General features: G+C 48.5%; 15 protein-coding genes across 43 annotated transcripts; 7 read left to right on the top strand and 8 right to left on the bottom strand.

Annotated features, from left to right (window-relative positions):
* Positions 1-6,741: 6,741 nt before the first annotated feature.
* On the bottom strand, positions 6,742-26,113 carry LOC118570098 (tyrosine-protein kinase ZAP-70). 6 transcript variants are annotated; one of them, XM_036168478.1, is made up of 13 exons: positions 25,974-26,113; positions 15,764-16,174; positions 15,011-15,171; positions 10,747-10,885; positions 10,572-10,656; positions 10,450-10,493; positions 10,224-10,275; positions 9,722-9,914; positions 9,141-9,347; positions 8,558-8,750; positions 8,333-8,473; positions 8,119-8,231; positions 6,742-7,115 (listed from the first exon to the last, which is right to left on the bottom strand). In XM_036168478.1, the coding sequence occupies exons 2-13, from the start codon at positions 16,163-16,165 to the stop codon at positions 6,992-6,994; spliced, it is 1,854 nt and encodes a 617-aa protein (XP_036024371.1). In that variant the 5' UTR covers positions 16,166-16,174; positions 25,974-26,113; the 3' UTR covers positions 6,742-6,991. The 6 variants fall into 6 exon arrangements, with proteins under 6 accessions (XP_036024371.1, XP_036024372.1, XP_036024373.1 ...); XM_036168479.1 differs by having other exon boundaries at positions 9,722-9,896; positions 25,974-26,108; XM_036168480.1 differs by lacking the exons at positions 15,764-16,174; positions 25,974-26,113 and adding an exon at positions 15,522-15,714.
* Positions 26,114-39,765: 13,652 nt separating this feature from the next.
* On the bottom strand, positions 39,766-85,854 carry C18H2orf92 (chromosome 18 C2orf92 homolog). The gene is made up of 8 exons (XM_036168329.1): positions 85,255-85,854; positions 64,318-64,380; positions 60,085-60,183; positions 58,118-58,201; positions 51,581-51,685; positions 43,638-43,745; positions 41,815-41,965; positions 39,766-39,946 (listed from the first exon to the last, which is right to left on the bottom strand). Exons 1-8 carry the CDS (start codon positions 85,403-85,405, stop codon positions 39,814-39,816), a joined length of 894 nt encoding a protein of 297 aa, XP_036024222.1. The 5' UTR covers positions 85,406-85,854; the 3' UTR covers positions 39,766-39,813.
* A 198-nt stretch (positions 85,855-86,052) lies between these two features.
* On the top strand, positions 86,053-99,850 carry Actr1b (actin related protein 1B). Its single transcript, XM_036167907.1, has 11 exons — positions 86,053-86,243; positions 87,979-88,043; positions 89,322-89,397; positions 95,307-95,432; positions 95,681-95,805; positions 95,969-96,185; positions 96,311-96,403; positions 96,503-96,677; positions 97,261-97,322; positions 97,482-97,522; positions 97,698-99,850. Exons 1-11 carry the CDS (start codon positions 86,196-86,198, stop codon positions 97,798-97,800), a joined length of 1,131 nt encoding a protein of 376 aa, XP_036023800.1. The 5' UTR covers positions 86,053-86,195; the 3' UTR covers positions 97,801-99,850.
* Positions 99,851-104,557: 4,707 nt separating this feature from the next.
* On the bottom strand, positions 104,558-106,502 carry LOC118569834 (cytochrome c oxidase subunit 5B, mitochondrial). Its single transcript, XM_036168087.1, has 4 exons — positions 106,305-106,502; positions 105,712-105,785; positions 105,447-105,546; positions 104,558-104,749 (listed from the first exon to the last, which is right to left on the bottom strand). The coding sequence occupies exons 1-4, from the start codon at positions 106,405-106,407 to the stop codon at positions 104,637-104,639; spliced, it is 390 nt and encodes a 129-aa protein (XP_036023980.1). The 5' UTR covers positions 106,408-106,502; the 3' UTR covers positions 104,558-104,636.
* A 40,172-nt stretch (positions 106,503-146,674) lies between these two features.
* Fam178b (family with sequence similarity 178 member B) lies at positions 146,675-259,250 on the top strand. Of its 2 annotated transcripts, XM_036168324.1 has the most exons (15): positions 146,675-146,989; positions 147,987-148,048; positions 150,107-150,220; positions 166,495-166,647; positions 175,811-175,916; positions 178,653-178,737; positions 206,578-206,692; positions 217,659-217,752; positions 218,051-218,227; positions 218,415-218,512; positions 234,743-234,830; positions 242,327-242,452; positions 257,083-257,160; positions 257,523-257,675; positions 258,987-259,250. In XM_036168324.1, exons 1-15 carry the CDS (start codon positions 146,777-146,779, stop codon positions 259,017-259,019), a joined length of 1,695 nt encoding a protein of 564 aa, XP_036024217.1. In that variant the 5' UTR covers positions 146,675-146,776; the 3' UTR covers positions 259,020-259,250. The 2 variants fall into 2 exon arrangements, with proteins under 2 accessions (XP_036024217.1, XP_036024218.1); XM_036168325.1 differs by lacking the exon at positions 150,107-150,220.
* A 4,500-nt stretch (positions 259,251-263,750) lies between these two features.
* Positions 263,751-273,342, top strand: Sema4c (semaphorin 4C). 4 transcript variants are annotated; one of them, XM_036168346.1, is made up of 15 exons: positions 263,751-264,145; positions 266,091-266,236; positions 267,744-267,892; positions 268,157-268,219; positions 268,351-268,449; positions 268,599-268,695; positions 268,828-268,944; positions 269,037-269,188; positions 269,274-269,449; positions 269,759-269,903; positions 270,008-270,230; positions 270,330-270,442; positions 271,411-271,571; positions 271,663-271,733; positions 271,906-273,342. In XM_036168346.1, the coding sequence occupies exons 2-15, from the start codon at positions 266,128-266,130 to the stop codon at positions 272,733-272,735; spliced, it is 2,505 nt and encodes an 834-aa protein (XP_036024239.1). In that variant the 5' UTR covers positions 263,751-264,145; positions 266,091-266,127; the 3' UTR covers positions 272,736-273,342. The 4 variants fall into 4 exon arrangements, with proteins under 4 accessions (XP_036024239.1, XP_036024237.1, XP_036024241.1 ...); XM_036168344.1 differs by having other exon boundaries at positions 266,088-266,236; XM_036168348.1 differs by lacking the exon at positions 263,751-264,145 and adding an exon at positions 264,454-265,646.
* Positions 273,343-275,078: 1,736 nt separating this feature from the next.
* Ankrd39 (ankyrin repeat domain 39) lies at positions 275,079-284,867 on the top strand. Of its 3 annotated transcripts, none has more exons than XM_036168215.1 (4): positions 275,079-275,217; positions 279,515-279,618; positions 280,353-280,556; positions 284,696-284,867. In XM_036168215.1, exons 1-4 carry the CDS (start codon positions 275,118-275,120, stop codon positions 284,792-284,794), a joined length of 507 nt encoding a protein of 168 aa, XP_036024108.1. In that variant the 5' UTR covers positions 275,079-275,117; the 3' UTR covers positions 284,795-284,867. The 3 variants fall into 3 exon arrangements, with proteins under 3 accessions (XP_036024108.1, XP_036024107.1, XP_036024110.1); XM_036168214.1 differs by having other exon boundaries at positions 284,651-284,867; XM_036168217.1 differs by having other exon boundaries at positions 280,353-280,604; positions 284,658-284,783.
* Positions 284,806-293,916, top strand: Ankrd23 (ankyrin repeat domain 23). The gene is made up of 9 exons (XM_036168213.1): positions 284,806-284,978; positions 289,340-289,486; positions 289,650-289,778; positions 290,908-291,033; positions 291,205-291,303; positions 291,402-291,500; positions 291,770-291,868; positions 291,976-292,074; positions 292,165-293,916. The coding sequence occupies exons 1-9, from the start codon at positions 284,880-284,882 to the stop codon at positions 292,258-292,260; spliced, it is 993 nt and encodes a 330-aa protein (XP_036024106.1). The 5' UTR covers positions 284,806-284,879; the 3' UTR covers positions 292,261-293,916.
* A 2,926-nt stretch (positions 293,917-296,842) lies between these two features.
* On the bottom strand, positions 296,843-311,685 carry Cnnm3 (cyclin and CBS domain divalent metal cation transport mediator 3). 2 transcript variants are annotated; one of them, XM_036167791.1, is made up of 9 exons: positions 310,421-311,685; positions 304,557-304,700; positions 303,327-303,473; positions 302,842-303,011; positions 302,594-302,690; positions 302,124-302,257; positions 301,615-301,753; positions 299,324-299,422; positions 298,220-298,281 (listed from the first exon to the last, which is right to left on the bottom strand). In XM_036167791.1, the coding sequence occupies exons 1-8, from the start codon at positions 311,655-311,657 to the stop codon at positions 299,373-299,375; spliced, it is 2,118 nt and encodes a 705-aa protein (XP_036023684.1). In that variant the 5' UTR covers positions 311,658-311,685; the 3' UTR covers positions 298,220-298,281; positions 299,324-299,372. The 2 variants fall into 2 exon arrangements, with proteins under 2 accessions (XP_036023683.1, XP_036023684.1); XM_036167790.1 differs by lacking the exon at positions 299,324-299,422 and having other exon boundaries at positions 296,843-298,281.
* A 4,628-nt stretch (positions 311,686-316,313) lies between these two features.
* On the bottom strand, positions 316,314-361,319 carry Cnnm4 (cyclin and CBS domain divalent metal cation transport mediator 4). Of its 2 annotated transcripts, XM_036168400.1 has the most exons (8): positions 359,987-361,319; positions 327,730-327,873; positions 327,313-327,447; positions 325,909-326,078; positions 325,531-325,627; positions 319,305-319,486; positions 318,239-318,529; positions 316,314-317,883 (listed from the first exon to the last, which is right to left on the bottom strand). In XM_036168400.1, exons 1-7 carry the CDS (start codon positions 361,242-361,244, stop codon positions 318,332-318,334), a joined length of 2,184 nt encoding a protein of 727 aa, XP_036024293.1. In that variant the 5' UTR covers positions 361,245-361,319; the 3' UTR covers positions 316,314-317,883; positions 318,239-318,331. The 2 variants fall into 2 exon arrangements, with proteins under 2 accessions (XP_036024293.1, XP_036024294.1); XM_036168401.1 differs by lacking the exon at positions 316,314-317,883 and having other exon boundaries at positions 318,090-318,529; positions 319,305-319,390.
* Positions 361,320-383,808: 22,489 nt separating this feature from the next.
* Lman2l (lectin, mannose binding 2 like) lies at positions 383,809-407,162 on the top strand. Of its 5 annotated transcripts, XM_036167729.1 has the most exons (9): positions 383,809-384,010; positions 385,251-385,369; positions 388,811-388,928; positions 389,753-389,835; positions 398,876-398,908; positions 399,928-400,089; positions 400,174-400,288; positions 405,367-405,486; positions 405,815-407,162. In XM_036167729.1, the coding sequence occupies exons 1-9, from the start codon at positions 383,827-383,829 to the stop codon at positions 405,955-405,957; spliced, it is 1,077 nt and encodes a 358-aa protein (XP_036023622.1). In that variant the 5' UTR covers positions 383,809-383,826; the 3' UTR covers positions 405,958-407,162. The 5 variants fall into 5 exon arrangements, with proteins under 5 accessions (XP_036023622.1, XP_036023623.1, XP_036023624.1 ...); XM_036167730.1 differs by lacking the exon at positions 398,876-398,908; XM_036167731.1 differs by lacking the exons at positions 388,811-388,928; positions 389,753-389,835 and having other exon boundaries at positions 383,819-384,010.
* A 1,359-nt stretch (positions 407,163-408,521) lies between these two features.
* Fer1l5 (fer-1 like family member 5) lies at positions 408,522-460,345 on the bottom strand. Its single transcript, XM_036167149.1, has 53 exons — positions 460,261-460,345; positions 457,834-457,886; positions 457,011-457,102; positions 456,328-456,436; positions 454,943-454,997; positions 454,051-454,160; positions 452,408-452,536; positions 451,360-451,422; positions 450,384-450,434; positions 448,038-448,068; positions 445,924-446,039; positions 445,560-445,683; positions 444,804-444,856; positions 444,324-444,392; positions 442,958-443,001; positions 442,788-442,870; positions 442,614-442,708; positions 440,897-441,025; positions 438,834-439,011; positions 429,638-429,762; positions 428,745-428,845; positions 427,930-428,107; positions 427,697-427,852; positions 426,509-426,637; positions 424,726-424,889; positions 424,324-424,438; positions 422,825-422,927; positions 422,136-422,311; positions 421,871-422,041; positions 421,533-421,668; positions 421,335-421,412; positions 418,918-419,099; positions 418,543-418,704; positions 418,171-418,275; positions 417,068-417,211; positions 416,813-416,975; positions 416,652-416,677; positions 414,909-414,959; positions 414,705-414,809; positions 414,114-414,233; positions 413,525-413,686; positions 413,234-413,325; positions 412,467-412,637; positions 412,147-412,295; positions 411,767-411,906; positions 410,659-410,747; positions 410,341-410,436; positions 410,039-410,180; positions 409,717-409,816; positions 409,450-409,640; positions 409,168-409,277; positions 408,798-408,939; positions 408,522-408,689 (listed from the first exon to the last, which is right to left on the bottom strand). Exons 1-53 carry the CDS (start codon positions 460,343-460,345, stop codon positions 408,522-408,524), a joined length of 6,111 nt encoding a protein of 2,036 aa, XP_036023042.1.
* Positions 460,346-462,539: 2,194 nt separating this feature from the next.
* Positions 462,540-463,797, bottom strand: LOC118569382 (basic salivary proline-rich protein 2-like). Its single transcript, XM_036167148.1, has 2 exons — positions 463,780-463,797; positions 462,540-463,388 (listed from the first exon to the last, which is right to left on the bottom strand). The coding sequence occupies exons 1-2, from the start codon at positions 463,795-463,797 to the stop codon at positions 462,540-462,542; spliced, it is 867 nt and encodes a 288-aa protein (XP_036023041.1).
* Kansl3 (KAT8 regulatory NSL complex subunit 3) lies at positions 462,801-495,291 on the top strand. 9 transcript variants are annotated; one of them, XM_036167207.1, is made up of 22 exons: positions 462,801-462,868; positions 464,015-464,280; positions 466,953-467,123; positions 476,124-476,214; positions 476,325-476,510; positions 478,373-478,504; positions 478,991-479,107; positions 479,327-479,428; positions 479,536-479,607; positions 481,695-481,769; positions 481,969-482,126; positions 484,511-484,574; positions 484,980-485,180; positions 485,340-485,496; positions 486,711-486,788; positions 487,696-487,887; positions 488,256-488,337; positions 488,707-488,837; positions 489,737-489,846; positions 490,238-490,460; positions 490,783-490,916; positions 493,305-495,291. In XM_036167207.1, exons 2-22 carry the CDS (start codon positions 464,066-464,068, stop codon positions 493,323-493,325), a joined length of 2,712 nt encoding a protein of 903 aa, XP_036023100.1. In that variant the 5' UTR covers positions 462,801-462,868; positions 464,015-464,065; the 3' UTR covers positions 493,326-495,291. The 9 variants fall into 9 exon arrangements, with proteins under 9 accessions (XP_036023100.1, XP_036023103.1, XP_036023101.1 ...); XM_036167208.1 differs by lacking the exon at positions 462,801-462,868 and adding an exon at positions 463,017-463,342; XM_036167206.1 differs by lacking the exon at positions 462,801-462,868 and adding an exon at positions 463,017-463,625.
* Positions 495,292-505,910: 10,619 nt separating this feature from the next.
* Arid5a (AT-rich interaction domain 5A) lies at positions 505,911-517,643 on the bottom strand. Of its 4 annotated transcripts, XM_036167926.1 has the most exons (8): positions 517,557-517,643; positions 513,163-513,260; positions 509,926-510,041; positions 508,963-509,083; positions 508,632-508,684; positions 508,106-508,203; positions 507,566-507,728; positions 505,911-507,277 (listed from the first exon to the last, which is right to left on the bottom strand). In XM_036167926.1, the coding sequence occupies exons 4-8, from the start codon at positions 509,015-509,017 to the stop codon at positions 506,063-506,065; spliced, it is 1,584 nt and encodes a 527-aa protein (XP_036023819.1). In that variant the 5' UTR covers positions 509,018-509,083; positions 509,926-510,041; positions 513,163-513,260; positions 517,557-517,643; the 3' UTR covers positions 505,911-506,062. The 4 variants fall into 4 exon arrangements, with proteins under 4 accessions (XP_036023819.1, XP_036023817.1, XP_036023818.1 ...); XM_036167924.1 differs by lacking the exon at positions 513,163-513,260 and having other exon boundaries at positions 509,926-510,044; positions 517,557-517,612; XM_036167925.1 differs by lacking the exon at positions 513,163-513,260 and having other exon boundaries at positions 517,557-517,612.
* Between the last annotated feature and the right edge of the window lie 21,729 nt (positions 517,644-539,372).

Here is a 539,372-nt window from a genome sequence, read left to right as displayed (position 1 = left end):
AGTAGAGGCTGGGTAGATAGAGCGCCGCAGCTGAGTTCAGGTCCCCAGGATCTCCACAACCCACGCAAAGGCCGGTGCGGTAGCCACCTGGAACCCCTGTGCTGAGAGGCAGACACACTGAACCCCCAGGACCAGCTGTACTAGCCAAAGGATGAGGTCCGGGTTCAGTGAGAACCCTGCCTGAGCAAATAAAGGGGACTACAAAGAAAGATGCCTGACTTACCTCCTCGTACACATGCACACATGTGTACTGTTCATACAGCCATATCACACATGTACAGGTGTGTACCACAAGAGAAGCAGGTATACGGAAGAAGTTGGTCACAGGAAGGGCCTGAAATCACCTGCAGGAATGCCTAGTGTTGCATGTCTGTACTTGGGAGCAGTTGATGGGGGTGAGGGGCTGGGGGAGCAGTTAGAAGGAGCCATTTACCCACCAGGATAGAATTTAGCTGATGGATGGATGGATGGATGGATGGATGGGTGGGAGGGTGGGTGGGAGGGAGGGAGGGAGGGAGGGAGGCAAGCAGTACCATGTAGGAACACCAGCACATGCCATGTGCCACAGGCCCCAGAACCACCCGTAGAAGAGGCAGAGTCTAGAAGGCCCAAAAGGAAGGTTTATGTGCATTTAAGACATTTTTCTTTTTAACAAGTTGTTGACCCTTTTCCAATGGTGAGTATTTCTCCAGAAAGAACTACACAGGCGTCAAGTGGCAGCGTCCCACAGCTGTCACTAGCTCCTAAACTCCCTGGAGGCCCTTCCTGCTCCCGTGTGCCTGCCTTGTCTATTTCTGGGATTTTACAAACTTTTGCTAGGTAACAGCTGCTGAGCAAGTGTTCTGAGGCCAGGTACACAGAGAAGAAATGAAGCAGCCTTCGATGCAGTTGAGCCATCCTATAGTGTCCTTGGGAATCCAGCCTTCCCAGCTTTTCATGAAAGTTCACCAGAACCAGCAAAACCACAACTGAATTGCCCCTTAGGGCCGCTGGGTTTCCTGTACAGCTAGTGCTGGGCGGTAGAGATGCTACTAGGTCTCATCGACTGGGTTGTCAGCAGGGTATCTTGTGCACTTGCAAAATGAGGGTGAATTCCAAGTGTACAGTCTCTACACCAAGGAAAGAACTAAGGTCTCTGCACAGGTGAAGCTTCACACAAACAGAAGGGCTGGAGGGATGGCTCAGCAGTTAGTGCTTGCTGCCCTTTCAACCACATGCAACTCCAGCTCCAAGGATCCTACAACCTATTGGCATTTGCAGCCATACACACATGCACATACAATCACACACATGAACACAAAAGTAAATCTTTAAAAAAAAAAAAAAAAAAAAAAGATAATGTTAACCAGAAAGTTCTACTTCATTTGGGGTACGGTGGGGATCCAACTTTCTTGCTCTTAAGAATCCCCTGAGGCCCAGGCAGTGGTGGAGCATGACTTTAATCCCAGCACTCGGGAGGCAGAGCCAGGCAGATCTCTGTGAGTTCAAGGCCAGCCTGGGCTACCAAGTGAGATCCAGGACAGGTACCAAAGCTACACAGAGAAACCATGGAGAAACTACTGTCTCAAAAGTCAAAAACAAAAAACAAACAAAAAAGTATATGTGAGAAACTGTATCAGACTTCATCAAGTGAGCTTTAAAACAGTGAAGAATGGCAAATCACACCTGAGCCGCTGAGGACCCAGTATTTAGTCCTTGAAGCTGGGAACCTCTGCAGCCTGAGTTGACCCAGAATCATTGTCTTTCACTGCAGGGGGGGGGGGGGGGCAACAACCCACAGTCACTCAATAGATGCGTGACAATAGTTCCAAGCTGGCACCAGGACCCCGGGATGTTCTGGAGTGGCTGGTCCTTATCCCATGATGTGGTCAGTGCAGAAACCAGCAGCAACAATTCCAGAAGGGAGACCAGGAGGGAGAAAGGCAAAATAGCTTCTTCTGAAATACCCTCTTCTACCTGAGATGTCTTCCCATGTCAATTAGGACAATTCTTCAGCTGAGGCTCCCTACCCAGGTGACTCTAATTTGTGGCAAGTTGACATCAAAACCAACCACAACACAACATCCTTTAGGGACGTCAGGGCAGGAACTGAAGCAGAGATCATACAGGAGCACTACTTGCTGGCCCACTCTTTCTGGCTGGCTCAGTTTGCTGCCACCCAGGCGCCCCTGTCCAGAGCTGGCACCACCCACAATGGGCTGGACCCCCCCACATCAATCATTAATCTCCACTTTTTCTTTCAGTTTTTGAGGGGCTGGAAAGCATGCTCAGCAGTTAGGAGCTTTAGGGCATCCACAGAGTAAAAACAAGAAATAAAGGCAGAAGGAAACATCACCCACCAGCAGCTACACCCCCAAGATATCACACACACACAACCACCAGACTGGCAAACTTCATTTCACCTCCCCAGCAGCAGGCCATGGTCACAGGCTCCCATGGTGAGATGCCTCACCACCAAGCCCAGGGTTGGCCCACGGCCCTAGCCTAGAGACCACCCCCATAGATCGCCACCAGAGTTCAGAGAACTGGGACCTGCAGAGCCCCCACCCAATCTGTTCACCAGCTGGATCTACACAGTTCAGACCCTCAGCATAACTGGTACTACAGTAACAGGCCCCAAGAGCCCCTCGCGGCCCAAGTCCAAAATAGCTCTCCCTAAAGCCATGCCACCTCCAGACTCACTTGATCTGAGGCCCCACCCACCCCTGTCCCCACTGGTTGTCTATACCAACAGTGAGCCTAGTCGGTGATGTGAGCCTGGGATCCACTCAGGAGGATCGTGAGTTCAAATCCAGCTTGAGCTACACAGTGAAGTCCTGTCTCAAAGATGCAAGGAAGTGCCAGAGGTGGAGTTGAGAGTGCTTACCTAACACCCTAGGTTCCTTCCCTGGCACTCCATAAAACTGAGTTTGTAGTCACCTGCCTGGAATCCCAGCACTCAGGAAGCAGAGGCAGGGGGATCAGAAGTTCAAGGTCATCTTTGAAAACTACACAGTGACTTTGAGTCATGAGACCCTGTCTCATAATTAAAATTAAAATTAAAAATAATAAATAAATAAATAACAACAGGGGGCTGGAGAGAAGCCGGGGTGGTTAAGATCACCCGATGCTCTTGCATCTGAGTTCAGTTCCCAGCATTCTCGTGGTGGCTCACAACCACCCATAACTCCAGTTCCAGGAGACCTGACCACCACCACCCCCACCTCTGTGATCACAGCCGTGCGTGGGATGCCCAGACATACATGCAGGAAAAACATTCAAAAACATTTTTTTAATCTAAAAATAAAAATAAAATGGCAAGGAACTGGGGAGATGGCTCAGTGGTTAAGAGCACCCGTTGCTGTTCCAGAGGATCTGGGTTCAATTCCCAGCATCCACATGGCAGTTCCCAACTGTCTAACTCCTGTTCCAGGGCTTCAGTGCCTTCTTCTGAAATCCTTGGACACCAGGCAAGCACATGTATAGACACATATATACGTGCAAGAAAAACACTCATACACAGAATAAAATCAATTACTCTTTTTTTTTTTTTTTTTTTTTTTTTTTTGGTTTTTCGAGACACGGTTTCTCTGTGTAGCTTTGGAGCCTGTCCTGGAACTCACTCTGTAGACCAAGCTGGCCTTGAACTCATAGAGATCCGCCAGCCTCTGCCTCCCAAGTGCTGGGATTAAAGGCGTGCGCCGCCGCCGCCGCCGCCGCCGCCGCCGCCGCCGCCGCCGCCGCCGCCGCCGCCGCCGCCGCCGCCGCCGCCGCCGCCGCCGCCACCACCACCACCAGGCTAAAATCAATTACTTTTTTAAAAATTAAAAAAAAAAAAACAAAACAAAAAACTGAATGGTGACTGAGTCCTTCAGGCGTTTCTCCTCCTGGCACTTTGTCAAAATGGCAACTAGTCGGCAGAAGGAGCCAGCAGCTACAGAATGTCAGTGGTCTTGTTGGCTGGACATGGCATCCACAGACACCAGGCCATGCAGAGCCTGGCGTTAAGAAAAGGCTGTGGTGGACTGGTGAGGGCGGCCTGCAGGAGTGGATAATATTGGGAAGGAAGAGAGACATGTCCCACCATGCAGCTGCCTGGGGCAGGAGTAGGCCCCGCTCTGAGCCCTTCCGCTTTTCTGTATGGCATCCTCCTCCACCTCCCCCTCCTCCCCCTCCTCCCCCTCCTCCCCCTCCTCCTTCTTCTCCTCCTCCTCCCCTCCTCCTCCTTCTCCCCTCCCCCTCCTCCCCCCCCTCCTCCTCCCCCTCCTCCTCCCCCTCCTCCCCCTCCTCCTCTCCTCCTCCTCCGGGATGGGGGTGGCAGAGGAAATGGGAGGCGGTTCTCTCTCTAAAGCCAGGACACTCTCCTCCTCGAGCATCCTTAGCGGTTCCCCAGTACCTTTGAGATCCCATTCCTTGCTCCTAATTACCTTTTTTCAGCCAACCCACCCAGAGAAACTGTGGCACGGGAGGGCTACATGACTTGCCCCAGGGCAGCTTGGGCTACATCTATAAGCACGTTATGGGTTTTCCTAGAAAAGCATCCCAGGCAGAGGCCACACGAAATAGAGACAAGAGCCAGGGGTGTTCCGGGAGCTGGGAGAGGGTGGGGAGACCTGATCCGAGAGGCCAGCAAGAACCATCCTGCAAGTGGGTCTGGAGTGCCACACTGCAGGAGACCGGTCTGAGGACCCGAAGGTCAGAGAGGAGTCTGGGTTCTGTTCCCCCTCAGAGGACCTTCCAGAGTTAGGACAGGTGAGCTGAGCGCCGGTGCAAGGACCTGAGTCGGCCTTTGCTTTGACAGAGGCGCCACCTTTTGGTCATGTTTTAGAACTTCAAAGGATTCTGGCAACATTTGCAGTACGTTCCCAGTGTACTACTTACTGGACATCCACGTGGATGACTTTTAAATACCAAACCAAACAAATAATAATGCTGACCATAAAATAAATGAGAACCAAAAGATAGTGTCTTATATGACTGTACAATAGTATGTATCATTATCCAATAACAAGTGAATTTTAATACAACTGAAATATTTGCAAAAAGTTACCATTTCCAAGAGCCACTAAATCCTCCTATGGAGAAAATGTGTTTCTTGGTTTACTTAATCGTTTTAAATAAATGTAAAAGGTTTACATTTTAGTGTTGTTTATGAATTAGTAATACAGTTCGCATATGAACCAATAAAGTCATTTTCCAATGAAAAACATTTATTACTATTTTCAAGGTACTGCTGTGGGGTTTCTGCTTAGTTTTTGGTTTTGGCTGTTTGAAGTGTTTGTTGTTGAGATAGGGTCTCATTGTGTAACCCGGGCTGACGTGCAACTTGTGATCTTCTACCCCAGCCTCCTAAACACTAGGATAGCAGACACCTGCCTTCACACCCACTCTGTTTTCAATCTCAAACACAAAGTCGGGTGGGAGTAGAAAATGGCTTAGCGGCTAAGAACGCTCACTGCTCTTCTAGAGGGACCGAGTTTGATTCCCAGCACCAATGTCGGGCAGCTCATAACCTCCAGAAAGCATGTGCAACCTCTTTCCTAAGACAGACAGACAGACAGACAGACAGACACACACACACACACACACACACACACACACACACGCACGCACGTGCACACACACGGGGGAGGGGGGTGTTCACAGAGACAGAGACACAGAGAGAGAATGAAAACAAAACGTGAAATCACAATGAGCTCTGCACCAGAATTAACAGCCTTGCCGCAGCATCCATTCCTGGTTTGACACTACTCACATGTCAAGGCTCCGGAACTCCTCGCCACTCTCAATCCCAGACAGTTCTCCTTCTGTGACCCCATAAAACTTCCACAGTGGTAGAGTGCTTGCCTAGCAAGCACAAGGCCCTGGGTTCGATCCTCAGCTCAAAAAAAAAAAAAAAAACCCACAAACCTCTACAGGCTTTCCAGAGTGTCTGGCATCCCACCACAAATAAAAACAAAGTTTGCTTTCCCAGAATCCCCAGCAAGTCTCCTCCTCACTTCTCATTGGCTCTGAGTGTGATATGCCCACACCCACCACCAGAAAAAATTAAGTCGTGTTGGCCAAGGGAAGGGGGTATTAGTTAGCTACTGAGGGAGGAGCCAGCCCCACTGAGGGAGGAGCCAGCCCCACTGAGGGAGGAGGAGCCAGCCCCACTGAGGACACAGGTGGAACTATATAATTCTGGCTCCATTCCACCTCACCTGTTGGGTTATACCCTCCAATACCCTGATTTCTTGTGTGGGGAAACTAAGGCAGTAAGACTTGGGGAGTTCTCAGTGGGGCTGAGCTGGCACTTATGATACCAAGCGGTTAGTTGGACCTCAGCCTGTGCCCAGGGGGAGGGGGGAAAGGTGCTAACAACTGAGTCAGGACTGGGGATGAGGACTGCCCAAAAAGGCTAGAAAACCTGATTCAGCTGGCTGGGGAGGGGCAGGTCACCTGTAAAAACCTCTCCAGGTGATCCTGGTGTGCAGCTGTTACAGACATGCCCATGGTACACAATCCCACTCGGGGATGCTGAGGCCCTGATGCACACACAGCCCTAAGACCCACCCTGGCCTCCATTTCCCGGTTTCCCTGGCACCTCGTCCACCTGAAGATAATCCTACAGCAGAGAAGGTGGGGACACCAGCCTGTCTTCCGTGGGGTCCCTATGGGGTTGGGCCTACATAGGAGATGGCTAAGTTCTTTCTTACCAGCCCCTTTCTGTACCCACCCCTTCCCAAGGCCCTAGCCTTGAAAAGATTAGAGGACACGCAGTGAAGAGAAGTGGGGTTTATTCTAAAGACGCCACAGACCGCTGGAGAACTCCTCGCTTCCACTCAGAAACAGAGGAAGTAAGACCTTGGGAGCACATGTCCCCTCAGCCCAGAGCCTCCGTGCCCAGTGAGGCTCATGTGGACATTTGAGAGGGCTGTGGACCTGAGGTGCCCGGTGCTCCTGAACACAGCCCACCCTGGACCAAGCGTGAGGCTAGATAAGAAAGGTGGGGTGCAGGGAGACCTGGGGCTCAGCCACACGCAACCTCAGCCACCTGTCCACACTGTGGGGACCCCTCAGCCCTGCTGGCCAGGCTGTAGTAGTAATTCCGCATACGCTGTTCCACGGTCTGGAAGTCGGGGCGGTCTTCCCACCTGTAGGAGTGGACAGACCCAGAACTCAGTGTCAGCCAGAGGGCAGGAAGGGATCAAGGGGTGGGGAGTTGGGGGTGGACTTTCAGGGCCCAAAGGAGCAGGTTTGGATGAGGTCTCCTTGGTGCGAGAGCGATGGAATTCTGGGGTGTCCACTCCAAAACAAGTAGAGCTATCAGCTTACAGAACACAGATAATCCGGGAGGGTACAGGAACAGTGCATTGAGGAGCAGCGTGAAAGCTACTGCCCACAGGGAGCAGGGATGCTGGATGCAGCCATGTTGGGTATGTGAGCCAGGCACCAGTGTACATGGAGACAGATGAGGAGTTTGGGATGGAGATGGATGAACGGTGAGCAGGCTTGACCAACCGGGAGCTGTTCGTGGTACTGGAGTGGGATTTGCTAGGTGCTAGCCTCTGGTTTGGGTGTACTGGGTGTTTTCTGAGGGAGCCTGAGTTAACATGGGTTGAAATAGGATGAATGGCCCCATCCCTGCCAGCTGGACTGTTTCAAAGTCAATGCTGCGTCATTTCTTGGAGCATCAAATGCTGGAATGTCATGTTTCATAGTTGCTATAGGAGACACTTGTTTGGGTATGTCGTCTATCATCTGCTCTGGGCGGGGTTGTGGATGGGAGTTGAGTGTGTTAAGTATTCGTGTCCTGCACAAGTGGCTTCCCCGAGACACTGGACGTAGAGTGTCAGCTGGTAGGGGCTCAGGACTAAGTGCAGGAAATTCTTCTCCGGCGTGGGACACTTCACCGGCTGGGTGACAGTGTGGCTGTGGTGGTCTAGTACTGTCAGACCTGTGTGCTGGTGGTGGCAGGGGCCGTGGCTGCATTGCATGGCCAGTGTGCCGGGAAGCTAAGTAAGGATGGGCCCGGATTAAAGGTAGAATGCGGAGCATCTGAGACGCGGGTGCAGATCTTTGAGTGGAACACTAGATAGTTAAGGTGACATTGATTGGGCAGAATGACTAGACCCCCCCCTCCCACCTGGAACTCACTTGTAGGTCCAGCAGTCGCTCATAAGTGAATACATTTCGGGTGGACACTCTGGCGGGCATTCCATCCTCTTGCCCTGCTTGATGAAGTCCAGGACCTCGGGCCCCTTCATTTTCTGCCCAGGCCAGGGACAAAGGCATGTGTATGTGAGGAGCCGGGGTCCCTCACATTGGTCCCCCTCCCCCACCAGCCACTGCCGAACTCCACCCAGCCTACTTTGTAGGGCTTCTGGCCATAGGAGAAGGCCTCCCACATGGTGACCCCATAGCTCCAGACATCGCTGCGGCTGGAGAACTTCCGGAAGTTGATGCATTCTGGCGCGTACCACTTCAGGGGCCACTTCCCAGCGGAACGGGCCTGGGAAGAGGAGGTGCTGCTAGGACCCTGGGACCCCTGGCCCACCAGCCACCGCCACCTAGAGACTCCTGGGGTGACACTCACCGTGTAATAGCTGTCATCGGCGCCCAGTGCCTTGGACAGGCCAAAGTCACTGATCTTGGCATAGTGCCGATTGACCAGCAGAACATTCCGGGCAGCCAGGTCACGGTGCACGAAGTTCTTCTCCTCCAGATACTTCATGCCCATGGCCACCTGGTGCAGCAGCTCAGCCACGTTGCTGACTGGGATCTCCTCCCTGGGGTAGAGGGGGGGTGGAGTCAGCCTCGGTTCCCATGGGCATGGGCGCAGCACAGAGAGTCTGGGCAGCGGTGAGGGGGCCAGCATCTAGAAAGCTCTTGTTGCTAAGCGCTCTGTAAGCAGCAGTTCGTTGGACGTTCACAGGAGCCCTGGGTACAGATCCTGCTATCATTGCCATGGTGCATATGGGGAAACAGAGTCAGGGGTGCTACTTTGCAGTATGAGTGTGGGCATCAGAGTGCACGTAGGGCAGGCATATGTCCATGAAGGAGTGAAGGCAAGTGAGTCACACACACACACACACACACACACACACACACACACACACACACTCTGCTCTCCCAGCTCCATCCCCCAACCCTGTGAGGGGCCAGCCATCCAGGCTCACTTCTTTCCAACCAGGAACTTGTGCAGGGGCCCGCCGCTCGCCATCTCCATGACCAACATGAGCGCCTCAGCCTGGCACACGCCGATGAGCCGCACGATGTAGGGGTTGTCAAGCTGGTGCATGATCTGGGCCTCCCGCATCATCTCATCCTTGTCAGCCTTCTCTGTACTGTGCTTGAGCACCTTGATGGCCACATCGATCTGCTTCCTGCCACAGGCATGGCCACACAGCTAAGTACAGGAGTGAACTGGGCAAGTGCATGCTGCGTCTGCCTCTCTTGTCCCCTGAGTTCCATGGGGCATCCTCTGGCTCACTGCCAGGGCATCCCATCCACTCCCCAAGATGCCTGGGACTACCTCAGCCTAAGACATCTCCCCAGGGAGATGCTATAACTTCAACTTAGCCAAGCCCCCTCTCCCCCAGCATAGGCCAGTGTCTCTAGGCTTTCTACATAACTGTCCAGCCCTATCACACCCCACCCCAGAGTCTGCTTCTCAGGCAAGCTGTCACGAGACTGATACCCCAGCTCCTACTGCCCCTGACTCTGATGCCCCCACCATGGCAGAAGCGGTCCATCATACTTGCGCATTCGGTAGACTCCCTGGCGCACTGAGCCAAAGTTGCCACAGCCAAGTTCAATATCAGCCACGAGGAGGTTCTCTCGCTTCAGGAAGAGCTTCTTGTCCTTGAGCTCCTCGGGGTCACTGTAGGGGCTCTCATACACGCTCGTGTCCATGGGCATAGGTCGTTGCTTATCTGGGGACGCCACACGCGCTGGGCATACACACAGTCACACACTCCCAGGTCAGACAAGGAGATGGGGAGAGGATACAGAGGGCCAGAGACGCTCAGCCACACCAAACACATGGCCACAGGCCATGATTTACCCACCCCATGTGTCAGCATGCACGGGGATAGGCAGACACACGGGCAGGCATGCTGAGTACGAGCACAATTGTGCACAGGACAGGTCCCTGTCAATGCCTCTGGCCTTGTCATTCCTGCTAAGTCCCACAGCCCGGCCAGGGACCCTGCTTTCAGTAGGGCATGAGCCCACCACCACCTCCACCTCTGCCAGCTCACCTGGTTCAGGGGTATATCCATCTGAGTTCAGGGTGTCAACACGTCTCTGAGGCTAAAGGTCACAGAGTCAGCAGCAGTCAGCCAGACCCAGCCCTCTTACAGGACCCATGCACGCTGCGGACACCCCAGGGACCGTCTCCTCTGTAGCCATCTTTCCTCCACCCCAACCTCCCTGAAGTTATCCATCCAATACCCAAGTCCCAACCCTGAGGTGCCACTGGCTCACCTGAGTAAATGTGGACGGGTGGGCTGGGAGTGTGGGTGCAGCAGCTGTTGGGGAAGGGAAGGGACTGTGAGTACGGGACATGGCCTCCTGCACACTTGCTGCCTCCCGCCTGCCCCCCTCACCTTCAGCGCTGGCACTACTGTTGGGGCAGGCCTCCTTCAAGCGGTAAATGAGCCCATCCGCCTTCAGCTTGAGGTACTCCACCAGCTGTGGAAGGGGGTGTCAGGTGGGGCCTTCCCAGCCCCCAGGAGCTCAGCAGCCCATCACAGGGTTCTCCTTGGAACACGGTCGGCCTACCTGCCAGAGCGTGTCGAACTTGGTGCCTTCGGGAATGCAGAACTTGCCAGCCTTGTCCTGGCTTATGAGATAATGGTACACAGTTTTCCCATAGACGAGGGACAGCGCATATGTACCCTGCTCCTTCCGGGGCCTCAGTCTGGAGGGGGAGAAAGGGTGTCACCCCTACAGCAATGGGTGACTTCCTGTGCCTCAGTTCCCTCTACTAACACACGTGCTACGGGCTCCACACCCAGAACCTCCCGAAGCAGCCGCAGAGAATGGGAAAGCCACAGATGGGTGCCACCAAACTTCTGCACCTTTATGGGGACCATGGGGGAGAGGGGCAGAGAGGGCAATGCTGAGTACACGGGAAACATGAGGTAATCCAAAGGCAGACTTGAATCCACTGGCCCACAGTGGATATGGAGCCATGGGGGCGGATCACCCACACACAGGAGCCACCTGCTCCTCCACAGTGGTGAGATTCTTGCTACACACTGGGAGACAGTCATCCTAGGGGTACCCAACCATCAGCGGTATTTTCAGCCATATGTTTGACTAACCATGGAGGGACAGAGGAACCCATAATCCTTGTGTGTATACACACACACACACACACACACACACACACACACACACACACACATGAAACACCATGGCAAAGTCATTCAACACCTCAAACAACACAGCATCATTTGAGGAGTACTTCCCTACCCATGAATGACACTCAGCTACTGTGGTGGTTTCAATGAGAATGCCCCCCATAGGCTCATATATTTAAATGCTTGTTCCCTAGATGGTGGACCTGCTTGGGAAGGATTAGGTGTGACCTTGTTGGAGAAGGTGTGTCGATGTAAAATGTAAGAACTATGCCAAGTCAGAAGGACCTGGGCACTGCCTCCACCACCCCGTTCTATACCCAGACTTCCCACGTCTTCCTCCAAGGTCCAGCCTGATGAGTACCCCAGAACACCCAGTCCTCATTGTTCCACAACCTGCCAGATCTAGTCTGGGTTCCACAACTAGTGCCCCACTCTAGTCTGGACACCTGTGCCTGCACTGCAGCCAAGCTCTGGGCCTCCACAAAGGCCTGCTCCTACCCACAACCACCCACAGGTTGCTGGTGAGTCACCTTCACCACCCCACTATGTATCCAGACTTCCTATGTCCTCCTCCAGGGTCTACCCCAGTGACATTTTTTTTGACCCACTAGATTTAGCCTGGGTCCCACAACCAGTGTACAGCCTAGTCTGGCCTTCACTGCTGAGGAGCCCTAGGCTTGGCTCAGGACTGTCCCTACCCATCCCCCAAACCAAAGGACTCTCCAAGTCACAGCCAACCTTTCCACTCAAACAGATCTACCTCCCACACTCCAGGCTTGGGACAGAAAGCAGCCCAGTCCTCTGTCCACCTGGACTCATTCCACCCAAGTCATTTCCAAACTCTAGACCCAGCCTTCCCCTAACCTGCTCTGCCCAAATTCAGAACGAGGAAAGTCACACACTCAGACTGCATCACAAGAATACTAATATGAAAGATCAAGCCAGTCTCTCCTCTCCAGAACCCACCAGTTCTGAAGAAATGTTTGCCAATGAGAATTACCTAGATCAGAGGTTCTCAATCTGTGGGGCATGACCCCCTTGGGGGTAGAATGACCCTTTCACAAGGGTCACCTAAGACCATCAGGAAACACAGATACTTACATTAGGATTCATAACAGTAACAAGATTACAGTTATAAAGTAGCAACAATAATAATTTTGTGGTGGAGGGTCACCACAACGTGAGGAACTGTATTAAAAGGACTCAGCATTAGGAAGGCTGAGTGAGAACTCTTGTCCTAGAGGAACCCCAGGACACAGAATTTAGTCCATCATAAACCTCCACTGGGATGTGAAACTCCCAAAGAATCAATAAAAAAGTTAAAGTTTCAAAAATAAACAAATAAACCTCCTCTGGGGATTCAGGGAGGCTAAAGAAGACACAAAGGAACAGCTGGATGGAATGAAGGGAAAGAGCTCCAGGAGAATAACTGCCTGAGCAGTGGTCAGGAGAACACAGACAGATGATGGAAATGATGACAATCCAGGACTGAGATGGAAGTTAATCAGGAGATGGAAACATTGAAGAGAACTCAAGCCCAAATGAAGATGGAGTTGAAAAGGCCAATAACTCAATTAGAACCCTCCAAAGAAAGCCTTACACGTAGAATGAATCAGACAGAAGACAGAATATCTGATTCCAAAGATAAAATAGAGACTCTACACCAAATCAGTGAGGAACATGAAAAAAAAAATTAAAACAGGAAATTTGGGACACCATGGGGGGGGGAACCCTAGAACTACAGGCATAGATGGAGAAAAACCCCAAGTCAATGGCACAGACCAGATCTTCAACAAGACTGTAGAGCAGAACTTCCCCAAACTAAAGAAAGACACACCCACACAGATACAAGAAAGACCCAGAGCACCAAACAGACAAGACCAGGAGAGAGAGCCCGCATGGCGTATCTTAGTTAAAACATGCAGCAAACATAACAGAGAACGTGTAGAGAAAAATGCAAGAGGAATGTGGTCACGTGTAAAGGGAAAGCTGTCAGGATAAGAGCTCCCAGTGAGAACTTTGAAAGCCCCGACCGAGCACAGTGAAGAAAGACACCTCCCTCAAGAGCCTAGAAATATCCCTCCAACTCACAGCCTAACTCCGTCAGGTAGGGTAAAATATCAAAAAGAATTTTACTGTATAAGATTTCTTACTGTTTTTTAAATCATGCATATGGAAGGTGGGGTATGTGCATGTGAGTGCAAGTGTCCGTGGAGGCCAGAGGTGTTGGACCCCCTGCCCCTGACCTGCAGTTACAGGTGAATGTAAACCACCCCACAATGATGCTGGGAACCAAACTCGGGTCCCCTAGAAGAGCAGTACCACCTCTCCAGCCCTGCATACACATGCTTTTTTTTTTAATCCAACACCAGCAGAATCCTGGAGAGAAGGGCATCTCTGAGGAGACCCACAGACCTCAGTGTGTGGTGAAAAATCAAGTCAGTTCCTCCAAGGGGATCCTGGGAAAGGAGCATCCCTGTGGTAGGAGGCAGAGCAATGATCCAACCCGGCAGGACTCAGGCACCCATGAGAAGGGTGGACCTGGGAATTGTCTCCCAAAGGTTCTTGAGGTGAACACAGAGGTTCCCAGAGTCATGGAAAGAGGCAACCACCAACTTTCTCCATATGTGGATGCCTGAGTGTTATCTGGATCACATTTATACACACACACACACACACACACACACACACACACACACACACACACACACACAAAACAAAACAAACAAACCAAAAAAAAAAAAAAAAAAAAAAAAAAACCTTACACCCAAGCAAGAAAGCTCCTGCTGGCAGGTTTTTCAAATGCCCAGCTTCAGAGGGTCTCCAACCATGACAAACTCATGAACAACCCCCAGCTGTGGCTCAGACACGCACAGACCCACAGTCACATAGGAACAAGAGCTGACATTTAACGCCATCTTGCTCATGTTCCTGCTTTACATGTATTAATTCATGAGCTCCTTTACACAGGTCCCAGGCAGGTACTGCTAGAGGACAGGTTGAAGTAGTTGCGTCAACATCCCGGAGCCCCCAGAGCCTCTACCTCTCTCAATATAAAAGCCAGGGCCACCCCCCTCACTAATAACTTCAGGAACACTGGCCTCAGTGTTCTCCAACATGCCAAGTTAATTCCTGCCTCTGGACCTTTTCACCTGGCCACCACGTTTGTTAGAAGCACCCTGCACCCCAAAACATCTTTTCTATGTTGTTTGGTTTGGCTTTTCTGGGGTGGGAGTCGAACCCGGGTCCTCTTACCTGCTAAGGAAAGGCTCCATCATGATCTACCTCCAACCCTCCTCCTGCGGCTCCTCTTTCACCTTCTCACATTCTCAGTAAGCCCCCCTCAGCGGCCTCACTGTAGCCCCTTCGCACCCACCCCACACAGCGTTCACCTCCATCTGACGAGGGTCCTGTTGGGTTCCCGTCTCCTTGAGACAGTCACCTCTGTCTAGTCATATCATTTACCCAGCCCAAGTCCCACAGCCTGCGGATGGCAAAAAAAGCTGAGCTCAACACAGATGCGGCCAACTTCGGAGTCCTCCCTGTTCAGAGAGGACGTTACCGTACCAAAGCACCCGTGCGCATGCGCACAGCGACAGTCGCCCTATGGGCCCCGGGGCACACTCAGGTCTCAGCCCACCCGGCCCCTCATCACCTGGAACCCCCCGTGCCCCACATACAGGAACTTGCCGTCTGTCTGCTGGCCGGAATAGAGTTTGCGTTCAGCCTCCTCGCGAGTCAGGCTGCTGTGGTACCAGGGCATCCGCTCATGGGCTGTGGTGGCAATGAGCTTCTCCACTTGTGGGGCCTGGCTGATGATGGCCTGTTCCAGGGCATCGCCCTGAAGACAGGAGGGGAGCGCTGTGGGCGTGGCCAAGTGGACAGCCCCCGGAACCGGCTTGCACCTCTAGACCCTCCAGAACCCACCCCACTCGGCACAACTAGGGTGCATCTGCAAGGGGGTACCCTCCACTAGCCCTCAGGTCTCCCTCCTAACCCAGCCAGGGAGGCACGGTAGCCAGGCCTCACCGCCTAGCCCAGCTCGGAGCTCATCAACTTCAAGACCCTACACAATTTCCAGCTCAGGCACAGCACATGTTGTGAACTACAGCCCACAGTCCCTGTCTGCCATCCTGCTGTAGGGCGCACGCCCGCCCCTTCACGGTCTTCAAGCCCAAGAGGTGCCACTACCTTTAAGCCTGTCATAGTCACAGCATTGCTCAAGCTGCGCAAGACAAATTACCACCGTCGCCAGCAAGCCCGGACCTAATGTCCTCCTTCCAGGTCACGGGCTCAACCAAGGCCTACACTTGCTTCCAAATCCCAGATCTTGGAGCATCATGCCAGCCAGTGAAGAAGACATCGCATGCCTGGCCACCGTCAGGCCCCGCCCACGTCCCCTCTGGCCACACCCCCTCTGGCCACGCCCTCACCTCCAGCTTCCAGGTCTGGCGCACGTAGTCGCGCACCATGGCATCGCGCAGGCAGTCGAAGACCCCGGGTTGCGGCTCCAGGCCGGGCGGCCGGTTGCACGGCTTCCGCAGGTTGCAGGGCAGCCCGTCGGGGTCTTGCGAGTAGAACTGGCAAAGCTCAGCTGGGCCGCAGTGCGCCTTCCCGCCCGCGATGGCGTAGGTGCCGTTGAGTTGGCGCTCGATGGGAAAGTGGTGGAAGCGCACGTCGTGCACCAGCGACAGCACGTAGCCCCCCAGCGAGCGCAGGCACTGGCGTAACAAGAACAGCCCGTCGGCCATGCCTGCCAGCTTCAGATGCTCCTCGGCCTCGGCGCGCGAGATGCTGCCGTAGAAGAAGGGCAGGTGCGCTGCGGGGTCGGGCATCGCCGGGCCCTGTGGGTGCAGAAAGGCATGCAGAAAAGCGTCAGGACCCGCAGCCCTTCCCGAACCCCGGCCTTCGGGGCCAGAGAGAGCCCACGAGGATGGCCATCTATGGGGTATAGCCAGAGGCACCTCATCTTTGCACCGGAGTCGGTTCCAGAGAGGAGTGGCAGTGTCCTGGGCACCCATCCGGGTCTGCAACCCACGTTGGACTTTTCAGAATCCCGTGCACAGTGCATCCAGACACCCTAGAGGTCCCTATGCCTGAACCGACCCTTCATGTCCCAAACACATGGGTTTCTTTTGTTTGTTTTGTTGCGTTTCAAGCTAGATGCTGAGGATATTATCTATAAAATATTGTCGTCCCCTGCTCTCTTGAAAGTCACACAAGCTGAGGAGGCAGCGGTCAGTAATGTGATAGACAAGAATGACCATTACCGTTGCAGACTGAGGTCAGGATGTGAAGAGTGATGTTAGAGAGAAAAGGTTTCCATAGCTAGAAGGGCCACCTCTTTTGAGCCCAGAGCAGAAGGATGAGGAATAGCCACCTCCTCAGAAACCATGAAGGGGAGAGAGTCAGGCAGAGCAAAGCTAACAAGCAGCTCATCAGAGAACCTGGCCCCAGCCTTCTCCACTTCCCAGTGGGTGCCCTCGGCCTTTATAATTCCCCTTGCCCTGCTCCTCGGCTTTGCTGAACCAGTTTCAGAAAGCAGGAGTTGATCTGAATATCCATCCCTAGAAAGATGTTAGTTCTGGTGCAGCTGTTAAACAAAATGAGTGTGTGGTTGGGGGAGAAAAGAAAAGTGGGGAGGAGGGAGGGGGAGACAGGCATGGTGGCTCCTGTCTGTAATCCCAGCGTTTGGGAGGCTGAGGCAAGAGACTCACATGATGCATGGATGTATGGATGTATATATGAATGTGTGGATTATGTATATATGGATGGATGGATGGATGGATGGATGGATGGATGGATGGATGGATGGGATGGGTGGGTAGGTGGATGGATAGATGGATGAGTGGATAAATGGGTGGATGGATAGATAGATAGATAGAGTTGGATGACAGGTAGATAAGATAGATAGATAGATAGATAGATAGATAGATAGGTAGGTAGGTAGGTAGATAGATAGGTAGATAGATACTGATAGGCAATAGTTTACAATTGTCTACCCTAAAGTGCCTGGAGTGATGCTAATGTCCTGTCATGTTAGGGCTTGGGGTACGCCGGTGTTTGAATTAATCAAAACCCAGTGTGCACCTAAGATTCATTGTATTTTCTCCTCTAGGGAGAACTACTCAGTACTGAGCCCCAGCTGCAGATCTGCATGCAGAATGTTCGGGCTGTGGTGGGTGCTGTGACTGCAGTGTTGAAAACATCTAGTATAGACAACAGAGGGGGGAATGGATAAAAAGGTTGTAAACTCTTGTTATGCACAGTAGTTCTAGAAAAATCTCTGCAAACACTGAATAGTAACTACTGAAGAACAGATGCAGGCTTAGATTCCCTGGCCATGTGGCCAAAATGTAACTGTTGGGAGGGAGGTTGAGGTGGGGGTTTCATATAGCCCAGGTTGGCCTTGAATTCACTATGTTGCTGAGACTGTTTGAGTTCCTGATCCTCCTGCCTCCACCTCCCATGTACTGGGATTATAAACCTGTGCCAGTACACCAGGCATAAAGGTACAGCCTAGGCTGGCCTTGAACTTGTGATTCTCCTGTGTCATCCTCTTCAGCATTTGCCTACCATCAGCAGGTTCCCATCACAGTTGTCTGTACCATCTGTGTGTGTGTTTTGTGTGTGTGTGTGTGTGTGTGTGTGTATGTGTGTGCGCGCACACACTCCTGCCTTACTGAATACACATTGTTGGGCTAGAGCTGGACCTCTGTGGTAGAGCATCTGCCTGTCATGGAAAGGCCCAGGAAATGTGCCACCCCATAAAAACAAGAGCCCCATATGGCTCATGCTCAGTGGTGACGTGATTATCAGTGACTCAATATTCTTTCCATTCTGTGTGTATCTGCAAATTGTGGGAAAACACATTATTTTGAGGATTGCAAAGTTCAGCTAGCAGATGAATTCTCAAACACGGAATCTGTGAATAATGAGGGACAATCTCCATGAGAAGCAGAGCAAAATGTCTGTAGAATCCAGGGGTGAGCAGGAAAAGACAATTCATTCTTTCCATTCTCTGTATTCTTGCTTTTATGCAATGTTGGGGAGGAAAGTTAGTTCATCATAACAATTACTTGTTATCTACTTAGCTGACCCAGGAAGGGCTCTTGGGCATAAACTGTGATAAAGAAGGGACTCAGTGTCCTTATACACACAAGGGCAGGGGGTAGAAGCATAGGCTTGGTAGATGTGTCCAGGAATGGGCAGAGATGGTGGCTGAGGCTGAGAAAGATGCTTGGATGGGACCAGGCCAAGGCCTTTGTCTGGGAAGCTGGGGGCTGCTGATCACAAGGTACAAATACAGGATGGGAAGCCAGGCTTGACAGGCCTCTGGATGCCCACCTCCGACAGTCAGTGATCAGAAGCCTGCATAATCAGCAGTGCTGTCTGTTTCTACCTGGAGAAGGGTGATGTCTAAACTGGCATGATGATACACACTTGTGATCCCTGCACTTGGGAGGCTGAGGCAGGAGGATTGAGCTCCAGGCCAGCCTGGGTAGGATACAGAGTTAAGGCCAGCTGAGAGAGTGAGACCCTGTCTCAGAAAGCCAAACAATGAAATGGAGGGAAGGGTGAGAGGGAGGGTCTTTTCATTTTTGTATTTTTTTGAGCTGAGGACCGAACCCAGGGCCTTGCACTTGCTAGGCAAGTGCTCTACCACTGAACTAAATCCCCAACCCTTCACTTTAAAAATCATTTTTGTATATGAGTGTTTAGTGGACATGTATGTCTGTGCACCATGTGTGCATGCCTGGTGGCCATGGGGATCAGAAGAGGGTGGAGTTATACACAGTTATGAGCCCCCATGTGGATGCTAGCAGCCAAACCCAGGTCCTTTAGAAGAGCAGCCCATGCTCTTAATCACTGAGCCATCGCTCCAGCCCCAGGAGACCCTTTTTAAAAACATCCATGAGAGTATTTGAAACAAGTCACAGGCTCCTTGGGGGAAAAAAATGGAACCTGACAGAAAAACCTCCATAGGAGTGTTGTAGCAATTTTATTCATAACTGTCAAAAGTTGAAAGTAATGTAACTATTTCCCAACAGGCAAAGAGAAGCCGGTGCCTACAGAGTGGAGGGCACAGCATCGTGCAGAGTGAGCAGACCCAGCAGCTGCGAACCAGGCCCCAGCCAGAACTGCAGCGTGGAGCCCATGTCAGTGGCATCGGGTGGGGGTGACTACAGGGGCCTGAAGGAATTGGGGAATAGTCTCTCGACTGCACCCATTCATCAGATCAGAGCTCTTCTATTGGTGGTTTGTGGACTACTCTGTGTGGGCTGGAAAGGCAGCTGGGAGGTTTAGACATGTCAGCAGTAATGGGAGCAGGAAAATTTACATGGGCCAGGTTGGCTCCACCCCTGCCTCCACCTCTCAGACTTCCACCCACCTCTCATCCAGCCTGGTGTCCTGCTCCACCCCTGGCTACTCTGGCACCAACAACACCATCATAAACAGGGTGTGAGAAGCACCCGCTCTTCAATGCCAGGTCCTCTGAGTGATGGTTATCATGTCCCCTCCCTCCTGCTTGGCCTCACATCTCTCTGGTTCTTATGAGCTCCCTAGCTTAGCTCCCTTGGGCCCTGATACTTTCTATGGGCTTGTATGTGTTCTCCCCACTCCCTCCTCCCTCCCTCCCTCCCCCCCCCCTTCCCTAAGTCTTGTCCCTGTACTTGGTTATCCTGTCAGGAGCTCACAGGCTCTACACGCACCTCTCCCCCAAGCCAGATCTCTAGCCTGATGTTCGTTTGTGTTCCCAATACCTCCTTTGATCTCTACCAACTGTTTCTATTAATACAAACCGAGATGCAGATCTCACACGCAGAGTGCCTGTGGTTAGCTGAGCCCCCACAGTCTGTTTCCACTTGAGCTGAGCTCGAGGGTCCACAGGCTGCTCCTAGATGATTCTTCACCAGAGCGTCTTCTGCTTGAGAACCAACTATGCCTCCCTCATTGGATCGAAACTCCTCCGCCCTCTGCCCCAACCAGGCTGGGTTACTTGCTTCCTTCGGGCTCACTTCCAGATGTTCACCCCTGCACTACTCCACTAAATATGCCCTCCCTGGCTAGCCCTCTCTGTCTCCCCAAACCCAGCTAGCCCCTCCTGGGCAACTCCTAAAGCTGCTTTACAGTGTGTAAGGCTGAAGGATGTGGGGTTGGGGGGGGGGACGCTTGTCTGGTGGTAGGGTCTGCAACAAGACTGGTCTCTGGAGCAGGAAACTGTGGCAGGAAGCTGTCAGTCACATGGTTTGAGCATCTCTGCCCTACAGGGCCACAGGTGCAGCCTGGGTAGTCAGAAGTTGATTATAGAAGAGGATCTGGAGAAGGCTGGTTCTCAGAGCCTAGTCCAAGGCTACAAACCAAGATTGGTATCTAAGACCAAAGGCCAAGGTGGCTCAGAGGCAGGAGTTTACCCTGTTTCTGTTCTACCCACCATCCCACTACTGGTGACAGTTATGATAATCATGCCCGGCCGACAGGCAGCCAGTGTGGTGGGGGGCACTGGATCCCTGTGTCTGCACCCACCTCCCTGGCCTTTCTGGTCCATCCTCATTCTATTCCTGCAACATGGTGGCCAAGTCTTTAGAGACACTGTAGCCAGTGATGCTGAGACCATCAGAGGAAGACAGAGGCAGAAGATGAAGGGCTGGGAGCAAGACGCTGGCACTGGTGTTTATGCTGTCTCCCATCTGCAGGCCAGGTCAGTGTGGCACAGATGCTCCCAAGAGCTGGTTCCCCCACAGCCTCCCAGTGTGAACCAAGACTCAGGGCCAGTTCATCACTATCTGTCCTGAGTTGTGTCCTTCAAACCCTCCAGGACCCTGGGTCCAGCCTGGGCTGACTCAAGGGCTTAGTTGGGGAGGAGAGCAGGCAGAGCTTGGGTTGAGAAGCTTGTTATGCGAATCTCTGTGAGTTCGAAGCCAGCCTGGGCTACCAAGCGAGATCCAGGAAAGGCGCAAAGCTACACAGAGAAACCCTATCTTGAAACACACACACACACACACACAAAAAAAAAAAAAAAGAAGCCTGTTATGGTCTTTGATCCTTCCCATTCCAGGATTATAACCACATATTCTCCTACATTGCCCTAAGACACAACAATGAAGGCCAGGGTAAATGGACATAGCTGGACTGCACACCTAGTCACCAGGGCTGCCTTCCGCTCTGCAAAGTGGATACTGTCGCCATCAATGACCCCTTTATTAACCTCACCACATGGTCTACATGTTCCAGTATGACTCTGCCCATGGCAAGTTCCAGGGCACAATCCTGCTCCCAGAAGAAAACTCATCAACAGGAAGGTCATCTCCGTATTCCAGAGTGAGAGGTCACCAACATCAGACCAAGTGATGTTGGTGCCGAGGGTGTTGCGAGTTCTTCTGGTGTCTTCACCACCATGGAGAAGGCCAGAGTACACTTGAAGGGTGGAGTCAAGAGGGTCGTCATCTCTGCCCTTAGGCTGATGCCCCTATGTTTACAGTGGGTGTGAACCACAAGAAGTAGGATGACTCATTCAAGATTGCCAGCAGTGTACCCCACCAACTGCTCAGCCCGCCCTGGTCAGTGTCATCCATGACAACTTTGATATTCTTCAGGGACTCACGGCCATACTCCATGCCATCGCCACCACCCAGAAGACTATGGATGATCCCTCTGGGAAACCATGGCCTGGGGCCCTGAGGATGCCCAGAACATCATCTCTGCATTCACTGGCACTATGAAGGTTGTAACTCATCCCAGCACTGAGCAGGAAGCTCTCGGACCTTCCACGGGTCTGCTGTGGATCTGACCGGCCACCTGGTTGCCAAATCCAGTAACATCAAGCAGCTGGTGAAATAGGCATCAGAGGGTCTCCTGAAAGGCATCCTGGGCCATACTGAAGACTGTCTGCTGATACTTTAATAGAGACCCACATTCCTCCACCATTGACACTGGAGCTGGCATTGCCCTAGGTGGCCACCTTGACGAGCTCATCTCCTGGTATAACAAGCTCAACTATAGTCCGAGTCCCCCGGACCCCCTCTTTTGTGGGCAGGTTTCATGAAAGACAGGGTTTCTCTGTATATCCTTGGCTGTCCTGGAACTCACTCTGTAGACCAGGCTGGCCTCGAACTCAGAGATCCACCTGCTTCTGCCTCCTGAGTGCTGGGATTAAAGGCGTGCAACACCACCGCCTGGCTCACACTTTATTTTCTTGAAACAAAGCCTTGCTAATTCCAGGCTGGGCTTGAATTTACGGTCCTTTTGCCTTTGCTCCCCAAGTGCTCAGATTACAGGCATGTCTCACATACTTCCTCTTACTCATCCACAATCACCACATCTCTGTTCTAGGTCCTGGTGCTCTCCCCAATCCTCTCCCTCTGACCCCCCAGTCTTTACCCAGAGTCTCCATGAAGCCATGCTTGCTTAATTCCTAGGCCACTCTGAGCTCCCCACAATAGACACAGCACAGGTATTTGTCCCTCAGTAGGGTCCCATCTTGATCACATGATAAGCACCAGTGACCGCAACGAGATGTACTGAATATGCCGTGAGGGTGATAGGCCCCTTCCTGGCTTTCCTGACATAGGGCAGATTTGAATCACACAGTCTCAGATCTTCTAGTAAATGTCAGTGGTGGTGTGGATTGAGTTGGAGAGCTGAGCTCCCCACTGTTCTTAGACTAGACTAGGGACGATGCTCAGAACTGTGGAGCTGCAGACTCCAGGTACCAAGCGCAGGGCCTGGCCCCTTCCTGAGTTAGCACACCCACTCTGCCTTCTCTCAGCCATGGGGGCCTCCTTAAACTATTTATTCAAGTCCCTCTGAGGGGCTGCAGCGATCATAGTCCGAGCTCAGGGCCTCTGCGCTGCTTACGCCTCCCTCCCACCCCCCGTTCCTCCACTTCATTCAGGTCTGTTCCCTGACCTCCCTCTAGTGCAGCCTCCCCTTGGCGCTCCATCCCAATGCCAGCTCATTTCCCTTCACCACTAAATATGGTACACGTGTGTCAATATGCTGACATCTTTATCCCCTGCATGCTGCAAGTACAGAATTTTTGCATTTTCTTTGGCCACAAATACTGGGGAGCCAAAGACTGCAATCGGCTGTGATGGACAAGGGCACCCCTTCAAGAGCATGGCAAACATGAGGGTCACAGGAAGGTCTAGGAGTAGGTGTGGGGGCTTCACCCACTAGCACATGGGGCACAGTAGACTTGCCCCACAGTAGACTTAGGCTACCCATGCCTTTGTCCTGGCCATGTGCTTAGTGTTTCCAGTTACTCTTCCCTGCTAGAAAGTTCCTGGTTCCCAGGTTTCCACCACCCTCCCCAGGCTGCATCAAGTGCCTGGGAGGGGAGCCTTCCATAGCCACAACCTCCCACATCCTAGCCCTGATGGCCCGCATGGTCACCGTCTGTCAGATCTTCTGCTCCTGTCTGTGCCTGGCTCCTCAAGGCACATCCACACAGCCAGTTTTCTGGTACAGCCGCCACTCACTGCCACACTGAGAACAAGGCCAGCTGTTCCCTTACGGGGCTGTGTGACATCCTTTAGGAGCTACTCCGATTACCCTGCTCCTCGGCACAATTGCTACATGGGAACCATTACTCCCATCCCTCAGCTGGGGGAACTGACTCTCAGAAAGACTGATGTCACGCTCCCAATCTGACCCACAGTCTCTCAGACCCAGTCGAAACTGAACACTGATGTCTCCAATTAACATCCATAGGGCGGAACAAAATCCAGAGTTGATCCAAGCCCCTAGGGACTCCACGTTCCCCAAAGACCCCAACACTGCAGTTGAATTACTTAGACTGTCAAGGCCTAGAGAGCTGGGCTGCTGGGGGTCAGAGATGGGTCTCCAAATCCAGCAATCTGAGCATCTGTTAAGTGATGGGACAATGTCCCTCCACCCCCTGAAGTAAGGTGAGTCCTCCAACTCTGTCCTGGGTGCTAGGACTGTGAGACCCATAAGCAAGGTGGTCTCTGCTCTCTGGTCTCAAGCTATAGGACAGTAAAAGGACACAGGAGTCCCTGTAGAGTCGAGGGACCGACGTGGGAAGGGCTGTGCTGTGTGTGACAGGGTGTTTGACAACATTCTTGGCATCTGTCCATTGCACGCCTGGATTCCTCAAGTCAGTATCCAAAATGTCTCCAGACACTAGCAGCTGGCCCTGGAGACAGGGGGTGTCAGATGGCTCTAGATCAGAATCACTCCCCTTCCGATGGTTCTGGGACCTGAGCAGGGGTGGTCAGTATGGGGTGGTCCAGGTACTTCAGGCCCCCTGGAAGTTTCCAGAATCTGTGGAGATCAGAGCCTGGGACCATCAAGAGCTAATGATAACAATTAGCACCATAACAACCAATTACATGGTGCCTACTATGTCCCTGAACAATTGGCACCATAGCAACCAATTATATGGCTCCTACTATGTCCCTGAGTGCTAGCTAGTGTGTTCCCTTAACCCCTAAGAGAACCCTGTGAAGGAGCTGTGGGATACGGAAGCTATGAAACCACAGAAAGGTGGAGTGACTTCCCTGAGGTCACACAGCAAGTAGCAGGCAGACCCAGACAGCCCCAGGACCCCTGGCCCTCCAGTGTGAACATCAACGCCATCCAGGCTGCTTGCCTACCCAGGAACCTGCCAGCCTTGCACAGGTGAGACAAAAACACTTTGAGATTTGAAAAGAGTCTTCGGTTTGCCAGAGGAACCTCTGCCGGTGGCACCTAAGGTCTTCCATCCTAGGAGTTTGTGACCCTAATCTTTCAGCAAGGCCTTAGTAAGCACCTACTGTGTGCTTAATGCTCTAGCTAAGACAAGAGCAGCGAATGTTACCCACTGCAACCTGTTCACCACACGGAGCTCTGATATTTCCCTCCAAGACCCTGCCTCTCCCAGCCTCTTACTCAACAAACAAGCCAAGCATGTATCGGGGAAGCCACATTTGTATCTGCTTTTAACATACATACACAAAGTGAGGCTCAGAGAGGCCAAGACACTTGTCAAGGACACACAGCCATCAAGCAGACATTGAGTGCTTGGCTCCTTTGCCTCTGGCTCTCTGCCTACAAGTGGAGCCTGAATTGAGTCCCTCACGGATACCAAGGGCATTTTGTTGTTCAAGTTCACAGTCCTGTTGGACCAGCCTGCTTCTCGCTGCTTCCTGGATCCAACAAGCTGTTCCAATAGGATCCCAGGGACCCAGAAAACATCTTTTATCCAAACACACTAGAGTGCCGGCACCCCACAGGAGACCTGCTTCCCCAGGGGGTGCCCATTACCCCCTTCTCCAGCTGGAGACCTCCAAGCTCAGTCCTTTAAATCTTTCTCATCCTACCTGGCTCACAGCTACCACTCTGTCCTTGGCCACCAGAAGCGGGCCACCTTCAGGATTGGCTAAGGTACCGCTCCATCCTAGCAGCCTTACCACATGCTATATGATCCAAGCCAGGAGGCCACCCGTGGACCTGTCCCCACCACTAGAGCCTACCCAAGCCCAGCCTCAGGCCCTGTGGTCCCCACCCTCCTCACACAGAAGTGAAGGCAAGACAGTGACACCAGTTCACTCACCCTCCCTCTGGTCACCTGGTGCTCTGGTCACCTTGGATGGTCATGGGAACCATGCACGGGACAAAAGCCAGAAAACGGCCACTCACCTGGACACCCCCGGCAGTACCACAGTTCACGGGGCACGGCAGGGCCTAGCCGGAAGGCCTGGTGTCCCCCAGAGCTCTTTTTTCTCACCAACAGCTTTCTCTGCAGCTCAACCTATTTCCTTGACGCGAAGACAGGAAAGAGAGCTGTGTTTGAAGTTGACGTCAAAGCAACAAAATGCTGTGTTCAAGGAAAATCACAGGCCGCACGCTCCTGGCGGGGCAGAGTGCACTTCCGGGGGCCAGGCAGCGTCAGCCACAAGGTTGGGACCAGAAGAGGAAGGTGAGGATTGCAGCAACCAGGACTCCTAGGCTCCTGGGCACAGGCTGCTGCTGCCCTCAGTGAGCCCCAAACTGAGGGAGAGAAGAAGGGACCTGGAGTGCTGAGAGAGAGGGATACATTCTGGAAAGGAGGGGTCCCCAGAGTGTGCCTGACCTGGTTAAGGTTACTCCTGCTGAGATGAAACACCATGACCAAAGCATCTTGGGGAGGAAAGGGTTTATTTGGCTTACACTTCCATATCACAGTGGATTATTGAAGGAAGTCAGGACAGGAACTCAAGCAGGGCAGGAACCTGGAGGAGGCAGGAGCTGAGGCAGAGGCCATGGAGGGGTGCTGCTTACTGGCCTGCTCCCCATAGCTTGCTCAGCCTGCTTTCATATAGGACCTATATGAACCCAGGGCCACTAGCCCAGGGGTGGCCCCACCCACAATGGGCTGGACCCTTCTCCATCAATCACTAATTAAGAAAATGCCCAACAGGCCTGCCACAGCACGATCTGTGGAGACACTCTCTCAGTGGAGGTTTCCTCCTCTCAGATGAATATAGTTTTTGTCAAGGTGACAGAAATCTTGGCAGCACAGCGCCCAACTTTCCTCTCCCAAGAGGAAGCACACTGCAGCTGACCTCTGGTGGAACCCTAGACTGGCACACTTACTTTACAGGCAGGCTAAAGCTGGAGGAGGGACCCCACTCGGGCAGTGGTGAGTCCACTAGAACTCCAGAGCTAAGCTGATGTTCAGCTAGAAAAACCAAGATGGCAGGGCTCTTCTAGAGGTGCTCTGGGGAAGAACTGGCTATGGGGTTGGGACATGCAGACAGGCGTCCCCCAACACCCACACACTCCAGTCCAGCCCCACAGAGGTCTCCCATCTTAGCCACAGCTTCTTCCCTGTCCTCACTTCTCTGTGCTTGCCCGGCCTCATCATGGCATCCCCCCGCCCAGAGGTCAGGAACCACCACCTCTCTAGCCCATAGCAGTAGCCCACATCATGCACTCTGGTGCTGCAAGGCCTCTGGGGGCCTCTCTCCCCCGCCACTTCCTCGGCACTCGGACAGACACTCTGGAAAGTGTTTGAAGGTCCACCCAGCTGGACGGCCTTAGGGCCCCTCCCTGGGAAGAACCTCTTTCACATGGGCAGTGGGCTGAGCTCCTGAGTGCCCCAGCCCAGATCTCTCTTCTCAGTACCTCCTCACAGGGGATCTACTGTGATCAGCTTCCTAAGACGCCTCCCCGTTCAGGAGGAGGTTCCTGGCCAGGGTTCTTCTGTTTTACACCAATCCCTCTCGGCTTTCCCTTTCTCCACAGATAGAGTAAAATCCAAGATGCAGAAGGTCTCTCGAAGCTAGTGCTCTGTTCCTGCAGCAGGAGAAGATAGCCGGTGACTGATTCACGGCATCAGAATCACATGGAGCAGGAAAGAAGCAGCCAGACAATGTCGTGAGTACTTTACAATTGTATGTGCCCTTTCACCCATTTTCCGATGGAGGTTAAAAAAAAAAAAAAGTCAAATAACATGTCGTCAGCGGTTCATGCCACTAACCTCAGCACTTGGGAGGAGGGAGAAGGAAGACTTTTCCGTAAGTTCGAGACCAGCCTGAATTAGTGGGAGACCCTGTCCTAAAAAACAAGAGGGCCAGGTGTGGTGACACACGCCTTTAACTCCGGCACTTGGGAGGCAGAGGCAGGTAGATGCCTGTGTGTTTGAGGCCAGCCTGGTCTACACAAAGAGTTCTGGGATAGCCAGAGCTACACAATGCGACCCTTTCTGGCAAACAACACAAGTTTGATCCCCATGAGCCACATGGTGGAAGGAGAGAATCACCTCCTGCAAGTTGTTATCTGACCCCCACACGTACCACAGCACATGCGCACACCTGTACCTATGCATACATATGCAAATAATTTTAAAATGTAGTTAAAGCAAAACAGAATGCTGGCAAGATGGCCCAGTGGGTAAATATGCTTGCAGGCCAAACATTGTAACTTGAACTCCATCCCCAGAACCCACATAAAGGTGGAGGGAGAGAACCAACAATCTGGCTATGACACACATGCCCCCCAACACATCTTACTTACACACACACACACACACACACACACACACCACTAAACATGCCAAACAAATAACAGAGCGAGAGAATGTGAATGAATAGAGAAAAATCAATGAAAGTACCATATCCAGATAGGATTGTCCCCGTGGCTCACACACTGACGGACACAGGAGGAGAAAAATTAGCAAATTATCTTGGAGGAACGGTGTGGCCTCCCAGGCAGCAGAGAACTGCATGAGGGCCAGCAGGCTGGGGCTCCCTGGCTGGATGGGTGGACTCCCTTGGCTGGGTGTGAATCTCTGGTGTCCCAGAGAAGGGGACTCCAGGCCTCTGCAAGCCACAAGCCACAAACTCCATGCCCCTTCCTGTCCCAGAGACCTGTGACTGGAAACTGTGTGGTGGCGGCAGCCCCTGTGTGTCCACCTCTCAGAAGAGACTGCAGATCGCCACAGATAAGGGTGTGTGTTCTATTGGGGGCAGCGGGAGGTGCGTCCTTTGAACTTCGGAGGAAAGAGCTGATGAGTGCTTGGGAACTGGGCCTGGGAAGTTGTATGCTGAAGATCTAGAAGGTTCCAGTAAACACTCGCAGTGACCCCCAGAGCCTGGGAAGGAATTGATCACACGCCCTCACGCCTCCAGGTTAGACAGGCAACGTGGCTTCCTCTAGGAAATTCCCTTTAGTCTCACACTGGGCAAGATGGATCTGTGTGTGTGGTTGGGGGTGGGGCGTGGGGGGGGTAGCTAAAGCTGGGCAGGGAACACCTGGCTTCAGCAAGGAAACATCTGGCAGGTGCCCTGGGAAGGGAAAGAGTGGAGCCTCAGCCTTGCAGAGAAGCCACAACTAATTTTACCCCAGACCCCCAGCCACAAGGACAGCCTCCTCCACCAGGGCCCCTCCTGGATTGCCTCCCCACAGTGTAACTCAACTCCTTTCCCTATGGGCATAGCTGGGTGCCTTCTATCCCCTCATTCTTTTCTTCTACCTCTTGGGGCTGTTGTGGATGTTAAAACAGGCCTGAAAACAAATGCTGCCCCACAGCTATTCCTCACTGACAGCTCGACCACATCTGGAATGAACTACAATCCAGAAATGGAGAGCACACCTGTGAGATATTTTTTGCTTGGCTTGAAATAGGTGGAGCCACTACTTCCAGTCCTGACCTTTGAGGTAGGAAGACACATTCATTTCCAGATCTTGAGGAAAGGCACACCTTTAATCTGGGCCACACCTTCTGCTGGAAGCCCGTATGAGGACATGGAAGAAGGGAGCTTCTGTTCTTGGCCTGCTTGCCCTCACCTTGCTAGCACATCCATTCCTTCACTGACATTGGAGCCTTCTTTGGGATTCCAGCATATACAGAAGAACAGATGAGACACCAGCCTTGTGGACTGAGCAACTCCTGGATTCTTGGACTTTCCATTCACAGCTAGCCATTGTTGGATTAGTTGGCCTGCAGCCTGAAGTCAGTCCAATAAATCCCCTTTATATAGAGAGACTCACTCTATAAGTTCTGCGACTCTAGAGAGCCCTGACTAACGCACTGCCCACTGTTGACAACATCAACATCAACATCCAGTTCCCACAATTTATGCTGCACAACCCTGGTGCTCCCTTGCACCCTCTAGAGGCATCTATCTCTGGGGTCCTGAAGGCTGCCAAGCTCCATATGGAAGGAGGTTTTAAAGATTGGAAGTGACCATCATCCTCCGACCAATGAACCCAGGCTAAGAAGTCTACAGAGAACTCATTGGTCACAGCAGTCACTCTCTGTGCCCTCCTTGAGGGCTTCTCAGATGGCCGACTCCTTCTGCAACCTTCAAACCGTCATGGTGGTTGCCAGTGCCTCAGAGTCCAACACCGGGTCACCTACGGTCAGCTCATCCCTGTCCAAGGTACCAAGGGCCTACTGTAGCCCCAGCAGATGCTGACCTCTTCTTCCCTGTGGAGGTGACAGTCTGGTGGAGAGAATAGACTTAGCAAAATGATGACGTGTTCCATAGAGCACATCAGTGCTGAGGAGGAAAACACCAGGAAATGGAAGATCTATTGGCGTGTCGTTTGGAACATGGGTCAGGGCAGGACTCACAGAGGAGACCCCTAGAGCCAAGAGGTTGCAAGAGACAATGAAAGAAATGTAGGCTAGAGGGAAGGGCAAGAATGTGTTGTGAGGTCTCTAGCCCTAGTAATTGAAGTGCTTGAGTGGGGGGTATAATTCAGTTGGTGGAGTGTTTGTTTAGCATGCACAAGGCCCTGGGCTCCACCCTGGTGCCACAACATCACATAGTGGTGCATGCCTGTAGTCCCAGTACTAGGAGGTACAGACCAGAAGTTCAAAGCATGAGCTGTAGAGATGGCTTGCGGTTAAGAGTACATGCTGCTCTTGCAGAGGATCTGTGTTCAGTTCCCAGCACCCACTTAAGACAGCTTACAACCTCCTAGAACTCTAGCTCCATGGGATCTAACGCCTCTTCTGGCCTCTGTGGACACTCGTATCCAGTGCACATACTCACACACAGTCACACCCATACACCTAAGGAAAAAAATAATCTCAGGTGCTCAAAGTAATCCTTGACTACATAAGGGGTCTGAGGGCAGCTTGGGATACATGAGATGCTTTCTCAAAAGACAAACAAGACAAAAAATGTGTTTGATAACTATTGTATGAGCAGCTGAAAATTCCAGGAATGGGCTTCAGGGCAACCTGCTCTGCGCTCCAGTGATGGCCACAGGGTTGTCACCTCCCCGCTGTTGGCTTCTCTCTGCTGTATTTTCTTCCTGGGCTTCTAGATAAGGGGTTACTTCAAAACCTGTGCAAAGAGCAAGAATTTTTCTCAGTATCCCCAGAGAATGCCCCCCAGCACAGCTCATGGGTTGAGTGGGGGCCCCATCTCTATCTCTGAATAGTGACTCCCAACCAGTCTCTGAAGCCAGTGGATGAATGTGGGAGTGGCCAGGTTGGGCATGCGTGGTTGGAGGGAATGCAGAGGATGCTGGGAAGGCAGAGAACCAATACAGAATGATCACAGAAGTTTTAAAAAGAAAAGAAGGAAGGAAGGAAGGAAGGAAGGAAGGAAGGAAGGAAGGAAGGAAGGAAGGAAGGAAGGAAGGAAGGAGAAAGAAGAAGGAAGGAGAAAGAAAAAAGAAAGAAAAGGAAGAAAGAAAAGGAAGGAAGGAAGGAAGGAAGAAAGAAAGAAAGAAAGAAAGAAAGAAAGAAAGAAAGAAAGAAAGAAAAGAAAAGAAAAGAACGAACGTCAGGTTGGGGATTTAGCTCAGTGGTAGCGTGCTTGCCTAGCAAGCGCAAGGCCCAGGGTTCGAGCCTCAGCTCAAAAAAAAAGTCTTTTATATTGAGTAGGCCTAGGTGAGGGTTCATGAGACAGGAGAGCCCCACAAAGGATGTTAGCCCATGTTCTAGAGAGAAACAGGCCAAGAGTAAACAGATGTGTGACTTTCCTAGGACATGGTGGTAAACACAGAGAGAACAGAGTCCACCACTGGGCCAGACTCTAAAACCCCATGTCATCTGTTGGCTCACCCAGATAGGGACAAGGGCCTGGATTCCACCAAGCATGGGGAGGGGCAGAAATAAGGTGAAGGGGACCCTTTGGTAAAGGTAAAAATGAAGTAGACAGCTGTGGGCTGGCTCCCATAGGCCCCCGGGCAAGACATGCTCACCTACAGAAGGCAAAGCCCGGAAAAGGGACAGGAGATCTGGGTGGGGGTGGGCTCCAGCTCAGACTTGGGAACCCAGAGGCTGGAATGAACCAGGGTGAGGGGGCCCATGACCAGATTGGTACATCTCACCCGAGCTCAAAAGGGTCCCAGACCCTACTTTCTATAGTGTCTGCAGCCCAGCACAGTGCCTGGCGTACAGCAGGTGCTCAATTATTTCCTCTATTGTCAGAATGAGGAAGCTGAGGCTCAGAGTAGGCCTAGACAGGACCGGTACCAGAATCCAACTGGACCCAGAACTGTGAGGTCTCAGACAGGCAGTCCCTGGGAGGCTGGCCACACTACAGCTGTCCCTGCTCTCTTTGGTCTTGTGATGTCCGACCTCACAGGCACAGTCCGACAGCAGAGACATAGGATAAATGGGTCGGCTCTCGTGGACTATTCCCTACCCCCTCTCCAGTGGAGAGTGAACCCCACCTCCTCTCCAAGTTCACTCACTCCCCAACCAGATTTCCTTTCCTCCACACCCCGTTCTAAATTTCCTATCTTCCCCTCCCCTCATTGCTCCCCCCCTCTCTCAGTCTCCCACTTCCGCCCTGCACCTCATGGCCCTGGAAGATCAGCAAGGCAGGAGTATGCAGAATGTCCTAAGGAATGGGACTCAGCTTTCTGGTCTCCTGGGTTGGGATCTTGACAGGGGCACGCTCTGTCTAATACATCAGGCTGTGTGTGACTTCAGCATGGCCGCCACTGGGGCAGTTTTGAACTTACTGGCCAGGTTAAGCAAAAGCGCATCTCTGAAGATGTTTTTCGAGACAGAGTTTTTCTGTGTTGTTTTGGTGCCTGTCCTAGATCTCGCTATGTAGACCAGGCTGGCCTCGAACTCACAGAGATCTGCCTGGTTCTGCCTCCCAAGTGCTGGGATTAAAGGCGTGCGCCACTGCCGCCCAGGCTGACTTTTCTACTTGGCAAAGAGCTGCATAGCGTCCTCTGTGGCCACTTTGTGTTCAGTCCCCACATGGACAAGGACACAAGCCCTACCCTAGGCCCTGACTGGACTACCGCTGGGCCCCTCCACCACTCTTCCCCACCTCTTTGGAGATGTTGGCTAAGGACTCCCATTTCTATCCTTGCATGAAGTATTAGGGGCCTCCCAGTCTCATTGGTTGCCCCCAAGAGCTACAAGCACACTGATGACAACAGATCTCAACCAGGGTCTTCCCTGCCACTGCCCAGCCCACCAATCCCCTGCACACACACCCCTGTTCCCTACAGTAACCCAGCCTAACCTTACACGCTCTGGGGACTGGTGTAGCAGAGAAAGGCCTCTTGCCCATGGACCACATCCATCTGGCATGCATGCAGTTTTTCCATCTTCTCTAGCCAGTGTATCCCTGGCCTCCCTAAAGCCCCAAGACCTCGCTGACACATTCTACTCCAGAGCTGCTTCTAGCCATGCCACCAGGCTTGGAGCCTCCAGTGATCTCTCTCCCATGGATTTTAAGGAGGGGTTGTCCCATCTTGATTACGATCTTGTACTCTGGCTACATCTCGTTCCTCTGACTCAAATCTTGTCCCTGTCCTCAACTGTCCCACTGCATCCTAGTGGGGCTGATGTGTCTGACTAGAACTTCCAGCATGGGGAGTTACTCCATTGCCCACTTACACCCATTTCCCCACTGGTGCCTCCCCTAGGTACTATGGACATTAGGAAGTCGGGGCTCTTGTGGTGGTTGGAATGAGAACGGTCCCCACGGGCTCAAAGATTTGAGTATTGGTTACCAAGGAATAACACTACCCAAAAGGATTAGGAGTGTGGTCTTGTTGAAGGAAGTACGTCACTGAGGGTGGGCTTTGAGGCTTCAAAAAGCCCATTCCAAGCCCAGAGTCTCTTCCTTTTGCCTGTGGATTCAGACATAGAACTCTTAGGTACTTCTCCAGCACCATGTCTGCCTGTCTGCCTGTCTGCCTACCACTATACTTCCAGCCGTGAGAATAGTGCATTAAGCTGGGTGGTGGTGGCGCACGCCTGTAATCCCAGCACTCGGGAAGCAGAGGCAGGTGGATCTCTGTGAGTTTGAGGCCAGCCTGGTCTACAAACCCTGTCTCAAAAAACCAAAAAAGTGCATTAAACCTCTGAAACTGTAAGCAAGCTCCCAATTAAATGCTTTCTTTTATAAGAGTTGCTGCCAGATGGCAGTGGCACACACCTTTAATCCCAGCACTCAGGAGGCAGAGCCAGGCAGATCTCTGAGAGTTCAAGGCCAACCTGGTCTAGAGAGCGAGATGTAGAACAGACACCAAAACTACACGGAGAAACCCTGTCTCAAAAAAAAAAAAAAAAAAAGAGTTGCTGTGGTCATTGTGGTCATAGTGTCTCTTCACAGCAATGGAACACTGGCCAAGCCAGCCCTGCAGAGTGGTGTAGAACAGAGCAAGAAAGAGTTTGCAGAGAGTCAACAGATACACCCCAGCGGGACTTCACCCAATCCCAGCTGGGAACTGAAGAGACTCTCCAAACACTAACAGACCCTTCCTGAGCAGAGAAACCTGAGCACTTGCTGTTTTACAGAATAACCAAGCTGGTTCACCATATCTGGCTAGCTAAGCTGCAGGAAGGTTCCATGGGACCCTTGGGAGGCCAAGAGTCTTCCAGAGGACAGAAGACGAACAGACAAAAAATCTGGGACCTGCCACATTGACGCAATTGCTTTGGCTGCCCGTTAAGGGGCACCTCCACTAGAAAAGGGTCCAGTGCTTGGCAGGCATCTCATTTGGAAGGCCATTTAGACCACATTTGGGTTCAGTTCTCCAACTTCCTTGCCTGGATACCAACTAGACTACCAAGGGGAACCTCTGCAGCAGATTCAAGCTGGGATGTAGCCTGGGATACAGGCTGGATGCAGGCCGGGATACAGGCCGGGATGCAAGCTGGGATACAGCCTGGGATACAAGTCGGGATACAGGCCGGGATGCAAGCTGGGATACAGCCTGGGATACAGCCTGGGATGCAAGCTAGGATGCAAGCTGGGAGGCAGGCAGGGAGGCAGGCTGGGATGCAGGCTGGGATGCAGGCTGGGATGCAAGCTGGGATGCAAGCTGGGAGGCAGGCTTGGAGGCAGGCTTGGATGTAGACTTGGAGGCAGGCTGGGATACAGCCTGGGATACAGGCTGGGATGCAGAGTGGAAGGTAGGCTGGGATGCAGATTGGGAGGCAAAGTGGGATGCAGGCTGGGTGGCAGATTGGGAGGCAGGCTCAGATGCAGGCTGGGAGGCAGGCTGGGAGGCAGGCTGGGAGGCAGAGTGGGAGGCAGGCTACTGGCACTTGAGTCATCTCAGTCAGCAGACCTAGGCATCCTGGAAGGACTAATGGAGGAAAGAGGTACAGGGACCCTCCAGAAGGCCTCAGGGAAACAACTACAGCATATCCTAGAGGTAGAGGAGGCCAGCTTGTCTTCTGCTGACACTTCTCCATCAGAAATCAGCTCCTGGCTTGTGAGTGAGTCTTAGTAGAGACATTAAACCAGACCAGGGGCACCCAAAACTGGTAATTCCTATCCAATAAGTCATAAGAGAGTCCGTGGTGGCTAGTTTGTGTCCACTTGACACAAGCTAGAGTCATCTGAAAGGAGGAACCTCAACTGAGAAAATGCCCCATAAGATCCAGCTGTAAGGCATTTTCTTAGTTAGTGACTGGTGGTGGGGCCCCAGCCCACTGTGGGTGGTGCATTCCCTGGGCTAGTGGTCCTGGGTTCTATAAGAAAGCAGGCTGATCAAGCCAGGGGAAGCAAGCCAGTAAGTAGCACCTCTCCATGTCCTCTGCAGCAGTTCCTAACCCCAGGTTCCTGCCCTGTGTGAGTTCCAGCCCTCACTGCTTTGGATGTTATATGGAACTGTGAGCAAAATAAACCCTTTCCTCGCCAAGTTGCTTTTGGTCATGATGTTTTATCACAGCAATAGTCACCCTAACTAAGACAGAGTCCATTAACTGCTGATGACATTTCAGTTAATAATGGATTGTTGTATATGACAGCAGTCCCATAAAGTTGTATCATTTAGAGGCTGGGAGTGTACCTCAGTGGTAGATCACTTGCCTAGAATGCATAAGTTTGGCTTCAATTCCCCAGCACCACGTAAAACATATAAATCTCTTCCCACCTAGAAAAGTCATATCCAACTTAGTTTGGGTCAGTGCATTCTATGCTATTCAAACAGCAGTGGTGTTACCTGACACATTTCTCAGACTGTATTCTCATCATTAAGTCATATATATACATGACTATATATAAGAACAGGTAGGGCTGGAGAGATGACTCAGCGGTTAAGAGCACTGACTGCTCTTCCAGAGGTCCTGAGTTCAATTCCCAGCAACCACATGGTGGCTCACAACCATCTGTAATGAGATCTGGTGCCCTCTTCTGGCCTGCAGGCATACATGCAGACAGAACATTGTATACATAATATAAATAAATAAATAAATAAATAAATAAATAAATAAATAAATAAATAAATAAATCTTTTTTTAAAAAAAAGAACAGGCAGATGGACCCCAGGGGCAAGCTATCCAGTGAAGCAGGGAAGTTCAGACTCCCCAACTGTGTGCCTCTAATGTTGGGGACTGGGCGGATAAGTGCTCTGGGTTACAAATGAATCTAGGAGACACGCAGGCCCCACCTAGATGCAGGAGCAGTGATGTCACTGGCTCACTCGGGAAACCCTTGAGTGACAGTGAAGAAGAGACATCTTGGTGAGGCTGTCCAGGTGCAGATCTATACCAGAGTCTTAGCCTCTGAACTACCGACACTTTGAGCTGAGTAAGTCCTTGGTGGATATATGGGCTCTCCTGTGTATTGTAATCTACCCATTAGATGCCAGAACACACACACACACACACACACACACACACACACACACACGCACGCACGCACGCACGCACGCACGCACCATGATAACCAGAAATATCTCCAGACATTGCCCAGTGCCCCAGATTGAGAAGCCCCACTCCATATTAATTTATGGACAGTGGCCCCTGAGCTACCGAGCTACCAAGCAGACAAGGGACTCGGAGAGGACAGAGGAAGGGGGCACTGTGGTTATTAAGATTTGTGGCCGGTATGATGGTTAATCTTCATTGTCTGTGTGGGTTTGGATGAGAATGTCCTCTACAGGCTCATGTTCTTGAACACTTGGTCCCCAGTAGGTGGCACTATCTGGGAAGCCTTAGGAGGTGTGGCCTTGGTAGAGGAAGTTTGTCACTGGAGGCTGGCTTTGAGAGTGTAAAGACTTGCGCCATTTCCAATTTATTCTCTCTGTGTCATGCTTGTGGCTCAAGAGGTGAGCTCTCAGCTTCCTGTTCCTGTCACCACGCTTCTCCTCCATGACAGACGCTTAGCCCTCTGGAACAGTAAGCTAAAACAAACCGTCCTTACCTAAATTACCTTGGCCATGGTGTTTGTGCCATACTTGCCCCTGGTACCATGCTATCCCCACCATTAAGGACTCTCCCTCCGGAACTGTAGGCCAAAACAAACCCTTGCTTCTGTAAATTGCCTTGGTCGTGGTGTTTTATGGCAGCACGAAAAGTAACTAACACAGTTAGCCTGACTGGATTTAGAATCCCCTAGGAGACTGCTAGCAGACACTTCTGGGAGGGTATTTCCAGAGAGAATTAATTGAGGAGGAAAGACCCGCCCTTGTGGTGGGTGATGCCCTCCAATGGGCAAGAGGATAAATAGGAGAAAGAGGGAGGACAGAGAAAGCCAGCTGAGTGCCCGCACTCTCTTCCTCTCTTTGCTTCCTTATTAGCCATGAGGTGACTAGCTCTCCTCCTGCACAGGAACCACTGACCCTATTCCAACCAAGCACATGGGACCAAACAACTGGTGACGGACCCTTCTAAAACTATGGGTAAAATACCATGTCGCTCCTTTACCTGGTTCTCTCGGGGTATTAATGACCACAGTGACTCAGGAGGAAGAAGCAAGATCAGGCTACACGACCTCCCAGTTTGGAGGAGTTGAGATGGCTCAGCCCCTAACAGTGGTTCCTGCTCTTGTAGGGGATCCAAGTTCCGTTTCCCAGCACCCATGCTGGGCAGCTGACAATGACCCACAACTCCAGCTCCAGAGGATCCAATGCCTCTAGTCTCACAGGGCACCCAAACTCACATGCACTTCCCCCTCCACACACATAAAATTACAAAATAAATCATTCAAAATACATACATGAAACCTCATTGCTTGCCCCCAGTGACCCACACCTTCCACTATGGCATCGCCTCTTAAAGGCACCACAATCTTCCAAAACGGCACTGTCACCCGCCCTGGTCCTCCATACTCTATTACAAGCATCCAGAGGCCCAGTCAACAGAGGTGGGTGACAGGAAACATTTTTGCAGAATACACCTCACTGCCCTAACTCCAATTGCCTCTCCATGACTAGATCAAGACTTTCCTTGCATTGTGACTCCTTGCATTGCTGCTGTGAGCAAAAGGACTGTCAATCTTTTTTTGTTTGTTTGTTTCCTCTGTGAGGTTTTGGTACCTGTCCTGGAGCTCGCTCTATAGCCCGGGCTGGCCTTGAACTCACAGAGATCCACCTGGCTCTACCTCCTGAGTGCTGGGATTAAAGGCGTGCGCCATCCCTGCTCAGCAGGCTGTTAATCCTAACAGCCAGCTGAACTACACTCTGCTAGTACAAGCCATCCTAAATGCCCCACTGGTGTCTGGAGACAACTAACTGTGCAGATCATCACAGTGGTTGCCTATTGCTGAGGACCCAGCCCTAGACAGAGCTGTTTGGAATGGTTTGTACCAAACTTTCTGCAATCACAGCCTCAGTGAGCCAGTCCCACTTTGGCCAACCAGGGAGCCCTTCCCCTGGTCAGGGGATGGCTATGGCCTCTGGCAAACCTGTGATTGATCCAGAACCTGGGAAACAAACTGCTGTGATTGGTCTCAACAGCCCTTCTAGGTTATTTAAGCAGGCTGCTTTGCTCACTCAGAGTGGATTTCTGTACTGTCCGTGTGCGGTATGCATTTCCAAGATGGGGGCTCCGGTTTCAGAGCTCCAAGTACCTATAACTACTGGTCAGTAGTTGAAGAGATCTCAGAGCAGACCCAGTGCCTGGTGTCAGACCCACCTGATCCTCAAATAACCTTGCCTGTGACTGGTACCCACCACCGGTCCACAAAGAAGTGGCATTGTGGAAATTTTGGTGTACCATTCAACAGCTAAAGTAGCTGTCCACTGAGGCTTCAGGCCCATTTGCCAGCAGGCCTGTGGGTACAAGCCTGAGCCAACCTAGCGCTACAAGTATGGTGCTGCTGCCCGGGACCAGCCAAACGATCCAGGCTAAGAATCCCACCAACCCACCAGGATCCTGCCCCTAGTGGAAAAGGAGACCTGTGCTTCATGATGTCCGCCATCTCCAGCATCCAGTTCTGAATGGCCCCCCTGCATCCTCAACTCCCAAAGGCTTCCCCAACAGAGCCAGGTAACCCCTCCCACCCCAAGCCATCCTGTGGCAGCACCAGCAACAGGGAGCAGATGAAGACTTCCCCAGTGGCACAGCAGGAAGACGGGACTCGGAAGTAAATGTGACGCCGCTGTAAAGTCTTTAGGCTCCAGGGTCTCGAACCCCAGGCTGAGAACCATAGCTCTGGCAGCAGCCAAGAGCCAACACCTGAGGCCTGCGTGAGACCGCACCGCTAGTGGGCGCCACCTGCCACTGCTCCCACCCACCTACACTAGAGACCAGCGTTGGAAGAGCTTCCTGCCTACCCTCGATTTCTGTCCGACAGTGGCCTGGTGACGGATTGCTGGCTCCTCCACCGGCTTAGACGCAGGAGTTACACTTCAGGGATTTCTGCTTTCCTGTGAATTTTCTGAGGTGTTTCTCCTGAGACTTTTGCCACCAGGCCTTCCCGTTCATTATGAAAATATTGTACGTCATGTTGGCTGGAGGATACCTAAAACGAAGAAAAAAAACCCACACCGCTTACTAAACACCCAGGAAGCCCCACTGCCTGCCCATTGGATGGAGAGGGAGTTTCTGAGGGGTCTGAATTCTGTTTCCTCCGGGAAGGTCTGTCCTGAATGACATTCCCTCTGACCCAGGACCACACGTCGCCTCTGAGAAACTCCATCCACACCCCCAGCTCATCTGTTTGGGATGGAGCCAACCATCCTAATAAGTTTTTGTTTTGTTTTGTTTAGAGAAAATGGCTGGTTCCAAGGATGGGCCCTCCTCAGGGTTCTGAAGTGGGCCAAGATTATTTTCAGTAGTCCTTAAATCTGAGCCCCCATTTTGCTTCAGGAGCCCCATCCCATGCCTGTCTCAGAAGAGTTAAGCAGGATGTGAAGTGGTTGTCAGCTAGGCTGGTTAGACTTTCCATCTAGAAGGCCTTGGCATTTAGAAAAGGTAGTGACACCATCTCATGGGGGAAATCTACCGACTATACTTCAGACCCAAAGGAAAGGGACAAGATGAGTGTCGGAGCCGGAGGTGGCCTGTGGGGAGCTGCTGTTCCTCAGCCATTAGGAATGTGTGGATCCAAGCGTGAAGGGGAGGGCTCCTAATTCTGAAAGTGACCGTGCACACATGCTCTTTCAAGTTACGTGTTTCTGGTGGTGTCTGCCAAGGTTCCGTCTGTGTCTGAACCCTTTCTACCCTTGCCCCTTAAGGCGTCTGCCATATCAGGCAGCAACCCATCACTCACAGGACCATGAGGGGTTCTAGGAAGTGGCTACTTAGCAGCCAGCAGAACCACACTTCCGTAGTCTAAGCCACACAGTGGTGTGAACAGACTGAATTCAGCTTTGTTCTCTTCCCTACCATCTCATCCCTTCACACCTTCTTACGGCCATGCTTTAACTGTTCTGCACCTAGACCCCTAGTTCCCATAGCCAGGCATGGTGATACACGCCTTTAGTCCCAGCACTCAGGAGGCAGAAGCAGGTGGGTCCCTGAGTTCAAGACCAGCCTGGTCTACAAAGCTGGTCTACAAATTCCAGGGCAGCCAGAACCTACAAAGTGAGTTCCAGGACAGCCAAGGCTACACAGAGGAAACCCTGGTTTTTTGGGGGGAGGGGAAAATAGAGCCCTAGTTTCCAATCTTCTAACTAGAGATTCCTCTACTCCTTCAGTTTCCTCTCAGTGTGGTGTAGGCCTGGCTGACCTGCATGGCCTTGACAGGCAAGCATAGCCCAAGTCAGGGACTCCAGATCCTCAGTGTGCCTCAGAATCTCCAGGTAGTGCCTGAAACCCATCACCTGGGAACTTTTATGGAGCATGTTGGGAGATGCTGAGGCACAACAGGAAAGCCATCCCTGCCTTCCTCCCACATCTGGGATCTGCGAGAAGCAGCTGTGCTTCAAACTCTGAGTTGTTTGTTTGTTTGTTTGTTTGTTTTTAAAACACCTTTACTAGCTGGGCGGTGATGCATGCCTTTAATCCCAGCACTCAGGAGCCAGAGCCAGGCAGATCTCTGTGAGTTCAAGGCCAGCCTGGTCTACAGAGTGAGCTCCAGGACAGGCACCAAAACTACACAGAGAAACCCTGTCTCAAAACAAAAAAACAAAAACAAACAAACAAACAAACAAAAAAACCACCTTTATTTTATCTCACATGTGTGGGTGTTTTGCCAGCATGTACCACATGCATACAGGGGTCTGGGAGGCCAGAAGAACAAATTGGATCCCTTGGAACTGGAGCTGCAGATGGCTATGAGCCACCCTGTGCTGGGAATAGAATCTGAACCATCACATTCTCCACCATCACCACATCACCACCCTTCCCGAGTTCTTCAAAGGAAGATGGAGGCCGAGAGCCACTCACCTTGGCTGTTTCCGCCTTATATATGTGACCAGGACAAGCACCACAAACACAGTGACCAGGAGGATTGCAGCCACAGCAATGGAGGCAGTGATGATGTTCTTCTGCAGGAAACTCAGCAGCTGTCTGCAAGGCAGACCCTCACTGTGAGCATCTAAACGGAAGACACAAGGAGGGCAGCTCGCACCCACCCCTGCCAGGTGACCCACAACCAGGCTCCCCGAACAAGGACAGCCCGGTGGCCTTGCTCAGAGCTGAAGTAAATACACTAACGCATCAGCCATGTTCTCCAGAAGTCCAGCTCCCCGGGGGAGGAGGCGGCCGGCCTTGTCACCAGTGACAAGTTGAGATGCTGAGCAAACAGCATCACATCCCTGGAGAAGGCTCAATAAACCAGAGTGTGTTGGAAGCAAGAAGACCAGAGGTGAGGTCCATAGGGAGGCAGGGCATGGGGGTAGTGATGTCCATGGAGGCAGGAACGTCCTACTTCAAAGGCTTTGAGAATAATGGAGGTGGGGCTGAGGGTGTGGTTCAATGGTGGCCCCCATGTTTCACATGCAGGAGGCCCTGGGTTAAATCTCCAGCGTGAGGATTGTAGTTTGAGAGATTCGTGACTGTCATCCTGCAGGAGACGATGCTACCAGAGATGACCCTGGCTTCCGGCAGCCCTCAGGGGACTTTGAGAAATCATGAGGGTGCCTTGGGAATGCCACTGAGCATGGGTTTGAAGTACAGAAACTCATGGTTCGATCTCAAAGGAAGGAGCTTCCAGCTGACACTGGGGGACTTGGGAGCAGCTGTGATTTCATCTGTAATCTAGCCAAAGGAAGAGGAGGAACTGAGGGGTGAGGGAAAGAATGAGGAATGAGCCAGGTCCTGAGTTCAAATCCCAGCAACCACATGGTGGTTCACAACCATCTATAATGAGATCTGGTGCCCTCTTCTGTATACATAATCAAATCTAAGAAAAAAAAAAGAGCATCAGGTAACACTCTGTGAGGGGTCTGCTAGAACAATTCATCACTAGGAAGTTTAATATTAACATTTTATGTCATGTGTGCATGTATATGTGCATGCATATGTAATATGTGCACACACAGGCCATGCATACATGCGGCCAACTTATGGGAGTCAGTTCTCTCTTTCTACCGTGTGGGTGTAGAGGGCTGGACCCCAGCTGTCAGGCCTGGTGTTTAACTTCTGAAAGTGAGGACACAACAACAGGGTGTCATTTTGATAGAGTGGTCGTGTGGAGTGGGTATCCTGGGCTTGGTGCCAGCATGGGGTCAGTCTCTACCCACCCTCCACAAGCCTGAGCTCAGTTCACCCAATAAGAAGGAAGAAGCCAGAAACATAGGAGACTAGGTTAACCCTTGACATTGAACCCCTCTTGTATGTTAAATGGCCTCCGTGCCCAGCGGTGGCAGGGGTTCAGAAGAGGACACCATGTTCTAACGAACCCTAACGATTTAGAAAAAAACATGAAAATCCTCTTGAAAATGTGGTCAAATTTTAAAAATTCATTTAATTCATAACGTGTTAGACCCATATGCATTACCTGTTTTTTGTGTTTTGTTTTGTTTTGTTTTTTAAACTGTCTCACCATGTAGCCCAGGCTAGCCTCAAACTCACAATCCTCCTGCCTCAGCCTGCTGAGTGTTGGGATTACAGGTATGTGATGCTGCCCTAGCTTACCACAAACTTCTGCAGGTTAACTAAAGGTACATTGACTCTATTCAGCTAAAATACCATGAAATCAAAGGAGATGTTCTAGAACCTTCCATATTCGACACGCTTACTTAGGCCATGCTTTAAGAAGGATTTACCTCGAATAACTAATCTTTGGAGTGTTTCTTTGGCAGCAGTAGTTAATTGATGGCTTACATCCCTGTTGAATAGAGACGGTTCCTTATTCATCTTCTCAGCAACATGAGCTACAAAAGACAAAACAGAGAAGTCTAGATCCTGAATGTCCCCCAAAGTCTATGTATTGAAGTCTGGGTCTGCAGGTGGCACTCTGAGAAAGCACTGGAACCTTTAGGCTTTTAGCTCACTGGGGCTGTGCCCTCAGAGATGATTCTAGGATCCTAACTACCGTCTCTCTTCTCCTCTCTCCCCTTCTCCCTTCTCTGTCTCTGTCTCTCTCACTTCTTGGACATGGAATGAGCAGATTTGCTCTCTCACACAAGTTTCCCAAACAACATGGGCAGCCATGGAGTAGTGTTTCTAAAGGTATGAGCCAACATCTTATTAAGCTGATCATCTCAGGTATTTCGTTAGAGAGACAGGAAGCTCACATTAACAGTTTCACCTACTGTCATTGGCCTGAGCTTAATTCTGTTTCTATGATAAAGAAGCGTGTGTGTGTGTGTGTGTGTGTGTGTGTGTGTGTGTGTGTGTGTAGCATGTGCACACTTGGGTCAGAGGACAAGCCTTCACCTTTCACATTGTTTGAGACGGGGGCCTCTTGGTTGTCAGCCATGGTGTACACCAGGCTAGCTGGCCCTGAAACTTCCAGATTTTCCTGACCTCACTGTTGGGGAATATCATTTTTAAAGTGTGTTGCATTAAATAAAACTAACCTATGAGCAGGAGGCTGAGTCAGCAAGTACAGGAAGTGGTAAGGAGGAAACCATGCGTAGCAAGGGTTTTTAAGTGGGGGCTGAGAGAAGGACCCAGGGGGTTTTTGGAAGATGCCAGCAAAGGGAGAAGGTGAGCTACTTGCTATTCAGCCTCTCTGAGTGAGCACCTAAACTGTTGAATCATAAGTTCCCTTAGTAGCTTGGAAAGAGTTGGTGCCTGAGGGAACAAAATCCCCTCAGGCTGCGGTCCTTGGTGCCAAAGCTGTTGCTTAAGGGGCAGCCACTGAAGATAATAATAATAATAGATAACACTCACCGGAGCCCTGGGATTACACATGCATGAGACCACATACAGCTTTATGTGAGTTCTGGGGATTCTAACCCGGTCCTTACATTGTGTGGCAAGTGCTTTATCCATTAAAGCATCACCCCAAACTTTTGGTTGCTTCTTCCAGAACCAAAGTAAGGGGGTGGGGTTAGGGAAGGGTTCTACGGCTTCTAAAGTATATCAGTGTCTTGGTTTTATTTATAACCTAACAAATTCACTCACTCACAGCTAAGGCAATGGTTCTCACGGGGAAAGCTTATCACAGACTGGTGGGCCACCCTTGTGAGTTTCTGACTCTATAGGTCTAAGTAGAACTGAGAATGTGCATGTCTCACAAATATTGCTACTGCCTGTGGGGAACCACACTTAGGGTGTCGAGCCTGGACTTGAGTCTCTGTGTCCATTTGTAAGAAATATAGATGCTGTGACTTGCCTGATAGATTGAAGAGCATGTGTGAAAGTCATGTGTAAACCACAAAGAACAACACAAAACAGGAAAATGAACCACACTGAGATATGTATCGGTGCCTCCAAACTGCATCACGGTTTTAGAAGAAAGAAGACAGGGTTGGGAATGAGAAATTCTTCCACTCTGCTCTGCCATTGGCAGTCTGTGACTCATTTGAAGAGCAGGGCTGGCAAAAACCCCGGCGAGCGTTTGGTCCAGAGAAACAGGAGGCCAAGAGAGTTGTCTTTGGCAGACATGGAAAGGTCCTGAGCTAGTGTAATAGATGATCTGAGCTGCTCCATGGAACAAGCTGGAACCCATGGGTAGGAGCCCTGAAGAGACCTGCATGGTCTGCGTGAGTTGGAAAGAAAAGCTACACAAAAGCAAATGGGCAGGGAGACAAACAGTGACTCCCACACCCCTCACAACTTCAAGCTAAGCTGGGCTCCAGCCCCGGATGAGGGAACCCTGAGACCTGGAGAGGAGGTGCAGGGTGAGCTTGCTGAACCTTTGGAGGAGTTCACAAAGGAAACAAAACTCATTGCCATGGGACAAAGGTTAGTAAGTGTGTGGTAAGAGATCCATGATATTTTCATTAATCTTAGAAAAGAGACATGTTCAGTGATTTTGCAAGTTGGCTTAGAAAAGTAAGGAAAGTTAATATACACAGCCATCATTTGGCTTTGAAAATGGTAACTCATTAAAGGGGTCAGCAACAGGAGACAGAACATGGCTAACGTGGGGTCCGTCATGAGGGCTGCGTTGTCTAATCTTTCAGAGGGCTGTATAAAGAGTATACTCTCGCGTAGGGAGACAGCTAGGTCAGTGAAGTGCTTGGCATAGAAGCCTGAGGACCTGAGTTTGGTCCCCAAGGACCTGTGTGAAAAAGATGGTGTATGTTTGTCATCCCCATGTTCTGGGGAGATGGAGAAGGTGGATCCCTGGGGCTTGCCAGCCATCCTACCTGCTGAGTTCCAGGTGGCTAGCGAAAGACTGAACTAAAAAAAAAAAAAACAGTGGGATGGTTCAGTGGATCAAGGTGTCTGCATCCAAGCCTGATGACCTTGGTTCAAACTCCAGGATCTTCATGATGAAGGGAAGAACAGACTCCTGAGAGTTTACCTCTGACCTCCACATGCATGCACAAATGTGTATGCATGTATGCAAATATGTACACACATATGAGCTCACACACACAAAGTAGACATCACACCTGAACACACACTTTCATTTCTCTATACCACAAAAGGGTCACACTGTCGACAGAAAAAGCACTACTATCCACATTTATCATCAATATGGCCAGGAGTTTTCATTTAATTGTCTTTGGAGAATATCAAGAGTTGTGGAGTTTTCTGGGTTTTTTTTTTCTTTTTTCTTTTTTTTAATGTTTGTGAGTGTCTAGCCTGCATGTATGTCTGTATCCACATATTACCTGGTACCTACAGAGGACAGAAAAGGGCATCAGATTCCCTGAAATTGGACTTAAACACAGTTATAAGCTTCTGTGTGTGTGCTGGAATCCAAGTCCTCTAGAAGAACAGCCAGTGTTCTTACCACTGAGCCATCCAGTCCCTCTAATCCACTAACTAGATTGATGTCTTCTTTGCTACTATGCAAACGTTCTAGGGAGAAAAAAAATCTACCAAGATGTCAGGTTAGGGCCTACCTTAAGGTTTGAGATGTGATATGAAGTTTGTTCCAGGGGAGCTGAGCCCAACAGAAACCTAGTCCCCTTTACCGTAACAGTAAGGAGCAAAAAGCAAACTCCTGTATTTAAAAATGATCTCATATCATGAATGCTTTAGAGGGGGAAACACTGTCTTCGTTGCTGTTCAGTGACAATTATTTTGAGTACATTGTTGACCCAAAGGTAGGATACCTGGAGACAGAGCTTCCCACCCCGAGGACAGTAGGGTGCCTGTCTAAAGATAGCACGTGGGGATTGTTGCTCTGGATGACGTCTGCAAAATAAAGCGCAAACTGTAGACATCACCGGTAGCTCCGCTGTCCTCGGTTTGTGGACCAGCACTGCCCCCTGCTGGATGCTGGACCTGCAGCGGGTTACTTAACCTTCACATCCCAGAGATGGAAAACCCATGCACAATAACATCGGACTGCTGTGAAGATGAAATGGGTAAATGCAGAAGAAAACTCCAACAGCTGACAGACAGTAGTGATCACTATTGTACCAGTCACCCCCTTATTCATTTATAAGGTAGTATAATTTCTATGCCACTAATGCCTCCATGGGACGAAGAGTCTAGTCTGCACTGAAGAGGGCGATCTGTCTTACCGTCATTTCAAAGTGTGGACTACAAGAATAATGACCAATAGGATTGGAGAGATGGTTCATAGCAGCTACCTGATATAGACATAAAAATACATATATCTCAAAAAACAAACCTACCACAGCCAATAGAAATTAAGGAATTCATTCTCAGTATGTAAATATATGTGTATGTATGTGTGTGTGTTTGGATAGAGAGGGAGATAGGTAGATTGATGATAGATAGATAGATAGATAGATAGATAGATAGATAGATAGATAGACAGACAGATACTCGCTTTCTTAGTCCCATAACCATTATCTTCATAGAGACACATTAGAAGCATCTCCCCCTAAGAGGGGCACAAAACAGAGTATAACTATATTCCCACTACTCATAAAGATTGTCTTGGAGAAATTAACAATGTAAGTAGATAGGACACATATGTGGATGAGAGACGCAGCAATTTGTAAAGAAGTAAAACTCTCTGCAGATGCTGTGGTATATATACACATATATATTGGAATCAAGGAAGGTCCTGTCTTAAGTTTGCTTCTCTGTTGCTGGGATAAACCTCATGATCAAGAACAGCTTGGAGAACCAAAGGGCTTAGGCGGCTCACAGGTCACAGTTCATCAAGGGAAGCCAAGGCAGGAACCCAGAGGCAGGAACTGAAGCAGAGATCCCAGAGGCACGCTGCTTACTGGCTTGCCTTTTTATACACCCCAGAACCACCTGCCCAGGGCTGACCACATCCATCAGTTAAAAATCAAGAAGACGCCCCTCCACCAGCCATGCCCATGAGCCAATCTGGTGGAGGCAATTCCTCAGTCAAAGTCCCCTCTTCCCAGGTGACTCAAGTTTATGTCAAGTTGACAAAACTCAGCCAGCACAGGAACTAAGGCTGTTAAATGATCATTCACAGACCAGTTTACTTTCCTACCAAAACCTTATCTCAGTAGTGTGCGGAATAATAGAGAAATCTCCACTTACAGCAACACAGAAAATAATTTAGCAAGGTTTGCATACAAACACATGTGTAGATATAGATATAGAAAATGATGAAAAAGCCAAAGACAAGCTTAACGTTTTGTCAAGATATCCCCCTTTCTAGCCTAGGGTGGCCCATCGGGTTTTTCCAATATGACTGAGAAAAGAACAAACGGGCTTTTAATGAAGTTAGACAGGCTGACAGCAAAGCTCAAATGGAAAAACTATCATTTAAAATGGCCAGAAAAATCCCTGGGGGTGGGGGAGCAGGTGGACAGAAACTGCGAAGGGGCTGGTCCTGCGGGACATCCAAACACAAACTGTTTCAGCCTCTCATGAAAACAGTGTGCTGATGTTGTACAAGGAGATGAACAGGAAACCCAGGCAGAGCCCCAAAGTGTGTGTGTGGCAAGGGGAGTTACTCCATGATAAAGGAGACATCTCAGACCACCATGGCCAAGATGGACTTCCTAATGGTGCTGAGACAACTGGTAGCCACATCATGGAAAAATGGACTGATTACATCTAAAATATTTCTAATGAAAAACTTTATGTGCCAGATTTGATCATCTTTTCTTGGATGTGGCATTGAAGACACATTCTAGCCCAGTCCTTAGTGGGCCATTGTCTCCTTGCCTTTCTCAAGGGATGTCCAGTTATCAAAAAGGTACCCAATTATATTTGATGTATCACTAAGATGATACTTACAGGAAACAAAATCAAGGGTATTAGAAACCCTCATTTTAACAGGTGTTTGTTGGTGAATGAATTACCCTAAAGATCTAACTAGGTGATTCCACTTGCCAGGAAGTGGTCCCTGGGGGCTGCTCTCTGAAAATGCACAGAAACATGTAGAAACCTGGGCTCCACTTTTAGAGGCTCTTGGTCTTGAGGACTTTTAATAAGTGTCTCCCATCGTCCAACCTGTTCCCCAGAGCTGACACACTGTTGGGTGTGGGAACCACTGTGCTCACCCTACACTCTGACCTAGGGGAAAAACACACATATTCATCAGCCCAATTCAGGGGGACTCGCTCAGATTTTCAGGAAAGAAGATTTCCTGACTTCTCCCTGGGCTTCCTGCCGTAGTTGCCCAACCTGTCTTCAAGGCAGAGCTTCCCTGCCCTAATCACAGAGAAAGGATAAGGCTCTGCTTGCTGGCTGGCGGGAGCACTTCCCCACAGCCCTCTGGAGGACAGAGGGTCTTCTTGAGTGGCACCTCGGGAAGGTGTGCGGCCCCTCAAAAGCCCCCACTGCCCTGTGGGGAGGAGGGATCTCGCTGGTTTCTGGCTGAGGAGGAAGAGTTAGCTGCCGACAGCAGCTCTTTCCTTATCCCTCCTGGCACCCTGGCATCTCCAGTCTAGCCAGGGATTGAACACTCTGCCTAATCCAGCCTGCAGCCATGCATTCTCTGCAGGAGAGTGACCTGCAAAGCCCGGTTTCACCCTCACTCGGTTCTAAACATGAGCAAGAGCAAACGAATTATTATATCTTTATCTCAATTCGGACCACCACCATTTCCATTTACAGCTGTCAGGAATCAGCACAGTGCCAATAAAATATTCTGATTCGAGAGAATTCCAGGCAACATGGCTTCTTTCGATGAAACACACGAAAAAGAGGGAATTTTTCCGGCACTCCCCTGAGCATCTGGGTCCGTGTTTTGTTTCATTTACTATCTTTATTTTGTTTTTCATTTTGTGGGTGGGTGGCTGATGTGGGGTGTGTACATGCCACTGCATGTATGTGGGAGTCAGAGGGCAACCAGTAGATGCCAGATCTTTCTTACCACAATACAGTTCCTGGGCCTCAAACTCAAGGTTTCAGACTTGGCAAAAAATACCTTTGTCCACTGAGAAACCTTGTTTCACAAGCTTAAAAGTCCAGACGCTAACGTAGAACTTAATGTGTATGAAAACGTGCAGCTGAAAGGTCCTATGTGAACATGGGGACATCATCTGACCATTGACAACAGAGGAACCCAGGCAGACACAGGAAATAGCTCTCGTGAACTGGAATACACAACTATATGCAACACATCAACATGCTCATTCTCCTGCCACCAAGGTCATAAGGTCACTGCTGGCAGATTTCTCACTCACGATTCTCTCCTTATTAACTGGGCTGATTCCCAACATGTTGCTGTTTTCCAGCAACGTGAAGCTGCTTTAGGGAAAGGGCATGTTCCTTTTATCCTTTTTGAAGGTATGCCTTGAGCAAGATCTTTTTCCCCACTGGAGGAGGGGCTTGATCGTTGGTTGGTTAGGGGGTTTGGTGGTTTGAATAAGATTAGCACCTATAGGCTCCCATATTTGAATCCTTGGTCATCAGCTACTTCTCCAGCACCATGATAATGATGGACTAAGACTCTGAAACTATAAGTCAGCCTCAATTAAATGCTCTCTTTGTAAGAGTTGCTATGGTCATGGTGTCTCTTCACAGCAATAGGATACTAATTAAGACAGAGGTTTTGTTTGTTATTATTGTTGGTTGGTTGGTTGGGGCTTTTTAATAAATTGGTGTGTGTGTGTGTGTGTGTGTGCGTGTGTGTGTGTGTGTGTGTGTGTGTGTGCGCACATGTATGTGTGTAAGTGTATGCTATGTGCACAGTGCCCATGGAGGCCAGAAGAGGGTGTCACATCTCCAGGAGCTAGAGCTGGGAACTGAACTCAGGTCCTCTGGAAGAAGAGCAAGTGCTTTACCCATACACCATCTCTCCAGCCCTTTCTCTTCTTTTTTTGAGACAAGAGCTCATGCAGCCTAGGCTGGCCTCAAACTCACTATGTACTCAAGGATGGAGGAGATACCATATTTTCTCCCTCAAATTATTCATGTACATGAAATTATAAAGCACACTGAGTGGATGTTATTAATGCTACTCAGGGCTCGTGCTACTGGGAACAGTGAACTCTACTTGCAAATTAGTTAATTTTCTCTGAACGGCATCCAGAAGGGCAGAACACTCCTGACGCTGGGTACCACAGACTCCATAGCTGATGGAAATTACAGCAAGGGTTTCAGACACTCTCTCCCTTCAGTTCTCAGTGCGGCATTGTCCCATCAGTAGCTGTTTTCCAGAATGTTCAGATCACAGTGCAGCCAACACAGCACAGGCAACACATAAACGTCTAATCCATTGGCATGTGCTTACCTTCATTCACCACGTCTCTCCACATAACCAGCCCATCAGCTGCTCTGGCGTCTTCTTTTGATAAATATTTTGGATCGTTGGAAAAGACCTGCAGCAGGATCTCATCTGAAGAGAAGCAAGCATAAGCATGTTAACACCAGCGACATGCACGGGTAATTCTTGCTCTGTCCGTACGCAGCGTGTCCATGGATGAGTGAATGAATGACTCAGACTCGGCGGATGCAGGATGCTCAGCTCTAAGATGATCGCACCAGATTTCCTGGGCAGAGATGTCTAGAAACTCTGCCCCAGGCCCCATATGTGGGGATGCAGCCTCCCTTCTCGTTCCTGATATCATTCATACCTTCCCATTAGACATCCCCCGCAGGATGACACATAAAAACAGGGCGAAGGCTGCAAGTCAGAAATGAGGCAAAACATGTAAAACAGTCACGAAGAGCTTGTTTACAAAACTCCTACTAATAGGGATGGCGAGATGGCTCAGTGTGGTTAAGTTCACTGGCCACACTCCTTGGGGAGCTCAGTTAGATTCCCAGCATTCGGGTATTGGCTCACAACTTGAAACACCAGCTCCAGAGGACATGGTGCCCTCTTCTGGCCTCCTTGGGTACTGCATGCATGTGGTACACAGACAAACATGTAAGCAAACACATAACACCAAATAAAAATATATCTTTTTTAAAAAACTAGTATTAATGCTTTGGGGTTAGTGAGGTTTTTTAATGCTTAATGTCTCCTTCCCTTTTAACGGTTGGGGGTGTCTTTTCCTGGAATGTGGCCATCATACCCCTTTCCTAGGCTTTATTCACTAAATCACAGAAAACCACCATCAAAAATCCCATTCACTCCCAACATGCTCTGAGACCAATCCCAAGGGATATTGTGTGTGGGGGGGGGGGGTACTTTCTTTTTTATTAATCCTTAAAGATTTTCAAAGTTTGGAGTTTTAAATTATTTATTTAAATTTTTTCATAGATTTTGAACATACTCTTTCCCCTCCCCAACCCCTTCCAGATTCTCCCTACCTCCCTACCCATTCAACTTCATGTTCCTTCTCTTTCAAAAAAGAAAAGAAAATGGAAAAACAACCAAAAAAATGAAAGTCAAAACAAACTTTAAAAAAAAAATAAATCAATAAAAAAAATACCAAAACAAAATTTAAAAATGTAACAAAAATGAGATCCATTTTGTGTTGATCAATTGCTCCTGGGCATGGGACCTGCCCTGAAACATGGCTGATATATACTCAGTAACACTCTATTTGAGAAAATTTATTTTCCCTTTCTGAGCAGGTATCAATTGTGAATAGGTTCTTGGTTAGGGATAGGATGTCTACACCCCCTTGTCTGTGCTGGGGTTTCATCTGGTATGAACTTGTGCAGGTCTCATGTGTGCTGTCACAGTCTCTGTGAGTTCACATGTGCATCAGATCTGCTGTGTCTGGAGAATACTGTTTCCTCAGAGTCCTCCACCAGCTCTTACGATCTCTCTGCTTCCTCTTCTGCATAGATCCCTGAACTTTGAGGAGAAGAGTTTGATAAAGACACTCCATTTAGGGCTGAGTGTTCTGAAGTCTCTCACTCTGTGCATTGGACAATTGGGTAATTGTGTCTCCATCAATTACCATCTATTGCAGAAGCAGCTTCTCCAATGAGGTTTAAGTGGTGCTCATGGGTACAGCAATGTCATTAGGAATCATTTGCTAAAGGCACATTGCCAGAAAAATAGTAGGAGGTTTTTCCCTAGGCCCATGACCTACCTAGTCTCAGATTCTTGGCCACTTTAGCAGTGTCAAGTATGGGTCTCATCTCATGAAATGGGCCTTAAATCCAATCATAGAGTGGTTGAATACCCCATAACACTTGTGCCATTATTACACCACTATATCTTGCAGGCAAGTCTCTGTTGTAGGTCACAGAACTTGTATCTGAGTGAAACTGATGATTTATTTTCTCCTCCGGTAGATGAAAAGCACCACAAACACTAGTCTTAGGGGTAAAATTTCTAGTTGGGCAGTTTCTCCATGTTTGATGACATCAGTAAGCTATATCTTCAGCAAAGGCCCTTACCAACACGTTATGGAGAGTAACCAATAGCCTTGGAAATAGCCTGCAATGTTTGAGGGGTTATCTATGGGACCTCTTTAGCCAACAACTCAAAAATATGGAACCCATTCCTGACACTGGAGGTTTTACTTGAAGACATGTCTAGTTGAGGCACTGTCTCTCCATTTATATGGTAATCCCATTTAAATTTTAGATAGATAGATAGATAGATAGATAGATAGATAGATAGATCCTAATTAGTCTTAACAATAAAAACCCAGAGTCAGATATTGTGAGTGAAAGCTGAAAGATCAGAGCAGAGGAGTAGCCACCAGAGAGTTCTTACCTCTACAAGTCCTTAGACCGAATGGGGGAGCCTGTCTCTATGAATCCTCAGACTGAATGGGGCCGAGATCCTGTCTCTATCCACCTTATATTCTTGTCTCCACTTCTCCATGCTGGGATTAAAGGTGTGAGCCTCCAATGTGCTGGGATCAAAGGCATGATCATCCCATGTGCTGGGATCAAAGGCATGATCCTCCCACATGCTGGGATTAAAGGCATGATCCTCCCATGTGCTGGGATTAAAGGCGTGCACCACCACTGCCCTGCTCTATTTCTCTTTTTGACTGGTTCAATCTTGTGTTGCCCAGGGTAGCCTTGAACTACTAATCTTCCTGCTTGCTCCTCCAAAGTGCTGGGATTAAAGGTATGTGCCACCACTGCCTGGCCTCTATGGTTAACTAGTGGCTAGCTCTGCCTTCTGATCTCCAGGTAAGCTTTAATCGTCAGAAGACAAAATAGCAAACATCATATGTATTTATTTTAGAAGCTCTACAGTAATGGGTTCCCATATGGCTTTTAAAATGGCTTTAGACTTAGTTCTCCTCCTTTTCCCTCCTGTACCCTGCCCTCCCATCCCCTCCCCATTTAATCCTCCTCTAGTTTCTCCTTTATCTCTCCATAATAGTACACTTTCCCTTCCTTGGAAGATCCCCTCCTCCCCTGACCCCTTACTAGGTCCATAACCTCTGTGGTTATTTGAACTGAAACACCCATTTCTAAAGCTTAAAAGCTAACGTCCACATACAAGAGAAAACATGCAGTATCTGTCCTGGTGTCATCTCTTGATGGCACAGGATGAACACCAGGGATGAGCCATCGGGTTCACCATGACACCCGCAAGTCCTCACCACATCCTTTCAGAAGCATCCAGGGCCCCATGAGTCCCCTAAATATTATTCAGAATGCTGGGTGTAGCAGTGTCTTTAATCCCAGTACTTGGAAGTCAGACATAGGAGCCTGTCTGTGAATCTGAGGTCATCCTGGTCTACATAGTGAGCTCCAGGCAAGCATAATGAGACCCTGTCTCAAAAACAAAAAACAAAAAAAAAGCAAACAAATATATATTGCTCATAGAGAAATCGACAAGTCAAGTGTTGCCCACCACTGTATGTTGTGCCAGTCTGAATTTAAATGTGTCACATATATGCAGGAATCCTCAAAGACCAGAAGAAGGCACCAGAGCCCTTGGAGCTGGAGTTGCAGACAGTTGTGTGTGGTCATAAGAGTGCTGGGACCTGAACCCCAATTCTCTGCAAGAAGAGAAAGCACTCATAACCACTGGGCCATTTCTCCAGCTCCAGGGCGCTTTCTCTACACCGAGGGCATCTTTGGATTGGCAAATGGACCCCAATGCATTTCGACATGGATCTCCTTCATTTTATCCTGCTTGGCTCAGCTGCTTATATGCCATTCTTCGGGTCTTTCATTAGAACTGGGCAGTTCAGCAATATGCACCTGCCCCTGCCTCCTGAGCTCTAGGATTAAAGACACGCACCGCTGTACCCAGCTGCCCTCTATCTCTTTCTGAGATCTGCTTTGTAACTCGACATGCTTGATGGTATCCCATCATGTCCTTACATTGCATTTTCTTATCACTGCTTGTCTTTCTACTCTCCAGACTGGCTCTTATCTCAGTATCTTATCTTTAAGTTCGTTGACCCAATTTCTGTCTATTCAGAGCTGCTGGTGAACCCTTCTAAAGAGCTTTCTCTTCTGATACTTAATTTTTTAACGTCACAACTTCCCTCAGGCTCCTTTCTCTTTCTCTCTCCTTCCCACCCCGCCCCCACCTCTGGTTTTTTGAGACAGGGCCTTATTTTACACCCTAGTGCTGGAAGTTCAACGCACGCACACCCTGTGCCCCCCCTCCATCCACCAACCCCTGTCTCAGCTCCCCCAAGATGGGGTTACAGACATGAAGTAGCGGTTTCCATTTCCTCTTTATTGAGAGTCTCATGCCGTTCATACACCACTTTTCCGGTTGTCTCCTTTCTGGCTGGTTTCCCTCATTCGTTCATCCTATTGAAGCCAGCTCCAGGCTAACAACTCGAACCGTTTCAGTGTGCAGGCCTCCTCAGGGAGTGTTGCGTCCAACTCCCTTTTCCTATGAATGAACCACATGTGCCTGTTTCTCCGTGTGCTTTGTAATTTGATGTTTCAGGTGAACATCTGAGGAACTGTAACTCTTGAAATACAATCCCCCAACTTCCCAGGGACTGCTGGTCCCTGCTTGCTTATAAGGGCTAGGACCGCCCGTTTGCAATTTTGCCAAACTATTGTAACGTGTGTTCCTGAGTAAGTGTGGGTGATGGGTCCTGTCCCTGTTTTACAATCTCTGAGGTCAGCCAGTGCCTGAGCAAGCCGTCCTTAAGTTCCTGTCTCCCCAGAGAAGAAAAAAGTCTTTTATATTGTTTATGTGTATGATGTATGTGTGAGTGCAGGCACACCTGTAGATAGCACAAGTGTGGAGGTCAGAGGATAGCTCTGTGGAGTCAGATCTCCTACTTTTTCACAGGTTCTAGGACTGAAAACAGATCACCACACCCATGTTGCATGCACTTGGAACTGCTGAGCCATTTTGCCCACCCTATACAGCTATACGGTCTATTTATTGCTCTTTCTTTCTTTTTTTCTGAGACAGGGTTTCTCTGTGTAGTTTTGGTGCCTGTCCTGGATCTCACTCTGTAGCCCAAGTTTACCTTGAACTCACAGAGATCCACCTGACTCTGCCTCCCAAGTGCTGGGATTAAAGGTATGTGCCACCACCACCCAGCTTTATTTCTACTTCTTTAAGATTTGTAGTGTGTGTGTGTGTGTGTGTGTGTGTGTGTGTGTGTGTGTGTACACATGCGCGTGCACACACGCATATGCATGCATGAGTGCAGGTGCCCACAGAGGCCAAAAGATGTGGATCCTCATGGAGCTGGAGTTACAGATGGTCATGAGCTTCCTGATATGGATGCTGGGAATCAAACCCAGGTCCTCTGAAAGAGCAGTACCTACTTCTCATGCTAAGCCAGCCATCTCTCCAACCCCACCTCTTTAATCCCTCAGCAGAGTAGTCAGGAAGTCTCTACAGCCTGTAAAGGATTACAGTACAGTACACTCAGGTTGTCCCAGCCCTTCAGTAATCTAGAGCAACGATCAGATGAAAACATAACCCCAAAGCCTACCTGCTTCTTCAAGCACTATAGGTATTTGACAAGTCCCCTCCCAAACAACTGCTTAAGACATTTCTCTCCATTATATGCTAAGTCCTTACCATATAGTAACAATGGGTAACAATACTCCAACTACACATGATATGCTACCATGTAAAACCCCCAGGATGGGAATGGGTTACATCTTTTGACGAGTTGGCCCATATACTCCCCCCAGACATTACAGACTATTGGCGATGCTGTTGGTTACCCTCCTCAACCTGGTGGTAAGACCCTATTGCTTTAGATACCATATACTTATGTCATTAGACACAGAGAAATCCAGCTATTGGTCAACTAGAAGCTTCGCTCCCACTGGCTAACATTCACAGTGTTGGAAGGTACTATACACCCGGCCAGAGCAGAAAAGTAATCATCAATCTCACCTATCTATGAAGCCTACAAGCTACAACAAGGATTGCCTGCAAGATAGACCTCTGGTGTAATATTGGCACAAATGTTATAAGAGTAACTAACCAATTTTTTTAAATTGAGTTTAAGACCCTCTCCATAAGATAGAACTCATATTTGACACTGCTAATGAGGCCAAAAACCTGAGATTAAATAGGGCATGCCCTAGAGCAGTGGTTCTCAACCTGTGGGTCATGATCCTTAGGGTTTAAACAACTCTTTCACATTTAATTTTTTTTATTTTGATTTTTTCAAGACAGGGTTTCTCTGTGTAGCTTTGGAGCCTTTCCTGGATCTTGCTCTGTAGCCCAGGCTGGCACCCTCTCTGAGAAGCAGGGTCCTTTCCCCACATTTGCATCCCGCTTTCTATCGGTTTTCCTGGGACTCTGACAGAGGAACCGATTCCACCACAAGGCAACCGACATGCTTCCCTTCCCTTTGAAGCAGCAGGAATGAGTTACCTAAGATTCAGCCAAGGGCAAGCAGGAGACCTCTTCAAATACAACCTAAAGTTTTCACAGGAGGAGGTGACTCACCAAATATCTTAGCCAAATGGTCCTCTGGCGTATGTGAACTTGACGCAAACTCAGAATTGTTGAAGCTGTTCAGGTGGAGATGAGCTGCAGGGGAACACACTTTTTAGCTGCGCTTCAATCTTCCCTTGGTCTACACCTAGTCTCTCTAAAGCCCCGTTCCTCTGCAAGCTGCTTCGAGGGGAACGGTTGTGTACCTGGCGTCTTACTCACTTTCTTGTTGTGGAAAAATTACATCTGCCAAAGCAACTTAAGGGAGAAGTGATATTTATACTGGCTTGTGCCTCCCAAGGGATGCAGTCTATTATGATGCAGAAAACACAGAGGCAGGAGCAGAGCTGGCTGGTGACATCACATTCACACTTAGCAATCAAACAGAGATGAATGCACGCTTGGTGTTGCACCCTCTCTCCACCTTCTACAGTCCAGCATCCTCAGCCCAGGGAATGGTCCCGCCCACATCAATGAATACATTCAAGATAATCCCTCGCAGGTATGCCCAGAGGCCTGTCTCTTAGCTGATTCTAGATTCTGCAAAATTGAGACATTACCATCTCAGTCAACCTGCGCTCTCTTTGTCTAAGCAGCACGGGGCATCTATGAAGTATCTGCGAGTATCTTAAGTTTGAGCCTACTAGACGGCTCAGCAGGGTCAAGGCACTTTGGGGCAAGCCGGATGAGTTCAGTCTCTGGGACCTACGCAGTATAAGGAGAACTCCAGCTCCTGAAAGTTGCCCTCTGAATTCCACAGGCACGCCATAGCCAATTCATGCGCACACACACAGAAACAAACAAATGTGTGTAGAAACATTTTCAACAGAGGAGTCTGAGGTTCCACCACAGTGGAGCAGCAAAGGTCATTCCCCACAGTTTCCTGACAGACCATATGCACAGCCACTGAGTGATTTGTGTGCACACGCCGGCTCTAACTGTAGAAGAAAATTGGTAGAAGGGCCTGGGTGGTGGGTGCCAAATGACATCAAGCGGGGGCCGCTTTGAGCCAATGAATGAAAAAGGCCCCGTTCTCTATTAATGAGACCTGGGAGAATCGTTAGGACCAAACACATCTAATCCTTAAGCACTTTGCTGAAAACATGTCACATTGTATCAACTAAGGGAACAATAATAAAACCTGCTGCAGAGCAAGCTAGCAGGATTATGCAGCCAAAGTATTCACATTGGTGCTTTTATTGAGTGGCCATTGAGAAACGCATTGGCAAGATCGTTAGTTACAAACCTGCTTTACTTACAGTGCGATTTCAACACAGCACGTGTTTCTGGCTTTATTTTGATAAGTAATGACCCATTTCCAATCTCACACTTAATGGAGAGGGCCTTCTCTGTTAGCCCCATGATTTAGGGCTAATGGGCATGAAGTTTTTATATTGCTTTCTTTCGTGGATGTGGCCAGCTGTTTTCGCTTAGCTTTAGCATTTGAGAGCTGTGCTGCTTGGGCCAATAGTTTACAAAGGCTGAGGCAGGAATGGGGTGATGAGGGAGTGTGTGAGAAGGCTTTGCACTCCAGACCAGTAACTCGGGCACTCCTGGGCAGTAAGCTATAAAGTGTGGATGAGAAGAAATTATAACATGAAGCCTAGCTTGTGTTACCAGGAACGGTGAATCCCACTGAAAATTAGATTCCTATCCTTTGTACAATATCTACAGTGAGAGGACCTGCCTAACCCTGCACAACAGGGATCACAATGATGATGATGATGATGATGATGATGAAGATAATAATAATAATAATAGTAATAACAATAAAAATAATCAGGTACAGACACACTTTAAAGCACAGACTCCATAGATAATGAAAACCACAGTAAGGGCTTCTGATTTTTCTTTCTTCACTTTTCAGCTTAGCAGTGCCCCACCAACAGCTGGGTTCTAGGATGCTCAAGTCACAGCACACCCAATACAACACAGCCTACGCAAACACAAACAGTTTGAATCCATTGAGAGATACTTGCTTTCATTCACGTCTCTCCAGGTGATCAGTCTCCCAGCTGTTCTTGCCTCTTTTGATACATCATCCAGGTTGCTGGTGAACACCTGCAGCATGATGTCATCTGTAGAGAAGCAAGCCAGGGATGTGTGAGCGAATGACTCAAACTCAGTGGACGCAGGACGCTCAACTCTAAGATGCCATCACAACTGCAAAATCATGATCACACCAGATGTCCCAGGGAGAGAGTGCCACCCACTGCTCTGCCCCACATCTGTTTTCCTTCTAGTTCCTGGTGTCATTCTGACCTATCTTTGAGACTGTTCCCAAGCAGCCCTGTGTTGTTGGTGGTTGTTTTTGCTCTTTTGCTCTTTGGTCTTTTGGGGGTCCACCACTCAGTTCCCAAATAAATACACACAGATGCTTATTCTTACTTATAAATGTCCAGCCTTAGCTTGGCTTGTTTCTTGCCAGCTTTTCTTAATTATCCCACTTACCTTTGCCTCTGGGGTTTTTCCTTTTCTTGCTTCTGCATATCTTACTTTCACTCTTACTCCGTGGCTGACTGTGTGCCTGGACGGCTGGCCCCTAGCATCCTCTTCTCCTTGTTCTCTTGCTCTTTCTTCTTCTCCTCCCAGATTTCTCCTCCCATTTATCCTCTCTGCCTGCCAGCCCCACCTACCCTTTCTCTTGCCTCACTATTGGCTGTTCAGCTCTTTATTAGACAATCAGGTGTTTTAGACAGGCACAGTAACACAGCTTCTCAGAATTAAACAAATGCAACGTAAAAGAATGCAACACGCCGGGCGGTGGTGGCACATGCCTTTAATCCCAGCACTCGGGAGGCAGAGCCAGGCAGATCTCTGTGAGTTCGAGGCCAGCCTGGGCTACCAAGTGAGTTCCAGGAAAGGTGCAAAGCTACACAGGGAAACCCTGTCTCCAAAAAAACTCGGAAAAAAAAAAAAAAGAATGCAACACATCTTTGCATCATGAAACAATTGTTCCACAGCATAAACAAATGTAACGCATCTTAAAATAATATTCTACACCATGTACAAGCAAAAACCATTTCTTGTCTCCACAAGACACACATCATTTCTTCATTTGAGACCTTATTGCCTCTCCTGGTGTTAGGTCAAACTCATTTAAGACGCTAGTGACTCTGAGAGGCCAGATCCCACAACCTGAAGAAAGAGGCCACCCCCTGGCAATCCCCTCAAGCCCTACCTTCCCCAGATCTACCCTGGGTTGAAAAGTTAATAAGCTAGCCTGTCTCACGATGTGCTATGGTTTCTACAGCTCCTAATGAATGGTTCAACTCAGTACCTGGCTCCTCCATAATTCCTGTTATGTAGGCTCTACCAAGACTGAATCACACAGCTAGAACTTCCTACCACACATGCACACACACTGAAATGTTATAAAATCAAGATTTTCTTTATTGAAGAGATTTCCGTAAAGACTCTCTTCTCTGGGCCTCCCCATCACTCTGTCATGGTGACATTGTTTCTCTTAAGCTACCCCTCTGCTGTGGTTTAAGTGAGCATCGCCTCCTCTAGGTTTGTGGGTTTAAACATTTGATCCTCAATTTGGTCCTGTTTGGGGAGACTGTAGAAACAGGGGTTCTCAGCCTTCCTAATGCTGCGACCCTTTAATACAGTTCCTCATGTTCTGGTGACCCCCAACTATAAAATTATTCTCACTGCTATTTCATAACCATACTTTTGCTACATCATGAATCATAATGTAAATATCTTTGGACATAGAGTTACCAAAGGGTTGCTGCTGTTTTAGGAGGTTGAGCCTTGCTAAAGGAAGTACATGATTAGGGACAGGCTTTGAGGGTTTATAGCCTCACCCCACTTTTTGGTCAATGGTGTGTGGTGTGTGTGTGTGTGTGTGTGTGTGTGTGTGTGTGTGTGTGTGTATGCACTCCTTCCTGTTTGGACGCAAGTGTGGTCAGCCAGCTTCCTGCTCCTATGCCCTCTCTGCCTATATCGACTCTATTCCTCAGAAGCCAAAAGCCAAAAGAAACCCTTTTTTTTTTCCTTTAAGTAGTTTTTGGTCACTCGTTTTTATCACAGCAACTAAAAAATAACTAATTAACCTCCTCTCCTAAAGCCCTCTGTGATAGTTTTAACCTGCTGTACGGTTCCTTCCTGACGCTCTCTTATGGCAAGGCTCTCTCATGTCTGGAGCCCCTTTCTCCTAATGAGCCTCATTTCTGAGGGCAAATACATGCCAGCTCTTTCCATGAACCAACAACTATACCATTCTCCTGTTCCTTTATTTAACGCTATGACGCCTGCTGTAATGTGGGGGCCAACAGGCACAGACCCAATTCCCAGTTTGATGCCTGCCAGAACATGATCTTGGGCAAAAAACTTTACCTCTTAGATCTTTGGTGCCCTCAGCAGTAGGGTGGGAGGATCTAACTCAGAGAGCTTTTATGGAAATTGGTATCTGTAGGGCACTGAACACAGGGTCAGTGTGAAGCTTGTGCCCAGGGCCAAATACCTCACCACCAACTCATTTAGCATCAACCCCAGAGCAGCTGGAGATGTGGTCAGTGCTCTGTTCTGTGGAATATGTGAGTAAGGATGGAAAAAGAGGTGAGACACACAGGAAACAAAGGTGTCATTCACACAGGACAGAAGAACGGGTTGTCTGTCACAGCCTTGATGCTTTTCCATCTCAAGATGCCCTCACCTCCTCCTGCATCTAGTCTGTGGTTGAAGCCTCAAAGGCAACACCCCAAAGAAACTTCCTTTCCCACCCTCCCTGGCAGATAGATCAAGGCCACACAACACACAGAGGTCCACAAAAGACAACTGAGACCCAGGAAGAGTATTGCTTCTCTAGACAAAAAAAGAAATATTTATTTATATATTACTATTTATTTATTTATTTATTTATTTATTTATTTATTTATTTTGGAGGGTGGTTGAGACAGGGTCTCACTATATACCCCCGGTGACCAAGCTGGCCTCAAACTCACAGAGATCAGCCTGCCTCTGCTTCCCTAGTACTGAGCTTAAAGGGGTGTGCCTCCATTGCCCAGCTTGGATAGAAAATCTTAAAATGCTGAGCTTATGCTTCTCTATCTCTTCTTCCCCTTCCTGCCTGGAAAGGAGGATGTCTGGATGTGATGTCTGGTTTGCAGAAGTCATCCTGTGGCCAAGAGACACGATCACCAGGGAAGGTCCTGATGATCTCAACGCAACTGACTCTAACCTGAGCTGCTTTGCCAGAGGAGAAAGAAAGCACTCTTGGCTTGTATCACTGAGCACATCTAGACATGTATGAGGGTACACCAGACATGACCAGACATACTGGTATGTCCACAAAGAGCAGCAAAACCAGAGTTGAGCTGAGGAGAGAAAAAGAAAACCTGGGCCCACATAGACAGGACCTGAGGCCAAGGTTGAGAAGACCTCAGGAGCAGGAGTGAGCTCTGCCAGCAAGGGTTACCCGCAGAACATACTAAGACTCTCCACTCTGCAGAAGGTGGCTGTCTCTGGCACCCCTCTGCTCCCTCAGCCAACCACGGTTCACAACTGTCCCCTGAGCCTCTGCTCCCTGGGCTGGTAGTAATCAGCAATTGTCAGCCTGGGGTCTCCCAGAAGGCTTTAAAACTTGACTGGCTGGGTCTAGTGGTCCATACCTTTAGTCCCAGCAACTGGGAGGCAGGGACAGACGGATCTCTGAGAGGCAGGTCAGGGCTAAACAGTGAGACCCTGTCTCCAAACAAAAACAACAAACACCTACACTGTACAGGACTGGGTCTGTAGCTCAGTGGTAAGGCACTTGCCTAGCAAGCCTGAGGCTCCGGCTTTGGCTCCCAACGCTATAAAAATACCCCTCCACTGAATCTAATTCCGAGGGCATGGAGAAGTGCCCTTTAACGTCCCTCTGGTGGTCCCTAGCTCAGTCTGGGGTCCCATAGTCTTCTGCTAAGCAGAAATCATCCAGACAGGTACGATGCGGAGGGCTGAGGGGGGTCACCGCCCCAGTGAACTTCCAGATGGCGGGGTTGACTCCACCCCCTGCCCCCATCCGAAAAGCAGAGATGTTCCCAAGGTTTGGTTGATCACCCCATTTGCTTAAGTTGTTGGCGCCTGGACACTTAGAGGAACTGATTCTTATCCACAAGGAAAAATGCTCGCCTTCCCTCCTGCCCAAACCACCTAGAACATGTAACTGGGGACAAGCACGGGACTTCTTCAGATCTAGCCCTGGGATCCACAGGAAGATTTACCAAATAGTTTAGACAAATCTTCATCAAGATGTTTTGAACTTGAGGAAAAGTTGTTCTTCACACCTGCGGGAGAAAAAAAAGATTCGCTGTGATTAAATCTTTGCCGGGTCAGGCAGGCATGAGGGCGCACACCTGTGATCCTGGTACTTAGGGGTGAATCGGGGGAGACCAGGAGTTCTTGGCCACTCTTGCCTACAGAGAAGCTCAAGGCCAGCTTGAATGATACAACACTTGTCTCAAAAATAAATAACTTCCATCTATATGTATCACCCCCCCCACCCACACACACACACACACCATGCAGGATACATTCCAAGGCTCCAGAGGCTACCTGAAGCTGTGGACAGTACCAAAGCCCATGTATGCTTTCTCTTCTATGCACTTATACTGTCTTTTTCATTTTGACTGCTACTTATCATGTATGGTGGCCATAACTCTTGCCGTCTGTGGTATAATACCAAACAGGCACTGCTTTTATTTGCCTTCTTCACGACTGAATGGATCACTTGGGGGCTGAGACTAAAGTCCAGTGGTAGAGCACGTGGCCTGAGTTCAGTTCATCCCAATTGTACATCTTATCAATGGCAACATTCAATTCCTTTCTTCCAATACTCAAAAATATTTGTCTTATAGCTTAAAAGAAGTGCTTCATCTCTTTTCTCTGGCGCATTTAAATAGAGTGCAACACTACATGGGCTTTGGGGCCACTATTAAGAGAACAAGCAGCCCTCACCCCAAGATGGCCCAAGTGGGCCAATTATGAACTGTTTCCGGAATTTTCCATTTTGTAAAACCACAAGTCCATAGGGAACCTCTACATTGTCTTTAAATCAATACTCCTTTGCATGGTTTGTTTTGGGGGTGCTGAGGATTAGACCTGGAGCCCTGTGCATGCTACACCACACCCTTACACATATCCTGAGAGAAGTATTTTGCAGGTGACCTGCACCTGTGGAAAGTTCATGGCCTAAGACTATGGACTGGGCAGTAGGCTCTAAAGCGGCCATTCTCAACCTATGAGTGAGACCTCTTTGGGGGTGTCAAATGACCCTTTCACGGGGGTCACCTAAGACCATCAGAAAACAGATATTTACATTATGATTCACAACAGTAGCAAAGTTACAGTTACGAAATAGCAATGAAAATAATTTTATGGTTGGGGGTCACCACAACCTAAGGAACTGTATCAAAGGGTCACAGCATTAGGAAGGCTGAGAACCGCTGCTCTAAAGGTTGATGTCCTCTCCTGAGGGCTGCTGGGATAGGTGTCACCCAGGAGGCTGAGAAGAGGGTGATGGGTAAAGCTGGCCAGGGTGTCCTTCCTTCTGTATCACTCACCATTAGCTTTTCATTTGGTTTTGCTTTTTCAGCAGGCTCTGGTCAATTTATTAAAGCAAACTGTCACGTGGTTTCCTCTCCCTGGGTCTATTCTAGCATGCCACTATTATAGTAATACCAGAATCACTGGGATCAATAACAGCCAGTGTGCACACTAAAGGATTTTCCAATTCAGCATTTTCCTTCACCCTGTCCAGGCATCTTCAGAGCCTGCCTTACCCTATCCTTGGACCCTATCCAGAGACTTCATCTTCTTTATGGCCTCCATCCTCCCTCCTAGGAACCCCAACCAAGAGCAGCTACCAAGACGGCTGGGGAGTGGGTAGAAATGAAGAAGTTCCCACAATGCACGATTCTCTGCTGCAGAGAGGGTTAATGCTATCTTGTATGATCACCATTGGCATCTGGCTCACTCAGTGTTACTCTCTTCTGTGAAGCTATCATCATCAGTGGCTCTTAACGGTGCTTATGCCCAGGGCTCAGCTCCGAGGAAAGCTGAAGCAGGTGAGCACATTTCAGGGTTTTTGTTATTTTGGTTTTTCTGTTTGTTGGGTCGTTTTACACGGAAGGGTTTTCAAATAAAAGTTTCTCAGCTAAAATGATGTGGATAAGGAATCAAATCACTTTGGTCAGTTTGGGAGAAGTAGGTAAAAACACTGTTTCACTGTGCACTTACCTTCATAGGGAGGATGCTCAGAGTGCCAAGGCTAACCCTTTGAAACCCTTCTATTAAGCACAAGTTGGTGTGTGTGTGTGTGTGTGTGTGTCTGTCTGTCTGTCTGTGTGTGGTGTGTGTGTGTGTGTGTGTGTGTGTGTGTGTGTGTGTGTGTCCGTCTGTGTGTCTGTGTTCACTGCAACACAGGAGTGGGAGGATGTAGGGATGGGCTGTTTTGGTTTTAAGTCAGGGTCTCACTATGTAGTCTTGGCTGATAAAATCTCCTAGTCTCTTCCTTTATTAATCTTTTTACTTTTTTAAGACAGAGTTTGCCCAACAGATTCCCTCTATAGCCCAGGTTGGCCTTGAAGTCCTGATCCTCCAGTCCGTCTCTCTCAAGTGCTTAGATTACAGCCATGTGCTGTTTCTAATATTGTCCTTAACAACTGAAAAGTTAAAGATGCAAATGCAAGTAGCTCGGGTCAACCATCTCCTGCAAATCTCCGTGCGCTGAGATTTAGACTTCCCCCGGCACTTGGGGTCGCCTCGGGGATGAGAATGAACTGCCAGAAGAGTTCAGCAGCCTGTGGAGATCTGAGCCACCGCAGAGTTGGTTGTCTGGGTTTTGTGTTTTGAGGTGGGGTTGTTGTCATGTATCCCAGGATGGCCTTAAACATACAACATTCTGATCTTCCCAACTCCACCTCCCAAATATTGGGACCTCGTGTGTGAGCCACCATGCCTGGCTGCCACAGAGCTGAGCGTTAAACCCAGAGCCACGGCTTTGCACATGCTAGGCAAACAGTCAACCACCTGAGCAACTTCCCAAGCCCACCAGGCTCTTCTTCTTCTTCTTCTTCTTCTTCTTCTTCTTCTTCTTCTTCTTCTTCTTCTTCTTCTTCTTCTTCTTCTTCTTTTTGTTAGACAGGGGTTTCTCTGTGTAACAGCCCTGGCTGTCCTGGAATTCACTTTGTAGACCAGACTGGCCTCAAACTTACAGAGATCCACCTGTCTCTGCCTCATAAGTGCTGGGATTAAAGGCCTGGGCCCCCACCACCCAGCTCAGGCTATTTTTTTTTGAAGGGGGTTGCTGAGGTGCACACCTGAGGCCTTATGCTCCCCATGCTCCAGCACTGAGCTAAAGGTTTCCCTCATGGAGTGCATGACAGAGCAGTGTCTGGATGGATTTTCTTGATTCAAGGTCAAGGCTTTTTCTTTCTGAGTGTGCAAACTCACCAGGAAACCCAACCCCTTTCAAAGCAAGCCATCGGCAGAACACAGCACCCGCAGCTCTGTCACAGAGCATTCATGAAATGTCCCTAAGACTCTGAAGCCCCAGCACAAAACAGGTGACAGGACCCCTTGAACATGGTGTGCCAACAGACCTGGATCTGTAGATGAAGCAAGTGTGTTTGCACATGCTCCTTTCAACTGGGAAAATGGTCAATGGGTTGTTGTTTTTGTTTTGGGTTTTTTTCCTGTTTTCGTTTTGTTTTGTTTTGTTGGCTGACCTAATTCCTGAATTCAAGCCATTCTCTCACTCCAGCCTCCCAAGAAACTAGGCTACAGACACATCCCACCCCACCTGGATGGTGGCCAGGTCTTCACACGGAAACTGTTTCTAGGTATGATGCCTTCTAGGTGTAATGGCTTTCTAGGTATGATGGCTTTCTAGGTATAAGTAAGAGAACCAGGGCTTTTGTTTCTCTGAGAGGCAGGAGAATCATGAAGAGCTTGAGCAAGGCCAATCAGGAACTGATCACAGGAGCCTTGTGGATATCTTTACAATTTTTTAAACACTTCATTATTGTGTATGTGGATGATGTGTGTGCACGTGTGCTGTGGTGTGTGCATGTAGAGGTCAGAAGACAACCCTGTGAAGCCGGTTCTCTCCTCCCATCTTCATGTGGGTTCCAGGGATCGAACTCAAGTCGGCAGGGTTGCAGGGCAGGCACTTTACCCACTGTGCCATCTTACCCACTGGACTTTTGCATATCCTGAAAAGAGAATGTCCTTTGTCCTCTTTCCCAGCTGTCATTCTGGTTGAAAGTCTGACCACTTAAAACAATGCCTCCTAGCTGGAGAGATGGCTCAATAGTCAAGAACACTGACTGCTCTTCCAGAGGTCCTGAGTTCAATTCCCAGCAACCACATGGTGGCTCACAACCATCTGTAATGAGATCTGGTGCCCTCTTATGGACTGCAGGCAGAATACTGCATACACAATAAATAAATAAATAAATATTTTTTTAATTAAATGCCTGCTAGGTCAGCAAGGCAGCGGATCAGACAATGGTGCTGCTGTCAAGCCTAACAACACAAGTTCGTTGGGGATTTAGCTCAGTGGTAGAGCACTTGCCTAGCAAGCACAAGGCCCTGGGTTCAATCCTCACCTCAAAAAAAAAAAAAAACAACCCAAGTTCAATCTCCAGCCTCCACAGAGTAAGATGAGAGAACCTACGCCTGCAACCTGTCCTCTGACCTCCACATGTCCAGGGTACACATGTCACACACACACACACACACACACACACACACACACACACACACACACGAATAAGTAAACGAAAGAGACCAATGCCTCCCTTGAACTGTGCAAATGATGCTGCATTTGTCCTGGCAGGTGATACTCTCCGGTGACTGGTGTACTTAGCTGTTGGGGACCAAGACCAGAGCTTCGTCCACCAAAGCTCCATTGTCTATGTTCTCCCAGACCCAGGAGCTTCATCCTGAGAGGAGTCCAAGGAATGTGGTCAGCCAATTGGTCTAGCAAACAGCCAAGTTGTTTCCAAATGATGCAAGACCATGAAAGCCAAGGAAGGAAACCTGACATTTGTTTCAAAAATCTGTGTCCATAACAATGTTATTCATGCAAGTCAAAAGATGAGAGCAGCCCAAATGTCCATCAGCTGACAAACAGATAAACAAAGGCAGCAGAATATCATTCAGTCATAAGAAAGAGCAGAGGGCTGGAGAGATGGCTCAATGGGTAAGAGCACTGGCTGCTCTTCTAGAGTCCTGAGTTCAATTCCCAGCAACCATATGGTGGCTCACAACCACCTGTAATGGGATCTGATTCCCTTTTCTGGTATCCCTGAAGACAGGTCACTCATATACATTAAATAAATAAATATTAAAAAAAAAAAAGAAAAGAAACAGCAAAATAGTACATGCTACATGAAGGAACCTGGAAATGTGTTAAGGGAAAGATGGCAGGCACAAAGCCCACATGTCATGTGATTCTATTTACAGGAAGTATCAGGAATAGAAAGCCCACAGAACAGACAATAGACTGGGCCTTACCAAAAATTAGGGGTAAAGAAGGGAAGTAATTACTAATTACCACAAAGTCAATTTTAGGGATAATGAAAACGTTGTAAAATTAGGTAATTGTCATTTACTACTCTGTTTATACACTAAACACCACAGGACTATACTGCTTTTAAAAAGTAATTTTCTTTCTCTCTTTCTTTTCTTTTTTTTTTTTTTTTTTTTTTTTTTTTTTTTAGATAAGGTGTTACTATGTTGCCCAGCCTGGTCTCGAACTCATCATAACCATAACAACAACAATCATGATGATGAAATTACAAAAAGAAAATCATAAGCTCAAGTGATTCGAGTCAACACGTAACTCTTATTGTTGATGATATCCCCTAAGGTTGTGATTTAAAAACTTCTGTGTGTGAGTGGGTGGGGTGGCACACACTTGTAATCCTAGCATTTAAGAGGCCAAGGAAGGAGGATCACAAGTTCAAGGTCAGCCCATGCTACCCTGTCTCCGAGCACAAGAACGAACAATGAAGTGAGTGGGCACACGCTGCCGGAGAAGCAGAGAGAACACTGTAGAGCCGTGCTTTTCACATACACATCAGTCTTGCAAGGTCGTAGAAGCTGAGGCGGAGTAGCAACCTAGCTGGGATGGAGGGGAGCCACCAGGCAATGTTACACCCCCACTCCCCACGTGCCTGCTCCAGGAACCTTCAACCTCTCTCACACAGCACCCAGTGGGGTCAAGACCAAATCATCTCAAAGAACACCAGGGACCCACCTGACGGCTCATCCAGCATGGTATGCCGGAAGCTCACTCCAAAACCCTCAAAAGCGAAGGCACCTCCCAGTTGGCTTTCTGTTGCTGATACGTGCAATGAGGACAGGCAGCTGGGGACAGACGGACTCATTTCATCTCACACTCTACTGTCCATCCTCGAGGGAATTTAGGGCAGGGACCCGGAGTCACGAACCCAAGTCCCGGAGGCAAGCTGTTTCCTGGTGTGCCTCCCCTGTGTTCCTCACCTAGACTTCTACAACCCAGGACTACCAGCTCAGGGGTGACAGCCCACAGTGTCCTGAGCACTCTTTCAATAATTAGTAACCAAGAAAGTGCCCCCACAGACATGCCCACAGGCCTGTCTGATGAAGGTAATTCCTCAGTCGACACGTTCCCTCTTCCCAGATGTGTCAAACTGACAACCAAGATTGGCCATCACAGGCAGAACAGCATTGAGAGCAGCTTCTAAATGTCAAGGAAACAAAAGAGCCACCAGATAGAGTCCAGCAATCAGGTCATATCCTTTTTATCTCTCTCTCCCTGTTTGTCTATTCTTTATTTAATACCCAGTGTGAATGGAGCAGGCCAGCTTGATCCTGCTCTGTTCTAGTGTTCTCTCTCTCTCTCTCTCTCTCTCTCTCTCTCTCTCTCTCTCTTTCTCTCTCTCTCTCCCCCCCTTACTTTTCCTGTTTCCTCCCCAAAGATCATAATCTGGCCTGGTGTGTACAGCCTCCGGTCAGCCTCTGGAGAGACCATCTTGTTCTATGCTCTGTGATGGTATATCTATACCTCTCTTTTCAGTCCACCTTTAGCCCAAACTCCCTCATCTGGGTTGGAGAGATGCTTCAGTGGTTAGAGTGTGTGCTGCTCTTCTGGAAGATTTGAGTTCAGATCCCAGCACCTACGTCAGGCAGCTGACAACTGCCACTAAGTCCAGCTGCAAGGGATCTGACACCTCCATGGACATTGTACTCACGCACATGCACTTGGACACACACAATTAAAAACAAGTAAATACAAAACTCTCTTATCTACACTCACTTTTCCCCTGCCATTATCCTTTATATTTATTTTCTTATTCTCTTTTTACCATCCCACTATTAATCACTAGCCTTACAGTATTTTTTCCTTTTCACCAACTCACACCCACTATATTAGTATATTAGTATAAATAATGACTATATTAGTATACACAGTACTATTAGTGACTCGAGTCCCTAAAATGATTGACATATAGGGGTAATGTTTTCTAGTCCATTGTTATTCTATTTTTATAGTGGGTCTACCACTGGATAATGACTCAGGAGAACTGGGGACAAAGCCTAGAGCCCTGAATATTGGTCTAAGAGAGGAAAATGATACTTCAATCCTCCTACAACCTAGTCCTTCCAGAACACTGTAAACACTTCCATTGAGAGAAGAAAAGAGACCTAAATAAAACAAATAAATTCAACCAGTGATCTAGCTCCTGCTGTGTAAGTCTCGATGCAAAAATACAATACGAAAAACCTAAAAACTACCAGGCCTAGAGTAATGCCACTGAGAGGGACTTAAATGAAACACCAGACAAAGAATTCAAAAGACATTATAAAATTCTTACTATAAATTGTAAGATGTAAAGTCATATATTAACAGCATCATGGCAATAGTGGTTGACCTCAATACCCTACCAAGACCAATAAATGGGTCATACTGACAAAAACAGAGAGAAACATTGGAGTTAAATGACTTCATAGTCAAATGAACCTAGCAATTATCTACAGAGCATTCAATCCAAACACTGCAGAATACATGTTCTCAGGAGCCCATGGAACTTTAAAACAGATGATATGTAAGGACACAAAGCAACTCTTAATAAAGGAAAATTTAAATGATTTCTTGTAGTAAATAAGATCTCAGTGGAATAAAGCTAAAAAGTAACTAGAAAGAGTACACAAAACTTACAAATGTGTGTAGATTAAACAACACACTATTGAAGGATAGTCACTGAATGATAGATCACTGAATAAATCAAGAATTTTTTACTCCTTTAACTAAATGAAAATTAAAACACAAGACACCTGTCTTAGTCACTGTTCTGCTAACAAAGAGACACCATGATCAAGACAACGCCTATAAAAAGAAAACATAACTGGGGGTTTGCTTATAGTTTTAGAGGGTCAGACCATGATCATTGCAGTGAGAAGCATGGTGGTACGCAGGCAGGGATGGTGCTGGAGTAGCAGCTGAGAACTACATCCTGATCTGCAGACATCAGGCAGAGAGAGACAAAGACAGAGAGAGACTGCACCTGGTGTGGGCTTTTGAAACCTCAAAACATACCCCCAGAAACATACCTCCTCCAACAAGGGTACACCTACTCCAGTCAGGTCACACCCTCTAATCCAACAGTCTACACCTGGGAACCAAGCATTCCAATTTATGAACCTGTGGGGGCCCATCTCATTCAACCACCGCAACACCAACACCTATGAGAGACAGTGAAAGCAGTCCCAAGAGTGAGGTTCACAGGTATAAGTGGCTACGTTAATCAGAACAATCTCAAATAAACCCTCGGCCTCGGAAAAGTAAGAACAAGCCAACCTCAAGTCAGTAGATCTGAAGAAATAATTAAAATCAGGACAAAAGTTAATGAAAAAAATGCAAAGAATCAATGAAACAAAGACTTCCTTTTTCTGAGAAGATAAACACGATTGACAAACTCTTCACAAAACTAAATGAAAGAAAAATGAACCTAAATTAATAAAATGAACCTGAAAAGGGAGAGATTACAAAAGATAGCAATGAAATTCAGAAAACCATGAGGACATGTTTAAAAACTTGTATTATGCTAAACTGGAAAATCTAAAAGGAAGGACTGGCTTTCTAGAAAAGCATTTCTCAGGGGGGGGGGGTCGTGACCCTTTCACAGGTGACCTCTGTGACCATTGGAAAACACAGATATTTGCATTACAATTCATAACAGCAGCAAAATTACAGTTATAAAGTAGCAATGACAATAACTTTGTGGTTGAGGGTCACCACAATATGAAGAACTGTATTAAAGGGCATTAGGAAGGTTAAGAAGAACTGTTCTAAAGGTATATAACCTACAAAAGCTAATAAATTAAAACAAAATAGGGCAAATACTTTTAAAGAGATTGACAATGAGCAATAGGACTGAAGCCTTCATTAAAAAAAAAAAAAATCGGGGTTGAGGATTTAGCTCAGTGGTAGAGCGCTTGCCTAGCAAGCATAAGACCCTGGGTTTGATCCTCAGCTAAAAAAAAAAATAAATAAATAAAATCTAGGCCTGAATGAATTTGCTGCATAATTCTACAGGACCTTTAAAAAAGAACTAACCACATATCCCTCTCCAATAACATAAATAGACTTGAGGACAAAGATCGCATGACTATATCAACAGATGCAGAAAAGCCAAGATCCAACATCTTTTCATAAAGCCCTGACGACACTAAGAATGAAAGAAGTCTTCACACAATCAAGTCTGCCCATGACAAACCCCTAGCCATAGCCAGCATCACATCAAATGGAGAAAGACTCAAAGCATTTTCATGATCAGGAACAAGACAAGAGTGCCACTTTCCTTCACTCTCACTCCGGAGAGTGCTAGAAATCTTAGCCAGAGCCATAAGACAAGAGAAGCAGGTTAAAGAAGTACTATCAGAAGAACAAACTGAACGCAAATCGGAAAGGAAGAAGTTCCATTATCTTTATTTGTGGATGATATATGATATGTAAGAGACCCTAAAGACTTCACCAAGATACTCTTACAACTGATAAACACTTTCAGAAGTGCCAGGGTACAAAATTAACAAACAAAACCCAGTCACCTTCATATATGTCAATGAAAACATACTGAGAAAGGAATACTGGGAAACACCATTTATAATAGGCTAAAAAAAATACCATGGACAAAACCTAACCAAGGAAGCGAAAGACCTCTGCAATGCAATGAAAACAATGAGGAAGCTGAGGATGATACTAAAAGATGGAAAGGCTTCCCATTCTCATGGATCAGGAGGATTAATTTGTGAAAATGGCTGTCTTAACCAAAAGCAATCTAAGGGTTTGATGAAATCTCAATCAGAATTCCAATGTCATCCTCCAGAGAACTAGAAAAAAAAACTATCTAAAATTTCTTATGGAAACACAAAAGCCCCCAGACACCCAAAGCAAACCTGAACGAAATAAAAGTACGGGAGGCATCACCGCAACTGATTTTAAGTTTTCTTACAGAGCTACGGTAATAAAAACAGCATGGCAGTGCCACACAAGTGCCCACTTAACCAGTGGCTGAAGGACCAGATAAAGGACCACACAAGCACCGCCACCTAATTTTTGACAAAGGTGCCAAAACTACATGTCAGAGAAAAGACAGTCTCCTCAACAAATGCTACTAGGAAAGTAGATTGCCTCGTGTAGAAAGAAAAATGAAATTACATTTGTAAATCTCACCCTAAATAAAAATCAATTCCAAGGGAATCAAAAACCTTAAAGATCTGAAGCTGCTAGAGGAACTGTAAGATGAGGCACAGGGAAGGACTTTCTGAACAGGCAGGACTCCAGTCCCTCACAGAATAAAGCCAACAGTCAACAAATGAGACCTCATGAAATCAAAAACCTTCTGTATAGCAAAAGAAACAGTTGAGAGAAAAAGACAGTCTGTAGATGGAAGAGGTTCTTTGCCTACTAGGCATGTTGTACAGGATTAGTATATAGAATATACAAAGAAACAAAAAAAAAAACTAAACAAGAGAAGGAACAACCCAATCAAAACATTGGCTCTGTTGGCTAGGCATGGTGGCACATACCCTTACGTCCAGCACTGGACAGGCAGTAGTAAGCAAGTCTCTGAGTTTGAGGCTTACCTGATCAACATAGCAAGTTCTAGGATAGCCAGGGTTACATAGGGAGACTCTGCCTCAAAAAGAAGGAGCTGGGCGGTGGTGGCGTACACCTTTAATCCCAGCACTCGGGAGGCAGAGCCAGGTGAATCTAGTGAGATCCAAGACAGGCACCAAAACTACACAGAGAAACCCTGTCTCAAAAAAAAAAAAAAAAAAGACATTTGCTAAGCTTAGTTTTTAAATTTTTTATTTTAATTTTTGGTGTATGTGCATGCTATGATGTACACAGGGAGGTAGGAGGGCAATCTGCAGGAGTCCTTTCTCTCCTTCCACCACCTGGGTCCCAGAGATCAAACTTACATCACCAAGCTTGTTAGCAAACACCCTTACCCACTGAGCCATCTTTCTGGCCTGTGGTAAGCTACTTTTGAAAATAAAAAATTTCAAACAGTTTGGAGGTACCTTGTATGGATGTATAAAGTTATTCTGGAAGGCATGGGCTATTAAATGAAAGTCTCAGTGCCAAGAGTGGGCTGCCATAACATTATAGAAAACTGTCACTACCGCTGGTTGTTACTGAAGATAGCACATGTTCTGGTAGCAAGACCTACAGACATCAAGCTGGGCTAGACTGGAGGTGTCCCCTCTGCCAGTAGTCCTCAAAGTGTAGCTGGGGAGAAACTGCCATTGTTGTTTTCTATGTATTTCTTTTATGTGTATGAACGTTTTGCCTTCGTGTATGCAAATATACAGTGTGCAAGTGTCAGAGCCCCTGGAACTGAAGATATGGACTTTTTTGTGAGCTACCACATATGTGCTGGAAATCAAACTTGGGTCCTCTTCATCAGTGAGCCAGCTCTACAGCTCCTATCATTAAGTCTTGCTCAGATGTGGATCCTGCGTGCTACACTACCAACCAGCCATTCAAAAACATACTCACTGGTACAACATTGGCAAGTCTGCTATGGGGGCAACCAACCAGATTCTAATTAGATTTGAGGCCCGCTCTAGGGAAGAGAATTTAGGTCTGGCACCTTACGCCTGGTCAAAGCCCACGGCTGGGGAGGTCATGGGCTCTAGCGTGGAAGCGACTGCTCTGCTCAACAGTCAGGGTGTGCTTGTCAGGTAACTCTGTTTATGTCTATAGAACGGCACTGCTGTTGGCATCAGAGAAGCTTCTTTCTGCAGTGAGCAGGAGTAACTACAGAGACTCATAGTTAGTCAAAGTGATGAGAATAGTGAGTTTTGAATTCTCACCCATACATGGGACATCTACATCATCCCCAAAGCCTCAGGGAACTTTTCAGAAGGGGAGAAAAGAATGTAAGAGCTGGAGGAAGGTGTCGGATGTGTGGAACACTGACTTCCAGGTATGATGTGGCCTTACACTCTTGCCCTCACAACAGCCATGATTATCGGCATAAAATCTCCACGTTAGACCAGCCAACATCCTGTCATGGAGGGGGAATGAGCTCACAAGGTCTCACCCACTTCCTGAGGATTTAAATGCAGTTAATGATTATGGGGCAGGGGTGGACATTTCTTCAGTAGTAAGGCACTTCTGCAGATAACGCCTCGCCCACCCTCCTGTAAGCACCCTAGTGAAATCCATTGAGCTACTGTTTTAAAGAGATGAAATTATGGGCTGGAGGGTTGGGGATTTAGCTCAGTGGTAGAGCGCTTGCCTAGCAAACACAAGGCCCTGGGTTTGGTCCTCAGCTTAAAAAAAAAAAAAAAAAAAAAAAAAAAAATTACAGGCTGGAGAGATGGCTCAGCGGTTAAGAGCACTGGCTGTTCTTCCAGAGGTCCTGAGTTCAATTCCCAGCAACCACATGGTGGTTCACAACCATCTGTAATGGGATCTGGTGCCCTCTTCTGGCCTGCAAGCATGCATGTAGGCAGAACACTGTATATATAATAAAAATAAAGAAAATAAATCTTAAAAAAAAAAGAGATGAAATTACAAGAGGGACTAATTGGGGTGAGGAAGGGAATTGGTGAGAGTGGGGTGGGAACAAGAGAAGGTGACAGGTGAATATAAACACACATACAAATATGAAAATATAATGAATGTGTTTGCATAATTCATATATACTAATTTATTTGATGAGTTGGTTTTTTGAGACACGGTTTCTCTATGTAGTACTGCCTGTCCTGGAGCTCACTATATAGAATAGGGTGGCCTCAAACTCACAGAGATCTTCTTGCCTTTGCCTCCAGAGTGCTAGAATTAAAGGCATGTGCCACCACATCCAGCTCAGTATATACTAATTTTTAAAATATGCATGTGTGGAGATGATTTGTGCATAACTGTTCTTTCTATTGGTCTTTCTACTTCTGAGATGTTTGAAAATATTTTATAATGAAGCATTGACATTTCTAATTATGAAACCCTGTTATGAAGCTCTAGAATCTGAGGATACATCAACAGGTAGATAAACTCAGCCAGAAAAAAAAAAAAAAAGGACAACTTCCCTTATGCTATGCCCTTCTCCCAAGGAATCCAGCCTCATGGTAAACTGAGGAAAGGAGAGAAAGCAGGAGGGCTCGCCATCCTAGCCTCAGCAGGAGGGGCCTACCAGCTGTCCTGGCTGAGGTTCCCTGTGAGTCTTCCATCCCTACAGTTGCCATGACAATATACGTGTGATGGTACCTTCAATCACAGGGATAGAATGAGGCTCTCCGCCCCACTGGCTGCCCAGGTAGAGAACAAAGGAGAAGAACACAGTATCGCTCATCTTTGCCACAGCCAGCACACACCATCAGGGAAGAACCATCCTCCTAGATTTCTCCAAGACCTAACAGCCTTGAGTTCCAGCATGGTGTGGAATCTGTGCTCTGTGAGGTCATACTGGGAAAGGAGCGAGTCTGTAGTCAGGGACCAAGTGGGATGCTAGTGGCCCTCAAATGGTCTCTCTGTTCTTTTGCTTGGCTCCCTGAGGCCTTCCTCAATCCCGCATGCCGTGCAACTTGAAGATGGGAATATATCAACAGGACTCTTAGGATACACAGGACGAATTCCACTGTGGCCTCTTAAGCCAACCAGAAGCAGCTAGAGCCACCAGGAATACTGTATTGATAATATATCACATAAACAGGCAGGATGTACCTTGGTGGTAAAGAACTTGCTTGGCATATATGAGGCCCTGAGTTGGATCCTCAGCACCAAGAAAACAGAAAGGTATCACATTAATGAAGTATAGTCACAGTATGTTGAACCTGGAAGGATCACATTAAAGATCTGGTCACCAGTCCATGGTACCATTGGAGATGGTCAAACCTTTAGAAGACAGGGCTTAGCTGGAAGATCACCAGCGGTGGGCTCTTACAGGAATGGGGTGCTCATATATTTGAATGCTTAGTCATCAGGGGTGGCACTACTTGAGAAGGATTAGGAGGTATGGCCTTATTAGAGTGGGTGTGGCCTTGTTGAAGGAAGTGTGTCACTGCAGCTTTGAGGTTCCAAAAGCCCATGCCAGGCCCAGTGTCTCTCTCTTCCTGCTGCCTGTGGATCTGGATGTAGAACTCTTAGCTACTTCTCCAGCATCATGCCTGCCTGTGGGCCACAATGCTCCACCCCATGATGATAATGGGCTGAACTTCTAAAACTGTAAGTCGGCCCTAATTAAATGTTTTCTTTTATAAGAATTGCCACAGTCAGGGTATCTCTTCACAACAACAGAATAGTGAATAAGACAAGGGGACATTGGGACCCTGCCCCACTCTGCTTCTTGGCCATCATAAGGGGAGCAGCTTGCACTATCAAGTACTCCTACTCCCTACCATGATGTTCCGTTTCACCACAGGCCTAAAAGCATTGGGTCCATGGACTGGAGTCTGCAAAACCAGGAGTCAAAGTAAACATTTCCTCTTAATGAGTTGGCTGCATACAGTATTTTGTCACAGTGGTAACCTTCCTACCATGTACAATAAAAGTATAGCATCCAAAAAATAATAAAGCACATAATTAAAAAAATAGCACATAAGTGTGCCAGGCGTGATGGTGCACACCTTTAACCCCAGCACTCAGGAGGCAGACTCAGGTGCATCTCTGAGTTTGAGGCCAGCCTGGTCTACAGAGTGAGTTCCAGGACAGCTAGGGTCACATAGAGAAACCCTGTCTCAAAAAAAAAAAAAAAAAAGAAAGAAAGAGAAGAAAAGAAAAGAGAAGAACAGAAGAGCATAAATGTTTTGAAGCAGTTATTCCATTTCTCATAGGCCACTATCTCCTCTATTCAGTTTTAGAAGCACTGGGCTATTTTAAGAGACTATTTATACATATTCTAGTATTTTTTAAAAAGATTTATTTATTTATTATGTGTACAGTGTTCTGCCTGCATGTATGCCTGCAGGCCAGAAGAGGGCGCCAGATCTCATTACAGATGGCTGGGAGCCACCATGTGGTTGCTGGGAATTGAACTCAGGGCTCTGGAAGAACATTCAGTGTTCTTAACCTCTGAGCCATCTCTCCAGCCCTAGTATTTTTTTCCTTTAGTGCTAGTCTCGCAAACTATGTAGCTATCCCTGTATGTGCAGTGATTATGGTCAGGGGATGAACAGTGTGAAATGGCGAGGATGGAGGAGATCTTCTGCAGATGAGAGAGAGAGAGAGAGAGAGAGAGAGAGAGAGAGAGATGGGGGGAGCTGGAGACATGGCTAAGCAGTTAAGAGCACTTGTGCAAGCTTATGCATCCATTTGGATTGGAGATCAGATCCCAGCACCCACATAAAAGCGAAACATGGTCCTGAGCACACCTGTAACCATAGTACTAAGATGAACAGAGACAGGGTTGCTGGGGCTTGTGGCCAAAACCTAACTGAAAATGAGAGCTCCAGGTTCAGTGAGAGACCCTGCCTCAAAGGAACACGGAGGAGAGTCAGAGACACATGTGCATACACCACATGCATACATGATATATAGCAGACACAGAACTCTTGTTAACCCTGATGTATTAGCTTGCTACAGCCACTATAGCAAAGTACCACAAAATGAGTGATATAAACAACAAATGTATTCCCCGCTCTGGAGACCAGAGTCTGAGATCAAGGTGCTGACAACACTGGGTCTTTCTGCAGGACAAGGGGAGACACACACACCTCACACCCCTAGCAGAGACAGAAGACAGAATATATCCAACTTCAAATGAGTAAAAGGAAAAATAACTGCTAACTTGGGCGACGTCTCTTTTACTTCTGATGCTGGCCTCTACAAAAAAACACAGCAGCCCAGGATGGTCTAAAATCTCTACCCCATTGGTTTGTGTTTTACTTCATACTTAATATCTCACAATATGTGAAATATCATAGTAAAAACACAGCATATTTTGTATGTAGTCTATAGCTAGAATATCATTATTTGTATGAACTCTCACCTCAAAAAAAAGAAGTTTAGGGTACTTGGAAGGTAGAGGCAGGCAGATCTCCATGAGTTCGAGGCCAGCCTGGTCTACAAAGCAAGTTCCAGGACTACATAGACCCTGTCTCAAAAAAAAAAAAAAAAAAAAAAAAAGTAGGTTAGGGGACAGCAAGACAGCTCCTTGGGTGAGAGCACTTGCCACCACGCCTGATGACCTGAGTTTAATCCGCAGGACCTACATGGTGGATAAGAAGACCTACTACCTCAGGTTTTCTTCTGACCTTCACATGTACAACATGGCATGCATGCACACCCACACAAAAATACACACATAAGGACACACACACACACACACACACACACACACACACACACGTGCCGATGATCGTGAAAGAATAAGAGGCTATGAATTTCAGGAGTGGGAGGAAGTGACAGGGTTTGAGGAGAGAGGGAGGGAATGGTGTAGATGCAGTGCTCACATACGAAATGCCCCAAAAATAAATAGTTTAAGAGAAATTCTGTTTAAAAACCTATTTCCAAGCCAGGCATGGGGAAGTACACCTTTAATCCAAGGACTGGTGGAGGCAGAGGCAGGTAGATCTCTGTGAGTTCAAAGCCAGCCTGGTCTACAGAGTGAGTTCCAGGGCAGCCAGGGAAACCCTGACTCAAAAAAAAAAAAAGAGAAAAAAGAAAAAATATCTATTTCTAATATATATGTGTATGCAGTTTTTAAATACTCAACACTTCAGTGTAAATAAAATTTTAATGCAAAAATGCTTATTTTAAATAATATGCATGTTAAATAACTTTAATAGATACATATTAAATAATACATTCCACAAGCATTTACTAGTTTTTCTCTAATAGTTTTTCTTTTATCATATGAAGTTTTCTAAAATTTATTCTTCTATCATATATTACATCCTGACTGGTTTCCCCTCCCTTCATTCCTTCCAGCCCCTCCCCCTACTCTCGTCTCTGCCAAATTCACTCTTTCATTTGCCTTCAGAAAAGGGCAGGCCTCCCAGGGATATCAACCAAACGTGGTGTATCAAGTTATAAGAAGAATAGGCACAAACCCTCATATCACATCTGGATGAATCATCTCAGTAGGAAGAAAGGGTCCCAAGAGCAGGCAAAGGAGACAAAGACAGGCCCTGCTCCCCAAAGTTAGGAGTTCCACAAGAAGATCAAACTACAAAACCATAACATACATGCAGAGGATCTGGGTCAGATGCATACGGGCTCCCTGATTGTTGGTTCAATCTCTGTGAGCCCCCGTGAGCCCTGTTTAGTTGATTCTGTGGGCTGTGTTCTCATGGTGTCCTCAAGCCCTCTTGCTCCTACAGTCCTTCCTCCCCCTTTTCCATGGGGTCCCCTGAGCTCTGCCTAATGTTAGGCTGTGGGTCTCTGCATCTGCTCCTGTCAGTTGCTAGATAAAGCCTCTCTGATGACATCTGGGCTAGGCTCTGGTCTATGAGAACAGCAGAATATCATCAGGAGTGATTCCATCCACTTTTTTTTTTCAGTCATGCTGGTTCTATCCTAGGTCTCTAGGCTACCCAGCCTCCGGTTCCTGGCCATCCAGACAATGGCAGGGGTGGGCTGACACTGCCTGGATGTTTTTAAAGAAACTGAGGTCACAAGACTCTTGTCTCATTGTCTTGGAGTTTTCCCACAAACACTCAGAATTCCCCTTGCCTGACTCCATCTTGGGACCATGTTTGGACAGCGTTTCTCTGTGTAGCCCTGGCTGTCCTGGATCTTACTCTGTAAACCAGGCTGGCCTCTACTTCAGAGATCAACCTGCCTCTGCCTCCTAAATGCTGGGATTAAAGGTGTGCGTCCCCATGCATAGCTGACTGATTCTTCATAGTAAGTAATATATGTTCTGTTTCGTTGTTTCTGTTTGAATAGTTTCAGTAATTATTTAAAAATAATTCAATTATATATTGGAGATTTTAAGTTAAAGATGATTATAAATGAAAGATGTGTGTGTGTGTGTGTGTGTGGTGTGCACATTTGTATGTATGCTCACATGCGTGGGTGAATTTGTGAACATTCTGAGTGTGGAAGCCCAAAGTTGATGCTGGATGTCTTCTTCGATCATTCTCCATTTTATTTATAGAGACAAGGTCTCTTACTGAACCTAGAGTTAGTAGATTCTGGCTAATCTTGCTAGCCAGCTTGCCTTAGGAATCTCCTGCTCTGCCTCCTGATTACATGCCGGGCCTGCAGCACGCCTGTTGGGCTTTTACATGGATCTTAAAGGATCAGAACTCTGATCCTCAAGCTTGTATAGTAAACACTTCACCCACCGAGCCATCCCCCCAGTTTGGGTAAATTACAAAAAAAAAAAAAAAAATTCTTTACCCTATATTAGAAATGTTGAAAAATGGGTCCAGGAAGACAGAACAAACACTTCTGGGTGGGAAAGACCTGGGAATGAATTTGGGTGGGGCTGCAGCCCAGGCTGGGGCTGAGCATGCCTGAGACTGTCATTTGCCTTAAGATTTCACACAATCCTGTGCTGTGTTTTGTTTACTTGTATTTGTTTATTTGGTGTGTGTATGTGTGTGTGTGTGTGTGTGTGTGTGTGTGTGTGTGTGTGTATCTGTGTGTGTGTGTGTATCTGTGTGTGTATGTGTATCTGTGTGTGTGTATGTGTATCTGTGTGTGTGTATGTGTATCTGTGTGTGTGTATGTGTATCTCTGTGTGTGTGTGTGTGTGTGTGTGTGTGTGTGTGTGTGTGTGTGTGTTGCATGTCACAGTACATATGTGGAAGCCTGCTGTGGGATGGCCTTTCTGTATGCTGTGAATATGTGTTGCTATGATTGGTTAATAAAGAAGCTGCTCTGGCCTATAGCAAGTTAGGTTATAGCCAGGCAGGAAATCCAAGAGAGAGACAGGAAGAAGAAAGACAGAGGTGGGAGAGATGCCAGCCTGCTGCCCAAGGAACAACATGCCAGCAGACTGGTAAAGCTACAGACCACGTGGCAAAACACAGACAATAAAAATGGGTTAATTTAATAAGATATAAGAGCTAGCTAGCAAGAGGCCTGCCAGAGGCCATACAGTTTGTAAATAATATTAAGCCTCTGAATGATTTTTTTATAAGTGGCAGACTGCGGGGCCAGGTGGGACTTCCAGCTACAGAGGCCAGAGGTCAACTTGCAGGAGTCGTTCCTCCCCCTCCCCCATGTAGAGAGCCCAGGGATAGAACTCTGGCCGTCAGGCTTGGCAGCAAGCACCGTTCCACCACCAAACCATCTTGCAGTCTCAAACTGACTTCTCTCATTTCCAGGCAGACTTGCCTGGGATCTAGGCACCAGGAGGAAGCGTCTACTTTTCCTCTGGGATGTGTGTGTTTGGCTTTGTTTAGTTTGAGACAGGGTCTTGTTTTGTTGTCCAGGCTGACCACAAACTCCTGGGATCAAGTGATTCTGTTGCCTCAGCCTCCTCTGCAGCTGAAATTGCAGGCAAACACCATTGTACCTAGGTTAAAGAAACAAAAACCAACTAGGTTTACACAAGTCACCTGGGCATAGAGTGGGAGTCAGCAAACCTTTTACAGCACGCTCTTCTTTGTAATCAATGCTACAGTCCATTAAAAATGCAAACACTCTTGGGGAAAAAAAAATGGTCAATGAAATCTAAAGCTGTTGTTTTGAGGGAAAAAATCATTACAATAGTAAAATCTCTAGCCTAGTGGTTCTCAACCTTCCTAATGCTTCAACCTTTTAATACAGCTCCTCACGCTGCGGTGACCCCCAAGCATACAATTATTCTCATTGCTACTTCATAACTGTCATTTTGCTATTGTTATGAGTCATAATGTAAATATCTGTGTTTTCCAATGGTCTTAGGGGACCCCTGTGAAAGGGTGATTGACCCAAAGGGGTCGCTTGAGAACCACTGCTCTAGCCAGCCTGATCAGGGGAAAAGACAAAGGAATGCATCCTGGATCTTAAGAACCAGAAAGGAAACATCTCTACAGACCCTGAAAAAAAAACAAAAAAACAAAAAAAACATGGTTACTGTATGGACAATTTTTTGCCAGTTAAATTTACCAAAAGTGGACAAATTCTCCACAGATAAAGTAACAAAGTTCAAATCAAGAAGATATAGCAAAACTGTAAGGGTGGCTCAGTAATAGAGAACTCGCCTCGTTACAGATTCCATGTTGAGCACTCTAAATGGAAAGAGAAGAAGGAAGAGGAGGATGGGAGGAGGTAGCCTCCACCGCCAGAACTATTCTGTATCTCTTTCAAAGAAATTTAATTTGTGGGTTATCATCTTCCCACAAAGAGAACTCACAATCTAGGTAACTTCATCAGTGAACTCTACCAACACAAGAGATAGGGCCTCTCCTAAGATGATTTTCTCAGATGTTGTCCCAGTGACAGAACACTGTCGCCACAAGACTCTGTGTTATGGACTGGTGGATCAATGAAACAGAAGGTTCACAGAAAATATCACTTATTGACAAAAGCACCAACGCAACTCAATGAAGATTTTATAAATATAATTATTATACATAATATAAACATATTAACATATAAATTATATATGTTTTTAGAAACAGGATCTCACTATGTAGCTTCTGCTGACCTCTAGAACTCAGAGATTGGCCTGCCTCTGCCTCTCTATTGTTAGAATTAAAGCCATTGATTGTTTTCAAGTATGTACCTGTGGTTGTACATGCATATTCCACAGTGCACTTGTAGCATTCGGAGGACAAGTTGCGGAAGAAAAGCTGGTTCTCTCCTACCATTTGGGTCTCCGGATCAAACCTCAGGTAGTCAGCCTTAGTGCTAAGCACCTTTACCTGCTGAGCCATCTCATCTCATCACCAGAAAGCATATTATTTTCAACAATAATACTGGAATAACTTGATGGCTGGTGCAAAAATATGAGTTCTGAGGCTTACCCAATACATGTACAAAAACTCAAAATTAAACACAGGCCCAATGTAAGTTAAATGTATAATACTTCTAGAATAAAATACAAGAGAAATTATCATTCACCTAAGGTTTAAATTTTATTAAATTCAAAACTATCTGTTGCTAAGTATGGCAGCGCATGCCTGTAATTCCAGCAGTTGCGAGGCCAGCCTGGGCTATCACAGAGACCCTATCTCTAAAAATCAAAACGTGAATAAATCTAATTTGACTCTTCCGTTGAAATATTCAGGTCTGTCTCCCTACAAGAAGGAGTGCTCACGGATGCCGCATGAAAGACGTGTTCCCCGTGGGTGAGACTTCCCAATTGCAATGGACCTTCTTTTCAATTCCTGGTCCCCTTTAAGAACCCAGCCATGACATCATCGCACGGACGCCGCGCAGCCTACCTTGGCAACGCCCGGCTGTCCTTCCGGGCAGCCTCAATTGGCTAGCCAGCTCCAAGAGGCCCCGCCCCCTCCCGTCCGCAGTCCGCCCCGGCCGCTCACAGTCAATCAGGCCAGTTGGCAGCTGTGATTGGCCGCGGGGTCGGGTTCGCGTAGGCAGCGCACTGGAGGAGGGGCGCGGCGCCCCGTCTCGAGTCGCGGCCGTCCGGGTCCTCCCGCGCGCCCTGTCGCCCGCCGGTCCTCCTGCAGCCCGCCTGCTGGGCAGGGCCGGCTCGGCCCGGCCATGGAGTCCTACGATATCATCGCCAACCAGCCCGTGGTCATCGACAACGTGAGTCCGGACCGCGGGGTTGTGGGGGAGAGAGCTGTGTCCCGTCCAGGGGTCGCACACGGCGCCGCGCAGTGGCCGGCGCTGGTGGGGCCAGTGCCCACTCGCTGCCCCCGCGGGGCCAGGTGTGGGCCTCGGGACCACTTCCCTCGGAGTCCGGGATGTGCGGGACAGCTGGACATAGCCAGGTGGTCCTTGATGCCCTAGGCCGGTGGACGCGTCTGTCTTGGGTGGAAGCGCTGGGCAAGTTTCGATCCCCGGTCCTTTGCGTATTATGGTCAGCTCTGGACGCCTGATGTAGGTCGGCTGACATTTGACCTTTGCACACTGCTGGCCTCCTCTTTTGGAGGGCCTGATGATCTTTACAACACTTCCCAAGGGGCTGCACCCAGAGGCAAACACTGCACGTTAATTTCTACCAGCCAGGTACCCACCACCACTTGGTAGCCTCTTTGCGGCTTTAACGCCCCCTCTCTTCAAATGGAGAGTGCAGGACCACTTTTCCCAGGACAGAGCAGCAGCAGTTTGGGGTAGTTGTTTGCAAGACTGAAAGGAAAGAGGTCCTGCTTCCTGAGGCTTTGTCTTTCTGCGCCTGGGTTCTGCTTGCTTTCAGCTGCCCTGGGAGATGTCTAGCCTCAGAACCCTTGACATAGCTGGGGTTTTCTGTGGCTGTGCCTAGATGATGCCTCTGGTGTGTAGGCCTTGGAGTTTTTGACAGTGACACACTTCTGCTCTTTCTGGGAGCTGACTCCTTCCCACGTGACCCCCTGATGGAGTCCCTTTGTGGCTGCCTTTTTTTGGAGCACCCATGTGGACTCCCTTAAATCATAACAAGATGTTTATCATGGAGGCTAGTCCTGGGCTTGGGGATGTGCTTGTCTGAACAGTGCTCTGGCAAGCTGCAGTGTACATCAGGCTACTTCCCTTCTTGGTGGCCAACAAGCTTATGCGCTTAGAGGCACCCACTTGGCTCCTTGGGGCTTGGAGGCCCTCTCCTATAACTTGGACATGTTTGTTTCTGCTCTGCATGCCTAGAAGCTTGTGATGGAGATTGGTGGGCAAAGGGCATGAGAAAGTGATCCCTTTACTGAATGGAAGGCTTGCCGGATTCTTGTTGAAATCCTAGGTCCAGCATCCAGGCTGGAGCGGGGACAGGGCCATTCTCTCTTACTCCCCAGGAAAGGTACTTGAGAAAGGCACCAATCTTTGCACACACCAAGTGGTCTCCCCAGGGGGCCCGATATGTGGTGTGTTTCTGCTGGTGAAGAAAGGGACTCCTGAATGACACTGAGGGGTAGCCTCTAGCTATCTTTGGAGTGGAGCTGTATTCCTCCCACAGGAACTAGCCATAGCATGCACAGAGGAGGCTGTGTGTAATGGTTTCTCTCTCCTCGCTGATAGCCTTCTGGTGCGGGTGATTGTTGGTAACGGGGTTAACCTGTGCACTGTAGAATATTGAGCAGCAACCCTGACCTCCTCCCACTAGATGCCTCTAACCCCCCCTCTCCTCTCCCCGTTGAGTTTCCAGACCCAGCCAAATAAAAGTCTCCAGGGCAGGCAATGCAGCATCACTCCCAGTTTTGAGCTACTAATGCTTGTAAACGACCTCGTCCTCTAAGTGGGGTCTCTGGTTTCCTCCCTGCCCAGCTTTGGTGGGGCTGCCTGCTCTCTCCGCTCTCGGGGACACTGACTGCATCTGGAGCCGATGGCAGGAGCTAAACATTGCTTTTCCTTGCAGGGTTCAGGGGTGATCAAGGCTGGTTTTGCGGGAGACCAGATTCCTAAGTACTGTTTCCCAAACTAGTAAGTGTTGCTGGGGCAGCAGCCTCCCCTGACCGCCCTTACTTGCTTTTGGGAAGAACATGGGCCCTGTGGTCACAGCTCCCTTTAAGGGCGGCTGCCCCTCCACCTGTAAGAGGAAACACCAGATTGGTGGGGTTAACCTGAGCTCTGGGAGAGTTCAGTGCTCGGTTTCCTCTTCAGAGCCTCTTTCTTACCTTTGTTTCTGGCTGAGCCAGAGAGGAGGCGAAGGAGCCGGCATTGCCCTGGGGATGGGGTGTGGTGATGGCTGTAGCGGGGATAAAAGGGACCTCTCTCCAGGGAAAGAGCTAAACTCCTGGGGGGGGGGGGGTGGGGGTGATACACAGCTGCCCCTGCCTCCCTGGGAAGGTTTTTCTGGTTATTCTGGGTTTGGGTGCAGCGGCTTGAGCCCCTAGCCTCCCGAAAGCTGAGTGTACATTCTCAGCTATACCCCCATAGCCCCAAAAAATGTTTTCATCAGGGCTTATTTATGTTTAGCATGTAGGAAATATTCTGTCTAGCCCTCTCCACACACCCCAGATGGTGCTGGTGGTAGCAGAAATACCAGAGTGGTACCGTCCTAGAGATCCTGGAGTGCCTGGGTGCTACCTGCCCACTGGGAAGTTTCTCTCGGGAGCCTCTCAGAGCTTGAAGGATGTGTCAGTGGCCTACAGATCAGAGGTGGACCCTGAGTCCCCTGGGAGTGGCTCTAAGAACTACAGGCCTGTGTAGGGCCAAGGCCAGCCTGGGTGTACTGAGGGTGCATGGAAGGGCTTCCTTCAGCTTCCCATCTAGAACTCTGGGTGGGTGTCAGGGAAAGCTGTTGGTGGTACGTGGGGAGTGTGGATCATGATTTGGAATGGCAGCTCATCCAATACATGCTTGCCAAGAACTGAATCTCTGTTCTGGAAGCCATGGCCGTGGGGAGAGACAGTGGCCACTCCACAGCTCTAGGGTTGTCCTCCATCTATTAGCAGGCAAGAGGGTGGCTACCGAAGGCACATCCCTTGCTAGATAGAGCCAGGCCATGAAGGGATCCTGTCGTTCACACTCAGCCCTCCCTGGAGAGAGACCCATTCCTTCAGGCCCCAAACTGCTTGTGCTTCTGGAACCAATGCTGCTGGCCCCCTTCCCATAAGTCTAGGGTCTGACCTTTGCCCTGAGCCACTTCCCAGTACTTAGACTGGCCACCCTCTAAAGCTTTGCGGTTGGGCTACAGCTTTCCTGGACGCAGTTCAGCCATGCACCTGCCCAGCTCACTGACCTTCCGTGTCCTTGCAGTGTTGGACGGCCCAAGCACATGCGGGTCATGGCCGGAGCCCTGGAGGGGGACCTCTTCATCGGACCGAAGGCAGAGGTAACTGGCCCTCCGTTTGAGTTCCTCCGTCACAGGAGAGCTGGCTGCTGGTCAGAGCAACCTGTTCTAGGGTTTCTGCGCCTTTTTGCCACCCCCCCCCACTTTGGTTGTTTAGTGCTGTGTATGTGGCAAGGCAACCCCCTTTCTGTGAGACACAAACAAAATGTCCCTCCTGAGGAACATGCTTGGGCCTCCTGTCCTCGTTCAGAAGCTGTTTGGAAATTATAAGAGAAAGAAATGATTAAGATCACATTCGTGTGATCACAGCACTTGGGAGGGGTGGAGGCAGGAGGATCAGAAGTTCAAAGTCATCTTCAGCTACCCTCAAAAGTGACTGAAGAATTGGAATCACCTAGATTGGATGAACCTGATCCCTGCTCTGAGGAGGGCTGGGGCCGTTTCTTATTCTGGTTAGGCCGGCATACCTGGGGACTTCCAGCCAAATCAGACTCTGAGGGAGCCAATATAGGGTGTGAGGGAAGAGCCAGCTAGGCACCTGGGGAATAAAGGAGCAGCCCTGGGCCTGAAATGGGGAGGCCTGAATAAAGGGGCAGATGAGCGGTTCCTGGGAGGTGAGTACCAGCCACTGTTATAAGAGAAGCTTGTGTCCACTAGACGGGTAGCTGTGGGCAGGTAGAGGTGGCATATCCTCTAGAGGATAGGTGAGGACTGATTAGAGAGCTGGGTCTAGGGGCCAGAGTCCCAGCTGTACTCTGGAAGAATGATGGGTCCAGGTGGCCTAGGAGGGACCATGCTGACAGAACACTGGCTGGATGTTGGTGAACTGCTCCAGATGGATGCTGATGAGGGCGTGAGGAGACAATGTAGACAGTCTAGGCAGTGAGTAAGGAAGCACATTCATGGGGTAAGAGGATGATGGGCTGTGGGATGGGGCACATTTCCAGAATTCTTTCCTTGGCTAGACATAAACAGTGAGTCTTTATAAGGCCCCAGTGAGAAACCAGACAAGGAGTCTACTGAAGTTCACCTTGGGAAACCAGAGACTTTATTGATGGTTATGAGTGAGAGGCTAGTGTGGAAGCAAGGGAAGCCCACAGCAGTCTTCACTCTTGAATGAGCTTTCCCCAGCCTGTATACGCCAGCACCTCTCAAGGCCCTGAGACCATGGGCAGTTAGGGCAGAACTGCCTGTGAATGGCTGGGGGGTACGGGTGGGAGAACTCTCAGGTGAGGGTCCAGTGACACTCCCACCACCTCCTCTGAGGGAACCTCAGCATGCCTGCTCAAAAGGTTTCCTGCAAGCAGGTACAGCCGACCCGATAAAAATGGCTCCTCTTTGCTTGGAGTATCTATTATGTTCTGTAACACTACCTCTTCCTTCAGCTCTTTGTGTCTTTCCACACACATACACACACTCCCTTCAGCAATGTTCCCTGAGCCTTGGAGGGGTGACAGATAACTAGCTATTCTCCAGCTTCAGCGGAGTACCAAGCCCTCATATCATCTTGACCCTCTCTCCATGTCTATAGTCTTGGTATTCCTTCTGCAAAACACAAGTAAGAAAAATGGGAAAAGGGAAACAGAAAGACATCCCAGGGCAGCTGATGATGTTCGGAAGGCACATCACTTTCATGTAACAAACTCACTGCAGTTGTTAGGTAGGGCCTGTGACTTTCCCCAGCCGTGGCGCATTCCTGTCTGAGCTCACAGCACCAGATGTAAATTCCTGTCTCCTGAGCAGGCCTAAACTAATCAGAAAGTTGGTTGTATCCATAACGGTTCGTGCCATTATTGCACTAACTGGCCCATCTTGCCTGGCACTTCCATAGTGTAGCATGCCAGGTTTGCCACCAAGCAGAACTTTGGACCATAATTTCCCCCAGCAGCCTTCATAGCACCTTTCAGCGCTATGAAAGCTAACCAGGGGCTGGGGAAACTTGAACTTCGTCTCAACTGGACCTTACCAAGTCCTGCAACTGAGGCATGCATGACTTCAGCCAACAGGGCCTTACATCTGGTTTTGGTATACAACCAACAGCATGACAGTAGCCTTTTTTGTTTAGGGGGCTTAGAGGGCCTTCTCGGTCAACCCACCCCAACCTAGCACCTGGAATCTCATTATCCTCAAGTCCTCCAGAAGTCTCTTTCATGCTCTCACAAGGTATCTAGCATTCATTCTTCAACTTTTACATGCAAGGGTTGTTGCAGAATCTCTTAGTTACCTTTGTGGGGGACTTAGGATTTCTATTGCTATGACCAAAAAGCAAGTTGGAAGAAAATGGTTTATTCAGCTCACACTTCCATATTGCTGTTCTTCATACAGGAAATAAGGACAGGAACTCAAACAGGGCAGAAATCTAGAGGCAGGAGCTGATGCAGAGGCCATGGAGGGGAGCTGATTACTGCCTTGCTCCCCTTGGCTTGCTCAGCCTGCTTTCTTACAGAACCCAGGACCACCAGCCCAGGAATGGCACCACCCATAATTGGCTGGGCCATCTCCCATCGATAATGCCTTACAGCTGGATCTTATGGAGGTATTTGCTCAATTGAGGCTCCCTCCTTTCAGATGACTCCAGCTTGTGTCAAGTTGACGTCAGACCAGCCAGCACAGTGGGTATCATCCATGCTTCACCCAACCAGAAAGTCTCTGAGAATTTCATAGTATTGCATGGCCCTTGCCCCCTTCGTGACCTGAATCCCTTCCCGTCCTTGCTCCCTTAGGTGACTGTTAAGTCTTTCAGATGGGTTTCCAAATCCACAAAGCACTCAGGTTAGCATTGTGTCATCTATATAATTAAACCTTTTTACCAGGGTTGCTCAGGATGACAGAGCAAGGTCCTAGGCCACCATCCCGTGACAAATAGTAGGGTTGTGAAGGTAACCTTGAAGTATTTTGAAAGTCCATTCCAGGCAAGTATTAGTTTTCAGAAATCCAAAGCTGAGGAGATACTGAAGTAAAATATTAGTGAAGTCCAGTACAGCATTAAAAGACTCCAGGTTGGGGATTTAGTTCAGTGGTAGAGCGCTTGCCTAGCAAGCGCAAGGCCCTGGGTTCGATCTTCAGCTCAAAAAAAAAAAAAAGAAAGAAAGAAAAGACGACTCCATCCGTTTGTATCAGTTATATGGCTTCCTCATCCGGGGATACTTTAATGGGTCCTTGATGCCATTTTCCTGTTCTTTTTCTTCCTTTCTTTTTTTTTTTTTTTTTTTTTTTTTGGTTTTTTGAGACAGGGTTTCTCTGTGTACCTTTGTGCCTTTCCTGGAACTCACTTGGTAGACCAGGCTGGCCTCAAACTCACACAGATCCACCTGCCTCTGCCTCCCGAGTGCTGGGATTACAGGCGTGCGCCACCACCGCCCGGCTCTTTTTTTTTTTTTTTTAAGACAGTGGTTTTTTTTGTTGTTATTTTTTAATTTTATGTTCGTTGGTGTTTTGTTGGCGTGTCTGCGTGTGGGTGTCAGATCCCCTGGAACTGGGATTATAGACAGATGTAAGCTGCCATGTGGTTGCTGGGAATTGAACCCAGGTCCTCTGGAAGAAGTGTCAGTGCTCTTAACCGCTTAGCCCTCTCCAGCCCCAACATTTCCCTAGTCTTGATGAACTCTGTACGGCTCAGGTGGCTCAAACTGATCAGACCTAAGGCCAAGGGCACAGTATTTTATACCCGCCCACCTCGCAGTTGGCTGCACCTTCTTGGCTTAGACTGGTGCGTCCTTGGTTGCCATTCCAATACCTCTACAGCCGGATGGTACCTCTCTGTTTGCCACACCTGGCTGCTAAAAGGACTTCTGTTTGGGTGACTCATCTGTGTTCACCTCCAAGAGAAAAATACACACAGCATACCCAGAGGAGGAAGTTGCCCAACTCTGGTCAAACTTAATCCTTTCACCTGCACTGTGATAGCCGTTTCTGTCACCTGAGACTCCAGGAACCAAGGAACACCTAGTTCCAGCACCCACCCAAGCCCAAATGGGTTGGGTTTTTGTTTTTGTTTTATTGCTTGCTTGTTTGTTTGTTTGGAGGGGGCATCATGAAACAAGATCTCTGTAACCCTAGCTATCCTGGAATTGGCTATGTAGACCAGGCTGGCCTTAAACACAGAGATCCACCTGTCTCTGCCTCCAGAGTGATGGAATTAAAGATGTGTGCCAACACACCTGGTCCAAATAGTTGGCAAGCCAATAAATCCATACTTCAGCATGGAGTTTCCAGTCCCCCTGTGCATGGTCCTCACCTGCAGGTGTCCCTGGCTACCTCATTAGGGAAGTGGCTGTTGTGATCTCTATCCCTGAAAAGCTTCCTCCACCAGCAGCTGGCATAGTGGAGCTCATGAACACCACTCAAGCCCTATGCCTGTCCCAAGATCCCTGCTAAGTCAACCTTCTTCTGAACCGCGGTTAATAACATCCTGTCTTGCCCAGTGACTGGAGTGCCATGTGCCACCTGTCTCAGTTCTGTAACCATCACTCTTAACCAGTGCTTCTCACAGGTTCCAAGTCCCTGAATCTCAGGAAGAGCCCTTTAACGTAGATCGGAGTTGTGTGCTCTTTGGTCCCCCACCTGTAAGCAGCAGCAAGCCAATGCCACGATCTCCGTTTTTCCACCTTTCTTTCTAAGTCCAAGGCTAACATGGAGGGTGCTAGCCATGTGTCCTTGCTTTGCAGTTCCCCCTTCACACAAGCCAGTTCCCTCTGGGCTTCAGTTGCTCATCTTATCACCCAGGTCAGGGGCACTGCAGCTGTTGCTACAAGGAGGGATACTCCAGCACACCACATGGGAAAACAGATGCCCCACCTCAGTGAGGCTTTAGCTGCCCGGCTCATCATCTGGAAACACTGTTGCTTTTCCCAAACTCACCTTTGTAGTTGGTTGGGTTTTTTTACTCTTTGTTCTTTTGGGGGCAGCCAGACCCAGAGGCTCCCAAATAAATACACATGGAGGCTTATTCTTACATATAAATGGCTGGCCTTAGCTTGGCTTGTTTCTAGCCAGCTTTCCTTAAATTATCCCATCTTCCTTTTTGCCTCTGGGCTTTTTCCTTTTCTTATTTTTGTATATCTTGCTTTTACTCTTACTCCATGACTGACTGGGTGGCTGTGTGGCTGGGTGGCTGGCTGGCTGGCCTCTAGTGTCCTCCTCTCCTTGTTCTCTTGCTCCTCAACCTTTTTTTTTTCTTCTCTTTTTCTCCTTCTATTTGTTCTCTCCACCTGCCAGCCGTGCCTATCCTTCCTCCTGCCTCACTATTGGCTGTTCAGCTCTTTATTAGGCCATCAGGTGTTTTAGACAGGCACAGTAACACAGCTTCACAGAGTTAAACAAATGCAATACATCTTTGCATCATTCAAACAAATGTTCCACAGCAAAAACAAATGTAACACATCTTAAAATAATAGTCTACAGCACGTCTTTGTTTTGTCATATCCTGCTGACTACCAGACGTGTTGGAAGAATTCCTTCCCAAGGAGACAGCATCTTTCTCCTCCTTCTATGGTTCCTGCCATAAACCAAAATACAAACTCCATCAGTTTACCCTGGGAAAACCGGTTTTTATTGGGCTCTCTTACAGAGTGTGGATGAGGGGCTACTTAGAGGAGGATGAGGAACCCCAAAGCACCTGCAAAGTTTTTGCCCATCGTGGTGGGGTCTCCCTTCAGTTAGCCTTCCCCAGCTCATGCACTCGACACCTCTCAAGATCTTTGGGCCACACACAGTTAACTGGAAGGACTCTTGGGTGAGGGTCCGGTGACCACACCCTCTCCAGCAGGCACAACTGCAGTTTGCTCAGAAGACTATTCAGTAAGGCGTGTTGCCATCTTCTCTGGTCCTCAGCCATGTGAGGCCAGCTGAGCTCTGGGAGATACCCAGCAGGCAGAGGCAGGAGGCAGCTTCACAGTGCAACAGCTGCTCATGAGGGCCAGGTGCTATGTCCGCTTCTCCCTGTCCTCCAGGAGCACCGGGGGCTACTGACCATCCGCTACCCCATGGAGCACGGTGTGGTACGGGACTGGAATGACATGGAGCGTATCTGGCAGTACGTCTACTCTAAGGACCAGTTGCAGACCTTCTCTGAGGAGGTGTGGTAGCTTCCCCTCCCTCTGCGCTCCATCTTTCCTGATTGCTTCTTTCCCACTCCCTGCCTGCACAGTGATAGGACTTTCCTGCTCGCTCGCTCTGTGCGCATGCGCACAACCAGTGACAGGCCAAGTTTCGGGGCCTGGGCTTTGGAGGGACAAGCGGCTGTCCAGTGGTGCTTTTAGCTCAGGAAAGAAAGCTCTGTTAGGGCCTAGCTTGTCTTTGTGTATGACTCCCTCGTCTCTCATAGCATCCTGTTCTTCTAACGGAGGCCCCGCTGAACCCCAGTAAGAACCGGGAGAAGGCAGCAGAGGTGTTCTTTGAGACCTTCAATGTCCCTGCACTGTTTATCTCCATGCAGGCCGTGCTCAGCCTGTGAGTGCCCCAAGTCCTGACGTCCCTGGGGGCACAGCCTCTTGATCCCCTCCATGCCTGTTTCCAGTGTAGTATAAATAACATCCCAGGGTCCCTTGCGGGGTTGAGGAGGCGGTCTTCCCGCCTCAGTGGCTCAAATAAAAGGATGCTGACCTGGTGGCAGGTACGCAACAGGACGCACAACGGGAGTGGTTTTAGACTCGGGGGACGGGGTCACTCACGCTGTCCCCATCTATGAGGGCTTTGCCATGCCACACTCCATCATGCGGGTAGACATTGCGGGCCGTGACGTCTCCCGATATTTGAGGCTGCTGCTGCGCAAGGAAGGGGCCGACTTCCACACCTCGGCTGAGTTCGAGGTCGTCCGGACCATCAAAGAGGTGATCGAGGGCGTGGGGACGTGGACATGGCCGGGGTTGGGGAGGCCAAGACCATGAAAGCAAGCCGTGCCTGGCTGCAAGCGTCCCTGCTGCGGCCAGCCTAAGAGCGCGCTCTGCCCATACAGCGAGCCTGCTACCTGTCCATCAACCCGCAGAAGGACGAAGCTCTAGAGACGGAGAAGGTGCAGTACACCCTCCCAGACGGCAGCACGCTCGACGTGAGTGGACGGGCCGACGGTGCCTGGGAGCCGGTGCCGGCCTGGAGGAAAGGGACTGGCTGCTCTGGAGAGCCCTGCTTCAGTCTTTCTTCTCCACAGGTGGGGCCCGCACGCTTCCGGGCCCCCGAGCTGCTCTTCCAGCCAGACCTGGTGGGGGATGAGAGTGAGGGGCTCCATGAAGTGCTGGCCTTCGCCATCCACAAGTCCGACATGGACCTTCGCCGGACACTGTTCTCCAATATTGTGCTCTCAGGGGGCTCAACACTCTTTAAAGGTACTGTTGGGGAGAGGGGGGCAAAGCCAAAGGCCCAGGGTAGCTAGCACCTCAGACCACCCGCTCTCTGGAGCCAGCAGTGTGCCATCTCCACCACCCTTTTGGCAGTACTCCGTGAACAGGACCTTGTGGTAGGGGAGATGTTTTTAGTTTATTGTTTTTTAAGAGACTCGATTTAGAATTAATTATGCCAGGCATGACGGCATATACCTGTCATTTCGATACTCAGGAGGCTAAGGCAGGAAGATCATGAGTTCACTGCCAAACCTGGATTACATAGGATGAGACACTCTTTCATAAAAAAAGAAAAAGAAGCCAAAATAACAACCAAGCACTAAAATGAAGTTTTCCTTTGCTTGTGACTAGACGGTCAGTCTGCCATGGAGTGTTCAGTTGAGGCGTCTTCAGGCAGGACGTAGGGTCAGGTGGCACTGTATGGCTTCAGGTTACATCTCATGTCAGCCTCTCAACAAGCTGTACCCTCCAGGGTGCTGGCAGAGAGACAGCAACAGCTAGCGGTCTAAGGGCCACCATGGCAAGGAGGCTGGCTGTGGTCCAGGCTTGACCATCCTTGTATCCACAGGCTTTGGAGACAGGTTACTAAGTGAAGTAAAGAAGCTCGCCCCAAAGGACGTTAAAATCAAGGTGAGACTGGACACCTCTGGGGAGAGGGAGCTGGGGACCCCTCTGAGCCTGTGTTCCCCATTCTCCACCCTGAACTACCACTCATGCCCTCGCTGCCTTGGGTTTGAGGGTGGTGGCTGTGTAGGGACAGGTGGTTATACAGCCATTTGCTCCTTCTAGATCTCAGCTCCTCAGGAACGGCTGTACTCCACATGGATCGGGTGAGATGGGGCTCAAGCAGAAGAGCATGGGGAGAGACTTCTCCAAGGCTTTGCACAGGCCGGGGGAAATGGATGGATTTCCTTCTCAAGTAAAAGGATGGGAGTTCTGAGGACCCAGGATAGCAGTTGGCCCAGCCCACAGGTACCAAAGAATATTGTCTCTCCATCTTTACAGCGGCTCCATCCTCGCCTCCCTGGACACCTTCAAGAAGATGTGGGTATCCAAAAAGGAATATGAAGAAGATGGCTCCCGTGCGATTCATCGCAAAACCTTCTAATGCCCAAGGAGGGTGGACATATTGGGAGACAGGGAGGAAAGGGGAGCCAGAGCCCTTGACCCCTTTTGGTCTGGGTTCATGCTCTAGGCCTAGGGTCCCCTGCATGCCCAGACCCCAGAGCAGGTGGTGCCGTCATGCTCACCTGTAGCCCTCCCCTCCCCCTGTGCTCAACATACACACACAGACACACAGAGAGTAATGTTTAGCTGCATGGATGGCAGTCCCAAGCTGGAGCATAGGAATCGAAGAGTCCGCCATCGAGTTGGTGTGGGCGACCCTCTCAGCAGGACCACTTTGGCCTGTGGTTCCTTGCTCCATTCTTGAAGCTCCAAGACCAGACATTCACATGCTCCGTTTGTTCTGACAGCCTCCAACTGGGGCTAGAGTCCCTGGATCACTGGAGTGGGCTGAGGGGGCAGCCAGGAGCTCCCATTAGGGTGATGAGGACATTGGTGTGCCAATTTCCTCTTCCTGGCTTGACAGGGCTGCCTGGACCCTTGGACACCCAGTTTTGCTGGGCAGATGCCCTAGATAGAACTGACTAAGGGAACAGTCCTCCATTCCCCAAGAAGGAATGTGGCCAAGGGTCAGCATCAGAGCCATGGGTAGCCACACCTTGTGGTCTGCCCCACTCCCTTTCAAAGCACTACTTTGATTTGCTATTCCCCGCCTTTCCCTCGGTGCCCTGGACAGGAAGGGATTATGGTCTCTTTATTTGCTGAGGGGAAGCCACTTCATCAGGCGTTAGACGCAAAGGGTAGGCACCTCACCTCCCTCAAGAAAGGTCTTCACCATGGCCAGGGCCCCACCTCCCTCTCCAGAGCTGAACAATAATTTAACACAGTTGCCTGAAAATGATTCTTTTTATAAATCATTATAGTAATAATTATGGACAAAGCCCAATGTGTGGCTCTGATTCTTGTGGCTTCCTTCATGTGCTCTCATTTGCTCGCTCATCCTTGGGGACATTGAGAGAAAGGACCAGAGGGAACTCGGCATGACACTGGCATAGCTCAGGAGCTTGAGGCCTTTGGTGGTTGGCAGGGCAATGGGACTAGTGAGACTAGCCTCATTACCCTCTTGCCGTGACCTGCTAGGGGAAGCAGAGCCAGGCTGCCTTCCCTGCATATTCCTGGACAGGGCCACCACGTGTGTCTCGCATCTCACACAGGCCTGCAGGGGCACGCAGGTGCGGGCAGTGATGCAGACTTAGCAGCCTAGGGCCGGATGAGAAGGGCAGGGCAGCCTAAGAATGGACGGTGCTGGACAGGAAGAAGCAGAACACAATCAGGAAGTCCTTCAGGCAGTGAGGGCTCAACGGGCGGGCAGGGGTCTGTGCTTGTTAGTGTGTCAGCACGGCACGTCTTTGATGGAGAACAAGACGGCGTAGCCCCACAAAGCATTCAGCACTGAGAAATCGCAGCCATTTTGGAACAGTGTTGGGCTGACAGCGTGAGGGCGGAGCCATTCGGTGGGGCATGCTGGCTTGTTAGAGCTTGGGTCAGTCAGTGGTTAGGGAGAGCCTTTGATGGTTGTTGGTGAGGAAGGGTAAACTGGCCTGTGGCACAGTGACATAAACCAAAGAGGTCAGCTGGGCGAGGGTGTGGAGGAGGTTGTTGAGCTATGTACTAGATGACAAGTTTTCACTCTGGAAGGACAGTGACCAGAGCCAAGTGTTGAAAGCTACAGGCCAAACTACTGATCAGGTATGTGTGCAGGGGATTCTGGGCGGCCGTATAGTCAAAGCGTAGCATCAGTTTACACAGCACCCTTTGCCGAGGGGCCCTGCAGACCAGCTCTTGTGCAGGGTTCTGCTGGCACCCCTGGCTCCTGTGTTCGGAACCTTCCTGCTGAGCTCCTCCTTCCTCACAGGCCCCTCTTGTCAGTCACCAAGTCCTGTCTCCTGCAGTCCCCCGTTACCCGTGGAGACCATGACCCTGCTCCATTCTGCCCATCCAGTGTGTTTGCTCTCACAATTACTGCGCGGGTAACCACCTCAGATCTGTAATGAGTTATAAGCCATACAATAAAATATTCATGAGTCCTTACAGATATGAGTAAATATCGCCATGGGGGGAAGGGACAAACCCCCCTTCAGTAGAACTCCCGTTAACGTAGCCCTCCACTTCCTGGGAAAACCAAAACAGCTGGCTGGTGTGATCTGGCAAAATCACTTCGGGAACCACGCTGCTGCACTGGAGGTCTTTCTCATTCCTTCCTTAAGAGAACCCGACCTGCGGCTGCTTGCCAGCTCTGCTCCTGCTGGTCTGTCCAGGAACCACCCCTATGCATGTCAAAGTCACTTTTTTTTTTTTTTTTTTTAAGGAAAAAATAAAAATAAAAAAAGGCCTCCATACCCCCAGGAATGGCCTGGTAAGAGCTACAGCCGAGGGGAACAGCTAGACTAGGCCTTGTGTTGTACTGATTTACAGGTATGAACTGGTTTTGTTCTACTAATGCTGACAAACACTTAACTGTGTGAGCAAGCACCAGGTTAGAATACATACATGGGTCTCCTGCCTCTGCTTGGAGGGCCTAGAATCAGTGGCACCCCATAAACAATGAACACAGTGTCCGGGTCTATCCTTCAGCTCCCTAAAGGGAAACTCAAATGACTTAAAAGCAATGTACGACTGACTTCACGCAGCCCCCAGTGCTCCAATCTTTAATATATTAGAGACCGTACAATAAAATACTTGAGTCCCGACATGTGACTAAAGGCTGGGGGATGGCTCAGTTGATAAAGCGCTGGCCATGCACTTGAAGGCCTGAGTTCATATGTAGGATACCTCCCCTTGAGTTGGTGAGGTGTATGTATTGTCCCAAAACAATGACAAGACAGGCCATTGCTTCCTTTTGGCTGTCCCCAGTATTTGAGGTAAGATCTTATTGCTAAGAATACTCACATATTGGTCACGGGACATGTCAAAATCAAACTGTAACTGACCAGGAAGCTTCCTCCCTGCTGGCTAGCTCTAAGCACTGGAAGGTGCTATGGAGGCTGCTGTGGGGAGAGTTAAGTCTTAACCCAGCTGTGAACTAGAATGACTGGCTTGGCAAGAGATGCCTATGGGTGCGATAGTGACGCCAGTGTTGGGGGGACCAACCACTTCTGACTGAATGAATAAATGCATACCTGGTGCACACATCTGTCTGAAGAACCCACGGCTGGGGCAGCTCACCTACCCAGGGGTGAACCTACTGCTACTGTTTTGCTAAAAGGACGGTATCAGGCTCCCCTCTGTCCACCCATAGATTAGTGCAGCGCTCAGAGCTCCACAGAGAAGTCGGTCTGCACAGTGGAGGATGGTTAGACAAACTCACAACTGCAGAGTGCAGAGACTAACGACATCTGTTTACTCCCTATCCCCAAGACTCGGGGCCAGCATGGAAGAGAGGCACAAAGTTTGTAGGAGCCAGAAGCTGGGGAGGACTGAACTCTGTCTTTGGGATGTGACAGGGCAGTGCACTCAGCAACTCCCAGCAGCTCTGAGCCCAAGAGCAACCCAGTCAACCAACATTCTAGCATGATGTGGAACATCACGAATCCCCAGTCAGGGACTATGGACAGTTGATTGTCTCTGGGGGAGAGTCTGTGTTCAAGTTACTGATAGGTTGACCGTGTTCCAACAGATACCCAGAAGTATATGGGCAGCACAAACTGGAATCGGGTTGGTTATTAAAATTTAAAAATCACTGGCAGTGTCCAAAGACTGAGCAAGACGGGAATGCCCCAGACAGTGGAATGTAACTCTGAACCGAATCCTCTTGATGGAAAAGACACTGAATAGCTCAGTGTGGTGACACATGCCTCCAATTCCAGCAACCAGGAGACTGACAGAGGATCTTGAGTTTGAGGTCAGCCTGGGCTACACAGCAGTATTCCCTACCCCCCCCCATCTCTCTCTCCCCTCACACACACACACACACACAACTAATGAGCATTTAGGAAAACTTGATGTCTAAGGATTAGGTGATTGAAATATATAAACTACCTTCCTGGTTTTTGATAGTCATACTGTACAGACTAGGTAGTCTGTAAGATGGAACACAGGAGGGGCTAGAGATGGCTCTGGGTTTTTTAAAAGGCACACTCGGTCACTCAGTAGGTAAAGACACCACACAAGTTTGATGTCCTGAGTTACTCTCCCAAGTCCATATAAAGGTGGAAGGACTGAACAACTTCACAAAGTTATCCTCTATGTGTGCGCTGTAGCCCGTGTGCCCACAAACACTGCACATGCACACATGCACACAGAACAAATTAAAACCAAAAAATACACACCGGGTGTGGTGGCAACATGGCTTTAATCCTAGCACTCAGTTTTGATTCTCTGAGGTGGATCTCTGAGTTTGAGCTAGCCTGGTCTACACAGGAAGTTCCAGACTAGCCAGAGTTATATGGTGAGACCCTGTCTCAAAACGAAAACAAAAAACCATACACACATGTATGATAGAGCATCAGACTGGCCATTTACAAGGGGTTTTGGAAATGGTTATTCCTGAACTTGCAGATAGTTTAATGAAGTCTGTATTTCTCCTTGGTGACAGGAGACAAACCAAAGGTTCAGCTGAAACCCTCCTCCAGGCAGAACCTGAGATTCAGTCCTCTTGGTCAGAACACAGCATTTCCTTCTTTCCCAGTGGCCCAAGGAGGTACAGGATACTCAAGCCCACGTGACTAACAAAGTGGGGTTCTCAGCCTCAGCTGCAGACTAGAAGCACCTGGGAACTCGGAAGCTCTGCCACCCAAGTCCCACCCCCATGGACTACACTTTAGTAGTCTAGGATGGCCTCCCTCCTAAGATTTGTAGATCTTCAGTGATTCCAAAGTGCAGCTAAATCAAAGACTCAGGAATTTACTAGTCTGTTTCTTATTGCAGCTATAAAAAGTTAATCACAAACATAGGGACTTAGAATGTAAATTTATTATCTTACACAGCAGCTCAACATAGGTTTTGTTAGAATCAAAGCATTACAGGCCTTCATACCTGGAGACTACACCCTCTTGCCTTCCTTCCAGAGACCACCTGCATCTCTTGGCTCAAGGCCTCTTTCCTGGGTTATCAGCATCATTAGGTCCCTCTTTCTACTCCACCTGGATAATCCAAGAGTCTCCCTAATTTTTAAGATATTTATTATTTACTTAGTGAGGGTGTGCCACAGCACGTGTGGAGGGCAGAGGACAACTCATGGGGGTAGGTTCCCTCCTTCCATCAGGTGGGTCCCGGGGACTGAACTCAGGTCCTCAGGCGGGACAGCTGGTACCTTTACCTGCTGAGCCAGACAGGTGGCCAACCAGACAGCTGTCCCTAACTCCCATCTACAACCTAATTCCTGTTTGCTATGTGACCTAAGGTACGTACAGGTTTGGGGGTTTAAGATGCGGATTGGATTATTGTTCTGCATGCCTCAGCCTGTAAATGCCCTGGAGATTTTCCTTTCTGAACTGGTTACAATCCTTAAAAACAGCAAGGAAGATCTGGCAGTGAGAGGCCAGGGGAGCACAGACTAACTTAATGATCTAGCTCATCCTCTGCAGTTTGAAGGAGTGAAAAGGTAAGGAGACTGCAGACAGGAGCACCCGGAGTGTACAGGAGCAGATGGGAAACAGCATTTAAAGTGGGGTTGTAGAGTAAGATTTAACAGCACGTGGGATCCCTCTCCCACAGGAAAGGCCTTGAGTGAGCACTAGGAAGCAGAGATGATCACTCAGAGTGAAAGCAATAGCTTAGACTGCATCTTCCAAACACATCAGCAAGATAGAGGAAGAGCCTTTCCCCCAGGCTCTCCATCCCTGAATTCAAACTGAAAATTATGTATGCTGAACGTCTACCAAATTTCAACATAAAATGAAAAGGTATTTCCATTTTACAGAAATTTCTTTTGAGAATTTCACCAACATATCATACATATGGTGGCTGAGGTGAACTGTTGCTCTCTTGCCCAATTTATATTTCCATGGTACTTCTGAAGAGAACACCTCACATTTAAAATTTAGTAAATCCCTAGATGTCAGTACTGAGTTCAAATGATGATGATTATTATTTTGAGTGACAGTCTGTCTATCTTGCCCAGACTCAGGTGATCCTCACACTGCAGACTCTCAAGTAACTGGGACCATAAATGACTTCACAGTGTCCATCTTAGTGTGTCTCTCCTTTCCTCCTCTCTCCTTTAAACTTGGAAGGCAGACCTTATTTAAAGGGAACCACAGCTAGATACAGATCATAGCCACAGTCCCCAGTGGGGGACAGACTGGACTCCCTGAGCCCCACAATGTCCTTCCCCTAGTCTAGATTCAGAGTTGGACAGTGGCTCACTAGCATGTGGCTCAGTTGTTCCATCATTAGCACTGCAAAAACAAAAACATCAAGATCCATGCAAGGTCCAAATACTGCCATTGCTTCCACCCTTTAAAATCTCCCTTAGTTTCTGCCCTCCCTATCCATATATAAAATTTAAAATTTTTAAAAATAAAAACCTAACAACTCTATACTGGTTTTACATTCTGAGTAGATGTCAAGCCGGTATTAAGAGATAGCTGATCTCAATATAAAAAATCTACAGAAGCCAGGTGGTGGTGGTGGTGATGGTGATACACACTTTTAATCCCAGCACTTGGGAGGCAAAGGCAGGTGGATTTCTGTGAGTTCAGGGTCAGTTTGGTCTACAGAGGAAGTTCCGGAACAGCCAAGAATACACAGAGAAACCCTGTCTCAAAACCAAAAGAACTACAGAAATAAGACTAGCCACCTATGGGAGGAGCCAATGCAATGGCTAGTCTTTATTAGAGAGAAATTTTCTATCACATTCTGAAAAGTTAACGCAGGGGCTCAGTGGGCCAGCTGGTGGGGCACCAGCTTATAATGGGTTCCACAGCTTGGGCATCGCTGAGCCTCGCCTTTGTGCAGCCAAAACCAGATAACAGTACAGTTGTCCTCTTCACCTGAAAGGGAAAAGGTGGTTCAAAGTCATCCAGCGCCAGCGCACAAAGGGAGATTTTCAACATTCATCTCTCTCCTGCAGACACTTCAGAGACCAAAACACCAACAACCCACAAAACCCGCAGTTGACTCTTGATCACTTTAAGCTCTGCTCTTTCAAATTAAAAAATAGGGCTGAGTGAAATAACCTTGTTGGTTCCAACAATTCCATTCCCTACGCAGAATCCCAAAGTGGGATAAGTACCTGTTTGTATCCCTAATGCCTGGCATACAAGTTTTTTTAATATATATATATACACACATATATATATACATATATACACATACACATACATACATATATGTATAGATATATATGTATATGTATGTATAGATGCATTGTGTATGTGTATAAAAATCTGGGCTGGAAAGATGGTTCAACAATTAAGAGCATGGATTGCTCTTCCAGAGAACCTGAGTTCAATTCCCAGTATCCATATCAGGTGGCCAGGTGGCTCACAACCTCGCTTGTATAACTACAGCTCCAGGGCATCTGACTCTTGTGGCTCATGCATACTGAGATGGTCAGAACCCTTACAACAATTTATGAGTATTTTTATGCACACAATCAATCACATGCACGTAACTGAAGCAACTTATAGACATCCTGTGTAGCAGGTTATAAACAAATGGACCAGAAAATAAAGGCAAGGTACTTACAGATGCAGCCCACTATTCGCTTGTTGGTGATGGACGGGACTAAATTAGGATCTTCCTTGGTGCCTGAAGCTGCCTTTGGAGGTAGCATATTGTATGGATCCTGAAAGACAAGAAGTGACTAATTACGACAGACATCCCCCACAACGACACTGCAAAGGGGCTGTTCCTACAAGTTGGGTTTCCAGGACCAAATGCAGGCTGACAGGAGACTCCTCGAATCCCATCCACGTCCAAGGGCTCCAGAGGACACAGAGCTTTTCCTCACCAGTCCCTTCTGAGCTGCTATCATGATCTCCCTCTCCAGCCCTGTAGCCTGCTCCTCATCAGTAGGAACACCACCTAAAAGAAGGAAAATGAATGTCAACGGATAGGACCGCGAATCAACACACGCTAAAATGATCGATACGGGAAAGGTGACATTGTGGGCGTCTTTGGTGGGCTTCCAAGTATTTCCACGGTCCCCTAAACCCACTGAGTCATGACTCCCAGAGCCTTAGGGGAAGCTTGCCCCACCACCCGCCGAAGCTTGTTTTTCGACTGTTTCCTAAAATCAAGTCAATGAGAGTGTCCTGGCTGCAATCTGAAAGCCGGTCCAGTCCTTTCTCACCCCTCCAACAGTCCCTGTCTCCCAAGGTCACCCGGCACCTTCCAGACGGGGCACCTTAGCAGCGGCCAATCGGGCGGGCGAGCGGCCGGCCGAAATTACAGCCAGACCGCGCGGAACGCAGGCTCCCGGAGCGGAAGGTGGTCAACGGCGCCGAGGGCGCTCAATGGCCGACCCCGCTCGCTCGCCCGCCCGGTTACCAACCACCCCGGAGGCCACGGACACCGGCCTCGCTCGCCCAGCGGGCCACGTACCTGCAGACGCCATGGAGCGCGTCGCAACCGCGCCACCGGGCCCGCGGGCCCTCAGGGCCTGCGCCGCCAGAGCGCCCACTCCGCGAAGTAACCTTGAAGCCATCTCGCCCGAGACAAGCAGATGCACTTCCGGGAACAGGCTCGGCAAGACAGGCGGGACTTCCGGCGATGGGCGTCCGTCAACGTCCAGCCAGCCTTCCGCTTCCTCCCCCCAGCCTGCCGGAGCAGCGAAGGGAGATGCTGCGCATGTGCCAGCCACATAGGCAGGCATTCCTGTTGTGGAAGTGCTGTTGGAAGCTTAAGTTCCCCTCAGTCAGGGACCTGCTGCTGCACCACAAATGGTGCAAACTTGGACGTGAGCTCAGGAAGACTTTCGTTTGCTGTGCCTGTTAGTCGCGGCTTCGGGTCTGCAGGCAGAGCCATTAGCCATCACCAACTTGTTGCAATGTCCCACCCTGTCAGAATTGGGCAGGACCTCCCCCCACAGTCTTGGCCTCAGTTTCTCTTCCTTTTTGTTTGTTTGTTTGTTTGTTTGTTTTTTAGGCAGGGTATCACTATGTACAGTCAACCCTGACTGACCCGGGAACTCGCTTTGTAGATCAGACTAGTCTCAGAAATCTGGCTCTCTGCTGGGATTAAAGGCTTACACCACCCTCGATTTCCTCCTACAGCAGTGCCATGGGATGGATGTAATGGTGTTAGTTAGCCCCAGGGACCGGGATGGATGTAGGACACCTTCTGGTGGCTACTCCATGAGGTTATGGACCAGTGAGGGCATACTAGAGGAGGAAGGAAGGAACGTTAATAATGCAAGTGGAAGTCACGGTAGGCACTGTGGCCAAAGGCCTCCAAACACAAAACATCTTCCCATTGCTCCCCACTGCACACAGACAGGTGAAGTGTGAAAACCCACGGCAAGACGGCTAGAGGACTTCCCAACACTGACCACTTCATGGGCCTAGTATTTGTTCACGTTGTGCAATATTCCTGAAACACCAGGCTTCCCTAATGGTGCCCAGTGACGGAATCTCCAACACCATGCAGAGGCCTGGCATAAGATACTATCAAGTAACTTTTAGTCAATCCGGCCACTTGGACCAAATATAAAGCTTATAGGTCAATTTGTGGCTAACTATGAAGGACTAAATTCCCAGGTGTTGTCATTTGCCCCTTGTGGGTTATTTTCAAAAGGGGCTGGTGGAACATTCCTTCAGAGCAACTAACTGGGTCTTTGTGGATGCTGCCACCAAGTTTAAAAAAAAAAAAAGTCTCTATTCTGAGGCCCCAAATTCCTTGATCCTGTTTGAAAATGGGCTTCACTTGGCATGGTTTTCATTATTCCTGCCTGACCTCACTACAGTCATCCCAATTAAGCTGGGGAAAAAAATCCCTTGGTTCAAGAAATACTTCCCCCATGGACTTATTACTGATTTGTACCTGCATTAGGTGTTTGGTGAGGGGAAGAAAAAACAGCCAGCCCCATCAGCCAGCTCATCCATCTTTTTTCCTTTTGGTAACAGTCAAGAAAACTAATACTAGGTATTCCTTGTATCCCATCAAGTGCAAATTTCAGAATACACTCTTTGGAAATAGGACTTGATGGAGACGAGGAAGTTCTTCATTTGAGGACTAACTCCTCTTGCAGATGCATGCTGCCAAATGTAATGGTCTGATCAGGCCTGCAGCAAAGAATCCCGTAACTCAAATGTTAAATAGTCTTTTAATAATAATAATAATAATAATAATAATAATAATAATAATAATAATCCTCAGAGCCAGATATTGGGGTCAATGCTGAAAGACCAGAGAGACAAAGGAACAAGCCACAGCCACGTCTCACCTTGCCAACTCCACGAATCCTCTGACTGAAATCCTGAGTCTTCACCCGAAAGGTCTCCAGCCTAAAAGCTTCTAGTTCCTGTCTCCTCACGCCTTATATACCTTTCTCCGCCCAGCCATATAACTTCCTTCTTAGTGCTGGGATTAAAGGTGTGTGGGCTTCCCAAGCAAAAAGCATGAGATCTCAAATACTGGGATTCAAGGTGTGTGCCATTACTACCTGGCTCTGTTTCTCTCCTAGACTGAGTCAATCTCATGTAATCCAAGGTGGCTGTGAACTCACAGAGATCCAGATGGATCTCTGCCTCCTGAGTGCTGGTATTAAAGGTGTGTGCCACCACTGTCTGGCCTCTATATTTAATCTAGTGGCTTCTTCTGTCCTCTGATCTTCAAGCAAATTTTATTAGGGTACCCAGTATATCACCACAGAATCCTGTTTAATTTACTTGTGTTTTAAGCCAGAGTTTTCCTATCTTAACCACAAACCCTTGTCTCAGTGACTATCTACTAACCTGGCTCTTAGCAAGCCGGTGAACATTCAGTTCTGATATAAGTCCCCAATGCCTCACTGTAAAATGGAATATACCAAGCTCTAATATGGAAATTTAAACTTTATTTTGTATTACTGAAGATTGTGTGTGTGTGTGTGTGTGTGTTTACACATGTGGGCACACACATGCCACAGTATGCTTGTGGAGGTCAGAAGACAACTCTGTGGAGTCAGTTCTCTCCTTCTAACTTTATGTTCCAGGGCTTGAACTCTGGTCCTCAGGCATGTGTAGCAAGTACCATCCATTACGCACTAAACCATTCTGCTGGCCCAAGGTAAAATTTTAGTTTAGACTTTGTGGTGATTTGAATGAGAATACCCCCATAAGCTGCTATGTTTGAACACTTGGTCCCCAGTTGATGGACCTGTTTGGGAAGGACTAGGAGGTGTGGCCTTGTTGGAGATGTGCCACTGCTAGTAGTGGGCTCTGAGATTTCAAAAGATTCCATTCCCAGTTAGCTCTGTCTCTGCCTTCTCCTACTTTCAGATCAGGATATGAGCGCCCAGCTGTTCCTGACGTCAAGCCTTTGCTCTGCCATCATGCATTCTAACCCTCTGGAACTGTAAGCGAATTAACACTTTTATAAGTTGCTTTGGTCACCGTGTTTTATCACAGCAATAGAAAGTGAACCAATACATACTTGTTTCTCACTCTCATAGCTTTCCCTAAACCCAGGAGAATTTTGTCAAGACTTGTCCGGTTCAAGAAAATCTGACCCTCATTCTGGTCACCAAGACTGGATGTGTGGAGGCTGGGAAATGGCTCAGTCCATAAAACATGTAACCAAAGGACCCTGAGTTTGAGCTCTAGTGCCCACATAAAGCTGGGTTCAGCAGCCCATACCTGTAATAGCAACATTGGGAAACAGAGGCAGCAAGATCCTGGTCAGCTAGCCAGTCTAGCCAAAATGGTGAGCTCCATGTCCAGTGAGAGACTCTATCACAAAAAAAAAAAAAAAAGCCGGGTGGTGGTGGTGCACGCTTGTAATCCCAGCACTCGGGAGGCAGAGGCAGGTGGATCTCTGTGAGTTCGAGGCCAGCCTGGTCTACAGAGCTAGTCCAGGACAGGCTCCAAAGCCACAGAGAAACCCTGTCTCAAAAAACCAAAAAAACAAAAAACAACAACATCCAAAAAAAAAAACAGGGAGAGCAATCAAGGGCATCATGGCGTCAACCTCTGACCTCCATATGCATGTGCATATTATGTGCATACACATGAACACACATGTAAGATTGTATACATGAGGACCAGTTTCAGAACCAGGCTGCAGGGTGTTCTCATTGCCTCTTGCCTCCAGCTCTGTCCACCCTTTCTACTGCTATCTCTGCCCCTTGCGGAACAATCTGCAACTCCTGATCCATCATTGTCTTTGTCAAAGCAATCAACTTTTATTGAATAGTATTTCTTACCTTATAAGGTAATTTTTAATTATCTTAGTCAGTGTTCTGTTTCTGTGAAGAGGTACCATGACCATGGCAGCATTATAAAAGAAAGCATTTGATTGGAGCTTGCTTACCGTTTCAGAGTCATTAAGTCCATTATCATAATGGCGGAGAGCAGAACGGCACACAGCCAGACACGGTGCTGGAAAAGCAGCTTGAGAGTTCTACCTCTGGATCCACAGGCTTAGACTTTTCAAACCCCAAAGCTGGAGCTGGGAAGATGGCTCAGTGGTTAAGAACACTGACTGATCTTCCAGAGGACCCAGGTTCAATTCTCAGCAACCACTTGGCAGCTTGCAACTGTCTGTAACTCAAGTTCTAGGGGATCTGACAGCCCCACACCAATGCACATAGAATAAATTGAATACATTAAAAAAAAAAAAAAACAAAACAGAGTCCACCCCCAGTAACACATTTACTCCAACAAGGCCACACCCCTAACAAGGCCACACCTCCTAATCCCTGTAAGTAGTGTCGCCCCTAATGACCAAGCCGTCAACTATTTGAGCCTTTAGGGGCAGTTCAAATTCAAACCACTCCCGTCTTCAAAATAAAAGCACATTGTAATAAATCCCATAACAAATCTGTAAGGAAAAAGCCAGCGATGTGGTGTTTATTCTTCCTGCCTTCCCTTCCAAGCCAAACTTTCTCAACCTCAGCACAATTAACATTTTGAGTCTGGAAATGATTTGAAGCAGGAGGAGGGAGGTGAGGCCATCCTTTGTGTATTGTGGGATTTGGAAGCTCTGCCTCCTAGAACTCTCCAGGGTGACAACAAAAGTGTCTTCAGTCAGGGCCCTGTGTTATATCCCTGGGGACCAAAATCCCCTCTGGCTAAAAGTCACCAGTTCCAATCTTATGTAAATACGTTTGAAGAATCAGTATAAAGAAGTGCATATACATGGAATGTATTTACTTGTGAGATAAAAATATAAATGACTGATAAATTGCTCTTCTAATTTAAAGACTGTTTTGTGGACATGCCTCCAGCTAAAAACATATATATCTAACACATAATTGCTGCATAATATTCTTTATAAATGTATTGGAATGGCTCCAAGTATCCCCTCAGTGAATATTCAGATTTCTGGGGTTTTGTTTTTGAGGATTCTTTTTTCAAAAGCCTCAAAGTGAGCTCAGTCAGAAGCACTAGAAAGACAATATGGCTGCCCCATAGTAGCAGAAGATGTCCCAGACCAGAGTAGCAGAGGATATCCCAGACCAAGCGCCCATGCTAGGCAGGTGTTTTACCACTGAGCTACATCCCAGCCCTTTTGGTTGTAGAAAAGTGGTTCTCAACCTGTGGGTCATAACCCCTTTGGGGGTCAAACATCAGACATCCTGCATATCAGATACTTAAATTATGATTCATAACAGTAGCAAAATTACAATTAGGAAGCAACAATGAAACTATTTTGTGGTTGGGGGGTCACCACAACATGAGGAAGAGGATTAAAGGGTTGCAGCGGCAGGGAGGTTGAGAACCCCTGCTTTACATGGTCTCATTCTGTACTTCATGGCTAGCCTTGAACTCTTAACCCTTCTACCCTCCACCTCTGAGTGCTGGGAATACAGGAGTGTGCCACCACACCAGGCCAAATTGCTAGCTTGTTGGTTTTGGGGTGGGGTTTGCCTCCCCTGCATGTGGCAATGCATCATATAGCTGGGATCAAAGGAGTGTGTGTGAAACACTTTGGCACATTCTGCTGAGTTGTTTGCTCCAAAGTTTGGAGCGACCCCTGCTCCCCACAGGTGGGATCTTTGCAGTTTGCCTCTGTCTGAATGAGCAGTGCAGAGCCAAGGCCTCGGGCACATCTTTTCAGTTGTGCATTGATTGTTTGCATTTTCTGTGAGCTGCCACTCCGGCAAACTACCTTACGCTAACTCTGTGCCTTAGTTCTACTTTTTATTATGTTTTTGTATTAAGATGCATTAAGGAGCGGTGGCATACTCCTTTAATCTCAGAACCCAGAAGGCAGATGAAGGAAGATCTCTGTGAGTTTGAGGTCATCCTGGTCTACATAGTGAGTTCCCAGCCAGCTAGGGCTACACAGTGAGGCCTTGTTTTGAAAAGAGAAGAAGAGGAAAAGTGAGGAGAGGAGAGGAAGGAAAGAAGGAAGGAAGAAAGGAAGGAGAAAGGAAAAAAGGAAGCAAGAGAGAGAGAGAGAGAGAGAGAGAGAGAGAGAGAAGGAAATAAGAGGAAAAATGGATTGTTAATGGGGTTCCCTGTGGTGTATTATTCCCATACATGAGTGTGGTGGACACTAATTGAATCCAGCTTTCCTTTATCTCCCTTCCCTCCTGACCCTTCCCAATATTGGTGAGATTATTAAGGCCACTCCTCGTAGTTTAAAAGGAGGTTTATTTTGTGGGGTAATTCACAAATGAAAGGATAGGTAACAGGGTCTGGGAAAGGTATAGTGCAGTCCGGCGGTGTTCTCTGGAGAACTCTGCTCAGTCTACCTCCAGCGTCCAGGATCCGGGAACCAAGAGAGATGGCACATCCAGATCTCGGGTCTTCAGGGTCATCTCTCAGCCCTGCCTCGTAGGCATGACCATTACTGAAGCCTCAATGGGGGTTGGAACTTCCAGGTCAAAGTTGGAATGGCTACCTACTACATCCCAACTTCTCGCAATCTCTATTTTACTGTGCGGCCATCTTGTGTATCTTCCACATAGAGAAGAAACCTGTGGTGCTCATCTTTCTGTGCTCAGCTTCCCTCACTTGACCCAGTGTCCTCTACTTCCACCCACTTTGCTGCAGATGTCAGAACAAGTGCCTGAAACACAGCAAATGGAAATGCAGTAAATGTTAGCCTCCAAGTGTTCTGTTCAATGTGCTTCTTTTTACCAAGAGGAAGTATGGGGATCAGGAAGATGGCTCAGTAAGGATGCTTCAGCCCAGCTTGGCAGCCTGAGTTTGATACTTGGAGCCCACAGGGAACTCCCACAAGTTGTCTATCCCCTGACCTCCACACTCTAACCATGACACGCATGTGCCCACCACAGACTACAACTTTTCCAAAAAGGTTGGTTGGTAATGGTACACACCTTTAATCCCAGCACCCCAGAAGCAGAGGGAGATGGATCTCTGAGTTTGCAAAAGGCCAGCCTGGTCTACAGAGTGAGTCCCGGGATAACCAGGGATCCAAAGAGAAATCCTTTCTTGAGTCAAAAAGGGAGGATGGAATTCTGGACGTGGAAAAATGAATACAAACTGTTACTTCTGTGAGCACGAGGTTGAGGAGGGGGCGTGAAGGGAGGCAGGGGTACAAAGAAGACATTTTAGTTCAGATGTTCAGTGCTTTGAGTTTTTGTTTTAGCTCCATGACTGTTACCTATTCAGAAATTATAAGGATCTCTTTAAAGTCAGCTACTGATATCATTTGGAGGAGTTGTTTGTTTTACTAATTCTTATTATTAAGGCAATTATATTAAGTCATTTCCATGGACCAAAGCCAAGGCTGGTTATTAAGTCAAATATGATTTCTGCCGTGTGTGTGTGTGTGTGTGTGTGTGTGTGTGTGTGTGTGTGTGTGTGTGTGTGTGTGTGTCTGTCTGTCTGTCTGTCTGTCTGTCGCTGTCCTTGGTATGGTCAGAACCAACAAAACTTGAAGTAATGGGGTCAAAAGGCTCTTCAGGTTCAATCTGCTGCCTATGATGCAATGCTGAGCTTTAGTGGCCCCAGAGTCCCTAGGCACCATGGCAGATGTGTGCTAGGCAAGTTTTTAATGATGGCAGGAGTAAGGGGGTAAAGGCTTCTCAGTCTGCTAGGCCTGCCCCCAGGAGCCCTCTGGAGGCTTGAGACCCAAGGCTGAATCTCTGGTTGGTTGCTTGGAGCAAAAACCCATTCAGATCAGAGTGAAACGTTTTTTATGCAGACACCACAAATCCAAAATGGGTCCTCTGGAATTGCTGTCAGCATTAGGCCTCAATATCACAGGGCTCAGGGGTCGGATAAAGGCACACGCTTATTGGAGGCATCTTTTATTTTATGGAACAAAAGGAGTGTAGTGTGACAGCCGGGCAGCCGGAGTCAGCCCCTACCCCATTGTTAGGTGACTCACTGAGTCCTCCAGGAGACCCACCGGGCACAGTGGAATTGTCAGCTGCTGAGGGCTGTGCCAAAGCAGTATGTGCACCCTAATAAATTTGCCTGAAGATCAGAGAACAGAACAAGCCACTAGATTAAATATAGATGTCAGGCAGTGGTATGGCACACACCTTTAATCCTAGCACTCGGGAGGCCGAGATCTGTCTGGGTCTCTGTGAGTTCAAAGCCACCCTGGAGTACATGAGATTGACTCAGTCTAGGAGAGAAACAGAGCCAGGTGGTGGCACACACCTTTAATCCCAGTACTTGGGAGTCCCACGCCTTTAATCCCAGTACTAGGAAAGCTGAGACAGGAAATGATATGGTGGGTGGAGAAAGGTATATAAGGAATCTTAGAGGTAAGAGGAAACCTTATCTGTCAGCATTCACCCCAATATTCTGGCTCTGGGTTTTTATTAAAAGACCATTTAGGAATTCGTGTTACTGCAGTGAGATGGGCACAGTGAGACAACAGCCCACACCTCTCCCCTCCCCCTTTTCCTACCAGTGAACTCCATTGGCAGCTAGAAGGATGGCCTTCTAGGAACCCCAGGAAGTCTTTTGACACAGATGTGGAGGAAAGTGCCCCCCCTCTGACCCCCAGCACAGACAACAGGGAGAGCCGCTCAGGGTGGTTCTGGGAGGTCAGAGGGGGAGTGCTCCGCCCGGTTCTGTCTGGACAGCCCCCTGCTTCGACCTCAACTTTAGGCCCTAAAGCTACCTGTTTACTGGGTTAGGAGATCCATTCACAGTCAGTGATGGCGGCTAACCTCTGTAATCCAGCATCTGGGAGGCTGAGGAAGGATTGCAGTGAACTGGAGGTTCCCCTAGGCTGTGTGGTGAGTTCCTCAGCCTGGGCTACTGGAGGGAGGGAGGGGAGGGGAGGGGAGGGGAGGGAGGGAGGAGAGAGAGATTGGCTTTGGTTCAATAGGCTCCTAGGCAGGTGTGCGTACATATGTGGTTCTCTAGTGTAATAAGCTTCTTTTGTCGACCACCAGCTCACAAATAACGACACAGAAACTTCTTATTGATTACGAAAACTTGGCCATTAGCTTAGGCTGGTCCCACCAGCTCTTACGACTTAAATTAACCTGCTTTTATTAGTCTACGTTCCACCACGTGGTTCGGTTCCCTCTACTCCGTACTGTCTATCCGACCTCTTCAGTGTCTCCCTGGCGTCCCCTGGGCTCCTAGGCTCTTCCTCCTCAGTGCCTCTCTCTCCCTGGGAAGTCCCACCTATTCTCTCCTGCCTAGCTATCGGCCATTTAGCTCTTCATTAAATCAATCAGAAGGCGCCTTAAACAGAGACACATCTTTACACTGTAAACAAATATTCCGTAGCACTCCAGAGCAAGACCAAAGGAAGCAGATCCCAAGAGGAGAGTCATCTTAGGTGGGAAAGGGCAGGCAAGGTCTGGAGCTGTCCAGTTTACCAAGCCTCCTTTTCCGCTCTTTCCAGGATCCTAAAGATACAAAACCTGGACAGGGAGTCCCTAAATTAAAAGGAACTTCCTGGGAGACGGGAGAGACACAGGCCAATAGAAACAACAGCCCTGCTCAGGCTGGGCTCTCAGAACCCAGCAGGGGGCCCTCGAGCCTGGGTCTTCTCTGAAAACTGGCCAGGGCACTAGCGCCCCCTAGCGGTCTGGGAAAAGCAAACGCGGCCCTAGTTCTGGAAGCAGTTTGTCCACGGAGTTATTATCCTCTGTAGGTTATTCTCATTCTGCGGGTCTGGCGCTGTCTCTTTCTATTAAACTTTCAAAGAGGGACCTGCCTAAACATTTACGATGGCAGGCGCTTCCCAAAACACAGTAAGGAATTCAGAGAGGACCGGGCCGATTCCTCGAGTAAACCCTGCCCTCGTCAGGCCGAGGACAGGAAGGAGGACTGGAGCTTTTAATTAGGGTTCGAGGTCAGCCTGAGGTACACAGTGAGTGCCTGTCTCAAAAACAACTAATTAAGTTAAAATTGAAAATGCCCGTGACAACTGGAAGTCGGATGAACTAACTGGCCCATTAAAAGAAATAAAGGTCCAACCAGAAGGCTCCCTCCGCGCACCAGGGCAGCTGTGATCCCGCGCATCCTCTCCTGGTCCCCCAAGAAAGGCTCCCCCAGGAGACGGACTTTCTAAAGTCCCAGAGACCGGCTGGCGAAGCTCAGCTCAGCTCCACCGCCCTCCTGCCTGGAGAGCAGGGCAGGCAGATCATTAATTAGCCAGGCGTGATGCCTAATTAGGCAACAGCTCCTCGGAGTGCAGGGCAGGGATTTTCACTCAAGACAGGACCGGCTGAGGCTAAACCGAAATAATGTGTGTAAACACCCTCGCTCAATGTCAGATGCAGGGACGGGGCTCAACCAGTGTTTGTTGAATGTGAATCGGAAGGGTTGACATCCCTTCACTCACGCCTGCTTGCATGCCCGCACAGATGTACACCCGGAACAGATCTGTTCTCAAAGCCGAACGCGGCCAACGTAAATGGTGAAAGGCGCCGAGCGGCTGCACACACACTGTAGCCGCGTCTCCACTTTGGGAAAAGTCGCATCGTGAGGATGTCAACCGTCTGTTCTGAGTTCAAATCTCGACACCTCCTCTTCTCTCCACAAGCCCAAGTATTCCACAACCGGATCTGTGAAATGGATGGCTCCCAGGTGGGGGTTTAGGTGATCCGATTGGCACAGTGCGCCGGCTGAAAACCCAGAAGCAGAAGCCAACCGCCGAGGACGGGAGCGGGCACGTGGTTGTGTGCCCCCCCCCCGCCCCAGGGCCACGTGAGCGGATCACGTGAGTGGAGCCCACCTGTTGTAACGGTGAGTACGGCCTGCGTGGGTGCGTGCGTGCCTGCGTGCGTGCGTGCGTGCGTGCGTGGCAGGCCCAGTGGCTGCTTGCGTGGCAGGCCCAGTGGCCTCCGCAGAAGCTCCGACCTCTCGACGTCCTTGCTGGTAGCCACCCCACCCTGGTGGCTGCCCCAACTTCTGAGGCTCCCCGGCCTCCTGTGCCTCCTCTTCAGGCTCCGAGGCCAGGCTCCGAGGAGTAGGCCTCCTGCAGAGGGGCGGAGGAGGGCCGAAAGCTTCATTTTACCGGTGAGTTCCTCGGGCCTCACAGCTAACGTGCCCACCCAGGGCTCGCGTCACCCAGGGCTGGGCCTGGGTGACAGTTGCAGTGCAGTGGATTCCTTTTTAAGTTTTCCTGGATTCGGCTCAGGACTAGCCTTCACTAGTAAGCCAAGCCCCCTCTGTGCTCAGGTTAGCCCACGTGAACAGGATACAGCCAAATGTGCCGCGTGCCAAGGTCTGGCTTTGATGGTTTCTGTGTTGGGTGGTGTGGCCTGTTGGGTGCTGTTTCTTAATGTTTCCCCGGGCATAAAAAATGAGTTGCTGTTTGTCTTTCCGGAAACAGTCGCCGTTCCCAGGCCCTGCTCGGTTTGATGGATGGAGAGTTTTGAGGATGACACCCTATACTTCCATCTTTCAAATTGCGAGCCGAGACCTCCCTGACCAGAGCCACTGCCCTCGCTAGCATTCCTGGCCAGTAAATATTTGTTTAAAAGAACACATAATGCTTGCGAGAATGGCATGCTGCTACGGGAATGTTCAGAAAAGCAAGGCAGCTGAATGTTCTGCATTAATCTTGACTGTTTTGACATTGATGCTCAAAGCGCTCTGGGTTTTCTATATTTGTTTATTTTCTTTTCTATAAAGCCAGGAAAATAAAAAGAACACAACAAAAAGAAAAAAAAAGAAAGGGGGAGGTCACGTGTTGAAACCACACTTGTAAGGCCAGGATGGAGGTGGGGGGGGGGGGGGGGGGGGGGAGACCTTGGCCTTGCATCATTTGGGAGAAGCACTAACCGAGGAAGAGGCGGGTCTAGGCATGGTGCCACACCCACCGGGGGCCTGAGGGGAGACAGGTCCAGTCCTTTGCCTATGAGTGAAACAGAGGACTAGGCCCTACCTGGCTGAGCAATGAGGGGTTTGGGACGGTAAAACAAGACACAAGTAGAGGTTAGATTATATTTAATTCTGTCTCCCAGTTTGACCACAGGAGGCCTTTGTCTCCTGCCTCCTAGGGACACCTAACATTTCCTTACCTTTTACTGATTCTACTAAGACGCGTATTTGTTCACATTGTGAGAGCTCTGAACTTAGGTCTCTTAATTGCTAGGGGGTCTTCCCTTTGCCATGGCTCACCAGATCGCTGTTGTCAATCTTGGTGGCTTGAAGGTTACCAGTGTCCTGGCGATCGTTAGCATCTTGGGCCGCTGCGGTGTTGGTTGAGTGACTTCAGGTTTCCAGTTGGGGGCTCAGAGAGAGCCTGATAACAGTGAGCTGCTATCAGGCTGGACTCCGCTCCCCTGGGCCTGCGCGACTTCTTTGAAAATGGTTATGTCGTCAAGGGCTGTGAGCCGAGGGGCGGTCAAAAGCTTGAACATAGGCACCTGTATGAAAAAATATGTATGCATTCTTTTGTGGGTGGATGAATGACTTGGAGAGAAAGGTGTTTGAAGCAGCCAGACCTAATTACCCAAGAAGAAGCAGCACCAGTCCATGGGTCTCATGAGTGCGCTGACTGGGCAGAAGGGGACCTCTGCGAGTTACTAGTACTTTGAGCTCACCTGGAGATGGTCTTTCCCTCCCAACCCACCCTTTTTTTAAGATTTATTTTTTAATTACATTTATTTTTTAATTATATGTGGGGGGTGCATATGTACGCAGGCACCCACAGAGGCCAGAAGAGGGTGTAGAACCCCGAAGCTAGAGTTCACAGGCGGTTGTGAGCTGCCTGATGTGGGTGATAGGACAGGAACTCAGGTCCTCTGAAGGAGCATTCCGAACTACTCCTGAGCCATCTCTCCAGCCCTCTTTCCTTTGTTTCTGAGTCGGCTTGCCAGCCGAGCTTTGGGGATTCAGTCTACTTGCTGCTGTATTTTAGCTGGCTTTAATGACTGTGCTGCCAGTGAGGTTCGCTAATTAAGCTGCAGGATATTAGAGCACCAGTCAGCACCACAGGCTGTCTGTGGCAGGCAGGCAGGCAGGCAGGCAGGCTGTGTGTTTAACCAGGTGAACAGGTACCTGGCCTGTGGGAGGTCAGGGCTGGTGTCACTCTCCTGTGACACCAGGCCAAGGCTCACTCACCTTCTGCTGACTTAAGAGAAGACACGGGGCTGACCCCAGGAGGCCTCAGGTTCTTCTGGACTTGATTCCTGCTGTGCCCACTCCTGGCTGATGTTTTAGCTCCTTCTAAAATTAGATTCTTCCAGCATGCAAACATAGCCTGTAGCTAACATTGGAGATGGTTTGTATAGCAGCAGAGGCTTTTGGAAGTCACGGTTCTCTTGGAAGCACACTCCGAGGCTTGCAGATGCAGGCACACTTTATTATCATCATCACTGCCAGGCTGTTGATTTCCCTTTTCATCTCATTTTGTTTTGTCTAAACTGGGTCTTTTTATGTAACCCTATCTGTCCAAGACTTGATATGTAGATATATAGACCAGGGAGGCTTCGAACTCACAGAGATCCATCCGTCTCTGCTTCCTAAGTACTGAGATTAAAGGCATGGGCCACCATGGCCAGCTTTACATTTTCCACCTTTGAGAATGACTTTGGGGGTGTCATTTTTATTTTATTTTACATTTATTTATTTTGAAAGTATGTGTATATTTGTGGGCATACTTGTACCACATTGTGTATGTATATGGAGGTCAGAGGACAGCCTTTGGGCATACTTGTACCACACTGTGTATATGGAGGTCAGAGGACAACCTTGGGAGTTGGTTCTCTCCTTCCCCTACATGGTTTCCGGGATCCACTGAGATAAGCATGCTTGACAGCGAGCATCCTTTCCTCTTGAGCCATTTTCCAGCCCTGGGTATGTTTTCATTGTAGATTTTTCCTTGATCTTCTATATTTCAGTTTGATTTGTTCAAAGTACTGCAAGTTATTTTTTAAAAAAATAAACAAAACTAGTTTTCAACCACTGCAATGAAAATCTTTCCAGGCAAGAGTCATCAGTGGATGCTGACACTGGGAACTTTTGAAAGTATGACAGGAAATGGGATGTTTATGTAATCTCGGAGCATCTTCCCGTAAGGTACTGATTCCTTACGAAGGAGAAAACTGTAGAACAGCAGCAGAGAAACATTGTGGCTCCCACCTTGGCCCGGTGATTAAAGTTAGCAACAAAAGTAGCAGGAGAAATGGGCACCATGTGCCTTCTGACGAGCTGCACAGAGGACTGCCTAAAACATGCAACCTGAATCCAGTCACAAGGAAACCACACACAGGACCCTAACTGAGGACTCTATGGGATAACTCAAACAGTATGAAAATCATGTATTTAGTTAGGTGTGGTGGTGACAGGCACCCAGAATCCCACACTCAGGAGGCTGAGGCAGGAAAAAGTCCAAAAGGCAAGGTCAGTCTTTTTTTTTTTTTTTTTGGTTTCTGTAGACCAGGGCAGTCTCCACCTCGGAGATCTGCCTGCTTCTGCCCTCTCTGGTTGCTGGACTAAAGGCATGAGTCACCATAAACAGCACGTGAATTCCAGGACAGCCAAGGCTATGTAGAGAAACCCTGTCTCACAAGTACAAAACAAAGAGATTGGCAATGGTGGCGCACACCTTCAAACCCAGCACTCAGGAGGCAGATCTCTGTGAGTTCAAGGCCAGCCTGCTCTACAAATCAACTCCAGGACAGCCAAGGCTACACAGAGATACCCTGTCTTGAAAAACAAAACAAAACAAAAGGAAAAAAAGGTGTGAAAAGTTTGTTTGGATAGTTGGCTGAAGCATTTGTCAAAAGATGGCCTACTGAAAAACACTTGGAAATACCTGATATCCCTTAGCTTCTGATGAAAGGATTGAAAGGTTTGGGGAAATAGCAATGCCAAAGTGGAAAGCCCGGAAGACATGTCCTTCACTGCTCCTGGAAGACACAAAATGGTGAGAGGGGACCCAGCACATTGAAGAGTTTTGCTGTCCCCTTTTCCTTGTGTCAGACCTTAGGGTTGGAGGTGCTGCTGCTCAACCTGGTGAATTAAATGCTTTTCATTGAGACCTGAGGTACCAGGGCCAGATGGCCAGAGACAAGGTGATCATAGTTACTGTAATGGGCAGCGTAGGCAAACCGATGTTGATAATGGCCTAATGTAATCATCAGCACAGGAAAGGTGAATTTAACTATGGCATGACTGGTATGGACCTTTGGTACTGGCTAATCAATCATGGTGTTTCCAGGCATGAAATAGGTAAGAAGCCTACTGAATTGTTGTTCCATCTGTATAAGTGGGAAAATCTCAAACAAATGAAAGAAAGGCTCCATTGGATGTGGCAGAAGGGGATCTTGACCCATGAATCAACTTCCAGACTTAAGCCGGACCCAGAACCCCTTGAATAAAGGGAGGGCCAGGCTCCCCTGAGGAAGGAACTTGACAAAACACCAGAAGTTTCACTGTTAGCCTTTCTCCAGTCCTTCCCAGAGGGACCTATGGCCTTCTACAAGGGTAACTGTAAGCTGGGGGAAAGGAAATGATCATACTTTCTGGGGTCTGTTGGATACTGGTTCTGAATTGATGCTGATTCTGGAAGATCCCAAGAAACACTGTGGCCCTTCCAGTTAAAGTAGGGGCTTGTGGAGGCCAGGTGATTAATGGAGTCTTGGGTGAAGTCTGACTCACAGTAGGTCCAGTAGGTTCCCAAACTCATCCTGTGGTTATTTCCCCAGTCCCAGAATACATAATTGGGATAGATATACTTAGAAGTTGGCAGAATTCTCACATTGGTTCCCTGACTTGTGGAGTGAGGGATATTATGGTTGGAAAGGCTAAATGGAGGCCTTTAAGGTTGCCTTTGCCAAAGAAAATAGTGAATAAAAACATATCACATCCCTGGAGGAACCACAAATATTAGTTGGCACCATCAAGGACCTGAAAGATGCAGGGATGGTGGTTCCCACCACATCTCCCTTTAACTCTCCTGTCTGGCCATTGCAGAGGACAGACGATCAAGGAGAATGACAGTTGACTATTGAAAACTCAACCAGGGAGTAAGTCCAGTTGCAGCTGCTGTACCAGATGTGGTGTCCTTACTTGAGCAGAGTAAGCACATCTCCAGGGTATACAACTATTGATCTAACAAATGCCTTTTCCTTGAAACCTGTCCATAAGGACCACCAGAAGCAATCTGCTTTCAGTTGGCAGGGCCAGCAGTATACCTTCACAGTTTATATTAACTCTCCTGCCCTGTGTCACAACTTAGTAAGAAGGGGTCTTGATCATCTGACTCTTCCGTGAAATATCACATTGGTGCGCTATATTGATGACATCATGCTGATTGGACCAAGTGAGCAGGAGGAAGCAACCACTCTGAACTCTTTGGTAACACATTTACATATCAGAGGATGGGAAGTAAATAAAGGGCCTTCTTCCTCGGTGAAGTTCAAGGAGTCCAGTGTTGTGGAGCATGCAGAGATGCTCCTTCCAAGGTGAAGGACAAATTATTTTACTTGGCTCCTCCCACCACCAAGAAGGAAGCACATTTAGTGAGTTTGTTTGGGTTCTGGAGACAGCACATTCCTCACTTGAGTGTGTTATTCCTGACCCATACACCAAGTGACTCGGGAAAGCTGCTAGCTTTGAGTGGGGCCTGGAACAGCAGAAGGCTCTTCCACAGGTCCAGGCTGCTGTGCAGGCTGCTCTATGGCATGGACCACCTGACCCAGCAGACCCAATGGTCCTTGAGATGTCAGTGGCAGAGAAGGATGCTGTTTGGAGCCTTTGGCAGGCCCCCATAGGTGAGTTACAGAAGAGACCTTTGGGATTTTGGAGCAAGTTTCTACTTCAGTTACAATGCCATCTGACGCCAAGCATGCATCTAGAGCTCCATGGTCTGTGCCTTATGATGGGTTGACTGAGGGAGAGAAGACAAGGACCTGGTTTAGTGATGGTTCTGCATATTAAGCAGGCACTAGTGGACAGCTGCAGCCACTTTACAAGCCCTTTCTGGGACAACCCTGAAAGACTTAGGCAAAGGATGTCTTCACAGTGGGCAGAATTTGGGGCAGTCTACATGGTCATACATTGTGTTTGGAGGGAGAAATGGTCAGATGTGCAAATGTTCACTGGTGCATGGGTTGTAGCCAGTGGATTGGCTGGGTGGTCAGGGACATGGAAAGAGCACGTTTGGAAAATGGGTGAGAAAGACACCTGAGGAAGAAGTATTTGGATAGATACCCAAATGGACATGGGATGTGAAGATTCATGGAATGTGTCCCATGCAAATGCTCATCAAAGGTGACTTCAGCAGAAGAGGAGATCTGTAATCAAGTAGATAGGATGACCTGTTCTGTGGACAGTCAGCCTCTTTCCCTAGCCATTCCCATCATTGCCTCATGGGCCCAGGAACAAAGTGGCCATGGTGGCAGAGATGGAGGCTATGCATGGGCTAGACAACACGGACTTCCAGTCACCAAGGCTGACCTGGTTAGCTGCTGCTGAGTGCCAGGTCTGCCAACCGCAGAGACCAACACTGAGCCCCAGATATGGCCCCAATCCCTGGAGTGACTAGCCAGCAACCCGGTGGCAGGTTGACTATGTTGGACCACTTCCTCTGTGGAAAGAACAACTCTTCGTCCTTTCTGGAGTAGATACTTATTCTGGTTATGGGTTTGCCTTTCCTGCAAGTAAGGCTCCTGCCAAAACCACCATCCTTGCAGAATATGAACTTACAGAATGCCTTATCCACCAACATGGTATTCCAGACAGTATTGCTTCTGACCAGGGAACTTACTTTATAGCCAGAGAAATATGACAGAGGGTCCACGATCATGGAATCCCCTGGTCTTACCATGTTCCCACCATTCTGAAGCAGCTGGCCTGACAGAGAGATGGAATGTTCTTTTGAAGACATAGTTACAGCATCAATTAGGAAGGCTGGAACAGGGTTCTCCAGAAAGCAGTCTATGCTTTGAATCACTGTTCAACATATGATGTGGTTTCTCCCATAGTCAGGACCTGGGGGTCTAGGAAACAAGGGGTGGAAAGAAATAGTTCCATTCGCCATCACCCCTAGTGACCTACTAGGAAACTTTTTGCTTCTTGTTCAAGCAACCTTAAGTTCTGTTGGCCTAGAAGTTTTGGTTCCAGAGGGGGCAGTGCTACTGCCAGGAGCCACAACAAACATTCCATTGACCTGGAAACTCAGATTCCCCCCTGGTCATTTTGGGATTCTAATGCCCTTAAACTAACAGGCTAAGAAAGGAATAGCTATGTTAGGAGGGATGACAGATCCAGATTACCATTGGGATATTGGATTATGTCTGGAGGGCAAGGGATCCTTTAGGGTGTCTCTTGGTGTTACCATGTCCTGTGATTAAAGCCATGGGATGTTGCGGTAGCGCCCGCGCTACCATCCCAATCACCATGTCCAAGCGAGGGGCTGTGGATCGAAAAACAGAGGCAAGAGACAGCTGGTCATTCGTGCTAGCAGGATGCTGAATGCCGTTTATTGAAGGAAGGAGGAAACCTTAAATACAGGCTTACAGCACAATGGAAGAACCCCTGGAGGGCAGAAGTTCACTACTGATCTTCTACATTCTTGCATCTAAGCTGTTTACATCACATGCAGGATACACAAACAAGGAACTGCCCTTAAGCATTCAGGAGGGTGGAGACTGGCAGGGAATCAGCATAGGGAGGACATCTGGTCAAGGTCAGCAAGCAGGGCACAGTTACCCAACTTGGGAGTTCCAGGGCCCTACAGGTCTCCCCCCTTTTTACTAAAAAATGAGCTTCTGACTTAGGTTGTGTTACCCATCATGGAGACACCTGCCCAGGCCACACAAGCGCTCTGTCTTAGGTTGGCAACCATCCCCAAGCATTAAGTCTCTGAATACTCATTATCATACAGGCTCAATTGTGTGTGAGCTGCAGTGTTAACTGTTGCCAAAGATCTCAAAGAAGCACTGGGCTTGCAATCTGTGTGACACAGAAAAGACCAACAGAAGTCCTAACCCACCAATAGCCAGTGGGCTAAAGGCAACTGAGCCATTCCCTTCCTTAGCAAGCCTTACTGCAAATTGGAGTCCTTGTAAGATGGTATCCCAAAAGCAAATAGAACTTGAGTCTATAAATTTATAACATTCAAAGCCAATCAAAATATATATAACTACTGAATTAAATTTATCATGCCCAATAGAATGAAAGAGTAATTAACTATGGTAGCTACTTTTGCTGCCAGGGTCTCCATTGTGCTAGCTGTAGTGAAATGGCAATCCCAGAAACAGTGGCAGCAGTGGCTGCCATAGCAACAACAGCAGCAGCGGAGTAAAATTCTCTTCTGGAGCGTGTGAGTGTCATCTGTGTCTAACTGCCACAGTCCATTGGCATGGACACAGCTCCAGGAACACGAACCACCAAGGCCCATTTTTCTTGATCCCAGCACGACTTAAGCTGGCAGCTCTGTAAAAGAACAATTAAGAACCATAAAGGAAAAAAAAAGACAGACAGAAGACAAGGAGCAGAACTAATGGTCTCATAATGGCTACATTCAGGCTCACAGATTTTAAGGTATCTTCAAAAGGGGTTAGATGAATTTCAGGAGGCCAATAAATGTTGCACAGAGCCACTTGTGAAAAGTAGGTACTACACCAGCTTGAACAGGGTTGCAAAAAATGAAAGGCTAGCTGGCATGCTACTGTTAACAAATGAAGATCAGTGACCTTCAGGGTTATCCTTAATCTCCAAGGTGTCTGGTTGACGTGTTCTCAAACATACTTCAAAAAGCAGTTACCATACATTACCTTCTGAAGAATCCACCCGCATGGCTATAGTTCCTAGGCTTATGTTAATGCTTGCCAAGGCTCTCAATCCCCATTGGCATCAGAAGGGGAGAGTTTTTTTACGAAGGCCCAATAGGTCTCTGCCATGTTGGGATTTGGCAGCAGCCACAGGGCACACACAGCACTCAGAAACCCAAAGAGGAACCTCATTGTCCTGCAGAAAAACACAAACAGAACCCCGGGCCCACACCAACACTTGATCGCGTCCCTTCCAAGTGCCAGTAGAAAGATCCTTCCATCACACCAGAGGATGATTTGCAACAGGAGCCCTCCAGTGCTTATCTGCAGCAGATATTCCAGCAGAATCCACCAATAAAAAAATTTAAATATAATGTGGAGAAGAGAGATGAGCCCCTAGCTCCCCCCTTTTTACTTTAGCAAAATAGGTTTTTAAGGTTCGATGGCAGCATCCTACTATAGCCTGCCCTTGAGGATTATAAGGAATACCAGTCTTATTAACAATAGAAAAATCTTGGCAGAATATTGAAAATCCCATACTGTTGTAGGCAGGACCATTATCAGTCTTTATGCATTTAGGCACTCCCATATAACCAAAAGCATGAAGACAATGATTCTTTACATCCTTAACCTTTTGAATGGGCAGAAGCAAAAATTAGGAATATGTATCAATAGACACATGGACATATTGTTATTTTCCAAAGGAAGGCACATGTGTGATATCCATCTGCCACACATGATTAGGTAAAAGTCCTTGGGGATTAACTCCCAAATGAGAAACAGGTAAAAATTCAACACAAAGAAGACATGATTTAACTATCTGGATGGCTTGTTCCCGGGTTATGCCCGTGTGATAACAAAGAAATCCAGCATTAAGATAACATTGATGCAACAGAGTAGCCTTTTGAAAGGCAGAACAAATTAATGTGACAACCATATGAGTAATGGCATCATCCCTCTGATTACCTTCGCTTGGAGGTCCAGGCAATCGAGTATGAGCTCTAATATGGCCCACATAAAGGTTATGTGAGCGGGACCATATGAGTCCTTGCACTTGTAACAAATATTCATGAATGGAGAAATGGATGGTATGTAGGCTGTTGTCTCCAAAGGCATAATTGCATGTGCCACATATTGGCTCTCAGTATAAATATGTACACACTCATCAGAAAACATCTGTAGAGCAAGTAACAGTGCCTGTACCTCCGCCGTCTGGGCGGAAGTGCCCTGGACTTTCATTCTTTTCACTGTTACCAGAAACTACCTCAGCAAAACCACGTGATGTGCCATCAGTAAATACTACACGGGCCTGAGGAATAGGAGTCATCTGTACTATCTTGGGAAATATGACAGGATGCAATTTTAAAAAATTGACATACATCATTGGAGGGGTAACGATATCAAACTGACCCTGCGTGGAGCATGTCAGTATGGTCCAATCATTAGCTTGCAACCATGCTATTTGAGACTGGGTGTATGGGGTCACCACAATATCTGGCTCCTTACCAAAAGTTTGAACACTGATCTTGATTCCCTTAAATATAATCTGAGCAACAGCTTGAGGATAAGGAGTAATGGTTTTCGCTGGAGAAGCTGGGAAATGTACCCATAGACTAGGACCTGTTTGCCAAAACACTCCAGTAGGTGAATGAGAAGAACAAAATATTCACAATCTAAATAAGGATAGGGAAAGGATACCTGTACCTTTTCTGGGGCTATCTGTAAATTAGCCAGGCTAAGGACCTATTGTAATTTAGAAAAGGCATCAAAAACAAGTTTTCATCTTTAGCAGCCAATGAATTATCCATATAAGTCGATCATAATTAAATGCCAATGTTTAGGAATTGCCACAGGGGCAGGCAAACCAGGCTGTGTTGCTCCCATGAGAAGCATGGTTTTATTTACAGCTCTAAGATCCTGTAACAGCCTCTATTTTCCTGACTTCTAGTAGAGCCCAGTTGGGATCTCAGGATTCTTGTGAAATTATAGATATATCCAGCACCAGAATCCAATAATCTTTCAATCTCAATCCCATATAATTTTATTTTTAATTTAGGCTGTTTATCATTGATAACTGTTTGTCAAAACACCTTTTCTCCTGTACTTCCAAAGCTTCCAGTTTTACATACAGGCACCATTTTGCATTTAAAATATGAAAGCAATAATGATTGAACAATTCTATCACCAGCTTCTATTTCTATGGTCCTTTTCACATATGCCAATTTTAAAAGCATTAAATACAATCTCTATAGGATTTGAAGAGGTAACTTTAGATAATACTCTTGAGTATGTTTATAAAATCTTAAAAAGAAGATCCTTCTTTATATATTTCCAAGTAACACATTAATGTAAATCGCCAATTATTAACAATGTGGACCAAACAATTTACCTGTATTTTATTTACTGGAAAAATAATTCTGTAACCTCTTTATTAGTAAGAGATTATTTTTATGGGTTTATCCTAGCAACAACATTATTTAATAAGCTAACAACCCAATCCATTTCAGGTGCTATATATATTTCTATAGAATTCTAGAAAGCAACTTAAAGAGCAGAGCCAAATTTTCAGTAAATATCAACAGACCTTATATATAGTTCAAAATTATGAATTGTGTTCCTTTAGTTTATCTACCACGAGAATCAACCATTCATCTAAACATTTATTAAGACAATCAAAAGAACATAACATTCTTTATGCAATGAATGATTAATATTCCTGGAAATTCAAACAGCACTGACTTAGCATTCCATGTTCTAACCAAAACCTTTTTCACCAAAAGTTGGGCCCATTTAAACTTTTAGCACCTGCCCCTCTTCCAGGCCTCTGCTCAATTGGCGCGGGCTTTGGCTCTGGCTCTGGCTCCACCGGATGCTTGGGCTCTAGTGCCAGCGCCCGCCTGGGCAACACTCCATTGCAGCTCCACCTCCCACGGTGCGTACCTGCCTGCCTGCCTCTCCTGGCCATCTCACAGGCCATTAGTGCCTTTGTCCGCCACACGCACATGCACTCCCGTTTAAACTTCCTCTTATTCCCATGAAGGGACTATCTAACAATGAAGTATTCCCACCATAAGGGAAAAACAGGAAAACATTTCCCACGAAGGGTTCCTAAATATTGAATTTTTCCCACTCGGAGGGAAAAATAGACAACAAAATTTGCTTGTACAGCCAGCAGCAGTGAGGCCTACCTGCTGACTCTGTAATTCAGGTGCTGCTGCTCTATACTAGCAGGCAGAAAGAGCTCAGAGCTCTAGCTATCCTGAAACTTCTACATCGGAAAGAGCCCTTTCTTCCTCCATCACCACTGGGAAGAGGCGTTTCCCTTTCCTTCATCTTCCTTTACAAGGCCCCAAAATCTTTAGGCCTAGTTTCAAAAATTTTTCTCCTTTTTACCAGGAAAATCCTTTTTACTTGATTAAAATTTTCTCCCTTTTCTAATGGGAAATTTCCTTTCCTTCCCTCTTCTCTATTGGGAAGATTTCCTTTTTTATTTTAAATCTTTAGCTGTCTTGCCCTTTCTCTTTTTCTTTTCTTTTTTTTTTTTTTTCCGAGACAAGGTTTCTCTGTGTAGCTTTGCACCTTTCCTGGAACTCGCGTTGTAGACCAGGCTGGCCTCGAACCCACAGAGATCCACCTGCCTCTGCTGGGATTAAAAGCGTGCGCCCCCACCGCCCAGCGCCCTTTCTTAACTTCGGTGCCTTCCTGCTTCAGCAGTCCGGTTAACTGTGAGCTAGTTGTACCCATTTCAACTCACCCGTCTCTTCTCTTCTTTATTCTTTAAATTGATGGCCAGCCTTACCCGGGTGTCCATCAGCTTGTCCCTTCTTTCTCAGATCCCGGTAGAACCTCCATTTGTTGTGGTAGCGCCTGCACTACCACCACCCGATCACCACACCATGTCTGAGCGAGGGGCTGTGGATCAAAAACAGAGACAAGAGACAGCGGGTCATTCATGCTAGCAGGATGCTGAATGCTGTTTATTGATGGAGGGAGGAAACCTTAAATACAGGCTTACCGCACAATGGAAGAACCCCTGGAGGGCAGAAGTTTACTACTGATCTTCTACATTCTTGCATCTAAGCTGTTTACACCACATGCAGGATACATAAACAAGGAAGTGCCCTTAAGCATTCAGGAGGGTGGAGACTGGCAGGGAATCAGCATAGGGAGGACATCTGGTCAAGGTCGGCAAGCAGGGTGGCAGTTACCCAACTTGGGAGTTCCAGGGCACTACAATGGGAAACTACAACAGCCTAATCCAGGCAGGATGACAAAGGGCACAGACCTATCTGGAATGAAGGTATAGGTCACTCCTCCAGGAAAAGAGCCAAGACCTGCTGAGGCTCTTGCCATGTGTGGAGGAAATACAGAATGGGTCATAGAAGAAGGTAGGTCTAAATACCATCTAAGGCCACGTGACGAGTTGTAGAAAGGATTATAGTTGACATGAGTTGACATATTTCATGTATTTCTTTACCATGTAATATAACCGGAATTAAGAGAGTTTCAGTGATTATCATATTTACATTTAAGATACTAAAAGAATGGCCCTCAAGGGACATTGCTACCCATTCTAAAACGTATCATGCTTTTTGCTGTTGTATGAGGGATAGTTGTATCATGTTAGGTATAATTATGACCTGGTTATAGTTTTCACTGGAAATTAAGCATGACATAAGGAGATATGATTGTGTGTCAAGTTGACAAGGATGGACTGGTGATAGCTATTCTTGGTTATCATCTTTACTACATCTGGAATTAACTCAAACCCAAGTGTGAAGGATTTCTTCGTTTTGTTTTTTAAGACAAGATTTCTCTGTGTAACTCTGGCTGTCCTGGAACTCACTCTAGAGACCAGGCTGGACTCAAGCTCAGAGATCCATCTGCCTCTGCCTTCCTAGCACTAGGAGTAAATGTAGGCAGGGTTTTTTTTTTTTTTTTTTTTTTTTTGGTCAAGACCTGGCTCCCAAATAACCACACAAAGACTTAATGTTAATAAATGCTTGGCCAATAACTCGGGCTTTTACAAGCTAACTCTTACATTTTAAATTAACCTATATTTTTTATCTACCCTGTGCTACATGTCTGTAACTTTCTTTCAACATGGCATGTTTATCTTGCTTCTTTCTGCTCTCTTGAGATTCCTCTGACTCGGCCCTTCTTCTTCCCAGCATTCTTTCAACCTCAAAAATCGTGCCTAGCCATCAGCTTTTTATTAGCAATGAGAGCAATATATATTCATATTGTACAAAAATATTATTCCCCATACCTGGCTATATTCCTAATCTTAATATGGACCCGTTTGTTTAAACTTCAGGACCAGGGCTGGTGAGATGGCTCAGTGGGTGAAAGGGATCGCCGTGTAATGACTTGAGTTCATCCTCTTGGAATCTACCATGTAAGTAAAGAATCAGCTTCCTCCACACATGCACCCTGGCACATTCATGCCCACACACATATATACGTGCTGTGTGGGTGCTGGGAACTGAACCCAGGTCCTCTGCAAGAGCAATAAGTGCTCTTAACCATTGAGATATTTTTTTCCAGCCCATGCCTGTTTTCTTCTTTAATGTGGGTAAAAGGGCACATCTAAATTTCTAGAATTCAGTTGTACATCTCCCTTACTGTTCTCTACTGGATTGAGTAGCGAATCTGGGCTTCCTCATGTTTCCTAGCAGGCAGAGCCTCTTTTCCTGAGCTTAGTGGCCCTAGCCTCTGTCCACACCAGCACTAACCCAGAATTTCCCTTTTGAATTCAAGGAAGGGGGGGGAGGGAGGGTGTGATGGGGCAGCCATACCTGAATCTGGAAGGTGAGGATTTGGTTCCATATTGGGCTGTCATTCTGGGCCTGTGCATGTGTCCTAAGCTGAGAACATCCTGCGGCTCAGTCAGTGCCAGCCTAGATAGGGATTTTTTTTTCTTTTCTTTTGGTTTTTCAAAATAGGGTTTCTCTGTGTAGCCCAAGCTGTTCTGGAACTAGCTCTGTAGGCCAGGCTAGCCTCAAACTCACAGAGATCCACCTGCCTCTGCCTCCCGAGTGCTGGGATGTACCACCACTGCCCAGCACAAGGAATTTTTCCTTAATTAAATCATTTGAAGTGGGAAGACCTACTTTTAATTTGGCTCTTTTGAGGTGGGAAGATCCACCTTTAATCTGGGCCACACCTTCTCCGGGTAGCCTACATAATGGGCATGGAAAAAGGAAGCTCTCTCTCTTTGCCTGCTTGCTCTCATTCCTTCACTGGCATTAGCATCTCCATCTGGCATATTCAGCATATACTGAAGACCAGCTGAGATTTCCATCTTCATGGACTGAATAGCAACTAGATTCTTGGACCTTCTGTTGATAGACAGCCATTGTTGGACTAGCTGGACCACAGCCTGTAAGCTGTTCTAATAAATCCCAAATATATATATTCATCCTATAAGTTTTGTTCCTCTAGAGATCCCTGCCGAACACAGCTTACCTGGGGTCCACATGGTGGAAGGAGAGACTCCTCCAAGTTGTTCTCTCACTGCACTTGTGTGCCATGGTGCACATATGCGCATGCACACACACGCTAATTTTCAGTTGGGAAGTTGACTGATTATGTTCTGTTCTCACTTGAGTATGCTCCTCTGTGTGTAACTGAACATTAATTTCAGGTTGGACTTGATGTGCACCTGTGCACTGTGTGTAGTACATTGCATGTTAGAGAACAATGGCCCTAACTTTCTGAGAATCCTTTCTGAGCCAGGCTCTGTCTAGGCTGGGTGCCTGACACAGAGACATTTCATCTGTGTCTCAGTGACTCAAGAGAACTAGCTCATCAATGTGGTCAAGACACACAAGCCTCTTTGTGTGGGTGAAGAGGGGCTGGGATGTCATGTCGTTTTCGCAGTCAGTGGTGACACATTTTCTCCTCTGATCCACATTTGGAATCACCTCCCCACCCCCACCCCCACCAGTTCCTGGGGTGGAGCACTGCTGAACTTGCAAAACCAGAGTCTGCCTGCCTCTGGGTGAGCTTGAGGAGCAGCCAGAATGGGAACAGCAAAACCAGGGTGGACAGAACAAAGGCTGCTATTTTGTTGCCTAAACTTAGTGACTGCATTGTCAGGACGACACAGAGGGCACTTGTGCTCAGAAAAGAACCCGTCTAAAAAGGAGAAAATGCCCGCCCTCCCCGCTGCATGCAGCCCCTGCCGCATGGAATTCTTCTCATCCCACATCAGCAGTTTCTTTTTATATTTGATTTATCATCTCGGTAGATGTTCACTCGTCTTCAGCAGATGTTACAGACTCGTTTGCTACTTTAAAATCCTCAGATAAAATAAACTATCTTTTTAAAGAGATGTTTTATGACTTCTCTCCTGCACTTATAAGTCCTCAAAAGGCATGATCACTCACAGGGAGTTTTCCCAGAAGCTTTTATCTCTTTCCCTCTTGCCTCTCTGTCAGCAGTACAACATGGGACATTTTTAAAATAAATATTTTTATGTGTATGGATATTTTGCCTACATGTACATCAATGTACCACATGCATGCAGTGCCCTTGGAGACCAGAAGAGGGCGTCAGATCCCCTACAACTGTAGTTACAGGTAGTCCTGTGCCATCATGTGGGTGCTGGGAACTGAACCCCAGTCCTCTGCAAGAACAGAAAGTGTTCTTAACCACTGAGCATCTCTCCAGCCCTAATGTGAGTAACTTTTGTTTGACATGTCTTCCCATCCCTGGGCTTCTTTGTCCTTTGTGAGCTGCAACAGTGATATGGAACTTTGCTTTCTGGGTTCCGCCCCCTCCTCCCTCCTCCCTCCTGTCTCCTCCCTCCTCCTTCCCTTCTCCTCCTCCCTCCTCCCTCCTCCACTCTCCTCCATTTCTCTCCCTGGCTATGTTGCCAAGGATAACCTGAAACTCACTGAATCAAGTCTCCTGCTGCAGACAGTAACGGGGCAGATGTCATTGTTCCCCACAAGGCTCTGCGTGCACTTGCCCTGAAGAGCTTCACCGAGGTGTGGGGCTCACACACCTTACACTACCTGCTCAGAAGCTGTAGTCAATAGAGTTATGCTGCCTTTCCCTCAGTTTTTGAGCATTTTCATCACTGCCAAAAAAAGGTTCATGGATGCCTTTGCTACCACGCCCAACATCCCTCCTCTCTCCTAACTGGAGACAGTTACTGATCTGCTTTCTGTTGTGTGGACTGGCCTATTCTGGGCATTTCATTCATGCAATCTGTAGACTTTTATGAATGGGCTCTTTCACAGGTTCATCATGTTGTGGCATTTGTCTGTGTTTCATTCCTCTTTTATCGCTGAACAATGTTTCTTTATGTGGCCAACACCGCATTCTGTTTATCCATTCAACCACTGATGGGTATTCGGCTGCTTCTACTTTTAGCTGTTATGAATAATGTTGCCAAGGCCTTGTATGGTTCTTTCATGGAGAACGCGTGCGGGCCCCCCCCACCCCCCTACTCCCCCCCACCCCCGTGTACTTCAGGATCATGTGCATTCAGCTGACACAAGATGGGAGTGTTGGTTAGATCCAGTTGCTCTATTGTGTTATTCAGATGCCATGTTTTCCTTTAAAATGCTTTAATTATGTGTGTATTAGTTTTCTGTAGCTGTGATAAGACACCACAATCAAGGGAACTTAACAGAAGAAAACATTGATTTGGGATTACAGTTTCAGAGAGTTAAGAGTCAATCATGGCCAGGCATGGCCTTTAATCTCAGCATTCAGGAGGTAGAGGCAGGCAGATCTGTTCAAGGCCAGCTTGGTCTATCTAGCAAGTTCCATGACAGCCAGAGCTACATATAGAGAGACCCTGTCTCAAAAAGAAAGGGAGGGAGGGAGGGAGGAAGAAAGAAAGGAAGAAAGAGAGAGGAGTTTATGGTGGTTGGGAAACATGGTAGCAGTCCTAGTGACCAGAGCAGGAAGCTGAGAGGTCACATCTGTTGAGGTAGCGAACTCTAAGTAGAAGGCTGTACGCTCTCAGAGTCTGTTCCCAGGGCCTAGCTCCTCCAGCAAGGCTAGACCTCCTAAACAATAGCATCAGCTGGGGACCAAGTGTGCAAGTGCCTAGGCCATGAGGGATACTTCTCATTCAAATCCCCACCGTGTGTGTGTGTGTGTGTGTGTGTGTGTGTGTGTGTGTGTGTGCAATTGTGAGTCTGTGCACATGTGAGTGCAGGGCCCTGCCCTGAGTCCAGAGGAGGGTGTTGGATCCCCTGTACTGGAGTTACAGGCAGTTGTGAGATACCCAGTATGAGTCCTGCTCGAAACCAAACTTGGTGGGGTATCTGTCTCTCTGTCTGTGTCTCATTTGGTCACTGGATTTTTTGAGACAGGGTCTTACTCTTGCCCCAGGCTGCCCTGGAACTCACTGTCTAGTCCCAGCTGACCTCAAACTCACCAAATCCCTGCTTTTACCTCCTGGATGCTGACATTATAGACATGGCAGCTCTCTGGCCCTTTACTCTCTTTTGATGTTCAGTCTAGTTTATTTTACATTTCCTTTTTATGGTTCTCTTTCTTTTATGCTGCTGGGCATGGAATCCAGGGCCTCTCTGGTGCTAAGCAAGTGCTCTACCATAGAACTACACCGCAGCTGTTAAGTGTATTATATGAAAGCCTCCAACCACCATTGCCTGTCTTTTCTTCCTTCATATATTCTAGGGCTCTGTTTTTAGATACTTATAATTAATATTTATAGTTGTTATAGATTCCTTAATTTTAGCTGACAAAAACTGTATGTATTCTTCACATACAATCTGTCACTTTGAATGACTACATTATGTGATGGCTAAAAATAATAACTAACTTAAGCACTGTTTTATACACACTCCTAGATAGCTTCAGCTATCAATTTGACATCAACTAGAGTTATCTGGGGAGGGAGGGTCCTCCATCAGATTGGCCTGTGGGCATGTCTGTAGGACAGGTGGTCTGAGGTGGATAAGAAAGCTAGCTGAACAGAAGTTAGGGAGCAAGCCAGCAAGCAGTGTTCCTCTATGGTTTCTGCTTCCGTTCCTGCCCTGACTTCCTTTAGTGATAGATTGGGACTGGAGATGAAAGTTGAAACAAATCCTTTCCTCCTCAAGTTACTTTTGGTCACTAGCAGCCTGTTTTGTTGTTATTGTTGTTTTAACTTGACACAAGCTACAGTCACCCGAGAAGAGGGAACTTGAACTGCCTCCATATGGGCTGTAGCCTGTAGGTATTCTCTTAATGAGTGACTGATGGGGGATGACCCAGCCCATTGTGGGTGGGGCCATCCCTGGGATTGTGCTCCTGGGTTCTATAAGAAAGCAGGCTGAGCAAGCCACAAGGAGAAAGCCAGTAAGCAGCATCCCTCCATAGCCTCTGTCTCAGCTCTTGTGCCTGAGTTCCTGCCCTGACTTCCTTTGATGACGAACAGTAATGTGGAAACATAGCGAACTAAACCCCTTCCTCCACAGGTTGTTTTTGGTCATGGTGTTTATCACAATAGCAGAGAGGGAACTTGAACACATACTTAGGTTTTCTGGTGAGAACACTTAAATCTATTTTCAGCATTTTTGTTTTGTTTTTTGAGACAGGGTTTCTCTGTGTAATAGCCCTGGCTGTCCTGGAGCTCACTCTGTAGACCAGGATGGCCTCAAACTCACAGAGATCCGCCTAACTCTGCCTTCCGAGCTGGGATTAAAGGCGTGCGCCACCACCCAGCCTATTTTCAGCAATTTTTAAGAATACTGTACATTGCTACTAACTATAGTCATTGTCATATAATACGTTTTCTTTTTACATTTTTATGTGTACTTAGTGTTTGTGTGTAAGCACCTCAGAGTCAGAGGGAAGCTTGTGGGAGTTCTCTCCTGTCTTGGGGTCAAACGCAGGTCATCAGACTTGGTAGTAAGCACCCTTACCTACAGCTCTCTCCTAGTGGCTCCTAGAGTAGATCTCTTGAAAGATGTCTTTTGACCGGCATCTCTAATACAGGTTCTTGATGACAGGCCCTTACACTGCCTGTGACTCTGTCTTTGTCTCTCATACCAGATTTAGACTCCAGATGTATTCTGATTTCAACAGAGCTCTCATTCAGCTTCTATTTGCATGGACTATCTTTTTCCTTCCTTAACTTTTCAACCTGTTTAGTCTTTGGACTCAATGTGAATCTATTAAAGATATCATATAATTGGATTTCATGGTGGTTGTTTATTTTTTAAATTTATTTTGTGTACTAGGGATTGAATCTAGGACCTCATGCATGCTAGGCAAGTGCTCTATTGCTGACCACATTCTCAGCCTGGATATTGATTTTTGAGTTGATTTTGCTAATCTCTACCTTTTGTCTTGGGGAGTTTATGTTGTTGTTGTTTAAAACACACTCATTTTATAGTCCTGTCTGGTCTGGAATCCTCTATGTCAACCAGGGTGTCCTTGAACTTGTGGTAGTCCTTCTGCCTCCGCCCCTGGCATGCTGGGATTACAGGCATGCACTATCAGGCATGGCTGCCAGTCTCTGCCTTTTGACTGAAGAATTTAATCCAGGGCCGTCAAGATGGCTCAGCAGGTTAAAGGTATTTGCTGCCAAGCCTGAAGCCCTGTGTTTGATTGCAGGGCCACAGATAGAGGTAGAAGGAGAGAACTCCTGCAGGCTGCCCTCTGCCCCCCACACCTGTCCCGCGGCACCCACTCATCTACACATAGACTCACACACACAGTAAGTAAATGTAATTTTTAAAAGACTTTCATTTATTTACATTTAAATTAATTATTGGAAGCCGGGCCTGGTGGCACACGCCTTTAATCCCAGCACTCAGGAGTCAGAGGCAGGTAGATCCCTGAGTTTGAGGCCAGCCTGGTCTACAGAGCAGTTCTAGGACAATCAGAGATACACAGAGAAACTGTGTCTTGAAAAACCAAAAAGGGGGGGAAAAAAAGAAAAAGAAAGAAATGAATAAATAGTTGACAACAAAGGGTTTCTGCCATTTTGCTCCTGATTTCTATAGATCTCTTCCTTGTTCTTTTATTACTATTTTTCTGCTTGCTTGATTTCTTTTATTTGGATTGCCTCATTTACACACAACACACACACACACACATTCAAGGGGCACTGGGAACTGAACCCAAGGCCTTTTACATGTTAGGTCAGTGTTCTACAATTAAGGTACAGTAACAGCTCTTTTTAACATTTTATTCTGAGTTAAGAGTTTTGCTGCCTTCAAGGATGGCCTTGAACTCATGATTTTCTTTATCTTCCCAAGTAGCTGGAATTGAGATCATATGCATGTACCTCCATGCTCAGCTCCTTTTCTGTATATTTTAGGTGTTTTTTTCCCACCCAATATGTAGGATTGAACCCAAGGCCTCATGTGTGCCAGCAGCACGGTAGCACTGAGCTATATTCCCACCCCTTTGAAGATATTCTCACAGGGGCTGGAGAGATGGCTCTCTGGTTAAGAGCACTGGATGCTGCTCCAGAGGACCAGAGTTCAGTTCCCAGCACTCACATGGCAGATCACAATCATCTGTAACTCCAGTTCCAGGGGATCTGACACCCTCTTCTGACTGCCACAGGCACCAGGCACACATGTGATACACAGAAATACATGTTGGTAAAATACTATGGTTTGAGACAGGGTTTCTCTGTGTAGCCCTGGTTGTCCTGGAACTCGCTCTGTAGGCAAGGCTGGCCTAGAACTCAGAGATCCACCTGCCTCAGCCTCTGGAGTGCTGGAATTAAAGGTGTGTGCCACCACCTCCACAGCTAAAATTTTTTAAAGATATTTTCATAGTAGTTATCATGGAAATTATAATTTACATCTCAACTGATGAAAAAGCTAATTTGGAAAGACATTTAACTTTAATGGTATACAAAAACGTGGCCCTTGACAACTCAAACCTCCCCTTTTCTGTTTTCATTGTCATGGATCATATCTTCATACATTATATCATCACTAGCATATCTACATAATTATTAGTTTGTGTAACTGCCTTTTAAATCATGCAAGGGAAAAGAAGACCTATAAGCCAAAATATAAAACTTATTTATCTATAAATGTCAGGTGGTTCACAGAATCTTACTTGGATTAATGCCATTTTCGAGAATCGTGTCCAGTTCCTCGGTTCCACTGCAAGACTGGGCTTCAGTGATCTCTGTACATATGGACCTGGTGCCCCTTGAATAAAGTATGTCTTTGTCATGTTAAAAATATACTAATATAATTTAAATACTATTTAAAAATCTGGGGGTTGGGAGGGGGGCTCAATGATTAAGAGTACTGTTGCTCTTCCAAAGGACCCAGGTTCAATTCCCAGCACCCACATGCAGCTCACAGTCTTTTATAATTTCAGTCCCAGGGATTCAGTGCCCTCTTGTTACCTCCAACAGTACCAGGTGCACATGTGGTGCACACAGATACGTGTAGGCAAAATACCCATACACATAAAATAATAAAATAAATCTTAGGGGCTGGAGAGATGGCTCAGCGGTTAAGAGCTTCTCTTCTAGAGGTCCTGAGTTCAATTCCCAGCACCCACATGGCAGCTCACAACTGTATGTAACTCCTGTTCCAAGGCTTCTGACACCCTCACACAGACATATGCAGACAAAACACCAAAAAACATTAAAAAATAAAAATCTAGAGTTTTGTTTCGTTTTTTTAAGAAATCTGGTACTGAGGACAAAGCTCATTTGGTAGACTTTTTGCATTGAGTATATTAGTTACTGATAACATTAGTTATTAATACTGGTATATTAGTTACTTGTCATGTTGTGATAGCATGACCACGGTAGCCTTTAGAAGGAAGAGTTTGTTTGGGACTTCCGCTTCCAGAAGGTTGGAATCCATCATGGTAGAGTAAAGGTGGCAGGCGGCAGGAGAAGCAGCTGAGAACTCACAGTTTGAAACACAAGCAAGAAACAGAACTAACTCAGATGGTCAGAGTCAGAGTCTTGAAGCCTGAAAGCCTGCCCCCAGTGACCTATTTCCCCCCAAAGAGCCACTAGCTAGGGACCAAGTATTCAAATGTCTGAGACTTTGGGGGATATCTTATTCAAACCACCAACTTGGGTTCAGTCCCTAGTATTGGGTAAACTACTCTATAAAAAAATATGGTAACACTTGACTGTAGCCCTAGGTCTTAAAAGATGGAGAGAAGGGGCTCAGAAGTTATCAGGCCATCCTTGGCTACATAGAGAGGTTGAGGCCAGCCTAGGCTAGAGACCTTAAATTCAAAACATTCCAAAAGCAAACACACAGAAAGCCTGTATACCAGTGTAGCTCTAGACTCCCCTCCTTTATGTTGTTATTTTTATATAAGTAGTAACTTCACGTGCTGTGTCTGTCAGAAGAGGTTTAGGAGTGCTACACTATCCCCTTCTTATAAGTCATACAGGAGAAAAAGGAGTTCCCGTGCGCTTATATTCATCTGCTTACTTACCTTTAACTGGTACGCCATGTTTTAAAATATTCTTCATTTATTACTATTTCTTTTATGTCTGGCTTGCATGTGTATCTCTGCATCACAGGCATATAGTCCCTGCAGAGGTCAGAAGAGGGTGTTGGATGAGTTACAAATGGTTGTGAGTCACCTTGTGGGTGTTGGGAATTGAACCTGGCTCCTCTGGAAGAGCAGTCAGTGTTCTTAACCACTGAGCCATCTCTTCAGCCTCTGACACCCCATTTTTTGTTTGTTTTCAGTTTAGACATGGCTTTCTCTTTTTTTATTGTCTTTTTAATTGAAAATTTTTTCATATAATATATTTTGATCCTGTTTTTCTCCTCTAATTCTTCCCGATTCCTCCTCGCCTCCTACTCTGTTGAATTTGGTATATCTGCCAAAACAAGTTCACTAACAACTCATTTGCCTTCCTTCAGCTTTCTGACATCTTATCGTCTTTGCCTTTGTTGGAAGATGTTTTTGTCAGAGAGTTTCCATTTCCGTTTTTATACTTTTCATCTCCAGATTTCTGCTTGGTGCCATTTTTCTCCCTACCTCTCTGCTGACACTCACCATGGTGCATATCGTTCTCAGTTTCCCTTAGCTTTTTGTCATGATCTCTGAATTCTTTGGGCATACTCAAGACACTGATTACATTTTGGTCTAAAGGTCCAGTGTCTGGCTTCCTCAGGAGTAAGTTCTGTCTGTTCCTCCCCCTTTCCTATGAGTAGATCATAGTCTTGGAGTTTGTCTTGCCTTTGCATACTTTGTAATTTGTGGTGGTATTGTGTTCCCCAAAATATTGTGTGACCCTATTAAACTTATCTGGGTTCAGAGACAGAACAGCCACAATATTAAACATGAGGATAGGCAGTGGTAGCACATGCCTTTAATCCTAGCATTCCAGAGACAGAAATCCATCTGTTCAAGGATACAGCCAAGCTTGGTGACTCACGCCTTTAATCCCAAAAAGTGAGCCTTTAAGCCCAGGGAGTGAGTGATGGCAGGAAGCAGAAAGGTATATAAGGCGTGAGGACCAGAAACTAGCAGCATTTGGCTGGTTAAGCTTTTAGGTTTCTGAGCAGCAGTTCAGGTGAGAACACAGAGGCGTCCAGCCTGAGGAAACAGGATCAGCTGAGGAACTGGCGAGGTGAGGTAGCTGTGGCTTGTTCTGCTTCTCTGATCTTCCAGCATTCACCCCAATTACTGGCCTCAGGTTTGATTTTATTAATAAGACCATTTAAGATTCCTGCTACAGTAATTTACGTTGAAAACTGGATGTTTGATCAGGTATGATGGTGCATGCCTTTAATCCCAGTTGCTTGGAAGGCAGAGGCAGGAGAATCTCTGTGATATCAAGGATAGCCTGATCTAAATAGAACGTTCTAGAATAGCCAGGTCTACCTAGAGAGACCCTGTCTCAAAAAACAACCAAACAAAAAGCAAAAACAAAAAAGCACAACATTTTGCATGGTGTAGCTAACACATTACCTCTTGCATCTGGCTTCTTCTCCCTATCCCCCAGGATTGGTTGTGTCTACTGGCTTTCCTAAACTACCTTTGTAAAGACCGTTTTTATTGGTTCTCATCACTAGTGTCACCTGCTCTAGTTCAGTGATTAATACATTATTTAAAAGCTGGGGTATCCACCACCACACCAGATTTTTAAACGGGTGCTGCGGTCTGAACCCAGGTTCTCATGCTCCCACAGCAGGCACTTTATCCATTGAGCCGTCTCCCCAGGCCCCGTCAGCGCCCCTTTTAATATCTGTAATGGGGTGCATACGACATTAGGGAGTAGGAAACGTGACTAATTGAGAGCACTGGCTTCTTCACAGTGCACTGCCACCTTGCACAAAGAACTAATGAGTCAAGCACCCAGCTGAGTGCCCACACCAGCACACATCTGAGCACTCCACAGCACATCTTAGTAAGCCCTGTGCAGCCATAGCTGGTTGCTGCTGCAGTAGGCCCAGCTCCAGAATGCTAACTCAGCTGTGACTGTTTCCAAACAACTTCTGCTTGACTCGGTGCCATCAAAGCCTATGTAAACTCTCAATGACCCTGTAGCCCTGCTCTCACCCAGGCCAGAGGAGGGGCACTTCTCCAGGAGCCCAGCAGAGAGTCTGTGTGGTTGGTTCAAGTGTAGTCCTTCATTTGCATGAGGGGCTGTTGACAGACATCCCTGCCAACTGGGGTGAGCAGGCTGTTGAGGAGACGCTCTCCTGTGCTGGCTGCCAGATGTGATAGTATTAAGCTCAGGTTTCTCTCAGTGGTCTTTCCAAATCACCTTTTTTTTCTATTTGTTGTTCTTTTAGAGGTTGGTTTGGTATGATTGTTTATCTAGTTTTGTGTGACAAAAGTCTCAGAATAACTCAGGCTGGCTTTGTACTCACTGTGTAACCAAGAATGACAGAGTTCAGATCCACCTTGCTTCCACCTCCCAAGGGCTGGGATTCAAGAGTGCACCACCATGGAGGGGCAGGGGCAGCCAGAGAGATGGCTCAGCAGTTAAGAGTTCTTCCATAGTATTTGAGTTCAGTTCCCAGCACCCATGTCAGGGGGCTGGGAACTGAACAAGTATATAACACAACACAACAGGTATATAACTGCAGCTACTAGGAATCCAGAGCCTCTGGCCTGCACGCACATGCACACGCACATGCACACGCACACGCACACGCACACGCACATGCACACGCACATGCACACGCACATGCACACGCACATGCACAGCTTTGGGAGTTGCTTCTCTTCTTCCACATGGATTCCAGGCGTCAGACTCTCTGGGCAAATGCCTTTCCTTACTGAGCTATCTCTGACCTGCTTTCCTAATTGATTATCACAAGAGCTTGCTGAGCTGACACTATGAAGAGAGGGTGGGTGTGGCAATCGAGCAGCAGCAGCAACAGCCACAAGAGGGCAGCGGAAGAGCTCCAGAAGTGACAGAAATCATGGGGAAGGATGGGGACAGTGAAGACCATGAAGAGCTGGAGGCTAGGAGCTGTCAGCCCTGGGCACTGGAAAAGTTCCAGGGAGCTGCCAAGCCACACAGGCCAAGAGTCTGAGACCCCCTGGGCCTGACAGCTGTATCACCAGCTCCTGTTGAGGACTGAGGATGCCAACACTGACCTCTGTAGGGCTGAGGGTTCCAGCACCAGGGGCCTGTTTAGATGCCACAGTTGGAGGTGCTGCTGCTGCCACTCACTAGTGCTGGAAGCTGAGGATTACAGTGACGTGCAAGTGCTGGGGCTGCTGGTGGTTAAAGCTTTTTCCCCCATAAGATTAATTTACACATTATATACAGTGTTCTGCCTGCATGTGTGCCTGCGGGCCAGTAGAGGGCACCAGATCTCAATATAGATGGTTGTGAGCCACCATGTGGTTGCTGGGAATTGAACTCAACTTGAATGTCCGGAACCTTAAATCTCTCCGACCTGGAAAAATAGGCCCCTGTCTCTTGTGGTTTAGAGGTATACATTTCTAGGTCTGTCAGTTCAGTCCCTGGGCCTTAGGCATTTGGGGACCTGGGGCTACCAGCCCTGAAGAGTATCTTCATTTATTCCTGTAACCAGCTAACTAGTGACATTTTTATTTTACTTTTCTGAGATAAGGTCTCACTGTATATCCCTGGCTGGCCTGGAACTCTGTATAGACCAGGCTAGCCTCATTCACACAGAGATCTACCTGCCTCTGTCCCCCTTGAGTACTGGAATTAAAGGCATGTGTCACCCTGCCTGGTTGTTTTGTTTTTTAAGATTATTTCATTTTATCTTAAGTTTTATTTATGTGTGTGCCTGATTATAAGTATGTGCACCACATGCACACAGATGCCTGTGGAGGCCAGAAGAGGGCATCAGATTTCTATGAACTGGAGTTATAGGCAGTTATGAACCCCTGGTATGGGTGTTGGAAATGGAATTCAGGTCCTCTGCAAGAGCAATGAGTATTCTTATGTTCTTAACCACTGAGCCATCTCTCTAGCCCTTCTGGTTTGCCCCTCCCCCTTTTAAGAGATAGTCTTGCTTTGTTGCCTAGAATGGCCAGGAACTCCTCAGGTCAGGTGACCCTCCTGCCTCAGCCTCCAGAATAGGGTAGCTACCTCCTGCCACCACTACATCTAGCTGCTGTCAGGTGTTTGTTTTTTTTTTTAATTAAACTTTGTAGTTCATGAAGTATTGGTTCTGAGAGTTTTACCAGCTTAATTCATAAAGGCCTGTGATGGCCTATTTTAGGGTTTTCCTGAATCATGTTTTATTGATGTCACTCCAGAGTATAGACATTTTTTTGTGTGCAGTTGTGTTTCATTAATAAGCCATTTAGCCAAGGGCCTTAACCCAGCCCTTGGGAGGCAGAGACAGGCAGATCTCTGTGAGTTCAAGGCCAGCCTGGTCTACCTAGTGTTCCAGGACAGCTAGAGGTACATAGTGAGACCCTGCCTTGACAAATAAACAATGAACAAAAGAATTAAGCCGTTTTAAAATGTATTGTTATTTGTGTGTGTATACATGAACTTGTGTGTGTGCATGCATACCATGATTCATGTACAGAGGTCAGACAAAGAGAACATCTTTGTGGGGTTGGTTCTCCTCCTCCACCTTTACATGGGTCCCAGGAATTGGACTCGGGTCCCCACATTTACATGGCAAACACCTTTACCAGCTGAGCCACCCTGCTGGCCCCAAATAAGCCATTTTAAGTGGAAGTAGGAATTCGTTTCTCACATGTCAATATTCATTGTAATTATTTTTAGATTTTTTTGATTAGTTATCAAAATATTTAATGTTTTGAATACTATATCACAGTTGTATTGATTTGAATTTTTTTCACTGCTGTGAGTTTGAATCTTAGTTGGTTTAGCATAAACGTTGGTATATAATGTCACTTTCTTCGATCATTGCAGTTCTAGGCTTTCACTAGCCGTTAGCCTTCCATCTTCACTGGGTTCTAGGCTTTCACTGGCTGTTAGCCTTCCATCTTCACTGCAGTTCTAGGCTTTCACTGGCTGTTAGCCTTCCATCTTCACTGGGTTCTAGGCTTTCACTGGCTGTTAGCCTTCCATCTTCACTGGGTTCTAGGCTTTTACTGGCTGTTAGCCTTCCATCTTCACTGCAGTTCTAGGTTTTCATGGGCTGTTAGCCTTCCATCTTCACTGGGTTCTAGGCTTTCACTGGCTGTTAGCCTTCCATCTTCACTGCAGTTCTAGGTTTTCACTGGCTGTTAGCCTTCCATCTTCACTGCAGTTCTAGGCTTTCACTGGCTGTTAGCCTTCCATCTTCACTGGGATCTAGGCTTTCACTGGCTGTTAGCCTTCCATCTTTACTGCGGTTCAGCCAAGCCTGCTCGCCACAGCCTGGTCCTTCCTGGCCGGCCCAGCATCCCTTTAAATAGCTCCTTCATTCAACAAAAATATACAGGCTCCTAACCATGTGCCAAGTCTGGGCAGGTTTTAGAGACATGGTAGAGACCTGATTACCCTGTCCCATCTCTTGTAACAAACAGGATGACACCAATTGGAATAGGAGTCCCTGAACTCAGACCAGATGATGTGGGACATCATCTCAGAATACAGCTTTTCTCCTGAGAGGTGCTGGACACACACACACATCCACACACATCCACACACATCCGCATACATACATACATACATACATACATACATACATACATACACAGAGAGAGAGAGAGAGAGAGAGAGAGAGAGAGAGAGAGAGAGAGAGAAATAGAGAGAGAGGGAAGAGTGTGTCAAAATCCTGCTTGCCCATTGTGTTGCTGTGAAGAGTCAGGAGGCCCTTCATCTCAGCTGTCTGACCTCAGGCACAGTACCTACTCCTTGTGATAGGCCAGGGAAGGAATTCCTTCTGGGTACCAGGCCCCTCCTGGGAAACATGGTGTTTTAGAGTCTTTAGGTTTCTTCTGAAGGTCACCTCACCTGTCAAAGGAGTTCCATTAAGGACAGAGTATCCCACAGTTTTCAGATGGCCAGGTCCCCAGAAGACTTTGCTAGTCTTCCTTATGGAGGAGGTAGGCATTACCTGCACAGGTAGAGACATGATGAGGGCAAGGCCAAAGGCAGTTGTGATGGAGGACTTGCAATCCATACATCGCAATCCCAAGTTGTCCCTCTCTTACCCGGTGTGATGATGTCTGGGACACTGATAGAGTTGACAGGGACCCCATAGTACTCTTTCCTGTCCACAGGGGCCCAAGTAGCCCATCTGCTCTGCCCATCCTTCTGCCTAACCTGAAATGCATCCTCTTGGACCTCTCCCTTCTCTGCTCAGGGCCACAACTCTGAAGCCCCACAGTGGCTCCACCTCCCAAATCTCTGAAGAGGGCCAAAATGCAGATGCCCCGAGACTCGTTCCCCACTGACTGGAGCCCACCACCTGTAGAATTCCTAAACAAGAACAAGAAGATAGTTCAGGCCTGCAGGAGACCCCATGAGGACTTGGAGAAGGAGCGCCCAAATTCAGACCAGAAGGTGGGGCTGGCCTCACTAGAGGAACTCTTCTGGAACATGGCAGGTCCAAGCCAACAGGCTGTGACTCCAAAGGTAAATAAGCCGGTGGCCACCTCAGCTTCCCTCATGGACCACTCCTTTTAGTGAGCCATCTTAGTTGCCCACAAGCCAGTGCCTACTCAGCCCCCTACCCAACTCTTGCTTGGTTATATACCCCACCGCTCCCCAGCCCAAGGACTCTCCAGCCCAACTCCTGTCCTCCCCATGGCTCTGTCCCCAACGTTTGCAATGAAAGCTGGGGGTAGCACCATATCAATGCCATTCCCATGTGGGGTCCTCATGGCTTTTATGTCTAATGGTAAGGGTTGGTCTTGAAGCAAGGAGGGACTGCAGGGCCAGGATCTGGGCTTGAAAGCACACAAAGATAATAACCAAAGTGCAATAGTAGAGATCCTAAGTGGAGACTTCAAGGATGCCCTTGTGGGAAGTAGAGGGCCCATAGGCTCAGGAAATTTATTCCAAGCATAGTGTTTCAACTATTTGCAATAGCACAAGACTGTTAGTGACCTAAATGCCTACCACTGGAGAGCGAATGAATTATGTTCTAGTCATGTCTAAGAACATCCTGACGATGTTAATTGAGCACATAACATACGCACAGGTACATATGCATGCACACACGTATATACATATATACACATACACACAAATACATATACATGCACACATATATACATACAAAATACACATGTACACATACACAATCTCTTTGGCATTGATATGAAATGACACTCAAGATGTATTTCTGATTGGAAAGAGCAGAGTACAGGATGAGGCATGTGGCATATTCCATTTGAGTTATAAGGACTGATGAAATTACTGCTTGCTTGTCCTTGTATAGCAACATCTGAAAGCACACAAGCACATTCACCTGGTGGGAAGGCACTGGGAGAGAACCTTCATACTTTTGCATTTTTAAAAAATCCTGTGACTGTATCATCTGTTCAGAAAAGTGAGCAGAATACATTAGTGTCAAATTCTCCTGTCTGTTTTTCCCTTTCCTCCCCATGCCTGTGTCCTGTCTTTCCAGATTGCCTCTGGGTGCTCGGAATACTATGTCAACAACCTGGATTACTTACTGCAAGAGAAGAGGTGAGTATGGGGTGAGGTCTGTCATAAGAATGGGGTCATTTGTGAAGCAAATGTAGACTGAGGACTCTGGGTAGCCCCCTGTGGGGATGGAGCATCCTTCCCAGCAGGCATGACATGCCCTGTGTGCTCTGACTAGTAAGAAACAGGCTCATGTTCAGGTCTAAGAGAGTGGGTACCTCCACCCACGTCAGGAGCGAAGCCCTCATCCCAGGTCTCTCTTCCTCCCAGCCTCCACCCTTGCCCAGTTCATGCCACAAGGGTGTCCCATCAGAGGGACATGGAAAAGAAGACAGCTGTGGTCCAGCCTGAGTCTGGCCTCTGGCCTGTCCTAGTACTGAAGTCTTTTGGCCCGCTTTCCTTCTCACTTTTTCTGATCATGCTCGCCTTCTTCCTGCCTCACAGCCCCGGCACTTCTCATAGAGAAGTCAGGCTCTGAATGCTGTTCCCTCTGCAGTTTCTGAAGGCAAAAGTCACATTGGTCAGCAGCAGAAGTCCCTTAGGGGTGCAGCTGGTGTCAGAGACCAGCACCTGTCAGTCTCTCTTGGAGTGGCCTCTCAGGGAGGAGGTTGGCTTGTGTGGAAGGGCCCTTTGGAGTGGAACTGTAGACTCCTCCTGTGCACAGTAGATACCTCACCCTGTGAAGTGGCCAGGAACAGCTGCTCATGTATGGGGCCTGTTTGCTGGCCTGAATTTGATGGTTTGTAAGCAGATGGTTATTCAGTACTCTCATGACCTAATTCTTCCCTCTGCGTCCCTTTCCTGTGTGCATGTGTGCACACAGACTAAAGGCAGGTCAGTGTATGTGCACACTGAGCACAGGTGGAGCTCCTGACTCTTAACGCTTACTGGAATCATCCATGCCCACCTTATGCCCACATCCCACTTCTTTTCTCAGAAGTGCCAGACCTGCATTCTTGCCCACAGAGTATAGTTAGGTATACACATGGGCTGGACAGTTGTTTTCTCTGGTTTTACCCATTCTGTCCACTCCAGAGTCAATCTATCTCCTTCCTCTATAGTTAGTTTGGTTTTTAATATCTTAGAACTGTTGTTTGGTGGTTGTTGTTGCTGTTGTTGCTTGAGATGGAGACGATATAGGGAGTTGATGGTGCCACTCCCCTCCCCCGGAAATATCTTGAATCTGTTATTTTCCATACTATCAAGTTGCATCTTTGGGCCCCAAATATCAGGCTTGTCCTTGAACCTTGGAGAGGGAGGGGTGATATCTCGAAAAGGCAGCTAGGACAGGCCATGCTGCTCCTGGAAGGCTGGGACAGGAACTGTGGGTGCTGACAGGTGGGAGGGGTGGGGGGAGATAAAGCATTGATGTAGTAAACTCTGGTTGGACATGCACACCAACTGAATCACGGAAGCACCGTAAGAGGCTGAAGCATGTTTTTCTACATGTTAAAGAAAGATCCCACAGACTGTCCTGGAAGAATGGGTGTGATGGTGAAGAAGCAGCAGAGCTGAGGGAGTGGGGGGCTGGGTCGTGTGATGAGCTGCCAGGTTCTAGGTTGTTTGGAGAATGAAGACTTAGACGTGTGACATGAGAGGGAGCCAGTCACATGGGCTGGAAATCATCAGGTGTAGGGCTGCTTCCAGGGCCTTGGCAGAAGATGGAATTTTTTCATACTGAGGGTTTGTGGTGATGGGAGGGAAGGCTCTGGCCTCTTGAGGCTGGAGAGTCAAGTGGTGAGTTGAGGCTGCCAAGGACCAGAGAGTACAAGCCTCCTCTCATCATGTGGCTAATAGAAGAGCAGGCCCAGATCTGGGGATGTTACAGAGTGAGTGAATGTCAAAACAAGACCCACTAATAAAGACACACAAACACTGTGTGGCTAAGACTGTCTTCTTTCATCATTGCCCACTGGAGACAAAGCAGAGCTCTGGCCCTCAGGAAGAAAGTATCAGAGCCTTGGTTTAGGACACCAGGAATGTGGCCTTGCACTTCCTAGGCATGCTGTGCTCTGCTGGTGGGGGAAATCACTAGCCTGGGGAGATGGGTGGAGAGCAGGTAGCAGTGCTGAGGCTGACTCAGGCTCTCCTTCCCCCCAGAGAACAGGCCCTGGAGCAGGAATGGGAACAGCTGCTGCAGCAGGAACATCCAAAGCTTGACTCTTCTGGATGTGACGAAGACGACAGAGAAGCAGTGCTCACACCTGAGCACAGGTAGGAGCAGGGCCTCTTACAGGTGTGAGCAGAATTTCAGCCCCAATTTGGGCCACTTCCTCTTCTTATGGCCACAGTCAGTTCAAGAAATCTGCTGCTGGGAGTCTAGGACATGGGGTCACAAACAGCCCAGTGATCAGGAAAATTCCTAGGACCGTATCTCATGGGGAACTAGCTACACAAAAGCCACAGTCTTAACTAAAAACTGCCTTTAGAGAGGATGCCATGGTCACCCGAAATTTTCATCTTCCTCTGACTGGAGGAAGGATAATGGCAATCAGTGTGTTGTCTAGCTTTGTTGACTCAGATTTTATGGGCTATGGTTTGAGGGAGGGCAGAATCCATCCACTCCATGAGTTCTCAGATGGAATCCATCTTTATGATATGCTCTTTTCCATGTGTGATGGTTTAAGTAAGATGTCTCTGTAGGCTCATATATTTGAATGCTTTGAAGGTTAGTTAGGAGGTGTGGCCTTGTTGGAGGAAGTGTGTCCCTGTAACTTTGAGGTTTCAAAAACCTATAGCAAGCCCAGTCTCTTTCTCTGCCTATGGATCAGGATGTAGCTCTCAGCTACTACTCCAGTACCTACCTGCCTACATGTTGCCATGCTCGCCACCATGATGATAATGGACTAAACCTCTAAGCAAGCCCCCAATTAAATGCTTTCTTTAATAAGAATTGCCTTGGTCATGGTGTTTGTTCACAACAGTAACTAAGACAGAAGTTGGTACCAGGAGTAGGGTTTTGCTGTGACAGACCTGACCATACTGTTCATTGGAGTAATACAGAAGACTTTGGAACTCTGTATTAGAAAGTGGTTAAGGGGCCATCATAGAAGAGGCATGGAAGACAGTGGTGCTGAGGGTGATTTGAACTGTAGGGGTCAACTGAAGAAGTTTGAGATGGGAAGAATATTAGTAAGGGACATAGAGACAATTCTTGTGATATTTTGGCAAAGAATATGGCCGCTTTTTGTCCTGGAAAATCTGCCTGAGGCTAAGTTGAAGAGTTTTGGATTAATGGCACTGGCAGCAGATTTCAAAACAGACTAGTATTGACTCTGTTGCTTGGTTATTACTCGCCAGTCTTATGCAGATCTATAATGAAAATGAGGAAACTGAGCAAGGAAAAATAAAAAAAAAAAAAATTACAGTTTGAGGAGAAAGGGAGCACTGGGAAATGTAGTGGAGCAAAATCCAGTGTTCAAGGAGATAAAAAGAAAGCTTGATGCTATACTGAATAAAGAGAATGGTGACCTCAGGGCAAGACCACACCCAGCTAAGCTTCCAACTTTTGAAAAGGAATTAAAGAAAAGCTTAATCAATGAAGGAAACGTGGACAACAGAAAGTTGAGGCAAGTGAAATTAAATCAGTGGGCAGAATACCAGCCCTATCAAGCAGCAGAATTTGGCAGCCTTGGCCACAGGCTTCTGGCTTTAGAGTCAAGAATAAAAGAAAGGGGTTGTAGAATCTCCATTCATGGTTAAGAAAAGCCACTGAGACCAGATATGTGTCAGGGTGTCTCTGAATCAAGGCCCAGAGAGGCCATTGCATGAAGCTGTGAAGGTGAAGTGTGGATTTCATCAGAGATCCCATGATGTTGGAGATGCCAGAGTCAAGGGATGCCTTCCAAGAAGAGCTACAGACTGGATATGGAGCCATCTCAAGAGGGAGAAATGTGTTGCAGTCAACAAAGCTGAAAGGAGTTGAATATATGAAGGACACTTGGATAGGCAAATGCAGAATTTGGAGTTTGCCCTGCTGGTTTTCAGTCTTGCTTTAGTCTAACATTTTCTCATGATGCTCATTATGTCAAGGGTCTCTAGAGTCACAGAGCTTATGGAATGAATATATATTTATAATTTATTGGAATGACTTACAGGTTGTAGTCCAAGTAATCCAACAATGGCTAGCTATGAACAAAGAGTCCAAGAATCTAGTAATTGCTCAGTACCACAAGGCTGAATGTCTTAGCTGATCTTCTGTATATTCTGGAATCCCAAAGAAGCAGGCTCCAGTGTCAGTGAAGGAATGGATGTGCTAGCAAGGTGAGGGCAAAGAACTATTTCCTTTCCACACCTTGATTCCTGAGCCCTCGGGTCCTGCCTGTGGGAGAAACCACACCATATGTTGAACGCTGATTCAAAGCACATACTGCCTTCTGGATAACCCTGTTCCAGCCTTCCAGCTGCTGCAGCCTCATTGATGCTGTAACTGTGTCTTCAAAAGGCGATTCCATCTTTCTATCAGGCCAGCTGCTTGAGAATGGTGGGAACATGGCAAGACCAGGGGATTCCATGATCGTGGACCCTCTGTCATATTTCTCTGGCTGTAAAGTAAGTTCCCTGGTCAGAAGCAATACTATGTGGAATACCATGTTGGTGGATCAGGCATTCTGTAAGTTCATATTCTGCAAGGATGGTGGTTTTGGCAGGAGCCTTACTTGCAGGAAAGGCAAACCCATAACCAGAATAAGTATCTACTCCAGAAAGGACGAAGAGTTGTTCTTTCCACAGAGGAAGTGGTCCAACATAGTCAACCTGCCACCGGGTTGCTGGCTAGTCACTCCAGGGATTGAGGCCATATCTGGGGCTCAGTGTTGGTCTCTGCTGTTGGCAGACCTGGAACTCAACAACAGCTAACCAGGTCAGCCTTGGTGACTGGAAGTCCGTGTTGTCTAGCCCATGCATAGCCTCCATCTCTGCCACCATGGCCACTTTGTTCCTGGGCTCATGAGGCAATGGTGGGAATGGCTAGGGAAAAGACTGCCTGTCCACAGAACAGGTCATCCTATCTACTTGATTACAGATCTCCTCTTCTGCTGAAGTCACCTTTGATGAGCATTTGCATTGGACACATCCCATGAATCTTCACATCCCATGTCCATTTGGGTATCTATCCAAATACTTCTTCCTCAGGTGTCTTTCTCACCCATTTTCCAAACGTGCTCTTTCCATGTCCCTGACCACCCAGCCAATCCACTGGCTACAACCCATGCACCAGTGCACATTTGCACATCTGACCATTTCTCCCTCCAAACACAATGTATGACCATGTAGACTGCCCCAAATTCTGCCCACTGTGAAGACATCCCTTTGCCTAAGTCTTTCAGGGTTGTCCCAGAAAGGGCTTGTAAAGTGGCTGCAGCTGTCCACTAGTGCCTGCTTAATATGCAGAACCATCACTAAACCAGGTCCTTGTCTTCTCTCCCTCAGTCAACCCATCATAAGGCACAGACCATGGAGCTCTAGATGCATGCTTGGCGTCAGATGGCATTGTAACTGAAGTAGAAACTTGCTCCAAAATCCCAAAGGTCTCTTCTGTGACTCACCTATGGGGGCCTGCCAAAAGCTCCAAACAGCATCCTTCTCTGCCACTGACATCTCAAGGACCATTAGGTCTGCTGTTCCAGGCCCCACTCAAAGCTAGCAGCTTTCCCGAGTCACTTGGTGTATGGGTCAGGAATAACACACTCAAGTGAGGAATGTGCTGTCTCCAGAACCCAAACAGACTCACTAAATGTGCTTCCTTCTTGGTGGTGGGAGGAACCAAGTAAAATAATTTGTCCTTCACCTTGGAAGGAGCATCTCTGCATGCTCCACAACACTGGACTCCTTGAACTTCACTGAGGAAGAAGGCCCTTTATTTTCTTCCCATCCTCTGATATGTAAATGTGTTACCAAAGAGTTCAGAGTGGTTGCTCCCTCCTGCTCACTTGGTCCAATCAGCACGATGTCATCAATATAGTGCACCAATGTGATATTTCACGGAAGAGTCAGATGATCAAGACCCCTTCTTACTAAGTTGTGACACAGGGCAGGAGAGTTAATATAAACTGTGAAGGTATACTGCTGGCCCTGCCAACTGAAAGCAGATTGCTTCTGGTGGTCCTTATGGACAGGTTTCAAGGAAAAGGCATTTGTTAGATCAATAGTTGTATACCCTGGAGATGTGCTTACTCTGCTCAAGTAAGGACACCACATCTGGTACAGCAGCTGCAACTGGACTTACTCCCTGGTTGAGTTTTCAATAGTCAACTGTCATTCTCCTTGATCGTCTGTCCTCTGCAATGGCCAGACAGGAGAGTTAAAGGGAGATGTGGTGGGAACCACCATCCTTGCATCTTTCAGGTCCTTGATGGTGCCACTAAAATTTGTGGTTCCTCCAGGGGTGCGATATGTTTTTATTCACTATTTTCTTTGGCAAAGGCAACCTTAAAGGCCTCCATTTAGCCTTTCCAACCATAATATCCCTCACTCCACAAGTCAGGGAACCAATGTGAGAATTCTGCCAACTTCTAAGTATATCTATCCCAATTATGTATTCTGGGACTGGGGAAATAACCACAGGATGAGTTTGGGAACCTACTGGACCTACTGTGAGTCAGACTTCACCCAAGACTCCATTAATCACCTGGCCTCCACAAGCCCCTACTTTAACTGGAAGGGCCACGGTGTTTCTTGGGATCTTCCAGAATCAGCATCAGTTCAGAACCAGTATCCAACAGACCCCAGAAAGTATGATCATTTCCTTTCCCCCAGCTTACAGTTACCCTTGTAGAAGGCCATAGGTCCCTCTGGGAAGGACTGGAGAAAGGCTAACAGTGAAACTTCTGGTGTTTTGTCAAGTTCCTTCCTCAGGGGAAGGCCCTCCCTTTATTCAAGGGGTTCTGGGTCCGGCTTAAGTCTGGAAGTTGATTCATGGGTCAAGATCCCCTTCTGCCACATCCAATGGAACCTTTCTTTCATTTGTTTGAGATTTTCCCACTTATACAGATGGAACAACAATTCAGTAGGCTTCTTACCTATTTCATGCCTGGAAACACCATGATTGATTAGCCAGTACCAAAGGTCCATACCAGTCATGCCATAGTTAAATTCACCTTTCCTGTGCTGATGATTACATTAGGCCATTATCAACATCGGTTTGCCTATGCTGCCCATTACAGTAACTATGATCACCTTGTCTCTGGCCATCTGGCCCCTGCTACCTCAGGTCTCAATGAAAAGCACTGCATTTAATTCACCAGGTTGAGCAGCAGCACCTCCAACCCTAAGGTCTGACACAAGGAAAAGGGGGACAGCAAAACTCTTCAATGTGCTGGGTCCCCTCTCACCATTTTGTGTCTTACAGGAGCAGTGAAGGGCATGTCTTCTGGGCTTTCCTGTCCTGGAGGATCAGGTTTTACACAGTGTACCCACTCTAGCATTACAATTTCCCTGAGCCTTAAAATCCCTTCATCAACACTAAGCCTAGGGATTTCGGGCATCTCCAAGTCTTTTCCAGTAGGCGATCTTTTGGTAAACACTTTAGCCAAGCATTCAAGCTTTTGAAACCTTTGAAAATCTAGAATCTCCACTCAGAGGGCCTGTATCAGTAAATTCAACCTATCTTGTTTTATGTTTGTTCCACTTTTATCCCACACCCTTAAAACCCATTCCCCCAAATATTCCCCAGACTTACGCTTGAATGAATTAGCAAACTCATTAGGCTCTTTACTAATTTAGTGTACCTCCTTATTGACTATACTTTCTGCTTCCTCTTCAGGAGCCTGCTTTGCCTGAGGTCTGGTTATAGGTCTGGAGACAACTATTAGCAGGCCTTAAGAGTCATCACTGTTGTCTTCCTGGCTTTTCCTTCAGAGAAAGTCATTCCTGGTTTAGCAGCCAGTGAAGGATGAAAAAGGCAATATTTCAAGGGGAGGGGTTGAGGTACTATTTCCTCAGGTGAGAGAAACTCTTGAGAACATGAAGGTTCAAACTTCTCAGCTTCACTAGGATCCTCCCACACATCCCATCCCATGTTATAGGATCCAGTTCTTTGCCAATTAATGCTCTTACATTAACCACTGACATCCTCTGAGGCTGGTACTTGAATTTTTTATATAATTCAACAAACCTTATAATGAGGGCTTTTGGTTTGATTTTATGCAACTCAGGCTCTGTGGATGCTTAAGATAAGGTTCTCTTCCAGGGCACACTTAGAGACCTTTAAACTGTTCATGCATATCTAGAGCCCCCTGCCCCCTATCAATTTTATCACTAAGTTCTTTATTGTCTTTCACTGTATTCTGATGTTGGTTAATTTTATCACAGAGCTCATTCCTATCCTTTATCAATTTTTCCAGCCAGCGACATCATTTTCCCCCAGACCGTCAAAAGTTTCATATACAGGGTCACCAAATCCATTGCCACTCACAATGGGTGACTCGGGATAATCAAATGCATTTATCTCTCTACATTTGTAATATTGTTCACACCATTGGCTTTCAGTACTCTCCGAGCTCCCAGGAGAGGGAGTAACTGGAGAGTCTTCAGTAGCTGCAGGTGCTGATGAATTGAAAAGCCTACTCCAGATACTTAAAAAGTTAAGATTCATCCTATACTTCTGTTTCTCTAGAACCACTTCTGGTACCAAAATCTGTATTAGTTGGGGTTCTCTAGAGTCACAGAACTTATGGGATGATTCTCTATCTATATAAAGTGGATTTACTGGAATGACTTACAAACCATAGTTCAGCTAATCCAGCAGTGTCCAAGAATCTAGTAACTGCTCAGTCCCATGAGGCTGGGTGTCTCAGCTGGGCTTCTGTATACACTGGAATCCTGAAGAAGCAGGCTCCAGTGTCAGTGAAGGAATAGATGTGTTAGCAACGCGAGGGCAACCAGGCAAAGAGCAAAAGTATCCTTCTTCCATGTCCTTGTATAGATTTCCAGCTAAAGGTACAGCCCATATTAAAGGTGAGTCTTCTCACCTCAAGATCTGAATTAAAAGCCTGTGTCTTCCAGCCTTAATATCCGGATCACAGGTGCGTGTCTTCCTACCTCAAAGATTTGGATTAGAAGTGGATCCACCCACTTCAAACCAAGCTGAAAATCTCTCATAGATATGCCCTCCATTTCTGGATTTGTAATTTACTCCAGACATAGTCAAGTTGACAACCAAGAATAGCCATCACCCACCCCACCCCCGTACCACCCTTTTGAACGGTAAAGTATATTCTGTACCATTGTATGTTAGAAGTATGTGATCTGCTTTTTTTGTTTGTTTTGGGTGGGTTTTTTGTTTGTTTGTTTTGTTTTGTTTTTTTGGAGATGGGGTTTCTCTGTGTAGCTTTGGGCCTTTCCTGGAACTCACCTGGTAGCCCAGGCTGGCCTCGAACTCACAGAGATTCGCCTGGCTCAGCCTTCCAAGTGCTGAGATTAAAGGCGTGCGCCGCCGCCACCACCGCCGCTGCCACCACCACCACCACCTGGCCGTGATCTGCTTTGTTATTTTGATATTATATAAGGTCACAGTTAAGAAATTACCATGAATCTCAGAAGAGACTTTGAACTTTTTAAACAGGTTTGAGACTGTGATAGACTTTTAAAGTTGGAGTAAGTGCATTTTTGCATTATGATGTGGCTATAAAACCTGTAGGGGCTAAAGAGTGGAATGTAGTGGTCTGAATAAGATGACTTCCATAGGCTCATATAGCTGAAAGCTTCGGCACCAGAAAATGGAACTCTTTGATAGGATTAGAAGGATTTGGAGGTGTGGCCTTGTTAGAGGAAGTGTGCTACTTGGGGTGGACTTTGAGGTTTCAAAAGCCCATGGCAGGTCCAGGCTCTTTCTCTCTGCCTGTGGATCAGGATATAGCTCTCAGCTACTGGTCTGGCACCTGCCTACATGCTGCCATGCTCATGGCCATGATGATAATGGACTTAACCTCTGAAGCCCCTAATTAAATGCTTTCTTTTATAAGAGTTGCCTTGGTTGTGGTGTCTCTTCACAGCAATAAAACACTGATAATATACTATGTATCTTAGCCCTTTAGTTAAGCTGTGAGAGCTCCATGAACTAGGCACATATAAACAGCAGAAATCTGCTTTTCTTTTTTGTTATGCTTTTCATGAGTTTGTGTAGCTCTGTCAATTCTGGAACTCTCTCTGTAGACCAGGCCTGCTTGAACTCAGAGATCTGCATGCATCTGCCACCTGAGTGGTGGGATTAAAGGCATTTATTACCACACCCAGCTCTTAGAAATCTGCTTTTTACAGTGGATTCCAGAGCCTGGAAGTTAAAGGTAAAGGTGGCAGCCTGCCAGGTTCTGAGGAGAGCTCTCATGTCCTCAGGTGGAAGAAAGAGGGCTAGAGACCTCTCTGAGTTCTCTGAGTTGTTTTGAGTGTGTTTGGATTTTTAATTCCGGTACTGGAAGTTGGACCTAGGACTTTGTGTGTACCAGGCAGACATTCTTCCACCAAGCAATAGTCCCAGCCTGGGTTCTCTCATCAATGGCAATAATCTCCTTCATGAATGTTCCAGCCAAAGATGAGACCACTGCCACATTGGGGATTAGGATTAACTAGGCAATTTGGAGAGACACAGGCATTCAGTCTGTACAACACCAGGCATCCATAGCTTTGCCTGCTTGTTCATTTACTCATTCATCTCCTCAGTGTTTATTGTCAACTTGTACCAAGCCCTGTGCCCTCATGTTGCTGGCTGTCAGCCCAGTGAGACACAATAAACAAGACAAGTTATATAAAAGGCTGACAGTAGAGGATAATATGGGAAGGAGATACAAGGAAGGCGGAGAGGGGTGTCACTGGATGAGGGGTGAGGAAAGGCCTTTTAGAAGGTGACTGTTCAGCAAATCTGAAGGCAGTGAGAGCCAGACTTGGGGGCTTTGGTGCAAACACACTTGGTGTGTTGGGCATCAGTGAGGTATGTGCAAGGACACGGGTTGGGGAACTAAAGGTGGGCTGGGTCTTGGAATTTTTTGTCCCAAGTGAGCTGGCCACCACTGATTTGACACACGATCTGAATGGCATCCTGTACTGAGGACAGACTGGTGGAACAGGGACAGAAGGGAGCCATGGACAGAAAGCATGTGTTGCTAAAAATTAAAATGGCTTCTTTTCTTGCATTCACCCTACAACACATAAGACTTCTGAGTACAGAAGATGGGGGATTTCTCTCTCCCAGGGATCACGTATTTTAGTAGCAGACACCAGGCACCTCTGCACTTTATATATACTGTCTACCTGGGGACCATCAGATCCCGCAGTGTGGGGACTCCATCCCTATAACTGCCCCGACCCCGTTCCAGATGCCGGTCACAAGCTCAGATTGTTTCACTTGTCCTTCTTTCTGACTCAATCGAAACTGGCATTCAGACAGAGAGCCTATTCCTTCGGTTCAGTGAATTTGCTGGGGTAGCTCACAGGACTCAGAAGCACTTAGACTGCTTGTCATAAAAGACGCTAGGAACAGAAACACACAGGTGACTTTTGAGAAGAGCACAGAGCTTCCCTTTTCTCTCTGGGCTGCCACTGCCCAGGAAATGCTCTAAAACCCGTCCTTTGGGGTTTTCTGAAGATCTCCTTGCACAGGCATAGCTGCTGATGGGCTGGCTGCATGGGAAACGCCCCCACCTTGCTCACCTGCTCAGGCCCTTAGCCTCTCCCTGCAGCGTTCTGAGGAAGGAACTCTCCACTACAGTGTGGGGTATCCTAACTCTCAAGTAAGGTAAATCGGAGGAAGAGTCTGCAGATTCGGGGAGTCCCTCTGATCCTAGGGGGCCCCTTTGGGAAGGGGAGTTGTAGTTTCCTCAGCTCACCTGAAGGAGGGAGCCACAATCCAGAATCCGTGGAAACACAAGACATTGTACCACAGTATCCCATGTGGTCCTGCGGTTAATCTAGGAAAGATGCTGGCCAGAGCCACGGGCAGCTGGGCGAGGCAGGCAAGTTGTGGCTGTGTCAGGGTAAAGCAACGGTTTGCTAACTGGTGACTAGAGGGCATGGGAGGAAGAAAATCAAAGCAGAGGACACCAGAGGCTTCAGCTTGAGCAGCTGGAAGATTGGGACAGTTTTGTTTTTATTTTTTGAAATAGGTCTCCCAGCCGACCTCAGATTTCACCCACCTACCTCTACCTCCCAAGTTCTGGGATTACAGCCATGGTGGTGTGAATGAGGCTGACCCCACAAGCTCATATATTTGAACGTTTAGTCCTTAGTCGGTGGGATGTTGGAGTAGTATCGGGAGATGTAGCCTTGGAGGAACTGTGTCCCTGGGAGTGGGCTTTGAGGTTTCAAAAGCCCATGGCAGGCCCAGTCACTCTCTCTGCCTGTTGCCTGAGGATCAGGATGTAAAGCTTTCGGCTACCCCTCTAGCACCATAACTGCCTGCTTGCCTGCCACCATGCTCCCTGCTATGATGGTAATGGACTAAGCTTCTGAAACTGTAAGCAAGCCCCAATTAAATGATTTCCTTTATAAGGGCTGCCGTGACCACAGTGTCTCTTCATGGCAATTGAAACCCTAACTAAGACAAGGCATGCACCATCACACCCAGCATGGAGGTATGTTTAATTACACAGAGAAAGATCCAGTGAGCAGAGGCTGGCTCAGAAGGAGCGTTTACTTGGGGAGCCCTAGGGTCAAGCTCAGGCCAGTGGCTAGGAGAGGTAAGGTTGGGAGTCACCGTGTGTAGATGATATTTAAAAGCCTAAAAAAAGCCAGATGTAACATCATGTGCCTATTATCTTAGTACTCAGCAGGAAGCAGAGGCAGGCAAGTCACCAAAAGTTCCAGACAAGACTGGACTACAAGATACTGCCAGGGCTACAAAGCAAGAGCCTGCTTAAAAACAAACAAAAGACTTGAAGCCAGATGAGGTAGATGGTATAGGAAGAAGAGCGGGTGCCCAAGGGCTGAGGCCATAAGGAGGAAGCAGACTCAGACACTGAGTGTGCTGGAACCAGCACCAGTGGACCACTGGGCCGTTCTTGGACAGAGCAGGAAGGTCAGGAGATGCTACAGCATGTAGTACCCCAGTGGAAACTGTGACCTTGTCAAGAGCAGCTCTGCTGGGCTGCTGGGAACAAGCATGTCTGGAGAGCAGGTGGAGAGGCTAACTGGAATGGCTCGCAGTAATCTAAGAGGAAAGTGGAGTCAGGACTGGGGGGTGGGGTGGGGGATTTGATTGAGCAGTTGGTTGGTGGTAGTGGGTGAGTTTGGTTGAGCAGTTGGTTGGTGGTAGTGGGTGAGTTTGGTTGAGCAGTTGGTTGGTGGTAGTGGGTGATTGCGTTTGTTTTGCTTCACGGGGACACCACAAGAAAGCAGCTGATCTTGAAAGACTGAAAGGGGGTCTTTTGTTGTGGCAGGCTCCGATAGATAAGTAGCCTTGTTTGCTGTCCAGGTGTGGCTTTTTGTGCTTCTGAGTACACAGGTTAGCCTCAACCCGGGCGTAATAGGTGTAGCTTTGACCATATGCAGGGTTTGTTGAGGGATAACATACTGACATCCTTGGGACCCTGCCTTCAGGATTCCCAAAGGAGTCACGCCATTTTCAGTTTCAGGGTCAGCCATTTGCCTTTTTCACAAATTGTACCTAGACTAGGTTAGGACATCGGCAAAATGCTTTGGGCTTGAAGCCAGTCCATTTCTGGCATAGGGACTGGGCTCTTATAGAAAATTTCCCTGTAGGCAAGAGTTCAGCTGGGGAGCCTGCCTATCCTGCAGGAATACCTGGGTATGGAAGTGGGCCCCAGGCAGGGCCCTACCTCCTGACTGCTATCAGTCTTTGTTAAGATGTACATAAATAGTCTTCCCTCCCACCCCCACCCCCCACCCCGTTGGAGTGTGCCAATCACTGAAGCAAAAAAACTTTGCAAAATAGAGTTTATTCACCAGGCAGTCAAATTGAGGAGGGAGACCCAAGCCTTTAACCAACTGCCTCCCCAAGCATGGTAAGGTAGGATATGCTTGTAAGCTCAGTACTTGGGAGGTAGAGACAAGGAGGGTCAGGAGTTCAGGGTCATCCTATGCTGCAAAAGAGTAAGCCTGGATTACATGAGACCCTGACTCAAAAAAGAAAGAAAAAAAAAAAAAAGGTAAATCTACTTTTAAGGCCAGAGCTTAGGGATGTTAATGGGATAAAGATGCAGGCATGGGGAGAGATGGCTGGAGGCAGAGAGAAGTGAAGGACTTGATGGTCTACACATGCATGTGATACATATTCAGAAAATGGCTGCTCTGATGAGTTCAGAGGGTAAAGCTTTTCATCCTCCAGTGTCAAGAGGTCATCCATTGGGCAGGTATGCAGACCTGAGTGGACAGGTGGTGATTCCAGCTGATCAGAGGTCAAAGTCAACCTCCAAGGTCCTAAAGCAACCTAAAGACTGCTGTCTGACCGTGGCTCCTGCCCTTGAGATGAGGGGGGCAACAAATGACTAAAAGCCAGTGAGCAAAGCCACAGGCTTTGTTCAGGGTCCTCTCTGTCTTCTCTTCACTGGGAAAGACTGGGAGAGCCACCAGATGGTCACGGCAAGCTCCTTTTGCACGCTGCCTGGGGACTCAGGGTTGCTAGGAAGTTGTCAGGCTTCGATCAGATCCCTGCAGGGCAGGTACGAGTCCTACGTGATATCCTAGGAGGCCTCTGCCAATGTGGTAGAGCAGGAGACTGAGCTGAATCAGTGCTTGGGGAATGCTGTGGTGACGTCACTGGGAACAGACGGGCTGTGGATTTGACTCCAGGGACCTCAACTCACTGGACACATAGCCTTGGAATGAAGCTTCTTGCAACTTTTATAAAAAAAATCTCTGTATAGAGCTGATCAGTGGGCAAAGCACTTGCTAGATAGCGTGAGGACCTGAGTTCACGTCCCCAGAAGCCATGGGAAGCTGGGCATAGCATTGCTTCTGTGATTCTAGGAATCTTAAAGCAAGATGGAAGGCAGAGTCAGGAGACTCCCTGGAAACTGGCTGGCCAGCTGTCCTGGAGTGCACAGTGCTGAGGACACAAAAAGGAAGGGAAAATGTGTGTGTGTGTTGGGGGGCGGGAATAAGTGTGGTAGTGCACAGCTTTGGGGAAGCAGAGACAAACAGACCTCTGTAAATTCCAGGCCAACCAAGCTACATAGTGAGACTGTCTCAAGAGAGACTGTGTCTCAAGCAAGGGAGCCGGTAAGAACCAATACCCGCCTGGCATTGGTAGTGCACGCCTTTAATCCCAGCACTCAGGAGGCAGAGCCAGGCGAATCTTTGTGAGTTTGAGTCCAGCCTGGTCTACAAAGTGAGATCCAGGACAGGCTCCAAAGCTATACAGAAAAACCCTGTCTCGAAAAAAACAACAAAAAAAACCCCAAACAAACAAACAAAAAAAGAACCAATACCCAAGGTTGTCCTCTGACCTCCAGATGAAGACATGGGTGTATACACACATATGTCATTCATACATACAAAGCTTTTTTAACTTTTATCACGTGTTTGTTTGGGGTGGGCTGTGCATGTTCCATAGCTTGCGTAGAGGTCAGAGGACATGTATAGGAGTTGGTTCTCTCCTTCTACCATGTGGGTGTCAGGGATTGAACTCAAGTTGTCAGGTCTGATGACAAGTGCCGTAAACCACTGAGCCATCTTTCTGGCCCAAAATTAAAAAAATATATAGCTTTTCAAATCTTGGTAGTAAGAATATTTTTGCTCCTTTTGACCTTTCTCCTGAATGCACATAGGATTGTAGAAGTCATGGCTTGAAGGTCAGGAAATTCCACACAGAAAGGAGCTGTGTGTAGCTGCTTACAGCAGAAGGTGTTTGTGGCTTTGAAATCATGGCTCATTTTCTGGGCGCATGACATTCTTCAGTGGTGCTTTGAGAAAGCCTCTTTGACAACAGCCACTTTGAGGTGGTGGTTTTGATGTAGGATCATTGTGGTGGGATGGTTCAACCTTACGCATTAAAATTAAAAACTGACTCACTGGTGTAGAAAACTGCCAACCTGTTCCATCTCTGAATGGGGCCAGAGGAAGTGGTGAGGGCCAGCGAGACAATATGGGTTGGGAGGGATAAGGCCAAGGGTGGGGGCTAGGCACCATCTGCCAGACAAGACGTCATGTGATTGCCACAACTGTCTGTGGTAGAAAGGACCCTGATCATCTCAAGTGAAGTGTCTGCTCATATACTAAGAATTGGCTTGAATCTTGGCAGGATGACATCTTAAATTACCTCTTTCTTAAAGTTAAAAGACCTTATGTGTATGCTGAGATGGCGGAGGGCGGGGGAAGGGAGAGACAGATATTTAAACCACAACATGGCCCTTTATTCTCCGCTCTAGGCTGCACAGGAAATCCCTAATTAGATGTGTGACAGTGTCTCGGAATCTCTAATGATGCACATACATTACAGTTCACATTACAAAAGTCCCTTTGAGTGATGGCTTGGGGGAAAGGGCTAGGACCCCCTTCACAGATGAGCCTACTTATTACTGATTTTTTAATACCTTGCACATTTTCCCCAGCTACAGAAGTAACAGAAGCTATGATAGATAGAACACTCTATGGCAAAGACATGACCAAACCAAATAGTTAATTAACTATTTGTATGCTAGTTATCAGACTCCTTATGAAAGCCCACAGAGCCTGAATCTTCTGCGTTTTCCACCATTATCCCATTTATTGCGCCACTTTGTCCTCAGGACAGCCTTGTGATGCCACCAGAGTCGTACCTTGGGTCAGTTGGCCAGAAAGTGAGTCAGGTTCACATGGCTGGCTATCAGGTGACAGCATATGTGGCCCTATCACCAAGGCCAGCCACTCATGTCCCAGATTCCAATCAGCCCTAACTTTCTCCTCTGCATTTTGATGTCTCAGACAGCACATTTGGTTGGGAACCCATGGGGCATCTTCCAGTTAGAGAATGTGATGTCTGTAGCTTCTTTTCTTTGTTGTCTTTATTGCTCAAAGCATATGCTAAATTACTAGAACACCAAGAGGAGTGTGGCTTTATAATGCAAACAGGAAATGTCTGCTCTTCCTCTCCTCCCCACCTAAGTCTGTCCAAAAGGGTCATAGCTGGGAATGTCAATTGTGTGGGAAGCTCTTGTGTCTAAGCCTGTTATGTACTGCATATATGTAGAGAAGGTTCCCCTTATCTGTTATGTACTGCGTATGTGTAGAGAAGGTTCCCCTTATCTGTTATGTACTGTGTATATGTAGAGAAGGTTCCCCTTATCTGTTATGTACTGCGTATGTGTAGAGAAGGTTCCCCTTATCTGTTATGTACTACGTATATGTAGAGAAGGTTCCCCTTACCTGTTATGTACTGCGTATATGTAGAGAAGGTTCCCCTTACCTGGTTTCATTTGTCATTCTTCTAGTAACCGTAGTCAACTGCTGTCTGAAAATATTAAATGGAAAATTCCCCAAACGAACAGTGCATAGGCTTTAAACTGCACCCTGTCCTGAGTAGTGGGATCAAATCTCGTGGTGTTGCTCCATCTTGCCCAGGACAGTAATCCTTCCTTTGCCCTTGGATCCACACCAAATATGCTACTCACCCATTACATTACTCACTTGGCTAAGCAGATTAGCAGCTACGGGATCAATGCTTGTGTTCAGGTAACCCCCGCTTTAATTAATGGCAGCCCCAAAGCCCAGAGTAGTGGCACAGGGAGTTCAGATATGCGGGAAAAGGCTGTAAAGATATTCATTTAAGAGAAAAAGGTGAACATTCTCAATTTAAAGAAAGGGAGGATTGTCTGCCATGGTTTGCCAAGATCTACAGAAGAACAGACCTTCCATCTGCAAAGCTGTGGAAAAGGAAAGAGAAATTGGTTCGAGTTTTCCTGTCGCGCTTCAAACTGCATAAGTTACAGCCATGGTGTGTGACAAGGATTTGGTTGTGAAAAAAGGCATTATGTTATATGATTCAATTCTAGCTGCAATTGCAGGCATCCATTTAGGATCTTGGAATCTGTTAAGAAATCGCACACACGCGAGCACACACACACACACACACACTCCTCTCTTCCTAGTCTTGCTTGGTGCTTCTCCCATCAGCGTACCATTGACTGTCTGGATCAGTTCATTGTGTAGAGTCTCAGTTGGCTCTCAGGATTGACCTTAACTGTCCCCCCTTCCCTCTTCCGTTTCAATGGATGATGACAGAATTGCAGAGTCCCCTCTTCGCCTTTTCCTTCCCTGTCATTGTGCCCAGGGCAGATCTCCTAACAGGCTGACAGGCAGTGTAGCTGGTCAGCTCTGCATTTCAGCAGGCTCCTTGGGTAGTTGGATCTCCTAAGTCCTGGAGGACAAGGGTCGCTGGCCAAGCTAGCATGGAGACCCACACTCATGGTGCCCCATCAGTTGGTGCCTCCTCACCCCCTTACTGGACACCACCGTGGCCCTGGCTGTACACAGCCCCTCTTCCCATCCCCCACTTAGCACTCTGTAGGTTGCTGTAGAACCAGGTACACCTCTAACTCCTGTCCTGTCCCTTGCCTTGCCAGGATGCTGGTGGAGAAGTTCTCCGTGTCTCTACAGATCATTTCACCAGTGCATCCAGGTGAAACTGTATTCTTGCCTAGACGTCACCCTTTGCCTTGTATCCTGGATTCCTCCAGTCTAAAGCCACATAGTCAGCTGGAAGAGCTGTTCCTCAGGTAAGCATGCTGTGCTGGCTCTTTTTATATCAACAAGGTAGAATCATTTTGGAACTTCAGTTGAGAAAATACTCCCACCAGATCGGCCCATGGGCAAGTCTGTGATGCATTTTCTTGATTGACGATTGATGTGGGAGGACCTAGCCCACTGTGAGTGGTGCCAGCCCTGGGCAGGTGATACCCAGGCTAAACCAAAGCAGGCTGAGCAAGTCATGGGAGAGCAAGCCAGTAAGCAGCACCCCTCCATGCCTTTTGCATCAGCTCCTGCCTCCAGGTGCCTGCCCTGTTTGAGTTCCTGCTCTAACTTCTCTCTGTAATGGACTGTTTGTTACCTGGAAGTGTAAGATGGAATAAACCTTTTCCTTCCCAAGTTGTTTATTGTCATGGTGTTTTATCACAGCAAGAGACACCTGGAGACACATAGTAAGGGAAGTACAGGGAACAGTGTCATCTGTTCCAGGGACAAGGGCCACCTCAAATAAGGAAATCCAAAGCAATGTTTGAACAGCATGAATATGTAACCTTTTATGAATAGAGGTAATTGTGTTAATTTTCTGTTTTCTGTAACTGTAATCAAACAGATTGGCCATCATGAAGGGGAGTCAGGGCAGAATCTCAAGCAGAAGTAAAGCAAGGCCATGGAGGAAGGCTGCTTACTTGGCTTGCTCATTCATGTTCAACTACCTTTCTTTTTTTTTTTAAACTTTGTTTTGGGTGCCTTGGTGTAAAGGTATCAGATCCCCTGGAACTGGAGTTACAGACAGTTGTGAGCTGCCATGTGGGTGCTGGGAATTGAACCTGGGTCCTCTGGAAGAGCAGCCAGTGCTCTTAACCACTGAGCCATCTCTCTAGCCCCAGCTACCTTTCTTATACAGACCAGGCTTACCTGCCTAGGAATGATACTGCCCACAGTGGCCTAGGACCTCTTTCATCAATTAGCAATCAAGAAAATGCCCCCACAGACATGCCCACAGCCCATCTGAGGAATGCAGTTCTTCAATTGACTCTCCCTCTTCACAGTTTTGTCAAGTTGACAACTGAGATTATCTGCCACCATAATGCATGTCTCTTAGAAAATTTGCTAATGGGGGGAGGACAAGGGAGCCCATGGCTGATGTGTAAAATTAAAACACAAATATAATAATAATTTAAAAAAAGAAAGAAAAAAAAAAGAAAAAGAAAAATTTGCTTATTTATTTATTTATTTATTTATTTAGCTGAGGATCAAACCCCGGGCCTTGTGCTTGCTAGGCGAGTGCTCTACCACTGAGCTATATCCCCAACCCAAAATTTGCTAATTTAGAAATACACACACACACACACACACACACACACACACACACACACACACGTTTCCTCTGTGTTGCTTTGGGTGTTCTGGAACTCCCTCTGTAGACAGGCTGGCCTTGAACTCACAGAGATCTGCCTGTTTCTGCCTACCAAGTACTGTAACTCCTACTGCCAAGCTATAAACTCTTATTTTAACTCTAAAAAAATATTTTTTTATTTTATTTTGTGTTTGTGTGTGTGTATGTGTGTGAATGTATGTTATGTATGTGCAATGCCTGAGGAAGCTGGAAGAGGGTATTGGATTCCCTGAGGCCGGCAGTTGTAGGTGCTTAGAACCAAACTTGGGTCCTCTGGAAGAGCAAAATGCACTCTTAACCACTGAGACCACTCTCCACTCCCTGGATGAATAAACTTCCTAAAAGTCTACATTATAGTAAACACCAGGCCATGCATTTACATGTTCATACTGCCTATTCCTCCCCAATACCCCAGTTTTGTAGAACAACCTGAGCCAGACTCAACATTCATGACCTGGGGATCTTATCTCAAGTAGCACAGGGCCGAGGCCTGGGCTATCAGAGCTTATGGTAGTCACTGTCACCTGAGCAGGGCCCCTTTTCCGTGGTTCTGTCTCATGCAATTTCAATTATCTGTGGCCAACTGTGGTCTGGACACATTAAATGGGAAAATCCAGAAATAATTTATAGGTTTTTACATTGTGTACCATTCTGAGTAGAATATTGAAATTTTGTGCCGTCCCACTCTATCAGTCTGGAATATGAACCCTGTCTTTGTCTGGGCATGCTCTCCACTCATTAATCACCTAGCAGCCAGTTCCAGTATCAGACTGACCCTCAAAGTGTGGGGGGCTTTTATTCAAGGAACCTCTGCTCTCCTCAGTGACTGCAGGGTACAGGTGCAGAGCTAGGAGGGATTCATTCGGACAGGCCAAAGAGAAGCCATGCAGCTTCCTCTACATGAAAAGGGGAAAGTTCTTGGCTTCAGGAGAGAAAAATACCATATACTGCGCTTGCTAAGATCGAAGGGCTGGTGCTGGTTCAGTGGTGAAGTGTTGCTCGAATTTTAAAAGGTCACATAATAAAAAATCCAGGCCAAATGTTGGGGTAAATGCTGAAAGATCAGCGAGACAAAGGAACAAGCCACAGCCACCACCTCTTAGCTCACCAACTCCTCAGCCTGAAAAGGCTTTCTAGCCAAAAGGCCTCTAGCTGAATGAGCTTCCTCAGCTGGAAAGGCTTCTAGTTCCTGTCTCCTCACGACTTATATACCTTTCTCCACCCAGCCATTAAAGGCATGTGTGCTTCCCAGTACTGGGATTAAAGATGTGTGCCATTACTGCCTGGCTCTGTTTTCTCTCCTAGATGGAGTCAATCTCATATAGCCCAGGGTGGCCTTGAACTTACAGAGACCCAGACAGATCTCTGCCTCCCGAGTGATAGGATTAAAGGTGTGTGCCACCACTGTTTATAGCTTGTTCTGTTCTCTGATCTTCAGGCAGATTTTATTAGGGTTACACAATATATCACCACAGTTAAGAGTGTACACTGCACCCATGTAGGGCAGCTCACAACCAGTTATAATTCCATTCCCAGGGGATATGACACCCTATCCTGGACTCCACAGGCATCTGCACTTAGGGGTACACATAAGCCACACATACACACACATTGTGTAGTGGCTAGTACCAGACACATTTTGGTCATCCACAGGAATCAATGAATCAGATCCCCAGAGACAGCGAGGGTCTAGTATATTTGCTGAGGATACTGTCTTCAGTCTGTGTGCCTTCAATACTGGAAAGTTCTTCCCCAGCGAGAAGCATGCTTGATAACAATAGGGACAGCTGCCTTGCTCCTCCTCTTCTGGGGAGTAAATTCATGCTCATCATCACATAATTACTGCCGAATTGTTCTGTAAGGGGATTTTTAAACGGTTTACCACAATCATGCTCAACACTTGGCAGTTGTGAGCTCATGTCCAAGAATATAAGAGAAGATAAAGAGAATTCAGAGCAGTTGCCATCTGCCTGATAACTCCTGCGGGTTGGTGACTGCGGTGGAGGCCAAACGGATAGAGAAAGGGCCACCGTCACCCACCCACTTCAACCACAGCATGAGCCTGAGCTCGTGGTTCTCAGTTCATCTCAGCTTTAAAGATCACAGGAACACTTGGATGTTTCTTGTAAAGTTTTTTTTTTGATTAAGATTTATACACACACACACACACACACAAGTGTGGCCTACATACTGCAGGCAAAATATTCAGATATATGAAGTTATATATGAGTGACGGGGTTTTTTTTTAGGTTTTTGGGGGTTTTTTTGTTGTTGTTTTTGGTTTGGTTTTTTGTTTGTTTGGTTTGGGTTTTTTGTTTTGTTTTTGTTGTTGTTGTTGTTGCTTTTTCGAGACAGGGTTTCCCTGTGTAGTTTTGGTGCCTGTCCTGGATCTCGCTCTGTAGACCAGGCTGGCCTTGAACTCACAGAGATCTACCTGGCACTGCCTCCTGAGTGCTGGAACTAAAGGCATGAGTGACTATTTTGCCTGCAGTATGTATGTACTTGCCTGGTGCCTTGGGAAGTCAGAAGAGGGCACTGGATCCCCTGGAACTGGAGTTATGGATGGTTGTGAGCCACCATGTGGGTGCTGGGAATCTGCAAGAGCAACAAGTGCTCTTAGCCACTGAACCAGCCCCCTCTGAAGGTTTCTATGCTGGAAGCTTGCAGGCTTATCTGAAGGTTTAATGGGCAGTGTAGCCTGCCTCCTCATACCCATTGCTCAACTTCCAACAGTCAGCCAGTCATCTCTCTGTTCCTGCCCCTAAAAATAGTAACTTCTTATCCATATCAATCAGTGTTGAGAGTTCGATTATCTTCTATGTGTGTGTGGAGGTCAGAGGACAACTTTTAGGAGTCAGTTCCCGCCTTTCACTCGGGTCCTAGGAATTGAACTCAGGTCAGCAGCCATAGCAGCGAGCCCCTTCTCCATCTCATCCATCATACCAGCCTTTAAATGTTTATAAATTGTTCTGATTGGCATCAGAACAAAGTCCAAGAATTGCAATTCTACTGTGTGATGCTGTCCTAAGTAATTATACGTTGCTTCGACGCCCTAACATACCCAGTTTCCTAGTTTTCTTTTTTTAAATACACATTCTTTTCAGCTTTTCTCTGCTATAAATAGTGCATCGATGTCTAGAAGCCTAGGTGTCATGAAATTAGGTGGGTGTGCGTGTGACCCCTGATAAAAGTTCACCTGGCCGTAGTAAAAAGAGGCCAAATAAGGAAGTGATGAAAGGGAGAAGGAAGGAAGGAAGGAAGGAAGGAAGGAAGGAAGGAAGGAAGGAAGGAAGGAAGGAAGAAAGGGGACAGAGGAACAAGGAAGGCAGCTGGCTGGGAGTGGGCAGGCACGGCTGGCTGTCCGAGAAGGGAAGGCTGCCTTAGTGTGGGGGGGGGGGGGGGGTACCAACAGCAAGTTTCCGCCTCTGGTAGGCTGGCTGGTGGCAGGAGGTATTTGACAGAGGAGATGGCTGAGCACTGGGTAAGGGCCACTTCCTTGACCATCTTTTGTCAAGGAAGTCTTCAAGTCTAGACATAAGAGTGGGAACAATAGCCATCCAGTCATGACCCTATGGTATTGGTCAGAAACATGACCTTAGAAGAAAGTACAAGATTACAAGGCTTTTCCATACAAAGTCAGTCTTGGGCCACTGGAGAGGCTCAGCAGGAAAGGTACTTGCTGATAAGCCTGGTGACCTGAGTTTGATCCCTCGAACCCACAGTGGAAAGGAAACAACCAATCCCCAAGAGTCATCCTCTAATCTCCACCCATGAACTGTGGTATACATGTATCTGTACTCACACATCATACACACACATGCATGTGCAGGACACATGCATGCACACAATTTAAAGTTAATGCTTTGTGAGCCGACAAGTAATTTTTCAAGTTGCTCTCCTGCATTTTTCAAACATTTTGCAGTTGGCAGGTATCATGGTGGACGTGGGTGCTGTTATTTTAAAAGTCACCTCTTGAATAGAGTCACCTCTTTGGCACCTTCCATGAAGAGAGAACGCTTTCCTCTGAGCAAAGACAGAAGTGTCCTCAAAGCTCAAGCGTGCCATCCACCTGGATCGGCAGGGCAAGGACACAGGCTCAGCCTCCAAGTCTGGGGTCCTCATGAAGGTTCTCATGCTACCCCAGGTCCCACTGTGCAACCAGAGCTGCCCAGAGCACCCTCCCTTGGCTATCACCAGGCTGATTGACACATGACCTCGGAGCAGTTCCCTGAGACCAAAATTAACATGTCTTAATGACAGGCATTGGTTCCCAGGATCCCAGAAGCCAACCCTTGTTTCCTCCTTCATTGACAGCAGTTGAGGAAATTTGATCTTTCCAAATAGGGGACTGGAAGGGCATTGGGCTAGATGGAGGCCCACATGCTGTACAAGACAGTAGCGTACCACTCCCAGGAAGGTAGAGGTGGCCTTCCCCAGCCCGTGTGTGTGTGTGTGTGTGTGTGTGTGTGTGTGTGTGTGTGTGTGTGTGTGTGTGTCCCTTCTGAGTGTGAGGGCATACAAGCTGCCAGGAAGCCTCATGTAGCCTGGGCTGTTGTTCTGTGAATATTGCAGGATTGGAAAGAAGCAGGAGATGGGTAGGTCTGAACCTCTTCAGCTGATGTGGCACACAGTGTCTACGTTAACCCGGACCCCACAGCTCAGGCTGTTGAGTCTGTGCACCTTTCCTGGAAGAGGGAGCCAGGTTAAAGCCAGCTGTGGACCGTCCTGCTAGCCAGCAGGTGCCTCAGAGTGAAGGGGAAGCAGAAAAGCTGGGCCACTTTGCTGGCACCCCGTGGCTTCTGACAGGGTGACTGCGTTCTCACTCTTCAAACAAAGAAGGAAAGCCGGGCACAGGCAGACATCTCTGCCGTTTCTCATTCCACTCTGTTTGGGCGGTTTTATTGAAACTTTGCATCTGAAAACTTGGCAAGGGCCCAGGAAGCGATACTGTATAAATAGTTCCCCGTGGTGTTTATCCTTCTGCTGTGGCTGGGATTCGCATGGCATTTAGAGACTCTTCCCATTGGGACTGATGCCCATAAAGTGGACTTGCAGGCAGAAGCTGGAAGACTCTTCGCTTGGACAGTATCAGGATCAGACATTCCAAGGAGGCTGCAGCTTTGTTCAGAAGCCCACCATGGGAACCAGGCCGGTCCCCCATTTGCTGTCTGTTGGCTGGCTCTCTCCTTTTTTGGCCGACTTCCTGCCTCCCTCTCTTGTGTTGCGGCCGGCAGTGAGGAAATAGATATCTGCCGTCTGTCATAGCTGTGATGGCTGAGGATTAGCAGTGTGCACAGCGTGGCTGTGCCCGTCCCTCTCATTTCCAGTCGTAGCTAAGGGCCTTCCATGGGACCTTTTCTTCACTGGCATCCTGGCGATGACAGCTGGGTGCTTCATGCTCAGCCTGGACTGTGTGGCATCTGCTGTCCCTCCCTCCTTCAGAGTCCTCCGACATTCTCAAACTAACTTCTGACCTCAGCGTTGGCAAAGACATTAACTTGAACCCAGCATCAGTGTTGTTTTTATTTGGGGTTTTTGTTGATGTTGTTTAATTTTTTATTGCATTTGTGTGTGCGTGTGTGCGTGTGTGCGTGTGCGTGTGCGTGTGTGTGTGTGTGTGTGTGTGTGTACACGTATACGCATGCATACCACACCATGTCCCTGGAGACCAAAGAACAGCTTTCAGGAGTCGGTTCTCTCCTTCTACCATATGGGTCCCGGGGATCAAAATGAGGTTGTCAAGATTGGCAGCAAGCGCCTTTGCCAGTTGAGCTGTCTCTCTGGCCCAGCATCAGCATCCTTGGTGTGGCGATTGGGCACTGGCTTTTATGAATCTGACAACTGACTGTGTCTCCCAAGGTCTGTGAGTTTTCATGGCATACCTTCCTTCCTTTTTGTTCCAGACCTCCCAGACCGGGGATGCTATGGGGTCTGTTCTTCCTCTTGAGGGTCAGGCCAGCATCTGCACTCGGTCGCCTGTTTCACCGTGACAGCAGCTCCCCTCACATCCGGTGAACTGCACTTGGCCCATTCCCCAGGCTCATCAAACTTCTTGCATCTCATTTAGCTGGAAACCCAGATTGCCTAGAAAGCCATTGACTGCAAGGCACTATGGGTCAGGCCTTCTCTGGCTCCCTTCCTTGCTCCTGGCCTTATGGCTGAATCACCCTTGACGGAGAAGAACTCGAAGCCAGCTCTCATTTCTCCAGCAGGAAGTCCACTGGGAAGCCGGAAGAGCAGAAGGAAGACGCTGTGACGCCCCCTCCGAGCAGCAGTTGAAAATGTGTTGCTTGAGGCCACCAGGGGCTTGTACACTCGGCTCCCCCACTGAGCAACTGGCAGAGTGCCCCACCCCAGAAGAATGCCAGAACCAGTGTCTCCCAGAATGCCCTGCTTTCCAGTGGCCTCGACACATGCCTCTTAGCAGGTCCTGCCAGTGTGTAAAGCACTCTGACTTCCTTTGCCTGCATCAAGAAAGCATCCTTGTGACAAGCACCTGGGGCAGAACTGGTAGGGCCTGTACACACAGGAAAGTGTTTCAGAGCAGTTAACTGGTCCTGACCACAGGAACAATGTCTCTTTCTCTTCCAGATTTAAGTGACTTCAAATCTATATAATTTGTAAATGGCCTGGACAGGCTCAGAGTGACAGCAGCTTGGCTCAAGGGAAAAATCTTGGTTTTGGAGCATTCTGTTCCTGGCAGATGGCAGTATGATGTCCTTTTCAAAAAAAGTAGTAGAGCGGGGAGAGCTGGCCGAAAAGGATTGGGACACACGATGTTATCTGAATATTTACTCTATGGTTTCATTTCCTGGAATCCAAGTTGGCCATCTTTGGGCTGTTCTCTAAATAAAAAGCACAAAAATGCATAGACGGTGGAACACCCTACCTCACACCCAGTTTCAAGTGACCAGGAACTCAGAAGGTGACTAAGTCCAACCAAGTCTTCTAAAGTTTCTTCCAAAGCACTACCGCTGCACACAATACACCACACAACTAACTAGCCCGTTTTGTTTTCCAAAGACCCGGGTCCTGCAGGTCAAGGAGACCTGCCAGAACTTCTCTCCCTGCCAGCAGCCTGGTTCTAATAGGATGCAGGCCGGCACACACGGGTTCTAGTTCAAACCATGACCTGAACACACACATGCACTCCCAGGGCGGGTGCAGCGCACAGTCTGAAGGGTCATGGGACCCTTCCTGGGTGTTTCCTTCCCAGAAGTCCCCAGTCCTGGGCCCCTTTCTGTTCTTTTCCCACCCTCTCAGGTATCCCCTCAGTGTCAGAAAACACAAGATGAGGCGGAAACACTGTGTAACTAGACCCAAGGACGCAGGTGCCCACGGGTAATTCTGTCTACCCCTTGCAGCTGGAGCCCCAGAAGGAGCCTCAGGCGGGGATGGCTGACCCCTGGCTTCTCCCCTTACCTGGCCAGGATCCTTACCTTGGTTTCCCACTCTGTCAAATAACAAGGGCAAATACTAGTCAGATGTGGGTTTAAAACACCATGTAGTGTGTCTGTGGGAAGCATTGGAGACAGCAAGCTGCTCTGATGATGTCATGAGTAGTTGTTTTGTTTTGTTTTGTTTTGTTTTGTTTTGTTTTTTCCTTCCCATGATGTCTCATGCCAAGGACTCTAAAAGTACATTTATTTGTCCTTAATGTTCCTATGTACTTCGCGGCATCCTGTAAAGCAAAGGGTCTGGTATTGTCACTGAGACCAGCTTGCCAGGGCCCTGCTGAGGAAGGCTGCTGTGCTGCCAGATGGTGCTACCCTAACCCGACTGCCCTGACCCCACAGGTCTTCACCGGCCCAGCAGCTCTCCTTTCTGCACCAGGGTCTCCTGAGCAACCTCTACCTGCACGCCTCGGATTATCCACGACCTCTGCTCCAATGGCTGTTCCAGGTGAGAAACACAGATCTGCCACTAGGTGGCGGGAATGATGCAGCCCTCTAGCCCAGCCAGGCCCAAGGGTCAGATTGGCTGGCCGCTTTTAGCTTCTTTTTGTTTTGGATACTTCAGATCCAGGTGACAGAGGAAGGTGGGTAAGGATTGATCCTCACTATAATGCTAAAGATGCCAAGGTCCAGGAGGTGCAGGGACTCAATTAGTCCCAGAGATGGAGTCTGTCTGGAAGTCTCTGTTCGTACCCCCAGACTGTGTGCCTCTAGGGTATTCCTGTGCTACCTACCTGGTGAGGGGTCTGTCTTTCCTGAGGTGCCCAGCGTTGTTCCTAATAGGCTTAGAACTGAGTGACTTGGTCCATTCTAGTCAACAAGAGTGTCCATCATAAACACCATCTCCCCTGCTTTGCCCCCCCACACCCCCACTCCTGCTATCACAGTCATGAATGGCTCATCCCAGGGGCACAGCTGGAGGGGGCACCCAAGGCCTGTCTGCAGCCCTGGAGGCCAGAGTTCATGAGTTCGTTGCTGTAGACTCTGTGGAGTTTAAGGGTTTGCCACTCTGTGAAGCTGTAGGTAGTCTGGAAAAGCCTAGAACAGTTCTTCTACCTCAGTTTCCTCCCGGAGGGGCATTTGCCTTGAGGCAACACACATTCTGTGTGAGGATGTAAACCTCTGGTAGGTGAAAGGCTAGCAGACAGCCCAGGACCTAACACTGCCCTCCAAATGTCCTGCATTTGCCTTGCCTTGCCTTGCCTTGGCCGCTGCCCAGGCCTGTCCCTGTCTGGGGATGGGCTGGTCACAAGTTACAGCTGGTACCAGAGCTGCCAGTTGAGGCCTGGAGCCCAGCTGCCAATCAGGGCTACCACGCAGGATGGAGTGTTCAGGCACTTCTCAGGCTTAGCGAGCTGGCTGCCTTCCACATGGAGCTTACTCTGCAGCCTCTGGGGACCCTTGTGGTGCCCCTGTCCTGGAGGGGAAGGACGATGGACTCCTGGGACCCTTATGCATAGCTGTCACCCTGCTCTCTCTCCAGTCCCTGGGGTGGGGAGGTTGGGGCTACAGGGCGGGTAGGAGCTGGGAACAGTCAGGCCATTATTCTGCACCCGCAGTGCGGCTTCTCCTGCCCCATGCACAGTGGGTGACAAATACACAATCGGCCTTTGGGAGGCACAAAGAACCCCTCTAAGACGTCGCCCACAGAGGGTCCTTGTGTGACCCTCCCTTTTCATGGCTCAGTCTCCACTAGGTTCTGGAATTCAGGCCATGGACTGGTAGAGAAACTTGTCTGTCTTTTGTGCCATCTCCCTAGCACCAAGAGGGGTTAGCAGGGGGGAGGAGTCGAGACCTAGCCCCAGGTGGAAGCTCCGGCTGTCGCTCTGGGCAAGTCCTTGGTGGTGTCAGCTTTGTGTGCTGGAGCCAACAGTCCAGTGTGGGTTAATGAGAAAGTCCTGTGTGTCTGGCCGCGTGTCCCTCCCGCAGATCCCCAGCTCTGCTTAGGGCCTGGGCAAGGAACAGCAAGGGCACGGTGCTGCTTCCTGCCTCTGTCAGGCTACGTCTCCCTAAAGCCACTGCAGGGGCGTCTCACTGGGAGTCAGACAAGGCTAGGCATCAGGCCGGAGGAGAACCAGGGACAGGGAGGGATTGGGCACTCGGGCAGGCTTCTGAATGGGAAACTGTAGCTGACCTATCCAAGCACATTCAACTCTATTGGGCAGGTCACAGGCTATCCATTCTAAACAAGGTTGACCAGCAGGACCTAGCACCTCTGCTCAGTTGACCACTCCTTTGGAAAAGATGTCCTATTGTTCCTGGGACTTGGTAGGTCCTGGGCTTGCCTCTTCCATGCTCCCAGGGCCTCTTGAGGGTCCACTGTACACGCCAGGTAAGCAGCCCAGGCCTCGGCACCCCGGACTTATGTGCACCCCTCACTGTGGTCACAGGGGTACCTGTTGATGGTCCTTGCCAGGGAGGGCGGACATCCCAGTGAATTTATAGTCATGTTGGTAGACGTTAAAGCTGTTAGAACTGAGAAGGTTGGAATACAGGAGAGGAGCAGGACCTTGGATTCTGACACAGAATCCATAAGAACCACAGCTGGGAGGGAAGCCATAGGCCCTACGGAGCAGGAGACTGAAGAAATGGTTCGTCACAAGCAGGCTCCAGCAGGCTCCTCATTGTGTGTGGTGGGGGGGGAGAGTTGTTCTGGAACCAGGTGACCCATGAGAATTATCCTAGTTGGGGATGGGAGGGCAGGGGTCAAGCTCTTAGACCACTTTTTGAGCCAGGTGTAGCCTGCCTGTAATAGGATCAGCTTCCAGGTACAGAGTCCTGCTTTGCTTGCCCTCTCCAGATGTGTGGCCCTGAGCAGGAGGAAGGGAGTCTTGGCATCTGTAAAGCAACAATCATGACAGTATCCTTCCACCCTACTGGCTTGGGAGCATTAAATAAGGTCTGTGTAATACACAATACTGTATACATGTATGAAACTGTTTCTGGTGACTTATACCTAGAATCTCAGCACTTGGGAGGTAGAGACAGGAAAACCTGGAGTTCAAGGTTATCCTTAATTGTTGTACAGGAAGTTCTAGGCCAGCCTTGGCTGCATGAGATCCTGCCTTTGAGGTTCTTTGAGAACAAACAGACAAAAGAAGATAATAAATTTGTATGACGTCTTGCTACTCTTACCCCGTAACACATTTCTGTTGTGGTGGTTTCTCCTTCGTTTTCTTCCTAGCTGTTAACATGGCCTCCAGAAACATCTTCAAGAGCTTTCGGTCTCCTCTGGGATCTCAGCATAGATGGACTGTTCCGTCAGCCTGGTAAGTACCAGGGTGCAGAGTGTGTACTCAGCCTGTCTCCCTACCCCCACCCCGCCTGGCATGCTGTGAGGACATTGTGTCACCTGTGATGGAGACATCAGGCAACACATCTTTGGCTCTGGCTCCAGTGTCTTGACAAACAGAGCCACCAGGCTCCTTGGACCTCCACCAGGCTGTAGGTCCAGTTCTCAGTGACAGAATCCAGACTGGTCTCACAGCCTCCTGGGGTCCCTGTACCATTCAGAAACGTGAGTTTTGCCCCAGGCAGGCTCTGGCTCAAAAGGACAGCTCATCATCCAAATTCTTCCAAGGACCTAGGAAGGAGAGGCACAGTGCATCAGAGTTGCATTTAGGCCTGGCATCACCAGGAAGGAAGCCTCAGAGCTGCCCCCACCCCCATGCTTTTCTAACGGCACCTTGAGTGACAGCCTCCGGTCTCTACCTTGGCTGTGGCATTTTGAGTATATTTGACTCAGCATTCCAGAGAAGCGTTTCATGTCCTGCTAGTGGCTACACCTTCCCCAGCTGCCATCATTTGGTACCTGAACCTAGACACTTTGGCACCAAAAAATGTTATGTAAGCAGTTGGAAGTTGCTTACAGCTGGCAGGGAGAGGGACTCTCAGGGGACTGGACTCCACCTTTGTCCAGCCATTACTCTCTACCCCAAAGCACGCAGACACACAGCTCTGAGGGCCAAGGTTGTAGCCCGTGGTACACCAGAGCCCCCGGCCCTTTGAGTATCTGCATTGTATTCTTCTGCTTCAGGGGTTGCCAAGATGGAGCCATCTGTCAAATCAGAGCATTCCAGACGCCCCCGTGGGCCCCTCACTAAGGGTTTCTGAGAAGCCACCAGTCCAAGCGTGTTCTTCCTTTTCATAACCTCTGCCCCTGTGGCCTGTGTAGCCCTTTGCGGCCTCAGGGCCGCCTCTGCAGCATGCTTGCCCTTTTGGAAACAGAGGCCTTCCTTGTCCATTGCTCCCCATGCTGTAGGATGTGTCTCCTCCACTCTGCTCTCCTCCCCCCAGTCAGGAGGGCTACAAAGTAGCTCCTGGGTTTCTATTCTAGTTCTCTGCTCTGGTTCCCCCAGCTTCAGAGTGTGTCCTTAGATGTCACCTTTGAGCCCAGACTGGGGTTCTGTCCCCTGCCAAGTAGAATAAAGCCTGGCCTAGAGAATTCCCTGTCTGAGATGAGGATCCCCACTGATTTAGTCAGCCTGAGCCACAAAAGAACTAACTTAAACAGGTAACTGCACACCTGTGTTCACCGTAGCATTGTTCATAACAGACAGAAGGTGGAAGCAGCCTGCATGCCTGACAGATGAACAGCTAAGCAAAATATGACATATCTGTGTGTATGATGAAATATAATAGATATATGGTGGACAGAGTAGACGTGCCATAGGAGGAAGGCAGCTGTGATCTGTGCTGCAGTATAGATGAACCCTAGAACCCTCATGTTACTGAAATGAAACTGTGGCAGGACAGTTGCCTTGATCCCTCAGGAGGGGGACTCATAGAACTGTCGCCACCAGGGGCCCAGGAGAGAGACGGGAGTTGTTCAGCAGGTTTTGGCTTGAAAAGCTGGTCATGGCCGTGCAGCAGTGAGGGTTCAGGGCCACTGCCCCTCACAGACCACAAAGCCTCCGTCTGTCAAGCATGTTTGACCGCTTAGCTGCACCCCAACACAGGAGACATGCAAAGGTTAATTTAAATCCAGGATAGCTACAAAAGAAGCCTTGCTCCTCAGGTTCACGTAGAGCCTGGAGGCCCTGAGGGCCTTTGTGAGGACAGCAGAGCTCAAGGCAAAACTGTAGGGACTGCCTTGCCTTAACACCTGTCTTTCCACATGTCAGTTCCTGTTCCCTGGGGTGTGTGCTAACTGGCTGCTCTTCTCTGACTGACTGTCCTGTGGAAGGTCTTATGAAGTCCCTTTTATCCCAGCTCACTTCCTGAGTCAGGAGAGTAGGGCACAGTTTCAGCATGTCCTGTGATGGAAGTTAATGACTTGAACACTCCAGGGTAGGCTGATGTATAAGGGCAGGATGTGTTGAGAAGCAGCTGGTGATGAACTTGGAGGATGGAATATTCTGGAACATAACTAGTCTTTACCTCAGGGAATATTCACTATCCACTCACAGATGCCTAGAGGCCTCCTGCATTAGGGTCCAGCTGGATGGCAAAGGGACAGGATGACTCAGGCAGCCCTTGTCCTCAGAAGGCAGATGACCAGGGGAGGGCAGGGAGCCAGCACCTAGCATCAGAGGAAGAGGAAGCGGAGGAGGGGGGTCTGGACTTCCAGCTGGGTGTGGCTGGCCTGCAGGAGCCAGGCCCCAGGAGGCTCTTGATCCCCTCTGGAAACTGCATAGGGCAGGATTGCACACTCACTTGCGAGGAAGGCAACTGAGCCCCAAATGGAGTGCCTGCCCTGTCTGGAGGGTCCACCCACACGGCTTGGGTCCAGGTTAATGCATACCATCACACAGCCTTCTTGTTGTCAAGCCATTTTTTATTAAACTGTACCTTGACTGTTAGTGGCGTATGACAGGAAACCCACAGGTAGTTGGTTGCGTGTTCTGCTCTGTAGCATCAGGTCTCTGGTTTCTGTGTCCACCTTTTCTGTTCCTTCACCGCAAGGCTCCAGAATGGCTGCCATAGGATTATCATGCATTACATGTTCTCATGAGACAGGGTTCAAGGCTGAAAAGAGAGGGCTCAGTGATAAAATGCCTGCCAAAGCAGGAAAACCTGAGTTTGATCCCTAGCATGCAAATTTTAAAAAGGCAGAATTGAAACACGGGCCACAAGAAGAGGCCTCCACTTTGCGTGAATTTCTCTCTGTATGTGCACTATTTACCTGCCTGTTGCTGTGGTTAAACACCATGTCCAAGACAACCTCTGGAAGCCTTTTACTTGGGCCTATGGTTCCAGAGAAATGAGTCTGTCATGGCAGCAAGTGGCAAACATGGCAGCAGGAAGCTGAGCACTCACATCCTCAACCCCAGCACAAGGCAGAGAGGGAACTGGAAGTGGGGTGGGACTGAACTCTCAAAGCTCCTTCCCCAGTGACTGCTTCTTCCAGCAAAGTTGTGTTATTTCCTCTACCAACCTGGATCAAGTGTCCAAATGCCTGGGCTGTAGGGGACACTCCTCATGCAGACCATCACACATACCTCCCCCCCCTTTTTTTTTGGTTTTTTGAGACAGGGTTTCTCTGTGTAGTTTTGCACCTTTCCTAGATCTTACTCTGTAGACCAGGCTGGCCTCAAACTCACAGAGATCCACCTGGCTCTGCCTCCCGAGTGCTGGGATTACAGGCGTGTACCACCACTGCTTGGCACACATACTCCCTTTCTTGATTGTGTGTGCGTGTGTGTGTGTGTGTGTGTGTGTGTGTGTGTGTGTGTGTGTGTAGGTCAGAAGGCTACCTGTGGGGATTGGTCTTCCTCTCCCACCTTGTGGGTTCTGGAAATGGAACTCAGGTTGTCAGACTTGGTGCCTTCACCCACTGAGCCATCTTGCCAACCTTCATTTTCTTTTTTACCAGGACTTTTTTTTTTCCCAAGACAGGGTTTCCTTATGTAGATCTGGCTTTCCTAAAACTCACTATGTAGACCAGGCTGGCCTCAAACTCATAGAAATCTGCCTGCCTCTGCCTCCTGAGTGTTAGGATTCTGTACATGCGCAGCTCGGGGTCCTGTATCTTATGTCTTACATCATCAGTGGGCGCTGGCAATTACAACGTACCCACCATGTGGTCACGCAATCCCAGCCTTAAGAAGCCTGACATGGACCCCCACCTCTCTCTGTGTTCTCTCTCTGTTCCCTGCTCTGCTCTGCTCTGTTCCCTCCCTGCCAGGCTTGGCTCCCCTCCTATCCCCTATATCTTTCTAATAAAGCTCTTTGTAACTCTGATAGTTGTGGACTCCCCCCACCCCATCCCCCGGCAACCAGTGCCACCAACCAGGGCCGTTTCACTGTCACTGAGTGCTGGGATTAAAGGTGTGAGGCATTACACCCGACTGACCGGGACTTTTTGTTTGTTTGAAGTTTTTTGAGACATGGTCTCTCTCTTCATAGCCTTGGTTCTCCCAGAATGTACTCTGTAGACCAGTCTGGCCTTTAAGTCATAGAGATCCACCTGCCTCTGCCTCGGGTTTGCTGGGGTTAAAGGCGTGTGCCACCACACCCAGCCCACCAGGACATTCTTTCCACCTTATTTGACTGTACAGAACTGGGCCTCAGGCTCCAAAGGCTGCTTGCCATATTTTCTGACTGTCAGTGCCCTTTGAACATCTTGGCTGTGTGTGGAGTTTTCAGTCCCACAAAGCTGACCCTCTAGGACAAAACCCAAGAAACCCATTTTCCCAGCTTCTTTGCAGATACTCTTTTTTAGAATGAGTCCCTGAACTGTACAGTACAACAAGGCTCTCCCTGTTTGTACAGTCTTGTCACTGTGTTAACTAGTCTGAGGCTCCAGAGATGGTCTGAAGACCATGGAGGGATATACCAGGTATATGATTTGAAGACTATGAGAAGATATGCGATGTGTGTGGCTTCTTTGAACTGCTGTGATATTTTGTAGAAGGGACCTGAGGAACCTCAGATTTTTGGAGAGGGTCTTGGAACCAACCCCAGAATTTCAAGGGTGGCTACATTGTCTGAGCTTAGTTACTACAATAGTCTGTATCTGTACCTCTAATAGCTGGTCAATTAGTTCCTTAGATGGCAAAGTTGGCAGAGAAGTATCTGTTTAGACAGTACAAAGAAACAGCAAACACTAGACCCTGGAAGGCTCAGTCTCCTAGATGTCCCCGGACCCCTTTCCAGAAATGCTTGTGATGACATGTGCGGCCCTAGTTCTGGCTAGATGAGCCTCCTCTGCAGGGCCTTCTGGCAGGAGATAAGCCTGGTTTCTGCTGGAATAGCCAGAGCTGTTTCTGCAGCCTGTGGCTCTGAGACCTTGCTGCTGCTGAGGCCTCCTGGGCTCCTCTCTAAGGTGCAGGGCTGGCTAGATCTTACCACAGGGGCGGACATGCTGTCCTGAGCAGACAGCAGTGCAAACGGTGCTCCTTATCGAGGAAGAAGGGCTTGGCTCTCAGGTCAGCAGCCCAGAACCTGCTGCTGTCCTTTCTGCTGTGATAAAACACTCACCGAAACCAAGTTGGGGAGGAAAGTGTTTATTTGGCTTGAATTTCCAGGCCACAGCCCAGCCCATCATTGAGGTAGTTCAGGGCAGACAATCAAAGCAAGAACCTGGAGCTGGCTGACTAGCTGTAGGCTCACTCACTGGTACGTGCTTAGCTAGCTCAGCCATCTCTGCTGTCTGCCTACAGAGTGCTTAGTTATTCCCAAAGAAACTTTATACCCATTGGCAGTCAGACCCTGCCCAGTATACCCTTCTCCCCAGTTCCTGGCAACCTTTAATCTACTGTCTCTTTGCCTACTTGACATAAAGTTAGTTAGTTAGGTGTTTTTATTTTTGTTTTTGTAGGAGAGAATCTTATATATCCCAGACTAGTCTGTATCTGAGACCAATCTTGAATTCTTTTTCTTTAGAGACAGGATCTCACCATATAGCATTGGCCGATGTGGTACCTCAAATTCTCCCCTGCCTTTGCCTCTGCCTCCCAAATGCTGGTATTAAAGGCCTGGGCCTGTATGCTCAGTGCCACAGTGGCTATTCTGTATAATACCACACAGTCTGTAGTGTTTATCTCTGGCTTCTTGCAAATGTTTTCAAGGTCCGTGCCTGCTTTAGTGTGCCTTACTACTCTGAGGCCGTCCTGACTGAATTGGGTGCTCATTCCTTTGGGTTGGACCGGCTATCCAGTGAGCTCTTAGACAATGTTGGGGTTACGGGCACACTCACGTATACCCGGCTTTTTTATGTGGGTGCTGGGTCTCCAGCTCAGGTGCTCCACGGAGCAGCTCCCCATTCCCAGCTTTCACTTCGGCAACGTTCAGTTTACCATTTTGCTTCCCCTTCTACCCGCTTTTGGGGTCAGTTTAAAGACGCCATTGCCAGGTCCTGACAACCATGGCTTCTTCTAAGAGCTTTCTGTAGTTAGAGTTTCCTGCCTGGCCCAGTCAGGACAAATCTCTCTTACCCGCCAGTCCCATAGTCGCTCAGACCCAACCAAGAAAGCACACAGAAACTTACATTGTTTACAAACTGTATGGCCGTGGCAGGCTTCTTGTTATCTACTTCTATCTTAAATTAACCCATTTCTGTTAGTCTATACTTTGCCACATGGCTCGTGGCTTACCAATGTCTTTACATGTTGCTTCTCATGGCGGCGGCTGGCGGTGTCTCCTCCCAGCTTTCTACTTCCCAGAATTCTCTTCTCTCTTGTCCCGCCTATACTTTCTGCCTGGCCACTGGCTAATCAGAACTTTATTTACACAGAGCGATATCCACAGCACTTCCCCTTTTCTTTTTTTTTTTAAGGAAGGTTTTAACTTTTACATAGTACAATTACATATAACAAAACAATTATCAAGCAAGAATTACAGTTACAATATTAAAGAAGATATCCTATCTATCTTATATTTGTGAGTCTAAGGTTTTGTATCTAACTTATCTTTTATCATAACTGAGGAAATTATAACTATCTAGTCTTCAACCACATCAAAGACCTCAGAAGGATATAATATTACCTGAGAACCGGGAGAAGGATGTAAACATTTTTCAGGAGTCTTGCAAGAGTAGACAGAGACAGCTGGCAGCCTGGATAGTCACCTAATGTTCCTTTGTAAAGTTGGGGCATTTGTCTTTAGCCCACAGGGCTAGAGTCTCTCGGTCACTTCTCTCAGTGTCCTGTAGAATTTTTGGCAGTTTCCTCTGCAAAGCAGGAAACTGAAGGACCATTTTGTCAAGCAAAGTTTAGTGGTCACCTTTCTATGGGTCCTGCATGTCCAGTTGATCAAGCAGTCCAGGCAAGAACAGTTTCTTGTCCAAATGGCTATTTTTGCAAAGGTGAAGATAAACTCCATATGAAGTGTCTTCAATGCCCATCCTCCTCTCTGAAGTAAATTGGTGCTGTCCAGAAAGTCTAAATTTTAAAAGTATTTTAAATGCCATATTCTGTAGGTCTTTGAAGTATTTGAAGATTACCTATCTATCTGAAATATCTCTATGTATATCTAGAAGACTTAACTAACATGGCTACGAGTATGATTATCATAGATGACTAATCATTAATCTATTTTTAATTATCCATTTCAATTTAAAATGAGCTATACAAACATAATACCTTAAACACAATTAGAAATATGCACACAGTATAACAAAATTAACTTTAAGTTTGTATCAATAGACTAAAGTCTATACCAATGTAAAACATTTTAAACAAATTGTTGCTCTTTAGAAGTAAGTTCCCTAATCTACCCTTTCATCCTATTATATCTATATCATATCCCCCTTTCTTCTTTAGAAAGAGATCGCATTTATAATCAACCCGATTTAAATAAAAATATTGGTTTTTCTCTGCCCCACACCAGAGGGCTCTTCTGATTTGGGACACAAGAATATCTTAACCTTTTCTTTTAACAATACGTCTGGGTTTAGAGAAGGAGTGAGCCAATTCCATCTCCAAAGCCAGCTTGATAATTTTGGGAATGTGGGCGTAGTTTTTCTTACTACTTCCTGCTGGAGGGGAGCGCTGTATCTTATGGGGACACAAAGAAAATTTTAGGATTATGGAGTAGTCCATTAGGGTGAACCTCTGAGCCAGTTGCCTTGAAACCATTCTGGATGTCAGATCATCTGGGCCATTGTGTCATTGGAGACTTTTCAGGTGGTCTTGGCTGATCAAACCTGATGTATCTTAATCTGGAACAAATCCACAGCCTCTGGTTTTCTGTGGAAACAAAAGCAGAGACTCCTTTCCAAAGCAACATATCCTTATATCCAAATTTTGAAGTCAAGGAACCTTTAAAATTTACATATTTATTTAACTCAACAGCTTTTACGATCAAATCTTTTTCTGCAGTTAAAAGTTCCAAAGACAACATAAACCAGATTCTCTGTGTAATATCCATCTTTGTAAGACTGAAACGCTGCTGTGGCTGCTGGCTCCGCCCACCTCAGCTTCCCAACATGGCGGTGGTACAGTTTACCGCCAGCTCTGGGTCTGGAGCCATGTGTACCATCAACTATCAGAAGCAGTTCTATCAAAGCAGTGCATAGCCCAGAAACTTTTTTTTTTTTTTTTAAACTAGCAAAGGCTAAATCTACCACGCAGCAGAGTAAAGTGCCGCTTGTAGACTCCTCATTCCTGCCACACGGCAGGTCAGATGCACATGCCAGGAACCCGCCATAGTAGCTCAAACCGGCAGGCTGCCGCTAACTTGTGAGAGACAATTAGGAAGCTGTTTTTAGCTCTGTCTTAGAATCTTTTTTCTCAGGTTTTAGGTGGAAACTCTTGCCAACACGTTGGACGCCATTTGTAGTTAGAGTTTTCCTGCCTGGCCCAGTCAGGACAAATCTCTCTTACCCACAAGTCCCACAGTTTTCTCCTTTTAGATCATAAATTTGGGCCCTTTGAGTCAAGTGGGTGATGCACCTATCTATCAGGAGGCAGAGCCAGACAGATCTCTGTGAGTTCTAGGCCAACCTGGGCTACAGAGTGAGTTCCAGGAAAGGCACCAAAGTTACACAGAGAAAACCTTTGTTGAAAAACAAACAAACTAACTAACTAACTAACTAACTAACTAATCCGGGAGGTGGTAGTGCATGCCTTTAATCCCAGCACTCAGGGAGCAGAGTGATAAGCAGATCTCTGAGTTACAGGCCAGCCTAGTAAATAATAAACAAACAAACAAATAAATAAACAAATAAATGTAGGTCTTTTGATCTACCTTGAATTCCCTCTCCTATATACAAGGTATGAGACAGAGGTTCAGCTTTATTCTGTTTTGTTTCTTTTTCAAGCTATAGTTTCTCTGTGTAGCCCTGACCATCCTGGAACTCACTCTGTAGACCTGACTGGCCTTAAACTCAGAGATCCATCTGCCTCTGCCTCCCAAGTGTTGGGATAAAAGGCGTGCGCCACCATTGTCTGGCTCAGCTTCATTCTTTTATTGGAGCTGTCTAGTCATCCCAGCACTATTCCCTTTCTACTGAATTGTCTTGGCAGCCATGTTAGAAGTCAACTGATCATGAATGTAGGGTCTCTTTCTAAATTCCCAGTTTCCTCATTGGTTCATGTGTCTGTTCTTTTTTTTTTTTTAAAGATTTATTTATTATGTATACAGAAGAGGGCGCCAGATCTTATTACAGATGGTTGTGAGCCACCATGTGGTTGCTGGGAATTGAACTCGGGACCTCTACAAGAGCCATCTCTGAGCCATCTCTCCAGCCCTATGTGTCTGTTCTTATGCCAGCAGTTGGAATTCTTGACTAACTGTAGATTTCAGAAATGAGTTGTGTTCATCCTCTACCCTCTCTGAAATGGTTGCAGCAATTCAGAGTCCCCACATTTTCATCTGAGACGCCATGGACATCTGACGATTTATGTAATAATAACAGCTGGAGTTTTTATTATTGCTTGTGTTGAATCTGTAGCTAACCAGGCAGTGCTTGCCTTCTGTCTTGGTCTGTTTTGTGTTGCTTTAGCGGAATACCACAGACTGGGTGATTTGGACACAACAGACGTGTATTGGGCTCACTGTTTTAGAGACTGGGAAGTCTAAGCCTGAAGGCGACTTCTGGTCAGGACCATACTTCTGTGTCACAAGGTCACCAAGGGCATCACGAGTGTAAGAGAGAAGGCAGCTGAGCACGTCCTCCTTTCAGGAGGAAGCTCCTCCCAAGATAATCAGCCCATTCTTAAGAATTCTTTTCTCATGATTTCATCACTCTTGAATAGCCCATCTCTTGACACTGTGGCTTTGAGAATTAAATCTCTAGCACTGTGGGACACATGCAAACCATGACACCATGGTAACAATCCTGTCTTCGAGTCCATGAACATGGGATATCTTTCCTCAGTGTTCTGAGGAAATTTAACAAAAAGAGCTATGCTTCTTTTGTTAAATTTATTCCTAACTACCGGAGTAGGAAAGATAGCTCAGCAACTAAGAGGTCCTATTACTCTTGCAGAGGACCCAGGCTCAGGTCCCAGACCCACATCAGGCAGTCAGCTGCCTGTAACTTCAGTTCTAGGACCAGACAGCCTTTGGAATCCATGGGCTCCTGAAACTCACACAGGCTTACACATACATACACAACTAAAATTAAATAAATAAAATCTAAAGGTATCCCCTAAATATTTTATTCTTTGCATTGCTATTATAAGAAAGATTATTTTCTTTACTTCCCCTTTGAAGCTTTCGCTCCTAACATAGCAAAGTATGAGCAGCTCTTCTGCACACTGACCTTGTGTCCTACAGCCTTGCCAAACCTAAAGTTTATTAACTATAATTGTTCTTCTGTTTTTGTTTTTGTTTTTGTTTTTGTTTTTTTTGGTTTTTCTTGTGGTAGAGTTTGGTTTGGAAAGCAAATATTCTTGAGCAATTAACTGTTTGGAAGTAATGACTTCATGTTTGGTTAACAGTGTGTCTTGGTGCTTGCGGAGGTATGGAACTGGCCATTATCTCAGCCCCAGTCCCCCTGAACCTATGGAGTAGAAAGCACCGTTTCTCCCCTGTTGGAGACCAAACTCTCCAGAAAAGGAACAAATAGCACGTAGGCCCTTTCTCAGCAGCTTCTAGAATAGTGTGGCTCATTTTTACCCACGCAGTCCATGCTCTCTCCAGCGTCTGTCATATTTGTGTAGGAGGAGGGGCTCGTAGTAGGAGAGAATGACCCTGGCCAGGACATTCTTCAGATACTTTGAAAGTGGGCAAGAAGTTCAACTCTAAGCAAAAATTGGTTCATCTTCCTGCTCTAGAGTAGTGAAAATTTACTTAATAGAGTTCCCAAGCCAGGCAGTGGTGGCACATGCCTTTAATCCCCCGCACTCAGGAAGCAGAGGCAGGCAGATGGATCTCTGTGAGTTCGAGGCCAGCCTGGGCTCCAGAGTAAGTTCCAGGACAGGCTCTAAACCTACACAGAGAAACCCTTGTCTCAAAAAACAAAACAACAGCAACAAAAGATCCACTAGACAGGTGGATCCCTGAGTCTGAGGCCAGCCTGGTCTACAAAGTGAGTTCCAGAACAACCAGAGCTGTACAGAAAAACCCTGTCTCAAAAAACAAATGGCAACAACAAAACTGGGTCTTGCCATGTAGCCCAGGCTGGCCCATAACTCCCAAGCCCTGAGCTCAAGTGATTGTCCAGCCTCAGCCTCCTAGAGAGGCTAAGATTGTAGGGACAGGTCTCTGTACTAGTTAACCTTGTTTTTTAAAGAAGGGCAAATTAAAATGTAAATACAAATGCTAATTCCAGTGGCTCATCCCAGCACCCGTAGACCCCTGATCTAGAAAACCTCACTCAACCCCCGGTGTGACTGTGGTCTTTCTAGAACCTGAGGAGAACAGAACTGTAATGTGGAGGTAATTTCAGATGGATGTTTAAGTGACAAAGGAAACATAGGTAAATATGTACATACAAAAGCATGTGGATGACACATTAATTTTACTACTGAAAATAATCACAAGGAACTGCTAATATGCGTGTGGGAGGTAGGATGGGTTGTCCCAAGTGGCTGGAGAAGGCTTTCAGTCTACTTGGCACCTTTCTCTAATATATTGATTTGTTAAGGTTGGAGAGATGGCTCAGTGGTTAAGAGCATTGGCAAGAGCTTCAGAGGTCCTGAGTTCAATTCTCAACAACCAGATGGTGGCTCACAACCATCTACAGTGGGATCTGATGCCCTCTTCTGGCCTGCAGGCATACATTGCAGATAAAGCACTATATACATAAAATAAATAAGTCTTAAAAAAGAAATTCCTTTAAAAATAATAAGATTGGAATACTTCCCCCCCCCAAAAAAAAAAACAGGGTGTCTCACAGAGATCTGCTTGGCTCTGCCTCCCAAGTGCTGGGATTAGAGGTGTGCGCCACCACCGCTGCCCGGCACAGCCAGTGCTCTTAATTTCCGAGCCATCTCTCCAGCCCCAGTAAACACACTTTTTAAAGGTGGCAGCATGGGGCTGTCTAAGGTTACCAATTTTTATTTTTGCCCTGCTTTTTTTTTTTTTATTGTTTCATGATTTAATATCACTAAGTTTTTTTGGGGGGGTTCACTGGTTAGTGGTTTTGATCAATGACACAAGATAGCATCTAGGAAAAGGGAACATCAATTGAGGGCTGTAGGGCTTTTTTCATGATTAATGATTGATGTGGGAGGACCCAGCTCACTATGGGTGGTGCCACTACTGGCTGTATAAGAAAGCTGAGGCCGGGTGGTGGTGGCGCACGCCTTTAATCCCAGCACTCATCCCAGCACTCAGGAGGCAGGGCCAGGCAGATGTCTGTGAGTTCAAGGCCAGCCTGGTCTACAGAGTGAGATCCAGGACAGGCACCAAAACTACACAGAGAAACCCTGTCTCAAAAAACCAAAAAAAAAAAAAAAAAAGAAAAGGAAGGAAGGAAGGAAGGAAGGAAGGAAGGAAGGAAAGAAAGAAGAAAGAAAGAAAGAAAGAAAGAAAGAAAGAAAGAAAGAAAGAAAGAAAGAAAGAAAGCAGGCTGAGCAAGCCAGTAAGGAGTATTCCTCTATGGCCTGTTTCGTTCCTGCCTCCAGGTTCCTGCCCTGCTTGAATTCCTGCCTTGGCCTTCCTCAATGACAGATGGTAATGGGAAAGTATGAGCTAAATAAACCTTTTCCATCACAAGTTGCTTTGGGTCAGTGTTTTACCACAGCAATAGAAACCTAACTAGGACAGAAATTGGCACCAGGATCATGGGGTATTACCGTGATAGAGTTGACAGTGTTGTTTTTGGAAGGATCATGGAAGCAGCTGAAAATGTTGGGCTGAAAAAGGTATTGAGTGCTTAGAACTTAAAGAGCTGTTCTGTGGGACCTTGAAAAGGTGCCGGTATGTTTTCCTTCTTTCTTGTCAGTTTGACACAAGCTAGAGTCATCTGAGAGAAAGGAGCCTTAATTAAGAAAACGACTCTGTAAGATGGGCCTGTAGGTGAGCCTGTGACTAATCTCCCAGAGTGGTCTTGGCATCATGAGAATGCCAGGGTTTGAAGGATTCATGGAAGAAAGAATCTGAAGCTTCAAACCAGAAGAAGCCATTGGTGAAGGTGTAGCCTCAGTTGCAGCAGAAGCCCCAGGATTAAAGGGTTCGTGGAGAAAAGTTGAAACTTGGCACTAGATGTCAGGGTCAAAGTCCCTGACGAGAGCCCAGGAGAGGTTGTTGGTGAAGATGCAGCCCTGGGAATAGCATTGTGGAGATGTCAGTACCATGGAATGACCACCCAAGGGATGGACATCAGCATCTGTGGAGTAGAGCCAGCCTGAGGCTATGAGATTGCTGTGTGTGCTCTGGATAGTAGATCCAATGAGGTGAAACTGTTCAAGCCCTTCGGAGCCCAGGAAATCATGAGTGAAAACGCCTGACACTGTCGGACTTTGGTTTTACTTTGATCTGATTGTAACTGTGCCCTGGTTTGTCCCTTTTGGAGTAAGAAAGTTTTTAGCTTGCTTTTGATTTTGAAAGAGCCCACAGTTAAGAGACTGGATTATTTAAAAAAAAAAAAAAAAAACTTAACTTTTAAAATGTTTGCGTTTTTAAGATTGTGGGACTTTTTAAAAATGATTTATTTATTTTTATTTTATATGCATTGACGTTTTGCCTGCTTGCATGTCTGTGTGAGGGTGTCAGATCTGGAGTTACAGACAGTTGTGAGCTGCCATATGGGTGCTAGGAATTGAACCCTAGTCCACTGGAAGAGCAGTCAGTGCTCTTAACTGCTGATGCTGAGCCATCTCTCTAGCCCCAGATTATGGGACCTTTTTTTTTTTTTTTTTTTTTTTTTTCTCGAGACAGGGTTTCTCTGTGGCTTTGGAACTTGTCCTGGACTATCTTTGTAGACCAGGCTGGCCTCGAACTCACAGAGATCCACCTGCCTCTGCCTCCTAAGTACTGGGATTACAGGCGTGTGCCACCACCGCCCGGCAAGGGACTTTCTTTTTTTAATAAGAAATTTTTTAAATTCATTTTACATACCAATCAAAGATCCCCCTCTTCCTTCCTCCCACTCCTTCAGCCTCCCCCTGATTATGGGACTTTTAAAAGTTGGAAAGTTTTATGTTGTGATATTAATATTAATATGACATCTTGGGGAGATGAGAAAGGAGACATCATAGTTGAATAGTAATGTGTTTGTATATCAAGTTGACAAGAGATCAGTTGTCATCTCAGAGAAAAGAACCTCAATTGAGAAAAACACATTCATAAGAATGGCATATAGGTGAGCCTGTGGGGAAATTTTCTTGATTAATGATTGATGTGGGAGGTCTAACCCCATTGTGAGTGGTGCTACCTCTAGGCAGGTGGTCCTGGGGTGTATAAGAAAGCAAACTGAGCAACTCAGGGGAGCAAGCCAATAAGCAGCATTCCTCCATGGCCTCTGCTTCAGTTCCTGCCTCCATGTTCCTGTCTTGAGTTCCTGCCCTGACTTCCTTCAATGATGGAGTATAATCTGCAAAGTGAAATAAATCCTTTCTTCCCCAGATAGTTTTGGTTGGCATTTTATCACAGCATTAGATACCTAACTAGACAGAAGGATGCTGAGAGCACTGCAGTGGATGGTAGATGGATGGATGGATGGATGGATGGATGGATGGATGGATGGATGGCTCCATCTTGAATTTAGAATCTGTTGTTTCTGATCAGATGAGGTTGAAGAATCAGCTGTGATTAACAATAGACCAGCACCACTGAAGTAAAACCTTTGCTTTACTGAGATAATTGATGCTGCTTATCTGGAGCTGGAAAAATCAGATGTGATTTGAATAAGAGACCAGCATTGTTGCATCTCAGGATGGAAACTGAACTTGGTGATGTGTAGGAGACTTCCACATGCTATTGGTTTTGAAGGCATGAAGGGATCATGGTGAGCAGCTGAGACTTAGCACCATGTGGCAGGCTTAGAGTCTCCCTAGAGAGGGCAGAAGGCCATTGGTAAAGGTACAACCGCAGTTGCAGTGAAGGCCCCAGAATTAAGAGAGCCATGGGAGAGAAGTTGAGTTTGGTACCATGTGACAGAGTTGGAGTCCCTAAAGAGGCCAGTGGACACCTGACATATTGGAGATGTCAGGACCATTGGAGATGTCAGGACCAGGGTGGACACTAAGGACAGTGGCACCTGGAGAGTGGAGCCAGCCTGGGACTGAGATGAGCTGTGTGTGCTGTGGATGTCAGAGCAGGAGAGACTTAGACTACCAAGGTTCTTAGGAGCCCAGATAATCATGTGTGAGCACCAAATGTCAGACCCTGAGTTATTGCACCGTTGGAGCTTGATTTTGTTCTGATCTGATTGTAACTCTGTCCTGGCTCTTCCCCTTGAAATAAGAAAGTATGTAATTTAATTTCAATTTTACAGGAATCCACAGTTAAGAGGTTGAAAATAAACATTTTAAAGATTAGGCTTTGGACTTTCAATTGTTGACATTTTCAAATTTTAATTTAATTTTAGGTTTATTTATTTTATATGTATGAGTATTGTTCCTACATGTACATATGTATGTTTACTACATTCATTCCTGGTACCCAAAGACATCATAAGGGAGTCTTGGATCCCTGGAACAGGAATCATGGATGGTGATGAGGCACAGGTGGGTTTTGGAAATTGGACCAAGAGTAACGAGTGCTTTAAACCTCTGCACGGCCTCTAGAGCCCCTGAAGTATTTTAAAGAGAATGGACTTTGAAAGGTTGAATTGTGTTTTATATTGTCATAATCTTGAGCAAAACAAGACAGGAAAAGTTGTGGTTTAATGTGTTTGTAGGCCACAAACCCTTTCTTCCCAAAACTGGTCTTGGTCAGGGTTTTATCACAGCAACAGAACTAAGCTGAGACAAGGGGACTTGAGTTTTTAAATTAAATGTTGATATAATATTTTGATTACTTCTTTGAGAACTTTATATTTTGACCATATATATCCCCTTAACTCCTTCAAGATTCACTCCCGTGCCACCCACTTTCTTTTTTGAGAGAGGGTCTCACATAGCCCAGTTTGGCCTCAAATTCAGTTATGTAGACAAGGATAACTTAATTCCTGATCATCCTGTCTCTACCTCCCAAGTGCTGGCATTACAAATGTGTGCCACGGCACCTGACTTACGTGTTGCTAGTGATCAAACTTACATTTATTTATTTCTGCCAGCCGTAATGGCAGATACCTTTAATCCCAACACTTAGGAGGCAGAGGCAGGTGGATTTCTGTGAGTTTGAGGCCAGCCTGATCTAAATAAGGAGTTCCATCCAGGCTAGCTAGGGCTACACAGTGAGATCCCATCTCAACAACAACTAAAAAAATGTACTTAATTTGTGGGTATGTCTTTGTGTGTATGTGTGTGGAAGTGTGCATGTATGTCACAGCACACATGTGGAAGTTGGCTGACAACTTGTAGGAGCCTGTTCTCTCCTTTCACCAAGTGGGTCCTGAGGATTAAACTCGGATCATCAGGCAGAGCAGTAAGTACCTTTACCTGCCAAGCCATCTCCACAGCCCCAGGGTCTTGTCTCTGTTGTTTTCAGTCCTAACCTTCTGAGGGGTTCCTGGCAGCCGTATGAGCCTGGCACATCACAGGACGTAGGCAGTTCTCTGGCAAATGAGTAGAACCCGTACATCACCTGCCACAGACATCTTTGGGCAGCTGCTCCGATCCTTTAGTGTCCTCCAGCTGTAGAGGTGGGGGTGTTGGCCAAGCTCTAGATGCGCTATTTTGTGCTCTACAGTCAGTGTTGTGGGCCCAGCTGGACTGTGGGGACAGTCACTCGTGTTTTGCTCCAGCTTGGCTGTCATCCACCTCACCTCCCCTGCCTTCTGAAGCTCTCTACCCCTCGCCTTGCTCTGCATCCCATTACCTGTCCAGTAGGCATCTCAAAGTTCCATTGCATCAGGGGCTGCCAAAGCTCAGGAGAGTGGAGCTCTCCTGGAAATCACTCAACACCACACTGGCACCAGGCCTGTCTAGAGCTCCCAGGGCAACCTGGTGGGTAGCTGGGGCTGAGAAACTCCAGATTCTGAGAGACCAGCCTCTTAGAGGGACAGAGTGACCAGGCAGAGATAGAGGGTTTCTTTTTAGCTTCAGACTCTTGACCCAGAATCCATTCTATGACTTGACATTGTTGGGGGCTTCTGTTTTGTTTTTCTTCCCTCGAGGCAGGGTCTCCTGTATGCCAGGCTGGTGTTTTGTTTTGTTTTGTTTTGTTTTGTTTTTCAAGACAGGGTTTCTCTGTAGCTTTGAAGGCTGTCCTGGAACTCACTTGGTAGACCAGGCTGGCCTCGAACTCACAGAGATCCACCTGCCTCTGCCTCCCGAGTGCTGGGATTACAGGCGTGCGCCACCAACGTCCAGCTCCAGGCTGGTCTTGAACTCACTATGTAGCCCAGAATGACTTTGCACTGCTAATGTTTCTGCTGTCACCTCCTCAGTACTGATGTTATAGGCATGCACTACCACACCCAGTTTATGTGGTGTCAGAGTTCCAACCCAGGACTTCATGAAGTTAGGCAAGCACTCTATCAACTGAGCTGTATCCCAGCCTGGAAAAGTTCTTTGTTATCATCATCATCATAGTTATTCTATTTCTTAATTAGCTTGTAAAGTAGTAGTTTCCATGTGGTTTTCCATATGCCCTCAGTTTGGGTTAGCCCTCCTCCCACATCTTCTCCCCTGCCTCCCCACACCCATCCCAATTTAAATCTTCCACATCAGTAGTGCCCACTTGTATTTCTATGTTATACGTGTTCTACTCACCCTCCCCCCACGATTCCCTCTCCCCCCCACAACTCCCCCCCCACACTATCCCTTTCTAGTTTCCTGGCTTCTACAGACATTCACTTCAAAGAAACAGAAAATTCAAAATCCAAAGCTAAGATCCACATACGAAAGAGAGAACTTTTTTTTTTTCCAGAACCTGGGCCATTTAGTTTTATTGTTGCTGTTGTTTTTAATATTTTCTGACTCCATCCATTTTCCTGCGGTTATTATTATTATTTAGAGCTGAATAAAATTCTGTTGTTTATATACCACATCCTCACAACCCATTCATCAGTTGATGGAGTGTTTCTTTTTCCTGGATGTTGGGAACAGAGCAGCACTAAACGTGGGTGAGCAAGTATCTCTGTGATAGGCTATGAGTCTTACCTTTGGGTATATGTCAGGAATGGCATAGCTGGATCATACAGTAATTCTGCTTTTAGCTTTTTAAAACCCCCCACACTGGTTTCCATAGTGGCTGAACCAATTTATACTCCCACCAAAGTTCCTCTTTCCCCACAACCTTGCCTGCACTGGGTGTCGTAGTTTTCTTTTGTGGGAGTAGTTCTCTGGGTGCCTATGGCCATCCTAGAAATTGCTCTGTAGACCTGGCTGGCTTTGAACTCAAAGAACTGCTTGCCTCTGCCTCCCAAGTGTTGGGAATAAAGGCGAGGCCGCCACTCCCACTGGCCCAGGTCACTTGTTTTCTTGTTGGTAGACATTCTGACCAGGCTGAGATGGACTCCCAGAATCCTTTCAGTTTGAGGTCTGCTGGTGGCGAAAGATGTTGAACATTGTTTACGATGTTCATTGGCCATTTGTATTTGTTCCTTCGTGAGCTCACTGTTCAGTTCTGTGGCCCCTGTTTTTAGTGACGTCTGTTTTCTTGCTGGTTTTTTGCATATGCTATGAACAGAATTAATCCTCTGTCAGATGTGTATCTGGCAGAGGTTTTCGCCCATTCTGTAGGCTTCCTCTTCTCATGATTGACAGATTTCCTTTGCTGTACAAATGCTTTTTAATTTCATGGCAAATTTCATTTGTCAATTGTTGGCCTTATTTCCTGAGCAGCTGCAGCTCTCAGAAAGCCTCCTCTAACACGCTGTCTTGAAGTGTTTCCTCTGCTTTTTCTTTAGTAGTTTTAGAGTTGGGGGTCTTACATTAAGGTCTTTGATCCATTGGGAGTTGATTTTTGTTCAGGGTGAGAGATAGCAATCTAGTTTCATTCTTCTACGTTTAAATATCCAGTTTCCCAGCACAAATGAGTATTTTTTAGCATTTTTGTAAAAAAAAAAAAAAAAAAAATCAGGTGGTTATACCTGCATTAGTTCCTGTTTGGACTTCTGTTGTGTCCATTGATGTGCACACCTGTTTTTCCACCAGTACCATGCTGTTTCTGTTACACGGCCCCAGACTGTACCTTGGAGCCAGCTATGGTGACCCCTCCAACACTATTGTTCAGGATTGCTTGGCTATCTGGGATCTTTTATGCTTCAGTAAATGTTAATTTTTCTATTCTGTGAAGACTGGTGCTGGAATTTTGATGTGATTGTGTTGAATCTGTCAACTGCCTTTGGTAGGACAGCCATTTACTCTTGTAGCTTCTTCTTCAGTTTCTTGTTCACGTGTTCTAAAGTTTTCATTGTAGAGGTCTTCGCTTTCTTGGTAGGTTTATTCCAAGGGTAGGGGTGGGTCGTGGAACATATAATGAATAACAGTGCTCCCAGCTGTCTTTGTCAGCAGATTTCCTGCTGGTTTCTAAGTGGGCTACTGATTCCTGTGTGTGCAGAAAGTGCTGATGCTCACGGTTGTAGAAGTTTCTGGTGGAGTCTTTAGGGCCCTTCCTCCCACTCTCTCGCTGAGATAAGAGTCTCACTGTGTAACCCTGACTGTTCGAGAACAAGATGTGTAGACCAGGTTGACTTCAGACTCGAGAGAGTCGCCTACCCCAGTGCTGAGATAAAGGCCTGTACCACCACTCTGAGGGCACAGTCTCTTGTAAAACCCTACCTGTGATTAGAGTGCTGCTGCCTCCCTCCCTCCTTCCTGTCGGTGTCTCTTCTGCTTGTTCCTCTTCCACTGCTGCTCCAGTGCCGTCCTGAACAAGAGTGAGAAGAGCGGGCAGCCGCACCTGCTCCTGACCTCTGGGCACCTTCTTGAAAGCTTTCCCTATTTAGTACAGTGCTGGCTGCAGAATCGCCATGGGTAGTCCCGATTACGGTGAGATATGTTCCTTCTATCCCATTTCTTCAGGACTTTTAATATGAAAGGAGCCAGGTGTAGTGGCACACGCCTTTAATACCAGCACTTAGGAGGCAGAGGGAGGTGGATCTCTGAGACCTTGAGGTCTACAGAGCAAGCTTCAGGCCGATCAGGGATACACAGTGGGACCCTGTCTCAAAAAAAAAAAAAAAAAAAAAGTTGAGTTTTTTGTCAAAAGTCTTTTCTGCATCTCTTCTGTTCTTTAGTCCATTTATGTAAGGTATTACATTTATTGATTGCATATATGGAGCCCTCCCTGCATCTCTAGAATAAACCTAACTTGATCATGGTAAATAATCTTTCTTAAGTTTTATTTTTATAATTTTTAACTATAAAATTATAAAATTGTCTGTTGAATGGGCAGTGGTGGCATATACCTTTAATCCAGCACTCAGAAGGCAGAGGCAGGTAGATATCTTGAGTTTGAGGCCAGCCTGGTCTACAGAGCGAGTTCCAGGACAGCCAGGGCAAGAAAGAGAAACACTGTCTCCAAAAACCAAAATAAATAAATAACAAAAAGTGTGTGTGTGTGTGTGTGTGTGTGTGTGTGTTTACCTCTGGCCCCCAGTGTCTGGCAACTTCTGTGTTTTTAGTATCTCCCTATTTAAATGTCACAGTTGACATTAATTGCACAATATGTAGTCTACCCCCTAAGCATCCTTGCTGTCTAACATTACAAAAAACAGTATGCAATCAACCAGATAAAAATATATAAATAAATAAAAATAGAAGGCTGGGTGGTGGTGCATGCCTTTAATCCCAGCACTCGGGAGGCAGAGGCAGGTGGATCTCTGTGAGTTCGAGGCCACCCTGGCCTCAGAGAAAGTCCCAGGACAGCCAGAGCCACACAGAGAAACCCCGTCTCATAAAACAAAACAAAACAAGACAGAAACAGTATCTAGTTTTTACATATTGGCTTCTGTCATATTCAGCAATAACCATTCAAGGCTCTCCCATGCCTTTTTTGCCCCCATAACTAATTTTTTTCTTTTTTGTTACTGCTGCAGATGCTGTTGTTTAGACATAACACAGTTTATCTCCTGTTGAAGGACTTTGGTTCTAGATTTGTTGTTGTTGTTGTTGTTGTTGTTGTTTGGGGGTTTTGTTTGTTTGTTTGTTGAGACAGGTTTTCTCTATGTAGCCCTGGCTGTCCTCACTCTGTAGACCAGGCTGGCCTCAAACTCAGAGATCCACCCGCTTCTGCCTCCTGAGTACTGGGACTAAAGGCATGCGCCATCACCCAGCTTGGTTTTCAGTTTTTAACAAGGATGGATAAGGTTGCTAGAAACACAAGCAATTTTTCCCAAGGCCCTGTGTTCAGCTCAGTTGGCTAGCTCCCAGTGAGCACCATTGTCGGGTCTTTTTGTAAAAGCATGTTGGGCTTTGTAGGAAACTGCTGTACTGTCTTCCAAAGCAATAAATGAAGACTTCCATCACTTTAGATCCTTGCCAACTGTCCTGTTTTGCTTCCTTCCAGAGATCAGGCATAGTCTAAAAAGATCAGGTTCTGAAACCCAAAGTGTGGACCTACTCTAGACAAGTGCATGCCACAGCAGTGCTGGGAAGCTTGTTGGGTGAAATTGGAATCACTTGCAAACTGGTGTTTGAAGTTGGGAAAGGTGTTTGTTACTATCTCCTGACTCACATTAAGAACCCCACATCCTTAGAAGCAGTACAGCAGTGCACATTTAGATGATGTTTAGTTGCCTTTAACTATCAATTTGACGTAACCTGGAGTCACGTGAGAAAGGAATCTCAGTTGAAGGACTGCCCACATCAAATTGACCTGTGGGCATGTCTGTGAGAGGTGGTCTGGATTGCTGATTGATGTGGGAGGACCCCAGGTTCAGCCCACTGGGAGCAGCACAATTCCCTGGGCAGATGGTTCTGGGCCTTATAAGAAGGATAACTGAGCAGTACGTCTGAGAGAGTAAGCCAGCAAGCAGCCTTTCTCCATGGTTTCTGTGTGGGGTTCTCGCTTGAGCTCCTGCCCTGACTTCCCTCAATGCTGGACTGAAACCTGGATGTGGAAGCCAAATATGCCCTTTCCTCTTCTAAGCTGCTTCCAGTCACAGTATTTAGTTACAATAGAGAGGGAAACTGGAACAGATGGCAAAGTAAGAAGACAGCTAGCTGCCTGAACTGGACAGAAGACCTCGGAAGAAGTACAGTGACCTTAGCATTAGAGATACACAAGTCAAAGCTGGGAGAGGTCTGATCTCACCCCATCAGGATAGCTGTCATTAAGAAATCAAACAGTAGCTGGGCGGTGGTGGTGCACACCTTTAACCCCAGCACTCGGGAGGCAGAGGCAGGTGGATCTCTGCAAGTTTGAGGCCAGCCTGGTCTATAGAGCAAGTTCCAGGACAGCCAGGGCTACACAGAAAAACCCAGTCTCAAAAAATAAACAAACAAAATCAAACAGCATGCAGGTATAGAATCACATACCTCTGGTTCCAGCACCTGGGAGGCAGAGCCAAGCAGATCTCTGTGGGTTGAAGACCAGCCTGGTCTACATAGCAAGTTCCAGGCCAATCAAAGCTTTATAGTAAGAATAAAATTACATCATTTTTAGGAAAATGGGTAGAACTGGAGCTCGTCATGTTGAATTAAGCCAGACTCAGACAAATACGTTTCTTCTCACATACAGATCTGTGTGTGTGTGTGTGTGTGTGTGTGTGTGTGATATTTAACACATGATATACATGAATATACGCTTATTAAGAAAGAAAGAGGGGTTGGGGATTTAGCTCAGTGGTAGAGCACTTGCAAGGCCCTGGGTTCAGTCCTCAGCTCCAACAACAACAACAACAACAACAACAAAACAGACAGAGGAAAGTCTGGAGCTGGGGTGAGATGTGATGGCTGGGCCTGTAGTTGTCTTCTTGGGCTGTGAAATGACTTTGAGTTTGGAGACCCAGCAGAACAGTGGGCAGTGCAGACCCGACAGGTATGCTCAGGCCTCTGCACCGCTGTCCTCTGCACCGCCCCAGACTCCTTCCCCCCTAGAAACAGACTTGAAGTTTCTTTAAGCAGAAGTGGGTGTTTGTTTGGCTGTTGTCTGTTTTTTCTAGCCAGTGTGAGTGCGTCTGCGGTCTGGCACAATGCAGTCTGAATGGTGGGGGCCTTGAATACTCTAGTGTTAGGTGACACCAGGCAGTGGTGTGTGTTACAGAGGGCAGAGGAAAGGAGAGGTGGCCTGGGGACGCCATCATCTATGCTGTGTGCAGAGCCATGAATCAACAGGCCAGAGGCCCACAGAGATGCCAGGGCGGCATGCAGGGAGGCTGTTGGGGACAACACAGGGAGAGCCTCTCCCAGGATGAGTGGGGAAGAGTGAGAAATGAGCGCGCCCTTGGAGCTGGCTGCAGAGACAGAGAAGAAACTGAAAGTTCCAAGACAGCAGGGCATAGTGGCTCATACCTGTATTCCCAGTACCTCAGGCTGCGATTGGTAGGAGAGCATAGTGCACAAGTGGCAAGTGAACTGGGGGAGACAGACAGGATTGCTGAGAGTTCAAGGCCAGCCTAGGGTACGTAGTGACACCCTGTCTCTGAGCGAGAGGTTTATTGGGGAAGGGAAGATTTCAGAGAATGAGTTCAAGCCTAACAAAAAGGGGAGAAGCGCCAAGATCAGCGGGACTTACAGAGGATGCTGGGAGAGGCTGTGTCAGTACTGGGAAGAATGGTATGCCCTGTGCTCGTGCTGTGGTTGGGGTGATGAAATGTACATGGGTTTAAAATATGAACTCAAGGCTTGGGAATGTAGCTCAATGGTAGAGCATGTGCTTAGCATGTGCAAGGGCTTGGGTTCCATCTCCAGGACCACAAAAAGAAAAACTAAGTCCTGATTTGACAGAGAGGCTTCCTTTTTCATTGAGTACCTAGGTCCCTTTGATGACAGGGTCACCTCCAAGAGCAGTGACTTCTCTTTGCCTTGCATTTCTGGATAGTCTTCTGCCTCTGTGCCCCTGTCTCCACCCCCAAGCCACACAGCCGTTCCTTTGCTTCTGAAATCCTCCATGGGTTCAGGTCTCTTTGAGCCTAGTCTGTCACTGTGCTCCTCAGGTGTGCTCCCCTCACCCTGGACACCTTCCTGCCTCCATGCCGCTTGGGCCACCTGGTGTCCCACTCCCCAGTTCCTCTCCCATTTGTTTATTGGGCTCTCTCTCCAGCATCAGGATTCCTATCTCCCCCCCACCCCACCCTCACCCCGGGAACATTTCCAATAGCACCCTCTCCGTGCTCAATTAACAGTTGCTGAGTGAATAAACACTTTCAGTGACTCAAGTTGAAGCTAATTGACTAAAAGCAAGTGATACTGAACCTAGTTTGAATTTAAGCACTGAAGAGCAGAGGAAGTTAGGTCATGAAAGCTGGAATGGGAAGTAAGACAGTTCCCAGCCTCCCATGAGAGTCAGTTTCCTCCCCTTCCTGGGGCCTCCTTTCCTCCCAAGGCATAAGGGACCTCAGAGAATTAGGGGCCAGGCTGAGATAGTGCAGCTCATTAGACACCTGACCTGGGGAGAGGTGACAAGAGCAGAGCGCCGGCTTCACTGTGGCATACCTGTGCTGACCCAAGAGGAGTGGTGGAGGCCCGGAAAGGGGATTGAGAGCCGGGCCCAGAACCGCCGCCGGGGCTGGCCAAGTGGCTGCCAGAGTGCTTAGGACACGTGTGGTTTTCTCATTCCATGTCACCGGTGCCGGGAGCACAGCCCTGAAAAACAGCTTCTTCCATGACACAGATGGAAAAGTCACTTTATTTTAGGCCAGATACCGTTTTTTTCCTTTTAAAGCATCCATTCCATCCCAGGAGAGCCACTCAGAGGGCCTCTGGTCGGTCACAGCCTCTGGCAGAGCCCCGCTGCCCACGCTGGCATTTGAAAAGCCCCAGTGCCCAGTACTACTCTGGGAGCCACCTAAAATGACTGCCTTATGTGTGGAGAGACTGAGATAGAGACAGAGCCTGGAGGCTTCAAGTCTGGATTTTCTTAAGTGTCAGCCCTCCAGAAATCCCTCATTTGGGACACAGAGCTGAGGAAAAGCTGAGCGCATGGCCTACTTAGGAAGCCTTAATTATGGGCTCTGGGTGGTATTTTCCTGTCATCCAAGAACCAATTTCCAGGGCTGTTGATGAGGACTGATTTATCCCTGACATCTGAGCCTCTTCCTTTGAAACTGCCCTGACACCTCAGGTCTGGTCACACTGTGTTGGGGAGTTATAACTAGGTGGGAGAGAAGAGGGGTGTGGCACCAAGGTCCACACTCAGCTCTGCTGCCCTCAGGGGGGTTTAGAGCCCTGAGCACCTGTACGGGCTGAGGTGGGGCAGGACACATCCCCTTGGGGCTCTGAGGGCCTGGCAGGATGTCGCAGCCCAGCCGGCCTCGCCCTTAGGTCCCTTCTCTTCCCCTCTCTGGAAAGTTCATGCTCCCGCCCACGTGTGAGTGCATGTACGTGCAGAGGCCCCCGGAGGCCCAGGTAAACAGAGCTCTGGCGAATGGACTCGCATTGTGTTTTGGATACTTACTCTTCCCAGCTCGTTTGTGAGGAGGTTGAGGGCTGTCATTACTGCTCTCTGACTTGTTAGGTTGCCGAGAGGGGAAAAACACAACAGTTTTCCTCCTCTAAGAGTCTAATTACTTACTTGGTTAGTCCCGACCCATATACATTTCTAAGGAGAGAGACACCCTATGCCTGCTGAAGCAATGGCCTTGGCTAGCTTTCAAAGACCCTGTGCCCCGCCAGGTGCTGTCTGTCAGCACAGCAGATGGTGTGACCTGCAGAAACTCCTCTCCACAAGTTGAGGTAACAGAGCCTTGCATGGTTCTTGTGGAGGAGGCTCCCCTTTTCTATGCCCTGAAGATCATGCCATTTCCCATTTTCTGTGGCCTGTCTTGTGCCTGGTCCCACCATCCTCTTCCGTTAATCGGCTTTTGTCATGGCCCGACCTCTTCAAGGTGGGTGTCTCCCTCACCATCACCTGTGGCCACGTCTCCCTTGTCCACTGCAGTCAGCTCCCCCGCCCCTGACAGGTTCAAGTCCATGTCAGTTTGGGGGTTTATCTTTTCATTACATTCCTCTTTATTTGTGTATTTACTTGTGTGGGTGTGCTCATGTCACGGCTTAGGTGTGGAGGTCGGAGGACAGCTGGAGGAAACTGGCTCTCTTTCCACGGAGTGGGTCTTGGAGCGCAAACTCGGGTTGTGAGGCTTAGCTGCAGACGTCTTTACCTTGCCTGTCCTGTTTTTGTTTGTTAGGTCTTATTTGTAGACCAAGCTGGAAGTTTCAGTGATCTCCCTGCCTCTGCCTCCTCCCAGAGCGGGACTGCAGATACAGGAGCACAGGAGACACCTGGCTAGGCTCTGTACCTCGCCTCGCATTTCTGTAGGAACACCCTGGGCCTTTGCTTATCTCCCTGGCTTCTCTCCCTCTTGGACTTGTGCTCCCAGAGGACAGAAGATGAAGCCTCCTCTGGGTTACTTTTCACCTTAGGTGGGACACTGACCCTCCCTATGCTACTCAGATGTCTTAGCCCAGCCTCCAAGGTCTTGATTCAACATTTGAGAACCCGTTTACAGCTTCCTTCTTACCTGTGAACTGCTTAGTCATGCTCTGTTTTGGAATCTCTCTCATTCATTCATTCATTCATTCATTCAATTTCTTCCATGCTGGCTGCTCCGAGGCCCTGGAAGTATATGTAGATGTAGCCCTTCCTCTGCAGTATTTTTATTTTTGAGAGATGGTTTCATTTCTGCAGCCAAGACTGACCTGAGAATCACAGCAATCCTCCTGCCTCCTCCTCCCAAGTGCTAGGATTACAGGAATGAGCCAGCACAAATTTGTGTACTGTTGGAGAGAGGCAGACTAGAAGCAGACTAACAGATAAGGTGGCGCATGCCTTTAATCCCAACACTTGGGAGGCAGAGGCAGGAAGATCTCTGTGAGTTCGAGGCCAGCCTGGGCTACAGACCGAGATCCAGGAAAGGCACAAAGCTACACAGAGAAACCCTGTCTTAAACAAACAAACAAAAAAAGATAATACAGAGAAATGCATAACAGGGCAGAGACAGAACCTCAGCCTCCTAGTGAGGGTGTGGGGTGTGAGAGGCCAAGGGGCGGAAAGGCCTGTGGGAAGGGTGATTGCCCTGCAGCATTGGCCAATCACCATCTTCTTGTTTTCTGAATATGCCCTTAAATGGTCTGACAGGGGAAAACCCTCAGGATACAGTGTTTTCCCTGTTGATATGGGGTTGAAGGGGGAGGCAGGGCATGCTCCCGGCAGGGGCAGGGGCCCAGGAAGCCTGCAGAGGCCTCAGCAACAGTACCAGTGGGGCAGCAGTGAGCAGCATCAGGGAGCAGGGGGACACTGCAGCAGCGTCTCCTGAATCTTGTCTCACTTGGCCATGAGCAGCTGAGCCGAGCTGCTGCCCCCCCCCCCGCCTCCCTACCCCCCACCCCTGGTGTGAATGGACGTCAGGCCTGGCCCATCCTCCTGCCTGTGTGCTTCAGTGCAGCCCTGAAGTCCCGTGGAGGACCTAAGAAACGCAGGCACCTGTGGCTCCACTCGTGTAGCTGATGCTCCTGATGCCAGCACGTGGAGAAACTGCCCACCTGGAGCTGGGCATCACCCAGGCAGGAGTGTGACCCACCACTTCCTCTCCAGTCTCAACTCTGCCTCCTTTGTTCTGACAGATGCAGACATGCGCTTTTGGTGTCCCTCACTGCAAGAGGTCAAGAAGGTGTTCCACAGCCTGGGAGCCTACAACCCTGCCCTGTACCCACACGGGCCCTTCCAGCACAGCATAAGGTGTGTGGCTGCCCGTCCTCATTACTACCTTCTCTCTCGTTCTCCAGTGACTCTAGTCTACAAGGTAGACTACCTGTGAGAACAAGTGTCACTGCACAGACAGTGTGGCCTTCTGACTTAGAGCTCAGGGGACCTAGACAGCTGCCAGGCTGGAGGCGGTCAGTCACTTACTCAGACCCTGCCCCCTCCCACTGCGGGGTCCCAGACTTCTCAGTCTAGTTAGTTACCTCCCCCTGGCAGACTCCAGTCTTGCTTCAAATCTGTTCAGCTAGTGCTTACAGCAGCTCCTGGCCAGCCAAGCCCAGTTTTCTGTCATTGTTGGGCTGGGAGAAGATGTATGTTTGTTTGGGTGTTTTGAGAAAGGGTCTCATACCTTTCAGGCAGGCCTCAAACTCTCTGTTTAGTGCAGGGGATTAAACCCAGGGCTTCCTAAATGCTAGCCAAGCACTGTACCACCTGAGCTACACCCCAGACCACTGTTTTTAAAGACAGAGTCTTGCTATAGAATTTTCGGTGTATACAAGGCTGGCCTTAAACTCAAGGCTACTCTCCTGCCTCTGCCTCCTAGAGTGCTGAGATTACAGGTCCACATCAGTGTGTCTAGCTTAAAATGGAAAACCCTTGAATATCCTTTAGTTCCAGGAGGCAGAGGCAGGCAGATCTTTGTGAGTTCAAGGCCAGCCTGATCTAAACAAGGAGTCCAGACCAGACAGAGCTACACAGTAAGACTCTCTCAAAAATACCATTTGTAGGGGCTGGAGAGATGGCCCAGCAGTTAAGAGCACTCACTGGCTGCTCTTCCAGAGGACCCAGGTTCAATTCCCAGCACCCACACGGCAGCTCACAGCTGTCTGTAATTCCAGTTCCAGGAGATCTGACTCCCTCACACCAATGCACATAAAATAAAGTTTAAAAAAATATATTCTTTTTAAAAAAAATACCATTTGTAGCCGGGCGGTGGTGGCGCATGCCTTTAATCCCAGCACTTGGGAGGCAGAGCCAGGCAGATCTCTGTGAGTTGGAGGTCAGCCTGGTCTCCAAAGCGAGTTCCAGGAAAGGCATAAAGCTACACAGAGAAACCCTGTCTCAAAAAAACCAAAACAAAACAAAAAAACTCCTTTACCTGAGGGCTTCATGCCAGCTAGACAAACTGCCAGCTGAGCTATCCCCCAGCATCTGCAGTTTTGCACACAGTTTCCACTAGGTTCATTTTGTGCCTGTACTGGGCTTGGTGGTAGTGGTGGACAGTGATGCTAATTGTGTGAACACATCCCTGGGACAGAGCCACACAAATCATGAAGGACTGTTGTCAGGTGGGTGATGACCAGATAGAGGCTATAAAAGTGTGTGTGTTAGATTGTTCTCCAAATCACAGCACATCCCAACTTCCTTGAAAACTCTCTGAGATGCCCCCATCCTGCATCGGCAGCAGCCTCTCCACCCAGGCAGAGCTGGGACCCTTTCTTTAGATGCCGGATGTTTCTCTGCAGGGGAAGCGGGAGCTTTCTTAAGAACCTGTTCCACGACTGTGTTTAGTAATTGTCTGCCAAACCCAGCCACACTTGGCTCTGCTATAAATACCCCACGCATGTGCCAGCCTGCCACGCTCCTGCCCCTTTCCCTTCTGGAGTGCAGCGCTCCATATTGGGTGTAATAAGCCGCTTGCTGCTCTCACACACCCTGCTGTGTCTTGGATGAGTGGAGGAAATTTGAATTACACCCAGAAAAAGCAAAGCATGCCAGAGGAAGAGCCTGGTGATGGAGGGGATCAATAAGCCACTTGTGACACACAGGCTTTGGTGACACCCAGAGCACACCTGGGAGGTGGGAAATACACTGGAGACTTCCCAGTTTCTATGCAGCTCTGCTCTTCCCAGAGGCCTTCAGTGTGTGGCCTTTTTAAACACGTCTCCAGTTTTCCATGCACAAACATTAGTACACAGACTTCAGCTTGACCAGGTACAGTGAAGCCCAGATTGGAAGAGGGGAGTTGATGTGCCACATGGTCTCACTCCTAGCCATTCCTTTTGATTCCTTTAAGGAGCATAACTGTTAACCCTGTTGCCCAGGGAGGATTCAGATGGACCTGGAGGGCCCATCAGTGGCCACAGGGGCATTTTTCTTGCTTGTGGCTTGTGAGAGCAGGCTGGGGACCACCTGCCAAGCCCCCAAGATTTTTCTACATGCATTCATTTTCCTTCCTGGAGCAGGTGGGTGGTGAAGATCGTTGCTCAGGGCTGTTTCTTGGGTTGCTGAGAAGTGGCTGCTACACTTGAGAATGCTCCGGATATCATCATGGAGCTGAAAGACAATCCTGCAAAGTGTTTGGGAAACATCCAGATAGTTCCAGCATTCCTTCACCAAGGGTGCAATGGCTTGAGGAAGAGACAAGAGAAATGCTAGAGCAGGCCACCTTTGTCCCATGGTCCTGTTTGTCCCTGTTCTTGGCCACTCTTAGAAGCTGGCATTGTGCCATTTGTTCACACTGAGGTTTTTTTTTTTCATCCTTATTGGCTTCTAGACATGTTAATACCTAGGGCTCCCTGTGGACCACCTCTGGTGGCACCCCCAGAGTCTCATAACAGCTCTGCACACAGCTGCACAACTGGCTGTCTCTAGTTGCTGTGAGAAAGCCATGTCTTGCACTATTTGTTCCTAATCTAGGATTTCTGCCACCATCTTTCTTCTGAAATGTGCATCACGGTTTTCTAACGGCTGGAGAGATGGCTCTGTTGGTAAAGTGTTTGCTGTGCAGGCATGAGGACCTGAGTTTGGATTCCCAGAACCCATGGAAAAGTGATGGAACTCTGGGGAACAGAGATAGGACGCCAGCGGGAACTTGCTGGCAGGCCAGTCTAGCCAAAACTGTGAGATCCAGGTTCAGTGAGAGCTGGCTCAGTGGTTAAGCTAAGATTCCCAACCAGAAAGCAAGGTAGGGAGTGATGAGAGAGGACAGTGACTGTCTCCCAATATATTCACACAAGTGCACGCGCATACACACACACATGCACATGCACACACCCCTACATCCCTGCAGGCAAAGTACACAACTCAGACACACACAAAGACTCAGCCCTTTGGCAGCTGCACCATGCAAATCATAGGTCCAAAAAGTGGGAGGATTTGGGAAATGGAAGGGCAGAAGAGAGGCCAGTGTGTGAACATAGATAGGAAACAGGAGTGGGAGCATCAGCATCCATGCAAGGGGTTGGGCCCACACTGCAGCAAAGGCCCTTAGGTAGCTGTGGTCCTCCAGTGCTACCTCTTGATTACAAAGCTGTCAGATGTCTAAGGGAGGAGGGGCAGGTATCTGGGCTCCCCATTTCAGAGGGTTCTGTCTGAGGTCAGCTGTCTTCCTCGCTTTTAGATGCTCAGCTGGTGGTGGGCACAGGCTATACCCTTGAAAACTACGCCCCTGTGACTGCTTCCTGTAGCCACACCTCATCTCCTAATAGCCCACTCAACTAGGAACTCACCAGCTCATGAAGTTAGCACTCTCATGAGGACTGACCTTCAAAATAGGATCCTTTTGGGGAACATTTCTTATCCAAACTGTAACAAAAGGCCTGCTGAAGGGGTTGCCTAGATACATGGTTCTGGCCCTTCAAGAACATTCTAGTGCTGTTTTCTGGAGTCAGGAGTCTTGGTCCACTTGGTTCTCAGAGAGGACATTCCCCTTGCAGACACCAGCAGGTAAATAACGACAACACACTGAGAGAACATCCTGTCCAGCACTGGGGTAGTGGCTAACTGCCTTGAGTGGTGTCCTTGATCCAGGTGTAATTTGCATACACACACCTTCATTGGTTCAGCAAGGACTGCTCTCCTTTAAGGAGATACCGACTCCAGTTTGTACAAACTGTAGCAGGGCTCACTGCTTGATGCCATATGTAACAAGTCTTTCTCTGTCCCACCAACCAGTTCCCAGATAACAATATAGAGCCTTCTTACTAATTATGAAAGCTTGACCTTAACTTAGGCTTGTTTCTAACTAGCTCTTCTAACTTAACCCATTTCTATTCATCTACATCCTGTCTTGTACCGCCCACCCATCCTGCTGCTTCTGTGTCTCCTGGTGTTTCTCATGCGCCTAGGTTCATCTCGACTTCCTTTCACTCCTGGGAAATCCGGCCTGTGCCTCCTGCCTATTGGCCTAGCTATTGGCTGTTCAGCTCTTTATTACACCAATCACAGCAGTGCACCTTCACACAGTGTACAAATATCCCACATTTCCCCCTTTTTGACTAAATAAAAAGGAAAGGGTTTAACTCTAACATAGTAAAACTATATATATGAACATTATCTGTTGGGTGGTGGTGGCACACGCCTTTAATCCCAGCACTCGGGAGGCAGAACCAGGAGGATCTCTGTGAGTTCGAGGCCAGCCTGGTCTACAGAGTGAGTTCCAGGAAAAGGCGCAAAGCCACACAGAGAAACCCTGTCTCGAAAAAAAAAAAAAAAAAAAAAAAAATTATCAGGTAAGAATTACATTTATGGGGTTAGGGACTTAGCTCAGTGGTAGAGTGCTTGCCTAGCAAGCGCAAGGCCCGGGGTTCGATCCTCAGCTCCAAGAAAAAAAAAAAAGAATTACATTTATAATATCCAGTCCATTTGTATTTGGCAAATTCAGAGAAAGTACTGTATTATCTATCCTATCTTAGTGAGTCCAAGGTTTTATACCTAAACCACTTTCTATCATAACTTGTATTACCATCCTAAAAAATATTTTTTTAGATCTTAAAATGTCTTTTTAGGTAAACAACTTAAGCTTTTATGTTTCTCAACCTTACACACTCTGTATCTCTTAGGTAAGTTCTTTTCTGAGCTTGGTAACAAGGAAGACTGTAACTTTAACTATCTTGTCTTCAACTCCACCAGAGACCCGAGAAGGACGTGATAGTACCCGAGTAAACAGGAAGTGCAGAGCAAGCAACTCACAAAACTGTCAAAATGACAGAAACAACTAGCTGCCTGGACAGTCACCGCAAGGTTCCTCTTCATCCATCTTTGGCCTACAAGCCTAGAATATCTGACAGACATTTTGTGAAGTAGAAACTTTTAAAGGACTGTCTTGACAAAATTTGGCAGTTGCTTTCTTTTGTGTCCTATTTGTCCAGTTTGGACAGCATACTGTCAACAGTCAAGGCAAGGGCAGTTTCTTGCCCAGTGGCTAACTTTGCCACAATAAAAGCAAACTCCATATGTAGGTTCTTTGATGACCATCTTCCTGTTTTGAAGTAAATTGGTACTGCCAGGAGCAGATGTGTCTTACTGTCATGAAAAGCCTTAGATTATTAAAACATATTAATACCATATTTTGTAGGTCTCTGAAGTGTTTCAAGACCATCTGTCTATCTAAAATGTATTTGTTTGACCTTGAAAACATACCTAACATGCCCACAAATTTAATTGCTAGATGACTAACTACTAACCTGTATTTCTTAATTATCCTAAGTAGTTTATAATAATAACTTTCAAGGACTAGGAATTTACATTACATTGTTAAATGAACTGCATAGATACAATATCTTAAAAAAGTAAAAACATATGTATGTGTATACATATATGTATAATAACAAAAATAACCTTAAATTTGTATCAGTATACAAAATTATCTTAAACAAGAGTAGAAACATAGAGTATTTTCTAACAAAAATAACCTTAAATTTGTATCAATATAGAAAACTCCATGCCAATGTAAAATATTTGAGATTAATAGTTGCTTTTTATTTTAAAATAGATTTAGTAATCTATCCTTTTATCCTGTCTTTTCTATCCAATCATTCCCGTATCCCCCTTTTTTTTCTTTTTAGAAAGAGATCCTTGACTCTAACCTCCCTTGTTTAGTTCCTTCCATTGCCATAACCAGTAACAATCTGCAACCAACCCCCTTAAATGATAACAAACAGCCATAACCTACCGGATGACCAAAAAACCACCCCCCCTGCATCTTGGGAATGTGGGTGTTGTGTTCTCTAGACTACTTCCTGTTGTCTGGAGGTAACTGCATCTTTGGGGACCCTGAGAAAATTGGGATAATGGTCGAGTCCTGGGAGAACTGGCTGTATTGTTTTTTGTTTAGTCTCTGTGTGATGGGAAAGTGTAGAGCTTACCTGAAGTCCTGGCTGGAGTAGTCTGTGAGGCTGGACCGTCTCAGCTAGCAGCTTTGAAGTTGTTCTGGATGAATAATTTTGAGGAAACCGCAAAAGAGGATTTCTGAGAAGCTGGATACCTGGGCTACAAGTCTTTATTGGTGTCTAGTCTTTTTTTTTTTTCTTTCTGAAAACATTAAAGGTGGCATATACATCTGTATTAACACACATATGGAATGTGCAGTGTGTACAAGTCAGCTGAAGATGATTTTTTGTTGTTATTTTATATTTGAGCAGGTAAAAGGCATCTGTCAACTTTATAAGTCCTTTTGGACTGTTTAACCAAACCTCTCTCCATATCCTATGAAAGAATGGCATGTAATAATAAGTCAATGAGGATTCTGTAGCCAACAAGATTTATCATGTCTCATCCAGTCTCAGAGCTGTTCCCACAGTAGAGGGATCAGTATATTCCTCACCTGTCCTGTAGTCTTTCTTGATTTCTTTTTTCATGTCTGTAGTCAAGGTTTTTCAGGAGATCTCCCCTAATCAAGTCTGAACTTCATTAATTTTGAAGAGAACCATAATCTTTTGTTTCCTGTGTAAACAAAGGCATAACCCCAATACAACATATTTTTTTTTTTTACTTCCATTCTGAAGTGAAGACATTCTTAAAATATATAGGTTGGTTTAATTTAGCAGTTTCCATAATCCAATGGCTCTCAACAGCTATTGTTTTTTGTACATTAGCATCTAAAAAATTCAAAATCAGCCAAGTACCATACAGGATCCAGACACCCTAAGTATTTCCCATCCTTATATGGATTTTTATTTATATTATTTTACTCTCTTTAAAGACTTTATTATTTTTAAACTACTTTTTTATGATTGTCTATACCCATTTTTTTTTTTCTTTTTTTCTTTTTTTTCTCAGCCCTAAGCCTATTTAAACATACTGTATCTGCTTAGAGGTTTTCTTGGTCTGGAGCTGACTTTGTGCCTCTGCAGCCACCCCTGACTATGTGAGCCAAATCTTACACTGCTAGGCTACCATTTTGTGTCTCCGCTTAGCACACACACACGGTGTGCTAATGGCTGGCTCCACCCGCCCCCAGGGTCTGCACCTAAGTGTCCCAGCTCTGGGAAGGTGCTGAGTCCAAGATGTAGCAGGCATTTTTCACCCAGTGTGCTGGCTGCTCATGAGCTCACCTGCACAGTGGGGCCTCTTAAAAGAGCCTCTGTAAGTTGAGCCAACCAGAGACCATGGTCACCAAGAAGCCACATTCAACTCTGTGTTCTGAACCTTTTTTTTTTAGCTTTATCAGGCCTTATGTGGCCCCATGTTGGGCGCCATATCTAATGAGTCTTTATCTGTCCCACCAGCCAGCTCCCAATAACAACACGGAAACTTATTATTAATTAGGAAAGCTCGGCCTTAGTTTAGGCTTGTTTTTAACTAGTTCTTATAACTCAACCCATTTCTGTTCATCTACATTCTGTCACGTACCACCATCCTGCTTCTTCTGTGTCTCCTGGGATCTTTCAAGTGCTTAGATTAATTTCCTACTTCCTCTCTCTCTCCAGAAATCCCACCTATACCTCCTGCCTGCCTATTGGCCATTTAGCTTTTTATTATACCAATCACAGCAATACACCTTTACATAGTGTACAAATATTCCACAATACCAGGTGTTCCTTTGTGGTGGTGGCAGTGGTACTCATATTTGCCATCTTCCCTCTGAGAATGTCACAGTGCTGTGCAGATACTAGCCTTTTTAAAAATAATTTATTTATTTTTATTTCATGTGTACTAGTGTTTTGCCTGAATGTGTATCTGTGTGAAGATGCTGGATCTCCTGGAACTGGAGTTACAGACAGTTGTGAGCTGCCGTGTGGGTGCTGGGAATTGAACTGGGTCCTCTGGAAGAGCAGCTAATGCTCCTAACAGCTGAGCCATTTCTCCAGCCCTAGATGCTGGCTTGAATATGACTTTTTTCCTCCTCGTCTGCCTTTGGGTTTTGTTTGTTTGCTTGTTTTGATACAGGGTCTCATGTTACCCAGACTGACCTCAAATGCACTATGTAGCAGAGGCTGGCCTTGAACCCGGAGCCTCCTATCTCTACTTCTACCTCCTAAGTCCTGGGATTATAGGTATGAACCACCATGTCCAGCTTTTTTTTTTTTTTTTTTTTTTCCTGAGCTGAGAATTGAACCCAGGGCCTTGTGCTTACTAGGCAAGCACTCTACCACTGAGCTAAATCCCAAACCCCATGTCCATCTTTTTATTATGTCTTTTCAATCCTTCAAGGAAAGCAAATTGTTGACATATAGGAAGAGATCACTTGATACACCCTTGTAAGATCACTTTATGAGTCTAAACCAATGTGGCTGAGACTCAGACTCCAGGTCATTAAGGTAGGCAGTGAGCGCTCATCAGTAACTGGGGAAGAAGCTGACTATGGAACTGTCAGATGACTCATAAACTGCTGAGTTCAGGCTGGAAGAATGAGAACTGATGGGCCGTGAATTCCTGGTGCTCTTTGTCCTCTTACTAGGTGAAGTCATGAGAATTAGCCAATGCTACATCTAGAATAGCAGTCGCAGGATATAATTCATGGGTAGAGTGCTTGCCTAGCATGCATGAGGCCCTGGGTTCATTACCCAGCACTGCCAAATATGTAAGTAAATCACACTTAGACTAGCAGTTATAGATGCCAACAGTGAGTAAAGGACCCTCATGATTTTTCTGTCCAGAAAGAAGAGGGCTGGAAAATATCTGGCACTCACAAGTGAAGGTAGCTCTACTTGGGAAGTCTAGCATTCCTTCCTAAGGAGGAGAGGGCTCTGTCACAACCACACTTCGTTTCCTCACACAGTTCTAAAACGACATGTCGCCACATCACACTTTCTTTGCTCCTTCTTCCTTTGGCGGCGTCAAGCTGTCTGAAATCCTGTTTCTCTGTAGCAGACCATGGCTGCCTGACTCTTTGTGAACATCTGAAAACATGCCCACCCATGCTTGCATCCAGTGCCTGCTCCCAGGCTGGTAAGAACTAAGACACCCACTCACATATTGGTGTAGGCCCAGTATATACCCAGATGTGCAAACCCCAGCCTCTCCCATTCTCTGGTCCTAATAAATGCTAACATCCAAAAGAAAGGCTGAGCCCAGCCCCAGCTTCTCCCTCACCAACTTTAGTTTGTTGGCACCAACTTCCCCGAGATGTAGGAGACAGATCTCTTTCCCCTCTGTGAAGCCCAGGGCCAAGAAGTAAAGAAAAAGGGAACTTCCTGAGGCTGCACAGTGGTGCCTGGCAGTGCCCAGGGCCAGAACAACTATGCTGGAGCCCCTAACTTTGCTCAGGGTCGTGTTGTCACCCTCAGCATCTGTTGAGGGCCCACTGCTTCCAGAGACTCTAAGCAGGTTCCTAAGATTGGAGAAATCAGGGAGGGGCTGCAGCAGCAGTGTTGGTAGTCCCTGCCTAACAAGCACAAAGTTGTAATCCCAGCACTCAGGAGGTAGAGAATTAGAAATTCAGTGTCATCCTCGGCTACAGAATGAGCTGGAGACTAACCTGGAATAGCTTAAAGAGAAATGAATGAGACAGCAGAGGGAAGCTTTACCTGAAACCTACTTAACTGACCTGAAGTGGCTAATGTACATTTGGTCCGCAGGAGACTATTTTAGTGATCCGGGAAGTTTGCAGGGCTGCCCACTCATGCCTGTACTATCCTTGCTAGGAGCAGCTCCCTGGATGGCTGTATGTGACTCTCGTCTTCAGGGAGGGATTGCTTCACCTACCCCCAGTCCACCAATCTCAGCTGCTGCTTGAATAAATCTGCCCACCACTGGAGGCACTGGCCACTCTGGACCTGTTCATAACAACAGCCATTGGTGGGGTGCCAGGATTAGATTTGTTCTGATTCTTGTCTCACTTGCTGAGCCCCCTGTGAGTTACCATGTGGTTCTTTTAGTGGGTACCATCATTGAACAGGCAAAGATGGCTTTTGTAGAAGATCATGGGGGGATCAGAGGTGGGATTTCCTGCTGTTGAGGTCCCAGAATGCTGAAGCTGGAGACCTCATCTGAATGTCCAGCATATAAGAGGCAGCCTCCCAGTGACCACCCACTCAGTGATATACTCTCCTCACACTCTTGAGTAGTCCATACCCACACCAAGTCAGGCTGGCCTGTGTGACTGTTAGAATCAGTAGGAGCAATGGGATGTCATTTCAAGATTAGGCTGTCGTAGGTGTACTTCCCTCCAGACACCGTGTTGAGAAGGCCCATGTGGCCAGGAAGCAGGAACCTCCCAATCCAGGGTTACATGGATGAGCTGAGAGACAGGTTCCCAGCTTGGGCAAGCCTGCCACGAAGATAGCTCCATCCAGCATCCTAAAGATGACCTGATGAAGCACCTCCCAGCTGGCTGTCCCTGAATCCTCAGCTCTCAGAATCTCAGTGGCATAATAAATGGGTTTTTTGTGTTTGTTTGTTTGTTTGTTTGTTTGTTGTTTGTTGTTGCTGTTTTCAAGGCAGAGTTTCTCTGTGTAGCCCTGACTATCCTGGATATCATGTTGTAGACCAGGCTGGCCCCGAACTCAATGATCCACCTGCCTCTGCCTCCTAACTGCTGGGATTAAAAGTGTACATCACTACTGCCCGGCCATAATAAATGTTTTTAAGCCTCTATTTGGGGTAAGGGGAAGGTCTGTCATAGCCAACGATGACAGGACACACATCAACAGTGGCCTTGGACAATGGGTCCTCTGAGCATTCTCTGTTCCACTGGCTCTGCCTCTTTCTCCTTGTATACCTCCTCTATCACTCCCTGCCATGTATACTGACTGATATTGTTTCTGTTTTATGTCAGAGTGCTTGAGGGTGAGGCCAGCCTGGGCTGCTGGGAACCACAGGATCCTCCCCAGGAAGTGGCCTTGGACATTAAACTGAGCTACATCTATAAGGTGAGCCAAACTTTCCTTTCCTCTCTCTCCCCAAAGCATTGGGGTGCAACCCAGACCTACTACGCAGTTTGGTTGGGTAGCATCACCAGGTGCCTATAGTGAACCAGCTCAGCACCACTGTAGGCTCAATGGTGGCCCTGGCACCCATGCTACAGAAAGCCTGCAGTCCACCTGTGACTGCCAGCATGGCCAAAGAGGTTCACAGAACAGGTGCCCTGCTGGTCTCCAGGGTCTAGTCCCACAGCCCCTTCCCTCATTTTGTGTCCCCCTGCCCCATCCTGTTTCTCTCTCCTTCCAGTTCCTGATCCTGTGTTTCATAGTCCAGCCGAGGTCCTACACAGATGCCAACATCTTGGGCCTGATGGAGCTGCTCTGTCGTGCAGGCCTGGATGTAGGGTTGCGCCTGCTGCCCAAGACTGACCTCCAGCAACTCCTGCTCCTCCTACTGGAAAACATCCAAGAGTGGCCTGGAAAGGTATCTTAGCCTGGGCTCTGCCACTGCAGACTACTGTCCCTAGCATACCCTAGATGGGGAGAGCACCACTTGCAGCTTCTTCAGGGGTCCCTCATAATCCCCTTTGCTCCCCTAAGTACGCCAGGTAGCAGGGCAGAGGTGATGGCAGCTTCCTCCAGGAGCCCACCCGGTGCCTCTGTCCTCACAGCTCCAGCCCCTGTGCTGTGCCCTCAGCTGGGTCTCGGATCACCACCACAACCTGTCAGCTCTCGTGCAGTTCTTTCTGGACGCGACGCCCCGGGGCAGGTGCGTGCTTCTCAACCCCTCTGCCTCCTCCCCTGATGCTCATCCCCATGGGGTCCTTCAAGGACCTAGAATCTTCCCCCCCAGTCCCAACAAACAAATGTTTGCCTAGTTTTTAAACTCTCTGAGGAAGAACTAAAAATAGAATTCACTAATGAGTTCTTTACAAATGAAAAAGGCCTCATTTTCTTAACATGATCTTATTAGCAAAACACTGTCTTATGCAATTAGCCTCAGCCTGCAGTGCCCGCCTTCTTTCTTTGGGGCTCCCTCCCTGCCTTTGGTTGCTGGGTTTTCTTTGTCAGACATCAGCTGCTCACCCTTCTCTTCTCTTCCCACCACCCGCCCCAACTCCTAATTCATCACCATTTTATTTTCCACACAGCATTTCTCCGCCAGATTCTCTTACTATTTATTCATTGTTTGGACTCTCTTCCCTCCAAGGCACCTCCAGAGCAGGTGCCTTGTCAGGATCACTGCGCACTGCCGTATATATCGCCCCAAATCTCAGCCCGGGCCTGGCAGGCTGCTGGCGTGGTGTGAGATCCTTTGGAATGGTGAATGAAGTGGGCAAACAAGCCCCGGAGAAGAGACCTGTCGGCTGGATGGCTTTGTCTCTTCTCGTCTCCTCATTCCTTCTGCTCGCAGCCACGAGGAGTGCCCTGCCTGTGCCCTTGATGCTCCTCCCTTCTCACCCCCATCCTGAATAGGCACTTGACAGTTGCACTTTGTGGGTGTTCCCCTATGGCCTCCCAAGAGTCACTTCTTTGGGGCTTGAGGCCACCTCACACCCCAGGGCCCATCAGGCAAGCGTACTGGGACTGACTTGGTCGGTCAGTCATAGCTCCACTGGGTTCCTCTTCAGGCTGTTCTCTGCCCAGGCCAGACAGGGAAACTCTGTCCATACCCCAGGATGCACCTGCTCCACTCAGCCCAGGCTCCTGGGATCCCCGCCATCGTCCCCACAGCACATGCGCTCCAGATTGCAGGCTGGAGATGATTACCCAGAGGCTTCTCCCTTCACACCTTTCACACTTACACCTGTGCTCGCTGCCTTCAGAATTCTAAATCCTTATTGTTGGCTGCATCTTTGTGTCAACTTCATGAACACCACTGAGCTGTCTGGGTCATTTTAAAACAATCACTCCCCCACCTCATCCCACCCCCATTTGATTTCCCCCAGGATACCTGGAAGGTAGCAGAGGCTGCCTTAGCTCCCCCTCTCAGCCTGACTGACACCAGCAGAGAGAGGTGGACCAGTGGCTAAAGCTGCTAAGCAGTTATAAAGATGAATGCCCTCCACACACTAACACTGCATGTCCTCCATTTCAATTTTAAGTTGTAGTCAATCTGAGGAGTAGAAAATGTCATCCTGTGTTTTTAATTTTCACCTCCCTGACTGCCAATGAGATGGAGCAGCTTTTCACCTCTGTTGGCTATGTGTGGCACCCGTGCGGTGAATTCCTTCTGGTATTCCTTACCTGTTTTTCTATCAGGTAATTTATCTTCTTACTAACTGAATTGATTTACATGTCACTTACCATATTTGTTACAGTGTATTCTCCTAAGGTTGTAAATTGTCCTTACTTGAAAGGTGTTTTTTTTTATTTTTTTAAATTTAATTTTGCTGGGCAGTAGTGACACACGCCTCTAATCCCAGCACTTGGGAGGCAGAGGCAAGCAGATCTCTGTGAGTTCAAAGCCAGCCTGGTCTACAAAGCCAATTCCAGGACAGCCAGAGCTACACAGAGGGACCCTGTCTTGAAAAAACAAAAACAAAAACAAGCAAACAGACAAATTTAGTTTTATTTTATGTGTATGGGTGTTTTTGCCTGCATGTGTGTGCCTGGTGCTCCAGGAGGCCAGAAGAGGGCATTGGATCCCATGGAACTGGAATTAAAGACAATTGCTGAGTTGTCTTTTGAGTACTGGGACTCAAACCCAGGTCCTCTGCAAGAACAGCAAGTGTTCTTAACTTCCGAGCCATCTCTCCAGCCCTGTTTTTAATTTTTGTTACATTTACTTATTTTATGTATCTGTGTAAATAAATTCATGCATGCCACAGCATGTGGTTTTCAAAATCAGAGGACAACTTATGGGAGACGGCTCTCTCCTTTCCCCATGTGGGACCCAAGGATCAAATTCAAGTCACCAGGCTTGGCGGTAAGTACTTTTACCCAGTGATCATCTTCCTGGGCGTTTTAAAACATTTTTTGTTATCACTTTGTTCTTTGAGACAAGATCTTGCAATGTATCTCAGGCTGGCCTAGAACTTGCCTCAGCCTCCTGAGTGCTGGCTGAGATGGCAGGTGTGGACAACCATGCCCAGCCTGTAAGTGTGTGTGTGTGTGTGTGTGTGTGTGTGTGTGTGTGTGTATTTGTAGTTTCTTTCAGTAAAGTGGCTTTTGCTTTTGTTTTTTCAATAATTGGGGTGGTCTATTTCTAGGGATCAAAGCTAGAGCATGACCCTGTTTAGATCAAGTGTCCTCTTGATGAGCTGATCCTTCAGTCCCTCAATGACAGAGTTGTAGGACAGACTTAGATTGGCAGGAACATGGTGTGAACAGTGCAGAACACTACCTGGGACTTCTGTATGATGTAATCTTTGCATCTTGAATAGGAAGGCCTTATCTAAAACCACACACACTTAAAGAGCTATTTGCAGCCAGGTGGTGGTGGTGCACACCTTTAATCCCAGCACTCTGGAGGCAGAGGCAGGCGGATCTCTGTGAGTTTGTGGCCAGCCTGGTCTACAAAGAGAGTTCCAGGACAGCCAGAGCTGTCACACAGAGAAACTCTGTCTTGAGAAACCAAAAAAGGAAGAAGGAGGAGGAGAGGAGGAGGAGGAGGAAAAGAACTATTTTCTTTCAGTACTGATTATAGTAAATTCTTTTTGTGTACTTTGGAGCCCAATATCTCTTAATTCCACTCAGAATCTGCTTTTCCTATATATGAGACAGATCTAACTGGAATTCCCCCACCCCCACCCCTGAAAAGAAGTGTGGATGCAATGCCAATTTTTTACATTAATAATCCATCATTTCCCGAGAGACTTGAAGGTGGTGTTGTCATATCCAAATCCATGAGTGAGCTCATTCTTCCAGCCATGCTTTAGGCTTATCTGGGGAATCAGTGTCTTTGTAGCTTCTCTCTGTATTCCTAGGCCTATGACAAGTGCCTCTTGAATGACGGTAACTACGGTGGGACACCCTTCACCTGTATTCAGACAGATGTGTCAACAGAATGCCCTAGGCCACAAGTTTCGCTGTGGAAGAGGGTTTCTCATTTGGATGGATGTTATTCATTTAGATCAGCTGGCCATGGTGGCAGACCCCTGTTATCCCAGCTCTCCGGAGGCTAAGGCAAAAAGATCTTGAGTTCAAGGTAAACCCAACCTACATAGTGAGATCTTGCCCACCCCACCCCCCAAAAAAGACAGGCATAGTGGCCTATAATCTGAGTGCTGGAGAGGTTGAGGCAGAGGACTCTTGAATTGGAAAGGTAGCTTGAGCTCCATAATGAATTCCAGGCCAATCTAAACTATATTGTGAGACTGTGTCAAAAGAAGAGGAGGGAAAAAGGGAAGGGAGGGGAAGGGGGGGCTGAGTGAAGAGATGGTTCAGCAGGTAAAGTCTTGCTGTACAATCATGAGAACCTGAGTTTGGATATCCAGCACTCGTGTAAAAATCGGGTGTGGCCACACACAACAGCTGTAATCTCAGCACTGGGAGGCAGAAACAGAGGCAGGAGGGTCTCAGGTGTTTGCCCAGTCAGCCTAGCTAGCCAAACTGTCAAGCTCCAGATTCTGTCAGACTGTCCTGGTTAGATTTTTGTCAACTTGACACAGGCTAGACTCACCTGGGAAGAGGAACCTCAGTTGAGAAAATGCCCCCGTGAGATTGGCCTGTAGGCAGGTCTGTGCAGCATTTTCTTAATTGATGACATATATAGGTGGGCCCAGTGCACTGTGGGCAATACCACCCCTGGGCAGGTGGACCTGGATGGTACAAGAGAGCCTGCTGAGCAAACCTGGATAGCAAGTAGGTAAGCAGTGTTCACCATGGTCTCCGCTTTAGTTAGTGCCTCCAGGTTTCTGCCTGAGTGCCTGCCATGACTGCCTTCATGACAGACTATGATTTAGAAGCTGAAATAAACCTTTCCTTCCCCAAGTTGCTTTTGGTCTATCACAGCAATAGAAACCTAATAAAACAGAGAACTTTTCTCTAAATATAAGGCAAAGAGCAATTGAGGAAGATATCCAAAGTTGATCTCTGGATTCTATATGCATATGTGGGCACACGTGTATTCACATACAATAATAATAATAGTATTTTTTAAAGAAATGTTATTTTACTTATTTTCTAAATAGAGCGTTTAAGTAGCACCAAGTTTAGAAGATACCAAGGAGTGAGTGGAAGGAATAACATGTCCCAGACACACGCCACCTGCCACCTCTAGTCTCAGTGCCCATGTGTGCACAGCTCCCTGCAGGTTCTTCACTCCTGTGTGTGCACAGCTCCCTGCAGGTTCTTCACTCCTGTGTGTGCACAGCTCCCTGCAGGTTCTTCACTCCTGTGTGTGCACAGCTCCCTGCAGGTTCTTCCACTCTTGTGTGTGCATGGCTCCCTGCACACTCTTTGAGGTATGTACGTTTGGCAGTCCTTCCATATTGGCTCATAAAGAGCTTCTCCTTCTTTCTCACATCTTGCTGTGGGTCTTTAGTTGGAGCAGCAATGGTGGTAACACAGGCGCTTGCTGGCTGCCTGGCTCTGCCCTTGCTGGGGGCAGCCTCACTGGGCTCAGTGCCCAGACTGGCCCCAGGAAGAAGGGTTGTTGTACAAGAAGTTGTCACACTCTGAATCTGCTTGATTGGTTAAGGACAAAGCAAGAACTCCCACTGACGTCCACGTCCATGGATTCGTGTGGTGCATTCAGCACTCCTGCCTTGATCAAGACTTCAGAGGACACTCCATAGTATATGGAAGCACCCAACTTAACCATGGAAGATGAAAAAAATTGCAAAGCAAGCACCTGAAGTGGGGCTAATGGGAAGAGGGCGTTCTTGAAGGGATATCAGCATGGGGAAGGTGAACCCGCCTGGATGGGCCACAGAATTGTTGAAAAGAACAGCACACTGTTCTGCCTTCAGCTAGGGACTCTAGTGTGTGCTCATGTGCGGAGGCAACCCCTGCTGCCACTGGAAGGAGCCCCATCAGGAAGATGAAGGAGGGCATGGGCGCATTTCTCTGCTGAATATAAATGTTTCCAGGCTCTAGGGACCTGCCTCCTTCACTGTCTGTGACTGTTTACTAAACATCCTAGACATGCTGCTGCACTGTGGCCTTCAGAGGAGAGGGAGAAACAAGACCCACTTAGACTGCCTGGTCCAATGGAGGTGTGGATGAAGGCTTACTAAAACATGTCACAAAACCCACCCTGACAATGACCCAGAGCTCTTCCCCTGGCAGACCAGCACAGAGCTAAAAGAAGCATCTCACCCATGTTGACAAGATGTGAGGAGACAGGCCCCTCTCTCAGGTTCACAGTGTGCACATTTGCTCCATGCCTCGTCAGGAAGGCCATATAGCAGAATCGAGTAGACTTTAAAATGTGCAATCTTGCGCTGGAGAGATGGCTCCATAGTTAAGAGCTCAGACACTTGCAGAGGACCTGCCTTCAGGTCCCAGAACTCGCATCTCAACCACCTGTAACTCAGCTCCAGGAGTATGTTGACTCTGAAGCACCTGCACTGTACACAAGTCCACACACAGACATACACATAGTACAAAATAAACTTGGCCAGGAGCTGGAGGCACATGCTTTTAATTCCAGCATTGGGGAAGTAGTGATGGGAAGTTTGAGGCTAACCTGGTCTATAGAGTGAATACCAGGCTAGCCAGGGCTACATATCCTGTCTCAAAAAACAAACAAACAAACAAAAAACCAAGAAAGATAGAAAAGAGGCTAGGCAAAACTATACAATGGAAAAAAGAAAGTATCTTCAACAAATGGTGCTGGCATAACTGGATGTCAAATAGATCCATATCTGTCACCATGCACAAAACTCAAGTCCACGTGGATTAAAGACCTCAACATAAATCCAGTTACACTGAACTTGATAGAAGAGAAAGTAGGAAGTACTCTTGAACTCATTGGCACAGGAGATCACTTCCTAAATATAACACCAGCAGCACAGACACTGAGCACAACAATTAATAAATGGGACCTCTTGAAACTGAAAAGCTTGTATAGGGTAAAAGACACAGTCAATAAGACAAAAAGACAGAATGGGAAAAGACCTTCACCAACCCCACCTCTGACAGAGAATTGAACTCCACAGTATATAAAGAACTCAAGAAACTAGACATCAAAATACTGAACAATCCAATTAAAAAATGGGCTAAAGAGCTAAACAGAATTCTCAAAAGAAGAATCTCAAATGGCTGAAAGACATTTAAGGAAATGCTCAACATCCTTAGTCATCAGATAAATGCAAATCAAAACGACTCTGAGATACCACATTACACCTGTCAGAATGGCTATGATCAAAAACACTAATGACAGTCTATGTTGGAGAGGAAGCGGAGCAAAGGGAACACTCCTCCACTGTTGGTGGGAGTGCAAACTTGTACAACCACTGTGGAAATCAGTCTGGCAGTTTCTTAGAAAATTGGGAATCAATCTACCTCAAGACCCAGCCATACCACTTTTGGGCATATACCCAAGGAATGCTCAATCATACCACAAAGATACAAGCTCAACTATGTTCATAGCAGCAGTATTCGTGATAGCCAGAACCTGGAAACAACCTAGATGCCCATCAACTGAAGAATGGATTAAGAAAATGTGGTACATACACACAATGGAGTACTACTCAGCAGAGAAAAACAATGACAGCATGAAATTTGCAGGCAAATGGATGGAACTAGAAAATGTCATCCTGAGTGAGGTAACCCAAACCCAGAAGGACAAACGTGGTATGTACTCACTCATAAGTGGATTCTAGATGTAAAACAAAGAATAATCAGACTGCATGCAAGCCACAGAACCAGGGACAGCCAGAGCTACACAGAGAAACCCTGTCTAGGTGTGTTGCGGGGCAGGGGGGTTAGATCCAAGCTAAACCAATTGGACGCTCCTGAGGAAGGGACCCTAGGGATAGCAGTCCCATCCAGGCCATTCCTGAGCCAGGTTCTTCTTTGGACCACTGCTGCCTATTGTCTGTTGTCTGGATCCTCCTTCCCCCATATCCTCTCTGCATCGTTTCAGTTTGAAGTGAGCAACCAAGGAAGTTCAGTCTCCTTGATCCCGAAGGAGTTAGCAGATGAAGAAATGCAGGCAGCCTGGAGGCTGTTTGAATATTGGGATCAAAGCAGGGGTGTGTGCAGGTGCCCGGGAGCTTTCCAGGGACCCTCCTCCTCCTGTCTGGGCTCCTGCTAATTGTCTGCCGCAGGACCAGAGGACCCACCTCCGCTGCTCCCAGTCCACATAGCGTGCAGGTTCTAGGTCAGTTCCTGTTCCTCTTGCCCACTGTTCAACCCTCCCGACTTCCGCTTTAGCCTTACTGTTAGGTTTCAAACCTGGGACAAACACTGAGCTGCCTGTTTACCACATAAAGCAGACATTGGCTGCCAGGTTCTCGCTGCGCCCTGCAGTCGCTCCTGTTACAGGGTCCTCCTGGCTGGCCTACCCCACCCCTACCCTGAACTCTGCAGCCCAGAGTCTGGCCTTCCCTTCTCTATATACGCCAGTCATGTTGGTTGCCTGGCCTTTTCTCATCTACTCTGGCCTCCTGGCTGCTGCACCTGGCTGCCCTTTCTCCCCTCCTCATCTCCTCAGATGGCAAAACTCAGTCTGGTCATGACCACTCTGGACTCTCCCAGATATGTCTGCCTCTGGCTGTGCTTTCCCACATATCTACAATCAGCCTTCTCCTCCACCACACCTAAGGAGGAGTCATGTTGCCTTTCCTTTCTGTTTTTATTTTGTTATTCATTTACCTGCCCTAAAACCAAGTGGCCTCATGAAATGGAGCCCCTGACCCCTGCAGGCTTCCACTCTGTAGTGTAGTGGCTGGTCAGCCTTCCCTAGGCTCTCAGCAGATTCCTAGGATGTTAAGGAGCTTCTCCACTCCCACCACACAACAGTGTCTCTCCTCCCGCCCCTCCCACTTCACCTCTTTCCTTCCCACCAGACCCCTAATTCTAGATCCTGATAGTGTGTCTTGTCTGGCTAAGGCTGTACTCCAGCACCCTACAGTTCTCCTGGAGAATCTGGCTGTCGTTTTCATGCTCTGGAGTATAATCCATCCGCCACTCTGCAGGAATGTGACTTTACATCCCTCCTTCGCTGAAAATCCTTTCAGAGGGCATGGGCCCAGCAGTTAAAACCAGTTGCTGCTCTCCCAGAGGGACCTAGGTTTGGTGTCCCAGCACCCACATGGCAGCTCACAGCCATCGGTAACTCCAGTATCAGTATCAGAGATATTCTGACCTCTAAGAACTAAGCACACGTGTGGTGCACATACATAAATGCAGGCCTAACACATATACATAATTTTTTAAAAAAATCCTTACCCTTGGTATATCATCCAAGCAGCCCAGCCTAATGATCCAGGGCCTTTGTGCTTACTGTTCCATACCTCCTCTCCCAAACTCTTATCTGTGCCCCCCACACCCCCCATGCACTCCCACATATCTACCATATCCCCATGCACTCCCACATATCTGCCATCCCCCCATGCACTCCCACATATCTACCATATCCCCCATGCACTCCCACATGTCTGCCATATCCCCATGCACTCCCACATGTCTGCCATCCCCCCATGCACTCCCACATATCTGCCATCCCCCCATGCACTCCCACATATCTGCCATCCCCCCATGCACTCCCACATATCTGCCATATCCCCCATGCACTCCCACATATCTGCCATCCCCCCATGCACTCCCACATATCTGCCATCCCCCCCATGCACTCCCACATATCTACCATATCCCCATGCACTCCCACATATCTGCCATCCCCCAATGCACTCCCACATATCTGCCATATCCCCCATGCACTCCCACATATCTGCCATATCCCCATGCACTCCCACATATCTGCCATATCCTAAAATTTTGCAGCCATCTGAACTCATGCTGAGCATCTGCTTCTAAGTTTCCTGGAGAAGCTCCCTTCCCCCTGCTCTTCACCTGACTGACTGACTGACTGACTGACTCAGACTGATATTCCTCACACCTTGGTGGGGGTGGGGTACCAGTTAGCTGGCTTTGTTGAGCCTTGAGCTAGGGAAATGAGAAGGACCCCCAGTGTTTGCTCTCTGCGGCTGGGTGAGCATGCCTCTTGCTACTTGAGCAGCACCTCAGGGCACACAGGAGCAGTGGAGTGTGGAGCTGCAGATTCTAAAGGCAAGGTGGCTCTGGCAGCTGGGAGACCTTTGTGCAGATAAGGCAGGAAGGGCACAGGGGAGGTGTCTGGCTAGGGCAGGCTCCTGGACCCCTGCGGGTCAGCCCTGTTCTCCCGTGTCCTTAGGTTAGGAAGGCAGGGAAGGAACTGGAAAGTCGAGCACAGAGCAAAGCGAGTAGCCTGGGTCCGAGACAGAACTACGCAGGAGGGCTGCCCCTGCGCAGGAGTGCTGTTTGGGGGCCATAGTGCAACGTCAGCACTTCAGCCCTCCTATTCACTCCTGTCTTCTTTGTGGAGAGAAGAATGTTTTATATATGGAATCAAGTGGTTGGAGGGAGCTGAGTCTCAGGGTAGAAGTGACACATGACAGCTCCGACAGTGTGGAGTGAATCACCTCCTCTGCTCTCCCGCACAGGAGTGAGTGTGTGTGTGTGTGTGTGTGTGTGTTCATGCTGGGAGATGTGGAGGTGGGGTGCCCTGGCCCTTCATTGGGAGGTTCTGAGAGGCAAACCCCCTTGACATCATTCCCAGGAATGGTGGGTGAGTATATGCTTAGAAGAGGACACCCTGGTGTCTAGGCGTCCTTAGAACAAATCCTACTGCACAAGCTTCTGGAGGGACCATGGAATGCTTATCTGGAGCTTCCTGGGGTGTTTGATAAAGCTGTCATCACATCCTGGGGACAACATAGAAACACAAGCTGATGAGTCCACCTGCACTGCAGCCTCCTGTGGCCACCTAGTTCACGACCTTTACTAAAGGGTCATCTGGAAGGAGCAGAACCAGTGTCTTGAATGAGGCGATTAGTGGAACAATGGTTAGATTCATATACAACATGAATATAACCGACAGCAAATTGAAGATTCCAGAAGATCTCAGCCGACCATAATGAAGGGCTGAGTTGGAAAGAGAGGCCCCTGCTGCACCATTAAGAACAGGGTCTGAGAAATTGTTTGACAGGAAGACGTGAAAAAAAGAAAAAGACAAAGACTTGGGTTCAGTCAGCTGCCTGCTTTGAGCCCCGAGAGACTGAGCACCAGTCTTGGGTTCCTGAGCAGAGTGGCTTACTCAACAAGGAACACAGACAGCCCAGCGCCTTCCAGGGACACAATGGTCAAACAGATGGAAAAGTGAGGTGTTGGGCCTGTGGGAAACAGCCATCTGAGTACAGCAAAGGCTTTCAAGGATGGGGACGGCTCTACCCACCAGACGGCTCCCAGAGCACAGACTCTAGAAGCCTGGTCAGAGTCCCAGAAGGGCAGATTTTTGGCAAAATGTAGGAAGAACTTCCTTTGTCTATTCAATGAATGGACTGGACCAGCTTGGCAGGCAGATGTTGCACTTCTGTGACAGAAATGACCACGTTGAGGGAAGGGCCACAGCTTTAAATGATGAATATGAGGCCAGGAGCAGGAAACAAGAGGTCAGGTTAGCATGGCTTTGCTTAGGTGTGCATTGCATATAGGTGCCACTTTGTTTACTTATGCATGAAGAAAAGGACATGTATCATACATAGGTGAATGCTCAAGGACTTGCAGAGGATCTTGAGTTTGCCATCTGTGAACTACCTACCACTCAGCATCTGGACAGAATGTCACCTGGTCCCCAGAAATCCCCTTAGGACCCTCCAGTCATTCCTTCTGCAAAGGAAACCACTTTCCTAGTGATTTTTTTCATCTTACTGTTTCTGAACACTGCTGGAAATGGGGCCGTGCAGCAGGTTCCTGGGCTCACACACATCTTGGAGAACAGCTCCCCGGTGATGTGAGTGGTTGTAGCCTCATCTTGCTGTGTGGCCATCTGGTGCCTAGATCAATGGTCACTATATCCCTCTCTTTCAGTACACACTGTGCATGCCACCGCCTCCTCCTTCTCCTCTCCTCCTCCTCCCCTCCACCTCCCCCATGTGATTGTTCAACACAAGTGGATAACCAGACTGCGTGGTGGCTCTGGCTTGCAGATGCAGGCAGGAAGCGTTAGGAAAGGGTCCACAAACTGCTGAGCCCAAACCCTGGTTCTTCCTGCCTGGGGAGCACACACTTACATTCAAGATAATTCTCACAGGGCAGTGTGGTGCACGCCTTTAATCCCAGCACTCAGGAGGCAGAGGCAGGTGGATCATTGAGTTCGGGGCCAGCCTGGTCTACAGAGTAAGTTCCAGGACAGCCAGGGCTACACAGAGAAAACCTGTCTCAAAAAAAAAAAACAAACAAACCTGAACCTCTGTCTCACACCTTGCATACAGGAGAGGGAATTCAAAGGGATCAAAAGGCCTTGAAAAAGCAAAGACAAAAACAGAAAAAGATGATTCCCATCAGGGACCAAGGAGCCAGTGATCTGACAGGTGTTTGTAGCCCTGGAGATGTAGGCAATGCCAGACACCATGCAGCAATATGTCAGGCAGCATTTCCATAGAGCAACAGGCCAAGGCTGCTGCATCCTGGGCTGCCCTGGACACATTGGAAAAGGCAGCTTACGCCTTTGGCCAGATGCCTGGTAGCCTTTTAGGGCAGTTCAGCCTCAGCAGGGCCTGGTTCCCTTCTGAGGGAGTGAAGACAGCAGGGGGGTGTGGGGGGTGGAGGGTGGTATGCTGCCCTGGCCTGTGTCTTTGTCCTAACAACATCCCCGTGGTAGTGGTATACACTGCCTTCCTGGATGCTCCTGCAGGCTTCAGTCCCTTATGAGAATTACCCAGACAGCAAAGTTCCTGAATCCTCTGCCCTAAGTTTAGAAAAGAACATTGTTTCCTAATTTCCTAGTGCCTTGGGTGCCTCTGTGTGCCTGCCGATCCAGTGTCCTGGTCTTACAGAGGCCCCTTGGAGGTCGACGGGACTGAGACCAACACTGGCCTGGCCTGGCCTGAACACTGTGCTGGAACCTATTGCCTTATATGACATCTGCTGGGAGGGCTCCAGTGGCTTCTGCATCTTTCTTTGCCTGCCTGGTTTGAGTTCTGGAAAAGCTCTGCCAGGTGGGGTTAGGCAATTTCTGTGGAAAAAAAGAGCCCACAGTCTGGGCAGGGCTCTCTGCATGCCCCCTGCACAGCTGGGGTGGTATTTTGGGTGGGTCGCCTCTGCTTTTTCCCTTCTAAACTCTCCATCTGTCAAATTAAAAAGTGGCCCCCTGTCCCTGTTTCTCGGTGGGACTGAGGATTCAGGAAGGAGTATCAGGAAGACTGTGGGCAGCAGGCAGACAGGCAGTGCCAGCATGGGGGCTCAACTCTTAGATGTGGGTTCCTTACATCCACTCACCCCCTCCATGTAGCCTGCTGTTTGGTTGTTTTTGTTTTGTTTTGTTTTAGTTTTGGGTTTGGTGTTTTGTTTTGTTTTGTTTTTTCTAGATTGCAGCCCTGGTGTGACCCCCACCACACTCCACACACTCACCCACCTCTTCCCTTCTGGATCCGCCCCTAGTGCTGTTCTGAGGCCTGCCAGCTCTGGCCCTCTCCCTGGCCGGCCTCTCCCCACCCTCTGTGGGCCTTGGTGTGGGGGGGGGGGGGGGGGGGGTAATGAAGCCCAGATGCAAGCCTCCCGACTCTGGCAGTAAGTTTTGTAGCTCAGCAGCAGCAGCTTGGAGGAGCCGTTTACCTCCCACTGTGTCTGGGCCCAGCTGCTGCCGGATCCTAGACCCCAGGAACAGCTGGAAAACAGGTCCTAGCTACAGGCAGGCTACAGAGGGTCGCGTACGCGGTGAGGAGGAAGCTGGGGTTGAGGCAGGGCCTAGAGTGGGGGCCATGGAGGAGCAGAGATGGGGCTTCTGACTCAACATTCTGTGGCTCAGCTCAGATGTCAGCTGCCTGTCCTCAACTCTCTAGAGCTCACTCTGGTTCTCAGAGTATTGGAGAAGCTGTGGGAGCCCCCAGGACACCCCTGCAGAAAGAGATCAAGGCTAAAACGAGGCAGAAGTCTGTCTTCCCAGTCAAAAATGGAGGACTGGCTGGTTTCCTCTTCATTTGCCAGATGCAGTACAAACACAACATGTAACATGGCGTTCTTTTTTTTTTTTTTTTAAAGATTTATTTATTCATTATGTATACAGTGGTCTGCCTGCATGTATGTCTACAGGCCAGAAGAAGGCATCAGATGTCATTATAGATGGTTGTGAACCACCATGTAGGTGCTGGGAATTGAACTCACATCCTCTGGAAAAACAGCCAGTGCCTTCTCTCCAGCCCCCACAGCATTCTTTTAAAACACAAAGAAAAACAGGTTCGTTCTTTATCTGAAATTTGTGCTTAACAGGACATCCTATATTTTAATTTGCTAAATCCGACAAACCTAAGTCCCCTCAGCTGAACCTCTTTTTAGTACGACAGCTTTCTTGAACTACATACAGGGTACAGACCATTGAGCATGTCTCAGTGGAGTTTGCCCAAGTCACACACGTGACACCTACACCCAGGCTGGGGGAGAGAGGACAACGTGAGCATACCCCAGGGTCTCCAGGACCTCTACCTCCAGCAGTCCATTTCAGACTGGATGATCATGAATTTTCACACTGGCTTCCGTTTGTAGCAGAGTGAAGACAACATGTGGAAGTAGTAGTGTAGACAGAATTCAGTTTGCTTATGGGGCACTTCGGCTGTGAGTCCTTCTCCTGAACCTGTGCACACCGGAGCAGGGCTTGACTTCAGAATCACGGTTGAGTTTTCCAAAGGGGTCCTGTCCCTTCCTGTCAGCTATGTGAGCACATTATGGTCTGTCTTCTCTCTCAGAGTGGCCATTTGTCCCCGTGCCCCCCCCCCAGCCCTTCAGATGTGTGCCGCCACCACCTGCTGCTCTTCTTTTGCATTAAGAACCCCTGCTTTGTTGATTCCTTCTGACTCTTCCTTAAGAAACATCAGCCTAGCCTGCAGAGCTCAGACCCTGTGTCTGATCCCAAGCTTCTCAGCACTCCATCACTAAGGCAAGTGTGGCCCTGGGAACGTTGCTCTGGGGCCACCAGTGCCAGCTGAAGTGACCAGGCTTGGCCCTGCCATGGGGGGCCTCCTAAAGGAAGCATTTCCTAGCACCTGCTGCGTCCCACATGGGGTCTTTCTGGTCCCAGTGTCTTTCCAGGGATGTGGCTGAGGGCCCCTGTCCCCTGCCGGAGGTCCTTCCAACAGCACTGTTACCTGTGAGCATTTCTCCTCTTAGAATCCCATTCCAGACACATTTTCCATCATGCTTAACTTCAGGGCCTGTCAGAGCTTTCCTTCCCGTCTTCATTTCATTCCCTGGCATGGTTCAAGACAGCGGCATCCGAAGCCCAATGGGGTTCCCTTCTGAGTGGGTCACTTAGCACTGGGTGGTGGCCACAACAAGTCCCTCCAGAAGAGATAAGAATGAAACTCTGCCTGGGCAGTGGTCGTGCACGCCTTTAATCCCAGCACTGGGGAGGCAGAGGCAGGCGAATCTCTGTGAGTTCAAGGCCAGCCTGGTCTACAGAGTTCCAAGACAGCTGTGGCTGTTACACAGAGAAACCTCAAAAAACAAACAAAAGAGAATGAAACTCTGTGGCATGGCACCTGTCTGGCATGCATAAGGCTTGTCAGAATAAATAAATGTATAAATAATTCCATTCAAGGGGCTGACTACCACCTGGAGACCAGTGTGTGGACATACGTGGAATGACATGTTGTAATCTCCCCAGCAAGGCTCAGGTGACTGATTACAGAGTTTGACCTGAGGAGGAGTTTGTCCAGTCACCTAGTCTCAAAGATCCTAGGGGACAACTCTCAGCCCCACCCTCTGGTGTCCTTCTTCCTCTGTTCTTCACTCTCCCAAGTGCTTAAGGGACCCAAGCGTGAACATGCGAAGCCCCCACTGGGGTCCTCTTTCCTGACTGAGTCAGCACTGACTAAGTATTGCCTTATGGTTGACCTCAGACTCCCAGCTGACTGAAGCGGGAGGCCTGTGCTGGCTTACAAGCAGCTCAGGGAGCAAATGGTCTAGAAACTGGGGCTGGTGGCTGCAGGCACAGCTGGCTCCAGGTTTTCCTGGGGCTCTGTGTCCCTCGTTCTCTTTACCATCCCACTGGGAGACAGAAGAACAACCAGCACTATAAGGTGACCACCTGTCACATTAGCTACCCCACAGAGAAGTTATTTATAGCCTCTTAATTGTCCAACCAAGACCCAAAAGGCTGCTTGGGTGGTTGAGTAGCTCTCAGTGTATCCTGGGAGCCTGGACCTGGTCAGGATGGTAGGAGGGAGATCCCAAAGGAAAGTTCTCCAAATGGTGGGAAAAAAAAAACAAAAAACAACAACAAAAAACAATGAAGCCTGGTCTCAAGTGGCCAATCACCCATCCTGCGTGAAGTCCTTTGAAACTTGAGAGTCGGTGTATTAGGCAGGACAAAGAGAACAGAGAAGGGAATGTGTTTTTCTCCTGGTTGCCTTTCCTCCTCTGTCTGCATATTTTTCTCCGCTTAGTAGTTTTATCCCTTTTATCACCACATTTTTCTTCTTTTTTTTTTTTTAGTTGAGGATTGAACCCAGGGCCTTGCGCTTGCTAGGCAAATACTCTACCACTGAGCTAAATCCCCAACCCCACATTTTTCTTCTTAAATTAGTGCTTTTTTTACACCGAGCCACACCTGGTTTTGGTCTCTGTCTGTACGTATTGTCTCTGTTACACAAAGGTGGAAATGTTGGTCCAGTTTTGAGTAGACCGCCCTTTCACCCATACAGATACATACAGATCTACAGGTACATACAGCTCTGAGGGGGTTACAACTCCAAAGAAAAACGTACTGCCCTTGCTTGTTGGAGAGTGTGTCTTTCCCATTCTTTCCAGAACGTTAGCCTGCCCCACTCAGACTCCTTCTCTTCTCTCCCAGGCAGCTTCGCAGCCAACTGAGCCTCACAGTTATTGCCCGGATGCTGGGTCAACAAGAGGAACTTCCTCTCTGCGGGGAGAAAACCCAGGTGAGTCTGACTCAGCAGGACCAGGAAGGCTTCTGGTGGGCCATGACCCTCTCTCCAGAACCTGCTTACACCTGAGGTGTAATCAGAGCAACCATCCTCAGCCCTGAGCTGGATTTAAATGTTTTACTCGGAGTTTCCTTTGGTTCCACAGTTCTGGGGCCAGGGACATAGTTCCATGGTAGAGCACTTACGCGGCACGTGTGAGGCCCTGGGGTCTGTTATCAGCATAGCAAGGAAGCAGTGGCCGCAGCCGGTGTTTCCAACTACAGGGGAGGCTGAGGCAGGAAGACTGAGCCTAGGGTTTAAGAGACCAGTCTGGGCAAGGTCGGTGTGCCAGCTCACTCCTTACTCAAACTGTCTGAATCCTCCACTCTAACAAATAGTAGTGTGTCTACCTACCCTGTCCTAGGCACTAGGGACGGACCTGATCTATGAACGTGGAGCCTGCGTTACAGTTTATGAACTGTGGTAAAATACACATAACATAAAATTTATTATTTCAACTTATTATGTATACAGTGTTCTGTTTGCGTGTATCCCTGCAGGCCAGAAGAGGGCACCAGATCTCATTACAGATGGTTGTGAGCCACCATGTGGTTGCTGGGAATTGAACTCAGGACCTCTAGAAGAACCGTCATTGCTCTTAACCTCTGAGCCATCTCTCCACCCCGATTTTTTTTAAATATATTTTTATTCTTTGAGAATTTCATACATGCATTCAATTATCCACCCTCCTACTCTTTGCCCTAAGGCTTCCTAGACCTCCCCTTACCCCCATCCCCCTCCTGACTTCACTTATAGCCTGTATTCACATGGAGGGGGACCATCCACTAGGGCATGAAGAACATCCTTGAAGAACACTGGCAGGGTTGGACGATGTCTCGGCAGTTACGAGTGCTTGTTGCTCTTATAGAGGACCAGAGTTCACTTCCCAGCACCGGGGGACCCCCACTCTTCCCTTCCCAAACCCGGGTTCCACAACAGAAGAACAATAAAGATGGAAAGAAATACTACTAAAGCTGCTCCTACAAGAGTCCCCTGGTCCAGGGTTAGAAGTCCCTGAGGCATCAGGGGTGAGGCCTGGCTTCTTCCTGACTCTTCTCTGAGGAGCTCTGACATGGCCTGTTAGCTCAGAGGCCGTGGCCTCCTTGAGGCTCCAAGGCTAAGAAGGGGGAAGTTGAAAGCCTCTTGCTTCCACCAGGGATCTCCCTAGAATTCTTGTGGTTTCAGGGTCCCCTGAATGCCTGGCTCAACAGCCCTTAAGAGGCCAGGTACACAGACAAAGGCATGACCAGCACATCCCCAAGCCAGCTAGCTCAAGAGACCCAGATCTTGAGGGCTCTTTGGTGAGGGAGCTAAGAAAGGTGTCAGTTGCTTAGATTGGAAGGAGGGAGCTGGGCCTGACTCTTGCTTCAGCCCCTCCTCCCCCTTAGCCTTGAACACTTTTGCCCTAGCATGGTGGGGGGGGTGGGGGGTGGGGGGTTGTAGCTCAGCCCAGCAGGAGCTTGTCCTTCTTGCCCTGACTTCTTGCCATTCCCAGGAGGCCGCCTGGTCCTGTCTGTCACCTCCCTTACTTGTTCCCCACACTCCTGTTCCCAGACAGCTCCGTGGTGTCTGCTTGCTCTCCATTGCCCCTCAGCCCAGGGCCTGGCCACACAGTGTAATGCTAGTGGGATGAAGAGACAGCAGGTGAGGGTCAGGGCACCCAAGGAGAGAACGCTCTGCAAGCCACACCACTGGGAGGGGATGACTCCCCAGTGAGGTCACTGAAGAGGGAAGGGCAAGTTAGGAAGTTAGGAGCAAACTAAGACTCAGCCAGAGGGTTGCCCAAGGGCTGCCATGGCAGCCTGCTGTGAAGGCATTGGCTTTGGCCAGAGGAGCTCACTGAGCCCCCATAGAGAACTCACAGAGACAAGGAAAGTCAGGACTCAGGGGAGAGGAGGTCCCTGGGGCCTCTTGCCCAGAGGCTGTGCTAGCAGTGACCCAAAGGTAAGGCCATTTCAAGGCCTAGTGGTTTCTCTTGACCTGAGACTTCATGGAGAGTGACAGGGAGCCCGATAGAGCTGCCCAGGCCTGGAGAGGAGCCACAAGGAGGGAGGCAAATTATGTGCGCTGCCTGATTGGTCAGGGAGCTAGCTCAGGAGGTCTCCTCAACAACCAAGAACCCAGGATCCCAAGGCCAGTCAGGCAAGTGGAGCCAGACTCTGCTTCCCGACTCCAGGTCCTTTCCATCCACCTACCCGCTGTGCGGCCTGTGAGCCCAACTGTGTAGCTGTCTGCTCCTTAGACACTGACTAGGCAGCTCAAATCCCAGGCTTCCCAGGCCCAGCCTCAGACACCAGGTGTGACAACACTCCCAGACAACTAACTCCTGAAGAGAGGTGAGCCAGCTAGCTGTGACCTGGGTGACTAACTCTGCCTGGGGATAGGCTTCTAAGAAGGTACCTGAGCTAGGTCTCAGGATGAGTCCCTGCTTGCTGGGTGTACTGCCTGCCAGAGGACAAGGAGCCAGAGCGCTGTGGAGAGAGGGAGGCCCAGCAGGTGTGTTTAGAGTCTGCTGCTAGTCTCTTCCTGGTGTCTGGTCCCCAGGCACTCTCCTTCCCGGTCTGGCCTGTTAGACCCAGCTTCCTTAGACTTGCCTTCAAAGGACCACCTTGTCCCCACAGCCACCCATGACACGGCCACACAGCCATCCCTGCCCATACCCTCTCCTCTTGACTTTTTCTTGTGCCGACCTCGTCAACTGAATGCACACAGCTCTGGCTTCCACTTATAATAGTTGCATCTACCATGCAGGCAGCACCCACTGTGTTCCCAGAGTACTGTTCTTAGTGCTTCCCTCCCTCAAAGCCTTGGGCTAGAAGAGCTGCTACTCTATCCATGTTTTATAGATGGGGAAACTGAGTCAGGGAAGCTACACAGCAGGGAAGTGGGGAGCCAGGATTAGAATCATGCCATTGACCACTGAGGCATGCCACATCAACCTCTCCAGCCCCTTCCCTGGCTCTTAGCCTATACCATTGTGATGGAGTTTCCGGGGTTGACTCATATAGAAGCAGAGACCTGAGATCAGAAGCTGCTCACCTTCCCTCACCCCTGCCTCAAGCCACAGCCTGAGCTCCCTCCCAGCCCCCCAGGAGCAGGACAGGGTTGGGGAGCTGGGCTTGAGACAGCAGGTCAGTAGAATGCAGCAACCCAGCACTTGCATTTTTCCCGAGAGTCCCAGGGTTGGATCAGTAATTCCTGTTGTTCACTGAATACTGGGAATACTTTAGAAACAGTCACGGCTTGGCCTCAGGCCCCAGGGTGCTCTAGAGTCTGGTCTGGGCAGGAAAGAGCTGAACTGGGTTAAGTTCCTCTCCTATGATAGTCTCAGTCCAAGCAGGCCAACAGAGCCCTGAGAGAGGATCAACATTTGGGGCGAACTGCCAGAGAATGACAGGTGCTGTGGAGAAAAATTAAGCCAGAAAGGGGAAAGGCAGCATTGGGTGGAGGCGGATTTGTGAAGGGGAAGAGAGAAAGGGAGGTTTCTGCACAGCACTGTAGGAAGCAAGGTTTCCTTGTGGGGAGAGGGTCACTTCCAGCAGAGGAAATGGCAAATACAAAGGCCCAGGGCCTCAGTAAAGGACTCTTAAGTTGGAGGGTGTGGCTAGAGCAGAGGGCAGAGGGTAGAATAGCGGAAGCAGGGGTCAGAAGTAAGACCATGGTGTGTTGAGACTAAAGTGTTGGGGGGATGAAGCAAGGAGGGTGAGCTGTCTGTCATTCTGCAGGGCAGTTGGCCTGGGGTGATAGCAGCAGAGGTGGGTAGTGGCAGATGCTAGGTCACTTCCCCGGGACAGCCAGCAGGGCCAGAGAGAGCAGGCGGGAGCCCTCCAGGAGCTAGCTAGATATGGAGGGAAGGAGGCACCTCTCACCAGCCAGGCAAGAGGGTGGAACAGGTTTGGGAGGAAACCAGGAGTTTGTCTCTTATACCAGCCTCTTGCAACATAGAAACAAGGCAAACCATTTTGTAAATATGTATTTATTTATTGTGTGTGTGTTCACATGTCAGGAGGCGGTGTCCCTGTGGAGGTCAGAGGGCACCTTGCAGGAGTCCATTCTCTTGTTCTCTCTTTCCACAGTGCTGGCTCCAGGGATTAAACTCAGGTATTCAGGCAATCAATTTGCCCTCTGAGCCATCCTATCAACCCATTGTTCAGAGATTTGCTATGAAGCCAGTTGGCCTTGAACTTGAGAGCCTCCTTCGGCCTCTGCTTCACAAGTCCTAAGCATGTGTCACCACATCTTTTTTTTTTTTTTTTTTTTCTTTTTAAAGACAGGGTCTCTCTATGTAGTCCTGGCTGTCTTGGAACTTGCTATGTAGACCAAGCTGGCCTCAGACTCAGAGATCCTCTTTCCCTCTGCCTCCCAGGTGCTGGAATTGAAGGCATGCACCACCACATTCAGCCTCAAATCAGTTCTTGAAATTTGAAAAGCAGGAGCTTTAAGTGCCCAAAATTAAGTGGGGGAGGGAGGGTACAAAAGTTTGACTCTCCTAGGAAACGGTCACCTAAAGTCCTAATGCTATTTAGCCATTCGTTTGCCGAATGAATACTTAATAATCATCAGCCACATGCCAGGCATGGTGCTTGGCCCTGTGGACATTGCAGGAAACAATGTCATAGTCAGGGAGGGGCTGCTAAGTCAGTTCACTAAGCAAGCAGGGTCTATGCATGGTGGAGAGTAAATGATGCAATAGGGAAACGTTTGTGCAGGGTAGGGGACTGGCAAGGGTGGCCGGCACAAGTGGTGAAGGCTGTGGGGTAGATGTGATGGTGAACTCCCCCCACAAGGAGGGGGCAGTTCTGCAGTGTCTCCGTTCAGACACCACGTGAGGGCCCAGGCTCCAGAGCGCAGCAGCAGGTCATTTGGGACCCCTAGTGCCTTGCAGTCACCTCTCCTGTGCAAACTGGAGCCACTGCCAGAACTTGAGAGCAAGAGACGCATGCTGTGTAGACAGTTGCTTTGCCAGGATCTCCTTCTGCCAGGAGACTGGCAAGGCCAGTGGAGGCCTGTCCTTCTGGGTGATCATCACTACTTGCCCTGAGGTGTCTGCCCTAATGGGCTGAGTGTTTGCTGAGTTGGCGCTCTGCAGGAGTAGGGGGTGAGGGTGGAGAGGGTGCTGGTCTGATCCTGACCCTCCCTCTCCAGGACCTTTATGGACCAGAGAAGCCTTTATCCAGGAGAGAGGGTGGTATGTGGGGGCGGGGTGATGCAGGAAACAAAAGAGAATCTGAGACCAGAATGCAAGACTGCACCGAGGACCACCAGCCTGCTCTCCTGGAGCGAGAGGAAAAATGGGAACGAGCAAGTGAGCTTGGTGTGTGCTTTCCTTGTCAGCCCTGCCCCCAGCTCCTGGAGCAGGGAGGGTCCTGGCTGTGCTGAGGCCGGTCTTCAGTCACTCTGGGGGCGTGGTCTTCAAGGCAGGGAGGGGCAGCCCAGTGCTTGCTTGCTTGCACAGCTGTGAGCCTCCAGCGTGCGAAAGGGCAGGGCTGTTTTGAAAATTATCCCGACTCGGAAGGCTGGCACAAGGCAATGCCGCTCTCGGTGCAGCCCCAGATGGAACCTATCTGCCCAGATCCTTCCTCCCCGTTTTTGCTGCCTTCTTTCCACATTGCAGAGGAAGCCTGGCCTCCTTCCAGGAGCCAGAGCCAGCCTGACTCCTAGCCCCTCATCCTCCTCTCCCGGCCCAGCTGCTCTCCAGGGCTTCTGAGGTTGAGGGCAGCTGAAGTGCTGAGCAGGTGCTGGTGGGTGAGTCACAGGAAAAAGCCAGGTGTGGTGTGCCACCCGGCCAGGCTCAGGCTGAGAGCTGGACTGGGGGCTCAGCCTTCTTGCCTGTGGCCACACTGCACCTGCTAGATCTAAGGGGTCAGTCCTCTTGAACTACCCGGGCACTGCCCCTTCTTCCACATCCTCCCTATCCCTAGGATTGACCAGGAATGGCCTGGAGAGATGAGGACTGGGACTCGCCTACCTCTACTCCAGCATCTGGGCAGTCCTTGCTTGGGGCCCTATCTGGACTGCTCAAACCCATGTTTGGGGTGACCAGAGGGAGGGGCTAGCTTCAGGACTGAGGCAGGTAGCATCCTTCCCAAAGGGTTCAAAGCTTCTTTTGTTCAGAGGGATTGGGCAGTTTCTTCAAAGCTAAACAGGAGGTGGGGTGCCTGGCAGATGAACACATCAACCAAATGGCTGTGCAGCCCTTGCAGAGGAGTCCCCATCTAAACAGACCAACTGAAAGGATGTTTCTGAGACTGAGAAAACTGAATATAGATATTGGATGAGAATGAATTATCGGTTATTCTGTTGGACAATAGAAAATAGTATGATATTTTAGGAAAAGAAAAGAGGGCTGGGCAAGACACACCCCAGTCCTCAGAGGCATAGGAAGGGAGGTGCTGCAGGCTTGAGGCCAGCCTAGTCTGCAGAGGAAGTACCAGGCCCTGGAACCATGGCAGGCAGGACCTACCTAGGTTCATTGCTCTAAAGGCTCTTGCCACCAAGCTTGATGACCTGAGTTCAACCCCTAGGACCCATTCTGTTGAAAGAAAGAACTGACTCCTGCAAATTACCTTCTACCATCTGGGCATCTGGGTGTATGCCGTGGCTTGTTTGCGTACACACACGTAATAAAAAAAAATTGAGGGTTGGGGATTTAGCTCAGTGGTAGAGCACTTGCCCCCTGGGGTCGATCCTCAGCTCAAAAAAACCCTGAAAGAATGCCAGACCTGGTAGTTCATACTTGTAAGGGTCACAAGGTTTAGGACACAAGGGGAGACCTTGTTTCAAACAAACAGTGCTGTTGCTATTATTGGATACTGTTATATTGTGGGGAGCCTCCTTTTCTGACTTCTTCATGCCTTAGAAGACTCAATGTTTGGAATTCATGGGAGGGAAGAGTGTGTGGTAAAGATGCAGAGGCGTTAGGGACAGGCAGGCAGAGCGTGGTCTTGACTCACAGGATGGACAGGCAAAGCCCAAGACACATTCTCCCTTCTTCCTGTGGATTGAACATGTCACAGCAACCTGCTAAGTGATGAGAGAGAGATGCAGGGGAGAGTATGCTATCATTGGCTGAAGGGCTGGCCGCTCAGGTGGCCAGGTCCCACTCAGTGGCAGAGGGAATCTCTTTCTTACTCTTCATTTTGTGGGGAATTAAGCCTCTGGAGAGCTTCCTAATTCATCAAATTAAGGGAGGGCTCCCCCTCTGCCAGCTACTGTGTGCATGTGCTTGTGCTCATACACATGTGTGCCAGCCCATGTGCACACACACGCCCATATACATGTACCTCCTCCTAGGAAAAAGGGGTGTGGACCATTTTAGGGAGGTCACAGAGCTCATAAGTGAGAGGTGGATTCAGGTCCTGGAAGCTGGGGTTATGACCCTCTCCAGCAGTTGAAGATGTCTCCCAGAGCACTTGTACACACACTCAGTCAGTCTCCTGTCTCCTCCACAGCTAGCCTTGCTCAGCCAGCTCCTCAGCCTCATGAGACCATCATCCCTCAGGCAGTGTCTGGGTGCTGAGACCTTGCCATCCTGGCAGGGGCAACAGCCAAAGGCCAAAGCTGAGCTAGACCACAAGGTAAGCACCTCAGCCCCTGCCTGCCTTCACCAAGACCCTGCTACCCCATTTAACGGGGAAGGTGGGGCCGTCCACATTGCACAGCCTGCGGGGCCTGTGGCTGCTAGTCCTTCCAGAACCGCAAGCCACTCCAGGACAGAGGCCAGCAGGCTGCCTTCTATGTAGGGAGGAGGCGCTCAATATCCCTCCGAAGCCTGTAATTAGCACCCTTGCCCACCTGTGCATGTAGGGACAGGTGAAGCTGTGCGCCCAAGCATACCAACAGAGCTATACCCAGTTTTCCTGTTTATTCCCACTAATCTTGACCAAGGCTTAGCCCTTGACCTTTCTCCAGTTCTTCCAAATAAGTTCTCCCAAGCCTTGACCAGCTTTCCTGAAAGCCAAACTTAGGTGGGAGTCAAGGGCAATGGAGTACTCTGGTTTGGGAGGTTGTGGGTTAGGAATAATAGAAGAGGCCTGTGCATCCCTGGGGTTGGTGTCAGAGCAGGGACCAAGGTGAGGGTGGGGGGCTTCCAAGTGGATCTCCACGGGCTCTTCTATTGGTAGAGATTCAGGATAAAGAATGGGGATAGGGATCTTCTAATTCAGGAAGGCAGCGATTCAAAAATCTCATTCCTGAGGTTGAATATTAACAATCCAGAAGTCCAACCTTTGGGCATCACTCTGAAAATCAGATAAGTGAATTAATTACTTAATGAACACAAATGAACCATTAAGAAGATAGGATAATCCCCAGGTGCACAGGTGCACACTCCCATTCAGATCATGCAAGGAAGGTTGCCTTCGCCTTGGGATTTGTATGAGTGCTTTTACAAGGCTACAGTCTCCCAGGAAGGTGGGGGCCATCCACACACCACTTTTCCTTTGCCAAGTATTTCCCAGGAAAACAGGAGTGGATGTCACGGACATGTTAGGGGACTCTAGGAAGGAGCTGGGGTCAGCCCCTGGGGGTAGTCTGTCATAGTTGGATACTAACGGCCCAGGGGTGACAGAGGAGTATGAGAAAAAGGAAGCCGAGGCTGCTGTCTGGGCTGGCTGAGTGGAGACTGTATGGCCTCCAGGAACCTTCAGGGCCAGGCTACAGCCTCGCCCAGCAGGGGTGTGGCTTTTACCAGGCCCCAGGCTTCCACTGGGCTCACCACATTTCTGAACTGCTGGTAATAGGGGCAGAAGGTGTCTGTGTAGCAGTCAGGGGGTGGGAGAGTGAGCAGGCTGAGGAATCCTTTATTTTGAAGACTCTAAGCACAGCTGCCCCTCCCCCCTCCCTCCTTGATTACCTATTAGAAATCGTCAGTTTTGCCTTAAAGCTGGAGGAGAGCAGAGCAGCACATCCAGGGGGCTTACTGTCCCCAAAGCAGTTGGGGACAGCAGGAGGGCAGGTGGGGCTGGGGTGGCCCTCAGAACCCCTGTGCTGCAGCCCAGACCACTGCAGAGCCTCTGGGCTCCCCTTTACCTTGACCTCTGGTAGTGAAGTAGCTAAGAGCAGAGGCATTCGGGACCAGGGGACGGGACAGGTGGGGACTAGTGGAGTGCCAGGGTGGAGAGAAGCGTGAAGTGGTTCCAGTTCTGTGCCCTGGGCTGGGTGCTGTGGTGACTGGGAGGGGCCAGGCCAGGCAGGTGACTAGGTCCCACTCCACCTCAGCCAACTGACTCCTCATTAGGCCTGAGCATGTTTCATCTTCAAAGATGAGATGGGGCTACTCACCAGCCAAAATGAGCAGCGGCGTCATCCGCCCTATTTTACAGGGAGTGGTGGTCTGGGATGGAGCAGCCTTTCATCCCCAGAGCTCAAAGTCTTTGCCTTTGTGCTTCTTGAGTGCATTGGGGAAACTGAGGCCAGAGTTGAGGTCAATTGGAGGTGATCGTGCATGAAGGAGACAGCTTCTTCTCCGCCTTTGAGGCTGCCATGCTGAGTTTCTGCCTGTCCCACGCTAAATACACTCCTGTCTGGGAGATTTCCTGCCCTAAACTGCAGGGGTCACAGCCCTCCTCCAACCCTGCAAATAAACACTTCTGCAGGCTCTTCTCCTGGTCTTCCCACCTCCTCCCTTCCCCAGAGAAGAGACAAGGGCACAACGTGGCTCCACTGTTGTCCCTTTGCATGTCCGGCTGTCTAGCTGGATTGTGGGCACAGTTGGTTGTGTGTCTCAGCATTGCATGTTTTTTGCCACTAAGTGAAAGACTGAACTAATGAATTGTATTTCATCCCTCTCTTCTCGTCCAATCCCTTGTGGTCATCTGCTCTCCCGCCCTCCCTCTGCACTGCCTTTGACCAGTGGCAGCCCCCTGGTCTCTTAATATCCGTGTATCATTAAGACCACAAGCATTTATGGAACTCTGGACTTCAGAAGTATTACCTTGAGTAATGAGAGGACCAATCACAGGGCATTGTTGGTAATTACAAGTTAGTGAGGCTCCTGCCTGGGAAAGCTAACCACCAAGTTCTTTAACAAAAGAAGTACTGCTCAGGCTTTACTCTGTGGGGGCAGGGAGGAGGACAGCGGGACTGGCGGCAGGGGCAGGCTGGGTTCCCAAGAAGGCTGTTTGTCCTAGCAGGGCCAAAGTCACTTACCATGCTATTAGCACATATGAAAATCCGCTTGGAAAATAAGGCTTTCTTTGGGGGCCAGAGTCTCACTCTAGTAGCAGGCTTACCTAGTTTGTGTGTGGTCCTGGTTCAATCCTCTGCACCACCAAAAAGGGTAAAAGGAGCTTTATAAGATTAGAGTATAAGATTTAGCAATTGAAAGTGCCAAGCTCAGTGCCTAGCACCCCTAGTCCAGGCTATTCAAGAAGTTGAGCCAGTCAGTGGTAGCACGCCTTTAATCCCAGCACTCGGGAGGCAGAGGCAGGCGGATCTCTGTGAGTTCAAGGCCAGCCTGGTCTACAGAGCGAGTTCCAGGACAGCCAGGACTGTTTCACAGAGAAACCCTGTCTGGACAAACAACAACAAAAAAATTGAGGCAGGGAGATTCATTCTTCAAGCCCAGGAGTTCAATTCCTGCCTGGGCAACATAACGAGACACCATCTCAAAACATTTATATATAGTGCCGATCTCCTTGATGGCTATCTGTGCCCTGGGCTTGCCTGCCTTGTGCTGGCCTTTAACAGAGTAGAATAAACATCTAGGTGAGAAGATGCTTGGGGTCTGACATCCTGGCACAGCCTAGCAAGAGGCAGGCATCCTGTCCGTCAAAGCCAGGTGGGAGAAGACAGTGTTTACACGGAGGAAAGTATAAAATAACACTACGGCTGGCCACCCAGTGCTTCCTTTTGGCCCAGGGACATGATTCTGCCAGAGACCGCTCCTTCCCAAGCCCCTGTGAGACTGGCCTTCTGGCTGCAGACAAGAAACATTGCATATCTTGACTTAATTTTCTCCCCCTTTCAGCCCTCCAGCCCAGCACCAGGGGTTCCTGGGGACATTTGGTTTCAACTACAGTAGGTGTTACTGAATGGAGTCACATTATGTCCACTCTTGGAGTTGAGTTGTGATCCAGTCACTTTTATAGAGGTGGCTAATGTTTTGGTCTTGTTAAATCTGCCGTTATATTTCTTGTTCCTGTTTAACCACAGTTTCCAAGTCATTTTTGCTTTTTCTCCCAGGTCTATTGCTGTGTGTGTGTATGTATTTACTATGCATAAATCTATAAATACATATGTATGTATATGTATGTGTGTGTACACATATGTATATATACATACTTGCACTTTTTTCTGATACTGCTGAATATCATACCCTGTCACATGTTAAGCATGTGCTTGCTACTGAGCTACAGCCCAGCCCAGATGCTGTATTAGTGAGGTTCCTTCCCCCCACCTAGAGATTTGGAAGGTATAGGGAACCAGAATCTTGATAGGTAGGATGGGAGTGTCTCTCTAGTTGGTTAAATTTGAGGTGGTTAAACTGTCTCCCATTGTGGAATGAAAACTGAGGATAAAGAGGCCAACTTGGCACTGGGAGCCGACTTCCTTTTTGCCTTGTGCCTCCTCCCAGCCTGATAGTGGATGCCTTCCAAGGATGACAGCTTGAGGCTCACTGAGGACTGTACATCGGTCAGCCTCCTGCAGGTGCATTCACTTCTTGTAAGGCCCCAGGCTGCCATTGCTGCAGCCGAGGCCTGGGGAAAGCTTGTTTATGGAGGAGCACTGTTTGCAAAGAAGTGATTTTATGGGGGTGGGGTTTGCTTTTGACTGTGGATGATGCTGGGGATAGGCTCCAGCCAAGTGCTACTCTATGGAGGTGTGTGTCTGCCCAGCTTGTGCAGAGGGCGTGGGCCTGCCCTGTGTTTGTGTGCAAGTGCCCTGTGTGCATCTCCTGTAAACCCTTTGTGGTTTGCCAGGTGTATTGAGAGACTTGGTGAACAAGTTCTGCTGCTTTTGCTGCTGCAACTCCAGACTGCAGCTGTCTGTCCCTGGGCCGGCTGACCCTGCCAGGAACTGCCTAAATGGGAGGTTGTGGTAGGGAGAGACTAGCTCTCTCTGCAGGGACAGCACAGGATTAGCTGCCCTCTGGCATCTCTGTGCTCCTCTCTGGCCTCTCTTGATGGTACTTCCAACCCCAACAAGGGAATGTGTGTTCCCTGGGGCTTGGCCTGAGCCTGTGTCATCTTCAAAGACAAGTAAGTGGATCCTGGAGCCTCTCCCCCTGCCCTTTCTCACCTGAAAGTGCAGGAGCCGAAAGTGCAGGAGCCCCCTCAGCCCCTCTAGCCCCCCAACACACACACAATGCTGTAAACTTGGGTCAGGACAAGGTTAAGAGCACCAGGAGGAAACTGGATTTGAGGAATGGAAAATAGACATGCAGACTCCTGAGTTCTTCCTGGCCAGCTTGTGGTTTTGTTCCATCTTCCTTCCTCCAAATGAGAAGCATTAGCTGTATTTTGCCATCAACCTGGTGGCCTCTGAGAAGCTGACCCTGTAGATGAGTTGAACTACATGCAAGTCTAGGAACTGTAGACTCAGGCCCGGGCCCAGGCCAGCTTTGCCTGGTTCCCAGAAATCTGGCTTCTTTGCAAGAACATGAGCAAGGCTTGCAGTGACAGGGTTAAGCCCAGGAGGCAGGGTGGGGTCCCAGAGAGCCTTTATTCAAGCCCAACCAGCCGGAGGGTTGGCCTGCTCCCTCTTTCACCCCAGTCAGCCCTCTGCTCTGGAGGACCTCTTAGGGTCCCTTCCATGGGCAAGGGACTCATCAGCTTCTGTCCTGGGGCTCTTTTCTGGGTTTCTTCATCACTCTGGTCCTGTTATATCATACTCTAACTTTACCATCCGCAGCCCCTGCCCCCACCACCTACAGCCCTGAAGACCAAACCACAGCACCCTGCATGCTGATGTCCGTGGCCTTGCATCTTCCCGCCTTCTACTTCCTGTCTGCTGAACTCCGGAGGTCCATAACAGTTCCCTTAAACCATGGCATGTGCACTGCCTTCATAGACTTAAACAGAGATGCCTGTGAGGCTGGGTCCCCAGTCCAGCTCAGCTGCAGGCCTCCATTGAAATGCCACACCTGGGCAGAAGTGAGCCACCACGTGGGGGTGGAGGACCCTTCCTGCCAGCCCTATGCCCAGCCTGGCCTCTACTTCTCTCTTCCAGGCCTGAGTCAGGCCAGAGTTGGGTGTAGGAGCACTCACTCACAGTGCTGCATCTAAGCCTTGACTGACTAGGGAGAAGTGAGGACTGCTCCCTCCCAGAGTCAGAGCCTTCTCAGTAGCTGTCTGGTCCCACCTTTTCACCCGTCTGCCCCTTCTCTTTTGTCCTCTTGGGATGGAAATATAGTTCCTGTTCATCCTAGGGTGACTCCTCAGGCTGAGCTGAACCCAGAACTACACACAGTGTGTCCCCAGCCCCGGTGTTGCTCTCCCCAGTGCTTGGCTCCACCTTAGGGTGCATTCCCAGGCTCTCTCCTGCCTGTGTGTGAAACCCTAGGTTGACCTCCTTTCCTCGGCCACCCTGGCCAGGGGTAAAGAAAGAGCTTCTGTCCCAGAGTCAAGGCTCACTGGCTTGGCATGGACTGTGATTGGCTGGCCCAGGTCACATGTATCTGCTGGAGTCAACTCTGTAGACACCACCTTGGAACATTTTGGCCTAAATGTAGGGGACAGGAAGCTGGGCCACTCTTACAAAGGAAGGGGTACATCCTAGGTACCCAGAAAGTTTGGGCTGCACAGCACGCCCTGTTCTTCTGTCATGGGCTTTGAGAGAAACCAGCTCTCTGCAGATGGCCAGTTCCAGTTACTCTTTGCAGAGCTCCACATGCTCACTCATGTCCTCAGGCCCACGTGCTGATGTTCACGCACATGTGTAAGACTGGACTCACACACAGTCACACATAGAGATTCTTATAGCCAGAGACTCTGGGCCCCTGGCAGAGCTAGGTTTTCTGTCCAGACTCCCATGGGATCAGGGTCTCTGTTTCCAGCTGGAGAAGCAGGAAGAGCTACTGTTACTGCTTGTCATCTTACTTGCCCCCAGCCCCACCCCGAAGGAAGCTAACGGGGGTGGGGGATGGGGGGGCAGGGTGGGAGCACTCTCTCAAGGATTTGCCCACAGTCCTGTGGTTCCTCCCTCTGGAGCCCAGACCTGCTCCAGCTGTCTGAGATGGCTTCACTTCAGCACTGCCCTCCCTCACCCCTCCTGCTTATGTCCTATCCATGTCCCCTGTGCCAAAGCCTCACAGCTCCCACTCAGTCCTCAGCAGGAGCAGAAGCCCCTTGGGTCCATTCTCAGAGTTTAGGTAGAGCTTACAAGAGGATCCCACTGTGAGGGGTCTGGGGTTTCAGAACTCATTTTCTGGAAAGTTAGAACAGGCTTGCGTTCATGCTCTGAGGAAGTAGAGGGTGTGAGGGCCTCTCAGATCCTCCTCCTGACACAGCTGGGGGCCAGAGAACAACCTTTCATTTAGTGGCTGTTCTCAGCAGCTGAGCCGGAAGTCCTGTTCCTGTCTAAATGCTGCCAGCCTGTCCCCTGTCATCCTAAAGTGGCCTCATCCCTGTTGCATTTTTAGGGCTCCACCCATCCTCACGGCCCATCACTTTCATTTACAGAATAGGGTGGCCTGCTTAGCTAACCCAGTGGTGAATCTGGCAGGCGCTGTCTGTGACGTCTGCTGCCTGACCTCTTGACCGTGTATCTTCAGGGACTCTGGTCTAGGAAGGGGTATTATGTCACGCGTCTCATTTCCTTGCAGTTAATCATGTGTCCTCATCATTTCCTACTTGAAAGAGCTAGTGACCAGCCCCCGGTCCTGGGCAGAGTCTCTTTGGAAGCCAGCTTTTCTGTCAGAATGGAGCCTTGGTTGCAGCCCTCTGCTCCATTGCTAATCTAATGCCTGCCAAGGCCAAGGTCAGGGAGCATAACCTTGGAACTGGAGCTGCATGGGCAAGGGGAGCAGCTTGTGCAGTTTGCCACTAGAAACAGGGAAGAAATGGCATCCTACAGATCCAAGATGGCAGGTGCCATGAGCCAGTGTTCAGGTATAGTTAGAAACTGGCATGTCTTGTGTTCAGTGGATGGATACACAAGATAGAGCCCTGCTGCTCTTCCTGAGCCGAAGCTCTTGGCTTAGGGCCTGTTCATGGCCCTCCCTCAGGGTTACTCAGGACTAATGATACTGTTATTGTTTGCCCAAGCCCTAAAGGAGCACCTGGACCATGCCCTTGGGCACAGGCCAATGTCCCCATCTACCCTAGGAATAGCCTGGTCTCTGGGTACTGCCCCTAGAAGAGCCAGGGACCTCTGCTCTCTTCTGCAATGCCAGCCCCATTTAGAGAGGTTACACCAGTGTACACAAGTGCACATGTGCGCGCACACAGCCTTTCCTGATGAAGGGGGAGGACCCAGACATCTGCTTCCTGCTCTTCCTCCCCTAACTGGACATGTTGGGGATCTAGCCAAGCTTGAGCTTCCACATATGCCAAGACATAGGGTCCCAGGCCTTCCTTCTCTGTGTGTCTCATTGGCTGAGGGCGCTGTGATACCAAATGGAAATTTAATCTAAAAGAGGCAAAGGAGCTGTGGCCCACCTCTCACCTCGGGTAATCCAGCGAGCGGTGCAGCTTCAGTCTCAAACTGGGTTGGTTCTAGAGCTCATCTTCTGTACATGTGCTCTTGTCTGTCCCCAGAGGACCCACATGTGGCAGGGGTGGCACACAGTGCAGGAGTCTCCTGGGATCAGTTGTCAAGCCAGGCTGGGCCTCCAGACCTTAGAGACTGAGCTGAGTGCATGTTCCCCAGGGTAGCCACCAGCCAGGGCCTGTGATGTCAAAGGCAGAAACCAAAGAGGTAGTCCTGGCATCCTGGTGCTGCTGAGCAGATAGGCAGACACCTGCAGGGTGAGTTAGAGAGCCACATTGTCTGTGCACCCCCCTTGTCTGCCTTCCTCTGGCCAGCCTAGGTTCTCCCCAGTCCCTAGCTACTGCCCAGAGCCTGGCTGGGCCTGCTTCCACAGGGTCCCCTTGTCCATGGAAAGTCTACAGTCCCCTTCTGCCTGGCAGGCTCTGAGCAAAGAAAGGGTCCATCTAAAGACTCCAGGGTAAGACTGCATGCTTGGTTATGACCTGAGGTAGGGAGAAACTGCTGCTGGGTTAGAAAGTGGCTTCCTGGAACTCCTTTCTCCCTCTACCCTTTTGCGTAAGTAACCCAGCCTACCCCCTTGGCATTAGCTAGTAGGGGATTTCCTGAAGGATGAAGTTCCTGGGAAATGTCCACCCATGTTCCCTTTTGTCTCATTTGACAGAAACTTGCAAATGAGTTCCACTTGTCCCACGAGACTTGAGTGATTCCTGAGATCAGAACTAATTGGAACAGAACTAGAGATGCCACCTGCCTGTTATCTGCTGGGGGACAAGCCTTGTGATCCTTTCACCCCTGGGTTCTGATCTGGGGGAGGGCAGGCATGAGACATGCCACAGTGAGCTACTTGGAAGAGCCCCACCAGACTCTAGGGAGAGACCCAGGAAATGGAAGCAAAGGCCTTGCTGGCAGTGTGACCCAGGGACAGCACCGCCTTGGCTTGTCAGTATTGGGTCCAGACACGTCCTGTTCTTCACCTTTCTCTTCTGAGTCCTTGGTTGAGGTTTCCTGGATCTCTTTCCCACTGTGCTTTCCCAGCCTGGATTCATGTTTACGCATGGGGGGCTGGGCTCCTCCACTGGCTGGGGTCCTGCTGCTCCAAACAAGGTACAAGGGAGACCTGGACATTGCAGCCCACCACCAGGGAAGACTGACTCCAAAACCATACTAACCCCACCCCCCAGCTACACACACACACACACACACACACACACACACACACACACACACACACACAGGCTGAGACCTGGAAGGGGCCACCCTTAGATTGGGGGAAAGGCCACCTTGTGGTCCCAAAGGTAGAGGAAAAGGGCAGAGGGTAATCTGGTGGGGGCTGCATAGCCCACAGCCCATGACCTGTCCTCTGGTCACCACTTTACGCTTAATCTCTGTGGTGCCAGCCAGGACAGGAACAGGCTTACTAAATTCAGAAATTGGTCACTGTCACAGAAAGGGAAATATGACTCTTCACTTTCCATACATCCTACTCCTACTGAGATGAACCTTTGGCTGCCCAGCATGCCTGCTTTGCACCCCTAGCCCATCTCGGGTCCTTCAAGCAGTGGCGTTTTAGAGGAAGGGTCTCAGGTTGTGCCTGCTCCAGGTCCAGAACCCCTAGTCCCTGCAAACGGTTTGCTTCTTAACTGACACAGAGGAACCAACCACTCTTTGTTTCCACAAAGGAGACCTTTACCTGCGTGGTCTTGAGGAAATAAGAGGAGAAGCTAGGCATGGCCAATGTCCACACTGAAACTTGGTGTTGTTTGTTGTTTTGGTTTGGTTTTTGAGACAGTCATGCCCCCCCACCATGCTGGGATTAAAGGTGTGTGTCACCATACCCTTATTTTGTGTTGGAGGAACTAAGGATGAGACTCGGAACTTTACCTGTACTAGACCAGGATTCTACCACTGAGCAGCATCCCAAGCCAAAAGTCTTTTCTTTTCCTCCAAAAAGCACTGGCAGGGCTCAGCGTCTGCCTGCCCTGAGTCGGGTAGAGCCCTCTCTTGCAAGGGTAAAAACACACCAACCCCCAGGCTGCAGTGCATTTGGATTTTTCCTTTGGAGAAATGGCTTAGAAAATGTGGGGAACACCCTATTCCTCCTCCCCACATCCAGACCAAAAGAAAAAAGCTCAAAGTAGTTTTATCTGGGGTTGTCCTTGAAGATTGAACTGTGGGAATCTGTCCGAGAGCTGTCTTGTGAAACTTGAGCTGTACACTGCTCATTTTTCCCTTAGTGAACCCCCACTGCACAGGGTAAATATACGGCGACCTCGTCCTCCTGAAGTCTTCCTCCAGGGCGTTCCTGCTAGCCTAAGGCCTGCCCGCCAAGCCTCCACCTTAGAAGATAAATCCTGCAGCCCAGATCTTGCAAAGACGCCCACAACTGAGCTTGGGGCAGGCCGTCTTCAGGCGGGGGTGGGGTGTACTAGAGAAAGGCATTTACAAGAGAAAGGGTTTAGGAGTGAGGAGGCACTAGGTCCTGGGCCCTCCTCCCTACCCATAGCCACCCTTTACACCTCAGAGGGTAGTCCCCGGGCTGCCCCGGCAGCGCCCCTCCCCCAGCTCCATAGCGTTTGGGTGTTTTCTTTGGCATCCTCTGCCACCTCTCACCATCTGTTTGCTCTATGCCAAGTGCTTCGCCCTGTCAGAAAGGGGCCTGAGCTGCTCTCCAAGGTCATGCTCCTCTCTTGCCCCAAGCCTAGTTAGGCTCAATTAAAGTAGGCAGTATCCTGTTAATCTTCAACAAATTTGGTGTATTCTGACTCTATCACTAAAGCATACATATTATACAGATTGTTTTTTGGTTTTTTTTTTTTTTTTTTTTTTTTTAGACAAGGTCTCAGGTAATGGTAATACAGGCTATTCTTGAACTCACTTGTGTAGCTGAGGATGACTTTGAACTTCTGATCCTCCTGCCTCTAAGGAATGCTGGAATTACAGGCATGTGACACCAGGCCCAGTTTTCTAGGGCTGGGAATTGAACCTGAGGCTTCCTGCATGCTAGGCAGGCACTGTATTAAATGAGCTATGTCTCCACTTTCCAGAAATAGTCCTTTTCCTTTTCAAAAAAAGATTTGTTTTATTTATGTAAAATATTTTTATGTTTTAAATTAAAATGTAATCAAATAACTTTCTCCCTTTCCTTTCCATCTCCCCTTCCCTGTACTACCCACCACCTTGTTTACTCACAACCTCATGGTCTCTTTTTCTTTGTTATTACACATTTGTATCTATTTATTTATTGAGACAGGGTCTCACCGTGTAGCCCTGAATAGCCTAAAATTCACTGTGTAGGCCAGGCTGGCCTCAAACTCACAGAAATCCACCTGCCTCTACCTTCCATGAATTCTGTTATTAAACACATATACCACTACATCCCTCAGGTTTATTTTATTATTTTTGATTGTGTGTATATGCGTGTATGGGGGCATGTACACATGCATACAGTATGCGTGCTCAAGGGGGCCAAGACATGGGAACCCCCTGGAGCTGGAGTTACAGGTGGTTGTGAGCCTTCCAACTGGCAGCTGCTGGCTCTCAAGACACCCCCACCCCACATTCATCAGTGGGGAAAAGAGGATGTGGGCTGAGGATGCAGCTCAGGGGAAGAGTATGTGCTTTACTTACTCACTCCTGAGTTTAGCTCTAGGACACACACACACACACACACACACACACACACACACACACCAACCACATGGTATAGAGGACAGCAAAAAGAATATGGAAGAATATGGAAGGTTCTGGGTGGTGGCTGCGGCAGCGGCGCATGCCTTTAATTCCAACACTCAGGAGGCAGAGCCAGGCAGATCTCTGTGAATTAGAGGCCAGACTGGTCTACAGAGTGAGATCCAGGACAGGCACCAAAACTACACAGAGAAACCCTGTCTCCAAAAACAAACAAACAACAACAAAAACAAAAAAAGAACATGAAAGGCACACCTTGCAATCTTTTGTCCCAGAAAGACTGTACACACTGGTCTGTGTTCAACCCACACCAGATACTGCTACTTTGTATCACCAGTTTCCCCAAGAACCTCTCATCAGCCCCCACAACACAACCCTGCTCTCTGTCTCTGCAGCCAGCCCTGTCCCCAAGCCACGCTCTCCCTCACCCCATTCAAGCCCAGCTAGCTACCTGGCGGACCAGCCCTGCCTCCTCCTCCCTCAGTTCCTCCTGTGGCTTGCATCAGCCCCAGGATCTGGTCTTGTAATCTACTGCCTCTGCCCCCACAGGGCCATTTCGCCTCCAGCCCTCCTGGCCTTTTAAGGCCCACTCTGGTTTAGTCACTTCCTCCCTGCAGCCCCACCACAGTCTCTCCAGAAGCAGAAGAACTCTTTCCCGTTTGGTCTCCGGCGCAGCTGAGATTTGGTATTTGTTAAGCAAATCATCCATTGCCTCTCAAAGCCCCTTCTCCTACTGAGGAGAGAAGCTCTTAGTCAGGGACAGTTGAGGTGCGCAGGCCTGCGCCTATAGAACAAAGGGGCCGACTGAGTACCCTGGGACTCTGATTTTAATGCTGTGATGGCCAGCACCAGGCAGCCCGGGGAGGAGGGGGCAGGGATGGCAGGTGGAGTCCAGTTTAGAAAGCTTGAATATTGTCCTCTCTGTGGAGGCCCTCCTGGAGGCCTACCCTTTTCACTTGGTTTCTTCTTTGTTGCTGTGTGTAGCCCACCCCCACTGACACCTAGACTGGCCAACCTGTGAGTCAGGTCCCCTGGAGGCTTTGGCTATTTTGCGGGTGTCTTCAGCAAGGCATTTCTCCCCAGGATACATTGGTCTCAAGAAGTCAGTACATGGTGCCGAGTTGAGTACCTATAGAAGTGGTTCTCGGGAAGGCTCCTGGGTCCATGCAACAATGATGCCCTTGTTTCTTGGCCACTATCTGGCGACCCAGAAGGGCAGGACTATAAAGGCAAGGAAGCTATCCACAGAGGGCCCTGAGGCCGGTTGAGAGGCCTCCTGGCCATCAGGCTTTCCTCTTTCATCCCTTCTCTTCCCCGAGGCCTCAGTGTGCGGCCATTCTCCTTATCTTAGATGGAAAAGCAGCCAGAGGACAGGGCTGAGAGACCTCTGTGTAGAGGTGGTATGCCTGCAGACGGGAGTCCACAGCGCCAAGAGCAGGCTGCCTGGTGTCAGTGACCCTTCGTCTGTCAGAACTACATAGTCCATTTTCTTTGCATAGCAGACAGATGCCCCCTAAACGAATACCTCCAGTAGAGGGTCCAAGGGTGTCATGGACCTAATCCCTTCTCTCATTCAGTAGAACTGGCCTTTGTCCTAATTTTCTTCTTCTTCTTCTTCTTCTTCTTCTTCTTCTTCTTCTTCTTCTTCTTCTTCTTCTTCTTCTTCTTCTTCTTCTCCTCCTCCTCTTCCTCCTCCTCCTCCTCCTCCTCCTCCTCCTCTTCCTCCTCCTCCTCCTCCTCCTCCTCCTTCTCCTTCTCCACCTTCTCTTTCTTCTCTTCTTCTTTTTTGGTTTTTTGAGACAGGGTTTCTCTGTGTAGGTTTAGAGCCTGTCCTGGACTAGCTCTGGCCTCGAACTCACAGAGATCCACCTGCCTCTGTCTCCCAAGTGCTGGGATTACAGTCATGTGCCTCCACTGCCCGGCTTCTTTTTCTTTTTGTCTCTTTACTTGTGTTCATTGTTGTATATTTTGTTAGTTTTTTTTTTTTTTCTTTTTTTTAAGCTGAGGACCGAACCCAGGGCCTTAGCAAGCGCTCTACCACTGAGCTAAATCGCCAACCCTATATTTTGTTTTTTGAGATAAGCTCTTCTTTTGTAGCCTTGGCTGGCCTTGAATTTAGGATCTTCTTGCCTTGGCTTCCAAGTTAGGGATTATAGGTATGCTCTATCATACCTGGCCTTTGTTCTGTTTTTACCTCTGAAGTTTCCAGTGGCAAGAGTGTGGGCCAGGCTGTGGTGGCGCCTTTAATCCCAGCACTTGGGAGGCGGAGGCAGACAGATCTCTGTGTGTTCGAGGACAGCCTGATCTACAGAGTGAGTTCCCAGGCTCCAAAGCTACATAGAGAAACCCTGTCTCAAAAAAACAACAACAAAAATAAAAGAGTGAGGGTAGACTTGGTGGGGAGGGTATGCAGATGACCCACTGCCCCCCTCCCCTCCCCTCCCCAGCTCCCTGCCGTGCCTGGGTTTGTGCAGGTGCTTATCAGATGTGGGGCACATTTCCAAGGTGGGGGCTTAGAGGTTGCACAGTCACTGACCACTGTCTCAGCAAACAGGCCTTGCAGAGGTCGGAGTACACAGACCCTCTAGACTTTCACTTCAGGAGTTCCAGAGTGAGGCTTGGGTGGTATGGCTTTCTGGGTGGCAGGCATTTGGGGGTCAGTCGTTAGTTATAAGGAATGTGGGTACAGCCTACTGGGACAGTGACAGCTCTGAGACATTGAGGCCAAGTTCTGTTCATGCAGGCCTTCCTTGAAGATGCTTTCCTGAAAGTTGTTGCTGCGTGCTGAGAAAAGGAACCTTCCCAGGCTCAGCCGAGCATCTTTGTGCTCTCTCTCTCTCTCTCTCTCTCTCTCTCTCACTCTCTCTAGGTCTGCTATCTGTGCCACAGCCTCCTGACACTGGCTGGGGTGGTGGTCAGTAGCCAGGATATCACTCCAGATCAATGGGTGAGTCTCCCAAGATGCTGGAGCAGGGTAGAGTTGGGTTCCCAGTAGTATCTACTGCATCAAGGAATGCGGGCCCTGTAACGGCCAGGATGGAACCAGCCTTCCATCGGGAACCACAGAGTGAGAGGCCAAGAAAATAGTGGCGAGGGCTGCCAGAGCCCCTGCCTCCCACCATGTCTCAAAAGCCATTCCAAAAGATGCTGACCTGCCCCTTGAAGCTGCCCTGCACCTCTCCTCCCTTTCCTGCCCAGCTTCCCAGCAGTCACTCAGAGACAACACTCCCTTTCTGACTTAGTTCGCCTTCTTGCATGGCCTCCAGAATACGCCTGGCTTATGTCACGCCTCCTCCTCCTCCTCTTCAGGGTGAGCTGCAGCTGTTGTGCATGCAGTTGGACCGTCACATCAGCACCCATATCCGGGAGAGCCCCCAGGCCATGCACCGTACCAAACTCAAGGACCTAGCCACCCAGACCTACATCCGCTGGCAGGACCTGCTGGCTCACTGTCAGCCCCAGGTGGTGTCCCATAATCCCCTAGACCTGGGAGGGAAGGGAAGTGGTCAGTCAGTGGGGCTTGGCGGATCCTGCAGTACATCCACCCCCACTGCAGCTGCTGGACTCCAAAGGGAGAGGGGTGGAGTGGGCAGTGTGGTGGAGGGTGGGGATGTCTGGGGAACCTCCATTCTTAATCCGGCACGCAGGGAGGGCATGCAGGAGGGAACATAGGAAGGAGAAACTCAGCCTTGGCGAGCTGAGCAATACCAGTTTGTCATGAAGAGCCAGGAAGGGACACCAGAGGCAACAGCTGTCCCCCCCTGTCCACTTGTCCTGTAGACCTCAGCTGGCCTCTTGCTTTGTTAAGAGCATTTCCCAGGCTGCTCTGGTTTGCTTTGTTTGGTGGGGGCAGTACTTGAACCTAGGGCCTGGTGCACGCTGAGCAAGTGTCCCGTCCCTCCTCCCACCTGCGGTGTCCACTCTCACTTCCATGGGGCAGGCTCTGTTCTCGGCATTGGCTCAGCTCATCTAGGTAGTGCTATTTTAGCAAAAGTTTCCTGAGTGAAGATCCTTTTCTACAGGAACCTGAAGAGCCCTTAGGAGGCAGGGATTGTTAGAAGCCCGTTTTACAGATGAGCAAACTATCTGAAGGCTCCAGAGGGTCAGTAGCTTGCCCCGTCATGCCAGCAGCTTGAGTGAATGTGAAAATCAGGGCTCACAGCCAGCATCACTCCTTGGCACAAAGCAATCCCCATCTGCACACTCCCTTCCACTCCCCATTTCTCCAATAAGCGCACCCTGTTGGACTGGCCCTGAGCCCCCAAGCCCTTAATGGAGACAGCTGGACTCCCTGTTCCCATCTTGCCTCTCCCTGACTCCTCCCTTACAATTCCCTCTAACCCCTGACTTGAGGCTGACACACTGGCCACAGGCTGTGGCTTAGTGCTCAGATTTCGCAAGTCCCTGAGAAAAAGAAGTCTGGAACTCAGACCTCACCAGATCCACTGGCCTCTGGTGGAAGCATCGTTTGTCATAAGTAGGAAGTGAAGTGATTGGAGCCTGGCTGAGTGTGCACAGATACCATCTTCGTCCCATATCCCCTGGGCTGGTAGTAGCAGGAGATGGGACCCTGGCTGAGCCTTCTGGGCACTGCAGTCAAGTGGCCTGTTGACCTGCTGTATCTGGCCCCTGAGCCTTAGCCCCAGCGTCACAACACTGGTAGGAAGGAGGCCTCTCCGGTAGATGTGGGATGGACACCACCAGTACAGGACCTGTGGGCAGAGGGCAGTACTGGGGCCAGGCCATTACAGGCTGTTTTTCTATTCTTCACAGGGCCAGTACTTCACCCCTTGGAAAGACATTTAAAGGGATAAGGGCAAATTTGCCCAGCTCCGGACTCCAGCAAGAAGAGAACTGTAGGAGGTGAAGAATGGAGGCTGAAGGCGGCCCAGCCCAGTGAAGCCAGACTAGTGCCACTGGGTCCTTGTCTCCCTGACCGTCCCCACCCTTGAACTCCCTGCCTGCTCAGAGATCTCTTCTCTCCTGGGCTCTTGTCTCTACCATTCTGGCTTCCTGGGCCTCCTTGTTGATCACTGTCCACCCTCCCTCTTCCCCTGCACCTTGCTCTCTCTGTCCATCATTAAAATGGGGTACCTTTGTGCACATTAAAGTTTTATCTTCAGCATCAGTGGTTTCCTTTCTTAAATCCCTCTGCCAAGGGCTCATGCTGAGCACCTAGCCTGATGCCTCCTCACCTCTGCTGGTCTTACCTCTGACAGTCATGTGACTGACTGGGGCCTCGGACCCACCTCTTGCACTTGAGGACTCTAGGAGCAGTCGCCCCTGTAACTGTAGTTGCTAGAGCCTGGGCACTCTTGGATGAAGAACATTTGTCTGGATCCTGTCTGGGACTACCTCGCCCCTTCTAGGGACGCTATACAGAGAGGATGGTGGAGGAGGGCTGTAATTATGCTTAATTCAATTTATTGTTAATCTCTGAAATCAACTCCTTACACTTAGGAGTGAGGTAGGGTCCAAAAGACAGTTCTGGGGGTTGGGGATTCCTAGCAAGCACAAGGCCCTGGGTTCGATCCTCAGCTCTGGCAAAAAAAAAAAAAAAAAAAAAAAAAGACAGTTCTGGATCCTGCTATTCCTTTCTCTGGCCTTGCCTCCAGATCAGTTTCATTGGGTCCTGATCTCTAATTGTGTAACTGGATGTCTTTGATCTGTACCCCTGGAGTAGTGAGTGGGCCCTTTTGCACCTCCGGGAGCAGCCCCCTAGTCTTATTTACTTTCTTACCCGTCCGTCCACTCCTCTGACAAAATCCATGCTCATCCCTGGCCCCTTCTGACACTTTCAGGGTTGGAGTGAACTTTGCAACAGACATAAGAGGGAGCCAGGAGGTGGCAGAGGATGACTCCTGCCAGCCTGACTTGTGCCCACGTCTCAGGTGGTGATGCCCCTTGGAGCTTCCCCATGGCTGTTGCATAGTTCTCTCTGAGTTCCAGGGACTTGCCTAGACAATGGACACACAAGAATGAGCACACCTAAAGTCGACCACAATCCTTCCTAGGCCTGTTTCAGACACGGGTACCTCCCTCCCTGGGTCCCCAGAAGGACAGCAGCTAGAGGCATCTATTATTCAGTCAGGCTCTGCACAGTACTGGGTACCACAGAGGACGTCTTTCTGTCTCAAAGCCTTTGCCAAATGAGAAGTGGAAGAAGCCCTTCCAGAGCCAGGTGACTTGGATGGCCAGTGATTTGACTGATAGTTCTGGCTTCTCTTCCAGGCTGCATCACTTGCCCCTTTGGCATACCCTCACACCCCAGCAGCAGCAAGCAGGTCAGCCTCAGGTCTCTGACAGGAGGGCAGGGACTCTGGAGAGGCGGCCCTCTGCACCCTGCCTCTGGGCACCCGTTTGACACTGTACATCCTCAGTTAATCCTCAGTAACTGGGTTTGCTCTGAAAACCTGGAAATTACCTTGAAATTCCCCTCTTTTGTTCTCATTGCCAAGGGCGGGGGGGGGGTGGTATAGGAAGGCCTGAGAGGCTAAACTGGGGAGTTTCCAGTTCTCGAAGCTGCCCTTACCTGGCTTTAAGAAAGAGGATCAAGCTGTCCATCAATGTAAACATCTGGAATCCTCCCTGGCTCCTTACTCCCCAAACCTACTCATCCCTGAGAGAGAAATAGATACAGGGGAGAAGAGGTGTTGGTGACAACCCAGTCCCTTCCAGAAGCCTGGCTGTAACCGGAGCAGAGGTACGCGATGTGAGGTCACTCAAGGGTGGACAGTATCCCCTGGGGCATGTAATTGTCCTGCTCTGAGACTGACTGGGAGCCGACCAGGCCTAAAACTGGGTTGGAATCAATTAGAAACGGAGCCTCATCAAGGCTAAGAATTCTGGAATGAAGCTGGCATTCACCATTTGCCCTCCAGGTTTTTGACCCTAAGCCCCGGGGAAAAGGCAGGGATATCCTGATAGAGGCCGAGTGGAAAAATAGTATCCTGGGCTGTGATGACGAATGTTTTCCTGCTTCCTTTGGTGTTGCTGGAAGGGAGGGGCTGGGAAGGGAAAAGCTTCCCAGGTGGACAGCTTTGATAACTCTCCTTTTGGAGGAAGCAGACCGAGGAAGTCCTTTTCCTATGGCCCAGTTCCCTGGGTCGCAGTAGTCGGTGAGTGCCTTGAAAGATGGGCCATTCCTTGTCTTCTCCTCTCCCACTGTGGGGAGACTGCTCACTACCTTGGAAATGGTCCAGGTCCAAGGAGGCCTTGACTAGACACCCCAGGGCACACTCTAGGCCTTCCTTTCACTTAGCTTGGCAAGGGTAGTTGGTAAGAAGCAGGGTACTATGGCTTACGACCAATATTGGGGCCCTAGAAAGGTTGTCTTTAACTCAGTGGGTCCTGTTGGGGGTGCGTTTAACATGTCTTCTCATGTTTAACATGCCTTCTCAAGTACTTAGGCTACAGTAAAAGGGGCACTGGAAGTGGGGGGGGGTCTGATCGGTCAGGCTTGAACAAGGATTAGGGTGTGATGCCTTCCATAGACTATGCTTGGTAGGCCTAGGGAGATTACACATATATATCCTTATCTTTTCCTTTTTTTTTTTCTTTTAGTATTTTTTTTTTCTTGATGGAAGATCCAGGGTCCTTCTTTTCTGCCAGCTGTCCTTTTATTAAAAAGCATGAATCACGAACAAGTAGTCATGTGAGGAAACTTTATCTTTTGCCCACCCACCTGTGGAGAAGACCGGAGGCAGCAAACTGAGTGTGGCAGGGACTGTGCAGAGGCAGAGCCTAGGGGTGGGAGGGGGAACCCCATCAATGAGGAGCCTGGTGGGGAGGGGCTTACAGGCTCTGTTTCTGGAGCGGTCTTATTTCCATCTCCGCCCCTGGCTTAGAAGACCCTGCCGCCTGCCATGAAGGTACAGAATACTGTCCCTGCCGGTGAAACCAAAACCTTCTGAAACTTTCCACTGGGCCACCTTGGAGGTAGAGCCAGGGAGCTCAGATCACTACAAGGTAGTCCTCATTCCTGGGGGCAGGAGAAAGAAAAACAACAGGAAATGGAGCGTCAGCTTGGTGCATGGTGACTGAAAAGTATAAATGGGAATCACCACACTCAAGTTACTTGTTTGTTTGTTTGCTGTTTTGTTTTGTTTTGTTTTTGGAGACAGTCTCACTAGGGTGCCCAGGATGGAAGTGAACTCAAGGGCTCACAATTTTCCTACCTCAGCCTTCCCAAGCAGCTGGGGCCATAGACTCCTGCCATCACTCCAAGACCTCATTCAAAATTTTGACCTTGCTGTTTATGTGAGTTTGAGCCATTTTTGCTTAATCTTTCTGATAAAATGAGAGAAACAGTAGCTGGCTTCGAAGTCTAGCTTCGGCTTCAGCCTTCCAGGGCTGAGGATACTCAGCTTTTAAAGTGTCCTGAGTGTGAGGTGAGGAAATTTGACAAGCAGGTCATAAAGCCCAGTGCATAGAACAAATTCCTGCATGGCTCCCTCACTGGCCAGCTCCAACAGGGCACTTTCTTTCCCTGCCCACCCCCGGTAGTACCTGGCTTGCTTCCTATCTCCAGCATCTCCAAGGCCGCAGCTTTGTTTCCTGATGGAAAAGAGCTGGGAAATGTGGCTCTGGCCAGTGAGGGAGAAGGGGCCCTTCTGTGTCCTAGCAAAGACCCAATTGTTACTGAAACCAAACTGGGCTGGCTTTCTCAATTATCCCTACCGCTCTTCTGGTCTCCACTTTTCAGATGCCAAGTTTTAACCAAGAACAAAAGCTGCTGTCTGACTGATTTATACTCCAGATCTGCTGATGGGGTCTGAAGTGTTTCTCCTCTCTAGGACTGCCCCTGGGGCTTAAAGTTACCACAGAAATCTCCAGGCCTCACCTTCCCTTCATCCCTGTCCTTTGGCTCTGGCTAAGGGTGGTCTCCAGGTACCCGTGGAACAGTTTCCCAAGGTTCCTTTTTTTTCCACCTGCCTAGCTTGAGGGCCAGCTGGCTGGAAGGAGGACTTGCCATCCAGCAGGGTCTGGGAGGCCAAACCTACAAGTTATCTAGGAGCGGCTGTGGGCGGAGGCTGGCAGTTGTGAAGGTGGTAGTGGTTCTCGGCGGGTGGCGTGGCTCCCTTCAGCCCCTTTCATCTGAACAGTAGAGCTCAGGCCACTTGTTAATCAACCTTCCAAGTAGCACCAGGAGTCATTTCCTGGTGGTAGGCTCTACTGGAGCCTGGAAACAAGGAGCTGCCTGGAGACTTGGGGGTCTTCTCTGCCTGTGAGCCGCTCCTTCCAGCCCAAGGGTTAGGGCCAGAGAGAAGGATGACTTTGGAGGCAGAAGACTGACCACTGTGGTTAGCCTCTGAGAGAACCTTCGGTTTCCTCCGCTGCTCCCCTCCCTTCGGATACTCATCCCAAAATGGCTCGCCAGCTTTCATTCCTGTAACTGGAACGTGGGGGAACCCCTCAGCCCTTCCTGAGCCCAGCCCGCTGCAAGGCTTGAAGGCACACTTCGAGAAGACCAGGTAGGTGAGTGCGGTTCCCGATGGCAACGCCAGGAGTCCCTCCCAGAACCTCTCCCTCCTGGCGCCATGGCGCAGACCTTGACTCCTGGGCGACCGGAGTCGCCAGGGTCCCAAAGCCTCAGGGCTGGGCAAGCAAGGCAGCGAGTCGCAGCCCCCTCCTAGGCGGGCCTTCGTGTCCCGCCCCCGGCCACCACTCGACACCCTCCTCGCCTGACGTCAGGGGGTTGGGGGCGGAGAGCAGCGGCAGCAGCGGAGAAAGGACCGGCGCCCGGCGCGGTGGAGCACGGACCCCGAGCTCAGGGGCGCCGAGAGCGGTCTTAGGACCGTGGGGCGGTGGCGCGGGACAGCCTAGGCGTGCTGGCGGGCGCACGCGGGCCAGAGCGGCGTGGGGGTAGGGGAGGACCGTGGCCAGAGCCGAACGCGAGGGCGGCGCCCAGGGATTCGAGCTGCACGGAAAAGGTGAGTGAGGCCGGAGCCCTGGGGCCCCGGAGCTGCCGCTTTGTCCCCTTGGCTCGGGGCTGGCGCGCGCTCGAGAGGACAGCGTCTGGGGGTGCAGGGCGGGGCGGCAGCGCAGACAGCTGTCCGATCCGGGTCCCTCTCGAGCCCTCCGCGGGCTGCTCAGCAGACGATCAGGAGCAAAGCGAGCAGTGTCTGCAGCTCCCGCGGCCGGAGCGGCGGGCGCCTTAGGGTGCGGAGCTAGGGGCAGTGGGAGACCCTCGGGCTGTCCGGCGCGCGGTCCGGATTTTTGCCAGGTTCGCAAACTGCTACGGTTCCCCCACCGACGGAAAGTTTGGGGCGGGCTTGGACCGTGGCCGATGTTGTGGGATCAGATTTCCCTAGCGCGGCCCCCCGCCCTCCCGTTCTGCTGGGGAGGCTGGCTGACACTGAGAATCAGCCCTCTCATCGGAGCTCGGCCGCCGGGTCTCGCGCCGAAGCGCCGCGATCCACGATCGGCTGCTCCGGGTGTGCAAGTGTGGGGCACAAATTCTGGTCCTGCACCCCTCCATCCACCTGGCTGTCCGCGTCCCATTGCCTTGGAAAGAGTTGGGGGTTGGGTCACCGTACGCGGGCGGATTCTCCGAGCACGCCACCGAGTTCTGACCCCAGCGTAGGGTAATTGGTAGAGGGGAAGCTGAGGGTGTGTCAGGGGGACTGCCCGGGGGAAGGCAACCTCCCCCCTCCACCCCGCCTTCCCGCGCTGGGGTTCTGGGCCGACAGGGGGCGTCCGCAAGCCGGGTTTTGCCACGCTCCCAGCGCCGCTTTGTTTGCATTCAAATCCCCGGAGCTGGGGGAGGGGAGAGCCCACAGTAGAGAAACCTGGACAGGGTCTTGGCTTGGAACCTTTGTTTTGGGGTGAAAACCCCAGATTCTGCATATCTGTTCCCGGCCCCGAGTGTGTCTGGGTTAGTGGAAGTCGGTCCCGTTGGCCTAGTGCCTAGGCCAGGGTCCCCAGGGTGCAATCCCCGAGTTAAGAACGTTCGCCGGAGCCGGAGGGGAAACGCAGCCTCGAGGGCCATTCGTGGGCATCCCCTATGCTCCAGGAGAAACCCTCTCTGGCCTCCCTAATCCATTTCACTTCCTTCTACGACCCCTCCCCCGCCGCGGTGAGGAGCTCCCCATAAGCCCGGAGCCGACTCGTTTCCCGGCCGCCTCTCTGACGGAGGGTCAGTGTCTCGTAGAAGGCTGTTGGAAGAACAGGACTGGCCCTGGTCATTTCCACGCCCATCCCACCCACTTCCTGCCTCCCTCTTGGGCAACAAAGGGGCCTCGGGAAGCTGGGCCCGTTTGGTTCGCGACTCCTACTCCAGCCCTGCTGATGTGGAACCGGGTTTGGGCTCTGCCCGGCTATTGTCTGCGCTGGGGGAGGGGACAGGCTGGGGCCGGGAACTCTGCACGCAGCCTGCTGGACCAAGTCCCCCACTGGGGGGTCTTTGCCTAACTGCCTGCCTGCCTCTGCCGAGTAAGGGGTATACCTCCCCCAATTAGGTGCTGGGGCTGACCGGAGTCCAGGTAGCAGGTCCTGGTTTCTTAAGATTATTCTAAAACCTTTTAGCCCTGAAGGAGGAAAGGAGAGGAGTCCCTTTTTTATTTTTTTCTACAAACTCCCTGTTGAAGAGAGGGAGCAGGGATGGCCTGGAGGCCATAGAAGGCTTTTTGATGACTGCCCACGCCTAGTTCTTGCTGACTCAGCTCCTCTCACTCATCGCTCCTCTGGGGGACCCCCCCCAGGGCCCCTGGGGTCAGAGGCCAGTTGCAGGAGTTAGGTCTGCTCCAAGAAAGGGAGCAGGGGAAGATCCAGGAGCTCCAGGGGAGTTGTGTCCAAGTGTGCGCCCTGTGCTGCCTGTCTCTTGGTGCGGGCCCCCTTCCGGTCTGTGACGCTGACCAGTTTCTTTTCCTTCAGCAGGGCTGCTGGACTGGAATTTAGAGCCTGGGTGTTTGCTATGGCCCCACACTGGGCTGTCTGGCTGCTGGCAGCAGGGCTGTGGGGCCTGGGCATTGGGGCTGAGGTGTGGTGGAACCTTGTGCCCCGGAAGACAGTATCTTCTGGGGGTGAGTGCCTGAAGCATGGGAGGCAGGGCCAGAGGGAGGCAGGAATGGACTGCTGGGGGAAGAAGGGGTGCTTGCTTGAAGGAAGGAGCAGCTGCAGAGGAGGTTACCCCCAAGCGTGTATCTTTATACTGATATGTGTGGTTGTGACTTTCTAAGAAATGTGTGTGGCCCCAGGGACCCAGAACTGGTAGTGCAGGTCGGGACCTGGGACGTGCCCCCATCTGACACTGGGATAACGTGGAGATCTCTTACCTCCACCACCCCCAACCCAGACCTGGTTGTGCTGCTGTGCAAGGGAGGTAGTTTCTGAGTCACCCTCCCCGTTCCTCGCTTGAATTGTCACTGGTGCTTGGAAGCCTAGAGAGAGAAACCTGAACCCCAGGGCAAGTGTAAGCCTAACCCCATCTCCAGTCTTTCTAACTGTCTGTCCCTAGAAGCCCCTTAATTCACCAAATGGCCCTCTCCTGCTGCCCCAACACTGGAGCCTTCTGGTGGTTCTAGGTGGGTGTGTGTAAGCAAGCACTTGTGCTTAATGCTTAATGGGGGAGGAGGCAGAGCATGCAGCGCTCCTTTGCACACACACCTGTATGATGTCAGGTGTTTGTATCATCTATGGGCTCTTGGGACATGGGATGAGCTCACCTCCCACAGGCCGCACTCAGCTGCTAATGAAGCCCCTCCCATGCCTACCCAGCTCTGTCTGGTCATTGCCTCCAAAGACTGAGGCTGAGTTAAGTGCAGACCCTGTGGACAGGTGGGCGGGAATATGGGCCTCTGTCATGACTATATGTATGACCATGTCCTACATGTGCTGCATGACAGCGCGCCTTCTCAGGACTCAACACCGTCTCTGATCTCGGAGCCTCTGGTTCCTTTGCCCCCCCCCCCAAGTCCTAACTTCTTCCTTCCCCACATGACAATCCCATACCCATCTGTGCTTGCATCTCTGGAAGCCTGGATTGGCGCCTGCTGGACTGAATGGCTCCTTAGACAAGGAACGCTCACAACTGTTCTGTGCCTCCTATCCCCTCCCCTGGACCTGCCACCAGGGTCTGGCTGGACCCTGATGCGGTCAGCAAGTAGCTAGCTGAGCAATGGAGGAAATGGTGGGGTGGGGGAAGTGCCCTGCTCTGTGCCTGAGGTGCCGCTGACCCTGAATGAGAGCTATCAGTCAGATGGCTTCCTCTGGCCGGAAGCTTTGGCTGAGATATCCTTCCTTCCACTTTACCAGCCCAGATTGCCTCCTCCCAGGCTGAAGAGGGGCTTCAGAAGCCTGGGTAGGGTGGAGCTGTCGAGCCAAAGTCTATTCAGAAAAAAGTCCTTTATGGCCAGTAGGGGTTTGGCTGTCATCTGTGTGTGTGTGTGGTGTTAGCTTTTGTGGAGAACAGTGATGATGAGGCCCAGGGGATCCTTGGACAAAGGAAGATTGATGGAGGGGCTCCTGGAACCCCAGGGGGGCTGCTCTTCACTTCTTCATTTCCACCTTGTTCTTGTCCTGTCTCTACAGAGCTGGCCACAGTAGTGAGGCGGTTCTCCCAGACGGGCATCCAGGACTTCCTGACCTTGACCCTGAGGGAGCACTCCGGGCTTTTATATGTGGGGGCCCGAGAGGCGCTGTTTGCCTTCAGCGTAGAGGCTCTGGAGCTCCGAGGAGTGGTGAGAGGTGGGGGCAGCGGGAGGCACACAGAGGGGGGGGACTCAGGGGGTGTGGCCTGTGCAGGCTGTCCCTCAGCCCAGAGGTCTCTCTTGGGGTCAGGATTGGCGATTGCTCTTCCCTTCTAGGTTCTGCCAGGTGGGATGGTTGGGGGCTTGTGTCAGAATGGGGACCACGTGTCACCTGTGGCGCAGCTCAAGCTGTGTGTGTGGCACCCACTTAGCCCAGGCCTGTGACATTGCTGATGCGTCCTTTCCGATCCTCAGATCTCCTGGGAGGCCCCGGTTGAGAAGAAGATCGAGTGTACCCAGAAAGGGAAGAGCAACCAGGTGGGTACCCAGGGGCACTTCCCCTGCCAGGCCTTTGTGGCATACTAGCTTCCCGTCTCCATGCTGGACCCTGGGGATCCCGGATCTCTGACTCTGAGTTCTCACTGACTTGTGTACCTTTCTCTCTGAAGACCGAATGCTTCAACTTCATCCGCTTCCTTCAGCCATACAATGCCTCCCACCTGTACGTCTGTGGTACCTATGCCTTCCAGCCCAAGTGCACCTACATCGTGAGTGTTGCCCTCTCTTTGGGTGTGCCCCTTACCCACCTGTCCCTAACTTCTGTGTCTTCCTCCCGTGGATGCTCAGACCATGATTTTTCAGGCTTTGCAGGCCTCCATGTTCATCATGCCTGTCTTCCGTGTCTTCCTGCCCCTAGGACATGATCACTTTCACCTTGGAGCGGGGAGAATTTGAGGACGGGAAGGGGAAATGTCCCTATGACCCAGCTAAGGGCCACACCGGACTGCTTGTGGGTGAGTGGCTGCTTCTGGTACAGACGGGCCAAATCTTCTGGGACTTGGTCATTCACATCCCGGACGCTTGTCTCCAGAGTACATCTGGACCTTATTTTTGTAGCGTGGTTACCCGCCGTTTGTCTCCCGTAGATGGTGAGCTGTTCTCGGCCACACTCAACAACTTCCTGGGTACGGAGCCCGTCATCCTGCGAAACATGGGGCCCCACCACTCCATCAAGACCGAGTACCTGGCGTTTTGGCTGAATGGTGAGTCATAGAGTGGGATTGGAGAAGCCAAGAGTGGAAGGGCCTTCCAAGGCCCTGGCACCCTGCCACTGACCCTCTTTGCTTTGCCCCAGAACCCCACTTTGTAGGCTCTGCCTATGTCCCCGAGAGTGTGGGGAGCTTCACAGGGGACGATGACAAGGTCTACTTCTTCTTCAGTGAGCGGGCAGTGGAGTATGACTGTTATGCTGAGCAGTTGGTGGCCCGTGTAGCTCGAGTCTGTAAGGTACCGAGTTCCGCAGTGGTGGGCGCTGGGAGCCCCTGAAGGCTTGGCAGGGGCTGACCAGCCACGTCTCCTTGCCATCTGCCAGGGAGACATGGGGGGCGCACGGACCCTGCAGAAGAAGTGGACAACCTTCCTAAAAGCACAGTTGGTGTGCTCAGCCCCCGAGTGGAAGGTCTACTTCAACCAGCTTCGGGCCGTGCACACCCTGCTGGGTACCTCTTGGCACAACACCACCTTCTTCGGGGTTTTTCAAGCGCGATGGTAAGTCGCTCTGGGGTAGCTGCGGGTAGGGAGGAGCAGGTGGTCAGGTCGGGGAGAGTGTGTGGGTGTGAGGGCCTGCACAGGCCTCTGGAGGAAGTCCAGCGGGTCTGTGCCTGGCAGCCAAGATCACTCGGGCCTGCTCTTTTTAAAGCTCCGTGGGGGAGGGGAGCAGAAACTGCCTCAGGTGATACCTCCGAGCCACATTATAGCCATGACTGCTCCATACCAAGCCCTGCCTTCGTAGTGCTTTCTCTGGAGCTGGGGTATGGTGCGGGCAAGTAGGCACCAGACCTTCCTTTGCCGTAACAGGGGTGATATGGACCTGTCAGCGATCTGTGAGTACCAGTTGGAACAGATCCAGCAGGTGTTCGAGGGTCCCTACAAAGAATACAGTGAGCAAGCCCAGAAGTGGGCCCGCTATACTGACCCAGTCCCCAGTCCTCGTCCTGGTTCGGTGAGTTTTTGGCATGGGGATGTGCTCCCAACATCAGCCCCAGGAACCATTCATTCGCCCTGCTGACAGCTCTCCTTCCCATATCCGCCCCCCACCTCACACAGTGTATCAACAATTGGCATCGCCACAATGGTTACACCAGTTCTCTGGAGCTACCTGACAACATCCTCAACTTCATCAAGAAGCACCCACTGATGGAGGAGCAGGTGAGGCCTCGGTGGGGCCGCCCCTTACTTGTAAAGAAGAACACTAACTTCACACACGTGGTGGCCGACAGGGTCACAGGACTTGATGGCGCCACCTATACAGTGCTGTTCATCGGTACAGGTAGGCACTTCAAGGGTGCCCAAGGCTAGGAACCTGGGGATGCCCAGGGGGAGGCCTGAGACCTCATCATTTACATACCCTACTCTGTCACCTCTCCAGGAGATGGCTGGCTGCTGAAGGCTGTGAGCCTGGGGCCCTGGGTCCACATGGTGGAGGAGCTGCAGATATTTGACCGGGAGCCGGTGGCAAGTCTGGTGCTGTCTCAGAGCAAGGTAATCAGATGGGAGACACACACACACACACACACACACACACACACACACACACACTGCTCTCTCAAGCACCATCTGTCTCATACACAGTCTTTTTGCCTTCCTTAGTTGGGCTCATGTGTTTGGCCAGCTCAGGACTCCTCACTTAGTTCCAGGAAGTAAGAGCACTAACGCATGGGAACCTGCCCTCCAAGGGTTCTTATACAGAGCCAGTCCCTGTGGGGTCCCCGTTCCCAGAATCTAGCCTTGGCAGATGTCCTCATGTTTTCTTCAGGAACTTTCCGCGTGGGGTTGGGGCTCTGCCTATAACCTCTTCCCAGTCATGCCCTGGTTGAGCAGACCTCCCAGGTTCCAAGATGGTTTTGGTACCCATGCAACAGGGACATCGGGTTTACTTTCAGTCCCCGGTGGGTCTGAGCCAGGCCCTCAAATTCCTGGATCATTTCCTTGAAACGTTGCTTTTTTTTTTTTTTTAAACCATCGTCCAAAACGGGCATACTCGCAGCAAGCACCCTCTGGACTTTGTTTGCCTTTTACCAACTATTGTGACTCAAAGTTGCTCCCCTGATCACTGAATAATGAAATGGCAGCAAGGAGAATGTGGGGCTGAGCAAACACACAGATTGGCAGTCGCCATTCAAACAGGAACACTCCATAGATGGACACCATTGTTATCGTGCTGGCTCCCAGGGCTGGAGGAAAGCGAGTTTCCTGAACTGTGTGTGAGCAAGTGAGCTGATGCTTCAGCCTCACAGGTGCGCTGCTGCCCTTGGCTAATAAGGTCATGTCTATAAAGTGATTAGGATTGTTCTGGCTAAGCCCTCATCAAGTCAGTTGCTCCGGCCTGGATTTTTCGACCGCCTTCTTTCTCCTTTGGTACCCAGTGTGCTCAGGCTCTCTGCACAGACCCTAGCTGTCTCTGGGCCTGTCTCTCTCAAAGACTCACCCTTTGCCTGATCTTTCTGCAGAAGGTGCTTTTTGCTGGCTCTCGCTCTCAGCTGGTTCAGTTACCCCTGACTGACTGCACCAAGTACCGATTCTGTGCTGACTGCGTCCTGGCCCGCGACCCCTACTGTGCCTGGAATGTCAACACCAGCCGCTGTGTGGCCACCGCCAGTGCTCACTCAGGGTGAGTGGGGGAATCTGAGGACCAGGGCCAGGAGCGGGGAGGCAAAATGGTTGGGAGTAGGACCGTTGATGTCTTCTCACTCCCCTATCAGATCCCTTCTGGTCCAACATGTGACGAACTTGGACACCTCGAAGATGTGTAACCAGTATGGCATTAAGAAGGGTGAGCTGATTTTCCTTCGCTCTTTCATTTTAGGGATGCCCCCCTCCCCCTCCCACCCTGTCGTATGCCACCCCCCTACCCAATCCCAGCTATAGTTGGCATCTCCTCCCGCTGCTGGCCCTGGGTTTCCTGTGTTAACACACTGTTCCCTCCCATTTTTTTGCCTCTGCAGTCAGACCTACTCCTAAGAACATCACAATAGTCACAGGCACAGACCTGGTTCTGCCCTGCCACCTCTCATCCAATTTGGCCCACGCTCGCTGGACCTTCAGAGGCCGGGACCTGTCTGCGGAGCAACCTGGCTCCTTCCTCTATGACAGAGGACTCCAGGCACTGGTAGTGATGGCTGCCCAGCCCCGCCACACTGGGCCCTATCACTGCTACTCGGAGGAGCAGGGGACAAGGCTGGCTGCAGAAAGCTACCTTGTCTCTGTTGTGGCTGGCCCGTCTGTGACCCTGGAGGCCCGGGCTCCCTTGGAAAACCTGGGGCTCGTATGGCTAGCAGTGGTGGCTCTGGGGGCTGTGTGCCTGGTGTTGCTGCTGCTGGTTCTGTCCCTTCGTCGGCGACTTCGAGAAGAGCTTGAAAAAGGTGCCAAGGCAGCAGAGAGGACATTGGTGTACCCCCTAGAAATGCCCAAGGAACCAACCAGCCCCCCGTTTCGTCCCGGCCCCGAAACAGATGAGAAACTTTGGGATCCCGTCGGCTACTACTATTCAGATGGCTCTCTCAAGATCGTGCCTGGTCATGCCCGGTGCCAGCCTGGAGGTGGGCCCCCTTCTCCACCTCCTGGCATACCTGGCCAGCCCCTGCCTTCTCCGACTCGGCTTCACCTAGGGGGTGGTCGGAACTCAAACGCCAATGGTTATGTGCGCTTACAGCTGGGAGGGGAGGACCGCGGAGGACTTGGGCACCCCCTGCCGGAGCTCGCCGATGAACTGCGACGTAAGCTGCAGCAGCGCCAGCCACTGCCTGACTCCAACCCAGAGGAGTCCTCAGTATGAGAGGACCCCCGCCTCACTGGCGGGGGGTTCCGTGGGAGGTACACTCTTACCTTTTGCACAGGCACCAGCTACCTCAGGGACATGGCGGGAGCACTTGCTTGGCCTGGGACAGACATTGCCCAGCATTTGCCCAGCCATGAGGACCTGCTCAGCGTGGGCACTGCCACTTGGTGTGGCTCACCAGGGCATCAGCCTCACAGGCGGCATGCCCTCCTCTGTGAATTTCAGACATGTGGGACCCCAGCAGCCAAACCTTTGCAAGGCGGAAGTTTCAAGATGTGGGTGTTTGCGCGTATATGTGTTGGTGTATGGGTGTGTGTGTGTGTGTGTGTGTGTGTGTGTGTGTGTGTGTGCGTGCGTGCGTGCGTGCGTGTAGGTGTGTCTCTGTCAAGTCTTCCCTTGGCCTGGGGTCCTCCTGGTGAGTCTTTGGAGCTATGAAGGGGAAGGGGGTCATACCACTTTGCCTCTCCTACCCCCACCTGTCCTGAGCTTGGGACAGTGATGTACATATGGGGATGGGATGGACAGGGTGTTGTACCCCTTTGGGGGAGTGCAGGACTCAGGGGTGGGCCTAGTCCTGCTCCTAGGGCAGTGAATGTTTTCAGGGCGGGGGGAGGGAGATGGAGCCTCCTGTTTCAGGGGGAAGGGTGGGCAGGGCCTCCCACTTGGCCTCTGGGTTCAGTGGTATTTTATACTTGTGCTCTTCCAAAAGGGCTGGGAAAGGTTGTTGGGGGGAGGGGAGGGAGAAGGTGGGCATGCTGTGGATACTGGCATATCCTCTCCCAGCTCTAGGAAAAGGGCTCCTAACAGTGTAACTTATTGTGTCCCCACATATTTATTTGTTGTAAATATTTGAGTATTTTTATATTGACAAATAAAATGGAGAAAATGAAACTTAACTCTGGTGTGCAGATATTTTAACTAAAGCCTTTCTGGTGAGCCAAGAGTGAGCCGTCCTTGGGGCTGGGCCCATCATGGTCTTAATGCCTGTCTGTGCCCCCTCTCTGGAGGGGCCAGCTGAGACTCAAGTGTTTTCCCACAGTGGTGCCTATGGGACTGGGAACCAGACCAGGGCTACATCCTCTTGGGAGCCAGACTTGGCCTGGTACCACAGGGAAAAGTCAGCATTGGGGGAAGAGGAAGAGAAGGGGGTTTGTCTTCCCAGAACTCCAGGGAGGGTGAGCTGGGGATGAGGGGTCTGAAGGAGAGGACCTTCTAGAAACTTCTCAAGGTTGTGTGGGCAGTGTTTTTATAAATATGGAGCTCAGGACAGGCTCAGGGAAGAAGGGACTTCTTGTAGCTTTCTGTCCCATCTATGTAGGGAAAGATAGTCCCCTACTGCCACCCAGTGAGTTCCAAGCCCTGGTTCTAGTGAAGGAGTATAGGCCCAGATGTTACTGGAAAAAACAACAAGCCCAGCCTGGATTCACTTTTGAGTGCCCTTGATGGGAGTTGCCTGGCAGTCGAGTTTCAAAAGGGAAAATAGGAAGAAAAAAAAATGACGTTTTAAGAGAGGTTGATGCTATTGTTGGCTGCAATTTGGACACCACTGGTTTAGATAAATCTAACCCGTCATGCATAGGGACAGAGACCCACGACAGCACCTCTCCCTCGCCTCCCCACCTCCACACTCGGTTGCAGTTTGAGCAGGCTGCTGCCCTGGTTTCCCTCAGTGTGGGTCTGAAGGCTGGATCATGCTTGAGTGTGTTCCCTTTAGCTCAGATGTCAGCCCAGCGGATGTTGGCAACCAGTGTCCATTGAGGGGGCGGAGGGTTAAGCACAAAGGTGGGCCTGGTCCTCGCCCTCAGGCCACCTGCTTCCCACTGGATTGTTAAGGAACGAGGAGGGTCGGGATGTTAGTGGATTTCTGGCGGTCACTGCGCTGCCCATGGACAGCCAGTGGCTCGGGTGATGCCCGGAAGATGGGCTGAGGGACTGTGGGTGGCGTCCAGGGATGAGGGAACTTGTGGGCGGCGTCCAGAGTCCTTGTGCCCTGGGAACCCTTGAGGCTTCTTCGGTTCTGGCGAAAGCGACATAAACACTGCCAGGCGGTCCAAGCTGCTTGATCCCCACACCCTACAAGGCGCGGCTGCAAGAACCGTTCCGCCTCCTCCGGGGCGGCAGCAGAACCCCACACCACTGCTCCTCCTGGTGCTTAGTTAGCCTCGGGCGCCCTCTCGTGGTGACAGAGCAGCAAGGCTCAGCCTATCCAGCCCCGCCTCGCTACTGTCATTGGTTGCTAAGCTAAGACCTCAACGTCGGATTGGTCGGCTCGGGTGAGAGGGCGGGACTAGAAGGTCAACTACGGACGCCGAGTGGTCAGCCTGGGGCGGAGGGGTGGGCACTTCGTAGGAACGCCCCGCGGCAGACCCGGCCGCCGAGATGGCGGCGCCGCAACCGTGCGCGGATGGTTCCTGCTGCTCACACCCCGGTGCGGTGCCCGGGGTACAGCAGACGCTGGAGGAGATGGACTTCGACAGGGGTGAGGAGGGTGAGGCGGCCGCGTGCCTGGCGGCGGGCAGTTCCCAGCCCCAGCCCCGGGGACGTGAACCAAAGGAGGCTGCGAACTGAGTTTGGAGGAGCTTCGGGGCTTGGTGCAGGAAGGCTGGCCGCAAAGCGTGGCGGGAAGCCCTTCGGCCACAGCGTCTCGAGTGCGGACGGGTAAACTGAGGCATTGGTTCCCGAACTGGGTCCCGAGACCAGCCCAGCTGGGAGACAGTCTGCTCAGGTGACAGAGGAGCTAGGGACAGAATCTGCAGCTAGTTGATCGTTTCCGCCTGGGAGGTCAGGGGAGCTGACCCTTGCTGATCTCCGAGTGTGAGTGTCCGTGTTTTAGCTATGCCAGTGATTTCGAAACAGGTGACTGCATTTTTTACCCGTGAAGCGCAAGGATGTATCTGTTTTGTCCCAGATTATACAGAGATCTTGCTGCCAGCAGTGGTCCCTGTTCTCTGTGCCTGGAACCGCTATTATGGACTCTGTTATCCCCAGGCACGGTTAGCTTGTGCAGCTATAGCAAGGTAGGGTAGATGCTACTGATGTATGTGCAGTCACACCTGACCGTTGCCATAGGAATGGTTTCTTAGCCTGCACCCTTTATCTGGCTGCTGCCATCCTTTGGGCTAGGGGTATAATAGGACCTCCGACTTCCTCTCACGCCCCCTTGCGGTGTTTTCGCTCTCTACCATTGGACAATAATAGAAAGGGAGAGTATTACATTTACTTTCTTTTTAAAAAATTGAAGATTATTATGTGTTATGTGTTTGTCAGAATTATGTCTGTATACCACACGTGCCTGGCGCCCATGGAGGCCAGAAAAGGGCATCGGATCAGAGTCCCTGGAATTGCAGTTACAGATGGTGGTGAGCTGGGTGCTGGGCACTGACCCCGTCCTCTCCTGAGCAGCCAGTGCTCTTAACGGCTGTCTCCCAGCCCCTCCTGTTGCTCTTAGTTCTCCATTGTGACTACAAAGCTCTGTTTGTGTACCCTCATTATAGTTCTCACCCTTGCCGCGGTCCCCTTTGGGTTTCTCAAGTATGCAAGGCCTTTCTTTGCCTGATTGACTCCATTCGTTTTGTTTGCTAGACAGTCTTCCGGCTAACTGAAGCTTTTCCTTCGGCTCTCCGTTCTATGACACCTCTTCAGAGAAACCTTCCTTATGCCTTATAGAGTCCTCCCCTGGGGACAGTTATGCCCAGTAAAGGTCTAGAGACATTTTTGTGTGTCACAGCTATCCTGACATGCACAGACTGACTCCTCATAACCTGGCTCTGTTGAGAAAGAAACCTTGTCATGTTCAAAGCAGGGACCTTCCAGGTTATTCTGTTACATTAGCACTTTGCTCATTAGAGCAGTTTGACTCCAAGGCGGAGGCAGGAAGGTTACAAGTTCAAAGCCAGACAAAGCAGGTATACACAGTGAGACACTTGGTCTTGGAAAGATAAAAATGAAATAGTTTGAGTATCACCTGCTGCTTTTTCGTTTGCTTATTCTTTTATTATTTCCCACATGTGATACAGATGCTCACCTGTTGTGTGAATGTTTCCTGTAAATGATATTTTTTAGTTTTAAATTCATTTATTACTAATTTTTTAATTTTTAATTCAGTTATTGTGTGTGTGTATATGTGTGTATGTGTGTTTGTGTGTGTGTTTGTGTGAGTATATGTGTGTGTTTGTGTATATGTGTGTGTTTTTGTGTGTGTGTATATGTGTGTGTTTGTGTGTGTGTATATGTGTGTGTTTGTGTGTGTATATGTGTGTATTTGTGTTTGTGTGTGTATGTGTGTATGTGTGTGTGTATGTGTATTTGTGTGTGTATATGTGTGTGTATATGTGTATATGTGTGTATGTGTATTTGTGTGTGTATGTGTGTATATGTGTGTGTATGTGTGTATGTGTGTGTAAATGTGTGTGTGTGTGTGTATTCTGTTTTATCAGTATGTCTGTCAGTATGTCTAGATAGGGTCTCACTATTAGCTCCATCTGTCCTGGAACTTGCTCTGTAGACCAGGCTGGCCTTGAACTCACAGAGATCCACCTGCCTCTGCCTCCTTAGTGCTGGGATTAAAGGCGTGCACCACCACTGTCCAGCCCTAGCAAGTACTCTTAACTGCTGAGCCATCTCGCTGATCACGGGTTTAAATATATATATTTATTTAAAGCATGTGTATGTTTTGCCTGTGTGTCATGTATGTGCCTGGACAGAAGAGGGGATCGGATCTCCTGAAACGGGAGTTGCAGATGGTTGTGAGCCACCTTATGGGTGCTAGGAATCAAACCCAGGTCCTCTAGGAGAGCAACAAGTGCTGAACCATCTTCTTCCAGCTCTGGTTTTTGTTGTTGGTTTGTTTGTTGTTGTTGTTTTGGGTTCTTTTTGGTTTTTTGTTTTGTTTTGTTTTGAGACAGGATCTCACTATGTAGCTCTGGCTATCCTGGAACTATTTAGTCCAGGCTGACCTTGAATGCACAGAGATCTACTGTGGTGATATTTTATTTGTGCTGAAATGTGGTGTTATTTTATTTTTATGTTAATAAATAAAGTTTGCCTGGAGATCAGAGGTCATAGCCACCCATAGAGACCTGGAGGTCTGTCCAGACAGGTAGTGACAAGGAAGTGAGGTGGCTGGCTAAGAGCCAATAAGAGGGCAGAACAACAAGGCAATAAAAGCCCAGGTTAGACAGGAAGAAGCTGGTTCAGTTCTCTTGGGAAGCTATGACGGCGTGGTGAGCAAAGGTTAGTTGGTGGCCCTCACTATTTCTATGATCTCTTCGGCTTTCACCCCTGTCTTTGGCTCTGTGTTTCTTATTTAATAAGACTGTTTAGAGATTCGTCTATAATCTACCTGCCTCTGTCTCCCAAATGCTGAGATTAAAGGTGTGTGCTACAGGCCCAATTTATGATTATCTTTATTTCTGAACATTTCTTATCTCTTCACCCAGTATCTTTCCCATTTGTGGGGAGCAGAGGAAGCCCTGAGTGAATGTGTGTTGTTGACATGAGCTGGGCATGGTAAGAACCCTAGCCTCAGACCTATGGGGAAATGGCTGGTGCGCGCACACACACACACACACACACACACACACACACACACACACACACACACCGGGGCGAGGCTCAGAGGGATAGCAAATTCTTCCTCTGGTCCATGTGCAGATGTTGACAGAAATGTCTACCATTTCTCCCTCTGGATATTTATTGCCTGAAGATGCTCCTCTACAGAGATTGCCCCTACTGATGTTAGCTAAACCTGCCTCCTTGTTCAGCTGTATATAATAACCCCGCCTCCTTGTTCAGCTGTATGTAATAACCTCACCCTTTTGTTCGATAGTAACCCTGGTTATTATATAATAATAGATATATTATTAAACTGTATGTAATAAATAATAAAATAAATGCTGAGTGTCTGGGCTGCTGCAATTCTCCATCAGACAGCCCAGTCCACTAGTCCCAGCTTCCTAGCTTTTCTGTGCGTCCATGCGTCTGGGCTTCCTTACTATACCAGTAAGGTCAGGTTCCTGGAGCCCTGCAATAACATGGCACCAGTTACACCTCGCACATCTCTCTGTGATTCCTTTTAGAAGTATGTTGGCACATGTTCTCTTCCATGTTCCCTTACCTCTTTTTTTTTTTTTTTCCATCATTTTATGCTGCATTGTGAGTGAATTCCAAATCACTAATTAATTCTCTCATCAACTTGATTTGTAATATTGATCAACCTATTCGTGGTCATTTTATTTCAATAATTTACTTATTTTTAAATTTAGGGTGTGTGGAGTGTCAGGGTATGAGTTTGGACAACACTTACGTAACAGTCAGTTTTCTCCTTCCACCGTGTAGCTATGGGGGATTGAACTCAGGTCGTCGGGCACTTTCCCTGCTACGCCATCTCACCGTTCCCAGACCAGCTGTTTGTTTTGAGACAGGGTCTCTGTAACAGTCCTGACTCTCCTGGAACTTGCTCTGTAGACCAGGCCAGCCTCTAACTCACAAATCCACCTGCCGCTGCCTCTGCCCCCTGACTGCTGGGATTAAAGGCAAGCACCGCCACCGCCCTGTATCAGTTTTTATGACAGATCCAGATTATAACAATTCTTAGCATGGGATTATTGCTTGCTTCCTGGCGAAATGTAGATGGAGGGTCCCAAGCTCTAACTTACAGATGAGAAGCATCAGTCAAAAAGTAGAAGAAATTATTTTTTAAAAAAGAAAGAAAGAAAAAAGGAAAAAAAAAAAACCATCATGCAGCAGTGCTTAGCGCTTTGATTGGCTTTCTGCAGGAATCTGGTCGGCAGCCCTGAATGGAGACCTGGGCCGAGTGAAGTATTTCATCCAGAAGGCCACAGACCCTAGCCAGCCTGACTCTGCTGGTTACACTGCACTGGTGAGTTACAGGAGAGGCTTGAACTCTGCGCTGCCTGCTCTCTCCCCTTTACTTCCAGCAAAGCCCTCTAGAGAGTGTGCGTCTGTGTGTGTGTGTGTGTGTGTGTGTGTGTGTGTGTGTTTGCGCGCGCTTGCGCACTGGGGCACCAGCTTGCCACAGCGTGTATGTGGAGATCAGAGGACAAATTTTAGGAGTTGTTTCATTCTTTCCACTGTGTAAGTTCTGCGGGTAGAACTTAAGTCACCAGACTTGGTAGTAAGTACTTTTAGCCCATGAGTCATCTCACTGGCTCTTGGTTTTTTTGTCTTTGGAAGGGTTCACTCTGTGGCCCAGGCTGGCCTTGGAGTCATTCCTGCCTCTACCTCCCGAGCACTGAGATTATACACATATGCCACCTTGCCTGGCTTTGAAGCTGGTTGTTTCATCTTTTGAAATAGGCTCTCATATAACCCAGGTTAGCCTCAAACTTGCTGTGTGTGGAGGATGACCCTGATCCTCCTGGGATTACAGACACAGGTCTGCGCCACCATGGCTGACAAGCCTCTCGCACCTACACTGTACCCTTAGTCACCTCCCCTTTTGATTGTGGCAGCATCATGAGCAGCTGGGTATTTTAATTAATGGAAGAGCACAGTGTCCCTGAGCCCACTCCAGGCCCGCCCCTTGATGGAGAGCCAGAGCCCTCGTCACCTGCCAGGACCTTGCTCTCTGACGTCCGCCTCTGCCCCCTGCAGCATTATGCTAGCCGTAATGGACACTATGCTGTTTGCCAATTCCTGCTGGAAAGTGGAGCAAAGTGTGATGCCCAGACCCACGGGGGTGCCACAGCTTTGCACCGGGCCAGCTACTGTGGCCACACAGAAATCGCACGACTGCTCCTCTCCCACGGGTCCAACCCCCGCCTGGTCGATGATGATGGCATGACCAGCCTACACAAGGTATGTTCCCTGCCTCCATCATACCTCCTTTTCCTTAATCTTACTCGTGTATTAGTTACTTTTCATGTGGCTTTGTGGTGACAAAATCCTAGTTTTATTTTTATTTTTCTGAGACAGGCGCTCTCTATGTAGCCCTGGCTGTCCTAGAACTCACCATGTAGAGCAGGCTGGCCTTGAACTCACAGACATCCACCGGCCTCTGTCTCCCAACTGCTGGGATTAAAGGCGTGCGCCACCACATCCGTGTGATGAAATTAACAGAAGCAACTTCAAGAAGCAAGGGTTTATGCTGGCTCCCAGCTCAAGGTAGGGGATGCAGTCCACCTTGGCAAGTAGGTAATGGCAGTAGGAGGCTAGCAACATGAGGTAGCCGGCCACAGGATATCTGTATTTGTGGGCATGGAGCAATCAGAGGACAGCTTTCAGAAGTCGATCCTCTCCTTCCACTACATGGGACCAGGGGATCACACTGATATGGACAGGTTTGGTGGCAAGTGCCTTTACCTTCTGAGCCATCTTGCACCCACATTGTTGTCTGTAGGCAGGAAGCAGAGATCAGTGAATGCGGTGCTTGACCTTGAGCTGGGGATTATTTATTAAGTGCTGGGGATTGCTAGACAAGTGTTTTACCACTGAACTATATGCCCAACCCACATGTGCATCTTAGAGACGTGATTCATGCATACATTTATAGATAGGGTCCTTCCTTGCCTCAATTCTGATTTTCCACCAGTACTGTGGCTTTAAAAGAGTCCCCATCCAACCCTACTTTCCATGGGTCCCCCCCTCCCCATTCCCCCAAGCTTGCCTTTTCCAAGTCCAAGGAGCTATCCTCCAAAGCCACCTGGTTCAGCTCCTGCTGGCCTCAGTATTGTCCTCAGCTCTCAACCTTGGTCCCTGTGTTCAGGCTTTTTGGTCTTTTTCATCCTCTTGTGCTCACTGTCACTGTGTAGCACAAAATCTCCCCAGTGGATGCCTCTCCACACCCCCTGCCCTCCACTGTGCCTCCCTTCCTCCCTCCCACCAGAGTTTTACTAGGTAGCATTGGCTAACCTGGAAAGCAGGTTGTCCACCCCTATAGCAGATCGGGCTCTTCTCAGACTTGAGGCAGTCCTCCTGCCTTGGCTTTTGAGAACTGATTTTAAGCATGCACCTCCACGTCCAGCTTTTCCCCCTTCCGGTTTTCATAGGCTTTGCTTCCACCGTCCTCTCTGGACTGAAGTTTGTAGAGCCCCTCTGTGGAACCTTGCCTGGTGCCCAGACATCCCCAGCTGTTCGTGCCCTGCACTTGTCCTCCTGACGCCTGGTGTGTTGGTTAGCTTTGTGTCACCTTGACATGGACTAGACCCATTTGGGGAGAGGGACTCTCCACTGAGAAGATGCCTCCATGAGACTGTGTAGGCAAGTCTGTGGTGCACGTTCTTGATGAATTATTGATGTAGTTGGCCTCACCTCACTAGAGGCAGTGCTATCCCTTGGCAGGTTGCCCTGGATAGTATAAGAAAGCAAGCCAGGGGCTGCAGAGAGAACTCACTAGTTAAGAGTACTGGATGTTCTTATAGAGGACCCGTACAATTCCCAGCATCCACAGGGTGGTTCAAACCATCTGTAACTCTAGTTCCAGTGAATCTAACTCCCTACATGCAAGCAAAATACACACACATATAAAATAAAAAGAAAAGAAATCTTTAAAAAGCCAGGCATGGTGGCGCATGCATTTAATCCACGCACTTGGGAGGCAGAAGTAAGTGGGTCTCTGAGTTTGAGGCCAGCCTGCTCTACAGAGTGAGTTTCCAGAGTAGTCAAGGCTATACAGAGAAACCATGTCTTGAAGAAGAAGAAAAAAAAAGACAAGCAGGCTGAGCAAGCCATGAGGAGCAAGTCAGTGAGCAGCATCCTTCCATGGTTTCAGTTTTAGTTTGCCTCCATGTTCTGGCCCAGACATCCCTTCATGATGAGCAACAACCAGTGCTGAAATAAATAAAGCCTTTTCTCCCCAGGTTACATTTGGTCATGGTGTTTTATCCCAGCAACAGAAATCTTAACTAAGATACCTGTTCATCTCGAGATTCTATTTGAAGTCTATCTCAGAGGCAGCAGCTGGGACCTGCTTTTGTTAAGTGTGCAGCCTTAGCGCGCACTCGACAGGTGCTCAGGGAACAGCTGGCTGCATGCTGGGTTTTGTTAAATCCTTGACAGCTGTAGAAGCTTGAGTCTTTTCTTTTTTAAAGATACTTACTAATAGCAGCGGCGACGGCGGCGGCGGCGGCGGTGGTGGTGGTGGAGGTGGTGGAGGTGGTGGAGGTGGTGGTGGAGGTGGAGGTGGTGGTGGAGGTGGTGGTGGTGGTGGAGGTGGTGGTGGAGGTGGTGGTGGAGATGGTGGTGGAGGTGGTGGTGGTGGTGGTGGTGGTGGTGGTGGTGGTGGTGGTGGAGGTGGTGGTGGTGGAGGTGGTGGTGGAGGTGGAGGTGGTGGTGGAGGTGGTGGTGGTGGTGGAGGTGGGTGGTGGTGGTGGTGGTGGTGGAGGTGGTGGTGGTGGTGGTGGTGGTGGTGGAGATGGAGGAGGAAGTGGACATTTTAATCCCAATACTCAGGACGCAGAGGCAGGCAAATTTGTGTGAGTTCAAGGTCAGCTTGGTCTATAGAGCAAGTTCCAAGACAGCCAGAGCTACACAGAGGAACCCTGTCTTTAAACAAAACAAAACAAAAGAACTTAATTTACTAATTTGTGGAGACTAAAGAGGTGGCTCAGTGGTTAAGAGTGTACTTTTTTAAAAAAGATGTATTTGTTATGTATGCAGTGTTCTGCCTGCATGGCATAAGAGGTCACCAGATCTCATTACAGATGGTTGTGAGCTACCATGTGGTTGCTGGGAATTGAACTCAGGACCTCTGAAAGAAGAGCAGTGCTCTTAACCTCTGAGCCATCTCTCCAGCCCAAGAGTGTGTACTATTCTTGCTGAGGACATAAGTTCAGTTCCCAGCTCTCAACCACTTGTAACTCCAGCTCTAGAGAATCCGCTGCCTTCTTTTGTCCTTTGCAGGCATCTGCACACATCTACACATCTCCCCTCACACACATATAATTACAAAAATATGATTTATTTATGTCTATATATCTGTGAGTGTATGCACACACTTGTGTGCAGATGCACATTTGTGTGCCTGTACACAGAGGCCAGAAATAGGCTCTCAGAATTCTACTCTGTCTCTTCCTGAACTCAAGTTTTCTCAGCTAGGCTGGAGGCCAGCAAGCCCCAGAGATCCTCCTGCCTACACTCACTTCAGTGCTGGGGTTATGGGCAATTGTGGGACAGCTAAATAAAGACCAGAATGATCACTGGGCAAAGGATATTAAAAAAAAAAAAAAATTCAGGCTGAGCTGGGTGATGGAGTAGCACGTAACTGTAATCCTAGACCCTAGGAGGCCAAGACAGGAGAATTATATTCATAATTCATAATGTGAAACTAACGTGAACTACATAGTGAGGCACTGTCTCAAAAAGCCAAAATAAACAAAACAACAATAAAATCAGAGATCAGGAGTGGTGGCACACGCCTTTAATTCCAGCATTCCGGAGGCAGAGGCAGGCGCAGGTATCAGTGAACTAAAGGCCAGCCTGATCTGCATAGTGAACTTCAGGCCAGCCAGGGCTACATAGTGAAACTCTGTCTCAAAAAAAAAAAAAGACATAAACATGAGCAAACGACATAGTGAGACCCTGTCTCAAAAGATAAAAAGAGGGGTGTAGCTCAGTGGTGGGGTGCTTGCCTGACGTGCACAAAGGCCCAAACATGGCTGCTCATACCTATAATTCCAGCACTTGGAAGTCAGAGGCAGGAGGATTGCCAAAAGCTCAAGGTCAGTCTGGTCTACATGGAGAGTTCCAGAACAGTTCCGTAGGCTGACTAGCTGCCCAAACGGTCCCAGGTGCTTCACAAACCTGTGTATAAGGCATGGGGCTTTGGTAAGGTCTCCGCTCACACATCTGAGGTGCCTGTTTCCAGGAGGCCTTTCTAAGGGAAGGGGAAGTGAGAGAGAGAGCGCAAGGCCCAGCTCGGGTGTGCCTCTCGATTCAGGCCTCTCTCTCCACAGGCTGCAGAAAAGGGTCACGAGGACATTTGCTCCCTCCTGCTACAGCACAGCCCAGCCCTGAAGGCTGTCCGGGATCGCAAAGCACGCCGAGCATGTGACCTGCTGCCCTGCAACAGTGGCCTGTGGGACCTGTTGGCCGGCTGAGGCTCCACCTCCTGTCTCTGGCTGCCCTTGAAGAGTACACAGACCAGCTCTCCACACCCTGCCTTGCTCAGCATCGTGCTGCCGGATGGGACCAGGGCCAGAATGCCCAGAAAAGCCCCCCGTCTGGCCAGTGTGGGAGCCAGAAGGGAGGCTTGGGAGGGCTGAAGACTGTGAGCCTGGACAGGTGATCATATAAGTCAGTCCTTGTAGAAACAGCTATCCATTTGGAAGGAAATAAAGCTTCTATCTTGACAACATCCCACAGACAAAGATAAATTTCAAGATACAGAGACCTAAATATAAAAATGCAAAACTGTGAAGTATTAGAAGAAAATATGAAGTGTCTAACAAAAGCTGTTTCCTAGCTGAATTAGCTTGGTGCAGTGTTCTTTTTTACCTGCTTGTCCCTCAGCCCCCTTCTCCCCCCCCAATGATTTGCCTTAGGGTTACTCTGAGTCTGAGGAAGTCCATGGAGGGCACGCTAGTGAGTGTAGGACATTACAGGCAGTATGGAGGGTACCCACTAGAGGGCCTGGCCTAGCCGTGCAGCCTGAAATACCAGCTGCTTGGGAGGTTGAGGCCTGCCTGGGCTACAGAGGGACTCATGGCCAGCCTGGGCAACATAGACCCCCGTCTCAGTAGATCAGTGGTGGAGTGCTTACTTGACATGCAAACCCTAATACAATGGGGAGAAACAGTGCCCAGTCCCAAAGTCTAACTGATACTGGCTTTTATTCCAGAATCTCAGTTCTAGAAGTCTGGTCTCCTCCAGCTTGGAGCCATCCTGTGGCCTCAGCCTCCTGAGTGTTGGGATTATAGGTATGCATCAGCACATCCAGCTTGCCATGTTTTTATTGATTCACAGGAGCTTTATATTAGAATTTGAGCCTCTGCATTGGGTGGTGTATGCATATATAGAGAGACACATGTATAATATGTGCCTTATATGTGTCTATTAAAGTTTTCTTTTTGCACTCACTTGCCGTAAGTTGGTAGGCTTCCAGTCACGGAAACTGGCACACACTCCAGAGATGGCAATTTATGGGATTTAGCAATAGCTATTTAAGTGAGCAGAGCCAATAATTTTGACGTCTCTGTAACAACCTAGAAAGATTCATCCTTGATAACAAAGGTGTCCATTTACAGACTCACTTACAAACTCTGCATTAGGGGACAAGGCCCTGTTCCCCAGCACTGAGAGAACAAGAGATGCATTGAAATATAGTATATATTTAAAAAGAGAGCGCCAGGCACGGCGGCTAACGTGTAATCCTAGCACTCTGGAGCTTAGGCAGAATTATAAACTTGAGGCCAGCCTGAGCTACAGTGTGAGACTGTGTGTATGTGTGTGTGCGTGTGCGTGTGCGTGTGCGTGTGTGTGTGAGAGAGAGAGACAGAGACAGAGACAGAGAGAAGGGAGAGGGAGAGAGTGCAAGAACTGACCTACTGAGAGAGAAAAGACACACACTGACCAGCTCCCTGGCAGGAAGGGGTCAGGTTCGGCACATCACTTGAATGTAGGTAGCAGTGCGGCAGGAGTGTCGGTGGTGCCCACCGCCTGGCACTCTTCAAATAGCACATGCCGTGCAGACACAAGGAGAAGTTGAGAAGATATGGTTTCCCCTGGGCCATCGAGGCAGGAATAATCAAATAGGTCTTTAGTTTTCTTTTTAAAGATAAAGACTAATTATTGTTTTTAACTTAGAGATAATACCAGTTACCTTTGTGTGGCACAAACCAACATTTTCAAAAAAAAATTTTTTTTTTGTTTGGATACAGGGTTTCACGGTAGCCCGGATGAACTTTAATCCTGGGGTCCTTTTTCTTCAGCCGTCTGAGTACTCAGGGTTTTCTTTGTTTGTTTGTGACAGGGTCTCTCTATGTAGTCCTGGCTTCCTGGAACAATGTAGACCAGGTTGGTCTTGAACACACAGACATCCTCCTGTCTCTGCCTCTCAAGTGCTTGGATCAAAGGTGTGCGCCACCATACCCACCCGAGTATTAGAATAACCATCACGTACAGCCATGCCCAGCTTCATCAAATGTAGGACAGGGCAGAGCAGGGCAGGTTTGACATTCTTGTCTGCCACCTTTCTCACAGAGAAACTGTTTCCCTTCAAAGAAAGCATCCTAATGCAGAAGACCCGGGCTTCTTTAAAAAGCTGTGTCTCCTTAAATTCTCGGAAAACTCTGCACGTCCACGGACAACAGGCGCTCTGGTGACCCTCTGTGGTCCCTGGTCCCCTTTCAGCCACATTTCCCCTTGTACTTATTTGGTTCTCTCTCTGTTCATGTTGCTTTCATGCTGGAGTCTTGTTTACTGGGTATCTGGTTTCCTTTCAAAGGTCAAGTTGGAGTTTAGAGCACAGCAGAGTGAAAGGCATTCCTGGCTTCTGAAGAATTAGAAAGCTGATTTTGTTGGCTAACGACAGTCTGTTTCTTGGCTGGCTTGTCATGATTATTGCTACAGACCAGGACCCGGAGCGGGTCTCAGTCCCCTTGCCCTGTTCATGCTTCATGCCCAGAGAGTTATCTGGTGTGGACCCTATGAGGGCTGATGACAGGCTTGGGCAGAACACCATGTTGGCTGTGGGCGGCCTGCTGAGGGACAAATCTGGGAGGGAAGGGCAGCCTTGAAACTAGCCAGTTGGGAAATCTTATGAAGCCTCGTTTCATCATGTAGGCCCAGGAGAATTCCCAAGGCATTAGGTCAGCTTCTTCCATTGTCCCTCCTGAGGTCCTCTGTAGGACGCCTGCCTTGTGCTGCGGTGACTGCACCGCTAGTCTTTGCGTATCTCAGGCAGCCAGATCTCCATCTTAACTCTGGATTCCACCAGTGGGCTCTGAACTCCCAAGAGTAAGAAATGTTCCCCTTGGGTCTTGTCCAAGCACCCCAGTCCATGTGTTGGTAAAATGACTCCCGGCTAGATGTGGGATGTGGCAGGTGCAAGGTAGTGGGTGTCTGAGGCGGCTTGCAGACTCAGCTCCAGACAGCTTCTTTTCCTGCCCTCAGTGGGCCACATTCCCAGACCTGTATTTTGGTTAGTGTGACAGGGCCCCAGAGTCATCTGGCCTGGGCACAAACTCTGTCCTTCCCCCCACCCCCAAGAGAGAGCTCTCCCATAAAAGGGCTGAGCGCTCTGCTAGCTTCGCTGGGCGTGTGGAGAGCAAGGGGGGGACCATGGACTTCATCAGCATTCAGCAGTTGGTAAGGATGCGAGGCAGGTGATTGGTAAGGACTCAACACAAAGTGGAGATACCCAGACTTTATGGCCAGAGGGACAAAGTCTGGCTGAGAGCAGACAGTGGCTTTCTGGGGATCGGAGGGTCAGATTGAGGGGCAAGACAGCATGGTTCTTTCCTGCCCCGTCCTCATGTTAGGGGTGTCAAGAGAAGGAAGATAATTGGGGAGGAAGCTAGGTGATAGTAGATGGGAAAATCCTTGAATTATTGAGTCTGGTTTTTTGTTGTTTGTTTTTGGTGAGTGTGGTACTGGAGGTCCATCTTGGGGCTTCATACATGCTAGGTTAGCACTCTTCCACAGAGCTGCACCCCCAAGCTTGCAGGTATGTCTGTCTGGATGGTAGAAAAGAAATGGGAAGTGGAGGGTTATCTGGAAGCCATGGGTAGAGCTGTATTAAGGTCAAGCACAGGACAGTCTGGGTGGAACTTCTGGAGGGTCTGGCCACTTTAGGGGTGGTGTTCTTGGGTTCCCCAAGCAGAGAAACAGAGTGAAGCCCGTGCAGCTATGTGGTATCAATTTGGGTGACCCGGGGCATGGAGGGTATGAGGCACATACGTCTCACTGTGGTGCAGTGGCCCCAGCTGGCTCCTGGGAGGTGGATGACAAAGCAGAGCAGGAGCTATTAGGTTGTTGAAGCTGCTGATTTAGAGAGAAGACCTGGCCATTTGGCCAGAAGCCTCAGACTTCTGTTCCTCTCTCCCAGCATTCTCTCCCACTCTGCCCCTTCCTTGGTGTGCTCCAGCTTCCTGGGTGGCTGGTAAGGAACTGGGTGGGTAGCAGCTATGACCAGCTATAGGGATGGTTTGAGCTTATTTTACAGAGGCAGAAACATAGTTTCTCTAAGACCCAAGGGCTGAAAGCAGGGATTTGGAATTTGGCCCAGAAGTTTCTCTTCTCGAAGCTTGGGTCAGATGGCAGTGTGGAATGATGTCATAGGAATTCAGGGAAAGACCAGGGTGGAAGCTAAGGTGTCATCTGCCTGAGTTCCCAGGCATGAACCCAGTGGTATAGACAAACACCACCCTCCTCAACTCTGTGATTTGCTGATAGCTGACAGGCAGTCATTCCCCTGGGCCTTGGCCATTGCCACTGCAGGTGTGTGTGTGTGTGTGTGTGTGTGTGTGTGTGTGTGTGTGCATTGTAGTCCGCCAGGAAACATAGCAGGATGAGCCATGCTGACACCCAGGTTCACAACTGACCTTTGCACATCAGATCTCAGCCATCCTGCTGTGCCACACAACTGATTCCCAAGCATCCCTCCCAACTGTCCCATTCCTTAATCTACTCTACCTGTCCTGCAGGTAAGTGGAGAAAGAGCTAATAGGGAAGTGTTGGAGTTTGGACATGGAGTTCCTGATCCTGGAGGCTGGCCTGGTGACTGGAGGCTGGGACCCCAAGAGGCCGTGGCCCGGGAAAAATTGAAGTTGGAGGAAGAGAAGAAGAAGAAAGTAAGTGTCTTGGAAAAGGGTTGGGCAGTGACTGGAACCCATGGCCACTGTTACCCAGCCAGTGGCTGCGTGCTTCTGCAAGGCAGTATTAGTCTAGCTAGGAGTCTGCCCTGAGACCCTTCCTGGTGACTGATATCTGAATTGGACATATCTTCCGCCCTAGCTGGAAAGATTTAACAGCTCCAGACTGACTCTGGACAACATGAGAGACTTGGAAAACTTGGTTCAAAGACGAAGAAAAAAGCGACTGAGACACAGAGTCCCCCCCAGGGAAGCTGAGCCCGCGGTTGAGGTGAGTGAGAGGTTAAGGCTGGTGTTCCAGAGGCACAGATGGCCTCCAGTCTTGGGGGCCCAGGAAGAATGGAGCTAGGGGGCCACAGCTGCTTAGGCAGTGCATGGGAGCTACATGGGACACATCCCAGAGCCTTCTGATCCTTCCGTAGGGCAATGTATTAGCTGCTTAGCTTCCTGTGACCAAGCACCAGACAACTTAAGGGTTATTTGGAAATGAGAGGAGAGAGGGAGAGGGAGGAGATGCTTTATTTGTGTACCAGTGTTTGCCTGTACATATGTGTGTGCACCATGTACATGCCTGGTGGTCAGAGGTCAGAGGAGAGCATCATATACCCTGTACAGATGGTTTTGAAGCAACAGGTAGGTGCTAGGGACCGAACCTGGATCTTCTGCAAGAGCAACAAGGGCTCTTAACTGCCGAGCCCCCCCACCCTCCAGCCCCAATGCTCACTTCCTTGAGCTTGTTCTCTCCTTTTTCTTCAGCCTGGGACCCCAGCCCATCAAATGGATTCACCCACATTTACAGTGGTTCCTATCAGCTAGCCTTATCTAATCATCTCTCACTGATGTGCCCAAGGGCTTGTGAAATTAACCAATATCACAGGCAGCTAGCTGTAACCAAGTGCTGGCCACGGAGGACTCAGCCACACCAACAGGTCATTCCAGTTTGTTCAGAAGCTAGAGGGGCTGTTCTGTCCTTCAATGTCCCCTCCCCTGCTCAGCTTCCTTGGGGCTGCTGGAACTAGTGCCCGCTGGTCTGTAGACACATGACCCATCTCTACCTTTTACTCACGTTCTGTGTGCCTGCCTGTATCCAAAGTCCTCGACATAAAGACATTAGTCAGACAGGAAAGGGTCTACCCTACTCTACATAATTACAAGCGCAATGACCTTATTTCCAGAACAGTCATATTCTGAAATACTACAATTAAGATTCAGCATATGAACTAGAGTATGGGAATAACTGGGGCATAACACACACTTCCCATTCTTTATCTCCCGAGAATGAGATTGAAAAACAATCATAATCGAACAGGCCTAGTGTGCTGGGCCAGACTGGAAGCAGCAGTGACGGGTGCCCACGGACTCGGGGACTAACTTAGTTCTATCCTGTTCTGCTCACCCAGCCGCAGCCCCAGGTCCCACTAGAGCCTGTGGACCTGGAAATGTTCCTGAAGGCAGCTGCGGAGAACCAGGAGGCCCTGATTGACAAGTACCTGACAGACGGAGGGGACCCTAATGCCCATGACAAGGTAGAGTGGGCGAATGCACTTATAACACCTGTATGTGCCATCTTGGACACTCTAGTCCTCACCTGGGACACTGGGTAACTCTGGTGATCTGTTCTAGGAACACAAGGGGTGAGGTGGGTGGCCCTAGGGAGTAGCTCTGCTCTCTTGGCCTAATTTTGTCTCTGCTCCCAGCTCCACCGCACAGCCTTGCACTGGGCCTGTCTGAAGGGCCACGGACAGCTGGTGAACAAGCTGCTGGCGGCAGGGGCTGCTATAGAAGCACGGGACTTGGTGAGAAGCAAGGCTAGCCCTCACAGGGGATGTGGTGGCTCATCTAGTTAGGCCTTTCGACCCCGTGGGTCAGAGCACCTTGATGCTTTGTGTTGCAGCTGGACAGGACACCTGTGTTCTGGGCCTGCCGTGGAGGACACCTGGACATCCTCAAACTGCTGCTTAACCAGGGAGCTCATGTCAATGCACAGGACAAGGTAAAGGGACCGGGGCCGGCTTTGGGCAGTAACCTGTTAGGGGCACACATAGCATAGAGAACAAATGTTCACCTTCTAAGAAGGCATAGCCCAGCTGGGCATGGTGGTGTTCAAGGCCAGCCTTATCTACTAATGAGTTCCAGGACAGCAAGCAAGGCTATACAGAGAAACCCTGTTTCAAAAAAAAAAAAAAAAGAGGCACAGCCCTTTTGGGTTGGGTGGCATGGCATGGCCACTCAGATCCAGCACTGCCCCTCACTTCTCCCTAGATCTGGAGCACCCCTCTCCATGTAGCAGTGCGCACGGGCCACTCTGACTGCCTGGAGCACCTCATTGAGTGTGGCGCCCACATCAATGCACAGGATAAGGTGGGTGTCTGTGACCAAACAGCCTGAAGCAGATTGGAGGCCATCTGTGTGTCGGCAGCACCTTCCTGTACTGGGCCTGTTACAGTGACCGACTGGTCTCTCCACAGGAAGGGGACACAGCACTCCACGAGGCTGTGCGCTATGGGCACCACAAAGCTACAAAGCTGCTGCTGCTCTATGGAGCCAAGTTGGGCATGAAGAATGTGGTGAGTGCCAGTCAGGCCACATCTGATACCTGTGCCGAGGTCAGGGGAGTACCCAGGAGAGGAAGACTGACTCAGTGTCCTTGTTCACAGGCCTCTCTGACACCAGTGCAGCTGGCCCGAGACTGGCAGCGAGGTATCCGGGAAGCGCTGCAGGCCCACATGGGGCACCCCCGGACCCGGTGCTGATGACTAAGACCTGTGGGTCACTCACAGCCACCATTCCACACCCTCTCCCACTCAGCCACCTCCAAGTGGTTCTCTGCCCCAGCCCCAATTTTTCTCTGGCTTTGCTTCTTTGAGCCAGAAGCAATTAACAGGTAGAGCAGGTCCCCTGGGTTTCAGTGAGGGAGACTGTGTTCCCTGCCAGGGCTGGAGCAGAGGACCTTACAGTAGCAAGAAGCAAAGTGGGTCCAGACGAGGGCCAAGGCCAGAGCAGGATGTGAACAGACCAGCACTACCCACAGCCGAGTCTAGGCCTGTCTACCAATCCTTCCATCAGGAGACTGGCCTTGGCCTGTTCTGTAAGTAGAGACTCAGATGTGACCAGCAGCTGCATCCCAGGTGTAAGAGAAGGAACAGGCTACCTACGTGCCAGGCATTGGGGCAACTCACTGCTGGCCTCTGGGTGGAGTTTCTCCAGGGACTCCATTCCTCTCAGTAGCAACCCTGAGTGTGTCTGGAGTAGTTCTAGCCATCTCTAGTCTTCAGAACTGGAGGGGGGTTCTGGCAGGCTGAGGGGCATGTCAACGTGATTGAGGCCCCACAGAAGTCAGTACCTACCAGGTTGCCCCAGAAGCTGGAGGCCGATGAGCTGGAACTAGTGTGTACTCTGGAGAAGTCCTACCTGAAGGCCTCAGGCAACCCTGCCTGTCTCATGTGAGGGTGGTGTCAGGTGCCAGGGATTGCTTGTGGCCCACCCAACGTCTGGGGCGGCGGCCCGCAACCCTGGCATACAGAAGGCTCTAATGCCCCCTGGTACTGGAGTAAGTGCCCGGACTGGGCTCTGCAAGCCCTGCACTCTGAGTTCAGCACCTTGTTATGGGGTGCAGCATAACAGTATACACAGCTCTCCAGGCCCGTGCCAACCGGTGGTGTGACGAGACCTTCACACAGGCGCACGCTCCTTCCATTCCAGCTTTGTCTCCAGCCTCACTGGTACAGACCTGGACTACTGGCAAGGCTGGCTCCTGAGATGCCAGGAAGTTGATGATAAAGCGCTGGGCCCCCACTGAGGCCACACACTGAACAGAGGGTTAAAAGGTGAAGGCTTTGCCTCCTTCAGATAGCCCTGAGCTGACATCCATTTTGCAACAGTTATTTTTAGTCTGATTTTGGCAGCCTCTTTGGCCCTTGTTACTATGTGAAAAACCTGACCAGTGCTCCCTCCTAGGGGCACGAACCTTTTTATGGGCAGGCCCTGCCCTGTTGTGATAGCCAGCGTGCACCTAGACAAACGGTACCATGAGCAGGACAGACATTCAAGACTACCCAATATGACGACTCCTCAGGAATGAGGACACTTAATGGACACACAGCCACCTTTTTATACACACAGATCACTGTTTTCTCATTAAACTGATTATCCACCACAGCCTTGTTGTCTTATGGGGAGGAGGTCTTGTCATCCTCAGCTGCAAAGACCAAGTCCATCACGCCTGCCGGCTAAAAGCATGACTTAACACCAAGTACTACACATTTTATATATATGTGGGGGCGGGGTGGTCCTGGCACATGGCTCCTGTGTTCAGGACCTCTGCTCATTGATAGGCAAGTTCATAAAAGGGCAGTTTTCAACTTCAGCCGTTTAGAATCACCAGGTTTTGTTTGTTTTTTTGCTTTGTTCGAGACAGGGTTTCTCTGTGTAGCTTTGGTGCCTGTCCTGGATCTCGCTCTGTAGACCTCGAACTCAGAGATATGCCTGCCTCCCGAATGCTGGGATTAAAGGCGTGCGCCACCACTGCCTGGCTCACTAGTTTTTTTTTTTTTAAGTCCTATTGTTTTCTGGGTATGGTGGCACACACAGATCTCTGAGTTCAAGGCCAGCCTGATCAACATACTGAGTTCCAGGCCAGCCAGGGCTACACAGTGAAACCTTTTCTCAAAAGTCCTAATGTCTAATGTTACTAGGTCAGAAGCCTTGAAGGTAGGATCCAAGGACACGGTTATCTATGCATACTAGCAAATTGTAAGGAATTCTAGGTGGGTGGTGGGTGATAAATACCTACCTTAATATTAATAGTCCAAGACCTCAGGATACAATATAAATGAAAATCTATTTATCCCTAATACCGGTGATTATAGATACAAAAAATACAGTACTATTACAACTATTTAAGTTTAAACCTAAAAAAAAAAAAAAATTATGTGATGCTGAAGTATACAAATGAAAATGTTTACATAGACATGAACAATTTGAGCCATACATGGTAGGGCCTGCCGGTAATGCCAGCACCTGGGAGGCCTCAGGAAGATTGCTTTGTATTGCAGGTTAGGCTGAACATAATGTGAGACAGTGGTATAGCAATATAGAGATTACATACAAAAAAAAACAACCCATTTTGAAAGACAATAGAAGGCGAGCATGATGTCCCATGCTTGTAAATCCAGCACTTAGTAGGCTGAGGCAGGGGGACTATGAGGTCAGCCTGGCCCACAGACTGAGACTCCTCTCTTGTTTGTTTTTTCAAAGTTTTGTCCTGGAACTCACTGTAGACCAGGCTGGCCTTGAAGTCAAAGATCCACCTGCCTCTGAATGCTAGGGTTAAAGGCATGTGCCACCACACCCAGCCTGGACCCTAAGAGAAAATTAAAGGGGGGGGGGGGTTCAACTTCAGTGATCCAGTGTGTATGACACTAATATGACATAGTAGACAACCCAGAAATAGTCCATCCCCCCCCAAATACACCCAACAGAGGGAGAGATGCCTTTTCAACAAATGGATATCCTTAGGTTAAACATGGAAGGAAGGAGGGGAAAAAGCCAGAGAAAGCAGGGTTTTGAGTTTGAGGCCAGCCTGAGCCTGGGCCAACAAAACCATAAAAACCAGCTGTGGTCGCTGGAGAGATGGCTGGGCAGTGAAGAGCACCAGCACCAACTGCTCTTCCAAAGGACCTGGGTTCGATTCTCAGCACCCACATGGTGAATCATAACTGTAACTCCAGTTCCAGGGAGGAACTGCCTTTTGGCCTCTGCAGGCACTAAGCATGTATGTGATGTAGACATACATGCAGGCAAAACATTCACATGCATAAATTAAAAAAAAAAAAAAGCTGTGACCCAGCCTTATTTATAGAAATATTAATTCAAAATGGGAAACAAGCTTTCTTGTAGAACAGAAACTCAAATGCTTAGGGGGAGTTAGACAACTTCTGAGATCTACAACAGTCAGATATACTAAAAGCACAAAACCAAGTTTGGTAAGAGGACTTTAATCACAATGAAAACCTCTGTTCCCTGAGACCCTGCCGTAGAGCACAGCCACACTGTTAGTATTCTGTTACTGTGAGCACACAACAGACAGAGAGCTCAGGGGCCTGTGGATAAGCTTGGTCCTTCCGGCCATGTACGGTATAAGGAGGGAGCTCATGCACAGGCCTTCACCTCAGGGTCATCAGGGAGCCAAGGAGCGGAAGACGTCAAGGCCCCAACAGCCCCTTTGAGGGCATGCCCCAATGACCGTAGGACTCACGTCAAGGGGAGTAAGGCCTCAGGGGCACATTTCAGAACTAGACTACTGCACTACAGACCAAAATTCCTGCAAACCCCAAATCCAACGAAGGATTGATTTTAGAATCCGAATATATGAAGAGTTCTCAGACAAAAAGGGAGGGGGGCAAATGAATGCATGAGGAACACAGACACGTCACCAAGGTGAAGACCTGAGCAGATCTTTACTTATAGTGCCGGATTCGATCAGGAAGAACAGATGAGAAGCACAGCGGTTCTGTTGGTCACCTGTCTAAACAGCTCAAGTGAAAACAATGACCGTTTGGAGGACCGAGGAACTGGACCATTCCTCCACTTCATGTAGGAACCGAGGCTGGCACACAGCTCCTCCAAAAGGCCTGGCAGTCTCTCTTTAAATGATACACAACCTAGCAACTGTACTCCTGGCACTTCCCCCAGAGTCAACACCAACCTTCACACCAACATCTGTACATGAATGTTCATAGCAGCTTTATTTGGAAAAGGCCAAAAACTGGAAACAACCCAGATGTCCTCCGACAGGACAATGAATACACCATGGAATCCCACTTGGCAAGAAAAGGGAACAAACTACTGGCACAATGACCCGGATCAGTCCCCAGAGAACTATGCTGAGTGAGGAAGTCAGTCCCTAACGGCCACACACTGCACAACCCCTTAAACAACATTCTTGAAATGACAAAATAAAAGAGATGAGGAACAGTCTAGTGGTTGCCAGGGCTTAGGGATGGGGCAGGTGGCTCTGAGTGCCAGTCCAGGGGGAACCCTGGACAGTGGGTTAGACTTGGGTAGCAGTTACTCAGGTCTACACTGGTGCCGGGTTATCACCTGCACCAGTCCAGGCTTTGAGACAGGACCACTGAGGAAAGCCAGATACAGGATGCATGGACTCTGCATCTTTCCAACTTCCTATGAATCTGCCATTCTATAAAATACAAAGTCAGGTAAAAAGGAAAACAATAGCTCTAAGTGCATTTTGGCATCCTGCCTTGGAATTCTGCAACAGAAAAGGACATTACTAGGGAAAAAAAAAGTAACATCCAAACCAAGCCTCCAGTTAAATAGTATGACACCAATGTTAACATTTTAATTTGGATAACTGTAACAAGGTGATTTAACATGTTAACATCAGGGGATGCTGAGTAAAGGGCATCTGGAACTCTTCTATGAACCTAAAACTATTTCAAGACTCTAACCCTGGTGTTCAAGGTGACTAAATCAGAAGCCCCAGAAGGGCCCAGGTAACCAAGGTTCTAATCTGCCAGGTGATTCTACAGCCAAAATTCAGAATTCTTTTCTGGAGAGAGATGATTTTTAAAGTATTTGATTCCAACCTGAGTTTGTTCTTAGCGCATATTCCTTGAGAATATTTTCTTGGCAAGCATACCACTGTTCTCTTGGCCTGCAAGTCTCACTTACCAGGACCCACATTCTTTTGAGGAAAGTTCCAGAAATCCTCCCTTCCCACCCCAGTCTATGGTCCCAGAGCTGAAACTGTGGAAGGAAAATGTAGGTACACTAGAGGAGAAAGCCTGTGCGCTCCCAACCCTGCATCTCTAAAACAACGTCCCTGGAAACGGAAAAGGGCACACAATTTGAGATATTTCAGATACAAGAAAACCTTGTCTTCTCAGCAGGCGACAAGGAGGTACCAGGTTTACAGAATCCTCTCTGATTGCTGTTCTCTACCCATTACAGCCGCACGTGTCCCCGGGGGCTGAAGACAAAAGTACAAGGCAGGTCCTCAACACCGACTTTTCAGCCATGCTGGGCAGGCTCCCTGTGTCACTGGGCCAGGCTGCTCACTTTGACTTCAGGAGTCAGAGAAGCTACCTCCCTCCACAGGAGGGAGCAGAACTAGAGTACAGACTTATTGGTGAATCGTGCTTTTAGATTTGGCACATGGAAAAAACGGGGGTACATGAATCAAAATATGGCATTGTTAGAAAATAAAAAGGTACAGGACAGGGCCATAGACTTGGCTCTCCATCCAAAGCCAGAGCTCTTGGCTTGCACATAAAGTGATGTCAATGACAGAGGGCTGGCCAATCAAAAGCAAAGTGAGACAGGCCAAGACCATATAAAGGCAGTAACTGCACCCGCCACATAGCACCTGGCTCAGGGAGGTATAGACACTGTGCCGTGACAGTATCAGGGGAGAGGCTGGGCCGTGGGGACTAGAGATGATGCTGTTCCTTTCATCCCCCCAGAAACAGGCTTCTTCTGGAGGACCGACCTGCCAGTCCTATCTCCTAAGGGAAGGCAGGGCCAGCTGAAGGCTCTGGCATTCAGGAGGCCCAGGACCCACATCTTACAATGGCCATCTAAAACGTGGCCAGAACAGGTGGGGGACAGGCTGGCATGAAGCTCCTGCTTGGCTCTCCCCAGCTCCCCACACGCTTGTCCATTTCCAGCTCGGGGCTGCCTGGCAAGCAGTTACACTCCTGGGTTCTGCCCAGGGCTCTTCTCCACTGGGACGTCAGGTCTGCTGATGTTGGACCCTAAGGAGAGGGGAGAAAGAGAATGGCATTCGCAGTAGCCAGGGAGCAGGCTCTAGCAAAACCAAGTACTGAACCTTTAGGACAAAGAGACAGCCTGGACAGATGGGCCCTGGGACATCTCAGACACATCAAAGCAGTCAAGAACATGGTCAAGAGAGAAACCCACTCCAAGGACAGATGCCACCAATGAGGGACAAAGATGGGCTACTGATTTTTTTTTTTTGTCATTGGTTTGTGGGTCTGCCCCCTCCCCCTCTTCTTTGGGGCAGCAGGGTTTGAGACAGGGTCTTATGCAGCCCAGGCTGACCTTGAATGTCAGCTCCTACCCCACCTCCCAAGAACCGAATTACAGGAGTGTACCGCCACAGCTGGCTTTGAACCTTAATTGTCTTTCTTCCGTTCTTCACAGTCAGTCAGCTCTTCTTACATTTACCTTGGTGTGTGCGTACAAACGTGTGAGGGTATGCATGTGTCATGACGTGTATGGAGGTCAGAGGACAAGCTGAGACTCGGTTCTTACCTTCCACCACATAGGTTCTGGGGACTGAACTTGGGTCACCAGCTTGACAGCAAGCATCTTACCCACAGAGCCATACTGCCAGCCCCTATTTTGTTTTGAGAGAAAGTCTTGCTGGCTGGCTTGGAATTCAGCATGCAGTGTGGAGTGACCTCAAACTCAAGGCAGTTCTCCTGCCTCATCTTCTGGGGTGCTGAGATTATAGGTGTGAGCCATGATACCTAGGAGGTGCTATGTATTTCTGACTCCAGGGGGCTCAGGCTGCTATGCTGGGCAAAAAGAAACTTCCGTAGATAATGAAGAGCCTCTGTGCTACAAGGAAGCCGTATGTTCCAGGACTAACCAGGTGTGCCATGACCCCTTGTCTTCTAAAAGAAGTAAGTACTAGAAAAATAAAATACAGTACCCCTCCCAACTCCCCCACCAAGGGAAATGCACTCCAGCCTGGGGGAAGCGGTCTGTAGTGCCTGCCAACAGCTAAAGGATGGGAAAAGTAAATCAAAGAAAAAGGAAACAGATATTTACCTTGGTGTTTTCTTAAAACAAAAAATGCTCACTAGTCCACAGTCATTTATCAACTGCAGTTTCCAAATGTGCCAAAGAGGGAAAGGTCTACTGGGAAGGCTGAAGAGAGCAGAGAGAAGAAAGAAGAGGAACACGCTGTTCAGTGGCAGTGGGCCTCAGCTCCTCAGCACCACGCGGAAGGCTGGGGAGGGCTCTGTGCTACACAGGTGATGCTGGGGACCACAGAGGGACGTCACCAATCACAGGGCTGCACAGGTGAGGAGTCCCGGGATCCAACTTTCAGTAAAGGGCCTAGTCACCTGCTATGTCCCCATTGCCACTCAGAGCATCCAGACAACCCGCAACAAAAGGGTGGACTCTAATAAAACCTCATTTATAAACAAATCAGGTTCTCACACCATAGTTTGCTGATCCCTGATGCAGGTTTATTTGTTTTTCGAAACAGGGTTTCTCTGTGTAGTCCTGGCTTTCCTAGAACTCACTACGCAGACCACGCTGGCCTTGAATTCAGAGATCCACCTGCCTCTGCCTCCGGAGTGCTGGGATAAAAGGTGTGCACTGCCACCACCTGACCCAATCCCTGATGTAGGCCATTTAAAATTCTTGTACATTCCAAACATTTCAAGAAAAGCACTTTCCTGCCAGGGATTCAGTGGCCAAATCCACAGGGACCAAGTCTTTCTGCACTCGTTTAAACAGTGGCCCACCGAAACCAGCACTGTGCAGTAACACTAAACTCTTCAGGGGCAGGGACAAACCCAGGGAGACCCCAGAGTTAGGCAAACCTCACTGGGGCTCACATCAGGTCACCTAGGTAAAAACCGGCAAACAGGGTGGATAAACCATTATAAGGAAGAAATGACCCACAAGCCACTATAAATTAGTCTTTTTATAGGCTAGCCCAGAGAGTGGACCAAGTCAAGAGGATGAAAACTTCTCCAGGGACTAGAGGTACAGCTCAAATGGTAGAATGCTTGCCCAGTGTGTGCAAGGCTTTAAGTTCAATGCCCCCCGCCCCCCAGCACTTGGAAAGAAAGGAAAGAAAAGCAGGGAAAGGAGGGAGCAAGGGGGGAAGAGGGGAAGGGAGAGGGGAAAAATCCCTGCCGGAAGACCTGCTCCAAGGAGAACTGCCATTCTCAATTCATGCCTGTACCTCGAATACAGCCCCTGCAGTCTGAGCAGTGGCTGGAGCCGGAAGACACTCACGTTTTAAAAACGAGTCTCGGTAAGGCTAATGTGGCCATGTGAACTTCTGTTCTGGGGTAGTCCACAAAAGGCCATGGGGAACACTGTCACCGCCATGTGAACACGGTGAAAAGTGCCTTTCTGAAACTGACCCTCCTGCAAGGCGTGCCTCAGCTGTCCCCTAGCAATGCCTGGAGCCGGAGCAGAGCCCACAGGAGCTGGGCCATCACTGTGGCTCAGGGTCAAGGGTTTCCATCCTCTGTACTTGCTGTTACCTCCTGATTAAAAAAGCAATTTCTACAGTAAAAACATGTTTGTGATATCAAGTGTGGGTCTTGGTGACCACAGCCCTAAGTCCCCAGGAGGCTGTCAAACTCCATTCCTCATCTATCGGGCAAGGCTAGCAATCCCCACCTCTCAGGATGGTGGGCAGCTTCTCCAGGGAAGATGGGGTCAGCTCTAAGCATGCCTGCAGAGTAAATGCCCAGTAGGAATTTGGCTCCCTGGGGCAGCCAAGTGGAGCAAGGCAGCAGCCTGCATGCCATCCAGAGCTACTTCTGAAGCTCAGCTTGGCGATCCTGAGCCTCATCCAAGGACCAATCAACTCAAAAAACAACAGAAAGCCCCTGGCCTTCACCACCCAAACCACAGACTCTGTGAGGCAGCCGGAGCCCACCCATAGCTCCAAATGCCCCCACCCGAGCATTTTCTGCTTCCAGACTTATAGAACTTCACTATCAATGTGTGTTGACCCAGCTCCACAGCAAGTGCTCCTCTGAGCCAGGGCCAAGGAAAAGCCAAATCTTGATTCTTTAAGTGACCTAACCTGATCTTAAGTGGCCTGAGAGTTTGTACACTGAACATCCCCCCACTTATCGAGAACTAACTAAACCACCTCTAAGAAGCCATGGAGAGAAAAGGCCGTCTGCTCTATTTTGAGTGCCAGCTGACTGTGTAATCCAAGCTACTGCAAACAGTACCAAGGAAGGGATGGGCAGAGAAACAGGAGGGTACACACGGGGAGGAGAGAGCACACACAACGCAATGGCAGGATTTCCTGTGACCCCTGGGCCCTAGCACTGCAGGATGTACCATGGGGGGCTTACCTGCTGTCTCAGTGGACTTGTCACCAAGGAGCCTGGTCTGGCTGCCTGGGATGGCCTGGAGCTCAGCAATCTCTGGGGATGGAGGCAAGCTTTGGGCTCGGGAAGCCAGGAGTGCATTAAGGTACTGCAACCGTGTGATCTAGAGGATAAGAGAATGGAGAAATTACCCAGCAGGTGCAATCGCAAGATCCAGACAGCAGAGCTCCCACCTCTGACCTGCACTAGACAGGCAGGACTTTAAACTAGCCGAGGGCAGAAAGCCTTGAGCCACGCGGTTTTCTTTTATGGCCAAGTGATTTTTTAAGATCTACAATGGAGAGATCAGGCATGAGGCCTCCAGAGAGGTCCAGACCCAACAGTCCAGGGAGAGGGGGTGGTCCCACCATTCAGGATGTGAGCCTGTCTTCTTGTGCTGGGTTTACTCTCCATCTTCACAGTGACCAGCTGGACTAGTCCCCTCGGGAGCACAAAGCCAGTTAAAGCAGCACCAACGTGCAGCCCAAAGTCACCTTAATGAGCTGCAGGTCAGAAAGGGCCCTCACGGTGTAGTCAGGACAGTATGCGGAGGGGCGGGTACTCTCGGGTGGTTCAGGCTGCGGCTCATGGCGGATGAGCTGGCGTGAAGACACGGGGGACTGGTGAGCTATGGAGGAAATAATCAGAGATGGTGGAAGGCAGTGGGACAAGTGCACAGCCTCTACTGCCTGCCCTTGAAGTCCCCTTGGAGAGGGATGGGTGGGAACATGGAAGACCACAAAGAAGCCACTCTGGACCCTTTGCAGGGATCGAGTGGCTACCTAGATAAACAAGGCAGAGGTGATGCTCCGCCCTCTATCCTGCCTAGACAGGAAGCCATGGGACAGGCACACAGGCTCCAGGGAAGCCAGTGTCCTGGGCACTTAGACCTTCTGCAGCATCCAGAGCGTCAGGAGCAGCTCTGCCAACCATGATCACAACCCCCAAAGGGGCCCTGGCTTACCTGAAGATGGAGATGCCAGGGCAGACACTCCATAGTAGGTGAAGGCCCCATTCTCGAACCTCAGGCCCTCTTTTCCAATCTCCACCTCGACCCTGCCCTGGGAGGACAGAAGCGGACAGGTTATCTCTCCAGTCATGAGAGGACAGGAGGAACCTCTGCCCCCGGCGTTTATTACGGTGGCTGTCTGGACAGCTCTCTCTCCAGGTCTGAGGACGTGGGAGGCTTCAGGTCTAGGCAACCGTGGTTACCTGCAGGATGAGGATGAAGTAGTCCACCGGCTGGCTGCGCTGGTACAAGTAATGGTGCGTGGCCAGGCGGTTGTTCTCATCAAACTTCACCTCCTGGTTGACACTGGGATGCTTCAGCAGATACAGCAAGACTTTCTCGGAGATTCGCAATGGGCTGAACACATCCACCTCTGCCCCACGGTGGGAGAAAGGGACAGTGTCCACTGGGGCCCAAATGGCCTGTCATCACACCTGCCTCCTGGGCTCTCCCAGTGGTCCCTGGGCTGCGGCAATCCACACAAGAGAGCCAAGCAGGGCATACCACACGGGCCAGATGAAGTGCCCGGAACACGTCTTATCAGGAGACACCCACTAGCTCTGCAGAGGGAAGCAGATGCTCTTCGGGAGCCTCCGGCTCACTAGGGGCCAAGCTGGTGTCTGGCCTGGGTGGTTTCTTGACCCTCTGGGTGGTGAGACCAGGGGCAAGGACCACCCTTCACCCTCACCTCGGGAAAGGAAGCGCTGGGTGGCCAGGAGCAGCTGAGGCGAGATTTTTACTTTATATTCATCATCAGACACCTTGAATAAGGAGAACTCCTCCTTCCGCTTGAGAGGGGTGCCCAGAGCAACAGTCTTTTTCCTCACCTTGGTGTCTGCAGAGGCAGTGGAAAAGATGGCATGGGTGGATATCAGCACCCAACTATGACCACAAACAGAGCAAACGGCCCTGTCACCCACTCCTTCCTCCCAAGGTCCAGGGATTTTAGGGGATCCCCAAGGAAACGTCCTTGGCACTGCACCCTGCAAGACACTCAGCTGCCACGCCCACCACACGAGAACCCCAGTGCTAGGACGGAGGCGGAGGCGGCCACAGCCCGCATGCCTTTTCAGTCATGCCCACAGGAGGTCTGGCTCTCCTGCAGAAGAGAACGCTGCGGTGGAGATCCTTCAGGTACAAGTGTTGGAAGATCAGCCACGACAGATGGCAGCAGCTACCCTGGTGACCCTCCACTGGCTCAGGAATGGAAGCGAAGACACAGACATGGCAGTGGGGGGGGGGTCCCCCAAGAAGCCACGTGAGGCCCCAGCTATCAAGTATGGGCTCTGTGTCTGCCCCACAGAGTTGGCCATCAAAGGAAGAGGAAGACGCAATCAAAGGTCCCACAACTGTCTGCTACAGAAGACCTGCTCAGTAGCTAGTCAAGAATGCCCTTTTTTTTTTTTTTGAGACAAGGTCTACCTACTATATATCCTCTGTTGGCCAGGAACTCAGAGGTCGACCTGCCTCTGCCTGGCTGGGATTAAAGGCAAGTGGATTTTTTTTTTTAACCTATGTGGTGCAGGCGACCAAACTCAGCCCCATTCAAGCTGGACAAATACTCTACTACGGAGCCTCACATCCAATTCAAAGAATACATCAAGGAGCTATGCACCAAAGAATGTGGGCCGGCCAAAGCGGGAGAAAGGCATTGGCCCGTCAAGGGCAGACACTTCTTCCAGTGATGGAGGGCTCTTACAAAGCCCTCTGCTCACACAGGGGCCACAATCGCCAACAATGGGATGGTCTGCGTGGCTTGTATGGAGGGGCAACCCTGGCCCATACCACAGGAGGGAAGATGAGGTCTGGCTGGAGCTCCAGACGCTGCTCAGCGGCATTAAAGCCCACTGGCCTCTGATACAGATGCTCCAGAGGCTGCAGGAAGGGCTGTGAGTTAGAGAACAACAGTCAGACTCACGGTAGTCTTCAGACTCATCCAGGATCTCCGACCTGATGATCTCCTCGATGACGTCCTCCAGCGTGACCAAGCCCAGCACCTCGTAGAAGGGGTCACAGTCACCTTCGTTGTTCACCTTCTGAACGATGGCCAGGTGTGACTTCCCTGTAGGAGGGACACATATTTGCAGTCTGTAGGGACCTCCCAGGTTTCCTTGCACCAAAGGACAGAAGATGCTGGTACTGGCCATGCCACACCCTTTCCTCTGCAAGGCACACAAGGGCCTCCCGCACACCTGCTACACAAGCACGCTACCCCCTCCTGAGCTATATCCTCAGCCCTCTTTTTACTCCCCCCTCCACTCTGGTTTTTGCGAGACAGGGTTTCTCTGTGTAAGTCCTAGCTGTCCTGGAACTCGCTTTGTAGACCAGGCGATCCTCGAACTCAGAGATCCACCTGTCTCTGTCTCCCGAGTGCTGGGATTAAAGGCGTGTCACTACCACCTGGGCTGAGTTTATTTTATTTTTCTATTCATCTACCTGATTTTATTTTATTTTATTATTTTTTTGGTTTTTCAAGATAGGGTTTCTCTATGTAGCTTTGTACCTTTCCGGGAACTCGCTTTGGAGACCAGGCTGGCTCTGATTTTATTTTTAAGACAGAGTTTCAAGTCTGGCAGCGGTGGCGCACGCCTTTAATTCCAACACTCGGGAAGGCAGAGGGAGGTGGATCTCTGTGAGTTCGAGACCAGCCTGGGCTACAGAGTGAGTTCCAGGAAAGGCACAAAGCTACACAGAGAAACCCTGTCTCGAAAAACAAAAACAAACACAAACAAACAAGCAAAAAACAAAAACAAAATAAAACAAAACAAAAAGACAGGGTTTCATTACTGTAGCCTATGTTGGCCTGGCAATCACAATGCTCCTGCCTCAGTCTCAGGAGTATTGAGATCAAGTGTACAACACTGTTTTGTTTCTTGAGGAAGAGTCTCACTATGCAACCTAGGTTGGCCTGGGTTTTGTGACCAGTAAATGTGGGCATTTAGAATCCGTAGTATGTCAAGAGGAAGAGTTAGAGCTGGCACATGCCACCTTGCTCTTTCTCAATTTCTTATTTGGCTGATTTAGTGAGGGCAGAAAAGATGGAAAAAAACCAACTCTTACAGGGTTGGGGAGATTTCAGATATTTACTTGGGGTTACATAAGTATTTTCCACCCATAAAACTTTATATCTATTTGAAAGACAGAGTACAAGCTATGTATATAATTTAAAATCTTTTAGTTAACATTTTAACACTATATGATATCCAATATAGTTAAAGTATTATTTCAATGTGTAACCAACACAAAAACACAATATATACTTTACACCTCTTTTTACATTTTATAACACACCCCTGAAACCTGGTGTGTATGTGCTTAACACTTGCAGCATACCACTACCCTGAAGAGGGTCCACTCAAAGAATCTGGAGTCATAGGTGGGCTACAGGGTTACAGGATGGTCCAGACCTACATGAGGGCTACGTGCTCCCAGGATGTTTTGAAGAAAATGCCCAGGCCTTTTCATGAATCATGAAATATTTACCAAATAAGGCCTCTTTCTTCAGGAGACTCTAAATGCCCCAGGTAAAGATTAAAGCCTCCCAGGAGGAAAAGGCCAGGTACCCCCGACAACTGCTCAGTCTACTCAGTCAGAGGCACTGAGTCAAAGTGCCAGGTTTCTAAATTCCTTCCAATCCTTGATGATGGCTCTGGAACCGGCTCAAGCTAGCAGGGAGATGCCATTTCCACAGGGGCTGCTCTGTCGTGGATTACAAACCTGTGAGGCCAAGTGGGGAGGGTCAGGAGTGCAAGTCTGGCATCCTCAAACCCCAAGCCTGGGTTCTAAAAGGCCGCTCAGAGCAGGGAAGCCTCAACGCAGCTCCCTCCTCCCAAGAGTGAGTCCCTCTGATATGCCCCTAACAGAAAGAATTAACTTCTCTCAAAGTTCTCTGAAAAAGACTCACAATTCTGTAACCTGTTGCATCAGGATGGTGCAATAATGGGAGAAGTCCCTGGCCATATGAATACATAAGACAGAGGGCTTGGAGGGACTGTTTGTCCCCAGTGGACAAGACATGGTGAATGTAGGCCATCCACATTCATTCTCCCAGTCACTCCTCAGCCCCAGATCCACAGATCAAGGGCAAAAACTCAGCGGCAGAGCGCTTGACTAATATGTACATGGCTCTGGGTTCCTTCCCTAGCACTCGGGAGGGGAAAAAAAGCCTAAGTCATCCTGATTGCTGACCTCTCTTAGAAGGTGGTCTGTTCTTTTAGCTCTCAGGACTCTCTAAATTTCTGGTTCCTCTTACTTCTGTGGTCCAGCCTGTTCCTGGCATCTTTTCCAGTCCCCTCCTCCTGCATGCTTTGTGTACCCCAGGGCTCAGGCTCTCTGTACCACTCCTATAGCTCAGGAGATAAGATTACTTCTACGCTGACATTCAGATCTTCACCTCCTCTTCAGTCTTTTGTTTGCAGTTCCTATCATCTGCCTGCTAGGAATCTGCTCCTTGGGACACAAATTCCAATGTAAGAAAACACTTACCTGCTCCTGGCTCCAGCCCTTGAGGAAGCCAATACTGTATCATACAGGAAGACACCTAGGCTCCAATATGACTTCTGGCTCCCCAGCCCTCCACAAGCAGCAAATGTCTACCTCCTCATGCCTCCCTGGTCACCTCCTCAGGCCAATGTGGCACATTTCCTGGGTTCCCCACACCATTGTTTCCACTGATCAGCCACTGATCAGTAAAAATACTCAAGACAATCTGGGTGTAGGACACACCCAGCTCTTTAGTCTGAGCACTGGGCGGCAGAAGCAGGCGGATCTGAGCTCAAGGCTAGCCAAAGCAACATAGTGAGAGCCTGCCTCAAAACACAAAACCACCCACACAGTGCTGCTCCTGGCTCATAGCCCTGTTGATCAAAGCCATGTCCATAATGCAATACACAAACAAGCACTCCACTCATCTTGCTTCTGTGAACATTTTCTTAAAATACATATTTTTTATTTTATAAGCATTGGTGTTTTGCCTGCATGTGTATGTCCGTGTGAGGGTGTCAGATCCCCTGGAACTAGAGTTACAGACAGTTGTGAGCTGCCATGTGGGTGCTGGAAAGTGAACCCAGGTCCTTTGGAAGGGCAGTCAATGCTCTTAACTGCTGAGCCATCTCTCCAGCGCCACCTCTGCCAACATTTTAACTAAATGAAAAACGGCTCTCATCAACCTCATCCTTAACATCCTTACCAATTCCTGACGCTTAGATTCGGTTCTATCTAGACAGGGACAGCCCTTACACTTCCACTGTCCCAAATCTGTGACACTGACAGCATGTAGACATCAAAGCACAGGTCTGGCCGGAATGGGACACTACAGTGAACACTTCCTTGCTCACCTCTCTCCCCCCAATCCCACATGGCTTCAAATTCACAATCCTCCTGCCTCTGTCCTCAGCTGGGACGTTTCTTTCCTACTGACAGGTCAACCAGAACTTGCTCTGGTCTTTGATGTGAGTGAACAATTTAAAAGACCTTAGTAAGGAGGGTTTGGGACATCAGAGGGACAGTCATGGCCTCTTTATTACCCTCCTGAAAGGAAGGCTTGTGACTATTCTGAAGAAATGGGGCCTTATACTTCCAGGTTCACCCTAAAGGCTAATTCACCCGGAGCTGACAGACACTATCTCAGGAATGACAGCCACGAGACTCACAAGCAGGCCGGACCTAAGTCTCTCATCTTTGATAAACTAACAGAGCAAGATCGACTCAGCAATCTTCCTACAAAGCAGGCAGGGACAGGACAGAATCCTGCTGGCTGCCTCCCACACCAATAAGTGCCTTGCTTTAGGGTGCCAGCAGCCCAGATGGACCCTACCCTCCCTATAAAGAGGCTGCAGGACCGAGGTCCAGGAAAAAGCCAGGACACATCTGAGAGGTCCTCCAACAGGCCAGTCAGAGATGCCCATTCAAGCCTCCCACTCAGCCGTTCATGATCTACATGCAGGTCTCCTGCAAAGACAAAGGGAGACTGGGCATGCAGAGTGCCAGTCAAGAGTCTGGCACACGCTGCAGTCAATACAGGAGTAGTGTGCTCATGGCCGAGAGCTGTCTCTTGTACTGACGGTCTAGAGACTCATTGACTGGATGGACCTGGGGCCAGAAGATTTGCCAGCTGCCCAGTTCAAGGGGGTTTTGCTCCATCTGCCACTTCTTAACATGCAGCCTAGTCCATCCACCCAGAACCCTGGTGTACATCCACCCCTACTCTCCAAGGAAGGGAGGGTATCTAGTGGGCAAGGAACACTAAGGCTCTGGAAAGCACCCCAAAGATGAGGGTAGAGTCCTACAGAGGAACCCACATTTTTTTGGTTGTTGTTTTTGCCCCCCCCTCCATAACAGGATTTTTCTGTGTAGCCCTGACTGTCCTCAAACTCAGAGATCCATCTGCCTCTGCCTTCCCCAAGTGCTGGGATTAAAGGTGTGAGCTACCAACGCCACCGCTAGGAATCCACATGTTAACATTTGGAGAGCCTCATGGTTTTTACTTTCAACCTTAATAGAGGGGACCTGGGTTCAGGTCATCTATGGCGAGGCACCATATGGGTTCAGTTCCCAGCACTCATATAATGCCTCACAACCATCCATAACTCCAGTTCCAGGGGATCCAAAGCCCTCTTCCAACCTTCTCGGGCATCAGACATGCAAAACACACATACACATAAGTAAATCTTAAAAAATTTAAAAAGCTGCTTACACAAACCAGTGAAAGGAGCTGGTGAAAAAGGCAGAGTTAAGGGAGAATCCCAGAGACCTTAGGCAAAAAAGGGGCACATGGACATGGAGATGGGGGTGTGGCTCAGGGGAAGAGCACTTGCCCTGGGCTTCATTACTAGCCCTGAAGCTGAGAGATGACTCAGCTGTTAAGAGCACTGGAGGACCCAGGGTTCGGTTCCCAGCACCCACAGGATGGCTAACAACTGTCTGTAACTCCAGCCCCAAGGAACCCATCCCCCTCTTCTTGCTTCCATTGGAACTGCATGCACATGGTACAAAGGTATAATACACACAAACACTCATACACACAAAAATGAAAATCTCAAGAAAAAAAACCTTAAGGGAAAAAAGCCAGGAAGGGAAATTAAATTAGTCATGATGTTGCTTTCAATACATTTAGTGAAATTTTCTCAGTATCTGTAGAAAAGTATTTGAGTTCCTTCCTTGTCCTGCAACCTGGATGGCCAGTACCCATCACAGGTCCTGCTAATTTAATGTTAAATAGGAGACGATAACCATTTCCAGTTACCTTATCCTTTTGACATCCTTTTAGTTACTATCCAAGAATCTGGGTGAGCTTGGAAGGCCAAGTGCACAGAAACGGCTCAGGACAAAGAAACCTCTGGGGTTAGAGCCAAGTAGACAGGCATGCTTGCTGCCAACGGGAGGAGAAGGGCGGCGGGAGGCTTTTATTCATTCATTTAGCTTTGAGACAGAATCTTTAGCCCAGACTGGCTTCTATCTTTCTAAGTAGGTAGGCCACTATCTGGATTTATGTAGTGACTCAGAGCTTCGTGTATGTTAGGCAAACACTGAGCTACATCTTCACTTTTTTTTTTTCTTTTTTAATAAATAGGATCTTACTACATAACCCAGGCTAGCCTGGAACCACCTTCCAATCCTCCTGCATCAGAGACACACAGCACTTCCTTCCCGGGTCTAAATGTTGGTCTTTAAATATTTCCAATGGTCATTCCCAGGTTCAAGGCCATCATTTTCTGGGAAAGGTCAAGTCTTAGTGCCTTCTCCGGCGAGGTGAGACCCTCTCCACTAGGGACAGCCCCTTACCTCGCTTGAACTCTTCCAGGACAGCGTCCAATTTGGTGTCGTTGAAGACGAAGTGGAGTGGATGGTTGTAGAAGCGGGTGATGGTGCTGAGCGGCGTGCAGTCCTCAGGGTCCACGAAGGCCAAGTCCTTGAGGTACAGTATGTCCACGATGTTGGAACGCTCCTCCTCGTACACTGGGATGCGCGTGTGGCCGCTCTGCATGATACTGGCTAGGACGCCGAAGTCCAGGACAGCGCCGGAGTCCAGCATAAAGCAGTCTTCGAGGGGCGTGAGCACGTCCTCCACGGTCCGGTAGCGCAGGACGCCCTTGCTCAGATCGCTGTAGGGGTCGCCGCCGCCGCGCGCCAGCTCCAGCACGCGCTCACGCAGACGGCCCGGCCGCGCTGCCAGCTCCAGCAGCTGCCCCACGGGCAACGCCACGGGCAAGGTGAGCAGCACCGCCAGGCGGCTCAGGCCCAGCGCGCGCGGCGCCAGCGCCAGCGCCCAGCGGCCGCTCACAGCGACCGGCAGCACCTCGCCCACCAGGAACACCAGCCCCGCGCAGCCCAGCACCGCGGGCACGGCGCGCTGGCCGACCGCTCGGTACAGCAGCACCGCCAGTGCCGCCTGCGCCAGGCTGGCCAGCAGCAGCAGCGCGCCCAGGGCGCAGCCGGCCCAGCGCCGCGCAGGTTCCAGGCGCCGCGCAGCCGCGCGCTCCGCCTCCGAGCCGCTCTCGCGCAGCACCTGCACCTCGGCCGGCGCCAGCGCCAGAGCGCTCAGCTGCAGGCCGCGCGCCACGGCCGCCAGGGCCAGCAACCCGGCCGCCCCCAGCCCCAGCGCCCAGGGCGGCGCCGCCTCCTCGGCTGCCCCGCCGCCCGGCTCCACGCGCACCGCCAGCAGTGCGGAGCGCGGGCGCCCGGCCTCGGTGCGCAGGCGCAGCAGTGCACGCCACTCGCCCGTGGGGGCGGCCGCCTCCTCGGGCTCCGTGGCCCGCCCGCCCTCGGGGCAGCCTGCACCCTCCGTGGCCACCCAGGTCCAGGAGCTGTTGGCTAAGCCCGAGCAGAAGAGTCGCAAGCAGAAAGTGGCCTCCGGCGCTGCCCTTCCGCGCAGTGAGCCTGCGCCCGGCGCGCTGTCCTCCTCCATGCAGAAGCCCAGCAGTCCCGCTCCCGGCGCCGCCTCCCCCGCGGTGCTGCCCAGACAGAGCGCGGCAAGCACCCAGCCCAGCCAACCCGCCACAGCCGCCGCCGCCGCCGCCATGGCCTGCTACCCCTTCTGGGCCTCAGGCGCAGCCTACCCCACTCACCCGCGCCTCTGCCGCTGCGGCCAATCGGAGCAGGCCTTCGTGTCACTTAGACCAATAGGCGGCCTGCGGGGGCGGGCTCCGGGGAGAACTAGGCTGCGCCGGGGAGTAAACAAGCCGCGCGGGGCGGGCCGGGGGCCGGGGGGCGTGGGGCTCGGCCGGCAAGGGAGGATTCCGAGCGACAGTCTGGGACGACCTAAGGGTCCCCGCGATTATGTAGGAGAAAGGAAGATTGCTAACCCCCTAGCCTGCAAGGCTTAGAGCTGAATAAGAGCTGGGTGCACGGAAGCCAGAGGTTCTTTGTTTATAAGATTTATTTTCTAGTTATGGGTATGTATGTGGGTTTTTGCATTCGAGTGCGGTGCTCTAGGAGGCCAGAAGAGGGCGTCGGATTCTCCCTGGAGCTGGAGTTACTCGCTGGTGTGAGATGGTGTGTTGGGAAATGAACTGTCCTCAGAAGGCATTCTTCACCTCTGAGCCAGCCCTCCAGCCCTATTGATTTGTTTTAAAATTTAGGTTTCTTGAAGGTGCTCCTGCTTTGCATCAGACTCTGTGGACATCAAGACACACACTTGCTTTTGAGGAAGTTGCCCTGACAGGGAGACCCAGAGTAAATACTCAAACCCTTAAAAATCAGTTTCCAGGTTGGGGATTTAGCTCAGTGGTAGAGCGCTTGCCTAGCAAGCACAAGGCCCTGGGTTTGATCTTCAGCTAAAAAAAAAAAAAAAAAAAAATCAGTTTCTTTGAATCCTCACAGCTGCTTCATGTAATCAATCTTACAAGGGAAAGAAATGCTCACAGACTGTGTGTGCCTTTGGGTTCTGATGTGTGACCTGACATTCAGGTCGTCCAACCATGCAAGGAGGTAGCAGCTGTCAGAAATTTTTGTATTTGCTAGCTTCACAACCACTGTTTATCCTGATTCCTCAGGTAGAGGATCCTTATGTCCTCATTTTAGAAGACAATACATCAATTGGGTGGCGTGTTCTTCACCCTTTGCATTTGGTCTTTATGTGATTAACTTCTCTATAGTATCCACATACTTTGTATTTTTCTCTATACTCCCCCCACCCAAGTCCTAGTACAAGTACACTTGTTATACATGTCAATTTAAATAATATTTTAAAGATTTGTTTTGTTTTGTGTGTATGTGTGGACTCAAGTGTGTGTATATGCATTGTGTGTAGGTGCCCAAGGATACCAGAAGAGGGCACTGCATAACCTGGAACTGGAGTTCCTGGCATTTGTGAGCCACCACGTGGGTTCTGGGAACCAGGTCTTGTATAAGAGCAGTAAGTACTCTTAACTGCTGAGCCATCTCTCCAGCCCATTAAATGATTTTAAACAAAAGGATTCCTAGCTGTAACTCACTGCCCTGAAAATACCAACCTAAAGTATGTGCAATATGGTCAAAAGTTGTGTAGAAGATAAGGTGCAAAAAGAGGCCCATGAGGAAGATCAAGAGGGAAAATGTTTTGTGAAAAACTCTGATCCAGATGTGGCAGCACATCTGTAATCCTAGTAGAGGCCAGCTAGGGCTATATAGTGAGATCCTGTCTCAAAATCAGAACAAGGGACTGGAGAGATGGCTCTGTGGTTAAGTGTATATGCTGCTCTTGCAGAGGACCCTAACATGGTTCCCAGCGCGTGCATGCACACACACATACACCACACACACACACACACACACTAAAAACTAAAAGTTCCACCCAAGTCTTTACAAAGTTGGCAGTGATTCTTTTACATTGTAAACTCAGAATAGTGGCTGGCGAATCACATCTGCTTCCCTGTTTTTATTATCTGAGCCGTACTGTATGCTACAAGAAGTTTGCCTCTTGCAGATGACAGAACAAGCTACCAGCAGAAGCAATTAAGACATGGCTGCTCTTTTGCACTGGAGCTGTCTTGCTGCCTTTAAGGAAAAAAGCCCCAGAGCTTTAGAGTGGATTCAACCTTTAAGTTTTCACTGTGTCTCCAAGTCAAGATAAAATGCTGACACCAAGAGAGAACACATGGTGTGCATGAAACGAGTCACGTGTCTGAAGCTGTCAGCTAGCAAGGAACAACCTACAGGAGAGGAAGGAACTCGTGACTTTTTTCCCTCTCTACTTTTTTTTGAGGCTAAAAACCTTGAGTAAAAGAAGATTGAGTAAGATTTAGAAAACAACAGATGGTCCTTTAAACTGTCAGCATCCAAGCATATGAAGAATCCAGGCTGCGCGTGTGGTGTTTCAGTGTAGAGGGTTCTTTCTCTCTGTCCTTCTTTGACCCATCTCTGGTCCATCCCAACTTCCGGGGAGACACTTGACTTTCATTTAGGTTTCTTACTGGCGCTCCCTGGGACATTTTCCTTAGTGGTCATTTAGGACAGTGCATTTCTACTTTTTATCAAAACATTTATTTATTTGTTTGTTTGTTTACTTACTTTTTATTTATTCTCTGTGTAGCTCTGGTTGTCCTTGCTCTCTATAGACTAGGCTGCCCTCAAACTCAGAGATTAGCCTGCCTCTGCCTCCTGAGGGCTGGGACTAAAGGTATGTGTGCCACCACTGCCTGGCAAAACATGTATTCATTATTATTTAAAACTCATAAATACTATAATCCCAGCACTCAGGAGGCAGAGGCAGGGTAAATGAAATTTCATGGCCAGCCTGGGCTACAAAGAGACCCTGTATTAAACAAAACATGGCCTGGGGAGATGGCTCAGTGGATAAAGGCACCTACTGCCCACCCACCTGAGTTCAATCCCTGAAACCCATGTAAAGGGAAGGGAGAATCAACTCCACAAAGTTGTCCTTTGACATCTACACACACACACACACACACACACACACACACACACACACACACACGTTTAAAATAGAAGAATGGAATAAAGCAAAACCCTCACAGCTATGGAGTCTGACCTCCCTGGCTGGCTTCTGCATTTCTTAGCTCAAACATCCCTCACTCAGTAAGATCTTCCCTGACTATATTGATTAGACTGGGTCAAGGATCCAGCCAAGACTTTCATTTGCTCATTTGACAAGCATTTCCTACCCTGAGTGCGTACAGGACAGGCACCTTTCTAAAGGCTGGGACTCTGCCAGAGGCAAAAGCTCCATCCTCGTGGCACTCAGAATCGAGCTGGGACAACAGAAAACACTCAAGTCTACAATTTAAGATCTAGCAGAAAGTGTTATACAAAGACAATAAGGAAATTTTAAGGAGATGCTATCTGACATGAAGGTAATCAAGGAAGGCTTTCTCTATGGAGGTGACATTTGAACAGAGGTTTAAATGAAATGAGGGGCAAGCCTTATAGACTGGGAAGAAATGTCCTAGGTGTCAGTGACAGCAGGGCAAAGACCTTGGGTGATGATCCTTTCCGGGACTCTTCCTCACAAAACTCACTGAGGGGTTGGGAGCAGCTCGTGTGTAGCAGGAGCTCAGCACCAAATATATCTTTGGTTTGGACAGATGGATGGCATTTCTTCCCAGCCCTGTATATACATATCTGTGTTACCCTTCCATCTGAGATATTCTCTTCGTTGACTACCGAAGTGCCTTCCTCCCTCTCCCTCCCCCCACCTCGTTAACAGTCTTCCTCTACAGCCTAGGCTAACCTCAAATTCATGATCTTACTGCCTCAGCCTCCTGTGTGCTGGGATTCCACATGCCAGCATGTCCAGCTCCACCAGGGCAATGGGAGAAAGGGAGACAAATGGAGACTAGCCACCTATTATAGAGCAAGCAAGGTCTTGTCTCAAAACCAGAGCTAGGCATAGTGGCGCACGCCTTTAATCCCAGCTCTCAGGAGGCAGATGTAGGTGCATCTTTGTGAGTTCGAGGCCAGCCTGGTCTACATAGCAAGTTCTAGGAAAGCTTGAGGTACATAATTTGAGAAAACTTGTCTAAAAACAAAACGAAAACAAAAACCAACCCCACCCCCCCAACAACAACAACAACAAAAAAAACATAGGCATGGTGGTGCACACCTGCGTTCCTAGCATTCAGGAGGTGGAGGCAAGGGGATCCACCCCAACTTGACACTCCAAGCACAAGCAAAGCAACCTCCAGTTTAATGTTGATCTTTGCTTGTTTGATTCTCTGGCTTTGGAGCACATGCTAGTTTTCAGTATGTGTGCATGCCACAAAAGGGTTCCACAGGTGCAATTCCAAGTGATATAGCGAGGAAAACCTCGGTCAGCTGTCTCAGGAGATGGACACCCCATCCCAGAAAGCACACCAGCTCATCAATGTACACAAAGTAGCCTCTGCGTGTTGTGAAAGAACATGATCCCAAACAGCCCTCATCCCCCAGAGAGGGAAGAAGGGCCATTTGCTCATCCCAGCTGCCCCATCCCAGCACTCACAAATCCAATGCTATGATATTTGATTTATTTGCCCTGCTTCTGTGGACAGCCACCATTCCACAACTCCTGTGACCACTGCCGTGACTATACCATTTTGTAAGTTAACAGTTCTGCTTGCATTCCACTTCCAGACAGTTCTAGAATGTTCAACCGCCCCTGTCCTGTCACAAGTGATATCCAGTCACTTCTGTCTCTACAGCACACAGTGAATACGTCCGGAAGCAAAACACCCAAGTTATATGCTCACCAAGACTTATATGCATTTCATTTTTTATTACCAATCAAAAATAAATTCCATATATTGTTTAGCAAATATTATCATTGTTTTGTGACAAAAGACACAAGAGTCATAACAACAAAACTCCCCGAGAGTCAAACTCATAACAATGCCAAAATAAATCACAAAAATATACAAATTAAAATCTTAATGCAAAATAAATAGGAGTCATTTGCTACGGTGACTGTGACTTGCCTACCCACTTGGATGCCACCTGCGAAGTCTTCCTTACCTGGGAAGACATACGGACCAGGCCAGTTCCAGGGTATGGCTCAGCCCAGGAACCAGAGGTTGGAGAGGAAGTGAAAAATTGCACTGGGAGGAGGAAGTCATCAGACCAGTAATATTTGGAAATAATTATGACCCTCTGCAAGAAGTGATTCTAAATGAGGGAGGGGGAGGGCGGGCTGGGAGGGGAGGGGCCTGTCTGTCGGTGGTGACTGTGTGTGTGTGTGCAGAGAGGTAGCTGTGGGAAGTGTGTGCACTTTTGCTTCACACCCACCACGTGGTTTTGCTCTACCTGGCACTTAGGTCTCTCAGGAACACAGCTGTCAGCTGCCCTAGGGACTCGGGAGCATGCTGCATCTACAGAAAACTAAGGGTTTCTTAAAGGCTTGGAGGTCTGGTGTCTTTTTCCCTTAGAGTTGAAAACCACCTTCTTCTCTGGGCTTCTAGGAGTAAATTCTGTGAGTGGAGGAGACATCGGCCTGGCCAGGGGTACACGACACCCGCAGGAGGTGGGATTCTCTGGGTACATAGACAGCAGAGTACTTGGGGTGACAGGATTCCACTGGCTGAGGAAAGGAGTGGATACATTAGGTGAAACCCTCCTTTCCAGGGGGTCCTTAAGTGGGCAAAAGAGGTCAGGTGATCCTCAGCCAGCTACACAGGCAAGGGTGTGATGACCCAGCTTGGGTGGCTTCCAACATGTCCTGTCCCCAGTCCCGAGAGGGATGAGTATAGAGATAAGAATGGGGGAGGCTGGGGAAGCAGTCTTCCTGGGTGAACTTCTGAACCCTGACTCTTCTTGCAGCTGTGGGTGGTATAGTAACTGCTAACACCTATGGTCAGATTCAGCCCTGGAACCAAAAGGAGTATCCAACCAGTCACCTCTAACGTAGGTGCTGTCCCCTCTGAGGGGAACCTTTGGTAAAACGGAGCGCATGGCCAAGAAGCAGATAAGCAACTGTAGAGCCAAAGACCACGCCTAACTCTTGGAGCCAGACCCTAACAGGAGGAAATTGTCCAAAGGGGAAGACGAGAGCCAGGGGTGCTTCTCAGCTGAGTCCTGACTCAGCAACAGAGCCTGTGGACGGAGTTCTAGGAGATCACTGGATCCTGGAGCAGAAGTAGTCCTCTCTGTTGCCGGGGTGGGTCATCATGTCCCTGAACAGCTCCCCGGCGCCTCTCAGCCTCAGTGACCTCAGTGCATGTGTCCTAGCAGGTGGATGCCAGTACCGTTTGGATCCCTGCTTCCCAGGTAGAACTGTCCTCCTCCCGGGAGTCCCCTCCTGTGGGCCCCAGGCCCCCACTGCTGCAGAAGCGTGGTTCCTAGAGCGACAGACACAGGCTGAAAGGTCTTGGCCAGGAACAGGTTATGGCTGTTGCTTCCTGGGGTGAGGAACCCTCCTCCCCTTTGGGATCTTGAAAAAAAAAATTTTTTTTTTTTTTATATAAAGTTCCTTAACCCTGTCTTCCCTTCCCAAAATGATATTTAAAAAGAGGAGCAATGAGCCTAGCTTAAAAATTCTCTCAGTGTTTAAAAAAAAAAAAAAAAAAGACAAAAACAGCCTTTGCTCACTAGCTGGGCTGGGCAGGCATCATGTCAGAGCTGTTAAGAGGTCCCCATCTGCAGCCAGATCCCCTGGGAGGGATGTCTAGTTGCTCAGTCATGCAGGATATCTACCTGCACCCCTTCTAGCCTAACAGGCTCCCCGACGTCATGTGGGCCCACTCGGGAGACCCCTGCAGGGCAGGCAGGAGTCCCCGGGCCCTCCCGTCAGATGGTACCCTCCTGGGAGGCTCTGTGCAGCAAAGAGTTGCGTTCATTGAGAAGAGTCGTGGTCTCATCCACCACAGGCAGCTCAGACTTCTCGGTAAAGTTCTCTGAGCAGGTGGCACAGCTATCTAAGGTGAGCTGAGGGCTGTTATCCATGCGGGAGGCCAACAACCCATTCTGGTACTGCTGCCTCGTGATCTGCAGAGGGAGGGGGAGAGAGAGAGAGGAGAATGGCTGTGAGGTGCAGGGCTGAGGATCCAGCTAGAGCCGGCCAGGAGAGAGGTGGCCAGGTGGAGGGCCAGAGGAGCTGGAAGGAAAGGTGTCCCAGGGGGCAGCAAGAAGGATCAGGAGGGAAGGGCACCTGCCACACAAGCTTAGGGACCCGAGTTCAATCCCCAGATCCCATGGAAAAGTGGACAGAGAGAACTCATTTTGTTCTTTGTCCTTTGACACCCCCCCCCACACACACACACACCTCACCACCACCATCATCAATTGTCCTAGGCAGGAGATTTTCAGAGCTTGAGACCAGCCTGGACTACAATCAGACCATGTCTCAAGAAAACAAAACATGCTGGGCGGTGATGGCGCACACCTTTAATCCCAGCACTTGGGAGGCAGAGCCAGGCGGATCTCTGTGAGTTCGAGGCCAGCCTGGTCTACAGAGCGAGATCCAGGAAAGGCGCAAAGCTACACAGAGAAACCCTGTCTCGAAAAACTAAACCAAACCAAAACACAAGAGGTGCTAGGAATGTTGCTCAGTGGTACACTGTTGGCCTGGCATGTGTGAGAGCCTGGCTATGTCTCCAGGACTATGAGAGAAATACAGTAAGTGACATCTAAGTTTTTGTTAAAGACAAAAAAAAAAAAAAAAAAAAAAAGAAAGAAAGAAAAAGTGTTCAGGTCTGGACTGCCCGTGCTGGCTCCAGAACAGAGCTATCTAGAGAACTGGAAAACGGTGACAGGCACTTACCTTGACATACTGCAGGTCCGTGAGCGCGCGGACACTGAAGTCAGACACATACTGGCCCAGAATGCAGCTGCCAAACTGGTTGCTGCCTGCCAGGGATGAGGAGGGTGTCATGTCTGTGTTGCGGTCTGGGTAACTGAGGGAGGCCGAGCGGCTGAGTGGAGTTGGGTGGGCTGGGGACCGGTCTGTAGGGACAGCAGATAATTAGCACAGAGCCTGCCTCCCCTGGCGCCCACCCCAGCTCCTTGTCTGACCTCAGACATGGATGTTAGGGACTCCAACTATGTCCCCACCAGGAACAGGTCACAGTTCTCAGGGGCAAACAGAAGTACACACACAGAAAACCCAACTGCACAGGGTCAGTGAGTTAGTGTGCTTAAAAGTCACATGGTAAGTGTTAAGAATGCCACCCAAAGCAAACCAACCAGAAAATAAAAACCAAGACATTTATGGCTATAAAACCCCTCATTAGTCAATATAACCCAATGATTTCCCACATGTGACATAGATAAACCACTATCTTGTTCCAATGCCAACTTATATCAAGTGACCTACACTTAAAAAAAAAATTGGAGCCGGGTGGTGGTGACTCACACCTTTAATCTCAGCACTTGGGAGGCAGCGGCAGGCAGATCTCTGTGAGTTCAAGGCCAGCCTGGTCTACAGAGCGAGATCCAGGACAGGCACCAGCACCCATGCATCAAGCCTGGTTTCCAGTCAACACTAGTAACTGGGATCTGATAAGTTCTGGCCTCCACATAGAGGCGCACACACCCACATATGCATATATATTCATGCAGACATGAATAAATAAAAAATATAGACTATTTTAAAAACTTTTTGAAGCAAGGTCTCACTGCACAGCATAAGTTGGCCTCCAATCTGGTCCTCCTCCCTCTCCCAAGCATTGGGACTATAGGTACTCAGCACCATAACTGCTGTAAACTGTGGATTTTAAGACAAAACACATATATTAAAAGGAAGGACACACAGGCTGAGCTGAGTGGCACATGCCTGTAATCTCAGAACCCAGGAGGCCAACGTGCGGAAGATCATGAATTTTAGATTAGCCTCGCTACACAGTGAAACCTTGTCTCAAGAAAAAGGAAAGACACAGAGTTTGCATTCTCACTATGAATTCTACCCTGGCAACACAATACCTGTCATGCTCTTAAGAGGGTCAGAGGTGTGCTCTCTGTGTAACCTCAACCCTGGCAGAGGAATGGGGTGAACGGGCCCTTGTCCCAGAAAGCCAGAGGTTCCAAAGGCAGCACAGACCCCCCTCCCCAGGCAAGGGCGGTAAACTCGAGTCCAGAGGAAGCGAGAAGAAACTAAGTTATCAACCATCCTGGGTTCGCAGCTTTGAGAACGCTTAGAGAACAATGAGGTGCACAGAGAAGTTGACTCTGAAGAGCGAGGGGGCTTGGTCTGAGCAGACAGGAGTGGGCTGAGTGGACCTGCTTGACAGAGCTATTAAGTTCCTAGTCACCGAGTTAGCTACAGCACAGCGGAGCCAGAAAGAACGCTGGACCCGGTGACTCCATGACAGCCTTTAAGAAGACTGTGTAGGTGCCACATGCCGCTGTGATCGTCCCGTAGAAAAAACTAGGACATACAGTCTGATGACTGATGTCTGGTTGGTGGCTCCACTACTAAAACCAGAAAACAGAGGGCCACTGGAAGATGGCTCAGCAGCTAAAGGCACTTGCCGCCATGCCTAACGACCTGAGTTCAAGCCCCTGGACCTACAGAGTGGAAGGAGAGAACTGACTCCCACAAGTTGTTCTGACTTCCCATGTGCACATGAGCGCGCGCACACACACACACACACACACACACACACACACACACACACACACTGTATTAAAATTTTAAAAATATTTCATCTTAATTTTTGGAATGACAAGATGCTCTTTAGTTAATGTTTACTAACACAACAGGAGCTGACTTTGTCTGTTTACTGGAGGACTGGGGATCAAACCCAGGGCCTGGAACACACCAGCCAAAAGCTCTATCACTGAGTAGTCCTAAGAGCTGAATTTAAAGTTCCCAGTCCTACCTGGCATGCATAACCAGCTTGGGCTACATAGCAAGTTCGAAGCCATTCTAGGCGAAAGAGTAAGATCCAGTGTTTTAAGAAAAGGAAAAGAAAATTCCAAGCATTGTAAGGTACCACGTGGGTACAGGCAACTGGACCTCAATACTCTACAGGAGAGGTTTGACCAGTAGCCACCCAGCCATCTCTCCAGCCTCTATTTTTATTTTTTAAAACAATTTTTAACAATTATTTATGTATTTTATCTAGGAGTGCTCTGTCTGAATATACACTGGCATGCCTGAAGAGGGCATTGGATCCCATTATAGATGGTTGCAAGCCACCATGTGGTAGCTGGGAATTGAACTCAGGACCTCTGGAGGAGGATGCGGTGCTCTTAACCACTGAGCCATCTCTCCAGCCACGTTATTTGAATTTTCTCTTTTAACTTGTGTGTGTGCACGTGCATGAATGAACACGCATGTGGGTACGTGAACACTACGGTGCACTCACGGAGGTAAGAGGACAACTTTCAGGAGTTGGTTGTCTCATACCTCCACAGATTCTGCGGACTGGGCTCAGCCTGCCAGGCTGTGAGGCCAGAGCTTTTACCTTCTGAGTCTTCCTGCCTGCCCTGATGAGGGGGTTTATGGAAAAGCATTCATTGTAGACACAAACATCAGGGCTCAAGCTACAGATGTATAAACTCCTGGCCATCCATGAACTAGGAATAAGAATGGGGGAGGAGCTAAGGCAGTGAGTGACACCTACGTCACCGTTTTATCATTTTTAAAACAGGGGGTCAGGATAGCACGTACTGTGGAACATTAAGAGAAAAATTCACACAAGGAAAGTAAAAGTTGAGGGGCTGGGTATTTAGCTCAGTGGTAGAGTTCTTGTCTAGTATGTATGAAAGCTTTGGGTTCTACCCCCATACACACACCCATACACACACACACACACACACACACACACACACACACACACACACGGGGTGGGGTTAAACTAATTACAAGCTGGGTGTGGTGGCCCTTTAATCCCAGCATTTGGGAGGCAGAGAGGCAGGAGGATCTCTGTGAGTTTGAGGCCAGCCTGGTCATATAGAGTGAGATCCAGGACAGCAAAACCTATACAGAGAAACCCTGTCTCAAAAACAACAACAAGGGGCTGGAGAGATGGCTCAGTGGTTAAGAGCACTGACTACTCTTCCAGAAGACCCGGGTTCAATTCCCAACACCCACATGGCAGCTCACAGCTATCTGTAACTCCAGTTCTAGGGTACTCGACATCCTCACACAGACAATACATACACTAATGCACATAAAATAAAAATAAATAAATTAAAACAACAACAACTAATTATAAAAAGGTAAAACAAGCCGGGCAGCGGCGAAACATGCCTTTAATCCCAGCACTCGGGAGGGAGACAGAGTCAGGTGGATCTCTGTGAGTACAAGGCCAGCTTGGTCTACAGAGCGAGATCCAGGACAGGCTCCAAAGCTACAGAAAAATCCTGTCTCGAGAAAAAAAAAAAAAGAAAGAAAGAAAGAAAGAAAGGAAGGAAGGAAGGAAGGAAGGAAGGAAGGAAGGAAGGAAGGAAGGAAGGAAGGAAAAAAACAAAACAAAAAACTAACAGACTGGCTTGTCAAGTTTTAGACACGCTGTCAGGGCCTGGGTTGGTTCTGACATGTGCAGGGCTCACCAGCTTGGCCAGAATCTGAGGGCTGTCTGGGTCCTTCCCACACCCTTTGCACATATGGGGACTAAATGTCTCTAACTGTTCCCATGATTCCTAGGAGAGGCCAAGTCCAGCTGCAGCACCTGGCACTTGGTTTTGTTCTAAGTACTTGCTGGTGGGAATCGCACATTTTAGTTGTTACAGAGAAAACAAAAATAATGGAAGTCGGACTCTCAGCATATTCTACATCAACTATCTCATTGATTGCCCCACCCCAAGCTCTTGAAGTGGGTAGAGTGTTAGTTCCATTTTTCAAGTGGGAAGAACAAGACAGGGGTGGAGTTTAGCTAAGAACAGTAGATAGAGAGGCAAAGGGATGGCCTTACTCTGGGGCTTTGCCTCATCCTGCCATACTGTGGTCTCACTCATTAGGCTATGAAGAAGGATGAGAAGGTCTAAGAAAGCTAATGGGATGACACGCCATCCTGCAGAGGCTTGTGAGTGGGTTGGAGCAGAGTGCTGGCCAGCTGGGCTTCATTTCCTCCAGGCTACAGCAGACACAGGCTGAGTGTGCACACTTGGCCTGGTCAGGAACAACCCTCCACTTTCAGGGCCATCATCTGAGCGTCCTATGTGTCTGTGTGTCTGTTGGGTGATGCTTTCTCAAGGACTTAAGGACCCTTGGAAAGGCCCTTCCAAGACTGTGGCAGACCCATCCAGAAACTGAGCGCTAGGCCACGCAGAGATAATACCCATTGAGAGTCAGGCTGGACCCTAGGTGTGCCTAGGAGGAAGTAAGTCCCCAGGTTCCTAGGGCAGTCATTAGTGCAGCTGCAGTACAAAGATCTAGCACCAGGTGGCACTGTGCACTTCTCTAGCATGCCATGTTACCTGAGAGCCAGGAGAGCAGGGAGTTCAGCTTGCCAGGGGAACACCCAGCCTGCACAGGAGGCACTGGAGCAACAGAGGAGGAAGTCAGTGACCTGGGAAGGGTCACAAGCCACAGGAACAGGATGGAGAGGCAGATCTGATGGGCCAGGCTACCTCAAGCAGGATAAAGTGGGAATGGGCCACAGTCCCATCTAAGGGACACACTTAGATGGGAAGGATGCTCAGGACAGACCAAAGAGCCCTATGCAGAGAAAGTGTGTCCAGAATCATCGCCCCTGCCTTCCAGCCACTCCACACGGAATGTCATGACCTAGGGTCAAGTGACTGTGCCCAAGACCCAGAGCGTTCTCTACATCAGCACTGGGAGGAGTCCCTTCCACCGTCCTCCCTCCTGAACAAGAGCTCCCCAAACATTAGGTGGGCACACACCTAGAATCTCAGCGTCAGGAGGCAGAGGCAGGAGGATGAAGAGTTCCAGGCCAGTTACAAAGCAAGACCATCCCAAAATATCAAAAATCCCCTAAGCACAAAAACAAAAACTAACAAAAAAAAAAAAAAAAAAAAAAAAACCCAAAACCCAAGGATGCTCTCAGCAGGAGCAGCTCAATTTTCCTTAGACCTGGTATGTTCGGGCAAGGTGCACCTGCTCTGTAGACCAACTTGTTTGCCCTTGACCTTAGCCCCAGGAGCCAGCAATACCCTGGCTCATCCTAACACGTGGGCAGAGAAAGCAGTGGTTATGCTGTGTTGGTATTCCTGGATGCCCTGGCCTTGTGCATTGGGAGCTTCTTGTCAAAGGATATGACAAATGGGGCACCAGGCTTCTCTAAGAGTTACAGCTAATACCCTATTGGCATACCCTGTTCTAGGCACCAAAGATGGCTTTTATTCTTCCCCCTGCTACAGTAGGCTGGCACACCTCTGCCAAGGTCAGAGTGTTCACACAGGGTAAAGTCCAGGAGGGTGAGACTTGCTAGTGTGCCAAGGTCTCTCCCTTCCCCAGGACCTCTGAAACAGGGGACACCTGAGCCACCCAGGACCAGAGGTCATCCTTGAGGGGACCCCGCTCCCAAAGCCTGCTCCTACTTTCAGAACCAACCCCGACCCAACTGCAGTCACTGAGGCCCTGGAAAGCTAAAGTCATCTCCAACTTAGCCAGGCCAGCAGGCTCTGTGCTACCTCCTGACACCAGTATTCTTGTGCACCCCAATTCCCTAGTCCTTCATGTGCTTCCTATCCTACCCTGAGGTTTTAGTCAATGATGGAACAGGGCTCTCCTACTGGTCCAGTTTAATCTCATCATGCTGCCTGCAGTCAAAGGTCATTGATCATTTCAATTTCCAAAGCCCAGGAACTGCCTGACTCCCTGACCATCTCTGTCTGCACACTCCTTCCCACAGTGGCTGGTCCCCTCACTACCTCAGGGTACCCTCTCTGCCTCTCTTGCCTTCAGCCTTCCAATGGGGAAAGTCATTCTGTTCCCCTAGGCTGGGCAGCTCTGACCCTTACCTGCCTCCTTCTGCTATGTATGAGCCATCAAGGCTGCCTAAAGGTCAGGGTCAGTGTCGCTGGGTCCCAAGTGTTACAAGCGTCAGTGGGTCACCAGGACCTGGCCTACAACTCACCCGAGGCTGGCGAGGATAGGGCCATGGTCCCATAGTACGAGAAGGCACCCGTCTCAAACTTCATGTTCTCCTTTCCCGCTTCTACCTCCACCTTCCCCTGAAAGAACGTGGGGTTAAGATTACGACATGGCTTAGGGAGCTGGTCTGAGGCCCGTGTGGCAATGAGAGAGGAGTTAGACCGAGGCATCTCTACAAAACAGGAGAACGCTGGCCCCAGAGCCTGCAGCATTCAAGGCCTTGACCTCTGGGCACAGGAGTGGCCTCTTGGGGAGACTCTGGGCAACCTGGAGCACAGGTTCACACTCTCCAGCGGCTCATGGGAAGGGGGACATGCAGGCGCTGGAGGGGTGCGGCCTGTGCAGTCAGAGGTTGGCTCACCTGCAGGATGAGGATGAAGTAGTCAGCCGCCTTGTTCCGGGTGTACAGGTAATGGCGACTGTAGTATTTATTGTGTTCATCAAACCTGAGCTCCTGAATGACATCTGGGTATTTGAGCAGCCGGAGCAGGATCTTCTCTGATATCAGAGACGGGCTAAACTGGGGCACCTCTGCAGGAAAGAGAGGAGACTTCATACGGCGCTTGGACCAGGGGCCCTCAGCTGGGTCATTGCTGTGCCAACATCTAAGCGGTCCCGGCCACTCTGTACTAAGAGGGCTTCCTCCCTGCTTGGGCTGTTGCTTCAGGCTTCTAGTACTAACAATACTAGTTAGTATAGTAATAACAATAATACTAGTTATTGTTGGTACTAGAGCCATGTAGGCTGACAGACTCCATGCTGCTTGGATGGAGTCTGTCAGCCTACATGGCTCTAGTACTAACAGTCGTGACCTTGGGCAGGTAAGTGTACTCATGTGTCTCAGTTTTCTCATCAGTAAGATGGGGACGAAACTTCCCTGGGTGGTTTCCTGTTAAAGTGAGACAGCACAGCATTTAGACACGTTCTTCCCTTGTGCATGTTAATTAAGTGTTCCTACAATTATAACTCTCTGCACCAGCGGTGACCAGCGAGAAAACACAAAGGGAATGGAATTCTTGCACCTATAGAAAGAGAGCCAGAAAGGAAGCTGGAGGAAGGGTGGCAGCATGGGTGGTCAGTGTTCTTCTGAACTGTCACCCAGGGCCCAAAGGGTGCTTAGAATTAAAGATGATAAAAGAAAAATGTCACTGATCTACAAGTCAGCTCTGCAGGCTGATCTGCGGGCACAAGCCTTCCCCTGCATATGGATGGAAGCTGGAGGGGTAAGCATGGTGCTGTGCACAGGCTCTTCAGGGCAGGTGAGCAGGCCAGCAGTGGGCAGTGTATATGGCAGGATCACAGCCTGAAGGGCCTGGGGCTCCCAGGTACTCCCTTGGATGTCTCAGTGATTGCTTTGTAAACTAACTAGACTGTTCCTCCACGTCTGTGGTAGCCACTCATGGTGAGTAGACCAAAGAAGGAAGAGGGATCATCTCCAGACCGTCCCAAAGTGAGTATGTGCTGGGCAGTGGTGGCCCACGCCTTTAACCCCAGCACTCAGGAGGCAGAGGCAGGCGGATCTTTGTGAGTTCGAGGCCAGCCTGGTCTACAGAGCGAGATCCAGGTAAAGGTGCAAAGCTACACAGAGAAACACTGTCCTGGAAAAACCAAAAAAAAAACAACAACAACAACAAAAACAAAAACAAAACAAACCAAAACCAAAACCAAAACAAAGTGAATATGTCCCAGCACTCACAGAGGCCCAGGCTGCTCCCTTTGTGACTATACTCCCATCCAGCAGGAAAGGCACTCCCCACACTCTTACCTGTAGCCAGGAAGCGATGAGCAGCCAGAAGAAGCTGAGGTGAGATTTTCACTTTGAGTTCATTGTCAGCATCCTTGAAGGCAGAGAAGTCACGTTTGTTCTTTATAGATACCCGTTTCCGGGTTCGATTGTCAGCTGTAAGAGGGAGATCTGGAATTAAGATCCCTGACCCCTGAGGACTGGAACCGGACCCTCTAGTTCCTTGGCCTCTCTCCACAGGGAGGGCAGAGGAGGACTCCTGTCACTCTGTTCAGCATCGTGTCCCCTTCCTCACCACAGCCAGTGAAAGGCACCTAGCTAGCTACTAGGCCAGGGGGCCAGGGCCTCCACACCCCTGTACTGAAGTCTTTCTACCCAGGGATACCAGGTTTCAGAGACACAGTGGGATTCTGGGCCTGTGGAGAGGGCGCAACTCACTGTACATGTCCGACTCATCCAGGATCTCCGACTTGATGATCTCCTCGATGACGTCCTCCAGCGTGACCAAGCCCAGCACCTCGTAGAAGGGGTCACAGTCACCTTCGTTGTTCACCTTCTGAACGATGGCCAGGTGCGACTTCCCTGTAGGAGGGGACGCTAAGTCAGGCACGAACTCCCTCAATACAAGGTCGACACACTTCGGGTTGAGTTGCAGGCGCAGAGTCACTGTGGTTTTCTTTCCTTTCCTGGTTCCTGATGCCTGCTTCTACAAGCAGATACTGCTCTTGTGGACGGGAAGACCACAGAATTTCTAAATGCATTACAGTACACTTGGGACCCTTTGTTTGAAGAGGATGGAAACTGGGTGCGGTGACTCACATCTGTCATCCCAGTACTCAGGAGGTGGAGGCAGGAGGATTGCTGCAAGTTTGAGGTCATCCTGGGTTACACAGTCAATCCCAGGCCAGCCTGGACTATATATAACCCCCTGTCACATACCAAAAAAGAAAAACAAACCAAAGGAGGATAAAAATGACAGGAAAGTGAGAGGCTACAGTACAAGGCCACAGGAGGCCCTTGGTCAGGGGCATGCATATGCCAGCTGGACAGAGGGTCTCATACTGCCCAGGGCCTCATGGACCACCACACTCAGTTCACTCACACAGCTCTGCCTTGCAAACTCCCTGCAGGGAACCAAGGATTGCTACACTGCCCAAAGCCAAGGCTCTGGGTCTCTAAGCCATGAACTCACTGTATTAGGCCAGGCCCACAATTGGAAAGACTTTGCGGCCAAGGTCCTGTCGCGGCCTGGGTTCAGGTCCTGAGACGGGGAAGGGGTGTTGGCACAGGTACAAAGAAATGAATTGTCCGACTACCAGATATGAGTTTCACACAAGCGGCCAGCCCTGAATAGCTCCAGCTGTCTTTATTTATATATCAAAAACAAGCAAACTTTTCCCATCCTCCAATGTTAACTCCGGCAAAAACAAAAATGTCAAATACGTTTTCTTCTAACGTTTACACCAAAACATCTTTAAACCAAAAACACTTATTATTTTGCTAGCTTGGCCAAATATTGAGCCAGGCACATCCTGTCTTTACAAAACTAAAAGGCATTTGACGTAGGCACACGTTTTCAAGAATTACAATCCCATTCAAAACATATTTACAGAAATAGGGGTGATCTGCCTGCGATCCTGTCAGCACTGAATCAGAACAACTGCTGGGGTCTGAAGTGACATCCCCAGACAAGAAATCCGAGAAGCATCCCAAGTAATTTTAAGAGAAAGTATTTGAGAAAAAAAATGAATCCAGGAATTCTTGTGATTTCCAGGAATGATCACATCTGTCCCATGTGTGATTGGCAAGAGAATCATCAATATTATGAGAGAGAAGAGAGCATGCATGCCGAGAGGTCCCAGCAGTACTCTGTGCTGTCCTGAAGTCCACTGGTCCCTGCCGAGTGAGACTGTCCCCATGGGCTTTTGCTTCATCAGGAGACATGTTGGACAAGCACTCAGATACTGGTCAGAAACTAGGCCTCACGGCTTCCAACACGGCTCCCAAGACAGAGTTGAGAGGTCGGTGAGTCGGGACCTTCTGCAGGTACTGTGGAAGGAAATGCTTCTCAGGCTGTCTATGAGGTGCCTGGCTCGCATACCCCAGGGAACAAAAACAGGAACAGCCATGAAGGGCTTGACCCACTCTAAGAATGAAAGGGTGTGCTTGTTAGGGCACATATATACACACCCACCCACCACCCACCACACATGGAGGCTGACAGCCGACTGAGGAGAAAGGGCACATATATACACACCCACCCACCACCCATGGAGGCTGACAGCTGACTGAGGTGAAAGGGCACATATATTTACACCCACCCACCACCCAAGGAGGCTGACAGCCAACTGAGGTGAAAGGGCACATATATACACACCCACCTACCACCCACCACACATGGAGGCTGACAGCCGACTGAGGAGAAAGCTCTGGAGATATCTTCAGGTGAAGTCTGGGTCTCCCAGGTGGCTTGCCCCATCCCCCAAACTAACGTTCAGGCCTCACATTCAGGCTAGAATTCATTTGAAACACTCTCAGGAGGGGGTGTTTGCCAGGGTTTTCAGGCCACAGAGAGTGCCTGGGTCCCCAAGAGGACTGACTCTTCAGAACGCCTTAGGGCCCCCTGAGGAGAAGGGGAAGAATTGAGAACTGTGGCAGCTCGACCTACAGGATGGGGGAGCACTGCTTCCGAGGATTTTACATATATGCCAGTTACTATGCCACCCACAGGCTGTAGGCGGAACCACATCTGCACGCAATGATAAATTCTCCAGTGCCAGTCTAGAGAGGAAGCAACAAAAGCAAGATATCTGCCCGAACCAAGACCTTGGTATCCAACCCCAGGACCTCTTCTCACTGAGGAGTGTCTCTCGGGCGAGCAACATGTCCAGGGGCTTGAGCTCCGCTGACTAAACAGGGCCAGGAATAAAAAGCAAACATCTCTTAGCATCTTCCAGACTGGCACCACTTACACCCGACTGATGATGGCCAGTGTGTCCGTGGGGGCGATGTGGTAAGAGGACCTCACATTCAGTGTAGCTGGTGGACGGGTAACAAGACGTACCAGTTAAGCAGACAAACTGTCTCAAAATGAGGGGTCTGTAACCTTGGACTCAACATGCCACTTCTAAGAATTTATCCTATAGAGATAACTGTCACAAAAGCACAACCACACAGAAGAAAGGGTGCCCATCACAAACCCAAAGCAGAACCCTCCTAGATCAGCAGACACAAGGACCCTAGACAGGAGCGCCCGGCTGCTCTTAGAGTGAGATAGAGCTGGATGGACAAAATGCACACCGGAGCCCCACACGCGCTCCGAAGTAGTAGAACAACGTCATCAGCTGCCTAGGAATGAAGAGGCGTTGGAGCTTGAACGGCCCAGGAGCAGCTAGAAGGGGTGATGGGCTCCTATTTTGACAGTGTGCGGAGTTTGGGGGAGGGGCCTCTGAACCCTCTCTGGCCCTTGCTAGGCTGTTCTATTAGAGGAGTGTGTTCTAGCTAAGGGTCTGAGCAATAGCTCAGGGGTGGAATGTGTGTCCGGTGTGCTCGAGCCCCGGTCCTCATCCTCAACACTGCAAAATAAAACCTGGGAGGAAAAACTACAAGGACAAAGGGAAACCAATGGGAGTCTCTCGGGTGGGTAAAAGTCTGTCTCTGGTCCAGGCTGTATCACTGTATCACCATCGTCGGCATCATCATCATCATCATCACCATCACCTTCTTCTCTTTTAGATTGTTAATTTCTTAATTATGTGTATGGGGGGAGGAGATATGTGTGTGTGTGTGTGTGTGTGTGTGTGTGTAGCTGCCCGCAGAGCTGAGAAGGCACCAGAGTCCCTGAAGCTGGAGGCATTGGTGGTTATGAGCTGTGTTGTTGGGAAGTAAACTGGGAAGAGTAAGTGCTCTTAACCAGAGAGCCATACCTCCAGCCTGTAACTTTTGACAAGGTCTGGGGAGTAGCATCCTGGTAGGACTGGAATTCAATTACTACCCACCCTTCAGTGAATTCCTGGAAAGAGCCACAGGTGCTGAGCAAATCTTAACACACAGTCATGGTTTTACTGGGACTACAGGAAAGGCTGGTGGCTTCTGTAAAGGGCGGAAACACCCACTGTAAATAGAACAAGCTGATCCCTGAACAGCCACTGAGCTTTCCCGACCCTGCCTCCTCTTTGTGGCTTCTTTGTGGGATCCATTGCTACACTCAGGCACCTTCTGGTGGCAGCCACCCACGTGACAGGCACTTTGTAGGTATGTCACCCTGGGGAACCACTGAACAGTCAGCCCTGATCTATGCCAAGAATTCTGGACACTGGCCCTAAAGATGGCTTGCCCACTGGGCCCTACAAAACAAAACAAAACAAAACAACAAGCCGGGTGGTGGTGGCACACGCCTGTAATCCCAGCACTCAGGAGGCAGAGGCAGGCGGATCTCTGTGAGTTCGAGGCCAGCCTGGTCTACAAAGCGAGTTCCAGGACAGCCTCCAAAGCTACAGAGAAACCCTGTATCGAAAAACAAACAAACAAACCAACACAATAACAACAAAACCGTTCCTGGCTAAGAAGCTGTTCAGGACCTTCTGCTGGGCCAGCTCAACCCCCCCCCCCCCACACACACACACACTATGTGCCTTTTTCTAATATGCTTTGTCAAACGGAACACCTGTTTGTCCTGGCAGAACCTTCTTCCCCTGTGGAAGAACCTTCTGTCAAGGTCACCAGTGGCCTTCCCTGGTGAGGTTTCATTCTGAGAGGACCCCTTGCCAGTGGGTCCTCCCTCCCTCCTGGAAACCCCTTCTCCCATTGGCAACAGACACTGCTCTGCTGTGGCTGACCCCAGGGCTTCTTCCTTTTCTCTGATCTCTAGTTAGTTTTGTTTTCCCACCCCTAGACAGGGTTTTTTCTGTGTAGCCCTCTGGCTGTCCTGGAACTAGCTCTGTAGACCAGGCTAGCCTCAAACTCACAGAGATCCACCTGTCTCTGTCTCCCCAGTGCTTTGATTAAAGGTATGCACCACCACCCAGCCTCTAGCTTGTTTTATAATTAAAACAACAACAACAAAAACAAACTTATGTGTATAAGTGTTAACCTGGATGGATGGATGGATGGATGGATGGATGGATGGATGGATGGATGTACATTACATGCATGCTTGGTGCCCCTGGAGGCCAGCAGAGGGCGTCAGATCCCCAGAACAGAACTGGAGTTAGAGCAGCTGTGGTTTGTTTTTGAAATAACGTATACCACGTAGCGCATGCTAACCTTGAACTCATGGTTCTCCTGACTCAGCTTTTTAAGTGCTTGGATTACAAATGTGTGTAGAGGCATGTCACTATGCCTGGTTCCTCTCAGACCTCTTAGTGCTGGAGGGCTGAGTCTTTGAAGCTGGTGCCTTGCCTAGTGACTTAAGTAGTCATATGTCAAGATATCTTAAAAAATAAAAAAAGCTTTGTTTTGTTGAGGCAGGGTCTCATGTATCTGAGAATCACCTTGAACTCCTGACCTTCCTGTGACTACCTCCCAAATGCTGGGGTTATAGGCCTGCACATCCTGCCCAGTTTACATAGTGCTCATGATCCAACCCAAGGCTTCATGCAGGCTAGTCAAGAAGCACTATACCAATTGTGCTACATTCCCAGACTCTAAGTAAAATTCTGTAGCTCTCTCCTGTGCACCACCCCCAACTTTTCTATTCATTTGCAAGCTAAAAGCCTTGCACCTAAAGGCTGAGAGCTAGCTCACATGCCCCTAGTCTTTCTCATCTCTACCCATTTTGTCCATTTCCATCTTTCCCTATCCCCTTTCATCTCAACTGCAGAAGAAAGATAGTAAGTGAAGGGAAGGAGAAAGGGATACAGACATGAGAAAGAAACCTTTTAGGTTTCAGTAATTTTGAAGTTCCCATACTGCTGACTTACCATTTGGAGTAAACAGATTTCTGGGGAAGAAAGGACATCAATGGGCTTAACCATCACGGGCCACTGCCTGCTGAACTAGCAAGCAACCTGCCCACCAAGGTGTGCCCGCTGCTGCAACAGTGGCATGACTGTTAACGGGATAACCAACCACTTTCCAACTGATTTGAAGCCTGCTCCAAAGGGGAGAATTCATGTCTGGTACAGTAAACTTGGTCAAAAGCCCACACCTGGAAAGTCATAGGCCCCACGTTGAAGCTTAGAGTTGTTTGGCTATTAAACTGTTTTCTAAATATTTGTTTGTTTATATTTACACCCACAGATTTGTGCTGCTCTCAACCTCAGTCAGAGAAACTCTTTACAGTAGACAGCAGTTAATGCGGAGATTCATAATTAGTCAAAGTGCTGCAAGTGACTGGCGGGTGCTCTGCCCCTACGTGGGACAGCTATAGCATTAGCACCACAACCCCACACCACCACACCACCATCAACAACCAAGGGGCATCCAGAGAGATGAGTGGGAAGAAAGTAAGAGCTGGAGGATGGAGAGGAGAGCTGTGCAATGTGCTCTTACGGACACAACATGGCCAACACATTCTTGACTTCACAGCAGCTATGATTACTGCACAAGACTTGCACAAGATCAGGCCAACAAAACTGGTAAGTTGTTAATAATAATACTCTAGGGGATGGTCCCAGATCTATGTGCATATGAGCAGCACCAACTGGACTTAGTGGATTTCTTTCTTTCTTTTTTTTAAAGATTTATTTATTTATTCATTCATTCATTCATTCATTCATTCATTTATTTATTGTATGTGGAGCTAAGGATCAAACCCAGGGCTTTGCACTTGCTAGGCAAGCACTCTACCACTGAGCTAAATCCCCAACCCCTAAGATTTATTTATTTTTATTTTATATGTATAAGTGTTTTGCCTGCATGTGTGTGTGTGTGATCGAGGAGGGCAGATGATCCCCTGGAACTGGAATTACAGAAGGTTGTGAGTCTCCATGTGTGTGCTGGGAACCCAACCCAGGTTCTTTGCACCTCTTTACTCTTAACTACTGAGTCCATCTCTCTAGCCCCTTGAGGTAGCTCTGGCTTGTTCTGCTTCTCTGATCTTCCAGCATTCACCCCAATACCTGGCTCTGAGTTTGACTTTATTAATAAGAACTTTTAAGATTCTGCTACATCTGGCGCCCAACATTCGTGGTACGAATTCACGAAAAAGTCTATTGCCTGTGGCCTTGCGGGCCCCAGCTCAGGCCCGAGCTACACTTGGCTGGTTGTGGTGGCGCACACTGGTAGGATTTACTGAAGGAGGCAGAGGCAGGAGGATCCTGAGTTTGAGGCCAGCCTAGGAGGCTTGCTAAGGAGAAGTTTTGGCCCGGGACCCAGCCACAAACAGTGGCGGTGGAACTATGGAGGTAGCAGCTGCTGCTCCGAGTTGCCGGCTCTTTCTCATAGTGTTGGTAACTGCAATGACACTGCTACCTGGGACGAAGTGTTTATTGCTGCTTATTCAGAGAAGAATTGCCAGGACCATCGTGTTACAAGAAAGCATCGGCAAAGGTCAGTTTGGAAAAGTTTGGCAAGACAAATGGTGGGGAGAAATTGCTGTGAAGATGTTCTCTTCTAGGGAAGAACGTTCATGGTTCCAAGAGACAGACATTTATCAGACTGTGATTACTCCAAACCACAGAGGAGGCACCAAAAAAAAAAAAAAAAAAAGTCCACAGGGAATCATGACCATGCTTAACAGTGACTTTGAAATTTTCAAAAAGATGACAGGATCCCACAATGATGATTCCACATGGACTATGGTAAAGCCATTAAGCTGATTAACACCTCGGAAAGATCGAATTTGGACTACAAACTGCTTAGGACAATTTTGAGATGGCTAGCTGAGATGATCCAGCCTGACAAACTACTTGAACAAGGACTTGAAACAAGCCCTGCACTTTCTCATTATACAGCAGCGGGACAAATGATACAGGACTTGACAATTAACCCCCAATTTTTTTTTCAGGATCCCCTAAAGATGGAAGTAATTTTAAGAAAATGACGCCCACATTCCCAAGAGGTGGGATGGGAGGTTTTTGGTCATTTAATGAGTTTTGTTTATGATGGCTGGTTACAAATTGTTAATTGTTAATGGTCAGGAAAAGAGCTGAACATGGAGATTAGATTCAGAGGTTTTGTTTAGGAAAAAAAAAAAAAAAAAAGAGGCCGGGGCGTTGGTGGCACACACCTTTAATCCCAGCACTCGAGAGGCAGAGCCAGGTGGATCTCTGTGAGTTCGAGGCCAGCCTGGTCTACAGAGCAAGGCCCAGAAAAGGCGCAAAGCTACACAGAGAAACCCTGTCTCGAAAAACCAAAAAAAAAAAAAAAAAAAAAAAAAAAGTGAATATAAATATGAGGTAGATCAATGAATCTACTCTAAGAAAAAAGATGAAGAAATAATAGGATAAATGGGTAGATCACTGAATCTACTGTAAAAAGAAAAAGGAGAAGATATAAAAATGACAAAAGGTAGATTACTGAATCTATTATAAAAAAGAAAAAATACTTTTAAAAAGGAACTACTTGTTTTACATAGGATAAGTAACAAAATTTTTTTTGTCTGAGTTTATCAAATGTTACTGGACTGGACATTGTTATATATAATGGAGTTTTTCACCTGAATCTGTCAAATGTTAATGGACTAGACATCATTAATGTAATCTTGACTATGTATATTGTATATACTTATTGGATATGATTTTTCTTGTATTAGTTATAACCTTTTTTTTTTTTTTTTTTGTATGTGGAGCTGAAGATCAAACCCAGGGCCTTGCGCTAAATCCCCAACCCATAACCTTTTTTTAATATTAGACAAAAACAGGGGAAATGTGGTGGTATTGTGTTCCCCAAAATATTGTGTGTTCCCCGAAATAAACTTATCTGGGGTTAGAGAACTGGACGGCCACAATATTAAACATGAGGATAGGCAGTGGTAGTGCAGCACATGCCTTTAATCCCAGCACTTGGGAGGCAGAACCAGGCGGATCTCTGTGAGTTCAAGGCCACATTGGAATCAGCCAGGCGTGGTGACTCCCACCTTTAATCCCAGGGAGTGGGGGCAGAAAGAGAAAGATTATGTAAGGTGTGAAGACCAGAAACTAGAAGCTGGTTCAGCATTTGGCTGGCTAAGCTTTTAGGCTTTGGAGCAACACAGTTCAGCTGAGATTCATTCTGGATGAAGACTCAGAAGCTTGCAGTCTGAGGAAATAAGACCAGCTGAGGAACTGGTGAGGTGAGGTAGCTGTGGCTTGTTCTGCTTCTCTGATCTTCCAGCATTCACCCCAATACCTGGCTCTGAGTTTGATTTTATTAATAAGAACTTTTAAGATTCTGCTACAGCCCCTGGAATATTTAAAGGGGGGAAAAAAGAGGCTATTGAAGTTGGGAGAGATACATGTTAGAGGAGTGAGAAGTGGATATGGTCAAAATACATATGACATTCTCAAAGGATAATCAAAAATATTTTATAAAAATAATAAAGCGGCCAGGCGGTGGTGGCGCACGCCTGTAATCCCAGCACTTGGGAGGCAGAGGCAGGTGGATCTCTGTGAGTTCGAGGCCAGCCTGGTCTACAAAGCGAGTTCCAGGACAGCCTCCAAAGCTACAGAGAAACCCTGTCTAGAAAAAACAAAAAAACAAACAAACAAAAAGACCAAAATCACCATCATCAAATTAATAGATCAGGAGCTGGAGGTGCAGCTCAGTGTTAGAGGGCTTGCCTCATAAGCTCCAGCACCATGAAATGAAACTAAATTAGGTATATCAATTTAAGACTTGAACTTATAGTCTTCATTATAAATTTGTAACTCTAATATAAAGTTGATTTTAATGAGCTACCTTACCTTGTTGTTAATGACCATTTGAATAATTAGACTTGGGCTGTGGCTGAGATAAGAAACGAAGAGTATTTAAATAGTATACCTACAGCAGAAAATTCCACATTTTTTCAAAGTAGTGTTCTTTAAAGAAAAACAACTGAAGAAATATAATAAAATGTTAATATTTGGTTGAGCCATACATAATTGCTGGTACTTGGCTACTTTGACCCAAAACAGCAATTTCATATGGTACAACCGGAGGATGGGCTTCTTCATTTTTATCTTTTTCTATACAGACATTCTACATTTCCCATAATTAACTGTATTAATTTTATAATTAGAAGGAACACACCAAGTAACTTTAAAAAAAGGCACTGTGGGGGAGCTAGGAAGACGGCAGCGGTAAGCACAGGTGATGCTCTTCCGGAGGGCTGGATCAGTCCCCATGCGGAGTGGCTCACAACTGCCAGAAGGGGCTAACTGCAGCTCTAGGTCATCTACCACCCCATTCTGAGCTCCACAGGCACCTGCCCGCATGTGCGCATGCTCACACACACACACACACACACACACACACACACACACACACACACACACACACGCATGTGCACGCACACATTCAAAAACAACAACAAACCAGTCTAGGGTTTTGGAGATAGCTCTGTGGGTATTCTGATGACTTGAATTCGATACCCAGCCCCTACCTGGTGGAAGGAAAGAACAGATTCCACAGTCGTCCTCTGACATCTGCACACTGCATCACAGCATACACATGCCCACACTCATACAAATAAGACAAAATGCAGAGAACTATTGTAAAGACGTTCTAACACTGCTTCTCTGGGACACTGTTGGAAAGGGAACAGTCAAGTGGATGGGAACCGGGAAAAGTGGCATTCTGGAATCCTGGCTATCCTCAGGTCTTACCTTGCAGCAAGCTTGCCCACTCTACCCTTTACTGACCTTTGTCCACAACTAGCCAGGAGGAACCTTACCCTCCCCCAACAGCCATGGATGAGGCCTCCACCGACCCCCAAGCCATGGCCCTGTCTCACATGGAACAGGTTAAAAACTGGAGGCAGGGAGAGAAAGGATATACCACTCGAGTCCCTCAGTGCCTCCTTTTGCTTCCAGCGTCTTGTGCCACATCTGGTTTTGTTTAGTTTGGGTTTTTTTGAGCCAGAGTCTCACGTAGCCCAGGCTAACCTTGAATTCACTATGTGGCCTATGATGAACTTCTGATCCTCTTGTCTCACTTCCCAAATGCTGTCTATGCACATCTGTCTTCTCTGCCCAAAGCTCACACATCATCCCAGCTAACCCCGAAGGTTTTCTTTACCCCCAGCCCAGACTTTGTTGCTTCCTTGCATGGCTTCTGGGCTTTTAGCTCAGCAGGGTCAGGTGCTCCAAACCCTCACCCAGATTTTAAAGGCGGTCTCTAGAGCCCTAGAAGGCCAGAACCCCACCCTGCATGGCACTGCCATGTCCTCCTCCCTCTCATTTAAAAAAAAAAATTACAATCCATCAAAGACCATAAGGAAATAAGTAACTGGGTTCTGAGTTTCAAAGTCCATAGGGGCCCCCAGCAACTCCAGCTACTTTTCTCCTGAGGAAGGAACAAGGCCCTGGATCACACAAGGGACCTTACTACCAGAGATGGTGTTCTTAGTGGCTTCCTCACTGGGTCACTCAACGTCCAATCCCCAAGTTCCCAGAGCTGGTCCTGGGTGCTGACTTGGTGACTGAACACAATGGCCTTGAGGCACAGGTCTGCACCTACTGACAGCTGGACACTCTGATTTCCTGGCAGCCAGCTCCTTTGGCCTCCCTTTGCCCAGGCTTGAGCAGGATTAAGCTGGCTATTAATAGTGCTGACCTCAGCCAGCAGGAGGAGCAGCTGCCCTTCCCAGAGCGAAGGGGTGAGAGAGGAGTCAGCCAGAGAGGGAAAAGCACCTAGCCTTCCAGCCTTGGAAGACTGGGACGATTCATCCATCATCTGAGGGTCATCTCCCAGGCTAGGCCGATGACCTGGCAGAAGCTAGGAGACCAAGAGGCTGTGGTTGTCCAGCAGGCTGCATTTGCCCCCACTGTGCTCAGTCATGCTGGGTTTCCAAGGCTGCAGGAAAACAGTGTGAGGCCGAGGAGATGGCACAGGTGGTCAAGTACTTGCCTTGCAAACACAAGGACCCAAGTGTGATCCCCAGACCCGACATAAAATAATTATCACTAATACTAATACATAATAAAGAAAAAGTGGGGTCACCTGAGCACTGAGAGGCGGGCCAATACCACTGACCCACTGGAACCATGTGAGTGGGTGGGCCAGGGAGGGGCATGGCCCCTCGTTCCCCTGAAAACAGTCTGCCCAACTGCCCAGGAGTGTCACAGAGAGGCTGTACCACAGGACAACAGGGGCTCAGAGCAAGCAGTGGTCTCACATGAAGGTCTTCTGTCTACAACCCTCCCACTTTGACCATTCAAACATTAGAGATCACTTTATCCACAGCTGGGGCGGGGCCGGGCCTGGGACAGACTGGTCACAGTCACAACAGAAAGGGATGCTAAGGAAGGCCTTAATCTTATTCAAGTTCATTTTACTTACATACTTCAATAATTTCATTTATGAGTATTGTTAGTGTGTGTGTGGTGGTGGGGAGGTCGTGCCACAGTGCACGTATGGAGGTTGGAGGAGACGTGTGTGGGGTTGGTTCTCTCTTTCCATACTTATGTGGATCCTAGGGCTCTACCTCAGGTAGGTCAGCTTGTGAAATAAGAACCTTCACCCTCTGAGACAGCTCACAGGCCCAGATTTTAATATTTTCAATATTGTCTCAGTATGGTGCTTCTCTCCAACTCCTGGGTTCAGGTAACCCTCTTACCTTGGCCTCTCTTAGAGGCACACACCACCAGGCCTAGCAGTAAGACTACAGCGGCCACAGCAGTGCTCTGCTGGGCAAACCAACGGAAGAGTTCAGAAATAAAGTCCAGCACTCGAAAGGCTACAAGTTCAAAGCTAGCCTGGGCTACATAGGGAGCTTCAGGCCAATCAAGCCAACCTAGTTTTTAAAACAAACAAAACAAAACCTCCAGTTGGCACCCCACCTCTATCGTGTGTGTGTGTGTGTGTGTGTGTGTGTGTGTGTGTGTGTGTGTGTGTTATCATATTACAAATCTGATATTTTGAATCAAAAGAAAAAGAGATTATTCACTAAAAGGTATTGGGCCAGTTATCATTGCAAGCCTTTAATAAGGCAAATAGAAAAATCACTAGTTTTGATGTGCCATGCTTTGTTCAAGCCCATGGGAAGCCTGCCCCTTCCCTTTCTGAATGGAGACAGAGGAGGAGTAGGTGGGAGGTGAGAAGGGGGGTTGGGATGGAAGGAGAGGAGGGAGGGGAAACTGTGGTCTATATGTAAAATAAATGAAAAAAATAAAATAAAAAAGAAAGAAAAATCACAAGTTTATACTGTGTTTGTTTTTAGCCACTGAGCCATCTCTTGTGGTTTGTTTTTGGTGTTTTTTTTTTTTTTGACACAGGGTCTCCATTTGTACCTCAGGGTGATCTGAAACGTTGTAGCCTAGGCTGGCCTGAAATTCACTGCAGTGCTCCTGCCCATACTTACTTTTAAACACAAATACAATGAATACAAATTGATCCAAGGAGATGCAAACTTTAAAAAGGGCCTGTCAGTTTGGTGCTGTGTTGTTTTGGCAGTGCTAGGGACCCAACCCAGTGAGCTGCCGAGGTTTTTTGATTTATTAGATCAGTATTCCACATTAGTAGAAGAACTAGTCACTTCTGACGGGAGTTTAAATCTTTCCTTCAGGAACATGGCAGCATATGTTAAAATGCACAATGTGGACTCAGTCCTTTTTTCCACTCCTAGGAAGTGACTTACTACTAAGGAAATACCCGGAGTGTGCAAGGTGTATGTAGGAAGGTCCATCCAATATTTACAGTGCAGAATTGCAGCAGTTAACAGGGATGACCCAGACCTAGAGTTATTGAGGAGTTAGTGATTCACGGTATGCACAAAACAAACAAAAAAGTTATAAACACTAAGGGAGCTGGGTGTGGTGGTGCATGCCTATAATTTGAGCACTTTAGGGCAGGAGGATCACTAGTTCAAGACCGGCTGGGACTACTATGTGAATGTGGTGTCAGGATGGATCACACAGTGAAACCGGTTCAGACAAGCAAACACCAAGGGCATCCACAAAGACCAGTGTAGGAAGAGTGCTCACCATGCTTCAGCGTGCAGAAATGGCACTAACTGCTACTATCTCTTCTCTCTTTTACAGTACAAAAGGATGAGAATGCCACCTTCATGAGCAGCCACGGAAAGAAAGCCAGGCGGTTTCTTTCCAACTAATTCAGGCTATATAACAAAGTCCAGCTCAAAGCTAAATAGGGCTGGGCATGGTGGCACACTTTAATCTCAGCACTCAAAAGGCAGGGGCAGGAGGATTTTGGTGAGTTCAAGGTCAGCCTCATCTACATATCTAGTTCCAGGCCAGCCAAGCTGGCATGGGAGACCTTGTCTCAAAAAAAAAAAAAAAAAAGGACAGGAGAGCTGGCTGGGCGGTTAAGAGTACTTGTTGCTCTTGTAGAGGATCTGAGTTCAATTCCCAGCACCCACATGGTGGCTCACGACCATTCATAACCCCATTTCCAATAACTCCAACAGGCATGCACATGGTGCACATTAGTGCAGGTAGGCAAAACATTCATACACACAAAAAGAATCTAAAAAAAAAAAAAAAGAAAAGAAAAGACAGAAATAAAGCATGCCCCTTCCTGAGCCTTGACTTTTGTCCTCAGCCAGTTCACCTGGACCCCAGAATTCCACCCACATGGGCCACCAGGTGTGCTACTGATATACCAGCCTCCTTCCTCCCAAGAGACAGACAAAGTATGGCCAAGCTTCTTTTTCTATTGTGAATAATACTATAGTGAAAACCTCTGCATAAACATCTACTGCATGACTCATAGGAATGAGTCCCATACATTTGTAAAAACAGAGTTGCCAGGCCAAAGGCTTCCTGCAAAGGCAAACCTAACATGATTTCTACACTCCTCTCTCAGCAGGAGTTCAGGTTTGGACTCCTCCCAGCAGGTGTCACAGTTGGTAGTTCTTATTCATTCCTCTACATCTTGCGTAAGATAAATATACAGTGGGTGCTCAATAAACCAGCAATTCAGTAGACACCACCAATGAGAATACTGCATCATAACAAGTACATTGTTGTTCTTAATTTTTTTTTCTTTTTTTTTTAGACAGGATCTTACTATGTAGGCCTAGCTGGCCTGGAACTCAAGAGATCCTCCTACCTCTACCTTCCAAGTGATGGGATTAAAGGTGTCTGGCTTAGATATGCTTTTAATCTTTTAAAAATATTTATTGATTTATATTTATTCTATGTGTGTGGATGTTTTGTTTGCATGTATATCTGTGCATGTACTTGTGTGCATGTCCATGTACTGGGTGCATGCAGTGTCCTTGAATGCCAGAAGAGGGCGTCAGATCCTCTGAACTGGAATTACAGACAGGTGGGTGCTGGAATCCAAACCCAGGTCCTATGCAAGAGCAAGGGCTCGTAACTGCCCTTTCCAGTCCATCTCTCCAGTCCATCTCTCCAGTCCATCTCTTCAGTTCCAAGTTTTTTTTTTTTTTTTTTTTTAAGAAAAGAAATGACAAAGGGAAAAACAATGGAGTAAAGCAGAAAAACAGAGAGAGGTTGATAGATGACAACCTCAAGGAAAAGAAAGAAAGTGATGTAGCAACTGTGGCCAAAACCAGGAGGAGAGCCAGGAGATGAGAAGGGTTCCTGGAGACAGCACAACACACAGGACACCACACAGATTGCAGAGCCAGGCCTACCTGGAACCTGTCGGTGCCAGCTCTGTTTACACTTAGGTCCGAATCCAAAATAAGTCAATTTCCCTTCTGTTTGCACACACACTGACCGTGGGCCCTGTCCAGATCCGCCTGTTCGTGGGAAGGGGCTCTGCACTCTACTCCCTCTCCAGCAGCTGAGAGAGAGCACACAATGAGGGGTTCCTTGTACTCTAAGCCAGATCAATCCCCACCAAGCAGACAGAGGCTTGGTGTGCTGGGACTCCTGGAAGCCAATGGCAGGTTGGAGGGAACACGGAGGGAGAAAAGGGCAGAGGCTAGAAAGGCCAGCCTTCACTGACCACAGCCTGGGGAAGTGCAATGACCGGGCTGGGGCTGATGGAAGCTGGCCACAACAATTCAAAATTGTTCACTAAGGACGCCATTTAAAGATTTCTAGCTACCGTCATTAACCATGGATCCCACCCTGGGTGTATTTTGTGTCTTCAGAGAGATCAGACTTTGTTCTAGAGCTAGCAATATACAGTAATAACTACTAGGAATGCAAATTTAAATATGGTGACTTCATCTTTACTTCTTTAAACACTATGTTGGGTTAGTGAAATGGCTCCGTGGGCCCTGCACTGAGTTTGATCTCTTGTCCACACGGTAGAAGCAGAAAACCAACTCCTGCAAGTTGCCCCTTGACCTCACACACGCACCAGGGCACAATCTTGCACGTGTGTATACACACACACATACACACACACACACACACACACACACTAAAACAAACAAATAGAAAATTGCTTTTAGTTGTTTGTCTTATGAAATATACTATCAAGGTAATACCTACACATGCATAATATTTGAAAGAACAGAGATACAAACTAAAAAACACCTCTTGTAAATAGGGCGTACAATAAAGAGTTAGGACATCCCCTGTAGAATGGCCCTGTAGTCTCAGTCCTTTAGGAGGCTGACTGCTTGGGAAGTTTACATAAGATCAAGATGAACAACGCAGTGAGGCCCCATTGCCAAAAAGTGAACAAGACCAGGGCTAGGAGGATGGCTTATTAGATTAAGGGCACTTGCCACCAAGCCTGACGACCTGAGTTCAATCCCCAGCCCAGGATCCACATGGTGGGAAAAAAGAACCCACTGAAGCAAGCTGTCCCCTGACCACTACATCTATGCTGCAGTATGTGTACACACACTAGATCTTATCTTATCTATCTACCTGCCTATATATCTAAATAAAATTTAATTAAAAGAAATAATAGCCCCACAAAGATGGCCATGCCTCAGTTGCCTTTTTGTATAGTAAATGCCCACATGGTGTCACCATCACAGCCTTAGGGTGACCTTCTTTCCAGAAGTCTGTTTGTCCCCACAGTCACGTACTGAGAAGGATCCCAGGAAGTACCACTAAGTCTCCTACTACAGACCTCGACTTTGAATTTCACTAGAGGAGCTACATCCAGGGTCATTATGCAAGGGGGTGACTGGCTGTGTCATGTTCCAGGGTCATTTTACAAGGGGGTGATTGACTGTACCCTGCTCCAAACAGCCTGCTAACCTCAGCACCCTGGGGTGGAGCTGCTATAGAGAGACAGGGCCCCTAAGACTGGTCTCCTACCCCAGGGACATGCTCATGTTTTTGATTTTTCATTCCATTAGTAATCTCTAGGTTTTGAACCTTTTTATTATGGGAAATATTAAACACACACAAAAGTAGAGGTAATAACATAATTGCAGCCTCATCTACTTTAAATACTTAACGACTCGTGGCCAATCTTGCTTCCTCTTCCTCTTTACCCCACTCTTTTTGAAGTAAAGCCCAGGCTTTATCTGGAAACATCTATAAAATTATACCCGCAGATATCTAATATTTCAATTTGTATCTCAAGAGGACTTTTTCAGAGACAGTTTTGCTCAGGCTGGCCTCACACTTGGGTTTCTATTACTGTGATAAAGACTATGCCCCGCCCCACCCCCCAAAAAAAGGCCAACTGGGAAGGAAAGGGATTCTTGACTTACATAACTAACCTGAGGCACAGTCCACTGAGGAAAGTCAAGACAGGCACTCGGGGCAGGGACCTGAAGCAGGAGCTGTGGTGGAGGCCATGGGCAACACTGCGGACTGGCTTGCTCCTCATGGCTTGCCCACTTTACTTTCTTATAGACCCAGGACCACCTGCCCAGGGGTGACACCACCCACAAAGGGCTAGGCCCTCCCCCATCAGTCATTAATCAAGAAAATATCCCACAGGCGTGCCTATGGGCCAATGAGATGGAGGCATTTACTCAACTCAGGTTCCCTTTTCTCAGATGACTCTAGCTTGAGTCAAGTTGACAAAAAACAGCCAGTATTTGTACAAATACTTGTATAAATGGACTTTTTCTTTACTGAGACATGGTTTTATGTAGCCAGGCTGACCTCAAATTCACTATGTAGCTGAAGATAACTTGAAATTTCTGATCCTCCTGCTTCGGATTACAGACATGGACCACCACACTCAATGGTTGGCCTACTGGGACTTCAGGTACTCTACCAACTAAACTGCAAAGCAAGTACTCTACCAACTAAACTGCATTTCCAACCCCCAAATGTTCTGTTAGGAGTAAAAATATTACCATACATATTCATTTTAAAATACCCTCACTCCCCCCCCCAAAAAAATTTACAGTTAGCTGCAGTTATCTTGGAAAGGTGTGTGTGTGTGTGTGTGTGTGTGTTTCATACATTCTTTTTGTTTGTTTGTTTGTTTGTTTGTTTGTTTGTTTTGAGACAAGGTCCACCACATAGCCCTGACTGTCCTGAAACTCACTATGTAGACCAGACTGGCTTTGAACTCACAAGAGATCTACCTGCCTCTGCCTCCTGAAAGCTGGGCAGGCATGTGCCCCCACTCCTGGATATATACCTCCACAAATGTTTACTATTTCCCCCTGGCACTGATACAAAAGAGGAAGCAAGGAAGTGAAGAACATTTAGAATCTTGTCTTGCTGGGAGTATAGTGTAACAGCAAGACACAATGCTTAGTGCTTGAGTAGCTCGGACTTAGTCCCCAGCACTCGGAAGTATGCCTACCTTTCCAAGACAACTATAGCTAACTGCAATCCTTTACGATGAGTATACAGAATGCCTAGCATGGTATCATGGACCTACAATCCCAGCACTGGGGAGGCAGATGCAGGAGAATCATGAAGTCTGGGACAAATGGGACTGAATAGCACAACATGACTGTCTCAAAAACAAAACCTCGGCCAAGCGGTGGTGGTGCACGCCTGTAATCCCAGCACTCGAGAGGCAGAGCCAGGCGGATCTCTGTGAGTTCGAGGCCAGCCTGGACCACAGAGTGAGTGCCAGGAAAGGTGCAAAGCTATACAGAGAAACCCTGTCTCGAAAAACCAAAAAAAAAGAACCTTATAAGGGTTGGGGATTTAGCTCAGTGGTAGAGCGCTTGCCTAGCAAGTGCAAAGCCCTGGGTTCGGTCCTCAGCTGGGGGTGAGGGGTGGGGAACGGACAGACGGACAATATCTCTGTCTCTATAGGTAACAATCCACAGTACTTCCACTATCTGAATTAGATCGCCACATGTGGAGATTTGCTTTTTGCAAAAAAAGAACTTCACGTTCTTTTTATTTCCTGTGTCATTAAGGTTTTTTGAGCCAGATGTGAATTCAAGGCTAGCCTCTTCAACTGTGCCATCCCCTCTGGTATCATATGGAAACTCTTGTGACAATATCTCCATGTATTTGAGATAGGTGTCCGAGGATAGGTTCTTTAAAGGTGTCTGAAATTATCTAAGATAGATTCAGTTCAGATCTCAGGTATCCTGGTGGGATGGTTAGGGACAGTTAGGACTCACGAGAAACCAGAGATCCAAAGCCAGGCAGCAAGGACTAAAACACAGAGCTTGCTCCACTGGCTGCAATGGACAGAAACGAGAGAGAGGGGTGTGAGCATGTCCAGCCCAGATGCTGACCAGGCTGATAATCTGGTGTCCCTCCAAAGAGAGGGCAGGGACCATGCAGCCTGGAGGTCCCAGGGGTTCCAGAAGTACACCAGCACTGCCTGCCTCCTGGGCTTCTCCCCTTCCACCCAGTTCTCATTTCAGGAGCCCCCTCAGCTTTGTCTAGTGGGGTCACAGAGCCGGAAGCAGGACGTGCTGGCCTCCTCAGCCAGAGAGAACCCATTCTCCATCAGGCCTTTGCTCAAAGCTCACCGCCTTGGGAGGTTCCTATTCTTCAACCCTGTGGGCAGTTAGCCAACAATTTACTGCCATATCTATCGAAAAGTCAGACTACAGTCAATGAGCACACATGTGCATGTTAGCCATAAATATTTGATAGGAAATTCTGCTGAAGGCTTCGCTAAAATCCAAGCACATCCTAGCCTGCGACTGGTTTTCCAATGAATGAACCTAGCAATTCTACCCCATTACGCATTAATGAAAAGAAAGCATTTTTCCCTTTGGTGAACCCCAGTTGGTTCCTGGTAGTCATTTGCCATTTCCAAATTGTTTACAAACTATTAAAATTATTCTACATCTTGATAGTCAAACCTAAAGAGGAGAAAAACTACAATAATGGCAGAGGTGACGTAAGAAGCTGGAACTAGAGCCGGGATGGAAGAAGAGGACAAGAGGATTCTCTGATATGCTTAAACTTGCTCACCTAAAGTGAGATATTAATTACAAGACGGGGAAAGACTTAATTATTAAACAATTATTTTTCCTGCTATTAAAAAAGCTGATGGCATCTTATAATAGCAGGAAAAACAATTATAGCTCCATCTCTCATGAACATAGGTGCCAACATTCCCAGTAAAGATATTAGCAAATTAAATTTAGTGATGTTAAAGGGGGTAATAAATCATGAGGAAGACAGGTTGGCTCCAGTCGTGAAACATTTCAACATGGGAAAGAAAATCAGTATGTTTCAGAACCAAGGGGGTTAATCATTCAATCATATCATCAGGTAAAGGGGAGAATTTCACTGATAAAGGAGGTCTATAAAAATTAAAGGAGGCCGGGCGGTAGTGGCGCACACCTGTAATCCCAGCACTCGGGAGGCAGACGCAGGTGGATCTCTGTGAGTTCAAGGCCAGCCTGGTCTACAGAGCTAGTCCAGGACAGGCTCCAAAGCTACAGAGAAACCCTGTCTCTAAAAACCAAAAAAAGAAAAGAAAAGAAAAGAAAAGAAACAATATTACATGTGAATCATGTTTATTATTTCACTCATCCTCATTCCCACCCTCATGCTAAGGGAACTTGTGTCCAGCATGCCAGGTAAGCACTGTACTACCCAGCTACTCCCCAGCTGTGGTGGTCTAAATAGGTATGGCCCCCAGAGATTCATGTTGTGGCTTCAAGGCCTCATATATGCTCAAACCACGCCTAGTGAGACAGTTCACTTCCTGTTGTCTGCAGACCAAGATATAGAACTCTCAGCTCCTTCTCCAGCACCATGTCTGCCTGCATGCCGGTATGTCCTGTCATGATGATAATGGACTAAACCTCTGAAAATGTAAACCACCCTAATTAAATGTTTTCCTTTATAAGAGCTGCCGTGGTCATGGTGTCTCTTCACAGCAGTAGAAACCCTAACTAAGACACCAGCCCTTGATGACTGGTTTTGAAAACTTCCCCTAAACCAAGAGTGAGGTGAGGATGCTATGACCTGTAATGTCCCAACCACTGAAATAAGGCCAAAACAAGATGGAGAATGTGAAAGGCTTGGCAATAAATAAATCAAACTGCCATCACTCACAGATGATATAGTCGCACAAAATCCAAAAGAATATAGAGTAAGTATTATTAGATGGAGTGAGTTTATAGCAAGGTCAACAATAAAAGTTAATTCCATTTCTCTATACTTGTATGCATGATAAAAGAGCATACCCAGTGTTTAACCCTAGTTCTTAGCACAGGGCTTCAAAAGCCCAAATGTCTTTGCTACAGTAAGGAGGCAGCTCAGCATCGGCTACCAGATAGCTTCAGGAGTTGGTCACCAGAAGAGCAAACTCATTAACTGTAATACAACTTGGGGCTTTGCATTGCTGGGCTCCTGGATGGGGGGACTGGGAGACTGTGTTCAGTTCTGAGGGCAATGACTTTAATCAATCATGACTATGTAATGAAGCCCTGGTGCAAGCTGGGTGGGGCTTGCTGGCTGGTGATTATTTTGTTGTCCCAGGAGTGAAGGTGCCTAGACTCCACAGGCACAGACAGACCCTGAAACTCCAGCTCTCCCAGCACGTGTCAATATGCACCCTTCAATATGATACTGCAATCCTGAATGTTGCATTTCCCCAATTCTTTTGAATTGTTCTAGTGAACAATAGAGCATCTGTCTTGCATACATTAGACTCTAGATTCAACCTCCAATCCCTAGCACCAAAATATAAAATAAAATTAGTACACCTGAGGAGGCCTGTGGGAAGCCCAAAACTTATAACGACTTGTTCAGAAGTGCATAGGGAATAAGGACCCCACCTGCAGCTATCTACAGGTATGCCACAGTTCATAAAAATCCACAGGTGAAAAGCTAAGGATAGCCAAGATTCCCTTAAAAACAAAGGACTCACTATTACTGGATACCAACTTATTTGAAAGCCATTGTAGTATTCCAATACATGGTAGTGTTGGAATAAGGAATAATAAGTAAACCAGTGGACTACAGAGCCCAGAGATAGATAGCCTCATACATATGTCACAGGTTAGTGAGAAAACCTGCACCTTTTCTTTCCCCCACTCGAAACAAGGTGTCTCTGTATAACAGCTATGGCTGTTTTGGAACTCGCTCTGTAGACCAGGCTGGCCTCGAACTCAAAGATCAACTTGCCCTCTGTCTCCCGAGTGCTGGGATTAAAGGCGTGTGCCCAACAGAAAGGAGTCTTTTTATTCAGTAGTTAATACTAGACTTTGTGGGCAACTATATGTTTTTTGTTGTCATTGCTGTTTTGGGTAATATGGCATTTTCTTAATTGTCTTTTTTTTTTAAGTGGTGCACACCTTTTAATCCTAGCACTTAGGAGGTAGCTCAAACCTAACTTGTTCTACATAGTGTGAGTTCCAGAGCTACAGACAGAGACACTGTCTCAAAAAAAAAAAAAAAAAAAAAAAAAAAGAAAAGAAAAGAAAGAAAGAAGAAAGGAAGGAAAAAAGAGTTACTTTGTATACATGTATGTATATAATTCTCCAAGAATAGATAATTAAAATTTAAAAATAATAATAAAGACTGAACTACCCAGAGTACAATAAAGATAAATTCTAGCAAGGCTACAGATCTAAAAGGGAAAGACAAACTCCAGATTCTAGAAGACAGCATAGACAAACTTCCTGACTCATACACAGGCAATGAATTTTAAACAGAATAGCAGGCGCTTTCCTTAACCAAAGGGAAAGGCTGATTAATTGAACCACTGCACCAGAATGAAGAAGGGCCAAGTAGCTGGGAAGCAGTTCAGTGTTAAAGCATCTGCCCAGCATGCATGGGGCTCCAGGTTCAAACCGCATACACACACACATACACACACACAGACACTTGCACACACATGCATATGCACAAGCATGAGCATACAAGATGCTCAAGTCATCAAAAGTCTTGAAAAGCAAAAGAGGGACTGACTGGAGAACGGGCAGATATTGTTCTGGGAAATGAGCTATTGTACAACATGGTGAGTGCATTTACTAACAGCGTGAGACTAAGTGTTCTCACCACACACACAAGAAAAATGTTAATTACATGAGGGAATCCATACATTAATTAGCTTGATGTAGTCATTGATGTACAATGTGTACACATACCAAAACATTAATATGGGCATGATGGCACACACCTGTAATCCTAGCACTTGAAGAAACTGAGGTAGGAGTATCAGTTGAGGGCCAGCCAAGGGTACTTAGTGAGACTTTGCCACAGAAAAATTGGGAAAAAAAGCCGGGCATGGTGGCACATGCCTTTAACCCTAGCACTCAGGAGGCAGAGGCAGGAGGATCCAGCCTGGATTACACAAACCACGAATCTGGAGAACTGGGTGGAAGTTGAGAACCTGTCCCTGAGAAGTGGCCCTTCTGACCCTCCACACTCATGTTAGAGCTCAGGCAGGCCTTGAACCTGTAACCCTTCTGCCTCAGTCTCCCTAATGCCAGGCTTAACAGTTCTAGAACCATCCTTCCCTTCCACTGACCAACCCTCCCCCCACATCACAGCACACACAGATGTATGTGCACACACAAACACACATGCATACACATGCATGCATGTGTACAAATTTTTTTTTTAAAAGAGACTATCCCCAATTTTCAGTTTTCATCCAGTACTATTTCTTTAAGCTCGGCTTGTGATCCTTACAAATAAGATAATATCTAACTTCTTGCATATGGTTATATAATAGGCTTTTGAAAAACTGAGTGCCTGGCTGTTTACAGAAACTAAGATCTTTTTTATTTATTTTTAACTGGGGGGGGGGAATCTGTGCATAAGAGTGTAGTGAGCATCAGACCCTAGAACTGGCATTGTAAATGACTGTAAACCACCAGACATGAGTGCTGGGAACTTATCTTGGGTCCTCTAGAAGAGCAATAATTTCTCTTTAATCACTGAGCCATCTCTACAGCTCTATAGGGGCTTTTTGTTGAGCTCAATGCATTTATAACCCCCCCCCACAAAAATAAAAAGGCACCATGCTGAACAGGAAGGCCGACTGCAGTGTGCAAGAGCTAGTGTGGTTGTCGGTTGCTACTGGTGCCAGCTGGGGCACGTTTTAGACAACAGGGACAGTTAACACAGCTAATGTGTACTTCGCAGTGACACAGGACTGGGCACAGAGCTAAATGCCTTGCATGCCTGACCTCCTTCAGCCCTGGCATCAACCCGGAGGTGGACACGGTCATCAGCATGGATGGGCAGAGTTGTGGCCACTAAGGAAATGTTTTTGAGTTCAAGAGTCAAGTCACCATTCTAAACATTTCACAAAATAAACTGGCTGTGTATGCGCGTTTACTTGTTTTTCAAACTTACTTTTTTTTTTTTTTGAGCTGAGGATTGAACCCAGGGCCTTGCGCTTGCTAGGCAAACGCTCTACCACTGAGTTAAATCCCCAGCCCTCAAACTTACTTTTGACTCTTGGGAGAGCTTGATGAGAAAGACAAGCTGAGAGCAGGTCTTGAGGTTATAGTGCATGTGTACACAAGTGTATGAGAGCCTGCAAGTACCAGGGTGTGGCCCTGCCTGTGCATATGGGGAGGGGTGTGGGAGTGTGTGTGTGTCTGTATGTGTGTTCACATGTAGGCAAATACAAATCTGGGCTAGGGGCATGCATGTGGTCATGTGAATGAGCCTCCCTGCCTAGATGGGGTCATGTGTGTGTGCCTGTCTGGGAGAAGGAAGGGAGGGATCCTCCTTCCAAGGAGACTCCAGCCTGCCTACTGGCCAAAGAGTGGGCATTCCAGAGAGCCCAAGGAACCAGTCTTTCTAGAACCTGCCCAGGTCACAGTAGATCAGGACTGCAGCAGGAAAGCCACTCTGATGGCAAGCTCTGGGGAATGCTCCAGTGCCGCCACGTTTAACCCCTCAGCCAAGCAGGCTGGCACCGCATATCTGGCCTCTAGGCTCACCTTCCTGCAGAGGCACCTGGGACAAAACAAGAATGGAGTGCATTTCTTACCTAAGGAGACTGATCTAAGCTGTTCCAAAAAGCAGGACATAAAACTGCATAGACAATGATTTTAATGTCAAAGTATCTATGGGCGGCTCCAGGCCAAGCACGTGGCTGGGAAATAAAAAATGGTTTTCGTTGTTTTGTTTTGTTTTAGACAGGGTCTCATTATGCAGCCCTGGCTGGTCTGAAACTCAGAGATCTGCCCATTTCTGTCTCCTTTGTTGTTAGGATTACAGGCCTATGTTACCATGAACACGGTTTTGATACTGCTATTTGCTGTAAGAATTTTTAAAAAGTAAAGCGATGGAAATAAGTCTCAATCTCCCTCCTCCCCTCCCTCTCCCCACCTCCTCCCCGGACTCTCTGGCAGCCCTAGGCTTAAACTCACCATCTTCCCACTTCAGCTTATAGACGGCAGTGCTAAGATTTCAGGTGTGCGCTATTACACCCAACCATGAAAGGGAATTTCTCAAAAAGTTGTCACAACACATCAGAATATTCAAAGTAGTTCCCTCTTGGCCACATGCTGGCAGTTTGGTTTGGCTTAGATTTTTGTTGTCATTTATGAAATTCTGGCAATGAGATGCATGACTTTTGTGGCTATGAAAAAATAATGAATAGCAATAAAAATAAAAGAAAATTCCAAATAAATAAAAAAAGGAATAGAAATAAGGAATCCAGACTTCAGAAGTCCCTTACATAGCCTCCAAGTTTCTTGCAACAGGATATCTTGGCGTGCTCAGTTGTGAGGAGAAGGATAACTCCAGGACAAATGAGGCAGACTGGCCCAAAGAGGCAGCCCTTGAGGGCAGCTGTGACCCATGCAGATGTGCCAGGATCGAGGCTGGATAAAACAGCAGCAGAGCCCAGGGTCATAGTGGGTACTTGGGGAGCCTGGATAACCATTATATGCTCAGAGTAAGTTCCCTCCAGAAATTCAAATTGTCCTTAAGCCCACAAGAAGTGTTAGAGGGAGCCAGCCTGAGGACAAACAAGGGCAGCCTGTCCCTTCTCACAGGCTAGACAAAGGAACCAGGAGGCCGTGTTAAAGCCAGGCACTGAGACAAGTGACAGAGGAGCCTGGTCCACCTTCCTTGTATACATATTTCCCTGGCTGTGCAGCCTTTCAGTAGCCGACATTCACTGAAGGCTAAACACACTGTCAGTTCTAAGGAGACCCAAGCCGGCAGGCAAGTGTAACTCTCAAGGCACAACATCTGCTCAAAGATGCCCTTGTCATTCAGTGTGCCAGGCTTGTCTAGAGGATGGTACCGGGATGGGCAGGAGAACTCGGAGGCAGCAGTGACCGCACTCCAGAGCTCCTCAGAAGAGCCGAAAGCAGTTACAACAGGCAGAAGCTCTTGCTGCCCAAAGTGGGCTCAAAAGGTCAATGAGGTCACTTCCTCTCTGACAGCCTTTGTCTAAGTCCTGGCACCTGTGAAGAATGTGGGGAAAGGTCGTCTCGCTTCATCGCATCTCCAGACTTCTAGCAACGAGCCAGCCTCCTCACGGAGGACCGACCCCTCCTTTTATTTACTGCCCCCATGGGACGCTGTTGTGATCCTGTGCGCTCAGGACTCGTCTGTTTGCAGGTTCAACTTTGTTCAGTGATCCTTATCCTGACCTGTGCTGTCAGGAAAACATTAGAGCTGGGTGCTCCTAATTAAAAAATATGAGACTTTTGCAAAGTCAATGCTGGTATGCTAAAAACGCTTATTAGGATCTAGACACAGGAGGTGCCCTCTGGCACACCCAATAAAGGGTTTTAAGAGACGTCTATCAATAGTAGATATCTGAGATCTCTGAGCCCTGGCTCCTTGGAGGGAACCGGTCTGCAGGTGGCACAGTGCCAGCCTGCTCCACAGAGCTCTGCTCCCTGCTCACAGCACGGCGCAGGGCTTTGTCGGCTGCCCACACTTGGGACCGATGCCCCATGCCCAGAGTGCCATCCACACACAGGCGGTAACTGTCACCCTCAGACACAGCTCCTCGAGATCAAGTCACTGACTGATGAAGAGCTGATGGACATCAGGTGCGCAATGCCACTGCACTGTGGTCTCTGGGCTCTCTGGGGCTTAGCTGTCCTACCCAACAGTCTGTGCTTTCCAAGTTTCTCCACGCTGCCGCTCCCAGACCCATCCTCGACACCTTCTCACCTTCTTCATGCTTTCGGCAATGACAATGTCCATCCTGGCCCTGGCCTTCTTCCCTAGCCCCATGTGAGCACATCCACCTGCACAGGTGCCTAGGTGGTCCACACAGTATGTGGGCCGCATCTGTTCACAGAAGCACCATCTGAGACCTTGTCAGAAAGGCAGACTTGTTAGGCAGGGTGACTCATGCCTATAATCCCAGCACCTAGAAAGCTGAGGCAGGAGGATTATTGTGAGTTCAAGGTAAGTGGAGCCAACCTAGGCTACAATGTGAGACAGTGTCTTAAGAAAACAAAATCAGTCCAGTGAGATGACTCCCAGGGTAAAAACACTTGTTTAGCTCCTGGAACCTGTCAGCTGAATGAAAGAACTGACTCCTAAAAGTTAGAGCAACACACACACACACACACACACACACACACACACACACATACACACACACACACACACACACACTTTAAAAAAGAAATGCAGGCCGGGTGTGGTGGCGCACACCTTCAGTCCCAGCACTTGGGAGGCAGAGGCAGGTGGATCTCTGTGAGTTCGAGGCCAACCAGGGCTACACAGAGACACCCTGTCTTGAAAAACCTTAAAAGGAAAAAAAGAAATGCAGAATTTCAGTACAAACTCTGGGCGGTCTAAGGACGCGAGCAAGTGTGAGCAGCTCTGTCTGATGCACACAGTGCTGAACAAGGAGCCAGCAGAGGGTGAGGCTTGTTTTTTACTTCCTTCTGCTCCATTCTCACCAAACTGATTCCTCCTTCTCCTTTCCCTACCATAGGTCAATCACATTAGCCGTCCCAGATCACAAGCCGGACACCTCCAACATTCGGACATTCACCCCACTCAGCCTCGGTCCCGCCTGCCCTGTCTGTGCATTTGCACAACCAAACCTTGGTCTCATGTCTGTCTGTCTCCCTGGCCGACTGTGAGCTCTGTGAATAGACGGCTTTTACACATCTCTGACTCCCAACAGCCAGCGCTGTGTCTGACACACAGGCTGCAAAAAGTTAAATGTTTATTGAACAAATGCATGAACAAGGAGGTGTTGGGGGTGTGGGGGACGGGAAGTTATGAAGGTGTGTCAGATGACAGGAATCAAGAGGGAACGCAAAACTCATGCAGTGGTTTGTTTTGTTCTTTTTCTTGGCTTTACAGTTATTCTGGGAATCAAGTTAAGTAGACGGGAAAATCTGACGTGGCACAGACGGAAACGTGGGAGGGATTTTTTTTTTTTTAAATGAAAATATTTCTAGCTTGCTTTTGCCTCCAAATTACACCCCACTAACTTGCTGAGGGGAGTACTAACAGGCTCAAGGTCATAGAGTTCACTGACCAAGCTGGGTAGAACATAACCCCGGCTTTGGTGGGGTGGAGTTTATACCCTTAGCTATACAGTGGTCCAGAGGGTTATAAGGTGGGTGGGGAAAGATAAGATGGTTAAAGGCGAGCTAAGGGCCAGGGAGAGGCAGGACTACCCCAGGAGGGGGCACAGCAAAAGCTGGGAGATAGCTCAAGACGTGTGTGGGGCGTCATTCATGACTCTGTCTTAGTGCCTGCAAAAGCATCTAAGGGGAAGTAAGTGTGAGCTGGGCTAGGAGTCACTGGGCACCCTTGTTTCAGGATTCCAAGCCGTGACAAACCCACTCCCAACACCCAGTACTGCAAACAGTTGCAGGCTCTAGCAGAAGGGCCAAGGTTCAAACGACGTGGATCTGGGTGGCCTTGATTAACTGGCACATCTTCATGCCACACAAAGTCTTACTCCTGAGGTCCCTAAAGCACCTGCGGCCTCCTGAATGTGGCAGGAAGGCTGAAAAGCATCTCACGGTAACTGTCTTGAGGTAGGAAGCAGGATTCTCTGCCTTAATCCTTGGGGAATTCACAGCTCCCCACACCCTGTGCCATGCAGGGGCATTTCATGACTCAACTTAATGAGGGAGGCTGTGTAAAAAAAAAACCTCCCAAGGCCAAAGATGGCTTACCAGCAGGCAAAGGGAAACAACTAGCAATGGGGCTCAGGCCCCAAACTCTTCGTGCCTGGGATCAAGACATTATTATAGGAACCCCCTGGCTTTTCCGGGCACAGATGGAGGTGCCACAGCACTCCATTCAGCGTTCTCAAAATTCTAAAGCTTCTAGACTAGGAATAATTGTCTCCCAAATCTGATAGGTCATTCACTCACTAGGTAATGAAGGCTTTATTGAGGCCTTACTATGTGCCAAGGGCTATTCCAGAGTTATCGATACAATCAGAGCAGAGATCTTGCCCTTTGGATCTTATATGGTACTGGGTGGAGATGGACAACACAGGAAACCACTAAGAGCCAGAGCCGGCAGTAAGGTGTGCTATGAGAAGAGGGAAGAGTAGCACAGGGTGGAGGAAGGTCAAGTGAGATGTGGGGGCTACAGGCCTACGCCAGGCGGCCTCAGGGCCTCACGGAGGCGATGCCGAAGAGGCAGGATGGGGAAAGGGAGCCACTCTAACTTTCTTGGAGAACAGCTAGGGCAAAGGCCCCAGAGTGGGAGTGTCGAGGTGTGTTCAAAGAACAGGAAAGCCTGAGAAGCCTGGCAGACAATCACCCATTCATTTGTCCAACTAACGTTCACTGAGGCCCCATCTGTTGGGCAGGCCTTCAGTGGGGAAAACCAATAAGGTGGGGGTCCCATGCTCAACGAACTTACAAAGCTGGGGAGTGGGGGATAAAAGAAGCTGGTTCTTAAAAAAAAAAATTACAGCTCCCAGGCTGAGCGACACACACCTACAATCCTAGCACTTGGGAGGCAAGCCCAGCCTCAGCGACAAAGCGAGACCCCAACTCAAAACAGATACCCAAACAGACAGAAAGAAAATTACAGCTAAGCAGAAGGCTTCCGGAAGAGTGGGGTCAAATGCCTTCACACAATTTGGGGGTGAAAGATCCAGCAAAGACCCTAAAATATATGCCATTCCATCTGGCATAATGCTGGTAGTGCTGAATTTATCGCTTGTTCCTTCTTAATACCAACAAAAACAAAAAAGCCTTCCAGATGCTAAACCCGGGAAGAAAATCTTATAAGTTGTAAGTGCACATGAGGTCTGTGTGCCACATCCTGGGCAGCCTCAGAATAGGAGTAGGCACCAGATGGAAAAAACCCAAGAGAGGCCACACAGTGGGAGGCATGGACATGGCAGGACACCTCTGTGGTAATTTATGAACTAAGACTGGTCTCCAGACATCAAGAAGGAACCACACAAGGCCCAGGGTCTGTTCATAGGGGTGACTGCCGTGACACAGTGACATCTCCAGTGTCCTGATGCACTGGGTAGACTGTACCTGCCTCCCTGTGAACTGCTTGGGATCCACACTCTTTAGTGGACCAACTCTGGGAGAGGGTTCAGCCCAGAAGAGCTCCGGCCTCAGGGATGCCAGCTCCGTGTTTTTCCAACTCAATGAAAGTACACTTCTTCACAGGACAGAGTAGAGTCCAAAGATGACTTGCCCAGACCCAGCATGCTCCCACATAACAGAGTTCAGCCCTGCTGATCAGGAGCTGGACACCAAATTGAGCCAATCCATACTAGTCGGATCCAGATCTGAGCAAACTGATGGGGAGGTACTTGTGGGTATGTATGTCACCAGCAACCACCTCAAAGACCACAGAGGCAGGTGAGAAGGAAGCCGCCATGTGAGTCTTTACCAGGGTCCTAATGAAATCACTGGAGAGAAATGGTCAGGGTCCCTAGCTGCAAGACCAAGGTGAGACACACTCCCTACTGCCCCTGTACCCCGACTCTGACCCTGGGCAAAACAGGCACCTGGGGCTGTACCCTCAAATATCCTTCCATGCCACCCAGCCTATCTCCTGTCTTGGTTTAGCTCTGATGCTGAGATCTGTCTAGAACACTTAAAAGAGAGGGTACCAATCTGCCCCTTTGGCATTGACCCTGACCCTGACTTGACCCAAGTACACCTTTTAAGGCCAAATCTGGCAAGACCATTCCTTCTCTCCTGATCCCAATTCAAGACTGTCCACCACCTTCCAGTTCAGAAACCACCCCAGGCTTATCCACAAGTAGGGTTCAAAAGTGGTTCCTAGGTTAGCTTGGGCCTTTGCCAGACACAGCTCTACATACGGGAAGACGGTTGGGGCCACGATTATGAAGAAAATTACAAAATGGCCTCAGGTTCTTCTCAAAAGTGTTGCCCTTTCTGCTTCCTCACCTCCTTCAGCCTGGGAGGGTTTTACTCTATAATCACCTTGTTTACAGCCACTTTGAGGGTTTCAGGATAGAAGAGGGAAGACGTCTTTGTCGGGAATAAGGAAAGGGGTGTGTGCCTAGAGCTTTGAGAATAAACCATCTACCTGGGAGCTAGCCAAGCACACGTTAGAAAACACACACAGAGACAGAGGAAGAGAGAGAGAGACAGAGAGAGCAGGGCAAGGCCAGCTTAAGATTGGGGGTGGGGTGGGGCAAGTTTATGTTGGGCACCTGGGAAAGGAGGAACAATGACCAAAGCTTGGTCTCCAGGCTTCTGTTAAACAGTGGAAACTGCTACTTGGCATTGTTGTGAGTCGGGGAGCCAAGGAGAGACCTCCCAATTACGCTTCTGTGGGCTAGAGGGCCACTGACGGTACTTCCCTGCCCCCAAACCTTCCAGAGCTCCAACCTCAGAACAAACTCGAGGGAGGAGGTGGGCAAATGCTCCAGCCTCTCTCCTGGTGGTCACTGACCAGCAGAGCTAAGAGAGGTCCACAAGACAGGACCACCTGCTGAGCCACAAGCACAATCCTCAGCTTCCTCACAAGAGGGGTCTGATCCAGGACCAAGCCAGTACATCTTTTAAGATTCCCCTCAAATGTCTCCTCCCCTGGGACACCCTCAGCCCTCCGGCTACCTCCCCTCCTCACCCTCTAAATCTCGGTGAGGCCTGGTGTTTGCCTCTTCACAGGCACGGAGCCTTTCTCTGTATCCCTCCCCCAGCTCCAGACAAGTGTGTCTCTTTTCGATTCAACTGAACACAAAGCACAACAGTACCTGGCAGAAGGCAAAGGCTTGAAAATGGTTTCTGCTGCACCTGATAACATTCACTTCAGGGGCATAGGAAGAGATAGATGGACGGAGGGACACAGACCCAATCACACAAATGGAAGAGTAAAACCAGCAGGCACAAAACATGCAGGGGATGCCTCAGGGGCATCAAGAGGTGTCGAGAGGGAATTTAACCAGGAACTACACCAGTCCTTACCCTTCTTGAATTCCTCCAGCATGGCATCCAGCTTGGTGTCATGGAAAACAAAATGAACTGGGTGGTTGTAGAAACGAGTGATGGTCTTGAGCGGGGTGCAGTCGTCAGGGTCCACGAAAGCCAAGTCTTTGATATAAAGGATATCTACGATATTGGACTGCTCATCTTCAAACACAGGAATGCGCGTATAGCCACTGTCCATTATCTCCGACATGGTGTTGAAGTCCAGGATGGCATCACTACGGATCATGAAGCAGTCGTGGAGCTGGGTCATGATATCCTCCACAGTTTTGGTCCTTAGTTCCAGGGCGCCCTGGATCATATTTAATTCCTCCTTCACCAGGTCATTATAGGGTTCTGTCACCTTCAACATCTCCATCAGCTTCTCCCGATTGTAAACAGTGCGAATCTCCTGACCCAAGACGAAGTCCAGGAGTTTGCTAATGGGGAAACTCAGAGGAAAGGTGAGCAGCATGAAGAATTTGGTGAGAACAATAGTGTTGGCACCCACAGCCAGCCCGTGTCGGGAGCACAGGGCTTGAGGTAAGATCTCCCCAAAGATAACAATGCCAATGGTGGAGGAGGCCACTGCCATGATGCCAGACCCGATGAGGTTGTCTAGAAGGATGGTGAGGGAGGTGTTGACTAGCACATTCCCCAGGAGCAGCGAACAGAGCAAGTAGTTGCCCTTGCGCCGGATGGGCTCTATCTTGCGGGCGTACCTTCTCTCCTTTTCAGTTCCACAGTTCTGCACAATGCGCAGCTCCATCGGGTCCAGGGCCATAAGCCCCAGGTTGAGGCCAGAAAATATGCCCGACAGCACTAACAGCACCAAAATGAGAAGGATGTGCAGCCAGAGCGGCAGAAACCTCCCATGCTCCTCCACCATGAAGAGCAGGGAGTCCTTGTCCGTCCATTTGAGCCAGGGCCCGTCCGCCCGGGCCCGGGTGCACAGCGCGTACAGCTTCATGTTCTCGCTCCTCCGCAGGAACTTGGTGAGCACCACTAGCATCCCCGACGTGTTCCCGCGGCTCACGTTGACCAGCCGCTGGACCACTAAGTCCTTGGTGAGCTCCAGGCAGTTGGTGGAGTTGTGGACCGTCTCGGCGTCGTCCACCTCGGTGAAGGAGATCAGGTTGCTGGAGATCTCGCCCAGGCTGTGGCCGTAGAGCCTCAAGTTCACCGTGCTGCCCTCGGACACGAAGATGACGCCATCCGGGTTCATCCCGCACGACTTGTTGCAGCTCGCCAGCCTCATGCCCAGGATCACGCTCTGCTGGGGGCTGCTCTGGCCGCTGGCCGCCCGCGTCCATAGCAGCAGCAGCAGCGCGGCCAGGAGGAGGCGCCCTCGGGCCGGCCAGCCGTCCCGCCGCCCGCCCCCGCCCCCCCGGCGCCATGTTGCTCCGGCCCCGCCGCTGCCCGCGCCCCGCCGCGCGCCTCACTCGGCGCCGCCGCTCCTGCCCTCCTGCCGCTCCGCCGCCGCCGCGCCAACTGCCCCAGCAGCGGGCCTGACGTCAGGCCGCGCCCCGCCCGCCCCGCCCCGCCGCCCCACGCCCCTTATTTGCATGAGAGGTCCCGCCCCCACTCGCGCTCACGCGCCCGGCTTAAGGAGGTCTGCGCGCTTAAGGTGGAACGGCGCTAAGCGAACGCGGCGTGGGTGCGCCCAAGTCGAACCTCCGCGCGGCGCCCGACTTCTCCCCGCGCTCCTCCTTGGGGAGCCCGGCTCCCGGGCCCCGCGCGCCCGGCTCCTTCCGGGTGCTCTGCACGCTGTAGCTCGGCTCTGGGGCGGGCGGCGCTTCTCCGCGGGCACAGGGAGAAAAATGCATTTCCTGATTTAGAAAAAGAAAAGGGAACCTGAGGACTCAGGCTGGCATTACGATCTCCTCACTTTTGAGATTTTTGCTGACCTTGGCTGGAGGCCAGAAGTAGGTTGTCACTGCACCCGAACTCCCCCTAGCCCGCTGGCTGCTCGCTTCTGCCTAGAGGCTCTACCCGACCACTAAAGCGCCTAGAGGGGCCAGGCTCTAACTTGGGTTTGCCACCTGTCATTTCTATTTAGGGATGGGTTTTTACTGAATACCCAATGTGTGCCAGACACTTGTTTCAAGGTCTGAAGATATAACAAGGAGCAAGCCAAAATCCTTGCCCACCTTAGTTTACATCCTAGAACCTGAAAAAAAAAATGGCAATAAGCAAATAAATACGTACAGAACAGTTTCTTTCTGGCAACACAAAAGTATTTTGCCTCTGTAAGAACCTAGGCACAAATCCGAGGCCTTTCAGATCCCTGCCGTTAATCCTAGTTCCTGTCCGTAAATGACAGTAAGAACGATTGTTTTGTTTTGAAACAAGAGCTTAGGTGGCCCAATATAGCTTTGAACTCTCAAAATCTGAGGCTGAACTTGAACTCCTGATCCTCCTCCCTTCACCTCCCAAGCGCAGGGGTTTACAGGCATGCACCACCATGCCTGGATTGGTTGTATTTTTTTAGTTATAGTTTTAGTTTTTAATTTGATGGCAGACAGAATGATAACACAGCACCACCTGGCTAAGTATGTGGGAACAATTGGCTTCCACGTTGAACATGACAGGACAACTCTCTGGGAATCCGCTTTGCCTATGTAGTAATAGTTGTCGATGCCTGCTCTTTCAGAACCATACCCTTAACCCCAAATTGTGGTGACTGGCCAGCTGAGGCAGCTGCATGTGGAAATGAACAGAGGTGTGGCTGCTCTTCTAGCCTTGAGATCACTGCTTCCTGGACAGCCCTACTTGGATGTCATTTGGCAGCTATGAACTGAGTGTGTGAGGATGACCACAGCCATCCACCCACAGCTGTCCACCCTGTAAAGGGCAGGACACGATGACAAACATCCTTATCTTAGTTGCAGAGCTACACTAAGCAGCCGGGACTGGGTTGACCCCTGGGTTTCCCAGCAAGGCTTCCCCAGACCCTGGAGACACAGAAAGCTCTTCACTGTCTCCCTGAACAAACTCTCATGCTTATTTTTACTTTGGTACACAGTCTACCAATAAAAGCAACAATCAATACCAGCAGCAAAAAGCCTAAACAGAAGGGAACACTCATGCCGTGTTGTAGGGGAGGCTTGGTAGCAGAAGCTGAACTTGATGCTCTGGCATCAAGGGTGCGGTTTCTGTAAACAACCCACTGGAGGAAGTTCCTTGTGCCTCACCTCACACACACAGTGTGTCCAGAAGACTAGGTTTTCAGTGAACAGTAGCCTCAGGTTGGGCACTGGCCAAAACTTCCTGTCCCCTCCTTGTCTCCTTCAACATGGAAGAGCCACCTGCATTGTCTGAAAGCAACCCAGGTCCCAAAAAATCTTCTCCCAGGCTTCCTCATCATCCCAGTTGTCCATGGGCCCCCCTGCCTGTCCTTTCTGTCCTTACAAACTTTTGCATTCTGTTATCGACCAATTGGCTATTTTTGTTTTGCCCTTTTGGGGCTGTAGGTTGACACTCAGTGTAAGTAACAGAAGCCAACAGAGGGGAAGAAAAGACAGCACTCGGGTTAAAAGTAGATGTAAAGAGCAGGGGTTAAAAAAAGCAAGATAGGAACAATGGTGAGGGTCTGCTAAGAAACACACTGTCTGTTAAAGTCAGGTGAATTCACAATTGGATTCCCATAGTGATTAGGGGAACACGAGTAGATGCCACAAAGCAAAGAAATGAAATTTGGAGCAGTGGTGGTGCACGACGCCTTTAATCCCAGCACTCGGGAGGCAAAGACAGGCAGATCTCTGAGTTGGATGCTAGCCTGGTCTACAGAGCGAGTTCCAGAACTACACAAAGAAACCTTGTCTCAAAATACCAATAATAATCATAATAATATCCGAGCCTCCCAAGTGCTGGGATTAAAGGTCAAACACATAAATTAAATAAATTTAAAAAGAAATGACATTCCCCTTTGATCTAGCAGAGCAAACAGGACTTGCTCTATAAAAAATGAATGAGCGACGGGACCTGGGGAGACGGCTCAGTTATTAACGTGCCTGCCACGTTAAGCATGAGAACCTGAGTTTGCTCTTCAGCACTCAGGTAAAAAGGGTGTGTGTAACAGCGCATGTCTGTGATCCCAACCCTGAGAGACAAAGACTGGAGGATCCCTGGGACTTGTTGTGAGCCAGTCAGGCCACATCAGTGAGCTCCAGAGTAAATGAGAGACCCTGTCTCAACAAAACAAGGTGGACTGTAGTGGAAGAATGTACCTGACCCCTCTCTCTCTCTCTCTCTCTCTCTCTCACACACACACACACACACACACACACATTAAATAAATAAACAAATAAATGGTGATAGAGGAGGTGGTCAGGCTTGTGATTCAGTGTTTGTGGCTGTCAGATTGCACCTCTAGCTAGGGCATCTGCCATACTTTCTCATAGAGTAACATAGAAAAGAATCTATGGCATATATCATCAGGAAGACAGAATTCTCAAAAGAAGAATCTCAAATGGCGGAAAGACATTTAAAGAAATGCTCAACATCCTTAGTCATCAGGAAAAAAATGCAAATCAAAATGACTCTGAGATACCACCTTACACCTGTCAGAATGGCTATGATCAAAAACACTAATGACAGCCTATGTTGGAGAGGATGTGGATCAAAGGGAACACTCCTCCATTGTTGGTGGGAATGCAAACTTGTACAACCACTGAGGAAATCAGTATGGCAATTTCTCAGAACATTGGGAATTGATCTACCTCAAGACCCAGTCATACCCAAGGAGTGCTCAATCATACCACAAAGATACAAGCTCAACTATGTTCAAAGCAGCACTATTTGTAATAGCCAGAACCTGGAAACAACCTAGATGCCCATCAACTGAAGAATGGATTAAGAAAATGTGGTACATATACACAGTGGAGTACTACTCAGCAGAGAAAAACAATGACAGCATGAAATTTGCAGGCAAATGGATGGAACTAGAAAATATCATCCTGAGTGAGGTAACCCAAACCCAGAAGGACAAACATGGTATGTACTCACTCATAAGTGGATTCTAGATGTAAAACAAAGAACAATCAGACTGTAACCCACAGATCCAGGGAGGCTACATAGCAGGGGGGACCCTAGGATGACTGTGGCTTATAACAAGTTTTGGTTTTACTCAATCACTGGGCAAACCTCAGTGAAACATTTCACTATTAGGATAAGAATTTGTACTGTATCAAGCTGATAATAGAAAATAAATAAATAAAAATGAAAAAACAAAAACAAAGCATATAACATCAGGTAATCTGGATGGATGGATGGCTCACAACATCTAGGCTGTGAAAGTGGAGAAACTTCTCTCTTTGGGGACAGAGAAAAGCACCTGTCTCTCTGCCTCAGGATGGCAAATCCTTACTCATCTGAGTTGTCTCCTTTTGCTTTGTTTTGTTTTTTTGTTGTTGTTTTGTTGTTTTTGTTTTGTTTTGTTTTGGTTTGGTTTTGGTTTTTCGAAATGGTTTCTCTGTGTAGCTTTGCGCCTTTCCTGGAACTCACTCTGTAGCCCAGGCTGGCCTCGAACTCACAGAGATCCACCTGGCTCTGCCTCCCGAGTGCTGGGATTAAAGGTGTGTGCCACCACCGCCTGACTGAGTTGTCTCCTTTTGCAAGTAAGGAGTTTGAGTGAAGGTCCTCCTTAGGCGACGAGCATTTCAAATCATTCTGTTCATGAGCTCTTTGGGCCTGGATGGTCTTTTCTAGGGTAGAGCCTATGGCAGGGTGTCTACCTCTCCCATAGTTACAACCGCTTCTTCGTAGTCCGAGGCATGAAGCTACCTTAAGGGTATCACTCTTTCTCTTGTCCCCGACATCACACTAATGCTGGGGCTTGAATGATGAAGGCCTCTGAATTAGTGAACCAGGATCTAACCCTTCCAAGCTGGATTCTTAGTCTCTTCAACTTCTAGGTTCCCAAGATGGAGGAAATGTGTTGGGGGGGGGGGACCCAAAAAACAAAACAAAACAAAAAACCCAAACTGCCTTTCGGCTAATGATGCCCAGGGTCTACAGCCTGCCCTGAACCCATACTGGAAGTCGGATGGGGTGTGTCATGGACCCTGGAGTGGAAAACCTGTTTGAGGACAGCAGGGGATGGTGTAAGCCATCATCCGTATGTATAGCAGCCTGTGCCCAAGTCCCCTCATAAGCCTACATGTGTCCTTGTTATTTGTAGGACATGTCCAAGACATTGATTGCATTGTCTCGGGAGGGAAGGGACCTTTCTCCCTGAATAGGACAAAATGAGCTAAAAATTAGTGCAAATCCCAACCCAAATCATCCCAGCAAGTCAAATCATCCCAGCAAGTGAGGGCGTGGGGACCTAGGTGTAGAGAGTGTCATGATTTCTGACTTCACTGAGTCAGAGAATAAAGTGAAAACATCAAGTTAGAGGGCCAGACCAAGGAAAGGATGTGGCTCAGGCATGAATACCAAGCCACACAGCAGAGGGACAGTTGGTATTAATTGGGTAAGTAGGTTTCAAAGGTCCCTTGGGCACCTGGAATGGTATTCTCCTTGGGGACAGAACCACAGGAGGCTGGATGCCCCAGTGTTGGGGGTTAGAGTTCTGCAGGCACCATGGGGATTGGTTCAGCTGCTGACTACCCATGAGGCCTGCAGTTCTGGAACATTCTTGAGTGCTGTATGATGACACGTGGTAAGGTCTTCACAGGTTATGGCAAGAATTCAATAGATGTGCTTATACAGTGGTTATTTTATATATATCATGTAGCCAGGATTTTTACAGAGGACACACCCCTGTCCCTTGCTTTGAAAAAAAAATTCATACATATAGTCAATGCGTTTTGATCATATCTGCTCCCCTTTTCAACACCCCCTGGACCTCCAACCCATAATATGTCTCCCTCCAACCTCATGTCTCACTTATTAGAGTCAGATTAGTGCTACCCATACGTGTTTGGGTGTGGGGTTATAACCTGGAACATGGGCAGCCTACCAGTGGCCACAATCACGAAGAGAATTTACCTTTCCTTTCCTACCAGCTCTTAACTGCGCATAGTTTCTCAGCTAGGGGCGGAGGATTTCATGAGCCTCTCCTCCATCCATTCCGAAAATTTGACTGGCCTGATCTGGTAACCATGACTGTTATTAGTTCTTCAGGGTAGTGACCACGGCATGTCCATAAGATAGCACTTCCCAGCTCTGCTCTCCACCATCCTGCTTTTATAGCCTCCCCCACGCCCACCCCCACCCCCGCCCTGCCCCTAGTCTCCTAAAACATTCCCTGAGCCTTAGTGATGCAGATGGAGGAGGGAGCTATTAGTATAAGTCCCACTTAGGGCTGAGTACTTAGGGCTGAGCACTCAGAGTCGCTCACTCATTCTCAGCACTTCGACTACTTCTGCGTCCCCTTGCATGAAGATGCTTCACCGACCAAAGGAGAGAACAGCACAAATCTATGGGTATACCCATAAATATTTAAAATGCAGTTTGGCAACATGGTCATTTAGCAAAACAATAATAGTAGGTTCCTCCCTCGCTGCCCTCCTTCTTTTTTTAATCACTGAGTGTCCCCATCTACCCTTGGCCACACAGTCTTGTTCTTCTCTTCCCTTTTCTCCAGAGGAATATCCGTAGAGAATGGCAGGGCAGGAGGGAGATACTGAGAGATAGGTCACCTAGGATCAAACAAGATCACATCTGGGCCGGGAGGTAGCGGTGCACGCCTTCAATCCCAGCACTCAAAAGGCAGAGCCAGGTGGATCTCTGTGAGTTCCAGGCCAGCCTGGTCTACAGAGCTAGATCTAGGATAGGCACCAAAAAAAAAAAAAAAAAAAAGATCACATCTGGACACTTCGGCCTCTGTGGGGAGGGAAGCAAGGAAGCCGGAGTGGAAGTGAGGCTGGGTAGAGGGGAGCTGGAGGCAGGTCTTCAAAAGGGTCAGAACCGGGAAGTCTACACAAATCGGGGAGAGAGAAGCCTACAGTTCAGCATCCAGGAAACCCCAAGCCCTGCTTATCCAGAGCCCCTGTAAAGAGCACCAGGTCACAAGGATCTGAGGGTCCCTGTAGACTCCAGGACTCACCCTTCTCTTCCCTCTGCTACCCACTGCTACCTCCACACTGGAACATCCACTGTCTCCAAGTCTGGTTACCCCAGCAAGATTTTTCTTCTGCTTCCGAAAAACACAAAAAGATTCTCTGTCTGTCTGTCTGTCTCTATCTCTTTTGATTCTTTGGTGTAGGGATCAAACCTAAGGTTTTCACTTGAGTAGCAGGAAAGTGTTCTAGCCTTGAGCTACATCTCTGGTTCTTTATATAGTCTTAAAACAAGTCCTTGGTTCTAAGATTGTAATTAACATCTATTATCTTCCATTCAGTGGGTTGTCTTTTTATTTGTTTGTGGCAGGGTCACCCAGGCTATCAAGCTCTGAGTGCTGACATTACAGGCAAGTGCCATCCCACCCACCTCTTCAAGGTGCTTTGTTATACAGTGCTGGAGAGAGAACTCAGGTCTTCACACATGTAAAGAAATGCTCTACCAATAAGCTACACCCCCAGCCCTGACCTTTCTGCCTTGTAAGGGATTAACCAGAGATCACTAGAGAAAACGAAGGACTGAGATAACAAACGTGGAATATTTACAAAGGATTAAAAGCGAAGTGCTTGGGATCACTGGCCCTTAGCACCTGACCAGGGTCTGACCCTTGTGTGGATTTGAAGCTGATCAATGGGTATACTCATTCCTGGCCTTGGCAAGTCTGACTTCCTCAAGCTTCTTATCCTAAATAATTAACAGATAGAGGCAACCTTGCCTGAAAAGAATAAGAGAAAACCCAAAGGACAGCATGTTGTAGGTCATCAGTAATCGTTCCTTAGGTTTACAGGAAGCTGAAAGCCCCGATGCCCTTGGATTCTGGACCCTAGAACAACACAGAAGCCCTGTTAGGCAGCGAGTGATGTAGTTCGCATGGTGGATTGCTTTGCCTAGCATATGCCAGACCCTGTTCAATATGTTGTTCAATCTACAGCATGGAGAAAAGGAGAGAAGAATATCAAGAGAATTATTATAAGGATTAATGACCATTCCAGTGCCCACCTGGCTTTGGCTAAAATTAACTGCAAAGAAATTCCACAGAAGCTCCCATGTGTGCAACCCTTGGGGAGACAGAGGCAATGTCTCTCACACCCAGAGCTCACCAATATGGCCAGTCCTGCCAGCCAGCTTCTTCTAAGGATTCCCTGCTTCTGCCTTTTGAGGTTGGGGTCACCACACATATGGGGCATCTACCAGTTCCATGAGCCATCTCCTCAGCTTTTAAAAATATTGTTAAGCCGGGCTTGGTGGCTCACACCTTTAATCCCAGTCAGTACTCAGGAGGTAGAGGCAGGTGGATCTCTACGAGTCTGAGGCCAGCCTGGTCTACAAAGGGAGTTCCAGGCTAGCCAGGGCTACAGAGAGAAACCCTGTCTCAAAAAACAAAATAAAAAGAGGCAGGAACGACAGTGTCACGGGTTAGGGCAGAAGAGGAGGAAGCATTTAGCCAGTGGCTTTAGATACAAAACTACAAGTCTGTTTCCTGGCGCTATTTTTAACTCCTTGTGCGCAAGCTCTCTCCTCTTTCCTCTCTAGAGGAGCTGGAGGAGCCGGAGGAGCTGGAGAAGCTGGAGGAGCTGGAGGAGCTGGAGTTAGAAGCAGTTGTGAGCCACAGGATGTGGTACTGGACCCAACTCAGCTGTATGTACTCTGAGCTCCTGAGCCATCTCTCCAGCCCCTGTGCTGTATTTTATGTTTTAAGATTTATTTAATTTTCTGTGTATGTGTTTTTCCTGCATGTATGTATGTGCACCACATGTGTACCTGGTGTCCATGGAGGTCAGAGGAGGGTTTTAGAACCCTTGAAACTGGAATTATAAATGGGTGAGTCACTATGTGGATGCTGGGGACTGAACTCAGATCCTCTCTGCAAGAGCTCTTAACCATTGAGCCTTCCCTCTGGCCCTGGTTTTTTATTTCCTAAGAGACAGAGAAAAAAGTCTGATCTTGACCCAGTCAAATTTGTTTGTTTATTGAGACAGTTTCTCTGTGTAGCCCTGGGTAGTGCTGTGTAGTGCTGTCCTAGAACTCACTCTAAACCAGGCTGGCCTCGAACTCAGAGAGCCATCTGCCTCTGTCTCTCAAGTGCTAGAATTAAAGATGTGTGCCACCACCACCCAGCTTAAACTGATTTCTTGACCAATCCACAGCAAGAATAATACAGGTCTCATGTGTTGCTATACGCATTCTGCTGGAACTGCCCTTGAGGAGGCTTAGAATGTTCTCTTTGTCAGTTCTCTGTTATCGGTGTTCACATTGATGGTGTGCTGATTAGTTTTATGTCCACTTAACACAAGGGAGAGTCATCTGAAAGGAGGGAGCCTCAACTGAGAAAATGCCCCATAAGATCTCACTGTAGGGCATTTTCTTAATTAGTGATTGATAGGGGAGGGTCCTACCACCTCACCCATTGTGGGTGGTACCATCCCTGGGCTGGTGGTCCTGAGTTCTATAAGAAAGAAGATTGAGCAAGCCATGAGGAGCAAGCCAGTAAGCAGCACCCTTCCATGGCCTCTGCATTAGCTGCTGCCTCCAGGTTCCTGCCCTGTGTGAGTTCTTGTCCTGACTTCCTTTGATGATGATCTATGATGTGGAAGCATAAACTGAATAAACCCTTTCCTCCCCAGGTTGCTTTGGTCATGGTGTTTCATCACAGCAATAGTAACTCTAAGACACATGGTGACTTCACAATGTGGCAATCAATCACCTTGGGCAAATCAATGAGGCAAGTTTTGTTGTGTTCCTGCTCCACCCAGAAATCAGGATAGACGGTCTTCATTCCCAGGTGTCCAGATTTTCTCAGGTTTCCCTGAACAATTGCCACCACACAAGCTCCTTGGAGAGCCTGTAGTGTGTGCTGCTGGGCCTTGGGGCCTTTTACACAAAGGGACTGAATCAGAGGCAGGCTCCGTCCTCATTTAAATTCTTGGCTGAACAGTCCTTCCTGGGGCTAGAGTTTGGGTGTGTCCCCTGGAATTCATGTGTTGGAAATTCAGTCCCCAAAGTCATGTGTTGATGGTATCTGGAACTAGAGACTTTGAGAAAGAATTAGGATGAGGCAAGGTCACTAGAATGAGGGTGGTAGTGACCCTGGAAGAGGAAGAGAGGACCTGGCATGCTTTCAGTCTTTCCATGGCATGCCCTTCTCCCATGTTAGGTACATGTAGGCAGAGGTTCTCGCTGGCTGCTCACACACCAGAGCCAGTGAACCTCTGTTCTTGATAAGTTAACTGGCCTCAGGGATTTTGCTATAAGAACAAATGAACAGATATTAATTAGTCAACCAAAGGGGAAAAACACAACTGTTTCTAGTACATCAAGGAAAAGGCTAACTTGGATTGAATGGTAATGGATACTTGGATCTGTTCTAGGGCCTGACCTCTCTGTGGTTCACTCCACTCCTGTCCTTGGGGATGGGCACTCCTTCATCTTCCATGGTGTGTTTAAAAAAAAAAAAATTGCCGGGCAGTGGTGGCCAAGCTTTTAATGCCAGCACCTGTGAGGCAAAGGCAGGCGGATCTCTGTGAGTTCAAGGCCAGCCTGGTCTACAAAGTGAGTTCCAGGACAGGCTCCAAAGCTACACAGAGAAACCCTGTCTCAAAAAACCAAAAATAAATAAATAAATAAATAATTTTTTTTTTTTTTAGATTTTATGACTATAAAAGTTTGCCTAAATATATGTCTGTGTGCCATGTGTGTTCAGGGTCCTTGGGAGAGCAGAAGAGGGTATCAGGTACCCTGGGACTGGAGTTACAGACTGAGCTTCCCTGTGGGTACTGAGAATCAACTGCTAAATTAAAAACAAATCTATTGAAAAAAAATTTTTGTACTTATTTATTTTAGTGTGTGTGTGTGTGTGTGTGTGTGTGTGTGTGTGTGTGTGTGTGCGTGTGTACTGCTGTACATGTTTGGTGATCAGAGGACAACTTTTTCCAGAGTTAGTTTTCTCCTTCTGCTATGTGGGCACCGGGACTTGAACTCAGGTCCTTAGGCTTGGCAGCATGGTAATGAAAAATTAAGAAAACTAGTCATTATTATTTGTTTCTTTTCTCTGTTTCTTATTCCATGCCCAGCCCCATTGGCAGCACAAATCCTTGCTTACTTTACGTCTTTTTGTTTATGTATGTTATGTTTAATTTAATTTAATTTAATTTTTTTTTTTTTTTCCGAAACAAGATCTCACTGTGTAACTCTGGGTGTCCTGGAACTTACTATGTAGAGCAGGCTGGCCTTGAACTCAGAGATCTGAGTGCTGAGTACTGGGATCAAAGGTGTGTGCCCAACACTTACTTTACTTTATTTTGGAACAATGTGGAGTTCTCATTGCATTTTCCGATGGAGATCTGGAAAGCTTAAGAAACCTGTTAAGGTACACACAGAAGTGGGTTCTGACCCCATTTATGCTTGTCCTGACTCCAACCCTTCAGGATCCCTTCTCATCTTCCTGTGGACCTGTGTTCAAGGAACAGAAAAGTAAATACTTTTTTGAGGAATTTCATTTTTTTCCCCAAGTAAAAGTGCCTAAGCAATTTCTATCAAATTTCTTTTGAAAATCTGGGAGGTTTTAGTATAACTTTTAACATTAAAAACCCAATCAAAGGCAGGCCAGCACTCAGGAGGCAGAGCCAGGCAGATCTCTGTGAGTTCGAGGCCAGCCTGGGTTACCATGTGAGTTCCAGGAAAGGCGCAAAGCTACACAGAGAAACCTTGTCTCAAAAAAACAAAACAAAACAAAACAAAGCAAAAATCAAAGCTGGGTGTGGCAGTGCACACCTTTAATCCCAGCACTCCTGAGGCACAGGCAGGTGGATCTCTCTGAGTATGAGACCAGCCTGGTCTACGTAGCAAGTTCTATGCCAGCCAGAGTTATATGGTGAGGCCTTGTCTCAAAAACAAACAGCAATAATAAAGCTGGTCAGGGGGTTGGAGAGAGAACTCAGCTGTTAAGAGTGTGCTCTGCTTTTGCAGAGGACTTAACTTCAATTCCTAGTCAGGTTAGGCAGCTCACTGGAACTCCAGTTCCAGGGGCTCTGATACCCTCTCTGGCCTTAGCAGGCAACTACACTTTCATGCATGTACCCACACACAGACACACATACATATACATTATTTCTTAAAATAAATGAGAGCTAGAGAGACGGCTCAGTGGTTAAGAACACTTGTTGGTTGCTCTTGCAGGTTCAGTTCCCAACACCCACATGTCGGCTCACAACTATCTAGAGTTCCATGTCCATGGGATCCAACAGACACTCTCTTCTGATTTTTGGAGGTGCCAACCATGCACATGGTAAATACATGGAGGTAAAACATTCAAACATACAAAATAAAATAAATATATTTTTTTAAATTAAAGTCTTTTTTCTCCTTCCTTCCTTCCTTCCTTCCTTCCTTTCTTTTCTTTTTTTCTTTTTTTTAGAGACAGGCTTTCTCTGTGTGACCCTGGCTGTCCTGGAACATTCTTTGTAGACCAGGCTGGCCTTGAACTCACAGAGATCCATCTACCTCTACTACCAAGTGCTGGGATTAAAGGTATGCACCATCACCACCCAGCAATCTTCCACAATTTAATCTCCCTCCTCATTCCACTTTTGGTCATCAGTGCTTTGTTGAGTATAACTTGTGTCCAGAATTCTAGTTTTCTCTGTTGTCTTGTGACAAGGTCTTACTATGTAGCCCTGACAGGCCTGGAACTCACTATGTAACCCAGGCTGACCTTGAATTTGGGGTAATCCTACAGCCTCCTGAGAGTGTGCCCGGGCTGAGCAGATCGTGGATTCTTAAAACAGTTATTTATGTGAATGTGTGTGTGTGTGTAAGTGTAAGCCGTGCATGGTTCACATGTGGAGGTCAAAGGACAGCTTGCAGGAGTCAGTTCTCTCCTTCCACCATGTGGGTCTTAGGGATAGATCTTAGGTCATTAATGGTGAGCACTTTTGCCTACTTAACCACCTTGCCAGCCTAGAGTGTGGATTCTTTTTTTTTTTCCCCCTGAGACAGAATTTCTCTGTGTAGCTTTGGAGCTTGTCCTGGATCTCACTCTTAGACCAGGCTGGCCTCGAACTCACAGAGATCCACCTGGCTCTGCCTCCCGAGTGTTGGGACTAAAGGTGTGTGCCACCACCGCCCGGCCTTAGATTGTGGATTCTTAGAGTGACAGGTTCAGCTTAGCCTGTGGCATGCTTACTACTGCCTTTGTTGCTTTTGGGTCACCCGTGTGTTGGTAGGGATTTCCTTGAAATGGAAACATCCTTCTCTTGCAGGAGAAGAGAGGCTCACTAGGACTCGGGAACTGAACTAAATTTCCAAGTCTCAGGATGTCCCCACGGATACACAAGAGTGACAGTTGCTGGGGAAAGGAGACTCTCCCACCAGGCATAGTGGCCTGCTTGCAGGGAGCTCTAGGGATGCAGCTTTTTACCATCACCCTTGCTGGAGTGGGCTTCTCAGTGATACAGCCGCCTTTGAGTCATCTATGCTCCTGTGAATGATCCATCACCCATATTCTTGTAAGCAAACCCAACTAAACTAGATTTGGATGGAATTGTTTCTTTGGTCTGTCTGTGGCCAGCACCCCAACTGGTGTGAACAGACAGATGTTGGTTCCTGTTTACCCAGGTAAAGTCACACAACACCTTGGCCTATAAGCACCCTTCTTGGAATAGTATCCCAATGATTATCCTACAGACTGTCCCACCACTGACCACCCTCTCTGCTCTATGTCTTTCTCCATTTCCCATCCCTCTGCTATCCTGGGGCAGAGCATTAAGTCTGTTGAAGCAGAGGTTTGATGGCATGAGGTGACAATCTCTCTTTTCTTCTTGGCTCACCCTCACCACTTGAATGTGAGAGGTATGTTGGTGTTGGTGTTATTTTGTTTTGTTTGTTTTTTGGCTGCATAACAAATTACCACCCCCAACTGAGTGGCTCAAAAGAGTAAACATTTGTTAAGTCATAATTCCCGAGGGTCAGGAATAGGAAATAGTTTATCTGCGTGGTCTGGCTTACACGTTGTACTCAGTGTTGTCTGGGGCTGCAGTCATGTGAATGAATACTTGATTGGGGGATGGAAAATCCGCTCCCAAGTCCTTATCTCTGGCCACTGGCAAGAGGCTGTAGCTTTGCCTCATTCAATCTGCTCACAGCATGGTAACTGGCTTTTCTGAGAATAAGTGGTCTCAGAAGGGGGTTGGGGGGAAGATGAGGTATGTCTTGTGATCTTGCCTCACAAAATCATAAACCGCTACTTACTTCCTATTAAATTCCTACTCCATTGGTCACATGGACCGTATTTGATATTCTGCAAGGAAGAACCCACATAAAGACTGTTCATTTGAAAATAGCCATCAGGGGTCTGTCTATTGCAGGATATACACAAACATCCCCTTCACTGAATGTTTGATGGTTTTTTGTTTTGTTTTGCTTAATTGAAACAGGGTCTCCTTAAGCCTGGCTGTCCTGAAACTCACTATATAGGCCAGGCTGTCCTCAAACTCATGGAGGTCCTCCTGGCCTCTGCTTTCCAAATTCTGGGATTAAAGGTGTGTGCCGCCATGCCTAGCCCAGGCTTGAATCTTAAACGTCCCCTATGGGCTCACATTTTAAATCACCTATCTCCAGTGGTGGTACTATTTTAAAGGCTGTGGGGTCTTTAAGAGGTGGGGTCTGGCTGGAGGAAGTGGGTCAAGAAGGCAGGCCTTTGGAAAAGGGTATATCAAATTCTCCTCCAGCTTCCTGTCTACATCATGTGAACAGTAGCTACTACACATTTCTGCTGCCATGGCTTCCCCACCATGATGGACTGAAATCAATCCTTGCTCCATTCAACTGTTCTGTCGGATACTCTTTGGCAGCTATGGAAAGGTAACTAGCATGCTAACCGCAGATCAACCCTCCTGGGATATCTGCTCCTGGGATCCCAATTGCTTCTTTTAAAGATTGGAAATTTGGCTTTACGAGGGTGACTGTTCTCTGCTTAGGTGTCCAACAGTCAAACAAATCCAGAACCACCAGAATGAAGCTGGCATTTTTTTCTTTAAGACTCTGGTAATCCTCTCTTTTTTTTATTTTTTCTGTACTGGAGGCTGAATCTAGAGACTCATGCATGTTAAAAGCAACCTAGCATTGTGTTACTCCTCAGTTCTCTTTTACTTAAATATATTTTCTTTCTTGTTGTGTGTACGATGTATGTCTGTGGTTATGTGCTTATGTCTATGTAGGTGGGGAGGCCAGAAGAGGACATCCCTGCTTTATTGCCCTAAGACAGTCTCTCACTGAACCTGTAGGTAGATGAGTTACCAGCAAGGCCCCAGCATTCCTCTGGTCTCCACTCCCCCATAGCACTGGGCATACATGGCCTCTCCTGGCTTTTTATATGGATGCTGGAGACTTAAAGTCAGGTCCTCATGTTTGTATAGCAAGCATTCTTTTCTTTTTCTTTCTTTCTGTCTTTTTGTTGTTGTTGTTGTTGTTTTTTTTTTTTTTGAGACAAGGTTTCTCTGTGCAGCCTTGGCTGTCCTGGAAGTCAATCTGTAGCCCAGGCTGGCCTTGAACTCACAGAGATTGGTCTGCCTCTGCCTCCCTAGTGCTGGGATTAAAGGCATGTGCCACCACCCCGGGCACACAGCAAGCATTCTACTGAGACAGCTCCCCAACTTTCGTTGTTGTTGTTATTATTATTATTATTATTTTGAGATAGGGTCTCACTAGCTGCCCAGATCAGTTTTGAACTCCCTGTGTAGCTCAGGCTGGCCTCCACCTCACAAACATTCTACTTCAGCCTCCCCAGTGCTGGGATTACAGATCCCCACCACCACATGCACTACTACACCCAGCTTTCCCCACAATTTCCCCTCTGTATAGTAGTTCTGTCCTTCCCGTTGATATGGCTAAATCTCTTGGAGCTATGTTTTGCCCCCCACTTTCTATCACATCTCTGTATGTCTCATCAGCAAACTATGTTGACTATACACTGAAAGCACAGTCGTTATTTGGTGTCCTCAAAGGACTGGTTTCAGGACCTCTAGAGGATACTGAAACCCATGGCTGCGTATCTCCCCCGCCCCCAACCTTTTCTTTTCTTCTCTGAAGCACTATCAAACCGAGCCTCATGCATGCCACAAAAGTATTCTACTGTCGAGTTGATATGCCCAGCCCCCATGCTGCTTACTGTACACTGTCTCTAGATTATTTGATATCTAACACAGTGTGAATCATGCATTAATAGTTGTGTATGGAACGGCCACAAGGTAAGTCTCTACACATTTAGTACAGGTACTCTTTATATATTTAGCTATGTTAAGGTTGAAATTGTGCCTGCCGGGCTGGTGCTCTTCCGCCGAATTCTGACCCCAGTGTCACCCCATCCACATCCTTACTTTTTATTTTGAGAGAAAGTCTTTCCATGTTACCTAGACTGGTCTGAGATTGTCTGCTGGTGGGATTACAGGTCTGTGCTGCCCGGCATGGCCAAATGCAGGATTTTGTTTGTTTGTTTGTTTATTTAAAAATTTCTTTTATGTGTATGGGTGTTTGTATGCATGTATATGATATGCACCAGACAGGCCAGAAGATGTCATGCCCCCTGGAACTGGAGTTACTGACAATTGTGAACTGCAATGCAGGTGCAGGGAATAGAACTTGGGTCCTCTTGAAGAACAGCCAGTACTGTTAAGTGGTTAGCCTTCTCTTGCGCCTCCAGAAATTTTTTTTTTTAAGACAATGTCTCTAAGTAGACAGAACAGCCTTGAGCTCAAGATTCTCCTGCCTCAGCCTTCTGAATGCTGAGGGTTGCAGAATTGCATAAAATTCAGATTAAAAAACAAACAAACAAAAAAAAAAAACCCAAAAAACAAAGCCAGGCAGTGGTGGCACACGCCTTTGATCCCAGCACTAGGGAGGCAGAGGCAGATGGATCTTTGTAAGTTTGAGGCCAACCTGGTCTATGGAGCGAGATCCAGGAAAGGTGCAAAGCTACACAGAGAAACCCTGTTTTGAAACAAAACAAAACAAAACAAACTATATGGTGATATTTTATTTGTACTGAAATGTGATTTTATTTGTATGTTAATAAATAAAGTTGCCTGGGGGTCAGAGCTAATAAAAAATAAAAATAATTTAAAAAAAGCCACAGCAGAAGCTGGGTGGTGTTGGTGGTGGCGGTGGCGGCGGTGGCGGTGGCAGCGGCAGCGCACGCCTTTAATCCCAGCACTTGGGAGGCAGAGCTAGGCGGATCTCTGTGTGTTCAAGGACACAGCCAGCATGGCGACACAGGCCTTTAATCTCAATACTAACCATAGAAGACCTGGAGGTCTGTATGGACAGGCAGTGATGAGGAGGTCATGTGGTTGGGTTTACAACCAATGAGAAGGCAGAACAGAAAGTTAATAAAAGGACAGACACACAGGAAGTAGGTCTCTTGCTGAGGGGAAGGACAGCAGTGGCAGTGAAGGTAAGAAAGGGTTTTTAGCTCTTAGCTCTTGCTCTGACCTCTTGGGCTTTTAACGTTGTAATTGGCTCTGTGTTTCTTATTTAATAAGACTGTTCATCTACAAAACTATTTTCCAACAAATTTAAATTTTTATTTTACATTTATTTGTGTGTGCTCGTGCATGCATGTGCCAGGGTACATATATAGAAATTAGAGGACAATTTTTGGGAGTCTTTTCTCTCTCTTTCACCATGTGGGTCCTGGGAATCAAACTCAGGTAATTAGGCTTGGTAGTGAGTGCCTTATCCTGTCTTTCAGAACAAATTAAAAAAAAAAAATTTTTTTTTTCACCAGGTGTGGTAGTTTAGGCCTGTAATCCCCACACTCAGAAACCTAAGGCAATAGGGATGTGAGTACAGGTCCATCCTGGGCTACATGGTAAGTCTTTTTGGAGCTAACCTGAGGCTACAAAGCATAGACTATGTAAAAATCTAGATAGCTGGGGCTGATAGTATAGCTCACTTAGTCCCTGGATTCAATCCTCTGAACCGAAATAAATAAATAAAAATAAATAAACAAACAAATAAATAAAAAAAAATAAAATCCAGCTAGTGGATAGAGAGATGCTCAGTGGTTAAGAGCACTTGCTGTTCTTGTAGAGGACCTGGGTTCAGTTCTCAGGATCCACGTGGTGGCTCACAATGATCTGTAACCCCAGTTCTGGGGGTGAGGTGGCGGGGGTGGGGGGCATGGGGGGGGGACAGGATCTGGCTCCCTCTTCTGGCCTCCACAGGTACTGCACACACATGGAGTGCTTACATACCTGCAGGCAGAACACACACACACACACACACACACACACACACACACACACACACACAAATAAAGTCTAAAAACAACGTGAAATCCAACTAGACTTCCCCACTTCTCGGCTGTCCTCCAGCCCAGCCACTTGCCTTTCTCCTTCAGATGGCCCATTTGCCCCTGTCTGGCCTCTCTGTTTCCACCCTGTTCCCTACAATCTATTTAAAGTCAACAGCCAGAGGGACCCTTTAAAATAACTAAGAAGTTATATTTGCTCTGATCAAAACCTATCAGAAGCTCTCCATTTCTTTTGACTTTATAGACAAAGGCTTGGCATTGACCTACAACCAGTGCTTTGGTTTTAATCCAGTTAGAGGGAGACAAGTGTTCTTAGTGGAGGAGTGATGGATGTAATAGGAATTTAAAAATTTGGGGCCGGGTGGTGGTGGCGCACGCCTTTAATCCCAGCACTTGGGAGACAGAGGCAGGAGGATTAAAGGTTTGAAGTCAGCCTTGGCTACATAACAACACTGTTTAAAACAACGAAAAACAAAGATACGAGGGAACAAATATTGATTAACAAAATTTTTTAAAGCTAAGTATGATTTGGGCATGATGTAACCCCAGAACTTGGGAGGCAGAAGCAGGTGAATCTGTGAGTTCAAGGCCAGCCTAGTCTACAAAGCATGTTCCAGGCCAGCCAGAGCTTCATAGCGAGAGACCATCTTTTGTAAAAACCAAAAACCAAAGCAAATCAAACCCAAACTCCCACTTCTCAAGTGCTGTGTCTTTTCGCCTGTCTCTCCTTACCCCACTTCAGTATTTACAGCAATTCTACGATGTGAGGTCTTTGTGATAGAAAAAGTAGGTCCCAAACACCTTAAATACCTTGCTTGAGGCCCTGTGACTAGACAAGGCCAGCACAGCACAGTGCTGCAACCCACGCCTGATTACCTCCAATATCCCAAGGAGCCATTTTCACTGAGAAATGATGAAATGAAAGGACATACACATCTTCAAGACAGAAGACAGACATCTTTATTTAAGGAACAGCTATGGGCTTGGGATACAACTTAGTGGTAGTCTGTGGCCTTGGCCTGGTCTACAGAGAGAGTTCCAGGACAGCCAGGGATACATAGAGAAATCCTGTCTTGAGAAACCAAACCAACTAGACAACAACCCCCCCCCCCAAGGCAAAGAAAAACAAAACAAAACAAAAGCCCTCAGCCACATGTGAGTTTAGATGTTCAAAAAAATACTGAGTGTGATTAGAGAAATGCATGTTTTTCTTCAGTTTGTGGTGTGTGTGTGTGTGTGTGTGTGTGTGTGTGTGTGTGTGTGTGTGTGTGTGAATGTCCTTTGAAGGTCAGAGTTTTGTGCTTTTTTTGAGACAGTCTTACTATGTAGCACTGGCTGACCTGAAACTCACTATATAGACTGGGTTGGCCTTGAACTTGTGCCTCCTTAGTGCTAGGAGGTGTACACTGCCATACAAGTCGAGTCTTCAGTTTTCAGCCCCTGAGTTTTTATTCTAACCTTGGCTTCCCAGCTTTCCCAAAGAACCAGCATCCTCTCCTTACATCGGGAATTGCCATCATCAAGCTGGCTCAGGACTTGGAGCAGGTTACCCTCCAAGGTTCCAGGCTGTTTTCCTAGACATGCTCAGGGTTTCCATTTGTCTTAAAGAACCTGCTTTTCCCTGTAGGTTCTAGGTTCTTCTCTTTCTTCCTTTCAATGTGTGTGTGTGTGTGTGTGTGTGAGAGAGAGAGAGAGAGAGAGAGAGAGAGAGAGAGAGAGAGAGAGAGAGAGAGAGAGAGAGAGAGAGAGAGAGAGAGAGAGAGCAGCTGCACATATGAACTCAGAGCAGTTATGGCAACAAGTACAAGCCCAGTGCAAACTCAAGCCAAACCAAATCTCAGCAGGGAGAAGGGAGCTAGACGTGAAGTCTTACCGCTAGCCTGGGATCCATTGGGAACTGATGTTGCTGGGAGGGAGAAAACCAGTCTCTTCAACAGTGCTGTTCCTGGGGGGATGCCATACTCCCATGGAATGCCATACCATCCCTGAATAAATGGGCACAGCAAACTGGACATGATATGGGGGGAAAAAAAAGAGGGACACAAAATTGGTTAGGTAGGGAAGAGAGGTGGATCCAGAAAGAGTTGGGGGTGTTGATGGGTCATAATTCTTTATGTCTCAAAAAATAATTTTTTAAAAAGGAAAAATGTTTTAAAAAGGAAATAAGAGAAAGAAGAATTAGTAGGCTAGCCATAACAAGATCTCGTGTACCCTTACAGAACTCTTGAGAATACCACCACTGTGCGTCTATATCCTTCACAGAGTCTCTGGTCTCGGGCTTCCAGCAATCCATGTTGTGCTAATCTTCTCACACCCATTTTATCCACTGCAATCCAGACTGATGAAGTAAGTTCCCTGAGTTTGTACAGCAGAGCGTGGTCTCAGGAAAGACAGATGAGAGGCTGGAGAGGTGGCTCAATGGCTAAGAGTACTTGTTCTTACAAAGGACCTAGGTTCAGTTCCCAGCACCCACATGGTGGTTCACAGTCATCCAAAACTCCAGCTTCAGGGAATCCAAAGCCCTCTTTGGACCTCATCAGGCACCAAGCATGCACATAGTATACAAATATACATTTGAGCAAAACACTCATACACATAAAAATGAAATAAATCAATGGGTGGTGGCTGCACAAGCCTTTAATCCCAGCACTTGGGAGGCAGAGGCAGACAGATCTCTGTGAGTTCCAGGCCAGCTATTTAAGACCTGGTCGCCAGACTGCCAGACCTGCCCTGTGCTCTCCCTCCTGCTTTCCAGGAATTACTTTCCTCTGCTTACTAAACCCGGACTTATTAATTCAGCTTGATTGGCTTATTGCATTGGTGGAGGAATACCGGGGACCCAATACTTATCAAAAATTAACAAAAATAATAAAAGGTTAAATTTTATTATTTAAGCACGACATAAACAATCTAGTTGACAGAGAAATACAGTTGGAATAGTTCTTTGGAACCATTAGAACCCTTTCTCTGTATTGGTGGTAAAGGTTAGGGGAGTGGAGAAGTTGGTGGGGCCTGGTATAGGAAATGAGTAAGAACTGCTTCTGGTGGCCTGTTAGCTGCATTCCTTGAAAGGGAAAAAATGCATAATTTGTTAACTGAGTTACATAATTCCAGTGATACCATTTTTAATAGACCTGTGTACAGACTTAGCTGATCAGGTTGTAAAGGGCTTTGAATGCTACACTAGGGAGACTGGATTTTATCCTATGGCTATTGTGGGTCATGAACGGTTTGACAGTCAGGATGTGACTTAAACAGATTAACTGCAGTTCTGAATGTCTGTCACGGTTTTGGGTGGAGTTCATAAAGAATCATCAGTAAAAGCCAGTCTTCCCTGAAGCAAACTCATGTTGTGTTTCTCGTTACTCATGCTCAGGAAAGCGTTAACATTGACTATGTCTCTTGGGAAGATGTAGACACAGATCTGACAAGTCCTTTGTAGATATCTGTGGAGCATATTCAGAGCTCAGAGATGCACACATGCTCTGGCTGGAGGGAATCAAGGAAAGCCTCCAGGAGGAAGTAGGTAAGAGGAAGCCAGTTTCTGAAAGAGTAGGAAGTGAGTGAGCAAGCCGATGAGGAAGCTGGAACGTGGTGAAATAAGGACGCTGTGGGCAGTTTGGCTACAGGAAAGGGTCAGGGCCCCAAGGTAGAGAGCTTTATGTGCCCAGTCGAGGGACTTATGTCTCCTTCCTGAAGGTGATGGCATGCTATTAAGGCTGATGAATAACAGGATGATGAAACCATGATGGATATAGGTTATTGTGGCTTGAAAAAAGCTATGGAAAGGGAATGGATGGTGTGTTTTCAACCCCCCCCCCCCCCCCCGGTTTGGCAAACGTTTCATTTCTATAAATGTCATCCGGTGATACTGGTTGATAATGCTCGTTCGGTCTTTTATACATTTTATAATTTACCATCTGTCTCATTTTAATGAGTTACTTAGGTTGCGCTCTAACTCACTAGGTTGGCTTTGAACTCCCCATCTTCCTGCCTCAGTCTCCAGAGTGTGGGGATTTCCAACACTCCCCGACATTCTAGGCCAGATCCTTTACCAACGGATTTGTCTATTGCTGTTTTCATTTGTAAGTCTTCCTGACTGACAGCTTGGTGGTCAGGTAAATACAAATGGCGGTGACGATAGAACATTTGCTTGGGATCGGAAAAAAAAAATGTTTTATCGCTTTAAATTTACTACAGAATGCAGAAACTAAGAACCACTATGTTACCAGCAGGCCTGGTGAAGCCTAGGACAAAAGAAAAAAAAAAAAAAAAAAGTCTGGCTATTCGGCAACGCCCCTTGCCTGGGTTGGCAAGGCAACTGCTACTAGACAGCCAATCGGTGAGATACTCACCTGCGGGGGCGGGGACTCCCCAGGAGCCAATGGGAGGTCGGGCCGATGGTTCTGCAGGCCAATGGGTTGGGCAACGGGGCGGGCTTTTTGATGAAGGGCCGGCGGTGGGAAAGATGGCGGCGGTTGTGAGACCCTCCTGGTGGCCGCGGTGGCGGCTGCGCGCGTGGGCTCGGGACGGGGTCCGGCTATGGCTCCTTCTCCTTTTGTTGGGGTCTGTGCAGGGGCCGTGGCACGTCAGGGCGGGCCAAGCGGTGGAGTACTTGAAACGGGAGCACTCGCTGTCGAAGCCCTACCAGGGTGAGGCGCCCGGGGCGAGGGGGTCGCGCAGGGGAGGGCGGGCATGGGGACACTGAGCTCGGGGAGAGACGCTGTCACGGGCGGGAGGGGGCGCCCCCGAGGATCCCCGCCCCTTCGATGAGCCACAGGTCCCAAGGACAGGGTCCGCCCCCACCCCCGTCCCTTCCCGAGCGCTGGAAGTTGCTAGTAGGTCTAGGCAGAGCTCTCAGATGTCGCCAGTGTCGGGCTCAGAGGAAGGAGTTTGGATTTGGACAGAAGTATGAGAAGGAGAGAGAATAAGCAGGGATGATTGAGGACCGTTAGCCATGGGCCAGTGTCGGGATGGAGAGGTGGCTGCCTTGGAAATAAAGCAGGAGAAAGAACCGGGTGGAACTTGATCGGAGTAAGAAAGGAGAAACAAAGTCTGTTTGCTGTTGAGAACACCTGCTCCTTCCCAGGCCGCGAGCTCTGATGATGAAAGAGAGGCTGGTTAGCTTTGCTCTCTTTAGGGATTTCTAGGTCTCCAAGCACAGCTCAATGCCAGAAAATTGACACAGGTGTCTACAAAGAGGAGAAATTAGTGCAGAGAGCTTAATACGAGTTTGTTTTCCCCACAGAGCTGCGGATAGAGGGTGCAGAAAACAAGGTTCAAACCGCAGAAAGCTGCACGCTATTGCTAAGATTTCATTTATTTAGCAGGTGTACCGAGTACCTCCTTAGCGTTGGTCCCTGCTGATACTATGGGTTAGACTGGGTTTCACCCTGGAGATACTTATAGTCCGAGAGACTGGGGAAGAATCAGCTTCACATTTGAGAGACCGATTGTAAATGAAGAATATGATTGAGCCCACAGCGTGTGAGGGTCAGTCTGTTTATAAATGAGAAAATTCTTGCTGAGGTTCACCCACACATAAAATGGGGAAGACTGGATCTGAATTATGGTTACTGTGCCATGCATAAATGACAGCTCAGAGGTGCGTTGGGTTCACCTGAAGGACTTAGCTAAAGGAAGCTTGGTGTGATGGCAAGCCCCTATGGTCCCAGTAGTTCAGGCAGCCGAGGCAGAAGGATTGCATAAGTATAGGAATTTGAGATCAGCCTGGGTAACATATTAAGATCCTATTTAAAAAAAAAAAAAAAAAAAGGTTTATTTATTAATACTGAAAAAAAAAAGAGATAATGGCTGCAACTTTGGTAGGATCTGTGGTGGCTCTGAGAACTAATTGATGAAGAATATGAGCTGGTGTATTCCCTCCCATAGGTGTGGGAACGAGCAGTTCTTCGCTGTGGAACCTGATGGGCAATGCCATGGTGATGACCCAGTATATCCGACTCACTCCAGATATGCAAAGTAAACAGGGTGCCTTGTGGAATCGGGTGGTAAGAGGCTTCCTGTGTTAGGACCCTAAATGTCCTAAAAAAGCTCAGAAATGACTTTGAGTTTACTTTTTACCATCTTTTCCAAGTGTTCCATCTTCTAAAGATAATAAAAGTCTTTAGAGGGCTGAAGAGATGGCTCAGTGGTTGAGAGTACTGTCTGCTCTTCCAGAGGACTCAGGTTCAGTTCCCCACATCCACAGCTTATTTACAAAACCAGTTCCAGGGCATCTGACACCCTCATGCAGACATACATGCAGGCAGAACACCGATGCACATAAAGTAAAAATAAATCATTAAAAAAAGTGAAAGTCTTTAGTTCAGATGAACTTCATAAAAAAGAAATCGGATATTTCTCTGTTGCCCTGTTGTTAGAGCAAATAATTCATTTTTTCATTAGCCTGACATACCACGTTTTGGGGTTTAATAGCTTAAATCTTAATTACTTTGTAAAACAGAAAACTATTGTTTTGGTTGTGCTCTTTTTGTTGTTTGCTTCTTGTCATGTAACCCAAGCTGTCCTTGAACTTGGTAATAGCCTAGGCTGGCCTCAAACCTGTGGTCCTTCTGATTCAACCTCTCTGCCCTGGATATGGTATTATGCACTTGTAGTTACTTGGGGGGCTAAGGTAGGGGAGTTAGTTAAGCCTAGAAATTCAGTCTCAGCCTGGGCAGCATCGTGGGACACTACCACTAAATAAATAAATGTTAAGAAGTACTAAGAAGTACATATATCCCTGCCTTTAATCCCAGTACTCAGGAGGCAGAGCTAGGCGGATCTCTCTGACTTTGAGGCCAGCCTGGTCTCATCGAGATTCAGGACAGGCACCAAAACTACAGAGAAACCGTGTCTCAAAAAACCAAAAAAAGAAATACATCTATCCCAGACTTCATCCTAGTAGCCTTCCCCTGTTTCAGTCAAGAGTTTAAGTTTCTATTTCAGTGTGACGATCACTTTGAGCTATTCTAGTCATTGTGTTTGTCCTCTGGACCCTTTCTAGTTGTCTTCCTTGAGGTATGATGGCAAGAAGTGAGCACCTGGCATGGCTGGCTGCACTGTGATTTTGTGCAAGTGTAAGATGATCTTTTTCCTTTTCCCAGATCCTTCCTAAACATTCACAACTCTGTTACTTTTAGGGATGACCTTGGCATCCATTGGTATTTTCTCTTGGGCTCCTGTAAATGAGAGCAAGGAAATCTTACACTCCCATGGTTTTTCTCATTAGCTGTAGATGCGGTGAATGGGTCTCATAAAAGAGGACTTTCTTTTCCCTGTTCATTTTTCTCTAAGAGTTCTAAAGGAGCAGAGGGCTAAGAGCACTTGTTCTGTGAGCCATCTGCACAGGCTGGCCCCGTAACCTAGATTGTAGTGCTGAGCTCAATATGGGGCATGGCAGAAGATGCTAGAATCAGTTGACTGACTTGGATCCTAAATCCAATTTGGTTACCCAGCCACCATGAGCCATGATCCCTAGGCAGGTCGCTTAGCCTCTCAGTTTTTTGTTTTGTTTTTATTTGAGACAGCGTTTCTCTGTGTAGCTTTGGAGCCTGTCCTGGACTAGCTCTGTAGCCCAGGCTGGCCTCGAACTCACAGAGATCCGCCTGCCTCTGCCTCCCGAGTGCTCAGTTTTCTATGCCTTCACCTGTTAAACTGACTTCATAATACTGTTTGAGTTGCCCGTCTGAGTTGTCAGGCAGTGGGCACGAAAAGACTTTGTGCAAAGTCTGCTGCAGGAGTAACAGAAATATGTGCTATTATTAGACCTGCTCTCAGCTGCATTGATGTACTAGGATTAATGCCTTAATCTATAAGATTCTCTGATGCCTATATTCTCAACAGAATGAAACCAAGGAATTACTTTTGAGCTATTTGAGTAGGATACATAGTTTGTGCAAGTGGTTCTCAAATTTGCCTGTCCACTGGAGTTTATGCCTGGATCCCATCCCAGATTTAATTGGAATAGGTTGCAATTTGGTCATGGGGTCTCCCCCTCCCCCAAGGTTTCTCTGTATAGCACTTGCTGTCCTGGAAATCGATGCAGACCAGGCTGGCCTAGAACTCAGAGATCCTCCTGCCTCTGCCTTCCGAGTGTTGGAATTAAAGGCGTGAGCCACCACTACTAGCTAGGTCATTGGAGTTTCCAAACATGCAGCAAAGTTTCAGAACCACTGTTAAACACCACCCTGAGCAAAACTATATAGCATTGTGATACCCAAGGCCAAGGATTAGTGACAAGTACCTCCTGACTCCATTCTCTGCCTTGCCTTCTTCCAGGACTGTCGTACCACCTCTGGCTGCAGGACAGCTTTCCGCTGCTGAGTCTTTCTTGCCCTGAAAGAAAGCTAAATGAGACAGCAGAGAGATAACCCAAAATGAAAAGACAGAATGGGGCAGACTATTGGAGATATCAGGGCTCCCTGCTGTGAAAAAGTGTCCAACCTCTTTTCATTTTGACTCTGTATTCCTAATGCTAATTCTTTTGGATGATGTCCCAGGAATTAAAAACAAACAAAAAACGGAAAATGATCAAGCAATGTGTTGCTCAAGGCCCAGAACAGGCTTTTGGAAGCCTTTGGCTGAGCCTGGCCAAACCGGGCTGAACCCTTCCCTTCTTTCTTCACAGCAGATTTTATTAGAGCCTCCCCCAACCAAATACTGTGCTCACTGTGCTCCTCCTGGAAAGAAAACACTGACTGTGCTGAACACTTAGTCAGCCACTCACCGCTTCTCTGTTTTTATAAGGATTTGATACACAATTCCAAAACTGGACGAAAGTCTGAGTGACACCCATCTCCTTAGTGTTCCCCACCCCCAAGAGGCTGTCCCAGTGGAAGGGGGTGGCATTTGCCTCTGGCACACTTATGCTTCCTGGCCATGGGCACAAAAGTTTTGGGGATTGTAGCTTACTATTTGTTCTCTTGGGAACTCAGGCTTACCCCTCAGCTTGGCCAAATGCCAGCTTTAGCTAATTAGAGTTCTTCATAGCATCTGCTAATTACCCCTGGAAACCTCTTAGCTTTTCTTACCCTTTTTTTTAATGAATGAGGCTTTGACCTTTCTTTGAATCCCAGCTTTTTAGAGTCCTTCTGTCAGAGGAATAAGCTTCAGTTGCAAATAAGTATTAAGTCAACCCTCTTTACCCAGTCGGCTGAGATGTGCTGCTGGGTAGATGTCGATCATGGGAGACTAACATGCCTTTTCCAGCTTGCATGTACTATCCTGTTTCTGCTGGACGATGTGAGGATAATCAGGTGGTTTACCTTAAACAGCTGAATGGCTCACTCTGTTTAGTTTTATGGCAGGAGCACTTCCAAAATCTAGATATCATTTTAACTTTAGCCTTGTTACCAAAGCCACTTTTCCAAGTCTGTGGATTGCTGTTGAGGGCTAATGGGTTTCAAATTTCACGCTCCTCCTTTATACATCTGTCTTCTTCATGTTAGCCATGTTTCCTGAAAGACTGGGAACTGCAGGTGCACTTCAAGATCCATGGACAAGGGAAGAAGAATCTGCATGGAGATGGCTTGGCAATCTGGTACACAAAGGATCGGATGCAGCCAGGTATTAGGGACCCTGGGTTGCTCCTGCATGGGTGTGTCAGGCCTGTTTATTCCTGTGCCCTCTTTTTGAGAAGGGCCCTTCAAGTTTTCTCTCTCTTTTCATGTCTATAAATGAACATTAGCCCATTGAGTCTCTAAAATGGGGTTTTAAATCCTAAGCAGTCTGAACTTGGCTCATCCTGCACTGATTTCTTGCTTGTTGGTTTCTTCTGTGTTTCCCTGTGAAGCCTAGCCATTGGCTGGCTGAATGCACTGGCTCTCGTGAACACTGGAGGCCAGTGAGCCAGTTTCTTCTGGACATCCACACTCAACAATCTCAGCACTTGAGTTAAGAGAAGAATTTGTTTTCCTTGCTATTGTTGGAGTCAGTGCTCCAAGTGGATGGCAGGCTAAACCTGATTTGACCTGATCTCTTGCAGCAAGAAATAGAACTTGGGAATTCAGTTCTCTCTTGGGGGCATAATCTTCACCGAGTGTTTGTGAAGCAGAATTCTGTAGGTAGGAGTGTCTTAGCAACCAGTTTGGATCAGGGAGCTACTATAGTACCAAACAAGGTTGCAGTGGCTTTCCCTCTTTTCCTGCCTTCAGCAACAGCCAACTTGAGCTGTTTAGTGGGCCCAGCTATAGGTCATGCACTTTGCTGAGGGCGTGTGTGTGTGTGTGTGTGTGTGTGTGTGTGTGTGTATGCGTGTGTATGCACGTGCGCTCATCATAGGAAATGCTTGGGTCATTTGAATATCACCGTTTCCTCTGTCATATAAGATATCAGCCCTTTGTCAACTCCTGGCTTTATGTCATTGTTCATCATCTCTTCTCTCTCTCTAGGGCCTGTGTTTGGAAACATGGACAAATTTGTGGGGCTGGGAGTGTTTGTAGACACCTACCCCAATGAGGAGAAGCAGCAAGAGGTAATGGCGGAGTGTCAGAGTTTAGGGCAGCCACACTGATCTATCTCACAGTTCTTTCCCTCAGGGACAGTGTGCAGGAAGAGACGGGAGAGACAGTGAGGCCCCATCTGTTGACCTTCCAAAGTTAATGTCCTTGGCATTTTTGTTGTCGTTGTTTTCCTGGAGAGGACTCTTTGTGACCCCAGCAGTCCTTCAGGAATAATGTCACACTGGGTGCTTTTTCTCTAGTGCCTGCAATGTTCTCACTCAGTCCCATAAGGTAGCCACTGGAACTGAGCACATGTGACTGGTGGAGTTGTGGCTCCTAGGTTAGGGCCAGAGCAAGGGGAAAGATGAGTACCTGGGACTTTGACCATTACTGTGTGCTCTCTTTGGCCACTTGCCCTGTCCAGCATCTTTAGCTTTTTTTGAGACAGGTCCTGTCACTTATAAGGAAGGGTGTAAGAAAAAAGAAGTTGGTAAAACCATAGCATTTATTTATAATAATAAGGTCTCACTATGTAGCCCAGGCTGACCTTGAACTAATCATAATCTTCATCCTCAGCCTTCTGAGTCCTGGGATTTATAAATGGGCCCACCACACCTGCCTCAAATCTAACATCCTGTTGGAACCCAATGTCTAGACATCACAGAGCTTATTGACTATCACTGAGGGTTCTTTAGCACTTCCTTAACTGGCACAGGACTATATCCTCTCTCTCCTGTGGCATTGCCATCAGATGGTAGAAAAATGGCAAGTTGTTACTGGGTGCCCTACAGAAGGCAGAGTTGAGAATGGAGATGGCGATCACTTATTTTCCCCCAAGGGTTTATCAGGAAAAGTTTAAAATGTGACCACTATGCATGCCATGCTCAGGTGTAACAGTCAGAATTTCCCATTGTTCACTTTAGAGGAGCTGGAAAGTGAGACCTATGTGAGGTGAGTCACTTTCTACTGTGGGTCAGTTAGAGTTGTGTCTCCATGTTTCCTCTGGGCTCCTCTTCGTTCCAGGCACATCACATCCTTGCTAGATGCCAGGGCCTGGGAGTTCACAAGACCAGAATAGTCTCTGTGCTCTGAAGTGTGGAGATTGGTGGGACTCCGGGGCACTTTGAGAAGATCCAGTAGACTCATCTAATCATGATGTGGCGGTGGTGGCGGCTACAAAGCCCTCCTCCAGGAAATACCATTTACACTGAGGTCTGCAGATGAGGGAAAGCATATATTAAGGCACTCTGAGGGGTATAAGAAGGACAGGGGATATAAGGAAATACAGAGCATCAAATAGAGGCTAGAAAGAAAGCTGCCAGCAGCCTTGTTATGATGCACATTTTGGGAGCTGCCTTCTTGACTGTTCATTCTCCTCCCTCTTAGGCACATCAGCCACGCTGAGACTGTGTGCCCAAGTGGTTGGTCAGCATTGAAACACTCACAGTGTGATTCCTCTTTAGCAATGGATAAGCATAGAGAAGCTGTCTTGGTCAGGGCAGCAGCTGTTGTAGGCTCTGCCCATTCTCAGGCTTTCCTTCGTTCTGACGCTTTCCTCACCCGTCCGTCCATTGTCTTCTCGCCCATGGAGTTCTTTCTTGGGAGAAGAGACATTAGGTAATTTCAATGTGTGGTTTCGGTTCTTTGAGCTTCTATTCAGTCCAGAGAATGTAGAAAATTGTCTTCTTTTCCATGTCTCAGAGGCTAAAATCAAATATGTTTTGTCAGTGGTGTGGTTTACTCTTATGTGCAAGAGTGCCAGGCATTGTTCCACATGCATTATTTCCTTGTAGCGACTCTTTGTTACAGCTGTTACCATCTCTGCTTTGTGGGTAAGACTGAAGTGCGGAAGAAAGTCGGTAAAGCTTGTTGGTGTCATAGATCTGACTCCAAGAACTCCACTTCCATTGTTTTGGCTTCTTAGGTATGGTAAGAAAAGCAGAAATGACAAAAGAAGCCCAGGCAATCTGGGCTCCATCCAAAGTAGTGACTTGGGACTGGAGAGATGGCTCAGCTGTTAAGAGCAGCAGGTCCTCCTGCAAAGGGCCTGGGTTCACCTCCCGGTACCACACGGTGGCTCACAGCCATCTATAAATAACTCTAGTTATGTGGATCCCATGCCCACTTCTGACCTCTGCTGGCATGCATATGGTGCACAGACAGGCATGCAGGAAAGACACTCAGACACATAAAATAAATCTAAAATTAAAAATTTTTTGTTTGTTTGTTTGTTTTCAAGACAGGGTAGCTTTGGTGCCTGCCCTGGATCTTGCTCTGTAGACCAGGCTGGCCTCAAACTCATAGAGATCTGCCTGCCTCTGCTGGGATTAAAGGCGTGTGCCACTTCCACCTGGCCTAAGATTAATTTTGTGAGGTAGTGATCTATGTGCTTCACAGCACACGATCAGGAGGAGGGCTGGTGTCAGAGCGCAGGAGAGGATTGTCTCATGTACAAGGCCCTGGATGCCCCCACTGAGAGCACCCCAAGAAAGTGAGATCACCTGTCAGGTGGGGGAAATGCATGCCAACTGTACTAACCCATTTCTAGAACATACAGAGAATTATATAAATAACTTGTAACTTAAAAACAAGCCAATACAATAATAGGCCAAGGGTCTGAATAGATATTTACCTGAAGGAGATAAATAAATGGCCACTAAACATGAAAAGATGTTCTACGCCATTAACTTTTGGAGACACAGATGAAAACCTCAGCCATTAGAATGCAGGTGAGGAGGTATACATGTTGAAAGGATGTGATGTCATTTGGAGCCCGTGCATGCTGCTTGTGGACGTGTACAACGATCTAGTTGGAAAACAGACATTTCTTCAGAGGGCTGAAGATAGAGATTCTCTTATCCCGTGAGATATCCACTTGCATATGTATAGCCAAGAGAAATAAAAGCATCCACGAAAAACCTTGTCCACAGACGTTCATAGCAGCCCAAACAGATACACCTCAGATGTTTATCAGCTGAAATCCTCAGTGAGAACAGAAGTATTGCTGTGGGTTCCAATATGGGTGACTTAGTTACAAGAGAAAAGCCAGTCACAAGAGTCCTGCTTATTGTGTGAGCCCATCCTTATGAACTGTGGTCAGAGCCATAGAGACAAGGTAGATGAGTGGTTGTCAGGGCTGGGGCTCTCAGGTTGGGAGGGGGACAGTGACTACCAGTGGGTACAGAGTTATGGAGTGATAAAGAGGTTCAGAAATTGATAAGCATCACCCTAACTTAACACATACCAAAAACCACTTTGGGTGGATGAGTGGTATATGGATTATATCTCAGTGTTGCTGTAGAAATGGTTGAAAGATGAGCCCCCAGCCTTTTGGCCCCTTTTGGTCTGCAGCCTGTCCACTGATGAACATGTTTCCATGTGACCCTGGATGTTTGTGAGCACTGTGGGGAACTTGGTAGCACCCTTGGAGCACAGATGTCTTCATTCACTTGAAATCAGTCTAGTGTCAAGAGACTTTCTGGAAGACCAGAAGTACAGCTGTTGGCAGGCTTGGCCCTCATTCTGGTCTGTGACAGGCTTGAGCCTCACCCATGGGAGTTAGAAGCAGCTGGCTGGGCGGTGAAATGAACAGCTCTCCAGGCTGTCCCGACTAAGCTAGCTTAGAAGTGTGTTTGAGGCACTTCCCATATAACTATAGAACTGTGTGTATGTATGTATGTATGTATGTATGTATGTATGTATATATATATATATAATTTGTTTTTCCTCCTTTTAACTGGAAGAAAATTGACATCAATGTCTTAAAGACACGTTCTAAGTACCTAACACTGCTCCCCCCCCCCACACACACACACACATACAACACAGGCATACAAACACATGTATGTACACCTTGTGTTCCTTTAGTCCTTTTCTTGATAATGAAACTAGTCCTATTTGGTCTTTTTTACTTTTGGCCCAGGAAATCTTTTTCTTTCTCTCTTTCTCTCTTTCTTTCTTTCTTTTAAAATTTTTTTCTTTCTGTTTTTTGAGACAGTGTTTCTCTGTGTAGCCCTGGTTGTCCTGGAACTCACTCTGTAGACCAGGCTGGCCTCAGTCTCAGAGATCCACCTGCCTCTGCCTCCCAAGTACTGGGATTAAAGGCATGCGCCAGCAACATCCAGAGTTTTCTTGTTATAAAACTTAGCTGTGACTCCATTTTTTTTTTTTTTTTTTTTTTTTTTTTTAAGTTTCCTAGCTCATGATGATGTTCAAGTATGTAAGTGTCATTTAGGGGACCTGAAAGTACCACTTTTCTCATATTCTTTGAGGAGCTGAGAAGTGGAGATGAGAGTCACTGAGTTAGTGGGAAGTTAATGGGGGTTTGGGGCTGATGGAGTCATGTGGTGAGACTTTGCCTGATTGTTGCTGCTCTGAGTGTCATGGGCACTGCTCAGGTTCTCCATGTTCCTTATGTGTGGGTTCCTGCTAAAGAGAACTGCAGTGTCAGGTTTGGAAAGGGATAGGTGCAGCTAGAAGTGGCATTGAAGTGTCTTCCCCCATTGAGCCATCTTGCTGCCTCTCTTTTTTTTAATACACAGGGTCTTACTTTGTATCTCTGCGTGGCTTTGAATTGCAGCAGTCCTCCTGCCTCTCCCTCCTGAATATTGGCTGAGAGAGACTTCTTTTAAAAATATTGATGGATAGATTAGTATTGCAGTGTGATTGAGTTGGGGCTCTGGGATCCGAATTACTTGGTTTCAGACCTTAAGGGCATTACTGAATACCACTGTTCTCTTGGATGAGAATTCTTATCTGTGAAACGAGGATACTGTGGATCACAGAGATGGCTCAGCTGTTAATGGTGCTTGTCGCCAAGCGAGTTTGACCTCCAGGACCCACATGTAAAAGGAGAGAACCAGCTCCCTCAAGTTGTCCTTGGACCTCAAAGTGCACCACATCACACAGGTGGTCCCTTTCCTTGAGAAATAAATCAATTTTAAAAATGAGGATCCCAGTACTGGCTCCTAGGATTGAGAATTAAGTGAAAGCATGTGAATCATCACTGAACAGAGTGTCCTGAAGACTCGGTCCTCAGTAAATGCTGCTGTTTCTCATCCACTAACTGGATCATCGGGAACATTTGGCAGACGTCTTGGCAGAGGCTGCTGTGGCCGCCTTCTCTTGTCCTTCCTTTCCCCACCTTGTCTTCACAGCTCAGCTGTGGAGTGTCAGGAACATAGTAACAGTTGGTGGCAGGCTTAGGTTGGCAAGTGGTGCCCTCAAAGTGCCCCTTGTGCTAGTTGGTGAGCTTGGATGCTGTGATCAGAGGTTTCCCTGTTCAAAATTCTCAACAGAGAAGTGAATTCCTGTGTGCTAAGTATTGGAGTGTGTTTTAGGAAGTAATATAGTTCTTTGTTTTTTGGTGTTAAAATATGCATTTTTGTAAAATGGTATTATAGATGACTTTTATTTATTTATTATTTTGGTTTTTCAAGACAGGGTTTCTCTGTGTAGCTTTGTGCCTTTTCCTGGAACTCACTTGGTAGCCCAGGCTGGCCTTGAACTCTCAGAGATCTGCCTGGCTCTGCCTCCCAAGTGCTGGGGTTAAAGGCGTGCGCCACCACTGCCCAGCTGACTTAATTTTTAAAAAAAGGAAAAGAAACTGAGCCAAATGTTTCTGGACATTTTGGTGGTCTGTGCCAGCCAAGGAAATTACTCCCCTCAATCATGAATGTTTGGCTTTGAATAATATCTAATCTAAAAATTCATTAATTTAGCTATTAAGTGACTGGAATTTTATTGACTTCCTCCTGAATGCCAGGCATTATGTCAAGCGGTCCACCCACCTCATCTTCTTCCCATAGTTAGTCCTGTGAGCTATACCCACCATTCTCGCTGATTCCAAGAAGTGTAGTGATGTGAGGGTCGCATAGCTCACCCAAAGGTGTGCAGCTATAAGCAGTGTAAGATGGTTAGGAGAGGTCCTCTGTACTCTTTTGTGTTAGGTGATTAACCTATGGGCTTTGGGCTGTAGAATTTTAGCATCGAATCCAGAAGTCCAAAGGTTCATGTGTATCCTTTGGTAGGGAGAAACAGGGTCTCATGTATTTGATGCTGGCCTGGAGTTTGCTGTGTAACCAAGGATGACTGTGGACTTACAGGCATGTACCACCATACCTAGTTTTATGTGGTACCCAAGGCCTTGTCCAGTCTACCTAGATCTAAGCTACATGCCAGCTTTTTTTTTTTTTTTTTTTTTTTTTTTTTTTTTACAAAGCGAAAGAAGCTGATTTATTAAGAAAAGTGAGGGACTGGAGAGATGGCTCAACAGTTAAAAGCACTGACCGCTCTTCCAGAGGACCCAGGTTCAAATCCCAGCACCCACATGGTGGTTCAAAACTGTCTATAACTCCAGTTCCAGGGCTTCTGACACCCTCACACAGACATACATGCAGGCAAAACACCAGTGACCAGAAAAGAAAAGTGAGAAAACCCCAGAGAGTGGGAGGGTCCAAGGATGAGTGATGAGTATCTTTTTAGTCAGAGAATACTGTAAAATTAGCTGCTGGTGGTGGCTTGCACCTTTAAACCAAACTCTCTGCAGGCAGGCGAATCTCTGAGTTCGAGCCAGCCTGGTCTACAGAAACAAGTTCAGGGTAGCCAGGGCTGTTACACAGAGAAACCTTGTCTCAAAAAAAAAAAAAACCACAACACAATAAAACAAAAATTAGCTAGTAGTAGAGGGTCATTTTAAAAACCATGAGTAGCTCCACAGAACAGAGTTTTGAAACATTTCCTGTGCTATAGACGGTGTTCATTTGGACACAGGTGGACATCACTTGTTTTTGGTGACTCTGAAATTAGGAATGAAACTTCCACCTTGCTTAGATTGGTGTGATTCTTTTCAGTTTGGTTCCAGCCACAGGGCTGTCACTCTGCTGCCATGTGAAATCAGTGGCTATGCAAGAAACACTTTAAAAACTCCTAACTAGGAGCAGAAAATGAACTGGCATTCAGCAGCTTACTGCTGTGTGAGGTTAAGAGTTGAAGGCATAGTGTGAGTTGCTAAAGCAGACAGATGGTAGCTTTGGGGCCATGGGGCTCAGTGCCATCTAGTGCAGTATTTAATTTTGACTGCATGTCATGGTCTTCCTGAGGCCAAGCATGTGGCTCAATTAGAATGTGTCGATCGCATTCAGGAAGTCCTGGATTTGATCCCTTAGCACTGCATTAAACTAGGTGTGGTGGCACATTCTTTATTCCAAGCGTTTGGGAAGTACAGGTAGGAGAGGAGAAACTCAGAGTCATCCTTGGCTATACAGGGAGTTTGATGCCAGCCAGGGCTATGTGAAGCTCTATCTCAAAAAACAGAACCAAGAATGAATCCTTGTGACCCACTCCAGACTGCTGTGACATCCTTTGACTGGGGTTCCCTTAGATGAGTAGAGACAAAAAGCTCCTCCAGGTCGACTTGGGCACAGCTTACCACCTGCCTGTTGTTGGATGATTGGATGTCACACCAGCCTTGGGAAGGGTTGGACACCTTTGGCTAAAGAGTGCTGTCCTAGGCATTCTGCAATTCTAAATTAAACTTGTGATTAGAGGTGATAAATGAAGCAAATCTTGGGGTTATCAGCACACCCCAGGGCATTTTTTAATCCCTTCCTTTCCTTAATTGTTCACTGAAGTTACAAGCTTTCTGAGAATCCCATTTCTGTTAATTACTTAATAACATGCTGGCAATTACCTTGCCTGAAATGAGTTACACAAGAGTAACTTTATGGTGCCTTACCATCCATGGATGGACTACATGCCTCTCGGGTCCTGCGTATGCTCTGCCAGTGGTTCACAACTTCTGGGAAGCTGCTCTGGGGCCTGCTGTGTCCCCTACTCCCCACCCCCCTGCCTCTGGCCAGTACCCTGATCCATGAGGCCTATATGCTGTCGTCTGTGTCTTGTCTTGCACCAGCCTCTTCCTCACTAGGTAGGTTTCAGATATACCTGTCTTCTGTGAGTTCTCAGCACACTGACCTCTTGTTCTCATGCATCAGATCACGGGTTGGATCCCTCTAACCACCCGGGTCCCATCAGAACAGAGTTCCCTTATCCATTATTGCCTTTTTTGTTTGGATTATAGCAGTTATGGTCTGAAATAATTTTATTTATCTACTGGCTCTCTGGCTCTCCCACTCTGGGTTAGCTCTGAGACCAGATACCAGTCCAGCCTAGACCCACTGGACCCCAGTATTTGGAAGAGTACTGGCTCTTACCATAGGTGCTCACTAAGGATGAGAGGAACGGATGCTTTGGGATCCCCTTCCCCCCACCCTCTTATAAACCAGACTGAGCTGAGCCTGTGGGGGTTTCTCTCGATGCTGGCAGTTTAGAGCTCTGGAAATTTGCTGAGGCAAAGCTAAAGTGCCCTCAAGCCCAATGATTTTCTAAATCTTCTGCTGCTGTGCTCCCACAGAGCTTCTTCACCCTGCCCTCATGTTGTAGGTTAGAGTGACAATGGTTATTTGGAAATGTATGTCCATGAGGCTCAATTAGAGAGTAAATGATCCCTTTGGATTAGAGGTAATTTCATGGTCTCATACAGTGGGAATTTTGTCTTCTGGGCAAGAGCTGTATCCTGAGACCCTGAGCAGTACAAGACATCTCAAATTTAGAAGAGTTTAGTCTTTTTTTTTTTTTTTTTTTTTTAAATACACCCCCCACTTCCCACCCCTCACCCCTGCTGTTGCTATAGAAATACTGTGTTCTGGGAGAAATAACCCAGTTGTGTTTGGGCAGTGCTAGATGGTGTGTTTTATAAAGCTGCTAAAAGCCCCAGGTCCTTCCATGGGGTAGAGAGACCTTTGTAGTAGACTCCTTTGAGAATCTGATGATAGTACCAGGCAGCCTCACAAAGGTGCAGACACCTTGCGTGTCCTCTGGCACATACTGTGAGAGCTTCAAGAACTCGCTGAGTACCCTTTGTGGACCCTAAAATCCTGTTTGGGGGTTTAGGGTGGTAATTCATCCACCACAGCAGAGTCACAGCTCTTCCAAGGCTGTCTCTTTCTGACTCAGTCTCCTGTGTTCTGTGTCCTATCTTGTTTCTGTAATAACCCTGCTGGACCCTCTCAGGCCCAGAAGAGGCGCTATTCTCCAGGAGTCCAGGTACCCGGTTCTTGACTCCCCATGGTCATCCCTTATTCTCATGTGTCCCTCTGACATTTCTTGCTGCTTAGAATCCATGTGGCTGTTGTCTCAGGCGTTCCGAGTCTCTGGTCTTGACTGCATTTCCCCTTGCATGTTGACTGGGACAGTGTGGAGCTTGTCTGAGGAGCAGCATGCCCTGTGTTCCCTTCCCTTCCATCACCCTGCCTCTCTGCATTGGCTTGCACTGGGATCATTCTGGAATGGTTAGCTCATCAGTTGTGAGGAAGAATTTACTTCTACAGCTCTGTTGGAGAGAAGGCACCTCTTAAGTAGTGGAAACCTGAGTAGGTAACATGGAAACGTTCAAGTTTTCCTATATGGGGGATGATGCCCTCTTGCTATTGGCATTCTTGGAAGTTATGTGTGAATGGGCTGCAAGTCTTGGCTAAGGAAAGTGGTTGTGGGTAGATAAGCCTGCCCAGAGCCTGTCCCAGCAGTGCTTTGGGGTCCCATTTCACTTGGCATCATGCACTGGTAGGATAACAGTCTGAAAGGAGCTATCCGGACTGGAAAGGTTTCCCTGCCCACTCAAACAGGTATTTTCAGAATGCCTGCTGTGCGCAGAACACTTTGCTTGGGCAGAGGGATGGGCTGAAGTGGAGACCTGGAAGATGATTTTCCTTTTCAAGCAGCAGCTGGGGAGAAAGGTAGTCTGTCTGTTAAAAGGAAACTCCTAGTATGTAAGTACCAAGTGGCGATTGCTGGGAGCAATAGAGTCCAACTCCAGAGTCTTGCAGGGCCACTTCAGGTCTACCCTAGGTCTGGAGCAAGGAGCATTGCTAACATCGTGTGGAGCTCAGTGCTTCCTGGGTCCATGTCCCTTGTGTGATCATCTATATGTGGGTGCTGGGGGGAGGGGTGCTTGAGACGAGGCCGGGTGGTTTGCTCGTCCGAAAGGTGCCAATTTCTTCTCACTAATATGCAGGCATTGCTAAGAGCTCTTCCTCACCATCTGCTTTTCCCTCCCTGTGTCCCAGCGGGTATTCCCCTACATCTCAGCCATGGTGAACAACGGCTCCCTCAGCTATGACCATGAGCGGGATGGGCGGCCCACAGAGCTGGGGGGCTGCACAGCCATTGTCCGAAATCTCCGTTATGACACCTTCCTTGTGATTCGCTATGTCAAGAGGCATCTGACGGTGAGTCCTGTCTTGGAGCAGTTGGTGATATGCACTACCTTTGCTCCTGTGGCCTGTCCCTGATAGATCTTTCCTTTATTCTAGATAATGATGGATATTGATGGCAAACACGAGTGGAGGGACTGCATTGAGATGCCTGGGGTCCGTCTCCCCCGGGGCTATTACTTCGGCACTTCCTCCATCACTGGGGATCTCTCTGGTATTGCACTGTGCTTCCTCTGTTGACCCCTTTTGTCAGTACCCAAGGCTTGGTGAGGCCATCTCTGAAGAGAGCCAGATGAAGGAGCTATGGGAAGCCATGCATGTGGCTTAAGAATGCTGGACATTGCTGTGTAGATCCTGTCAAAGCTCCAGTCCAGGCTCTCTTAGGACAGTTGTATCCAGGAACTAACTCAAGCAGTGTGTGTGCCCTCGTCTAGGCAGCTCTTTGAGCATGTGTGAATGCCTTGCTTCCCTGCCTCTTCTGGCCTTTCCTGTTGTCAGGCTTCTTGCCCCACACTTACCACTGTGCCCGGTTCCCTTTCTCCTCACAGAGCTGTTCCTCGACTCCATCATCCTCTCCTAACCAGCCTCCAATCCTCTTTGTTCAGATTTTGAATGGAGCATGTGTACAGTTTGCTAGCCATCTGCCTGCTCCCGAGCCGGGCTGGGTCCTGCCTCTCTCTGCCTTGCCATCTGTGCTGCTCTTGTACCAGCAGCACCTGCCTCCTTGACGTGCACAGTGCTCTGGTCTTCAGTATTCGCTGACCACTCATCAGCTCATTTCACCAGCACCCTGAAACACTTACCTTCCTTGATTAACATGCCAACACTCTACCTAGTTTTGGCTCAGGCAGCCAATTTAAAAAATCTATAAATTTCTAACCTGTAGAAGTATAGTTTTGTTGTTGTTGGGTTTTTTTTGTTTTTGTTTTTTTTTTTTTTTGGTTTTAGTTGTTTGGTTTGGTTTTAAGACAGTGTAATTTTGTACTCTGGCCCTGGCCTCTACCTTCTACGTGCTGGAATTACAGGCATGCATTACCACACCTAGCAAAGTCTCATTTTTCTTATTCAAGAACTTGTTGAGAAAGTGAAACTATTTCTCAGTTGTCCCAGCCTTTTTAAAAATAATCACACAGAGGCTTAATATTAATTATAACTGCTTATCTATTTGCTCAGGCTTATTATTGACTAGCTCTTCCATTTAAATTAACCCATAATTCTTATCTATGTTTAGACATGTGGCTTGGTACCTTTTTCCAGTTCTGCTTTCACATCTTGCTTCCTCTGTATCTGGCTGGCAACTCCTGACTCAGCCTTCCTCTTCCCAGAATTCTCCTTGTCTGCTTACCTGCCTATACTTCCTGCCTGGCTACTGGCCAATCAGCGTTTTATTTATCAACCAATCAGAGCAATATATATTCACAGCATATAGAACATCTCACAGCACCTCTCCTTTTCTGTCTAATCAAAAAGGAAGGTTTTAACTTTAACATAGTAAAATTACATATAATAAATAGAACAGTTATCAAGCAAGAATTACAGTTATAATATCTAGTCTATTTGTATTTGGCAAAATTAAAGAAAATATTTTACCTATCCTATATTTGTGAGTTTAAAGTTTTATATCTAATTCATCTTTTATCATAACCAAGGAAAATTATAACTATCTAGTCTTCAGCTACATCAAAGACCCCAGAAGGATATAATATTACCTAAGTAAACAGGAAGTTCATTGTAAGCAACTTCCAAAAATCTAGAATGACAGAGACAGCTGATTACCTGGACAGTTACCCAAAGTTCTTTTGTAATGTTGGGGCATCCATCTTCAGCCCATAGTCCTAAAGTCTCTCAGTCACTTTTCTCTGTGCCCTGTAGAATGTCTGGCAGTTTCTTCTGCGAAGCAGGAACCTGAAGGACCATCTTACCTTGCAAAGTTCAATGGTTACCTTCCTATGGGTCCTGCATGTCCATTTGATACAACATTTTGTCATGCAGTCCAGGCAAGAACAGTTTCTTGCCCAAATGGCTATTTTTGTCAAGAAGAAGATAAATTCCATATGGAATGTCTTTGGTGCCCCATCATCTTCCTTGAAGTAATTGGTGCTGCCAGAAGCAGATGTGTCTCATTGTCTAGAAAAGTCTAAGATTTTAAAACATTTTAAATGCCATATTCTGTAGGTCTTTGAAGTGTTTGAAGATTGAATTATATCTATGTATACCTAGAAAACTTAACATGACTATAAGTTTGACTATCATAGAAGACTAATTATTAATCTGTATTTCTTAATAATCCATTACAATTTTTTTCATCTTTCTTTTTTTGTTTGTTTTTTGTTTTTGTTTTTTTGTTTTTTGAGACAGGGTTTCTCTGTAGCTTTGGAGCCTGTCCTGGACTAGCTCTGTAGACCAGGCTGGCCTCGAACTCAGAGATCCACCTGCCTCTGCCTCCCGAGTGCTGGGATTACAGGAGTGCGCCACCACCACCTGGCTTCATCTTTCTTTCTTAAGAAATTTTCTACTTACTCTACATACCATCCACAGATTCCCCCCTCCTCCCTCCTCCCACCTTAGCCACCTCAGATCCCTATATCTCTCAAATCAAGGTCTCCCATGGGGAGTCAGCAGAGCCCAGCACACTGAGCCTAGGCAGGTCCAAACCCCTCCCCACTGCACCAGGGCTGTGCAAGGCATCACACCACAGTCACTGGGCTCGCAAAAGCTTGTCCATGTATCAGGGACGGATTCTATTACAATTTAAATGAGCTGCATAAACATAGTATACCTTAAATGAGAGTAGAAATATACATACAGTATAATAAAATTAACTTTAAATTTATGTCAATAAACTAAAATTTATACCAATGTAAAACATTTTTAAAAAGTTGCTCTTTAAAAATAGGTTCAACAATTAACCCTTTTATCCTATCATATCTATATCCTATATTTTTATATCAGATGTCCATACACTGTAGAGAGCATTGCCCTGGCTTTATTTTGATGGAAGGAAGGACAGAGACGGGCAAAGGAAAGGAAAAAGGAGGAAGCCAAGGCAGGACGTTCTCTGAGTTTAAGGCCAGCATGGTCTACATAGCGAGTTCCAAGGCAGTTAGGGCTATATAGTGAGACCCTGTCTCAAAAAAAAACCAAACAAACAAAAACAAAAAGAAGAAAGATGAGCTGGACTATATAGCAGTTCCAGGCCACTTTGAGCTACATAATGAAACCCTGCCCCAAAAAAGAAAGGAAAGGAAAAGAGGAAATATCCATTTTCTGTGTAGCTTCTTTTGACATTTTGTTTTGTGAGAGGGTCTATGTAGCCCAGGCTAGCCCAGAACTTGCTATGTAGCCCAGACTTGCCTTGAACTCAGGGTCTTTCTGCCTCAGCTTCTTGAGTGCTGAGATTGCATATGTGCATCATACCTGGCCTGCCATGGCTTTTTATCTTCTTGTAGCAGATCAAGGAGCTGTGGGTGTGTCCACAGTAACGATCAGTAATCCAGGTTAGGCTCACAGGAAATCAGTACTAAATATCAACCCCCCCCCCCAAAGGGAGCTTCCTCCAGAATTAGTTGACAACAGATCTGAGACAAGAAATGTTACAAGCCTAGAACTGAGAACAGCCAGAAGGCCATATGTAATGGCATGCACATTTAGTTCCAGCACTTAGGAGACAGGGGTGGGTAGATTCCTGTGAGTTCCAGGATAGCCAGGGCTACAGAGAGAGACCCTGTCTTAACCAACCAATCAAAAAAACTTTTAAAAAGCCCCCAAACCAACTTAACAACAACAACAACAAAAAGTTAGAAGTCAAGTATAGTGGCTCACATCTATAATTCCATCATTAAGAAGGCTGAGATGAGAAAGTCACAGGTTTGAGGCCAGCAGCTTGGGCTACATAGTAAAGACCCTGTCTCCTAAAACCAAACAAAGGAGAGAAGTAGGACCTGGTGTGGCATCAGACACCTGTAATCCCAGTTCCAGGAGACTGAAGCAGGAGGCCCATCCATCAAGACCAGCCTGTGCTGCACTGTAAAACTATCTTACACTAGTACTTACGCACAAGAGAGACCTAGTCTCTAGTTTCTTGATCCCTTTGTAGTAGCATTAGGGAGATCAAGGCCAGAATTCCAAACAGCCACAAAGAAACAGAGTTTGGGGGAGCAGCATCTTCCATGTAAGTAATGTTGCCCTGACCAAGGCCCATTAAACAGATGGTGGGAGGCCATTTCTCCTCTCTGCCTATGTGCATGTGTGTGCTTGCTTATACTCCACCAAGAGGAAGCTGTGGTGCTGCTTGCTCTGTCTCCTCTTAATGCATGATAGAGGATTTAGTTATCTTCAGTGCTTTTTTTTTTGGTTTTTCAAGACAGGGTTTCCCTGTGTAGCTTTGTGCCTTTTCCTGGAGCTCACTTCGTAGCCCAGGCTGGCCTCGAACACACAGAGATCCGCCTGGCTCTGCCTCCCGAGTGCTGGGGTTAAAGGCGTGCGCCACTACCGCCCAGCATCTTCAGTGCTTTTTAAGGTTTTAAATTTTAGTGTGTGTGTGTGTGTGCAGGTGCCTGTTCAAGCCAGAAGAGGGCATCAGGTCCCCTGGAGCTTGACCAGACTGGCCTCGAACTCACAGAGATCCGCCTGCCTCTGCCTCCCAAGTGCTGGGATTAAAGGCATGTGCCATCACTGCCTGGCAAGAAGTCTGGTTTTTGTTGGGTTTTACAGTTGTTGCTTTTGAGAGAGTCTCACTGTGTAGCCCCCACTGGCCTAAGTCTCAGATATGTAGACCAAGTTAGCCTTGAATTTGCATCAGTTCTCCTGACTCTGCCTCTCAGGTGCTAGAATTAAGGCATGAGCCATCACACTTGGCTTTTTCTTTTTTAATTAAGTGATGGTGTCACAGGTGTGCACCATCACGGGGCTCACATGACACTTTGATCCGTCTGTGTCATTGTCCTTCATACCCACTGCCCCAGCACTGGCTTCGTGCCCTCCTGCTAGTTTTCCCCTCTAGATCGCCCCCTTTTGCATTTGTGTTCTGTATCTGAATCTAGATCACTGGGTTTGGTCCTCAGCTCTGGGAAAAAAAAAAAAAAGAAATCTAGATTGCCTATAGGAGAGAAAACTGCTGTATTTGCCTCATTTCCACCGCCCTCCTCCTGTTAACAGTTCTCTTTCTACTGGAGATTTCAAGGTGGCTTCAGGTCACTGCCATCAGTGGAGCAGGGGCTTGAGCCCTGATTCCTAACTCCAAAAGCCCTCTTGTTGAGGCAGCTGGAGTAATCCTCGGACTCTCTCCTCTAGATAACCATGACGTCATTTCGCTGAAGTTGTTTGAGCTGACTGGGGTGAGGACCCCAGAAGAAGAGAAGATGCATCGAGATGCATTCCTGCCCTCAGTGGACAATCTGAAGCTGCCTGAGAGTGAGTGCGGGGTCCTGGGAAATGGCCCATGGTCAGGGAGGAGGCTGCCGTGCCCATGGAGTCTGGGGTGACTGGCCTCGACAGCTGTCAGGTTGGTCTCTCTGTGCTCCTCTGAGGCACATGGAATGCCTGCACTACCTTCCCACCTGTCCTGTAACAGGCAGGCAGTAGCATGTGGGCTGCTTCATTTTTAAATTGAACCATCTGGAAAGGGGGAGTCAGGGCTCTGGCTCCCCAGCAGTGGGTGTCAGAAACTGGGGACTGGACAATCTGTTGATCCATTGTAGGATGGGCTCCATATCTCTGACCTTTTTTTCTTCTTCCTCAGTGACCGTACCACCAGCACCCCTGAGTGGCCTGGCCCTCTTTCTTATCGTCTTTTTCTCCCTGGTGTTTTCTGTGTTTGCCATTGTTATTGGTATCATACTCTACAACAAATGGCAGGACCAGAGTCGAAAACGCTTCTACTGAGCCTGCTGCCATCCGTCCCTCGGTGATGTTTACCCATGAGGTGTGGATCTGAGCCCGGGAAGTCTGCCTAAGTCACCAGCTGCTCAGGGACTGTGCTCTGTCACTGGGACTTTGAATGCAGTGACCTGCATTCTCATGGTCATCCACGGGAACATCTCACTGGCCCAAGACGCCACCCACAGGGCCAAGCAGCTGTGATGTGCCTTTCCCTGCAGTCCTTCCACTTCGGAGTGAAGAGACATGGAGAGATAGAGATTGTGATGCCTAAATTACAGAATTGGACAGCTACCACCCCACGCGTGGACTGGATGCAGCAGGCCTTCCACTTCATTTGAAATTCCCCAATAGAAAACCAGAACTCACACAACCAGGAAACCACTTACTAGTTCCTGCTTTCTCTCTCTCCTTGAGGAGCTCCTTGGCGATGTGGATGGAGACTTGTGCGTACCTGCCTCACATGCCTCTGCCTCCCTTCACTCATTGTCCTCCTGTGTGCATCCTCAACTAGGAAAGAAATTTGCTGCTCCCATTAGGTGGCCCTGGGGCTTTCTACGTTAGTTCATTGCTTCAGCCGCTGTTCTGTACTGGGCGGATCTTGTTCCTGTCTGTCCCTGTGCTTTCCTAATCAGAGCTCTTCAGGCTTTTGGATCGTTTGGCTAAAGGTTGTTACAAATCAAGAGAAACCTGGACAACTTCACAGATGCTGAGATTGACTGTGAAATCATCCAGGTCCAGGTGTGCCACAGAAAGCAGTGATAGTTGCATCCGAGCATGCGGAGGTGTTTCTGGACTCACTGGAGCCTGCTTAGCTGCATGTTTTGTTTCTCATGACTCTTGAGATCCTGGTTTGAGTGTTGGAAGTAAAAAGCAGCTTTCTTGTTCCCTGGACTTGGACAGGACATGACCTCGAGAGATTTGGCTTCTTACTGAGAAGAAACAGTTGCTGATCTCATGTAACAAGTCTCTGTGATCGAAAGTCCTTCGTTCTCTGTGTCTGGAGAAGTTCTGATCATTGAGCTGCACAGCTTGAGTGCAGTCCTGTGTGTGCGTCACCCTATTATACTGCCTTAGTCTACAGATGTCACATATCTGCCCTGTGATTAAATTGGTTACAGGCTAGTCTCCCCGGAGAGCCTAGAACTGAGTTCTCTGGGTCTCTGAAGCCCAGGGAAAAATCTTAAAGAGACTGATGGAACCAATCATGAGTCCTGGCTCAGTGGCTTTCTCTGGTGGGCTTAGTGGGGAGGCTGCAGCCTTTTTTCTGAGCTCTTGCCTTGCTCCTCCTGGGTGACTGGGAAAGCCCTCATGCTCACCCCTCAGCCCATTCTTCCCCAGACTAGGAGGAGGGGTCACCCTGGCTGCAGATGGGTGTTCATCTTCTCAGGCCTCTGGCTCTCCCATGTGCTTAATTAAGCAGGATAGTATGGTGCCCTTATGCAGGAGAGTTGAAGGTGGGGTGCAGAGAGCCTCTTCCTGACACCTTCCCACAGTAGCAGAATAGCTTCAGGGGAGCTAGGAGAACTGAAGACAGTGGTAGTTTTTTCTCTTTTGAGCTCAAAAGGAGAGGGGAATGGGTCCATGTAGTAGAGGACCTAAGTGGGCTATTGAGATGATGGTCATAGCAGTGGACCGAGAGGATTTTATCATGGGAAGAGTGAGAGATAGAGTGAGTCAGGTTTGTGGGATTCCTGCTCATGCACATCTTGATACTTTTAAAGAAGGCCAGGAGATAGGATCTGTGGTCCCACATAGCCTGGGAACTAGTCTTTCCCACTGAGAAATGTATAAGAAAACTACCTGTGCCGGGCGGTGGTAGCACACACCTTTAATCCCAGCCCTCGGGAGGCAAAGGCAGGTAGATCTCTGAGTTCAAGGCCAGCCTGGTCTACAGAGTGAGTTCTAGGACAGCTAGCACTATGCAAAGAAACCTTATCTCAGAAAAAAAAAAAAAAAAGAAAGCCACCATTCAGCATCATACATCCTGCCTCAGCTCTTGCTTTTTGTTGTGGAAACCAATGTTTTTCATGCAGTTGAGGCTGTTTTTCTAGGCCATGTAACCCCAGAGTGTGTGCTGGAGGAGGTAGCGCCTGGTCCCTGGTGTGGCTCTTATGCATTCATCCTTGAGTAAAAGCCATGGCCTCAGTATACGACTCACAGTTACCTTTCCCTGGTTTTCTCTGTCAAAGCCTCCGCACATAGAAGAGATCCAGGACTAGACGGGGTGATTAATGTGGATGGCGTCATTCCCCAAGTCCCAAATGAAGAACTGCCACTTTCAGCCTTTCACACTGTCTGTAATGCCAACCCCCAAGTGCCAGGTGCCTTTGTTAGAAAAACCTATTTATTTCAATAGAAAATGAACAGCTCTGCTCTTGTTAGAGGTGGTCTCTATAAACATTTGAGTCAGAATATACACAGCCCCTTGGACATACCCTAGAAGACTCAAACAGGATCTGCTAGGAAGCCCAAGGGTCAGGGTGCTTGGCAGGAGAGGAAAGTCAGGTCACCTAGCCTTGTGGACCTGGAATCTCTGGGAGGACATCTTTCATGTGATTCCTGGGTCCTTAGAGGAGTGTCGACCCATTGTCTTTTAAAGGCCGTAGTTTTGAGCCCTCCATGGAAAAGATGGTAGAGTTGATATTGCTGGTGTTTACTGAACCGATGAGGTTGACTATTTTAATGGGAGGATTCAGCCGAAGTTCAGGTTTGATCCAGGCCATGGCCAAATAGTTCTAGAGAGAAGAGACACCAGAGTAGCCTAAAGTAGAAACCTAAATGTGCTCTCAGAGCTGACACAGAGTGGCCGGTGCCTTTGCCCCTCCCCCAGTGGCCACACTCACCGGAGTCGAATAAACGAAGTTGAACAGTATAATCCCTAGAACCAGTATCACCACAAAGCATATGATTTTGGTGCGGTAGCGTTTGCAGAAAACATAGCAGAAGTTTTTAATAGGTGACTGGTACCACCAGGTGTCATTTCGGCTGCCCAGGACAGCAGATGCCAGAGAATGGAGGGTAGGAGGGACCCTCAGGTCAAGTGACCCAGAGACTGGGGAGCCCCTTACACCCAACCCCAAGTCTTATTTCCTGACTGTAACTTAGCCATGTAGGAGGAAGCAACTATCCCTTCCCACATGGAGGCCCACCAGTCACCACCCTATACAAAGGAGGAGGAAAGGGCTTGGTGCCTGTGCCCTGCCGGGCCCTTACACAGGAGGATGGAGTGTGGGGAACTGGTTGGGTTCGGACTGGCCTCGCCCGGCTGGCCTGATTAAAGCTTCCTTCTCAGACAGCATCTCCAGAGTCATCTTCACTTTACCCTAGAAATGCCGGAGACAAAGAGGCAGGGGCTGCCGTGGTCAGAGAGTGGGGCAGGGTCCTTCCCTACCCCCACAGAGGAAGGGGGCTTTGGCCAAGGCCCCCCGAAGTCTGGTAGAACCTGGTTAGGTGGCATCGTGGCCCCACTCACTAAACACCCTCCCCAGCTCCTACCGACAGACGCCACTTGTCACCATCGTGGACCTGACAAGGCCACCATCCAGTTACACTGGACTTCTTAAAGAGAGAGATGCGCTTTGCTTGCATGGAAGGCCATTTGCTGTCCGTTTCCATCATCTTGAGGGAGCACTGCTTGCTGCTCACAGCCGGAAGGGGCATGGCTGATAAATCCAGCTCCAAGACCCCTGAGCCCAGAGAAAGGCCATCATCAGCAAGAGGAATTGCTTGCCCTGTGTCACAAACCCTCCACCAGGACCTCACCTAAGAAGTCATCAGGGGAGAAGAAGTCATTGTCCCATATCTGGATGATGAGCCGGGCTGGAAACTTCATTGATGTGGGATCCAGGCTCCATATGTAGTCCTAGAGGACAGCAGAAGGCTGTGTTAACTAGCGGCCTGCCTCATGGACATTGCCCTTGGATGCCCATCAGTCCACTAGTCAGTAATGACAGACTAGCAAGGAAGAGGGGTTCTGCCTGAGGACTTGTTCCTAACATCCAGTCCCAGCTTGCAGGTCTCTGAAACGAGGGCGGATCTCTTGGACCCTAAGGCTCTCTCCCTTTTCTCCTCCTTACCCCCTTACCTTCTGGCTTTGGACGCATACACGCTCTGTCGCCAGGTAGTCCATGGTAAAGATGAACCTCCAGTTAAAGATGGCCTTCCCAGTCAGGGAGTGGTAGTGGACATCTGTCTTCTGCATGTCCTTCTCTAGCCCAAATAGCCACCTGGGGCCAGAGTCCTTTCACCTGGGGTTCCTGTGTGTGGTCCCCATCCCACCACACACAAGCAGTGGCTGAGAGATGTTTCCCTCAGGACCAGGAGGTTCCAGCAAGGTGACAGAACCAGGAAACTGAGGGGCCTTCTGGAGCCTCCCCCGCATCTCACCCTTTGACGTAGATGTCGCTCATCTTCTCTTTACTTAAGGTCTGCCGAACCAGGTCCACGTGGGAGGTACTCCAGATGATGCAGCGCAGTTCGTACCTATAGCCACTGTGCTCTGAGGCTGGGCTGAGGACCCCCCGCTCCCCCAGCCACAGTCTCACAGAGGGAGGAGCTGCCCAGAGAGCCTGAACTTGGGCAGGAAAGCTCCTTCTAACCCTGGTAGAGAATTCCCACTGCTTAGGATGGGAGCGCAGAATTCCCCTGCACCCTGGGGGCTGAGCTGGAGTGCCATGATTAGGAATTGGGTTTTCACAGACTCACCGTTTAGGCTTTCTGGGGCTGATGTTGACTGGGGGGCCAGGAGGCCCCAGCATCTTGGGGAAGATATCCACCCACATTTGTATTTTTCCCTAGAGCCAGAATGGATTTGCAGGTTACTGGTCTCTCTTCAGTTAGGGGGCATGAGGGAGGGCTAGAGTCTTGGATGAGGCTGTATTCCCACCACCCAAGGGTTGGGCACAGAGATTTCTGGGAGGCGGCAAGTGGGCACCTGCCAACCCCTTTCGTTTTTGGCTGGGAAGACAAGTGAGCGAGAGGGAAGGATGCTGACCAAGAGTGTTGAGATGTCACTTACGAACTGGGGTAGGGAGTGAGGAGCTCATGCTAGTGGCCTGTCGATGGGGATCCATGTTGGGGTTGGGCCTCGTGTATTGGTCATTTTGTGTTGTGTGACCACAATCTAAGGCTGTTAAGCTGGCCATAAAGTAGAGTCTTGAGAGAGAATTAGTGAAGAGTAGAGGGGGGGAAAGGGTGGAGCCACCAGCCTTAGAAACAGGTACATGTGCTGCCTGTCAGACCACCTGACCCACTTCAGTCACAGAGCTGACCCATTTGAGAATGCCGGTCTAATGAGGATGGTTCTTTTAAAAATTGCTCAGCAGAAGACTTCAAGAGTGCTGAAAGATTTGTGGGACGATGGGGCCATTTTTATAGTTGGACAATGAGGGATAATTAAGGTGCCCTTGGGGATCTGTGTCCCTGGTTCCTTGCCCTAGAGAAGACAGCTTGCAGTCAGGCATCCAGAACTGGGTTTTGCAGTGTTTGTACCCTCTGAGCTATGATGCCACCTCCTTACACCTCAGGAGAGCGAAAGCAGTGGTATGAATGGTTTGTGGGGTACCCTAGAGGTTCCCACAACTGTTGTGCGGCATCCATTTCTTACAGCCTTTCCAGGTGTGACGCTCTAAGTGACATCATTGGAGCATCTTTCTTACTAATGTGCAAAGCATGCTTGGCTCTTGTCTGTATATATGTGAATTGTTGACCTGTCCTTGCTTCTCACTGTGAACTATGTCCTGGGTGGATGGGCACCCATTTCCTGATCCACGCCAGTCCATAGGAAGCAGGAGCAGCCTCTCCATTCCCATACCTGGTCGATACCTGGCTGGCTGTTACTGTACAGTGTGCGGGTCTCCACATGCTCAGGAACCAGCCCCTGGGTGTTCAAGATGTACAGTGCCAGGCGTTCCTTCTTAGGCCCCAAACCCTCAAAGGTAGGGGGTGTGGACTCTGGATAAAGATGGGATCATGAAGTCATTAGCATTTCCATCTGAGCACCCTCCCCAGCCCGGCCTGGATATTTGGCTATCGTTGCCTTCTATGGGAAGGGAGCACTGGAGAGATTCGAGTGCCCTCTACCCGGGGGCAACCTCTCCTCATCCTGCCCCCCTTTCTGCACTGTTTCATTGTAGGGTCCACATTTGTTCCCCAAGGCTGCACTTTCATTGTCTGGAAGTGTGCTGGGCTCACCAAAGCTCTGCAACTCGAACCTTTTCCCATTGTAGAAAACTGAGTCATTCTCAAGGTCAAATATAGGCGGAGGCAGCCCTTTCTGTCTGGCATAGCGGTTCAGAAGGTGGCTTGGGGACAGCTGATCCCGCCACCGAAATGGTCCTGACCTGTGAGAGGGTGCAAGAGGAACAGATGGGAAGGGACAGGTCCCGGAGAACACCCTGCTTTGAGCTGCAGGTAAGGGTGCTGGAAACAGGGACAGAGAGGCAGGCCCAGCCTCTCCTCAGGGCTCACACCTCCCCCAACCCAGCTTGCTTGCTGAGTGGGTCCACACTCACTTGCAGTAGGATTTAGAGAGCCCACAACGGGATCCAAAGCCAGACAGAAGTCGATTCTCAAGGTCGATAACTGTAGTTCCAATCTCATCATCTGCAGTAATTAGGTCAAAGTCATAGAGCTGGATCTCTAGGTCCTTCTCCAGTGGGATGTTACATGTGAGTTCATACATCCTAGAGGCAAAGGGATTGGAAAGTGGCTGTGCACATATACTCTGCCTCACTCAGCCAGCATCTCAGCCTAAGAGTCCCTGCCCCACCTCTTCACTCAGGGTGAACTGGGTAGCAGAGCATGGGATAGGCTTTTGTCCACCTGCATCCAGTCCCTGAACATGGCTAAAGGAACTTATAAGACAGCCTGTGTGCACAGAGGCCTGAGTGCCTTTCCTTCCAGGTAGGTGGAGTGCGTGAAAAAGTGATGGATAATCCACTTATCTCCCACCTTTTGAGCCCCTAAGAGTTGGTGAGACACTGCTTACAGGGACCGTGAAGGCTCTGAAGAAATGCATCTGCCATGCTGGGCTGGTGGTGGCACAGCCTTTAATCCCAGCACTCGGGAGGCAGAGCCAGGTGGATCTCTGTGAGTTCGAGGCCAGCCTGGTCTACAGAGCGAGATCCAGGACAGGCACCAAAACTACACAGAGAAACTCTGTCTCGAAAAACAAAAAACACAGAACAACAAAAGAGAAATGCATCTGCCTACTGGAACTGCCTTCCAGCATGGCATGGGGGACCTGAAAAGTGGCAGTGGGTGACTGGGGGCAGCTCACGTGCCAAAGATAGGATCCAGAGTGTTGGGGTAGTATGAGTCCCGGCTGCCGAGTTTCATCTGCCCCAGTTTCAGGATCACGTAAGGGTCACACTGCAGGGAGAGAAGCCGAGGGAAGAAAGGAAGAGGGGAGGCAGTTACGTCGGTCATGGAGGATGAGTGGAGCAGGTGTGCACTGTGCGGGGCCTGTAGGTGGTAGCTATGAGGGTAGAGACAGCCTAAAGCACAACGGCATGCTGTCATTTAGGCATGGGGTGGGGACCACTGGTGACAGGTGGGGCTGCTTTTTTACCAGGCCATTGTAGTCCTGTGGCTGCAGGTTGATGGCTCGTATCAGGTATACCCGCACCATGCATGGCTGAGGGAAGTCCTCGGTCTCAGGCCAAGATGAGAACTGACGTGGAGGTTTAGGGGCATCTGGGTCCTCAGGAAAGGGGTAGATGCGGAAGAGGCCCTGGGGGTGAGAAGACATTGGCAGCCCAATCTGACAGTGCTAGCCTAACTTTGTAAAGTTGCCTGCCCTCACCCCCACCCCCTGGCCCCAGTACAGCAGGGAGAGTGTTAGGCTGAGGATGAACGGCAGGGGTCTTGAGGCAGGGACCTCGTTTAAAGGGGCATTGGGCAAAAGCACTTGAGGCTACTTGGTGTTCCAGACTATGCTGATGTCAACTCTGACTACACACCCATCCCTTCAGGTTTGAATGTGAGGTTTGCTTCTTTGGATGACCAGCTTGAACGAGAGCTGGCAATCTGAAGGCCTTGCCTCTCTTGGTCCCTGCCTGCATAGACCGATCTGTTCTGGGGCTGTTTCTCAGGCCCTGGCTCATTTCAGGGACAGATGGGCTGTAGAGAGACAGGTAGCCCAGCTGGCATAGACACACCTTGAATTCCCCTACCACAGGGCTATCCACCTTGGGCTTCTCCTGGTAAAGTCTGAAGGTCTGGCAGAAGTCTTGCAGGCCCTGGAAGGCCAGAACTGCCTCCAGCTCACAGTCATACACCTGTAGGGGGCATATGCAGGACCTGAGCTTATGGGAACCATTGGAAATCAAGAGGTGAAGGGACTACCGGCTCCCAGGCCTTTTCCAAAATGTTTGGCCTGTCAGTGTCTGCTTCAGATGGAGCAGCTGGTGGAAGAGTTTCTGGTACTCTTAGGGGACAATGTAGGAAGTCCCTCCTCCCTACCTAGGTGAGAGAGTGCTTGTCTTACAGGATCCCTGCACTACATTAAGTGTGGTGGTGCACGCTTGCAATTCTAGCACTCAGGAGGTAAAGGCAGGAGGTTCAGGAGTTCAAGGTCATCTATACCTACATAGCAAGTTGGAGGCCTGCTTGGGCTACACAGGACTTTATTTCAAACAAGGCAAAACCAAACCAACAGTTCAGCCACTTGGTGGTACCATGACAAACCACGGCCAAGTCTCCAGCCCCTCCCAGAGGAGGTTTGTTCCACCCTTTCCTAGGACCCTCACCTTTAGGGTGTGGTAGTTTTTGTACTTGTACTGCATAGAACTGTCAGCATCACCTGTGGCCCAGAATAGCTTGCTCCACCAGTCCACATCATGCTCATAGTCATCCTGATAGAGGGGTTCTTGTTGGTTCTCAGGCGGGCCTAGAGTGCCCCCCTTCCCCCCAACTGGGATTGTCCTCTGTTCCCTGGTCCGAGTTCGCTTTACCTCATCTTTGCTGGACTCAAACCAGAACTTCTTGTAGAGGGTGCCTAGGAACTGAAAAGTGAGGAGGTTGCAGGAGAGGACGGAGAAAGCAACTGAGGCGTGAGCTCACGGCTCAGCTCTCCTTGCACTTTACATAGGTCTTTTAGTTCAGACAGGATGGGAGAGTCATGCTTCTTAGTGTTCATTGCCCATCCGTATAGTCAGGACTCAAACATGCTCAGAAATGCAGAACCTCCCACTAGCTGAACCTGTGGAGGCAGAATCTCCCCCACCCCAGAGTCTTACCATGTACCTAGGCTGTGATTCTCCTGCCTCAGCCTTGCCAGTGCTGGGATTACAGGCCTAACCACTATGCCCCACCCAGCAAAATCAACCTTCCTTCCCTCCTATATCTTGTGCTAGGTATGGAACTCGGGGTCTATGCACACTAGGCAAGTAGTCTATCGCTTAGGTACATCCCTAGCCCTTGGTTTTTGAGACAGTGTCATGCTTATGTAGCTCAGGCTATCTCAGACCTTCCATCTTCCTGTCCCTCTTTCTGGGTGCTGGGATTACAAGCATTTACCATTATGCCCGGCAGCATCTACTTTTGATGAAGGTGTTCAAGAACTGCTATGCATTAAAATGTGATGCTGTTGCCCAAGTGCTGTAACTGTGGAGCACATTAGACATAGAGGGACTTAGACATAGACTTGGAACAAAATCTTAATGACTGGCAACTCTAGTGGGATCCCTCGGTAGCCAGGGTCTCAGGTAAGGGAGTCTTAGTCCATACAATGCTTACCTTGTGTTTAGTTTTCTTGTTGCTGTGATTAAATACTTGGACAAGAAGCAACTTATGGGAAGAAGGACTAATTCTGGCTCACATTTTGAGAAGTCATGGTAAGGGAAAGATGGGGCAGGTGTCTGAAGCAGCTGGCCACAGAATGCATGAATTTGGGAAACAGTGGTGAATGTCAATGTTCAGCTTGCTTTCTCCTTTTTGTTTAGTGTAGGACCCCAACCCACAGGAAGGTGCCGCCCACATTCAATTACCCTCATCTAGATAAGCCCTCATAGACATGCCTGGAGGCTTGTCTCCTGGGTGAGTTTAGATCTTGTCCAGTGGACAGTCAGTGATAGCCATCACAGTATTACAAGTGTGAGAATCGTGAGCTCTGGAACCTATGTAAAAATGCCCAGCATGAGGGTGTCTGTTTGCAATCCCGGCACTGGGGAGGTGGAAACAGAGGAATCCCTGGAGCTGGCTGGCTAGCCTTACCTAATTAGCAACGTCTAGGCCAGCAGGAAACCCTGTCTCAAAAGGCAAGATGGAGCTATGTCTGGTCTCCACACATGTATACATACACACACATACATGAACACAGCTACACACATACCACATATATCTTTACACAAATGAATAAATAAATAATAATAAAAGCTTGGGTGGGCTGGGTGAATGCCTGTAATCCAGCACTTGGGAGGAGGAGACAAGAAGATGAGGAGTTCAAGGTTATCCTGTATTACATAGCAAGTTCAAGACCAGCCTTAGATACATGAGACCCTGACTCAGAACTCCCCTCTGACGTCCCTGAAACACTCAAGCGGTTCTAACGTGCAGACTTGACTGAGGACCAACCCTTAGCCTTCTACTGTACAGTTAAGCCTCCTCATAGGTTTGGTTGAATAGACATCCCTCTGCAGGCGCAGAGTCATTCATGTAAATGGTATGGGAGAAGGTAGCCTGGGGCCCTTACTCACGGTATTGGGCTTCTTCACAGACAGGGCTGTGGAGAGAACAGAGTCATGAGCCTCAGGAAGAGAGAAGCCAAGGAAGAGGGGCGCCAACCCCACAAGGGAGCCAGGGTCCCAATGAGGGCTTCCAGTAGGGAGCAAGAGAGGGCTAGGAGAAAGGGTCATGCCTGGCAGCTTTACAGGTGTGTAGTTCAGAGCCCAGGGGTCGCAGAAATAGGGCTGGAGGAAGTCAATGTTGGCTTGACCCACCACGATCTGCTGGCCATAGACCTGATTGTCCACCACTTTCACCACCAGGGGCAATGCATGGGTCTCCTCCAGAGGCATGAACTATATAGCCCAAAGAGAGGGGAACATGAGGTCCCTCAAGAGAAGAAGACTATCCATTGTCCATTGTCCAGTCCCTTCCCAGGACCTCTTACCACCGTGAGGAACAAGTTGGACTTAGGGAAGTTGGGATTCTCCTGGAAGTTGCTGATGGGCTCTGTCCTCAGGGACTCCTCCCCACATTCCACCAGGAGCTGTGGGTAATGCACCTTCATGTTTCGAAGACCCCAAGCCATAATCTGTCAGACCCAGGAGAAAGCAGAGCAAGGGGCAGGCAAGAACTTCTTAATCAGGGCAGGGACGAACTGGCCTGGAGTGACAGCCTGAAGCAGGCCAAGGTCAGGAATGTGGCAGTACCAGAGCTAGCATCTCCCTGCCCTGGGAGGGGACAGGCTGCTTCTTAAAACCTGCCGTCTGCTGTCTCCATGAAGAGGGTGTCATCTAACCACCAGGTCATCTGCCTCCACTGGCCTCCAAGCAGATTAAGTGGTACGCCTGCTTACTGCTGGCTTGCTGGCTCCAGACAGTTCTCAGACACTGAGCTCCTGAAGCTGGCTGCCTCTAGAGCCCACAAAAGCAGACAGTGCCGAGATTTTGCAGAGTCTCTCTGCCTTTCAGTTTATTGCTGACTTATGCCCTAGATAGCTCCCATGACCAACCAGTGACCCGGCCCCCTGTGATTTCTCTCTCAACTGACAGTGGGGCACCTCAGGAATGTCCATACCCTTCATGAGAGCCTCCTTGGGGGCTGAGTGGGGACCAACTCCATTAGCTGGTCTTAAGGAGTCACTAGTTCCTGAACTACTTAATTGTTCTTTCTCGGCCAGATTGTAACAGGGCACAGAATAACCAATGTGGGGACCTCCGTTTGGCCTCAAGCAGGGACGGGCTTACATTGTGGCTCTGTCGGTCTCTGGTCACCATGTTTGCAATGTATTTTCTCTGAGCCTTGATTTCCTTCTTGGAAAATCAATTCCTGATGCACAGGGACCAACACAAGATAGTCCCACGGCTACTGCTCCCTGCCTGACCGCCATGTTGTCCAAGCCTCTGCTCCCGTTTCTCTTGTCTCTCCTGCCTCTGAGAATGTGTGCTTAGGGTTCAAACTTGGGGCCAGGTTGTCAGCAAAGTGTCAGCCTGGGTGCCCCAGGCTGCTCTGGGAAAGGCTCCCCCCCCACCCCTCCCCTTCTGCACACACCTCAATGGCCATCATTTTCACTTCGGGCTGGATGTTCTTGGGCAGTGCGTATATCCCATTCTTACAGGGGACACTTAGGATCGGCAGAGGTGTGTCTTTCAGCTTCTGGAGGGCAGAGGAGGCAAAACGGAGCATGAAGCCCTGGGGGCTGGTCCTGGTGCTCCTATCCCCACCCAGAATGACCCATAGAGGGCTCAGCTAAAGTTCCAGAACCCGATGGGTGGGAGCTGGAAGGGAGTTAAATAGGAGACTGGCCAGGCTGACAGCACTGAACCCAAAGCCTCAGACTTTTCCTGAGGGGAAGGGGAAGGCCCTGGTGTGTGAGGAAAGCTGGAGGTGTGAGGGACACAGTCCTGCTCTTCTCATCTGTACCTCAGTCTCGAGGATCAGCTCACAGGACGCCAAGATCTCACCCTCTTCCTCTCCCAACTCTCTCATGAGGGGATGCCACCTCAGGGGGGCCAAGGCCCTGCCTTGGAGGTCCAGCCAAACCACCGGGGGCCACATGCTCCGTCCCCATAAGATTTTGTTTCCCTAGAGGAGGAGGGAGTTCAGAGAATGTGGAGGCCCAACCAGGTTTCCAGCATGGGCTTCTGAGGAGGAAAGGGGGGGCTCCGTTAACACATCTACACAACTCCTCAACAACAGCCTCAGGGAACCCTTCGGCATCTTGCTCTAAAATGCACCTCTACCCCTGAAGCAAGGCCCTGAGGTAGATCTTCCTCCCTCAAGCACAGCCTGCTCTACCCTTGAGTCATGCTGCCACAGTTCCAGCACCACAAGCGGGGGGTTCTCTCTGGTGTCCTTGGGGTTCTCAAACAGCATAAGGTGTTGGAAGATGAGCGTCTGGGACCACGTCGGCGCGGCAGAGCTTCGTAGCGTCTGGGTGCACAGGCTGTAGTTCAAGAAGACCACTCGGACGAAAGGCTCTAAAGCAGTGGGGGAGGGCTGGGCATCACAGCTTTGTCCTCTCTGCAGTGGCAGCCATTAGAGCCAAGGAGACTCGGGATGGGCAGCCACTGCCACTGCCAGCTCTTCTAGAATACAGCTTTGGGTTGGGGATCTAGCTCAGTGGTGGAGCGCTTGCCTGGCAAGCACAAGGCCCTGGGTTCGATCCTCAGCTCAAAAAAAGAAAAAAAAAAAAAAAAAAGAATATAGCTTCAGCAGGAGCTGCAGATCAACTAGATCAATTGCCTATCCCACAAGCCAGGGAAACCTTTTGCTTCCATCCATGTGAATGCCATGTCCACTGTGGTTAGAGCTTGACTTTCTCAGGGATGAAGGAAAAAGGCTCTTGTGGAGGAGTTCTAGGGATAAGGCTTCCCATTATTAGCATTATTAGTAGTAGTAGTATTAGAATTAGTATTATTTTGGTTTTTGAGACAGGGTTTCTCTGTGTAGTTTTGGTGCCTTTTCTGAAACTCACTCTGTAGCCCAGGCTGGCCTCGAACTCACAGAGATCCACCTGCCTCTGCCTCCTGAGTGCTGGGATTAAAAGTGTGCGCCACCACCACCACTTAGCCAAGGCTCCCCATTATTGATCATCCACAGCAGCACTGAGTGTCCTTTAATATGGTTGGTGATGCTCAGCGGACACAGAGTTCAGCAGACATCCCAGAAGCCCTGCCACCCATTGCTTATCTTCTATCACAGTGCCATTAACAGAACAAGGCGGGAGTACTCAGCTCACCCCCTGAATGATTTTGTGGGTCTTCCTTATACAGGGCCTCTTCCCTGTCTCTCTTCTACAAAGCCTCAAATGACATGGTTCCCCAGCATATCTCCTCCCTCTCTCTCCTCTTTCTCCCTCCCTCCCTCCCTCCCTCCCTCCCTCCATTTCTTTTTATATTGCATGCATTTGTGCTTTGCCTACATATATGTCTGTGTGAGAGTGTTGGATCCTCTGGAAACAGAATTCAGACAGTTGTGAGCTGCCGCATGGGTGCTGAGACTTGAACCTGGGTCCTCTGGAAGAGCAGCCAGGGCTCTTAACTGCTGAGCCATCTCTCCTCTCCAGCCCATTGAGCCACTCTCTTTAATGTCCCACTCGCTCTTCCAGTCCTCTGCCATGCAAGCGTCTCCCTCTTCTAGGTCTACTAATTGACCCCAGGTAAGTGACTGAGTCCCTCAACCCCCCTCCACATTTCACGGCATTGGGGGCACATCTCAAGAGCACCCTGGATTTTGTAGTCTTTGTTTGGTGGTCTTTCCCCCTACATTACAGTCCTAAGCTCTGTGCTGGCTAGTTTTATGTCAACTTAACACAAGCTAGAGTCACTGTAGAGGAGAAAGCCTCAGCTGAGAAACTGCCTCCATAAGACCAGTTTGTAGGCAGGCTTACAGGGCATTCTCTTAATTAGTGATTGATGTGGGAAGGAAGGTCCAGCCTATTGTGGGTGGAGTCACCACTGAGCTGGTGGTCCTAGGTTCTATAAGAAAGCAGGCTGAGGGCTGGAGAGATGGCTCAGTGGTTAAGAGCACCAACTGCTCTTCCAGAAGTCCTGAGTTCAATTCCCAGCAACCACATGGTGGCTCACAACCACTTGTAATGAGATCTGGTGCCCTCTTCAGGCCTGCAGGAACGCATGCAGGCAGAATACTGTATACATACATACAAATAAATAAATAAATCTTAAAAAAAAAAAAAAAAAAAAAAAAGAGCTGGGCAGTGGTGGTGCACGCCTTTAATCCCAGCACTTGGGAAGCAGAGCCAGGCGCATCTCTGAGTTCGAGGCCAGTCTGGTCTACAGAGTGAGTTCCAGGAAAGTCGCAAAGCTACACAGGGAAACCCTGTCTCGAAAAAAAAAAAAATAAATAAATAAATAAATAAATAAATAAAAAGAAAGCAGGCTGAGCAAGCCATGAGGAGCAAGCCAGTAAGCAGCACCCCTCCAAGGTCTCTGCCTCAGCTCCTGCCCCCAGGTTCCTGGCCTGTGTGAGTTTCTGCTTTCAATGATGAAATGTGATACGGAAGTGTGAAGGAAATAAAGCCTTTCCTTCCCCAGCTGCTTTTGGTCACAGTGTTTTATCACAGCAGTAGTCATCCTGAGGACAAGCTGCTTGGGAGAGGGATCTGAACGTCACACATTTATCACAGACATGTGGATGTGTTGTCAGGCCTTGGGGGATAGGAGACAGGGCTGAAGGACAGGGGGCATTCCTACCCTGAAAGGTCAGGATCTGGTTGTACATCAGATTCCGGGCCCGGTAGATATAGCAGAAGAGCTGGTAGTAGTGAGGCTCTGGGTAAAGAGACATCTCCTTCATTACCTGTCCCCAGCTCTTCATAGGCTCCTCCCTCCTCCCTGTCCTCAGGCTCTGGCCTCTGGGGCCACTCGGTGGACTCCCAGGCCAGGGCTCACTGTTGAAGATGCAGTAGATGAATGGCATGGTGGGGGTCCGGGGATTCAGTGGGGTGTGTTTCCAGGAGTCCTTCCAATGTTGCAGTGACCATGTCTTACTCTGTTCCTTCTTAGGTTGGCTTTCCAACTCCACTGCCTGTGCCCAGAAAGGCCCCCTTAAGGTTCTCAGTACTTCCTGACTCCTCTCTCCAGACCCTACCCCCCCCCACCCCTCTACAGATGCCAGCTGCCAAACTTGAAGAATTGGGGCCCAGCTAGCAGGGGTCAGGGATGTGTATTTCGGAGCCTCTGGAAGGTAGAAGTAATAAACAAGTGCACCCAGTCCACGGAGGCCTTACCAAGGATCCCTCCAGGAGGAATATGGAAGCCACACCCTTCTCCTTCTTGGGCACCAGCCGTCGGTGCCAACAGCGGCGACGGAAGCGGCTTGTGGGCTGTGGGTCCAGGTTGAACTTGGAGTCAAAGGTGCCATACTCCCAGCCCTCTTTTTCCTCGCCAGAGAGGTCTTGCTGCAGGGAAAAGAGCAGGGTGATGCTCCTGTCCCTGCGTCGCAAGTGACCCCCGCCTGTGTCCCAGCCAGGGCTGTTGCTCCAGATGTCTCACCATCTGCAGGAAGGAGAGGGTCTCCATCTCCTGGCTCAGCTCCTGGCCCTGCTCCCTGGGGTTCCGGAAGCGGACGCGCACCCAGCGTCGCCGGCGGCACGAATGGTAAGTCTTTTCCACCGAGTTCCAGACCTGGGGCAGGCCGGAGGGCGGGATCCCCACTCCATATTCCCAGCCTGCAGGGGCAGCACCATGGTCTCTGGGTCCACGTGTACCTGCAGACTTGGGGGGTGTGTGTGCTTGGACATGCCTGAGAGAAGGGCCCTAGAGGGACGGGTCCTGGGGGCCGAGGGGTCCTCATGTCCCAGAAGATATGCTCAAATTGTGTAATTTGGACTACGTGGGACCAAGTGCAGCAATTGCTTGTGTCTGGAGCCCAGGCCTCAAGACTTCCAGTCCACCGCTCCTTCCCTGGGGCCACTTGGGTTGAACCGAAGCTCAACAACCAAATCCATATTCACTGGCAGTCATCCCCCAGGCGTGCTCCGGGTCAGGCCTCAGGAAATCCCTGCACATCTTCACACTAGGGGCTGTGTCTGAGGCCCTATTCCCTAAGCGGCTGGGAATCCCCAGGAATCTAGACACATCCTTCCCCGAGAGCTTGGCCACTCACAGGCTGCTAGAACACCAGATTCGAATGCTTCAGGGTCCCAGGCCTTCATGCCCTCAGACTTGACCAGAGGACTGACCTTCACTGTCCACTGCATGGTTGAGCTCCACAATCCAGTTGTTCTTAAAGTGCCATCCTTGGGGACACTTCACATTCTCCAGGGCTTCCACGGGCTGTCCATTCTGTTATGGATGGTGAGGGTGAGGGAGGGTCATGTAAGGTAGACGAAGCTTGCCTTTGCCTGTTTCCACACATATGCTCCCATCTTTGAACTTCCAGCCACCCTCTAGGCTAGAAAACCTTACTACTTTTGCTGCCACCCTGGCTCATCTATTTAGAGGTGAACAGTTCCCTCCTTGTTGCACTGGGGACACGTTAGACTTGCATGGGTCTACTAGGTAGCCAGCAGCCTCTGGGCTAACTCCATTAAAATGAAACAAAATTCAAAGGCTGCTTCATGTATCTTAGCACCATATTTTCCTAAAGAGCCATGGATAGAGAAGACAGAATGTTTTTGTCAGGACTGTGTGTGTGTGTGTGTGTGTGTGTGTACGTGTGTGTACACACACTCATGCATTTGGAAGTTGGGAGTCAGTCTCATTGCTCAGGAGCCCATTGGTCTTAGTTTTTGAGACAGCGTCTCTTACTGAGATCTGGGATTACCTGTTAAGTTAGGCTGTCTGAACAACGAGCACCAGGGGCAGGGCCTACTGTAGTAGAACATTATTGTAAGGTGTGTTACTTTTGTTTATGTGGCATTTGTTTAACTCTGTGAAGCTGTGTTATTGTGCCTGTCTAAAACACCTGATGGTCTGATAAAGAGCTGAATGGCCAAAAGTGAGGCAGGAGAAAGGATAGGCGGGGCTGGCAGGCAGAGAGATGATATAGAGGGAGAAATCTGGGGGGAGGGAGAAGAAAAAGGATCTAGCAGCCAGAGGAGGAGGCGGACTCCAGGGGCCAGCCACCCATCTACACATACAGTAAGCCACAGAGTAACAGAAGTAAGAGAACAGGAAAAGCCCAGAGACAAAAGGTAGATGGAATTAGGTAAGGAAAGCTGGCAAGAAAGAAGCCAAGCTAAGACTGGGTGTTCATAATTAAGACTAAGCCTCCGTGTGTGATTTATTTGGGAGCTGGGTGGTGGGCCCCCCAAAAGAGCCAACAAACAAATACCAGCCTACTTGTTTCTGCCCCTGGGACTCTAAGTACATAGCACCGTGTGTAGCTTTTTATGTGAGAACTGGGGATAGGACTCAGGTTCAAATTCCAACTCCTGGGTTCAAGTGATCCTTCTGCCCTGTCTCCCCAAGCAGCCGGACTACAGGCTACACAGTGTCTAACTCTTTCTGACATCCAGTTTAAGGGCTGCAGTTTGTTGTCCTTGGGTACAGCCCCTTCATGGGTGCTAGAAGAACCTCAGGGCTGAAATACTTATCTGGGTTCCCACAGCATGCATGGAACAGAGCTCAGACAGCTCTTACTGCTGGGACACCCCAACTTCTGAGTCCTTTCCCCCCCAATCTGGTCCTTGCCTCTCCCCCATGCCCCCGTACCCTGCGGCAGGATGGAGACACTTACCACGTCTGTGTTGGGGATAGCTGCAGGCACCCAAGCGCCCGTGGCTCTGCGGCTCTGGTTCTCATACACCTCTTCCAGCACCTGGCTCTTGTTGATGTCTGTGTCCAGGAGGAGTCTGGGCAGCGGTGAGGCCCCAAGTTCTCAGAGCTGTCTGAACTCCCACGGGTCATCCTTTGCTGCCCAAGCACCCTTATGGGACATCCCACCTCCCTTCAGCTAGGCAGAGCCTGGCATGCAGACAGCTGTCGGGCAGGGCTATTGGTCTTATGTATTCCCACTGATAGGAACTAGCTCACTGGCTTTGGAGCCCACCTCCTTAAGTTCCCACAAGCCCTCCCAGGTGAGAGGGGGTCACACAGTAGGACATCCCAGATGCCAGGTCAGGGCCGGCATCTTCCTTACCTCCTCTGAGGCTCCACAATCCAGTCACCCTGCCAATGCCATCCCACGGGAGCCTTGAAATCTGACTTGGGGACGGCCTTGCGTCCCATGACATCTGAGAAGGTGGGGCAGTAGTACAGTCCTTGCTCTCCCCACTGATCTTTGTACTTGGCCTGATTTTCATACTGGGGGAGGGGAGTCCCAGTCAGTGCCCATACCTCCTCCACCCACCACCTGGTACTGGGGGGACTGAGACTCCTGTTTCCCAACCTTTAGGAATATATTAGCCAAGCAAGACAGGGCCACATCCCAACGGTACCTAGGAGACAGAGGCTCGGCAATCAGCACTACCTGGCATTGCCCAGCTAGCCGAAGAGCAGGGTGATGCCCAGGATAAAGCATGTATCTTTGATATGTCCTGCCTACTCCCTAGTAGACCTGAGAAATCAGTCTTGCTACACATGTACCTTCTGGGCTACTTCCATGTCTTATTTCTCCTGTAAGTCCCTCCATCGTTTCTGTCCCTGCCTTATGCAGGGCTGGTTAGACACAGCCGTCCCTTGACTAACCTCAGGGAATTGGTTCCAGAGTGTCCCTGGGTACCACAGTCCACTCTCTAGCCCCTTCCACTGTAAAATGGCCAGGCATCTGTGTATAACAGATACCTTAAATCATCTATAGATGACATGAAACCTAATACAATGTCATTGCCGTGTCAACGCTCTGCTAGTGTATTGCTGAGGTCATAGTGACAAGGAAAAAGGTATGTACGTGTTTGGTATAGACGCAGCCATCACGGACTTAAGTGCATTTTCAAGCCACAGTTGGCTCAGTACATGAATGGAGAGAGAGATCATTGAGTGGGGAGCTGACTGTATTATGGTATATTATCAACACACGCAACTTAAAACACAGCAATGTTATAAATGCATATTTTTTTTTCTTTTTTGAAATAGCTCTGATTAGCCTGGTACTCTTTACGGGGTCCAGGTCAGCCTTGGATTCTCAGCACTTCTGCTTAAGCCTCCCAAATGCTGAGATTACACACACGTCAACCAATTACAAAAAAAAAAAAAAAAAAATGACAATTCTGTAACTTAAAAGGCCTGTGTTGTGGAATTCTGTCTTTCAGACTTGACACGGCCATTGCTGTCCTGAAATCAGGTCAGCGGTGACTACCCATAGGAGGTCTTTGCAAGATGGGGCCACCCGTTCCTTCTTTAGAGAACACGAGCAGCTTATAAGGCTCATGGGCTCCTCTCCTCCCCAATATATAAGCAGTTAACATTGCTGGGAGGAAGATTTCTCCAGTGGGGTAAACACCCACACATTGCTCATGCTTCTGTAAGTAACCCCAGTTAAACTCATTGGTTCCCCAAGCTGGATGGAAAATTTCTTTGCTCTGTCATGGGTTGCCTATGTGAGGTGGGTAGTCATTTGCTCATCTCCCCAGAAAGGGTCACATAATAGCCCGACACTCAAACCTTACTTCCCTGATCTATTCACAGGCCTTGAGCAAGCTTGAAGGAAGCTCTCTATAAACTGCCACCAGAACAGTGTGACCAGGGACCGGCACCTGCGTGTGGCTCGCGAGCAGGGCTGCTAGGCTAGCACCGTCCTCAATGGCTTTCCTCGCTGCTGTATCTCAGAGTTGTCAGATGTGGTCAGTCTGCCTTTGGGTCTGAACTATTGTCTCTTCACTTTCTCTTCCTGAACTGCACATGCCTGACTTCCCTGGCTTGGTCCTGACCTGGCTGACCCACCACACCCTCCAAATGCTGTGCGTGCCTGCGTGCCCACTCACCGTCTCTGCGTACACCACCATGTTGCCTTGTTGGAGCAGCTTCAGATTCTTGCTGTGTACGACATTGCCAAGCCACATGCAGACCCGGAGGTGAGCTGGGAGTGTGTTCTCTCCTTCACCTTCTGGGTACTGAGCCAGAGGCAGATCAGTCCCGTGGGTGTGCCATGGGGGGTACCACTCCCGAGGGGGACAGGGGGATAGGTGAGGGAGAGGGGGAGGGAGGGACACACACTGCCAGAATGGGTCACATCCACCCCTTTTGCCTGAGTTGTGGGAGCAGGGCCCTCACATCAAACTGTGTGCTGGAGTCAGAGAGTCTACAGTAGTATAAAGCTCTGGGCTGATCACCAGCGCTGAGAAGTGACTGAGTTCAGCCCTGTTGTTCACAGAGGGTGACAACAGGCAAATAGAAGAGAGGAGCAGTACAGAAGGCAGGCGAGGCTGTCTAGGGAGCCAAAGGAAGGGAAGAATGGTGGTTTTGGTGATACCAGCTAACTAATCACGGCCTGCTGCTTGATCACTGGGCACCAGCACTTTGCTAAGCACCTCAGTCCTCATACCCAACATGAGGGTGTCATCACCAAGCACGGGAGTGAGTAACATACGGAGCCCGGGATGCAGTCAGGCACTGGACGAAGACAGGAAGAAGGGTGCAGGTGTATTTGGGACCAGGGAGGCCCAGAGTGGCTAGGGCAGGGCAGGGAAGCTGCATCTTCCCTGAGTAGTGATGGGAGCCATGAAGGGGCTATGAGGACCCTCCTTCTCTCTAAGAGAGAAGGCCATCATTGGGGGTTCAGTCAGTCTTATGTTATAGCTTACGTCTGATCTGAGGAGCTAGTACCAAATCTTACAGTCACTGAATATTCTGGAAGTTATCCAATTGTGGTTCACAGGAGAGACAAAAAGGTATTAGACCACGTGGTAGGCATGGGAGTGATGGAGGATGTGGAGGATTTGAGGAGCGTTTACCACAGATATGGGCTTGGCAGCAGCTCACATGCTGAGGAGTGCAGGCCTCCTGCCTTCCTCTGGGGACTTTGAGCTCTGTTCTACTTAACTCAGGGCCAGGGAAACAGCACATGGGCCATGCCTTCAAGGAGGTCCCATGGGACTTTCATGCAACCCCAGGGGTTCCCTCTGGGAATTTGGGAACCCCATCACTCCCAAAAGATGCTCCTCCTTCCCCACCTGTAAAAAGAGGTTCTGAATCTTCCCACAGAACTTGCCGGAGCTCAGGGGTCCTGTTGGGGAGAACAGGACAGTATGGGCAGGTACCCGAGCATAGGCCACTCGCTGCTGCTTAGACATCAGCCAGATCATCACATCAGGAAGGCTCTCCTGGGGCTGCGAAGGTGGGAGAGTATCAGGACCATCTGGCCAGCTCCAGGCCTCACTGTCCAGCCAGTGTGTCCAGTGCCCACCTCGGAGATCACAGCATTGAGACGACGCAACCAGTCCTCTGCTGTGACCACCATCTTCCTTGGCTTGGCCTCTGAGGCCCTTTGCGCTAGTTGGTGCAGAAGACAGTTGCGAAGCTGCCATTTATTCTTGTCCAAGGTGTTAGCTTTGGGCTGAGCAGTCATGCAAGGCAGAGGGCGCCTGTGGCCAGGACAAGTTAATAGGAAGGGTATGTCTATTTCTGGTCCTACTGCAGGCCAATGTTCCCTTTCTAGCCTGGAGACTCGACTCTACCCACGGCTGGCCTGACATGGAGAGACCTGCCCAGCTCTCCCTAGGAAGCTGGCTTGCTGTGGGCCCGACGCAGGCTCTCACTCAGCCCCTTCCATCCTTGAAGTCCTGCAGTGTGCTAGGTTGGTTCCTGAAGACCTCTTATGGGTACATGTTTTCCATGGAAGAGGCTAGCCAAAATCTGGTGGGGCGGGCAAGGGGGAAGCTTCCCCATGAGCTTAAAACAGGCATTCTGGATGGGGTAAGCAATGATGAGAGATGTGGGGAGAGAATAGTGTGGGCTGATGTAGGCGACGCAGATCTGCCCATGTGCTGCAGGCACTGAGTGTGGACACGGGGCAACAAAGCCTGTGCTGGACTGGAGTTCAGGGCTGTTCTACATGGGCAGGAAAAAGCAGCTTTGTGCAGGCTGAAGCTGGGGGAGGTCGGAGCGGTGTTCCTTCGCGGGTAGGGGTCCATCGGGTGCTACTCGGAGCTTCCGGTTTCTCTTTTGACCCTTGCCTAGCTCATTGGAAGCCCACCCCCAGCCCAGGTCCTCCGTTCCTACCGACAGTCCTCTATCAGCTCCCTTAGCAGCTTCTCCCACTGTCGGAGCAGAGCTGGGTCCTTCGGGTTCCGTATGGACTTGAGGGTGTCCAGGTTGGCTTTCTGTCCATTGAGAGCAAGGGAGAGAACTAGCCTCAGCATGGAGCCCTCCTGGGAGAGGCTGAAGGACTGATGGGCCCTGGAGACCGTTAAGGAGTAACCTGGTGGTGTTCATTTCAAACTGCCACATGCCCAGCTAAGCTAGGACACCCTTTTTTCCTACTTCCTGTACCCAGCAGAGAAAAAATGGGTGGCAGGGGATGGAGACGTGCAGAAGCCCATCTGAAGACGTGAGAAAGTCGTGACTGGAGTAGAGATGCTATGTATAAACATCTTCTGAGACCTATGCTGCTTGACAAGAACTCAAGACTCTGTGATGTGACCCTTCCCAGCCTCTCTGGTTCCCATGTTACCTTTATGGCCCTAGTTCCTTTCATGGCTTAAAAAACTGGCACATCACCGTGACTTTACACATAAATTCCTTTTGTGCTTCCATCCCCCAAAACTGCCTTATGAATTTTTCGAACCCTGCTGCCCTGTCACCTCCTGACTGCTCTCTCTCTCTTCCCATCTCCACCTCTCTGATCTTAAGTCTCTTGGCACCTGTATTTCCATGGCAACCCTAGCTGCACTGCACAGTAACTGTACATCCTTGACTTCGTCAGCCAGTGAGGACAAGTATGTGTTCATTCATCTTTGTGTCCTTAGTGCCCAGTGCTGTATCTGGCACAGTTCTCAATGATATGGGGTCCCGATATTGTGGTGTGGACAAGTGCAAGGTGTGACTGGTTTCCTGGTACCGTGGTGTATGTTCCCAAGCCTCCCATCCACCCCAGCTCCCTCCTGCACACTCACCAGGTGATCCCGGGTGATGTGGAGGAGGTTGAGGCAGTTCATCCGGAAGCTGACATCCTCCCAGTGGGAGGTCACCGTCACCACAGGCTTCGTGTTGTACCAGGGCACATAATGGTAGATAGTCCCTGAGACACAGAGACATGGGGGTGGACATCTGAGGGACCATACCCAGAAGGACCTAATCACGGTATCCTCCTAAAGGATTGCTCCTGGGCCACTTTGGTTCTCAAGGATCTGCTAACCATGCCAAGTAGGCCCTCCAGCCCGAGCCCAGAATGAGTACTTGGTGAACACAGTTGGTTTCTATTGGGGATATATTGTGTTCTGTGTGTCATGTGGCTTTTCAAAGCCTCTGGTTTACAGGTAGGAAAAGCAGGTGGGTGCTGATGTGGGTGCTGGGAACTGAACTCAGGTCCTCGGGAAGAGCAGTGAGAGCCATCTCCCCTACAGGATACCTTCTGTGTCAGCCTCAAAGGAACAAAACCACCAATGCCCCAAATGTCTAAGCAGCAGAGAACCCGGGAGGTTAGTGCTCAAATCTTGAAAAAGTTGTGCTGCTTTTTTGGTAAGTTCAGGCCCAGAGTAGGACAGAAGGCTGGGCACAACCCAATATGGGCAGTCTAAAGGACACCCCATGTCCTGTGACTCCTGAAAGATACGTTGAGGTCCAAACCTTGCTGCCTCAATAAACCATCTAACTTGGAAATGGAGTCACTGGTGATGTAATTAGTCTAGACAAAGTCATTCATTGTGGAGTAGGATGTCCCCTTAAGCTAATATGACAGGGAGACAGAAAGATGGTGTCCATGTGAAGACCCAGCACCACAGGGAGCCGAGGGAAGCTAAAAGTCAAGAATGGAAAGGTTGGTCTGCTAGATGAAGAATACCAAGGTTTGCCCTCAGCACTCTCTCAGGGAATCCATCTTGACCCCCTCACTTCCAACTTCTGCCCTCCTATCATCTTATTTTGAGTTTCATTACACGTGTATGCATGATTTGTGTATGTGAGTGTGGGCATGCACATGCCACAGAGTGTGTGTGGAGGTCAGAGGGCAACTTCAGGAGTCAGCTCTCTCCTCTCACCACATAAGTTCTGGGGATTGACCACTTTTTGCCCACCGAGACATCTTGTCACCCCAGAGTTGATGTTTTAAGTCACCCAGTTTCTTGGACAAGGTAACAGCAGACCTAGAATGAAAAGTGGGGACCCCCAAACCTCTGCTCTCGGGGCCAGGGTGAATACAAGATGGCCTAGCACCCGGAATGTGACAGCGAGGACACTGGCCTGTCTCCACTGTGGCTCTAGATGGAGGGGAAGAAAACCTTCCCCACGACCTAGAGCGCAGCGCAGCGTTCTGAAGCATGCTGCTGGCGAAGTCTGAAGGCTGCCAAGCAAGCAATTGAGAAGTGGTCCCTCAGCAGTGGCCCGGGCCCCTGGAATAAGGGTCAGGCAGATCTCCCCGAGAATGAAATCTGCGCCAGACCTCAAAGAATTCCCACAACGTGGAGAGAAAATTGGCAGTTTGGAAACAGCACCCACATTCCTAACCCAGCAATTTCAGCTGTAAATACCCCACAGGGAGACAAATGCAGCGTTGCTAAGAGGGATGGTAGCAGCTCCAGCTGGAATGGCCCGAAGCTGGAAAGGGCTAAAGAGCGCTCCACAATAGAAGGCATACACAACGCAGGGTAGCCATCCATCTCTTGGGACTATTGAGGAACTGGTTCTGAGGACTCCCTGTCACCAAAATCCACAGATGACCTAGTCCCTTACACAAAACCTGTAGCAAGGCCAGGCATTGGTGGCGCACGCCTTTAATCCCAGCACTTGGGAGGCAGAGACAGGCGGATCTTTGTGAGTGCGAGGCCAGCCTGGGCTACCAAGTGAGTTCCAGGAAAGGCACAAAGCTACCCAGGGAAACCCTGTCTCAAAAAACCAAACAAACAAACAAACAAAAACATGTAGCATTTGCATAGAATCTACCCACATGTCCCCTATACCTACATAATCTCTACAGTATTTATTATTATCTCAAGCAAGGCAGAGTCTATGCAAATAGCTTAGTCTGCTATGCTGTATTCTTTCTTTTAATTCTTTAATAATTAATTTTATTTTATGTGCATTGGTGTGAGGGTGTCAGATCCACTGGAACTGGAGTTATAGACAGTTGTGAGCAGCTATGTGGGTGCTGGGAATTGAACCCGGGTCATCTGGAAGGGCAGCCAGTGCTCTTAACCACTAAGCCATCTCTCCAGCCTCCTTTATTGTATTCTTTCGGGGGCATTGACAAGAAGGAAAATCAGCACGTTCGGCACAGATGCAGGTTTGTTGATTGGAATGTGAGTACATGTGCATACGTGTGTGGGGTGGGGCAAGTGTGATCTATGTAATGCATGAATGAGTGTGATGCTTGTGCACAGTATGGGGAGTTCAGAGGAGAAATGTTAAATATAAGTGCCAAATTACTTATAATTATTTTATTATGTCTGTGTGGGTGTTTGTCTTTGTATCATATGTGTGTCTGATTCCTCCAGAGGCCAGAAGAGAGCATCCAATCCCCTGAAATCGAAGTTACAGATGGTTGTGACCTAACCCTGGTCGTCTGGAAGAACATCCAATGCTCTTAACCACTGAGCTCTCTCTCCAGCCCCCTGGAGCTCAGTTTATTTGGCTCAGTGATCCAACCTGTCCCAGTGAGACAAGGCCCAATGATCCTCCTGTTCCCAACCCAATTTAGTAATGTGGTTACAGGCTTCTTATATGGGAACTATACTATTAATTCCAACCCACATGCTTGCACAGCAAGCCCTCTTAAATGCTGAACCATCTCCAGCTCCTGTTTTAGTATTTTTCAATTTCTTTATGTTTTGGGTATACTTCTTGTGTATAATATTGCTAGTTTTTTCTTATTTGTTTGTTTGTTTGTTTATTTATCTGGAGACAGGATCTCTCTACATAGCCCTGGCTGTCCTGGAACTCTCTATGCAGACCAGGCTGGCCTCAAACTAGCGATTCACCTGACTCTGCCTCTAGGGTGCTGGGAGTAAAGGCATGCGCTCCCATACCTGGCTTGTTTTAGTGTTTTTGATGCCTGGTTGGTTAAACCTGTGTTGTCCATGATAACACATGGCTGACTATATTCACACAATGGAATACTAAGGACATGGAATGAGCATAAGCTACAACCATATTCAAGCATATGTTGGTCTGTGAACACATTCTACAAACCGATGAATGAAGAAGGCAGAGATAAAAAAGAATGCATAGATGTGTTCTTTAATACATATCATGAGATGAAGGTTAGGCGTGTCATTGCCCTTGGTGGGTGGGGGTAAGAGGCACAGACCCCTAGGGGGTGAGAATTCTACTTCATGGTCCGAGTGTTATTATTTGGTGTATTTGCAGCAGGGTTAGTCACTGAACTCATGCTTTGGCTTGTGTGGTTTTTTTTTTTCCCATGAATATGTTATCCTTCAATCAAACCTTTACTTAAGAAACTGAAAAATGGTGATGCCCTGGTGAGCGTCATGGTGGGGGAAGCCACCAGCTGTTTTTCAGTCCCAGGGGCTGTGGTTGGGTTTGAACTTACACTGGCTATGAAATGTATTTCATGGCAAAAACTACATTTATTGTGAAAATATAATTCATCGTTTGTCTCACACACACAAAGGGAAAATAGTGAGCACAAAAAGGACAGAAGCAGTGTGTACAATCCAGTGTGTGCAGAGAGGTAGAAAGTGCCACGGAGAGGGATCGTGTGTGTGTGTGTGTGTGTGTGTGTGTGTGTGTGGCGGGGGTGAGCACTGTCAAGCCATATAAACCAGAATGGTTACCCTAAGGCCTCTGTGAAAGGATCTAGATGTTTCTAGATGTAGCCTGGAGAGATCCCAATATGAAAAATATGAACAAGAGATTTAAAAATAGGGTGTGGGGTGGGTGTAGAATGAGGCAGTGTGTAAGGACAGAGTACTTCCAGAAGGAAACAGAAGAGCAAATTAGAAGGGACAATTTGTTATGATATTGTAAGCAGGAGGTCCTGGCGGGTAGGGCCAAAGTGCCCCATGGCTGGTGAGAGACTTAGATGCCATGCAGACAGCGCTCAGTGGGGAGTTTTATTTGGTGGGGGAGGGGAGAGAGAAAGTGAGGGAAGGGCAAGGGGTGTGTACTTCGTGGGAGGAAAGCAGAAGAGAGAGAAGAAGGGCCGGAGTTTTTCCCTTTACACACAGGGCGCAGGGCAGCGCCAAGGGGCAGGATTCCACGGGGGGGGGGGGGGGGGGGACGACGACAGAATATTAACACAATTCACAAAGAGAAACATCTTAAAATTTTCTGGGATTGCTAGAAGACACCAGTTTCAGACTCAGATACCGAATGAATGGGCTACATAAAAAATAAATACAAAGAGATCCCTGACTGAGGTTCTGAGTGGGAGCCTGGGATCCGAGATGGCAACTTTCTTCTTCCGTTCTTGGAGAGCTTCCAAAGGCAACAAGAAGGAAAACAAGTCGGTTTCCAGCAAACAGGGAGACAGAGATAATCTGCAGAGTCAAAATACACACAGGGACACCCAAAAGCAACCCTGGCTTTCACAGAAGCGCCCGCAGAGGGAAGACAGCAGAAGGCCCCTGTGGCTAGTGGAAAGTGAGGCCCACAACAGGAAGCCAGGCTGGATGGGAAGGGGACTTGCAAAGTGCCAGCAAAATACACTCCCTAAAGGAAAGCAGAACTCAGGGGAAGAAACGTGAGCCGCTAGAACTCGGCACACAGCCCAGGAGAAAACAAAAACACCCAGGGAAGGCAACAGGGGAAGTCCCAGGGTGACAGTTAGACCTTGCAGACAATTGAGTGAGGGACTTAGAACTGAGGACAAGAATTTCTCAAGTGACCAGCATGAGATGGAAAGACAGAATCATGAAAGGATCAGGGAGAAAGTGATAGCTAGAAGAGAACCAAGGGGAAATCACGAAACTGGTACATGGAAGCCCCAAGGAGAAAGTAAGGCACAGGAGAGTACGTTATCATAGAAGTTAAGGACAGCCTGTCAGGGAAAGGAGAGTACTTTTAATAAATGGTGTGTGAACAATACAAAATATACATGCAGGCTGGTTCAAAAGGAATCACAGAACTAAATGCAAGAACCAAACTTACAATGTTTTGAAGAAAAAAAAATAGGAAGAAAGATTTCATATCCTTAAGTAAGGCTGAGTCCATAAGATAGGGCGCCATGTGTCTTAGGGTTCCTACTGCTGTGAAGAGACACCATGACCATGGCAACTCTTATAAAGGGAAACATTTAATTGGGGTAGCTTACAATTTCAGAGGTTTAGTCCATTATTGTCATGATGGGACATGGTGGTGCACAGGCAGACATGGTGTTGGAGAAGGAGCTGAGAGTTTTACATCTTTTAGGCAACAGGAAGTGAACTGAGACACTGGGTTTTGCTTGAGCATATATGAGACCTCAAAGCCTGCCTCCACAGTGACACACTTCCTCCAACAAGGCCACACCTCTTAATAGTGGGACTTCATTTGGGGGCCATTTTCTTTTAAACCACCACACTCTGGAAAAAAATTAAACTGTATTTGATCCAAATTTAAAATCTTGGCACTTCAAAAGATAATGAAGCAGGGCAGTAGTGGCTCACGCCTTTAATCCTAGGACTCAGGAGGCAGACACAGGCAGTAGATCTCTGTGAGTTCAAGGTCAGCCTGGTCTACAGCTCGAGTTCCAGGACAGGCTCCAAAGCTACACAGACAAACCCTGTCTCAAAAAAAGGGGGGGGATGAGGTGGGGGGAAATTAGACATTTTAGAAAAAGACTACAATACATGGTTAATTGATCTTTAGGTAACGTGCCAAGGTAATTCAATGCAGAAATCAAATGTTTCTTAGCAAGTAGTGTTCAGTTGGCTGTCTATATAGAAAAAAAGAATTTCAGCCCCTTCCTCACATTACATACAAAAATTAAGTTGCCAGGCAGTGGTGGTGCACACCTTTAATCCCAGCACCTGGGAAGCAGAGGCAGACAGATCTTAGTTCAAGGCCACCTTGGTCTACAGAGCAAGTTCCAGGACAGCCAGGGCTATATGGAGAAATCCTGTCTTGAAAAACAAAATAACAACAAAAAAATTAAGTGAAGGCCAATGAGATGGATCAGTGGGCAAGGACACTTTGCTACCAAGCCTAACTAATTATTTGAGTTCAATCCCTGAAATGTGAAAGGGAGAACCTGGCACTGGGTTTAGGCAGGAAGATCTTGAGTTCAAAGTCATCCCCCATCAAAAAAAAAAAAAAAAATACCCCCAAACAATAACAAAACCCGTAAGGAACTGATCTCTAAAATACATCTTTCATAAAGGCATTTTCCACCAGGCCAACAACCTGAGTATGATCCCCACTCACAGGGTGGAAGGAGAGAACCAACTCCTACAAGTTGTTATCTGATCTCCACATGCACACCCACATACACACACACACACTCACATGTGTGTGTGCGCACACATATAAATAAATGTCATAGAAATTTGACAGGCCAAAGACTTCAACAGTCCTTTCCCTAAAGAAAGATATGTGGGGCTGGGGGTATGGCTTGGCTGGTAGAGAGGGGTGTGGCTCAGTTGGTAGAGTGCTAGCCTAGCCTTCAGGAAGCCTTAGATTTGGTCATCAGCACCACATACAAACAGGTAAGGTGGTACATGAGTGTGATCCTACTTGGGAAGTAGAGCAAGGAAGATCAGACATTCAAAGTCATTCTCAGCTCCATAGTGAGTTTGAGGCTAGCCTGGGCTACTAGAGACCCTGTCTCAAACAACACAACAGAAGTGGTGGCTAATCTTCAATATTTTAAGGTGAATGATAAATACATGATACACAGATCTGAAAAGAGATTTAATGTACGAATCAAAGAAAGACAGAGCCAAATGATTATATACTGGAAAAAAAGGATGGACAGAATAAGGGAAAATGATGTGTATACACAGATGCTCAACCTTCATTTATAATGAGAAAAAAAGCACATCATGGTCATGTGAGATAGTTTTTCATATCCATGGCATGGCAACAATTAAAAGGCTGGCAACATTGAGTACTGGTGAGAACAGAGCTCAAAAGGAATTCTCATCCCATGCTGTTAAGAGTGTAATTGGGTATAATCACTTTCGCTGTGAGACTCTCTCCCACCCCTAGGTATATAATTTAGAGGAACCCCTGTCCTTGTGACCAGAAGACATGTATGAGAATGCTCACAACAACATTATTATACCAGTCAGCTTAGCTATATACACTACATAATTTGTGGTCTGATCACACAGTGGGATGTAGTCAGAAAATAAGATCTAGCTCCCCAGAGTCTAGTCATGTGGGGCTGAAGGTGTAAGGCAGATTGATGCACATGGATAGATGGAGGCCTCTCAGACACAACAGAAAAAGTGCATGCTGCTCATGGGTTCCATATGCAAAGGATAAAAATGACAAAGAAAGCCAGAAGCTGATGAGCCTATGAGACACCATCATAGTTATTTCTCAAAGGAACCATTTAAGGCATCGGCAGCCTTCTATGTATTAGCTGGATGATGAGTTTGTGAGAACTCATTTTTTCCTTCTTCAAGCTATATGTACACAGTCTAGATACTTTGCACATATATTTTTCAATATAAAAGCAGCAGAACTTCATGGTAAGTGGAAGTAGCTAGTTGGTCACAAAGGAGCACATATTGTATAATACCATGTGTGTGAAGTGCCAGACTAGGAAAATGTATTGAAACCTAATGTAGATTGGTGGTTGTCTACAGCTGTGGAGGTGAGAGAGCGACAAGGGGAGCAAATGGGCCTAGGGCTTCTTTGGGGAGAGAGGAAAGCATTCAAAAATGGATTGTGGTGGTGGTTGCATAACTGTGAAAATCCTAAAATCCATGGGATTGTATGCTTCAAAAGGGCAAATTACATGTTATGGGAATTATATCTCAACAAAGCTCGCATTTAAAAGAGTAGGTGGGAAAGCGGGGGGGGGGGGGGCACGGAAAGCATTTTGATGGGCGATGAGATAGTGAAGCTGACGAAGGGGAGACTATGTCAGGGACTCTCAAATTCGAACATGTATCCACATCACCTGCAGGCCCAAACAGTCTGCTTGGCTCTATGCATAGATTTTTGTAGGTCTGGAGTGGGATCAGGAATCTACCTTTCTAACATGCTTGATGCTGTTGGCCTAGGGGCTATACTGGAAAGATCAGGTGCCTAATTGATTCACATTGGTCGGGGGTGGGGGGTAGAGGGTTGGGGGTGGGTAGATGAATGGGTTGGGTGTCTAGGGGGAATGGATAGGTGAATGTTAAGTGTCTAAATAGGTTGGGGCAGGGCCTGGAGTGACGGCTCCATGGGTAAGAGCTTGCTACACACCTATGAACATTGACATTCAGATATCATTGCCTATGTGAAAAGCAGGTTGTGGACACGTGGGGCTGTAACCCCAGTCCTGTGGAGACAGGAAGGCTACTGAGGATTGCTAGCCACCAGCCTAACTCCAGGTTCAGTAACTCAAAAGAGAGTGAGATAGAGAGGGTGATAGAGCAGGACATCCAACATCCTCCTCTGGCCTCTGCAAGGGCATGCACATGCTTATACATATACACACACAGCACACACAGAAATGAATACAATGAAATAAATGGAGTAATGGATGAAGAGATGAATACAGATGATTGGATGGCTGATGGCTTTTTTGTTTTGTTTTGTTTTGGTTTTTCAAGACAGGGTTTCTCTGTGTAGCTTTGCACCTTTCCTGGAACTCACTCTGTAGCCCAGGCTGGCCTCCAACTCACAGAGATCCACCTGCCTCTGCCTCCCGAGTGCTGGGATTAAAGGCGTGCGCCACCACCGCCGGCTGACAGCTTTCTATTCTTGAGGTCATCCCCCTCTGGCTATGCAATGTCTGACAAGGGACTACTACCCTGAACTTGGTTGTCCTTATGTGTGAAATGTGTGTGAATGACCAGATGTGGTGCTTGTGCTTGTGATTCTAGCACATGGCCGCCCAAGGGAGGGGGGACCATGAGATCAAGGCCATCTCGTACCACCTAGTGAGACCCTGCCTAAAAACAACAACTGGGGATGTTTATGAATGTTCTGGGAGCTGATTCCCTTGGAAGAGCCTAGCACGCACACGGGTTACTTGACTTGCTGGATTCTGACTGTTACCATCATATATCACCGGGCTGTGCTGGGTGGTTGACACGAGAGGCTTGTAGTTTGGATCCATCTGGTTTCCATAGTGGCCCATGCTGACCTCGAATTGGATCAGGTCCTTAAATTTGGGCATCATGGTACAGGAAAGGAAGATGACACACAGCCCATACTTTTGGCGATACTGCTGTCTCTAAAACAATAACCACAGACACAAACACATCCTCAGTATGTAAGGGATGAGCATGTCTATCCTGACAGGCAGGGACAGGAGGACAAGCACCCTGGTTTTTCCCCTAACGTGTCCTGTGCTCCACTTGGGGATGAACTAGATCATTACTGAAATCTTGCACTGGCTGATGCAAGTGCAGCGGCCCTCAGTATCCCCATCACCTGGCCTACCCCATCCAGCTGGGTCATTGCTTCCCTCTCTGAAACTGGGCAGGAGGTTAGGCTTGGCTCTGAGTTGGGACAAGTAGAGTCCAAACACATATCAAATAGGGCAGATGTTAGCAATAAAAATGAGCGGCTGTTGTGGAGGACAGAGGACCCAGGCAAGTGGGTGGCATGGTGGAAATAGACATAGTTAGGGGACAGTTGGCAGTTGAGGCAGAAGTGGAAAGGGGCAGCCTTTCTGGAAAAGGGAGGGGGATTTGATGACAGCCACCAAGAGCAGGGTAGTGTGGTGTGTGTGTGCATGTGTGTGTGCATGTGTGTACACATGTGCGCACTTGTGTACACATGTGTGGGCACGTGTGCGTGTGTGCGCAAATGTACACACACACGCACACTCAAGATCTCTGATCTCTTTTTCTCTCCTCCTGTCCAGGCCATGATGTCACGTTAGGCTCCATACCCGGCTCTCCTCTCCTTTCCATCCACTACTCTTCCTGGCCATTGTCCCTAGGACCACAGATTCAATCATGATGTCCTTGTCTCTGGCCTTTGCAGCTAGCAGCTCCCAGGCTGAGATATGTGTACGTCTCTCAAACATACACCAGGGGTAGGGTTTGCCATCTCCCATTTCACTTTCCTTCTTCAGGGGGCCCATCTCTGTGGCTGACACTGTTGACCATGCTGTCACCCAAGGCAGAAAATGGCCACAAGCTCAGAGGAGTCAGCCTCACCTTTGTCTTTTTTTTCAAGGGGCCTCTGGACCCTTTCTTCTCTCCTCCTACTCTCCTCTGCTGAGACTCTATCCTTGTTTCTATTGGCTGAGCTACCTCTCCTCCAATCGGTTGCTCATCCTGGTCCTCTAGTCCAGTGGTTCTCAACGGGCCTGATGCTGTGACTCTTTCATACAGTTCCTCATGTGTGGTGACCCCCCAATGATAAAAATTAATTCCTTTGCGTCTTCATAACTGTAATTTTGCTACTTTTATGAATCCTATTGTATATATCTGTGTTTTCTGATGGTTTTAGGCCACCCCTGTGAAAGGGTTGTTTGGCCCCCAAGGGGGGTCACGACCCACAAGTTGAGAACTGCTGCTCTGCTCCTCCTGTTCAGGGGGGTCTCCACTGGTTTTAGGAAGAAATCCCAATGCCTTAAATCCTCTTACAAGGCCCTGAGGAATGAGGCTGTGAATGAGCCTTATTCCTCCTTAGAAAGCAGGTTTCCAAAGCTGAAGCCCTGTGTTCACAGGGTCTGTGACCACTAGGGATTCGGCTGAGCACCCTGGAAGGTGCCAGGCAGTGGTGGTGCATGCCTTTAGTCCCAGCACTCGGGAGGCAGAGGCAGGTGGATCTCTATGAGTTCGAGGCCAGTCTGGTCTACAGAGCGAGATCCAGGAAAGGTGCAAAGATACACAGAGAAACCCTGTCTTGAAAAACAAACAAAAAAAAAAAAAAAAGAAGAAGAAGAAGAAAAGAAAGAAAGAAAGAAAGAAAGAAAGAAAGAAAGAAAGGAAAGAAAACCCTGGAAGGTGCTTGGGGAATACTGATCAAGCATCCTTATATTTTCAACTGATTGGTGGCCAATGCCTCTTGCAGTGTCAGAAACGGGTTCACAATAGATCTGGGGAATGCAGAGAAACTGCATGGTTTTTTTTCCCCCTGGGTTACCTGTTTTCTGGGATTACCTCTATCTGGGCCACTTCCCGAGATAGATCCATTATCACAGAGTCTTGGTGAGACTTTAGATGGGTGATTATCTCCACGAAGATTCGGCCCCGATAAGTTAAACCATCCTTAACAGCATCAAGGATACACTACAGCAACAGAGAGAAAGGGATGCTCAAAAAAAAATAAATAAATAAATAAATAAAAAAATAAATAAATAAACAAATCTCCCTGGAGCCCACACAGCAAAGGCAAGACTTTCCTTTCCAGGAACAGTCAGTCGGCTTGGAGATGGCTCCAACCGCGGCCCTCCTAAAAAATTCCGGGTCACCAAGATGCCTCTGGATCCTGACCCCTCTTCTGTACTCTTCCCACCCACCTTTCCTTGTTCATACATTTTGCCTGCCAAGCTGACCTGAAGGATTTTGAACTACACAGATGTCAAGGGCTGAGAGGGGATGGCCATCACCAGAGTGAGTGTTCCCAACCTGGCCAATCAAGCTATGCCTCTGCCTCCTTGTCAAGAGCGATTGGTCCAAGAAGAACACAGAAGCCCAAAGGAGACCAACCAGGGTGCTTCCCTGGCCTTGTGGGCAGATTCCCAGCAAGAACCGCCTATGGTGGGAGACCAAGGCTGAGGAGCCACCCATAGAGCCGGAAGGAGGGGCGGAGCTTGTGACAGTGAAGCTCCGCCTCTCACAAACTCCCTGCCTGCATCCTTAAGCCCCCACACCTTTTCCCTCTTATTTATTTTTATTTTTGCCTATGTGTTGAGGGGTGGGGTGTGCCATGGCATCAAAGTGGAGGTCAGAGCACAGCTTTTGGAAGTCGGTTCTCTCCTGTGGGTTCCAGCATAGTAAGCATCTTTACTGGTTGCGCCAACTCGCCAGTACCCATCTTTTTTCTTTTCTTTTCTTTTCTTTTCTTTCCTTCTTTTCTTTTCTTTTCTTTTCTTTTCTTTTCTTTTCTTTTCTTTTCTTTTCTTTTCTTTTCTTTCTTTCCTTCTTTTCTTTTCTTTCTTTCTTCTCTCTTCCCTCCCTCCCTCTCCCTCTCTTTCTTTTTTGTTTTTTGTTTTTTTGTTTTTTCGAGACAGGGTTTCTCTGTGTAGTTTTGTGCCTGTCCTGGAACTCACTCTGTAGCCCAGGCTGGCCTCGAACTCACAGAGATCCACCTGCCTCTGCCTCCCGAGTGCTGGGATGAAAGGCGTGCACCACCACCACCTGGCCTTTCTTTCTTTCTAAGATAAGGAACTGCTATGTAACCAGCTAGCTTCAAACTCATAATCTTCTTGCATTAGCCTTCTGAGTGCTCCCATTCTTGATTAAGCTAATCTGAGTTGAGTTTCCAGCATTAATCAGCATCTTGAGCAACCTTGCACTTTATTATTATTTTATTTATTTATTTATTTATTTATTTATTTATTTTTACCCAGTGTGCCTTTCCTACCTGTGGGATACCTTACCAAGGTTTCCTCTTCAATGCCCTACCTCAGTGAGCAGAGCACCCCATTGGTCCTTTTCTGGTACCAGGACTTAGTTAGGATCCTTGTATATTGATTATATATTATATTAGGACCCGTGTATATATTATGACTATTTCTGAACCCATGTCCATCCTTTCCTAGAAGGAGATGGACAGAGGCCAGACAGTCTTCCCTGGATATTTCCAAGCCTCTATTGCTTCACACATGGTCAACTTTATCTCTATTATCTCCCCAGATTGACAGGAAAAACTTACAGTGCCCTCTTCTGGGGTCCTAAAAGGGGCCTTTTTACCCCCACGGAGAGTCAGGAAGCTGGGGCCAAAGCAGGGCAGGAAGCCAGAGTACATTCCTGGAAGGAGAGTGTGTGAGAGCATTCAGGGGGCTCAGGAGGGAGGGGTGTCACAGGAGGGGTCCCAGGCTTTGCTTGCCTTGGATCTCCTCTCCAGTGGACGAGATCTGGTTGAGGCACAAGCTGGCAGAGCCAATCTCATCCCGGCAATCATGTTTGGAGCTAAAAGACACACTGCAGGCTGAGCCCCTGGCCCAGCGCGGTCTCCGCTTCCCAGAGCGTGGGTCTACCTCTAGTCCATTTGCTCACCAGTCCAAGACTCTGAACTTGATGTAGCTAGACAGGCAGGGCAGCTGCAAGGGAAGGCAGGAGGCACAGTGAAGATAGAATGGCATGGTGTGGTCCTCAGGGGGAAGCTGTTGGGAAGATCTGCCTCAGTTCCCATTCAAGCACCGACAAGCCAAATTTATCACCGTGCTTGGGCACTTTTGATTTCTGGGATTCCCACTTTTTATTTTATTTTCCAGAGACAGGGTTTCTCTGTGTGACAGCACTGGCTGTCCTGGAACTTGCTTTGTAGACCACCAGGCTGGTCTTGAACTCACAGAGATCTGCCTGCCTCTGCCTCCCGGGTGCTGGGATTACAGGTGTGCACCACCACTGCCTGGCTCAGGCTTCTCACTTATAAGGACTGCTGGCAGGACCCTGAGATGATACATCACTTTGTATTCATTTTGTTTTTAAAATTTACTTTGTGTATATGAGTGTTTGCCTATGTCTTCGTAAGTATACGGGAACATGTATGTCTGGTGTCCATGGAGGTCAGAAGAGGGCATTGGATTGCCTGGAATTGAAGTTACAGATTGTTGTGAGCCTCCACATAGGTATCGGGAACTGAACCTGGGTCCTCTCCAATACCGACAAGGGTTCTTAACCACAGAGCCATCTTTCTAGCCCATTTTGTATTCTTGATATTAACATAGACCCGTTTGTTTAAACTTCAGGACCAGGTCTGGTGGGATGGCTCAGTGGGTGAAAGGAATCGCCGTGTAAGTCCAATGACCTGAGTTCAACCTCTTGGAACCTTCCATGTAAGTAAAGAACTAACTTCCTTAAGGTGTTTGACCTCCACACATGCACCCTGGCACATGCATGCCCACACACATATACAGGTACCGTGTGGGTGCTGGGAACTGAACCCAGGTCCTCTGCAAGAGCAATAAGTGCTCTTTAAAAAAAAATTATTCACTTTACATACCAATCACAGATCCTCCTCTCATCCCTCCTTCCACTCCCTACCACCTTCCCTCCTCCCCCACCACTCATCCCCTCCTCCAACAGGGGAAGTGCTCCCATGGGGGGATAGCTAAGCCTGGCACGTCCGGTTGAGGCTGGACTAAGTCCCTGCCATAAGTGCTCCTGACCATTGAGATATCCAGCCCATTTCTGTTTTCTTCTTTAATGTGGGTAATTTCTAGAATTCGGTTGTACATCTCCCTTACTGTTCTCTACTGGATTGAGTGGCGAATCTGGGCTTCCTCATGTTTCCTAGCAGGCAGAGCCTCTTTTCCTGAGCTTAGTGGCCCTAGCCTCTGTCCACACCAGCACTAACCCAGAATTTCCCTTTTGAATTCAAGGAAGGGGGGGGAGGGAGGGTGTGATGGGGCAGCCATACCTGAATCTGGAAGGTGAGGATTTGGTTCCATATTGGGCTGTCATTCTGGGCCTGTGCATGTGTCCTGAGCTGAGAACATTCCGAGACGTTGTTAATGAGGCATATGCAAAAGTTTGGTGAGAGCAATTCCAATAGAAATATGGCCCAAAATATGGCTGGTGGCAGTAGCAACCCTCTCCTCCCTTTTAAAACTGAAACTTGTGTAGTCAAGGCTGGCCTCTAACTCCTGACCCCCGTCTCTCCCTCCCAAGTGCTGGGGTTCCAGGCATGTACTACTTTGTCTGACTAGCATACCTTTTTTTATTTTTATTGGACTTTTGAGATAGGGTATCACTGTGTAGCCCTGGCTAGCCTGGAACCCACTATATGTAGACCAGGCTGGACTCAGACTGGGGTCCTGCTCTCTAGCCCTCTCCCTTCATATGCACTGCTTTCCCTAGGTGCCACTTTCTCTAGGTGTTAGACCTTTTCTGTGCCTACCTTGTCCCCAATTAGTTCCACCTCCAAGACAGTTGCAGCTGACTGGTGCTTCTCTAGAACAGGAGGTTATAAGGACTTCTGAGACAGAGGCTTTTTGTAAGGGGTTGGGAAGAGGAAATGGGGGAACTGAACAACCTTTTACCCTCCCTCCCAATTAAGCTTGGTTTCCCTCTGAGCAGACCTGTCTTCCAATATACACAATGGTCCCAGTGTACATGCATGCTTCTCTTTCTCTCCTCCCCCCCCCCCCTCTCTCTCTCCCTTTCCCCCTCTGTGTGTGTGTGTGCATGTATGTATGTATGTATGTATGTATGTATGTATGTATGTGCATGTGTGTGTTTGTGTGGTATGTGTTCATACAGGATATCTTAGAGAAGCCTGAACCCTGCATCTGGACACCAAAACCAGGCCAGTGGCTTGGAGCTTTGAAAAGATATCTATCAGAATTTTAAGAAACAATTTTACTCAGGGATGGTGGTGCATGCCTTTAATCCCAGCACTCGGGATGCAGAGGCAGGTGGATCTTTGAGTTTGAGGCCAGCCTGGTCTACAAATGGAGTTCCAGGACAGCCAGGGTTACACAGAGAAACCCTGTCTCAAAAAAGAAACAGTTGTGATTTTCAGTGTCACTTAATCTCCCATTCCAAACTAGCTTAGGCTGGTTTAAAAGAGAGAGAGAGAAAATCTGGTATAGATCCGCGATGCCCATGTACAGGGAACCCTATAGTTTCCTCCTCCCTGCCCACAGACTCTAACTGAAATGGAGGTCCTCTGCACAGTAGATGAAGAACTGTAAGTAAGCCAGGCTGATTGGGATGGCTTTCGACTTCAAGATCTGGACCTGGGTGTCCCCAGCCTCGTAGGGCAGCTTTTGATCTACCTGGAGACAACCAGAGAATTGGACAGGGTCAGGGTCAGAGGCAAGGCACAGTCAAGTTCACCCACTTTTGATTTTTCCCAACTTCCCATTAGATGCAGGGAGAGTGGACAACCCCTTGATGACCCACTTGATGAACAAAGGTGGTGTAGACTAATGGCCACTTGGAAGGCTCAGAGGTACCCAGGGAAGGAAGCAGCCAGGTAAGAAATATTCCTGGGTATTGGGGCGGGGCAGCCTCACCAGCGCCTGGTCTCCCATGCCAAGGGCACAGATGGTGACTTTCAGATAGCCTCTCATGCCACTGATGGTCTTATTTCGCTGGCAGAGGCCCAACCATTTCCTTAGGAGTGTGTGACCTGGGAAGGCAGAGCCAAAGGGAGAGACCTTCTAGTCTCCAGCTCTCTCTCCTGAAAGCAGCCGTTGTTTGTAGGGAAAATGGGGCAGGTAATGTCTCCTATACTCTGGCTCTCATCTAATGGCAGAGAAGGGCAAAAGTCCCCTCTGCCACTAAGCAATGATGGCACACTCACAAGCCTGACAGCTAGAGTCTCTGGGACACAGGGATCCTCCCTGGCCTCCTGATGTTGTGATTGACCAGGCCTGGTGCCAGGCATATGGAAGCAAGCAGCTCTTTACCCCTCCATCCAATCTCAGCCTGGTGTCTATGTTACGGCTGGCTCATGCTGTGGATATCACTCTGTATAAATAAAATGCTGATTGGCCAGTAGCCAGGCAGGAAGTATAGGCGGGACAGCAGAAAAGAGAATTCTGGGAAGTAGAAGGCTGGAGAGAGACACCGCCAGCCGCCGCCATGAAAAGCAACATGTAAAGACACTGGTAAGCCACAAGCCATGTGGCAAAGTATAGACTAACAGAAATGGGTTAATTTAAGATAGAAGAAGCAGATAGCAAGAAGCCTGCCACGGCCATACAGTTTGTAAACAATGTAAGTTTCTGTGTGCTTTCTTGGTTGGGTCTGAGAGACTGTGGGACTGGTGGGTGAGAGAGATTTGTCCTGACTGGGCCAGGCAGGAAAACTCTAACTACAGGCTCATGGTAAAATTCCCCCACTATTGTCTCAATATCATGTAGAGCAGTGGTTACAAGAGCTGGGATGGGTAGGATGGAGGAGAATAGAGAGAGGATGGTGAGTGGGTACAGGATGAAGTTGGATAAGAAGAAATAGGTTCTCTGCAGCAAAGTAATGATGAATGACAATAATTGTCCATTTCAGTGATAGAATATTGAACGTTCTCAATACAGAGAAATGATAGCAAGTGTGAGGCCAGCCTGGGGTATATAAGATCTTGTCTCAAAAAAAAAACAAAACAAAAATGCCAGTGAATGCAGAGACCCAGAGCTGGCCAAGACACTGAGAGTTGGTGACATTGAGGGCTCAGCCTTAAACAAGACATTCTATCCTTCTAATGTTCCTTCTAAAGGTCAAGAGACATTGTAGAAGAGAGGCAGGAAGAGGCTGAAGACAGGCAGACGGGCTGAGAACCGCCACCCACTAGGCACAATACCACCATTATGATCATGAACTCACAGCAGCTGTGGTTACTAGCGTGAAGCCTGTGCAAGACTGGCCTTATTAACCATCAGTCACAGATGGAGGAGGGGCTCATGGGTTCCTATCCCTTGCTGCTGAACTATTGGCTGTTGATAGACTTCAAGAGATGGGGAATCACTGTCTTTAGCTGTGCACCTACCACTGAGCCCACCAGGTTCCAATGGATAGCTCTAAACCCAGGGCCACACAGATGGCTCTGTGTAAATTCAGTGGATCATAAAACTACCTAGATATGTGAGAGGGACAAGAGGGTTAGGTAAGAGAATAATCAGCAAGCATTGTGTGTGTGTGTGTGTGTGTGTGTGTGTGTGTGTGTGTGTGTGTGTAACTGTCAAGGAACACATTTAATTTATATATATTAAAATAAGTATGCTTTAAAAAAGCATGGTATGGGGCATCTGCCTGTGATCCCAGGAGGCAGAGGCCAGTTCATGAGTTCTAGGCTATCCTAGTAAGAGCCAGCCTCAAGAAAACAACACAAGTTTGAAAAACAAAGCTGTAGTCTTCTGGTTCTCACTTCACACATTAGAAATATAGGTTAGAGTTTCAATAACAATTGAGCATTTGAACCTCCAAAAATGTTGTAAACTTTTCAGAGAAAGATGGTATTAGGATAAGTTATGATAAAATATACCATAAAGTAGAGTAAATATTTTCAGGCATGGAAAGTAACTCATATTCTGTGATATCTTCTCTCCATTTGCTGGGGATTCTGGGGGATTTTGACTCCTGGTCTACTTTTTCTCAGAAGGCACAAATACTTGAAATAACTGTCACCTACCTGGGGAATGGTAGATAAACCCAATGTCTGTCTGAAAAGATAAGAGTAAATCAAAGATTAGTTACAGCATTTTTGGTTGTTGTTTATATTTTCAGACAGGTTTTCACTATGCAGCTCTGTCTGTCCTGTAATTCACTATGTAGACCAGGTTGGCTTTGAACTCACAAGAGATCAGCCTGCCTCTGCCGAGATAAAGGCATTCACTACCATGCTCAGTAAGCTTGCATCTTAAGTGTCCCCCAAAGGACCATGCCTTGAAGGCTTGGTCTCCAACCTGTTCCTATGTGGAGGGGGTGGAGCCTTTAGGACTTGGGGCATAGTGGAAGGATTTTAGGTCATTGGTAAGCACTCTTTTGAAGGAGATTTGGGCAACCCATTCTCTCCCTTTTATATTTCTATTTACTCAGCCATATTCTTTTTTTTTATAATGTGCTACCACAGGCCCAAAGCAACAGGACTAACATCCGTAAGTGTGCACCAAAGTAAACCCTTTCTCATTCTATGTTGATTATCACAGGCATTTGTTTTAGTGAGGGAGAGTTGTGTAGTGCAAGCCAACACCAAGATGTGCAATTTCAACTAACCCAGTGGCATACTGGACCAGGGCTTGAGTGTGGGCTTAATCTGAACCCTGTCTTCAGGAAAAACTGGCAGGACCATTGTCCTCTCTACAGAGGAGGCAGCTGAGATGGAAAGATGCCCTGAAGACTTAACACTAAGTGAGGATGCTGGAAACATCTAGAATACACACTCAACTCATCCCTGCCCCTGGGTAGGGAAGGGCATCTCCATGCTAGGGGATAAGGATGATGACATGATAGCCGGCAAAGAGACTATAGATAGCTTTCCTTCCTCCTAGGAGATGGTATCAGACTGGGGCCTGAGGGATGTGATACAGGATAGGAGGCCATGTGAATAGGGCCAGGGTCCAGGTTCCACTGATCAGTAACAGGATTCTACCAATAGGCCTGCTTTCAAACTCACTCTCCCTCCTGTATTAGGTAGGCAAAAACTTCTTAGATAACAACAACAACAACAAAAAGAAGCATAAAAGCTGGGCTAGGGCACTTTCCCAACTTACACAAGGCCCTGGGTTCAATTCCCAGCAAAACACACACACACACACACACACACACACACACACACACACACACATTGTACAACTCATAAAAAATGGACACATTTGGACTTGACTAAAATGGCTTTCCTCCTCTTCTATTCCTAGTGTGGGTGATTGAACCAGGGCACTGTGCATGCCAAGTAAGTCCTTTATTCTGAACTACATTCCCAGCCCTAGACTTCATCAGAACAGAAATTTCTTCTTTTTGGTCATGGATACAACATTTAGCTATTGGACTGGCGCTATGGCTCAGCATGTAAAAGCACTTGCTGTGTAAGCCTGAAATCCCGAGTTCAATCCCCAGATCCGCAGTAGAAAGAACCAACTTCTAAAAGTTGTCTTCTCTATTCTACATATGCACCATGTGACTTGTACACTGTAGCACATGCACACACACACACACACACACACACACACACACACAAATAATAACCAACATACAAATAAAAAATCTGGGTTTTGGGAGATGGCTCAGTTGGTTAAATACTTACTAAACAAACGCAAGGACCCAAGTTCAATCCTTAAAAAAAAGCGAGGCATGATATTGACCTCTACAAACACATATGGAAGCACACCCTCACACATGTGTGCACAAACACATACACACAAAATAATATATAAATAAAGCCCTTCCTCTTTCAAAATAAAAACATTAAATTAAATAAGATTACTAAGTTGGACATGGCGGCTCATGTCTGTCATTGCAGCACCTGGGAAACTGAGGCAGGAGAATTGCCATGAGTTTGAGGCCAGCCTGAACTACAGAGTGAGTTCTTGGCCAGTTCTTCACAAGAACATCTTTCCCTGACCCGTCCTTAAAGGCAGCAGTCTCTTTCTAGAGTTCTTTAACACCGAAAAGGTGACCTTTTCAGATGCATAAATGGAAGCAGAGATTTGGCCAGTGTCCGCAGAACCGTGGAACTGGGGGAACTCGGCGTGGGGCACAATCCTTATCTAAACATGGCACACTTTAACCCTCACAGTGCTCCTGCAGATTATTGCATACGTTACTATTGCAGTTGTTGTAGTTGTTAGCATCCTACGGCTGAGGAAGCAGAGGCTGAGAGTAACTTGTCTGAGCATGCCCCCCCCCCCACCTAGTCCGTAGGTAGACCCAAGTGTGGATCTGTGTGAAATGCCAAGTGCTTTTCCCTAGCCTGGGTCCTGGAGCCCGGCGTGTGTTTCCATAAGACTTTTCCAGGCCTCCTCCTTCATCCAGAGCTTACTTGGAATCTTCCAATCTCTGCTTTGGATCTCCATGCTGCAGAGTCCACCACCTACAAGAAGTTTCCAGAAAGATCTTCTCATTCACAATGCCAGTTAGCCAATTACCCCTACCCTCTGTGGGAGCAATAGCAAGGATACATCTGGGGGTCTCATGTAGCCCAGGCTAGCCCCAAATTCACTGTGTAGCCAATGACGACTCTGGACTTTTGATACTTCTGCCCCCTCCTCTCATGCTCTGGGGTTCCAGGTGTAGGCCACCACACCCACCACACTGAGTATTTCCTAATGGCCAGTGCTTGCATGTCATTTTTCGTATGGAGTTCTCAGAGGAATCTTGTGAGGTTCATATTTTTAGTTCTATGTCATTGATGAAGATATTGATCAGAGAGATCAATTCACTTGTTCCCGGTCAACACAAAGCAAGCTGTTGCAATCGACTCTCTCAAGTACATATTGTTCTGCTTGTTTCCATTGTGTTTTGTGCCCAAGAACACAAAAATGCCCTAGGGGAATAGGTACCTAGTTCCTTTCAGCCCTGGGCTGGGCACCTAGAAGGCCCTTGATAAATATCCGTTCACCATTGTCACTGGCTCCCTTATGTTGGAAAATGGAGGATGTCACTTTGGTGACAAGAGAATCTCGCTGCCAAGTTCACCTAAGCACTTAGCTCAGGGCCTGCCAGGTGGTAATCTCTAACACAGGTTGAATGAATGAATGAATGAATGAGGTATTTGGGCCACCAAGGGGAATGAATGAATGAATGAGGTATTTGCACCACCAAGGGGAATGAATGAATGAATGAATGAGGTATTTGGACCACCAAGGGGAATGAAAGTATTGGAGATTTTGCTTTGGAAACAGAGGAAACAGGTGACTCCATCTCTGAGAATGGGCCCTGAGGCCAACATGTCTTCTGTTGCTGAGGTAGGACAAGAAAATGATCCCATTTAGCTGGACACCAGTTTGGTTCCTTACCTGGATTAAGATGTTCTCTTCAAAGAACTTTGCAGGGACCTCATGAAAATTCTGGAAGAATGTCTGGAGCAGAGAGAATTGGGGGCTGAGGTAGACAGTTTCTTCCCCTACTTTATCCAAAGGCCTAGTAAACGTGATGCTCCAGAATAATGTGCATCTTCCACTGCCCGCCCCTACCCTCACCTTCACTGTGTGCCCATTTCAGTGACTTTCTGCTTATGAGCATCCTCACACCCCTCCAGAACCAGAGGACTCCTGGGCTCCTGGGGGTGTTCTTCCCAAGTAAAGGGGTTCTCTAGAGAACGTAGCAGTTCAAAACCCAGTAGCTGCTCCAGGGTGGCTACTTGAGTCTTGAGCTCCTTCTAGATCACTCTGCCAAGTCTGCTCTACCCTTTCTCTGTTAGCTAGAACCACCTTTCCCCTGTTGCTCCCCTGCTCAAGTCTTCCATGGTTCTCCAGGGCTGTGTGTGGTGGGACTCTAATCTACATGTACAGTCCCAACCACACCCTTCACCTACAGGAGGTGGGATCAAAACTGCTTCTCGCTTCCAAGTCTTTGGACTATCATCTTTCTCCATCCTCCGGCAGATTCTTTCTTCATGGTTTTCGCCTCCTTTCTGAGTCCTCTCCACTGTCCCAGTGCCTGGTCCCTTGCAGCTTCCATCTTTACTCATCTGGATACCAACTAGTTTACCAAGCACCAGCAGCCTCTGTGTACCCGACCCAATGCTATCGGGCCTTAGCAGTGATGAGAGGTGTACGGATGGGGGTTGTTTTTCACAGCCCCACTAACAGTGCTTCCCAGATGCCTGCCCACCCCACTGCAATCGTTTGTGGGTTCGCACGCTGTGCTGCCCTCAGGTCACGAGCTCCTCAAGTGCAGAGATCTCTGAATGACCCCTCCTATTTGTCCAACGCTGAGCATAATACTTGGTGTTCAGTTGGGTGCTCAATAAATGCTTGTGCCTTGCAGACAGTCTGCTGCTTCCGGGAAATAATGCCCAGCTCCTGGCTGGCCCACCTGCCCTCCCTGGCCTGTTCAGCCTACCTCATTGAAGAAAGGATTGTTTCCCGTCTTGATCCGAGTGAGATGTTGATGGCCTGCAATGTTTATCTTCACTACTGGCTTGATGTTGTTGCCCAGGAGCTGTCGGGCTTCAAACACCTTCAGCCGAACCTGCAGGGGGACACACTAGCTGGGAGGAGCTCAATGTTAAGAAGCAGATTTGGGCAGGCGTGGTGGTGCATGCCTTTAATCCCAGTAGAGCTAGGCGGATCTCTGTGAGTTTGAGGCCAGCCTGGTCTACAGAGTGAGTTCCAGGACAGCCACCAAGACTACACAGAGAAACCCTGTCTTGAAAAGCCAAAAAAAAAAAAAAAAAAAAAAAGAAGAAGACTTGGCACATTAGTTTGAGGCAGAACCTAGCTGACCTAGCTGATGCCCATGCAAGACCTGCCCCTTCAGAGACAGAGAAGGAGATAGGGAGTGGGGAAGGGAGGGTGGGGAGGACAGGGGATGACTGTGTGGCTGGTTTGTAAAATAAGTGAAAAAAATTAATTAATAAAAAAGAAGAAGAAGAAGAAGCAGGCTTGGGAGCCAGGCAGTGGTGGTGCATGCCTTTAATTCCAGCATTTGGAGGCAGCCACCAGCAGATCTCTGTGATTTCAAGGCCAGCTTGGTCTACAGAGAGAGTTCAAGGTCAGCCAAGGAGATTACACAGAGAAACCCTGTCTTGAACCTTGCTCCCCCCCAAAAAAAAACAAAAGACAAAAAACCCAACATATAGACTTGGTTTATCAAAGGCTTTGTCAGCCACCTAAGGACCCAAAACACTGTGACTAATTTTTAAAAATAGCATCTCCCTCTGTAGCCCAGATTGGCCTCAAACTCATTCTACAACCTCAGCTCCCAACCCCATCCCAAGTAGCTGGGATTCCAGATGTCTGCTGACTCTAGGGATTTTTAGACGATGCATGACATGACTGCTAGGCATCTTGGAAAATACCACTGACTAAAGAATGGATAGATACGTTGACCAGGGGTTCAGGAGAAGTATGTCTCTCCATTTGGTCCAAGGAAGGGACAGTTGGGGCTCAGGGCAGGGAGTGGAAGACATGATGGAGAAGTGAGTGACAAGACTTGGCTATAGACCGGATGCAGGAAAAGGGGCACTCAAGGCTGGAATCCACCTCCTGAGGATATGTTGGGTCAGGGAATGGGCAAAAACACAGTAGAAACGCTAGGCCAAGTGGTGGGCATCCCAGGGAAGGTGGTGGGGCATGAAATGGGCTTCCTGAATTCTCCCGGAAGCCACGAATCACCCCATAGTCCCTTCCCACATGGTTCTCAGCCTCGCTCATAGTTTCTTTGATCTTGCTTGTGCCTTGCTTTGCCAACAACCAAGGGCTCTGGAAAGGTGGGGCCTGGGCCTTCTGCTCTGCACTCCCAGCACCTGTCTGAGCCTTCAGAGCTCAGCAAGCTCCTCCTAGCCTCACTGGAGCAGTCTAGGCCCAGCCCCAGGTAGGATTTCTCCAGAGTGGTCCCTCAAGGAACAGGGGCCCTGGGGACCTGAGGATGTGAAGCTGGATCGGAAGCTCTGCTTTCTCCCATGACCTTGGAGAAGGGCGGGGTTGGTGTGGGAAAAGGACACTAGCATCAGGCAGGTCTACACAGGCTTTCTAGTTTCTCACCTGAAAGTGCTGAGGCTTGGAAGCCAGGGCCCTGTGCATGGTGAGGCTGGGGATCATGGGTTTCTGCTGGGTCCCCTTATTTGCAGTTGAGTCCAGGAGTTCTTGCTTGCCTAAGGAAAAAGTCCAGGGTTGGCAGTTTAGGGAGCTTCCAGGCCCTTCCCCCTTTCAATCATTCTGTCTCCCGTGACCTACTCCTGACTAGACCCTGATGGGCAGATGTATTTCCCTGAACACGCTCATGGACCCCTCTCATCCTCAACAGTGATGGATCCCTGGACCCCACTCTTCATACGTGGGGGCTCTTGCAAATGATCATCTTTATGTCCTTCTGCCCTCCCCATTAAGATAAGCCTTATGTCCAGAGATGAGAAATGGAGATGGGGAGATGGGTGGCTGTGCTGGTTAGTTTTTTTCTTAACACAAACCCAGAGTCATCTGGGAAGAGAGAATCTTAATTGAGAGATTGCTCTCTATCAGAATGCATGTAAGCAAGTCTATGGGGAAATTTTCCTGGTTAATGATTGCTGTGGGAGGGCCCAGCCCACTATGGATGGTGTCACCCTGGACAAATGGTCCTGGGTTGTATAAGAAAATAACCTGGTCCAGGCAGAGGCAGGCAGATCTCTGTGAGTTCAAGGCCAGCCTGGTCTACAGAGCGAGATCCAGGACAGGCACCAAAGCTACAGAGAAACCCTGTCTCAAAAAACCAAAAAAAGAAAGAAAAGAACCTGAACAAACCATGGAGAACAAGCCAGTAAGTGGTGTAAGGTTCCTATAACTTCCAAGAACTCTTATCTGACCACAATCTTTTGGTAGGCCTTAAGAGTTGAGTCTGAAAGGTGCCAAAGAACCCATTCAGATATGCTAGGTAATAACCTAGGGAAACACATACCTGTCATCTCAGTATCCTGGTCATATATTTGGGCCACCTGTAGGGTGACAGTACACTGCGAAGCAAAAGCAGGGAATTAATAATTTATAGCACCAGCCTTCCTAGGCTGGCTGGCTTCAGGCCCCTCCTCCTGGGGAACAGGAGGCTAGCCATGAGACAAGGCTGTGCTGCAGGCCTCTGGAAGATAATAGAATTAAAACGTTATCAATGGCAGAATACCCAAGAGGTTGCTGAGAAAACGGAAGTGTGACTCAGGACCTGTCCTGGACCATGATGCTAACTAGGGTGTTGCGCCCCCCCCCCCCATAATTGTAATGTGTCCTGATCTAGGAAAACTACCAATGCCTATTAATTGGCATCCTTCCTCCAAATACTCCTCACCCACCACCCATCTTCAGACTATCCCTTGGGATTGTCCACTGGACACCCACTACCGGTTTAGATGATTAGAATCAAGCTGTAATCAGCAGCACACACCACAGGCCCCTTCATCTCCGGCTCCTGCCTTTGTCTTCACCTTCACCGTGTCCCAGTAACACAGGCAGCCTGGCCTCCTGAACCTGCCTCCTCCCCGTGTTCCTGATACTTCTGCTGGGGGACCACCCTCTCCAGGCCAGTGGACAAACTCTTGTCCTTCTAAAAGACTGAATATATGGATGATGACCACACGTATAACAGAGTCCTTGCTGTATCCACCAGTCCAGAAGACCAATCTGTTATCTACAGAAAGCAGCCCAGGAGGCCAGTCTGCCCTACGTCCAACTTGGAAGAAGTCTGTCCACCTTCTCTACCAACAAGCCAAGAAGCCAAGCAGTAGCCACCAGCCCCAAATGGCCAGGGTTTGATAAATAGCAAGCTGAGAGATGACCCAAGTTTTAGTTATTTTGTGTAAGTGGCTGAGGGGGGCATGTGTGTGCCAAGGCACAAGTGTGTGGAGGTGAGGGGACAGCCTGTGGGAGTCAGGATCCTTCTTCTATGGACCATGTGGGTCCTGGGGGTGAATTCATATTCTCAGGCTTCCATCTCGTAGGACCAACCAGGAAAAGCCAAGGAGGGGTTTCTAACCGATCACTTGGGTGAGCCTGTCTTTGCTTTCCCCAGAGCAGCTCCAGCTGGGGCGTGCCAAAGCCTTTCCTTTGCCCTACTGCAAAGCTTTCACATTCCTCTGCCTGCCAACATTCAGTCTTCCCGGCAAGACGGAAGGGTAAATAGGAGATGGATGGCAGGATGGGGACCAGATGACAGTAGTGTGATGGGCCCTCGCAGGCCACAAAGGACTCCTTTGCGGTGGAGCATTTGGCTGCTCCTGGAGCAAGACATTCAGCTATACCGGCAGCCCATATTCCCCCAGTTGCCCTGCCTGGGCCATCTGGTGCCTGACTCACATCCGTGGGTTTCATGGAATGGTTGAGCAGGGTCAGATTCTTCACAGAAAAGACTTCATTTGGTCTTTGCACCAGCGGCTTGAGCAGTACAGTGGCCAGTCCAATGAACCTGGGGAGGTAAGGAGTAGGTAGTGAGATTTCCAGCCAGGGCAGAGGGCCCCTCCTGTGTCCCAGGCTGGGTCTGTAGGGACGATTTTTCTCCCAGAGCCTGAAGAATCCAGGTAAGCAGGGCGGTCACTAGAGGACTGTCGGGTGGAGGAGGGGATCACTACACTCCGTGGTGAGTTGCTTGGGGAATCCCAAGGAAATTAGTAGCTCATGGGATCAAAGATGAGCACCTGGCCAAGATGGACCAATCAGATTCTATGTTCTGGCCCTTAGTGTATCATGAGTGGGATGTTAGTCTGGGTTGGGTACCAGAATTGGGCTCTGACCAGAAGACACTGGAATTAGGTAGACGTTCAAGATCTGTGGCTTTAAAGCAGAGCTGCTGCTGGTACCCAAGTTTGTATCTTTGTATCGTAGCCAACTCCATCTCCTTTAGTATACCACCCTCCATTTTCCTTTACTGTGTGGCATGGGCGCTGGTCCTTCATCTGAGTTGGTTATGGGTTAGAAATGAGACGCCAGGTCCATACTGCTTTGGTCAGGGGCCAGGCTCCTCCTGTCTCTTCCTGCCTCACCTTTCTTTCTTTTTAAAGCCCTCATCCCGAAGGATGACTTGCAGGAAGGAGTCATTTTCCAGTGGTTGATTCCAGAGGTGCCAGATTAGGGTCTGTGAGGAGCAGGGAGAAATCATTATTTTATTTTGAAGTTTGGTGTTTTGAGACAGGGTCTTATTATGTAACCCTGGCTGGCCTGGAACTCACTAGGTAGGCCAGGTTGGCCTGGAGCTCAGCCATCTTCCCAACTCAGCCTCGAGAGTGCTGGGATTACAAGCATGTGACATCATGGTGGGCAACATCTTGCCTCTTCCTTCCCATCCCACCCTTCTAGGAAGTGAGGACAAGTCTAGGGAACTGGCTGGAACTCAGGAGTTTTCTGTCATGTCTTCTTCCCTAAGGAGATTGCATCTGTACCGTGTGCCACGTGTGGGCTGTCTCACATGTGTTCCTGTGCTGAAGCTTCCTAGGCATGTATGCAGCTGAGTGACTGGGAGTGAGACAATGTGAGTTAGAGAGGGGGGGGGCGGGGATTCTGCGCAAGGAGCCTTGTCTCCGCTTCAAGCTTCTAGGTCTATCAGTATGGTGTGGATGGGTTAGAGGATGGACCATTCTGTGTGGTTTATCCCCAAAGGCAAGAGAGAAAGATCAAGAACAGCTGTGGACAGTTGAGACTTTCGCAGTCCTATCAGATCAGGGGCTAGCCTAGGCTAAGATGCTTCAGAAACCCAGGTGAGCCTCCCTGGCAGCTCCCTAGACCTCTGGCACTGGCTTAGTGCCCAATCCTGCCCCCTTGCTCTTGGAGTTGTTCAGTCCTATTCCCGGAGTGCCATGGTGTGTCTACCTCATTCCATATGGGGTCATTTCCTTCCTCCACACGGGTTCTTTTCTTCATATCTGTGAAGATACCAAGGGGCTGAATGAGTTGGGGGAGGTATCTCAATGTCTGGGTTTGAGTGGGGTCAAGAGAGGTAGGATACCAAAGAAGTCAAATCTACATTGGCAGCTGTGACATAGCAGCTATAGTTTCTTTTCCAAGTGTTTCAAACTTATCACCCTGTGTATTAGATAACCCTGTTTTCACTTCACTTTCTTCCCAGTACGTACTACCCAGAGTCTCCAAGCCATATGGGGCTGACTCATTCTGGCCTATGGAGTATAGGGATGACAGTTGCCTTTGCAAGGGAACCATCTTGCCTGCCCTTAAATAGGTTTGGCTCATGTTAGTTAAATTCCCAGCTACAGGGCCCACAGATATGGAGGGCCAACAGTTCTGTGTCTTCTTTTCTTTTTAGACCTGATTTTCTCACTCCCTACAAGTTTCTGACACTTTGTTGGCCTGTGCTAGCTTCCATACACTCCACCAAAACACCACCATCACGTTTTGTTTTATTGCTTCCCCTCTTTTGGTGGTAGTGAGATAAAAAACCGGGATTCTCACATGCTAGGCAAGAGCTATATTGGTGAGCCCAAGCCCTGGCCATACTTCCTTTTGGCCCTCAGCCCTGTGATTCCTAAATATACTTAATCTGTCTCATAGACTCTCTTGCCCCTTTCTCTTCCTCTCCCTTCTTAGACATATGTTCCTTCCGTTATTAAAAAGTGGAGAGAATGAGTCTTGCCTCATTCGCCTCAAGGAACTGCTGAGGAACAAATATCGTGACATTTCTGAAAAGGCATTGTCAACTGTAAGGCTCATTGAAGTGTAATTGATAATATTGAGCAGCTATTAGCAAAAGTCATACTAAAGATTATGCTTATGCTATCTTTAAAAATTCTCCTCATAGTTCTATGAAGCAGGGCTCTCTCTCTCTCTCTCCCCCTCTCCCTCTCTCCCTCTTCCCCTCTCCTCCCCACTCCCTCTCTCCCTCACTGCTAGGATTTCAGTGCTTAGACCAGGCTAGCCTAGAGCTCAAAATCCTCCTGCCACAGCCTTCCGAGTGCTGAGATTACAGGTAAGTGAAACCACACGGGACTTCTTCCTTTTCCCTTACTTTAGAGCACAGCCCCAGTTCACGGAAGAAGGAGAGGAAGTGTTTGTTTTGCCCCGCCAACCCCATACCTACCTGGGAGGAAGGGAGGCAGAGAATCAAAATAAAAGTAACAACAAGGAAGATGTTTTGAGACTGGAGGGATGGCTCACTGTTTAAGAGCGAGCACTTGCTGCTCTTGCAGAGTGAAGGGCTGTGGAACAGGCCCAAGCATTGCAAACAGGCCTCTGGAGGGGCTTTCCTTCCTCCCTTCCCTCTCCCTTGTTAAACTATTAGGTTACATCTCTCCCTCATGCTTCACTAAACTCCAAGGTCCAGCCATCCAAATTCATTATTTGGCCCCAGTGCCTAACCTGTCCAATCAGGACTTACCAGCTGATCCTAACACAGATTTCCTCTTTTTCTCCTAAAAAACCACTCCTGCAGAAACACCTGCTGCTGTCTTTGTCCCATCTAGAGGCACCTCCCCCCACCTGCTTTTGTGCTGAGAATTTCGTGTCTGGGTGTGTTCTGTGCTGACTCCTAGAGACCTCTTCACAGAGAACCTGGGTTCTGTTCCCTGCACCCACATGGTGGCTCACGACCATTTGTAATCCCAGTTCCAGGGGATGTAGCAGCCTCTTTTGACTTCCATACGCACCAGGTACATACAAAGTAAACGTGTTCACATGCAGGCTAGACAGTCATACACAGCTGGTGCGTATCTGTAATCCCACTCAGGAGTTCATGGCCAGCCTGGGCTATAAAGCAAGTTCTAAATCAAGCCAGCCAGTGAGACCACATCTCAAAACAAACAAGCAAACCACACACACACACACACACACACACACACACACGAAGTTGTATGTATTACAAAAAACCTTAAGACTGAGTGGTGGTGGCGCACGTCTTTAATCCCAGCACTCAGGAGGCAGAGCCAGGCGGATCTCTTTGAGTTCGAGGCCAGCCTAGTCTACATGACAAATCCAGGACAGGCACCAAAACTACACACAGAGAGAAACCCTGTCTTGAAAAAACAAAAACAAACAAACAAAAACTTAAAAAAGAAAACAACCCCAAAACCTATCATCATTTTTTTCCTTCTTTTCTCTCCTGGCTGGGTTGGGGGATCAGACCCAGGACCTGAGATGCTAGGGCCTTGACAACAAGCAGGTTGTGAAGCCATCAGAATCTACCTCCTCACTGTGTCACACGGGACATCTTCCATGTAGTAGGATGTGAGTAACTGGGTTTTCTCTGAGTGTGTGATGCCTGGTAGCCTTTTGGAGCCTGGTTCTCACCTCTGAAGTAGACAGTTACACAGGGCTTGGGTGGGGGGCTGAGAGGTGGGTTAATCTTGGCCGACTCCACGATAAGCCTTAGCATCTTGGACACCGGCTTTCTTCCCTCCTTCCCTCTGCGGTGCCCCCGTGTCCGCCTTAGAGTTCCTCTGTCCCAGGTCCCCAGGGTGAGTGGAGCTTAGCAACAGAGGGACATCACAGAAGTGGGTGGTTCTCGGTTCCGCAGAGAATCTCCAGAAGAGACGAGCGACAGAGGGTGTATTAAACAAGTCGCTTCAGGGGGCTAGCCCTATGCAAACAAAATGACCTAGCAACTTTGGCAATTCCTTCTTTTCTTCTATGGCTGTCCGTTTGAGTTCAATGTCAGGGACAGAATTCTCTTTCGTCTGGAATGAATTCTTGGCAAAGCCATGCAATTTAGATGAGAAAAGAAGTGAGGCCATAAAATATATATATACACAGGGGAATCCATGAGGCCTTGGGGGAGTGCTCCTAATGAGGAAGCAAAACATTTGGCCTCTTTTTTTTTTTTTGTTTGATTTATTTATTTTTATTTTGGGGGCAGGGTCTCATGTAGTCCAGGCTGGCCCTGAAGTTCCTATGTAGCTGAGGCTGTTCTTGAACTCCTGATCCTCTAGCCTCTGAGGTGATGGATATTTTTGCTAATAATAATTAACGCTAAGAAAGTTACTTTAGCCGGGTGGTGGTGGCACACGCCTTTGATCCCAGCACTCGGGGAGGCAGAGACAGGCGGATCTCTGTGAGTTTGAGGCCAGCCTGGTCTACAGAGCGAGATCCAGAAAAGGCACCAAAACTACACAGAGAAACCCTGTCTCAAAAAATAAATAAATAAATAAATAAAGACATATTACAAAATGGCAGAAGTGTTTTCAGAAATGATTGCACATTCTGTCCCAATCTCAAGCTATAATTTGTTGAATGATCATTTTATAAAGCTCAAACAGCCACTGAAACAGCAATTTCCTTTTTATGTTTTTGGGGATTTTTTGTTTTGTTTTTTTTTGGTTTTTTGAGACAGGGTTTCTCTGTGTTGTTTTGGTGCCTGTCCTGGATCTCATTCTGTAGACCAGGCTGGCCTGGAACTCACAGAGATCTGACTGGCTCTGCCTCCCGAGTGCTGGGATTAAGGGTGTGCACCACCACCGCCAGCTCAAAACAGCAGTTTCTAAGACCAGGCATTCTATCACAATCCAAAGATAGTACTACTTTGATACATGCTGAGGAAAGACAGGAAACAAAAGAACCTTTGTTTTTCATAATGAAACTATCAGGTTGCTGTAAGAACAGAAAACTTGTTGTCTACAGTAAAAACACTGCAGTTCTTAACATACAAGAGTCTGAAGTCTGAGCCGAGGGGTTTTACATAAGCATTTATTGGTGCTGTAATTTTATGGCATGAACTGTGTGAAAGTGTACATGTTGTGTGCTCAGAATTAAGGCTGCAGTGACATTGTGGATGTGACGCATCACAAACGGCCAGAAATACTGGTTGAATTAATTTTAGGCCATTGCACATTTAGAAACTTCTTGTGGTTGCCTAATCTTCCTGACTCTCGACCTTCAGTTATTCAAGCCTCAATGGGATTTGCCACCTAGAGTTTATTTAAAACACTGTGTTCTAATCTGGGTGGTGGCACATGCCTTTAATCCCTGCACTGGGGAGGCACCAGGCAGACCTCTGTGAGTTCAAGGTCAGCCTGGTCTACAGAGCTAGTTCCAGAGCTATACACAGAAACCCTGTCCTCGGAAAAACTAAACCAACCAACCAAACAAACAAACAAGCAAAATCCTCACTGAGTTCTACTCTAGGTATGGTGTTGCAGGCCTAAAATCTCAGCGCTTGAGACGTAGAGGTAGAAGGATAAAAAATTCAAGGGCATCCGTGGCTCCATACCTAATTTGAGCCCAGCCTGAGATGCATGGGACCCTGTCCCACCACCCCCTCCATAAATGAATAAATAAATAACCCAAGAGGCTGAGTTCGAAAGCCTGGAGGTGGCGGTAGCTCATGGTAATTGCCGTCAAGAAATCAATTTGGGCTCTTGACAGCTGGCTGAAATGACACTCTGCGAAGCTTTCCCTCTCCCCCTCTCTCTCCGGTTGGTTTTTAAGTTTTGAGACAGGGTGTCACTCTGTAGCTCAGGTTGTCCTGGAATTCACCGCGATCCTCCTGTCTCATCCTGCTGGGACTATAAAGATACACCCCTGCGCGCTGGGATTATAACACCACCTACAGCAAGTTGAACCTAGCTAGCTCTCTAATGGTCAAAGGGACAAAGAACTGACTGCGGTGGGGACCACGAGCACTTGGGTTGTCTATCTTCTTCTCTGCGCTCACTTTTCCTGCCTAAAACACAGAGAGAGGACGTCTCTGCCTCGGAGTTGCCTGCCCCCTTCGGCACTACCCACGGGCCAGCGAGGTCGCGGGAGCGGATCCGCTCCGGGTTTTGCCGCTCACCGCCGCGCGGTTCCCGGGCGGCGGTCCATTGCCGCTTTTTCGCCCGAGCCCAGGGCGCCCGGCGCGGAGGCGGTAAGGCGCACGCGCGCTGGGATCCGGCTCGGGCGAGCGCGCGGCCGACGACTGCGGGTGAGACGCGGGTCTGGCCCGGCGCGGGTGGCGGGCCGTGGGGTTCGAGGCGGCGGGAGGCGGCCTCGGCGAGGCTCTCGGGGCTCCGCGGGCGTGCGGGGGCCGGGACTGGAGCCACGGGGCCGGGCCGGGCCGGGCGCGGGAGGCCGAGACGGCCCTGGGGCGGCGGAGGCGCGGGGCCGAGAAGGGCCCCGGGAGGCGGGGCCGGGCGGCTCCTCCTCGTCACGAACTGGGGATGACCTTGGCCGGGTCGCCTAGGCCCCCCGCGCCTCCGCCGCCGCCGCGCCGCCCCGGGTGGGCCGTTTCGAGGTTTTGCGGCTCCGCGGCCGGAACCTGTCGGAGGAGCGGGCAGTTTGCCGGGCGCCGCGCTGCGGGCGGGCGAAGGAAGAAAGGCCACCCCGAGGGCCCCGGGCCCGGCGCGGGCTGAGGGCGGGCTCTCGTTTTTAATCTTTTCAAACTCAAGTGTAACGTGAGGTCGGTGCAGAACTTTGGAACGTGACCCTAGGAGACTCCCCTTGATCTCAGCCCAAAGCGGTGAAGCCCGGAGCCCTTGGCAGCAGTCAGCTTCCTAAGACGCCCGCCGTGCCCGGCTGTTGTTCCAGGGGCGCCCGAGCCGCCCGAGCCCACAGGCCCTGCCCGCGTCCTTTAGGGGGATGGAAAGTAGGGACCCCCTAGCTTTTGAAGAATTCATGCTTGTGGTTCCTCCTGTTTGCAAAAACCTTTACCACCCAGGAAGGAAATTGCGCAGCAGATTTAGGTCTTTGATTTTTGTTTTGCTTTCTTCACCCCACCCCACCCCATTTTTAAAGAGAGACGTGAACTCACTTGTAGCTCTGGCTGCCCTCGAACTCATAAAGATCCGTCTGCCTCTCCTTCCCCAGTTTTAGGATTAAAGGCGTGCACCACTATACCTTGCCAACAAAGTTCATGTCTTTGTGAACTGTGGTGTCTTGTCAGTTTATAGCTACGTAATTGTGCATTTTGTATAGTTCCGGCACTTTTTTGGTAGTGGTGTGGGAACTCTTAACTCGGGGGGCAAAGATGTGTGTAATCGATGATAAGAATGATAGGCATAAAAGCATATTTTGATGGTGTACGCTGGGAGAAGTTGAAAACACTGAATTGACAAACCACGTTTCCCTGCAGGTGACTAGCATGCAGATACTTGCACCCTGACTTGGCTGCCTGACTACTGACATGGCCCACCGGGGTGGGGAGAGGGACTTCCAGACTTCAGCTCGGCGGATGGGTACCTCCCTGCTCTTCCAACTTTCCGTTCATGAGCGGGAGCTGGACCTCGTGTTTTTGGATCATAGCTATGCTAAACCATGGAGTGCCCACCCAGATGCCAGTAGTGCTCGCCCCACCCGCATGCTCTTTGTAACTCCCCGTCGGCAGCAGGAGAATACTATGTGAGTTTGAGAATACCATGTGAGTTTGGGTTTCCTTCTTAAGGGCTACTTCTGCCTAACCTTGGCAGTGATCATATGGTGGGGTTTAGAGAGGCGTTCTTGGAGTGATTGGGGTTGTGGGGGGTGACTGGAGATTTTGGATGAGTAGCATAAGCCCATCAGGGACATCTTCACAGACATTTCCAAATGTGAATTAGAAAAGAAATGTGCAAATGAAAACAACCTAGTCCACTTAGATAAGTGTCATAGAGCTTGTGTGGAAAGAGGAAGAATTTCCTTGTCACTTTACTGCATCTGATTTGTTTGACAGTGGCTTTATCTGTCATTCGCTTTTCCTGGCTTTAGTGCACAGATTCACAGATTTGGAGGGAGTTCCCAAAACATTGCTTTCATTCTTACCTCCTTACAGAAAGCCACCTGTGGGTTAATCTAAACCCTCCTAAGTCACATTATATTTCCAGCCACCCTACGTTAGAGGGTAAGAACATTTCAAAAATTTACTATCTGATAAGTGATTGGTTACATTTGACCTAACTAATTAGTTAATTTTTTGAACCTTCTGATTTCACCCATATCAGGATTTGTTGAAATACTCTAGTCTGATCATTACAAATTTTTGGATAAGAGATTTTGTTTTTTGTTTTGACTTCATATTTAGTCTTTCCTCAAACACAGGGTTGTTGTTTTTGTGGGGATTGTGGGTTCTCTACACACACACACACACACACACACACACACACACACACACACACACACACCATCCCCTCCCCATACAGTAGTACAGCTTAAGATGGTTTCGAACTCTTGATCTTCCAGGATAAAAGGTGTATGCCACCTTGATCAGTGTACTGTTTTCTTTTGGCACAGGGTCCTTCCTACTCTATACTCCTGGCTAGCCTGGAACTTGCTGTGTAGCTCAGAGTAGCAGCAAATTCTTGATCTTCCTGTTGCTGCCTCCCAAGCATTAGGATTGCAGTCATAGATGTGGCTTAGAAGAGAGGTTTGTTTGTTTGTTTGCTTGAGAAATGGTCTCTCTATGTATCCCTGACTGTCCTGGAACTCTCTGTGTAGACCAGGCTGTCTCACAGAGATCTATCTGTCTCTTCCTCCCAAGTACTAGCATACCCAGCTCAGAAGACTTGTTTTTTATTTCCTAATGATAGTAACATTTTGTTGACTTCCAGTTTGCTCAAGGTCCATGAGCCATTACTTAGAGGAACATTCTAGAATAATCTTGATTCCTCTGGCCTGGGGCATAACTGAAAATCTTTTGAAATATTTCTTTTTTATTGTATAAAATTTCTTGCTTACATTAAAACTCATGTATTTGTATCTCATGGCATTTTCTTAAAATGAAGGTCAGTGATTGAGTAAATACTTTATTGGGAGACTTATTTTATTTTTAAGTGTGTTTATGTACATTGAGTGCCAGTGTCCTCAGAGGACAGAAGCATCAGATCCCCATGGAGCTAGAGTTAACAGGCAGTTGTAAGCTATCCCATGTGAGTGCTGGGAATCAAACCTGGGTCCTCTGAAAGAGCAGCAAGCACTTTAACTGCTGAGCCGTCTCTCCAGCCCTGAAGAATGGAATTGTTTTTTCCTCCTCAAGTCAGGGTTTCTCTGTGTAGCCTTGGCTGGCCTGGAACTCAGTCCACCTGCCTCTGCCTCCCAAGTGCTGGGATTAAAGGCATGCACTTACCATCACCACCACCACCACACTGGACAAGGAACAAATTTTTAATCCTGTTTATTTTAATAGGTTTAAGTAGCCATGAATGGCCTATAACTTTGGGACAGTATGCCTAGGGTAGCCAATTATTTACTTGTGGATGTATTTGTCTCTCTTTATATACACATATCTATTTGTTAGTTTTTGTATAGCTGCATTTAAAAAGACTTTGGAGCCAGGTGTAGTAACTCATGCCTATACTCTCGACACGTGGAGGCAGGAGGAGTGTCAGGAGGTTAAGGCTAGGAGCTGGAGAGAGATGGGTCAGCAGTTAAGATCACATACTGTTCTTGCAGAGGACCAATGCCAGATGTTCTCAGCATCTGTGTCAAATGTCTCTGGGCCTCTGTGGACATGAGCTCACATGCACATACTCAAATACGCACACAAAAATTGTTTTAAAAAATGTTAAATAAAACAACAACCACGTTCAAGGCTAACCTAGGCAACATAGTCAATTCCAGGCCAGTGTGAAACTGCTTCAAAAGAAAAAACCAAAGCCACTAAAGGCCTTGCATTTCCCAAGCACATACCAGGGGGAGAGGAGAGCTAAATGAGAGTGTGGGGAAGATGACTTCGGATCAAAATTTTCTTGAGGATGTAATTAGCTTATTCATCTTTTTGTTTTTGTTTTGTTTTGTTTTGTTTTTTGTTTTTGTTTTGTTTTTCGAGACAGGGTTTCTCTGCAGCTTTGGAGCCTGTCCTGGACTAGCTTTGTAGACCAGGCTGGCCTCGAACTCATAGAGATCCACCTGCCTCTGCCTCCCGAGTGCTGGGATTAAAGGCATGTGCCATCACTGCCCGGCTCTTATTCATCATTTAAAGCTAATTATGTTCAGTAGACATATGTATGTATTTTTTTATTTGCCAACCAAATGATTGTTAAGCACTTGTGTTGTGTGAAGTGTGTGTGGCTTGGTCCTATTTCCTCACCTGTTTACAGTGAATCAGACGTTCCAATAGATGTGGAGACGGTCACATCAACTCCTGTCCCACTCTATGACAACCAGAAGGCACGAAGTGTGATGAACGAGTGTGAACGGCATGTCATCTTCGCCAGGACAGACGCTGATGCTCCTCCTCCACCGGAAGACTGGGAAGAACATGTCAACAGGTAGGCCGTTCCTTGATCGACTTGGTCACTTTGGGGTTAATTCTTTGATATCATCTTCACTGAAGCATTTACTGGAATTCATTTCTTTTGTAGCTATGTAAACTGTATCTCAGCTCACTGCTGTGAATGACTTGGCAGCAGGGGTTGCGTCTCAGCTGCCTTACTCACTGTCCCTAACTCTAGTGCATTGATTGGCAGGCATAGTGATAGGTGTCTGTGTTTGCAGCTCCTTGGAAGTCTTAGGCAGGAGGGGACTTGCATTTAATAATTGAAGACATGTCTGGGCAGCATAGTGAAATTTTAATCTTTTTATAAAAAGGGGTTGGAGATGTAGCACATTGGTAAAGCATTTTCCTGGCATGTGTGAGACCCCAGCACCACAAAACCATACAGTTTGCTTGCTGGACATAGGTATGGCTTACTCTGTAGGTTATGCAAAGTAAGAGCCACCCAAACTACCTAAAAAACTAAATTATGTTTGTAAGATTTGCATCTATATGATCTACAGTTAGGGTAATAAATGTTTTGGAGTCAACCTGTAAAGCTAATATGCTGAAGTTGGGGATATAACTCCATGACAGAATTTAATTTTAAAAAATGAGAGGGGCTAGAGAGATGGTTCAGAGGTTAAGAGATGTCCTGCTCTTCAGAGGACCATATGTTGGGCAGCTCACAACTGCCTGTAATTCCGGCTCCAAGGAGGATGCCTCTGGCCTACTTGGACACCTGAATGCATATGTGCACACACAGTTACAAATAATAAAAATAGGACTTTAATGCCAGGCGGTGGTGGTGCACGCCTTTAATCCCAGCACTCGGAAGGCAGAGCCAGGCAGATCTCTGAGTTCGAGGCCAGCCTGGTCTACAGAGTGAGTTCCAGGAAAGGCGCAAAGCTAAACAGAGAAACCTTGTCTTGAAAAACCAAAAAAGAAAAAAAAGAAAATGTGTGTGTATATAAAACTTTAAAAACTATGGGGACAAATGTTTGAGAGAATTGAAGGACTTTTTAGAATCAGTTAACCTTTGATTATGAATGAGAAGTTTGGTTTATTAGTCATTAGACTTAATAATATATAGTAATGCTTTTTTTTTTAAAGTAATGCCTTTCTTAAGTCATTTTAAAAGAAGGAATTTAAAAGATTCATTTTATATTAATATATATTTGTCTATGAGTGTATGCCAGTGGATATCATATGTGATGGGTGCCCTTCAAAGTCAGAAGAGGTTGTTGCATCTTCTGGAGCTGCATGCACTTGTGAGTTGTCTGATGTGGATGCTGGGAACTGAACTCTAGTCCTCCGGTAGAGCAGCAAGTGCTCATAGCTGTTGAGCCCCCTTTATTGATTTTTGAGACAGGGTCTCTGGTGTAATGTAGTAGGTTGACCTCAGACTCCCTTTGTAGCTAGGATTTGACCTTGTACTGATTCTTGTGCCTCTACCTTCCATGTGCTGGAGTTATAGATGTGTTGCCCCCTGTGCCTTGCTTGCCTTTATTTACTTTTATGCATAGTTTTACTGTGAAAGTCAAGGCTGGCCAGACATACTATAAGCATGTACCACCATGCATGGTCACTATTTTCTTAATTTATAAGGAAAGATAAAACTATAAAGCAGAAGAGACACTGGAGTGCCTGACTAGAGTATCCATCCTCAGTTGAAAAGTCTGAGAAGGCATTCTGTTATAGGGGGTGGGTGGGTGGAGAATCTTTACAGGAGAAAGATAGACATACCAAATAACTAGGGTGCCCCTTCACTTGCTAGGTGCTGCAGAAATCACTTTAGAGATTCCTATCTTTGGCTTGTCTTTGTCTAGTGTCGGAGTGAACCTCCATCCCCTATTAGGACCCCATTGCACACTGATAGGATTTTGTTATTTTGAAATAAACTGTTACTGTGTTTTGGTGTCTGGTAAGATTTGGGTGGTGTTCTATTAGCAACAGGCTTTAAGCTATCTCTTTGGTTGGGTAACTTTTGCAGGTGCCTGATTTCATTATTTGTTAGTACTTACTAGCTTAACTCAAGAGGTCATCATTTTTTGTAGCTTGTTTGGAAGTTTTCAGTTGCCTCTGCTGTGATAATAAGCATCTTTTTGTCTTCTTTCCCTTGATTGTTAAATTGCTGCTTCCTTTGTTCCTGTATACACAGTGTAAAATTACAGTTCCCCACACTGAGAACTTCATGAAGAGCTCTATAGGACAGCTTCCTAGAATCTACGTTTTTATCTTTAGAGAGACTACTGATTGGCTTGTATCTGTAAAGTCAGAAACTTCCATTCTTTGTTAGGGCTCTTTTCTCTGACTCTTGAATTATTCAGTAGGAACTCCCACAGATCATTTTGTGTCTAGGAAACAAAATCTACTACCACCACCTAATCCTAGTTTTCTCTAACGATGGCTGATAGTTTGTGAAATGGTTTTCATCTCTGCTTGATTTAATTGTCTAGATCAGGCAGGGGTTGTTAAACTGACACATGTGCCAAATTTGGTCCATCGCTTGCTTTGTATGTCTTAAGAGTAGTTTGTATGTTTTTAAGTGCTTGGAGAAAAAGATAGTATTTCATGACTCATAAAATTCTAATTACAAGCCGGACAATGGTAGCACATGCCTTTAATTCCAGCACTCGGGAGGCAGAGCTAGGCGGATCTCTGAGTTCAAGGCCAGCCTGGTCTACAGAGCACCAAAACTACACAGAGAAACCCTGTCTCGAAAAACAAAAAAATGGGGTTGGGGATTTAGCTCAGTGGTAGAGTGCTTTTGCACAAGGCCCTGGGTTTGGTCCTCAGCTCTGAAAGAGAAAAAAAAATTGTTTTTAAATCAGTGTCTGTGATTCGCAATTCTTGTACTACAGCTGTGCCCATTCATTTGATGGTGCCATGGGTGCTTTTGCACTAAAACAGGAGTTTTGTAGTTGTGTTAGGACCATATGGTCTATAATTCCTCATGTTTACATTCTGGTCTCCTATCCACAAAGTTAGCTGACTGGGTCTGCATCATGTTCTCATGTCTGTGTGTCACAGTCATAGAACTTGGAGGATTGCTGAAAGTTCTATTTGGTGGTAAAGTAATATAGTCCTGAAGATATCAGGCCAGCTACTCCCCTATCAGTTGTCAAATGAAAAGTTGCATTAGATGTATTTGATCTGGTGGGTTTTATAACATCTTAACAGTTTTTTGTTTTTGTTTTTTTAATCTAGTACTGGAAAGTAGGCTGTCTTATCTTAGAAATCAGAACTTCAGAATTTCAACCAAGAATCTTCCCATTCTCCTTTTCTGAACTTTGTGTGATTATATACTATGATATGTAGGTATATATCAGGTCAGATGTTTGGTATTTCAAGGCCAAGATCTTTGTTTTCCTTCCTTCCTTCCTTACCACTTGCCCATTTTTCTTTTCCCTTCTTATTCTTTTATTCTTTCCTTTCTTAGTTAATGTGATTTAATTGAGCTTTTCTGATGTTGTCTTGCCCTGTTTAATTTTTCATTTAAGAAAATTTCTTTAGGATGGGCATGGTGGCTCACACCTTGAATTCCATTGCTTGGGAGGCAGAGGCAGGTGGACCTGAGTTTGAAGCCGTCCTGGTGTATATAGTGAATTCCAGGACAGCTGGCACTGTGTAGAGAGACCTGACTCTCAAAAACAAAAATAAATAAATAAAAGATTTTAAAATTTTTCATTTAGACAGGGCTAGTGAGATGGCACTTGCCAAAACACAAACCTGGTGCCAGTTTGATGACCTGAGTTTACTTGCTGGAACCCATGTAAGGTAGGAGAATACCACAAAATTGTATTCTGACCACATAAATGTCATGGCATGTGCCTGCCTCCTTCCTAAATACATCTCACACACATCCCAATTTAAAAAAAAAAAATCTGGAGTTGGAGAGATGGCTAGGCAGTTAAGAGAATTTGCTGTTCTTGCAGAGGGCCAGGGTTCCGTTTGCAGCACTCATGTGATGGCCTACAACCACCCTAACTCTGCTTTCAGGGGGTTCAGTTCTCTTTTCTAGCCTCCTTGTCCTTTAGATATTTTTTGCATTGAATCAGTTTCCCTTGGAACAGAACCAGGGAATTAATAATTACCTTTGAAAATACTGGGTTTGCTTGGCTTGATGGCATATGTCTATAATCCCAGCCTTTTGGAAACAGGAGGATCAAATTTGAAGACAGCATAGGTTACATAGTGAGTCCTGTCTCTTTAACAAAAAAGAAAGCCGGGCGGTGGTGGTGCATGCTTTTAATCCCAGCACTCGGGAGGCAGAGCCAGGAAGATCTCTGAGTTTGAGGCCAGCCTGGGCTACCAAGTGAGTTCCAGGAAAAGGCGCAAAGCTACACAGAGAAACCCTGTCTCGAAAAAAAAAAAGGAAGAGTCAGATTTTCTAGGACCAGGGTACTGTTTTGCTTGCTTTAACTAGAATAAGCCTGAGGTCAGCATATCATTCAGGTTGGTCAGACCAAGAAAAACAAAAGACTGTCTGATCTCATCTATGAAATGAAGAAAATGCATTTCTTGCACTCATGAAAATTAAGTAGATTTTGACCCGAAGGGAGGGATAGTTGACTCACCCCAGTTCCCATCAGCTCCTTGACTGTTTAGGCTTGTATTTAAAAGTTGGTCTCCTGTGTTTGAATTTTTCCTTAATTATATCTTTAGCATGCTCTTTATCTTAATCTTGGGTTAGATCTTTTTCCCCCCCCTGCCTATTTAATTTTTTAGCCTCCCATGAAGCTGACAGAATGCATAGAACATGTTTCAGATCTTGGGTCACTTTGTTGTATGTGTAGCAACAATCATAAGCTTTCAAATTTAATTTTATGTGTTATATGGTAGTCCTTTCTAAATAGATTTTAACTTTTCTCTTTTGTTGAGATCATATTTCTTCCTCATCATTTTGTATTTCATAGTAAAATAGAGTTAAAAATGGCTAAGGAAGGGCTGAGGAGATGGCCAGCAGATAAAGCACTTGCTATGTAAGTATCAGAGCCTGAGTTTGGGTCCTCAGCACCTTCATAAAAAAAAGTTGGGCATGCTGGAATACATCTGTGACCCCAGTGTTGGAGAAGAAGAAGATGGGGGTTCTTGGAACTTGCTGGACAGCCATTTAGCCAATCATTGAGTACCAAGGTCAGTGAGAAACCGTGGTTCAAACAGTAATATGGAGAACGATAGAAGAGGACACCTAAATTCAACCTCTGGCTTCTATGTGTACACACATGGACACCTCACCCAAATATACACACCACACACACAAATAATAATCTTAGTGCTTACAAATAGGGTAGAATTCAAACAGTAATTAAAAAACAAAGAAGTACTTTAAAATGGAAATATATCTGTCACCAGAAAGGTTTTTCTATACGATTTGTGAACATTCTGTTTTCTCCCGCATCTACACATGCAAGTCTCAAGACCACCTGAGAATCACTGTACTTGGAGAGATGCTACTAGGGTAAATATGCCGGCATTTCAATAATGTGAACAGAAAGGAAAATAGGAACTAAGGGGCTAGGGATATTAGTCCCAACAGCCTTCCTCCTATTCCAAATGGAATTAAGGCTTTTCAGTCCCCATTCCCCAAATCCAAAGTCTCTAAGGAATAAACCACAATAAATCTAGACATGATTCTGATGAAGTAGTAGGAGTTATACCAAGAGAACTGGGGGCGCGGTTGGGGGGGGGGGTGGAGAGCACAATCTAGAATCTTCACGGTATTATAAGGTTGAGTAGCTTTGGGAACTCAGAAGGGATTTCCATGTAATGAGGAAAGCTTTGCAGATGGAAGGCATAGAAGGCCTTGCTAGCAAGGTGTGATGCTACAGTCCTGTAATCCCAGCATTCAGGAGCCAGAAGCAGGAGGATCATGAGTTTGAGGTCAGTGTTGGTTAAATAGAAAGTGCAGGGTCAACTTGAGCTGTTTGATGAGATTCTGTCTCATAAAAGCAAAGGCTGGGAATATATAACTTAGCGGTAGAGTACTTGGCTGTGTTAGATCTCTATTACCAAGACTGGAAATGATGGCATTTCTGAAGAGGGGTTGCTTGGTTCTCTCTTCTATCTCTAAATCTATGTTGCTATCATTCTTTTTCATAGTTAACCTGAATTTTAAGTAACTTAGAGAAAACCTAGTTTCTTTCTCTCTCTCTCTCTCTCTCTAAAGACTGGAACACCCAGTTTATTAAAGAGTGGGATAGCATCCTGGCTCTTGGTTGGGCTTCTTCTGGACCATGGGAGTTGTATAGTAGGTGGGTATTTTATTTTACAGAGAGGAAAGGGTTTTCTAGTAAATACTTGCTTACTCTTATATATCAAATAGTTGAACAGAGTGGAAGGCTAATTTATCCTTCACCTGTGTATTCACTGGGCCTTAATAGTAGTACTTGTAGACCCATGGTTTGTAGAAATGAAATATCATGTTGAGTAAGCCTGGGTGTGATGGAAAAGATGCTGATCTGCTGTGAACTAAGAAATAGGGACCGTTAATGTCATTTTAAATAGCTTGCCTGTAGCTTGACCACTTTAGAGTGGTAAAGAGCCTGGTTGAGTGTTGAGTTTAAATCTTCCTGCTGTGTTCTTCCTGTTGCTTAGCACGCATGCACATGCTTAGTAGGGTGTGCATGTGGGTGGGTGGTGGGTAATGACAGGATGAACCTAGCTGCTCAAAGCACTTAGAATGCAATGTGTGTGCAATTTGTCTGTTTATTCAGCATGTGTTAACTCCCCAGAATGTCAGGCACTTGTTGCATGTACTGAGGATATAGCATTAAAACACAACCATTAAAAATCTTGGCGTTTTTGCCTTTTATATTCTAACAAAGGGAGCAAACTCAGAATGCTAGAATGTGAGATGGTGATGTAGTTGGAAAATGGAGCTAGAGAATCCCAGGGTGGGATAAAAGGGGTCCATCCAAGAAGCTTCAGTAGAAGGTATTTACCAGTGACCTGAAGGAGAGGAAAGAGGACATTATTGTAGCTGGAGACCTTCTCTCCAGCCCCTGCCAAGCCCTGTCTGTCTGACACTCCACTTATAAAATAAACACTCAGATGCTTATATTACTTAAACTGCTTGGCCATTAGCTCAGGCCTACCATTGTCTAGCTCTTACTCTTATATTTAGCCCATTTCTATTAGTCTATACTTTGCCATGTAGCTCGTGGCTTACCTTACATTTTTCTTGTCCTGGCAGCCGCTGGCAGGTCTCTCCACCTCAGCCTTCTCCTTCCCAGAATTCTCTTCTCTACTTGTCCCACCTATACTTCCTGCCTGGCTACTGGCCAATCAGTATTTTATTTATACAGAGTGGTATCCACAGCACATTACTGTTTGATTCTAGGGAATGAATGAAAAAGATCCAGATACAGGACTACATGTGATGCACATGGGTGTAGGGAATGGGCAGTATTGATCAGGGATAGAAGCGTATGCTATAGAACTAAGTTGAGTGACAGTCATTGGATGATGAGATTGGGAAGGTACTGAGAGCCACATGGTTCATTGCAAGAACTCTTTACATTTTATTGATTTGTTGTGTCTGCTTATGTTTTGCGTGTACGTGTGTGTGTGTGTGTGTGTGTGTGTGTGTGTGTGTGAGAGACCTGTGTTTCTACAGATGGAGGCCAGAGATGTCTGGTATCTTCCTCTTGTTTCTACTTTAGTTTTTGATATAGAATCTCTCACTGAACCTAGAGCTTGCTGATTGGTCAGACTGGCTGGCCAGCAAGCCCCTGGGATCCTGTTTCTCCCCACCCTGAATCCAGCACTAGAGTTACAGGCACATGTCTCCATGCCCAGCTTCTACATGGATCTTGGAGGATACAAACTCAGGACCTCATGTTAGCAGAGCTGTCACTTTACCCACAGAACCATGTCACCAGCACTAGGTCGTTGGGGGGGGTTTGTTTGTATTTCTGAGACAGGGTTTCTCTGTGTAGTTTTGGTGCCTGTCCTGGATCTCGCTCTGTATACCAGGCTGGCCTCGAACTCACAGAGATCCGCCTGGCTCTGCCTCCCGAGTGCTGGGATTAAAGGCATGCACCAAGTTTAAATATCTTCTATTACCTTTTCTTCTATTATCCTCCTATCTCTAAGATTACTAGTCATGGTTGGGATATCAGAATTGTTAAGATTGGGAGTGAGGTGAAGAGTGATGTTAAAGTGATGTATGGGGCTGAGCACAATAATAGGATGTGTCGGGTAGTAGTGGCACACGCCTTTAATCCCAGGAGGCAGAGGCAGGCCGATCACTCTATGAGTTTGGGGCCAGCCTGGTCTACAGAGTGAGTTCCAAGACAGTCAAGGCTACACAGAGAAACCCTGACTTGAAACTTCCTCCTTCTCCAAAAGTAGTATAGACTTGTAATTTCAGAGTTTACAGCTGGGTTTAGAAAGCTATCAGGAAGGTAGACATATGTCATTGTCATGTGCTAGTTAATGTTAGCATCATTTTGCTAATTGTGTGACAGAAAAAAATGTAAAGGCTGGGTAACAGTATTGGGGCACCGAAGAATTGTGGTAATAGTTCTTTTACATTGTTGCTCTTCAAACTGGTTTAAATAGAGCTCTTCCCTTACTCTCACGCTTCTAGTGTAGTACATTAAGATGCTTGCTGAACCAAGCATTGTGGCATATATTGTAATCTCAGCACTCTGGAGGCTGAGGCAGGAAAGAGTTTGGAATTTGAGTCTAATTTGGCATTAGACTGTCTGGAAAATAAATAATAGAATTGAAACATGTTTGTGCACTGGTGCCATGTCTTTGGTTACTAATACGATTATTTTAGCCACCAGATAAATAGCTTTTCAAGCACTGATAGACTCCATGACTGATCCTGACTTATGGTGAGCTGATTCGTTGGCAGAGTTGGAACCAAAATTTTATGCCTTAGCTCAGTGACCTAAGACTCTCATAATGGGAACAAAAATATGACAGCATCTCTTTATATGGTGGACATACATGGGAAGCATCCTTAGGATTACATTTTAATTCCTGAGAGTCTCTGTTATAGGACTGGCTGGACCATGGCTCAGAGCAAGCTGTTTAACAAAATCCTCAAAGCCCTGCAGTCTGACCGGCTTGCCCGCTTGGCCAATGAAGGGGTAAGACATCAGAAATCTGCCTATAGTTGATTTTCTTATTCAGGCCTCACTGATTGACTCTGTCCTGTGTCGTCATCTCGTACTAACCTCTTTTTATGAACATCTTTCAGGCTTGCAACGAGCCTGTGCTGCGCCGTGTCGCTGTGGACAAGTGTGCCAGAAGGGTGCGACAGGCTCTGGCCAGTGTAAGCTGGGACACCAAGCTGATCCAGTGGCTACACACCACCCTTGTGGAGACCTTGAGTCTGCCCATGCTGGCTGCTTACCTGGATGCTTTGCAGACACTGAAAGGGAAGGTGAGACTTTGTTGCTTTTTCTAGCAGTAGCTAGCTAGTATTTGCTGTGGGTTCAGGATATAGTTTGACAAGGCCATTGTGACCAGGTCAGCATGGTTGAATCTAGCAATTTGGCTATTAAAAATAGGAAAAAAGGTATCATTTTAGGTTTGTGTTTGGTGCAAATTTCTTCAGTCCTTCCATCTTTTGGATGAGGTATGGCATCTGAAAACCAGAATACATATTTAACCTTTATAGCCTTGCACTTTGTGCTTTGAGTCATCGCTGAATAGAATTGGGGTGGAGGAGATGAGGGTTTACCAGGGAGGGGACTGTCGATAAGGAGGGTGTGAAGCAAATCTGCGGTGTTCAGAGGAACAGGGGATTACATAGCAAGGAACTACCTAAGTCTCTCCTCAAGAGATGAACCCTAGGCTGGATGTGGTAGTACATGCCTTTAATCCCAGTAGAGGCATAGGCAGGTTAATTTCCATCACTTTGAGCCTGGTCTACACTGCAAGTTCATTTTTGTAGGGATTGAGTTAGTGAATTAACATAAAAGCCGTAGTAATGGGAAGCCCACAGTAACTCGAGGATTATTTAAGTAGCCCTCATAGGGGCTGGAAGAATATGTGTGCTTTGCTCCAGCACAGGATGGCCTTAAGCAATGGTACTTAATTCAGTTCTTTCTTTTTCTTTCACAGAATGGTGCTGGGGTAGAGTCCAGGCCCTTGCATTTGCCCAGTCATTAGTTCCCTGAGTCATGTCTCCAAAACTTCTAATTTCATTGTTTCTTAATCAGATTTTTTTTTCTTTCTGAAATTGCAGAATGCTGAGTTTGTTAGAAAGCTGAAGAAAATTGACTGTATGCCAAAGGAAAACAAAACTCAGGACTAGATATAATAGTTCCATGTGTGGTAGGATAGTTGACCTAATTTTTTTCATTCAACTAATTCTTATCTTGTATTCATAATGTACCAGACATGAGAGTGAGCAAAAGGAAGTATCTTTGGTGAATAGTGTGCTCTAGGGACAGGTGTTGGTAATGCCCTGGGCAATCTGCCACATTTGTCGTGGCCAAGATTTAGATGCGATTCCTCTTGCTTGAAGAGACAAGTTTGTACTACTTCTCGGTTACGATTCTAGTGGGTCTCTGGAAACCCTTTTAAAATACCTCTGAAAGAACCTTTAACACTTAAAAATCTTTTCTTTCTTTCTTTGAGAGTGTTTTGACTTCTCTGTGGGTATTGTGGGATTTGTGAAGATATTTCTTTGCAGTATAAGAGAGCATCAGCATGTCTGAAACCTATATTTATATATTGGTGAGGTCATTTTGGGGGGGATAGTTAAAAACAGGATATGATATAAATCACAATATACACAGTATAGTAGGATATATTTTGGGGGAACAATAACAAGTTTCATTATACTTATCTCAACTTGAAGGCTATATCCAGAAGATAGCATGGATGTTTATTTTTTGAGACAAGGTCTAATGTATCCCAGGCTGTCCCCAGTGTAGCTGAGGATTGACCTTGAATTTTTGATACTCTTCCATCCACCTTCCAAGTGCTGGGATCACCTAGGAATGAGTCACCATGACTTCTGTGTGCCTTTTGATAGGAAAAAGGACACAAAGTACAGTCATCTGTGAAAGGGATGGTGGGATAAACTTCAGTCCATTGGTGTAGTTTACCAGATTGCCTTCCCGAGGAACAGCTCTGCTTTCCTTTCACAGTGGGAGTGTACTTTGTCTGGCTGTGCACTGATTTGATGTGCATAAGACTAAGAGCTCAGTGGGCTTCTGTGCGGAAGCACATTGCTTCCAGAGGGAAGGCTTCTCACTTGCCACTGGAAGCATCTTTGTTTATCCTTCTTTGTAGATCCCAACTTTGATCGACCGCATGCTTGTGTCATCTAACACAAAGACTGGGGCTGCAGGAGCAGAGGCCCTGTCACTCCTCCTCAAGAGGCCCTGGGACCCAGCTGTTGGTGTGCTTTCTCACAACAAGCCAGTACGTTAAGTTTAGCCTTAACCGGCACATGGAATGGTCAGACTGAGTTTTATTTTCTTCTTTTTCTTGAGACAGGGTTTCTCTGTGTAGTTTTGGTGCCTGTCCTGGATCTCACTCTGTAGACCAGGCTGGCCTCGAACTCAGAGATCTGCCTGGCTCTGCCTCCCGAGTGCTGGGATTAAAGGCATGAGCCACCCACCACCGCCCAGCCGATTCATATATTTTTAAAGTGGGTGTTTGCACTTGAGTGCAGGTGCTCATGGAGGTCAGAAGAGGGAACTGAGTTATAGGCACTTGACATGGGTGCTGGGAACTGAACTCTGCTTTCCTGGAAGAGCAGAGTATGCTCTTAACTGCTGAGCCATCTCTCTAGCCATAAGCAAAGGGTTGGTGGTTGCTGTAAAGACAGTTGGGATGTAGTTGTTGAGAGTTCCTAGATGAACACCTCTTACTCAGTGGTTCTTGGATGGGATTCTGTCTCCTCAGAGCAAACTCCCTGGCTCGCCTTTGATTCTCATCGCCTCCTCTGGTCCCTCCAGCTCTGTGTTCCCTGCCTCACGCCGCCACCGCTTCTGGCAGTCGCAGCTTTCCTGCTTAGGCAAGGTAATTGTAAGGACAAGAAGAATTCGGGTAGGAATGTAGTCTGGGGATTAAAGAGAAGGTGTGTGGGAGGAGGTCAGGTTTGCTGAACTCATGTGGTTCTTCCCTTCACTCTAATTTCGGCATTTGAGTGTCAGCTGTCTAAGAGATTTGGGATAAGTTAAGCAGAATTGAGGTTTGAAACTTGGCGCTGCTGGCACCGATGCTCTTTCTTCCCTTTAGGTCATCCCTGTAGCCACCCATCTGCTGAACAATGGTAGTGGGGTAGGAGTTCTGCAGTGCCTTGAGCACATGATTGGCGCTGTGAGAAGCAAAGTGCTGGAGGTGAGAGTGCCGGGTTGAGTCCGTTGACGGAGGTGCACCAGTGGTGTGGGGTTGTTGTGTGCCCATCACAGTCTCCTAGTTACTGTCTTCTTTCTCTTGCCACAAAGATTCACAGCCATTTCCCACACAAGCCCATCATCTTGATTGGATGGAATACAGGAGCCTTGGTGGCCTGTCATGTAAGTAAATTCTGTTCTGTTGGAGGTCACTGAAAACTTAAAGGTGGTCATGGAACAGTGCTTGCTGCTATTACTACTTTGTCCTTGTGATAGATACTTTGTGTGGGGAAACTGCATTTACATTGTGGGAGACAGTCTTAGTTTTTAAATGTTATCAAGGAGATGTTACTATAGTAAGGAGAGAGTAGTCAATACATTCCTTGATCTCACCTAGCTTTACCAGAGAAGCCAGGCTTACTTTTGTCTTTTTCCTGCCCACTTTCTCTGTGCTCCAGATTATCTTGAAGAAACTGTCAGAATATGATGACACATGCTTATAATCTTATTTAGCACTGGGTAGGATGAGGCGGGAAGATTACCATGGTTTGGGGCTAGATTGGGCTGCATAAAGTGAGTTCTGGGCTAGCCCAAACTTAGGAAAAGAGAAAACAAAACTATTAAAAAGTTCCAACTACAGCTGGGCAATGGTAGCTCACGCTTTTAACCCCAGCACTTGGGGTGGCAGAGGCAAGTGGATCTCTTGAGTTCAAGGCCAGCCTGGTCTACAGAGCAAGTTCCAGGACAGCCAGGGTTACACAGAGAGACCCTGTCTTTAAAAAAAAAAAAAAAAAAAAAAAAAATCCACATACTATATTTCATTTATATATGTTTGAGCATGTACGTGTAGATAGTTTTTCTGGTCCTGCCTGGCCCAGGGTCAGGACAAATCTCTCTCACCCTCCAGTCCCACAGCTGCTTAGACCCAACCAAGAAAATACACAGAGACTTATATTACTTATATACTGTATGGCCGTGGCAGGCTTCTTGTTATCTAGTTCTTCTATCTTAAATTAACCCATTTTTGTTAGTCTATAAGTTGCCACGTGGCTCGTGGCTTACCGGTACCAGGACCTTACATCTCGCTTGTCATGGCGGCAGCTGCCAGTATCTCTCTGCCTCAGCCTTCTACTTCTCAGAATTCTCTTCTCTGCTTGTCCTGCCCATACTTCCTGTCTGGCTACTGGCCAATCGATGTTTTATTTATTAACTAATCAGAGCAACACGTTTGACATACAGAACATCCCACAGCAAGCATGTAAAAAGATTTCCTTTTCTCCAGACTTAAATACCATATTGCACTCTCTCAACATTTCAAATGGAGACAAATGAGTAGTTTTAAATTTGATGTTGTATTCAAATTGGTTTCCTTTATAAATATGAAAGAACATTTTTTTCCTGCATGTATGTATCAGCTTGTGTAAGTGTCCTTGACTTTTGAAAGCTCCACTTCTTCGAACCAGCATAGTGAAGTGTGGTATCCAGAGTAGTGAAAGAGCAAGCATCCTATATACTGCGAACAACTTGGGGCAGAACTCTCAGCTGTGTGGGAGTGATCCCTTAAAATTACTGATAAGAGATTTCTCCACTTAAGAGACAGGGTTGGCATTTGTGTTTTTACTATGTTTGGGGATGTTTCTCTGTGTTCTGGGGTTGGAACCCAGGGCCTTGCACATGAGAAGTAGTAAGTATTGCTACTCTGAGCTAGCTGTATCTCCCAGCCTGGCAATATTTGTGTGTGTGTGTGTGTGTGTGTGTGTGTGTGTGTGTGTGTGTGTGTGTGTTGGTGTTTTGGTTTTTCAAGACAGGGTTTCTCTGTAGCTTTGGAGCCTGTCCTGGACTCGATCTGTAGACCAGGCTGGCCTCGAACTCACAGAGATCCTCCTGCCTCTGCCTCCCTAGTGCTGGGATTACAAGTGTGCGCCATCACTGCCCCGCAATAATGTTGTTGTCGTGTTTATTATATTTGTTCTCAGTAACAAAGTCAGTAAGGAGGGCTCTGGTCTAGGTTGCTGATGGGGCTGAAGTATGACAGCTCCCATCAGGCTCAGGTGCATGTGGGGCCTATCAGGGCTCCAGTTCTCTGGGAAGTGACTGCCTGTGTTCTGCACACTTAATCATGCCATGGTTGATAAAACTGAAGGCTAAGACAAGCAATAAAAGTAGGGACCAACTGGTGGCTCTGGGCTAACCAGTCCCACCTGAATTCTGGGGAGGCTGAGGTGCAATGAATTCACTTGCCCTAAGATGAATGGTGCCCTTATTTACAGGTATCTGTGATGGAGTACGTCACTGCAGTTGTCTGCCTTGGGTTTCCTCTGCTTACTGTGGATGGCCCCCGGGGGGTAAGAGCGAGGTGAAACTGGTTGGTCTTTGGCAGTGGGAGTGGGGGACAGCAGGAATGTGGGAAAGTGGAGTGCATGCTGCATCCAGGGTGGGACGAGGTCTCCTGCAGGTTCACAACTGACTTTTCTGAACAGCCTCAAGGTCAGTGCTTCCTGAGCACCAATTGGCTAGATCTAAACTGCTGCTTGTCTCTTTTAGGATGTGGATGATCCCCTCTTGGACATGAAGACTCCAGTCCTCTTTGTCATTGGTCAGAATTCTCTACAGTGTCACCCTGAAGCCATGGAAGACTTCCGGGAAAAGATTAGAGCAGAAAATAGCTTGGTGGTGGTGGGAGGAGCTGATGATAATCTCAGGTGGGTACATTCCTCTAGAGCTGAGAGGGAACATGTTAGAATGTTAAAAGAATGCTTGTCCAAGATGGCAGTGTCACGACAGACCAGTGACTGAAATAACAAGTCAGAGTTGCATCCTATAATCCACTGCAGTATATGTTCAGGAGGCTGAGGCAGAAAGATTCAGTTTGAGGCCAGCCTGGCCCTTGATCCTGTCTTAAAACTTAAAAACAAGCCGGGCACTGGTGGCTCATGCCTTAGATCCCAGGACTTGGGTAGCAGAAGCAGGTGGATCTCTGAGTTTGAGGCCAGCTTGGTCTACAGAGTGAGATCCAGGACAGCCAGGGCTACACAGAGAAACCCTGTCTGGAAAAACAAAAACCAAACAAAAAAAACTTTAAAAGCTATAAAAATAGTACATGAAATCTCATCTATTGTTCACTTAGAGTTTCTTGTATAACCAAAATTCTCAAAATAAGGAAACTAATGTCAATTTGATAGTTATTGCCTGGTTTGAATAACAAACTTAGATTTCATCAGTGTCTCCCTAATGTCTGTCTTGCTTCTTTGAGATAGGATTTCATGCAGCCTAGGCTGTATTCAGATTTACCATGTACTGAGAATGACCTTGAACACATTCCTTCTGCCTGGTCTTAAGTTTGTTTTCTGCGACCTTGACACTGTTCTAGACAGCTGACAGTTGTTTTATTAAAAATACTTTCTTCTGATTGCATTGAAAATGTTTAGTGTACCCTGTTTGGGGATACGTGATTCAATTTGTCTTACTACCACTGATAATAACTTTGCTCATGCAGTTGAGATAGCTGCTGTGGGTTCTCCACTATGAAATTAATGTTTTCCCTTTGTAATTAGGAGTCATCTTGTGGGGAGAAGGTACTTTGAGATTCTTTGTCATCAGACTTTTCCTGGGCTAGGCATTTAAAAAAATTTTTTTTTCCTTCGTGAAGATCAGTGTGAACATAGATTTACTTATGTTAAGCCTAACTGGATACATTTTGAAGTATAAATAAAATTAAGTTTTGGGAGGGGTTTTAGAAAACACCTTTACTTGTAAGGGTTTTTGTTTGTTTCTTGAGACAGTATCACTATATAGCTCTAGCTGTCCTGGAACTATCTCTCTGGAGACCAGGCTGGCCTTGAACTCACAGAGATCTGCCTGACTGCCTCACAAGCGCTGGGACTAAAGGCGTATGCCGCCATGCCTGTTTGTTTATAACTGGACAGTTTAAGCAAATGCCTGCTTCTGTCTGTCTGATTTCTATCCGGCATACTGGAGGAGTCTTTCTGGCCTTGTCATTTGTTACTTGATTGTTGATGTTCAACGCATTGTTTTGATGTAAACACATTATTTTTGCAGATGTTCAGATGATCCACAAGAGATTTAGCATGTGTGTGTTGATTTGTTTGAGGGAATGGGCAAGGATGGGAATGCTGGGTATTGTTGAGTTGTGTTGTAGTGAGGAGACATTGGCATAGGCTGAAAATCATTAGACTAAGAATTGGGAAACTTCAGTTTGTCTTAATTCCTTTATGTAGAAGTTTGGGTAAGTTGCTTAATTTTTGTAACTCACTATCCTCATCTGAAAAATGATGGTGTTAATGTAAGATCAGAGATGAACTGCCAGTCAGTTGGGAGAAAATATTTTGAGACTCTTTCTTTGACATCAAACTTTCATTACAGTACACTTTACATTTACTTTTAAAAATTTTTTTTGCGATAGAGTCTCTATTGTAACCCTGGCTGTCCTGTAACTCCTTAGGTAGACCAGGTTAGCCTAAAACTTGCAGAAAACTGTGTGCCTCTGCTTCCTGAGTGCTGAAATTAAAGGTGTATGTTACCACACCCGTCTAAAAAAATTTAAGTTATATTTTTATTACTGATTTTTGTGTGTGTGAATGTTCCCATTGCCATTGTGCTTTTAATGACAATCCGAGGTCAACTTGGAGTTATTTCTCTCCTTAAACTATGGGTCCTCAGGCTGGAGAATCAACATGAACATAGATATTATTTGTATTAAGCTTCATTTAATTCATTTTGGAAGTTAAATACAGTTTTAATAACGTTACTCTCCATCATATAACTTAGGGGCCTGGTTTTCCCTTTGCCAGGAGCCTCAGTCAGAAACCATATTTTTGTTATTTTGAGGGTAGGGTCTTTCTTGTAGACACAGTTTTTTACAGCTCTCCGCTCCTCTGTGTGTGTGGGTAAATGGAGGTACACATGTCCCAGGATGTGTGTGGAGGTCAGATGGCAGCTGTCAGGTCAGTTCTCTCCTTTCACTCTGGTGGCAGAGTTTGAACTTAGTTATTAGGCTTTCTCTGCGAGTGCTTTGACCTACTCAGTCATCTCACTGGCCTCACGGTTTCTCTTTCTTGCCTTTTAGAATAAGCAAAGCAAAGAAGAAATCAGAAGGGTTGACTCAAAGCATGGTGGACAGATGTATCCAGGTAAACAGTTTTCTCTTGTTTTGTAGCGGGGCCTCCTTCCTCTTGCCTTAGGTTTAGTCTTACTGGCAGCAGGCTCAGTCGCTCTGGACCATGAAGGGTATGAGTGGTTCTGTGGTATACCTAAGTCACAGTTAAAGACAGGGAAGAGGGGGAAACAGAAGAGGAGAGGAGAGCTAGGATAGGGGTACGGGTGAGGCATCTCAGGGTGCAATGTGCTCAGAGCTGCTTTCACATAGGCACCTGCTGGGCTTCCCCAAGCATAGCAGCTAAGGAGCTTGGCCTTAGTGTGGCTTTATGAGTGGGGAGAACCATCATTTGGGAGTAGAGTTCTATTTACCTTGGTTTTATCTAGGAGGGTCCTATTCTCCAGAGAAGGACTCAGACCTTACCTCGTTTTCATACTAGGATGAGATTGTGGACTTCCTGACTGGAGTGCTCACTCGTGCTGAGGGGCATGTGGGTTCTGAGCCTCGGGATCAGGACGCTGAGAAGAAGAAGAAGCCCCGAGACTTGGCCCGAAGAGACTTGGCCTTTGAAATTCCTGAGCGAGGCAGTCGGCCTGCTTCTCCAGCTGCCAGGCTCCCCACCTCCCCCTCGGGCTCAGAGGTAGTGTGGGCAGGGAGGGAGCACCTTTGCTGAGGTGTGAAGATGCATAATTGATTATTCCCTTGTGAGGATATCTGGGAATTTTTCTATTAGTGGAGATCCAGGGAGACATGCCAAGTGAAGGTTGGATGCAAACCTCTTTGGACCTTTTCTACCCAGGATCTCTCCAGTGTATCCAGCAGCCCCACCTCTAGTCCTAAGACCAAAGTGACCACGGTGACCTCTGCTCAGAAGTCCAGTCAGATTGGGGCTTCCCAGCTGCTGAAAAGACATGTGCAGAGGACAGAAGCCGTGCTGACCCACAAACAAGCCCAAGGTACGGTCTCCTGGCCCGCAGCCCCAGTGGGGCTCTGTCTGCTGCAGCAGCTGACGTCATGTGGCCGTGGGGAAGCATTAGATCTGCAGTGCAAGGGACAGCCTTTCTCATAGGGATTCTAGGCAAAATCAGGTTGAAATGAATGCCAAGGCTGTGTGGGACTTGGCCTTGTATTTGATAGTCGCAGCCTTGTCTGTTGATGTGCTGGAGACATTGAGCTAAGCTGACTGTGTGTGTAGTGGCCTGACCTTTCTTGTAATTACTAATTGGAGAAGTATGTATTTTGCCATTCGTTTCTGTAGTCAGAGTCTTTCCAGATGATAAACACGGGTGACTGATTGTTCCTCGGGTTCTAGGCCAGCTCCCCCTGCTTTTCTTTGTTTTTTGTTCTTGAAGAATTCAGAGTTCTGTGATGGGTTGTCTACAGATTTGGTCAGGGTTCTGCAGTTAGGCTTCAGGTGAGGGTGGAGAACATTTGTATTGTTGACATTTGGGTTTGGAGGAATCCACAGGCTATGTGAGGAATTGTAGAAAAGGAAAGTTCAGTGAGTCGAGAAAGAAGTATCAGTGGCTCTGTCCCTGATGTTGGTCTGTCCCACCCCTATCCCGGCATGATCCTCTGCTCACCTCTCCTTGTGCTTTTAATGGAGCCAAAGAGTTACCACCCTAACCCAGACTTCTTATGAAATGCCACTAACAAGTGTGAGTGGGTGGTTCACAGCAGCGCAAGAGGCTAGGCACCTGGCTCTATGGATGCCCTGTGACCCAGCTTTTCCTGAGTTCCTGGTGGGATTCCCTTAGAAATTTGATATTTCTGGGTAGCATGTTTAGTGGAGACACTAAGGTGATCTTGAAGGCTGTGTGGTGAGCTGGGTTTACGATGGGACTGAGGGACTCCTGAGTGTCAGTGATGACAGCAGCAGCCAGAAAACCATGGCTTGAGCAGAGCTGATGGGTGGGTGGGGAGTGCTAGTTAATCTAGACAGGGCCCTCACTGCCTGCCGCCCTCCTTGGAGTTGACTTGGCCTAGCTTGTTCAGCCTAGACAGTGGCCGGCCCCATGTGGCAAGGACACAGCAAAGTCGGGTTCCAGATCAGTCAGTGTCGTTCCCTCAGAAAGAGCATCCACTGAGCACTTTCATCTTTTCCTTGTTCCCACTCTTCCTCCATTCTCTAGCTGGCTGTGATTCTATAATTCTTTCTGATTCATTCCAGCACAGTTTGCTGCTTTTCTGAAACAAAACATGCTGGTGAGGAAAGCTTTTCCTCCTGGCGCCTCCTCCTGTCTCTTTGGTGAGTATTGCTTTCACCTGCTCGCCTGGGCTTGCTGCTCTCCTCCCCTGCCTCTCTCTCCCCTCTCTCCACTCCATTTCTTCCTTTCTTCTTCTGTCTCCCGACTCTTCCCACCAGCTCCCCTTGCTTATGCAGTGGCCTTTGCCTTTCTCTGTTCTTTCGCTTGGTTTCTCATGGTGCCTTTTGCTTTCTCGCTGTGTTGTTTGTTTGTGCCATGCTTCTTGGTCTGTCTTTCTCTTGTGTGCCCGTGGCCTGTTGCCTGTTAGCCTGCACCTCCTTGTCTGTTCTCTCCATCCTGCCTGCGGCAAGCGCACCAGGCACTTCCAGCACCCGCCTTTCTCCTCTGCCTTAGGCCAGCACATTGATCCCTAAGCACTCCGTCTAACTGGTAATTGAGTCCCTCACTGTGCCCAGTCCAGGAACCCCTCCCCATCCGCTGGGCTGCTGTCTTCCTCTCTAGACCCCTATTTGCCTGTGCTGAGAGACTAAAGGAAGGAGACTTGTGAGTGTAAAGAGTAGAGCTGAGAAAGCCTACAGATGAGCAAATCCAGAAGGCTTGTCTTTATACACAATGATCTGTTTGAGTCCCTGGAAGCCCATATCCCAGACCTGGTTCTCACATGGGTCACTTCTGCCCTGTTATGTTCGGGCAGCATCTGAGATGCTGCCTCACCCAGTACTTCCTGAGAGCCAGCAAGTCCAGGGCAGCTGATTGGACTAGAGCTCTCTCTGAGGTGCTCCAAGTTGAGTCCACAATGGGTGGGAGCTGAGGTAGAAATATGAGGTGTAACTTGTACCTGGGATATTTCTCCTGTGTGTCCCCTCCCCCTACATGGCTGCTTCTGGCTGGCTTGACCTATGGTATTTATAAGCTCACGGAAGATCTTACCTCAGCTCCATTTCTTAGTTCCCATTTCATCAGAACCCATGGAGGAGGCAGAGAAAGAGGAGCTTAGGGTCCAGCTGAAGCGGCACCATCCTTCCAGTCCTCTTCCTGGCACAAAGCCCTCCAAGCGACCAAAGATCAAAGTGTCCCTGATCTCCCAAGGGGACACAGCTGGAGGGCCTTGTGCTCTTTCTCAAGGTGGAACACCTGAAGGTGAGTCTTTTATGAAGTGTTTGGTAAAGGCTGACCAGCTTTCAAGACATAGCCCAGGCGCTGTCGGTCGGTGTTAAGGACACCTAGACCAGACAGATGGTCTGAGGTCACACATGGTGAAAGTGGCAGTCACCTTGTCTCGACAGTATAAATAGTTGTGGGACCATTTAGAACACTTGATACTTTGTCCCTTCCTGGTTCTCAGTTAAGGTAAAGAGATGCTCCAGAAAGCTTAAAAGATGGAAGTAGGAGGGCCTTGGCTCTCCTGTAATAGCAGGGCTTTTCTTTTCCTCCTTCCAGTCTTACATTTAGCCTTGGTTGTAGTGGCAAATTAGGACTGGCCTTTGCTCTGGGGGTTTGTTTTGCAGCCCCTGGGGGGAAACCCATCACCATGACGCTGGGAACTTCCTCGGGAGCCAAGGAACTCACTGGACTTCTCACCACAGCCAAGTGAGTATGCCTTCGGTCTCTCCTAGTCCCTCCTTTCCCTTCACTCAGTTTCTGGTTCGTTGGTGTTGGGGGAAGTTGAGAGATTCTGGAATCTGTCAGTTAGGAGCATGTGACTTCTTTCTCACTGGGCGCTTTCCTTCATTTCTGTCAGTTTAGAGTTCATTTGTCCTTATGAGATTGCAGAGCATCCACTAACTTTATTAAGACCTCAGTTCTTTAATTTGGGCCTAACCTTTAGAAGGATAAATTTGGGGCTTAGAAGCTGAAACAAAGAGAAAATTCTTCCTTGCTGGACTTTGTTCTGAACGCTCCCTCTGTGGCTTTGGGCTGCTGCCCTTTGGATGATAGGACTCCTTTTCTTTTTTCAAGGTCAAGTTCTTCTGAAGGTGGAGTTATAGCCAGCGCAGCCCCATCTGTGGCTTCCAGCAGCGCCACACCCAATGCCATCCACACACTGCAGAGCCGCTTGGTGGCCACTTCTCCTGGCAGCTCCCTTCCAGGTATCTTGTAGCCCATCACACTGTCCACCAGCAGTCTTAGATCTGGAGCGTGATCTTAGACCAGGAGCTCTGGAACTGGAACTCGAGGGAGTATCTCTGCTCTCCAGTGATTGCAGAAGCTAACGGGACCAGAAGTAGCTTGGCTGAGGGAAATTCCTTGTCTTCAATATCTGTAGGGCTGTGTCCTCTACTGTGAGGATGAGCAATGCCTGTGTTGTGATTCTCCTTTTTAATACCTCTGACTGAATCAAGGGAGGCAGTGCTAAACTGGTTATTAGCATAATGAGGTATGATTTTTCCTAGTTTTTTCTGACCCCAGCCTTATGGAAGGGCTGATTACCTGATCCCATAACTTAGAGCATTGCCAAGTTATCTTTTCTTTAAGCAGGTTTTTACTTTGAGAATGTTGGATTGTGTGTAATACGGTCAGGTATCTGAATCCACTTGGCTTCAAGAGTCTTTCTTCTTACCTAGAAATAGAGGGGATTTAGGTTTCTAAAGTGTGATTTGCCAGGCAGTGGTGGTGCACACCTTTAATCCCAGCACTCAGGAGGCAGAGGCAGGAGGATCTCTGTCATTTCGAGGCTAGCCTGGTCTACAGATGGGATTTAAGTTGTCTGGTTTTCCTAATGCTGCATTTTGAACAAGACTTAGAACAGCTTGAATGTGCAGAGCAAATCCAAGGCAGTGACTGGCATGGCACCTCTCCTTATGTGGTGTCTATGTCTGCTGGGGAGACTCCTGGTGTCTTTCTGTTTAGGGCAAGTTGAAGTTGTTGGTAAGGGTGAGAGGGTGGCTGCTTGTGAGTACACACACACACACACACACACACACACACACACACTTACACACACACTTGAGTGACTGACCTCTGCTGCTACTACTGTGTCCTCTCCTAGGGGCTACTTCAGCCAGCAGCCTCCTCCAAGGCCTCAGCTTCAGCTTACAGGATATTAGCAGCAAGACGTCTGGCCTCCCAGGAAGTCCCTCTCCAGGGCCAGCCCCACAGGTATATCATCTGCTGTGTTGGGCAGTGTGGGATTAGGATGCCTTAATTTTATTGGGGAGATTATGTCTGGGGTCAGTGGGTTAAGAACAGAGAACCTTCTAAATATGCAGCCAAAAAGCTACCACATGTTATAATCTGTGGCTTACTTTATGGCCTTGGATGAGATTCTTAACTTCTCTGTCTTATTTCTTTATCTATAAAGTAAGGTAATGATATTAGCTCCCTCATGTATTTGTGATGATTAAAGATGATATATGCAAAATTCCTGGAGGAGCACCTCAACATATGATGGACACTGTGCGTGTTAGCTTTTAGTAGTAGCTGTGGGCTCTCCAGGCTTTAATGTTGCTGTTGGGTGGTAACTTCTGATCATCTTGTATGTGTCCAATAGGCCACCAGTGTGAAATTGCCAACCCCCATGCAGAACCTGGGTGCCATCACCACAGGCACAAGCACCATTGTCCGGACCATTCCTGTGGCCACCACGCTCTCCTCCTTGGGTGCCACTCCTGGTGGGAAGCCCACTGCTATCCACCAACTGCTGACCAATGGGGGCCTCGCTAAGTTGGCAAGCAGCCTACCTGGTTTGGCTCAGATTTCTAACCAAGCATCAGGTAAGTCTCATGAAAATAATGGGAACTTCTAGATCTGGGCTTTTCCATAGCACTTTACTAGCCATCTCACATAGACAAGGTGTAAATCCAGCGCCACATGGTCGTGGCCTTGATTCTTGGATTCAGCTCGGTGGAGCCCAGCCCCCAGAGAGGTCTAGAGAACACAGGAAGATTCCTGTTGCCTTTCAAATTGACTGATGGGGTAGACCTACCCACCCAGGAAGGAAACCAAGAGGATGTTTTATATGGGAAGAAACTGTTACCTGAAAGAGGCTATGAATCCTCTGTCTTTTGTATCTATGTCTGTCTGTCTCTTACTTAGGCTTAAAGGTCCCCACCACCATTACTCTGACACTCCGTGGCCAGCCAAGCAGAATCACCACGCTAAGCCCTATAGGCTCAGGAGCAGCACCATCCGAGGAGCCCACCTCCCAGATGCTGCCCTCTAGCTCACAGGTGAGTTGGCTTAGATGGACCCAGGAAGTGAGCTCCAGTCCTAGGTAAATTTGGGGCCAGCCAAAGGGTTGACCATAGCTGCCATTGTATTAAATTTGTTGACAGACCAGATTAGAATTTGAACCCTGAGGTTTATAGCTTTTTCACGTTGATTGAGGCAGGACCTCTCTGAGTCTCCTTATCTAAAAATCTCCTAGCTGTTGTGAGGATTGAGTTTGTGAATAGTCAAGTGTGGCCATGGCTGGGTATAATGTTGTGTGTGTTTGCCTCTCCTTTTCTCCTCCACTCTTGATTTCCTCATTCAGAGCTGGTGAGTGGAGGCTGATTCTCAGACCTTGTCTTTATTGCCTCAGAATAGGCCCTGAAGGTCATGTCCATCAAAGCACAAGGAACAGAAAGAGCACTTCTGTACTGTTTGATGCAGTGTATAACAACAACAATAACAAAACCCAAAACTCTTCCTATTGTATTCTACAAGGACTGAAGTGATCTTTTACAAAACTAGTCAGCAACAGTGTACGCATGTGCGCGCACACACACACAGCTGTGGACTAACATTAACAAATGGACTCTGAGGTGCAGTAGAGGCTAATGGAGAGGATACACTTCCCTCTCCTTTTAGGTCAGTCTCGGGGGCATTTCCTCAGTTGAGGGCCTCTCAGAGTTACTCTGTCTGTGTCAGTTGTTGTTTTGTTGGTTTTGGTTTTCAAGACAGGGTTCTCTGTGTAGCTTTGGTGCCTGTCCTGGATCTCGCTCTGTAGACCAGGCTGGCCTCAAACTCAGAGATCCGCCTGCCTCTGTCTCCCGAGTGCTGGGATAAAAGTCATGTGCCACCACCGCCCGGCTTGTTGTTTTGAGACATGCTCTCACATATGCAGCTCAGACTGGTCTCTATTTTAGCATTCCTCCTCAGCCTCCTAGGTACTGGGGTTTTTGTTTAACTTTTTATATGTGATAACGGTATTTTACCTAATTTTGGTTTTGTTGTTTGGGACAGGGTTTTACTGTATGTGACTGTGGCTGGCCTGGAACTCGCTATGTAGATTAGGTTGGCCTCAAACTCAGAGACATCAACTTGCCTTCTGAGTGTTGGGATTAAAGACTGGAACTATCATGTCTGGCTCATTTAATGAAAAAAATCAGTTCTTTTTAGGTGGGGATGGTCATGTGTTTGCCCAGCATACATGAAGCTCTAAATACACCAAATAAATCAGGCAAGGTGGTGCATGCCTATAAAACCAGCATCAAGGAATAGAGTCAGGAGACTCAGAAGGTCATCCTCAGCTGACCTGGGCCAGTGGGAACCTATCTTAAAGAAGTAGTTTTCATCATTGTCCTGCTCCTCCTCTTCTTTTGAATTTTAAGATTTCTTAGTAGAGTACTCGTGCAAGGGATGGATTTTAAAGAAAGAGTGTAAGTACCAGCTAACTTTTGTCGTATCCATGGAAGCAGTTAATTACCTGGTTTCTGGACTGAATAGTGCTTCCATCGTGTTTCCTTAATGGGAATGAGCTATTGTGTGTCCTCAACTCAGGGCTGCAAATGGAAGAGGACTATGTTGTACCATACATCGTAGTTCTGAGAATGGATTCCTTGTTTGTACTGTCATCTCTGTGTCCTTCTGACCATGATGGTGGCAGAGTGGGAGGCCCTCCTCCAGCTGTTGCCCATGGCAGTGGGCCTCACTGCAGCCTTGCAGGAGTCCCTGCCCAAATTATGCTTAAAATCAGGACAATGACCTCCTCCGGGGTGGAGCCCTGTCCTGGATCCTCTGACAGTTTATCAGCCCTTCTTCATCTTCACTGTGGTCCTGAGGTTTCTGAAAGTGTGAAATACAGAAACATGGTAGACTTGTTGAAAAGATGCCATCGCTCTTCCCCGGCTGCAGGCCTCAACAGTCTACTACCCTTCATGCCTCCAAAATTCCCAGGATCTAAAAATTAAAAATAATATTGTCAGAATGGTCGTGGACATTTCCCTTTGGTTCTGTCTAGTCACTCACCTGTTTCCTTTTCTGTGCGCTCCTCTCCTGTCCTTGGGTGTGGTAAATACTAAGAACTAACTGATCATTGTGGTTGAGCATGGATTATACTCTTGGTGCTTCGTGTGGTTACCTTAGTGACCCTCGCAGCAATCCTAGAAGCAGGTGCTGCCGTCTGTGTGCACAGGTGAGGAAAAGAGAGCTCAGAGCCCTTACCCGAAGGAGTGGCCAGGTGAGCCTGACTCCAGAATCCACCTTCTGTTACGTACATGACACCAGAGGGCTTTATCTTGTGTGCTGCTTTCTGTGGATAGTCCATTGGATTAAGTTCTCAGGAGTGAGATGAGTGGTCAGAGGAGGGTCTAGCCTGGCCAAGCTTTAACCCCTTTTCACCCTTCTGCCCACAGCGCCTGCCTCCAGCGCCCTGAATATGCCACATGCCAGCGATATGTCCTCCTTACCAGGTTGGTGGCAGCTGCCTCAAGGTGAACCGTGTGGTCCTGCTGAGCCGGCTGAGTGTCTGAAGACATCCTAAAGACAGTCGTTTTCACCTCTCTACCAGCTGTCTTCGGGGTTGGGCCTCTGGGTCTTGAGAAGGCATTAGGCCAGGTGATATAGTGCCAGCAAGGGGAGTGCTGTCCAGGGCCAGCAGGTTGGTTCCTGGAATCCTCAGCAGGACTGGCCATATGTGGATTATTGGCATTTCTACCCCAACACTAATGTCATTTGTCCCCAGTGTCAGTATAGAGCTGCTCACTGAGTTCATGGCGAAGACAGGGAGAGCTGGGCTGTCAGCTTTCAGCCCTTTAGCTGCTGGGGCAGTGAGGAACAGTTGTTGCCAGGCCCCTTTTTCTTCTTTACCATGTTTTGTGCACTTGCTGTACCAGAGAGCCTGTAGGTCCAAAAACACTGAAGATGGGGGATGGAGCAGCCAGAGGAAATAGGTGACAAGACACACCCACAGACCCTGTGCTGCTTACAGTTTGGGCTTGGGACTCTGCATGACACTTGACCTAAGATTAGCTAGAGAAGTGGAGTTAGCCGAGTCAGAGTCCTCTCTGGTGCCTGGTGACGAGCAGGTTGACCGGTTCCCATGCTGCTGTTCTAGGAAGGTTGGGGCGGTAGGACAGTGAAGGCTGTGTTTCTGAGTTGGTCTCCTTTCCTTAGAACTTGGGTCTTTCTGCTTAGAAGTAGGGAGGTTGTAGTGACTACTGTGTGAGGCTCTGGTGCCAGCCTGAGCCTTGCAGATCATGGTCCCTGGTGATGTGGACACTGAAGATGGAGCTGAGCCTCTCATTTCCTATGACACTGTGCATGCAGATGGAGCTTGGAGTTTGGCTCTGAATTGGTGTTCCAGAGCAGGCTCCTTTCCTTTTCATACTAAGAAAGTTTCCGTCAAGATGAGAAATAAGGGAACTCAAGTGTGATTTCGTTGACTGGGCCATATACAGCTACACCAAAGCCTCTCACTGTAATCTGAGTGGAAACTGGTGTTGAGGAGCCTCAGGCGAGTCAGATCAGAGACAGGAGATAGGAGCAGAGATTGCTCTCCACGCTCCCCACCCTCGCCTTGGCTGTGGAGCTCCACTCACAGTGCTTGCTTCACAGTGGGGCTGTGTTCTGACAGTCAGAAGGTGGTCAGTGACTTTGAGAAGGTATGACATCTGGAAGAGGCCTCTAGTGCTGAGGCTTTGATAGCTTCATAGTTCAGAGCATAGAACCACCAAAAGAGAGAGGATAAGACTGTGGGGCTCTGTGAAACTTTGAGGGATCATTTAGGTTGGCAGAGGGCCCTGAACAACCCTTTGTGACTTAGGAGAACAGCTTGAACAACACTGGAGGGGCTGCTCCTGAAAGATGCTGCTGCCCCTGTGTTCTGGAACCAAAGAAAACTTGTACCCTGCTTTGGTGGTGAATCTGTGTACATCCCATGGGTGACTTCTGAGGCATGGCCTATGTACCTTGAAGAACTGCAAAACTGAGGAAGGGGAACTACAACATACTGATCTTCACCTTGAGAGACTGACCGCCAAGGAAGTGGCTGGAGTCTGTGGATCACATTCCCAAGAGCCCACCTCAAACCACACTATCAGAAGTGGAAAGACGCTTTACCTTACCCGCCTGTGGCAGACTTGAGGGCATAGCCTCAGAAGGTAATACTCTTATGGAGTATGTAGAAGGATCAGGAAGGCTTTAAATTCTCGGGCAACAGATGTATTGTAAATGCCCCCATGAAGTTGTCTGTGGCTTTGAGAAGAGGTCACAGGGGCAGAAACTTGTCCACCTTTGGTTGTTTGCTATAATAATTTAGGGGTGGATGAATTCATAGAAGTGAGCCATAGTGATGGTTCTGGTCTTTCGTTATCAAAAAGAATAAAAAAAAACCAAACAAACCGATTTTGCATTGCTTCAGCTTGTTTTCGTTTGATTTTGCATGCTTTGGGAATTGCCCGTGTAATGGAGACGGACTAGAGAGAGTGGTGGGGGCTTGAGATTATCTTGCTGCTGTCAAATGCTGAGGCCTAATTACTGTAATTCTTTTTTTTTTATTTATTTGTGTTTTAATTTTACACATCAGCCATGGGTTCCCCTGTCCTCCCCCCTCCCGCCCCCACCCCCACAATTCTTCCCAGCCCCTCCCCTCCATTCCCATCTCCTCCGGGGCCAAGACTCCCCTGGGGATTCATTTAAACCTGGTGGATTCAGTACAGGCAGGTCCAGCCCCTTCCTTCCAGGCTGAGCAAAGTGTCCCTGTGTAAGCCCCAGGTTCCAAACAGCCAGCTCATGCACTAAGGACAGGTCCCGGTCCCACAGCCTGGATGCCTCCCAAACAGTTCAGGCTATTCAGTTGTCTCACTTATCCAGAGGGCCTGCTCCAGCTGGGGGCTCCACAGCCTTTGGTTCATAATTCTTGTGCTTCCATTTGTTTGGCTTTGTTCCTGTGCTTTTCCAATCTTGGTCTCAACAATTCACACTCTTACAGTCCCTCCTCTTTCTCAACAATTGGACTCCTGGAGCTCCACCTGGGGCCTGGCTGAGGATCTCTGCATCCACTTCCATCAGTTATTGGATGAGAGTTCCAGCACGACAGTTAGGGTATTTGGCCATCTGATCACCAGACTAGGTCAGATCAGGCTTTCTCTCGACCATTGCCAGCAGTCTACAGTGGATGTATCATTGTGGATTTCTGGGGACCTCTCCAGCACTCTGCCTATTCCTATTCTCATGTGGTCTTCATTTATCATGGTCTGTTATTCCTTGTTCTCCCTTTCTGTTCTTGATCCAGCTGGGATCTCCTGCTCAGAAACATCAAAACAAAAACAGGTTTTGTGTAGTCTAGGCAGACCTCAGACTTGCTATGTAGCTGAATTGGCTTTTAACTTCTGATTCTCCTGCTTTTGCCTCCTGAATGCTGGGATTACGGGCACTTACTGCCACACCCAGCTGCCACTACCCCTTGAGGAAGAGGTGTGGGCTGATGTCTGTCCTGGGTTCTGAGATGGAAGACCCGAAATGGAGACCAGCCTAGGAAGTGAGGAAAATGTGGCTCTTTTCAGTTTTCCCATTAGGCCAAGAGCGATTGTTGTTTGAGTGGACCTCTCTATAGGCCTCAAGTCAGTAGGTAGGCTCCCTCACTGTTCATTCTAACAGACAATCCTAAGGCTGCCCTTTGACCCCGAAATGACTTAGAGGTGGAGAAGTGGATTCTAACCTTGAGCTTACTAGCAAGAGGGACCTCCTCCACCCCTTTTGATCCTTAGATCCTTCTTAGTCTTCCGTCTTAGACCAGAACAGACCACAAACATCTCTTCCTCACCTATAAAGGGAATTATAGCTGAGTATGCCAGCAAATGCCTGTAATCCCTGCAGTCAGGAGGCAGAAGCAGAAGAATCGGGAGTTAAAGCCCAGTTCAGCTACATAGTGAATGTGAGGCCAGGCTTGGCATTGGCATCCCTGGTGGAAACTGTAGACTGATTGGAACATTGGCACATGAAGCTATTTTAGTAGAGCCATTGTATTTTTCCCTCAGTTTCACCCCTTAGGATCACTGAATCCACTGCCCAGTAAGATGAAAGGTGAGGCTCTAATAAAGTTAAAATGAAACAAGTTGGCTGGGCGGTGGTGGCAAACGCCTTTAATCCCAGCACTCGGGAGGCAGAGGCAGGCGGATCTCTGAGTTCAAGGCCAGCCTGGGCTACAGAGGGAGATCCAGGACAGCCTCCAAACCTACACAGAAAAACCCTGTCTCGAAAAACCAAAAAAAAGATGAAACAAGTCTTTGTTGTCTTTCCATCTCCTTTTCTAGGGTGTGTCTTAGGACTGGAGGGTGGAAGAAGCAGAGACTTGAGTACTACCTTCACTGGGCATTTTTCACCTCCCAGCTCCTTATTTTTAGACTGGTTCTTACTCTAGCTGCCCAGGCTGGCTAGGAAGTCACATAGCCCAGGCCAGTGGTGAGCTCCAGCAATCTTCCTGCCGCAGCCTCGTGAGTGCTGAGATAGGCATGACCCTCAGAGTCTGACTTTACAAAGCAGGGTGCCTTGGTGCTTGCCTTCCGGCCTTGTTTTCAGGATTTGATTGGTTTTTAATTTTATCTATTTTAATTATTTTACTATTTATGTTTGTCTTCATGCATATATGTGCATCATCTGTGTGCCTGTTGGACTCCCTAGAACTGGTATTACAGATGGGTGCTGGGAATTGAACCCAGGCTGCAAGAGCAACTGTATGCTCTTAACTGCTGAGTCATCTACCTGGTGACCCCCAGGATTAGTTTTTTTTCCTATTGTCCAGCATAGACTCCGTTGTGGATTCCCATCTCTTGAGTTCTAATTCCAAACACAGCCCAATTGACCTGAACCTACTTAGGGGCTGGTTTGTATTCCACCCACCCCACAGTCCAGTGAGTCATGCAGTTCATATCACTGCCCTTCTAAAAGTAAGAAACATGAACTATTGAGCTGTTTTGCTGTGTGTATACTTTAAGAGTGATAGTGTATCCCTTACTCAGCCTTGATGCAAGGCTCGGGCTAGGTCCGGCCCCAACTTGGTGTGCCAGCCTATATTGACTGCCCAAGGAAGGCCTTAGTCTCTGTGAGGAGGGGTGGGGTGGGGGGTGGGGGGATTAGAAGGGAAGGGAGGCAGAACAGGTTGGTATGTAAAGAAAAACATTTTTTTAATTAAAAGTGATAGTGTAGGACCTGTGTGCCCTCCCCAACTTTCCCCTGACTGCTTGCATTGCACCCGACTAGTATACCAAAATGAGGAAATTGAGGGCTGGGGAGATGATTCAGGGTAAAAGTCCTAGTTCATTAGCCTGAAGACCCAAGTTTGCTTCCCCACAACCCACATACAAAGCTGGATTGGTTACATGCATTTGTAATAGCAGCACTCCTATAGGAAGATAGGAAGTGGAACCAAGAATTCCCTGGAAGCTTGTGGGCCAGCTAGCCTGGAGTTCTGTGCAGCTGCAGAGACAAGAGGCCCTGCCTCAACAAGGTGGAAGGGAAGAACCAGCTCCCTAAAGCTGTCCTCTGACCAGCACTACTGTGCAATAGCCTACAATGCACATACAGTTTTGGTTTTGGTTTTTTGAGACAGGGTTTCTCTTGTAGCTTTGGAGGCTGTCCTGGAACTCGCTCTGTAGACCAGGCTGGCCTCGAACTCACAGAGATCCACCTGCCTCTGCCTCCCGAGTGCTGGGATTACAGGTGTGCGCCACCACTGCCCGGCTCCAGTTTTCTTTTTTTAATGAGCAAATGTAGGTTCAATATGTATGTGGTTCTCTGTCACCGTATTGTTGCAACCACAGTCAAGGCGTAACTGTTCCCTTTGCACAGGGTTCTTGTCCTACCCTTTGATAGTCACTGCCCATCTTTGCCGTAGCGACCACTAATCCCTTTTACGGCTCTGTAAATAGATTAATATATAAATAGAACCATACAGCACATGACCTTTGAGATGGTCTCTTTTCTCTCAGTGTAATCCCTTTGACGTCTGTCCAAGTTGTGTAAGTGTTTAATATAGTTCATTCCTTGTATTGCTGAGTGGTGTTGATGGTGTGTGTATGCCACAAGATAAGCATTAGCCTGTTGAGGGGACCAGAGCCTGTGTCTTATGATTGGTCATTAAAATCTTCAAGATGAACTGGATGCTGCAGCAGCTGGCCTCTTGGGTTTTTCTGTTGTTCCTTCACAGAGTCCTTATCTGAGTCTGTTAGGTGATTTTTTCCGGTGTCTTATTTGTCCAGTTCCAGTGCCCTGTCAGCTTTCACTCTCCATTCACACTTTTTCTTGAGCCACATCTGTTACAGGTTCTGAAGGCAGAAGCCTTAGAGCCACAGCACCAACACAGCATTTGCATGTTATTGCCATGCTTTCCAAAATAAAACGTTCCCTTCATCCACCTGCTTCTGCATCTGAGGCCAGAGAACTTGGGGGGGTGATCTTGATGGCTTTAGCAAGTGATTGTATGCAAGTTTCTGTGAATGTTTGTTTTCACTTGGGGGGGGGGTAAATATCCAGAAGTATAATTAGCTGGGTCCCCTGGTGAAGTTTTAGTTTTATAAGAAACTGTCTTAACTGTTTTCTGGAATAACTGTGCCGTTTTCCATTCCCAGCAGCAGTACCAGAAACTTGCTGTCTTTCCTCCTCACTACCGCTTCCTGTCTTTTGTGCTGTCAGTCTATCAATGTGTACGCGATGGCTCATTTGGTCTGTCATTTATGGAGACTTGCTTATGGTCTGGGCTGTGGCCCACTCTGTCCTATGTTCTGTAGACACTTAAGGAAGGTTTATTCTGATGCTATTAGGTTCTGTAGATGTCAGTACAGTTCTGCTCACAGTCGTGTTCTTAAGTACCTTCAGTGGTATTCTGTCATGTTCTGTCAGGGTGGTATTGAAATCTCCAACTATAATTTTTTTCAGTTCTGCTATTTGGTACAAATGCATTTGGGATTCCCTTGTCATTTGCGTGAGTTGACCTGTTTATCATTGTGTAATGTCCCTGTGTGTTGGTGTTTACTTTTGCTCTGAAGTCTGTATTAGCCTTTCTGTGACTTCTGTCTCTCTCCATCCCCATGCCTTTTTCTTGGGACAGAGCCCAGGGCTGAACACACTGAGGTGCACTCAGTCCCTTGGCTTTCTTTTGATTAGTATTTGTATATTTTTTCCATCCTTTGTTTTAAACTTAACTATATGATTATATGAGATATGAACTTCTAGTGGACTGACTGCATTTAGCATGTGATTTTCCCCTCTGACAATCTTTCAATTGGTGGCTTTAGACCGTTTTCATTACATATAATTATAGATATGTCAGGGCTTCAGTCAGCCTTTTTTCTGTTGTTTGTTTTCTTTTTTTCCTGCCATTGTGGGTTTCTTGAACTTTTTTTTTTTTTTTTAGAATTAAGTTTTGATTGGCCTATAGTGTCTTTGATCGTATCTCCTTATACAGCCTTCTTGATGTGTGCTCTGAGGTGTTACATTCTATGACATAACTTGTTTTATGGTGCTGGCAGTCCAGCCAGGGCCTTGTGCAGGATGAGCATGTGTCCGTGCATCCCAACCCTGTGCCTTATCACATTTTCCACACTTATGCTGAGACTCCATACTGGGCCCTTCCTACCGCTTCTAAAACTATCGTCTGCAGTTTCAGAGCCTCGCCAGACAGAGCCTTAATTTTTGCTGCATAGACGGGGCTTTGAGTTTTTATTCAAAGGTAATTTGGAGGGAAAAAAAGTCTGTTGTGGTTAATCCATTTTCTCTCTTTCTTTCTCTTGCTCTTTCTTTCTGATGTGCCAAGATTCCTTCTGTTACTGTTTAGAGGACTTGATTTAGTTGTGCCTCTAAAGGTCAACTAGCAACAAATTCTATAGCTGTCCTTTGCCTGGGAATGTCTGATGCTAGACTGCTGTGAAAATTCTGGAGATACGTCTGCACCTGGAAGAAATACCAGAAGTAGAATACAAGCAGCCAAAGTGACGGTTGTCTAGCTGGTGCCAGGCAGCTACACATACAAGCCCAAACACGATGGCTGTAATGGGTAGCTGTTCCAGCTTTGACCTGGAAGTCCTATCCCCAGTGAGGCTTCCCATAACTGTCATGCCTACCTATGACTGGCCCGCCCAAGTCGGGAGCCCATAAGACCCGAGATCCGGATGTGTCGGCTCTCTTGGTTCCCGGTAATCCTGGATGCTAGATGGTAGACCAAGCAGAGTTCTCCAGAGAACACCACTGGACTGCACTTCACCTCTTCCGGACCTTGTAACATATCCCTTTACTTGCTGTAAGTTACCCCAAAATAAACCTCCCTTTTAACTACATGGAGTTGCCTTAATACATCCCCACAATAGATAGTACAAGTGACTCCATTTTGCTGGAAGTTTTTGAGATCGGTCTCTCTATGAGGTCCTCTGGCTTTGTGAGCCACCGTGCCTAGTCTGACTCCATTTTGTTTGTTTTTGTTTTTTCGAGACAGGGTTTCTCTGTAGTTTTTGGTGCCTGTCATGGATCTTGCTCTGTAGACCAGGCTGGCCTCGAACTCAGAGATCCACCTGGCTCTGCCTCCCGAGTGCTGGGATTAAAGGCGCGTGCGCCACCACCGCCTGTTTTGATTTTTACAGCTGCTTTTCTGTCATCCTGATGATGGCATCTGTGAGCTGTCTCGGATATTGGGGTGGTTTTTGCTTTTGTTGTTGTTGTTGTTTATCTTCTCCAGCCCCTGGTGTGCTCTTTGTGTGGTTTTGAATGAGACTTCTGAATCCCTAGATCTGGTTTAGACCTTGTATTTCCTCAGTCTTTGTCTGCTGAGGTGGGTGGAGGTCTGGTTCCTCTGCTTGGCTTCCCTGGACCCTCAGATGGGGTGGAAACGCCTTCACTCCTGGTGCAGGTGGAGTTTTGGCTTCTCACCGGGACTCTGCAGACACCAGGCTGCCTGGAATAGGATAGTCGTGATGTCTTCGTCGTCACACAGTCCCTCTAACACTGAGGAGTTGTATGGCCTTGTTATCTAGCGTTGGTAGATAGATAGCCCTCCGCCCTTCCACCTCAGTGACAGCAGGAGTGACAGCGGGCACCCTCATTTATGTCTATAGTTTTCAGTAGAATGGAAGTTTGGGTTTTCATCTCGCCGCCTTTGATGACTACTCCAAATAACTGGACATGGAGGAGACAGTCGTCTCACGAAGAGGCAGCGCATGAACAACAAATTTCTCTGGAATGGAATTATTCCAAGGAAATGGCCAAAAATAGACACAGGGTGAATAGGCAGGGTTACACCAGGAGTCCCCAGCACTGCAGATGGGTCTTTGGGTCTCCCCCACAGTGCATAGGTACTCAGAATGTCTTTGCTGACAGTCATGATAAGGCTTCCTGCAACTCAAGGGTAACGTCTGATGGAATGAATTCTTTCCAGCACCCATTACCTCTCCAAGGTAAAGAGAAAAGGTGATTTCCCATGTGTCCTATGGGAAATCTTGGGCAGTTTTAGGATTTGATTTGGGAGAAGCAAGCTGTCAAAAAACTGCCACGAGCCAGGCGGTGGTGGCGCACACCTTTGATCCCAGCACTCGGGAGGCAGAGCCAGGGGGATCTCTGTGAGTTCGAGGCCAGCCTGGTCTACATAGCAAGATCCAGGAAAGGCCCAAAGCTACACAGAGAAACCCTGCCTTGAAAAAAAAAAAAAAAAAAGATCATGAGTTACTAAGAAACAATCTCATTTAATGAAAGGGACAGTAAAACATTTGGGGATTGGTTCTGGAGATTCAGTGTACCGGTGAGTTTTTTTGTCAACTTGATACCAAGCTAAATGACCAAAGGTCATTTTAGAAGAAGGAGCCTCACTTGAGAAAATGCTCCCAGCAGACTGGCCTGTGGCTAAGCTGTCATGTGTTTTCTTGTGATTGGTATGGGAGGGCGCAGCTCGCTGTGGGTAGTGCCACCTCTGAGCAGGTGGGCCTGAGTTCTGTAACAAAGCACACTTAGCAAGCCAGTAAGCAGCACCCTTCCACAGCCTCTGCATCAGCTCCTGCCTCCAGGTTCCTGCCCTGTGTGAGTTCCTGTCCTGAATTCCCTCAGCAATGGAGCATGACCTGAAAGTTGTAAGCTGAAATAAACCATCTCCTTCCCAAGTTGTTTATGGTCATGTGTCTCATCTCCCCCTAACTAAAACATTCAACCTTGGGCCTCACACCTACTAAGGAAGTCGTCTACCATTGAGCTATATTCTCAGCCCTGAAAAAATTTGTGTGTGGTTCTGGACATTGTTTGTTTGTTCTTTTTGGTTTTTTCGAGACAGGGTTTCTCTGTGTAGCTTTGCGCCTTTCCTGGAACTCGCTCTGTAGACCAGGCTGGCCTCGAACTCACAGAGATCCGCCTGGCTCTGCCTCCTGAGTGCTGGGATTAAAGAGGGTTTACTTGGTTTACTCATCTTGACCAATAGTCCATCCATGAGGGAATCCAAGGCAGAAACTGGAGCACGAACCTGGAGGCAGAAACTGAAGGAAAGGCCATGGAGGAGGATGCTTCCTGGCCTGTTCTCTGTGGTTCTCCTGGCTCCTCCCCCACTTGCTTTGGTCATGGTCTCTATCACATAAAAAGCAACTGAGGGGTTGAGGAATTTAGCTCAGTGGTAGAGCACTTGCCTAGCTCAAAAAACAAATAAACAACAACAAACAACAACAACAACAACAAAACATTATTTAAAGGCTGGGCAGTGGCGGTGCACGCCTTTAATCCCAGCATTCGGGAAGCAGAGTCATGTGGATCTCTGTGAGTTCGAGGCCATCCTGGTCTACAGAGCGAGTTCCAGGAAAGGCGCAAAGCTACACAGAGAAACTCTGTCTCGAAGAAAAAAAAAAAAAAAGCAACTAAGATAGTCATTGTGGGCCCCTAATACAGTCCAGGCAGTCTCTGTCTTCAAAACAAGACAACGACAAAACCCCACATTTCTGGGGCTGGAGCGATGGCTCAGCAGTTAAGAGCATTTGCTCTTGCAGAGGACCTGGGTTCGGTTCCCAGCACCCACATGGTGACTCAACCATCCTTAACTCCAGTTCCAGGGGATCTGTTCCACCTGACCTCTATAGACACCATGCACGCATATGGTACACATACATACATATAGGCAAAATACATAAGATGAAAACATCTAATAAATTTGTAAAAAGTTTTTTTTTTTTTTGAGACAAGGTTTCACTGTGTAATGGAACTCAATTTGTAGATCAGGCTGACCTTGAACTCAGATATCCAACTGCCTTTGCCTCTCTCAAGGGCTGGGTAAAAAAAGTTTTTTGGACCTTGAAAGTTATAACTTAAATTGGGGAATTTCAAGAGAATGTAAGCTTATCTCTAAGACAGGCATCAAGTCAGGCAGGGAGGCATCTAGCCTCGGGAGGCAGAGGCAGGTAGATCTCTGTGAGTTAGAGCCCAGCCTGGTCTACAGATTGAGTCCCAGGATAGCCAGGGCTACACAGAGAAACCCTGTCTCGAAAACAAAACAAAAGACAGACATCATTTCCTTTCAAAGGTTTCCATCTAACACAGTATGATGAAGCTGCCCTCGGGGAAAACACAGGTAAGGATGCACATAGCTTCAGTTCTAAACTACATCAAGTTTCAGGGCCAAGAAGAAACGGAAATAAAACTCAGGAACCCTTCCTATCTCTTCCCAGTGGGGACAGATCCCTTACTGATCTGAGCTCAAAGTTGACCAATCACTGAGTAGAAAGCTGCGTGCCCGTTGTCTTCCCCACACGAGAGGTGACATCGGAACCACTGGAGCCAGTGACCTGCCTTGGAGCCCTTGCTAGTTTGTGTGCCTTGTCTGACTGGTGACAGCTTTGGGAAGTTGGTACTTGTAACACATGGGAGGACCAGTGTGGAGGGGCCTAGGTAATCATGGGCCACCACTGCTGGGCTGTTTGGGTCTTTGTTGTTGTTTTGGGTTTCTTGTTTGTTTTCTGACACAGAGTTTCTCTGTGTAGCCCTGGATGTTCTAGAACTCACTCTGTAGGTCAGTCTGGCTTCCAACTCAGAGATCAACCTACCTCTTCATCCCAAGTCCTGGGATTAAAGGCATGGGCCACCACTGCCTGGCTGTTTGTTTCTTTTTAATTGGAAATCTATACATCCATAGGTAAAAAGTAATGGTGACTTGCTTGCCAATAGAGTACAAAAGAAGACATTTTAGGGCATAGACAGTAAAGCCTGGGCATCCTACCTGCATAACATTCCAAAGAGTGAGAACTGGGCACTGGAGTGAAGGTCCCAGGCAATTCCATCAATAGCTCATAGGTCTTCAAAAGAAGAATACGCCTTAGATCCGGCTCTTTTGGTTGTGAGCCTCGCTTTTAACGGCTGAGCCATCTCTCCAGCCCTAGATCTGGCTTTTTTAACTGGCAGAATGGGACTGTTATAAGCTAACTGGTGGGATTAAATCAAGATGCACTTTAAAAAATTTTTGAAGTCTCAAGGCTAGAGATAGAGCTTAGTGGTTAAGTGCCCTGGCTGCTCTTGCAGAGGACCTGGGTTCAATTCCCGGCATCCACATGGTGGCCCACAACCATCTGTAATTCCAGTCCCTGAGGATATGATGTTGTCTTCTGGTCTCTAGCCAACACCAGGTACACATGTGATATATATCCATACATGCAAATACACATGTAATATATAAACAAAGCACCGTACACTTAATGAAAAAATTGTCTGACGTGTTCATTGAATTCAGGTGCTTTAAGTAGAGAGTTAGTATGCCTCCTTTCTTTTTATGTATTATTATATATGTATATCTTGATTGTTTAAACTTGTGAAAGATTGAACACACCATTTTCCTGATATCTGACAATGTAGTTCTATTTGCAAGATTGTGTAATCATTTAATGACCCATGAAGAGGCCACCTGTCTTTTGGGTCAAGTGTATACTGTATTTATTATTATAACATCTTTGAGCCCTTTTTCTTAGCTGTGGTTAATAGCTACAATACAATACAAGCACAGGACTTGTCGAGCCTCCCCCTGTCTGTGCCAGGGGCGGGTACAGACTTGGGAAGGCTGACTGGCCTGGGAGTTCTAGGCAGTGGGCTCTGGCCTGAGGTTTCTGGCAGCACCTGCCCTTTTGAGGTCCCAGCCAATCCTCACAGCACACACAGCACAACAGGCTCCAACCTACAGCTTGGTGTTGAGGTGGAAGAAGTGGGGTGCCGCATAGGTTGTGACGGGTGGCATGTGCCAGGCAGATGAAGCTGGACCCAGTCTGTTGCGGAGGACAGCGTCATAGGACGAGGGAGGGAAATGCATCAGGCTGGCAGCCATGGGTGCGGGGCCTGTTGTAGCCAGGAGATGGGCTGGGAAAGCTGGGATGACCAACGGACTGAAGGGGAGTGTGGCCTGGCCCTTCAGAGGGTCCGGACTACCGGTGAAGTTCAGAGGACATCGCAGCATGGTGCCCCTGTAGGCCTCTGGAGGAGAGGGACCCAGGGCTGGGCCCAGCAGACAGGATACAGCCAAGCCAGGTGCTGCAGGCTTGCCCCCACACTCCTTGGCATCCACTTCCTTCAGGAAGGGAGACACTGCTCTCAGTTTCTTGCCACCGTGAGCAAAGCCCTCTTCTTCCAAGCTGCGCTTGTGGCCGAGGCCTGGGCTACTGGGGAGCGGAGCTGGGGCTCCAGGGCTCTCAGCAGGGACCTTGGCCATAGGGGACACCCAGCAGGCTTTGGGCTTGGGGTAGAAACTTCTTTTTCTGGAACTGCCTTTCTGGAATGCAGAGGGGCGGTTGGCATCCCCACCCCACACCAGCTGGGGCTCTTTGGTTGACAGCCCTTCCTCTTTACCAGGCGGTTCCAACAGCACCCGGTCTTTAAGGCCAGAGAAGAAGTCCCTGGGGTGTTGGCTGACAGGCTTCAGCACCTCAGTGGGGTAGGCATGAAAACAGCCTGAGAAAGTGGGGGCTATAGGGCAGGGGCCCTCCTGCACCTCCACCTTGGTGCTGCCACTGGGGGCCTGCAATCCTTCCTGGGGGGTTAGCTGGTGGTGTTCAGAGTTCTCAGCCGGCCCTTTTAGGTTCTGGGGACTTTCTTGAAGGTCCCTGCTGGGGCTCCTTGCTCCATGGCGACAGCCCTCTTCTTGGCATTGCAAGGCCTCTGCTTTGCTGACCTGGGCCAGGAGTTTCTTTTTGGCCAGGGGGGACATGATGCCATGCGCCCCTTTGCAGTAAAAGCTGGACAAGAGCCGTTTGTAGGCCTCAGGGCAGCCACTAGCACCCATGAATGGCAAAGAGGGCCCAGATGTTGGGCCTAGCTGTTCTGTACTATCCCTTGAAGGTCCCTGGCTGGGAAGCTGTGTCAGGCCAGTGGCTTCTGATTTGGTCTTTCCTGGTGTGGTCTGGAATAAGAAAAGGCCTTGTCTTAGAGTTGGGTGCAGGACTGTACATCTAACCTAGAGACCTGGAGGCAGCAGGCCCTCAAAGGGCACCTCTTCTTAGCCCTTAGCAACACCTTTGGTCAAAAGTTTTCCATGGTGCCCCGTCCCAAGCAGATGTAGCCTAGTCTCCCAGCAATCCCAGACTAGGGTCCTGTGAGCAGGTTCCCAGCATGCCACGCAGGAGTCAGCTGCCATGGCCAGAGCAGGTGTGGGAGCTGTGACAGTCACCTCACTCTGCTCCGCGCTTACCTGGTCCATGTGCCTCTCTGAGTCCTTGGCCTTCTTTGGCTTCTCGGTGGTCCCATCGTCCCCCCTCAGCTCCTTGGCCATCTTGTATTGCTTCCTGGGCTTGGTAGGGGGCAGTGGTTTGTCATCCTCCCCCTTCAGGTGCCGCACATACGGGAGGACCAGCCTGGGGAAGAGCCAGTGTGTCCACCAGAAGCCTAATGGCGGATCTTCACAGCTGACCTCGGCTAGGCTCCCTTTAAGCCCCTCTGGCTCCCCACCACCAGAGCTCCTGCTGTCTCCTTCCTGACACACACACACACACACACACACACACACACACACACACAAGGCACACTACGGCTCTTCCTCATCTTGATGCAGATCCCAACCCAACCCTGATAAGGACACAGCTTGTGGCTCATACACTCTGTCCCCACGCCCCCAACACCAACAGCGCATCTGTCTAGATCCTGTCTTTGCACCTTACTCCCAGCACACACCTGCTAAGACCCCAGAATGGGCAAGGCCTAGGTGTGCAGCGCCCTATGGGTACCCCCATACCTCTCGTAGTGGCGGCGTGTGCACGTGGCCGCACTGGTGCTACCTGGGCTGCCCCCCAGCTCGTCATACACATTCTTCCAGAGGCGGCGGCCTGTCACCTGAAGACACCAGACATGATAGGCCAATGGGTAGGTACTCTCTGGCCACGGGACCCTCTCTGCTCCAGTTTCCCCTTGCAGAGTGGGGGCGAGAGCTGAATTTTGGCGTTCCTTCTCCAGTTATGGGCAGGATGCTGGAGAAGGTTACTAGTGCCCACCAGCTTTCTCTCCCAGGGGGCTACCTGACTGCTAGGCAAAGCGGGTTTCGGAGTAGGGGGGAGGTGGAACAGATAGGTGTAGGAAGAAAGCTGCTTAGGGATGCAAAGCACCCGCTCCCTCCTCCCACAGCACACAGGCTGGACCTGGGCATTCTCATCTTCCTCATGGTTGCAGGCTCGGAAGCCTTGCTGACCACCCTGCTCCCAAGCTCCTGCCAGGGTACCGGCTGAGGCTGGAGACCAGCAAGGAACTGGAGAGCCCTTCCTTACCAGTTCATAAGCCCCCAGCTTCTCCACGGCCTTGTAAATCTTCCACAGGTTAACTGAAGGAGAGAGGCAAGACAGCCTGTCAGGCTCTGCAACCCACACACTCCCAGAGGAGACCACTGTTATGGACGGGGCAGGCCGGCCCGATGGTCAAGAGACTGGGAACCCAACTCCACCCCTTGCCTTCAGGGAGGTAGCCTTCTTATAGGCAACCCCTGTAGGCGGGAGGCATCCAGAGTCACCTGGAGCAGAGGTGCCTTGCCTGTTTTCCTATCTGGGAAGATCTCGACTGCCCCCCTAAATCTACATCCCATACCCCTCCCTCGGAACGCACTCTGCTTGAAGCCAAGATGGGGTACCCTCTCGATGGGTGTGTGCCGCTCCTTCATGAATTTGTAGAGGCTAACCAGGAAGGCCTGTTCCTCCTCCTGCTCCTCGTCTGCCTCAGGAGAGCTCTGGGGAGAGAGTAGGTGGCATGGATGGACCCCACTGATGGGCAGCTGGGCACTGGAGACCACATGGCTGTGCGAAGAAGTGAGTGCCTAGGTCCCAACCATAGGCTTCCTGGGAGCACCCAGCCTCCTGTCCTGGGTCACACAAGTGCAGCCATGAGCTTGGGGCCCAGGCTCAGGTCAAGCGCTGGAATCTAGAGCTCCAGAGTGCTGACAGCCTGGAAGTGGCCACAGGGGCAGCTCTGAGTCCTCCAGGCCAGTTATACCTTGTGTTGATCTGTTTTATCCATCTTCGTTCCTGGAAGGCAGGCTTAGTGTCCCTAGAGCCCTACAGCAAAAAGTACTCATGCTTCCTGGTACCAGGGGGCCTGCCTCTCCAAGCCAACAGCCTGCAGCTTCCCCCCATCAGCTTGGTGGACATGTGGGATTACCCCCCCCCCCCCATACCCCAGACAGGATTTCCTTGTGCAGTCCTGGCTGTCCTGGAACTCACTCTGTAGACCAGGCTGGCCTCAAACTCACAGAGATCCGCCCGCCTCTGCCTCCCAAGTCCTAGGATTAAAGGCGTGTGCCACCACTGCCCAGTTTGGGAATATTTTTTAACACCACAGACTTGTGTTTGACTGCTTTGTGATCAGGTTGTCTGATTTGCAGAGAGTTCTGTTACAAAATTGGGTGAGGTCCCGCCTCGCCTAGCATCCAGATCCTGCATCTTCCAATGCGGGGCCCCAAAAAGCTCTGCAGCATGAGGCAGAGGCCTGTCTCCCTCTCAGAGCTCAGGGTATCTCAGGTTCCGGGGAGGCTGAGCCCAGCAAGGAAGAGGTCCAGGATTTGTCCAAACTCACCTCCAGCTGGATGGGGCTCTGGCTCCTGCTCTGCTCGCCATCGGGCTTGGGGGACACAGGGAGCTCTAGGAGGTCACCCTCTTCTGACTGCTCCCTTTTCTCTTTGGCAGGAGGTGCTGCTGGGAGAGAGGAACAAATATAGAGAGGGCAGGTGAGATGCAGGACGGGGGGGGGGGGGGGGGGGGGGGGGGCGCTGAGGAATGGTCCCCTCACATCAGTCAGAGAAGGGGTGAGTACTCATGTCCCTTTCAGAGTGCCCTCTGCTGGCCAGTACTGGTACCACACTTGAGCTGTTCCTGTAAACAACAATAACCACACACACACACACACGCACACGCACACACACACGCACACGCACACGCACACGCACACGCACACGCACACGCACCCTGGCTCAGCAGCCACCCCCTTTTCTTTCTTCTGTTCTAGCCACACCCCTATATCTCTGCAGGAAACTCTCAGCCTCATCATTATTGTCCGGCATCAAGTCAGAATGGGATGTGGGTAGGGTGTGTTTCAAGGACAGTCTCTCAAACCTGCCCGTGTTCAGGTAGAAAGCCTTACAGTAAGCAGCTTGGCTGAACACTGACAAGACTTTCTTTACGAATCCCCTTACCGCCAACTGCCCCTGTGTAGCAAGGCTCTTAACGGCTGTTCAAATGAGCTACAATCCCTACCTCTGGCTGGCCTTTCCCAGCTAACTCCAGCATTGTGAGTCCTTCCCTTTTTTTCTCTAAAAAAATTTTTTTTCTTAAGATTATTCATTATGTATACTGTATAGTGTTTTGCCTGCATGTATGCCTGCAGGCCAGAAGAGGGAGCCAGATGCCAGTACAGATGGTTGTGAGCCACCATGTGGTTGCTGGGACCTCTGGTAGAGCAGTCTGTGCTCTTAGCCTCTGAGCCATCTCTCCAGCCCGTCCTTCCCCTTCTTGGCTGGTAATGGCTGGACTGCAATTCCCCACACCTTATGAGGCCTCTGGCCCCATTCAAGACATGTGCCAGGTAAAGAGAATGGCCTGTGAGAAGGCACACACACTACACACTACTGTTTAGTGAAGCTCTGGCCTGGGCAGGAGGTTGTAAAAGCGTCACAGAGAGGCCACTGCAAAAATATTAGCCCAAACTGTCTCAGGTGATGAGGCAGGCTGGCATCAGATTTGGAACCAAATCTTTTTAATTAACTAATTAATTGAGGCAGTGTCTCACTGCAGAGCCCTGGCTGGCCTAAAACATGCAGGAATTCTCCTGCCTCTGCCTCCTGAAGGATAGGGTTCCTGGGCTTATGTAACCTGGACTGCAGTCTGCTCTGTAGCCAAGAATGGTCTTGAATCCCTGGTCCTTCTGCATCCACCTCTCCGATGCTGCAATTATAGGATGTGCTAGCACACCTGGCCTAGACGCTCACATCTTCTGCTAATCTGTTCTCTTGTGGTTTTGGGGGATGGAGCAGAGGGCCCAGTACATTCTATGCAGACACATTTTAAAATCACTTGGGGGGCGGTTAGCATGCAAAGAAATAGATTTTACTGTGGCATTTCACACATTTCATTGTGCTTTATTCTTATCTTCCAGCCCACCAAGCGCTTTCCTTGGGTTTTGAAATAGTCTCACAAGGTAGCCCAGACTGGCCTTGAGCCCCTGCCTCGACCTGCAAAGTGACTCCAGGCATGAGCCATGGCACCCCGTCCAAAAACTTTCCCCTTTCTTTGTGCTGACCCGGTACAATGGGACCAACTCTGTCCCGGTACAATGCTCCAGCTCTGAGAACCCTTATTGCTAGAAGCTGGGAGATTTTCCTAATCAGCAGAGGCAAAAAAGAATCTCCTTGAGGACACCAGTCCCACAGCCACATGACCCCGAGGACCCGGTGTCAGGGCGTTCAGCTCCTGGAAAGCCCTTCCTCTGACAGTTCAAGTGCAGCCATTCATGTCTATGTCTGCTCACATGTACGGGTCCCTGCCTCTGCAGGTGTGTTCTCTCATTTAGTCCCAGAAGGGACCCCATTTTCAAGACGGGGACGCTGAAGCCAGAGATGTCATGAGGCTAAGCATTTCCCTAGGGCACCAGAACTCAAGACAAGGTCTGTCTGACCATTGGTTCAATGGCTTGCTGTGATTATTGTCACCATTGGTAAAGTCCTCATGGAGTGTCCAAATAAGCTCGCAGAGACGTTCATCTTAACACTTGCGGGGGGTCTAAAGAGACTCGGGCACTGTCTTAGCTCCAGACATCAGATTCATGGTCAGTCTCCAGAAATCCCAGGAGCTGACAACTGCCCTCCTTTGCTACCACGTTCTCTGAAACTCAGGCCTCAGTCTTTGCTCCTTTGACAGGGGAGGAAGAGCCGCGGAGGCGTCCTTTGCCGCCTCTGGGTGAATCTCAAGTCTGATAACCAGAAACACGTCTTGCTCCAGCCCTCCTCCAGCCTGAGGCCTCTTCAAGCTCCTCTCTCCCTTCCAGACACTTCTGAGATCCCGGGCACCGGCCACAGGGACTCTCTATCTATCCCTTAGTGTGACCTGGGCTTCTTGCTGCTAAAGAGTTAGCATGACACGGCCCCTGGATCTCAAAAAATAACACAGTTGGACCATAACAACGCCCTGGAAGCCCTTCAAATGCCTATGGCTTTGAGTGGGGCTTCATTAGAATCTAAAGTTCCCAGGGATCCCAGCAGGCTGCAGGTGAACAGCCACCAGATGATCCCTAACCCTGATGCTCCGTTCAATTCCTCTATCTGTATGCTCACTCAGGGAAAATCTCCTGGAGTAGGGCATTCAGGTTACCTGGAAAGGAAGTTGCCAATCCAAGCTGTATGACCCCAAATGAAAAAGGGATCAGAGCTCCCACCCTGAGCCACAAAGGGAAATACTTTCTTTATCACTGTGTCCCGAGTCCCCAAATGAACTTGGTGTCCATTCTCTCTTGGCCAGGACACTCTCTCTGTCCCTGGCAGGACCTTCTGGGCTCTAGATGAGGAGGCAGGGTAGCCTCTGTCCTGTCTCTGGCAGTCTTAACCCCTCATTCCCCCCAATCACCTTTAGAAATGGGTTCCAGGTAAATCATCTGTAGGAAAGGCTATAAAACCACAACCACAGATTTACCTGGCCTGCCTGGCTCCTGAAACTCCTGATTCAAGTATGAAGTAGCAGGCTGGGTCCCACCTCTGGCTCTACAGGGGGTGGGAAGGGACTGGTGGCACAGGATCACCCTGCCTGTAAGACAGGAGAAACCCACCTTTTCCTGTTTGACTGCTGCTGCCACTATCCAAGTCCTCATCTACATCAGAGGGCGTGTGTAAGATCCCTTCCCGGCCAGTGCCTCGATGTCCCACTCTTGAGTAGAAAAGAAGACCGACGATTTTAAAAAGACAGTCTGCTTTCCACAATATCATCCAGACGGGAAACAATAATGATAACGGGGATTGATGTGTCCTTGTAACACATCGAAACTCTCTTCTGGTGTGTGCTGTGACGTGTGAGGTGTGAGGTAGGGGTCTACCCATGTTTTCCTCCACTGGGCAGGTATGTGCCAGTAATGGTGGAGTAACCCCCTCTGCAGTGAATGAAATGCTGCTCTCCCCACAGCCTCACACTTGACAGAAGCTTGCCTGGGGGCGTTCCTAGATTTTGTACTCTGTTCCTCTCACTGTGGAGTACTAGCATCCATGTGAAGTTTTTTGTTGTTGTTGTGGTTTTGTTTTTTGTTTTTTTCCGGAGCTGAGGACTGAACCCGGGGCCTTGCGCTTGCTAGGCAAACGCTCTACCACTGAGCTAAATCCCCAACCCCCCCCCCCCCCCCCCATGTGCAGTTTTAATTCTGGGAGCTTTATGAAAGAGTTCACGATGGGGAGGCTGAGCCTCCCTTTGACATTTCTCTTTGAAGAGCATTCATCTGAAACTCAGGATGATGTAGGCACAGTCTCCAGAGCAGTGGTTCTCCACCTGGGGTCGAATGGCCCTTTCACAGGGGTTGCATATCAGATACCCTACATATCAGATCATTACATCACTATTTATAACAGTAGCAAAATCAGTTATGAAGTAACAATGAAAGTAATTTTATGGTTGGAATGGCAGGGCTTCCCTCCACAGCTCTGTGGGGCTCTTTTCTCCACTGTCCACACAAGAGGTCAGGGTGTGACGTGTCCCTTTCCAGGTAACAGGTAGGTGGAGAAGGGCACAGCAGGAGAGCTGCCTCAGTCCCTCCTAGGTTATGACTGACTTCTGATCAATTCCAAGGATGTGTCTGAGGCACATCAGCCTCTAAACTACAGCACTAAGTGCCCAGTTTCAGCCTCTCTTTCCAATCAGAGCAAGCTTGCCAAAGTCAGTGTGTCTTCAAGCCACGCCCCATTTCCCTTTCTGTGCTAGCTGGGGCACCACCAAAGCTAATCTCCTCGGGCTGCCTGGGGCGGGGCATCTAACACAAGCCTTACTGAATCTTCCTCCTTTTAACAGATGTCATGCCCGAGGCTCAGAGAGGTTGGACAACTTGCCTCAGGGTCACACACACCTTTCCAGTGGCAAAGCTGAGGTTCCAAACTACGGAACCGCGTCAAGACGCTGAGCCCTAAGGTCTAGAGCTCTGTGAGTGGGACGGGGGAAGACCCTTTGGCTTTCTCATCTAAGTTCAGAGGGTAGAAACTCACCCACATTGCCTGAGTGGTTCTGGATAGCCCCACTTCGCTAATAAGAATAGGTCAGTGTGGACAAGTGAGCTAACCAAACCCAGAATAGGAAGGGGCAGAAGTTCTACTATGTGAATCAACGTGCCTGGCCTTGGAATCTCCCAGAGCCCCATCACTGCAATACAGGGTACCACCTTTAAGGAAGGAAAGCCACTAGACACTACTGAGAATCCCTGAAGAAGTGGGACCATGCTGTCTGGGTAGACAAAGGCTCTGTGTGAAAGCGGTGAGGGGCACCCCGTAGACGAGTCAGTGAGGCAGTGGCCCCTGTAAACCCGCCCCTCCCCCACCCTACCAGCCAGTGAGCTGAGATCAGATGGGACTGTGCAGGATGGAGGAGGGGCTCTACTACCACACGGATGTCTCTTTGCTTCGTTTATGTGTTTGCTTGTTGGAACAGGGTCTGTCTATGCAGCCCAGGCTGGCCTCGAACTTACGGTTCTCTGGATCAGATCTCCCAGCGTTGGGACTATAGGCATGCACCACCCTGCCGTGCTGGGTGCATCTTTTGCCACCTCCATTACCGCTTCTGCAGCTCTGTCCCCTCATCTCTGTAAGATGGGGGTGCTAGGCTCAACCGCCAGGAGTCTAAGCTGAGGAAAGCAAGGCTTTCCCTACAAGTCACAGTTGAAAGTGTGCGCACACCCTTGCTGACACCTGCCTGATCCCACGGTTATCTGATTCTCCCGAGGGTGCTCCGGAAAGACGGACCTAAGTATGTGGATGAACATTCTCGGGTCTGAGAACCCTGATGCTCAAGAGAGTGTTCAAGGCCACACACCTCCCATGGGCTGACAGGCTCTCTAGGCGTGGGCACCACTTTCCTCCTCTCTTTCATTTGCCTACCCCAGTCACCCTCTGTGTGATGGGAAGGAAGTGACACTTCCTTTCATGAAAACTCACTGACTGGGAACACGACGTCAATTACAACAATAAAGGCAACAGCAACCTCAAAAACAACCGGCAGACACGGCCCCACCCCCTTGCCTGAGGTTGTTGGCTTGAGTTTCTCTGAGCTCAAGCTGGAGCGGAAACAAAGACAGCCTTTGAAGCGGTCAGTCCAGTCCGTGGCTCAGAAGCCGGCTGCCTGGCATTCTCCTTGGGCATGCTCCAGTGGGCCGTTTGGGGATGGGGGGGGGGGTGTCCTGTCAAGAGCCAGCCTTGAGGATAGCTGGACAGGAGTCTGAGGATCCAGCGCCCAGAACCAGCCACAGCCTACCCTTGGCACCTCTGCCAAGGAAGGGAGAGGTGAGCCCTGTTGGTGGCTAGAGACAAGATGAGAGCCCTGAGAAGTGCATAAAGGCAGAGCGGGGTGTCGCGGCACCAGGTATGACATTCCAGACTCTCGGCGCTACCCAGCTCTGGAATAGCCTGAGACTCTACTCCTGGAAGGACTGAGTCCTCATGGCCCCGCCCCTCTGTCTATAGGTTTGGTGCAGAGAGCCCTATATATGGATTGTTTCCGGTTTTCCCACCCCACCTATGCAGAAACAAGGCTCAGGGAGGTGACTCAACCGTAGAGGTAGAGCCCCTACACAAGGTACTTCCCTACCTCGCCACGTTTCCATCTCATACTCTCACCCCAGCACAGCGCCTGCTACCCTGGTCCAAGAGGGAATAGAGACCATTGCAGATCAGTTTCCCACCTAGGGCAACAGAAGGCCACCAGGGAAGGAGAGAAGGAGTCTCGGAAGCCTGGCCCTCACTCACTATCAGACCTGAGCCTGTCTCTATGCCTCAGTTTCTCTGACTGTAATAAAAGACGGATGGAGGAGTGGTTCCAAGACCCGTTCTGGCCCTCACTTCAAATTCTAGGCCAAACAGTTAGTTTGGACTCCGTAACTGCTGTGGAGACCAGACCCTCTAGCTAACAGCACCCACCCTCCCCTGCCCTGGCATTCTGTTTGGGCATTGAGACCCTGAGATGTGCATCAATTCCCAACAGCGCCCACGGGGCTGGGCCAGGAGCACCCGTTCCCCTCCTTCGGCTGCTGTGACCCCTCCTCTGAAACAAGACTGCAAACATGGGGGTGCAGGCCGGAGCAGTACAACTTGGGATGAATTTGAGGCCTTCCAGGCCCAGGGTTGGCAACCCCACTGCGCCTGTGGGCACGGGTGTGGAGTGTGACCCCATCCAGGGTATGACGCCTGGGCAGTGTGGAGGGTCGCAGACGCGGTGGCGTGGTTGTGTCCCTAGCCGGAGCTTGAGAGCAAAGCCAAACTTGTTCGTTGTACTCTGGCAGCCTGCCCTTCTACCCTCTCTCCACTAATCACCCCCAGTCCAGAGCCACCACCCTGTCCCTCTGGAGAGACCCTAGGGAAGAGAGGGAAAGTCAGAGGATCAGGCGCGTAAAAAGAAGCCGTCTTTCCTGCCAGGAGCTGGAAAGAGTAAGTGAGAAAAGAAAAATGAAAGGGACGAGGAGAGAGAAGAGAAGGAGTGTGTGTGTGGGGGACCTGAAGCCTGTGACCGTCAAACCATCAGCACGTCCCTCGGCAGAAAGAGGAACCGTTGATTGTTCAAAGCGCATCGAGCAAGTTCTTCAAAACCCGCGCAGTCACTTTCAGGAATCGCGGCCGCAGTGGGAAGCGCGGCGCGCGCGACCCCGGCGCCTCGGGTTCTGAGAAGCGCTGGGCTGGCACGGGGCAGGGAGGGGCCCGCGGCCGAGAAGCTGCTGCTGCTGCTGCTGCTGCTGCTGACAGCTGTCACAACAAATGGGCCCAGAGCCGCTTGAGATTGAAACCGCAGCAGGAAGTGTGGGCGGCTCAGTGAATTTCAGTCCAGAGCCGGAGAGGAGAGTTTCGAGATAAACGCCTGGGAAGCCCCTGGCCGCTCCGACTTCCCACGAGAAGAGAGCACACAGACACCCGAGTTGCCCCCGCGGGTCGCGATCGCTCCGGGTCCCCAGCCCTCTGACCCCGGCGCCGCCCGCAAGCCGCTTACCCATGGCCAGGCCAGATCGCGCGTTCGCCAACCGGAGACCCTCGACGAGCGGTGCCGTCCAGTCCCTGCGCTCTCGGCGCGACTGACTCGCGCTGCCGCTCGACTGCCGCCTCCCCCGAGGTCCCGCCCCTGGACCCGCCCCTCCGCGCTCTGAGCTCCCATTGGTGAATCCTATCTTCTAGGGCGGGGTAGGCTCCGCCCCTTGAGCCCGAGGATGTCTGGAAGTTGTAGTGTGCGCTTACTTTCCAGCTAGGGGCTCATGCTGGACATTTCACGAATCACGGCCTCCCCGGGTCTGTTTGTTTCCCTAGAGGCAAAACTAGAGTTATAGAAAACTGCCCGCTCTCTGCAGCGTGCCAAGGACTGGGTGGGGTTAAACCAAGTGCTTCTGACTTGGACTTGAAGTGGTCCTGGCCAGTTCCATCTTATCCAGCTTTACATAGAAGGTGAGTACTGTTAACTAACCTAACCAGGGGCCAGTCTAGAAAGTCCGTGGCCCAGGCTTAATGTCCTAGGTCTGCCTGTAGTGCCCATGTCCACATATGTCATGTAGAGTGACAGCCACAAGCTGAACTGTGCAAAGAGGAAGTGAGGGAGATGAGGGTGTTAAGTTTATGGTGAGTGGGGACAAGACAAGGCAGACTAGTCAGTTGGACCTGTGTGGGTTATAGAAGATGAAGCTGAGACTCGAGACTTAAAAACAGAAAGCCTCAGCAGCTGAAAAGCTTGGACTTGAACTCTGTTCCTAGTATGTAGTTGGTATCCCCAGAATCAAATTCTGTTCATTAATTATAATACTCACACAGCTCTGTGCATCTCACACTATCATTCTCCTCATTTTATAGAGCAAAACAGGCCTGGGAGATTAATTAGCTCATATAGCTGGTTAACGGTGGGGCTAGAGCTCAACCCGGGAATAAGGGCACAGAAGAGGAGGGCTCCATAGGCATACTCCCAACATTTCGGTGCTCCCCTTTACACGGAACGAATGGACCAGGCTGCATTTGGTGAGTCTGACCCTCAGGCCCTTACCCATGGGCTCTGGAGTTGCAGATCTGCAAGCTCAGCCTGGAGCAGGCAACACCGGGCTTGATGGGATAATTCTAACAGCCAGAGCTTGCAGATCTGGTAACAGACACATTGTTGTCAATATTTATTAACTGCTCTGAATAATCGCCAGAGTAATGACTGCAACAGTACCTTCCACATCCAAGATTACAAGCCACACGCCACCCCAAGAGATCCGAGACTGGCAGAGACACTCTCTACCAAGAGATACCACCTGGAAACGTCCCAGAGGCTTCTGGTTCCACTTGTAGCCATTTGTCAAGGATTGGCTCGGCCACAATGCCAGGCTAGGTATGGAGATCTGGATATGGCCTTCGGTGTCACAGGATAGGCCATCTGTTGCCTCCTTGACTGGATACTTGCATCAATGAGGCACTCACTACCTCACAAAACCACAGCTAACCCTACCTCTGGAGAGAAGGACCCCACCATCCAGGCAGGGGAGCATACTCTTAGACAGGACTGTTTGTACAAAGCCTCAGCAAGTCAGCACCTGTCTGGGGCAACCTGAGAACAATATGATCTAAATTTAATTGTCTCCTGAGGCAACTGTTTGCAACTGAAAGTAATCTACAACAGCTAATAAATCCTGCTGAGGAATGATACCTTCATTTGCTTTCCTGAACGCACAAACACTCCAGCTTCCTTTTACATGCCTCTCCCCCAGCTCAAGGCCACCTTCCTCCATCACCCACCTTCCATAGAGTAGCAGCCCTGGAGAGTGTGAGAAGTCACTAGCCCCTGTGTGTCTTCTGTTGTCTCTCTGCCAGCCTCCAGAAGAAAAACAAAAACACCACAAATGTGTAAAACACATTCTTCCCGGAAAAAGCGTTGAGAATAAATCAGTCCTCTCTGGCCCTGCCCCAAATCCAGTTCCCTCCCTCTCCTTATCAGATTGGATAGTCTTTTAGAATGTTCCTTATTTATTTTCATAAATACATGTATCCATGGTATGGTAAAAGACGTAACTTTGTTTAATGTGTGTTTTTAGCTGATACAATTCTGATTGTTTTTGTCATAGAGATGTCCACAGTTAAAACACAGGTCTCTTCTCCATTAGCATCTGCTACTGTCTGTGCCTTATGTGATCTCACTAGTCTCCCCCCGCACCCCCCAATCTTGCTGAGAGAATTCTAGCTCTCTTAGAGCACTTCTGGGGAGAGCCTGGGCTAAGCCTACCTTCTATCACCTCACATTGGTCCATCTCTGGGGACCTGACCTTGGGGGCGGGTCTCATCCTGGAGCTTTCAGGCCTGGAGAGGGTAAGCAAGTTGCTGGAAATCACACAGGAAAGTTGATGCCACGCTTCATCGGAGACCTTCAAAGACGTTCAGTGTGCTCAGAAAACAGGACAAGCAGCCTGTCTTCCCCACTGTTTCTGCTCTGTTCCCAGGCTCAGCAGTTGCAAAAATGCCCCCTGGGGCCTTGTTTTCAAAGGGGAATGAAGTGGGGGAGTATTTTTAACTGTTGGCCCTGCTTTGCTCCCCGCTCCCCCACCCCTGAGCTAGCTGTCCAGGAAAGGCTCGCTTCACAGTGGCATTTGCAACTCATGGAAAACAACAAAGGCTCGAAATAGACCATAACCAGGCCCGGGAATGGAAAAAATGGGCTCATTGGTTTCAAATGCGTATTTTAGAAAGAGACAAGAATAGCTTTTGGCCTTTGGGGATGGGCTGGGGATGAGGGACTGAGAAGGTGGCAATGTTGGGATAGGGTTGAATCCCAGACTACCAAAGGACAATTTCCTCGGAGAAGAGGCATGGTCACTGTCCCCAGGGTGCTTAAAAACGGGTGCTCCAATCTCCCTCTGCACCTCCCTGCTGAATCTGGAACAGCTTCCTGTGTTGTGTTAGGGATGGCTTCCGGGTAGGGGGCTCTATAGCCCTCCCCCCAACCCAACGGAAACCCAAGATGCTAAACTGCCTGCACCTGAAAGGTGCCGGTTGAATCCTCCTGGGGTAGGGAAGAATTTGGGGTTTTCATCTGCCCTCATACACAGCCCAGATGTGCAAGCCTGTGCAAGTTGTTTGGCCTCTCAGAGCCACAGGTGCCTTATCAGGGAAGGTGGGGATGTTGCTGTGCAATCCATGCATCCATCCATCCATGCATGCATCCATCCATCCTTCCATCCATCCATCCATCCAAACAATCAACCAACTTGTGTCATGTAGTCCTGCGTCCTGGCACCAAGTGAGACATAGTCATAGCCACTAACAGACAGCCAGGTGCCAATGCCTGGACCAGCAGGGGTGCTGGAGAATCGGCACCCTGTTATCTCCATCAGACCCCATCCCGCCCCTGTGTCTTACCAGACATGTCACCTGATCCCTACAAACTAGGCACTGTATTTGTCCCCAGAATACTCTTGGGACATTGAGGAACGGAGGACAGGTGCTGTACAAGTCCGTGGGCGCTGCCACAATCTGGAAGGAGTAAGGAAAGGTTGACTGTGTGCCAGAGATCCTAGGAACAGGGCAACCAGACCTTGGTTGGTTGTGTCATACATAGCTTGTGACTCGGTGGTAACTCTAGACCAGGAGTCAGTACAAAATGCACTGGAGAAAAATTTCAGGTCGGTGTACCACTTTTACTAAAGATCTCAGAGGGCCCGTCAATCCTGTTCGAATGTTCTTGACTGTTCCTCCCATTTGACAGATGGATAGCTTGAGACATGTCTCACTTAAATGACTTCTGCTCCCACCTAACCCTGCCCAGTGCTCGGCAGCACACAGGGATGGGGAGCGATGGGGGTGCGCCCAGAGTCAAGGGAGAACTGCATCTCCCAGGATGCCTTGCAAGAGGGGGCGTGTAGGGGCGGAGTCGCCGCTCACACTGTAATTTCTTGGCATTGGGAGTTGCGGGGGGGTGGGGGGGAAGAGCAAAAGTAAAGAGAGAGAATCAAAGCCTCCAGCGTCACGTCTAGGAATAGCCTCGGAGCTGGGCCAAGTCATTATCGACGATGAGTAATCCGGTTAAGTCATTTCTCTAAACACCATTCCTTGTAAGAGAATTAAAATATCAGCTTACATCAGAATGGGAGAGGCGGGCTCCGGGCCCGGGCAGCAGCGCTAGGAGCGGGAGCGGCTGGCGGGCTCCGCGCTCTGCTTGCCCGGCATGGGAGCGGAGCGGAGCTGAGCCGCGTGCCTGGGCGCTGCCAGCCGGGGCTGGGCTCCGGCCGGGCGGGAACCAGCGAAAGGGGGCGGGGAGGAGGGCAGCCAGCCAGGCCTCAGTTTATCCTGCTGTTAATGGCCTCAGGGAAAGTTTGACCGCCCTGCGATGGGTCGGAGCTGGGTTCGTTCATCAGTGCTGCGCTGCTCCAGCCCGGGATTCTAGACTTGGCGTCTGGAGAGCTTCAGGGGCAAGTTCACAGTGAAGGGCTAGAGAACGAGAAAGGTCTCCCTCCCTCTAAGCTTTCTGTCGTGTGCTTGGGGCCTTAGTTTTCATCTTTACTCTCCCCGCTTTCTTTCTAGTGGCTTCTGGGCCCTACCCACCTTGTGTTAAACAGTCTAGAGCCGCCACCAACTAGGCTTGTGAGAGGCGAGGATGACCCTCAGAACCATGATGACCCGGGGAGTGCGGGTGATCCAGAAGCAGCTCTCCCTTCCTGCCCCCGCATCCCGTAGCCGCTAACTCCCAATTGTGTCACAGCAAGGCACTGGTCTGGTCTCACCCCCCAATGGTCCTAACTCTAATCCTTGGCACATAAGGCCCCTGACACACCCAGAGACTTCTCTGGCTTCTAGTTCCAGGTAATACTCGAGGCTAGAAAGCCTAGCCCAGTCCTAAATTCCTTTTAATAATTTAGGTTGCCTTTTTAAAAAAAAAATAATTAATTTTAACGAGGCAGGCTTTCACTCTGTAGGCCAGGCTGGATCTTCGTGCCTCAGCCCGAGTGCTGAGATTAGATGCATGCACCAGTACACCCAGCTAGGTACTATATTACTCTTTGACAAGTCAGGCCGCAAGCTCTCCATCTCTGGGACCTCATAAACACTTTCCAGTCCTGGTGGCCTCACTTGCAGGTGGCCGGACTGACTTTCCTAACCAGTTTTCCCGTGGCTGAAATGGGCTGAGGTTCTAACTTGCAAGATTACTATGAGGGTTAAAATAGGCCTTCAGGGGATCAGGCTGGCTTGTTATGTGGAAGTAGCCTCTGTGAGGGCAGGTTCTTTGTGTGGATTTGCCTCTTTTCTGTTTCCAATAACACTGTACCACAAAGTGACTGAGTTACGAAGAAGTCAAGTTCATATTGCCTCATGGTTCTGAAGGTCTGGGTTTGAGGGCCAGCACCTGGTGATGAGTTGTTACTGACAGAGTCCCAAGGGGGTGGAGGACATTACATGGTGAGAAACCCAAAGCATGAGTGTGTCTCCTCTGGTCTCTCCACAGGGACCCCACCCCCGACCCTAACATCTTCTTTAACCCTTTCACCCCACAGAGTGTCCAGCCCCTGCAGACACCATTGTTTTCATACCCCCAATACCTGACATTGTGATTAAATGTCAGCACATGTCACCTTTGAAGACTCTCAGACTGCATCCAAACCATAATGGAGTGTTTAAGAAATAAACCTTCACTCCCTCCCAGACAGACAGACAGACAGACAGACAGACACACACACACACACACACACACACACACACACACGCAGAACGGGGCACAGAGGCAGAGAGAGAGAGAGAGACAGGCAGACAGTGTGCCTCTCTCTTGGACCAGGAACCAAGCCCTGGCCACATACTCAGCCCTGTCCCCTGATCACTCAAGGGGAGGCCTAGACAGAGTGGTCCCTAGGCTCTGGCCTTGGTGATATGGGGTTGGGTCCTGAGACACCTCCCTAGATCAGGGTTCCCAGATTTCAAGCCATAGCTTGAAGAACCCTTGGGCCCTTGGTGGGGTCCCAGGTTCTGTCCCAAATGCTGAGAACTGAGTGAGAAGGTAATGACATGAAACCCTTCCTTTCCGGGAACTCGGCCTTCAGGAGAGAGGCTGCTCTAATACCTGTTCCTCAGATGGGGTTTTATTTAAGGTCTCATTATGTAGCCCAGGATAGCCTCAAACTCTTGATCTTCCTGTCTCAGCCACCTAAATGCTGGGACTAAAGGCATGCACCACCATACCTGATGATAATGAGCTCAAGGGGTCTTTTTGAATATAAAAAACTTAATTAAGCTCTCAGGCTTGGAGGGGTCCCCGTTTCGGTGGTGTAAAAACACAAGATCCATTGTTTCTCTCTCTTCGTACAACTACCTTCCCCACCCACCTAGGGTCTCTGCTTTCATTATCTTGCTGTCATCCATCTAGCGGCTGCCACTGGTGGGGACAGCCCTTGCTGACATTGTAACAGTGTTCATCATTTGAAGCAGCACCGGGCAGGAAGAACTCACTAGGTCTCAATGGTCCTAGTGGCCCCCAAGTCCCCTTTCTTCCCCTCTTCGTCAACCACTGCTCCCCATCCCACTGTATGACTTCCAGTTTGTGCATGCACCGAAGTAGCATGGACGTGTGTGTGTGTGTGTGTGTGTGTGTGTGTGTGTGTGTATAGCAGGTGTGTACAGAGAACCCTACTGCTCACACAGGCTCAAAATACATACCACTCTGGCTGGAGAGATGGCCCAGCTGTTAAAGGCTAGGCTCACAACCAAAAAACAAACAAACAAACAAACAAAACCCAAACAAAACAAAACCAAAAACCATACATGCTCACTGTCCATCACAGGTAAGTTCTCTTTCCAAAGAGGGCCACTACACTACCCTAACCCACCATGGACATCCTGACGTTGTCCAGCCTGTTTCTCTCTACTGCCCACCCTATGCCCTCTAGTCTTCACCCAGATCCTGGCCTAGGAGGACTCTGTTCTGTCATAACTGCCATAACTTTCCTTGGTCCCAGCAAGTTCTTTCAGGCCTGCCTGGGTACTGGCCCCAGATGAAGGCAGAGACTATGAGAAGAGGGCTTCTCTTTGTTTTGGGCAGGGATCAAGGATGGTTCCAGGTATCGTGGCGACTTGGGTGTCTCCCTCTTGCTGACATATTTGGTGATATGGCCAGATAGGGAGGCTGTCCCCGAGTGTTCTTCTCGTACCAAACATTTACATATACCATTCCTTCTGAGCTCGCTCTTTTCTTCCCAGACTTGCTGGTTTCTACCAGGTCTACCCAGCGAACTCTCACGGCACCGTCTGTGTCGTATTGTTTCCAGCCTACCCCGCAGCTCTGACATAGGCCACACCATGCTCCCCTGAACTGTCCCAGCCATTATGTGACTGGCCGGCAGCTACAGGTGTCTCTCCATTAGGAACAGCCCCTCCGAGTTGCCTAACTATGCTTCTGGCAGTGCCAGAGCCTCCAGGTCTCTGCTTCCCCCCCCCCCCCCCAACCAAAGAGAAAACTTAGGTTGAGGGGAACTGGCTTGCCTGAAGTTGTACACTGAACACAGGAGACCTCAGGGGTTGGTAAGTAAATGAATTGGAAAGACTGAGGAGGAAGTGGGTGATGTGCTCAATAATGATCCCTAGATGGGAATTCGTAGTCGGCCAGGGAGGAAGGCAGAGGGGCACGACCTCCTCTGTCCCACTGACTGCCTTTCCTTTTCCACCTGGCACATCTGGCTCCTCTCTCCAGCGGTGCCACTTTGCTGTTGAGGGCAGGATATTAATACTATAGTCCCTACATCATCTCCCATGGCCCAGAGTCCCAGGTCTAGGTGACTAATCTTACCTGGTGGTCACTCCATCCCTCTGCCCCATTTGAACCCCTTTACTGGGTATCCCCACTGCTCCAGGAGGCTGGGTGGTAGGGCTGTGCAGGATTCCTTGGGCTCCACTCAGCTTCCTATGGAGGTGTGCACCCCCTGATCCAGATCTTCATTCTGATTGCCTCTAGACTTGTCTCCACTGAGTCTGTGGTTGGGCACGATCAGCCTTTGCAGGGTCCATGGCGGGCATCCCTCTCCCCAAGAAAACCAAGGACTCAAATCTGCTGGGTTTCCTGTGCTCAACGCCTTCATCAACAACACAGGAGGGGACACAGGAGGGACCCAGTGGTGACAATTGTCCACAGCTTGCCTAAATGTCAGATGATGAGGGTTTGCTTGTTTTTTTAATTCTGGGGCCTCTTGCATACTAGGCAAATGTTTTGCTGCCTGGCTACACCTCCAGTCCTCTTAGTTTTTGTTTTGAGATAGCCTCCTAAGTTATCCAGGCAAGGCTAAAGCTCAGACTCTCCTTGCCTCAGCATCTGGGATGACAGATATCTACCACCAGGCTCAGCTTGGAAGAACTATTTCTTATAAAGCCTTTAACAATAAGCTGGGCAGAAGGAAGCATCTCATATAAATAGTAGCTGTCACTCACAGCCCAAGACAAAGCCGACGGTATGGGGGGGGGGTGGGGGGGGGACATGCACGGGAGACCTGGGTTCTGGACCCAGCTTCAACAGGTTCGGTTCTGGAAGGCCCCTGCGTCCCTCTGCCTCCCAGCTCCTGCATGCATGTGTCATATTTGTTGGCGTTGGGGCTTTTTATTTCTTAAATCTTAAATAAACAAGGACTGCATGAGCACCCTAATATTCGGGGCACATTTTGAAACAGCTCAGAAATCCCCACGTCCCCTTGTGAGTCAGTCCTAGGAACAGTAAGCAGAACTGCCGGCTGATACAAGAAAAATTCTGCAAAATAACAGCTGGGCAGCCCTGTGTCTCCAGGGATTTGAGACGGGGACTCAAAAATATTAGCGATCTGCTGAGGCCCTGAGGCTCAGGGGCCCCAGAGACCACCCGGAGGGAACACAAAAAAACCGCTGCAAAAGTTCCCATGTCCCTCCTCTGTCGCCTGTGAGGAAGGCTTTCCCCCTGTGAGTGCGATTCGAAACTCGTTGGGAAATATCAGATGCTTTCCAAGAGTGTTTCTTTTGTTATTTTGGTGGCTTAAGCATGTGCTGGATCAATCAAGCCTCCACTCAGTACTCGATGACCCGGGACACCGGTTCGGGCTCTGTAGATAAGCCGATACTGGTTTGGGAGCTGCAGGGACAGTGACAGGGACCAATGAGCAGGTCTAGGAGAGACAGCGCGACAGACTGGCAGCTTCTCCCAGCCAGGAGGACCTGCGGGACTTTCGGAAAGCGCTTTCCTTCCCCCCTCTCCGGATCTGAGTCAAAAAGAGGAGCTGGCTCAAACCGAAAGAATAATTCGGTTAGCCAAGGCCCACCAATATTTCTCTGGGGCCCAAATAATTGCAAGGTAGGGGCTCCAGGGCGGGAGCGTCGCAGGCCCCTCGGGTGTCGCTGAAAGCCCCAAGCCCCACACAGTTCCTCTTTACTCCCCCAAAAGGCGGCAGGAAGGGTGTGTATGGGGGGGGGCGCAAAGAGCTGATCAAGAGGACTTTGCATCCTGCTGCGTTCCTGGGGCATCCAGAACTGTCTCTCCCTTCCCTGGAGGCCCGAGGAATGGGGCCTCTGGCAAGGCACAAGGGCTCCTTCTACCCTACCCTCACCAATTTCAAGCAACCCTGTAGGCCATCACAACATTCTGTGCCTGCCTACCTCTCTCTACGAGCTTGCAGCATCCTGAACACTGAGTAGGGTATAGTGAACGCTTTTCTGAAAGCCCGACATTGGAGTTCCTGGAGGGGCGGGAGGTCGGGACGGGAGGTCGGGACGGGAGGTTGGGGCGGGAGGCTGTGTCTCTGCTGCTCTTGGATGCTGCCGGTGCCTTTTATAGGAAATACCCGAAGCCAGCCTGAAAAGAATAGGCGTTCATTCATCATTTCCTGCCACAAGCCCCTGAAATCTGCTCCAGGCCCTTTGGCTTGGTGGTGCATGTCCTCCAGCCGTCATTCAGGTCCTCACTCAGAGGTCTCAATTAACAATTTTTTTTACTGATCTCATATTTAAGCAACATTTATTATTTTAATCTCATTCTCATAAGGTGGGTGGGCAGGGAGTGGGGTGGGGAGGGGGAGAGCAGGAAAGGATCTCCTGGGCTCCCCTCAGGAACTTGTCCTATCTGAAGGTCACTTGTGTGGATTCTGGTCTCAGCAGAGCTGGCTTCTGCTGCAGGTAGTACCTTGCTTTTGAGGGGTGTCCCAGGCTCTGCAGACTCAGTAATTTTCTGGCTCAGGCCCCCGCTGGCCTCAAGTTCATCTTGACCTGGAGACAGGTGTGAGAAAGAGATGCTGCTGGCTCATCTCCCTGGCCACCCAGGACACCTGGCTGGGGCCTGCTGCACTACCGCCTGGGCCCGGCTGCTGTCTCAGCACAAAGTTTACCCTGTAAGCAAGATCTGTCTTGAACTCCTAGGTAGGCGGGCACGCAGCTGCTCTCACCCAGAAGAGTCCTACACACACACACACACACACACACACACACGCACGCACGCACGCACGCACGCACAATGGCAGAGACAGTGTTGTACACAGCCTGACAGACACAAGGATGAGGGTACATAGTGGCCAAGGTCATGACCATACAGAGTCAGCTGAGCCTCTGAACAGAATACACTTGTCGGTAACCTCATCCTGAGCTCTCGGCAGGGAAGCCTGGCTGGACATAGCCCTTGATCTATCAAAGGGACCTGTGCCCTGTGGTGGCGCCTGGAGCAGCCCCTAACACTTGCAATGGTGGTTTGGGGGTGGGGAGGCACCTGTTAATCCCAAGGGTGAAGGGAGCCTTTCACTCCAGGAGACAGCTGGGAACATCTTCCCTCTTGGACACTGAGTGATGACTTGAGGGGGGACAGGAAGCGGAGGTGGCTGGCTCTACATCGTGGTGGCATGCTCCAGGGAGCCTCTTGGGTCTGGTGCACAAATATGGGTCTTTCAGTGAGGGATGACACAGAGACTGCAGTAGAGCTTGGACCAAAGGATTGGCGATTTGGGGTCCCTCGGATCCTCCTTAAAATGCTGGGCCAGTGGGAGGGAGGTGCAGGTGCACGCACAGGTAGGTGGATGCGTGTGCTAATGAGCTGGACCCACTCGGCGTGCTACAGCATCCTTCCTCTTTGCTGAGCGGCCAATCTCAGGTTCGTTGTCACTGTCAAGGGGAAACAGGGAAATAAGGGATGGCTAAGAATACCAGGCGGTAGTCGGGCGGTGGTGGCGCACGCCTTGAATCCCAGCACTCGGGAGGCAGAGGCAGGCGTATCTCTGTGAGTTCCATGCCAGCTTAGTGTGCAGAGCGAATTCCAGGACAGCCAGGACTTCTTCACAGAGGGACCCTGTCTTGGGGAAGAAGAAGAAGAAGAAGAAGAAGAAGAAGAAGAAGAAGAAGAAGAAGAAGAAGAAGAAGAAGAAGAAGAAGAAGAAGAAGAAGAAGAAGAAAAGAATACCAGGCTGTGTTGTCCAGCCAAGGAAGCCTTAGTATCAGCAACTAAATCCATGGGCTTTCTGTCCAAGCAGTCTGCTACCCTTTGATTTTGTCGGTGGGGAAACCAAATCTGAGATAAAGTAGGCCACACTTTAAAGTAGATGAGTGGCCAAGTATGCTGTGCTTTCCTTGAGTGCTATAGAGGCTGGACAAGGGACACACTGGAAGCTTGTGCCCCTCAGGCTAGTGGATGCTGCAGCTCCCATCTCTAGCCCTGGGGATCTCCAAGCACTCAGTGAATCCAGAGAACACCACTTCTGATTTCTGAACATTTTTCTGCCTGTGGTTGGCCCTGTTTACTGAGAGCTCTGTTGTTTATCAGAATGTCAAGTGCATGCTCGCAGACATACACGGTGTGCAGGGTGTTCTGGGGAATTCACTTTTCTGGGTAAGGCAGGGTTAACTGGAAGCCTGTGTTCTTAGGCTTTATTGAAAATGTTTCTACAAATGATGGGCATTTCCCCAGCTTAGTATTTTGAATAGTTCTACCACTTTCTAAATATGTGACCTTGGTCAAGTTACCTAACCTCAATAACCTCAGTTTCCTTATCTGTCAAATGTGCACAGTGCCAGCTCTCTAGGTTATAACAGGAAGGAGCCCTGCTTAGCCTGCTGGGTTCACTTCAGAAGCAGCCAGTACCACACTGTCTCCACTGTTGGCAGTGGGTCCTCGGAACCGAAGGACCATCTGCTCCAGGCTCCTCTCAGAGAGACCGAGTTCTGCTTCCTCAGAAAAGTCGGTAATCTTTGCATTGTCTGAGCTGAGGACCCTGGTCTGGAGCCTATGTGTTCTCTGTGTTTGTTGCCTCTCCTGGGAAAGGGTCAGTTGGTGAAGGGCAAGCCTGGGCCCCATCTCCCTGGCACTCACCATATCCTGTCTCATCATATCCCCAACCGGCCTCCTAGCTTATCCCAGGATCTACTCTTCCCATGAAAGAGATAGGGAGGGGTCCCCTGACTAAGAGGAGCTGGGAACTACAACCCCCTCTTCCCCCTCCCTCCCTCTCTCCCTTCTTTCCTTCCCTCTTTCCCTCTCTCCCCACCTCTTTCTCTTTGTCCTTCATTTTTCTTTTGGGGATTGTGTCTTGCTGTGCCGCCCAGGCTCGTCTTAAATTCCTAGGCATAAGTATTTCTCCCTCTCAGCTCCTGAGAGGCTTGTGCCCCTGCCAGGCTCAGGGAGATTGTTCTGTCTAGTTGCTAGATTGACACCTAGGTTGAGAGGCTGAAAGGCTGCTTTCACATGGGGATCTCAGGAGACACCAAGTTACAGATGGTTGTAAGCTGCCGTGTGGGTGCTGGGAATCAAACCCAAGTTCTTGCTGGCTATGATGGGGGAAGAGGCAGCCATCAATGGGAAGGATGGTGCTCAGATGCCTAGCTTGGGCATGTGCACCTCACCCCACACATGTACACACCTGCTAGGTCGTAGTCAGAGGTACAGTCTCTTCCTCAGCAAAAAGGCACAAGGGCCTGTCACTCAACTTTCCAGGCCTCTAGTTCTCTATCTGTAAAATGGTAATATAGTTGTCTTTCAGTGTCCTTGAGGGACACTGAGAGGGGATACTCAGGACCCCTTAAGACAGCAAGTTCATAGAAGTTCAAGTCCCTTAAAGGGTACAGCATATGCATAAAACCTATGTACATCCTGTGTACTTTTTCAAAAAATGTTTTTGTGTGGTTATGAGGTGTGTGTGTGTGTGTGTGTGTGTGTGTGTGTGTGTGTGTGTGTATGAGTGCAGAGGTCAAAGGACAGACTCTGGTATCAGCCCTTCTCTTCTATCCTGTTTGAGACATTCTCATCACTGATGCATGTGCTAGGCTAGCTGGCCACAGGCTGTTCCTGTTTCTGATTCCTATCTTGCCATAGGTGCACCGGGGGTACAGATGTGTGCCCTACCACATCCAATTTTTTTGTGGGTTCCGGGGATGCAGCTCAGATCCTCATAGTGCGTGATGTCTTAGGGCTAACTTAGTGGCTAACTACTGTGATGAAAAACTATGACCCAAAGCAAGTTTGGGGAAGAAAGACTCTATTTGGCTTACACATTCTGAGTTACACTCCACTGAGGGAAGCCAAGACAGGAACTCAAGCAGGGCAGGTACCTGGAGGCAGGAGCTGATGCAGAGGCCATGGAAGGGTGCTGCTTACTGGCTTGCTCTTGTGGCTTGCTCAGCCTGCTTTCTTATAGAACCCAGAACCATCAGTCCTGGGATAGCCCCACCCACAATGGGCCAGACCCTCCTCCATCAATTACTAATTAAGAAAATGCCCAACTGAGGGAAAGATGCCCTTCCTCTTCCCTGATCCTACCACCTGTGGTGGGCAAGGGAGCTGACCCTCCCCATTACCAGCCGTAGCATTCAGGAAAGTGGACCCTGCACCTCACCTGGCAGCACAGTAGAGCCGACCCTGTTGGCAGAGGTGTGGGTGAGTCAGCTCCAAAGTTGTGAACAAGGGAGAGCTATCCCCATTACTCATCTGTCATGTGGCAGCATGGGCAGGGGAGAGATGCCTCCCTATCAACGCCTGAGGCAGATGGGAGAGCTGGCCCTGAGGTCATAAGATCTAGAGAGCTCTCCCTGCCCCTCATCAGCTGCAGCACTGGGGGGAATGGTGCCTACACCCTGCCTGGGCAACTCGGTAGAGCTGGCCCCGAAGGTGTAGGTGTGGAAGAACCGACCCTGAGGATGTGGAAGCAGGAAAACTGGCCCTGTTCCTTGCTCATCGGTGCAAGGGGTGAAGTAGCCAGGGCAATGCTGGAGAGCTCACCCTAGGGTGAGGACAAGGGAGAGCTGGTGGGCTGATCAACCCTGCAACTACCCAGGCCCAGAACTAGGGTTAAGTATTGATTCACCCCCAACATCCACCCCATCTGTGATTTGCTGGAGCGTGGTGTGGAGGTTTGGGGGTCGTCCTATGGACCCAGGGCTGCAGGATCTCCATGACACAGGATAGAAGAGAGAGTCTCAGTGGTGTAGCAGAGACCAGGAGCCTCGAACCAGACTAATGATTCTTTACGATGAATGCCTGCATGTAAAGATGTATGGATAAAGGGGTTTTCTGCGTGATTCACTGAGTCACACTACGGCTTCTGCAGCGAGATGTTCTCTTTCTTCCTCCCCTCCCCCCTTTTTCTTTTAAATTTTATCTTGTTTTGTATTGGAGTGTGTGGGGGAGTTGCAGGGGCAGATGTGAGACTATGGGAGATGGGTGGGATCAGGATGCATGATGTAAAAGACACAAAGAATTAATAAAAAGAAATTTAAAAAAAGAAAAAAGAAAAGAAAATGCCCAACATGCTTGCTTGTCTGCAGCTGGATCTCCTGGAGGCATCTTCTGAACTGAGGCTCCCTCCTCTCAGACAACTCTAGCTTGTATCAAGTTGACGTAAAACTGGCCAGCACAAGTGGCAAGTACTTAACCCACTGAGCCATCTCCCCGCCCACATCCTGTCTACCGTAAACCATCTAGATGACTTATAATACCTAATGCAATATCAATGCTCTGGAAAACCATTCTTTAAAAGGGTTTTTTTTTAATTTGAATGTTTTGCCTGCATGTACGCCTGTGTACCATGTGCACACAGCGCCTGCAGAGGCCAGCAGAGGGTGTTGGATTTCCTGGAACTACGGCTGAGTTACAGACAGTTGTGAGCCACCGTGTGGGTGCTGGGAATCAAGCCCAGGTCCTCTGCAGGAGCAGCTAGCGCTCTTCATCACTGAGATAGCTCTCCAGCCTGCAAATCATTCGTATGCTGCACTGTTTATGGGACAGTGACAAGAAGAAAGCCCGGGCACTATCCATCAGTAGTCCTGCTTTTTAAGACTATTCTGTATGTGCAGCGGTCGACTCTGTGGACCTAGACACTCAGGTATAGAGAGCTGACTGTTCTGAGCACTCTGGATTGAAGTGAGCGTGTTATGAGAGCTGCGTGTGAGAATGAGGCTCCCCATCTGCCTCCTGCCCTTTTCTCGGGCTGTTGATGCTTTTGGTGGCTAAGTTCTATTTCTGTCATGCATATCTGACCTGAGGGATGAAATTAATCAATATCCTTTGTGCCTCTCCTGAGCAACGGCAAGAGTCTTAAAAGCTTCAGCTCCAATTACCCTCCTCCCATGTCCATACATTGTCATCTAGCACCGTGTTTCAATCTGATTCTACCGTTGTAAATTATTTAGTATCACTGTTGATAAAAATCAATGACTTTGTATACTTAAACATTGTTGGCTGCTTTTGTTGATGGTGGCAGGCTGTATCTTCCCAAGACAGGGACGACTGCATCTCCCATGCCACATGCAGTGTGACCTTGGTACTCTCCATCGAGACACAGTCTGATTCTCCTCCAGCATCTGGGCTAACCATGGTGACTCGTTTGAGTCAGCGGATGTGGTGGAAGGGGCACTGTGTCACTTTTGAGGCTGTGTGGCTGTCCCTGATTTCTTAGAACTCTTACTTTGGACAACCATGTACTTCTAGACCCCAGAAACTCAAGACTCTGCAGCAGAGGCCCTGAACATCAGAAAACAAAGTCCCACCACACCTTGTGAGACTTCCTGACCCACAGGATCTAAGACTACAGTAAGATGGTTGAAAGACAGGCATGACGTAATCCCAGCACTTGGGAGGCTGAAGTAGAGGAATAAAAGTGGGAGACCAGCCTGGGGTCACATAATGAGTTCCCAGGGAGTCTGAGCGACACAGGGAAACCTATCTCAAAAGCGATCAAACCAGGTATGGTGGTGCACGCCTGTAATCCCAGCACTTGGGAGGCTGAGGCAGGATTATAGGAATTCAAACTTGTCTTCAGCTACACAGCAAGTTTGAGGGCCAGCCTGGGCTATGTAAGACCTGTCTCAGAAAAACAAAACCCCAAATAATAATAAAAGTAACAAGGATACATTTAATTCATGTAAATAAAAAAATAAAATCTTTTACTTGATTAACTTTGAGGTGATTTTGTGACAGGAAAAGATCCTTCTTATCGGTACTGTAAGCCATAGCAATTCTTTTGTTGAGAATCTTGAATGATAGACCTGTTGGGAAGCTCCACTGTGGCCCACTCCTCCCATTCCAGACCCCCCAGAAAACCCACCAAGGGTTGGCTCCTCCCCTGGAGATGCTCTAGACCACGCCTACAGGGTATTTAAGACACGGTCCCTAGACTTGGCACATGGTTTCCCTCCTGCCTTCTCCCCCTACCCCAAGAATCACCCGGGGGTGCTTTGCTCATTAAACCTGGACGTTTAATTTGGCCTGATCCAATGTATGGCACTGGTGGAGAAACCCGGGGTGTGGAAACCTTTCAGACCTTGTTCTTCTCTGCAAGTATTCTTTTTCTCTTACTTTTTTATTGTCTTTGTTTTTTGAGCTAGGTCTTTCTATGTAGCCCAGGCTGGCCTTAAACTCATCATCCTGTTGCTTAAGCCTCCTGTTTGAGAATTTCAAGCATATACTGTGATGAGCCTTCCTAATTTTTTTTAATTAAAAAAATTTTTTTTTTTTCAATTTTTGAGACAAGGTTTTATGTAGCCTAGGACTAGCCTCAAACTCACTGTGTAGCCAGGGACGATGTTGAATTCCTTGTGGGGGTCTCTGCAAATGCTAAGGCTGGCAGAGAACCGATCCAAGAGAGGCGAGAAGGAAATCCAGTTTGGTGTCACTTAGCTTCAGAGGGTCAGTCTATGACCATCGTAGTGGGGAGCATGGCAGCAGGCAGGTGTGGTGCTGTAGCAGTAGGTGAGAGCTCACATCTTATCCACAAATCAGAGTCAGAAGAAGAGAAAGAGATGTAACAGGAATGATGGGGGATTTTAAACCTTCAAGTTGGGCTGGAGAGATGGCTCAGTGGTTAAGAGCACCAACTGCTCTTCCAAAGGTCCTGAGTTCAATTCCCAGCAACCACATGGTGGCTGACAACCACCTGATATGAAATCTGGTGCCCTCTTCTGGTCGGCAGGGATACATGCAAACAGAATTCTGTATACACAATAAATAAATGAATAAATAAATAAATAAATAAATCTTTTTTTAAAAGAAGGCACCAGATCTCATTACAGGTGATTGTGAGCCACCATGTGGATGCTGGGAATTGAACTCAGGACCTCTGGAAGAACAGTCAGTGCTCTTAACCTCTAAGCCATCTCTCCAGCCCCAAATAAAGAAATCTTTACAAAAACAAACAACCAAAAAACCCTTCAAGTCCACCCACAATGACACACCTCCTTCATCATGGCTACACTTTTTCCAATGAGGCCACACCTCCTAATCCTTCCCAAAACAGTTCCACCAACTAGGGACCAAGCATTCAAATATATGAGCCTATGGGGGCCATTCTCATTCAGCCACCACACCACCCTGGACATAACAACCCCCATGGCACTTAGCTTGACCATTTTGTAGTACTTACCTAAATACCAAGGCTTATTTGAGTGGGCAATGGACAATAACTGGGTTTTCCTTAATCTCTGGTTAGTCAGAATTAGGACAATGCTTGGCACACACTAGGTGCCTAATAAACTCTCTCTCTCTTTCTCTTTCTCTCTCTCTCTCTCTCTCACTGGGGTACTGGGAAGGGGGCACCTGCATAGCCTCACTCGGAGTTGGCTACTTTTTAAAAGAAGGATTAACTTTTTAATTTTACACATATGAATGTTTTGGCTGCATGCATGTCTGTGTACTGTGAACATGCTTGGTACCCAGGGAGGCCAGAAAAGGGTGTTGGATCTCCTGGAAATGGAGTTACAGATGGTAGTGATCCGCCATCGGGGTGCTGAGAACCTAACCTGGGTCCTCTGCAAGAGAAGTAAGCGCTCCGCACTGCTGAACTATTTTCTAGCTCTGAGGCCGGCTACTTTGTCAGCATGCTTTGGCCTACCCCTCCTGGCCCTTACTGCCAGTAACAGCTGACTGACACACGCCTGGGGGCTTTTGCTATTGACTTGGAGGACTCAGTGGACCCCCAGAGTTGTTACAATGCTCATGGGACAAGCTGAGTTGCCTGGGAACCTTTGGAGCCTTGGAGACAGGACCATTTCCCACAGTCCCTCTTATCTCCACCAGGGGGCAGTGCCGACCAAGCCATTCACATGTGCCTCCCTGCGCTCATTCAAAAGTTTCAGGACCAAAGGAACGTAAACCAAGGAAGATTTAGATTATGTGCCCTTTGAGAATCCAAGTGATGGCACTGTCTGTCTGTGCACACAGCTATATAACAGCCACCCCAGATCTTGGAGGCATTTCTTCAGTCCTACACATCTAGAGACTCCTGACTTTTGCATAGGTGTGGTGGTCCCTAAACTTTGTGTGAATGGAAGTGTGTGTGTGTGTGTGTGTGTGTGTGTGTGTGTGTGTGTGTGTGTGTGTGTGTGAATATTCTGGATTTTCCCTGACATCTACCTCACAGTCTTGAGGTGATAGTGTTTTGTATAATAGTACAGCGATCCCTTGGTTGCCATGGAGACTAGTTCTAGGACCATGCCAAACCATGCACATGCCAAAACCATGGATGTTCAACAATGAGCATCACCTACAGCTTATTTTTCTTTTTGAAACAAAATCTTCTGTAGCCCAGGCTGGCCTCAGACTTGGTATGTAGCTCAGGATGCCCTTGGACACAGCCTCCTGTGTCCACTTCCTGAGAACTGGGTTCACAGGTACATACTACCATGTCTGGTTTCTTCATTGCTAGGGGTAGAGCCCAGGGATTTGTGCATGCTAGGCAAGCACTTCCCCAATGGAGGAGCCACATTCCTAGAGCTAGTTCTTAAATTTAACCTATGTGTGTCAATGTTCAACCTATGCATGTATCCAGAGAAAGGTAAACTTCAAACCATCTGGGAGTGCTTTGGAATTCCCAGTGCTATGGAAATGCCATGCAAATAGTTGTTAGACTGTATTGTTTAGGAAACAATGACAACTCTGTATGTATTCTCTGAGGGTGAAATTCCTCCCCCCTTTTTGAGACAAGGACCAACGCTGGCCTTGAGTTCATGATTCTCCTGCCTCTATCTAGGGTTGTAGGCATGCATCACCATGCCGAGGCTGCAGATGGGCAACTTTTACATTTGTGTGTGTGTGTGTGTGTGTGTGTGTGTGTGTGTGTGTGTTGGGGTGTTGCTGCAGTGCACATGTGGCATTCTGAGGATAACTTGTGAGAGATGGTTCTCTTCTTCTGCTGTGTGAGTCTCAGGATTGGATTCAAGTCATCAAGCATGGTCACAAACACCTTTACTCTCCCAATCTCTTGGCAGGTCACCAGATGGGCAAAGAGGCTATTATACCTCCCTGTTTGCCGCTGGCAAATCCTTGTTCTTCTGTGTTCATGGCCTTGATTGTTTACGGAGCTAGCATTCTGGCATTGTAGACCCCTACCATCTTATGTGATAATGTAGGGATTCTAGGTTGCTGATGGCTGGGCCCAGTGGAGCTGGGCTGCCCACCAGTGTCTCAGTTCAGGCAGGGCTCCTGCCTCTGCTGGACCACAGGCTGGCCTGGGCCCCTACTTAGTCTGCAGCTTGCTCACCACTCCAGCTCCTTCTCAGAGGAGGCATCTCTGAGGTGGTCCACACAAGAGCCCTTTGTCATGATAGGAGCTGGACAAGTTGAGGGATGACTGCCACCAGGAGGCCCCATGAGGTGACAAGCTGGCCCTGGGTAAGGGGAGTGTCAGGGAGCTTCAGGATGACTGGAAGAGGTGTGGAGGCCTCAGAAGGTGCTCTGGCAATTGCTGGTCTTGTTCCTGTAGGACTTGTAGGTAGGTTCACAGGGCCTCGATGCCTCCTGCAATACTGACTACAGCCAGCAGAGGCCACCCCAGCCACTGCCGCAGTTCTTTAAGATAACGCTTTGCTGGGATGGTGGCACATAGGGAGGGCACCATGGGAAGCCTCCAGCGGGCACTCAGGCGGCCTATGAGCTGCTATTTGTAAAACAACTCCTACTATGTGTCAGCCCAGTCAGCTAAATACTGCCGGAGCCAGCAGGAACCACTGAAGAGGGCATAGCAACGTGGCAGTGAGGGCAGAAGCTTTTTTTTTTTTTTTTTTTTTTTTTTTTTTTTTTGATAGGGTCTGATGTAGTCCAAGCTGACCTCAAACTTGCTATGTGTCCAGGGATGACTTTGAACTCAATTTAAAAAAATCAGAATGTATGTGTGTGGGTGTGTAGGTCAGAGGACAACTTTTGGACTTGGTTCTCTCCTTCTACCTTTGTGTGGGTTCTGGTGATTGAGCTCAGGTTGCCAGGGTCATGTGGCAAGCAAGCACCTTTACCCACTGAGCAATCTCCCAGGAACTGTGTACGCTCCTTGTGTCTCAGTTTCCCCTTCTGTGAAATGGAAGTGGTTCTACATAGACCCTTTCTGAGGACTGCCTCGCAAGGACTGTCATGTTAGTACAGTATTGGACTTACAACAGTAATGTCTAGTATTCTCTGTCCTTCCCTTCATAAGGGTTATTTATGGTTAGATCCTCGATACATAAGACACACTTACAAGAGGAGGAACCTGCATTTCTTATTAGCATATATTCACTGAACAAAACAGTGGTGTCATCATGCTGTTTTTACACACGTTTGTAATGTGCTTTATTCATATTTAACTCCCATTGCCATCTCCTTCCTCTTCCCAAAGAGTTCCTTCCAGCTGAGCATGGTGGCTCACACCTATGACCCCAGAACTTCGGAGACTGAGGCAGGAAGCTGACTGTGAATTCCAAACCAGCCTGGGAGAAGGAGTGTGAAATCTGTCTCCAGTTGACAAAGCTCCACCCACAAAGAGCCTCTTGTACTTCCAAGTCTTCCTTCCTTCCTTTGCCATCCTAGGGATCGAACCCAGGACCTCATGCATGTCGAGCAAGCACTGTATCACTGAGATACAGCTCCTAGCAGTATGTGCTGTACTTTTTAAATTTTACAGTCTTCATAGGAGAAAAAACTGATGACATCTGTCTTTCTGAGCCTGGCTTGTTTCACTTAACATGATCTCAAGTTCTGGCCCTTTCCCTGCAAATGACAGAACTCCATTCTTTACGGCTGAAGAAAACTGCATTGCAGAGACTCACACTTCCCTCATCTGTTGATAAGCACCTCGGCTGACTGCACAACTCGGCTGGTGTGAAGAGTTCTCAGACGCCTCTGGGGTAAAGCACAAGAATTTAGTACGGATGTAAAGTTTTATGATACCTGAAGCCTTCCAGAAATAGAAACCCAGATGGAGGAGGGGCATACAAGGATCTACCTCAAGCTGAGGGGTTCTTGGTAATTAATGAAGGAGGGGGAGTCATCTTTGTTCAGGGTGTAACCACTAGAAAATTGCCTTCGATCCATTCAGTAACCCACACCCATGCATATGTCTGCTGGCAAGCTTAATTAAATTCAAGCTAAAAAAAA

This window comes from Onychomys torridus, chromosome 18 (assembly GCF_903995425.1).
Source record: "Onychomys torridus chromosome 18, mOncTor1.1, whole genome shotgun sequence".
Taxonomy (NCBI): Eukaryota; Metazoa; Chordata; class Mammalia; order Rodentia; family Cricetidae; genus Onychomys; species Onychomys torridus.
Note: the sequence above shows the minus strand (reverse complement) of the source record. Positions and strands in the feature narration are given on the sequence as shown.

Excerpts from the sequence above, each read along its gene's own strand:
- Kansl3 (XM_036167207.1), top strand. The coding sequence starts at position 464,066 with ATGGCCCACCGGGGTGGGGAGAGGGACTTCCAGACTTCAGCTCGGCGG. Across the intron at positions 481,770-481,968 it reads CTGTGGATGGCCCCCGGGGG|GATGTGGATGATCCCCTCTT; the intron begins GTAAGAGCGAGG and ends TGTCTCTTTTAG. Across the intron at positions 482,127-484,510 it reads GGAGCTGATGATAATCTCAG|AATAAGCAAAGCAAAGAAGA; the intron begins GTGGGTACATTC and ends CTTGCCTTTTAG.
- Cnnm4 (XM_036168400.1), bottom strand. The coding sequence starts at position 361,244 with ATGAGGCTGGCGAGCTGCAACAAGTCGTGCGGGATGAACCCGGATGGC. Across the intron at positions 326,079-327,312 it reads TCATCGCTTCCTGGCTACAG|AGGTGCCCCAGTTTAGCCCG; the intron begins GTAAGAGTGTGG and ends TCTTTCCTGCAG. Across the intron at positions 319,487-325,530 it reads CCTATCCTCGCCAGCCTCGG|ACCGGTCCCCAGCCCACCCA; the intron begins GTGAGTTGTAGG and ends CTGTCCCTACAG.
- Cnnm3 (XM_036167790.1), bottom strand. The coding sequence starts at position 311,657 with ATGGCGGCGGCGGCGGCGGCTGTGGCGGGTTGGCTGGGCTGGGTGCTT. Across the intron at positions 302,691-302,841 it reads ACTTCATCCTCATCCTGCAG|GGCAGGGTCGAGGTGGAGAT; the intron begins GTAACCACGGTT and ends CTGTCCTCCCAG. Across the intron at positions 301,754-302,123 it reads CTGACCTGCAGCTCATTAAG|ATCACACGGTTGCAGTACCT; the intron begins GTGACTTTGGGC and ends CTTATCCTCTAG.
- LOC118570098 (XM_036168478.1), bottom strand. The coding sequence starts at position 16,165 with ATGCCCGACCCCGCAGCGCACCTGCCCTTCTTCTACGGCAGCATCTCG. Across the intron at positions 10,276-10,449 it reads ACCCGTCCACATTTACTCAG|CCTCAGAGACGTGTTGACAC; the intron begins GTGAGCCAGTGG and ends TGTGACCTTTAG. Across the intron at positions 7,116-8,118 it reads AGCGACTGCTGGACCTACAA|GTGGGAAGACCGCCCCGACT; the intron begins GTGAGTTCCAGG and ends CCACTCCTACAG.
- Ankrd23 (XM_036168213.1), top strand. The coding sequence starts at position 284,880 with ATGGGACCAGGGCCAGAATGCCCAGAAAAGCCCCCCGTCTGGCCAGTG. Across the intron at positions 291,501-291,769 it reads ATGTCAATGCACAGGACAAG|ATCTGGAGCACCCCTCTCCA; the intron begins GTAAAGGGACCG and ends ACTTCTCCCTAG. Across the intron at positions 291,869-291,975 it reads ACATCAATGCACAGGATAAG|GAAGGGGACACAGCACTCCA; the intron begins GTGGGTGTCTGT and ends GTCTCTCCACAG.
- Actr1b (XM_036167907.1), top strand. The coding sequence starts at position 86,196 with ATGGAGTCCTACGATATCATCGCCAACCAGCCCGTGGTCATCGACAAC. Across the intron at positions 96,678-97,260 it reads GGGCTCAACACTCTTTAAAG|GCTTTGGAGACAGGTTACTA; the intron begins GTACTGTTGGGG and ends TTGTATCCACAG. Across the intron at positions 97,523-97,697 it reads CTGTACTCCACATGGATCGG|CGGCTCCATCCTCGCCTCCC; the intron begins GTGAGATGGGGC and ends CCATCTTTACAG.
- C18H2orf92 (XM_036168329.1), bottom strand. The coding sequence starts at position 85,405 with ATGGCTCAGCAGGTAAAGGTGCTTAGCACTAAGGCTGACTACCTGAGG. Across the intron at positions 60,184-64,317 it reads AGATTTGTCTAAACTATTTG|ATGACATCATGCTGCAGGTG; the intron begins GTAAATCTTCCT and ends GCTTCTCTACAG. Across the intron at positions 41,966-43,637 it reads CCAAAGATTAGTTATTCGAG|ATGCTCACAGTGAGGGTCTG; the intron begins GTAAATCCTTCT and ends TCTTCCGTTTAG.
- Lman2l (XM_036167729.1), top strand. The coding sequence starts at position 383,827 with ATGGCGGCGGTTGTGAGACCCTCCTGGTGGCCGCGGTGGCGGCTGCGC. Across the intron at positions 384,011-385,250 it reads GCTGTCGAAGCCCTACCAGG|GTGTGGGAACGAGCAGTTCT; the intron begins GTGAGGCGCCCG and ends TCCCTCCCATAG. Across the intron at positions 400,090-400,173 it reads ATGTCAAGAGGCATCTGACG|ATAATGATGGATATTGATGG; the intron begins GTGAGTCCTGTC and ends CCTTTATTCTAG.
- Arid5a (XM_036167924.1), bottom strand. Across the intron at positions 508,685-508,962 it reads CCATCTTGGCTTCAAGCAGA|TTAACCTGTGGAAGATTTAC; the intron begins GTGCGTTCCGAG and ends TCTCTCCTTCAG. Across the intron at positions 508,204-508,631 it reads AGCTGGGGGCTTATGAACTG|GTGACAGGCCGCCGCCTCTG; the intron begins GTAAGGAAGGGC and ends TGGTGTCTTCAG.
- Fer1l5 (XM_036167149.1), bottom strand. The coding sequence starts at position 460,345 with ATGCTAAGGCTTATCGTGGAGTCGGCCAAGATTAACCCACCTCTCAGC. Across the intron at positions 448,069-450,383 it reads CAGAGATTGGAAGATTCCAA|ACAGACATTGGGTTTATCTA; the intron begins GTAAGCTCTGGA and ends TTATCTTTTCAG. Across the intron at positions 408,690-408,797 it reads ACTTCGTTTATTCGACTCCG|AACTATTTGGCCATGGCCTG; the intron begins GTGAGTGTGGCC and ends TCTTCTCTCTAG.
- Fam178b (XM_036168324.1), top strand. The coding sequence starts at position 146,777 with ATGCAGATGCCCCGAGACTCGTTCCCCACTGACTGGAGCCCACCACCT. Across the intron at positions 218,513-234,742 it reads GACGCGACGCCCCGGGGCAG|GCAGCTTCGCAGCCAACTGA; the intron begins GTGCGTGCTTCT and ends CTTCTCTCCCAG. Across the intron at positions 257,161-257,522 it reads ATATCACTCCAGATCAATGG|GGTGAGCTGCAGCTGTTGTG; the intron begins GTGAGTCTCCCA and ends CCTCCTCTTCAG.
- Sema4c (XM_036168346.1), top strand. The coding sequence starts at position 266,128 with ATGGCCCCACACTGGGCTGTCTGGCTGCTGGCAGCAGGGCTGTGGGGC. Across the intron at positions 270,231-270,329 it reads AGTGCTGTTCATCGGTACAG|GAGATGGCTGGCTGCTGAAG; the intron begins GTAGGCACTTCA and ends TCACCTCTCCAG. Across the intron at positions 271,572-271,662 it reads ACCGCCAGTGCTCACTCAGG|ATCCCTTCTGGTCCAACATG; the intron begins GTGAGTGGGGGA and ends CTCCCCTATCAG.
- LOC118569834 (XM_036168087.1), bottom strand. The coding sequence starts at position 106,407 with ATGGCTTCAAGGTTACTTCGCGGAGTGGGCGCTCTGGCGGCGCAGGCC. Across the intron at positions 105,786-106,304 it reads GCGCTCCATGGCGTCTGCAG|GTGGTGTTCCTACTGATGAG; the intron begins GTACGTGGCCCG and ends TCCTTCTTTTAG. Across the intron at positions 105,547-105,711 it reads TAGCAGCTCAGAAGGGACTG|GATCCATACAATATGCTACC; the intron begins GTGAGGAAAAGC and ends CTTGTCTTTCAG.
- Ankrd39 (XM_036168214.1), top strand. The coding sequence starts at position 275,118 with ATGGCGGCGCCGCAACCGTGCGCGGATGGTTCCTGCTGCTCACACCCC. Across the intron at positions 279,619-280,352 it reads CTGCTGGTTACACTGCACTG|CATTATGCTAGCCGTAATGG; the intron begins GTGAGTTACAGG and ends TGCCCCCTGCAG. Across the intron at positions 280,557-284,650 it reads GCATGACCAGCCTACACAAG|GCTGCAGAAAAGGGTCACGA; the intron begins GTATGTTCCCTG and ends CTCTCTCCACAG.